We start from the raw sequence: 436,552 nt of genomic DNA, 5'->3' as shown, positions 1-436,552 counted from the left end.
ATCGTCCGAGGCACTCCCCTGCTCGATTCCTCCTCGGAACACGCTCTCGCTCCCGTGGTTTCGCGTCTGTCGCTTGTTAGAAACAATGAACCACGAGACGATGAATGGCTCTTGCACGAAATCTGATGATCCCACCTGAATAGGGGATGCACAGGATATCCACAGAGCTTTTTCATAACAAATTATGCTGTCGATCGAGTAAATGAACGTAGGACTAGTTGCTCGTGTCGAACCGCGATGAACATTTTCAAAGAATCTCGGTGGTTCACATCGAAGGCTTTTGACTGTTGCAAAGTGAATTCCGCGCTGTCAGATCTCGAGAGCCTTGTAACTAAGCATCAGGTGGGATCATCGTCACGAAGGGTCAAAAGATGTGAGGAACACGTGGTGCTTCGGTGCTGCGAGATAAGGTCAAAGTGAAGGTCGAGGAAGAACGGTGGCGTTGAGCACACGTACCGGAAATGCGAAGGTTCTTGTCGAGATCCGGCTCAGACCCGGCTCCGTCATTATGACGTGACTGGATCTAAAGAGCTTGTTGCCGTTCATGGCCCCGCGAAGACAGACCTAAGATGAGTGTTCCATGCTGCTGGTACGTTCTCGTTCTGCTTACGTGCACGCACAGGCTGGCGACGACCAGTTTCGTCGACCAGGAGGAGCAGATCGAGAGGCCGAAGGAGCTGCTGCGTCACCAGCAGACCCATCGACCTTCGTTCATCGACCGTAAGCTGGAGATGCACGAGGGTTCTCCCGAGATTCTAGGGGACCAACAGGAAGAACCGTCAAACGAGAATGATTCAGAAACCTCAAGCCAGTTGACACATAGAAGTAAGCTAGAGACCAGCATCGAGAAGCCAGCCACACAGATTAGACACGGTCGATCTAGGACTCACTTCGCTCGGCAAGCTAAGTTAGACGACCCAGACTTCTTGTACGTGTCCAGCGGAACTGGCACCCGACCTCAGATAACCGTCAACGCGTCCCGAAGCGAAGATGTTTCGAGAATCGATAAGCCCAAAGCCAAGAGTTCAGGTTCTGACGACTCCTCTGTATTGGGTCCCAAGCCCAGCGGCTCTATCGGAGAACGATCCACCGTAGACCTGGACAAGTTGCTCACCAGGCTGTCTGTAGTCCACAAAAAGGAGGACAAATCTAAAAACACTTCTTCGGCGCGACATAAAAACGATTCTTTCAATAAACTTAGGAAAGTAACCGCTAGAAATCGGTCTCGAGTATTTGGGAATAGGACTGCGGGAAATTTAACCGAGATTTATGGACACATCGTCCACGGAGCGCCAATTGGTGACAAGAACGATCTCAGCGATGTGGAGATGAGCATTTTGGAGGACTACGATGTGTACAGCGAGAACGAAGGCGGCAAGAATGGTTCGGAACCCGGAGATTACGAGGATTATGAGAAAGCGAGTACGGACAGGGCCAAGGTAGCTAAGGAACCTGTCCACGTGGACATAGTCACGCGGTTTCTTCGTATCATCGAGAACCAGCACCTCCTAGGGGAAAATTGTACCGCTGGTACCGACCTTAATCTCGGTGAGGGCATCGTCGATCAGTATGCTCAGGAGAGATTCAGGCTAGAGGCCAATCTTGCGGTGAATAGAGCCAATATGCTGACCAGACTGTGGAAGTATGCCCCAGAAGTGATGCTGTCCTCGGAATACCTGCTGCATGCAAGCATTCTGTCGATGGTCGAGTTCGACGAGGATATTTTTGCTGCTGGTAATTGTTATGATAAACTTCAGTATAAGGATCGCTGGCTTTATTGTCCGTTCGCTCACCGGCTGCAAGACCAGGATGGCATCCTCGTGAAGGATTTGGCGATCGAGTATAAGTATCTGAGCAACAGCAGCGAGTGGTTCTACATTGCCAGGAAGAATGCCGAACGAGTGATCGCCAATAACGATCAGTTTAGTCGCGGTAAGCAGTTCCTGTGATTGATCTGCTGCAGTATTGGGGTAATTAGTCTTGGGTCTTTCACTGGAACAGTTTGAGTTCCAGCTTTTTTAAAGGTCTACTTAAATGATTTTCTTGAAAATTCGGGTTCTGAAATGTATGGTGACTTTTAAAGTTTAATGAGTAATACATCAAAGCATACTTCGTTACTAACTAGTACTGATGCAGTGGTGAAAAAATTAGATGTTGTTTGTCCTGTTTGCTACTGTAGGTTCTTTATATTTAGTCCTTACTTTGAATTTTTAATCGATTATGCAATTTTGAAAAATTAGATTCCTCAATGGAGTCATACACCTGAGATTTATTATTTGGACACCAGTGTTGAATTATTAAAAGTTAACTTCAGACTCCAGAAAAATTTTTCAACTTTAATATGTTCACATAATCCCATGACCCATATGTGGATTTGGGTAATTTAGGTGAAAAGTGACGGTTCCCATGAAATTCTTGCTGAATCTGAAAAATACGCAGATCTTGTTTATTATAATATATTCCCTCCATTTTTTCTCATGAAATATTTTTAATAATTTTGCCTAGTTTCTGTCGCCTTTTTGAATGTAGATATGAACACATTACATGAGGTAGAATGGCAAATCCATTATTGTTGTAATGGTGAAAATTGTACGATTTACTCAACATTCTTAGCAGTACTTTTGCATCTGAGATTTATATTTATGATTATCATTATTTATTTATTATATATGAGGATTGTTATTAATATTATTATCTGTAAGTCTACAGGAATGTAGATACAGTAATCGATTCATTCGGGTATTTACGTATATTTATAATATTAATTAAGTCTAAGAACTACTGCGCTCTATTCTTTTTTCATCTACTTTATATCCAGCTATTTAAATTTACGAAAAGTTATAAACTCTTTTAAATTTCTTTGAATTGTTTTGAATTTTCTTAAATTTTAATTATAATACCGAAAGTAAAACATTTTTATTACGTTTCAGTAAATCTATTTTGCAAGTACTTGATTTTCGTGGTATACATATATATGTACATTTAGGTCCAACTGATTCTATCGAGGAATTCTAGCTTTGTTAATTCAGGGTGTTGATACAACGTGAAAAAATCGAGGATATTTTCTTTCCTTCAGTTTGTAAGAGACCCTTACTCTGAAGTTTCTTCTTTAATGGTCTTTCAACAAGTTGACGCAACAATGGCATTGAGAATAATTAATTTATTCTGCTGTGTTCTTAGGCCCGCCGATCTGTAGTAAAAGAGTATTTTTTTCAAGCGCTAATATAACAATAAAACACTTTAATTAACTCTTTTTCCTGAAACAATGCGTTTCTATCTATATAGGTGGATTTATACCTTGCAATTAATCAGTGGTTAGTACTCGTGAATTTTCAGTGAATCCCTCTCTCCCAATTATGTTTGCAGACAAGCTGAATTTATCTAAAAGAGGGATCGAAACGACACCCTAAAGTTAGCGTTAATTTCACGTTTTCAACATCTGTCGCGAGTCGTCCATGAAAGATATACCAGAAAGTTCTGCTGAAAGCACTAATTTATTCAACTAACTTATGAGCCGACTGGACAAAGCCATTATTCAAACGTGGATATTTTAATTGATCCTCGAGAGACGCTTTCAATTATACATTCGCTGTGCCTATATTGTATTCTGTAGACTTCAGAGAAAATAGTTGAAAGTTGAATATCAAATAGTAAACTATTTGAATTATTAATTTGAAAATGCTTGGAAAATTGTCATTTTTATTATAAAACGTGTGAATTCCGTTCATTAAGAATACTTTTGAAAACTTCGAATATCTAGAAAAATCATGGAAAGTTCTTTGTCATTTAATATCTAACTAAGAATTCTCGTTTCGTTGAACTTATTTCTCGTTTCCCGGATATTATCGCTTGTGGAGAGGCTAAAAAGTACTTCATTAAGATCAAGACGGAGCAGTACAAGCGTTCCCAGGCTCTCGAGTGCTCCGACGAATTACGGTGGACGCGTAGAAAATTCGTAGGGCCCTCTTGAATTTTAAATTTAACCTTAAATCGCGCCAATTCCACCGTGTATGTATTTAAATTACGCATTCCACAGCATACATCTCCGTCACACGGTATATGTATGCACAACGCCGGACGCTGTAATTTCTTGTCCCAACAAAAATACTCGGATATACCGCTGTTCGTTTGCTCAGTGAAATTTTACCTTTTTCTCAAAAATATATCTGACATGAAAGATGGTCGAGTGGCGGTGTTAAAAATATAACTCCGGGAAATGTAACCGCGAGCAGGCGTTGGAAACAGACGACTTATTTATTGCTGGGAAATGTGGCGAAACTGTCGATACTCGTTCCTCTTTTCTCCACTCTTGGCGCTCGAAAATGGAACGCGTCATAATTTCCAATATTCTGCTCTCGGAGAGCTCGCTTCTGTCTTTCGCAAAATTTTCCACGGCGGAAGTTGTAACTTCGCCCCCGAAAATGTTTCATTGCCTTTTGAAATTCGATTTTGGAAAATTATAGAATGGCTTTCTGTCGTTCTCGAAGCCGTAAAGAACGAGATTAAAATTTTTGAAATAAAGGGGATGTAGAATTGAAGAGTTCTCGACGAAAAATTTTTAATAATGTCGATGGAGCGTTCAGTGATATTCTTTTTTCCTTTTAATTTTCCACCTTAATTAAATGTCACGCTAGCGCCCCACCGGAAATGAACTCTAACTTGGAAAAAAGAAATAAAGCTTCGTGTTCACGTGCGAACTCAAAGTTGTAGTTTTTCCTCCCCGTCGTAGGGAACATCATTCCTAATCCTCTGTTTCGTGTTCCTCGTGAAATAACACAGTAACTATTTTTATAGATATAGATGTCCTCGCGATAGAAACAACGGGGAATTCAATACAAAGTTTCATCAAAGGCATATAACATTTAGTAGAAGTGAAAATAGAATAAGTTGATCTATTTAGTTCATTATAAAATAGTTTAAGTAAGTACTATAATTCCTATTTTCCATCGTTTCTTAACAGTTCGTTTGTTTCATGCTGTAGAGGTTAATTACTCAAAAAATCATTATTATAAGTCTGAATTCTTAAGATATTAAGATTGCAACCGATCGCTGACCACATTTTTATTATATTTATATTTCATTGATTGGGTGAGAGGAAAAGCAGGACGTAACTATAAAAGTCGGGATTTTGGCAAAAATTTACATATCAAAAACTTGGAAAATATTATTTAATTCATAAATTTATGAGCTTTTAAAATTACATTTTTATGCGTATATGAATCATTTTTGGTGATATACATTTTTTTGAGATATTTTATCAAACTCTTTTTTATTAAAATTATCTACAAAGTGTCAATATGTTCAGTTTTAAAATATTTATATTTTATCATATATTATTTTTTTAAGAATCTTATTACAATATTTTAAACAATTAAATAGTTCTAATATTCGACATTACAGCAGATTTAATTCTTTAAGCACATTAATTAAATATTCCTATTGAATCCTAATACATTCATAAATATTCTAAACTTATCTCTCGTCAGTGTGATGTAGATTTGTCACGATTCAATTAATTTCGTTTCAAGATTTACTTTAATGCTAATTCTCTGCTGGATGCTAAATAAAACTGTTACAAATATAGTACGTTTTCCTGAATATGATTGATTACAGACCCAATACCTACATTTCCAGCGAATGTCAAAATTTATTTTAGGAAGTATTACGTACATATGATATGATGTTACATATTAGGCAATATTAAATGCTTTTAACTTTATTTAATCGTCATAATGTTTTCGGTGACAGATAGAGTATTATGTCTAATTATAAATACCTAGTGTCATCTTCGATTTGACATTTAATAATTTTAGAAACGAATGTAGAGCAGTAGATAGGAATAAAATCTTATACTCTAATTAGAGTAGCTTCGTGTCATGTATTGATATAACTGAGGTCGCTGAACGATGGCTGAATGTATATGACGTATGTATACTAGGTCATATTTTCGAATTTCCTTTGAGAAATTGCACTGTAGGAGTATAAAAGGAAGTTTTATCATACAATTATATAAATAGAGTACATACTATACTGTAAACTTTTCATCAATTATTAAACTTAACTTTTAAAAGTTTTCTAAAAAGATATTCCAATCTAAAGAAATTATTTAAAATTTTACTTCTTCGATCATTACTATTCCCATCCAAGAAATCTTACACTAATTTCACAGTAAAGTCGAATTTTGAACGTAACGCGAAGTTTATTTGTTTGATTTTAATTATGTCATTGATTAAATTTTTAGTACGGTTTATTTACTGTTAGTAACGCGTTTACTGCCGCGTGCATCATCTGTGAAGCACAGTGCATTTGATGCATGCTACTCTAGAGGACTGGACAGTAAACCTGTTAACCTTTAATTAATTAGTATGGCGAGTGTGATAACATTCATATTAACTTGACCTTTCATATCAACATGACCTTTCATATTTAGTATGAAAATGTTTATGAATAACTTACAGGTATTAATAAATTGAAAAGTTGTGAATTTTGTGTACCCTCGGTATATAATATTGGTCATTTTCCAGTCGGTAGCCATTAGTCATTGATTTCTGTGTTGTAATACTTACACCATACGTCTTGAGAGAAAAGGAATAAGCAATCTGAGATTTATGGTACGCTAACTTTTGCCCGCAGTTTCGCTTGCGTGGATGTCGTGGAATAATTGAAACTCTGTTTAATGTTTTTAAAACAGCGTAGATATAGTAAAAGCCTGTTTAAGACCTTCATTAATGTGGAGTTTTATTCAAGCACTTAACTTTCGGACTTATATGAGAGCTCATTTAAATCAATTTATAGTACTTCAGAACATACTATATTTTTTGGTTTATTGTCCTGTGATACGAAAATATTATATTGATTCCTAGAATTTCCAGTATGTATTTCAAAAGTTACTCAACTCAAAGAACGTGATTTTCAAAATACCATTATGAATGAGTTTGGTAAATATGCCACTATTCATTATAAACATTTTATTAATTAAATATTGTAATTATAAAGTTCATTCAAGAAAATCTTCAAATTATTTAAATAATGACAAGAAAATTATCGATTGCAAATAACAAGTAATTATTCTTTAGACGAATTATTCAAGCAAGATAATTTTCAGTAGGTAAAACTACTATTTATGTCAATATTACTTATGTAGTAAATAATTTTCTTTTAACCTTATAAACAGTTTTTTGCTTCTTAAAAAAAATGTCTACAATTCGCACAGCGAAGTCAGTAAAATAAATACTGAGAAAGTTCAGATACATTTGAGGCATATTTTAGGCATTTTAATAAATAAATTTAAATAGTAAATTTATATAAGTAGTATTTAAATAGCATTTACTACTACTAATATCAATAACAATATTATTTAAATAGTTTTTACTGTTACTTAGAGTTACGTTTCTATTTACCCCATTTTACAATACTTGAAAATATTTTAATTGAAATATTCGATTAGTAGTATGTCCGAAAATTTGAATATTTTAGCTATATGCCCTGAAAATTGTCATATTGAACTTGACAGTCTACATATGAATAAACACTTACTATCAAGTGAGTACTTAAGGATCTCTATCCGTGAATGAAGCAATGCGCTATCGATTTATATCTGTCTTATCTTAACGAGGTACATAGCGAACAAGATAATATATACTTATAAAGCTACTACAGATAATGACCAATTTATAGTAAATATTGTAACATCGGAGTCTTGAACTCATGCTTTCAGCTTATCACCTTATTATACATACGATATAAGTGTCGTTGGCCGATAAGGACAGCACACTTCTCTAGAACAACTTCTGCCAGCGGCTTCTGCAACTTAATTTCGAACCTAGGAGATTCTCACCTATTACGGATATTGGAAACGTCGGTTTTCCCGTCGGGAGTAAAGACTCGACCCAGATTTTATAGGAAGACCGGTCTTTAGATTACTTCCGCTTCCCGTATGGAGTTCTTCATTGTCCTTTGGAATTGAATGATCGAGCGAAAGAAGGATGAGTGTGGGAGGAAAAAAAATACACTGAATCGCCTCGCTGGTCTGTGACGACTTTCAAGGATTCATTTCCGCTTTGAACGTACATTAGAAGATACTTATTCGTCGCAAACGATAGTTTTGACGTGTTTATGGAGAAAAATTTGTAATAATTGACAGGGTGATACAGTCGTAGTATTTATTCCATACGAATGACAAATGCGATGTTACGTAAGGGTCATTCCACGCGAAATCGGGCACGTTTCGGAGCAAGTTCTTGTAATTTGCTCAAATTTGAATATGTTGTAGTCTCTAACGACATTTAAATGTACCCCAAAGGATTTTTCAAAATTTTGAAAATTGTCGATTTTACAGCTGTTTGAAGTTAAGTGCTACCTTTTCTTTAAAAAATTATAGCTATTGAACTAGTAAGCGGATGGAGATGAGCTTTACGGTGCTTATAGAGAAAACATTGAAGTTTGTAAAAAAAATTATTTCATTTAAAAAAATTGTTTTTTAATCATCTTTTTTGCAATTATTTTAAACAAATGCAGGTTTTTAAGATGATGCGCGATTTTAAAAATCTGAAAGAAGGAGAATATAGTTTGATCCTTTCCCTTGATGGACAAACTTTCAAAAAGATGGACATTTTAAAATTGGCCTTATTTGTCATTTTTTGCAAGTAAAACAGGAAATTTTTCATTTTATAGTCAAAAATATTAATGAAATGAACATGTTACTGCATTTAGTAACAGAGTATAAAATTAAGAAATAAAACTAGTGAAGAGGAAGTGATGTAGAATTACCAATTAAAGTTGGTACATTAATAATTAAATTTAACAGCAGCTTTAGCGAACATTTCCTCTTATGTAATTTAGAAATAAAAATGCTATTATTATTATAGTCTTCTGGAAGATTTAATTCACTTTGGAAATTAAAAAAGTAAAGGAATTCTCGTTAAATAATTGAACTTAAGTTATTCGAAAGAAGTATGTTTATTTTTTAAATTATGTTTAAATGAAATAGCTTACAGTTGGTATCGGTATCAAATGTGCGCAGATATGTATCATTTTAATACTAAATTTAAAATAGAAAAACTGATTTATTGAACGATAATTATATGTGTGAAATCAGTATCTATAATGAAGATGCAGTGATTAACCACATATCGATTCATTTTATTTTCAATACTCAAGTTTCATTATATTAAATACAAGATTTTAGAACATTACAAAACAAACTTCCTTTTCCCGTTGTATTTCAATTTTCCTTATTGCACAGTATTCTTTTTTATTATTTTTTCTAAATTTTAAAATCGTGTTTTGGATATTAATTTTGCATTTAAATGTTAAATTTCGGTTGTTATGAAATAAGTTGTTATAAATGTGTGAAATTAGCATTAGAAGTACAATTGAAATTTTTTAAAAACGTTCGTTGATTGTAAAATTCACCTGTTGCCTTACATTATGTATTATTTTTATATTTTACTTCTTCCTTTCTTTTGTACCCTATATTATTATTTTCATGTTTAACTTCTGTATTAAGATTCTGCAATCAACTTCTCACAGATACGGCCTTAATATGACAAATATGACCTTAAACGACAACGAAGTGTGTTAGATATTTTTGAAAAATTCTGAAATAATATAAGAAAATTGAACTTCAGAATTAATATTTGATTGCTCTTTATTGTCATCTTTTCTCAAATCAGTGTCTTAAATACCCTGAAAGAATCTTGAAACAGCCTTAAAATAATTTGAAAGACAATCTTTTCCCTATCACCATGCTCACATTCTCGAATTTTGTAGGTATTCGAAAAATACTTTTCCAGCCTTGAAAATGGTGAAAGTTTTCAAAAACCATTTGTAACAAGTTCCATCTCTGGAAATAACTTTGGGAACTATCGAAAAATACCGAATTTTGATTCGAGTACGAACGACCGCCTTTTCGTTTGATCACGTTTCGATTCGTTTTATTCCCCATTCAGTGGACAGGAAGAGACGATCGAGTCGACAACGTGTAAAACATCCAACTAATAGTGACGCGTCAGCGATATACATGCAATTAGAGCCACCACTGGGAGGTGCAATTAAACGTTTAACCGTTAATTCGCGATGATGCCAGACGATGTAATGACTGGTGTCACAAGCGGGATTGTAACAAGTTTCACGCCCTGATTTAACAGCCATCAAACAAGTGCCGCGAATCCTGTCCCTCCGCCGATGCTGAAATTAACGTGTTATTTCGAATCCCGCTCTCCTAGTGCACGCGACCCTCAAGTGAAATTGCTACCGTTAGTCCTTTGTCGATCAAATTTCAACGGTTAAGGTTCTTCAGCGAGAAATGAGAAACTGTGAAATGCACCTTCACGCTCAGATACGGCTGCAGTGTCTTGATGAAGATAACAGAGACGGAGTGTAATCATTTTCATCGTCTGGAATTACAAAATTGTTTCTCCCTATATGAACTATATATTAAGAGAGGAATTATATTAAGAAAGGTATTGTCGGTTGGACAAAGAAACAAAGAACCGTGATAGTAATCATGAAAGGTGTCTAACTTAAAAATATATAAAAGTCAAATCTATTACTTATTTGACGTTGCGTCAATTTCCATTACAAAATCAATGTTAGATTCAATTTTGTTAGAGTTTTTACTAAGACCATTTTTATAATTATCCACAAAATCATTTCTGTTCTTTTTTTTTATAATAAAAAAATCGATTTCTGGTGATTCGTAACCTATTCAGCAGTCATTGTTGAACTCGTTTAATGATACATATCTTCTGGATTCTAATCATGCTGAAATATGATATTAATTTTTCTGCAGTACATATTTCTTAAATTTTTCAAATAATTCAAAATCTGAATATTCATGTTGATTCATTGTAGTTCAATAAAAATTCAGATTTCTGACTTGACTATGGAAATTATATTTTTCAATTTTAAATAGTCACTTTTTCGCGTCATTTCATTATTATCTCATCGTATCCAAAATATTAAATTTCAATTCATCACTGAATATTACTAATCCTCGAAATAGAAATAAGTGATGGGAAAATTATAATAATTTCAGTAAAATATTTTGACCAATGCATGCATTCACTCTATACCTCATTAATATTAATTTGCAATAAAATTGTTATTATTATTACTATCATAATTATTAATCAATTTATTACCAAATTTTGAAGTAAAAGGGATCAAGTAATACGCTCATCTCTTTAAATTACTCACGAAGCTGGAATATTCTGTTTTGCTTGCGTGCCCATTGCAATTTCGAGATGCACTTAACGTATTGGAGTGCGAGGAACGCGTGCAACTGAATCGCGCTGGTTTCCTGGCGAAATTTTCACGGTTCTCGTGTCGCCGAGGAGTAAAAAGCAAATCTTCGCGCGAAAGAAACGGGAACTCCAACGGTCGGGAATTATTTTCCAAAGGAAGAACATTTTCCTCTTCCATTAACGACGGACAGACGAGTGCATCCTCGTTTCTGCGGTGCGTTCCTCGGGTCGAATAGTTCTCTGTAAATTTTTACGTTCGTTCTCGGTACCGCGATGTAATCGACTTATAAAGAAAATTCCTCGGGAAGAAAGTTGTTGCGTGTTTACCCGCCGCCCCGCTGGATATTCACTGCGGTGATGCGGCTACGCTGCATGGGACGTTAATAATGCGTTTCTCTGGGGTTCTCGAGTCGCGAAATGAATACGCCGTAGACGGCGAAATTGGAAAAGAGAGATCGATAGTTGGAGAAACTTCGCGAAGAGGTACGGGGAGCCGTTGCGCATTTATTTTGTTATTAAAACGATCTATTTGTTTCGCTGAGTCTAAAGTTGGAAACTAAGGAAACTGTTCCACCACGAGGGATTGTTTCGATTATATGGGCATTATTCGTTATAGGATGTTGCTTTAATTTATTTTTGGATGAGCTCTTGAAACTTTTGCCGAAAGTATGTTTCGTAATTCTCTTTAAGGGATAGTTGAACAGTGGAATGTTGGAAAGAAATGCTAGTGCTGAAGAAACTTTCTCGTGGCAAGTTATTGAACCTTGTAATTGAAAAAAATTTAATTAACTAACTAGAGCCATTCAGAAGTTGTCATCACTGTCTTGTTTGGTGACATACTTGGACTTACAATAGTAGATTTTATTTAAGTTATAAGTAAGCTACAAATTATTATTGTTACTGATTTAATAAACTTTCTTTTACTTTCATTTTCCTAATTTCATAACATTTCTAAAGTCTGTTCCAAAACTACTTCAAACTGTCTTGACATTTCATCACATAATATGATATTTTTACAAAGATCAATTTTAGAACATGTAGATGTGTATTTAAAAAATTGCAACTTCTTTTCTACAGTATAAATTCTGTTTTAGAGAGGGATAGGAAGAACCATTTTTATAAGGAAGTATCTATTACAAAAACTAATAGATACAATATTTCAGATATATTTCAGAAAAAAAGATTTTGAAATCTTCGGATTCCTAGTCACTTCGAATGATTTCGACAGAAACTAGTTTCTCTAGATTTAATTTTAAACCTACAGGGAAAAATTTTTTTCACTTTTCGATAGCAGTTACACATTTTTGGTTTTTTCGTTTCAGCTTCCTCTCTAAACCCGGTAACAACAATCTTCTATATTCTTCTATCTCTACATCGAATTTCTCTTGCACTAGCCGTGAATATCGACAGAAAAAGATTTACACAATCAGTCTCTTCTAGAAGCCAAACTCTTTGTCACACTCGCAACGATTCCATCTCGTTTTCTACAGAAATCCTAAGTGCGCGTTCGAAAGGGGTCAGAAAGCAGGAAACAGGAAACAGAGGACTCAGCTCGTACCCCGTAACCAAAAGGATCTGTCTGTTTACTGAACGGGGGTTGAGCGTTTTCGTTTACTTTGCCTGGGAGTTTCATCGCAAACGTGACGACGGCCACGGTGGTATTCTTTCCCCGATACTCATTGGAGAGGACCGAGACGTAACAGAAATGTCTAAAGCCGAAGTGTACTAAAGAAAGCAGCGAACAGGAAGCTCGTGACCTCAAAGAAACTCTCACGGAGTTTCTGTTTCCCTCGTAGAGTTTAGAGCACCATTATTGCGATTTCTAGGAACGCCTTATATCGCAAACAACCTTGTAATGTATCAAAGATGAATGGTGGTACAAGTACGTCGGAATGGAAACCGAATTGGGAACTATTTGAGGATGAAAGAGGCATCTATGAATGTTACGGAGTCAAAGAATGGGGGAAAAAGATTTCCTAATTTGACGTTCGTCGACAAAAGTAGGCAAATAAATAAAACATTAGGAGCCAACGGATGAGCCACCAATGTTTTGATAATAGGGTGGAGGAGCATTACTTATTTTACTGTCGTTTCACGAGTAACGAATTGGTCCTCTTTGAATTCGGTTGTTTATTTATATTGTTAGCGATCTGTGTTAGTTGTCATACCTTGCGGAAGACGATTAAATATTGAAGCCTAAAGTACAGTAGCGGTGCCAGGAAAGTTTGACTACTGGTGTTATTACAAAGTTCAAATTTATGGCGAATTACCATCACCAGTGGACGACGACTTCCATAGAGCTCCTATAAAACACGCTTTATTCTAAGGAAACGAAGACTGCCAGAGAAGTTGAGCCATTAGCTATCAATATGCATTAATGTAACTTCGTACGGAGTAGCAGACATTAGGAAATAATAATTATTCGGAAGAAAGGAAGACTGCCAACAGTACAGCAACCACAGTTGATTAAAAAATCATCAATGGTTAACTACTAAGATTCTGCAGAGAAAGGTTTCTTCGTTATGGGAGCCCGACTATTCGCAATTGGACTCTTTCATTTAGTAGGAACCTTTTTTCCTATTTTATTACGATCATAAATAGATGACATGAAAGCAATTTTAGAGGTGTTCTGAAGCAACTAGGATTAACTTTTAAACAAGTCGGAAAAATACTTCTCTTGCTGTGGATGGATTCCAAGTCGGTTATCGGAACGTGCTTCTTCGTTACCTCCTCAGTCTAGTGCTAGAAAAATGTACGTTTCAGATATAACTTGGATGTGGTATAGATTTAGCTGGAACCAATCCAAATCTTATCTTATTCCACAATTTATTCCTTAACTCGTATGGTGGAGCCACAACATTTATACTACTTCACTTTTAATATTAATTTATACTTATAAATGGCTATAAATAAGTTATACATAATAATCAAGTAAGAAGTTGTGAATTTTCTGTATATTTATTATTAATTATTTTTGATAAGGAAATGGCAGTAATTCTATCATATTATAACAGTGACACCATACCAGTTAAGTGTTAAACAAACAGTTTGACACATTAACTCTTATGTCGGTAACCACGTATCTGGGTACCATTTTGTACATTTTTTTTAAAGGTCGACAATTTTGGTTACTAACATAAGGGTTAAAAACGAGGCGACAAAGTAATGCGATTATTCCTTCTTTAAAAAAATACATAAGAAAAAATTGAAAATTTATCATTTTGAGCGTTAGTGTATTTCTAACAAAATGTTTGCAAAATAGTTCAGGAAAGATAGAATTCAATATAAGTTGACTAAAAAAAATTGTAAATATCACTAATGCAACAGTAAACCCTTAACGGATTAATTTATAAACTGTTAACAGGTCATTAAAAAGTTATTAGTAGTAGCTATGTATAAGTTTCGAGACATTTTAATTTGTTAATCTATGCAAATTATCCGTGAATCCCAATGCTAAGATTTACCTCGCCCTAAGACCTAGTATAATGTCGACTCAAGATTAACCCAGAAATAGTTCATGTGTAGACAGAAACTCTTCAAATCTTATCTGTAGATATACTCTCACGTTAACGCTTCTATTATCTAACTGATGCATTCCAACTAGGTCAGCAGTATCTCCGTTTCTCTTTTTCTTGAACACTAGCCTAAAAGTACTTTGAATTTAAAATTCTTTTAAACGTCAGACCTCCACAAACCTAATCCATGTCAAATCAATGCTTGTCCCGGAGACCCAATTTAACCATGTTTCAGATCTGTCCTCATTCTAATCTTCCATAGGTCCTTTTGAAAAATTCGAAATGGGTCAACCTCGTACATTCCTCTGTCCTCCAGTTCCTCTATACTTTAAGCAGTCTCAAGCTACATTTCACATTTAAATTCAAACGTAGAGATGATTCCGTGGTTCTTCTTCTAATTGAATTCTCGAAAGCCACGGAGCCCGCTATGTACCAGGAAACAAGGTACATACATTCAGAGGACATACCATTTCCGGTTCCTTCCCAGAAACCTTCACGCTTTTCCTTCGAGGACAGTTTGCGACCCATCGACCTGGTCCATGACCACTTTGTATGGTATTGTATTTATATCTATGTAGCTTCTCTATAAACACATATACGGTGTATATGTAAACTACTTGAAATTTTATGAGCTCGTTAAATTTCAACGTTGCCGTGGTACTGATAGGTACTTGTAGCCAGTGTGATACACGATAGCAGCGTATCAATGCAGGATGACGATAACGAGGGTAATTAAGCCGGCAATCGTGAATGTAATTAGTGCACCCGCCTGCATTTTTTGCGCCTTGAAGTTTTTTTGTAGCCTGGCTGTAAAGGATTGGCAATACTGCCCTATTCACGAACGGACCTGGGGAAACCTGTCTATTCTGAGCGTCCTTTGTCGTGGTGGGTTACCTTTTTCATCCAGTCTATTGTTCTTTTAATGAGACTCGCTACTTCGTACAGATTTTTATTGGTTGAACAAAGATACTTTAACAATTTAAAATGTCGTATGCTCTGTTAACAAGCTTATGTACTTTTCTGCTACAAAAACTAGTTTCTGCAGAAATGTTATTGAATTTTTTACTCAAGGTACTTTGTAAAAATTTTTATAAACTTTAATGAAATGTAGGTTCAAAGAGAAGGATTTAGTGATTTTTTGTTTTAATATTTGTGCACTTAAAAGTTTTGAATGGCCCTCATTATTTGAGTATTACGAGTGATACAAACTTTTATTAGAAATATTTCACTGTACATATTAAAATACGCCTGGGTCTCTTATCTACAGTGTATATGCATCGTATAAAAAAGTAAAAATAAAAGTATAAATTCTAATTATTGTATTGTTGTATTACGTGTAGGTACTCCTATAGTGGTATGATTTAGAATTTCATCTGAAATACCAAGAATGTGGTTCTTATAATTAGGAAGAATAAAATAACCCCAGTCGATGTTTTGCCTATAATCGAGTTTATCCATCCAGCGAAAGTTAATTTAGCTTAAATCTTATATTGAGCTATTCGATTAAAATGCAAAAAAAATTGAAAATTAGATCGTTTTTTGACTACAGCTGGAAGAAAATTAAAGGAGTAATTTAGGACATCGAAATGAAACGAAAATTCAGAATAACAATAAAAATTCTTTAGATACTTTTTTTATTCAACAAACGAAAGGCTAACTGCATCAGTAAACAAACAGGTTATAAGTCTAAAGCCAATGTGATGTCAGAAGCAATATTTTCGTTATTTTGTCATTACCGAATCTTCCAAAAACAATATCATGAGATAAGCAGACTAAAAACATCAGGCAAACGGATTCTATAAAACTGTTTTCACAGTTTATTTATCTTTGCGGCGGTATCGGTTATTGCAGTATTCATCTTCGGCCAAACAAGAATTGATATAAATATTGGGCGCATTGCACAAATACACCGGGAAAAATAGAAAAATTTGAAGAGCGAGTTTCCTTTAAGAGGAGCGACTGCTCGCTGAGTTTCGAACATCGGTGTCCTTGAAGCTCGACATCCTCAAGCGAGCGTGTAACCCAGCGAACTTCGGCTTTCCCTCTACTTCCCATCGACATTTCACGGAGTTTTAACTTCCGAAGGGACGACGGCATGTTCGAGTTGGGATCGATATCGACGCGATCGTGCCGCGAACCGAGCGGACGATTTATCAAACGTCGCGTGAACATTACTTGTCTCCGTTCTTTGAGGCTGAACCATCCAGGGACCTATCGCGAACGTGCATTATTTATTTTAAGTGTCCGTCGTTTAAAGCCGCGTCTTATCGCGAAACTTTTCACCGGGACGCTATCAACGTTCTTTTATTAGCCGACCGTTTTCTGTGTAATACGCTCGCGAAAAGTGCACTGCCTCTCTGACTTCAGTACGCTCTCTCCCGATGTCCTAACACACCATACACTTTCTGAGAACTTTTGATCATTAGGCGTAAAAGTTACTGCGAGTGCTTTTAGAGGATGTAGTATCCGTTGCCGCAAGATAAATTTTCGGTTGGATAGTTGCTGGCGGTCTGATCGCTCGATACGATAAGGCTGTTTATGTTATTCATGGGGATAAATTCGGTAATTTGTGCGTGGACTAGATAGTGGAAGGAGAGTCGTTGTTTGGAAATTTAGAGTGAAAGTAATGATTTCGGAAAGATATGATTCTATTTGTAATAGATCTATGTGTATATCTAAATTATTACTATTGCTTATCAGCACAATTTAGCATATATGGTGAATGAAGTATACATTGTATAAGGACAAACAAGTAAACAAAGAAACGTGGACAAAAATATACAATCACTCATGTAAGTAATGGAAAGTGTATATGTATGTATAAATAAAATTATAGCGATAAATTACTTCACATTTTAAGATGTTTAAATTCATATTATCGAACTTGGACCTACACAATATGAGTTTATATACATGTCGTGATATAACAAGATTGAGGCTTTTTCCAAATTTGGACAGCGCTTTTTTAAGCATCCATTGGTTAGTTTAAATTACAGTAGCTACGGTAGAATGGGGAATGATAGTTTTTCCAAAATTTCCTTTCTGTGCAGAAGTGAGTCATATACGTTAGTTACTTCCTCACCAGTTTTTGTGTATATTAAGAGCAATTTTAACAGGCATTTTGGGTTCCTTTGAACTCAATTTTGAACTAGATTCGGTACAAAACTGTTAACAGTAAGATCAGATATAAGTTCTCTTTGAGTATAATTACCGAAGTGTTAGACATATCAACCTACAGAGTATATTGTTGAAGACATACGAATGTCAAGTAAGTACACAGTTGCACTTTTAAATTAATTGATATAATTAAATAAATTTACAACAAAATGTAAGGAAAACTAAGTGTTCTTTAACGAAAATGGTCTGAATTTGAAGTTCCAAATGAAATGAATTTCTAAAGTGAGTCCTGCACAAAGGCTAAGCTATGACTGGTGGGAAGAAGACGACCAGCGTCCTTAGATTACTACTTAAATGAGGCTTGATCCTCTTCGGACTTATACCATGGCGTGAAGACGAGAATGACTAAATATTTTGGACAAGTCTGCCAGCTGCGTTTATCGCATTTAAATTTAAAATAGGAAAAGTCTAGAAATAATTCTTCTCTTAAAGACATGAAGCGTTTAGAATCTTTCAACAATTCTATCAACACTAATAACAGAATATATTTGTATTTTCAATTATTTTGTATGGCCAAGGCCTGTATAGATTCTTTTTATCCTTGCATTAGATTAGTAACAGTTTCCGAGGAAAAAGATCCAATATATGATACTCTCTAACCGCTTAGGATGTATCGAATTTATAAATTACGTAGCTAGTAAACAATTCTTGGCGCGCCCTGTAAAATCCAACATGGGCTAATCCTCGTTTCCAAAATATTGCAGCAACTCAGTGTTACCTGGCATCAGCGCTAACAACCTCTTGTACAGAGTCTCCTAGAACTAATGGCACAAGTGAAAGGCTGGTACTTCGGTATAAAAGAATAAGTCAACAATATATCATAATATATTAAATAAAATTATGCCTTATTTTCGAGAAAATTGAGTTTCAATTTTAACTTAGCATGAGCGTACTGAAGTACAGTTTTAAGCATTTGAGAGGTAAACAAGGAGAAGGGAATGTTTCCACTCTACAGTAGAGGAAGTCATGAATGGTCAGACTATGAGTATTCTCCATTTCATTCGAGCAACTGTATTCCGTACGCTTGTATTTGATTGTAATTCAAAACTTAATTTTCTCAAAAGCAAAACACAGTATTAAAAAACTTTATTTTGCTCTGCCTTTAACTTGTAACATATGTACGTAATTCCTAAGGTGTTTCGTAAAAGTATTCATGGAGACAAACTTTAAAATTTGAGAGAATTTTATACTGTCATTAATTATTTTAAAATAAAATAAAATATTAACTACAGAGAACGTTGAAGTTTAATTTTGGATTATACGTGACAGATTAATATGATATTGTTTATAATATGAAAATACATCTATATTCTGTTTCTAGACTATCTCATGGTAAAATACTGTCAGATTTTAGTGACTATTAGTATGTGGTTAGTACAATTCAAATACATGGAATCCTGATTTCAGTTTAAAATGATTCCTCGTAAATGGATGAAAACTGGGCAATAAGCAGAATTAAATTAAATAACGTAACTTTTCTATATATGATTTTGTCTTTAGATGTATGAACTTATAGTTCGGAGGATTACACGTCCTAGAGACCTCTACAGTAGACTGTATCATGATTAATTGCTGGGTGCGTTCTGACTTGCAAGCATGTGTGAAACTACTTTCCTTGAACATAGAAACTACCATAAAATTTCAATGCTTTTACTCTCATTTATATTGTTACAAAAAATCATTCCATTGCACAAAAAGTTAGAAAAAATTCATAGAAAACCATTCACGAGAATGCAAAGAAACTCTCATTCCAGTGAAAAAATTCCACGTTTGAAATGAAAAGTCAGAATTTCGTCTTCTGTCTTATACAAGGAAGTACAGCGAGTTTTTCATGAAAGTTCTTCAGGAAGCCAATGTACTCTAGTGAAGTGAGCGAAAAGTTACTTCAGTTCAAGCTAAAGTTTTCAGACGCAGTTTTTAACAGTATCTAATTTTAGTTTTCTAAATTTCTTCTGTATCCTGATTTTATTCTTTATGTTCATCAATTCAGAATGAAAGCTTTAAAGTATTTTCCGTACAAATAAGTTGAGACTGTTGGAGCAAAGTGGCCGATTCTTCCATCCCAATTGTGGATCGTCGCGTATTAATTCGCGGAAAGAGTGTTGAATGAAAATTAGGAAAATTTCACGTTCCAGCGGCAACGAAACGCTCGAATAATTAAATCCTCTGCTTTAACGACGCTTCCAAGCTATATCTAGAACCGAATTGTCTGACGTTTGCATGTACTGCTATACTTAGGCCCCAATAATGATCGAAATTGATATCCTTGACACTTTAACAAGTCGAAGAAAATGGATATTTACTTTGAAGGTTGTTAGGTTGGTAAGAAAACGTGACCCATTAAATGTCAGCTGGCTATTTATAGTAAAACGATCGCTTTATCTAGGGAACACGATACTATCGCGATAACATTGAAAGTTGATCGCACGATCCATCGATTCCCCAAATTTCCACCTCGAAACCTCGATCTGAGCGTTTAAAGTTCAAGTCAACCGGAAAGTGATAGTTCGAGCAAATATGTCCTTGTTCACTTTTAAAAATCTTTTAATTCTAATAAGAGACAGCAGAATTTCAAAGTTATTGACCAATTAAAGTTTTCTTGCTTGTTAATGCAAGAATTCTGCACGTGAAGCTTTATACAGGCACTTTGAAAATTCTGTGCTTTCCCTTGGAGGTAAGTGGTGATAAAGGGGAGATATCAGAGTGTCGTGGAGGTCGTGAAAGGATGCTCAAGCGAATTTTTCTGTTAACTCTTTCCTTTAATGTTGCTACTGAAAGTTCACTGTCTGAAAAACGTTTTAGTCTTTGCCTCTTTTTTTATTCTTTTCCCAGCGAGAAGGGTCTTGTAATTTTTTATATTCCCGATCTTTCCCTGTTCCGTTTTCTTGGAAAGATCTGTCTTCAGGGGATGATGGAGATCTTCGTTGGGTCGTCGAAAATTCGAAGCACGAGCGAACTGGTAGAAATCCGATGAAGCGTATAAGAAAGAAGAAGGATGGTTTCCGTGCTACAGTCTGATGCTGGCATTAGATGATTCGATAAATAAAGAATCGCGGTAATTGACTTAATGCGCGTACGAAGTCTGTAAATAGCGTTGATCCAATGTAGACTGCCCTTAGGAAGAAGATTATTGCACGAGGAGAAAATTTAATAAAAAATTTGGAGGAATGAAAATGAACAAAGATAGTTCTAATATCTTCTTCTTAGCGCATGTAATGTGCATATTGTAGCAGTAGTACAGTACAGTGAGGATATAGTGTTTTATATTAACAGAGGAATGTATCTATTGGGTTACATGAAAAGTTTTGGATCGATCGTTAAATACAATAGGAAACCTTATATTTTAATACATTATCTACTAAAAAATGTCATACCTTTGGGAAGATGAAACTTTGAAATTACACCTCAGTTGGTGAGAGATTGTAGAAGAAAATGGTGCATATCTGATTGAATAAACACATAAATATATGTACACATTAAGACATAAGGTTTTTATATTACTTAAAACTCAGCATGACCTTTGTGGATAACCCAGTACCACGAATCTAACTTTCGGTTCTGTCTAAATATCTGTAGATCTACTTTTACTTTCTATTTACTCCCAAAGCTTTTAAAAGTCTCTTCTCTGGTCTGACCCAAAACGGTTTTCCCTGCTAAACTAAAAAGTTTTCTCTTTCCTCCCCATTGAAACACTCTGCTTACGACGATTTTTTTGATCCTTTGGACAGACATATTTTAGCAGCTGCAGTGAATACAGATATACAGGGTGCTTCAAAACTGTTGGTACAAGGGGAAAGGTACTGATTCTGTATGAAAACATAAGTCAAAAATATAGAATAAACTATTTTAGTATCACATTTCATTTTCGAGAGTATTGAGCTTGAATTTTTGCTGAAAATTGAATCGAAGTACAGGCTTAGCATTTGAGGGATAAACTAAAGGAGAAGAATATTTCTAGAAAAAGTCAGTGGTCAGACCGTGGGTGTTCTCCCTACCCTTACACATCTAAAACTGTCCTTCCATACGCAGGTACCCGATCGTAATTAAAACTCAATTTTTTTTAAACCGAACCACGATTTTCAAAAATGTTATTCTATATTTTCGATTTATCTTTTCATGTAGAATCATTACATCTTTAGTCTCACAATTCTGGGATATTCTGTATACATAAATAAATATACTATTATTAATATATCATACCTATTATCCTAAATTAAGTTTGTTAATTATAGCCGTACCTATTACCAGAGAATTAAAAAGAAATCTATTATTTTCATTATTAAAAGACTATATTTACATACTTCGATTCAAGGTTTCTTCGCGAATTTAATCTGTTTCGTTGTTACATATAATTATTTTCTACCTATTTATGAATTTTTTAATTACATTTCTGTATAAATTAGGTGATTTTAAATCAAAACACAAAATAATCAGTTTCTTCTTAATACTCCTAACACGAAGTATCACTAATAGATGAATATACATACAACAATTTACTAGTCTTTTGATATCACAGAATTTTTTATGTAAATACATATTAAATAAACAAATGTTTAGGTCAGATTGAAAATCAAGGGAAATATGTAGCAATATTTTTTTATTCGAGGGTACAGATTCTGTAGGTTTTATTCGTGGAAATATGTCATAAAATAGTAACGTTTTTAATGAAACTGGGTACCAGAGAAATATAATGTTTTCCTGGTCGTTTCATAGAATTCTTGATATATATAGGTAGAATCAAAATTAAGAAAAAATTTCTGTAAAATGTCGACAGAAGTATTTTTAATACTGATAGAGACGTTTAATAAATACGTCTCCCACAATATAAAATATGTATGTTTTTCTTCTAAATGCTAGTTTAAAGGATGTCTATTACAACAAGCAAAAGAAAAGATCAATTGTAAATAAGTCAATGCCAAATCTTTCTCATTTCAAAATTTAATTAAAGTCATTTACAGCTGAAAAAGAAAAAACCAAGTACGCACTCTGCTTCAACAAAATAGAATCTTTCATGCATGTATCGATACAAATAATATCTTAGTTTTGGTATTCGACTTTTCCGTTTTTGAAAAAAGCTTCACTTAGAAATTTAATTGGTAAAAATGTAAACATTTCTGCCTTTGAAACGCTTTCCACAAAACATTATTCCATTAGAAATATTAGTTTGCTTCGGTTGCAGGCTGACCATCCTTGCTTTGTGCTCTTTTAGAATTTCATCGTCAGAAGCGCGTCGATATTCAACAATAACGGTCGGTTCCAGCTTAAAAGCTTAGAAAACACAGAGAGTCATTCCGAAAAGCAGTGTTTGCCCGTGTGAGAGCATTTTAATAGGTCGACAAGGAAGCCCAGTTAATCTCTTAAGTGTTAAAAAACTACGGCTCTCGTTCTCTTGGAAGTAACGACCTGTTTTTTAAACAGGAACGCGTATATCCTGCGCCTCGGATTGCACGAATTACTTCATAGTTTCATGGCTTCCCACTAAAAAAGCTTGCTCTCTGTTCTAATTTGAGAGCTTTATCGCCCTTTGTTACGCAGACGGTAAACTTTTAATTAATCTTATATTCAAATATAAAAATGGTCATGCTTTAACTACGACGGAAATAATAATGCATCTGTGTTCGCAAAACATTGAAGGAATAGGCCTAGGTTCGGCTGCTACTCGATAAAACCTAAAAATAGCGAAAGGAAACTTGTGAATGGAAGAAGATAAAAATTAAAGACATGGGAAAGGAGTCGGGAACAGAAGTTGAATTTGAAAGTAGTTTCACGGGTGGTACAAACTTCATGATTCTTCAGGTGTTCCCGCGAGAATCCTTCGCGAAACCGTGTTCTGAATTAACAATTTTGTTGTTTTTTTTTATCTCCAGAACGCGATGAAATATACATCAGTTTTTGGTATAATGTTTCATTGAACTAAAAAATGAATTAGCTACGTGCAGAAACGATTCTCAATACGATTTTTCTGTTCACGAAGAAAAATAACTGTGGTAGTTCAAAGGTTTATTTTCCCTTCAGTTCACTTACAGCTTATAAGACTATGAATTTCTATGTGTTTATTGAAAATTTAACAGGTTCACTGTCCACTTGTTTTAGACAATCATCCCCACACGTCCCTCCTTAACATCATACATAATCTTTTACAGGAGGTAGTAGACGTATTTAATGGACAAGAAAGTGCAAACATGTACAAGATAGAAAATAAAGTGATCGTTTTTATATTGCAAAAATGAAAGAAATCTCTATTTAGATTTTATTCATTTATTGTGTTCATTGTTGAATCTACACATAAGGACAATATTCATGATGTCTACTATTATCAGAGACCAGGAATACTGTGACCGTGGGATATTGTAGGCGAGAAGTGATAGGAATTGCGCAACTATCGACACGAAATGTACAATAACAGTAAATGCAAACAGTTGTAGAAAGATAGTAAGTAAAGCGTGCGTTTTAATAAATATTTAGAAGATGAAAGCTATTTTCATTCAATATCATTCATTGATTATGTCCGTTGTTGAATTTACATATGAGAATAATATCCATGATATGTAGGTATTATTATCAGAAACCAAGAATACTGTAAGCGTGGAATAGTCGAGAACTGATAGGAATTGCGCAACTATCGACACCAGATGCACAATAATAACGGGGTCGAACGTGCATTATGGAATTGTGCAGCACTTATGATCGATAATAGTCTACTGAAGCTGCAGAATGAGGCATTTGCTGGAAAAGCATTGGAATGATTAATTAACTCTCTTTTTTAATGTGAGCTGCCCTTTTTGTTCCTGGTTCGATAGAGTAAAAAGGGTGAAAAATGTAGTAATTTCTTTTTCATTGCCTTCTGTTTTTTCCTCGAAGTATGTCAAGAGACACTTGCCCGAATTAATGATTTCTTTGAATTATCTCGATCAGCTAAGTTTGACGGTTGCAAAAATCATATGTTTAAATAGTGATGCAATTAATGTAATTATTGTACCGTATTAGTAGCCAGAAAAAAGTTTCAAAATAAATTTCAAAATACTGCACTGTTTAGTTTCCTAAAACGAGAAATTGCTTGAATTGTTGTATCATATAATTAGTCAAAAGTGTATTATAATAGCTTGCAACTGTATACGCATAGACGAATCTGAATAATGGGAAATTTTTAAATTCTACATTTTCTAATTTTCCAAAAGAACGCTTTATGACATCACTTCAATTTTAAACCATACTTTTAAAGTGTCATTTCAAATTTGAACTACAATTTGAATTCTTTAGAATTCAATATTAGTATTCCAATATTTAAATAATTTCAATCTTGATATGACAACTATAATATGATGCATCGTCAATTGCATCAAATAAACAGAGCATAGTGTTTCCTTACCATTAACCAAACCTTGAAGTCATAGCGTGGAACAGGGCGTCTGTAGCCATCTCACATGTCGGTAGCTCATGTTTATCTTTTCATAGCGAGTGTGAGTGCACGAAAACAATACCACATACTTGGGTAACCAAAATATGGTGATCGTAGCATGTAAGAACGAGCTTCTAATGACGATGCACCGTAAAATGTACACGACGCGGTATCGCTTTCGAACGGGTTAAAATATTATTCAAGGAAGCAGGATGCGCGCTTATTTCCTCTCAGCGTCCTAGAGGAAGATTTATTCAAGCATCCCCACCGTGCCAGGGAAGAATAGTTGCGGGAGCGATTTCAACCCCCTCAGGCCCCACCGTTTCCTCCTTACATCATCTCCTGTATGCTTCGGAATTACCGATTTCCCCGAGGTATCGCCGTATCTCGTGTCCATGTTAAATGCAGCTATACGCCTCCGCGATCCCCCCCTCGTTGTTCTGCTTTTTCCGCCCCGATGTTTCCACCCCTGCTCACGCTGTTTTCCCTCTGTGGCCGGTTGGCCGCGATTATTGGCCGCTATATTTACGCCGGGGAACATAAATTATTGCTGGACTCGGCCGCTCGGAGGTTCCCACCCTCGCCGTGACCGCGGACAGAAGCTGGCTGCGCCTCGAGTAGACTTCGACCGGTTCCTCGCTGGGGCTTCTCCCAGATGGGGAAAGGGTCGTCCCCTCGATACTCGTCGCTCGAGACTAATCGAGTGGACATTTCGACGGGTGGCTCCTTTCGCCCCGAAATTGCAGAAAGCGAAAAGCCCAGCGCCGATGGTTGGCCTGCTCGAATGCTGGGCTTCCGGAGTAGGGTGGAAGTGTTTGCGGTGATGACCCGCTGGTCCGTGGTTTTGCTGGCCGTTTTGCTTATTTTAGTGGCGGAGAGAGCGTAGCATGTAGGGATGAGTTTTGTTCTATTAAGGGGTCGGTTGTGTTTTACTGAAAAGCTGCAAAGTGGAAATTAAATAGACGTTTTGCTACTGAGAGATGTATCGTGTTTGTTAATTAGACTTTCATGAATACTTCACGATTGTTAGGTATGTCGTTATTGTTGGATATGTGATATTGTAGAAGTTGTGTGAGCAAACAAAGTGAAAAACGGAGGAAAGAGTGATTGGTTGCGTTTATACAATTGAAAGAACTGATATTTACAGTTTCTATGATTCAGGTTTTGCTCTAGGCTATACAATCATACTTTCAATATGAATTTACGTAGACTTACTTTAGGATTTATTTGATTCTTTTTAAATTCTTTTATTTGTTAAAATTTGATATTGTTTAAATTCTTATAGATACTGTTAATTATCCGTAGTGAAAATTGTACAAGAAGCTTATTAATCAAGTACACAAGTGATTAAAGCTTAATTTACGTGCATTGGCACAACTTAGGTGAATTACTCTTAGTTAACTTAGAATTAGTATCACTTAATTTATTCTAAAAACAAGTTATAACACATGTTTAATTCTTTGAAAAAAAATTATTAAAAAAATCAGTTTTCATTTGCTCTTGAAAATCTTTATTTGAACGTATTTCTGTGCAATACTTCTATACACAAGGACAATGGGGAAAAAAGTTGTAGTAAGTAAACTCCCGCGTTGGTCGAGTTTACTCGAGTGTGCACATTTCTATCACTATCATTCGTTCGAGTTAATTTGAAGGTACGCCTTAAGGGGCCAATTAAAAACCGCTTTAAATAAGTACAGAAATGTCCTGTTATATTTATACTACTTGAGTGCACAGGAGAAACTGTTCGTGACATAATAAATAATTTTATTTTAAAGATTTAAAACTAGGTATTAAAACAACTAAATCCACTGTAATTTTGAATGTTTAAAATTTTGAAACCATTAGCGCTGAAGAAAAGAAATGGGTGCGGAGTTTATACTAAACCATTACCACTGATAAAATGTATTAAAGTTACTAACAAGTAATAATCAGTTATCTCACAGTTAAATATATATATGAGTTCAAATTTTATTTATTATTTATCTTATTTATTATATAATCTCTGTCATTATTCACGGCCTTTTGCCACTTCTTTAATTTTTCAATTTCCTCTTCATACAAATTTGCTGTTTTAGGTTCTAAAAAAGATTAACAACTTATACATACACCTAATATAACTATAATAATACAGTTAGTACTTGTAATACCGTGCACCGCTACTTATATGTTCTTCACTTTCATTTCTTGCATTTTTTAACAATTTCTAATTTTAGATCACTTTCCTCGAATCAATTCCCAGGAACTTCCTTCCAATTGAAACTGTAAAACTGTTTCGACAAATTTAACCCTATCAAATCCAATGAAAGCGTCGTAAAATTTGCAAAACAAGATATCAACCGCGCCGACAGTTCCGTCGAGAGATTAATCGAGCTTGAACCAATTAAACCTGTCGATTCCAGCGATCGGCTCGTTCCGTTCGAAGAAACGTGAGAATACTCTATTTCAGTGAGGGAAATAACCGTGAATCGTTTGCATAAACTTTCTTCGTTTCTTATACATACTTTACTTCGATACTTCAAACTCCAAGTATTTGGGACTGTCGCGTCGGCTTGAGTATAACTTAAAGTATTATTCGGGCGATTAAATTTGGAACTCGGTGGATGTATGGAGCATTTAAATTCAAACGGAAGTGACGCGGAGACTACGGTGGGCGAAATTCGATTTCAGTCAGGCGAAATTGTTCATGGCATTGCTCCGAAGTAGTTTTAATACCCGGCCACTTAAGCACGCCTGAAACGGTGAGCTTACTTATGTAATCATTGTACTCTGTTACGCAATCGAAGGTACAATTCGCTAATAACTACACTGATTTATTTCATTTACGCGACGAGGTTTAATTAAAAACGTTCTGGCTCTCAATTCGAACACAATAGAAAGCAATTACGTCCGGTTGAAATTAATTGCATTTGTAATTACTCTGGCAACTTGTGAAACTCGTTACGTTAACCAGCGGGTAATCCGTTTAATTTACATAAATAATCGTCTTACGTACCGTCGAAACGGTGTTCAATTAAGTTTTCACCCGATAATCCTTGCGAGCTTTCATATTTCGCTGAACCGCATAGTGCGTTATGAGAATATTGCGTTTCCCTGTTCTTAACGCGCGAAGATATATCTCTACCATTTCATGGTGTAACACGTTACCAGATTAGAAACTGTTGGGAGCGAGCGTTAACATTTTCTCTCGTCTGAGCTTTGGTTTGGAGAAGGACGTATTTTTGGAAATCGTATAATTTCTCATTACATTCAGATACAATTTTCATGAAATTGAATAGTCATGTATATACTGTGTTTACATACAGTGTTCCAGGGTTAAATGACTAGACTTGAGATTTTGAGACAATAAAATAAACAAATTTTTTCTATAGAAATATGCTCACAAACGCCTCATTCAAGAGATATTGAATTCTAAAGTTATTAAACTTAGGAATTAATAACATCGAAATATCTCTGTTTTTAAGATCGAAGGTTACTAGTATGTTTCTGTTTGCACTGTAAATAAAGCTTCTTTCATTTGTATTAAATAAGTATATAATATGTATATAAAATACAGTATGTCTATCGGAGTAAACGATAGATAAAACAAATTTATAGTAAATTATTTTTTACTGAAAACTATCCCTATGAGTTACTGCAACTGTTTGAAAGGGGTACGGTAGTCACGTGACTTTTTGAGATTGACAGGTCGATATCTGCTATTACAGTTTTCGTTACAGGAATAGTATTATTTACAGACACATGGCTGTCTAATGATGGTGAGATGGAGTCACTTTGTGATTCCAAATTGTATACAAGTCACGTGTACGTGAGTTTGGAGCTTCGGACAGTTGCAAGAAGCCGTGAGAGAAGGCAGATGTGACTCTTACTCTCTCGCTCTTGAAACGCTGAGATTCGATTGTTCAAGTTATCGGCAAGCGACATGAGCCAAGCACAATCTTTTAAATTGCTCAAATATTTTCTTTTTTCGATTTGATAAAAGTGGCCAAAACGAATCTAGGCTTCGAGAGGCCCGAGACATCACTAATGTTTAGAGCCTCATTAAAATAAGTAAATTATGCAGAATATATATTGTTTTATTTTCCTGCAAAATTAAATAGACATAAAATTAAGAATATTTAGATTAAGTATTTGAAAAGATATCTGTTTTACATTTATCGTGGTAATAATGTAGCTTTATAATCCAAACTCTAGGTATTAAAAGCTAGCTATAACTCCGCAAACTTTTATCCGATTTGCTTGAAATTTCTGGTAGTGGATGCTAATACTATTCTGTTTATTTGCATATAGAGAATTTCCGATTAATTCATGTAGTATATTTTTACTGTTGTATGAGAGCCCCTGTTTTATGGAGTCCGAGGCGAGACTTCCTATGCGTAAATCCGCTACTGATGCGATCCCCAGAAATTTTTATGAACTATTGATGGATGAGTCTAGAGATCAAACGATGACATTCTGAGGAATATCTGTATGTGTATTTTTTATGCACAATTAAAAACACCTGTAGACATATACTTAGAAATTAATAATATTCTCAAGGAAGGCTACTGGGTAGCTGCGAATGATGATTTCTCAGTAAGAAACAGACTCTACGTTCGATATGTAATATAGAAAGAACTTTCCTGTTTTCTTTTAAATATTTAAATTGTATATAATATTATTTCACAAATACTGCAATTTTTGTGTACAAATTTTAAATATAATATCATGTATATGTATACATGTGCATATGTTTACAGAGAATTAAAATAGTGTGTCTGACATTGCAGCCAGCCGCCAATGCACACACATCTGAAAAAACAAATGCAGTAGATCACATACACATGAAAACCTCATGCGTGTTTCGATGCTGCGTTTAGGCCCAAGGCAGTGGAAATCTCTCGATAAAATACAAAGAAAAACGCAGAAAAAAGTTCAACAATATGCACCTATGTGTTAGATATGTATTCATAAACGAAAATTTGTAATAGAAAAGTACAATATATGTAAAATACGGTTACATGCAATTTAAATATTTAAAAGAAAGTTCTATCCATACTAGATTTCTAGAACCTGGAACGTATTGCAATGAAACTGTCATCCGTAGTTACCTAATCGTTTGTACCTAATACTATTAATTTCTGAACACATATGTTGTACTAGGGCGTGCGATACAACCAGGGAAAAGATGATTTTACATATATACAAACAATATATATGTAATAAATATATATGTATAAAAACAAGCCAAAACAAAGAACACAACTTTTTTTATAAGGTACTTAGTTTTCATGAAAATTGAATCTAAAGCTTCGTCTAGTCTATTTGTACCTGACTCTCCGAGCTTCACATATGTAATACATATAGGCGTCCCAACGTCATTATTTTCGGTTTATTTTTACGTATAAGCTCACGCTTTTCGTGATTGTATAACGAGTATTACTACAGCCTGTATACATACATATATAGCCCACGTGACGAAACGGAGCTTCATTCATCAACAGAGTGCAATTGGGTTCAGAGTAATCCTAATGCAGCTGAAGTCAGATCAAAAATGACATCCAGTAATTTACTTTTCGAAACGTACCACAGAAGCCGAGGCTAAATACTATAGCGTTGAAATAGAGACACTTGCAATTATTTACGCATTATGATGTTTTAGAACGTATCTATTAGGTATTAAGCTTAGAATAATTACAGACTGCCAGGTACTTAATTTATCGTTAAATAAAAAAGACACTAATCCGCGGATCGCTCGTTGGGTATTAGAAATGCAAAATTTCGACTATACACTTGTTCATTGGTCAGGCTCAAGAATGAGACACCTAGACGCATTGAGTCGACAGATACTAGTCGTGCAAAATAATTCATTTGATAGAAATCTGGCTTTATGTCAAGACACTGACCCAAATGTAGTGAAAATAAGGGAAAGCTTAGAGTAGTCAGAAGATAAATTCTTTGAAATGATACATGGTTTAGTGTGTCGAAAAGACAAAGATCGCGTTTTATTTTATGGACCATGTCGGAACTGAAAAAACCATGCAGAATATTCGATTCAGTTATTGGTTCCCGGGTATGAAGTGAAAGATAAAGGAGCATGTTAGAAGTTGCTTCAAATGCATCGCGGTTAACCCAAATTATGGCAAACAGGAGGGTATGTTAAACGAAATACCCAAGCAAGATAAGCCCTCTATCACACTACATATAGATCACTTGGAACCAATGACCAAGGTCCATTCGACGCGGAAAAAATATATATTACTTGTGGTAGGTAGATTCACCAAATTCGTTAAGCTGTATGCGACGAGCACTACGAGCACAGTGGAAGTTATTAAAAGCCTGAAACAGTATTTTGCAGCATTCAGTAGACCGTTGCAAATAGTATCTGATCGAGGCAGTTGTTTCACGTTTCGTGAATTTGGCGATTTTTCGACGAAGCAAGGGATAAAGCATGTTAAGATGGCCACCACGTCACCGCAGGCAAATGGACAGGCTGAGCGAGTAAATCTCACGATAATCTCTATAATCGCCAAGCTCATTGACGAGCGAAATTGTTAGTGGTACGAGACATTGGAAGATGTCGAGTATGTGTGTAACAACACAATAAATAAGGCGGCTAAGGAACGCCAAGTATGTTTTTGTATGGAGTACAGCAGCGTGGTAAAATCATTGACAGCGTACGAGATACGTTCGAAGCGGCGGAAAATAGCAGGAGCGCCTGGAATATAGTTGATAAGCATAGCAGAGTGGTCGAACGAATTAAAAAACATTCGGAAGGAAATAAACGTAGTTTCGATAAGAAAAGGATAACTTATAAATTAGGGGATAATGTTTACGAAAATGGTTAAGAATTTTGATACGAGTAGCGCGAATTCTAAACTGGTCTCGGAATTTGAGGGCCCGTACGAAATCACGAAAATGTTGCGTAATGATCGCTACGTTATCAAAGATATCGAAGGATTTCAAATGATCTAAATGCCTTATAAGGGTGGTTGCCCGGGGGAAGTTAATACTGTTTGGAATAATCAATGTTTTTATTTTTATTTTCTGTGTAAAGACTAACTAAGACTGATTTTTTTTGTTTGCATTGTCGTTTTCGTTTTCGTTTTATCGTATTAATAATTTGTTTAATCGAGGACGATTAAAAGGTCAGGATGGCCGAATCGTAAGCGTTTTGCCGCAAAACGAGAGGGTCGGTTTGCTTCGAGACGAACCACCGTCACGATAATTTCCTACAATAACATTTTTAGTTTCACAACTAATTGATAATATTAAAAAACGATTTATAGCTTGAAGCAGTACTTGCTTATGTAAAATGTATTTCAAATGTATAATTCAATTTGAATGAATATACTATACTGTTTTGAAGCATGATAGATTCTTCGTTTAGTGATTATTTCGTCATAGATAATATTTACAATTCATGACATAAATTTTCAGTATAATATTTATTTTTCATCAGAGTTCATAATGTAAGTACCAAAGATAACTATACAGGTTCTATTTTTATCTACATTAGTAAATAAGAAATACATAATCTAGATAACCTACGAATACAATAAAGAACGTAATAAAATATTTACTATTTATTTACTATTTTTTATTTGTAAACAATTTTATTTCTTTTCATCATTATGCAAATTTGACATACAATATGCGACAAAATGTTTTACTTTACAACTAATAGAGAGAGTTATGTATATTCAAAGGGCAGCGATCATATTTGGTCCCGCACTCCGAGCATTTCGTTTGAGTGGAACATCGCTTTGAGTATGTATAAAACCATGGAAAAATGACCGTGTCGCGTTATTTTGCTGGACGCGTAAATTTTTAACGACTCAGGCCACCATTCCCCTGTAGCTTTGCGGAAAAAGCTTACGTGACGTTCTACGTTACGTCGTTGACTTTACGACGAGAGTTCTTCCATACTCTCTAAACCGCTCGCCTTTTAGTGTTTGAACGGCCCCTTCAAAGCAGAAAAGGGCCTTGCTTTGATATTTCTCACGTGGAACTTAATTAGTTCTCTTTTGAAGGAACTCCTGCTTTTCTGGTAGCTTCGCGAATCATTTGGAATTTTAATGATTGCGCTTTGTGGCGTTTATTTCTTTAATCGATATCTTTAATACGCTGTTCACCTTTAAATGTGTGGCTAGGTTAATGACACTCCATCTATTTACTACCGTATCTAACATTTGCATCATATATCTTCATCACTTGATTAAACTACATAGCTTATGGTACTATAGTAATAGTGGACACTGAAAAAATTGGCAAAATGAAATAATTTATGATTTCTATACACATAGTAACCCTTAACTACTGATGTAGACTGTAACTGACTTCATGTGATAGATTTGTTATTATTGCCCTATTACAAATTGCTCCTTTTTATGTCATTGTGCAATATTTTTTAATATAAATTTTCAATAACAAAATGTTTTAATCGGAATCTAAAGTATTCCACGTTACTCAGTACTCAAAATAAATTTTTTAAAATTTCCACAAGTCGCATACAGTAAAGTTAAGTGTCTAGTATTCTCACTATTCAAGTTATTTTTTTATAATTCGCCCTTAAAGATTTATATTGTTGTCACAGAGGTTGCAATTGTGATTACTATTTTTTAATTTCAGATTTTACTATGCCGCTGCTTGCGGAATTTTGTCTCTACTTCTCCGTTTCTTTGTGCCCTTAAGTTCTTAAATCCCAATGTAAACTCATAAATTTTTAATCTTCTCTGGGAAATTCGGTGTCCTCCATAGTTTTCGATTTCACTGCTCAAAATTTGAAGTATTTCGAAATTCGGACAAATTGTTAAGCTAAACAAGAAGCTATAGAGAGTTTGCACGCTCTCATTTGCACAACTCAAATATTCACATTCCTTTTGTCAATAGGATTTACTTCGATCTGGGGTACTGTAAATTTACAAAATGTCGACCTATCGGCCATAGCCTCTGACTGTTTAAACGCCACGTCACATCGCAACGTGCAACGGACCAAGTCGATTGTAAAGTGAATTTTAGCTGCTTTGCAGTCAAAGTAGTCTATTAAATGGTGATCTCAAAGGATGTGTACTTATACACAGGTACTTATATAATAGTTTGAGCATAATTTATTGGATTTATGAAAACGTTCCACAAAGGGTAAGCAGCAAAGAAATCCGAGAAGAGACTATCTGGATTCGATACTTGATCAGAATTGTTTGAGTTATCTCTATCGGAAGCCTGGCATGAATGCGCTTTGACATAAAAAGGAGCAATATCGACGTGTCGATCACTGATTTCGATTATATTTTGTAAGTTTATAGTGTACTAAAAAATATTTGACACGTTTTCAATTTTTTTCTGTCGAATAACATCTACGAGAATTAGCTGGAAACTACCCGCAATGTTTAGACTGGAAAACCTATTTCATCCGATATTTTGAGAACTATTTGGTGAAAAATTTAAACTGCAAAACTGTATGCTTTTAAACGACCAATTCAGCTTTGTAGACTAGATAGACTAGGTTTAAAAAAATGCATTTATTTAAAGAATACAATGACGGAGCTGAAGCTAGAACTTCAAATATTGCAGTTGACTGAAATGGTATGTAAGTAAATATATGAAGGAAGTAAATACATGAATATTTAGTAAATATTATGTAGTAACAAATTTCTTGAGTTAATATTTTATGACATATCGATGTGATTGTTATTGCTTTTAATGGTTTGGTGTTTTTTTTGAGTACTGTAATTTCTGTAGATCAATGTCATAAATTTTTATTTATGGAGTTCAAGATTGTAATATAAAGTACAAATATTCTGGAATTTTGACATTTATCGTTATAAAACTCTAATTTTACTCATAGTTTATTCACGTTTTATGGAAAGTGCTGTGCGTTTATGGCTATCATTATTATAACATATTACCTTTCTCAATTTTTAAGGTGATCAAAATTTAATATTGTAATTATCAATGAAGAGAAGTTGCAAAGAAACTAAATAATAAATATGTGATCTTAATTCATGAAGTTATACTAATATCTCATAAATAGTATACTTTTATACAATACAGTAGTGTAACGCATAACTGCATCCAAATCGTAACAGCTTTCTGCACCTAGAACGTCTCTCCCACCTCAGGGGCTGAGTGATCCCTGAGGAAGTATCCTAGCAAAGGTTCGAAACTCAAGGATCAATGCAGTCACAAAAGCTAGAAATCGGACTAGGCCTTAGCATTCCCAAGTATGGAATTTTATATTTCTTATCATATTAATTAAAATGATACCAAATACGACACAGTTAGGATGATTTATAAGAAAATTATGTACAAAAACGATTTTTACAGTTTTATCCTAACTTCATTAAAAATGGTTCGATTTGCATAAAATTTTGTACTACTTTAATCGGTAGGGCATAAGGAATTCATCTGTATCACTTTAATAATGATAGCAGGCATAATAACAAAGTTTATATTCTGTGGATAAGACATAAACCTTTGACGTAAACCAACGTGTGCCTAACACCAACAGGCGAATGAACCCAAGGAGCTTTAAGACTGCTATTGTTAATGAAAATATTTATTGCCCCTTATTGAAAATCTCCAATTTTTAATAAACTTTTTTTAAAAATAGTACGAATGAATCCTTTATATTCTGTTGATAAAAATGATACCAAACATGACACAATTCGGGTCACTCTCAATCATCTGTATTATATCCGAGTGCAATTAGGTGGTAGCATACGTAAGGAATCGATTGGTAGTATTTGCGTCAAAGTATGATAGAAAATTTAGAATTTCATATTTTGGTTTGCTAAGGCCTAGTGCTATCTTTGTTTTAGAGGTCTTCCTCTTCTAGCACATAGGAACCATTAGCAGGCAAAGGGACTGAATACGAAATTAGTGTCTATGTAACACATAACTCGCACCCAACGAGTTCCATACTGGGTGCAGATATGCGTTACGCTACTGCAACAATATTTTATACATTTCACAATTAGAATTCCTTTATTTACATAATTATTTCAACCTATATATAGTTGTGAAAATTTATAATGTACGTAATGTATTTAAGGCAGCTATGTTAAAAATCTGCAATGTTTCATCAAACTGTATGACTAACATTTTGGAATGATCCTTTTGTTAAAACAGTCTCATCAATGTCTATTGAATGACTTAAGATTAGATCTTATCTTTAATAAAAAGTGAGTATCTAATTCCTTTACTTACATCCATGAAACAAAAGTAATTAGATTATAATAATATTAGTTGTAATTATATTATAATTAAATTATTTTTCGTCACGAAAATATATGATGGAAATATAGCAAAGTTATTTTATAAAAAATCAAACCAAATTATTTAAAAGTTTAATACTTTTGAACATACCATAGCAATCGTCTCGGTAGAAGAGATTTTTCCAGAACATGATTAGGAGAAAGATCGAGTCAGCAGCATGAAGCTGTCATCGAGTCGCTTATCCCTATGGGATGGCGTAACGTTAAATTGACTGGTGAACGACAGAATGTGCGAAAGCGCAAAATATGTTTAACCCCGCTCTCCGATCCCGAGATGTCTGCTACACAGTTTTCTGCTAGACAAATGTCTGCCCTTTTGCCGAACGAAATCTAATCGAGCTCGTGGGAACCAAGGCGTCGAAATTTGACAAGAAAGTTGGATGGCTAGTATTCGAAAGGTCAAAGCAGGCCAGAATAAAAATAAGCACTGCCCGGCGGGAAATCGATGTCACGGTATTGACCAATCGGTGGATCGATTGTTCGCTATCCAACTTGTACGAATATGTCTTGCAACGTGGAGTTGTTGAAACTACTGGTGGTAGCTTCTGCGGTGCGCAGAAGTTACAGTTTTGCCGAAAGTGGCATATGCCCTTTATGATCAGCCATTTCAAATTTGATGAAACCCTTTACCATTCATCACAACATAAAATTGTTTTTTAATCGTTTAGATTATTCAGTCTGGACTTTGCTAAAGCATTAATTGCCATTTTAAAAAACATTAATTGTCGTTTACCTGAGAAGGTATGGATTATAAACGGAAAATGAGAAAATTTCTCAACTAGAATGTTTTTATACGAATAGGATTTAAAATTGCGCAGAGTTGAGATTTAAAGACCTTTCCTCTTCTAGGTATTATAAGGAATGTGAAAGCAGCTGAAATTATTTGTGTAATGTAGTAATATTTGTGATATTCCATAGTCTTTAAGACGTTGGAAATTTAAAGAATGTAGACATGAGCAAAGGGGAGCTTTTGACTCAAAGAGGGAGGAGACATATACACATAAACACTTATTTAGTTTATCTATTAGTAATAGAAATATAATATGAACGAATATTTTTCGCAAAATTGTTCTTCAGGAAAAATGTTTTTCTCTGATAAAGTTGATAGATGTAAATACATATAATCGAAACAAAATATAAAATTACGACTTCGTTTCCATTTAAATACATTCATACTTGAAAAGTATAAGGAATTCAGTTTATATTTTGATCACTCAAAATATTTTGTCTTTTACGTGTATTTGGAATGTATTCCAATATTACAATTTTAATTTCGAAGTGATTTTGTATGTGATGATGAATGAGATTTACATGGGCGGATGGAGCATAAACAGTACATGAAATGTACTTATAATCTGAAGTTTAAGAACCTTGAGGAACATGTCGAGAAGGCAAATACTTTGGAAGATATGACTCTGGAAGCTTTAGTTAAATTTCGAGGACAATTCAAACATTACTGTAGGAAGATTCTAGTAGGATTATTAGAAGATATCTACTCACTGAAATTTTTAATGAAGATTTTTCCTAGTTTGAAATAGAACATTGAGATGGACTTTTAGTAAAATTCTTAAGAACTTTATAATAGGATATTCTAGGATTTTCTATTCCCATTTTTTGAGTTTCAAGTTACGAAATACTTAAAGGCTTTCATGATATTTACCAGAAGCTATTGAGAAATCTTTAGTAGAACTCCTGTATTCTTTGATAGCAGTTTTGGTAAGCCTTCTGCAAACTTACTATAAAGGTGTTTATAGTAAGATTTTTAGCAAAACTTTTAGGGTGTTTCCAGTGTAATTTGTACTTGTGGTTAGTAGAATGTATACGAAATCTTTAACAGGTGTTTTAAGAAAAGTCTACCCGAACTCTGAGCAAGTCTTTTTTATTATTCTAGATAAATCTCCTATAAAAGTTTTGGGGATTTGCCCTAGGATTCTTGAGAAATCTCACTAAAATGTTTCCCATAGGACCTTCGTCTGCTTTTCTCACTCTATTTTTAAACAATCTACAGTATGTCCAGTTTAAATGTATACAGGTGGTTTTTTTGTAAATATTAAAAATGGAAAAAAGAAATGAAAACAAAAAAAAAGAAAAGTTATGTGGTATCAAAGAGGACATAATGCGATAATAACAATTTGACCTTGCGATGGCCTGGGAGAACCTTGTGAAGGTTATATTTAAATTTTTAAATGGAACACTATATTTTAGATTATCTGAAGCATTATTTCTCATTTTCAATATTTACGAAAGTAATCGCCTGTATACATTTAAACCGGACATACTTATAGCTTCTATTGTCGTGTTAACAGTATACAGGTAGCTCTCCTAGGACATCTACAGTAAAATATCTAAGATGTTCTCTATTGGATTTTCTTATGGTTCCAACTAGAATCCCTATCAAGATATCTGTAGTCCCTTTAGAGGATCTCTTTAACCAGATGATTAGTTATGCAGACCAACGTTGTATCGTATAGGTTTCCAATTAGGTCAAATCCACTCTCCAATCCTAAAACCCTCTATGTATAATCATTTATGTGTATGTATTCAAGCCTTTTCTTATATGATGTCATCGCATACGGAAACCTTGTTAGAATTTCCTTTTATAATATAATTTATTCTGCAACCGAGCTAAATTATTATAGTTTATAAATGTAAAATCAGGCATTGAAGATAACAGTGAAAACACCTTTACATACATTTACTCCGCAATATATTCGTATCTCAACTCTTTTGTACCAAATATTTACATTGGAACCTTATTCGCGCTAAATAAGTCTGAACTTGCAGTGATACACCTCATACTTTTACAGTCATATATCAATATCCACAGAACACAGACACATACATCGAGGGCCCAGCCTTTTTAAAGATATAGACCAACAGTACTTATTAACCAGGCGACGCGCGACGGTTCACTATCCCAAAAAACAACCAAATAGCCTCATCCATGGCGCAAATTTTGCTCCATTGAATAACCGCCATGTCAGCCCTTGCCAATAGCTTAGATCATCCTTTCAAGTTCAGCAATTGGACGAGAACGGTAATCCGAGCACGTCCTCCTTTTAATTAATTCGCATTAGCATGACCCGCGGCCGCGGACATTTGCAAATGAAAGCGGCGAGTAAAAGCCCGATCGGCACGAAATGAGCGGCGCATTTCCAATTTCACGATAGGACAGCCGGGACAAATCCTGGTTAAGCTGGATACACGCGACTGCTAATATCGTTTCGTTATCGTACCGGACGACTGACGTCGTAGATACACACACGCTCAGATTTCTCTACTTGATTCAGCCAATATGCAAGCGACGCTCGCTGATTCCACGGTCGTACGTCGCAATGAACTCTCGCGAAATGCTGCCGTAGAATACCGGGACACCTTATTGGGGTTGTTCCGGATCGAAACAGTATTTAGCTATCGGGCTGAACGTGAATGGATATTTATCGCTCCCCTCTGTCAGCAATCTTGCTTTTGCAACGTCTTTCATTTGGCGTTCTGGGACTGTAATTACAAATCAAATTTCAGTGTTTAACCCTTAGACACTGTTAGTAGCTTTACTTGATTTCCAATTGCTTGTATTAAATTTAAGAACTATTTTACTTGTAAGGAATACCTCTTAGGTATTTACTTGACGAGAAATATTCTTTCAAGTTTTTAGTTTTAATTTACAGTATCATTTGAATTTCATGTTTTGACTGAAATATTATTTGGTGTTTTAAGTGTAACCGGTTTTGATTTGAATGATAATTTTATATTACTTAAATTCAGGCACTTTGAAGTAAAATTTCTTGATTAATGTGAACGAGGTTTCAGTGTCTCTTCAATCTATCTTCAGATTAATTGGTTAGAGGTTTTTGTGCATTTTGTCTAGTTTCAATTTCTAAATTGTGCGAATTTGTATTTTATCCTTATGATTTTTGCTTATGGTACTACATCTTTTAACTCATTCGCCTCGTTTGACGAGCTGAACTCGTTATGTCGTTACGAGGCTATCAACTCAAATGACGATCGTAGCTCGCACAATGCATGTACAAAATAAATAATTCCAACTTTCAGTTTTCAAATATTTAAATCTGGGGCGAATGGATTAAGAAAAGTTAATGCCTGTTATACTATATTTTCTAATTGTGCACTGCTGTTAAACAATTGATACCTGAAGTTTTTGTTTTGTTTTTGAAGTACAATACATCCTTATTATTTTAGAAGGGTTCATATCACAATCCCATGCTCAATATCGAATTCATAAATTGCTGAATTATTTTGGTATATTCAAATATTGTACATATATAAGTACATACCTATATGTATATTTAGGTAAGTATTTATACATGTATACATACATACATATACATATATATAGGGTGTTTCACGTAACTGGGCCAGGTTATAGTCTTAAACGGTAAGAGATAGAGAAAAGTTTCATTAGACAAACTTAAACAGTATTGGATGATGAATGTTTCAGCATATGTGTTTACTCCGAAAGTGGAAGCGTTCATGACGTTTATGAGTATGCCGAAGACGGCAATTGTCAAACGTGAACTGAGAAAAATAAAGTTCAAATATCATTTGAACGAATTAATTTTCGATTCAAGTGCTCTAATACTTTTTTGTAGAAGATAAGGAGAGGCATTCGATGGTGTATAAAAAATAGATAGTTGAGTAGGAAAAAAGTAGACATAACCTTGAAATCATCGAAACACTTCTATGTTTTGAGTAAACATGTACGCCAACACACACAGCATATAATACTGTTTAAGTTTGTCTAAAGAAATTGTTTTCTATCTCGTATCGTTTAAGAGCTATAGCCTGGCCCAGTTGCGTGAAATACCCCGTATATAGCTGTGTACCTATTCATGCATACAGGGTGTCCGATTTTAATCGATAGATGCGATTTACGCGTAGACTACCCACTATATAAATAAATGGTTTACAATTGTGCAAGAGTTGAACAGTTTCAAGGGCGATGTAAAATAGTGTCATTAGTTTTCTGTCGGTGGATACGTGGAAGTTATATGAAGAAGAGATACCTTTTATTAAATGGGATCACATATACTTTTATGCATTATTCGATGTAGCACGTTATTTCCTCCCCAAAATATTCAGCTATTCATGCCGAAAAATCATTAGTCTAGAAGCTATTTTAATCTCAATATTCCAAACTGGTACATAATAATATGGCTATATGAAGAAAGAGGTCGAAAATATAAGATGAACTTTTGGATATCGTGTTTCATTTTAGAGAAAATTAAGTCTGCATTTTAGCCGAGAACGAGAATACCGATATAGGTACAGTTTGTAAATATTAAAGAGGTAAACTAGGAGAGTGAAATATTTCTAACTTACAGTGGAGAAAGTCAATGGTTGGACTGTCATGTGTTAGATCCATCGGTACTCTACATATCCTTTAGGCACCCAAAACTGTACTTCCATATGTCTGTATTTGATCGCAATTGTAATTCAATTCTCGCGAAAACAAAGTATGATATCATAATTTTATTGTAACTTTGTGACTCATTTTTCATGTAGAGTCACCTCCTTTTCGCTAGTACCACTATTCTGAGACACCGTATATATAAGTTAGACTTTTTATTAGACTTCCCCTTATAACAATTTGTAAAATGAGGTAGTAACAGCTTAAAATGGTGAAGATGGAAACGAGTTTGTAACAGGGAAATATGTACCTACTTATAAAGTTCTCTCAATTTTCTTGTTATATCACGTGGACATCATTCGTTTTTCTTATCCCCTGTCAGCTAAGTTCCATTCATTGGACACTAAAAATATTCTTTTGCTTGAGATAAGGGTCAATTCTTCTTGTCGAAGCGAATGAAAAGGTCATTCTGAATATTCATGCGTCTCTCCGATTTTGCTCATGTAATAACCTTTGAACTTCAGAATTAATTCTTCTTGTTGTATCTTTGGTCTTGAGTGTACCTATTTTTATAGTTAAAGTATAAATGAGAACACTTTTCAATATGATTTTTTATGTGGACCAAAGAGTTAAAGTTTTTGCCATTAAGGGAAGTTTGTAATGACCTAAATAGGTGAAAATCTGAAGGTGCAATGTCTGGTGAATACGGTGGATGGGGTAGCACATTCTAACCAAGATCCAACAGCTTTTGTCGAGTAGTCAAAGATACATGAGGCCACGCATTGTCCTGATGAAACACGACGTCCTTCCGATTCGCTACTTCTGGACGTTTCTGTTCAATTGCTGTCTTTAATTCTCCTAATTGCGAGCAATACTTTTCTGAATTTATCGTCTGGTTGTTTGGTAGAAGCTCATAATACAGCGTTCCTTTCCAATCTCACCAGACACAGAGCATGACATTCTTCGGATGAAGACCAGCTTCTGGGATGGCTAAAGCTGATTCATTTCGCTTTCTCCAAGATCTTTCCCGCTCGACATTATTATAAATAATCCATTTTTTATTCTCTGCAACTGCTTGCTTCAAAAATGGTATCTCTTTGTTGCGTTTATCGAGCGAGTCGCAAGTAGAAATGCGATCCACCACATTTTTTCTGCTAAATCGTGGGGAAGCCATACATCAAAATGGTTTATATAGCCAAGCTTCACAAAATGCTCATGAATAATGAATTTTGATATTTTTAACTGTTCTGCTAATTTGTGTGTCGTATAGCGTGGGCTATTCTCGATCAGTGTTTTGATCTAATCTTCATGAGTGGTGGAGATCTTGCCTGGGCGTTTTTAACTTTCAAGGTTGAAATTACCAATTTTAAACCTAGCAAACCACTTTCGCAGAGTTCTTTTAGCTATAAAACCGTCACCATAAACAGCGCATATCTTGTCTGCTGCTCGTGTGGCATTTTTACCTTTCTAGTAAAAGAAAAGCATCAAATGCTTATAATACACTTTGTTTCCTTCCATATTTAAGAGCGTATAAAACTAACAAAAATGAATGTATCCTAACCAAACTTTTTTCTAAAGCTGCATGAAATATCACCTTTTAGAATATGTACACGTGTCATTTGTTTTAAATCATTCTTGTATATTCAGATCTGCCCTAATGCCACCTTCTGAAAATCGACATGAGCTTTCCAGACAATCCAATGTAATGAACATTTGAAGGCAGATTATTCTTCTGTTTTCTTGCACTGTAAAGAAAGCGTTAGATGCTATATTCTTTAAGTTTCAGTAATCCAATCTTTTCCACTACTTCGGAGAAACTCATTTCCAATGTCCCTCGAAGCGAAAAATCAGCTTTTATTAATAACATGAACGGTCCAAGATACTGACATGCTTTTTCTTTGGATTGAGTGCAATGGTCTTCGTTGCAGCTTGGTCTGTAAGTGGTTTTGCAGCTATTTCGAGTTATTTTCACAAAGACATATTAATTAAAAATGTTAATTATTGAAAATGTAGTTCAAGATCGCTTTCACAAAGTAATGAACATTGTTTACTAACGGTGAAGGTTCCTCTGAAGTTAACAGAGTTTATGGCAACACGTAAGTGAAAACTTAATTACAGAAGAAACTTGTTTGAAGTTGAGTTGAACGCTTAACTTCAATTTTAAGTTGTGCCGAAGAGACTAAGGGATACACATTTAAACTACATTAAATGAAATTAAATGCAGACTCTGAGATTTCACTTACCTATAAACTTCAGTAGAGGTATTAAGTAAAAGTTTTAACTTAAGTAAATCCCTATATTAAAAGACACTCTAAATTGAATCACTCTGATGTGATCTCAGAATTTCCGTCATTCTGACATCACCGTTCGATTAAAGGGAATATATTTCAAAGCAATATTCAATTTAGGGATGTATCTACTTATTAGAAAAATTGATAAACAACGTTTAGGTAGTCATTACTGTTAGCTAATAGTTTACTTGCTGAATGAAATATGTTATAAAAGAATTGAGCAATTTTTTGAAATATACTCCAACGAGTATTATTAAATATTAGTAAATATTATTATTTATTCGGTCATCCCATAAATAATGTTTCCAAAAATCATTTTATTCATGAAGAAATTACAGGGTTTTGTTACTTTTAACCACAGCTCTGTCGAATATTATATTCTATTATTATTTGCTTCCTATCGGACAATCTTTGAGATTCTTTTTCAAAGAACTCTTAATTTATTAAATTAAATTGTAAAAAAGGAAACAGTATTACTTATGGAATGGCATAATACTTATCACTCAGTTCGTTCAAAAGTTTTTCATTTCCAAGCTTAAAAGACAGATCCCATATCGAATCACAATTAAATGCTATGTAACAACTGCTAGAAAAGAAGTAAATCGAATCTACAGCGACACAAGTGCCTCAGTAGTGGTTCTTTCAAGATCCCCATTGCAAACCCCAAAAGGACATCAATGTGTGTAAGACAAATAAAAGCAACTTGATCGACCAATGTTTCGTGAAACTTTCATGTTCGCAAAAAACTGGCATGTGTCCTGCCAAAAAAAGATCGTGAACGAGATCCCGTCTTCCATTAGCGCTGCCTTAAATCACGTCTAAGCACAGCCGAAGGTAATTTACGTGGAATATTTTGGTTTACATTCCCGTTTCCTCAGCCAGGGTACGTGTCGACAGGGGAATTTTCTCTCTCTCGTTAAGGTTTCTTATTCTGTTTCGCTGGTGTATAGTCTCAGGTTGGCTGATGCTGAGAAAATGTGAAAGATAAGAAAATGGAATGTTACCTTGGAAAAATTTGCCTATTAGTCAAGCTGAAGAATTATTTTTTTTCGCCATTATCACCTGGCTTTTAAGGTGAAGACACAGACGTGCATGCTAGGTACGAATAAATTGTGTAATTTGGGTTCTGATGAAATACTTTTGCTTATATATGTATTATTCATGTTCTTCGAATTCAGGACGAAAAAACAAAATGTTCAGGTTTTGAGAATTAATGAGAGAAATTAGTGTAACATAATGGAGGAAAATTAATGCTTCTGTTGAGGGGAAATTAATACAAGAAGTATTCATTGATAATTAAAGTCACTAATTAGTTTAGGGAGAGGTAGACGCGTAATGATGTGCCATCATAATTAAACGGCATGTAATTGCAAATTAATTACATCCAAACTGTAGACTTTGTCCAATTAATAGTAGCTGTAAATTAATTACACAACATTAGTGCATATACAGTTGCTCAAAAAATGTAAAAAGTGAGTTTGGAAACTGAAATCAAGCAGTTTAACTGATTCCTCAGGGTTACTACAGTAACATACCTCTACCATACTATTTTGCTATCCCTCAATCTTTTTTTTTCATATTGTCTAGGAGAATTATCCACTTTCAAGAAACAGAATAACAAAAGTTAAATCCGTGCTTTGAATAATGTGTTAAAATTGCGAAAGTAAGAAGGAACAGAAGATTTGAATTTTGTTTTCAGATGTGTGACAAAAGAAAAGTTGTTTTGAAAATCCCAGGCGAGGAGGGAGTTGCATTCTTAATAGAAATCTCGTGTTGTTGTGATTTCGTAACATTTCCACGAGAATTTTTGGGTCACTGTATACTTTCGGTATTCATCGTATCGTATTCCACGGTGTTCGTACAAGGCTCCAGTGCTTTGGAAAATTTGCAATTTAACGGCGAGTCGGCGGAACATGTTGGCCGACTGTGTTTCACGTATAAGTGGTCTATATTGATGCAAATTATTGTTACAATGCGTCCCGAAAATGCGGTGAATTTATGAAAATTACAATTCTGTTGTCGCCTTGTACTATATGAAAAACTTTCATTTTTACGATAATTTCCCACAAGAGCGGAATATATTACTCGTGGGACTACTTAAGACTGGAATTAAATTAAGTTATGTTCACTAACTTCGAAAATGTGTAGGTTAGATTCTCTTCATAGTAGGTTTAAATTGAGTTTAAATAGAATTTTGTTGGATTTGATTTGAGATAGAGTAATATTTAAGTTAAGTAATTACGTTCGGATTAAAACTAAATTATGTTTAAATTGAATGAAACTATTAAACTTAAGAATGTTTTAGTATATAAACTTAGTTTTAAACCGATCTGCATTACAAATTGCATTAGAGTTACATATTAAAATTTTTTAATATCGTAAGGAGCTTATAGTGCTCCTATCATAAAATATTTACGTTGGGATTCTATATAATCGCCACGACGTCTGGTGGGAGAAAAGAAAAACTTTATTAACGCTGTATTGAGAACGAAAACAGGTTTTCCTTCAATAAGATTTCTATACGAAGGAGGTGAATTCGCCAAAGAATGGATTCCTTTGATTTTAATTAACGTTTTCGCGTTACTTGAGACAATTATGTATTTCGCGGCCAACGCAGTGTTATTTAAGTCTCGACCTCATGTAAAATCTTAATAACTTAATAAAAAGTCGAAAATTTGAACGTTAAAAAATTGAAAGCGAAGATAAAAATTGATTTATTATCCTCTTCCCCAAGCTTTCCATAAACTTTTTAATCTCCTGTGTGCTTCATCGACGAACGAGATAGTGTTTTATTACTTCGCTTGGACTATTACACTGTCAGTATCTCTCTATATGTACTTTTGACAAATGTGCGCAATTCAATAATATTTTAACATTCTTCCAAATATAGAGAAGTCCACTTACATTACCAATATGTTGCATTTTATTGTAGAATTTGCGGTGTAAATTTATGGCTTGGACAGTTTGTAGAACCAATCAATTAATTTGTTATCCAATTTATTCATCAATCTTGCTAAAACATATTAATTTAAAATGTTTAGGGCAATATTGACAACACAATTCATTGAAAATTTGACCAAATGTATGGCCTATCGCTACCAATTTATTTCTTAAAAAATTAATTATTGACATTTAGTAGTCTAGTAACGTTAATTATTAAACTTCAATTGTCCATTATAATTATCACTAGTATTTTTTACAAGTATATTTATACGTAAGTCTAGAACTCACCGACATGCTTATGACAACTCATCAGTAAGTAAACCTCGTTTCCCCTAAATAATTTCAAGACATACAGTTGGTCACAAAACTCATTCTTCGAAATCTCTTCATAATAAATGTTTAATTAATATTCGAATAAGATTATGCGTTGTTTTACATATTTTATTATAAATGAACCATACATATAACATGAAAATACAGTGTTTCCTCGATGTAGTTTTATGGTTCACTGGCGAATTTACATGAAACGACACGTTTCTTAAGATAACTTCCTTTTACTTCACTTTGGTCTTATCAAAGATGCGAACGACAATACACGTAACCAATACTCTCTTCCCCTAAATAATTTCAAGCTATAGCGAGTAAAGCAACAAGCTTATACCGAGGAAGTACTTTACTGTAGCCTGATCCCTCGCGACTTCGCAGTTCTTGTAAATAATATCTCACGTCAGAATCAGCTGAGAACTCCCCAAAGAATAAACTGATCGACAGTTGCTAACTACCAGCACTCGAGAACGCAAACACAGCGATCAGGGGACACGCGCAAGTAGAGAGGGATTGTGACGAGAGGTCGAACAGATGAAGGAAATAACCTTGGTTGGAACCGTTGTTTCACTTGTTTCCTCAGTCCTCCTCTCCCCCTCCTTTGTCCAGTCTCCGATAACCGTCTTATTTGCCACGAGCTTCCCGTCCCCGGAAGAAATTGCTCGGCTTTATCGGTCATGTTCCCTCCCCCAGGAATGCGAGAGACGTTATTTGCACTGGCTGCCCTGACAGCCGCTTCTCTGTTCGTTCGATGCTTCGCTTTGCGTTTCAGTGAAGCGATAACTTCACATTCAGGGAATCCTAACCTCCGATACAATGGTGTCCTTTGACAAAGACAACAACAATCGCCACGTCTTTATTGCGTTTCGCCTCGGTCCTCGGGCTAGTCGCCGGCCCTGACACCTTTCTTTTGAATAATTGCAAAGCTTTGAATGATATCACATGGGTGGTTGGACAAAGTTGTTGTCTTAACAACAGCGCAGGGACGATCTCTTTAAGAATGTTAAGAATTTGTTGCCTCGGGATAGTTTGTTGACGATTTATTATTCTTTCAATTGTTTTTAAATTGGTTTCTGTAACTCTTTAACGTTCAATAACAATGACATTTCTGGAACGCTATGAACCATTTATTTATTGTTCAAAGATATCTGAATTCAGAGATGGTATTTATACGGAAATTTTTTTAATTCAATCGAAGGGAATTAATATAGCAATGGGAAACGAGTTTTTGTGCTTGTCAGCCTGATATTAGGGATTTCTAAATTTCTAAATTTCTAAATTCAGGAGGTCGATATTTTAATTTCATGTAAATAAGTTTATCCTATACAAGGTAATTCACCAAGGTCTGCTACCCAAGTTACTTGAAAATTGTTTCTTATAGCGAAAAATATTTCAAATGAAAGTTGTACAGTGGAGGGAAGGAGGTAATACTAGTATTAGTTTTTGCTATATGTATAGCCTAATAGTTTTTTTTATTCAGCGTTTAATGCTCTTTTCAATTGCAGGGTCAAATTTGACACGTCACAATTGAAAAATTCAAGATGACCTTCATATGTCAATAAAAAAACAAAACTGCAAACAACCAATTTTAACCTTGCGTGCCCCTCTTTAAACCGTACAACTTTTGTTTGAAATATTCTTCCATTTAGAAAATGATTTTTAGGTCGTTTGGGTAGTAGGTCTAGCGATATCATCTTGCATGTCGCGTCTGATGGTGTAGGTATTGTAATCAACCGAAGTTCTTGATACGCATGGTATTGGATCACTCGATATTCATAGACCTGCACTAGATTCGGATTATATTACTGAACCTACGAACTAAATTTATTTGCAAGCTGTGTTAAGATTAGTTTGACATTTATTAGACCTAATTTAAACCTAAATTTAGATTGATCTAAGCTAATTTTAGTTTAGATCTCTATTTGTTGTAAATTTAATCCAAATTAACTAGAGTTTAGCCTTATAATTGCACTCAATAAATGTCTCTGTTAACTCTAGTTATATGTCAAATGTAAAATTAAACAATATAAAAATATCTTAGACAAAAATATTTAAATACCCCGAATTATACCTTAATTTGAAATTAAAATGAAAATAATATATTATGGCAAAGATTACATAAAATTAGTTAAAAAAACAAAGACGAATGCCATGGTTAATTAGTAGAAGATCCAGTCACATTGTTAGTAAATTGCAAATCCGTGAATCAATAAGTAAATCTATGAGGTATTCCACTGTGGGGTGTAGTAACAATGAGTCATATAGTATAATCTGAAGTTAAACAATCGATCATTTTATACAGAATACTGAACGCATCATGGTACGTCAACAAAATCATGACATCAACATCACTACGATATGTAAAGAAATAATGAAAACAACAACCAAATATGAAAGTAGAATTGAAACTTATAGCAATCTACTCGCCAACAACATGTATCTGATAGACCTAGCAGATCATCAAATTTTATCTTTATAGATGGTTTCTAAAAGAAGCTATTTCATTCACACCAATCTCAGTTTAAAATTATCGTTTTTATAGTCTAGATGAAATCTGGGTTTACAGCTAATTCCAAACATGTCTAACTATGTTGTCACATACATGAACATAAAGCTAAGTTACTGTGACATTCTGTCGCACCAGTCGTAGAACGACTATTCAAAAATTCACTACACCCGAGGAGCAGACAGTTCCATTTCGAGAAATCATTATTTATTCCGCTACAGTCTGCTCTCTATCATCGTGTCTTATTCCCTCCACCCGGGGCTTCTATTTCCTCTCGCGGCTTGTCCTCTTTAAATCTTCCCTCCCCCAAAGCGAGTTGAATCCTGGATCCAAGACCTGATATATTCTCTGGTACAAGCCTTTACGAGACGGTGGACCGATGAAAATACGTTTTCACGAGGATTTGCCCTCGGAGAGTACAGAAAATCGCGTGAACCGAAGAAGGAAATAAGAAGAGTCTCGATTTTCGGACCATTAGCTTTTGCCACGGACTCCAAGGAGACCAAGATCGTTGGCTCTTGACAACCAGACGCAAAGGTGAGAAACAGAGTTACTTTTCCGCATGCGGAGGATGAATAGAGTTCGCAGCCTGGAATCAAAGTTGGCTCTTAAATCATGCAGGTGGAAGGATGCTGTTATTTTCGTGTCAGTTGTGGTCGATAGATGAATAAATCTGTTTGACAGATGAAATCAATAAACGATTGACCAACGTGGCCGAGAACGGCGGGAGGGCGGGGCAGGGAGGAACGAGATAATGCATAGAGATCGATTCACGAGCGAGACGATGGTAATTGAAAGCGGGGATCTTATTCAATCTGTGAATTGAATTACATTTCTCAGGGAGAATTGTAGTTTGTTCCATTGCAGAAACATATGGAGCAAATAAAAGACGTTAAAAATAGCTACGATCAATTCTAAACGTAAGCTACGCAGTTTTTAGATTCAATGCCTGATGGCGAGGCATTTATACGAGCAGTTGAAGGGGCTATAATTCTTTTTGCAGCTACAGTTGGAACGAAATTAATCGACCACTTAGTACCATTGTGAATCAGCCAGGAGTGACCTATCATTTTTGTAGTACGTGCTGAAACGAAGGTAGTAGACGGTAGTAAAACAGTGAAAATGGAGGTGGTTTTTTTAGCAATCTTTAGCAATTGCTTGATGTTATTCCTACTGTAGTAAATAAGGTTAAGTTTTTCTGATTATGTGCCAGGTTTTTTATATTTCTTCAAATCCATCAGACTGTTTTCTAGAAGTATAATTTATTTCCGTTTATACCTCTTAGGATATGCGTCAAAAATATTATCTACTCTATTATATTCTATTATATTATAATAATTCTATTATATTAATCTATATGGAAAGTGTTCGATAACAAGTGTCAGAAATTTCCAGGAGTGATTCTACTTACCAAAATAAGACGAAAATTAAAAGTTCGCAAGAACTGTGTTTCGTTTGGCATGGACAACCCAGGTCAGCCGAGGCGATTAGCCTTAAACGCAATGTCGACATTCTTGATTTTCCTATTAGTTTGGAATACATAATCACTTCTTAATTTCTTAACGTTTCTGATACTTGTTATCGAATATACTGTGTATTTCTTCAATTGATTTATAATTTAGTATCATTATCTAAAAAATAATAAATATCTAATAATTAAGTACAGCATTGCAAAATATTATCTAATAAAGATCTTAGTATTCCTTGGATTTAGTTGTAATTTGGAATCACCTTGTACAAGGATATGACCATAATCTCTAAAACACACTTTTCTTTGGAATTTGAGTTTCTTGTGTAATATTTAGAGATTGTAAATTTCGCTGCTTCGAGAATAGAGTCCAAACCAAACTATCCTAGCACTCCCTCCACCAAAGTGGGAGTGGGAAACATATTTCGTTTAATATCTCGAAACCTATTGTGTGCAGCGAAATGGTGTAAACGAAGCGATTACGTATGTTTGAACAACGAATCCACCTATATAAACAGTTTTTGAAAATATCAATTTGTTTAAAAATATATTAAGAACAGTATATTTTCGGTGTTTTCACTGACTAAATGTTGATTCATCGTTTCACAAATTTGTATATGGATACCATAAAACAAAACACGAAATATGGATAAAACAGAATTTTGAATTTTTACTATATAAATAAAATAATAACATTCAAGATTAGGCTAGATTTTGTGCGAAATTGGGAACTGAAACGTGTGACCTTAAGAAAAACATATTTCCTGTTCCATTCGCGAACGTGTAACGTATTCACGAATGTCGCGTACCACCGGCCAACTTAATATTAGGTGGCTGATTCTAAAATAAGTAACTATATTTAAATTAACTAAAATAGTCTTTTTAATTGTCGCGTCGTTTAATTCGTTAGAGGATTTGTATGGTCTCTGACTGTTGTCACGTTTCTGACGTTCAGACTGTTTGACTGATTTCGCGTTATGCTTTTGACGTTCTGACCAAGACTCTTATGTCTCCTGGTTTTGTTTTCTCGGAGTCCGTTCCTCCACCACTTTCATCCCCCAAACTTGCGAATTTGAGGGCGTCACCGATTTGTTGTGACTAGACAAATCAGCATCGATTGGCCTTCGACCCAAAGAAGGAAGCTCCTCTTGGCCACCTTGACGGGGGCAAGGAAACCGCCCTGACTTCCTCGTGACGAAGGTGGAGGAAACCTCTCTGGTCGAAGGCCGCGAAAATTGGGGAGGAAGAAACGGTACTCCGGATCAAAAAGACAAGACCGAACGAGTGTTTCACAGATGTTTTTATGGCCATATTGTCCCGCGAGTCGACTGCAATCCTCGATGACCTTACCGAGGTTGGCCCTGAGCCGTTAACGACCGCGGAGCAATATGGCCTCTTCGATGGTTATTGCTAGGGAAAAGAACATGCCGTTCGACGAAAGTCTCGAAATTATATTGTAAAAATATGCCAGATGTGGAACCTCGAAAACGATGCGAAAAGAACTAAGATTTCCACATCTGGCAACAATAAAAAACAGCGTGTTGCTTCGTCGAACGGAACATTTCCTTATAATGTTTTATAATGTCATTATATTATGATACAAGTTGTTTATAGTTTACAAAATGTGTAAATAATAACATTGCTAATGAATACTTGCACTTGCATAGATGAAAATGTAGCAAAGAAAGATGGTTTGTAGATCATTTTCCATCAATAATTATTATGTATTATATGCAAATGAAGTTTCTCTAGAAAATATGGATTAGATTAAGAATTCTACAAGAAATTCTGATAGCCGAGTGTGAATGGGTAGTGATTCCTAATTTGCAGGTCTAAGTTCTCGAATTTTTCGATATGTTTTCATTTTTTTTCTTCCAATATTTATTTTAAGTAATTTTAATTTTTATATACCTTCTCACACATTAGAATTGTTTTGTAATAAATACTGTTAATCTTATTTCAAAAATGTTTCGAACTATATTGTATTTTGAACACAGAATCGTCGGATCATCTAATGAGGAGACAGAATCGCGAATGGAAAGATGTTTTTCAAGTTTTGATAATTGAATAATTATGTTGTAAGTTGAACCATGTGTTGTCTACGTTTAAGAAAAGTATGGTAGCTCTGAAAAGTGCTGTTTTTGTTGAGAGATGTGTCATCGGTGGTATTTCCGTTGTAGAAACTGGAACAATTGAAACACATTAATGTCATTCTAAAGAATTACTACAAAAGTGGAACCTCTGGAAAAAATGACAAATGTTTTTATTACAAAACAATTGCAATCTGTGCAAAAGGATACAAAAATTAGAATTATTAAAAATAAAAATCGAAAAAAAAACCTATCAAGGGAGTCGAAACCAGGACGATCTGCAGTTTATGAGTCGTAACCTATTCGTACTCGACTATCGGAATTTTTTATGCAATTCTTCGATTAAACCACATTTTCTAGAGAAACTTCAATTGTCTGCCTAGAATAAATAATAATTGTCAGTGTAAAATGGTTTCTAACCCTTTATTATTTGCTATGTTTTTATCTATGCAAGAATCACTGACACTGAACTCTTGTACTGTTTGCAAAGAGTGCGAAACATTGCGAGTATTCATTAGCGATGCTATTATTTATAGACTTAGTAAACTATAAATAACATGTATCATAATATAATGACATTATAAAACATTATAAGGATATATGTTTTTCTTAAGGTCATACGTTTCAGATCCCCATTTCGCACAAAATGTAGCCTAACTTTGAATGTTATTATTTTGTTTATATCGTAAAAATTCAAAATTCTATTTCATCCGTATTTTGTGTATTTGTTCATGGTATTCACATACAAATTTGTGAAACAATCGATCAACATTTGGTCAGTGAAAACAACGAAAATATACTATTTTTTAATATATTTTTTAAACAAATTGATATTTTCTAGAACTATTTACATAAATGGATTCGTTGTTCAAAAATACGCAATCACTTCGTTTACACCATTTCGCTGCACACAATAGTTTTCGAGATATTAAGCAAAATATATTTTCCACCTCTTCCATATTGGGGTTGGTTTTTATCCTCTTCATATAAATTAGGGCGGATAAAAAGATATGTATTGAATATTTTCGGCTATTCTACGATCCTGCCGAGTTTCATCAAGATCTGAGATTTACATCTCGCGATGTTCCCTTGTTACATGTATGTCTCTGTACATACTCTCTTATATTAGAGTATCTCTCTGAGCAAGCTACTGGCAACAACATGACAAGTAAAATCTATTATTGAAGTTCTCTAGATATACGTCATGACAAAGGTTCAGAATGTAAACAAGTTTTTGCCCCAGGTTGAACTCAGTATCGTCCAAGTAAAGGGTTGGGTCAAAGCAGCCTAAGAGAACGAATAAAACCAAGCAGAGCATTCTTCTGTTAAGTTATTCGTCCCTCTGTACAGGTCAAGAAAAGTACCAGTCGTTTCGAAAAGGATCTCTGGTCTATCGGCTGGCTTTTATCGTTGATATATCGTTCACCAGCGATACTCGGAAAGTCCATGGATAAGGGGAATAAAAATTTCTTTTTAAAAAGTCTGACCCAACTTCCCGAGCGTCCTTTCCGCCAATACTAGTATATCAAGGCGAAATACAGCTCAACCATTGGATTTTCTCAAGGAAATTCACTGACATCTCTGTTTCCTTTCTCTTACAGGTTTCCACACGTACACGCTGAACGAAACGACGCACACGGAGAGGGAGGAGGACGAGATTCTGACGGTAAGATACGAGGACGGCAGGTGGTCGAAGCCCTATTACGACTGCGGCGGTGGAAATATCTGGATGCTGACCTACACCGTTCCTTTCTTCGGCTATGTCAATGACACCTACTTCTTCAAGTAAGTGCCCCTTCGATTCCGCTTGTCGCGTTCCTTTTGGGCTAATCTAACTTTATGGGGGAACGTCGCGATTTATACGAACGCGATTTAACCGAAACTAAGTTTAAAATATGAGGGTCGGTAAACATGAATCAGTAACAGAATATTAGGCATCACCGTCCAATTATTGACGGTCTTGTATTACCACGATATAAATACAGTAGTAGTGGTTTACCGTATTGCTCTCTTGGTTATTATATTGTTGTACTGCTGGATTACAATATAGTGTATCATAATGTCATCATAGTACTATTTATTACTATCCGGTGTATCGGGATAATTGCTTCAGTATTAACCGTCCTAAATGTGCTACTTGTTTATAAATGTATACTTATTAATTATTTATCAAATTTAAAATATAGAATACATGTACTTTATTTTGCAATATTAAAGTGATACAGTGGCAAATAATAGTCTAATAACTGTATTGAATTATTAATATTACAATTGTATTACATAATTCATCTAGGACCATATTAGTTCATTCTTACGAAACTATATAGCGGTATGTTATACTACTATTATATGTATACCTAATACTATAATAAATTGTAATATTGCAATACTAGATACTGAATTAGTGTTACAGTATTATGATATCCAGTAGAATATATACTATGTTACGACTACTACTACCACTACTAAGGTACTACTGCTAATATGACACATTAATACTATTGTACTATTATTGTATATTGTACAATTCTATTAACCTTTTGCACTTCATTGGCCCCTCTAAACGGACATTGTGAAGGCAAAATGTAAATCTCTGTGTGCAAAGGGTTACATTTCTAATATTATCTTGTTTTTCTACATTGTAAATGTAGAAAATGTGTGCCTTTGTGTATTTGAGGTTAGAACTATCCCGAGTTGCTCTCGGGAGTACTCTCAGACAAGGAGTCCATCTTAGACAGTAACTCTGTTATTCTCAACGCAGGGTCCGCCAATAAATACACCATCTGAAAGTAATCTCGAGAACAGCTCGCGAAAGTTTTTCTCAGATGGACACATTCTCTTGAATGCTGCTATACGTATCATTATATGACTGTACATATACATATACTACACTTTATTAATAATCAAAATAGCAAACTAAAATTACATTCCTAACTTATTTCTCATCTTTACTCAACTAACGGAAACTAATTTTGCCTACTGGAATTCATGATTGTAAATTAATGATTAACGAACAGCATTATACAATGTACCTGCATGTTAAATCACGGCGAATTACTCAGTAAAATATAACTCCAATATGTCAAATTCACATAAAATCAGAAGGAATCACGGAAACTTGGTCGTAACTGCTCAACCGAGAAACGGAGCGTGCGATAAAATAACTTTATGTCATTTTATGAACAGAGGGTGAACCATTTAAATTCTAACTTAAAAATGAAAGAGGGAGGGGGAGGGGGGGAAGACACAGGTCCTTGGTCCTCGACTAGACGATCAATTTAGGGGGCGACCAACGACTATGATTATGGACCGTCTAAAGTCGCGGGAAAATACAGCTTCCGGTCGGAAGCACCAGGGGATTCAGCGTTTCTGAAAAAGGGGGACAGGGTGAAATTTCTGTCGACGTCATGGTTTTATTGATGAACGACGCGTTCATTTTTATCGCGTATCTTTTCCCCCTCCTTTTCATTGATGTACGTATATCTATACATATATGTTTTATCTATCAGCCGTGGCCTCCGCCATCAATCAATAGAAACACATCGAAGGAATATGCGCATAGAAAAAGACGGTATTCATTTCCATTCGCTGCTTGAGATTAAATTGCCTCCCTGATCGATGGAAATTCGGATCCCCGTTCGTAGTGATGGCATCAAGTCGTTTTCGTCTATTTGTTCGTATGATATCTTTGGATAGTCACTATTTTTCTAAAATTGAAACAGTTTTATTAAATAGTTAAAGTACGTTTGTATATCGCGATTTCTCGGATTTGAAGGAAGTTCATTTCAGTTTTTTCTGTTAGAGGGCGAATTATATTGACATTAATTATCTAACCAGAATTTTATTCAATTATTGGTGATATAAAAGCACATGTGGGACAATAAAGCTTGAACGATTTTATAGTAGCATGATTGGATTTATAAAAATCTTGGAAACGAAAGTGTTGAGTGCCCATCGCTAGATATCTGCTATAGTCTGAAATGGATTCCTCTGGACAGAGTTATGAAAAACGGCCGATATTTTCATACTCGCTAGGTCCAACGACGCCCCTCCGTTTATTTGAAAGCTTCACAACTTTTGATTGACTGATAGCTTGTGATTTGTTCGTTTGGATATAGCTGGGACAAAGGTTTTGCATTTATCGGAACCAATTTATGCCTCTACTTCTTTATTTTTGACACCTTGTTGACAAATTACTAGAGTTCTTTGAAGAACGGTTCCCATATATGTATGTATTCGATGAAAGTGAGAACACCTGCTACTGTTTGATATACTTTATGTATCTGTATTTAGAGTGATTTTTTACTCCGAATCGATATGACTGGAAACAAAGGTGACTTTTTTCAAAAATTTCATATTGACAATTCTATTCGTAGATTTTCTAATATAAAAATTTAGAGACAGTTAATAAGTTCAATAAAGTCAAGTATCTGCATTGTAATTCTTGCGTAGCAGATCAAGATTTTGTTCCAGGAAAAGCTTGAATTCGAGTAGGTTTTAAGAGATTTGGGTTGCACCGATCTTGAGATAGTGAGTAGTAGAACTGGGTCATTGGAATTTAAGAGAAACAATTTTATTGTCTACTGTTTTAGTTTTTAATGTGAACCTTTGTGAGCTGAGCGTGGATTCGGTTACATTGAACTGGTATAGTTATTTAGGTCTCAGTTTCTTCCTCTCATTAATATTTTGTAATAATAAGCTTTGTATAGTCGTTTTTTTTAAAACTACTATGTAATACAGGGTGTGTCAAATAAAGTGTTGCAAGTTGTTTTCTCAGAATCTAATGATGCCTATGTCATTCTTGTTTTAAAGTAAATGGGTTAGGGGGGCTAATCTTTTAGTCTGCAACAAACTTTTTTGAGGTGACACCTGGTGGGAAAAAGGGAGGCCCCAACATTTCTAAAATGGATGATGGTAGTCATTTTGTGTTATTGAGATAATAGCAATTTAATTAAACTAGTATGGATCAAAATGGGACACTTTATACATTTATATAAATATCTATGTATTTGTTTATCAGTCTTGTCGGTTTTTGAAAATAGTTTCGGACAGTTCAAATATTATAAATTAATTGCTTAAACAACAAATGCATTATTCAATATATTAAAAATGTACTATTAGTGCATTAATGTCTAATCACTTTTAATTAGATTTTAAATAAATGCAGATTACTAATGGAAAACTGTAATATGATGACACAACGTAAAGTAATTATTACAAAATTTTAAATAATAAGGTATAATATGCGTTAGCTACCTGTATCCGTTTTTACGGAATATTCTGTGCAATGGAGTATGTATGTATACAGTTAAATGGAATTAAATGAATCACATTTTCTATAAAAAGTAGTCTATATCAGCAACGGGCGTCGATTAAATAATACATCTACAACGGATACGTTGTAAAAGTCGCTATAAATCAGCATCACTCCCGGCGATGGTTATTTAAATCCAGCGACACGATTTATACATCAGAATTTATACAATAACGGAATCGCTTTTCGTCCGATGATTAATTACAATTGATCGATAACGGTGTAAAAAAGGATTCGTGATCCTAGTGGAAAATTCTATTTTAAATCGCGAAAGGGAACCACTGAATGTTATTAATGCATTTTCCACGATGCTGTTTTCGTTGGACTCCTTTCTCGCAGCAGTTTTCAACGGAAATAATGATCCGTTTTAAAATAAATTACTTCGACCCCGTGGAGTCAGTTCAACTGGTCAAAAATAAGGGTAATGTATTTGGGGGTAGAACAGATTTAACAGTCATAACCTGCCTGAAACCTGAGGTGGATTTAAGGAATTACTAACCCACTTTCTAAAAGTACTGATATTGATATCGACTTCACAGTCCTTAAATGTGACTTAAATGTGTAAAATTTATTTAGTACATGAGAAACAGTTTCTTAGCCCGTATTTACGTCTCTTTGGGTACATACAGTATTAGGCAGTAATACATTGGATGTGTGTACGTCTTCAATAATAATATTTAGTATAAAAACATCTACGAATAAATTGCAAAGATTAATAAATTGAAGAATCATCGTTTTTGCAAAACGCTTTTTAGACGTTGATCTTTATATATGTATACAGAAAAAAGGACCTAAATATTTTTTTATGAATTTTTCTGTCGCATTAATTTCACAATGTGGTTACTAACGACGACTCTTACAGATGTAATAAATGTGTTGATTAGAGTTTAATAGCGAGGAATGAATATTTTAAAAACGAAATATCATGGGATATTTGATTATTATTAATAAGGTTATTGTCTACAGTTGGTTTCACTTGAAATTTAGTGCGAGATTCTGCATAATCAGAGCAGTTCAACAGGATATACAAGGTGGAAATTACAAAGCGTTACAGACGAATATCTCCAAAGATATTGATTCTGCGCAAAAATGTTTCAGATAAAAGTTGTTCAGCACCGAGGGGAATACCATGTGGTGGGACTTTTATTTTTCCCAGTGGACGCGCAAAGGTGAGATGAAGGCCACGACCATTTTTTTTCAAATGGAACCATACTTTTATTTTTTGCTAGTATTGTAGCTTATTTTAAGACGAATTTGAAAACTATCTACAGAAGGTCATTCAAGATCAAACTTGCAGGGAAATGTCGAAAAGGTGATTGAAATAAATGTATTGATAATTTAACGTAATTGCGTTTTATTTGTACTTTAGTAAGTGTTCAAAATAATTACCTTATACTTCAATGCATTTAGCAATGCTTCGTGCAATTTATTTCTGAAAAATAATTTGATTTTCGCTTTACAAGTTTATTGTGTATTCATTTCATTCCCACGTTTTGTGCCTTCGGACTTTCACATTAAAACAATAATACGTGTTCAATATCAGCAATATTAAGGACAACATCAAAGTCATTATCAGTAAAATGAAAACAAACGTATTTATGTATTATTGTGTTCTTCTACAAAATAGTAAGTTTATTTTTATCACTATTTGTGCTAAGTTATTCTTCGCTGAACGGTAGTATTTCTTAAATTTGTTGTAAAAATGGAAACGTTGCGCAAGGTTAGACGATCATTTCAACACAGAATTGTTAAGTGCATTGAAGCAGAAGGTAATCATTTTGAACCTTTGCGCGTTCATTGAGAAAAATAAAAGTCCTACCACATGATATTCCTCTTGGTGCTGAACAACTTTCATTTGAAACATTTTTGCGTATGATCAATATTTTGGAAATATTCGTCTGTAACGCTTTATAATTTTCACTTTGTATATTTATATAATAATAATAAACACAAATAATAAATTTAAATTTGATTTATCATTAACTTTTGCCCTTAATTTTCTTAGCTGCTAAATCACAACTTTTTAAAGTAAATTTAATTCAGTACGTTCCTTGTATGCCTTGTGCCATCTCTATTGTTTCTAGAGCCTCGAATGTTTTAAAATGCTAAATTATAATAACCAATAGTTTCTTGCGTGTAAACTTGGATTTCCATTTAATTTTTGATTGTGATTAAGAGCTTTCTAACACCTAATAGGCTTAAATATTGGAATTCTATTTTGCCTATATTTTGTAAACCTTCGAAAAAGTAAAGTGTCTAAAGCTTTATTCTTTAGTGCTTTTAGAGTTTTGCAACTAGTAAAAGCTTGCTGCAATTATATTCACTGAATTACTTTCCCGTTTTAATATTCATAATTGTTAATTTACCAGTATCGTATTTTTTCGTTAACGTATAATTTTTTAATTTTTAATTCTTTAATTACATATTTCATGTTTCAATTTCATAGTTATCACTACATGTTTTGTTCCTGATGATATTATGCTGCACTGTGTTTGATTACAGTATAAGAACAAATAGTGTTGTGGATGAACAGCTTTAAATTGAAGTGTTTACATACGAAACGTATTTAGATAACAGAGGGTTTGCATAATGCAGTTTTCGGGTAGTAAAGAATTCGGATAATCGAGGTTCTACTCTGTTGTCACTGATAATTCTTCTCGCTAAAATCCCAGTGACCCTATCATATTATATTATAATATTGATACCATGTGAATTGAGAATTAGATGGCGATTGTTCTCGTGAGAGTGTAATTCAACTATTTTATTTCTCCCATATGGTGAGAAGTATTTTTGAACAGTTATTAAAGTACATATTATTATTGTAGAAATATGAATGTACTATTCTTCCATTCCCAGCAGGGAAGTCACGCTAAAAGCTGATATTATCTTTTCTTTCATCCTATGTTCAATAAAGTAACATTAAACACATTTAACATCGTTCACTACCGATAAAGTGATACTACATTATGCATGATCCAAACCACGATTGCTCTCGTGGAAATGCGGCTTAATTTATTTCTTCCATCCTATATTTGGCAACCTGATTTCACAGTTTCAAAATTACATATCACTATTTTGAAAATATGGATTTATTTTTCTACCGCTTTTTCATTTCATATGTGGAAACTCATCAAGCTACACCCTTCTGCTCACACTTCATATGCACGGAAACATGACATTAACTCTGCTCTCTCGCCCTACACTCAATAAGCTAACGTTAAATCTATTCGGCGCTGTTCACTGTCCACAAAGCAATAGCGCTTCTGCTGTCTCCATCTATAAATTTCCCACGTAGAAACGTGGTTTTACGTTCCCTGAAACGTGTAGTACAGTGCTCACTTCGCATGTTCCACGAATGGTTCGCGAAACATCGAATGCAGCCCTCCGCTGACAACAGACCATTCGCATTCCTCTAATTGGTCCGCGCAGCGTATTTCAGTTGGAAATGGACGTGGACACGCTTCAATTCGACAAACACCCCTTCCCCCTCCCTTTCGCTCAGTCGCAGGAGGTTTATCAGCCGCCATAAATATATCGTCGTAGAGTCGGCCGCGGGCCGGGTAAAATGAAGGAGGGTGTAACGCTCACCGTTTCGCCGGCAGATGGCGAGAATTCGGTCCGTTACGTTCCCAGGCCGGTGGTATTTCAACGTCGCGTGACTTCCGGGCTCGAGGAGGGTTGATTGAAACGTGAGTGTGTCGGCTGTGGTTGCGTTCCGTGTGTACCGCTTCATTCCCTCTGTGCCCGGATAACATCCGTCTACGCGAATTCCTAAATAACCTGCTGGGAATGGGCGACACGGCTTAGTTCGTTCTTATTCACCCTCCTGAAAGTGTAAATTCACTTGTCGCAAGGGGAGATTTCAGTATCGTCGCACCGTGAAATCTCTTGTCGTTCGAGATGGAGATAGGGGATACCGACTCTTTACCTTAAAACTGATTAGATTGAAGCCTCGTCGGGGTGTAATTGCCACTGACGTACATTAAGTCGGCGGAGGCTAAGTTAGTGTGCACGGAGGATTATCTTAAGTCTGATTTAACTTAGGCATGTAACTGTTACAGAGGTAGTAAGATGTAAACGTAGCATGGAATTAATGCAGCTTTTACACGAAAGTAAGTTATAGGGACAGTTCTTCCACTAACGTTTACTTTCTGATTATTTAGTGTTTGATAGCTTGTAGAATTCATCCAGCGTAACATGATGTTATGTTTATTTGGGGATATATGAGTGATAGTTTAGGAGGTGTTAACAATTAAGAGTATACTAAGCCTATCATTTTTTCTAAAAATTTCAGGATTTGAAAGTTCGAAAATTTGAAAATTGGAATTTTTTAATATTTATGCATTTGGAATACGTTTATCAGTTCCTATAAGCAATTTGTCTAAAAAATAATAACAAAATTTGCAGTTTTATCATTTTAAGCAAACTTATTCTCTACCCACATTTTCAATATTTAATTTCTCTCCTCTTTTGTGAGAGATTCTGTCACCTATATTAACGTGAAAATCTAACCGTCGTAGGAACCTCTTTTCGGTTTTGGTTCTATATTTGATACTGTAATCGTTGCGTTCCGTAAGTGGGCTCGTTTCACGGAAGTCACGTTTGAGCTGCAAGCTTGATGCAAGGGAAACAAGGACTGGAGATAGTCGAATTGCGGAGATGAGATACAAAGATTGAAAATAATTAAAAGATAGCAAAATAAGATGTTAATATTCATTACTATACAGCTTAAAGTACGAATTTTTGTTAATTTTTCTTTCATTTATAAACTGTTTTTGTATAATTGATTCTAATTATATAATTACATATTTTAAACTAAATACATATATTCGTAGGTTTTTCGTTTGCTTCATGCGGATTTTAAAATCCTAGTAATTTTGAGAAATTTTCCTAAAGTCAGAGAGACTGACATTGTGTTGACAAGTATAATTTCAAGTAATGCTTAACCTCAAATTTTCTTTCTTTCTCTGCTTTGTGCGTATATTTAGTGAATATACTAAAAGTTACGTACGTAGCTGGTACTCTCATGCATCCCAAAGTCTATGTCTTTAGCAGTCAATTAAGGATAAAGGAGAAAAACGGATATTATATTAAACATTTAGTGTATTTAACTTTTTGTGTTATGCGGAAATATTAGTGCAACGTCTGATAAGTTTACTTTGCGATTGTTAGCTGCAGACTTCCTCGTTTCGGAAAATACAAGTTACTTGTGAACTTGCGGGTGCAGACAGTCTATTTCCGATTTTTAATTGGATGTCCTTTTGGATCAAGGTGACAATTCATTTCACTGAAATAAACTACGTGGAAGGACGAGAAATTGGCCCAAGTCAAAGAAAAGCCAGACTTGTGTCTGCTTCCTTGTATGTCTCGCTTGAATTGTTGGACCCAACAAATTGGCGTCAGTTATATGGGTTGTTCGACAGCGGGTGTCAGAAATTTAGGGGATGATTCTACGTATAAAAATAGAACGAAAGAGTAAGGATGACGAAATTGCGTTTAGAGCTTTGTTTCAGAGTTTATTAATTGTGACTTACTCTATGGGCGATGTACATTGGTTAGGTCAGCCACAGCGAAGTCAGTAGAATAAGCCCCAAGTCAGACACACTTCACGCGAACGTTAGTCATTTTCTTAACAATGAATAACTCGAAAATTTCTTTATCTTCATTTTTATCTTATTTTAGCATTTAGAATTACCTCTTGAAGTTGTTGGTACTTGTTGTCGAATATCTTGTATATCTATCCTTTTTTTTATGATGGTTTACGTAGACTCAAAGACAGAATATCTTCGTTCTTTAAAATACGAAGATAGACATAATCGCATGTATTAAGGCCGATACAGACTGGAATACAATCAGTGGGGACATATAACAATAACAATCCTTCTTTTCAATTTGAAACCTTGTCACCTTATTTTTAAACAATCTTTTATTTGAAAAGTAAGACACTACAAAACAAAAGCATAGCCTTGCAAAATAAAAAATACATAAAAGACTATTGGATTTTATAAAGCTTGAGATTAATTTCAAACTGGTCTTAAATCCTTTAAAAGATTGAATTATTTAAATCCCGTCAACTTTTTTTCATTTTGAGATGAAAATTTAAGCACCAAGCCTGCGTTTTGCTTGTAACCCATCGAACACGTATTATGATCACGTTTGAAAGCAAGATCTGCATTGTAAATCGCGTGTTTAATAATTTCGACCGACCAGGTTTGATAATAAGATTTTCCTCGTGTTCCCGCCACCGTTCATTGCATTCACGACGGTGCAGCCCACAGGGAGATTTTCACGGAATGTGGCTAAACACGTCCTGGCTCGCAGCCAGTTCTGTTGCATCCTCCGCAGCTGCTGCCACCACTTATAATCTGTTAGTTTTATTCGTGGCAGTAAGTCGAGGGGACGTAATGTTACATCGAAATCCTCTGGCAGGGTACAAGCTGTCGCATAAAACGAAAATGAAACTCTGTCGGGATGCAGCAACCTGTTTCCGAGCCTGCTTGATATCAGTTTACCTTGATGTCTATTTAGTATAGAGACTCTGCAGGAAGGAATTTTGTTTTGATAAGACGAGACGTTTGGACTCCAAGTGCCAGTCTTCATGCAACATTAAAGTATCAACTGTTTCTCAATTGTTCAGCTGATCAGTTAAAGTTATTTGACTGGCAAGCCATGTGTCAGAATGTAATTAGTGTTCCGTTCGAAGAGGCAAACGCATTTATTGCTGCCAGATGTGGAAATCCGAATTCTTTAAGGACTTGCTTATTCATTCATATTTCTAAAAATCCACATCTGGCCGAATAAAGTAATTTCGTGCTTTCTTCGAGCGGAGTGTTCCTCCCTAATAACCATCGAAGGCCGTATTGCCCCGCAATCGGTGCCTTCGCCAGCTCATCCTTTTCGGACTTGTAGGATCGGAGCTGACTAGCGGGACAATACGGCCATAAAAAGATTTGGAAAATACGCGCGTGGGCCCGCTCGAGCCACGCTATTCCGGGGTTCGTTCTTCCTCCCCAATCTTCGCGGCCTTCGACATGAAGGCGAGGTCTCCTCCACCTTCATCGCGAGGAGATCGGGGGCGGTTCCTTTGCCCCGTCAGGGTGACAAGGAGGATCGTCCTTCTTTCGGTCGAAGCCCAATTAATATCGATTTTTGTTCATCGTGCAAAATCGGTGACGCCCTTAGAGTCGGGCGTTTTGGGGGTTGTAAGGGGATGAAGAGCGAACTCCGAAAAAATCAACAGAAGATCAAACGTCGTCATTCGGACTAGTTGATTTCTAAGGAGAAGATCAAACGTCGTCATTCGGACTAGTTGATTTCTAAGGAGAAGATCAAACGTCGTCATTCGGACTAGTTGATTTCAAACAGAAGATAACACGTCGGCATTCGGACGAGTTGATTTCTAACGTAACGACAGGGGATCGCAAGTCATCGTTCGGACTTGTCGATTTTTAACCTAACGAGTCATCGAATCGGACTCTTCAACTTTAGTCATATTACACTTTATCGTCGAGGAGTATCCGAAGTAATTTGAAACAGTTACTCAATATTAATTTGGCGAGTGACAACCCGAGATTCGCGAGACGAAATCGCGAACCGTACATTTTATGGTCCTTCGAGCCGGATACGACCTGCTGGATGTGCACAGTGAACGAGTTAAAGTGTAAAGGTGATTGAACATTTGTCTGGACATCACTGGGTTGAAAGTCAAGTCGACTTGGACGCTTTCGAGAAGTCAACTTCGGACAATCGAGTTCAACCCACCGGACTTATTGGACATTGGGATTGAGGAAGCTAAATTATCCATTCGCTTGGAGTCATCGTCTGCACCAACGTTCGGCATCAGTGCAACCAGGCAAGACTACGTCAAGGTAGGCTCGTAATCACGAAGTACCGATCGACACCTTTTCGTTTTTGATTCCTTCCTCTGTCCTTACCTCGATTTTTGCTTAAATCATGGCGACCGCTAACCTTGAGGCAAATGCTAACCAAGTCACCAAACGCATACGTGACTTGAAACAGAAACGAAAGTATTTCAAGGCACAAGTTACGTCCTTAAGTAATTTTGTCGAGAAATACATGGATTCGGAGAAAGAACGTGTAAAATTACAAGAGCGGATCGAACGATTACGGAATTTGTTTACGGCGTTCAATGCGAATATAGACGAGTTAGTTCTGCTTGAAGACAATTTCGAAGAAATAGAGAGCGAGCGCGAAGATGTGATGAATGCATACGATGATGCATTAGCAGCCGCGATCGTTTTACAAAGGTCATTGCAAGATGCGTCGAATATTCCGGAACGATATCCATCCGTACGTGATTCCCCAGCGCCGTCCGGCTCATCGTTTTCCTTACCGGTTCGTCTACCGAAAATCGACTTACCCAAGTTCGACGGCCGCATCGAAAAGTGGGTAACGTTTAAGGATGCGTTCAATACGATGATCCATTCGCAACCCGGATTGAGTAATATACAAAAACTAAATTATTTACGACTGTCTCTTTCCGGAAGAGCCGAAATAGCTATCGGCGCATTTACTATTAGCGAGGATAATTACGAAGCCGCGTGGAAACATCTGGTCGAGATATACGACAACAAGCGTGCTCTCGTTCTGCGTCACGCCGCGCTCTTACGCGATACCCCCATGATGACAGACGATTCATCGGAATCGGTTCGAGATCTCGCAAGTTATATGCAACTTCACGTGCGTTCGTTGCAAGCCTTGGGACGTTCGTGGGCAGATATCGGTAATGATATCCTCGTGAGTATCGTAATTTCGCGGATGTCGAAGGAAACGCGCAAGACCTGGGAGCGAACGCTATCCGATACTAAGGTACCCAAAATTGAGGACATTTTTAAGTTCTTGCACATAACGTCGCATCAGTGCAAGGATTACGAATCTGTGTCGTATGCGAAGCACACATCGAATTTTAAATCGGACGCGTTTAAGAACTACGAGCGAACACCGATAACGTCGGTAAAAACAAATCGCATGCGTAATCCTCCACCGTCATCATCGCGATTAAATCAACGCCAACAGACGTTTGTTACCACCGCGAACTCACAACCGTCAAATTTGCGACGTGTAGAAACGCGAGCTGCACAATCGCAGAAACTCGGAACACAAGCAACAGACAATTGTAAAATCTGCAACAATGGACCGCATGCGACATTTAATTGTAAAATGTTTGTAAGCCTCCCAATCGAAAAACGTATTGAGGCAGCGCGAAAGGCTCGATTATGTCTTAATTGCTTGCTGGACGATCATACGACCGAGGAATGCAAGGCAGGCAAATGTCGCGTCTGTAACCAAATGCATAACACGCGATTGCATTATGATGCAGCGTCGCGATCAGCATCCCCGTCTCAGCAACACTCGTGACTAGACCAAACAATCAACAGTCCCCGAATTTTCGCGTCCAAGAGTACGTCTACCGCCGAGGGATCGACCCACGGAGTAATGCCTACCGCCATCGTTACCGTCTTCGATCGCGACCAACGGTTAATCGAAGGTAGGACCCTGTTGGACACGTGCTCAAACGCAAATTTTATCACCGAAAAATTTGCGGCAAAATTACGGCTTCCCACAAAGAAGCTCAACGTGGCCATCGAAACATTGAACGAGTTGAATACCGTCACGAGCAAACTCGTTCAAGCAACAATCAAGTCACGGACATCGAATTATCAACACAGCCTGACTTTTTTTGTAATCCCGCGGATTTCGAGTCAGTTGCCAAACGTACAAATTAATCGAACGACGATTCAGATCCCGGCTAACATAAAGTTGGCAGATCCGAATTTTCATAAACCCGCAGCCATCGACATGCTTATCGGCACAGGTCCGACTTTGACCTGTCTAAGCATCGGGCAAATCCATCTCAACCAACATTGCGACGAGGTTCTCGTCTTACAAAAGACGCAACTGGGATGGATCATCGGGGGGAGTGTTCCAGCCATCCAACCACGGACAACTCGGAAGACATTCGTCACCGCTGTGAACTTCGACCTGAAACAGTTTTGGGAAATTGAAGAAGGTCCACGACAGCGGCATTTCTCCACGGAAGAACAGCTTTGCGAAAAACATTTTTCGACCCACGTTCGACGCGACTTAACAGGACGTTATGTTGTTGCACTGCCGTTCAACGGAAATAAAGAGAATCTGGGAGATTCACGATCGCACGCGTTGAATCGATTCTTAGCATTAGAACGCAAGTTTCTACGCAACCCTGATTTGATGCAAGAATACTCAGCCGTTATTCAAGAGTATATTGCACTTGGCCATATGAGCCAGGTAGACGCACCTGACGCACCCGAGTTCTACCTGCCTCACCACGCGGTCATGAAACCCACGAGTTCAACGACGAAGATTCGGGTAGTTTTTGACGGCTCAGCGAAAACCACCTCCGGAATATCATTAAACGATACGCAACTCGTGGGTCCTACCATCCAGGACGATATTTTTTCTTTATTATTACGGTTTCGTATACACGCATACGTGATAACCGGTGATATAGAGAAGATGTACCGACAATTCATCGTACGACCAGAAGATCGGCGTTATCAACGGATTTTGTGGAGGAACGATCGCAACGAGATATCAACCTATCAATTAAATACTGTCACTTTCGGACTTTCATCGGCTCCATTCCTCGCTATCCGATGTTTACATCAGCTCGCGGACGATGAGAGAAACAGCTGTCCGAAGGCTGCCAGTATCCTGAAGCAGGATCTATACGTGGACGATCTTCTGACCGGCGCATCATCCTACGATGAAGCATTAGGATTACGAAACGAGATAATCGATCTCCTTCAACGTGGAGGCCTTAATATTCGTCAATGGGTATCGAACGACCCACGCCTACTATCAGGATTGTCTGAAGATCAGATACATCCCAAGTTCTTCGGGGAAATCGATGGAATCAAAACGCTTGGAATCATGTGGAACGCACGCCAAGATTCGATTAATTATTCGGTTAATCTCCCATCGTCGAAGAAACACACGAAACGTACCGTACTGTCGTCAATTGCGAAGATTTTTGACCCTCTAGGTTTGCTCGCACCGATTACCATCACGGCAAAAATTTTCATGCAACGACTTTGGCAACTGAAACTCGACTGGGACGAGTCTTTACCGACCAACCTCCATACGGAATGGACAACTTACGAAGAGGAACTTCAGCGATTAAATAACGTAACATTCGAACGTCATGTTGCGCAACGCATGGGTCACCGAGTCGAGTTACACGGATTTTGCGACGCTAGCGAACGCGCATATAGCGCGTGCTTTTTCGTTCGATCCATCGATAAGCGAGGTCATATAAAATCAAGTCTGCTGTGTGCGAAATCGCGAGTCGCACCTTTGAAGACTGTCAGTCTCGCAAGATTGGAATTATGCGGCGCTACCCTCTTAACGTCACTGTATGTATCGGTCCGCGAAGCGTTAAATTGCAACATCGATCGCGTATGTCTGTGGACAGATTCAACTATTGTGTTGAATTGGTTACAAAGGCCACCGGGTACATTGAAAACGTTTGTCGCAAATCGAGTTGCAGAAATCCAAACGAAAACAGAGGTTTCAATTTGGCGACATATTCGATCTAATGACAACCCGGCCGACTTATCATCGCGAGGGATCACGGCATCAAGATTCTTGACCAACAAACTTTGGTACTGCGGACCTAATTGGCTCACTAGCGTTGAATCGGATTGGCCAGAATCTGTGTTCGAGTCATCGTCAGACGTTCCGGAATCGCGAAAAATCACGTGCTTAGCAACATCCACCGAAACTAGCGACCAGATTTTTAACCGGTTTTCTTGTATTGTCAAACTCCGTCGGATAATCGCATATTGTTTTAGATTTCGTAACCGGAAAACCGGACCTCTTACAATCGATGAAATCCGAAATGCAAACGACTGTATCATTCGCACAGTTCAAGCATCGACATTTTCATCGGACATTCAAAATTTAAAGGCCAATACAGAATTACATCCGAAGAGCAAGCTTTTATCGTTGCATCCATTTCTAGATGATAAGGGAATTTTGCGTGTCGGAGGCCGACTTCGAAATTCAAATTTACCGTTTTCTCAGAAACATCCAATTCTATTGCCGAAAAATAATCATGTCACGGAATTAATTATTCGTCGAGCACATGTACAAAATTATCACGCAGGCATAACATCAACACTGTACACCGTACGACTGCAGTATTGGCCTATCGATGGTAAAAACATTACACGTAAAATCGTCCGGCATTGCGTCAAGTGTTTTCGTGTCAACCCACCTACGGTAAATTACGTAATGGGTAATCTGCCAGCTAATCGAATCACCGAAACTCGACCGTTCCACAATTGCGGTGTCGATTATTGTGGACCTTTTTACATAAAAGAAAAGCGTTATCGAAACCGTACGCGAATTAAGATTTACGTCGCGGTATTTATTTGTTTCGCTACAAAGGCTATTCATTTAGAAGTCGTGAGCGATCTAACGACCGAAGCTTTTCTCGCCGCGTTAAAACGATTCATCGCACGACGAGGAATTTGTCGTAATGTCTATTCTGACAACGGCTCAAATTTTATTGGCGCTCAGAATGAATTGACCTCGCTTCACGAAACCCTACGCGACGACAAAGGGATGCGTCGATTTCTTGATGAAAAAGAAATCTCTTGGCATTTCATGCCAGCCTTGTCACCTCATTTCGGCGGGTTATGGGAAGCAGCCGTGAAATCGTTTAAGCATCACCTGAAGCGGGTCGTCGGTGAAGAATTATTCACGTACGAACAATTTACTACTTTTGTGACAGAAATCGAGGCTATCCTGAACTCCCGTCCTTTAACTCCTTTATCATCTGACCCAAACGATCCAGTCGCTCTGACTCCTGGACATTTTTTGATCGGCGCTTCATTAACGAGCTTGCCAGAAGCTGATTTCACATCTACACCGACGAATCGGCTGTCAAATTGGCAGCACATCCAAAAGGTGAAACAAGATTTTTGGTCAAGGTGGTACAAGGAATACATTAACCACTTAAACGTTCGACATAAGTGGACAAAGGGTTCGCACGAAATCAAAATGGGAACCATTGTCGTTCTCAAGGACGATCATCTGCCACCGCTGCAATGGAATCTCGGGCGAATCATCGAGGTCCATCCGGGCGAAGATGGCATCATTCGTACGGTCACCGTTCAGACGTCAACCGGAATTTACCGTCGAAACGTTAAACGTCTGGCACCCCTTCCAATCCACAATGTGACATCAGGATAAAGACAATTATTAGTCGATATTTTAGCGATAAGTAATATTAATAATATTTTTGTATTATACGCCGTTTAACATTGCATAACGGAACGACCGTTCGAGTTCCGAATTATTGTAGAATATCGAGTAAGGTATTGATCAACTTAATTGATCAACGGGGGGAGCATGTTCCGTTCGAAGAGGCAAACGCATTTATTGCTGCCAGATGTGGAAATCCGAATTCTTTAAGGACTTGCTTATTCATTCATATTTCTAAAAATCCACATCTGGCCGAATAAAGTAATTTCGTGCTTTCTTCGAGCGGAGTGTTCCTCCCTAATAACCATCGAAGGCCGTATTGCCCCGCAATCGGTGCCTTCGCCAGCTCATCCTTTTCGGACTTGTAGGATCGGAGCTGACTAGCGGGACAATACGGCCATAAAAAGATTTGGAAAATACGCGCGTGGGCCCGCTCGAGCCACGCTATTCCGGGGTTCGTTCTTCCTCCCCAATCTTCGCGGCCTTCGACATGAAGGCGAGGTCTCCTCCACCTTCATCGCGAGGAGATCGGGGGCGGTTCCTTTGCCCCGTCAGGGTGACAAGGAGGATCGTCCTTCTTTCGGTCGAAGCCCAATTAATATCGATTTTTGTTCATCGTGCAAAATCGGTGACGCCCTTAGAGTCGGGCGTTTTGGGGGTTGTAAGGGGATGAAGAGCGAACTCCGAAAAAATCAACAGAAGATCAAACGTCGTCATTCGGACTAGTTGATTTCTAAGGAGAAGATCAAACGTCGTCATTCGGACTAGTTGATTTCTAAGGAGAAGATCAAACGTCGTCATTCGGACTAGTTGATTTCAAACAGAAGATAACACGTCGGCATTCGGACGAGTTGATTTCTAACGTAACGACAGGGGATCGCAAGTCATCGTTCGGACTTGTCGATTTTTAACCTAACGAGTCATCGAATCGGACTCTTCAACTTTAGTCATATTACACTTTATCGTCGAGGAGTATCCGAAGTAATTTGAAACAGTTACTCAATATTAATTTGGCGAGTGACAACCCGAGATTCGCGAGACGAAATCGCGAACCGTACAATTAGTTTTTACTCACAATTGTTTGCCGTTTATTTTGTTTTATTCGTGTCTGCATATATTTTTTATTTTTCTTTATGCAAAAGCTATGCTACAATGTTGCAATTTTGAAATTTATTCGAGCAGAATACATTGTCTTCTGGAATTGAGTTGGAATATTTCTGCTCATTAGTCACAAGCTATTTGAAAATGATAAATTTAATAATAATCCATGCAGAGGCTATAAAAGCGAATGGGAGAATACTGCGTTACCACAGTTCACATATCATTTTCAGTACCATTTGACTTCTGATAAAGCTAGCTAGCGTTTATGACATATTAAGGTATTTCTTCTTGAAGGACAATGTCGTGTAATGCTGGACTATGAGAATCTCAAATATATTGTTTCAATTTGGTTGATCAATGTCTACATTATTATAGAAACTTATAGAGCGTTACCACTATTGCAAGATCTTCATAAACTCTCACTATCTGGATTTTAGTGAAATATTTCAACCATTTTCAAATGGATAGAAATTAACACGGTTTATGAAATTTAAATAGCTTCGATTATTCATTAAAATTGGATTGTACGACAGGTTACTTACTTTATTCTTAAATCGATGTTAATGGTTCCAACAATAATTTTGATATTATTTATATTAAGGTAATGGCATAAATTAATAGGAGTATTTATTATTATTTAAATTATATGTTTAATATAGTAACATTTATTATTTTTAATTTAGAAAATGATTCAAAACTTTCGTGTAGATAAACTGCAATAGAAAATACAAAATAATTGACGAAATTTATGTAGCTAGTAAAAGTAGTAAAAACATTTGAAACAATATTATTCAGTAGACAACTGTATGTTTAATAACATTTTCAATTGTGTCATCTATGACAGATTTTTTGTAGTCTTTAGTTTATTCGATTTCTCAATTAATCTAAGAATCTTCGGTTACTATTATTTGTATAATATTTTCTGAAATTGTTTCTTCGTACTCTTGAGAGTATGAATTTTACAAGTACTTATTAATTCCATGAAACGACTTCAATCAGTCTTACTCAACGCTAACAACAGTACATTACTCAATACTGTATGTATTGATAGAGAGCTTCTACACAGGTTCCCTGTCTATCCGAGTTTAATGAGAGGACATAACCATCATTCATTAATCACCAATTAGAGACGATCTTCATCCACGATTAGGTACATGAGCCATCCTGGAAACCGGTCTAACTATTTCCTTACGATCGTATTATACATGCATGGCTTGTCATTAACTTGTATATATTTATTAAAGCAAACCTTCTACAGGCTGAAATACAGTTTTTTACTAATATCTAGGAAGCAATTGTCAAAAGAAGGATATAGAGATTTTTTTTCTCATAATTGACATATTTTTGATAATATTGTTAATTATACGTAGCCAAGTATTAGTGTGTTGACTAGCAGGGACGTGATACACCATTTAAGAATAAGTTTAGGGCTAGGTTTAGACAATGTTGTTAGTATTTGTATATGTTGCATTAATATACCAACATACAATGTATTTTTTACGTGGATATTATAGTTTCGTACTGTTAATGTCGTATCAACTCAAAGAGAATGATAAAAGAATTCTACGTTGTTATCTCTAAGTTTTAAAGTTAAAGGAATTCTACGTTGTAATTTTGATTTCAAAAAAGGAGGTAGAAAATAGCCAAAGTCTGGTTAGGTAAATATCGACTCATATTCACAAAATAGCTTTCGAATTTTTGCATTTCATGCATTCGTTCCAAACCCTCCTGTTTATTTCTGATTTTTTTTAACTTTTCCATCGTGTTCATAGTAAATACTTGTACATTTACAATTTCTTGGGTCCTATAAAATGATACTTTGTTAATATTTTAGATATCAGTGTTACCCAGATTCTGCCCATTTTTTATCGATTTCCTTTTATAAAAAATATAAAGATATATCTATTTATAGTGCCTATCTATTCTTGTATAATGGAATTCTATAAATATTGTTAGTCACATTCGTGATGCATAGGGTATTCCCTCTAATAACATAATAACTATCATTTCGCAATTTTCATTCACACGTGATCGCTATCAGTGATCAGTATTAAGCCTGTCTAGCCAATCCGTGTACACTTTTAGTGAAAGGAAGTATATAAAACTACCGAAGATGTCATCACAAGGTTTCGCCTTTTAAACTGAGTTCTCTCTTAGATTCACTACAGTCGGATTTTTACTCACCCAGAGGTCTGTCTGAATCGGGAACGGCCTCCTTTTAATAAAATGAAGATTTTCAAGCCTCTATTGCTTGTAGTATGTTCACTGTCAGTGTTAGTGAGTAGTCTTCCAAAACCTAGTGAACCTTACTCAATGTCAAGGACTCCACCATTTAATATACCAGTACAACCGCCTATGAATGCGATCATCGGTCCTCCTATCAGAAATTGCCCTCCTGGCTATCGACGTGATAGGACAGGGATGTGTCGACAAACTATAAGCATCTAAGGGAATAATGGAGGACGAAGGTGGGTAGGTTGTTTGTGCAAATCCATTGCAGTGTTTCGTTTTGATATTTTTCTTTAATTCTCCACGAATACTTAAATATCTACAAAGTACCATGTAAAGTACAACACGTCCAAGTGTACACATTTCTTCTGATTTCAGACAGTAGTGAATAGACCCTAGTGGAACGGCCAATAATGGAATTAAAACACAGATAGAAGGAATTTAAATTATTTTCGGGATTGAAATTTACGTAGTATTTAGAGAACTTCAAGAAATTTATTAAATAATGCCGATAATAAAGTTCATTATGAATTAATTGATAATAATCATTGATTTTGTGGATTAATATTAACCAACTAAAGTGCTTAAAGAATTTTCTCATCACATTCGCGATAGACAGTTGTACATTTACAATTTCTTGGAGTCTATAATGAAATAAAATGATGCCTTACTAAAATTTTACTAACGAAGTTTCTTAGGTTTTGTCCATTTTTTATTGTCCTTTTTTTAATTAGAAATATGTACATAGAAATATTGTATTAGAAATGTATATATATACATTTGTAATATTTTTGTATAGGGAATTTTATAAATACCGGAAGTCACATTCCTCTTAAAATTGTGTATACCCTCCAACAACATGTCGATACAATTTCCATTTAAACATACTCGCTATCTTAGGCATCAGTACTAAACTGCATCTTTCTTTTAATGAAAGAAGCTTAGCATATCCCCTCCAACAATGTATAGATAGAACTTCCATTTAAACCTATTCGCTATCAGTGATCAATATTAAACCGGTATGGCCAGTCTGTATATGGTTATGATGAAAGGAAGTACAATAAAACTGACGAAGATGTTACCGCGAGGTTTCGCCTTTTAAAGGATGTTCTCTCTCAGATTCAGTACAGTTGGATTTTAACTCGTCTGGCGGTTTGTTTGAACAGAGAGCGACCTTCTTTTAAAAAAATGAAGATTTTCGTGTCTCTATTGCTTGTAATATGTTTGTTGTTAGTGTTAGTAAACAGTTTGCCACTATCTGACAAATCATTCTCAGCGCCAACGACTCGACGACGTACCAAGCTGCCTGAACGGATTTTTATATACCAGGTATGACTATCACTAACATTGTCACTAAATATTGATAAAATTGTTAAGATATTGATAGCGGATAGGGATGATGGGGATATCTGTTCCTTCACATTTAAAGTTATTATTAGAAATGCTAAAGAATATCGATAGATTAAAAGAATATAACGTACATATGCATATGGAAATATAGAATACAATACGTAATCTTTCGGTAGAATGTATTTATTTTTGTTGCAATTTATCACAAGTAATATTCCTGTAAAAAACATTAAGATCTCAGAGAGATTTAAGATCTCAGTGAAAGATTTGTCCAGTTTTAGAGAATATTCTTTCGCTGGGTACAAAAGTCGCTGGTTTATAAAAATATTTCATTGCTTTTGTGAAAAGTTTTGTGTTCCATCATGTTATAGGGCCACATTTTCTGATTCTCATATTTGTTTTTAAGTGACTGTAAAAGTGACATAAAAAATGTTATCTACTGCATTCATTCATTTCGTACGGGATGATTCTGTCGTTCGTTAATACAAAAGGTGTGGGTCCAACGAATATTGCGTTATAATCCCGGAAAATTGTAGTGTAGAAACTTGAGCAACTGGTCGCTGAATGCATATAAAAGATACATGTGAGAGACCATGGTTCCTGCTCATTTAGTACTATAGTGTAGCAGGAATGGTATAGGGAGGTATAGTTGACAGAAATTATGCACTGAAATGTCATCTATCTATTGATGACCGTTGACAACATCTCTAATAATAGCGCTAAATAAAGAGGAATAGATCCTAGTTACTCCTACCAGTTATCGATGTCAGTGATATTATTGATTGTACTTATCAGTGATATTATTGATAGATATATCAATAAGATCAATAAGAATCGATTGTCACATTTACAGGTTATCAATCCACCTCTCAGAAAATGTCGTTCTGGTTTTCGACGTGACTCGACAGGGAGGTGTCGAAAAATTATACCGCGGTAAGGGAAGTTTAGACGAGCAATGTCAATAGGTATACTTTCACAGTTCAGTGTCCTGTGTCATTTGGTATTTTTATTGATTTTTTCACGAACACCTGAATATTTGTTATTATTTACGGGTGAAAAGCATTTTAATAGATGTATTATACTATTAATGATTAACCTACAGAGTAGAACACATTCAAGCGTACATATTTCTTCTGATTTCAGACGATAGTGAACAGGCGCTAGTGGAACTGCTAATAATGGAATTAAAACATACATTGAACTAATTTAAATTTTATACGGGATTAAAATTCATATAGCATTTCGAGAATTTTTTAATACTGTCGATAATACATAAACTTCATTATGAACCAATTAATAATCATTGATCTTGCATACACATTAATTGTGGATTGATACTAAACAAGTGAATAGGAGCAAAAACTTGACATGTTACGTATCTAACTTGTTTAAAGAAGTAATTCTATGTAAAAGATTTTAAAAATGTGTAACATTATTTATTTTATCAACCTATACAGCACAACTGAAGGTTAAACAATAATTAAACAAGTATGTCCATTATTAAAACATTAACTGAGAAGTCCCTTTAAGAAGTAAATTGATGCTACAATTATGTAATGTAATTTGAATTTCTGTAGTACTAAGGGGTGTTTTAATTAGTTTGTTCAAAAAATAAACTTTCATATTGAGCTTTTCGATTCTTATCTCAGGAAAAGTTCATATATTTTAGTTTCTATCGCAATTGTACGATTGTTAATAATTACCTTTAATAGCTTTTAAGTAAAATATAAATATGGACTTTACGAGATAACTTTCGAATTTTTGCATTTTTTGCATTCGTTACGGAATTATGATTACTGGAGATTAACTACTTTTAATTTTGCCCTGTATACTCTCCCCTTATCTTATTCGTTGGGGCCAAAAAGTAATGCCTTATTAATATTTTAGGTACGAAATTATTGAGATTTTGCTATTTTCTATCGTCTTCCTTTTATTATAAATTTTTCTGTAAGATTCTTGTATACAGGAATTCTATAAAAGTCAAAAGTCACATTCCTCCTAAAGCTGTGCATCCCCTTCAACAACATGTCGATACAATTTCCATTTAACCATACTCGCTATCTTAAGGATCAGTACTAAACCAGTTTAGCCAATCCGTGTACGCTTTTGATAAAAGAAAATAGAATAAAACTAACGAAGCTTCGTCTGTTAAAGGGAGTTGTCTCTCCAATTCTCTTCAGTTCAGAATCTTACTTGTTAGATTAGAGGTTTGTTTGAATAGGAAACGACCTTATTCATAAAAAACGAAGATTTTCGAGCCTCTACTGCTTTTGATATGTTCGTTGTCAGTGTCAGTAAACAGTTTGTCAAAATTTGTACTAAAAGAATCCTAATGAATGTCAAGATTTCGACGATTTGCCATGACTATCGCTATCATAGTCAATAAATAGAGATAATATTGAAATGTCATAGATAATTCTATATATAGGCAACTATTAAGATATTGATAATCGATAGGAGTGAATGGAGTATCTATTCTTTAATATTTAAAGTTATTATTAGACATGTTGTTGAGGGTTGTCGATAAAGTAGAAGAATACATATGTATAAAGTATATGGAAATAAAGTACAATATATAATTTTTTCAGTAAAATGTATTAACTTTTGTTATAACTTAGCATAGGTAATATTTTTATGTGCTTTGCCTCCAAGCAGGTTCTTCTTGTAGAAAGGATTTGTTCAATTTTAGACAATATCTATTCACTGGGTATAAAAGTCACTAGTATACAAAAATATTTCATTGCTGTCGTGAGAAGTTTTGGAGATAATGTGACACCTTCTGTGTTCTACTATGTTACAGGATCACATGTTCTGTTTATTATGTTTGCTTTTCTACTGTGGCGTCAACGTCTACAGCGCTATAACCCTGAAAAGTTAGAACGTAGAAACTTGAACATGTGGTTACTAAATGTATATGTATAAAAGGTACAACTAGTACAACTTGTACAACTAGTACATATAAGAATCCATCGTTCCTGCGTTTTTTCGAAATGTCATTAATTTATTGTTAACAACATTTCTAATAATAATTTGAAATAACTAGGATTAGACTTTAGTTACTCCTATCAGTGACCTGTATTAATGGTGCTATCAATATATCAATAAGATCAATAAGGATCGATTGTCACAGCTCTAGATCATCCATTCTTCATGTTGACCTCGTGGTACTCGACTTGACAAGAATGGTGAGTGCTGAAAGATTATAGTAAAATAAAGAAATTATGAGCGCCCAAGGTGAGAAGGTGTATTTTTACAGTTCAGTTCACTGTTTTGTTAGTTATTTTTATTAACTTTTTCGCAAACACCTGAAAATTTATTATTGTTTAATAATAAATATGAAAATGCTTTCATTTCTTCTGCTTTCAGGAACTACTAACTGCGAATTATTAGCAATAAGATTGAGCATAGGCACAAGAAGTTAAAATTTTATGTGGGATTAAATTTCATACTTCAAGAATTTTAGAAAATTTATTAATCACTGTTAATAATAGATGAACTTAACTATGAATCACAATTATTAATAGAATCATATTTATAATTATCAAAATTATCATAATTTTAATAGTCATTAAGCCTGTATATACATGTACTGTGGATTAATAAACGAATAAACTGCATGTAAAACTTGACATGTTACATTCGTACATCTAATTTATCTAGAGAATTAGTTGTATATAGGTAATGAAAAAATTAAATAACAATCCTTGTTTTATAACTTCACAAAACAGTTTTTCACATCGCAATGTCTTGTTGCGATATCTCTATATCCTTTTGATATTTACCATCAGTGGTGGAATTGTCGGAGATTATACAATGTGTTTGAAACTAGGTGTCAGAAATTTTAAAGAGTGATTTTCCATGCTAAAATATGGCTGGTTTCCCATCAAACAAGCAGGATTCAAGAGAAAGTTTAATACATATCCTGATAGCATAATATAACTAACCAAATTTAAATGAAAACTAAAATATACATGTTACTAAGGTAGTGGAACATTTAATTCTAAAATATTGTAATAAAGAATTCCACATATGCCTTCCTAGTCTATTCCCCAATGTCGATACGAACTACTCATTATGGAAAGTCATCAGCAGATTGAAACAATCAATCGTTCCACTACCATCTATCGTAAAACCAGACAGCACTTGGGCTTGGAGCACACTCAAAAAAGCTAACACTTTCACCGAATACTTACATGGCATTTTTCAACTCAACGCTGTAAACAATGTAATAACAACATTAAATGCAACACCCAATAAGTCGTGCATTCAAATACCAGATATCTCGAAAACCATCATAAAAGAAATTAAAAAAGTTATCACGGACATCAACGCTAACAAAACATCTGATTACAATTTAACAGACGGTAAAATTATTAAAAAACTTCCGCTGAAAGCCATTAAAATGCTCGCTATAATTTACAGTGCAACACTGAAAATTAAATATTAGGGGACTCGGTAGAGTCTCGCGCCAAGTACTTAGGTACTTAAGTAAAAGTGCGCGTGAGACGAAGTCTTTTTTAGTACGAACAATCGACAAAGTTTGGGCACGTAAAAAACTACGTAAAAAAACATTTTCCAGCAAAAAAGTGAAACCAACCGTGATGGGGCATATAGAGATTTTCCTATTAGTTGGAAAGTAGCACAGGCTATTATGCTGCTTAAACCTGGCAAGGACTCATACTTACTATCGTCTTATAGATCCATCTCGATGCTAATCATATTATCAAAATTTCTTGAAAAGATTATATTAGACAGAATGAAAAAGTAAGTACTGAACGAAAACTAGTTCCATTGTACTAATTTGGGTTCAGAAATAAGCACGTAACCATCGAGCAAACAAGCAGGTTAATAAATAAAATTACCTCGGGTTTCAAGCAAAAATAGTGTTGCATTGCCTTTTCCTACACATAGAGAAAGCATTTGGCAAAGTTTGGCGTCAGGGACTCCTACAAAAACTAGAACAAACATTCCCCAATCCATTCCATTAGTTTATTAAATTTTATTTGGTAGATCGCACATTTCTTTGTTAAATGTCAGGATGAAACCTCAAACATCTACAGCCGGTGGTCTGCAGAGCAGCGTGCTGACCCTTTTTTTATACACGATACATGCAACCGATATTTCTACTATAGAAAATACGGACGCATACTGTTTTGCAGACGACGCGACTATTGTAGCCATTCACCAAAACCTAAAGCGAGCGTCAGACCTATCACAACAGCATCTTGCTAGGGTTGAAAAGTGGCTAAATCAATGGAGGATCAAACTAAGCATTGATAAATGTAAACAGGTTACATTTACACTAAGAAAAGGCATTGTTTCTCCAGTTTCACTAAATAATACTAACATATCGCACGTTAAAACTGTCAAATAATAAGGACTATCTCTGGAATCCAAACTAACGTGGCAGCAACATATACGTTCAAAGATCGGTCAAATTCGTATCAGAAGGCAAAGTATGTACTGACTTGCCAGCATATGTTCTAATTAAGCCTAGATACTGAGCTTCTAATTTACAGACATATGGCAGTCAAATGTAGACCATGGAAGCCAAAAGCCACAGGTTAAAAATGGAAACAATACAATCAATAATTCTTAAAACAATAACAAACGCTTCATGGTATGTTAGAAATGATGAAATTCGTAAAGTCCTTAAAACTAGAACTAAAAATACAGAAAACATTGCACGACAATGCAATAAATGCAAATTGAAATTTGTCCAGAGACGAGTTGCAATGCGTGCACATGGTGAGATGCGTCATAGGTTTTTCCGGGTTTCCCTTTCAAAATTCTGCGTTGTCGTATTCTTAAGTCTTCATTTTAAGGAATTTCCGGTGTTCAGTATTGTCATCGTCGTTCCGCCGAATTTCGGTATTGTCCAGCGGCTCGACCAGCGCGTTTATTACTTCGGGGAGAATAGGCCTGCTGTTTTACAACTTGTTGTAAACTCTTTTGAGAAAGTCTTGTCCGGAACGGGCGGAAGTATTGACCATTTGCCGATTCTCGCGCTTAAACCGTGCCGGTAAAACGGAACCGGAAGGAACACAACTGACCAATAGAAAAAAGGAAAGGCAGCTTAAGCCAATACAGAAATAGAGATTTCCCGCACCTATTTTCAACCAATGGTGGTTGTGATAACCATCCCCATCAGACTCAACGGAGCTTTCTTGGAAAGACGGAACGCGAAGACCAGCAGATATCGTTTTGAACATCAACCAAGAAAAAGACTTCCGTGAATTCGCATAGCGCTCGACGAACCCTTCGTCTCAATTCACGAAATTATTCCTTTTATTTTAAACGCAAACTGGAAACTTTGTTAACTTTAAATATAAGTGTTGAATTGTTAATGTCATTTGAATCTTAAAATATATATTTGTTAGTCATAAAAGTCATAATTATAATCTTTATTTCGGGAAATCGAAGTAGAGTCCCGCGGAGTGTTTATTAGTGCAACCGAAACGTCCGTGTCAAAACAAAATTGGATTATCACCCCAATGAATTAGCTGCCCAGAAGATTGCAAATACTTCTTGGTATCATGACATGACTTCTCTGATGATTTTTGTTTAGAAAATAACTACGTGATATATCCACCGAATACCGACTATATAATTTACTGGTCGTCCTCTTTGGACAAATTGTAAAGTTTAATGAAGTTTAAAAAAGAAAACATACTAAAATAAGACGAAGATGAAGATAAACAAAATTGTGTTTAGGGCTTCGTTTCAGAGTTATTATTTGTTGCAGAAACGTTTAAAATTCACATAAAATGTGTCTAATTTAGGACTTATTCTATTGTCGCTGTGCACTGGACAGACACAGCGAAGTCACTAGGAATAAGTCTCGACTGAGACACATTTCACGGGTATTTTAAGCATTTTCTCAATGTTTCATAACTCGAAAACGAAGCTTGAAACGCAGTTTTGGTTAGCTTTACTTTCGTTTTATTTTAGCATGTAATTCTGCTGATTTTTATTTGATTAAATGAAGATTAACATTTAAACAAGTGATTATTCTGTTATCCGAAAGTCTCCTTATCCGATCGCTTTTGTCTTCATGTTAGTTCTACTGTATCTCAATTCAGGCATTTCTAATCAATTTCTGAATCCTCAGTTCTTCATGAACGAGAACGGTTGACAGTCTACGATCATCATTTTTTAGAACGAAGTTTATAATATAAAGTTGGTATGATTTTTATGGAATTCTCAGCAAACAGTGTTTTTTGCTATCAACAATTTAAAATTAGGATTACGCGGTAAAAACTGGCGTTTGCTGCGTACTTGCACTTCTTGTGCCTCAACTGAATAGTTGTTGACAGAAATCTCGGAGTTTCGAATATTATCGCAGTAATTAAAGGATCAGCCAAGCGCGCGAACCTCTTGAGACTATTCCCTTTCCAACCCTATTCGTAATGGCTATGGCTCCCATTTTGCGGATGGTAGGCGTTGTCTACTAAATGTGGAAATATTGTTCATAAGGGATGTCTAACAATTACCTTCCAAACGTGTCACTGCCTTCTCAGTCGCTGAAGTAGTGAATCTAATTCCGCATGGTTAGCGAAAAGTTTAACATTACTAGTCATTAATGTATAGTAAATAAAAATCTCTTATCCACACACACGCATACACTCACACACACAGCCATTCCAATTGTCATCCTCACAGTATTCAAACTCCTACTCCTTGTTGTGCGCCTTCAAATATTCTAAAACAGAGGCAAAACACGCATGAGACTAAAACGTGGGGGCAAATGATAGATCGACAAACATACTTTTTTGTGGCATACGTTTTGTTTTTATATCTTTAAAAGGTAATTGTCAGCTAGGCTAAATGTAAAAAATGTTATCATTGTCCTCACTTTGTCCTACATACTATTTTATGTTCCGTAAAACGTTGGCCTATTTCTTGCCTATTTCGCTTAAATATCTTTTAAAGTCCTACTAGGTCCAGAGATACTTCAACTGCTTAAATGAGCGCGCACGATCATGAATTATAAAGCGTCACATCGTACACAATATAAAATAGTGCATAACTGAAAAAACTAAGCGTTTCCGAACATACATGTACGTGAACTTTTTTCATTGGCTCTGTGTTTAGAATCTATTCTCCAAATATGTCTCATATATTTATAAACACCTTCTCTAACTCTTTAACCTTTAACCGGTGAATTCCTAAAATTAAGGATAGTATTTTGTTCAATTCATATCAAAATATGAAAAAATGTCAATGATTGTATGTGCCCTAAAGTAAAGTTCAGCCAAAAGCGAAATATTTTCTCATTATATCATTTATTGGAGTTAATGTATAGACAACTCAAACGATTCTGGTCACATTGACACTCTCTGTCTTTCTTTCTCCTATTCAATAGCACCCGTGTTGTTGCGCCTAGAATCGTCTGAGCTGGTGTATGACCGGTAGCAACGAATGGCTAAATGTCAAATGTTAATGTACCGCACCAACCCACGTTGCGTCGTGAACTTGTTAAATACTTAACGACTAAATGTGCAGACGAAGTAAGAAATAGCAAAATTCCACATATTAATCATCAATAAGATACGATCTTCATTCACGATCAGGTTTACGAGCTATCGTGGAAACCGGTTTAACTTATCCTTGATGATCGTATTATACAAGAAGGTGTTCATCGTAACGGTCGCCACGATTTTTCAGACACTTGCGTTAATCCGACGGAAAGAAATGTTTTGAATAATAGTTACTCAGAACTTTGATGGCAACAAACTGCAATAGTAAAAATTTCAAAAAATCTTTTTATTCAATAAAAAATTGAGGTTACGTCGATTTTTCTTAAATTGAGTGTTTTTTAGCACAATTTCACGGTAAACTTCACGTTATTTTAAATTGTAACGCGAGTTACCACCACCGTGAAGTTGCGTAAATTCCTTCTTCCCGGTTAGGGTTAGAAGGATATTAAATTGTTCCAACACGATTATTAGTTGCAAATGTATATACAGTAATGTTGCGGACGAGAGCCGCTCTCGGGTCTGGTCGCGACTCTCGTCCGCGACTGGTAGTCGATTCGGCTTCCTTTGCTCTCGGTCGCCGAGATAATTGGTACACGACCGGAGAAGCAAAAAAAAGGGTCTTGCTCGAGCTCGATGCTCGAAATCAATGACGTCAGAAAAGACAAGGATAGCATTAGGGACTTAATAGGAAAAATTGAAGTTCCTTATTTGCAAACAGATTTTCACGCAAGTAACACCAATCGATTCCTTGTGCTCTCCCGATAAAAATGATATCAAATACGACATGATTCCTATTATTTATAATAAAGATATTTAAATAATAAACGTTGGAACCCTGCGACGGTTACGGAGAATCGTCAAAGTTACTTTTCTATCAGTTCTTTACGAGCTAAAAATGACATAAACAGAATTTATGTATATTATATTTAATCGATGTCGGAAAGAAGATATTAAAAATAAAAAAATAAAAATTTCTAAACATTTAAAACGGAACTTATATACATACTTTTTGTATTACGCTTTCATTTTCTTAATAATTTCAGTGATTAAATAATTAAACACAAAAATATGAGGGAATACATAATAGGGAGTTAGCCCTACGACGAGAGCCGCGTTCGTCGAATCGACTACCACTCGCGAGCGAGAGTCGCGCTCGGGTCTAGTCGTGCCTTAGAATCGACTACCATTCACGGACGAGAGCAGCGCTCGGGACTGGTCGTGCTTAAAATCGACTACCACTCGCGGACGAGAGTCGCGCCCGGGTCTGTTTACGAGCATGACCTTTCGTTCTACAAACCAAGTTTTATGTATCTTTGTTAAAAATAATCGGAATCATGTCGTGTTTGACATCATTTTAATCGGGAGAGCACAAGGAATCGATTGGTGTTACTTGCGTGAAAATCCGTTTGCGAATAAGAAACTTCAATTTTTCCTATTTAAATCCCTAATGCTATCGTTGTTTTTTATGACGTCCTTGTTCTCGGGCGTCGAGCTCGAACGCGATGGTTCCAAGAATTGGTTTCTCGGCGGCACGTATCAAACGAGGTAGTGGGGATAAACCACGGCTTTCGTCCGTGTAGACGAAACGGCTCTCGTCCGCAACATTACTGTAATTTCAATTCACTGGTTGTACAATTGGATTTGTAGTTTTGTTTGTAATGCTCCAAAGGCTTATTATACAGAATTTACTGAAAATGAAGCTGAGGACGTCTCGCGACTTCAACGATGTCGATTCAGCAAAGATAACCGAATAATAATTGAACGAATACTCTGAAGTATCCTTTTTGAATAACTTCGCCTTTCTCCTTCCATATCAAACCGTCAGCAAGAGCCGCAGAGCATATTCCAGCGAGGTAGGCCTTGACCTAAGTGACCAATTAGTAAACGTTTGGGGTTTATCTAATGGAAATATACTGAATTGTTCAGCAAATCAGCTCGCTGGACATTTCCCATGTAGGCTAGCCGAAAACCCAGCAGCTGTGGTGCACGCATGAGTCGTCAACGTTGACGACTTCAATTCTCATGTTTGAGCGTGCTTTTTGAGTATTTTATCAGAGCGAGCCGGAAATACCCCAGGCACGAGCTATGTTTGGCTCAGAAAACCCTACGATGGGTCATATCTTTGAGATATGTGGTCATGGTGACCGGTGGTACCTAGGGTATGGTTACGTTAGATGGCTTGGAACCCCTGATGGGGTTCGACTCTGATCTTTTTGATTCGTGCACCACATGAGGTTAGCTTACGACATGGAGGAGAAAGTCATGTTAATATTCAGAGCCAATGTCGCCGAGAAGGTTTGAATGTTTATTCAAATCGGCTATAGATATGATTACTGTTTCTTCGTAATTTCGTGTCAGGTTGGTCGATATCGCGAAACATTGAGGCTATTTCGATTTTTTTTATTACCATGTATTTTTAACTTCGTAGTTGATGTAAAACCACATTTAATAACCTAATTCCAAAAAAAGTGTACAAATCCCATAATATACCAACAATTGTTCAACAGTGTAAAAGATAAATATTCCAAACATACAAGAATTTTTACAGACGGATCATGTGCTAATGAAGAAAAAGAATGCGCTATAACTATATCAGATACTAAAAGACTATACAGACTACACGACTGCTTTCCTATCTTCTTTTGTGAAGCTTTTCCCATAAAACAAGCCCTGGGAGCAATCAAATCGTCTCATAATTCCAAATTTATTCTATGTACGGATTCAATGAGTGTTGTAGAAAATCTCAACAACCTTAAACCATATTCAACACAAGATCCAATAATTGAATCCATAATAAATCTAAATTATGAAATTTCCTCTATGAATAAAGAAATTATTTATGTATGGATCCCATCACATGTTGGAATAAGCGACAACGACCATGTAGATGAAGCTGTTAAAGAAGCTACGAAATGTCGCTACTATAATCTGCCATGCACCCACAACGACATAAAGAGATACCTATATAAAAGGAACAAGGAATACTGGAACAACAAATGGATCCAATCGAGACCAAAAGAAATCACCGAAATTAGGAAGCATATATTTGAAAACCCTCAACCCCACCTCAAAAATAGTAGAAGTCAAGTAATCCTCACTCGTCTACGTATAGGCCACTGCAGATTGACCCATGAATACCTGACGACAAAAAACCAACCCGAGATATGTTCGCATTGTAATATTCCCATCACGGTGAAACACCTTTTGGTCGACTGCCCTTCGTTCCAGTTAAACCGAGTCAAATTTAATATTTCTGATAACCTACAACTAGCATGGTGCGACGAACAAAAAGCAAACGACACAATTAGTTTCATAACTGATATAAATTTAAGAAACAAAATATGATCGGTATAAACTACAAAAATTCACATTCAGAATTAATTTTAAAATTAAGTTATGTTAAACAAACAATGTACACCTCCCAATTTATGTAATTAAAATAAGATACAGATAAAATTAAGTAGAAACGAGCTAATAATATAAAATTATATAAATCATAGTGGTCGCTAATAACTTATGATGTTGATACGACCTAAAATAAATTAATCACAAAAAAAATTCAATGACCTATCATACAATGATCTATACATGACGTTTAGTTTAGAAATTTACAATCATTAAGAAAATAAGTTTCCTACGTGTAGGATAAATCAGGCAAACGTGCCCCACAATTCATTGAAATAAAATAAAATTTGTACTATGATAAAATTAATATAATCGAAGTAATCGATTCTTTGTATAGTGTAATTTAAAAAGAAACAGGACAAAAATTTTATGAAACATATAGTTCAAAATAGGAAAAACAACCTTTTAAAAATACGATAGGCGAATATGTCCGTTAAATGTGCCCCAAAAATATAGTTCATTATTTTGACCTTTTGCTTCTTCCTAACCCTTTCTGTTGTTTACCACACTTCTTACTCATGATGTTATATATGGTGCAGATTTTGTTTAACCATCCGAAGCACCGAATGCTCCAAATTCAGTCGTATGCAAATACAGCTTCGCTATACGTATAGCTCTAAACATTACAGTCACATACCTTCATTATCACTTTTATTGGAAGATAAAGAATTCCCGATGTATTCACCATTCCTTTTTTTGAGAAGGAAATAAATCTGTACACCTTTTTGTCCACGACGTGCTTCCTGTTAATTTTTTGACCTTCAGAATTGGTGGAAGACTATAAAATGTGAACTGAATATAATTTGAAACAACACATTATTTCTTACAAGTGATATGTGAAAAAAATGAGTACATACAAAATGATCGCTACTTACCGTTTTATTAATTTTTTGTTACAAAATGCATTAAAAATAAAGTATATTCACAATCAGTCGCTTGATGGTTACTATGCACGACGCTACTGATTACCCGTATGACGTAGCACTGCTACGTCTTGTGTCTGATTTTATACTATTAAGTGGGATACGTTTCCGACCGAGGTATGTTTGCCTCATTTAATCTAATTATAAGTAAAACGTAAACATAACCTATTGTCACTGATACTTTCTAACTGAATGTAAGCAGTGAACACATTTATACTTGATTCAATATTTTATTTATTATTATATTATAATGTGTACTATACACGGTGTTTCTTTTATTTTGCACATTCTAATGTTTTCGTTATTTCTACTGATTTGAAAAAATGTGTCAGAAGAAACTGGTTAAGTTCAAAGCTAAGAATATTATGATCCATGTTTTTTTCTCTCAATTTTTTACCACGGGTGCGATAGGAAAGATATAAAAAATCAGACAAAGTTGAAGCTACACAGTATGAAAAATTGGAAATAGTTGACTTTTGATGATTATGAAATGCACCCTTGAAACGGATGCATGAAATGCAAAAATTTAAACAATATTTTGTAGACAGAAATCGATATTTATATGACACGTGAGAAAAGTAATGAAAATATTAATATAATAGCAATAGCGACTGATAAATTAAGATTATAGATAACGATGCAAACTTTTATTCATCGAACTAATGATTATTAAATTCTTTCAAATATTCCAACTGTACCAAGAATGTTATAATATACATAGTATACGCATGTTATGAAACATTGTATGCGTCTCAGACGCATATGTATAAGAAATTTCAGTTTAACAAAAGGTCAGAAAAAGCTAGCCCTGTAGTTTTAAGACCCCAGTTAAAGTTATTAGAAATTAGCACATGTAAACAGTAACTGTCAATGAAACTCATATTTGTCTATTTGCTATTTGTCTATAACGAGTTATTAATATTGCTAGCAGACCTTTGAATGCTTATAACATTTCAATAAAGCAATTTCGAACATAAGTTTATATGAACTTTTTTTATCTATGTTTTTGGTCTCATTAACACCTAGTATAAGTTTGGCCCCCATCTTTTTCGACGCCCTATCTGTAATATTCTTGTGTACAAGCACTCTGTAAAAATTAAAAACCACATTTCTCCTAATGCAATGTTCCTACTCCAACAACATGCAGATAAAATTTTCATTTAAACATATTCGCTAGCACTGATCAGTATTAAACTGGTCTAGCCAATCTATGTACGCTCTTAGTAAAAGGAAGTATAAAGCTAACGAGGATATCATCTCGAAGATTCATCTTTTAAATGGAGTTCTCTTTCCGCTTTACTACAGCTCCATTCTTACTTATTTGGCTTAGCAGTTTGCTTGAACAGGGAACGGTTTTATTCTAAGAAAATGAAGATTTTTGAACCTCTATTGCTTCTAATGCGTTTGCTATTAGCGTTAGTGCACGGCTTGCGAACACCTGATAAATCTTATGTATACGTATACATATATGTACACACCTACTCAATACCCGAGATTCCACTATGTACTTGACATATCATCAACGCAAAGCTATCTGGAGGACGACTGGAGGACTACAGGTCTGATGGGATGGAATCACCAAATACAAACATGTATTGTATAAATGGAATCACGTACGACGCGTGAAGTATTTTAAAGCTAAAGATACGCAAATGGGTAAAAAAGGCACGTGAAAAGATACATGGTAATGACACTGACACTGAGCAGGTTTATTGATGTCTTTTTATACTATCGGTAGGTGGTGAATGGGAGGTGTAATTTAGGTGGACATTATAGCACAGATTACACAGAAGTATGACCATTGATATTATTGTTAATAATTATCAATACTATTGACATGTTGATAATTCGATACATATTTTTACTATCGTTACAATTTTGTCACTTAATTCTTTTCTAGTAAATATTTTTAATGTTAAATTTTTAAAAATTGTGTACTTTAGAATATTACACTGTATATCTCAGTTAATTATTCAGAAATGAAACAATAAGTAAGCATATTTTACGTAAATATTACTATAGAAAGATCAAGGTCTAAAAAGACACTTTTTACCGATAGCCCAAGTGTTACGCAGCAAGTGTTAAAATAGTGATAAACCGTGGCAGTAATGGATAGACACGTGTCTCTTGCTTTGGTGTGTATTCATTCGTATTTACAATTACTAGAAACATTATTAAGGATGATACAGGTTGTTGCGTTGTATGTGGGAAATTTGGCAAGTATGGACTCGGGATACTGAAATAAGAAAAGGGTTCGTATAAGGTTATCCAAATTGAGTGTCACATCTTTAAACTGAAATAAAACACCAAACTGTTTATGATTTTTCAAGCTCCTTTATTTTGATATAAGCTCTATTTTATGACATTATTTATAAAACATAATATGATTTGAATGACTCTCCAGTTTTTTTTCTCGGACTCGATTCGTTTTAAGCAATTTGCTATTACATTTTCACATAATTGGAAGTCTATGTCACAATGGTAGTTGTAGTATTGTTTTTTAGCTTGTTAATGGGTTCTAAATTATTAATGTAAACTGCACTTTTCAAAAGGTCCCATAAAAGAAGGTTAATGGAGTTAAATCACACGATCTTGGTAACCAATTAAAAAAGAAACAACTCAACTGACTAAACACATGCGATTTATCTACATACAGTATTATGAAAGTACAGTATCACAGCTACCATTGATGGAATAATGCTCTAATTATGCGAAAACATAATAGAGAATTAAATGAAATGACTCGACTTCGTGCAAGAAAAAATAACGGGTCATTTGAATGATATGTTAATGTCACAATGCGGATTCTGCAGAGTGTCTCAGAAAATTTGGGATAAACTTTAGGAGTATGTAATACTTGTCAACATAAATAAAGAAGTCTTAATAAATATAGGTCCAAATATCATTAATTTCGACGTTTTGGGACATTTTCAACAGTGTATTACCTCTCTGTACATCAGTCTACTGCAAATGGTCGATATGACCTTCTATTGTTACTGTTGCTGAATGGCACCGATCTACATAATATCAATACATATCGTATTTATTTTGCCTCACCTAACGACCTACTCGATAAGTTATAGATAGGTACACTGTAGCTTCGTATGTCGTTAAAAGCTCGTAGTATAAAATTTCTTATAACTTTGAAACTAATGATATTTGAACTTATGTTTACCAAGATTTTTTTTCCTAGTTTTGACGAGTTCTACATGCTCTTAAAGTTTGTCCCTAAATTTGTGAGACACCCTATACAGTAAAATAGAAAAACCTGAAATATCTCAAATAGTTTGCGGTTTACTTCATTTTAAAGATGTGACACTCAGTCTAAATAACCCATAAATATATACCTGTGATATGATTGTTTTTGAAGTATAATGTACTTTATGTCACAATATTTTTAAAAAATATATTACTTTCCTGAGTAAAGAAATCACAGGTATAACATAGCACCTTCTGTGTTTCGTCATATTAATGGGACACATTTTCTATTCATTTATTTACTTTTGAGTGTCTGTAAAAGTGAAGTATAAAAAGGTTATCTATTGTATTCATTATGTTATTCATATATGTAGGTATGCTGGACAAGGTGATCCTTTCGCCATTTAATGCAAAGGATGTGCCTTCAATGAATATGGCAACCATAACGCAATGTTTACACGTATCAGGATGGACATGCATTGACACGCAGTCACAGTGTAGGGCAACGCACATTTTTGTTAGTTCTATAATAGTCCACTTTGTAATTGTGCGCGCTCTTCCTCATTACTGGATAATAGTAGCTTAACATATTCATTACTGCCGTATGCTGCATTGCTGTGTGACACAAGGAAAGTTGGTTCATAGAAGTCAAGTATATTTGATGACATGTGGTTACCAAATGTGCTGATGATTATGGTTGTGGTCTAACAATAAGTAAATAAATCCGAAGTAGTTGAATTTTCACTTATTTTGTAACGTAAATCGAGGCAAAAGAATTCAATTCTTTTAGAGTCTTGACTTACAATTAGTCCACTTTGTATCTATACATCTATAGATGTGACAAGGTATAAAGTTCATGGTTTCCGCTATTTTACTATCAGAGCATAGGAGGTATAAGGAAGCACATATTATTACAGTTATATCGTTAATTTATCGATAATCGTTAACAACATATATATCTGATACTAATCTCAATTAACAACGAACAAAACACCGTAGCATGTCATCGGAGCTCCTCTACATGCCCTTCTGGCTTTCAACTTGATCGAGAAGGGTAGTGTAGACCGATTATAGCGTTAGAACCGTATCGTAAAGTAGCAAGGTGAGCAAGATGAGCAGGATGTGTTGTTTATATGTAGTTCATTGCACTTGTTTGATATTTTTATTTACAAGGAAATCCTACATATGTGCCCTTGAGTATATTGTCAAAAACTTCAAGGGATGAATCTAGGCGTCATGTGCTAACATTCTGTAGAACACTTATTTCATTTCAATACGCATCTTTTATAAACAATTGAAGTTTGCGTAACGCAGCCGATTTTCAACCGGAGCGACACGAGTCCAAGTCACTTTAGTATCGTTTCTTTTTTATTCTTTTTATTTCCAATAATTCAACTTCATGCGATTCTATTCAATAAATATTGTAATTTTATAATATGAATTAATACTAAAAACAATTAATACTATACAGACTGAAGGAATTTAAGTTTCATACAGGGTTGAAATCAATATCAATATAGTAATTTGAGGTTTTCAAGTTTATTAACTTTATCAAACATTGTCGACAATAAATGAACTTAAGTATGATTCGCAATTATTAATAAAATCGTAATTACACATATTATAATTATTATCATAGCTTTAGCAATCATCAATTTTGTATAACTACTCAATGACTGTGGCATTATATCGAATAATTGCACGTAAGATCTAACATGTATTTAACTTATTTAAATTCTCAATTATGTACAAAAAGTAAAAATATACAAAATTTTTTATTTCATAACTTCACAAAGCAAAGGTTAAACAGTAATCAAAGATGAGTAAATCCTCCCTTAGGAAATTAATTGGAAAGGCTCTTCAACAAACGAATTAAAGCTACGCTTAGTTGAATTTTCGAAGCATATAATTAAATTTTTGACACTTGAAAGGGCGCCACATTTTAAAACAGTTTATTTAAAGAATGCATGTTCGAATTGAACGTTTCAACTTTCTTGCTTGAAAAATTTATGTTTCAGTCTTTCGTAATGCAGTAACTTTCTATATTTAGAAGTTTATTGAAATATTTTGTATATCTGATTACTTAAAGAAGTAACATCGCTCACTGTTTTACACTAGAGGTCCACTTGGATTACAGGTCTCAATTTCCCGTTGTGATCTTTTTTGTGAGGAACGCCATCAATGATGCTACATTCCGAGTCTATTCCGATTATTTGTCTTTTCGATCGTCCGGATCTGGAAGATTTAGTTTTTTCGTGGCTAGTTTTGTCACATTTCATTTCTTCATTTCCCATGTTCTGCATCCATTTGTCGTCTGCCATTATGGTCTAATGTGTAAAAATTTAAAGTTAGTCTTGCTACTATATTTGCTTTAAACTCATATTTTACTTCAATTTCCCTTTTTAATTAATTTACTTTAAATAAACGAATTTTGTCGTTCTTAATCAGAGCTGTTTTACATTTTTGAAAATAGTTAACTTAGTTTTAATATTACTTCAACGACTCTGTTAAGTTCTTTTCTTTTTTCTTCCAGCATTTATTCGTTATAATATGTGTAAGTTTATGATACTTTTATCACTCTTTTTACGACCGCATGATAAGATTCTTTTAAATCTTTAAACCATAAATGTTATAGCTTTTGAAAATTAAGAACAGACCGTAAAGGAAGTCTCTATCTGCACTAAAACAGTAAAGAAAGTGAAAAGTAAATGTTTTATTAACATCTGAGAATAGAACCTAAAACTAGTATTGACAAAAAAGAAGTATAAAATAGAAAATACGTTTCTATTGACTTTTTTTATTGGTCTTTTCAAAGACATAGAAAATTTACATTATATTTAATTACGGAAATAAATGAAGGAAAATGAGACAAAATTTCTACTTTTATCTATCTTTTAGATAAAAAATTGTACGTTGATCTCATATTATATACCTGTTATAACAACAGTTTTAGATACTTTCTATTTTAATAACTGTATAAATAATGTTTCGGTATGGCCATTCAGGTATTTCTAATCATGTTAAACTACAATGACTATATCCATTTGTTTTCTTACAACAGCTGTAATTGTACTTTTTAAAATAAATAGAGGTGATTGATATGGAAAAGAATTGACAAATCAAAGATTGAATTTATTTTCTTAACAAAGCTGCGTAAGTTATATATATATATATATATCACTGTCAAATGTTTATGAAAATCAAATGTCAACTTATTATTTTCAATCATATTTAATATTAATTTAATTACGATTTCGAGCTGAAAGACTTAAGTTTTTTAAACTGGTCTCAACTGTGTTGGATTCACTCACATGTAGTATTCATAGAGAAAGGATATGCAACTTCTTGAAATGAAAAATTAAAATTTGTCGAATGAAATTTGGGGGAATTAAATTTTAAAAATTTATTGCAAGACTAAAATTCTGGATGGTACTTACGATGCTTTTTCTCCAACGCTATACGCCGACGTTATTGGTCTTCTATAAGTTCCAGTATCTTCCTTGTCAAGTGACGTCCTCACCAAATCCTTCCGGTGCACCTACTATAATTTAATAGACAAATATATATCTGTGATCGCACTGTGATATAACTCAGAATGACAACAGAGACTTCGTTATAGCGTGGTACAAGTGGTACACTTAACACTGTATCTGTCATAGATCTGATGAGTTCAGAAGTTTGATGGGTAGTGGTTGACTCTAGCCATCAAAGACTAATTGTTGGGAATAACGAACTAATTTGAGTTCTGAAAGAGAAAGTAAGCACGACGAGAAGTGTGTAACATACTTTCAACGTGACAACTCATCGGTTCGGCCCTTTAATGACTCAGGCCACATAAGAGGCTGATTATTTAACTAGAACAGATTGACGAAAGAAGAAACGTTGAAGATTTTCCTTTCAAAATCTACTATAATATATTCGCTTTTGCAAGTACTTATATTTTTAGTATTCTCCGCTTTCTCTTACTATTTAAATTGTATCACTCTTGTTTGTAAAGACATCTTACCCTCAAAACAGTGTGTCATTCGTTCCCTGAAGTACAACATGATCACAAACTCGTTATATTATATTTTTACACTTACTTTTTCCTACCCTTAGTATTACTATTTTTCAACAAACCCTTAAGGGGAAATTCCGATCTAAAGCTTTGAAAAATTTTATTTTTTTAAATTTTTCATTTCTTTAATGTATGAAGAACATTAATTAAAAGAATATTAAAACATTTTTTAAATTACCAAAGTTATCAGCTTTTAAGTGGCAGTTTAATATGAACAGCTCAACTTCGAATACGTTTTTCTACAAACATCGTTTTTCGTACTTTAAACGCTAATTGATCAATTAAAATGAATCTTTCTTTAAACTGAAGTATGTATGGCGGGTGTTTAAAAAGTTTCTTCACAGTCCAGATATGATGATGAGTATAAGATGTAAGGAATTTATTGAACACCCCTCGCAGGCAGTGAATTTGTGATATTTTGCGACTTTTCAAATTTGTTAATTTTTAAGAGTCACAGAATTGTCAAAAAATTGATAAAAATATTATATTCGACTTTAAGGTTGTCAACAAATTATAAAACAAAATTTTTCTTTGACTTTAGTAGGTTCATTTCTAAGAAAATTTTGTCCAAGGAGAACTTTTCTTAATACCTGTATAAAATAAAAAAGTATACAATTTCTTATATGCTCAAAAAATACACAATGAAACGCCCAAAACCAATAATAATTTCTCGTACTCTCTTATGATCAAAAGTTAGTCACTGAAGAAAGTAGCATTTAAAAAGGCACATTAAAATTTTGACGAATTTCGGTTTTTATTGAGTCTTGAATCGCGACGTTTTGTTTTAAAAATCGTCTTTTGTATTATTAAAACCCTGTATTTTTGGTCAAAGTCAGTATTTCGTTTACTCTGAATTGTTAATAGTCAGAAACATAAATATCCCCATACGGTGTGCGTCTCACTTCATATCGTAACACTATTCTTCGGCAAGTGATTACACTTCTGACGCTAAATTTTCTTGTGTAATGGATACAAGGAATTTTAAGTTATCAGTTCGGTTATTATAAGTTCATTAGAAACAGGATAGTTACTAAACTTATAGCTAGTATGCCAACACTGACGTACGTAGTGGCTGAATCTAAATTCTGGAGACAGAGGTATTTGGATTTTTAAGGGTTTGTTGGAATGTAGTTACAGCAGAGATAAGAAAGAGTAAGCGTAGAAAGATATGTAATAACTTTGAGATGACGATGTGTAATAGTTCGACTAATATTCTTTTCAGTTGAATATTTTATCTTGATAATAATCTTTTCATTATTTGCAACAAATTATTCTCCTATTATTAGATTGTTACGTACGGAGAATATTTTCTGTTATTCTTTCAAATATTCAAGTCTTTACCTGTTAATACAAAATGTCCTAGTACTTTCATCTTTTCGTTTATCTTAATGTGTATACTTATATGGAAATTTCTAACGAATCCCCACTCATTTTTCGGCCTGTACAAACCCCGAGATTTTAGCTCTAACGGGTTCAGAACAGTACTGTCACGTCGACAGTTAAGTTCGTCAGAGTTGGTTGCTATTCAGTTAGATCGGGCTAGAGTTCCCTTTCTAGTCTACAGTTTAACCTCATAAAATCCGTGAGTCGGCATAAATTCTATCTAGCAATTGCTATGACCACTCTGTAAGTCCCTCCATCGCCAGTGCGTTAACACCGATCATTAAAATCATACACTTTACGCGATAACACGACACTATACACTTATACATAAAGACTGATTTTAAAATATACTAAAGTATTCATCGCAATTTGACTAGATTACTTTCAAACCTATAATTATCCTAAGCGATCCCATACGAAGTTGATAGATTCCCTATGATGCAGTTTAGTCACTCAAGTTGTCTCAATTAATAATTAACAAATTACGGTGCTTACTAATATTTCCTGCGGCTCTGTGATTCATCTGTATGCTTTGACTTCCAAAGAAACCTCTATCCAACCTAGTAGCTCCTCGATTTATTCGAGTTCGTCCACGAAAGTTAACCTATCCAGCAGCTATCTGATTTTACATCAGATTCATCTACATTCTATAGCTATCTGTAACACCAGGTTAGGCTGAACATTATCCAACCTCCTTACAGCACCCTGATTTTGCGTCAGGTTCGTCTGTTCGAACTTGCTAACCTCTTCTACAGAACCTCAATTTATTTTGAGTACGTCGGTGAAACTGATCCTAGTGACTCCTTGATTTCGCATCAAGTGCGTTTACGAAACTCACACACCTGCAGCTTACTGATCACAGATTAGGTTCGTCCGCGAATTCATCTATTCTCAGAGGCTCCATGATTTTACATCAAGTTCATCCTGGTCTACATCTATACCAACGATTCACTGTTTTCGCATCAGTTTTGTCCGTTGTACCAACTAGCACTTCAACCATTATACTCTTTAGAAATATATCTATCCTCATTGAGTTCTTGCGTTACTCGCGTCCCGTCTCGTAACAGAATAATAGTTACAAAATTATTCGAGTCATAATATGAATAATTATCGATTGCTTTAATTTCGATTTAAAACAGCTTTCATAGAGGTACATTTCATCACATAAATACATGATCAATTCAATTTCTATTAAACAGTCTATTGTATTTCTATGTTTATACGTTCAATATAAACGTATTTATATGTTTAATTAGAAAATAAGAAACTGAATCCAGGTTGGGGTGATAATTATTGTAGTACAACCTAATAGGAGGTAATTCTACATGAAAATGTAAGTAAAAATTTGGCATAGTATTTTTTCGTTTTAGGCTTCATTCTCGAGAAAATCGATTTTGATAATTAGATACGCAAGCGATGAATAACTGTAACTTGCTTGTCATATTGTGCCATCACCGATTGTCTCTCTCTGATTAAGAACTAGTGTTGGTTTAATTGTTGTGGTAATGTACATTAGCCTTCAAGGTCGTCAGACTCTCTGACTCCTTCTTATGGGAGCATATCAAAGAACAGGTGTAAAGTCAAAGGTGATGTATATATGTATAACGAGGGTATCGATCTTTCACACTTGCAACAATCAGTGTTGCAGTGACCAGTTAGGGACCCAGAAACAAACCAACGTATTTTTCCTTGATTCTTGTCAGTTTGCAGCCTCAAAGGTTTCAAAAGAGGCATTTATCATTCACTATCATCAACACAGCATTATTAATTCACAACGTAGCAATTATGTAGAAATGACTAGAAACCTACCATTTAATATTTATTTTGCTGTAGCGGCAAATATTTTCTTCTGCATTTGTTTCATCACTATTTCTTAATTATTAATTAATTGAAAATCTTGTGTTAATGAAAGAGTGATTGAATGATCAATTGTATAGAATTAAGGGCTTGTTTGCTCTTTCTGCCTTGAAAGGCAGAAATTGAGGCTTCAAATTGACTAGATTCAGGAAAACATAGGTTGATTTGTTCTAACGTCCCTAGCTATTTATCGCAAACGACCAATATACAAAGAACGTGTTGACATTACACACTTGAAGAAACAAATTGTGATAGAATTTTAAAAATTAAAACACGGCAACAGTTTAGAGTCAGATCAATTATCTTTACTCCGTTGAGCAAAGTTATGTATACACTATGTTATATGTGTATTACACTACTTGTAATACAATAGAAGATAAGAAAGGAACAATCTGCATTTGCCTGTTTGCTGAACCACATCACTCAGATAGCACACGAAGTCTTTTATCACGAAGACGTTTATTTTGTACCCCTTTTATACTTGAATGTCTTACGACATAATCTAAACATCTGTAGATACCCGAAAGCGTACGTTTTAAAGGCTTCTGAAATTTACCTCCATAAGATGTCTTAAAGAAACACTACATGGACGTCTTGAAGACTTATGCCTTTAGACATTTTAAAGACTTACCCCTTTGAACGTCTTAAAGACGCCTATGTTTTGTCTGAATGCCTTATAGACGTAATCTGGACGTCTTTAAAACCTCTTATGAATGTCATTTAAGACGTGCTGAAGACATTTTGGATTAAGACGGAAGACATTTGTAACTTTGGACGTTTCAAAAACGTCTTTTGGACACTATTAGGACTGCATGTGTTTAAGTTGTCTCTGTGCTATATGGGTACTGTCAATATTTATAAACATTAGCTGGGGCAGATAAAAAGACGGTAAAGGAACAGTGCGATAACGGAGCTGCACTTACTCATTGTTTATCATTTATGAATCTGATCAACTTTTAAAACTGTTTTTCTCAAAAGCGAAACCCAGGACCTAAAAATATAGTACTAAATTTTTTTGTAACGTTTTCATTTAAAATCATCTCTTATCCTGTTTTAGTGGTATGAAAATGTAAATAAAGAACATCAGTGAAAAACCTTTGCCAAGTAAAGTTTAGTTTTTTGAAGAGTTGTAACAAAGAATTTGACAAATTTAGGATAAATTTCTACTGAAGAATTTATTTTTAAAATCTTCCGCTGTATAAAAGTTGAGAAGAGGGTTTGAAAAAAGAAACTCCAAATACACAGTGCAACAAATAACGATAGCTAGACGTAACATTATACTACGAGTTTGGTTGAAGTATTGATTCCAAGTTGAGGAAGACAATATACACAGTTGAAAATGTAACTTCAGGTGCAACCCAGTTTCCTTATACAAGGACTTCTGAGGCTTCTCGATAACGCATCGGTTGCAGCATTGAGGCGCGGCTGACGTCTATCTAATCAATGAAATCAAGATAGCGGAATACCTTACGTTACGTGAATACCTGTGGGATTTTCGACAAAAAGCAAATAGGAGTGGTTTATTAATTAGTAAATATTGAGAAGATCCTTACATCGCTCAAGTCGTGACAATACATGACAGGTAGATAAATGATGAGCAACTTCCTATTACAAGGAGCTGCACCTCAGTTAAGGCTTACATGTAAAAATGTGGCGTTATTAGTATTTGATTTTTATTCAGTTCAGTTTATGGTTTTGATGCGAATAAACCTTTAATTTTTCTAGAAAAAGACCACTGGTTACCATTGACTACCGGCACGTTGCCGTAGGACAATGTTCGTTATAAAGGTTGATGCTCCAAAGGTAGGATAAATGAACACAAGCTACAACATCTTGAAAAATAGAAACACCGAATTCTACTGACAAGCATGTAAATTACTTTGATATAGACAGGGTAAAGCTGTATTGTTTTTGAGCTTCGAATTCGTCAATGAAGCAGAAACAGTTTTGTTCATGAAGTGTAGTAAAAAGTTGTTCAATAGTGACTCAAATGATCAAAGCTTTCAGAGAAGTTAAATTAAATACGGCTTCCCCATTTTCTATTATTAAATCTTTTTTTAATTGTACTAAAATAGTTTTTACTCTAGATTATTTTCTCTTTAGGAATTATTATTGTTCTATTAAAGTACATAGGTGCACAATATAGATTATATTCTATGTATATTACTGTAATGTATATATGTTTCACATTATTAATGTAATGTATATCTGTGTAAAACCTCATTTTCCTTACTTAACAACTCTACTAATTTGGAAGTGAGTTACTGTTACTAAATGTTTATTTAAATAGAAACATACAATATTAATGCTGTTATTGACTGCAAGTTGGAGTAATAGTGTTAAACTTAGGTGTTTGAGACAACACATTCACATTGGTGTATTGCGTTGAAACGTAAGAAACTTTTAGGCATTTTTCTAATTAATACAAGTTAGAAACGACATTTTGGATATATGCACTCTAATAAGGAGGGTATCTAAATATAATATGTACCTATTTTATATACATTTATACTTCAAGTAGAAGTATTTAACACCATCTTTATATGACTTATTTAAAAGTCGCGAAAATACAAACTGACTTTGCGAGACTGCCAAGAAAAGGTATACATAGATATACTTTGATTTTTGTCACATTTGATAATACAATGTTTCAACTTATTGCCTGCAAAGTCTCATATGCCTATCTGTGCCTATTCAGAAATTATTACTAATTTTTATCGGTTGAAGCATACTAAGGCTTAGATGTCATCTTCAGAATTATTCGAAGAGGATTCGTCTCTTTCTGTACGTGTAAATTGATTTTGTTTAAGAAGGAATACTTCTTTACGTAATTCTTTATTTTTCTTCGTATCTTTTTGTCTAATTTTACTGATAATTGGGTCTGACGAAAATAAAAGATAGTACAATATACATGTATGTACCCTCTCACATTAGTATACCTCGCAATGATAAAGAGTGATAGAGCAGCGAAAGAAGCCATCTACTGCAGTATTCTTCAAGAATTCTTAACAGTAAATGATATGATAAAACATTATTCAAATAAAATAAGAACTAACTGGGAGAGCGAATAGAAAAGTATTGCATTGTTTCATATTTTGAAGATTATTTTTTGCCGAGAAGCCATACTCAAATCTCAAAGGAAGAGACAAAATAGCTATCACCAGAATAAAAATTGGACATACAAAAATTACATATTATCATCTATTAGCCAAACGTAAATCCCACTGTCAAACATTTAACCATAGATTGCCTTAAATTTTGAGTTAGTCATGAGAAAAATCAAATAGAGTCAAATTTTAAAGTCAATTTTGCCGCCAGTAAGATTTGCAATATAATTTCTTCCTCCATAAAACAGAGTTATTTAACTTATTGACCTAGACCCAATACAGTTCCATTCTTTTGCTTTTCTTTTCCCCGTCTTCCTTTTCTTCTACTTAATCGATAATAATCAATATAAGCAGTTGATGCGGCATTAAACTTTAATTTAAAGGAAACATTACATCTCTTATACTTTTGGTACGAGTGTGACAATACATAATATTATGTTCTTAGTCTTTTTTAACATATGTTAATTAACTATCTTGGCACATCATGTAAATACTCGTAGTAACATATAATCACTTAAATTTGTTTTTACAATACTCAATTAATTTTTTTATGTATTAATTTTTTCACTTTATTTGAACGTTTAATTTATTTTTGACTTGATTAATTTTCTAATGTAATTAAAGATATAAAATGCTTTATTACTGAGAATTGATCTTTTATTCAATTATTTACATTCTAATTGGAAAAGTTTAATATGTCGAGTATATTAAATAAAACAACGTCTGTATGGTTCTAATTACTCTTTTTATAATATTGCCTTTTCGTGACTACACGACTTTATCATACAGATCACAGCATTCTGCTCTTGTCTTGTTCCCTTGCCTCCATTGAACTTCACGCTCGATAACATTAAAACAATAACATCTAGTTCTTATATATGGTGTCCTGATTGAATAACATCAAGCGTCGACAAATAATTGTCCTCTTGACAAACATGATGTTCAGATCTAATTTGTTTACTTATACGATTGTTAGTTCCGCAATCCCAGTAAGGACACATCATACACTGAAATCTTTTATATTTTAATATTTAAATCTTTAAGAATCATACATTATAGTCCTATTAAGAATGTATGAACTCGTAACTGTCAATCTTATCTTGTGCTACCAAAATGTTTTCCCAGTTTTCGGTATTCTATTTTATTTTTATCATTACAAATATTTCATATATTGTAATGCATACATACATATATACATATATTTGAAATAATTTTTGTTTTTGGAAGTGCTCAACCTCAAGAGTGTGTTACCGTAGATGCATTATTCCTACATTCAATGAGTAGAAGATTAACAAAGATACATTAAATATTAAAAATATAGAAAATACTTATTTAATTGTCTCATATCTAAAGAAATAGAATTCATACTAAATAGAAGTTTAAAAAATTCTTTTTCCATATTTACTAAAGTATTCTATGTATATTAAATCTCATTTGTTTGAATATTGATTTTGACCTATTTTAATTCTTTTAATTACATTTTAAGATTGGTTTTATCAAAGAAGGAGTTATTACTTTATGGCAATGTAAAATTCATTCACAGTATTTGAAGACAGAAAAATATCATCAGTAGCTAACATGACGATACTATCGTAAACGCCATAATAGTGTTTATAGCGCTATAATAGTGTTTCCTCTGTACAGGCACATGTTTCATTATCGCCTACATTGTAACAGATAAATTTCCGATGTTAACTCATGTATACTCATGTATGTATATATACTCCTACGCCTGTAATTCACTTTGGCCCTATCAAAGGTAGCTACAAATAATATAACACGCAAGCAAAACTTATCTTCTCTAAATAATTTCGAATATTGAAATACTCAACATAAAAGTACTAAAATATTAATCTGTTTGTTTGAAATCAAAGCAAAATGTGACAAATATAATAAATATGGTAACGAACTTATATCGTGGGAAAACTGTACTTAGTTTCAATTCCATCCGACCAATTGTTCTGTTTAGGAAAATATTATTGCTCTCTTCGACAAATAACTTACTTTTTCTACTGAATCTTCAAATATGATTCCTGAAACTCTCACACCCAAATGATCCGAACGCTCAAGAAACTATTTCACTGAATCCGTGGTAAGGTGAATAGACCTCACGTCATTCTCTGATCGATTGTGCGACCTAACTGACATTGCATCAATCGTTATCGATGTATTGTCGGTTTATCGCGTTGAATCTTTATCTGCGCGTCGTAAAATGGACGGCTGTCAAAAGATAGGCACCACGTCGAATATTCAAGGATTATCGAATTTCAACTTCGAAGGTGAGCCTATGCTTGCATTAGATTTTAGCGACTGGAAAGACAAATATAACTTTCTATATATCCGGTGCTATAGCTGTGCCCACAATCGTTATCGGAGCTCGTCGAGATGATATGCTGCGAAGATGGAAGCCAAACTTCCTCTCTATAGTCTTCGCTAAACTCATCGCAGTGTCCTTGAACTCGGACCATTAAACCAGTTCCGTTCGAGCTGTATTGCCGAGCAAAACGGTCTTCTAACCTTCATTAATGTGCACACGATCGTTAGTATGTGCAACGTACGCTAACAACGTATGGTATGTAGAGAGACGTATTTAGATTGGTATAAGAGACTCAATACGTGTATAACATTCATGCAAGTCCCTTGATGAGGTCGTAAACTACTGATGGTCACGACCAATCTCGAATAATTGCTGTTACCTATTTCTATGACGTTAACTTTTAATTCAATTGGTGAGTTAAAAAAGAGTACAAGTCCAAATGCCACGTTTTGAGACAAGTAGTTGGATCTCAACACGTAGTTCTGTGCATTTGTACATATCTGGAACCCAGAACCAGAGTGTATTAACTGTATTACATCCACTTGTTTTCCACTTAATGTACTTCGGCTCTGGAGTTCAGATTTTTTGATATGGCGTGGACCAGAACTTTTATACTGTTGGAGATTCAACATTTTAAACCATTTAAGTTTTTTGTATATATTTTTTTTAATACTACAGACTAGTCATTTTAGTAGGATTACTAGCTTTTGTTAGAGAAACGGAATATACAGGGTATCCCAGAACTGGTGGTACAAGTAGAAAGGTAGTGATTCTACATGAAAAAATAAGTCAAAAATATAGAATACCATTTTTTATGCCATACTATGTTTACGAGAAAATTGACTTTCGATTTTACCTGAAGACGAGAATACAGAAGTACTATTTTAATCATTTGAGTGGTAAACCCAGGTTAGGGAAATGTTTCTAGTTTACAGTAGAGTAAGTCAACGATCAGACCCCCAGTTTTTCCTTACTCTCTGTATCCTTCAAGCACATAAAATTCTTCTACCATATGCTTGTACTTGGTTGTAACTGAAACTCAATTTTCTCGAAACTGAAACAAGATATCAATATCTTTTATTCTGTATTTTCAACTTATTTTGTCAAGGAAACCAACTATCTTTGCCCTTGTTGTCCTACCAGTAGTTGTGGAATACCTTATACATATGTATAGAAACGAAGTTTGTGGTGACTAGTTTACCTAGCAGTGGTCGGAGTTTCCTGATGACGCAGTTCAAGTTGACCCTAGATTGTAAGAACTTTGGAAGGGTCGCGAAACTGATAGATGTTAAATACTGAGGTTTTCTATAGGTTTTTTATTCATGGTTTTCTGCATGCCTCTTTCACATGGTTTTTTATCCAGACATATTTTTCACCCTGCATTGTATGAAGAAAACAGTTTTCTCAGCATGAAACTTGGCGCATACTCGTTGGATCGAAGCAAGCAACTTGTACCGTATTTCTTATTAAGCATACAGGGATATGTTTCCCAGTTCCATCAGCGAAAAAAGGACATGGTGGTTAAAAAGAAATATTTGTAAATTGCGTAATGGAATTTTTTCTAAAAAAAAAAAAAAAAAGTAATAATAATACTTGAAAATAGAATGCAAACATGCAAAAAAATTGAAAATAATTTACAGTTTAGTTTCTTTAAAAAAATGTAATAAAAATAGATTTGTTTACTGAAGAAAAGGAAATTGCCATCTTTAAGAAAAGGACCATGTAAAAATCCCTCCTTTGGAACCCAGCCGCTGTGCTTTCAGACATTGTGCATGTATTATCAGAGTTTTCTTTATAATGTTTTGATATAGATATATTTCTTAATAAATAATGGTATTCTGTAGATATTCTATTAGTTGTATTAAAGTTTGTAATAATCATAAGAATCGAATAATATTCTCGTGTTAACACAAAAAATACCTAAAGGGTGGAAACGATACAAATGATCGTTCATTGTTTTTCTTTTAACTAATGTTAAATTAAGGAAATTAGTAAATGTACGTTAGTATTGTCAATTCTGTAATTTTTCAAAAACTTGTAATTTTGACGTGCATAAACATATCCTTTGTGGATTTAGTTTTAGTATTTGATGCCTAAATAGTTTATTCGTAACAGATAAAGATTAATGCACTGAAAAGTTGTGAATCTTTTGTGTACTAGTATTAGTTATTTTTCGTAGTGGAATCATCATTATTTTTTCCATTATAATCGCGCCCCAATTCCGTGAACGATATTTGATTGGTCGTTAGAACTTCTGCACGTCAATAGACGGATGTTTGCTGTATTATTTACTTTAAATTCTATGAAACTTCATGACTGATTGTAACGAAGAACTATACTGTGAGTTGTTCTATGCGTAGCGAAAGAATTGCACCCTACTACTTGTGGTATAGAAAAGATACTGATATACTTTCACTTTGATTCATATTCTCACAACAATAATAGCTTCGATATGTTTTGTAGTAATGTTGTTCTTTGAAACTGCTTTCTGTCTTCTATTTGGGAATCTATGTAGTTTTGAGTGCTCTACATGTACTCTGTTTTAATATTCAAAATGATTCTTCAGAAAATGAAAGCACTTAGCTATACTTTTCATAAATCATGGAAATCTTTTCGTATGTAAAAATACCATTTGGGTGTTTAACATTTCAACTGGTATTTTTAGGGTTTTCCACGCAGAATACATTTTTTAAACTGAAAATTAAAGAAAATTGAGAATAAAAGTATGTTGTCTAACTAAAAATGTAAATCTTTTTGGAATTGCAGTATGTATAATTTTGACACGTGGAAATGTGGCTTCAAGCTGTAAAGCAAAGAGTATTGCGTCCGTATCCTACGAAGTTTCCTTCAATTGTCACACACAATTTCATTGTAGATGTACCTTTATGATAGACATAATAAAATCTTGCAGCTAATTCATTAAATTGACAGTAAAAATAATCTTCGACGTAGTGCAATTTTACGAATGAGTATTCAATCAGAATCCTTCAATGATTAAAGTATGTCTATTTACGCATTTATTGTGCGCATAATATCATGATACATATTACGAACATCTTATTTTCTCTTTTATGAAGCTCATGTTGTAATCTGGAGCCATTAATAAATGTAGCAGCTTCCCTATTCATCTATCCTCGTTCGCTGAGGTGAAATTAGTTATATTGTGAGCTTAAACTATTTATGTTAATTATACATTTTACGTTAATCGCGTAAACCAGAGCTTTATTATATTAATTATTTTGTATTTATAATTCTGTAAATATTAAAATACATCTCCAACATGTAAAAATAGCAAATGAGAGATGCTTTATCCTTGTTGACGCTGACCATCCAAATTCTCACTCATCACCTAATTTTTCAACAGTGAGGATAGGAGAGATTTCATGTGTATGTATTAAATGAAAAAGCGTCGGAAAATATAGGGAAAAAATTCACAGATTACATTCTGTTTTAGATACGCTTGAAATATTTCAGAAAATTAAATACTCATGCTGAAGAATTTAATAATAATTTAAAAATGCGGTTTTGTTTCTAGTTTTATATTTTATTCAAAATACATTTATCCTAGTATATATGTTTTCTATTTATTTTGTGCTACTTTATAGAGTAGTGTCCAAAGAATAGAATAAGACCTCTTTGTGATCCGCTTCGTTTTCGGGAAAATTGAGTTTGACTTTTCGGTCGGCTACTCGATTACTCGACCACCAAAGTACAGTTTTAGGGCATTTGAGGTTTGAGGGGTACGAATAGATAGGAGAGATCTCTCCTCCCTTAGTGTAGATAACCCGATTAGCAGTATTCCCCTTACCTCAGCGAACTCTTCAAACGTCGAAAAGCTACGTTGCACTCGTACCCAGTCAAAATTCAAACTCAATTATCTCGCTAGTGAAGTTAATTATGAATAACTTTCAGCCCATATTTTCGGCTTATTTCTTCAGAGAAATTATAATGTAGAATTACCATCCTTCTATCTCTATTATCAGTCATAAAGTATTTTAAATATACAGCGTGTCCGATTTAGATTGTTGGAGCAGTTTTAATCCTTTGCAGTTTAATTTATTTATTCCAATTTTATTAGTCTGGTCCCAATTATTTGGTTAAACTTTTTGAATTCATCCTTGTTCTGGTAACTTGAATTGATTTTTCATGATTCTATATGCTGTATCAGTAGATATGTCAAATTGCACTCAACTTTGGACTTGATGCAATGGTATGCTATTATATTGACTTTCAAAGGATTAATTTATCAACAGAAAAATTTCTTCGAAGTTGTCTTATTTTTAAGGAAATATTCCTTCAAGAACAGAACATAAAGGATCATTTTTAGGAACTCTGTAGAACTAAAAACTAATGGATTAAAGAACATGAAATTTTTGTTATATATATTTATTTTCAAAAAGGCACAGTACAATTTTTATGTCATCACATTTAATATTATTTAAGTTTCTTTCATGGTTCTTGCAGCTATATCGCAAGTAGGTACATCGCTATGATTGTCACGATTCAGATGGTATTAATTTAAAACACAAAAATGGGTAATAATAATGCGACTTAAAATACAAAGAAGAAAGGGAGAATAATCTAAATCTTTCGAAGAAGAGATAGAGCCATCTAGTGAAAAAATATCTATAATAAGATGTTGATTATCAGAATTAATACTAACTTCAAAATTCATGGTCATTTTTTTTTAACTTTAAATAAACTATTATTAAGTGATAATTTAATGTTTACTTAACGTCCTTGTATAATTTCATCGTTAGTACTTCAAATACAGAAAATTCTAAATAACAAAGATTGAGGAAACTTCAGTTTGGATAATGGACGCTCTAGTATATTTAATTTCGAAAATTTTGACTTTTTTAAGCGATAAAAGGTCATCTGTTTTGCATGAATCTAAAAAGGAATTGATAGTTCGGTTTGCATTCGAACAAGAACTACAAAAGGAAAAGTATTTACATAGTACAAGATATTTCGCAGACGTAACAAGAAAACTCATAGGGTCAACAAATACAACAACAATTCTTTTTTAATTTCAAACGTGATCATGTTAATTGAGTCGCGTTAAATCTTTGTAAAGATGATTACCAGATTTACCGACTTCTTAACTTTGTTGCTTACGTACCGCCCAAGCTTCTCAATGAACCTGCAATCAAACCCTCGGACTTTACGATCACCCCCTCTCAACCAATTCTTCTTTATACCAAGTTCAACAGTATAAAAGCTGCAGTCAACCAGATAACACTATACAATAAATTTTCGATTCATCTATCTACTTAACACAATTCATAATAATAACGTTAGCCCACGTCAAGCTATTGTGCAATAATAATAATAATAGTAATAAAATAGTGTTTTGACTTGATTAAAATGACTGTTATAAAAAAAGAATCATACTAAGTTTATTTGGCGTACGATAATCGATTAATTTATTATTGAAAAATTGGACGATCAGATTTAAAAAACATGATTTCTAGGAAACACAGTGTTGCAGTTTCAGCATTCAAGTGTAGCAATATACCTATGGGCATATACTCGTTTTCCGTCTAGTAAAGGGCATCCACCTCTTCCACAAAGGGTTTACGTATATAATTTGGTTTTGACTTTGTAATTTTAGTCCAGAATTTAAACAAGTTTAACGTTTCTAGTAGTACAAATCTAAGCGTAGAATTTTAGGAATACTTATTCAAACTGTTATATTTCCAGAATTGTTATGTTCCAGATTGTTATATTTCAGTGAAAAAAAAAAAAAAAACGATTTTTGAACCCCCCTAAAGAAGGATACCCATTAAAAGCTCATTGGTTAAATTTCGTATGTTCTATAGGGAATAATATTGTCTCTTTTCCCCCTCTGCAAATGGTAATTAGTTCACGGGGTAAAGTGAAGGGGAACAGGCCTTTCCCAAAGTTTCAAGAGACACGCTTGTTAATTGAGTTACGGATACTACCGGATGCCCTGAGAAAATTCCGACAGGAACTAGGTAATTCGGCCTTTCACGAGGCCTCTTGTCGTTCGAGCGCACTTTATTAGTGAAAGAGACTCCTGAACATCGAAGGCGCAAGCAATTGTATTGCCCACCAGTTTCGAAGAGCACTGTCGTTGTCGTTCACGCGAGATTTAATACTTGAGCGATTTAAGTGGTAATAGAATCAGCTGGAATACGATTGTTTCTACTAAAATGTGTTGAAGAAGATGGTGCACGTACCTCCCTTGAACAAAGAAGTGCTCAAGAAGATAGATTGTAAGCACTTGGCGCGCAGCACGCGTAGTCGATAAAGGCACCTTCGTGACTGTCTACCGAATTGTTATTATGTTTTAATGTGGTACAGGTTACGTCACGTGTAACAAAGTTGCTTAACGCATTGTTGTACGTTCTCGTAACTCGTTTACTTTGTTAATTGACAAATTGTTGGTCGTGTCCCTGCCGCTGAACTACGCGAAATTGAGTTTGATCGATTAGAAACGGTCACATGGATTGGAAACTTTCGAAATTCTGAGCGCAACGTGAGCGTGTGTTAAACGGAGTATCGATCTGCTGGGAACTATAATAAGATAAGTATTAAGTTAATTTAAAGCCTTGGGACTAGACGTATAGGGTTTCGAATCAGTGAAAACTCAATTTTAGAATAGGATTGGAACATGAAAGTAACGAAGAACAGTTATACATATAGTTAAATACACTACTAATTATAAGTTTGGTATCATGTTCTAAATTAAACGAAATAAACATTAATTGAATAGTTTGTAATGTTAGACAGTCCTCTAACTCAGGAGCACTATATTTCATCGATACGTAATGGTTCAGAAATCGCAAGTTTATGTATGTACATACATCTAGTAGGATGCCAAGAGGAAAAAATAACACCACAATTGCAGGAAACTTCGGCCATTTTAGCTTAAGTGCTCGGGTTGATGTAGTCAAGTCATAGCAGCTTAGATACTCAAGCTGCTTTGTCTTTACAGTAATAAGTCATATCTACGGCATCTGTTCAGTAGTATATGAACAGTTGACATCACCTAAGGATAAGATTAGTATAGTCAAAAAGTACGGTCGTGATAACATAACATGACTCAAACTATTTTAGTTCGCCTGTGTAAAGCAATATTGGCATAATTTTTTCTGCGTACATATAGAAGAAGGTTGCCGAATTTGGATCGGCACCTAAGCTGAACCATTAGTGTATCTTATAATGTATAAACAATCGGCGCCCTATGCCAAACAATATATGTTGCTTATATACAGAGTTAGTTAATGCAATAATCACTATCACACAGTACCACTTGATGTCCAAGTAAACAGATGCAGTCTCTTCTAACAACTGAGAATCTAATATTTTAGCACCCCACTGTAAGCTTTCTAATTTTTTTTTAAGTAAATAGCATGACTTTGAACTATACAGGTTGTTTTTAAACATGTGGGACATTTTTTAAAACATAGATTCTAGACACGAATACAATAAAAAAAGTTCATGTGCATGTATGTTCAGAAACAATTAGTTTTTCAGTAATACGCTGTTTTATATTGCGTACGGCGTGATACTTTCTTTAAGACCTAACACAGTGTGCTACTTATTTAAACGGTCGGAGTACCACTGAGCCCATTAGACTCTTAAAGGAGATAGCACACCATGCAAGAAAGAAATGGGCTAGCGTTTTACGCAATACAAAATAGCATGTAATTAAAAAACTAAGTGTTTTGTATTTCACATACTTAGAAACATTCTGTATTATAAAGCTTGACGGGCGACATAAATGTCCTGTCCAGTTGCTAAATCGATTAACTCCACAAAACAATATTATTTATATTTATTTTAAATATTAAATGTTAGCATCAATTAAGTGCTTTGTCACTAAAGTTGTACAAGACTTAAAAAGTGGAGTTAATCACTTTGGCCTGTAAACGTTTCAAATCCCGAACGGCTTTCTTGATGGTATGCATATAGTGTATTCGACAACAGGTGTCAGAAATTTCAGAGAGTGGGTCTCCATGCTACAACAAGACGATAATGAAGAAAAACAAAATTGAGTTTTGGGCTTCGTTTCCAAGTTATTAACGCGTGAAATATGTTTGACTCGAGTCTCGAGATTTATTCTACTGGCTTCGCTATACTTAACTAATGCACATCTCTAGTAGAATAAGTTTTAAGTCAAACATTTCAGACGAATTTTAGACACTTTTTCTACAATTAATAATTTAGAAACGAAGTCTCAAACATAACTTTGTCATTCGTAGTTTTCGTCTTATTTTGGCATGTAGAATCACCTTCTAAAATTTCTGGCACCTGTTGTCAAATATCCTGTAGGCTACATCCAAGGGAAAATCCTATTGTTACAACTACGCGGCGTGTATAGACTGTTAGGCCAATTAAATAAGTCAACTTTTAACCAGATTCGAAAACAATGATCCAACGCGCCGCCAAGCCATGCATGCAAATGCTATTGTGCACGTCGAATATAGAGAAAGGTTCTGAACATTTGAGAGATGCCTAACTGCTTCCATAGTGCATTTTGTACATTTGATAAAATATTTTCGAGTATGTATCTGCTTCCGTTGTTAAAAAAGGAGCATTTGTACTTATGCTACGATAACATACAACACTGCCATTTTTGAGCGTGGGACATAAGTTTTCCTGGAAATATTTTCCAGCTTGATCACTCTTAATGGTAATTTACTTATCGGAGACTGATATGCCTTCCAAAAGCTTAGATGAGGTGCATCAAGTCTGTAGGCGTTGTGCAAATGGGAAACCTAGAGGTGCAGTTATTGATAACCTTATCGATAAGTGCCTATAATATCGAAATATTATCAATAATTCGATATATCGACAATATCATTAAGGTATCGATAAACTAAAATTAAATTAAAGATAAATACCCATAGAAAAGGTTCAATATACTACAATTAGAGCTATCCTAAGTCACAGAACGCCAACGAGTGTTATTTTTACCGAATCCAAATTACTACTTATACAAGAACGAGCGAAATACCTTTGCAATTGTTATTTAAGCAAAGTTTTGTCGAATAATAATTCGCTACCATTCAAATCAATATAAAACTATCACTAAAAATGTGAAAAAAGTAAAGGAAAACGCAAACAACTATTAAGGCACTGCGTCTAAAGCATTATGGACCTCGCCAGGTCTCTCGATACACGAAATCATTATAATATTTCCTGTCACGATTATAAAACGACAATGACCGAAATCCCCATTGACACCGTTTTAAGTGAGAGTTCGACAAAATCAAAAACTCCAAACAATTTGGTAAATGAAATATTATTCAGAAGTAAAACATGTGCAGTTTACACGAATGGTAGCAAAATCCTAGGCAACACTTATGTTGGAACAGCATATACATGTCTTAAACAGGATATTCAAGTTGGCAGAAGTCTTAACCATAGTGTATCTGTGTACACTATAGAATCCATTGCTTTAAATGACGCCATGGATATTGCTGTTCAAAATACGAATAACGACATCTTCGTTTTCGCAGATTCCTTAAGTACCCTGCAAAATCTTCAAACTGTCAAAGTAGAAATCAAAATTAAAAATTATATATTGGATACAAAAAGGAAATATCATATCCTTTTACAAGAAAGCCATACTTGCTCCATTAAATTCTAAATACCTTCACATACAGGAATACAGGGAAATGAAGATACCAACTTGATAGCCAAAGCTGCTATAATATCACAAAATGAATAAAACATTAGCAGTTCCATACACTAATCTAGATCAAAAATACAAAAAACAAGTAAAGATTCAAACACAAGATGTTATTGAACAGCAAGGATTTGTTACAGAAAAATCTTACTTTAAAAACTGCTACAATGTAAACACCGTACCATGGTGTGCTCATGAAGGTATTTCCTGCGAGCTTATCGTTAGAATCAATAGATGTAGAACAGATCATTATAATCTTGTTGCATCAGTTGCTCATGTAGGCATTATTAGCGATTCAAAATGCGCATGTGAATATGAAGTACAAGACATAAACCATATTGTTTGGCAATGCGACTGGTTTGATTTACAGCGAATAAGGTTAATTAGTAACCTCAAGAAATGTAAACTATACTACCTCTAAGCATCGAAGTAGCAATTTCTGAACCAAATATTATGTCCTGTACATGTATCTTTAGTTCTTTACAAAATTGTAATTTAAAAATCTAATGATGTGCGACATATCTTCGTACCTCTATGCGAATTTCTACATGTTACTGTAATTCTGTTATACAGCTTAAATAAACTTCTTGGAGGTTTCAAATGCTTAAATAAAAAGAAACATAAATACCTATTACTAAAGATATTAAAAGTTATTTTTACATCTAGACTTTGTTTCAATCATGTTTTATGTTTAAAAATCTATTTAATTAACAAATTAGTAAAAAGCTATTGATTTTCTGAAATATAATTGAAGAGTGTCAAAGTCAACTCTTCTTTTACAATTCTGTCTCTCCAGTACTTTTTACTTTAGGTTCCAGGTATTTTTCAATACCAGCGATTGCTATTCCTCGTGAACGAGTATCTTTAAAAACTGGATAGACTCTCTCCGATAGAAGAACAAAATTGCAGCTAAAGTACACTAATATGCTTCGTGTATTAAATTCTAGCAAGAATAAATAGATGCATGGTAAACTTAATACATGTTTTTCTCTAAAGTATGCTGGTAACTCTGGCTCGATGCACACAAGCGATATTTCGATGCGCGATCTCGTTGCGATCATATATCTGCCTTCGTTATTCGTGATTAGAAAACCAAAGAAAAATATATGACTGCAATAAAATCTCTATGATGGATATGTCTTTTCTCCAAGATATGCGAGGACTGTTTTTTGTATGTAATTTTCTGAAATTGAAAAAACGAAACAAATTGAGACTCGAACAGTGAAGTAAATAAAATTTTGAATTTTTGCTTTTTGAATTTGTATTTGTTCAATTTTGTGCTATTTGAACTTCGTGCATTATTTCAAAATTAGTGTTCTTTGTTTGCAAATGTAACTCAATTTATTTGCTACATATTACAGTTCCTGAACTTTATATGGAAGTAACAATATAGAGACCAACTTTTGTCCACAGTCAGGAATTATAATACAGAAACATTCTACCTCTATATGTTCCCCTCAAGCGAGCATCCTTTTTATTGCTAACTTCCGTCATTTAACAAATTCCAGGCTAAATAAAAAGAAAATACGCGTACAGTCACATGTAATTATAACCTCCAAAATGTGTCGTATTCTTCTTCCTTAAAAACCAGAAAAAAACAGTGTCCCAGCGATCCTTTTTCGTCATAACTTATTTAAATCTCTGCTGCTGAGAAAAACGGTATAAAACTGCATGAAGAGCCACGAATACGAGATAAAAATAGTGCTCGAAACAAATTTGCATCCGTTGGATCGTGCGATGTCTCCTCGTTGGAGAAGAAAATGAAATCGTCGCGGTAAATAAATTCGGACAGAGTAACAACGAATTCTCTTGTCTCGAAGAAAATCGTATTTGGGGCACGGTGAATTGTGGCCGGCAGTTGTTGGCGGAGTTCTCGAGCACCGATTAAAAGTTGCCTCCATGTTCGAGAAGTTTTGAGATTTTCGCGACACGAGTTCGCGAAAAGGCCCGTCATCGTGTGCGAAAATATTTCGCAAGCGGGCAGGGCTCGCGTGCATTACGAGGGGTAGCGAACTTTTCGTTTAGACGTCATTCCCTGCGGATACTTTTTCTCTTGCTCTCTTAATTAGAAAGTTCCCCCGAGAGGGAGCTGATAATTTTATTATGACCCGTGTTCAGCATCCGAGGACTCGCTACTTACGCGTTCGTTCGTGATGAATCTGTGCTTGTCAAAGGAAATAGCATACGATCATGTATGAAAATTTTATTTTCGAGAAACATATATTTCGAGCTTTGAAGTTCTGTCTTGTATTATGGACTGTGTTTTATTATATTCTCAATTTTTAATAGAAACGTTTCTTGTATCCAATGCTCTTTCTTTGAAAGTACCAATTTTAGCTCGTTGACTCTAAGTAGGCCTTTCTGAAGCCTGAAATGAATCAGTTCTGCTTTTGATTTTGGTTAGTAGTCAACTTTTCAAAAATCGAAAGACTTTCCTGCATATTAATCTTCAGGTCTTATAATTAGATAAGGATATAATATCTAAGAAATGATGCTAATCATTTCGTAAATAATTCACTATACTATGTTACTTCGTTCGTTTATGTCAAAGAGGTATTCTGTAGCCTGCCTCACTATGTATGTATTTTGAAATATTGACGAATTTTTAAATTTCTATACTAGAATTTTGGAAAACATCTATTATATTTACTGACAATAAGTCTCATTGAACTTTGTATGGAACATAGAAATTTTATAAACATTAGTGGAACTATTGATCTTTTTTCCATTACATATGCTATATATTATATTCATTAGTTTTTACATTATGCCTTTCTCTAGCTTCAAATAATTTACTCCTTTGTATATTCAAATTATGTCATTTAATAAAACGCATCATTTAACATCTCCGCAGGAAAATTGTTACACATTAGGCATTATCAATTTCCATTTAATTATTTGGAGCAGATATCTTCTAGTACATAAGTTTATTATTATTTGTAATTTTGAATCATACGTTCTTGCGTATATTTAGCTGAAGTATGTCTCGTAACACTTTAATTAAGTAATTCTTCACATAAAAATTTGCTTTTTACTCAAGAATTTTATTTCAAATTGTGACAATTCTTGTCAGCGATATCTCATTATCCTTACAATTTTAAATTGTATTCTAGCTAATAAGTTTATCATATAAGTAAGCTAAATTAAATGAAATTCAAATTTTTTTAGGAATATGATTTACATAAGTCATTTTGCTTTACAGCCACAGAAATAAGGGAACTATTAGCGAAAGCGAGTCTCGTTGATTTTCCCTGTTGCTTTGAACGAGGAATTCTATACTGAAACAGTTTGCGGTGTAGTTTCTGGTGTTACAAAGTAAATTTGTATTATTAAGTAGTTCATTTTCTGTCGGAAAATGAACCGAAAGTTTCTTTGGTCCAACAGTTGCTGTCTTTGTCACGGGCGACGCATAGTTCGCGCGAACAAACATGCGGCTGAAATTAACGAAAAACCCGCTTGGGTGCCAAGAGAAGAGGAGTCAGAGCGGAAAGCAGAAACTCGACGAATTTCGCGACAAGAGGATTCGCGCCTGGATCTCGCGACGCGCTTTACTCGTTCTTTTTCATTCGAGGCTACGATTACCTCAGTTGGCTTACACGATTCTGAGAAAAGCCGTGGGAAAATCGGCAACTGTCGCTACGTAATCGGAGCGTGAAATCGATACGAGTTGCGAGGTCCCTTCTCTTAGCCATCGCAGTCACGTTACCTTAGAACGTGACTCTGATTCTCAAAATTATAAGTTTCCTTCTGAAAAAAGGAAAAAGGAGAAAGGCAACCGATATTATGTTGAACTTTTCGGGAAAATAAAACAAGATTTTGATTGAAGATATGATCGTTTCTGTGGTGAAAATTGCTTACGGGACATTCTGGTTATTTCCGTGATTTTCGAAGTAATTTTATATTTATCTCGGTTTTATTTGTGGGTTAAAGGAGTAGGTCAGAGAAATAAAAAGGTAACATTTGTTCAACTGTTATATTCCGGTCTATGAATTTTATTTAATGCGAAATTTTTATGATGATGCATTATTGAAGTAGTAAGTTTATAATTAAAGTATATTTCTAGTTAATATTTATCTTTCAACAATTTTTGATCAATTACAAAAATAGTTGGGAAGCTTTCAAAGCTTTAAGGAAACTTGGAAAGTACACTGCCGTTCTAAAATTAGACAAATAAATCAAAGTGTTATTGTAATTATTGTTCAGCTGTATACAAAGAATATGTACTTAATTAAAATTCGAAAGTGATAATTAGAATTAGACTCAGGATACTTATTCTTAAACAGGAGGATTGCAAAATAGTAAAAATGTTTTTTTATAAAGGAATTCTCTTTCTTTTTTCTAATAGTTAATTTTATAATTATTTCTAATATTGTATAGAGATCATATGGATTGAATAGTCGTCGATCAAAATTGAATTATACAATCAAATTGCAAGACATAGTACATATCTAGTGTCCGTTCTTATAAGTAAGCAATTTTGCAAACTAGTTGCTAAAATGTATTCATAATATTCCTTAAATTCCAATCTCAAGTCATATTTATGCAATGTTGCTTTGCATGAGTATGCAAAGCTTACTTTGTCGATCAACTCTTCAGTTACAGAGTGTTCAATTTTACAAAATTTCAGATACTATTTTCATTATTTTTAAGTTTAGAAGTCAACAGAAAAGAAGTTATATTCTTGCTTACAGTCACTAGGGTCAGGAAAGTCCACAGAACAAATCAACAGCGCAAGAAGTGAGCTCTGTCATCAAAGTTGCATATGTATACAGACATCATCAAATGCAGTTCACTCTTCCCTGTATCCGAAAACTCTTTACTTCAAAATTACTAAAAGCATTTTCCTGAGCGTTACAAAGATCAGCAAATATTCCTGTTGTAAATTAAATCGAATCAAAAATGGCTGGAAATTGCAATTTTCTGACTCAAATATTCTTCTAACAAAATCTTTTAATTACATTGAAACACATAAAATTTCGTTCTCGACTACTACCCAAGCCATACCGACCAAATTCCCTGGAAATTATCAGAAATTCAGCGTGAGAGGGAGAAGGATCTTCCGTGTCCTCGGCGGGGTTAAAACGATCGGATACCTCATTAGAGGAAAACATCCCCGTTTAATTCCTCGTTCCTGGGGGCAACTTTCGTCGATTAATGCACCACTTTGAGCATTCTCTGCGAGCGTATTACTACGTTCCCCGACCAAGATCGCTGGTCGATTTATTCTTGAAGAAAACAACTTTTCAGAAATGGAGAGGGGTGAGAACAGGACGATGAAAGAGTTAGAAAAAGCGACAGAAGTGGGTTTACGTTTTAAATGGATAATCTTGTGGGAGAATTTTAACAGCCCCTGTTCGTTCATAATCTCAGCACCCTACCCATCAAAAGGGACTCGTATTTTTCTATGAATGATTGGGTTACTGAGGCCCCGAAATAAAAACCTGGGATTGGTAGGAATAAGCAAGGGGACGCAACCGAGGAAGTTGAGGATGTTAGAGTGCGAAGATGAATTATTGAGTAACCAGTCGTTAAGGCGATTGGATCTTTGGTGTATTCGTTAACTTTTGAGTTAAATATTCTATTCCTACAACCTTTAATTCAATGTGTTACGACTGTTACGACTTTGTGATCTTTTGGTTCCGTTTTGGAATTTGAAATACACAGACCTAGATGAGATAGATACTTCCTCAATAATGTGACGTAAAGGATTTTTAATATTTTCGGCCACTGAATGAGTGGCACGCAGTGATAGGTCTTAAAGAAAGTATCACAGCGTACGCAATATAAAATAGCATATAAATAAAAAATTAGGTGTATCCGGACCTGCGTTCACACGAATCCTTTTCATTGTTTTCGTGTCTAGAATATACCCCCTAAGAATGTCACACATGTTTAGAAACACTCTGTAGAGAATATACTACCACTGGCAAATAGTTTTTTGGCCAAACATAACAATATGAAGTTATTTAGAAATATTGTAGTTTTTGAAATGTAAAATGATATTGTACTAGTAGAAAACATGAGAAAATTGGATGGGTTTGATATGGTAGTATTTTACTTTTTCAAAAACTACAATATTTTTAAATAACTATAGGTTTTTGTGTTTGATTAAAAAATTGTTGCCAATATTTTTTAGGTGAACTTTGTACATTCACACAACTGTAATAAACCATATTTTTTTTGTTATAATCAGACGGACACGTAAAGGTTATATGAATCTTACCTTTTTTCCCATATATATATATCAAATTTTGTTATTCTACTGAAAAAGTGTTAGGGCAATATGACCGAAAAATTGTACCTCGCGAGAAATTTTGAATAATTGTCTTTTTTAAAAGAGATGTTCAAACGCTTTTCTATCACACTCTGTATCTCATGATATATTCACTCTTCGACCACGTTACCCTCGTACTTTTTTATGTAGAATAACAACAAGATTCGATATGTACATGAAAAAATATAGGGTTCTGTTTAGAAAAACGACCATGACTTTCATATGACTCTTACGTATACATCTAGAGAAAAACTAATTATTTATTTATATAGAATAAACTCATACATACATAATACACAGTGTTGTATTAAAAAACGCAAGAACGAAATGAAAGCGAAGTTGAAAGAAATAAACAATTAGATTGATGCATTATGAGATACGCTTTAGAGAGTGTTTTGTTAAATATGGGATTGACATCCCTGAGGGACTCCTGATGAAATTAATGAAAAATGATTGAATTTAACTCTTTGGAATCTACTTTTAATGTAACTAATTAACCATTGAAGTGTGAATTATACCATCTTGTGGCTCTCTCAGAACCATTCATTTTCAAATGCATAGCGACCATTTCTAAATTAAAATTGCACTCTATTATCACTCCAAACATAATAACAAGAACACTGGAATGTGTTCTTATTAAAAAAATTGTTAAATTTGACAGATTGCTTTTGTTACGAACTGTTCAATTACCTATAACTGTTCAGCCTGAGACTCACTAAGTGAAAGGAATCTGCATACTTTTCTGATTAATTGGGATCATAATGATTGCCACTATTTAAATCCTACGAATCTGTGCCCTATGTAAATGACACTCCTGAATTAGATGACGAGCAATGGAGGGGGATGCATTAATATATCTTTTCAGGAACTTGTTTTTTTGGCTGGACTGTGAGACTGATTTGTTTTGCGACCAGACTGAGATATAATTACCAGTTTAGTTTCATTTCTCGAATGAAAATACCTCGTGAAGGGAATAAACTTGGAGTTGACTAATTGGTGATAATAATATTATATTATTCATTCTATCTGTAGAGGATAACTTCAAGGGAAAGAGAAAGAAGAAAATACGTATTTTCGGTCAGACTTGAGAATGTAATTTTGTATTAACAAAGGAATTCGTTAACATTTAATATACAATAATATTTAAAAGTCATCATAAAGATAATATTTTATCTCTATTATAAATAAAGTTATCTCGTTTCCTCACTAAAGAATTCATTTTACATGAGAATGAAAAATATGAGTGAAAGTTAAAGTTCACAAAATTATATAAAATTAATTTGTTTCCCAAATTTAAATTTCGCTTCAAATGGATCGACTTGATTGGTTCACAAATTTGTCTACGCCTATGAAGTTCTTCTCTTTGAAGAGTGATCTTTACCTGACGCACTAGTAATTCGTTATCGGTAATCGAGGCGGTGAAGGAAGAAAAAGCTGGAAAGAAAACGAAATTGGACGCGGTAATCCGATCGCACCATGGTATGCATGGGCTTCAAATTTCGTTGTTCGCATTTCGCCAGCACGTAAGTGTTACTTCGGCCATTATCGGCAAAGTTTAATGATCCGCGCGCCAATTGGCGGTCTGCCTGAACGACGCGAATTAACATACTTGATGCCCGCTCCCTGTAACCCCTGGTTTACCGTGCTCACCACAGTCCGACACTTCTATCGATTCCGTATCTACGAGTTAGAGCTGTCGATCCCTAGTGATTTCCTGTAGATGTGAGAACCAATCCTTCGAAAACAAAAACGTGGAGCTAGGGGACGATAAGTCGTGATTTTTTGTACCGATATTACATCTTACAATTTTTATACCAATTATACCGAGTTTTGTACCAGTATTATAACTTAAAAAACTAGCAACGTGGAATGGTTCTTGTAAATAAACTGTGTCGATGATTAAGAGTGTGATTCCTTCGACGTTTCATTTTCGAGAAATTCGACTAGGAAAGTCATATATTTGAAAATAAAGGTTGGGATCAGGAAATTACTTTTTAGAAATCTGATTTGGAGTTTAGTGACTTTTCCCTGTTTCGGCTATTTCACCAACGTTCATTTTACGACCTTTTTTATATCATCGAAATCAGACATTATATTGTTACTAAAACAATCAGTCAGGGGAGTTCGAAAAATTAATATTCTTCTTGCTATTTTACGAAGAAAAACGTCAACAAAATTTTTCGGTAATTATGTAGATAAGAACACCCATCACCGATTTCGATGACTTTGAAATATCTTGTCAAGGTCGACATACTACACAATTTTTCCCTATGCGTATAAGCACTTTATATACAATATAGTATGTACTTATTTTATTTCAAATTATATAATGCAGGGTATGCCTACCAAAAGATACGAACAAATTCGAACATTTTTTGCGAGCTGTTATTTTGAGCGTTCCAATAAAATTACGTTAATTAAATCTGTGAGTTGAGGAACAGTACATGTCCAAAAGCCACACTTTGAGATATAGTAGAAATTCCCGTATCCCAACACCTATTATCCGAATATCTTAATATCCAAACGTTCTATTATTCGGATGTTCTGTTATCCAAACAGCATATCATAGCGATGTTTACGTACAATGTAATACATTGTTCCCTGTATTTGGTCGATCAAATTGTAATCATGGTAATTCAGTATTGTAATTGTATTGTAATATGGAAATTCAGAAACTAACAGAGTGTGTATCATAATTACAGGTAATTGAAATGTTTGACTATAATTATTGAAAGACCTCGAAAGTGATGAAAATGCAAGGAAATTGAGAAGAATACATGACGTCAAGGAATCTACAATCTCAAATATTATAAAACAAATACGTAGTATTGAATGTTCTACGACTATGTGATTTAGTGATTTAGCAGAGAAAAGAATATGAGATTCATAAAAATTGAAATAGATTATCAATTTTGTTCATATCTGCTTAAATAAATGAAGTTTAATAGAAAAGAAAATGATTGTTCTATTATCCGGCCACTTTTGTCTTCCTATTAGTTTGGATAGAGGTGTCTCTATTGTATTTGATCCCCACGTATAGTTCTATGCATTTTACATGTCTAGATACCAAAGTTAGAGCGTATTAAGTTCCCTTTTTTCCTGTGACCTAATACACTTTAGTTCTCAGGTCCAGATATAGTTTTGAAATTCTTTGAAAATAGCCAATTTTAGACTTGTACTGTTCTTCAACTCGCCGATTGAATTGTTAGTAGTTATAATCTTACAATTAGAACACAGGGCAGAACTCTTAACGGGTGGCGGAACTACACTAAATTCTAGTGAATGGAAAAAGAATTCTGTAGAAAGTTTCAAAGTAGGTAGCATTGTTTCTCAGTATTTATTCGGAGGGATTTCTAGAACGACACAAAGCAATTTCGTACAAGCAACTTTTCCCAATACGGTGCTCCGTGTTCTAATAATTCTTTGCTCAGTGTAACCTCTTGCCGTTAATAGAAAACCGTTGAATAATTAAAGAACGAGCCTCTGGTCTGCGTCCATTTCGTTTCAATCGGCGAATCGAGTAATTCCATTCAGTCGTCGGGGTCGATTGAACGTGGGTCTCAACACTTCAATGGTTTATCCATTATTGCGTTTCTTCATGATCACTGTTACTCAGTACGTGTATGAAACGCTGGAATTTATCGAGTTTAATCTTGTCAGAGGGAATCACTTTTTATATAGCCACGGCAGAGCGGAAAGTAAATCCATCGATAATTATGAAACTTCAATTTGCATTCTCAATCTTTTTTCTTCTGTTACATCATCTCAAAACTTGTATACCCCACTATTCGAGCGTTTTATATAGTATCTAAATACATATATAGAGAAATGATTAAATAAATGTAAAAGATGAAACAGATTTGCCAATGTTAGAATATTTCGAATAATGAAAGGAATAAATAAATATTACTGTCAATATTGAGCCGATTAAATAAATTGTCTTGAACGTTGAATAAATTTCTTAACGCTGTTCATGTAGTTGATGCAATATTCCACGTAAAAGTAAATATTCAATATTCATATAATATTTCATGTTTATTTTTGCATTTTATAATATTCAGTATATCGTCGTTCTCATGTAAAATGTTAATGTTATAATATTAATACGTACATAAAATAATATTACAATAATTAGGGGGAAATCGGCGTAAGTTGGCGGTACTAAATGAAAATAAGAGTAAATTTTTTTATTTCTTATACAGGCAAAATAATATTTTAGCATAACAATTTTACATGTAGTAGTAAGGAAACCATATATAAATAAACAAATAATTCTGCAGTTATCTCTGGTGAAAAATTAAAAACTAATTTCTGAGTAAATTCGTTTAACTAATAAACATTTTACTGTAAGATGATAATTTCGTTCTAATTTTGTATCGAATTGTTTAATACTTACTCTATTATACTAAATTATATTCCTGTCTCATATACAGCAATTTTGTATGAAGTATGAAAGTATGAGAAGTATGAAAAGTAAGTATGAAAAGAAAACCTAACATTTGTCATCTTACCCAACCTGTCTTACCTTAATTTCTCTCACTGAGGGACATTCTCTCATTATACGAAGTGACTTTTTGAGGTACAAATTTTAAGCGAAGAAGATGAAGAAAAAGGTATTTGACACAGAATAAGTGAAACGAATCAAGTGGATGGATACAGCGTAAACTTTTGTTTAGAAGCATTTCGACAGCGTCAACAAAAAATCAAAAGAAATGTCGTTTGGAGTGGTGATTTTTTATAGAGGATATAAATCAAACGGAGAGATTTACGATGTTATCGTTGCTATGCAAATAACATTATTCGTTCCTTCCTTCGGATGCTGCACTGTTCCGAGGATTTCCGGTCTGCGAGACGCGAATGCATAAACTGCCGTGCTGTGCCGTTTTGACGTGCGCTTGAAAAATGTAATCGTTAACGTCGCATTAACTTGGTCGCGTTGAACTGGAGCTTCAATAACGCATAAGAAATGACAAAAGGATCTCATTCAAATCGCGTTTTTTTGTTGAAAGTTGACGAACGAATGTAACGAAGCAGAATCACAGAAACAACATAAAAGAGTTCAGGTACAGCTTGTTAAAATAGACTTTGAAATTATAAATGACAGGTATTTCCAAAAAACAGTTAACAGTTTTGTGGAATTTCGATGTTTAATGAAATATGTTGCAATTATTTTTCGCTCTTCAATCATTTTAACTCACAATCACTGAAACAGGGTTCAAAAGGTTCTGTACTGGACTGTTTGAAATTTACTCTTAAATTGTTGCAGCATGGTTTTTCGCCTTAGTCTGTGATTACAGTGGCTGTGTTTTCTGATGAATATGTCCAAACTATTTATCGTATGAGCGAGGCAAGTTCAGACGTAGTCGTCAGAATATTGTTTATCAAAAAACGTATCCAGTGTAATAAAAAGCCTTATAAATCTAGCCTGTATTTGATTGCATAAAATTATCAAAAATAAAGTTTATTAAGCACAACAAAATGTGTAAAAAATGTATAACAAAATACACGATAATTAACAGCTAAATGACATTTGTTTATTTTTTTCCTATTCGTTATAGCTTGTCTATTCCAATCCTTTCATTTCTTACACATAGAGCGTAAAAGATTGTTGACAAACATGTTCCATTCTTTGGTATCTTTTTATTTTAGATTCACTTTAGTTGTCAAAGAAATAAACTCTTCTGCTTCATTTCTGGTATCAGTATTGAGAGTCCTGCTGATCCACAGTTTCTAATCTGTTTTGAGAACCCTATGCGTCTGTGGTTCACGGTTGGTCCGAATTCTAAGTGTCCTCAGTTTCCGGTTCTTTATATGTATACATATTTATATGTACATGTATATGTATATTTATATGTATATGTAGGTATGTGTTATTATTGCACAATACTTTTATATACAAGAGTATGTGTATTTGCATTAGTTATAACACATTGAGATTTGACGTACCACGTCATAATAAATTGATAATTCGATTGCTAATAATATCACAAAATCTATTTACATAGTAATCCTTTCAAGTTTGTCATCCAAAAATGCACAAATTTTTCTCTACATAAATTTATATTCTCTAAATATTGCTAAATCTTCTTTGCATTTTTCATGATTTATGAAAGTATCAAGTATCAAAAAATTTGAAAACAATATGTCCGCATTCTCTAGTCTTTCCTCTTTCGTTGGCAAATGTCACGGTGTACTCGGATTCAGGTAGGTGCTAACAATTAAGTTACACTGTTAAGTTCGCCGATTTGCCCTAATTACAGTTCTTCATTTTCTGCGATTGAAACATTGGAATCGAAAGAAGAAACATCAGAGAATGCCGATTTCTTTTTTTTTTTTTTTCAAATTTTTTGATACTTGAACTGGATTTAAAATTTGCAAAACAAAGATATTTTTATTTCTTTTGTATTGAAAAAATCTTCTTTAAAATAAGAAAAAAATTTATTTAGATATTACATCCTTCAATAATAAGAAAAACAAATGAATTTTGTGTCTTTAGTAGAGTCAAAGATGTTTATTCAAAGGTGAAGGTAGTTGTCGTAACAATTGGCAAAAACTGTGAACTCTAGGAGCTTGTATTTCTTAAATAATTTTGGAGTTATCAAAATGATGACTCAATTCCCCTTAATTGCACATGGACTACAATGTATTTTAAAATCATCAAAATCCCAGACATCTAGATACACAAGTGGTCGAGTTCGCGTGAAATGGCCCGCACATACTCTGAACTGCAACGCTTAATTAGTGACACTTAAGTCTCTTTTTCACCAGTAACGGAGTATCATTCTCCATTTATTATCATTTTCTGCAGTTTACCGAAGAACTCCTGCGCCATCAAAGAAGAGCAGAGAGAAAAAGAGAAAGTGATGGAGACAGAGAAAGAAAGAGCTTAGTGGCACATTCTGCAACCTCTATTTTCCATTCCTTTTTCCCGTTACTCACGGCGAATATTTTACCGTCTGTTGCGGCTACGAATAATTCCTTTTGTTATTTTCACTTCCTCCTCGACGGCATTACCTAAGTGAGTCGAAATTACCTTCCGCAAAAGCAGATACTGGCACCACGACTCGAGAATCTGATCCTTTCGTTAAATGAAATTGGCAAGCGCGGCTAGTCATTAAGCGATTGTTAATTAAATTTTGAGTATCAAGTGCGCCAAGCACCCTCACGCAAATATTAGTTTGCGGGTATTCTGGCGAGTATTTTGTGACCACCACCTAGTACCATTCCCTGATTTAGAATTCTAGAATTATATCTGTGTATATTGCATTGAAATTCATGACAAAACTCCCAACGCAGTACTTGTTATGAGCTTATACTCTTATATTCATCATCTTTTGAAATTACTTGGACACTTGTGGGAAATCTTATTTATGTCTGAAACAAGATAAACGTGAACTATTAATTTTTAAATTGATTTCATCTGCCTTCATATAAGTACATTAGAGATTTGTTAATTCGTAACGAAAACATTACAGTTTCATTGAACATGGAAAATACTCAAAAAATTATACACGATTAGTTTTACAAGTAGCTTGATTATGAGAAACATATATCGTGATAAGTCATGGTAGTGGTCATATTGTTCCACTAATTATGAATAAACAAAGATACAAAATAGAAAGTGGATTTAATGAATCATAATTTCACTTTCAGTTGGGTTCTCTGGAAAATCCCAGGTCCCTGGTCCGTACAAAGGAGCAATTTATTTTCTTGAACATCCATTAACAGTGGTACTGATGCTTTTCACAAGGGCTTCGAGCAACCTTCAGCCTCTTCTTAATGAAATTGCTTTAACGTTATCGCTAAACGATCTCTTCTTAATAGCGTGGAGGAGTGCATCCACCTTCTATGCCACACATTTTTCCTCGTTTTCCACGGTTTCTGGCCTTTTCATCTGACGCGCAAGGAGGGTTGGGGTTAATTGCTGCGATTTAAATCCCGCGTGCAAGCTCGATTATCCTGCCGTTTCAGCCAGCAGCGTTCTCAGCGTCTAATGCAGTTTCGATAATTGCCTCGAATAGAACGTTGTTGGTTTCGCTGGGTGTAACGAAGTGCGGAGGAAAAGCTGTTCTCGCTGTACAAAATTGAACTGGTTATCCCTTTATGGAGTTACCGAGAGGGAACGAAGCAGAATTGGGTACTGTTTCATGAGAATAGAAGGGTTTCAAGGAAATTGAGATATGGGAATTTCGGGTGCAGTATTTTCGGACGTGAAAATTTAAGATGTATGAAGTTAAGGAACTGGAAACTTAGAATTTAAATATTTAGGATGTGAAATACAGACCAGAGGAAGTTCACGATTTGGGAACTGCAGCATTGAAACGGGAGATGTAGAAACTTGAAGTGTTGTAATTTAGGGAATGGCAACTTGGGACACAAGAATCTGGGCTATAATATTTAGGACATAGAAAGTTGTAATGCAGAGACTTAGATAGAATGCGAAGGATACATTGAGGTATGGTACGTTAGGCGACACATTTTGAGTGCGGCAATGTAAGTGCAATACTGATGCATAGACAGGGATATATAGGAACTCGGAACAGGGGACTTTAGAACGTGGGGAGGTACACACAGTACGTATACTTGGGGTACAAGAATGTTAGATGTAGAAACTTAGACACAGAAATTCGGAGAAAGGAACTTACACCATACATACAATGTACAAACTTGGCTAATAGGAGTGTAGGATACAGTAAGTTGCGAACTAAAAACGGGATGTAGGTACAGTATACGGAAAAGTGTCGACAAGAGTGCATATTATAGCAAGTGGTTTGGAAATATGGAAATTTAGAACATATGAATTTACATTATAACATAGGAAACTGGGATTTAAAAGCTTGGAACAGCGGAAGCTTCATATATTGGAACCTTTGGCACAGGAAATATAGGCCACGAGAATCAAGGACACGTGGAATTAAGGCTATACAGGAACTTAGAGCCTAAGAGTTAGTCATTTACAAATTTAGCCACTCCTGTCTCATAGGACCACGCCCACTAAACAGGCTGTTAGACACGAACAGCCAACATTGAATGACCAATTACCCTTATTTCAAGCATATCAATGTCTATGACAATAGCCGCGAACATAGTACCTACTGATAGCGGTAGATTGAATGACAAGAATAACGTGCACCCCAGTGTTTTCGTATCTAAATTGACCAAGCAGCCCCGAAACTGACAAGAGGAAGCAACGAGATCAAAGTGGCGGCATTATTCTCGTCCAATGGAGTGAAAGGAGCTTCGTAATTGGCTGAAAATCATACTCAAGCGAGAACAGCGTTACCCACGTCGAAATTTGCCCACTCGTCCTGCATAATGGAGCCCGGTGTCAAACACTGAGGATGGCACACGTAAAGCTATCATCGATCGGCCAATCAATTTATTATGCACTAAAGCTCGGTCACGGTACCTCTTCCGATGCATACGCTTTCACTTGCTGGAATGACAATAGCACGAAGAGATCTCACCAAAACGAGTGAAGCTGATTAATGTTCGATTGCAGTAGGAAGTGAAATTTAAACTAGGATGTTTCTTTGTCTTTAATATTTGGGGCAAGCTTCCAAGGGAGGTTTATAGACAGAAACTTTACGACTATTTTAATTGTAGAATTTAATTTTGAACCTACTGGAACTTATTTTTGTTGAGTGCATCTAAAACATATAGAGGGTAATGGTTTAACAAAACACTAGTATTTCTCAATTCTCAAAGTCACTACTACTTTCTGTAATGGAGATTAATTTTTCTACAAGATGTTTCCAAACGTATGGGACATTTTTGAAGGATAGATTCTAGCCACAAAGATAATGAAAATATTAGGTAATTCGGAAATTAATTTTGTTAAAAATGCTACTAACGATACTCTTAGGAAAAACGAAATTACTTTCTGAACAACCCAATAGTTCATATACCCATATATCTGGAAATACTTAGTTTTGTAGTTATACACTATTTTGCATTGCGTACAATGTGATACGTTCTTTAAAACCTATTACTCTGTGCCACTCATTTAAACAAATCTCTGGGCCTCATAGAATCTTAAAGGAGATAGCACATCACGCAAGCAAAAAATGGGCTAGCATTGTATGCAATAAAAAATCAACTACTTGGCGTTAGACGCTGAGCCTCCTGATCCTGATAACGTGTCACTAAAGAACTATGCACTTGCGGGCATATGTCCACATGAACTCTTTTCATTGTCTATGTGCGTAGAACCTATCCTCCAAAAATGTCTCACATGTTCAGAAACACCTTTTACAATGAAATTCTCAACTAATATTGAAACAAAAATCGAGTTAAATCAAATAATCTTACTTTTCACGAATTAAATAGTTTTAAATTGTTTGATGATTATATTTACACAGTGAAACTATGAGTATAAAATTTGATTTTGAAATTTGAGAGATTGAGTAGCGAAAGTAGCCTCTACGATAAAGGTGTATATCTAATAGCCTAAAGTGGTCTTGTTAGCTAAATGATTTCTCTGTATCTATTTTTCGTTAAATTCTATTAAATAAGTACTTATGATATCTTATGATGTTTCGTAAACCCTTTTATACATAATTTAATGGAACAGTCGCATTCAGTTTTAAACATGATACCTTGCGTATCAGGAAAGTATGATTAATTATGTTACGTGTCACGATGTAGTCAGTGACCCCATTAGTATTTGTCGTTGCGTGAAACTATCCCAATGCACTATAACGACGTCTCGTTGTACCGAGAACCGGTTAATGGATACGTTACATTTGCTGATCGAATTTGTCGAATGAAACGTTATGTGTCCTGGACTGTTACTTCGATTATTTCATAAACACTAACGAGCAACTTGTTTACATGCCCCAAAACACTATTATATTATTTAAATGTCGACAGTATTGTTGTTTCAAAATTTGATACAGAGGCTTTTGCTGTTTCTATAATCGACTAGAAATTGAATTTTCCTCCTATTTTGGTTTCCAGTCGTCGCACATATCGTATTTAATAATAAATAAGTTAATGATAAAGTGACAATAAATTAATACAGTTAATGCATACATTTGTTGGACATTTAATATATATTTAAAAAACAAATGAATCATTAAACATTCTAGTATTTAAATAATTATTTAAATTATTTAAATAAAATTATACAAAATATATTTATAATGAACTGCAGAATTTCAATCCATAAATGAACTATAACTTGAAAATAAAGAGTAGTATAAATAATTTCAAATAGAATTAACGAAATTTTTGTGAAATTCGCTTCATCTTCTGTGATTTATATTTTTTACAATTGTTACAGAAGGATAATTTTTATCTACATAATAGAATTCGTTGTTTCAGGGGGACAAGTGGAATAGACATAGATTTGCGCAGACTGGACATAGATCAGTGTCCTTTACCACTTGGATCTACGCAGTTGAACATTTTTGCAGCCAGTGACAAATGCAAAAAGAGAACTACAGAGGTCAGTGAAAGAAAAAATACAATTCTTTCATCAAATTTTCTGCTACTTTGATTGTATTTATTTAACCAGTCTGTCATTATGTTATACGAGTTTTCACATTAACTATCGTCATTATCGCCATTATACTTATCGTCAATTTTAATTCCAAACATTAGATTAGATTGCAAAGTAATTTCGAATCTTCGCATATTTTCCCATTTTCTCGAGCTTAAAGGTGGTCCATTTAATTTTTACAGTCATTACCGTTTCCTAATTGCATTCGAAATTAGCTACTATTATCTTCCGACTTTTGTTATCGAAGTTCCCCACAAAGTTTCGTTTCGAGAAATTACTCCGATGGGGAATCGAGTTTTTCGTTTTAGCTACCGCATGTAACTCCAATTTTCGTAACTTCATTTACGAAGTCGTCTCCTGTATAGAGGCATAATCGTCGCTTCCGGTTTCAGTGTATCGCCATTTCAGGACTCGGATTCCGTCGTGGCAGCTATCGATGCGTCTGCAAACGAGGATTTTATTATCCCGATACGAAATCCGCCAATCGGTACTACAATGGCACCGTAATCGAGGAGGAATACGAGAAACTGATGATGGTGCGTATTGATTTTGATATTACGATAAAATTAATGTAAACTTTCTAGAGGACAGTTTACACTTACAAGGGAACTACCCGAAGTGATAATCTCCGATTTTGATGCAACTTTGTAGGTTGGTAGAGAAGCCAAAAATATTCGGCACGTATTTTTTTATTTCGGCTATATTCGATGTTAAAGGGGTGAAAACAGCGCCCAAAGTCGGGGGTGGAAAACATATTTGATCTCCTATCTCGAAAACTATTAGCTATAGAAAAAAAGCGTAAATTGGGCGATTACGTATTTTTTAGCAACGAATCCATTTGCATAAATAGTTTTTCAAAATACGTATTTGTTTAAACAATATATTGAAAAATGTCATATTTTTGTTAATTTTTCAGGTAAAATGTTAATCGATTTTCTCGCAAATTTATGTGTAGATACTATATATCAAAATGCAAGATACGGATATTTTGGAATTTTGAATTTTTGCCTTATAAACAAAATAATTACATTCACAGTTTATCCGTGTTTTCTGTGGAAACGAGCCCTGAAACGAATTATTCCGGGAAAATTATATATTTGTATGATGTTTTCACCATTATGTAGTAATATATGTTGTAAATATTTCATTAAAACGTTAGAAACCAATGCACAGCTGATGATGATCGACGCGAGCGCGGCGAAAAACTGTTGGCTGAAGCAAAAATTATAAACTTATTTGCACTGCTGTTTACGTTAGCTTGAAAGGTTCCTATTATTTCTTGAATTGTTCAGATTTCTATCGCCGCTGAACTAATCAGGGGGGCGGAGCAAGTAACTGTCATAAAAAGGATAGATGACTTGAAGCGTCAGTTATCTGTAACACGCTCAAAACCTTAAACCTACAAGTATGAGAGCAATTGGACCATAATCAAAGGCTAAATTTGTTTGGGCCTAATATCCTTTACGTTTGCAAAAATCTCTGAGGAGGACTGATTTCATTTTGGGATTTTTCAGTATGACCGATGTTATTTCCTAGCTTGTTTATTTCTCATTTATGAAGGTGGAAGGCCCAAATTACTCACTACGCCCTCCCTACTTCAACCATTTTTGACGTATAAAAGTATACACTATGAATCCCTTTTTCACATTTCCTTTCCATATTTCCCATAAGGCAAAAATTCAAAATTCCAAAATATCCGTATCTTGCATTTTGATATATAGTATCTACACATAAATTTGCGAGAAAATCGATTAACATTTTACCTGAAAAATTAACAAAAATATGACATTTTTCAATATATTGTTTAAATAAATAGGTATTTTGAAAAACTATTTATGCAAATGGATTCGTTGCTAAAAAATACGTAATCACCCAATTTACACTTTTTTTCTATAGTTAATAGTTTTCGAGATAGGAGATCAAATATGTTTTCCACCCCTGACTTTGGGGGCTGTTTTCACCCCTTTAACATCGAATATAGCCGATATAAAAAAATATGTGTCGCATATTTTTGGCTTCTCTACCAACCTACAAAGTTGTATCAAAATCGGAGATTATCACTTCGGGTAGTTCCCTTGTTAGTGAACTGAGAACTAAGAGACTTAGTGAACTAAGAAATCGTTTTTATCTCAGGAGAAGTGGGACTGAAAGAAGGAAGAATCTTTCGAGGTAGTGGTAGAAACAGCGATGAGTTTATAGCCAGTAAATGCTGTTGTCTCGATTTAATTAAGTAGAAATTATTTGTACCAGAACTAGTCGTTCCAAGGATCATTATTTTTAAGGTGTGCGTTGATGATAGGTGTACACATCTATGTGTTATGAGGTATGTTTGAGGGATCAACTGAAAGAGGTGTTAAGGAATCCGGCAATTCCAAGAAAAGTAGCAAGTATTCATCCATTTCATCTATTTCTTATTTGTGACATAATTCAATTTTAGGGGGCGAATTTACCACTCTAACAAAGTGTAGAATTATATTGTTCATAGAATATATCGAAAATAATGAGAGATATCGAAATAAAATTTAAACAAAAGTGCATAAAAATAGTTTAAAGAAACCAATGATTTTTATGTTATCCCCATTACCAACCCTTGAAATTGAGTTTTTATACTTGATGTAATACTTAATTAATTGTTCAGAGCATTTTATAAATACATATGAATTTTTCAGAGGGTGAATATATACGTACATTAAAATAAGTAAAAAATGTCACATAAATATACAAATGTCCTACGTATCTTAGTTTTCGAATTATGGGTGACTAAAAAAAATGAAAAATGAAAGAAGATAGGGTATACATATACACTTGTATAATCTAATTTAATATTCAAAACATATTATGCTTAAAATTGGCTGTTATGAGACAAGGTATTAAATAGGATTTTGACACCGAAAAAGAAGGAAGAGGAAAGTCATAAATTGTCGCGTTTACAAGATCATCGAAGCCACGCCTCCAATATTCGTGAGGTCGCAGCGTTCCATGCTGTTCTCTGCCGATTAAAAGACAACTTCCGGCAATAATTTGTCAGTGTCAAGCGACACGGCGTAAAAATCGTGTACAAATTGCCTTGGTGTTGGCCATTACTTCCGGGTCACGGAATATTCATACGTTTTTCCTTTCTCACGGCGATCCTCGAGAGCGACTGTGCCATAAATCAATTTCTTGATGACCACGAAGCGAAGCAAGGTTAAACACCTTCGAATCGGTGCCGGAAGTTCTTCTTCAGCATCCCTTCGTATTCTCTTTATAATTCCTCTAGGAAAACAAGTGGCATAAGATATCTCCCAGGTTTTTCGTGGACTGCATTTTTAGAGGCTCTTGCAGTCCCTTCATTATTTCAGTTCACTATCTTCACTTTAAAATTCCTCTAATTAAGGAAATTTCAGTATAAAAAGAATGCCTAAATACTATTGAGAATTAAATATAAATCGTTTCTTGGGTGTTTGATACAAAAAAATCGTTTAGTTTCTGCCTTTTATAATTTCCATAGTTGAAACGAAATTTGCGGTGAACATAGTGCCTATTAAATGGAAGTGGTCTCTAGTTTTAGGTATTTCATATTCAGAGAAAAAATTTCTGCAGCTTCTCTCTTTACTAATTTCTTCAGTTAAAGTGAAATTTCCGGCAAACATTGGACTAAAATTAATGAAACCTTTAAATTTCCACAATTTTTGTGAAACATTTTTTGGAGTGTATGTCAAAAAAATATTTGTTTGATTCTATTTTTACTAATCTTTATAGTACTTTGGAATTTCTATTTTTAGTATTTTTTATAATAATACGAAACAAAACGTTTGTTGGCATTAAAAGAGGCAACATTTTTTTCAACTTTGATCTTCGGTAATTTTTTAATTAAACCCAAGTGTACAATGAAAATCAATTTTGTAGCATAATTTAGAGAACAAATCGCTTTAGCTTCTATCTTTACCAATAAAAATTAAAGGTCACTCTACTGTAAACACCGAATTTGAAGTTAATCACACATCAAATCAACGCATTTCTGGTATCTAACATTCAAAGAAAATGTTCGTTCAATAAAACACATCAGAGTTACATAATCGCGCGAAACTGATTGCATCAGTATCCAATATGGCTAAATGGTCGTTCGCCTGATTAAATTGTAGGATTGTCGAAAATAGATACTCCATGCGTCAGGATCAAAGCAAACCGCCGACATACCATGATCGCCGCAATTCAACATTCGATGGGGTTAAAGTCAATGTGACTTTACCCTCCCACCTTTCATCGATCGCGCTAGTAATCGTTGATAAATGACTCGCAGAGCTGAGCATTCATATAAAAGGCGACCGCTGGGAAATGTCCTTCGCTGTAATTAATATTCTCCTGACAGCCGGGTGAAGGATTAACCTTTTCGATGGTTTCTCCTACAGGCGAAATGGTAACCGCAGTCTTCATGCAGGGGTTGGGGGTCGGTCTGGTTTTAATATGCTGCACGCAACCGTGAATGCAATCGCGGCGTGAAGTTCCACCAGGGACCGCGGGATTCTTTGTTCCTTACGGGATATGCAAATTTCGAGCAGTACTGGTGTCGGGGGCACGTGGGAGGAAAACGTGGGTGCAAAAGAGGTAATTTTGTTTTCTTTCTCGACCAAAGAAAATGATGTTACTCCTGGGAGTGTGGGAGAGCAAGGGGAGCGAATTTGTGAGAGATGAGGACTCTGGGATTGGGAAGGTTTGCATTTAGAGACATTAATTTCTTTACTCTTATTTGGGATTGGGAATCGCGTTAGTCAAGAGGATAACGTTTGTTGGCATTCCCTTTTAGTAATGGCGACAACTCGTTGAGGGCTTTTTATGCGGGAATATTGCTTTGAAATTGTTTCTGTGATGAAATGGTAAATAAAGTTGTTCGAGGTGATGGAGAACTTCTGTATTGAAATGAATGGACTTACGACATTTGAAATTAAAGGTGGTAGATTGGTTTGGCGAGGTTATGGGTGCAGTGATGGTAGCACTTCTGTGACTGTGCTGGTAACTTACAAGTGAGGACAGTTTCTATCTTAACAGGACTAGTATATTTAAATAGACAATATGTTTTTGGAAAACATTCAAAGTAACAGTTATGTTCTTATGAATTATCGCATTAAACTTTTGTGATTCAGGATACAACCACAGAGTGATAGATCATCCATCAGTTGTTCCATTATAGAAAGAAAATCTAACATTAATTAAAATAATTTGAAATAAAAAATTCGCTTGCGCGATCGAATTGACAATTTATCACGTGACAAACTAACATATCGCTCATTTATTGTAAGACCCGGCTTTCTTACATTAATAATTCAAAAATAGTTATTTTTTGAGTTATCATTAGATCAAATTTGGGGTTTTTAAATCATTTAAAAACAATCTCTTCAACAAACAGCATAGCCAATAGAAGAGCATACTGAATAAATGTAAGAACAAAAACATGCAGTAAACTCAGAGTCCAAACAATCACAGAAGTGTCTAATTCAAAAATTGATGCATTTTATACAAAATCAGTCATAAAAATCTACCTACACCTTATTAAAAAGAAATTTACCTCGCCCGAAAATTCTACTTTCAACTTTGTATACATTTAAAGCATAATGGATTAGACCTACATGGAACAATTTTTCGTTGAAGGGAAACCTCTTTGAGGACATGAAATCAACCCTCAAAGTTTCAGCATTTTCTCATGTTTTGAATATAATTGTGTTTCTGAATTTTTTACAACAGTGTGATAGAGCACCAAAAAAGTAATACTTTTTTCATGAAAAGTTTTAAGGTGATTTGCACCATTACAAAGTTATATTTAAAAAATATCAGGAAAGCACTGAAACTTTAAGCGTCAATTTAATCTCCTTAAAGTGATAGGTGTTTCATTAAAAAGAAAACGCATCATATGTACATAAATTTTTATGAAAATCAAAATTTTTGGACTAGGTGATCTTCCTTATAATATTTATAGTGTATGTAGACTTGTGAATAACTGCAAGTACTTTTATTTCAAATATCTCCATTGACATTAATAATTTATCTTGTGGCAAGCTAGGTCCGCGAATTATTTCACTTATAATACAAAACACGTTGGCTACTAACAGCGCTAGCCGCTTGAAGTTGATAATTGCTTGTTTATTGTTACTTAGCGATATCCTTTCAAGGAAATCTGAAAGTAATTATGAGAAGATTTAATATCAACCTCCTGTTGTTATTTCAAGTACATATTAGTTGAATACGTTACACAAACGATAAAAGTGTCTCTAAAAAATTTGAGAGATTTTAATTCAGCAAGCTTTAATAAATAATCAAAGCTTAATAAAGAATAGAAATAAATATAGGAAGGGTGCAGTTAAGAGGATCTGAGGATTTGTGCTGACTAAAAGCTCTCAGAGTATAAGGGTGGAACTTAAGGGTATTATGTCTTGCTTGCTTCGGAATAGTATTTGCGGACGTTGTTTCCTGTTTTCTGGCAAATTCTGTTTACTCGAAAACGTTGATTAATATTAATCTAGACTCTGGAGGGATAGCTTCGTAGAATTCAAAGGTCTTTGAAGTGGAACCGTTGTTTGTCTGGTTAGTTTAAGGCAATTAAGTGTATAATTAAAACGGAATATTGTATTTATGAAAACTTAAATACGCGCAGATGTAATCTGTAGATATTTAAAACTAATTTTCTATAATATTTTTCTGCACTTTTCATAACATATAGCACTCACTCTTTAACTTAGAATTTTTCTGCTTCAACGAAAATTATGCTTCTTTTAAGATTCAAAAATTACTCTTCACAACTATTTATTTTTATTCTTTCGCGTTTTTCATATAACGCTTCAAATTCATTTTTCAGCTGAAACGGCCTTCACCTAGATTTATTTATACAGTCCAATTATGACTACAAACCGTACCTTCGAATATATTTTTCTGTGCCTCCTCAAATCTATTCAATCTCGCAGAGAAACTTATTTATCTTTTTTATCATGGCGACCCGAGCATTATCATTCCTCACAATAGAAGAGGGCAATTTACAGGTTTTTCCCTTGAACATGAAATATTTCAATCTCGATGAGTTGAACTGCATGCACATTAACGTTTTTTAAGGACGACCCACACTGTTCATCGCGAAAGTCGGGACACGCGAAGCTTTCATTTGTCCGTGAAGTTCGGCAATTATTTCATACTTTTGTCCTTGTTCTTTTTCGGTTGACAAAGAGGTCGAACCTTTTTATCAGACCATTTCTTTTCTACTGTTGCGAGATTTCTACCTTTCGACGACGAGGACGAAAGAAGTTCGCGAATCTTCGGCCCGAGAAATCGATGCCCCGCTCTTGCCTTATACCTCCGTCGACGATAACGATAAGACACAGTATAAAAGAAACAAGATGGTTTTAATTTACCGGTTGACAGGGTATCATGCTATCACCCGTACCACTAGCATCAAGCAAATTGAATTTTATCCCGTTCCTGTTAACACCTGCATGCATTTGCTTGCAAAGCCACGTAGACAACGTAAAATTAATTTCACCTAGCGAACTCCGCTGCTTTCCCATCCTGTTTTTCTTCCTATAGGACTTTGGATCTCCATATTTCATTAGAAATGTGAAAAACAAAGCATCAGACAACACGCAATTCTCAGAAGAATCTTTTTGTATATGCACGTAACGTGTCTGAAAAATAACAGAAGTGGCAATAGACTCATTCTAACACTGATTATATTTGTAACAATTTTTCATTTTCTTGAAAATACTATACTATAATTGTTTGTACGTAGAGATGAAGAGGAAAAGTAAAGTCAACTTCCTTTTTCTAAGTGCAGTTGACTATTTCTTATTTTCTTTCTACAATTTGTATAATTAATTTAGAAGTTATTTTTATTCATTAATTCAGAAGTTATTTTAAGTTGAAGATTACTTTCTTATGGTACATGTAGTGTTTTTTTCTGCACAATAGTAACTCACGAATTTCTTCTTTGCGAAACAAAGACAACTAAGTTTTCACGAAATTTAGTATGAAACATTTGTACATTGTAAAAGATAACTGATACCATCACATAGAGGGTGAAATGACTTATGAGGTAGTATGACTTGATTCGTTTCAATTACTCTGTACCATTTTGTAGAAAGAAATGCTACTCGTATGTTAGCACAAAAAACACGAGTACAATTAAGTACACAAATATTACTTTGTCAATTTTAAAGTAAAACATCATCTAAATCAATGGTTTCTTTTTATAAATGGATTAAGGTGTTTTTGTAAAAAATTATGAGGTGCTTCGCTTGATGAAAAAATGAAGTTGGTCTGCTTTAAGTCTGGTCGCACAAGTTTCTTTCTACCCCCAAGAGTAAGGTTATTGAAGCATATATCATCTACTCTGTATAAATGTGTCGGTTAATTGGGTACTCTTACATTTTAATTTAGAAATATTTCAATATTTGAAATTCAAATAATTTCATGCCCTATGGCAATTCCAAAGAAATATCATCTGTATCTACATTATTTAATGAAACTTAGTTGTCTAGAAACAAAATTTGAATTTTCCTTAAAAAGGAAACCTATCCTAGTCTTTACAAAATTAGAATTTCAAAATACTATATTATACATTAAATGTTCTTAGAAATCACGTAAAAGAACCACTTTTATGCTACTAACTATTTCAGGATTTCATTTTCTGGACATTTACAAGTCAGAAAACATAGAGACAATTTTACAATCAAGAAAACATTTACACTCATTTTTAAAAAAAAAATATTTTCAACTAGTTTTGTCATAGATTTTCAATTTATTTTCCCACATACAAATACAATCTTTTCATTTATGCAATTTTCTGAAAGTTTGTAGATTACGTTGAAGAGTAGTTTTGTATAAAATCTATTTAAAAATCGTTTTAAAAATCATTTAAAATTAAAAAAATGAGCAGTACTTGGTATTTTTAATCATTTTTTCACTAATGAATCATAGTATCGTCGTCCTTACTATAAATTCGTAATATTTAACAAATTTCTTCACCTTTCTAAATCCCTTGCGAATTCTTCCCTCGGCTTCCCTTTCAAATATCAGAAAATCCAGCCGTGTAAAACGTGTCACGGGAACTTCGTTCCAAAGGAATTGGCTTGAAATGTCACGTGTAGGTCGTCGAATTAATAACGTTTCACTTGATCGCCGGTGGAAAATCGTCTCTCTGTCTGCCCTAGGTGAACCGATCAAATCGTATGGGGTGCATAACTTCGGATGACAATGTAGATGACAGGGTGGCTGCTGTCGATATCCATTTTTGAACGAGATCGCCAATTGATGGAAGTTCGAAACACGTTTGATCGAGTGATAGAAACATAAAAGATATGTGAGATTGTTAACTGTGTAAATTAATTCGTTACCGTTTCTACAAAACGTTCAAATTTTATTTGTAAACCGTATAATATTTATCGAAAAATTAACTCACGTGAAATTATGTAAATTCACGTAGGAAAAAGTGGGGATAAAACTAATGGCGTGACGAAAGTAACAAGCCTCTCTCTCCCTTTGACAAACATTTTCAAAATATCGCAACACGAAATGCAAGTGATCAAGTTAAATTTATGTATTTAGATCACCCAGATAAGTTCCTGTTCTTATGGTTTTCTTATATTAATATGAATACAACCATTTGCTAAAGCATTCTTAGATAATGTCTTTATAAGTTTTTGTATTTGTATTCAATAAGTCTTTTATAGTTTATAGGGTATAACATTTTTAATCTGAATACATGGGTTGGAATAAAGATAACACGTTGCTTTTTTTTGTTTTCATGAAAGTTCTATGTGTATATATTTAAAAAGCCCCGTAAGGGGTTCTATAGCTTAATAAAAAAAGAGAACAAAAAAAGAAACAAGGAAACAATGAAAAAACAAAGCAATCAAAATAGTATACATAATAGGAATTCTTCATATAATAATGACTGTATGTTTCTGATTTGTTGACAAGTGACAAGTCCTTCAGTGAAAGAGCCAGTCCATAGCTCTTTTTTGATTACTTATCACATGAGGCTAAACCGTGGGTCAAATAATAAACCAATAACCATACTTTTTTTAGGCATACGTGTTCTTTTTATATTTTTAAAAGGTATTTGATAGGCCAAATGTCAAAAATGTTACTTTTATCCCCACTCTTCCCTACTTTTTTAAATTACCTTAAGCTGGTAGAATATTCGAATTTATAATGATCAGAAAAAATCTGTGAAGTGGAATTAAATTGCTATAAGAGAAGGAAACATTTAAGTTGAAAATAATTATCTCAAACGGATAAATCTGAACGTACCGAATTAATTTACAGCCCCAATTAACAAGTGTTTCCAGCTCAACGACTCTTGGCACCGTACCGTAAAACTTATGAAGCTACTCTCCTTACATTTTTCACTGCTAAACATTTCTATGCGCCGACGATTAAAAATAAGGGAGGCAGTCATAGAAGTTAACCTACATGTAAAAAATTGGGGGACTTCCGAATTCGGCGTCTGACTGTTGGACCTTTGTATTTATCCTCGATGCTGCGTGCCAGCGGTCTGTAGGAGACACTATTTGCTGCTCTGGCGCGTCGCCAAAGAACTTCATGCATCCTTCACGCGACAATAAAGGATGTCTTTTGCGGTGCAAATGTTTTTTGCATTCGTTACGCTGCTCGTAATTAATCCAAATTGTGAGGGCCTAGGAGAGTGAGTTTGAAACCGTTAAAAGAGGAAATTACTCTTAATGTAACATCGTTTCTACAAGAACCGAATCAATTATTTTTAGGATAATCTTTTTTAATCTGTTGCTCAGTAAAAACGTGTTCATCGAAAATTTATTATAGCAAACAGTAATATGAAAAGTCATTATATAAGTAGTGTTACTGCAGATCAGTTTATTTTAAAACAATTCATCTTTTTACGGTTACGTATTATCATTAATATGCAGACTATTACTTTATGTGATTAGTCAAGAGAAGAAAAATCTGAGAATCAGGTTTTTGCTTAAAGCTTTCAAAATAGACGAAAATTTCTTTTCAAATCTTTCTTCCAGACAGTTGGCCATTTTGTTGTACGTATATATAAATACCAGAGTCTCTGCATTACTAAAATGAGACATGGAGAACAAATGAGATAAAACAATTAAAATAATACAGGTCGAGCCAATTTATTGAAATTGGAATGAACACAGCATCGCTATGATTAGCGATATGAGAATACGCTTTATGGCGCATCGGTGTATGTCGGTGTCAATGCTTAATCAGACCCGTATGCAACGAATCGCTGATCGAGGGATAAATCACATGTGGGATCGCAGGAAACGCAATGATTCTTCATTTTATGATCATTTTCAAATTAATGCTCGAAATCATATGCATGAATAATTTTAAAGCACCCTGTATCATGGACATTCGTCTAACAAAAGTAATATGTATATTCTGATATAGTTTATTCCTATGAATATTATACAAAACTTCTAGTAAATCACTTTACCACTTATTATTCAAGTAATAATTCATGGGCTCATAATATTAAATACTAGAAATACATAAAAATTAAGGAAAAAGACATATAATTTCATGAAAGAGTATAGTTATAGAAATCAATTTTGAATACTTTAGTCCATTAGTAAGCAAGCAAAGTTCAATCATTTAATTGTATTTATTCATTTTTATTTATGGATATTATTTACGTGCAAATACATATTAAATATATAAAGAATGGACACTCTGTCTTTCAAATACACTTTGAAAAGAATGCAGAGGTTGTAGATATATCTTTAACGTATTCTATTTTGCAACTCGACAACTGGATTTTAAGTTCCTTCCTAAGTTCCCAATGCTTATTGCATACAGAGGGACACATTTTAAAATAAATTCTACGCTTTACTGCACTCACATCCAAACATAATATCACAGTCTTAATTTTATTCTACGATTCGTGTTCCATATGCAAGGGCATAACTTTAAATATATTCTGTCCACCTGAGGGCGTGGCTTTACATTTAATCTACATACTTACATTGCTCGCTACATACGTAAAATCTCTTCCTTATTGCAAATAAGAATAGTAGCCCTGTACAAATTATTCTTGACAATGGAAGCGCCATAGTAGAAAAAGTGGTAAAATACACTTGTTTGCAAAAGTGATTTTATTAACATTCAAGTGGTGACCACCATTTTAATATCAATCATGGTGACTTGACGTCTTTACTCCGTATCAATAATGATGACATGACGTCAATTTCATGCATCCCTAAATGAAGGTATATTCTACTTATATTAAGACGCTTTTATTTGTTATTTTCTAGATAATTTTATTATATTTATAACATTTCATAAACAAAATGTATTTTTCGTTAATACAATTACCACAATGAATTTGATTTCAATACACTTAACGATAATGCAACAATACATTTTAATACAAGATTAATAATTAGCATAATATGAAATGTAAACATTCACAGTACTCATGCTGAATCAAATTGACTTCAAGTCACCATTAGTTGACACAGAATCAATTTGACGTCAAAACACCACTCTTAATAGAGTGGTAAGTAACGAAGTCACTTTGACGCCAAGTCACCATTGTTAATACGATGTCAATTTGACGTCAAGTTACCACTATTGTAACGATACGGAGTCAATTTGACTTATATCGTCACCAGTATTACGAGTTAATTTAATGTGTGTCACCCCTGAAAGGTTCTTGTTCTGTTTACATTAGTATTTATTACATAAAAAATAATTCAGTTTAATTCTATTACATACTAACTTGTACTTTCATGTAGATATATTAACATTGAATGCTATTAGTAAAAATCAGTAAAATTTATGTAAACTGAACTCCCATAAAAAAAGAATTGAAGATTAGAATGGAGGTTTACAACCAATTGACCAAAACACTGCAAGAGGATTAACTCTTAACTAGTATGGTGCCAATACTATAACATAATAAGATGTAATCATTGCCACTGCATAGTTAAAAATAATTAATAGTAGTAAACAGAAAATTTACAGTTTTGCAACTTACATTATCTATAATTAATTCAATGATAGTTTATGTAACATATATTTAAACTGAGGTAGTATTGATACTGTAACCTCATGATACTAGTTAAAGGTTAATGAAAAGCTTAGGTTACTGTTTCCTGAGATTACGGATTTTGCTACTTGTACATATCGTTTTCTTTAGTCCCGCCTTTATTTGGATACAGTATTTTTTAACACTAATATTCATAAATTTACGAACAATATTGGAAGCAAATTATCCGAAGCCAGACATAAATATGCAGGAATAAATCGACCGTTAAAGTAGTATCATGCTGCAGTTAATTACGGGTTCGAGTCACGGGTATAGCATGATGCCTCCCAAAGGAGTTTCTGCAGCGTAACTTGGCGACAGTTTCGGTTGTTTGTTGTCACTTGCAGTATGACAATATTCATGTTGTTAGGGCTTAACGTAGCCTGGTACTCCACAATTGTAAACATCTGGTTGCAACAATAATCATAATCCGCTTTCATCTGCACGTGACTAACCAAAAGACCTGAAACTTCAGTCCGCAACAAGCATTCGAAGATACGCTTACAAGAGTGTTCGTTTATCCCCCGATTCTTTCATAAGCTGTTGGTAAATTTATCTAAAAAATTTTCCACTTTTCATTCATGGAAACGAGTTATCTCTTCATCCTTTCTTCTTTGTTTGCCCAAACAAGTGAAAGCTTTCAGCTTCGTCAGTCTCCGAGTAAAATCCGATTTCCATATAAAACGTGCATCTGTTTAAACATGATCTTGAAAAGACACGAAAAACAGTATGTCCATATTAGTCGTCATAAAAAAAAAAGTTTTGGTTGTTTACAAATCTCTTATGTGATATGTTGTAATGGCGAGTGAGATTGCCCTTACGAAGAGGTCACGGGTCGTATTTGTGAATCACACAGGCTGCTGAATTTTCCTGTGAAATGTTCTTCCGACTGGGGTACTCTGACCATTGTAGAAATTTCCATTAGTTTCCCAACAATCCAACGGTGCTCCTGAATATCCTGTGCTAACATGAGTAGCGCTGGAAAATAGTGAACGTAGCAATAGTGGTCGAAAAAGAGAAGTGTATACATATACAAATAGCGAAACGGAAGTGAACACCGCACGCCAACTGATGGAATGTCCGGTACGACGTTGATGACGGTACAAATAGCGATGTGGCTGAACGTATTGTGAATTTTCTAGATTTTCTCATAAATGTAAGTAAATATTGACTTAAAGCTTTTCGCTTTGTGGAAGAATATTTTATATTTTTTATATTTGGAGAGATATTGTAGGTGAAGGTTTAAATGAATTAGTAAGAAACTTGAGAACTCTTTAGCAAAATGTGTAACTGAATATTAAACAATATTTTATTATAATATTATAAGGTAGGTACCTACAATTTCACCAGTGCTCTCAAATTTGCCATCCGTGAGAAATTCATTAATTCATAATTAAAGTCGAAAAATAACTCTAATGTAAGATTCGTAGAAAGAATGAACGTCGTTTCACAGTGTTTCAACCAAAAATTACAATATGCTGATGAATAATAAACATTTTTGTAAAACGCGACATGATTGCGTACGAGGCTCAAAATGACATACATAAAACTCTTTATTTAGCAAGACTTGTCTTGTATGCAAATTTGGTAGTAGGCCAGACAATTCTTTCAGTTTGACTAGTAAATTCTGAAAAAGAATTCTCTTAGACCAAATTAACAACCCTTTCCGGTGTGATATGCGTACCTCGGGTATGGCAATTTCGCTAGTTGTACCTTTTACTAGTTTATTCTAAACTATAATTATAAAACTCTTTTGTAAATAGTAATTTAGTGCAGATGTCAGATAAGACTCTAAGCGTTATGAAACATTCAATAATTTCACTACATATATATTTAAAAATATTTTATAATGGTTTAAACGTTAGTATGGCAAAATTGGAATCACCTTAGTGTTAATATTAATTATATTATGACAACATAATCTAATTTATAAATTGTATTTTTCTGTTTATGTATTCTCTCTGTGAAGGTTCTAGATTAATTTTACTATTCTTTTATCAAGAGATATTTTTTACTGGACAAAATATAGATTGTATCAACACTCGTGACATGAGCCGAAGCATGATGCTTTTACACGTAAAAATAAGTCTCAAATGTATCTAGTCATTAACAATTTTTTGATGTTGTGTTTCGTTCTCAAGGACATTGAATTCAATTTTTTACCAGGGTGTTTACAAGGGTGTTTACAGTATTCGATAATATGTGTCAAACTTTAAGGGTTGAAATTTCGTTTTCAAATTATTCATTACTGAAGATTCACTTAAAATACACCTGATATGTCCATCTTGCAAACTTATTTTACTTTTGACGAGCCTGGTCAGTGTTAGTAGAATAAAACAGTAGAGTATGTACAGTCAGACACACTTTACTATATTTCAGAATAATTAACAACTCAGAAATAAAACCTACAACGTAATTTCGTTTGACCATCTTCATTTTCGTTTTTATAGTAGCACGTACAATCACCTACTAAAATTTCTAACATCTGTCGTTGAACACTGTGTACATAAGTTTACTGCAGTATGATTATGGGTGGTTAAGTGATATACAAAGTGAACAGAGCGTTGTTACTTTATAATAGATAGAGTCAGTGTCTAGACAGCAGTGTCTCTCTCACCTTAGTCTTTGTATAAAGGTGTTTTCGAATACAGGTGATATTTTTGGAGAGTAAGGTTCTAAATGCGCGTGGCTTTTTATTTATACTTTATTTTGTGTTGCGTACCGTGTAATAACTCCTTTAGGGCCTATGACAATGTTCCACATTTAAAAAGCTGAGATCTGGGTCTACCAGGACCTTAAAGGGAATGACACACTGTTTATGCAAGCAATAGTTCAGCGTTTTACGGAATACAAAATAGCGTATAATTAAAAAACTAAACCTTTTTAAGCATATATGTGCATGAGCTTTTATCATTGCCTATGTATGCAGAGCCTACCCTTAAAACATATCCTACAATTTCTGGTATACCCTTTATAGAACTGACTGAAATATAGCTTACGTAGACGCAGTAGTAGTACAACCTACTATTAGTTCTTTATGTTTCTTCCAGGTCTGTAATTCATGCAAAGTATTTCTTGATTAATTAATTTTTCAAGCATCTAACACTGTGTCTCCTTACACTCGTATACAGTTAACTCAATTTTCTGACTCGTGTACAATGAAAAAATTTTATTCTGTATTTTCAACTTACTTTTCTTATGTTGAATGACCACCTTTCTACTTTTATCCATGATATATGGACATAGTACACCCTGTATATTTATTACTCAGATCTTTCAACGTATTTGATGAAAAGTATGAATGCTTAAAGAAGATATTGCTTTTGATAGGATTCATTTTTCTTAATTTCAGTCTCCATTTTATAGTACATAAAAAGGACGGTTTCTTTAATGGAAAAACTCGGCTTCATTCTAAGTTGGATGGCTATCACTTTGTAAAAAAGTATAACATAAAAGGAGAGGTTGTCAAGGATTTCCATCTTACGTTTATTGTAAAAAAGAACATAAATATACGAAAATCTAATTTATAAATGTTTTTCGATGAGAGAAGTCTTAATCTAATTTCTAGCTATCCTCTCTGCAAAAATATTCTTTAATTCGTGCCTTCTTCCAAGCTTTTGCACGAATGCAATATTTTTAACAATTCACTCTTCACCACACTTTCTATTCTTTATCACCGAAGCAATACGAAAAGGTACCATTTTCGCATTTTCTTAATAAATTGGGTAATATTTCGTGGATTTATTGCTTGAACATGGTCATTTCAACATTATTTATGGGAATATAACTTCGCTTTCATATTAAGGAACTATACTGTATTTTTATAAAGTGAAGAGTCAGTATTCAATATGTTCAATGTATATTTTAATGTTGCAAATTTATGTGATTGGGGACTTCTTATTTTGAAAAACTTACTTACTGAGTAATTGATTTTTTGACTCATTCGTTACGCCTTTTCGATCTAATTACACAAATGTAATATTATTTGAGAGATATAATTTTTCTTATGCAGTCTTATTAGAAACCTAGAAAGACTTCTAATCAGCTGTTGAATTGATAAGGCATTTCTCTGTTAGCGAAGAATGAAATTATCAAAAAGTCTAACAATGTGCGACTATTTTTGTGAATAAAATAGCCTTTAGTCTTCTAGATTCAACGCACTTAAATAAGTTTGTATTTGATAACATTTTAATACACTTAAGACAAGAAATAATTCCTTAAGTTCCCTTTCAAAACAGAACTCATGTAGGGTAGTATTTAAAACTGCTTAAACATCAACATTTTTTGAAAATTTTTATCTTCTTTCATACTCGTCAAAAGAATTGTATCCTGTATTGTAATGACATTGCATTTCAGAATTATCTGCAGACAGAATTTAGTAGGCTTCCACAATTAAAAAAAAGTTATAAAAATTATATTTAGTGGCTTGTGGAATAAAATTGATCCTGTAGTAGTTTAGAAAATCTCAAAAAAATTCTTGCTCAAGTTCAAATTTCGACTGCTTTATCATAAAAATATAACTTTTAACTAGTATCACAGCTTTGACGAAAAAATAGAACAGTAATTGGAAAAGGACTAATAAAAAGACTTTGATTCCATATTTCGTTCTGCTTCACTTCGTACATTTTGCAATTCACTAATTCGCTTCACGAAACATCGGCGCAAATAATTATTCACGTACGATGGTGTCTCGCGATAAACAGTGATCGATGGCTGACAATTACACCGTACAGTGCCGAAGCCTTGACAACGTCACTTTCACGTGATTCCTGAGAAGATACGACAAGATTAACGACTGAACTGCCGCGGTTACATTCTTGATGGGCCAATCACAATAGACATCTTTGAAGGACATGCTATTCTGAACAGAGGATCGACGCGACTAAAACGCATCTCTAGGTCGCTTGGAGACACGATTAGCGTTGATATTGCAAGCTCCGTTGTCTGTCCTGAATGACAGCGTGTCATTTCTGATTAGACGAGACGTTCGAGCGAAGTGTAACACGAACCGAAAGCTGGCTAAGTTCCCTTTGATTGCTTTCTCATTAGAATTCTCTTGTCAATCAAGATGAGGCCGTGGATCACGAGGATCTTCGCGAAATTTCTGGGAAAATGGGATGTCAATCACGTAGGATTCGACGTCGCCAGTCCGAAAAGGGCTAATAATTCAAAACACTTCGCCATGAAAGGATAGAGGTCAGGAGCCGGAGAACAATCCGGAAAAAGGCTGTTCAACAGCGAAGCAGGAGCAGAGGAAGCAGCGTGATTTATGGAACTGCGATCGACGTCTCAAAAAGCTGAGCTTCCGGGGAGCAGCGGACGAAAGAAACAAATAGCCGGGCGATTACGGAAACTGCTCGTTAGACGCCTTGGCGGAAAGGAAACCGACGGCCCTTTGGCCGTTTTCTGTATTCCCCTCCGCGGGGCTGGCCAACGAGGCGCTTCCGGTGATCGATGAAACACCGTGCAATTAACTGCCGAGACAGCACGTAAATCGCTGATAAGAAATAGTACGTGGAGTGAAATGAAGTGGCTGGTAATGAGATCAAGCAAATTGCTGCGTAACACAATGGAATACGGTAGTCGATGGCTGAATGGATGGGTAGAAAAACAGTGATAATATTTGTAAAGGGAATATACGGAATATCTTTATTAATGGGTGGGTATACTCTGCAATTTGTACTGCATAAAATTGATGGTTTTAAAGCTATCTTAAATTTATTAGCAGTCGTGTTTTGTATGAAATATTGTTATGGTTTTTGGAGAATAATTTGATACTTCAATGTTCTATTTTTACTGCTATATGTTTCTTTCAATATCAGAATCAGAATTATAATGTTAGCATTAAACTATGGGACAGTGTGATAGGATATTTTTGTAAATATATTTTTTTTAATTATGTAATGCGTTATTGATTTTGTTACTTATAATGTGTTCATTTTAACATCAGATATCTGAACTGGACATGCATTTTAAGTATATACATATACTTATATATACGTTCACATGTGCGTTGTATATACATGTATAAAGTAAATTCAGTTTATGAGCTAATACAATTGGGTACCTTTTTGAATTTTTTAAAGATACCTGGGCAATAATACAGTACTTATTTACTCTCTACAAGCTCGTTAGCAACTCTATCCTACTTTCTTCTTAGAAATTCCTGCTACTATCATTTTACAATTAAATAAATAACAAAATAACACTATATGTATGAGTTTGTTCCTTATTCTAACTATAACTTCACTACTTATAAGATATCTATACAGTTTAGTAAAGTAGCATAATTTTTACGTATTTGAAAAATTGTTATCTATTTAATGGATAAACATAAAATTTCAAAATACTTTTGGTTTATTTTTCAGTATCCGATACTATTTAGTAATATCTGATATTATTCAGTAATATCTCATACTCTTCTACGTGTAATTTAATAACTAATATAAAAACAAACTGAACAACTGAACCAAAAAAAGGATTCTATTTGGAAACATGCTAAAATAAAAAAATCAACTCGTCTTTTTGGGATATTTATTTATGGGACTAACAATACATGTGTATATGGTATTATTTATGCTCTTAACTATCATAACAACTAAACATGTCTTTTATAACAAACAGTGGTATTTATTTAGAGAATCTACAGATATTTGAATCACGTGACGCATGATCATAGTCATATGACTCTTATTGCGCATGCGTAATCATTTCCTTGGACAGTTTCGTCATAGTTTACACGCGATCAGAAGTCAAGATTCTTTTTGTTTAATTTTTCGTAAATTCTTCGTTGTTTAATTCAATTTTGTGTTTGTAGCCTTAATGTTTCGGTTGCTTTTTGCGTTTTTGTGTTTGTGTTTTGTGTTTCTTTGTGGGACGAAAAAAGAAGACATAAATTACGTTATTTTATAATTTAGATCGTATGGTAATGCTTGCAAATATGCAAGTACATAGTATTGTCGAATATAGTTTTACATGGTGGCATATAAATCATGTCTTCTTTTTTTGTTTAATTCTATGGCTTTTTGCGATTATCACGTCGAATCTAGTTTCTAAGGTATCTGGGAATTTTTGTTATTCATTTTTATTTTTTTGTTTACGAGTAATTAATATAAACCTTATGACGAATCAAAATGATGGAAATTGAAGAACCATTTGTAGCTGAAGGTTTAACAGATATGTTAGAAATTAAATGATATTTACATGAAAAATTTTTAGCAATAGTGAGAGTAATACTTTTATTCCATTTACACCAGGATGTAGTTACAGAATTAAAAATACAAGGGTTCAATGTAAAAATATATTTTAAAATATCTAATACCAAGTATTTAACAGAAATGAAGTCTTACAAAAGAGCAAAGTAAATGATTAACTATTAGAAAAGTAAGTTAACTACTAATTATGAGAAATTAAAAGCAGGTTAGTACGTTTGATACGTAGTTTCAGTTTTCAATTTCGGTAAAAATGATTATACGTGACAGTTAAATCCATTAGATCGAATCCCATTTTAATGTAATTATCTAAGGAGGTAAATGGTCATCGTACTGCAGACCAATACAGGAGAGGTTTAAAGTAACACAACTGACCCGTGATTTTCTAACAGCACGTGGCGACCGAATTGTTTTGTTTTCCCGGAGCAGATGTTGACCTCGATCCCGTATAAGTCGTAAATTCCAAGGATTCCTTCCGCCGACGAAATGAACGTCGACAGAGGGGTTCATTCTGCGACACATGGGAATGGTAGATACGAAGTGGGCGTGGTTTCTTGTCTCTAATATCCTAAACCATAATGCCAGTAGCCGTGATTTGCGAGGACAATAAATCCGTAGAAACTTAAGTCCGATCGTGAATACGATTTACGACAGCCTGATTTGTAGTTCCTGGGATTTGTCTCTAGGGGTATAGCCGATAAGGAGTGGGGCACAGGTATTTTGGCGCCAGGAAAATTTGTTTCAAGGTCAGTGCTCGTATCATCGACGTTGGGAGTAGACTGTTAATGATTCTGCAGACGAAATGTTTGAATTATAGCTAGGGATGGAATTAGGAGCGCCGTGAACAGGGTACGGAACTATTAGATCACGTATACTCGAATTTTATGTGAACTCTGGCGGAGAAGTGATGGCGTCGTTCGAACTTCTGCCGATGAAAGTAGCTTAAGTGAAGGAAATTGAAACCTCTCGTGACTTCTATAGCTTTGACCCTTTGTCGTAGAATTTATTTTCGATCAGTGTGATTTTCTTTCTTTTTTCTCTCTTTGTATGTAAACCTAGCTCATGTTATTATGCGGGATATTTTATAGTACATATGTATGTCGAAAATATCGTATAAGCGAATTCAGAACATAAAAATAATAAAAGAAAAACACACATACATATAAATCAATATCTGGTATGAATATGTTTAAGAATTATAACCAGTCTTGTTATCTTAATACTGAGAGCCAGTCTGACTTAAGTTTATTTTTTTCAAAATCAAGTTTTTGTATGATGTTACTGCTTTTTTTTCATTTTAGTAGAATAACAGAAATTTAGTTAAGTTACATTATAAGTAAAGGAAATTGAATAGTATAAATTAAAAAGGACTTGAATCACGTTGGCTCTCAGGTACAGAATTGTTTAATTCTTCTAAGAGGACAATTTCGACTGAATTGGAAGTTGCCAAATGCCTTTTGATAAACTTTATTATCCATTCAGAATTATCAAGTGTTGTTAGAATCACGTTAATCTTGATATGTTATAAGAATACGTCAAATCTATACAGTAGTGCGTTTTTCAAATAAATTACTAAAAAACAGAAACAATTGTGATCCTAAAATAGAGTCATATAGAATATATTATGTAAACTCGTTTCGTTATTTGTGCGTTCTAAATCTGTCCTTGTAATATTTTTCTCAATCTCAAACAATATTGTAACTTTCTTTCATAGTTGGTTTGTCTAATTTGTTACAGGGTGAGGAGAGTCAATATGACCAAGAGGGTGTCTTCGAGTGTCTTCCTTGCGCCGAGGGCTGTGAGTTCTGCGAGGACGACTCACCATGCGTCGTGTCTCTGAATTGGCTCATGAGGACCGCTATTCTGATCTTGGAGTGTTGCGTCATCGCCTGCCTGCCGGCTGTCGCTCTTTTCACTTGGAAATATGGAAACGTGAAAGTAAGTAAAAGACATCCTACTTTTCGGTAGTATCTTTCCATTTGGAGCTTATTCTGATTTACGGGACGTTTGAGAACTTCATTTTTTTTTACTACTGGGAAAAATAGTCTCGGCAAGGTGCAATACAACAAAGTTACGGTTTTATTATAGTAGACTACCGTAACTTCACGGGGACTCTAAAACCAGTTTATCGTCGCTGACTTAAACTACTGTAAATCAGACGTACCGAAGACTAGTCGAAGGTATTGTTTCTTGGCAGCGATGTATAGGAATTGTATTTTACTTCCTTGGAAGTCAAAATGTGTAATATAGATGAAGAATTTCCTTTAATTCGATACAATATGGAAATTGAAACGGATTTAAATTAAATGAAGTAAACCAACGAAAGTTAAAGTTGTTCTACGTCAAATGGGGATCGGATACAGGATAGACTTATTGTTAGATAAAGTTTAGAAAATATTTGGAGTGAACTTGGTACGACCTTAGAGGAGCCTTAAATGAAAGTTAGAACAGAACTTACAGGTAGATCAAAGGTATTAGATACTTAAGTTAAGCCTAAATCTAAATTATTAGAGACTTAAATTAAAACTAAATCAAAGCTGCCTAAAATGTAGGAATGAACTTAGGTTAAACCTACTACAAAATTCTAGATTAAATAAATTGTTGTAATAGTGAAGAGAGAAAGTTTAACATTGATACTTTATACGTGCAGCAATAATCTTACTTCTACATTTCATATGTTGTGTTAGTACTTACTACTTATCTATATTGGCTTATCTATATAATTAATTAATTTTTTCTTCTGCTCTATAACACAATAAAAACAGAGAAGATGTAACTCGCGCTTAAGTCTTATCAACGATATTAATTAATGTCTTACAAGGGAGGCTTTGCAACATTAAATTCCAAAAACTCTAGAATTTGGTACACAAGTAATGTAGGTTCTCAATAACACAAAACTATTTGTGGTTCGTGTAATCAACCTGCGAAGTTTCTGCATTTTTTAGTCTTTTGTGAGTATAACTTTGTTGTCGCAGGAGACAAGACAACATTTTTTTCAATTTTTTTCAAATATTTTTATGTTCTGTTACTCTATTGCAAAAAAGTGATTCTCATCGTTTGATTTTCATTTTGAGCGATCTAATGAAATATAAAATAAAAATATTTTTTGATAGCTTATTTATCGTAAACAATGAATTACTGTTATACATATACGGCTATGTTCTTGTTCAATTCTTCATTTTATTCGTATTTTCCATCATAAAGTGGTTATTTTCTATTATATTTCAACGTCGAATATTTATTTCATACAAAAGAATTGATTGAAAATAGATTTATTAGACATGTATATGAAATACTTCATAACAACGCCTGTTCACAAGCGATTCGGACCTATTACGATCAAATTCTCCTAAATATCAAATATTGGTTTATTTATTACATATTTTGTGACGCTACACGAAATTCTATTTTATTAGACTAGTTTGCACAATTCACGCAATTAAATCACGTTGTTTACGGGATCAAGAACTTTTTACTAGTTTCATACTTTATATGTATAGAGAACATTATCTTATAAATGATAAATACATATGGTACGTTTCATACATACGTATAATAAATCTCTTTTGTATGGAATAGATAGTCGACGTTGAAATATGGTAGAAAATATCGACGTTATGTTAACAAATACAAATGGAATGGAGAATCGAACAAAAACAATCGTATGCGTATGACGATAATTAATTGTTTATGACAAATACGCTAACGAAACATTTTTTTATTTTATATTTCGTTAGATCGTTTAAATTATAACTTTTTTGTATTACAATAATCGTTTCTGTCGTTTACCGTTATGTAGAAGAATAAAAAAGTTGCCTGACGAGGATCATTTTTTTGCAAGGGAGTGATACAGCATTAAAAACTGAACAATTTATGCATTAAAAGTTTTATACTATCTCCTACCGTAACAAAGTTATACTAAAAAAAGGACTAAAAAATGCAAAAGCTTTGGGGGGCTGATTTCATCCTCTTAAAGTAAATATTTGCACCATCCATAAACAGTTTTGTGTAATTGGGACCCTACATTATTTGTGTACCAAGTTTCAGAATTTTTGAAGTATTCGGGTTGTCAAACAACCTTTCTTATTAGCTCTTTTAGTTCATCGAAACTTAGGTAACGTTAAAACATGTTCACGAAGTTTCAAATTGTGATTAATTTTTCCATGAAATAAGTTATGTAACTCGCCAATAATTTGTTTTTCTTTTTGAAAGGTGATTGCGTTTAATGATTTTAAACACACCAATTATGTATCTTGTTTATTCTTCCTTAAATTAGCGATTAAATTTAGTATGTTTAACAGTTTGAGCTTTTAACTGTTAATTGCACATCTAATTGACGAATTATATGATCTTCTCAGTGTACTTTTTCAATTCAGTTGCCCAATTTCATCACCAGAGTTATAATAGGTGTAACATAACCTGTCTCGTATGTAATCAAAGGTCATCCGCAACGATTCTACAAGCTAGTAAATTACTAAATTAAATGTAGGGCATTTAATTTACTAGAATTTGTATATTGGTAATCGTACAATCAAGTAGCATTAAGTAATTTATAAAAATTTCTTAGCCTAATGAAAAAAGTGATATGAATGACTCTTTCTCAAACAAATTCACAGACTAGTAGATTCGTCCAAAATTAAGAACACTACCAACTTAATCATTAAGCAATCATTCTGAAATAGTTTTAAAATCTCGCCAGGAACGGTTCACGTTTCCAAGAATCCTTCGCGAAGAATCGCAAGAAGTCAGCGTTTTAATTTAACTTGTAGTTCGTGGACTCCAACGAGAAATTCAGAACCTTCGAGCGGAAATCTTAGTAGTCGTCGCACAACCGTTCGGAATTAATTAATTAAAGCTTTTGAAGCTTCTTAGTCAGCCAAATCTCGCTTTCTCGATGCAGATCGCGTTTCCATCTCGAAAAAGTTGGTTTGTAGTGTTCCATTCAAATCGAGGGTAATTCACTTTCACTTCTTTTCTATCCCGATTCATTGACCTTCGACCTCGTATGAACAACGCATGGCGATTCGAACGGAGAACCAAAAAATAGAAGACATGTGTACTCTTTGACTCTCGGGTTTCGTTAAAAGCTAACCTTTTTGTAAACGACACGCAAAATTAAAGGGTGGCATGTGTCGGTGCGTTTTTGTGTGAGGAGGGGTTAGTTCGATTCGTGGCGTGTTTGCTCGATTCCGTGATCCTAATAGAGTTACAACTTCAAACCGAATCGTCGCACAAAGGAATCGAGGGCTCGCTGCAACGAAGTAAATCCCTTCATTTTTTGTTCGGGAGAAACGGAAAGTGGACCCTCGATGTCTCGAATCGACTTCTAGTACCCTTCTGCGGTGCAAACGAGAGTCCTTTTGGTCCGCGGATCGCGCAGCTTTTGTCACCGTTACTCGACCGATTAAATTTCCAGTTTTCATCCCTCTCTACGCCCCTGTTACTCTTGCGTTTTAACTCCAGTTGCTCTCAAGTGGAGTCGCGATTGCGTTTCACGAGTGCACTGGTGCATCCTAGGTGACTGAATTGAATTATTTCGGTTGGATCGTTTATGTTGAACAGAATGCGATCTCTTTGTTGAGAGACACGATACTCTATTTCAGACACTTAAACTTTATTTCTAACAGAGGAAAGTGAAACAGACAAAACGTTATAAGTTAACTGCAAAATCAACTTGAATATCTGAGGCTCTTTTGCACGTTAGGATGTCCCAAATTTTCGTGAATTGATGAACTAGTGTTTTCTTGTTATAATATTTAAAAAATTAATGTCATTGCCATTGTTATCATGACTAATGTAGGAATAGCGTAGAATACATCAACGGATTCAGGATATTTTGACTCTTTGGCTATAGGCGATCTACATATATGTATACATGTAGTATTATTATACAAAATTGGAATCATCTGATGCATAAAGTTGAAAGAAGGTAGCCTAAATACTGTTTTCCTTCTTCTATATACCAGAAACTATATTTCTGTGCACACGTAACTTATTTACATTTTGTGGTTAAGTTACTCGAAAATAAAACGCGGTATCAATGTAGGCTATTTTATTTTATCTATATATTTGATATTTCTAAATTGTTTTTCATATAAAACCATGTTATGGCTTGTACCATTTGTCCTGAGGTATCTTATAGAGCAGCGATGCTCAAGTATGTATGTATGATGCTCAAGTACAGAATGTAAACTGTCCAACATTTATTTATACTCTACTCAAATTGAATACACTCATATGTAGAGTGTTTAATAATAGATTTTATAAATTTTAAAAAACTACGCAAAACCTGCGCAAAATGCAGGGATTGTTATATTGCTAGCACTTCGTTTAATTTAGCTAATGGGAGCTGTTATTAAAAAAAGTCCGTGAGTCAGATATAGTCTAGGCACATTTTGGACACTATTTCAGTAATTAATAACTCAGAAATGAACCTGGGCTGAAATTTTGTTGGTTCTGAACTTCATCTCATTTTGGTACAAACTATTATTTCTTAAAATTTTTGGCATCTGTTGTTGAACACTGCACAGGGTGTGCAAAATAGGACAAAAATAGAAAAGAAGGAAGTTACATTCAGGGCTTTGTTTCAGTTATTAATTGTTGCAGAAATATCTAAAATTACATGTTTTGTTACATGTGTCTGACTGGGGACGTATTCTATTGGCGGTATGCATTCTCAAGTTAGACGTAATCAAATTAGTAGAATAAATCCTAAATTAAACATATTCTATGCGTATATTAGGCATTTTCTCAGAAATGAATAACTCGGAAACGAAGCCTGAAATGCTGTCTCGTCTATTTTTGTTTTCGTCTTATTTTAGCATGTAGAATCGTCCCCTAAAATTTCTGACACCTATCATTGAACATCCTGTACAGTGTTTGACAACAGACATCAGAAATTGGCAGTTGTACTGTTAAATGTTATTTATCTTTTGCGTCAATCATTAATTCGTATCCATCGCAACAGTTATATTCAATGTAAAATTACGAAAAAGTAAAGTGAAGTTTGTATTTGAAACTCGTCCTAGCAAAAGAATTAGATAACAATTCACGCCGAGAACTCTTCTTTCTCTTGAAAATATCATAGAAAATTTAATTTTCCGTAAAACTCGGAACGTACATTGAAATTAAAAAATCTTGAAGAATTTGCATTCGAGTCTCTGCTGCAGAAGTTCTGAGTACTGTCCGCACCTGTGCATGGGCGAATCGAGATCATTAGTCTTCATTAGGATTACATTATGACTAGCCTGTTGACAGAAGAAGCTCTGCCACTGCGATTTAGATATTGTTCCAGAGTATGCTCTGTGCAATTGGAACGACACGTACAGATTCTCGCAATTAATCGTTGGATAGTACTTTGGCAACTTTTTAGGGCATGTGAATGTATTAGATGTCATATGCGAATAATATTCTTAATTAAGCACCTTTACCTCCCGTAAATTTGAGTTCCCAGTACGCAAATTAATATTTGAACATTCAGGAACTGGACTTGCAGCTCTCAGACGAAAATGGAGACGAACTTGTGATGTATGGACTCTGAATTTCTTAGGGTTCACTGCGATTGCGATAAATTTCGACTACCAAACTAGAACGCGTTAAATTACTAAATTTCTTGCCTCTTTGCTTTAACAAACTTAAATCGGGGTTTCAGGTAGCAGTGCAGTGTATTATTTACATACTTCCTATATATCTGTGATTGTAAAGTAAAAGGACATATGTCACATGTTTCTATTTTTGAAATATTAAAGTTCTAAGTCTTGGATCTTCATAGTATCTTATAGATATACATATAACACTATATTCTCGCTTTTTTAATTTAATCTGTATATGTCAAAAATTGGTATAAATTCTAGGTCATAGTCTTTAATTAAGGTATTCAGTACAATTTTTTTAATATAATAATTCTATCATAATTCTACCATACCACTGAAGGGTTAAGAAATTATGGCGACGTAACTCTAATATCTCAGAATTCTAAATCCAGGAGTCCAATTTATATTCTTTGTACTGGCTATAAATTCTTTTCTGCTTGAAGAACGCATTATTTTTTCGCTTTCTCGACAAAAATGCGTTACGCCGAATGAGCAATTAGCAGAAAACACAGCCCGTTTCGTTAGTAGTCTTTCGACTTTTTGATTACTCTCGGTAAGTGGACTATCCAACAGTCATCATAGAATTCGTTATGTTCCATTCTCCCCTCGATTGCGAATTTCGATTATCGATGTGGTAAAATCTGGCTCGTTCTTTCAGATTAACGTCGCGATGGAAGTTTCGAACGAACTAATGGAGTTATTTCGGAATGGAGTAACGAGGTCTCGTATTATTTTTCTCCTTATTGTAGATAAAACTATGTATAGCGGCTGAATTTTACATTTTTATTTTTTACAATAGATAGATAATAGGATTCTCATTGAATAGTACCTATTGTTTATTAAAATTATGAGCAGATTGATTCTCCGTCTGCTGGTTTTGGAACGATGTAATTTTTGAACAAGTAGCTGAAGGGATTTCAAAAGTTTATTAATAACTAGTGTCGTTGTTTAATAATTCTATATAAGTTTTGAAATAAGACTTTCAATTTAATATTTACTATACAAGTTCAATAGCTACATGAAGAGGGTGCAGCTTGGGGTCTCCTAAGAAAACTCTAGCAGAACTCAATACTGTCTAAGTCCACTTGTCACAAGCTCTCCATTCTCTTCTAAGCACTTCCATCTGCTTCTTAAGCACTCGGACGTTAATTTGACCAAGGAAGAACTCAGTCCCAAAGGACTCCAAAGTCCTCAATTAAGAGTACAGGTTCTCCCACGCTGCCTTACTCATCTATATTCCCAGGGAAGAGATCTAGAGTGTTATCTTACCCAACGAACTACAATAACTAAGCAATTTTCTTCTAGACAAAGTAAATCAGAGAAGTAATTATAAGAAAGGTTCGAAAATCAATAAGAATAATCTTTCGATCGTTGTGAAATCTCGAAAAATTTGTTTAATTGAGTTTAAATTTTCACGGCTAAACTATGACTATAAAAGGCAATTATTACCTACTAGTAAACATGAATAATAAAAAAGTTTCAGCTTGCACTTTGTTCCATCTTATTAACACGTTGTGTGCCAAAGTAGAATTCAAGTTTGCAATAAGACTCTTGAAACAGTTTTGAAAACGAAACATTCATGTGTAACAGTAGAAAAATAAGAATTATGTTAAATTCTTCGTAATCTTAACTTTGCTTCCATTCTATTTCAAGTTCAAAATGTAGAATATGTTGACCAGGTAGTACGGATCGTCTCAATTAGAGCTTCTAATACACATAAATTTCATGTGTCACAGTCCTCATCACAATCCTGAGGAAGATCCCTTTTACCTCTTGAAGTAGAGTAGCACATATGTATATGTTTATTTTTTCTTAAATTCATACCTAATTATAAAAGATACAATCTCTTAAGAATAGATATTCTCTAGCAAATTCCCAACTGTCTGTTGTATTTGAGTGATTTGAATATGCTTTAAACGTATAGATACATTTACAAAATACAATACAATTACTGTATTTGGCCTTTAAAAATACGTCCCTCAAGAGGTTAACTCTAGCCTAGAATAATATTCCTTGCATCTAGGAAATCAAGCAAAGTCTTCCGGATCCATTCCAGTGATTTATTTTTGGCTGAGTGTTAATTTGTCCTTGTTCGGAAGCTTGATAGTGTGACTGCTGAAGACAGATTGGCAAGGATGTAGGTTCGTGTCCTTGTCTGTTATATCATGAATGAAGATAAAAGAATTTTCTAATCGTTGTCAATGACTTGAACGAATTAGGACAAAAGATTGAGTTTTCGAGACTATGGTAGAGATAGTCGGTAACCTTAGATAAGTTTTCGTGAATTAGAAGAGGAGCTGGATTTGTGGTCGTATAGTCGATGCTCGTCCGCGACTGCCGCGGGCTAATAAATCCCCTTTAATTAACCGGAAACGGCCGGAAACCCTAAGCTCTGAGGCGCTTCCTCCAACTACCGAGTTGTTACGGAAATTTATTACGTGAATCGCCCAAAGACAAGATCGTTTCCACCGGGCTTCAGGAGTTTGACCCCTAAGTCTGCTGTGATAAGATTACGGACGCTTATCGCCCGGGAATCGTTGCGCTTTGATCGTACGAGCGTCAACTTTTAAACTACTAGGATACCAGTAGCAAATCGTAAGAAGGATTTGTCTTCTGTTACAATAGGAATACATTTTGGAAGAATTGAGGTCAGTTTTAGGGGTGAAATATGAGAGAAGGCTGAAAGCTGATACTTTTCGAGCGTTTCCTGATCTCCAGAGAGCTATTTATAGAGTTAGGTCTGTAATAGAGATACGAGTTTGGCCTCTTGATACCTTGAAACTAATAATTTAGCAAGTTCTAGTCATTTTGTAGATATACAGGGTGAGTCACGTAACTGTATCACCTAAATTTTCTTGTAAACTGTTCATTCAATCAAGAAATGTTTCAAACGAAACTTGTTTGGTATCGAAAATATGCACCTTTTTGGTATGCTCCTCTTGATACTAAACAACTCCCGTTTAAGACATTTTTTCATTCAATAAATAATTTATAAGGAAATTTAGGTGATCCAGTTATGTGACTCATTATATTATACAAATTATACATATAAATTATACAATTATATTTATTGTTTGACTATGTTATATTAAATTATGCATGCATACAGTTAATACCAATATACAATAAAAAAATTGAGGACCACTACTACTTATTATTATTAGTATCCTGACAATTGATACTTTCATATTTTAATAAAATATTCCGAGTTTTGTATGGGTACTTGTGTAATACAATGTCAAAGTTTGGAAGCTCTCTTGAGTATCACATGAGAAGTTTGAAGTATGTAAAATTCGGGATCATTGAACAATTACTTTTAACTACCTATCGAGAAATAAAGTAATCTGCAGCATTTTTGCTTTGAAATAATTTTTTATTGTATCTGAATTTCATTCTATTATTACTATTGTATCATTTGTTAAATGTTTAAAGCGCCATATATTACAGGACAGCGATTACAAAGTTGAAATTACGAATTCTTAAAATTGCTCTAGTATGAAATTTGTCTATCTAATAATCTGATAAAGTTAGAATTAAATGTTAATTTAATTCTGTTATTCAGAGAAAAGTATAAAGTGGAAATATGCTTTTGTCTTTTGGAGTGGTACATTTTAATTATTTTTTAGTGACTTTAGTAATAGAACATTTATAAAGTTCATCAATAATTTTCAGAGTCATTTAGCGAGTTTCAATTTTGATTACTACTTTCAACTCAATTAGATTATAACAATTTTCCGCCCGACTACAGATAAAATAGCTTCTGAACAGTTACTTTCATTATTCGGTTGAAATAGTTTAAACTGTAATTTAGCGCCGAGTCTATCAAACAAGATTTCAATTAATGTATTCGAGTTTAGCGAGAAATATGTTCCACGCGAATGCAAGTTAAACATGTAACGTTTAACTCTCCAGTAAACGGGTGAAAAATTCTCTGCTATTGCACGGGTAAAATACTAGGGATGTGTTACTTTGTTTATGTTTTACTAATAAATATAGTTTCATTAAGCACTGTGTGTGCATGTAAAATACATATTTATTAGTATTTGAAAAAATATTTAACGAAAAAAATAGAAAATGATATTCTTCATGGATCCCTCAGACCCAAACAATATATTTGAGGATTAAATAAATACTATTCTGTTATTGAATTACTTGTAAATTTATGTACTTATCCGTTAATTTCCAATTCAAAATCTTCTGTATTTTCATCAGGACTGTTTTGTCAACACAGATTTATTTTAAACCACCATTATAAAATGAATAATTTTAATAAGGATCCATAAAATAATACAATATGAAACTTTTAATTCAACGGCTACAAAAACTTTCAGTCTTGCTTCATTTGTAACAAACAATATTCCTTCATTTATTAAAAGCTCCCAACGACAATTTATAAATAACGCTAAATCTTCAGCCGAATAATAAATAATACTTGATATGACGGACGTATAAAATATTTAATCTTTCCTCTGAACGTATGATAGCTCGGTTTCCATTTCACTAAACCTCCCAAATGAAAGCAACATTTTTACGTTATTAACTGTCCATTATTTGTTAATTAATCTTTTCATTTATGCAGTCGTTAGCAAATCACCTTTCGCTGGTTGGGTTTCACGCGAATCCGCCGTTGTTTAAGCTTCCGTTTCGGGCGATTAATGCTTTGGAGACCCGCGTTTGTGTTATTTCAGTTTCCACCAAAAGCAAATAGATAGGCGATTCGATTATTGAAACGTGGAAATATTTTCGACGAAACGGCATTCTTCGTTCCATTATTCTCGTGGATAGCTTTTCATTTTCGCGGCTCGCGAACCCTTTTGCTGGTGTTCATAGAAATCTGGTCGAATGTGTTCGAAGGGCGTCGAACACCTATCTATCGAATGCGATTTTATTGAAAAATTCACCATCGAAATGGTTTTCCGCGTCGCAATATCCCACTGACGGATATTTTCCAGCCTTTTTTAATTTTCCGTTTCACCATTTTATTGTGTAGCGAGTTGTTTAATTAAAACGTTGAAATTGTTATCAGTGCTTCCTCAATAGTAGTTCCGATTTTTATGAAAAATTCCATGTCTTTTTGAGTTTCCGAGCATATTTGGTTTCCTCATGCGACATACAAAGCGTTTGCTGTTTGTATATTCAATAATTTGTATTTAGTGTGTAGTTAAAGTCATACCTTATCATAGACTTTCTAAATCGCTCTATGTATTCTACTAGTCGTATAAGTTTATACACTTTAGTGTATATACTTTACGAATTGATGTTATAAATCATGATGATTGTTCTGTTTAAAAAATTATAAGTAGTCATTACAACCTTGATTATTTTACAAATGTTCAAAAGAAACCTTAAGAAAATCATAGAGTAGGTAAAAAGATATACATACTGTGGCGTGTTACGAAATAAGGTCGTGAGCTGCGCAAGAGCCCGATAAATAAAATAAACTGAGGTAATCCCGGTCACTTAAGTCAAAACTGCTACAAAATTTGAACGAGCTATGTTTTTACTAAGTATCTAATTTGTATTAGTATGGTGGAGAACGCATGAAATTACGACGTTACAGAAATAAACTGAAAATGAAAGAAGTGACTTGACTGAATTATCCCAAAAATAGCGGGGTAATTCTGATCACAATTTTTCTTCAAAAAGAATTATAAGAAAACGTTAGGTTACTAGAAAATTTTATCATTTTTCTGTTCTGTTCTATTTAATATGCTTAATTACAATTAGCGCAAATATATTCCTCAGAGGTATCCCATCCTGAGTCCTGAGCACTATTCATATACTCACTAACCACAGGATGTGCACCTAAACCACCTCTCACCACCTTTTCTAAACTCGTTATAAAAGAAGCAAGTGACATCCGCTATTGTTTCTTCATCTGACTCACACGATTGAAATCTCAGCTATTTGTAATTCTTTTATATGTTCGTGGCATCTAAACCACAAACAAAAAGATTGATAAGCGGGATGGAATTACCCCTTCATTTTGACCGCTATTGCCCCATATCTTATGTTACAATATTTTAAGTAATATATTGAATTGAATTGAAATATACCAAAAATCAAACGTTAATTTGAAACTAGAAACATATCTTCATCTGATAAGATTAATATTAAGAACTCATATTAATTCTAAATATTAATTTATCTTGCTTAAAAAATCGATCAGTGTTGGAAGGTTATGTTGCGAAACGCACATTTACGGATTATACAGAAGTAGGATACTGTTACAATGTGGAAACAACACACATACAGGGTGTAACAAGTATACGTTTCAATATTTGAAGGAGTAATAGGATAGCCCATTTGGATCACAAAATGTCCTGTAACATAGTGTCCGATCTGTTTTTGTTTTGCACTAATAATGCCTTAAAGTTAGCACTATGTTCTGAAACGAAGATTAGCTCGTGCATATTGATACGAAATCACGGGCCACAGGAAATATTAGTTAAGCCTCCTAACATATTACTTAATTGTTTGATACAACTCAAGCAGCTAAGTTGGGATCGGTCAACTTCGATATGGGAACGCTAGATGAACTTATGGATTTAAAAGTAATATACTCAAATTTACAATTAATACTATGGTATATTTTAACATCAGTCTTTGCCTCACAGCTGCTGCGTGTACAACTGTACAACAGTAGTGGTGATTACAGAGTGAGTGTGAACTTGCCAAATAGATTTTAAGCCGACTCGCGGATTTTGAGGTTTAAACTGTTGATTCGAAAGGGAACTTTAGTCCGATCTCACTGATAGCAACTAACTCTTTCATGAACGTGACTGTCAGCGTGATGGTACTGGGTCGTTCGAATCCGCTTAGAGTTAAAATTCAAGGTCTTATACAGGGTCTTTCCAAACATGTTGGACATTTTTAAAGGTTATATTTTAGACACGAAGATAATGGAAAAATGTTCATGTGCACACATATCTGGAAACGCTTAGATTTTTCCTTATAAGGAAATCTTCTAACTGTTAATACTGCATCATAGTTGTTATCCAACTGTTCGGAGTCATGCTCCTATTAAGATAAACAAAAGATGTGTCAGGGTGGTTTCTTTAACTAGGCAGAAATTGGAAAATATTTCGGAAAACATTTTCTATACGTAACAGAGGATTCAATTAATTATTTAATTTTGTGTAATTATTAATGTTCGATGCATTTTACATTTAGGAATTTAATTTTTTACAGAGACGGTTTCAGCAAATGAAATAAAAGATTTCTTATGCGATGAATGTTATGACAATTATTTAAGCAGGTTTGTATATTTAATGCTCACTGAAATAACAAAAATATAAAAGTCGAAGTTAGTATAAGAATAATTAAATCTTTGACGCGTGGTGGAGTTCAAAGTATCTCACTTTTTTGATACCTAAGTATGCATAGTAAGATATCTTTTATATCACCTTGAAAAATTAAAATTACTTGAAGTACATTAATAGTTCTTTAATAATTAAAATAAAATAATTACTCTACTACTGGCATGTATTAGCCAGATCAGACACAGCAAAGTCAAATAAAGTAAGTCCCAAGTCAGCCACATTTCACGCATATTATAATTCGGAAACAAAGCCTGAAATTTTCATATCTTCATTTTCGACTTATTTTGACATGTATAATGATCCCTTCCAATTTTTTACCCTTGTTGCCAAACACTGTATAAGTATCGATTCTAATGGACCAAATTGACCTTACCCCTTAGGTATAAAACACATGAAGCTGGGAATTCACCAGCAAGCTCAGCTAAGTTATGCTATGCTTTTGTATGGATGTATGTATATTGTATATGTATATTGTGATAAAGCACAGATTTTTAAATTTAGCATAACATTACTTTGCTTACCTTGCCGGTGGATTTCCAGCTTGAAAGTTGCGCATTTGGACTTTCGGGTAACAGTCAACCGAGTGATGAGCAACATGTTTTTGATTATCGCTAAAGAAGCATATCTTTAAGATATTTCAGTGATTTAATCCTGGTAAACGATTGGTTAAGGCCTTGTCCAGTCTGCTGAACCGAGCACGCGAACAGGATTGAGAACACCCTGCAAGAACAGATAGATAAACAAGGTGTACCGTAAACAGATCCTTGTTCATTTATCTGCCTTCTCAGAGTGTTCTGGATCCTGTTCGCGTGCTCGGTTCGATAGTCTGGACGGGGACTAAAGGTGTGAATACGTCAGAATTTGCAAATTGTTCGCAAATTGTACAGAAATTAAATTTCCTAGAAATCGTCTATTCGCGTATCTGTTCGCATATTGTTCTTGATGTTCGCAGAAAATTCGAATAAGGGTGATAAAAAGTTTATGAACTGTTCGCTGGTGTAGACCCAGCTTAATGTATCTCACCGCATGATGCATTATTCAATTCTCGAAGCGAATAATTAATTATAGTATTCTCCATCTGGTTTAAGTAATTACGGTTAATGCCCGCTGTAATTTCTGATTAAATAATTGTTCAAAAGCCAACCTTGCACAGAATTCACGCGCTGTGAAGTAGTGAAAATAGATAATACATTCAAATTAGTGAGAAATTATAACAGTTCGTGTCCAATGGAGGGACAATCGTAACTATCGAATTGGTGGTTCTTTTTTTCGAATTGGACACAGGGTGAACGAAATGCAGTATAATTCACGAACGGAGACCGTGGCATGTCGCTCCTGTGCAATCGAATCGCGACGTTAACCGACGTTTCACGGTTGCGCGGAACGCAACAAGTTGCCGAGTTCCAGGGTCGAACCGGAAGCGTACCAGTGGGTCCTGTTCACTCGCTGAGGTGAACAGCTGCGTGTTTCAAAAAAAGAACTAGAGGATCAAAAAAAAGAAGGGAAATCGATTTCATTGTTCATTCTGATAATTTGTTTAGTCGCATTAACCACTCTATGATTAATTCTGGACTTGTATTGAAGATAAACGCATTGTACCTAATGATTTTTGTAACAATGATAATGTTACATTGTTGTACAATGTGTTTTTGGTAGCGAAAATGATACAATTATACTGCTATAATTGTATTACTGTAATTGCAGTTGTTATGTTAAACACTTATTCATTCTAGTCGTTTAATTTTCGTGTTACTTTTATTTTTGCTAAGCTTAATTCGTTAATGGGTGTTTAGTTAGAAATTTCTTTAACTTTTTCTAAATAGTGCGAAAAAAATGATAACACAGAAATTGTTCCAATGTTCTGTATAAAATTTATATTTGTCGTTACTTTGACTCGTTAGTAGCATTAATAGCATACATGAAAAATAAAACTTTCGAAAGTGGCCCAAAAATGTTAACTTTTTGAGTATGTTTCATGCAGAATTTTTACAAAATATTTCCAGCGAAATTTTCACATGATCAACGGTCGGAGTAGTAATTTCAATATTTACCTACTTGTCGTTTTCGTTATGTCGTTACATCAACTATAATTTCAAGCGTTCTAGGGGGGTATGTTAATAGAGTTCTCGACGATACGTTGCCTTCAACTCGTAAATGCAAATTTTTGTCGAAAGGTTAAGGGTCTGTCGTAGAGAGGAAGACGGTGCTAAAACGCGAGAATGCTATTTTCATAAATTCCGCGGGACGACGTGCTTTTGGAAATATGGACAAAGAGCGCGATAAAAGTGTCGTTTGTGCGAAAAGGGAAAGGAAGTACAAGACGAAGCAAGCGGATGGAGAAAAATGGGAAAGGAAGTGGAAGCATTTTAATTTAAGGAGCTTTCTTGCGCACCTGCATTTTTTATTATGCAAAAGGAGGAAAATACTTGTAGGTGAATTTGCAAGGAACTGTATATCTTATTGTCAGTATGAGTTTCTTTTAATGAATTTTTTAGCTTAAGTTCCAATACCTCATTTTAATGTCAAACTAGATATTTCGAACTTTCGGCAAATGACGTGTAATTAATTAGTCTCTGCCAATCAACACGTCATTTGTTGTTTGGATATTGCTGGCCGTTAGCATTTAAATGTTAAAGTTGGTTTACAGTATATAACATAACATGTTATATAACAATGTCATAAAGTTTATTAAAAAGACACGTGCTCCGTGCAACTGTTATTTCTATGAGAACAATAAATGAGAAAAGTGACAGAAGCAATATTCTTATTTATTGAAATTAATAATAGTTAAAAAGAATAATATTAATTAGCAAGATTAAATGATAATGAAAAATGCTATTAAAAAAATTAATTTAATAAATTTTCAACGCTTCTGAATGGAGTGTAATTTTTGGTAGCTTGATAAAGAAAATATTTTAGAACATTCTATTAAATTAATTACTACAAACTAAAAGAAGTTATTAATAGAATATACATACGTAAATATTCATGAAAGATATATTTAATGTGGAATATTTGAAAAGTAATCTATTGAAAGTTTCTGTGACAATAGAATTCTTCAATTAATGTTTGGTTATTGTTGCTTTTACAGTATTATATTCCAGCAGTCATACCTATATTTGTTTTTTTTATATACATTTTTCAATCCAATTTTCCATTTACATGAAATTTATCTGTTGCAATAAAAATTGTACCCTTTCAGTTGACACATTTTCTGTCCATCTAAATATTCTATATTTTTTATTCATGATCGAAATATAAACATTTGGAATATCAAACATCGTATTATTTTTTTTAAAAAACTCATTCTGTCAAAGGGACTTCGATTAGTATTCGAACAAACATTCTCAATTTCCTGCTGCGAATCGCGGAAGAATGATTTTCGCACAATGAAGAAAAATATGGTCAACCGAGCAAACTTTATTTATGTGTTAAAAATACAATTTTCTTGGGTGCTTTATGAAATCGCAAAAACTAACGAGTGTCTCGGCAACGCCGGGTAATTGTCGAAGGAAACGAAACGGGAGTCACATTCAATAAATTCTGTGTCCAATCGACAACAAAAATTGCTCGAAGACAGAAATTATGTTTACGAGCTTCCTCCCCTGCCGTCTTTCTGTCATCACGAAAAAATAAGCGAGAGAGGAAGTACTTGAAGTCTCTCTGAGGTGTGTGAGAAAACGTTTCCTGAAAAGAATTTCTCCTTCTATTGAACGAAAATAGGGAACGATATAAAAAGTTAGTAGGGTAATCATTTCCAAATTAATGAAACTTCACAAAAGTCCAATTTACATTGAATGTGAAATTTCTGTACACAATCCGACGAAAAACGGCACAATGAAACAGTAACGTTTAACGGAAGAAAGAATTCACTAAATTTTTATATTTCTCTAGTCATTTTAGAATTTGTTATGCATGAAAAATATTTCGACCATAAATTTCAGAAAAAGAAGGTAACATTGTACCGCAAGTTCCGCCTGAGGCTTCGGAATATGCGACAAAAAACGACTGCGTTAAATTTAATGTGAATTAATTTGGAAAAAAAACTGTACTCCTTAAAATGTCCCTTCACAAAAAATTTGCAGCAATGAAAAAATATCTTGCACTATTTACATTTTTAAACTTTTAAATATTTGATGTAAAAAGAGGTTCATTAGTTTAAAACTAAATCACTGAGAGAAGCAATTAAAATTTGGCAGTATAGAAAACAACTTAATTACTCAAAAAAAAGCTAAAGAGTACTTTTGCAGAACCTTTGATTTTGGCGAACCTTTGAAATCTAAAGTCATGTTACTACGCGTGAAGACATAACTCAAACAATTTACATTGTTTTTCCTCAGATCCGATATTCGACTCCTTCATGTGCATCAATCATTTCCAAATGTGAGAAAATTCGCGAAAACTCGATCTTCGTATCCCACCAATGTCACAAGAATAAATCAGGAATCAGCAAAATCTACGATTCACATGCACGTGCTTTAAGGTCTCTCGCATGTAGACGTGAACAGAATAGACGTGATATTCTCTCGGAAACGTATATCCAAGCAGTACATAACAGTTTAGTATGGAGATGTTACTGAGAGCCTTTTCTACCCTCGATTGTCGTTTACCTTCTTTTGTATTCTACTAAACTTTGAATTTAAATTCACTAATAAGCAATAATGTGCAAGAATTGTTTCATTATTTTAAGTACAAGAGTTCTTATACTCCATCCATCATAATATAAATGATGATGATAATAATAATATAACTGTGTTATGTACGTTAGCAAGTTTTATATGTATATCGCACTACATAATCGTCTAACTTTCGTTATATTGTACATATTTGCATATTAGTTGGATTCTATCTTTTTTTGCATTGTTGGATACCTGCAAGCATTGAAATACACAAGTTTAGATTTAAACTGAATAATGTATTTTAACGAGTACAAAAATCCTCCTTTTACAATTTTTCTAGTCCTTGGGGAGATGAGGACCTTGCCCTCATCATAAACCCTTAGTTTAGTCATTATGATTTGGATTCTGATTAGAAAATATATACAAATAGTGATGTTAGTTGTTTTGACCATAACTTCTTATCGTAGTTGTCTTTTATGATTAAGAACTCAGTAATCTAAATGGTTTTGCATGGAATATCTTATCGTGTTCGTCCTGTGCAATTCAGGACTAAGGTTAGTCTCCCAACAGCATACTGAAATCTTTATACACGTACAATTCTTTAATTCTAGTATTAAATGTGTTAGGAATTTTAATACTACTTATATGTTACATAGGACTCTTTGCAACCTTGCACACCGAAATAGTATTAGAACCTATATACAGCCCTTTTTGTGCTGTATATAGGGATTTCAATTTTCGTTTAGAGAGTTTTGGAATAGAGTAGAATCCCGATTGCTCAAGCTTATAGGTACATAGCTTCTTTTATTCAGAATTAGGGTTATTCGATGATATCAAATAGAGTACAGTGAAATATCAATTAAGGTTTGGACTATAATTAGTGTTTTTCTATAACAAAATAATGAAACTAGTTACTAAGAAAATACATCGGGTTTTCGTCTCACGTTACGCTTGTTAATTGAAGGCTTACTGTAATAATGTATGGTTCAAATTTTGATAAAATTCACCCAAGCAGTGTCCACATTACAATATACATAAAAAATTATGGTTTCCTACTTGGCTTCTTCATATTATGCTCTTAACCTCGCTTCACACTGCAAGTCACACATTAGCTTGAAAAATACATATTTAAAGCTTGGATCGCTATCTTGTAAGTGTCTATATTCCTTAATTCACTTTCGACTGTTCAGCCAAACGGTAATTCGTTTTCCAGAGGAATTGTTAGTGAGTTCCAGTGAGTTGTGTTCCGATGGATGCAGATGCATTGCAGAACAGAGATTTGCGAAACGCCCGTTGGTGTTCCGATGTTTGTTGATCGTATCGACCGCATCGAGTGGGTTGGCAGGATATATCGGTGCTTGTATAATGGATATCGTGAATAGTTCTGTGAGTAAAACGTGCGGTATCGTGTTGTGAATGACAATAAAGATGATCGTGAATTGACGTTGTGGTTTGAAGAGTGTGTTTGGTCTTGTTAATAGTGTTGGGAGAAGGTGCCAGTGCACCGTTTTAATAACGAATGGTTAATTGAATGGGGTGATTGTATCTAGAGCGATAGAATAGTTTATCTGCTGGTATATTACAATTAAGGATTAATTATTTTCTTTTTTTCTTTTTTTAAATTCTGTACTATTCTAGATGGTACAGAAAATATCTGTTTTAACAGAAATTACTGCGAGTGATAGACTGTGAAAGATGAAGTGTCAACAGACTCATGATAGTTACTAAACCTGAAATTCTATACGGTACATCATACTATCTATTTATTTATATTAAAAAGGATAAAAATTGTTTAAATACAGCATATTCATTGGAACATTGTATGTTTCATGGTATTTAAGAGCTAGTGAGGAAAAAAAATGTCAGGAAGTTCAGAGTGATGAAAGTGATTTTTAATCTATATTGCAGAGGTTACTAATCTACTAGATATGTAAGATTAGATGTCTATAGTTCATTAAAAGTTTCATTAGGTAATTAAAAATTCAATTATTTATGGTATAGTTAATAATGTTAGTACAACTTTAGGACATTCTATAAATAATATGAATACTATTTTCTTGACGAAGAAAAATATTTACTTACATTCATGTATCTATACATATACATATACAACTTCCTCTTAATCCCTACAATAATTTCTCATTCGCTTATTCAGTTTTCAATTTTAATGTTGAGGCTACGCGTTTAGTAGAAAGCAATTTCTGTGACGTCCAGAAACTTTCCCTTTTTCGTTTTATGCTAAAATTTCCGAAGCACAGAAATATCACCGCCTACAACTTCTTGTAACTCCACCAATAGTAGATTTTTAGCCTATCCTCCCTCACACTGAATTAGGCAATACAATTTAGCCATACTCCATTTTTGTACATTTTCTTCAACAACAGTCATATCTCGCTCAACTATTGTAGAGAACACTTGTGATATCCATAGGGATGTTTATATAGAGAGTAAAATAAATACTATTATTTAACCAGTTGTACAATATTAAAGTAGCATATAACCGCGTACTTGAACGTACGCAATCTCTTTTATGGAAATGTATAACTGTTCATAATTTATGATATTATATGTACATATGGCATAGAGGTGTGTGGGTAACCGAACTTCGAATCAGACATAAATTGAGTTGCATCGGGTCGGGTCAGAATCTTAAAAGTTTATGACTATGCATAAACTTTTAAATTCAGAAACATTGTCGTACTATATAGTATAAATAAATGCAAAAATTCATAATGAAGAAAAATTTTCATTTATACATACGTGTACAATATGCAATACAATTTGAAGAATCATAATAACGTGTTTACAACATTTTCGGAATCCCAATCCAATTGTTCAATCACTGTTCGACCTAAATCTAGGTGTCAGATGCACAAAATCACGAATTCCAGCGAGACAAATTTCTAAACCGACTTGAACTCGTATTCTTGGATACTCACACACTAGTAATTACTTGTTACTAGGATATATATGGGGAAATGTCCCATTTCGAAAAATTTCTAATTCTTCATTTAAAACTTGGTAATTTAATTCTTTATTTGAAAAATTAATAAAAACAGAATAATTGCAATTTATTCTCGTATTTTTCTTTTTATAAAATAATATTTTGTCGAGATGTCAAAGTATTCGTTGATTGTTTTCTACTTATAAAATTAAACAGAGGGGGAGAGTAATTTTATACAAATGTTTTGAGATAGCTATTTTCAGACACTTTTTTGTATTTTAAACATTAAACACATCATTTCAATCGACTAGCTTCCATTAAAACTGTTGCATTTATTCTGACTAAAAGTGAGGCATTACAAACGTTCGGGAAAAATGTTACGCTTTTCTATTCCTATGTGCTCTGTAAAAAATAACTTATTCCAACAAAAACAAAAGAAAAAAAATATTCCATAAAAAGCTTCTAACATATATTAAAAAAGCTAGAGTATGAAAAACTATGCATTCTTAATTACTGTGATAATATCTACAAACATGAGATATAATTATGAAGGCAACGTTCGATAGACTTACGTCGAAAAACAGCAAAATTTTTGAAAATTATAAAGAAAATTCGTCCTCGGTCGACTAACATATCTATATAAACAACATTAAACATATGCGCGTGACGGTGTAGTAATTGTTTATCGCCATCCTTTAAATATTGACAGTGCGGTATTTTTCCCGTATTTACCATATTCTAAAATTTTATATGTAGCATGGTTGATCATATCTACTATATAGAAGACCAGCATCGCTAAGGTAGTAAGTGCTATGTATGGATATCGTTTTATGCGAACGATAACTCAGCCGTATGTGAACGAGAGAAACTGTTTGCTATGTCATGTGCTAGGTTCCAGGTTTCACTGGTCACATTGACCAGATATAAAGGGAAGGTGTCAGGCAGAAGTATCAGTGCGTTAACCATGAGATATTATGAATAATTCTCAGTTAGAGATATCAGTTGTACGTTTCAGTATGTTTATGCCAATGGAAATGGTTTTCATGGGTCCACTGCGTTTATTGAAGTCCTACTTTGTTAGAGTGGTATATCTACATGCATTTTGCACAGATTTTATGGATAATTCTCAGGTAAATCGGTATATCTATCTCGACACGTTACTGTCAATAGGTTGCTAACTCTATGCAAGGTATAATTATGATGTTTCTCTGCTAGAAATGCACATTCCGCTAAATTACATATGTTAATAACTAAAATTTATTAACATAAACTTATCTTTATTACAAAAATAGTTTATGAATGGTAATGAATTATTTTTAAATAATTTGTTTATTATTATTTATTTTTACAAATTAATAAATGATACTATGTAACCTTATTTGTGTGAGTCAATGTGGAAAAATGTCGTATAGGTGATCGAATAGAATTGCAAGAATTATTTGAAATTTATTTTCGATAACATTAACTTAAATACAAAATGAAATAAGAAATTTTTTACTTTATGACCAAATAAAGTAACTATAATTACTTTTAAACAACTTCTAACTAAATAAAATATTCTTTACTACATGAATAATTATTTTTTTAATATTTTATTTAGATAGTATCTAAATCTCTGAGGAATTTTTGTTTCTTTGGAAACCTGAGTGATTCTATGTAAAAATACATTGTAATATAAATAAAGCCTGTATTTGCTAGTCTATGAAACGAGAAAATTTCAGTGTCATATGCATTCCACTCGTATCAGTAATAGGGACAATGATAAATGGAGACTTTTAGGATCTTTATTGAATAGGATACATATGACTCCAGAATCATACCAGTATGACCATTTTTAACTTCATGAAATGCAGAGTCCTGGATACTCCTTTTCCTGTCTTGGAAAATCAGAAAACTCATTTCTCAAATGCACAAGCACTGGCTAGTACATGCGATACGAATCGTTTTCTCGTATTTGGCGTATATAGCCGGTAAATGTAGCTCTGGAAATGGCTTTAGAGAAAGAAAGATAAGGGACTTAAGTCAGATGCACTAGGTGGCTACGACATAGATGCACCTGGTGCAATTTATCTTACTTCAAACTATTCATTAGTCTAAAAAGTAACCTACGCTTCGTGCTCTGATAAAGTGCTATTCAAAATAGTTGTACGTGAACTAGGAAACTTTAGGAAATCAAAAAATTTGCAATGTTAAACCTTTTGAATAATTTAGCTTGGTTTTCGTAAATTAATTCCTATATACCACCAAAAACTTTTGTTAGGATAGAGAGCTGATTGATATCGTATTTATTTTTTATCTGAGGATTAACTCTAAGCTTTGTACAATTTACTTTATTTATACAGGTGAACTTCGACTAAGGAAGTGTCAATTATATATATGTTTTGTTATCCAAAGTTTCAATTATTTGGCATATCAACAAAAAGAGTAAAGTAGAGCTTTGATTAAAATTCGAGATACAAGCTACTAATAATCTATTGAAAAAGTTTTTCAAGTTTGAATCTGGTGCTAAGTTAATTAATCAAGATCCTACTTTACTTCTCTTTCATTAGTAATGTTTACTAAAGATAATTGATATAAGCTATATTACAACTGTATTAGATAATTACCTAAACCAGAGTAAAAATTATCTAAAAAAGAAATTCAAAAATTATGTATAAAATGAAAGATGGTGGTAAAAAGTAAGAACCACACTTCAATAGCTAAATATAACTACAAATACCCATTTTCTTTGAAACAGGAAACGTTCAGAGACATTATTTGTAGGATAATCTAACAGCATTCACGTAACAGTAACAGAGACCCATGAAACCTCCAAAAACTGCAGCCGTAAGAGATGTCACGCAACATTTTCTTTTAAGGGCCCACTACTCTTACACAAACCTTTCATCGCGTCACCTCAATGGACATCTTCCTAAGTGGCCAAAAATCCCATCATTATCCTCTGATCCTTCGACTGTCTACATCTCAGGATCTGCAACGAATTCGCTGGAGGTAATGGTCGCCATGAGTTTTTTTTTTTATGTAACGACACTGCTTAAAGCTGGGCAACATTAAACTGTTTTACGAGAGCGCGTGTAATATGCGCGTCTACATTTACGAGCGCTGCGCCGCGTAATATTCGCGCTTTCCTTCATGGTCTAACGAGCGAGATGCGATATCCCTAGAGTGCTACGGTTTATCGCTGCTGGTCCACTGCAACGAATGAATTAACCCTTTGCCGGCCATGGTGGGAGAGGGTATATTTCTCGTGGCCGTCAGGAAAGGTCAATTTAACGGTGCAAGCGACGTTAACGGCTCGAGAAGCCATTCCGAGGCACCTTACACGTTCGAACGGCTGGGTTAACAGGGTCTATCTGCAAGCTTTCCTCCTTGGCCTGGATCGATAATGACCGTTAATTTAATCATACATTCCTCCAAGTGGGTATTTTAAATTAATATCAGTCTTGGTTTCTACTATTACAGTCTTCACGTATCTATTTGGTTATGATGGTATCTAGGGTATTTGGGGTAGCAAGTTCGGAGTACGGTACGGAGGAAACGGTGGGTAGTAGCATTTTAATTAGAAGTGGATGTGGTAGCGCTTTCCTTTTGTTTTACATATGCGTACACGTGAAAGGAGGTTCTAATGTTTAACACATGTTTCTTAATGAGTCTTTCTCACTTTTGGTTTCTGCAATTCGTTGAGATGAATACACTAATAACGTTTTTTTAGGAATCTCAAATCTTGAAAGGTTTGAAAATTTTTAAATGAAAGATTTGGAAATTTGTATATTTAACCATTTGGCAAGTTAATGATTTGAAAATGTCAAATTTTTAAAATTTTAATATTTGAGAATTTTGATAAGTTGATAATTTGAAAGGTTCAGAATTTGAATATTTGAATATCTGTTACTCTGATGAGTTGGTAATTTAAAGTAATTTGGTTTAGTGTGTTTGAGAAAGTAGTAAACAGTAATGTTTCTATTTGATAGATGTTTAGCAAACAATTTCATTCGGATTTGTATGTAGAAGTTTCAATAACATATTGTCTAATTAGAGCCTCTTGCTGAGGGTACATGAAGATGCACTCTCTAGAACTAGGACTCCTGAGTAATCTATGCTTGATAAGTGGTTTACTACACATAGTCTTGAAATTAATAGAGCTGTATTAGTCAGTAATGAGCGTGGAATAGGATAGGTTTACGTTAGGCTCATTATATTTAGACTTGTGTTGAGATAGCTTGGGCGAACTCTGTTCTGCTGACTCTGCATTAACTCTAGCATTACGTTAAATGTGGCTACAGTAAATCTAGATATGCTTCGAAGACATGATAACAATAAAGACCTATCAACGAACCAATGCCAGTTTTCATAGTTTCAATGAAGATACATTCATCTCCGTGCACTGTAGAACATCCAGAAGTTTAACAATTCAGGTCAACAAGTACCCGAGCAGTAGACAATTAAATAGCAAGCTTAATGGAAGGTCAACGCGAAAACTGACCCCTCACACCGCCTCCTGTTGACGATCGAAGTGGTAATGAGACCACATATGTGACGCATACGTGGCCCATTAGCGTAACAAGTCGCCATAGTTGTGACGGTTACTATCCCGGAAATTATTACACCAGCGGCCGAATCACATGGACAATTTCAGCAGCTATCAGGCGAATGCGAGCCCGTGCCAAATCGCCTGGAATTCGGTCTTGAAATTCGTGCTGTTTCGTGACGTTGACTTTGTTGCGTCAGCAATGCTATGATCATCAGTCTGTTGGAGGTAACGAGTAGTATAGGCATCTATTTGAGATTGTAGGATGGTGCAATTATTCTTTAGTGAACAGAACTTATCAATATTGTGGTAGACAATCGATAATTACTTCTGCATTTAGTTTCGTACTCGATTTGCGGCAGCCCATTTCAATATATTACTCAATGTAGGATAGCATTGTATATCTGGAAATAGTATTGATCATTTTATGGTTGAACACGCGTCTGATTGTGCATTGATACAAGTTGAAAAAGGTATTTTTAACTTTAATACAATAATTAATTTCATCATTAAGTTTAATTTAATTTAAGAAATTTTCGAAGAACACTGAAAAAATGGTCTATTTTTACATAATACTATGGAATTGAAAAACTAATGTACTTTATATTATTTTGTTAATGAAGTGTCAAATTTAGAGATTTTTCTTCATTTCGTAAAAATAAAGAAAAATATAATATTTTTTCAGGCTTCTGTGATTAATTTCTTTTTATTGATAGAATAAAGCTGTTAAAAAAAAACTGAAGTCGAGTAGTCAAGATTGTCTTTCATTTATACATACGTATCGTATGTAGTGCACATACGATAGTTTTACTAGAAGTTATTGGTCATTTATTGGGCACTGAGCATTATTGGTCTTACTAAAATAAATTAAGGTGATTGTGTTAAGATTAGTTATCAATGTATACGGGTATGTACAGGGTATCTCTTCTAACTATCTTTTGAGACATATCTTTAGAGAAAGTGATATTATGAAAAAAAATATTTGGTAAACCTGTAGATAAGTCACACCATCGCCGATTTGGTTAAATTTTAAATATTCGGTATTCAATAAATCTTTCCTGTATACATATATAAATAGCTAACGACCTTAGTTTTCCAGATACTTGCAAAAAACTGTTTCTGTTACGACATTCGATTCTATTTATACGTACGCGACCATGACAGTGTATGTGGAATAAGATGTCCTAGTAGACAAGTCCAAAGAAAATCCCCTAGGCAACCCAACATCCTATAAGGATTCAGTGGACAAAGGTGACGCAGACTGAGTTATGTTAGAAACATAGAATATAAGGTAGTTAGATTTAGGTTACCTTTGTTCACTGAGTCTCTATAGAGTGTTAGGTGATCTGGGGGATTTTTTTTGGACTTATCCTGGGTCTACTTATTCCACTAAGTAAAGGTTTAAAAAACAATGCTCGAGCTCGATAGTTACAGCTAAATACTCCACCTCTTATAATATTAGTTGCCGGGCCTGTGCTACGTAAAAACAGTAAAAAAGCGACTGTCGCATGTTGACGCATATGTTACTACGGACACGTACGTATAGAAAAATTCAATGTAATAGCAGCAACAACTCTATGCAAAGATTTGAGAAACTAAGGCCTATTATATGTATAGGAAAAGTTATTCAGAGTGACTATCTGAACAGTATATTTTAAGGGCATCGAAATCGGCGATGGTGTAATTAATCTACAGGTTCACCAAATGTTTTTATAAAAGTTGTTTGATATACAAGGGGACATGTGGCATAGATACTTTCTTGATATATGAAATAATAGGAGAAATTTAACAACAGTAATGTTATTTTTTATTCGTAATATCATAGTATTTGTTAAAACATATTCAAATACATGGCAAGCTAAATCATTTTGTTTCATGGGGAGTTGCAAAATCACGGAAAAGTGGGAATCGAATCATCAGATGTCCCTCGCCTTCGGGTTGCTAAGCTTACTGGACCTTATAGCTGAAACAAAATGGAGTAGACTTTTAGAGAAATTCTTCTCTTTTAAAGAAGTTGCTATCAAGTAGAAATAGCTGTAAATAGCTGATTGGTTAACTCTTAGCAATTGGAAAATGAAAAATATATGATAATCTGACTCCCGTTTTTCGCAATTTTACGACTCCCCATGAAACGAAATTATTTAATGCACCAAATTTTTGAATTTGTCTGAACAAATAGTATCATTATGAATAAAAAAATAACATTCCATTTAACAAAAGGTAACTTGATTTTCAAATCTCCTTCACTTCTCCACTCATAGAAAAAATATTCATGTCACATAGTGTCTTCATACCATACAACATTTGCAAAAACATTCTTTCATAATATCTGTTTCCCAACAAATATTACATCGCGTCTGGTTAAAGCAAACAGCCTGTTCACTCGAAAAGTTTCTAGGAACGCTAATGTGATACATAAAATATTATGGTAAGTGTAGTTAACACGATTTACAATAATATCTTGTGATTTCGATCGTTTACCACTGAACCATGCGATCAGAAATTTGACAGGACGTTTAACCGTCGGTCTTTCCGAGTTCAACAGAATTCAGAAGATTTTGCGCTTCAACCCGGAAGAAAATTACTCTGCCAGGCCGGGATTTCACGTCAGCAATGCTTCCGAACACTGACTGGTGTTCAGTTAATTAATGTCGGATGCTTTTCGATAGACAGACTAGTCACGACCCTGGCGCAGTGAAATAAAAAACGTGAACGATCCGACAGGTGTTGGAGCAACTTGGAGAATTCTCATTTATTGTAATTTTAGTTACACAATTTTGGCATCCCATCAAATCTTGTAATTTTGTTCACTTCTTACAAAATTTGTTAATTCAGTAATTTTTGCATTTCTTTTGTAATTTATAATATAATAATAATGGCCTGCAACTGTTTTATTAAAGTATGTAGGATGTTATCTTAAAATGGAAATATTTTTGTAAAATGAGTAGACATTGTTCTTTTTGGCATTGAAGGTTTAAGAAACAATAGTACTGGACAATGTACGAGTTCACATTTATATATAGTTGACTGAGAACAATCTATTTATGACGATTTGAGTTCTGTCTTTTTTTTTAAGTTTTGTTTTAGCGGTAAAAGGAGAAATTAATCGGGGAAATGTGATAGAATACAATACGTTTATCTGTTTTTACGAAATAAGGAAAAATTGTATGCCTTTAGATTTGGGTTAAATTTTAATAAATTTATTTAAACATACTTGAATAAACAAGAGTATTTTCATCGTTTCAAAAATTGTTCATCCTAATGAAAGCCGATTATCGTTTTGCGCAGAAAATGAATTACCATGTTTTTATTATTTTTCTTCGAATTTAAGGAGTTTGGTGGAATATTGAGCGGTTACATTTTGTAAATAAAGTAGAGTCTATCAATATAATTCGTTTAAATAATTTTATTGAAATTTAGCTCAAATGTAACTTAACTTGATCTAACGTTTCACTAGATTTTATACATCATGCGAGGAAAACAGGGGTTCTATAGCTTAATAAATAAAAAAAAAAAAAATGTAGGGTAAACTGTAGAAGTATTATATTTTCATTTATTTTTACTAAATAAAGAAAAATTTTGTAATTTTAAGCTGTATTAATAAAATAATAAAATGTACATTAATTTCTGCAGCTCCTCGAATGATTTCTTCTGACTGCTAAAATGAAACTTTTAAAAAGATCCTGGAACGGAATAGTCAAAATTCGATAGGATCACTAAATTTCATAATTACGAAAGAACATAATTTCATATATTATAAATGAAAATGAATAATATTCTGTAATATTGGAATGTCATTATTAGCAGGAAGTAGTATGGTCCGGTTATATTTTGACGTACACATTATCAACCTACTATATCAATATTGTGAAATTATTAAAACAGCCGAGTATTGTACGCTATAATTAATACCTGAAATTGGCATGTCGATCATGATGTCTCTTGACACCTCGAAAACGTGGAAATACTAATTATTATTGTGCCAATCACTGCAGGTATAGATATCCGAATTAATTTATAGTTATATTTTACGGTTTGTATAGTAATTAATGAGAGCATGATTCCAATTTCCTTCGAGATTACAATATAGACGACGTTTCATAAGACAGATAATAATAATAAACGCATTTATTTATCAATACTCATGAAACTTCGGCAAAACCGTTTAATACGATGAAGAGCCAAATATTATCTAGTGGCTCGAGAGTAATTGAATAACGAAATTATATGTACATACCGATATGTACCTACTGATATTAACATTGTTGGATTTTAATAATTTCACGTTCGGGCGAAGGAATTCGCTACAAAATATCCCGCTCTGCTCGTCTGTCCTGTGCAAAATTTCTAATTTAAATTCCTGTTAGCGACAGTGCAAAATGCATAATACTTGAGAATTATCACTCTCTGTTTATTCGTATTTTGGTGATGAAAAGTAGCCATCCAAATTATCGAATAATGACTTTCCCTATTTGATGACAAAGTCGACGGGAGATTGCGAAAACGGGCGGAGAATAGTGAAGGATGGAGGAAGGAGAAGGTTGTAGATCAACGAGCCCGACGCGAATAAATATTAGATATTCCATGGAGTTCCGCGAAAGGTTTAATTAGTAGGGATGAAAGTTAGCTGAGGATAATAAGGGAACTTATAAACAAACAGAAAACATGGGCGGGGATATTATAATAAAACCGCTGTATTGGTAAATTTCTAATTACTTTTGTGGTTGTCCAAGTTCGCCGAACGAAGGTACGGATTTCGAGCATTAAAGAACAAAAAGGTATAGATTCCTTTTTGATAGCTTGTAGTAGTTTCTTCAGAAATATGTAAGTTATAATTAGTTAGTCGTTGTAGTTGGGAGTAATAAAAGTTTTCATGAATTTTAAGAAGGATCGAAATATAAGTAAAACTAACTTTTAAAATGAATCAACGTCAAAAATCGGGAGGACAATATAATATCGACCTGTTTAGCTTTGATTTCCGAGTTTTAGTGAGTTGAAAGGTAGATGGGCTAAGATGTATGTATAAGTATTACTTGAAACTGTCACACATATACATACGTATGTAGTGATGTCTAGAAGTTTAAATTTTATTTAAAAATATCTATTTTGCATCAAACAGTCATTGTAATTGAAAAATTTTTGTTTAAATTAGACTGGTGTAAAGGAATTATAATTTAAATTTTACTAAAAGTTTTAATTTATATAAAGACTATCACTAATGTGGTGAGCATTAGAAGACACCACCTTATGATCGAGGAAATGTTAAAAGTACTGAAAAAATTCAAAATTTATCTTTAAACTGTTATTGAATCTGAAAAAACTGAAGGTCAAAGAAATTCGCAAATTATCTACTGCGTCTACTACAAATTATAATGCTTCGTTATTTCTTAACTCTACTTCCAGTACCTCAATTTCTTGAGATATTTCACACAATTAGCTGCAATTTTTAACCAAACCAGGAATGATTTAGGTACGAGTTATGTAGTATGTTGGTTAATCAAGGTTTTAATGCATATTCATAAACCAATGTGTATTTTTTCATAAAGCTCAAAGTAAGAGTTTAAAAAAGATTATTCTGTTCAAAGCGACTCCTTGACGTACCCCTTAATCCATTTTAAGACTCTCTAACCTTCCTTTTAATTCTTACCCACTTTGAAATGAAAGTACATGGAGCAACCGTTCACGTAATATTTTTTATTTCTTCCTCTTGCCATTGCACTATTTCTTCAAAAATTGGATTAATAAAAGACATTATAAGATGAACATGCAGAAACTGAAATAGATTTCGTCGCAGTAAGGAAACTATTGTTCCTCTGTTCCCTTCAGTCACGTGGAAAATGTTTATCGTCAAAAGAATTCCTATTTTGAGGCTGGATATTCATTGAGCGCAGGATAATGCAGTGGAACGCAGGATTTTTGTAAATAAAATAATACAATACTGTACATTGGCGCGTTAGAAATGCAATGCAATTTTCCACTTCTGACGCAGTTTTTTTCGTTACCTGCATCACCTTGCGCTCAATGTACACCTCGTATGAAATCCGAAAAAACTCAAATCGAGAAAAATCAGCGCGTACATAGTAGAAAAATCGTCACCGGAAAATTAAGAGGAACGTTCCTTGTCATGGAATATAGGAAACAGGGGAAATGATGTTGAGACTTTTCTATGTAATATTTCTTTTTCTTACTGTACGATTTTTCCATGTCGACATTTTTCTTCTATTATTTCTGCTCCCTGTACCTCTGTGTCGTGAGGGTATCGAGAAAAAAGAATCAAACTTTCTATGTCATCAAGCATAAAATCCAGTTCAGTGCACAGTGTCATGAAAATGGGTATTTTTAACCAAAACTATTAAATATTTTATATGAATTATTTTGAATAAAAGTTAATGTCAATGATATAATTATACTACCAATAGTATAATTATAATAAATCATATCAAGAAATCACAACTACCTTTCTTTATTTAATTTTAAATTACCTAAATGCATACATAGGTATATCCTACTTTTCGTATTCTTCATTTATTTCTTGATTCTACTCTTTGTAAAAATCCTTATTTTAAACAGTTTGATCCATTATCTTCGCTCATAGAATTATCTGATAATTATAAAATATTGGGATCCTTAGGCTTCCAAGGATCCTAGTTCTAAAAAAAATATCTTTCAGTAAAAATATTAGAGCTGAAGAAGTATAATTCTGATTAAGAAATGATACTTTCCAATCACTGTTCAGTGAAGAGGAAATGCTCGCTCCAGAAAATTACAATAAAAGTGAAGCCTTAATTAATTAAAATCCAGCTCTGAAAAATTCTTGTAGTCTACCTACTTGAAAAAACATTCGCGATTTTCGCTCGTTTTATTGATCAGTCCAGTATACATTCGATTGGGAAAGTTTGTAAGAACCCGAAACGTTGACTCCCGAAGGGTGAAAAGGAACGCTCATGGGGGTGGACTATTAACGGAAGTTAAATGGAATCAATACTAGAGCTCGTGGAAGGCGGTTGCAATCAGATTATAAGTTAATCTGCGGAAGTTTAATTCAACGGTTTCGTTGACTCGGGATTGCGAGGGTGTATCAATCTCGCTCGTCGAATCGAACGCTTTCGAACCGTTCGATTAAATGGATACTTTCAGATTCCATCTTTCGAAGGTTTTCAATCTTCTTGTGCCTCGATATATTCGTTTTCGACGCTGCGCTGCGCTGCAGTGTTATATTCTGAGAAAATTGTGATTATAATATTTATATTTTTAAATATTTCTTCCGTTTTGTTAATTTCGTCTCAATTCTCAAGAGGATCCTTTGCGGCGCTTAAGGATTGATAGATGAAAACTCAATTTTGGCGTTCACACATTATTCTTTTTTCAGTCTTTATGGTATTGATACATGTACTTATTTAAGAATAAACATTAATAATTACCGAATTGATTATGATTAATGATCAGAAAAGTTGCTTCAGTTATAAAAATAGAAACATGTAGTTTATCGAGTTGAAGCATTAAATGATAGAGGGAAGAAAAATAATATAAACAACAAAGAAAACGTAAAAAATATAATATATTTCCTGGCAGTTTAAGAATTAATATTTTAAACCTATTATAAAGTAGTAAAAATTACACTTCAAAATTGTATTTGTCCCTAATATTCACTTTTAGATTTTAGCTACAAGTAATTGATACTATACAGTTAAAGTAACTGTCAATTTTGTTTCTCGCATAAAACGGATCAATATAGATCTTAAAAGAAACAGAGTGAGTTATTCAATATCCAGAAACATTACAGGAAATATGATTGAAGATTCCTTGAAGAAAGAGTTCGTTTCACGCTTAACTTGTCACAACTCTGAACGACTTCATAAAACTTTTCCAGTTTCATCCCACAAACCATATCAAACAATGCTTCCTATCGAGTGAGAGCGATTAAAAATCGTAATCGTTATCAGACGAACGACACTTAAAACTTGAAAGAACTCCTGAAAGTGTTCCATTTAAAATCTTATATCCACTCGTTTCAAAAATTGATTAAAAGAATTCAAAATTTATTAAAAGTAGTTTATACATCATAAAAATCTCTATCAAGAAGTTGGAAAACATTTAAATATTTAAGTAGAAGAAACTGAGTGTTCATTTATTATTCCGTACCGTAATATTTTTTTTATCTGTATTATAATCATAATTGAACGACAGAATATACAGTAAGTTCAAATGTAAATATTAAACGCTGGAGGGTAAATATAAAGAAGAGGTATAGCGAATGTAAAATACAAGTCACGTTTCTCCTAACATTATTCTAAGGTCAACAATGCAGTATGGAAAGTTAAATTGTTCTGTACTAGGAATAATTAATTTTTTAGAGGGAATTGATCTTATCAAGGAATTCCTTGCACAACTGAGAAATGTAAGTGTATACTTACATCTTGCGTCCATATATATGGACGCAAATCAGTTGTTACAACGCACGCGACCACGCATTACGTATCGCGTATGTTTTTCATTAATCATTCTGCCAAGAGCGAAAAAATGAATTTCTATTTTCGTAGAATGGCCTGGTTTTGGTGACGATTAAATATACATTAATAAATTTTCGATGATGCAACGAAATTTCTATTTATCTCAGTAGTTAAACCTGGCTTACATAAACAGAACATTGAATACAGATAGAAATTCTAAATAAAAACTTTATGTAGAAACTCAGAATAATTAAATGTATAATTGAAAATACAAGTAGTATGTTTGAACATGAAAATAGAGTAGTTTATCGATATAACCGAAATGGAAACATAACTGAACCGAATAAAAGATGTACAGATGAATAAGCATTATTTTGTGTTTCCAGTTTTATATGTTGTCTCCATCAATTTTCATTTTATCTACAGGTTAATATTCCTACACCCATATATTTTAAGAAATATATTTAAAAAGAGTTGCTGTGGATATTAGAAGTATCTTCGAATACTAATTCTTGAATGACTTTTAACAACTTGAATAATTTTAGATAAATTTTCATTGCTATGTATCAGTACTGTACATGGTTGGCTGACCAAAGTTACATCTGTACTACTGAATTCGTACGATAGCTATTCTCATATTTTCTAACAAAAGTATACATCATGGTGTTTCTTGAAAAAATAGATGAAATCCAATTTTTCAAACAAATTGAAGTATAAATATCTGCAAATACCCTCTACCAAGTGTGTACTATTCAATAATGTTTTAAGATTTTGATGGCTGACCGAAGTTTCATCAATTCTACTCATACCTAGTCATATTTAGCTGAAAGTAAACGTCACGAAATTTTTTTAGAAAAAGTTTAATGAAAGTATATGCAAAATTTTTCCTACTATTGTACATTGAAATTTCAGTATTTATTAGTGACCACAGAAATGATAGACATTCATAATCGGGAATTCGTTATTAATAAGTACAATGAACTTGTTGGAAAAACGAAAGTTCTCTTCGACTCAGAAGGGATTAAAATGAAAAGCCTTTTTCATTAAGGGAACATAGGCTTCTCGCGTTTACCCCGATGATATATCATCGTTGTATTGAGATTCTTATCTGTAACAAACCCCAGGGGAAATAAAGACGAAGGGTTTGAACGTTAATACAGATTGAATCGTGCTCGTTGTATCAAGTTAGTAAAACTAACCGTACTGGAGTTTGGATTCTAGATTCCTGCAACTGTAATCTATATTTTCATTGAATTTTCAAGACCTGAACAATTGTCATATCAATGTTTTTCTATTTTTAACAAGTATTTTATGTTTAATTAGTTTCAGTGCTAGTAGAAAATATAACATGGAGAGTAACTTAAAATGTGATAGTATGACAGTATAATATACATATAGGATTAGAGTATAGTATTATCAAGGGATGATAATATCAGAGTGCGACAGTATAGTATGAAATATAATAGTATCACAGTATAGAAGTGATCTGACGTTATCACAGTAAAATAATAATACAATACTAGGATATTAATAATATAATAAATGACTAAAACTTTATTTGAATTACTTGCATAATATTATGACTAACTACAGAAGCTATCACATATTATGAACCCGAGACGTATTAATTTCACTGCAATAGCAGTTTCTGTTTCCTAGTTCATAAAAATTTCCGCCATTTTCTCGTTTCTCTCTGCTATTCAGCGAACACATTCCGTTTTATACAGAATAATTTCGCTTGTACATGTTTCGAAATTTCGATCTGGTGAGCGCGAAAGTCTCCAGGGAGAGGTAGTAAGCATGAAGGTGGTAGCAGAAGGTCGACGCAATTCGTAGAGTGTTATCGAGAAAGCGATTCTCTTTTTGCGAACGGTGCAACAGCCTTTCTATTTCTCAGCGATGACAGCGATCGTTCGACTGGAAAAATTTCACCATAGATTCTTGTTGTTTTTCCAAGGATCTGCCACCATTTCCACTGAAAATTGTACGCCTTTCTGTTTCATAATTCGTCTGGCTGAAGTTTGTCAAACGGAATGAAATTGATGGAAAAGTTCCATTGAAATTAGGTACTTGCTAAATGAGACCATCCATGCGGAATGGTTGAACTTTCCTTCTATAATATACTTTAGAGCTGCTTCTTCTACTATTATTGTATGGTGAGACTGTTTTATAGTATCTTTGTCTGGAGATTTTCTCGAGAAGAAAAATATTGTACAGCAAACTAATGAAATTATTAAACAGAATAGAAGTATCTAGTGAATGTTGTCTATATTTTTGTTTTATATTAATTGCACCTTGGTTATTAGCGACAACTGTTAGAACTTGTTTAAAATATATTTGTAGTTTCATACTTAAGAATATTTTTGAATAAGCTCAGAAAACCTGAAAGTTCAATTAAGAAAATTTTTACAATAAGTAAAAATGTGTTTATTAAGCTTCGTTATGGTCCCAATAAAAAAATCGCTCCCTTTTAGTTGTATCACTTTTGAAGTAGATATGTGATGTATTTCACACTTACACATCTGTTTTAACTTTAAAGGTTTCAGTCAGATGCACCACTAAGGCAAAAATATAATTCTTACAGATAAATACAAATAAATGCTAATTTATTAAACTTCTTATTTAGGTCCGTTTAATGTTTTAATGCTTTTAATAACGGTATTCACTTCTTATTTACATTTGAATTTTACACACAGGCTGACGTTTGCGATACTTTGTATTCTATATTTTCAAACGTTTCCGTGGATGAAATATGTCATACAAATTTACATGGAACGTATCACGAGAGTTTAACAGAATATCATGAGCGGTTGTTCAGTGGAAAATTAACAAATCGAATTTGTCTAAAAACCTGTAAGTAATTTTAATCGCACTTCGAGTTTAGCAGTCGTAGAGTACGGACGTGTTTACAAATAGCCTGCGAGTCCGTGAATGACTTACGTGACACGCGTAACGCGCATCTCTCTTCAGTGTTTCGTATCTATAAAGACCATTAACTAAAATTAAGTGCAAGTGTAACAGCGACTGTAATTATTTGTTAAGTTGTGACACTTCATTGCAACACGGCAGCCAAGGCAATGACCTGTGATTACAGGACCCATTCGCCACCAAGTGCAGGTAACACCAACATGTCAATCTCTCAACGACCCAGTTATAAAAGTGTTGTTCAAAATGACTGCTTTCCAGAAAAGAATCAAGCGATAGTAACTGAAGCAAAAGGTGGATTACAAATTCAAAATTACGCTTTTGCACTAGGAAAACTTACAAGTTCGAAAAATATAAGATTCATTTCAAGAATTTCAAATTGTAGGATTTGCGCCTTCTTTGCCAGCAAGGGGATCACAAACAAGTATGCCAATATTCAAATCAACGACACCGATCTAGAAATCCATTTGCTCATGAGCAAATATAAAAGAATAATTTTTTCCAATGTTCATCCAACAATTCCGCACTTAAAAATAGAAGAAATTATTGATAATCTAGACATACACAGAGGCTCATCGGTACCATTCTTAAGAGCAGAAATGTCTGAAGAAGGTTACTCACATATTCGCAGGTTTAGACGTCAAGTCTACATCCCAAATGATTTACATAGACTACTAGAATTTATAAAAGTTGAACACGATAATACCACATATTGGCTATATAAGGATATATCAGATGAATGTGTCAGATGAAGGCATCTGACACACTAAAATGTTTTCTCTGTAAACATATGAAGGCCATATAGCAAAAAACTGCAAAAACGCAGACTAAACAAATCCAAATACAATCATAAACCAAAGTAATGTAACCCTGCCAGACAAACAAACACAGCAAGAACACTAAGCCAATGTTACCGAACCCTTAATTTCGGTAATCAAAATTACAACAAATTTAATAGACTTAACCAAAAATCTGGATACTAAAAATAAACCTATCAAGCGAGTGAGATCAGACAGAACTGATGAATCAGGAAATCAAGACATTGACTCCAACGAAGATAATAACCTTTTATCAGATGAAAAGCAGAGTAAGACGAATCAACCCAAAAAGAAACTAGTTCAAATCTCTAGAGGAAAAAGCCTAGAAGAAATGTTCCAACCAATTAAGGCTATACTGCATGAATCAAACAAACTCCTAAATTACGAACAATTTCAGAATTTTCTAGAAAGTGCTTATGGATCTTCAAATACGCAAAAAACAGCCTCAAATTACAATGACAATACTATGTCTCTAATTTTCCTTTATGAAATAATTATGTTCGCATTTAAATGACCCGAGCTTGAAGAACTGTTTTACTAGAATCATCAAAAAACTGAACAAATCACCTGAACTAGCCCTCGATACAACACTCAATTCCCCATACCCCTCGTTATCTGAAGATGACCTAAATTTATAATTCCATCCATACATATATGTATAATCAAAATTCTAATCATGGACTACAAAATACTCCAATGGAATGTTAACGGACTTAAACCACGCTGCGAATTCCTACAGACACTTATTAACACACACCAGCCTCTCATTATGCGTATCCAAGAAATCAATTTTAACACTTTCACGTCCGGTGACACCAACGTGGTGCCATTGACAAGCCGGTCGTTATTTGCCAGTGACATTAACGTGGTGCCATTGGCCATGATGGCCAATGAACCATGCGGACGTGAAAGTGTTAAAGAGAATCAGTACTTAAATATTAAAAGTTACGAAGTAATATATAAAAATAGAACAAACTATAAAATCGCAACTGGAGGGCTAGCCATCTACATTAAAAACAATATATATTTCACCAATCTACAAATTCAAACCGAACTTGAAGCTGCTGCACTATGCATTATATTACCCTCAACAAAATTAACTATATGCAACGTATGCATCCCAAATAGCCACAACCTCGAAGAAACGAAATTAACGAACCTCATTCAACAATTACCTAATCCTATCCTGTTATTAGGAGACCTTAATAGTCACAGTACCTTGTGGGGCTGTACACATACTGATGCAAAAGGTAAAATGATAGAACGTGTAATACGGGAAACCGATCTGATATTACTAAATTCTACCAATCCCATTCACTTCAACGTATCAACGGGCTTCTCTAGCTCAATCGATTTGGCTCTCTGCAATTCATCACTATTTAATCTTATTAATTGGACAAAATCTTGTAACTTGTACAATAGCGACCATTTTCCTGTTTTGATTAATCTTCTAAATAATAGTTCGGAAGAAATCATAACCAAACCCAGATGGAAATTTAAGAAAGCTAACTGGGATGCATATAAGTCTATTATTGAATCAAACATTCCACACTTCACTCAATCACGCAATATGAAACCGTAGAACATAGACGAATATCTCCAAAGCATAGAGCAATTGATACTAGAAACAGCCAATGAAAGTATTCCTAAAACTTCTGGAAGAGCTGAGAAAAGAAATCTACCGTGGTGGAACAAGTGCGAAGAGGCAGTGAAAGAGAAAAAAACACGCCTTTAATATCTATAAGAAACACAAGACTTTCGAAAACAAATGCGTTTTCCAAAAAATAAGAGCATTAAGAAGGAAAATACTTAAAACAACGAAAAGGGAAAGTTGGTTAGAGTATATTTCTTCTATCCAAAATTATGTATTTAACGAAGGAAACTGGAGGAAAATCAATGCAATAAATGGTACAAGAAGATCTTCAAGTATCAATCTAATCCAAAAAACCGACAAAACTATTACCTACGACCCACTGAAAATAGCCAATGAATTTGTAACAACCTATGCTAAAAACTCAAGCGACGAAAATTTCAATCCGAAAATTCGCACGTATAAAAGCAATTGCGAAAGGAACTGGGAATCTTCAACGAACTATGAAACAACCCCGAAAATAGATAGTCTAAATGAATCAATACAGTTAGCAGAACTAGAAAAAACATTACAGACTAGTAAAGACTCAAGCCCCAGCCTCGAGGAAATTCCAAACATATTCATTAAAAAACTAGGAATATAGAGACTCTAAAATATCTCTTAGGAATATACAACGTAATCTTCATCACTAATGTATTCCCTGCGAATTGGAAAAAGTCCATTGTGGTGCTGATTTTCAAACCAGGAAAAAATAAGTCCTACACCAAAAACTATAGGCCAATTTCTCTCACTTGCTGCCTCTGCAAATTATTAGAAAAGAGTCTGAATAAAAGATTAAAATGGAATCTAGAAAAAAAACACCTTATGTCATCACACTAAAATGGCTTTAGACAGAATAGATCAATCATAGACAGTTTAGTAACAATAGAACCTAGCGTCTCCAATGCATTCTATAACGAAGAACATCTAATTGCGGTCTGTCTGGACATAGAAAAGGCTTATGATATGGTCTGGCGGGACAGAATTCTAAAAAACTTTTGCAACTTCAAGACAGCAGAAAATATTTTCAACTTTATGAAGAATTTCTTATAAAAAAGATGCATAAGGGTTCCTGAAGAAGCAATCTTGAGCGTCACTCTCTTTCTCATCGCAATAAATGAAATAACAAACTCAATATCAAATCCAATAAGAACAACTATGTTCGCTGACGACATCACGTTACTAATATCAGGAAGAAATCTTAAAACAACTCAATTTATTACTCAAAAAGCCCTCGACAACTTACAAAAATTTTTAGAAGAAGCAGGATTTAAATTCTTCAAAACCAAGTCAATCTTCATAAAATTCTATCGTTCGAAAATCTCCAACAATCGAAATATTAATTTTTTTCTGGATGGACAGGAATTGACAGTAGGCTGACAGTAGCCATTGACTGGTAGGAAAGTCCGAATTGTAAAATTAATCTTTGATGGAAGATTAACATGAGTACCACATATTAACAATCTCAAAGACACTTACACAAGACGATTAGACATACTCAAAACATTAGCTGGAAGAAATTGAAGTGCAGATCACGAGGCACTGTCTAATACATATAAAGCACTTATACGATTCAAAATAGTACGATTCAAAACTATGGATCGATAATTTATAACTCCGCCAGAAAGAGTACCTTGGACAAGCTGGAGGTAATAAACAACGCAGGAGCTCGATTAATTACTGGAGCATTTCAAACAAGCCCAAAAACTGAACTTCTTAGTGAAGCTAATTTAACATCTTTTGATAATCGCCGTATACTACTTACCCTTAAATATGCATCAGCTGTGGCCACAAAACCTCTAAGCAACACATACAAGTTGCTGTTCTACAAAAGCACGACACTCAAACTTCGACAAAGATCATACCTTGTAAAAGTGATAAATATTCGTACATGGAACTCTTTAAAAAAAATCGAATTGGAAATACCAAAACTGCTGGAAAGAAAACTATAGCTCACATCCTCTTGGACATTACCCGAACTGAATATAATAGATCTGCCAAGACCAAGCAAAATCACAAAGTTAAGAATCACAAACGCTCAAGAAATACTTGCAGAAAAAGTATAAGACCTTATAGTCTACACCAGATTATATGTCAAGGTCTCTAAATCTAAAACGGAGGCAAGTTGTACTGTTAAGACTCCTACGCAGCACTCGAAATTTGAACTTCCGAAAGAGTATTCCTTATATTCGAGCGAAAAATATGCCATTACAAAAACTTTAGACTACATCAATCATTCAAACCAAAACAAATTCTTAATAATAGTATTGTCTAATTTAGATACTTCACTCTCAATTACCACAAAGAAAAACTTTCAACATCCATCAGTACAAAAAGTCATTGAAAACTTAGACAATTTAAATTCTAAAGAAATTATCTTTACCGAGATCCCAACATATTCACAATCTAAGATCCTCAATTCTGGTGACGAAGAAGAAACTTATAACCAAATTCGGGAACAATCACGAACCTTCCACAAAGATTTCCAAACTTACCTCAGACGTATCCTTAAGACTAAAGAAGACGAAACTTGGAAGAACAGAACTTCATCAAATATACACACAGTACGTAACAGCTTGTTCGAAAAAAGTCCAGCACTCAAATTCAATAAACGAGATCTGGTTAGTTCCACAAGATTAAGAATTGAACACACAAATATTAGCCACTCACATTTAACAACCAAAAGCAAAACAACAATGTGTAACAACTGTAACTGTATCATGCCAGTCAACAATTTATTTACCTGCGCAAACTACGAACTCGCAAGATCCAAACTTCGTCTCCCAACGGAACCCAGCAAAATTCTAAATGATGACAAATTATCCACACAATTTCGATTGTTCTTGAAGGAAATAAATTTCTACTACAGCATTTTACAAGTAACGCCAGGAAAAAATCCCAAAAACCGAAAGCACCTAAAGCATAATTAAAAATCTTTAGGCTATTATTTAAGTATATATTGTATAATGATTCTGTTGCACTCGTATATATTGTATGAGTAATACAAAATTGTTATATTCGTGTTTATATTTGTGGTCACTAATAACCTCAAGCTGCATGTGACCTTTATAAATACATAAATAAAAAAAAATTTTAATCCTGAACAGTCCATTAAAGACCGAGTATTTTACTCCAAAAGAGAGACTATTTTCCATAGTCAGTAATAAATAATCGCACACAACAATTCCTTGATCAAATATTATAAATACACGAAGATATTGTGAAGCATTCGACTGCATTACCTCTCGTGCTTCTAATAAATTTCAAAGTCAACTTTTTCAAGAACGAATGGTATGCTGAGTAAATTTTTATTTTCCACTGGTAACCCATTTCGAAACGAAGAACCACGGTTACGTGGAGAAATGTACGTGGCAGTTTTTGGAATCGAGAAGATTTCTTTGCAACCGGTTCCACGGAGTGCATGATGCACTGAATGCTCAACGATTTGTACGCGTTCAGTCACGCCCCTGTCTGTGCAGAACAAACTGCAAACATTTGGTTTCTTCGTGCCAGCAATGTTCTGTTATTTTTCCAATGTTATTTCTCGCCTGTGCTTTTCTCCTTTAAAACGCTACCCGGTCAAAACGGGTCGACGATAGAGGGTTAAAGAATGATTGCAGTGCGAAATCCTTCCTGGTAACCTGTTCTCATGAATCAAAGAGAGATTCATTGTTTTCATTGCAACTACAGAATTATCGCATTAGAATTGATTAATAAGTAAAGACGTTCGATGGTTCAATTATTTCCTCCCCCGATCATTTTCACGCTGATGCTCAAGACTTCGAGGTGATCAGCGACAGAATAAAAGATTAGCTAAAAGTTGACTACTTTTGAGTAAGTTTCCTTGGAATTATAAGTTTTCTGAGTATTCTTTATTGTTAAAATAAAGTACAAAATCCGTGAAGGGTAAAATAATTCAATATTAATATAATTGTTTACTATATAGGGAGAAACATGATCAACCTAGTGATATTTTTAATCCTGTGGAAATTACAGACTTCTATGCTAAAATTGCCTTATTTAAACGATTTTAATAGGAAAATCGTATCCCAAATAAGGATCCATAAATATTTACGAATTTAATAACGCCAAAACTTAAATAATCGGGAATGATCAAAATTTTTATTTTGTAGCACTTAGCCATTTCATAATATGTAGTATGCACCTCGTAGTTTGCTTTTAGTGAAAAAGTTGTAGATGGATTGAGAAGAAGATAAAGATAGTGGAAAAATAAAAATGGAGAGGAAAGTCGAGATAGAAGATAAAAATGTAATGAAAGTGTGTGAAAATAAAATGGAACGAAACTGTCCAGGTTTTGTTCAGGCCTAGTGATCAAGTATGTCTGACCAGGCCCAAGCGAATTTTTCAAGCAAAGTAATAAAAGAATAGGCAATAAATAAAAAATCTAGCAAATTGAAAATCAGAAAGCTAAAAGAGTCAAGAAGAGACAGAACAAGCGAATGTTAGAAAGATAAGGAAATGAAATAGAAACGAAAAGAAAATAGCAAAAACATGATAAAAGCCTATTCAAACCTATCTGTCTGACACTGTCCGTGTCCGACCATTTCGGGATGGATATTATTTCTATAGTGCTTCTAACTCAGTTAGCTAAGTCATAACACAGGAATTTTCAAAACAAGAATATTCTCATTATTTTTATTTTAAAGAATCTTTATTTTCCCGAGACGAAATTCCAATTTCTCAGGATTGTTCGTTTTGCACGTGGTGTGCCGACTAGGATTTGGATAATGTGATCAATTGATTGAGCGATGCTGTAGTTGGTAGAACTCTCCTTTATTGAACCGATGTGAGAGTTCACACTGACTTTGTTCGGTTGAACACATTTGTTACACATAATTGTGCATAATAACTACGTGTGTCATCGACCATCAAAGGCTCTTGATCGATTGATTGACGAGCGTGTCGCGTTCTCGGTCCACAGCCGCCGAAAACGACCGAAGCGTTCCGAAACTGGCCGACAGGATCGAACGACGTAGGCAAGTAACGGCTGCGTCTCGATCGTGCGATGCGATACAGAAAGAAGTAAAAAAAATCACAAAACAAAGCTCGCAAAGTCCAAACAATCTTTTTTACAATATATGAAAAATTTATTGTGAGAGACTTTATCTTCATGATTAAAATAAAAAGAGACTGAAGTCCGGCTTTTTAATGGTTATGGCAGTAAAGATTCATTTGTAAACATACTTTGAGTACATGTCAGTGAAAGCTGCAAACTTTGTGGATTCGTCTTTTTTATATAATTTCGAAATTAGAAAACTCATGCTTTAACCTCTCTCCCCTAATTACACGCGCACTACAACGTATTTCAGTATTGTCAGAATATCTGATATTGCAATGCAAAGGTGATCAAGTTGGTGTGGAAAAGCCAATAATTATGTTCTGAAAAAGTGTTCGCAATTGAGAGAACGGACCCCTTGTGAATATAAAAGTAGCAGTAAAAAATCTTGCAACAGTCCCTACGTAGACATTTTCAATCAACTTCGAAGTAGGTCTATTGTTTTAACTGTCGACTAGATGTTCCAAAATATAGGTAGTTTTTTTTTAGGTAGTTTCTAATGAGAAATATACATACAGAGTGGGTGGAAAATCGTAGTATAATCGACCAGGGAGTAATTCTGCGGAAAAAAGTAAGGAAAAAATGTGATATCCAATTTTTTCATCCGGGGCTTCGTTTTCGAAAAAATCGAATTTAAAGTTTGTTCAACTACGCAATGCGATTTACTTATTGCATATTCTATTACCAATTGTCTCTGTCCGTACTAGTATTTATAAACACTAATAGTGATAGGATACTGTAGGAAATGCCCAATGATACGTTGTCTTCATTGTTAGAAGTACTTATAGATACCAGAACTAGAATTATTTTTCAACATGACGGTACTCCGCCACGAGAAATTTCATGAAACCAATTTTAAATTTCTTAAATGAAAATTATTCGTGCTGGATAGGTTGCGGGGGTAAGATACACTGACCTCGAAGGTCTCGGGACCTCCCGTCCCTGGACTTTTACTTACGGGAACATGTCAAAGAAGAAGTGTACAAAGAAAATATTCACAACATTGCACAGCTAAAGCAAAAAGTTCTTCAAGTATTTGAAAAACTAAAAAATGATAATACGTTACAATCCGTTCAGTTATCTTTAATTCGTCGCGCACAGTTATGTATGCAGCAACCAGGAGGACATTTTCAACAGTACTTGTAAAGTAATAAACTAAAATGAAAGCAATAGACTCCAAATTCGATTTTCGCGGAAACAAAGCCTTGGATGAAAACAATTGAATACTAAAGCTCTTCTTTATTTTTTTACGTAAAATTACCCCTTGGCCAGTTGTACTACGATTTTCCACCCACTCTGTATACATAAATTTGCACGTTCATTAGATGATAGTCTAGTACTTCTTTTTATGATGATCATTCGTGGTGCGCCGTTCAATTTCGCTCGATTCGAAAACCTCATAGGGGTGTAAAAGAAGAGTGCTTCGAACAATTTCAAGAAGCTTTCCGGTAGAAAGCAAGGGTGTCGTCACCAACGATATTTAGCTTTCCCAGACGTCACTGGACGAAACGCAATGGACCAAGTGTGAACTGCTGCATTCGAAAACAAGGGAATGACATTTTTACTTACCAGACGTCACGAATATGTGCGAATAAATCTTCATAGTGTCGTAGAGGCATACCTTCTTCATTAGTTCGATAAGTGAATTGACAAATAATAAACATTTTATATTTTGTTAAAAGTAGATTTCAAGAATATTTATAAATAAAATTTGTAACAAAATTTCATTGATCGTAAATGTTAATATCCTTCTACCAAACATGTTTAATTAGTGTACATGTATGCACGCCTAGTTTTGAATACATTCTTTTCTCGAATAAAAAGTAAATTTTTACTTTAAAGATATGTTAAGTAGAGTCAGTAGAAAATTTTTCGTACGTACGTTGCCACAACGGAAAGAATATTTCTGTTTTCCGCCTGACTACTATCAGAACGTAACTACTGATTATAACTTGAAACGCAGTATGCATTTAAAGTCTTTCCTTTGCTTCTGCTCGTGTTATTTTTCACAATATTATTTTTATTGCGTGAAAAGGGTATTTCTAACACTTGACGAAGATATTCACAGCGCTCCATGAAATGTTTACGGAAATTATTTTCAACAGATAAATATGCAGATGCTATTCAAATGAATCATCGCAAATTGTAGACATTATGTAAAACGTTTGAATATAAAATTTCGATTCTACAGTTTAGCGTATACGATGTTCTGGAAACGACTCTTGAGTATTTGCAATTTAATCACGTGGAAACACGTGAGAAGTAATATATTGTAAATGGTACTAAACGTTTACATATTTTTCCATAAAGTGCTTTTTATTAGTTCTTTCCTCTAAAAAAAATTTGTTTCATGCAACTGCGATTGCAGGGTAGTTTTCTCGGTCGCGTTATTAAGAGCGAAAGTAATGAATAGTAATATGAATAAAATTTTCAAAGAGCGGTAGTTAATTTTACCCTTAGTAGAACCCTCGAAAAAGCGTACAAGCTGCTGGAGCAAACGAATATTAGTACTAAAGAGAGACGAAGAAACCTATTTTACATGTATTAACCCTTACACTGTACTTAGATTTACTGACAATTCTTGAAAAATGTTAATTTTAGATGAAAAAGAAAAGTCTAATTTACAAGATTTTTTGCACTTCACATTTTAGTAGCATAGATATCGTTATAAAAATGAGGACGTGTAGGATAAAATTGAATATCGCATAGTATGGGTCAAATTTACTAACTTTATGTATCATTTCTCAAAAATCGTTCAAAATCAGAATCAAACTTTAATATACTTTTTGAATTGTTTGCTTCAAAATACTCTTCGGCGTTAAAAATATAATTTTTCGAAAAGTGCTTAATTTTTTCATTCTGTTTCCAGTAGAATATGTTACTTTGTTAGTAATGATCAAAACAAGATGCAACAAAATTCTAGTACTAAGTCCTCTATCTACTTTGAAACAACATGTATTAAAATTTGGTTTTAGTATCTGTCTTACGATGTTTAAATTAACTATGTATGTAAAAAGGAAGAAGTACTATTTCTTGATTTTATTTCTCTAAGTTCCTTGATTTAATTCGTAAAAAAATTTTGATTTTCTCAAAAGGGTAAAAAATATACTGTGATACTGTGTGCAAGAGCAGACTCCTGATTATGGCAAAACTTATTGCCGCTTCTTTTTTCAAATGAGTTTCGTAGCTAAATCTTTGACCTATAAATAGTTGAGAAAAGATCAACAGAAAAATAGATAATCAATACTTTTGCTTTATAAGCTTGGAATATCTTAGGCTACAAGACGAGCTCGGCCAAGGTTTCAAGTGATAAAAGATTGATCACATGCATGGGAGGTCTAGACCTATAGGTGGGTACTCTATTACATTGCACTATAATGAATATGCAACGAGCAAGAAGGAAGGAATACGTATTCTTAACTGCAAAACTATTATAACAAATTTTGTCCCCATCCACTTTTAACAAATTTCATCAGCTGATTGAGACTCATAATCCACCCATTACATACACTAAAAAACTGTTGTCGGTCGCTGATGACAGTCTTGACAAAACACTCTGGTCTTGAATGTGTTAAGTGCTTATTAAGTACTAAGTATAACTACACTTATTAAGTACATTAAGTACTAAATACTTATTTTTTCTCAAAAACTGAATTTGTTCATGACAATACTTTTCTGTCGTTTCACGAGAAGAAGATTAAAGAAGAAATAAGCAGACTGTTTTGGTGCGTTGTATTGACAAACATTCTACCATTAATTTGCATAAACATAGCTCTGGCTGGTGACTTCAGGAAAAGTGAGACACCAATATCTCACAAACTTCTGTAAACTCTGTTTATGTACGTCCTATTAGCTCAACCCATTTCATCGTGTATCCACGAAAATGCTCTGTGAAATTGTCATCTTTGTCTTTCATTACTACGTTACTCTGTGTTACATATTCATCAATACAACACCTAATTGACGCTTTCTCAAACGACCCTTGTTTATTTGCAATTAATTTGTTCACCGCACCAAAACAGGTCCTTCGTAGCCGTAGTCGTAGCATTACACGCTTTGATGATACTCGAGAAACCTGTCCCAATGGTCCACTTATTACGTCGAATTTCGAATGAGCCATTTTTAAATACAACATCATGCCTTTGACGATAACATACCTAATTAATTAAGATTGCCATTTAAAACGTCATTGATTGCAATTGATTGGTTAAAAGCAGCGGACCAAATAATCTAAATTTACATGTTAAAGGAACACTGAAACAGTAGCTAGTTGATTCATTTTGATACGTACCGAGTGTAACATAAATTTATCCTAAATATTATCGACAAATAGTTTTCTGCACATATTGTATAATATTTCTAAATGCAAACGATTATTCTTTGAGAATTTAGTAAATTGTTCCTCTGTATAATTAGGGAAATGGGCTATTATGCAATATTATAGGAAGCTTAATTAACTATCTAATATATGTGTAATAAACAAAAACAGATGATTTAATGTTCTGTGTTTTCTCTAACATAACGAGTGATTTCAGTGGTTCTTGCGACGTCATATTTACAGTACACGCGTCCGATTTCCTAGAAATTTCCGATTTCCAATCTTAGAAATTTCGTCGTTGAAAGAGGTAAAACAATTTTAAATTTGGTACCTATACATAATTTTATTATTTTAAAATGAGATATCAAGAAAACAGATGTCAAATGGAAAGATCGGTAAAAATAAAAGGTATTTACTTTTTGCTATAGAATCGAAATCTGTTATAAAGGAAATAGAGATTTCCAATTCCTCGAGTATCTGGAGCAACTCGGATAGTTTACACAAGCTGTGCCTTTAAAGAAATTTTTTCTTTTTTTGATATCTCACGGTTACCTGACAACCTGAGTAACTCTATTATTAACAGCTCTAATGCATACGCAACAATATTTTCTTGAACGAATTCTCGTTTACGAAGAAATCACTTCTAAATAGGCGCCTTTTGCAAACGGCATCAGCTTCCTCTATAAACCTTGCACAATTCAAGTTCAACTATCTTGAAGATAAACATTTATAAAGGAAAATTATATTTTATATTTTTTATTAATTTTCTAATGACCGATTATCACCACAGAAAAAAATGAAGAAAAAGTCACCTCTAAGTATATACACTTTCATCAAGTTGATTAGTTAACATGAAAAGAAGAGATAATTGAAAGTGCATCTGTTTCCTTATTTCGTCCTGAAGCATTTTAGGTATCCCATGTATCACATGTTGTATTACCTATATTTAAATATTGTATTTGTTACCCTTCTATACGCTATCTTAAGTCCCTTTTAAACGCATCACATTTTACTTGAGCAATTTCTTCGCGCCACGGCGTTATTCAAGTGTTTCTTCCTCTGCTCCATCTTCTCTAAACGCTTTCTTTCTCTTTCGGGTTCTTTCCGAGTGGTTTGTTCGTCTCACGTCACCCTCAAGCACTCCCTTTTCTCATTTCCATTCAAGTAGCCTACCCCTCGATGATACTTTCCGTTAAAAATGTTTCAATTTTTCCTTCCGTCGCCGTTCGTTCCTTCAGCGTCCCATTTAAGCGTCTTTTCCTCATTACGTTGCGTTTAAATACATCTCTTGACTCGCGCTTTATTCAAATACGTTGCCTCTTGTGCCCTATTTGCGTGCATTTCCTCCTTCCCGAGTTTCCTTTGAGCGCATTACTCTCTTTTCCTTTCTATTTTACGCTGTTTTGAAACTTAAGAGTCTATATTATTACTTTATATAACAAAGATGTGTATACGTTTCTTTCTCAAATTATTAAAAGTATGGATTCTCTTGTGTTTGTGTTCAAAGACGTTCCCTATAAGATTTTTTTTAATTATTAGCAAGTTCCCTATGATGGTAAAATATACTTTAGAACTTTACACCCTAAATTACATCTTCAATTTTATCCTAAACATATAACAGCTAGCCGGATTTAATTTTAGAGATATTCGCAGAAATGTTTTCAATACTATGTATTTCATTACTTCAAAGTTTGGACTACGTTTCAGTTAGATTGGATCAGGTTTTGATTATATTTAAGTATGAATTAGTTTTAAAGAAGAAAAGTACTATTACTAAAAATTAAATGAAGCATTAGTTATGAACAATAACATGAATTTTGTTGATTCAGGTAATCGTGCTCATACACAGGGTCCTTGCAACATGCTTCACGAGAAACTAGAACCAACATTCAACGTTTCAAAACTTGCAAATAACATTCTGCTGGATATACATATAGCAAACTTTTTATTTCATCTGTAATTCCTACTAATGTATAGCATGAAATGACTTTTTCTAAAGTACTTAGTTCGAGTTTGATTGAAATCTTGAAATAATATAATGCATTTAACAGACAAAAATAAAGGATGAAATTACTTTTAAGGTTTCGTTTTGGAGTTATTAATTATTGAAGATACACATAAACTGAGGATTTGAGAATGAAATGTGTCTGGTTTAAGAACTTATTTCACTACCAGCGTACACTAACAAGATCAGACTGTCAGACGCAATATCAGACGAAATCAGTAGAATAAGACTACTCAAATTTTAATGCATTTTTTAAGGGTTTTCTTAACAACTAATAACTTGAAAACAAAATGTCAAAAGCACTTTCATTCTTCTTTTCTTTTCGACTTATTTTGGCGTGTAGAATCAACACAAACTAAATAGCAATTACAGCTATTTGTGAAATAACTTAGGATGATGATCTAAAAAAGCTCTTCTTTTTTACTTAAAAACATGTTCCAAAACTTGAGCAAAGTTTTCGTTTTGTATGACTCTCATACGGTTTCTTATATTTTAGAACACCGTTCCAGGATTTTAAGATATGGTTTACGTCTTTGCAGAATATTCATGGTCTTAAGATACTTTTCTAGAATTCTCACGAGATCATCTGGATTCTTTTACATGTTGTCCTGAAACTACTACGTTGCACTCTGTTACATATTCATCAGTGTAACACCTAATGGACGCTTTCTCAAACGACCCTCGTTTATTTGCAATTAATTTGTCTGCCACACCAGAACAGGTCTTTACCGCAGCATTACACGCTTTGATGATACTCTAGGAACTGGTCCCAACAGTCCGCATACCACGTTGAATTTCGAATGCGCCATATTTGAACAGAACGTCATGCCTGCAACGATTACATATCTAATTAACTAAGATTGTCATTTGAAAGAAGTTTAGAACATTTCTTATTATTCTTAATGTCTTTTTACAATTGTGGAGTGTTTCCTAAGAGGCTAAACATATTTTCTAACATCTAAGCGGCAATATACTAATTCGATTGCTTGATAATATGATAGCGTCATAAGATGATAATGGCATAGTAACATAATATGACAACGTGACAGTATGAAATCATCATATTATGATAACGTGACAATATGAAATCAATCATATTCATGATGACTTAAGGTTTTACTTAGAATTTTCATCAATGAATTTGGTGTTTTCTATAAATTCAGTTCATTTTTCTCAAAAATTTACAATGTTTCTGAGTGTTCCATAATTCTTAGAGCAGCACAGTAAATTTTTCCTGACTTTGACATGATTTGCCAAGATTTTAGAACTTTTTCAGAATTGAAATATAAGAAAGGAGTTCTAGAAATATTTTATTGAGAAAAAAATGTCACTTCTGCAACAGAGAATCGCGAAATCCGACTATTCGCGTCTGTATGTCCGATGGGAATGACATCACCAAATGCTGAAAACTGTACAGATACATGCAAGCTGAATATAGCGATTAAGGCCCACTACAGATGAGCGTTTTTTGCCGCCGCGGCGATTTTTCCTAGCGGGTTGTAGTAACAAGAACAATTCCCAATTTTCAATTTTGGAAAACAAGGAAAGATACATGAATGCGACAACTTGGCGACACGTTTGTGTATTTTCAAAAGAACACAGATCCTGTTTCGCCGTTATGCATGAATTTGCCGCTACAATGTACCGCAAACATGCTGCCAAGTTGCCACGTTCGTATGTCTTTCCTTGTTTTCCACAATTGAAAATTGGAAATTGTCTTTGTTGCTACAACGCGCTGCAACATCGCCGTAGCAGTAAAAAAATGTTCGAGCAAAGTGGTTAGATTTGACGCGTGTCTTACTTATTTTCATAACATCGTCAAGTGCAAATCTACCTTCGCTCTCTCTACACAAGTTTATTTTCTAAAATATAAAATTTCTATATATTCTATATATTGTCAACAAGAAATAATTTCGAAAGCTCGAGCTTTTATGTTCCAAATTTCTAGAATTTCGACGTATTATTTTTTTTTTTTTTTCTATTTTCCAGTGTCCAATTTCTTCTCGATTAATCCGCGTAGTAGAAACGCTATATGTTTATCCATTTAAGAATGAAAAGGACTCTTTATCGCGGAACAAGGGCGGCTAGAAACGATCCCATTTTGTCGAAGAACTTTGAAGCGACAGCAGCCTCTTTCCCGAGAATGCAATTCCCAAAGTTCTGATTTCCTGTTTAAGGAACAGCCCTCGAGTTCCGATAATGTGTCTGTTTCTTGCACAAACTGTGTCACGGACGGGTTAAATGGAGAGGAAAGTTGGAAGTAAAACTGGAGGACAATTAAGTAACCTTAAAAATCGGTAGAAGAATAGAGGGTGGATGATTGAGGTAGCAGCGGGCGAAGCATCAGTTGTTCTCGGTATCTCTCAGTATTTTTGAAGAGTTTTAAAATAATTTCTTCTTTTCACAGTAATTCGAAAAGGAAGCTTGTTTTAACTTCAAAAGAATTGTCAATCAATAAAGCTATGAATGCTTCAGATATTTCTTGATATTAATGTGCTTATAAATAATTTGATTTTTGTATCGCAGTATTTAAATCTATATAGACCTATTTTAGAAGAGATTTTAAACACAAAAATTTTGATTTTATTAATTTATTAACGTAGAATATAGTGTATATAGTAAGAGTATTAAGAAAATTTTTGTTAGATAGAGGAACACTGTAGAGGTGAATTAAAATTTCATATTTTTACATTTTTTAAAATAAAACTTTGTTACAGTGCAAGATAAAACAAGATTCTAAATACTTACAAGAATTGTTTAATGTTTCAAGCTATATAACACTACTAAAAGGAAATTTCTCTATAAACAAATTTCAGTAGAAGTACATTTCCTTTGTCAGTCATGAGTTTTCGGCTAAAACTTATAACAGACAACTCCATCAAGCAAAATAACCATTTATCCAACGTTTTGATTCTTTCATGTTGTAGGTGGTGAGAGCAGCCAGTCCAGTTCTCCTTCGTGTTATAGTGCTTGGCGCGTTCTTCATATATTGCACAGTAAGTGTCACCTTTTTTACAAATTCCGAGAAAAGTGACTTTCCACTACCATAGAAGTTATTAAACTGTGAGAAGTTACAGCTACTCGTGCTGAAACCAATGTTCGCCTATAGAATATCTGTCCAAAATTAGTAATTCGAATACACCTATTGTTCATGATACACCTGTCGAAAAACGTCGAGTACATACATCTTGACATTTGCAATTAATTACTTGACACAGCTTCGACATCGTTCCGTGATAACTCGTCATTCTATCACGCCCAAGTTCCTATTATCGGATTACGATAATAGAATTGAAAATAGATATCGTATCGACGGATCGTTTTCATTTCTGGCGAATTCTGCGGAGAATGTATTATTTTTGGTATTTAACAACGCGTAATCTCGCGTCCCAGTCATATACACTGTCATTGTCGAACCATTTGTATGGTGATATGATGACTTTTTGATCGTTTTAGCAAATGATAACATTTACCAACGATCATGGTAAATGAATGGCGGTCGAGTGTTTCGGTACGAATAGTCGTGATTCAGGATTATCAATGAATTGTATTTGGAGAGAAAGAAAAGCTGTTGTGTTTGTCATTTGTTGTTTAAATATAGTTTGATATTATTTTTAACAATGAGAAATAGCTTACTACTTTTGACGACGAGTTACATGCATAGCATATAAAACTGTAACAATAAAAATATGAACTTGATTTTCTGTGCTCTTCTGAGTTTAACAAATTTACCATGATGTTTTTCTTATGACTTTGGTGTTTGTAAGACTTGATAATTAGACTGCAAATGTTTATGCAAATTTCTATTTTTACAAATAGGATTACAGAAGTGCAACATAATTAAAGATATGTATCATCCTCGTAAACTATAAATTGTATTTAACTTCCTATATTTTTTTGCAGAAATTTAAACGTTATATAGATTCTGTATGTTTCTGCATATCAAAATTTATTAATGATTACTCAGAACGTAATAGATTAGTTTTCGGTTATTCTATCATTTTAAAAACATTTATTTTCTTCAATTAGTGTATATGTATTCATTTTCTAAATTTTATCGAAAATCGAAAATTATTTGTGTCCATAGAAAATTCTGTCGAATAAAATTGAATGTACAAGAAGTGTATCTCAGTAGTCGACAGCGAATAGTCGAAGGCTAACGGAAATCAATTTCTTCGTTTCAGACAATAGTAATGTACCCCCGTCCAAACGTCATAACGTGCACGGTACGAGTTTGGCTACGAGAAATTGGATTTTCACTCACCTACGGCGCCCTTATGCTCAAAACTTGGAGGTAAATAAAAGCTAAGTTGACTTGTAATATTGCTTTACTTCATATCAATGCAAACTGTATCCTTGAATATTTACTTTTTAAACGAAACTCTTTTGAAAAATATTTCATTTTAAAAATGCGGGTTTAATTTGGAACAGAAAAACACGGGAAATGAAACCTCCGAATGAATGTTAAATTATAAAAATTCCGCATGCTGAAGATAAATATTTATTAATTTTACTCCGTTTACTTAAGGAATGAGTTACAGACAAAATTGTGTTATTCAAACGACATTTCACGTACTGTCAATAATTTTTCTATAACTTAAAGGAGTTACCCATGACATACCTTAAAGGATATTGTTGCGTTTTATAAAGGTTTTAAAAGTAAATTATTATTGTTCACATTTTCTAATATGGCATATAATATGTGAAATATAACTGAATCCCAAATTTTTGGGGATTTTCTACTATTTTCTTATAAATGTCCGAAGTCTCTTTCGTTAGAGGTGATTTCTCACATAAAATTTTTATTTCTGTATTGTTCTCAATTATGCTTTTCAGGAATAGCCTCGGGCAAAGGAAGAAAAATGGAGAGAGAATTTTTAATTAGCAGACTGGAAGCACTAGACAGAAAAGAATGAGTTATAGTGTTTCTTCACCCAGATAATACGAAAAACGTTAACGTCGACGTTATTGTTAATTATTTCTTCGTTTCGTACCAGATTTGCCTAATGAATTCTCGGAGAATGTCAGGACGTTGAAAATCTCAGCTTTAATCTAATATTTCCGGTAAAGTTTAACCGAAAGTTGAACAATTTTTCACGGTACATTGGAAAATGCTTCTGAAACATTCCAGACTGAATTATTATCGCATCACGTGTCCAATATTCGGGCATTTGTGAAATATTTTCGCTGAAACTTGTTTGGTAAAAATTATTGAACCAGACAGGAAATTGAAAAACTGTTTCAATTAATTGAAAAACATGAAAACTTTTCATTGTTTGTACTTGAACAATTAATGGTAAAATTCTTTAGTAAGGCTTGTTACAACGAAACCGACTCAGTTAAAAATACCTGTGGTTTATGCTTAAAAATATTTCCTTTGATCTGATTAAATTCTTCCACGAATCTATTTAAGGGCGTCTTGTAACTGAAAGGTCGAAAAATAGGGACCGTCTTGAGAACTTTTTGAGAAGAAACCATGAAACTTTTTAATACGAGGGTTTCGCTCACTTTATTCACGTTTAGAGTAATCAACAATTTTTTCAATACACAATAATAAAAATTGCAAACGTTATGTAGTGATATACATATGTAGACTGTTTCGATAAACGAGTGTGGATGGTTGACATGATTGCGACCGTTCTACTCATCTGAAACGAACGAATGATAAATTATTTTGATTATTAAGGATATAGTTATAGTCTGAACTATGAAAAAAAATATCTCAATATTTTAAAAAATGGTAACACTTTGAAGTTGAAGTACTGATTTTCGTATCTTTTTGTGTCTATCAAATTTAAAAAAAAAAAAAAAATAGAAAAAGACATCAGATTTTAATATTCGCAGTTCAAACGATAACTGTATTCTTGCTAATTAAACTAATTTATCATTTGTTCGTTTCAGATCAGTAGAACGACTGCAACCATGTCAGCTATTCAGACTTGTTTATTGAGACAGCCTATACAATATATCATTACATAACTTTTGCAATTTCTATTACAGTCTATTAAAGAAATTGTTGATTAGTGCCTAAACGTGAATAAAGAAATGAGCGAAACCCTTGTATTAGTAAGTCTCATGATTTCTTCGGAAAAACTTCTCAATGAGGTCTCTGTTTTTCGTCCTCGCAACTAGAAGACCCCTTTAATGAAATATGTATATTCGAAATAATTTTTCTATATCCTACATTAATTTTTAAATTATACATATACTTTCCACAGTATACTTCATCGTGGCACAATTTTTAAGGAATCTTTTCATAAATATACTTAACCTCATAGTTTCCAAGATCCTAAGCATTGTTATGTTATTTTCTACGACTTCAAACTCTTACTGAAAGTAATTTTTAATACTTTGCAAACCCTTTGCTATTTCCCGAAAGTATTTCCTGTTCGTCGTTCAATTTTCCACGATATAAGAAAATTTCTAATTATTTCACATAATTTTCCATTACTTAAAAACGATTTTCGAAATTTTTAGGTGAAGAGTTTCTAGAGGTACAACTGATTAGTAAAACTACAGAGTTTCTAGACTTACGAATGTTTTAATTCTAAAAATCATATACGTATTTTTCATTACATATAGAAAATTTATTGTGACACAACTTTTTTAATATATCTTCCACGAGTTTTAATTATTTTCTGCGACATCAGAAAAAAGATTTTCGTATTTCCTGCTACTGAATTTTCTTTTTCAAATAATTTCCAATATCTTATGGAATTTTCTGTTGTTCGAAAGTTTCTGAAATCGTCTTCAAAGTTCCCAGTATTCAATGATTCCAGATAATTTTCCATCACTTGAGGGATATTCTTTGAAATTACTCTATATTATTCTCACTTAATTTCTGCTGGCACAGAATTCTTCCTACGATCCTTTCCATGCATTTTTTCAGAGTTCCTGAGCAATCAATTAAATTTTCAAAGAATCTTTTCAATCAAATTCAAACTTTCCTTGCGATTATAAGACAAAAGGCAGTTACGACCTCTTGCTTTATTCTTCATAAAACGAATTTCATTTAACTAGCTTACGAACTTAAGAGATGATGCTCGAGTAAACCATTTCTCCAAAAGAAGGGTTTGGAAGAAGAAAAAGAGGGAGAGGCGAGACGAATAGAAGAGAGCGCAATCTTTGTCCTCAGATTCCTCGCGGCGCAGGAAATCCTGCAACTGGTAGAAAATAGCGATCTCGAACGCTGGAGGGAAGATCGAAAACAGAAGGGAAAAACGGAAGTTACACACTGGTTGACCAACGATCGCTGAAAAGTTCAGTTCTTCTTGCTGCGGTTCACCTCGAGTCCGTTTCAGTTCATCGCTTGCGTTCGTTAGAAATCTATCGAATGGTGGAATTTAGAGAGAATGGAAGAAGCGAAGGAAAGAAACAGAATGGTGCTACTTGGATCGTGGGAAATAAATCTTTCATTACCTCTCAGTCGATGGAAAAATATGAAGAGCAGTGTCAGTCTCGTGGAGAATGTTCTGAACGTTTCAAAGTCGTAAAAATATGTCTGGCATCGTCGGAAATTACGTAATTTACTGAAAATTTGGTAAACCTTTCAGGAAGCTTTCTAGTGTATCAAAAAAGCTTCGAAATTGTGGATGTTTAAAGCCATGCGGCTGCTGTTCGTAGAATAGAAAACTATCCGAGTCCATAGAATACTTATTTAAGTTATGAAAAAGTTAACTAGGACTTGAGAAATGTAAACAAATCTTTTGAACTTCTTGAAGAAGTGGAGAAACCACAGAAAATCTTTTAAGATACTAATTGAAGTTCTTAATAGTTGATTAATTTATGGAAACCTTGTAAGTTATCGAAAACTTAACTAAAACACGCAAATTTTTTAATTTAAAAATATATTTAATTTCAAGAATATGAAGAGGAGTAATTATGATTTATACAATATTTAGTTTTTTTCTGAGAAAGCATTTCATCGATAATTAATGTATAGCGTCTAGTATTTCCACTCCCGTGTAACTATGGTACGTGTAAGCTGACCTGACTTCCGCTAATTATAACTTTGATCTCTCTACAAAGTTAGACGACAATTAAGGAGAGAGTTCACTAAATAGCACTAAAATAGCGGAAACAGGGAAGCGAGCATAATGGTACCTCGACAGAGCTTGAAGAAGGCGAAAGCTGAATAATAGATAAACGGTAGCAGGCTACATTTGATATGATATCATCTAATTTCATCTGAAGTGGATGAATTCAAAGCTTATCGTTAATTACATTGCCCTCCAATTTCCAGATTGACTGAATGAGGATTATTAAGTGAGTAATTGAATTACTGTTATGTTACTTCTACATAAAGTGGAATCTTAGCATAAGATTTTATAGAACGTATAGGACATTATACCCTATTCTTATATCACTTTACAGTAATTAAAATTATATTTACATCAAACATACATAATTTATGTAATCAAGTTCCAAAATATTTAAATTAAAAATTGTGAAATAGTAAAACTTCAAAAGTGAACAATTTTAATTATTCAGAGTTTTCATATTAAAATTTTTTAATTTTCTAATTCTCGAATTCTCAAATGTTAACATGTTTTAATAGGGCAATACCTTCAGAGGAACTTTAATGATTAATCCTGTTGAGTAAACTATTGGTCGTATGTTCCTAAAAATAGATATTGGGTTCTTTAATTTGACAAGCTCTTGAGATTTAAGAATCGATAGATAAAATAGTCGTTATAGTTGGGGAACTCATCACAATAAATATCTTTTTAGTGCTTATCTTAGTTCTATTTAATCAATCGACATTTTCAAAGTATATCCAGAACTTAAATGAAAACCCTTATCTAAACTTCATCCACGTTTAATGTAAATTTAATGTAAAACTAATTTACACTTAATTCAGATCTAGTACATATCTAATTCAAAAATAACTGAGTTCAAACTTGAACTTAATATTGGTCTTATTACGCATAATCTTGACATAATTTAAAAATAATACTTACCTAGAATAATATTCAATTTTTTTCAACTTGAAATAGTAAGCTGAAGATCGAAACTTCAATGAAGAACTCCATAGTTGATCCTATAGGTTCTTTTATAGTTGATTTCAAAACCAGGAACTTTCTATGCAGATCTATAGGACTCGTGCGACAATAGAATTTACTAAATTCTAATCTGTAAAATTATAGGATCTTTAAAGCTAGAGGTTCTAGGGTTGTCACTTTCTGTTAAAACTATAGAATTTCTGAAATTATAGGACTGTTGGAGCTACAAAATTTTCGAAATTATAAGACTTTTTAAGCAAAACAATTTTTTAATTTGTTTCTGTAATTATAAGACTTCTATTAATCTCTGCATCTTTGATTGTACTTCTAAAAATTTCTAGAAGCATAGAAAGCCTAAGTTAAAAGATTTCGATAAATGTTGTACGTTATGAGATAATAAAATTTCGTTAGTAACTTAAAAATTTTATTCAGAAATTTAGGCAACCTCGAAGGCATTTAAAGTCGGTAGCCTCATATTTGTTTAGTTTTCATATAAAATTTTTAGATGAATTATTCCCTAAGCATCATGATGATGCCTTGCAAATGTCCTAAAACTGTAAAAGCTTGTAATAACACAATATTTTAGAAGATACAACTATTATTTTACACTGATATCGAATTATTCTCAACTTGCAATAGTATAATCAGCAGATCAAAACTTCAGTGAGGAACACCATAATCTGCATCTCAAAGTGATCAAACTCTCCGAAGTGTCGCTATCTGTTTCCCCAACAACCGGCAAATTCCTTCACGTAATTGCCCTCTCCAGACGTCCCGATCGGTCTGATTGAATTCTCCGGCAAATTTATGCCATGTATAACATAGAGTACCGCCTATTCATCGGTCGGTCGATGAAGATTAAATGTACCGTCTCCTTATCAGGGATATCGATCCCAGTTTACACGGTCAGCTAGCCAGCTGAGGTAGGCACCGCGCAAAACATTGGCCCAAGTTCATTCGTTAAACTGTCGATCGCCAGCTACTCGGGACAATAGACGTTATTCGACTATTCAGCCATTCGTTTACCCAAGGAATCTCTGCAATTACGCGTGTATACCGGTTGACCTGGATCCACTTAGATCCACTTAGACCAACGCTTTGGGCTACTAAGCAGCTGGAGAGATGCGATCGTCGTATAGGTGGAAAGTTCTATCCTCTCTTCCTCATGGGAGTCCGCTCATACTGGGCGGAGATCGATGTGTCTTTGGTGCATGTCACCGGGTACTGTGTGATGTCGCGGCGAGGATCGATGAATCTTTGGTGAACGTCATGGGAATTCGATCGTGCTCGAACGATATTGATGGAACTGCGATGAAAGTAGTGATAATACCATACTATCGAAAGATTGATGAATCTTTGACGAAAATTATGAAAATTGCGCGATACCGAGGCAAAATTGATGATTCTTGTCCATAGCGTTATCTACTTTAGTGAAGAATAAAATTGCTTGAATATTGCCTGACCAGTTTTTAAAGAGTATGTTAACGTTTGATATGAGGTGGCGAGTTGTGGTCTGGATATAGTAGCAACATCTCGCACCTGACTTGTTACTTTTGTTAAGATTCATGAAAGCTAGTGGACCTTCGTTAAAAGCACTTATAGAAGAACTCGGTTTGTATGAACTCCGTTTACGTAAACGAAATTTTAATGAGAGACTGTTTAACTGAACAGTATTATCTTTAGTATTTCAATATTTTATTTTAACTTAGCTAGTTTAACTGTGACTAAGCTCTTGTTATCTGAACCACAGTAAAGAGTCAGTCCAGTTACATGAGTGTCTAAGAATTGTAGCTATTAAATGATTAAAAGTACAATCCAAATAAAACATAAACAACGTAAAATATTTGAAAAAATTGAACCTACTCACATTTATAAAATTTTCGAGGAAATATAATTAATTATTTAAAAGTTATTTGTAGGCAGACAAATTTAGACACATACTTCCTTTCAATACTTTATTATTCACTTTTTTTTGTATTTGCATGTATATTTTACATTGACATTGGGTGAATTCTATAATATAAATTACTTATCATTCTATCTCTTATAAAATACTTAATTAATTTTACATTATACGTTAAATCCATATCAACCGAATTTATTCGGCTTGTATTGTACCCTTGTTACTTGTTACAAAATAACGAATTGATTCATTAAGCAATATATATGGAATTATTATATTATGCTTACAAATTCATTTCAAAATTCTTAAGATAATTCTGGAAACATTATTACATACGTATTTATGGGAAAATATTCGGCGGAATTCATTTATATGAACGTAAACTCCTGTACGAGAAATTTTAATAGACAGAATTAAGTGATACTATTAGACATAAACGAATCTTATAATCAGAAACTGGTATCATCAAACTGACATCTATTCTAAAAGAGTGATGGGAATACTTGACAACTGCACTACACTGTTACTTAGATATTGTCTAAAACAGTGGACCCAAAGTTAACCTGGACTTGGACTAGCAGAGGCATTTGTTTCATTCACTGATGATTGTTATTATTATTGCTAAATCTTTAGAACTTTCACTGTATACACAAGTCGAACGATTCTAACCGTACCAACACTCTCTCTTTCTCTTATTCAGTGGTTTATAAGACAGAGGGAAAGTGGGTGGGTCGGGAGGAGGCAGAATCGTTTGAACTGTCTATACATATAATTATGTTCATTAACAAAAGTAGTCTCACAAAGGAAGCAGACAAAAATGAGATACATTTCTTATGAATCACATGAACTACTGCATCACGGACAATTACGCAGATTAAAAGTAAAGGATATAAGCCGACTCTTCTTGTACTGAGCGAAAGATGAGCTCCAAGCTAACTCTTTCTTTGACCGCGATAATAAAGAGAATAGCTGAGAGTTTGTTAAAAGTCGACAAAGCTTCTTAAGTGACAGTAATACTTGCCAAGTTTCATTACGTAAATTCAACTGTACACCTTGTTTTCTAATAGGCGTACTTTTGAATGGAAGTTAAAACGATTACTGAACCGAAAGTAAAGCAGTTCTCTGTGGCTTACTAAGAGAAAGAAAGCTTATTTAAGTCATTGTCGTTACCTTTGTCCGATCAAAGTTTGCTTTTCAACTAGATTTATCTTTTAGGAGGGAAAAAGCTATACCTCATTACTTCTTAGGTACTTTTGTTAATTAAAAATCCCATAAATAACTTGTTAAAGACAAATTAAACTAACAAGTCTACAAAATGTTAAGTAGTCTGTAGAAAGTATTACAGTAGCGGATTTAGAACAAAAGATAACAAAAGAAATCCTGTAAGCATATATCCGATATAACCGTGTTTTCGAGCGACAAGGTCTTGCGTGTTGGAAGAATCTTCTCTGTGTTCTCTGTACGGATTACCTGGGAGATTTGAGAGAACTAATTTGTAAACACTGTTATGTTTTACTTCCTTTGTCAATAGAGCAGTCAGTACACAAACTATGTTCAGCAGAGGAAGATACGCAATTTCTGCAACGATAACTAAACAACTTTCAAAACATGAAAACAGCTGCAACTCCAAAGCAAGATCATATTAGACGTACAATTGTGCAAACTGTCCTTATTTTTCAGTCCAAAATCCACTTGGGCAATGCGTTTCACATACCACAAATTATCCTTTCTTTAACATGATAAAGAGGATAACTTATAGTTCGTTCAGTTCAATTATTAACACTTGGTAAATGCAAATAAGGACACTACAATTAGTAAACTCGCGTTTTCTAAATTAAATAATACATAATTTTACAATTACTAAAAAGATGAATCGACAAATCGAAGAACAATACGACGTACGTTACAAAAACCAGCACGCTCCGATTTTTGCAACGAAGATTAGTATATTTTCGTATGTCGTGACGAAGAAAAGCACGTTGCGCTTTTTCACGTCGAAAACTAGCATGTTTCAGCTGCAAAAACTAACACGAATCACACATAGCCGTGAAAAATAGCATGTTTCGCTTGTTCTACAAAAAACAGTACATTAAGATTAATATTTTTATAAAACTCAGTCTGCTCTCTTAGGATAAGACCCTTGAAAATCATTGACAATAAATCTTTTTTTAATGGCAATGAAATTTTAGTATTGTAGGCATTTTGTAATTTATATGCTATAATAATCTTCTTCTGAAACGTATTGTTTCGGAAATTTTATTTTTTTTATTATTTTCAGTAGAGTTATATTTAATTTTTAGATAGGTAGTATAGATAGATTTGTTTTTACAATGTTGTTCAATACGAGCATGCATGAAATTACCATCATTCTGTGTATGACTAGCTTCTAAAAAACTAAAAAGGCTAAATTGTGGCAAATTTAACGGAAATTGAAACAATCTATTTAATGTAAAAAAATTAAAATTTACGTATGGACTATAGGTAAAAATATAAAACCATTTTATTACGTTTTATGCCCCCAACAATTATTGTTATATAGCATGAATTCTTTAACTCCGATTTCTCTTTAATAGCCATGTTACTGTTACATCTTTAACTACAAATGTTACATGTTACATCTCTAACTACAGATTTCTTTTTAATGAACATGTTACTGTACACCGCAGAGTTCGAAATATGTTACTGTGTGTGGCGAAATATAAAACATGTTAATATGAAACATGCTACTTTTCATAATGTACGTCAAATACGAGTTCGAAAACTATGTCTTGAAATATTTGATCCCAACATGTAGTTGTGTGCATTTTACACATCACATATGCATTTCAAAAGTGATACAACTGAAAAAGGATGTTTTTCAGGAGAAACAAAAAACTATGAGTTTAGGATAATAATTAGCAAAATAGTTATGTATTATTTACATTCAATGATTTTTTTATCATTATTGAAATAATTTGTAATTTGTATTAGGAGAGTTCATTGAATAAATTCTATACTTTTAATGTTTAACTGGCAAAATTTGTATAATAAAGTATAGAGGAATAGAGATATATTTATCAAATTGATTTGTAGCTGTAACTCCAAAATTATGTTTTCTGAATTGTGTCACTTTTAAAGTACATATGCGATGTCTGGATCCCAGAATCACAATGTATTAAATCCATTTATTTTCTATGTAACGTAATACACTTTGGATTTGGGATCCAAATATAATTTTGAGATTATTTGAAAAGAGCTAATTTTGTACTGTTCTTCAATTTACTGATTGAATTATTTAGAAAAATTCATCTAAATAGAATCGTAGCACAATACATGCTAAATACATTTCATAGTAATAACCAAAAAATTAGAAGTCCGTATCACATGTGGTAGATTTAGCCATAATTAAAAGGTTAAGTGGTTGAGGCTACGCGTTTGGATTTCTGTTAAGTCAATACAGAATAGTGCCTTTCTTGAGGGAATCAAGTTGTCATGAATTGTATGTTTCTTTAGTCTTTCATTCGGTATATTCCTCAGTCAGATTAACTTCTACAGCAATTGACGTATCGCAAAACCACATGTCACACGCACGATTCTTAGAATTTATGGGTCGATTTCCCGAACAAGCACACTTTATGCAATAATCTGCAGATCTTGCTTGCGTAATGATGTGCATTAGATTTCTTCCTCTACGAAATATGTGGATATAGAATTAGGCTTCTTGGAGATGTCGTAAGAACTGTATGAATGTTAACAGAATTACATGAGACAACTTTCTGTGAACTCCATGATCTTGCTTTTGTTTAGGAATACAAATTTTGTTAAATTAGTTTCAAAAATAAATTATCTTTCGTGATGACAAAATAGTAATTTATTGAATATCCAACTCCATGAACTGTTTTCGAAGATAAAATTAATCTCGAATAACCGTAGAAGGATATAAGAAACCAATCTCTAAATATTGTTTCTAATGAGTCCCATAATGCTTCTGCTTCCAGGATATCGGTGATATTCAGGGTAAAGTCAGCGAAAGCGGTGAAAATAACGGACGGCAGTCTGCTGAAGCGATTGGGTGTTATCGTGATGATATTCAGCGTGTTCTTGAGCATCCGCACCCTGGTTGCGCCACCAGTGGTGATAGTCGCCCGTACGGCTGACGACCTGAAGGCTTATCTGTGCCGGACCGACTGGTGGGATCACAGCTTCACTACACGTAAGTGCTTCAATCTATTGACTCTCTTCCTATACCTATTTTCTTCGGTCCTATTCTTAACGGCTAGAGGTACCGAAGACACACATACTGTCTGATAGGGTGGTATCAGTAAGGCTAAAAGTCCTCTGCCGAGGAAACAGATTGACTATACCCATGCTTTATTTAATGAAAGGACCTGAGTCTACTTTGGTGTATGATGTATTGGCTATTTATGAAATTATCGGCTTTAGGAATCTTTGGCAATTCAACTGGAATTCATGAAAAGATTGAAGATATCGTACACAAGTAGCCGAGTTTAGAGTACATGGCGACTAGCCAATGAGTTGGCTGTTTTGAATATATATAGCGTTCCATGAATTGAGACTCACACTACCCTACATATTCCTGTATTCTATGTGTATACTTATGTATGGAAGTAGGAAGCTGTTAAAAGCAGGATACGTTTAAACGATGCGACTCGTTAGAATGCAAGACTTCTAGGTCGACTTTTGTATAGCATAGAAAATGTAGGACTATACGACTCACCAGCCTGGAAGACTTTAAGAATTACAAGTGACATCTAAAACTATGGAATATTTAGAAGTATAAGATTTTTAGGGCTACAAGATGTCGAAAACTGTTAGATTTCTAATATTGAGAGAATTTCCAAGAGAAGGCTTCTAGAATTATAACTGGCTTTTAAGAATATAGACTTTTTAGGCCTACAAAATTTTTGAAATTTCAGTATTTCTAGGTGTATACAATTTTTAAAACTATAGAACTTTTATGACTGGGGAACTTCTACAGCTGTAACTGTGTACTGGAGCTATGGCAGTCTTAAAATTATTTATAAATAATTATATATCATTTTAGAACTATGAATGCTTTCGGGCGATGAAACTTGTACTAATATATTCCTTGACCGTTGAATTAAGAAACAAATCTTAATTCACTGACTAAATTACTGTGTCATCAATGACAAATTTTCCGTGATTATCCAAATTATTACTAAATATGTAAATAAATATGCGTATATAACAAATTAGATATAACCTATCATTGAAGAATTTAACCTTCACTGGTCATTAATTACGTAAAGCATACTTATATAATTCTTAGATAATATACATGTATGTATGAATATCTTGACCTTTTAATTGTTTCGGCCTCACTGTAGTGTTCAAATAAATTACATTAAAAATATTTCAAGTTACGTAGAATTAAACTAAAATAAGTTCTTCTTATATTGATGTTTAAATATTCGGACTTCTGCAGTAAAAGACTTAATAAACCCGAAATTAATATACGGAAGCGACAGAGCATACCCAATGTGAAAAGGACTTATACTGCTCACACTGTTAAAGGTAGTAACTTTATTTCTGCGTTAGATCTCGAAAAATGAATAATGAAAGTCACAAATTATATGTATAATGGAGAATGTTTCACTAACTAGAAAATTTTGGGTGAGCCTAAGCAGATATTCAGAGACAGTATAATAGTTTGCTATATTCAAAGACTATTTTACAAAGATTAATTGTAAGAAAACTAAATGTTGCATTTATTTCTTGAATTTTCATGAATTATTGAAGAGCGTAGCATAAATTGATCAGTAAATCTCTCTTTTAAGCTTTAATAAGTCAGCGAACGGTAACTTGTCACAAAGACATCCATGAACGGTGAGTTTCCTCGATCCTGCTTTCGACTTGCTCCTTTCGTTCCTGCAACCAGACGAAGTTCGAGGTTCCGGGATCATTATCAAAGGAAAGTTGAAATTCCTCGGTGAAACGCAGTGAGAGAGATACAGAGGCGCCGCGTTCTGGAAAGCTGGCGTAACTTCCACAGGATTTTCTTTTATCCTAGCCGCAACCTGTAACATTCCTTCGGCCATTGGTCCGTGATGAAAAGCGAAGGAAATAAATGTGAACGCGAAAATATGAACCTGATTCAACGCTGGAAACATATTGCAAGAAATGGATTTGAAGGGTTTCGAAGAGGTGAACTGGCGGACCGTGAAAAGTGTCTGACAGTCTGCGAGAATTGGTGTAAACTGTCAAAGAATTTAAGAAGAGAAAATTGAGTGAGTAGAAGCAACGTAAGGAAACGGATCGAGAAAAATATTTTTAGAGGGATGGATTAAGGGCGACTTGAGAATCACTCGAAGTCTTAGAAAAGAATCCACATGATCTGACAAGGAGAAGAAGAAATGGGGAAGATTAAGTGCGTCATTGAAGGAAAGTGGGAGTGGAAAGTTGGTACCGGAACTTCGGAGGTATGTGTAAAAGCTGAGACCATTTGTGAGATGCTCTGGGAAGATAAAGACAATTGAACAAAGTTCTAGAGAAGAATTTGGGGGAACACGCAAAAGGGGATCTCGAAAAGTAGGGAAATAAACCAATAAGAAGTTAGAAGTAAGAAGAAAAGTAATACTTAAAGTAAAATTGAATCTAATAGAAATACGTTATACATAGAGAGGTATTCAGCTACAGTTATATATGGCATTATCGTTACTTTTATCTTTTCCTTTGTGAACTCATCATAAGTGATTTCAACTTTTCTAATATTTTAGTATGTAAATTTTCAAATACTCAAAAATTCAAATCATTTTAATATTTCTTTACCTGTTTCATAACACCTTTGGAATTTTAATGCTTTCTAAATCAACAACAATCAAGAAACTTGAAAACCAAACAACTAATTGTAAGGAAAACTAGAATAAAAACAATAATACACGTGATTAAAACAAAACTTATAATCTATATTCAGCTAAAACAATAATTATTAAGAAATGCCCAAATTTACTAACACTTTGAGGATAAATTAATACGTTTGCTACCGCAGTTCAAAATAAAAAACGCTATCCACAGTCCACATTTCAAATTTTACCTTGACCCCTGTCACAAATATGTGACATTGGGCCTTCGATAACACTTATTGCGTCACACATGTGTGACGCGTGATAGCAAATATGTTGAAAGGCACTTTCGATTCTCAAGCCGAGGGTTACGAACGTTGAAAAAGCAAATGATTGTACAGTCTGTCTACGTTATTTTCAAGTGGGAAAACAAGAAAAGACATATAATCGTCCTACAAAAAGACATTCATGTGACACTAGGCCAAAATAACACCTGCAAGATCGGGTACCTATACAAAAGAGAAACAAATAACTCAAGCATTACAAAATCCTACTGTATTCAAATAAAAAGAAAACGCCGCAGTAGTGTCCTACAAGCAAAACAAACCACCAAGAGCGCACATTTCCGAGAAGATTATAAGCACTCTACTACCAGCATAAAAGCTGACACCTTTCCAGGACACGCCGTCTGCATAAAGCTCACGCCATACGCGGCGAGACCTACTACACTTCGAAACGATTCAACATGGACTCTTCTAAACTTCCCACAGAAAGGTGATAACGTGCCAGTTTCCACACATTCACGCTGTAAATTTAATTACATCGAAGTCCTCCTTTAGAAACACCGCTGAAAGAGATCGCCCCCATGCGACTGAACAATAAGTGTCACAGGGACAGGATCTCCCATCCGGGCCGTGATAAATTTATTTGCTCGCGATAACCGTTTGTCTTTCCAGCATCGTCGAAACCCCATAAAATGCAAATCTTTTTTCCGCCGTCGATCTCCCCAACCCCCCTCTCCTCAAGAAATGCGAGGGCGGTTAAGGTGATAGACTGCCGCGCAGCTTTACTTCTGGGAATAACGCCAGTTCTCTAACAAATAGAAGCTTTCATGGTCGGAAGGATTGCTCCCTGTTGGCCTGCGTCCAATGCAAAACGCGTCGATACGCATGCGCGGGACCCTCAGCGCCTTTGAAATACTGCTCGAACTGGGAGCAGAAATTTTTCTACGACCACGAAACAAGGAGTAGTCAGTGATAATGAAAGTACTGTAGGAAAACAGGAGCGAAATCTTGAGTCCCGTGATTAAAATGGAATTAACATTCATGTCGTGCAAATTTGCCTCTTTGGAGGTAGATAGATATATGTTTAAAGATGGAGGGAGTGGAATGGTTGTGGTGAAGGTATTTAATAATGCAGTGGAGGTGACTCCTTGCTGAAGCCTTTGAGCAATCATTTATCTTTGCTCGGGTTTTAGCGCGCGTTGCAATAGCACTTGCAGGTGAGAAGTCTTCCGTATTCATAAGTTAAATAAAAATGTGGGTTTGTGAATGTTTTGGTAAGGTAGTTTATGACATTTCTTACTGTCAGGCATTCTTTGTGACGGGAGCTTGTTTTTCATCATTAACATTTGCTTTTAATTTACAATTTATTTTTATTCGTCTTTGCTTTTGTTGAATAAATTAATTATATTGTGATTTATTTCATTTTAGATTTTATTATAGGTGTGGTCAAGTATATACACAATGGATTACATAAGTAAATATTGATTTGACAATATTGATTTGACAATATAATATTAATTTGAAGTGCACCATAGGGTGGAATAAGACCTTATGAGACAATTAAAATTGTGTCACTATTTTTTAATAGCAAAAAGATTTATCTTCTGTTCTTCGGATAACATCTTTCAAAGCTACTTTTTGTTAAAACAATTTTTTGCTGCAAGAACCTCGAAGATTTATTTCTTCATGTGCCTAAGTATATTTAACAAATTTTGTATTAACTAATGTCTATCTTCATATTCTTAAGATTAAAAATGGTTTATCATATTCCTTCTTGAAATGAAATTCATACTCCCTAAAAAGACTACGTCATGTAATAACTAACTAAAAAACTGTCATGTAATGAAATATCATTATTTGAAGTGACTGTAAAAGAGAGTTATTTTTAAATATATATAAAAAATTTTGTATTAGCTAATGTCTGTTTTCATATTCTTAAGACTGAAAATGGTTTATCATATTCCTTCTTGAAATGAAATTCATACTCTCTGAAAAGACTACGTCATGTAATACCTAATTAAAAAACTGTCATGTAATGAAATGTCATTATCATTTGAAGTGACTGTAAAAGAGAATTCAGTGAGTTTTTACAATTTGCCAAAAAAAACTTATGAAATCAATCATTTTTTAATGGCTTAAGGTACTTCGAAAAACCTATTGACGAACTTTATACTTTGAAAATTTAAACATCATTATGAAAATAAATTTTTGTGTACTAAATAAAAATCTTAAATATTGGAAAAATATTCTGCTCCTTTATCTCATTACATTTTAGTGTGAAATCAGTAAAAATCCTCTAATAAGTTCGACAGATATTGATTCCCGCATTTTGTTTCATAAAATAATCAGTGAAGTATTATACGAATTAAAACTGAAAACTATCGTAGTAACGTAGAGTTATCTATTAAAGGTTTATCATATACGTATATTTATGGAATTCGAATTAAGCGTCAAAATGCTGACAGAGTTATTGGGACCATAAATGTCACACTGACAAGTGAAACGAGATTCAGATTTCACATCCAATCTTCCTGGTATGGTAAAGAATCTCCTCCTAGAGATTGCGGGATTATCTTCGAAAAAGGGGTCGCGCAATTAAATTATGCAGGTGGTGTGCCAGGGACTGATTTAGGTGACACCGCCGCGATTAGGTGGCCCGCTATTCGTCTTCAGATTGAATGATTAAGAATAACATTAAATGCGTTTTAATCATTACCGTAATATGAAAAAACTATAAGAGCCAAAGTGCAAACTTTAATCAACTTAGTTCAGAAGTAAAACAAAAATTTTCGTGTGAAAAGGTCGAATTTTAATCAAGATAGAGAAAATAGCTCTTGATTTAATTCCCACTCCTCCATTCTTAAGCTATATGAAATCCATCTTCTAAGATGAATTTTTCATGAAAATCAACTATCAAGAGATGCTGTTAATTGAAAATCGCCCGACCAAAAACCGTCTTCCATTCGATATGCGAACGCGTCTGGAATTCTAGCTTCGAAGAATTTTTCGAGGGGATCGTTAAAGGCGCGGAAGGACAAGGGAATTTTCTGCAATACCAGAGAGACGACGCATTGAAATTCCACTAGTTGACCCACTTGGGGGAGGGAATCGAGAGATGTCCATACAGCGAAGAAAAAGGTGTTTTATGTACTTGGCTGGAAATCTTTAATACGATAACGGAATTAACTTCACTTTTTGTTCAATGTGTTTCTAAGAGCATTTTTCTTAAGAGGTAGCTGGGAATAATGCTGTCTCTAATTCCCCTTTAAAATGTGCCGTTGGGTTTGCTTCTTACCTACAATGATAACAGAAATCGAACAAAATAGAAAACGTTTGTTTAAGCAGAACGAGACACAATTCGGGATAGTTCAGAGATTGTGATTCTTCGATAAAAACAAATCGGGATTGTGATATTAATTTTTTTTTCTTGGCATGCTGCTTTTTCAAGGAAGGTGACTCTGAGGAGGGGGGATTCGGATTTAATGGTGTCGCTGCCAAGAGCAGGAACTTCCAATAATTTTCAAACCTGTTTTTCTCGAAAACAAAGACTATGGCAAGGAATTTCACGTTCGACTTTAGTTTTTTCCGAGTGAAGTTTTTGCTTTATTCGTAGGTGCAATATACCTAGCGTTAATAGTGCTGAAATTTGCCAGTTATTCTTGAACTAATTCTAGATTGATTTTCTATTCTCATTAGTTTGTTCTATCAGATCTATTTATTTTCATTAATATTCTATCAAAGACGTTGCGTCTATTATGATACCCTACACACTGATTCTAATTTAAAATAAACCTAGTCTGTAATCAATTTCCGTAATGTATTGATATCAAGGTGTTTTCTTCATTTTAATAGATTCCATTAGAGATTTTCGTGTATTCAACTTCTTGATGAATGATTCAATTAAAATAAGTTTTCTATTTAAGTACACTTGAAGCACATGTAATATTAATATATACGGTTGTCAAAAAGGAAACAACTTTTATTGTTCCAAACTTAAAATATTTTTGTAAAAGAATGTTCTTTCACGATCGTGAAAATGAATAGGTATTATTTACAGTTTTCTCACTCAGTGTAAACGTTTATGTACTAATGGAACACCTAATATTTTCCAGAAAAATAGAAAAAGTATACCATATACAAGAATGTACAAAATATCTAACAAGGTTTCATGTTAAGCCGGTCCTACACACATAGCGAATATTCCCGAATACGATTATACCCGAGTATAATCAATGACGAGTTGAATCTCCCACACTGCGTGCTCATGTGTCAGATAGCCTCATAATGAGTGTTTCAGGTTCTACAAAACCACCCCTTTTTTCTAGTAGATCAAGGAGGTCAAAGATTTGCACGTCAAAGTTAACAGCATCTCTATTCCACTACGCGTAAACAATGAACTGCTTGCGAACACATGCGAATTGTAACGACAAAAATGTGCAACTTACCTCTGTAATAACTAGCTCGATCTTTCCCAGTCTAAGTGTGTTCATGAGTTTGATGATGAGTAAAGGATCTAACAAACTAATGCGACTTTTTCCAGCGGCACTGAATCCACAGCGGATTGAAAAAACAAATATAAAGTACGAAGAAGACGCCGCGAAAAAGTTGCTGCCCTTGCGGAAAATTCACATTGGTCTGTGGAATCTCTATAATTTTTCGTTTATATAAATTTTGTTTTATAAATTCTACAATTTACTCACAACGAATGAAAGATGGGCTCAAAATAATTTGAGTAGCACAAGTTATTTTTTCATTCTCTATCACTATAAAAAATGAAATTCATTATTTTATTACTAACCGATTAATATTATTTTCAAGTATTTACTTACATATCATGTATTCCATTTAAAAAATATCTATTGAAGAAGAATCAAATTAAATCGTAGCAAAGAATTCAATCTGAGGTATTTTTGGAGCTGCTTCGGTAATTTTAGTCATTTAATTTAAGCAACACGTCCTGCATATGAAAGAGAATATTAAAAATAATTTTATAGATTTAAAAGAGTATTGATCTAGAAAGGTTTGAGAAACACTGATTTAACCCTCGGACGCCGAACCTTGGGTCAAAAGTGCCCTTGAGCTGCTGGCTCTGCACATGAATGTAAAATAGTCCACTGTCCTAGGGTTAACAATTAAAACAAATCAACATTTAGACTTTATTTCTTCAATTCTATTTATAAAATTATAGCTTAACGTAAATATACCCAATTTAAATATAGATAATTTGTTACTCAACCAAAAACTTCTGTTTCAAACTCTTCAAGTTTGGATCCTACAAAGTTTCATTTTTTCCAAAAAGTTCCAAATTACTTTCCATTTGAGGCTAACCGAATTTAGTTCAATCTTTTACCCGACATCAAGCTATACGAGTCTGGAGTCGTGGCTGATTCACATCTGCATGTTTGCATAGCTGCATTCACAAGATTGAAAACGCGCGAGTTGCATGAAGAGAAGCGGAGAGACCTTTTGGGGCGACTCGACAAATGTTACGCGCGGAGTGCTCGTTATAATAAATAATTCACAAGTATTTGTCGTAAATGGCTACGGCGGGAGGGGAAAATGAAAAGCACGAAATTTCATGGCTCCGCGAGCGATAAATCTAACAAATGCTCGGCTCGACCGCAACATCGTATATTTTGTAACCATTGTAAATCTGGTAAATATGGCGCGCTTACGAAGCGTAGCCACTTCGAATTACGATAAATTGTGTATACGTGTATTGATCCTACTGGCTCGAATGGTGAAAAGACCTCTGACGAAGAACACTGGTCAAGTTTATCACTGATAGCACGTAACCTGGTTTCTCCAGCTTGAAAAAATATTGACATCACTTTTCGATAAAATGCTTGAAACCAATTTTTCAATAGTAGCCTTGTCGTCGCTTATTTGTGGGTAGTAGTAATTTTTTTGTCAATCCATCCTTTGAACTCTAAGAGTTCTTCGTTGCTTTAAGGTTCTTTAGTCAATATACGTGCTTTAAGGTCAAAGGGATTAACTTAAATTAAAGATTGTCATGCTCCGAAGATTTTAACTTCGTTAACCCTAGGGAGCTTGAGGTGGATCAAAGATTTCTACAAATTTTTAGATAACTTCATTTTCTAGATAAAATAATTCATGCACGATCCATTTTATGACATGTCCATTACTTTTATATGGGCTTCCTGTTAAGGACTTTGATGATATAGAAATATGTATATTGCATAATGCAGCTCACATAAAATTAAAGATTTTACTGTATCATTTTCCTGGCTTCAAAGTCGTTTAAAAAACATAAATTATTAAATTTTTCAATTTTTGCTCCATTTAACGAAAACACGCTTCATAGAGAAAATTTGATCTTTAAACTTATTCAGCATATGCAGTCTAATATCTATACTTTGCTATAATTACGAAGGATGTATCTCTCTAATTATTAGAAAGGGTGTTTATAATATGAAGATAATAAAAATATTTTTCTTTCAGGAATTTATTTTATTTTTACAGTTTTAAAGTTTTGTTTAAGTAACGTAGACATACCTATTCTCATTCTACAGTTTTTCCCTTTTCCATTATACCTACTTTATTCATTTACAAAAATTTGAATACTATAATTACGACATAGCAGTTACGAGACTTACTAAATTTATTTATGAAAATAGTTTTATTAACATTGTTTATTCTGGATACTCGAATTTCCATTGAAAACGATTTTAATTTCAGTAGGTGACTTTGGGTGCCTTTACCCTCAATCTCGTAAAAAGGAAAAATTCCTTCCAGGTATCGCGGTCCAGTAATCGATATTCACATCTGCCAACTCTTATCGGAAAGATTCTTCTCTGTTCTCTAAGGGTTTTCGAAATATTTATTTAGTAACCAAGCTGTAACAAAAGTTTTGGAATTGGTGGAACGTAGCAACGTACATTAATAATTATAACGTGAATAAACTTACCGTTTAGCTATTCCCTGAGACGAAGTCTCGTAATCCGACCTATCCCTCCTCGTCTATCACAGCACGCTCAAAAACGGCGCGTGAAGTAATTCGATATTTTGCCTTGCAGCACAACCGTTTTCCCTCGTAAACGGTGAAACGCGCAGTTTCTTGCTTGTTTTTCCATGATTAAAGGGTGAAAACTTGGTTTTGCTGTTTTCTTTCCCTGAAATGTTCTATCCCCCTACGCTTCACTGAATCAATTCGGCCGACGAGCAAGAAGATCCTTATTTCTGGGAGCAAATATTGATACTTCTAGAAGTTGAAGTTCGTGCATGCTTCGTCTCATAATGCAGATTTCTCGATGGAAGAATGCTTCAGATAGGTCTTTCCTCGATTATTTGTTTTCTCGTCTTTGTGGATCGACGAGGCGGTAGCAGTCGTTACTTTTTCATCCCGCAATAAGGTTGGGACAACATTTCCCTCGCTTTCTTCCTCGTTTTACCTTTTATTTTCAGAGGAGTGTATTTGAACACGGGTTCGAATTTATTCAGTAAGATTTGTTCGGCGTGAAATTTCACCTATAGGATGTGATAATAAATCTTTTTATTCTATTACGTTTCTTCGTTTGCCTTACCGCACACCGTGAAATGAAATTTTTGATTTAAAGTTTCTAATCTTGAGATAGGTTAAATGACATGTACATATTGTTAAAATACTAATTACTCCAAATTATGGATATATGTTGTATATGCTTAGCTTTTGGATTGATTACTTCTAGGTACAGTGGCTTCCACTAATATTTGCACAGTAAAAGTAAGTTTGCTTTTGAAGCTTTATATTATAAATAACTGTACGATGAACTGTAAAAATACGTTGCCCCACTTTGCAGTAGAGCATATAGGTGTCTAAAACAAAAAATACTGTCGGCTTGTTACGTGTTGTTTAAAAATTACAAGAAAAGTCGAGGGAATGCAGATTCTGATATCAGACAAATATACGCATACTTCTTAAATTTTAGTTGAAAGACTAAAAAAACGATTTGTTTATTTTTATAACCACTCGTATAATATAAAAAGTAAAGAAAAGGTATGTAATTATCTAAAAATCAGTATTGATTGCTTACAAAAGAATTTATAATAGATGGTTGTACATGGCTTTCTACCTATCTATCAACCTTTTAATTTTATTTTTTTTTAAATTAAACAAAATAAAAAATTGTTCGGTTCAAGTAGATAAGAACTGTCAATTTACTTTTATATTTTCATACCTTGTGACAATCTTTATTATTAGTAAGAGGAAAGTTTAATTTTGTAGCATCTCGTGTCTTGTTTTTAAAATAAAAAATGACACTTTTATTTACTAATTTTGAGAAAAATAGTTTTAAGTGCATAATATTAGATTTAAGAAATTTCAAATCGAATTTCTTTCATAATAAGGTAAAATTTTTATTACTGAAATTAAAGCTCAATATAAAGTAGAACATGTACAATTTGTAAAAATGTATACTCTAATAGGTTTTTAATCGAAGATTTTGTTTTCAAGATATCAGTAATTAAAGTTTTGAGAGAGACAACTTCCACCACGAGCAATTCAAAGTTTGCTATAACCGTTTCATGTTTTCCGATAAATGCAAAAACTAATCTGCAGGATGCAGTTCTATTCATAACCTGCAAAAAAGTTTTCCCTTTTGAAGGAAATTGCATCTACACTGACTTTGAACCATATTAATGTTTTTAAATATTTTAAGATGCTATTTAAGTTTGTCTAAAATTAGAAAAGTTTTCAACTAGAATCATTCGAATACGATTATCTTCAAACTTAAAATTTAGTGAAGCACTTAGTGACTATCATAATAATTTCATATAGAAATTTAAACTTTGATAATGTTGGAGGCCATCGAATAAAACTTATCAAGATAGTCATAATTAAAAATCACATCGTTTAGATAAAGTTTAAATAACGTTTTTGATGGGATCATCAGAGGCACTAGAAATCCATAAAAATAAAGTACCTACTACTCTGAACACGAAAACGTTTCAGTTTATCGCTTTAACGTTAGTAAAAAGTTTAATATTCTGGAAATGATATAGTAAAAATATTAAAATCTCTGAAGTGCCTAATTAACGAGTAATGATATTCGTGTCAAATGTTAAAAATTTCTTGAATAGAAAATAGTGAAGAAAATACTGCCTTTTTGTAACTTCCAAAATTGCACAGAAAAGGTTTCTCTCTTTTAACATCCCGCAACACGACATCCTTTATCCAGCTAACCGACTCGTTACACCGAAATTCACTTACGCAGAACATAATAATTCACCGCGGCGAAGTGATATTAAACTCCCCCATAAACGCGAAAATTCTCTGTTGACACGAATCAGTCACATTCTGTACAAAATCGTTCCGCAAATTCTATTAACGCCCAATCTATTATCGTGGTTGATCAAGTATCGCTTTGCGACGACGCTAACAACGAAATACGCCACTCAACTACGCGGGGCTTCGCAATTTCTTACTGCCCCTTTGTAAGAAAATTAAAATTTGTTTTTAGGCTTCTTGGGATTCGATTACAATGTTCCAATACGTCAGAATTAAGACGATTTTTCGGCCTAAACTTTTAAAAATTCTATCTTTTCTTAGATATTTCACTGTTTTAATGGTTGAATAAGATGCAGTTAAAAGGAACTTTCAAACTTCTAAAAATTAGCAAAGTTTTAAGTGTTAAGTGGTAGCTATCGCATAAGTTTAATATCAGGGACTTAAATTTAAACACGATTTTCGTTACACGTTATTTTTTAAACTAATATCTGAAAAAGCAATTGCATATTTTTGAGGAATGTACAGTTGTAAAAAAAATTGGTAAAAAATGCTATATGATTTTTAAGTGTCAGTAAATGGTAAAAGAATTGTTTGTCGTTTTCATAGGATCACTGTCTCAGAAGTTTCGTGCAATTTAAGAATAAATTTAATTGTTCTGGTTCAGATTTGCAATAGAGCGTTAAACGTTTTACCGTCCAAACCAATAGATCCAATATACTGTTACCGGTGTAACAGGATGAAAAAGCCAATTACAAGCTGCATGTCAATTTTTCGAGAGGCTCTCTGGCGACAGAAGCAATCAGTCGTTTGAGCTATCGGCTTCACAGACTTCGACGACCGTCCCCTTCCCTTTTATTTCATCCCCTGTCATGTGTCTGATGGGCAAAATCAGGGAACGATGGAGGCCTCGTCAACGATGAGCCTCGCTGGCAACTTGGGTATAGGTTAGTTGACGCCTCTGCGAAGGGATCTGCGACATCGGACGTTTTCACAAGAAAAATTGTTTTTCCCTTTTGCTTTTGCGCTCACCACTCCTACTCACATTCTCTTTCCCCAGATAGAACGATGCCGCTGTACTTGCCACAGATGCATTAGCGCAAGAGTTTTCTTGATGATGAAAAACAACTTTTTACGTAGTTGCCACATTTGGGGAATTCGGTGTAGGCTGCCACTAGTGTGTTCCTGGCACATTGTCATCTCTGATTATTTTCATTTTTCCTTGCAGAGAGATGACGCGCAATAACTTCGTGCACAGTTCACACTGTGTTCGGAATGGTTTTCAGAGAGTGGTTTAAAACGTCGCGTCGCTCGGGAAATTTGCAGGTGACATTTATCATAGTGATGACTTATGTAACATTGTATAGCGAATAACTGCTTTTTTATGCAATCTGCGTGATTCCAATTAAACGTGTAGTAAAATTGTGAAAACAGGTGAAACTGTTAAAGGTACGACTGTTTGAAGCACTACGAAAGTTCTTGAATATAGTTATATGGCTATGAAAATTAAGAGAAGATAGTTAATCGTTATCCAGAAATTCATCTAAGTAACAAGCCAGGATAGTATGAAACTTAAACATTTAGAACTTTAAGAAGCTTGATAATTGACTAAAAAAGTGGTAGGGATATCAGATGTAGGTGTGTCTAAACCTGAGGCAAAAGTCGTAACTGTAGCTGTGCATTTCTTTATTTAAAACATATTTTTGTGTTTTCTGCAGAAATCACAAAGTAGAGACATGTGAAAATACTTTTTATTATGTGAAAATACTTTTACTATTTAATGTGTAAATTGGGTCAGAGTTTTCTCAGCGAAAATTCATATTTTTGTTATGAATCACATAATATTTAAATTTTTAAGAGTTAAAATAATCAACTCCGTGAAACAAGAACTGGCGGTTTTTAATAATTTCAACGATTTTTCTTATGGGTATTTAAATATGAAATGGAAATCTTCGAAAATTCTTTGAGAAAACTATTAATAGAGGAAAACTACTCCTTACAAGTTAGTTTAAGGGTTGATCGGAAAAGTTTGGGATTTGGTCTCAGGTTTATTGGTAAGATTAGACCCTTACGTAGGCAATAAAATCAAGAGATCGGTAGATCCAGAAATAGCCTTTGTAAAGGCTCGACTCAAACTCCTTATCATTGTCACACTTGAAAATAAGAAAAGAGAATTGCTATTCCATCTATTGGCTCTGTGAATTTATTGTTGCTACATCTACAAAGTGTTACGTATTGCGTAAAGACATTTTTTCCTTTTCTTCTTCTTGTTTGAGTTGAAATCAAATAATAATTGTATAATATACATCCATTTTTCATTGTTAGGAATAGCTAAATCGTACCGTTTTTTAATTTATCACAGTTAGAGGAAACTGAAATTTCATATGTGCCATATACTAATATATCGTTTTTTTTTTTTTTCATTTCATGATGAAAGTCTTGTATTACATATTGTTTACATTTTTATTCTGCAATCTATATCCAATATTGGTTCATAACTCTACCCAAATTAAATATAACATTTGATCTCCCTTTGTGATCTCGATTCGCTGCGATTAGAATATCAGATATTGCTATATGTGAACCAAGTGAGCAATAAAATATGTTACTTGGCAAGATAACCCTGATATGATCGAAATGGTCTGGGGACTGTTCATTCTCAGATTAGGCATCGTTCAGCCACAAAATCTCGCGTTGGCAGATCGTTCATGGGAAGCTGGCAGTTATCCTCGAATACCTTTACCTGACAGACGACATAATATCGTGGCACTGTCACCCGGAACCCTTGGGGAGCAATCTGACGAAGCCACTGTAATAGGGCAATTTCTTCGAGAAGAGAAAATGGTGCCAAGAGATTCCTCCTTTTGCACCTTTTGGACGACGTGCCCTCAAAGTTTCTTGTTTCGAATCTCCCCTTTGCCTTACCCTGTTGAATACTGGTACTGAATATTAAAGGATTTAGTTAAGTTCGAGCTACCTGATCTGAACGATAGAAGACTCCATCCTTTTGGAAGACGAAGATCCTTGAAATAAAGGAACAGGAAAGAGGAAAGTGTTTCAATGATGTCTGTAATATTACAACTCTGACACACTCGAGTTTCTTACAACTTTCAAATTACAATGCACAGCAGGATGGAACAAAATATAAAGTCAGACTTTCTTTTATTATCTATGACTTTTAGTAATGGATGAAAGTTACTTTCCCGTAATAGTAGTTAACATTTTAAACTACAAGCTTTACCAATTAATTCTCTGAAATGCTGTAAACTACGCAAAGATTATAATTTTTGTTAATTCTATAAACTTTATTTAACTATTTTTTCTATATATTTTTTAGATTTTAAAATATTTTATAAACTAGCTCTTACTTTAACTTACAATGATATTTGATTACACGTTATGGTCTTTCTATAAAGTACTATACTCAAAAAGCTAAATTAACTGCCTTGCTACATAAGTTCTCTTTTAAAACGAAACATAAAGGATCATTTTTTATCTTTAAACTATATTTCCCTGGAAGATACAAACTTTTTAACCCTCGGACAGCGGACTGTTTTACATTTATGTACAGAGTCAGTGGACTCAGGGTCACTTTTGACCCAGCGTTGACCGTCCGAGAATTAAAGTATATTTTACAGAAGAAAAAATAAAAGTTTTCAGACTTATAAGACACATTAAAAATTGTTTTAACAGAAGCTTTGACATAAATAAAGGCAAATTGTGGCCACTGTTAAACAATGGTCACACCCTTTTAACTTTTTGTTTATTCTACCCCGGAGTACAGAGTTATTAATGCTAACAGAAAGAAAAATTGCTTTTTGTTACAGTTGAAGTGATGTTCCTAATATGGGGCATCAGACTGTGTATCGTGGTGAGAAAAACCCCGTCAGAGTTCAACGAGAGTCGATTCATCTCGATGGCGATTTACAACGAATTTCTACTGTCAGTCTTCCTCAACGTCTCGATGTAAGTATCTCGTGAAAGCTTATATTCTTCATACTATATCTGGAAATATTGCACCAAATCTCTCGTCTTTGATAGACATCTTAAACCTACAAATATGTCAGGAGGTGTATCACATGAAATATTATGCGTTGCCTAAAAACTTACCAAAGATAGGTAATAAATTCTCTACTACCTTTATAGTTTTCTAGAACCTTATAAGAAATAAAAGTATTACAATGAACTAAGGATATACTTCTATTCATGCGACGTTAGGTCCAATTAAATAGTATTCATTTTTTAAACAGAATAATATATCAATTTGTCAACTTTTTAATAAAGATCGGTTATTGTCATAATATTTTGTGCAAAAAGTTTTTTACATTTTACATAATTACGAGGAATTAAAAAAGTTGCAAGTAAAATTTATTGAATGATTTTAGAATCCAGCGATATTAATGCATAATTATGTATACAGTATGTTCGGTTTAAATGCATACAGGTGGTTATTTTCGTAAATATTAAAAATGAAAAGAAATGTTTCAGACAAAAATTGTATGGTATCAAAAAGGATATACTGTGATAATAACAATTTGACCTTGCAATGACTTTGGAGAGCCCTGTGAAGGTTACATTTAAATTTTTTAATGGTACCCTATATTTTTGGTTACATATTCTTGTAGCTGATATCGAAACGTTTTCAAAACACTACTTACATATGTATTTTGCATAAACAATCGTTGAGTTATTGTCTTTCAAGTTTAACTACTTAAACTACTTTTTAAAGTAGTCTTCAACTACTTTTCTACAAAGCTTCCACCATTATTCAGACACTTATTATAAACGGGTACCAGTTTCTATTTCTGCGAGTCATAAAATGATTCCTTCTAAGATGAAAGACAGGCATTCATAACGTCTTTGATATCGTCATCTTGCAATTAATGGAAACATCGTCCACTGAGGAACATTTTCAGATGCAAGAACAGATAAATCTCACTTGGTGTTATAGCACAGTTTAATAGAAACAAAATGTTTTAAAAATAATGTTTGAACTTTTTTTTAAATAATCAATCGAAACTTACTATTTGAACACGCCTCGTACATTTACAGAACAAAAAATTAACCTTTTAAATTTAGGCTTCAGAACAATAGCATTAGAATCTCGTACATTTACGGAACAAAAAATTAACCTTTTAAATGTAAGCCATAGAACGATAGCAGTAGAATCTCTTACATTACCTTATTATTCCCAGCTTCTTCACAGAAAGCGCTTTGTAATACGTTCATATGATATTCCTCATAAAATTTCAATATATAACTATACATATATATGCATACATGCAGTAGATCCGAAATAATGAAGCTAGCTGGAGGAAAGGGAGACCACGAAATGTTAGATGTGTCTTTAGGTGGATACCATACGATTTTGTAATTCCTTTCTCTAACAGTAACAAGGACGTGGGAACGTTGAATTTCGAAAAGGATTCGCCAGAAAATCTAGCCAGCAGCGTGATATACCAGTCAAATTTATACAGAAACCCGGCAGAATTCATTCCAAAGCAGAGCGTCGAAATAAATGTGGAAAGTACGGGGTTACTGTTTCGGGTCCGATTAATGGTTCGGTGTAACGAATGGCGGTAGGATTCGTTAATTAATGTGGACATCTGGGATTGTTAAAGATAAGGCGGTGGAATTGCTGCGCGTTCTAATCCCCCGACATATTTGCTTTTGCAGAATAAATGTAGCAGAAGATTTGCAAATGAGGATTTGAAACAGCGTTACTTTCTTATTTTAGAATTATCGTTGAAAAAGAATTTGGTTCGCGTACGAGAAAAAATTCAATATGAACGCAAGTTTTTTGTTCTTTATCTAGTTCACGTTTGCACGTTTTTGACAAATTTAATCAGTATAAGTCATTGCTGATTAATACTTTGAACTTATCCTCTTATAATAAATATCGAAATATCTATTAACAACACAGAATGAGAGAGTATAAAAAACTAATGCTATTTAGACTAAAATAACGTGCCGAAATAGTGGAACAAGAATTAGACCAAGAATAATTGATTATTCAAAACTGTCAATGGACTTTTTCTGCACTATACTCTTTGCTTTCTCGCAATTCTACTGTACTGTTCATTCCTTGTATCCTCTGCTTCTCAAAAAGTATACAATTTAGGAAATATTGGATAAGAAAATTATTCCTTCCACCAACGATGGATTCAGTATCAATAATATGAAATACGCACGTAATACGAGATGTGGCTCTATTTTGGAATCTTAATAATTAAAGAATATTACCAATTGACAAAGAATATAATTAATTATCTTCTTCATTTATTTTGAAACAAGTACATATTTTACAGTAGTCCAATTAGCTACAACATACAATGTGTTTGACAACAGGTGTTAGAAATTTTAAGGGTTACTATTATTATACACTATGTTGAAATAATACAAAAATCAAGAACAACGAAAATGCACTTGTTATTTCGTTTCAGAGTTATTAATTATTGAGAAAGCATCTAAAATGCGCGTAAAATTTGTTTAATTTAGGATTTATTCTACTGTCGATGTGCACTAGCCGCGTCAGATATCGAGAAGTTAGTAGAATAAGTCCTAAGTCAAACAAATTTCAAGCGAAATTTAAGCGTTTCCTCAAGAATGAATAACTCTGAAAGGTAGCATTGAAAATAATTGTGTTATTTTTTATTTTCATCCTATTTAATATGCAGAATCACCTCTTAAAATTACTGAAACTTCTTATCGGATACTCTGTATAAAATACACTAAACAATTTATCCTAAAATTTATGTTAAAATTGTTTACGGTAGAAACCCAAGCGTGTAACGCTGTGATGTAACAAGCGCATAGAAAATTGACGTTACGTCAGTTAGTTAATCAATTTTCGTTCACCTGTTGTGTTCGTTCCCTAGCTTGAAATGACCGTCAGTATTTAAATGCAAACGTTGAGCAGCGAAAACCTTTAACTTCCTACTCTTACTTCGGGTTTCCTTTGTGGCACATTGAATCCAATGTGTCGAACGCATTCGCAGAACGTGTAAAGCTAACGGCTTGCAAAATGTTAATTTTAATAATATATTTCGTTGATACTTGACCGTGTTCGCTGCAAACTTGAGCAGAACACCTGAAGCTATTATGTCACGATGCAAGTACTCATGCTCTGCAAAAATAATTCTAAGAGCCAGCGCATTGCCTGGCCTTGTAGCCAGCGTTTGAAGTCATATCATACTAAACCAAAATCATCTAATATTATGCATTGCATTTTCTCTACAACCAGTCTCAGAACTAAAAGAAGAAGAAATTCAGACAAAAATCTGGACCACATATAGTCTTGGTTCTTTGGATATCTGCCAATATTGACTCTAAAATATTATATTATGACGCAGATCACAATATGTATACTAATTCACGTTTTAATATTTAATATGAAAAATAACCATGAATGACTTAGATTAAGTAGAGTTATCGACCAATTATTCTAAGTAATAATATGTGCAAAGTATTTGAAAAAGTTATCAATGGCAGATTCCGTTAGTTCCTCGAAATTAATAATCTTTTGTCACCAACCCAATGTAAATTTCGACAATATCGCCCTACAATGGACTTACTTACCAATGTGCATACAAATATATGCGACGCTTTCCAAAGAAACGAGTCTCTTATTACAGTTTGCTTGAACATTGAGAAGGCGTACGAGATAGTCTGGAGACCGAAAATCATCAACTCCCTCATAGAATTAAATATTAATGGACCTATGCTATTCTTTATCATAAACTTTCTTTCGAACAGGTCTATTGACATGACGTGACGATTAATAATATACTATCTGATCCAATGGAAATCCAAAACGATGTACCTCAAGGCTCGATGCTCAGCGTTATGCTATTTTTACTTGGAATCAACGACATAAAACCTCTCGTAAATGTTCATGTATTTACTGACGACCTCACTCTAACGTATAGTAGAAAAAATATACCTACACTACAAGAAGCTTTACAAGCACCGATCGATAATCTGCAAGAATGGTTCTATAGGTCTGGTCTCAAATTTTCATCTCAGAAAACCTAATGCATTTTATTCTCCAAGAAACTTCATCAAGATACCCCAACATTATATGTATGTGGGCAATAACAAAATCAAATTCGTTGATAACATCAGACTCCTTGGACTAATTTTTGAGTGGCAGCTACCCTGAACTTCCTACATAAAACACTTAAAATATCACTGCCAACAAAGGTTAAACATTATCAAAATGCTAGATAGCCACAACTGAGGCTCCGATCAAGAAGTCCTATTGAAAACTTACCAAGGTTTAATCAGGTCTAAGACTGACTATAGCTGTATCACATATAACTCAGCGAAACTGCATATTCTAAAAATGATTGATCCTATTTGTCCAGTCCTAAGGACTGTATTGAAACTTTTACTAATCTTTAGACCTATAAGACCATCGTGAAAGAGCTAAATATTAATTTGCGAACCCGTAAACCATCAGACCCGATACCTCTATTTATTTTTTTCTTTTTTTATTTGTTTATTTATCAAGGTCACATCCACCTTCCGGATAGTGACCACAGTTACAGTTTCGTTATCTTAATGTGGAGAACATAGTTTGCGTAAAATTATTTTTATATTAATCCAAAAATTCCAATGTGTTCGAGAAACTTTAATACGTTAATGCTGGAATTTTTATCTTTGAAAAGTTCTCTTAATTCGCCGTTGATTTGATGTATTCTTCTTTCTTGCTGGTATTTCGCACATGTCGTGAGAATATGCTCCATAGTGTCCGGTGTGTTGCATACAGTACAAGTTGATCGAGTTTCTCTTTTTAATAGATACGTGTGTGTGTAGCGAGTATGGCCAATTCTTATTCTAGTTAAGGTAACTTGATGTTTTCTGTCGAGTGAAAGAGCAGGGCTTATTTCAAATATGATACCTCCATTTAGTTTCGATTGCTTTATGACTATTACCTCGACCTCGCGTACCGCACCATTCGGATGCCAGATGCGACGGACTGCTTTAAAGGGACAATGCCTATCCTAAAGCATTGTTTCTTAAACTGCAAAAAGAAATTGTTAATACCGAAATCCCACCACTTTACCGTAGTCACTAAGCCAACCCACTCAGAAACACGACAACCAATAGAAGTACATCTCATCCACCACCAACTTTTCCAACCCCCAACAAAGTTTGATAAAAACCTGGACACAGTCGAAGCGAAAAAAAGCAACTCTCGAACGAACCAATATCACAATTCAGAACTTGTCTCGATCTGTGTAATTGTGATCATTAAATAGTTGTGATTTTTGTTGAATAATCGATATCCGTTCAATTTACGACCTGTCACTTTCAATGAGGATTACATTAAATGATTAATGCAATCCAGCGACCCATGCATCGTCACGGACAAGTGTATTGGGCCTTACAAACCCAATAGATTCTAAAAAAGGGAATTGCGGTGCATAAGGGACGCAACACTATTCATAACGCAGCACTGGGATTAGCTATGGACTTATTCCACACATGCCTTATAAGTGGAATACTATTTGAAGCTGGTGATATGTCACTGGAGCAGAAAGGAAAATTTTTGAGTATAAAGTACGCACTCAAAATGGCTTCTACACCCAGAAATCCGACTTTCAACTATATATTCGATAACAAATATTACGAGTTATACGTGAGAAAATTAAAGCTACCATCACCACTGTACGATAGAATAAAAAAATACGTCCCCATAATTGCGACGCAAAAAACAAGTATTATCGAAAGAAAACAAGAAAAAATTCCCCCCTAGCGTATCAAAATTCCGAAAATAGACACAATTCTCGCCAACTATAGAAAAAATCTTAGATCAAGCCTTGAACATAAGAGCAAATTTCTAGAACTTAACAGCAAATACACATCTTATAAAAAATTGTTCACTGATGCATCTAAATCTAACCAAGCAGTAGGATACGCCACTATTATAGATGATAATATTATCAAAAAACGTCTACCTATACAAGCATCCAGCTTAACCGCTGAAGCTTATGCAGTACACGACGCCCTTAAATACGTACACACTTCTGATTCACAAACCACGTAAAAGAAACAAAAACGAAATCATTAGAAATACTTTAACACTGTACACAGAACTTGTTTCTATCAATAAGAAAATATCTATTATATGGATTCCCTCGCATCAAGGAATAACTGGGAACACACACCTGTATTTGAGAGCCAAAGAAGCAGCCACCCACCAGACCGAACAACACCTAACTCCTATTCCATTTCAAGAAATTATCCATTACGAAAAAGAAAAAATTAAAGAAGAATGAAACAATATCTGGAAATAAAAATCAACAAAAATCCATAGCGTAACCACCAACTTTTTTTAAGATATCCCATGCGGTAACATGAGTACGAAAAAAAGAATTGTTCTTTCTTGACTGAGAACTGGTAATTGCAGGATAACCATGAATTTATCATAAAGAAGACAGACTCTTCCCTCTGTTGCGAAGCCCCACTCACAGTACACCACTTTTTGTATGACTGTCAAAAAATTTCTGCCGGACGTCTCAAATTCAAAATTAACATACTGCCCTCACTTCTGTAAAGTATGTTAGAAATACCATTGAATTCCTCAACGAAACCAACCTCTTCCAGAAAATTTCAAGTCATTGAGGAACCTCGTCGCTAATGACCTTGTTGTTGATGCAACATAAAACTTTCAGTACAAAAATAAAAGTTGAAAGATTTTCCATTTTCCAGTACTATTATTAAACATTTTTTATAATGAAATTGCAATGATGCTGCCATATTGACACTGTATCAGTTAAGAGTTAATTACAATGATGGCGTGCAAAGAACATGTGCTCTAGACTTGAATTACTACTTAAATCTTTCTCTAAATTACAATTGGTAAAACGTTCAGACAGGTTTACTTTCTTATATTGCAATAATCTCTGGATTCCAGCCAGGTAAAGAGGTAATTTTGTTTATGTGCCAATAGTTTAAAGTCGTCTGAGCTACTTTAGGTTGATAGTATTATTAGAAAGTGCGTTTAGTTTTAAGTCTTTTTTAAGTATCCTACGTTTTATGTATCTACTATATATAGTGACCTATAATTTTTAGGAGGATGTTCTAAAACGTAAAAATAAGGCTGCAATCTGATATAACAAACAGTCCATAAGACCTTTATGAAGAAACTATAACAACAATATGAAATGTGAAGAATAAAATACAATACAATTACAGAACCTCGATTAAGTGAGTCTCAATTGTTTTTAATTTGTTTTATTGAGAGCTATGTCTGTTCGATATAATAGCAATAAGTATAGTAGAACACGGATTGCGACTTAAACTAAAATTTAATAGTAGTCTAATGAAAACAGTAAAATTAGCCATCAACGCTGGTTTATTGAAGTTCTACCGTTATTTTATTTATGTTAAATTAACACAAGACAAGACGAAATACTTAACGCTTTGTGTTATTTATTAATATTATGTTGTTGATTTGACTGGGTGTAATTATACAAGAAACTAACTCATAGTGCACGTCAAATACAAGATTTTCGTGCTAAATAATATATCAAAAATAGATTGGTCAAGGGGATCTGGGCACTTCCACTTCCTGCCACATAACATTACAGGTTTAGAATTTTACTCATGATACAATTTAAAAGAAACGATTTAAAATACAAAAATATCTACTCAAAACGTATGATTACGAGAATCAACATCGCATGTGAAGAAATTAGAAAAAATCGCGACAAAATTAAATTTACAATAATAGTATGTCGACATCAGACTCTTTCAAATGATAAAAGTGCTTCATATTTTTATTACAACTTCTTAATAAAGAATTTCTGGGCTTTTTATTACATAACAGTTTAGTCTTATTTTTACAGATAGATCACATCGTCAAAATCTGTATGAATATCTGTAGGACGCTCTGTAGGTACCTATAAGAATTTTCTAAACTCTGTTAGATAGCTATATAATTACAAATCTACGTTAATATTTTGTAAAATAGGTCCTTACAAAATAAACACTAGATTACGTACATTAACCCAGTATGTATCGATTTTTTCGTAATATTGTGAGAAGTGCTTCAAGTATCTATACTCGAGCTTGCGCATTAAGGGATTAAGGACAAAAGCTGGATGTTCCTAGCAAAATTCAATGAGAGAACAATTTTAGTAAAACTTTATCTCTGAAGCAAATTCTGAAAGCTTGCTAAACCTATTCACACTATTGTACTACTTCAACTTCTGTAGTCTACGAAGACAACTGAAAGTTCTACATATCTCCAGCTCTGTTTCGTACACCTGATCATAGGTGCTAACTGCTCCGTCGTTAAAGTAAATAGAAGAAGGTAACGAAATATTTACATATTTCGCAGAATTCTCGCTCAGTATTTAATCACGCGCATAATTACACGCAAAGACGAGGAGCTAACGCGCAGTTTCAGCGGGTAACGGTAGAACACTTAAAAGGGAAGTCTAACGAACAGCAAGTTGTTGAGGGAATTTGAATCTCTCGTGAAAGAGAGAGCGTAAAGGCAAAGTTCGGTCCTTCGTCTCTTCAGGAAACCCATGTGGCGGCAGGAAAACTTTGGAGCTACTGCGCGAACTATCGCTACTGTAGAAGCTGGTGAATACTGATGGACACAAACGTTGCTTGAATAGTTCCTTTGCAAAAAGATAATAGTTAGGAACAGAGATAGGAGATAGTAGAAGGTGGCTTATCGTATGAAAGTGTCTTTAATCCACTAAGTTTGATGGATTATAATTTGATTACTTTTACATGCAATAACTAAAGCTTCAAAGACCAGCTTTATGGGGAACTTGTTAAAGGAACATTTGAAGGATTATATCATGTGTTACAGAAAATTGATCTCTATGTACCTTAAGCCTTTCACCATAGGGAATACATACAGTGCCCTATATGTTCTTTCATAGATGTATGAAAACAACTGAAAACAAGACTACTATTCATTTTTAATGAATATTTTATTTTTATGCATTCTACTTAATAAAAAGGAGTATTTTTGTATCGCATAGTTCAAATGGAGGAAGATCTGTTAAGTTTAAAGATATAAGATTTCGAAGAGTAGGTGAAGCTATAGAAAAATAGCATGACAGGTCCAAGTGGAATTAGAGAATAGGTTGAGAAATTCTGAGGAAACTCAAAATTATTAAATATTGAGAATTTCCAGAGAATTTGGAAAATTTTTGGTTGAATAAAAATAAAATTAAGTTCAAGGGAAGATTATTACATAGAAAGGTTTCAGCCAATAATAATTGAAAAAATTAAATGACGACTTAAGGAAAATTTAACAAGTGATTATTTTTTCAAACAGTAGGAGCAGAAGGAAGTACCTACTGATGTATTTATACAACTTTATAAAAAAAGTAAGGAAATAACAAATGTATCTAATCAAATTTTTTAAATTGCCAAAAGGATGAGAAAAATCTATTTATCTATAATCCCTAAATTTTGTAAAAATTGTTATTGCATAGGATACAATGTAGAATCTCAGTCCTCTAGGTTTCAGTCCTGTAGAATTGTACTTTTATAATATGTAGGCACATATGGGCTGGTGAACATGTTAAAGGAGGAAGAGAAGCAAGAACCAGAACCAATTTGTTAGACTAGATCCTTTAAATTTCCAAAATAATTTCGTTTGTAAATGTATCAGTAATATAAGCAGGTACCTTATTCCTAAAGGGTCATTTCATAAACCACTGAATGCAACAAATCATAACAAATTTCAGAATATTTCAGCAAAGTCAAACAAGCATTACACATTCAACAATTTAAAAAGTAAGTTTAAAAGATTCATCAAAGAGACCACTTAAAACGTGTTCTTTCATGACCAACTGCGAGTCAGACATGAATTCTACAGGGAAAAGAGATATTCATAAAACTTTGGTCGTATAACATTTTCTGGCTCCTCTAATTAGTAAAACGTGCTTACCACATCCAGTCACGTGTAATTTAATCCAACTAACGAATGTACACCGTTGATTCTCTGAATTAACTAGACACATTGAGCTTTAGTAAGATTCCAAGGTATATAAAACAGTAAATTGAGCGAAAGAAGTATCTCAATTCAAAAAAGAGACAATCTCGGAGAACGCAATCTTTCTGGTTGCAGGTTGTTCTTGCAGTCACCGGCCAATCCAGATTTATTGTACGTGATATTTTTCTGTCACACCCAACTTACCGTCACACTGCTACTGTGCCTCATATTCGGCAGTAAGGTAAGGCTGATCGATCTCGTATTTATGTTTTATGCCATCCACGACGTGAAATAAATGACCACGTATGATGGGACAGGGCAAAATCGTGAATTCTAGAGCCCTGGGAGGTTGCGGCAGCCGTTACCCGCGCAGCCCGGAAATTTATTTATTTCACGGCGTGCATATTGATCATTGGAAACATCAGGTCGGGGTCCGTGAAAGTTGTAAAGTAGTTATGCGCAAACAGCCGTTGGATAATTTATTCTTCCCGAAAAATCTGGCGGTATGGACATAATTATTGATACTTACGGATAGCAACAAAGCTTTGCAGATTACTAGGTACAATACAACATTTAAGTGCTTTTCTCGTTAGATATCGGAGAAGGTCTAAATTTACCTGAAACTTAAACCTATAAGATTGGAATTTATCTAGAATCTGAACCTAGACCTATACAATTTGAGGCTATTAAGACGTAGATTTATAGGACCTAAATTTACCTGGCATCTAAACCCACATGTTCTGAATCTATTTGAAACCTAGACCCATACAATTTGAGGCCATTAAGACCTAGATATATGAAATTTATAAATACTTCAAAGTTACATCCATAGGACTTAAATTAATTTCATATCTAGAACTACATATTTTAAATATATCTGAGACCCTGACCTATATAATTTGAATCTTTTTAAAATTTAGATTCGTATGTGATATAAAGTCTATAAAACCTATTTTGATCATGATCACGCTTTTTTCTGAGCTGTAAAGTGACATAATGTGTCCTATATATGTATAGGCTACATACTTCATGCGCTGATTTTTTTCCCGCAAAGCATCAGACTACCCAAATCTAATATAAAATCTAATCTACTTACTATTCAGACTTGTATGGTCTAGAACTATTTGGGATACAAGCCTACACGATTCGAGTCTATTGGAGATCCAGATCCATAGAATTTGAATTCGTCTGATACCGAAACTTAACCCTTTGCACTCCGTTGTCGCTTCTACGAGGACATTCTAAGATAAGTTGATAACTCCGTTGTCGCTGCTGTGGCAACATTGTAATATAAGCTGGAAAACTTCACGAAATGCGCAAAGATAAAAAAAGAGATCGTGTTGTTTGCTCCAGCAGACAGAAGAAAGGTGAAAGACACAAAACCACTGCATACTACGATACTTGTCCTGATAAGCCAAGAATGCACCCTGGGGATTGTTTTTCAAGATACCATAAAATGAAGAAATTCAAAAAATAATATTTATTTTTTGTATTGTTATATTTTTTATATTGTAATTGAATTAATAAAACATAAATTTAAAATGTACACGCTTTTTTTTTTAATGACAAAGTCAATCTCTCACAGAGGCACGCTCGCACCATTGTCAATACTCCTGGTGCAGTCGACAGCTTATACTAAAAGTTACTAAAAGATCATATTAAAAATTGCTCGGAGTGCAAAAGATTAAAATGTGTGTATCCTTATGATCTAGACCTATTCAACAATAGTAAGAGCTTGCAACCTCCTAGGTCAAACTTGGGCACATTTTAGAGAATATTGTTTGAAATATTATTTAATACTCATTAACTTATTTTATATCTACTTAGTTTCTGAAATGCATTCATATTTTAAGGAATAATTTTGAAGATAATGATTTTCTTATCTTCAGGAGCCAGACAATACGAAATAGAAACATTTTGACGATTATCTCCTTTCCTGGTTTCAAAGTGAGATAATCGAATATGAAAAAATCGAAATCTTATCCATATTTAAAACTATAGAATCTAAATAGAATTTCAAACAGTTATCTCTTATAATTATTTTGAATACAATTTGCCCAGGTGTGTTTTCAGATTCGTAGAAAATATTTCAATTTTTACCTCGAACCGGAATACGATGTCAACCTCCGAAATTTTTCGCGTTAAAACCGCTTGCGGTACTTGAAAAACCATATGGCCGTTACTGAAAGTTGCCTGTTTAATATAGGCATACGTGGTGTTCCGTAGCGGGGGCAAGGACGATTCGAAACACTCGGGTGCCACCGGAAAATTTTTAGGAAAAAGCAGCCGCCCAACAGGCACCAGCAACCAGACGAATTCGATATCCCTTCAGCAAGGAAACTTCACTGACGAGAGCGACGGAGCCACGGTAAGAGCACTTCGAGGTACCACCCACCCCCACCTCCCCTTCTGACCTTTTTTAGATTCTCACCGCGGCACCCCTTCACGAGAAATGTGTCTTTAATGGTACTATCGCGTGTTGCTCCATATACCATCGAAACGAGCTGCTCCCCTTTAAGGGGAGTGCAATCTCTGTCGTATCACATTGTGCAAATTTTGCCGATTATTTAGCAATTAAGCAACGACCGCGCCCTTGAAAAACGTAACTTTAATGTAACTTTTGTTAGATCTATCTCTCAGAATATTTCTCCTTCAAAAGGAAAATATTTTAGAGCATTAATAGTGATATAAAGTGAAATAGGCTTTCTCCATTTTGTAATTAGTGAAATTAAGATACCAATTAAGTAATAAAATTGGAGTAGATTAATTTTTGAGAAACATTTTTGTACAAGCTTTGAAGCCGATCTTTTCAAGGAATCGCTATGACTACTGAAAATAATGTACCTCGCTCGTTACTGGAAAATTCGTTAAAAATGTTCAAAGTGATGGGAAACGATCATTCTATAAATTCACGTTAACGATTACGCTGGAATATAGGTATTATGAGTTACTGGTGGAAGTCTCCGAAAATGGACAAAGAGATGAAAGCAAGATTTAAATACGACCAAGCAATTAACGTGGCGGTCGCCCGTGCGCGCTCACACACTTCAAAGAACCCAGCAATTGTGCGGACGATATAATTTTACGACGGGTGTGCATCAGTTTTCCATTTAACAAACCTGGTTTGCTTTTTAAATTTCATATGTAACCAAGGAAATTCCGAAATATTTGGTTATTATCTGTTGTACCGTATATGAGAATATTACTGCATCATTAGCACAAAAGGTATGTTGATGTTTCCGTTTAAAAAGCTGTAACTTGTACACGACGACATAATTTTAAGCGAGGACGCAGGTTTCTATTAATTATTTTAAATTTTATGAAAAATAGTAGGGTTACAGGAAACATTCTCGTGATTCATAGAGGACTCGTGTAGCCTGAGTCAGACTTAATATAGGCCTAGACGTAATCTAGACCATTTTATATATTTTTTTAATCTTCTGTTAACATGGTTGCACGAAGGAAAAAGTAATTTTAACAGAGACCTAATCTAGACCACCTTATATGTTTTCTAATCTTCTATTAACATTTATGCATAAAAGAGATAAACAATCTTAATTTAAAACTGATCCAGATTACTTTATACATTTTCTCATCTTTTGTCAACATTTTTCAGTTTAGATCCAACTTAAATAGCCCTATGTACTTTCTAATCAGTGAATTTGTCGAAAAACCGCTCCTTCGCGGATCTGTACGGGCTTGAAATATGTTGTTGAAGATGAAATTTTGGGAAACTTTTTCCCTTACATGTATGCCGTGGCGGTTGGCTTTAGTTTTCGAAGTATAAACAAAAATGTTTGTTTCATTAGGTGAATTTTTGAGACTATTCTGTGACGGATTTAAACGAGACCTTTCTTAATGTTTCAGTTGTGATATAATAAACAGCGAGATCAATAATAAAAAAGTACGGTTTTGCCTCGATGACCTCAAAAAAAATAGCGTTAATATTAGCGTTAACCAATATGCGCCAAGAGGAAGTTGTCGGTCGGATATTGCACATCGTGTGCAATGTTAGTGAAAAAGAGTAATTGGAACTAGTCTGGGCTGGATTTTTTAGCGGGAAGGGGTTTGGAGAGAGGCGTCAGCCTCTATCATAGTGGCAGATTAATATTGAATTAATAAATTTAATAGACCACTATCGTAACATAATACATTGAATTTCGTGGTATCGCTATTATAGGAATATACCCCTAATGAACTGTAAGTAATGGAATCTGATCTCTCAAATATAATGGTACTTTTAAACCAAGCAAACGAATGCTCGTTCTTTCCCCCACTTCAGCAAAATTCAAGCGACAGGAGGATTTTTTTATTCACTTATTAATTAGTAATAGTTGAATTTTGCTGCAGTCTGAACGTATTATAAGACGACACGGGGAGTAGAAATTCATCGAACATTAAAAACGTTTTTGTCTACAACTCGAAAACTAAGGTCGACCGCCGCATACATGTAAAGGAAAAAGTTGCTGAAAATGTCATCCTCAATAACATATTTGTACCTCGTTTGAATTCGTGAGGGAACGGTATTAAGTTTACCTTCTAATCTTCTACCAATTAATTTATTTCAATCTTGTATAATTTTTCTAATGTTATATCATTCATGTAACCTTATATATGTCTGCAGCCCATTATTTTGCAAAATAAACTTTCTATTTCACAAAATCGATTGCATGAACCGTAGAGGAAACACCCTGCAATATCCCACCACATCATATAGGCAAATAGCGATTAACAGACATCAAACCATCAAGCGCTGTTGTGTGAAAAGCCGATTAACAGGCCTACATGATGCGTTAATTACGATATCGACATTAGAGAAACCGATTTATTGACAGTCAGGCGGCTTATCAGTCTCTATTGAAAGTTTGAAGATCATTTAATATTACAAAGCTTCTTTGTTAGAATTCTCTTCTTTGACTACGTCATCTTTCTTTCTTTATTAATTGAATTAAACAATATAGGGAAGGCTGTGGAATTTTATATTTATATTCTTGGTGCAAAGCAAATCATGAGTATCCCCAGTTCTATCAAGTCTAGAAACAGAACCTCAAGAACTATTTAAAGCTCTTAACTCATATTTTTCTTCTTGCATCGGTAATGGTCGGGGCTAGAACCAAGGACCAATTACGTAGATAAAAGGAAAGTGGAAGGAAATGAATATTTCAACTGACCGAAAGCCAGGATTTAGAATTGAACAGGCTAATGTCTGAGATGAGGAACGCCATGAACGAGCTATTGAGTTCGATGGCCTTTGAAAGCAGAGCTGCAATTAATTGGGGATCAGGTGCCGAACTGAATGGACTTTCGCCTCTGAGACTCTTTATCCAAAGAGAATCACATAAATGACTAACTAGGATAAATAAATGTACGTGGAATATGCGATGTCCATATTAGGTGTGTGAAATACCGGATGTCATTCAAATATGGAACATTTAGTTATTACAAATAAATCCTTGTTTGGCATGGTTCTATTTTTTAGTGTAGCATAACAGACTTCATGTCCTCATTAAACTTGGTTAGCTTCTTTTAGCGCTTTGCCTTATTAGCGAGTTACACTCGTGATATAAATTGTGTTCCAAATATTAAAGTAAACACTATTACATCGTCGTATTTGATGAAAGAGAAAAAATTGAAGAATCCCTGAGCAGGTAATAGTTTGTTCATTTATCTTGTAGTAACCCTACATTATAATTGCCTACTATATGGAAAATTGATGAACTTCATGATACATTTCCTTCCTAAAGAACTGAAACGACATTAATCAAATTTCTCTTGTGATTACTTCACTGATAATACTACATGAATTCAGTAAATGGTTATTTATAAGCTTGTAGAAGAAAAATTAAGGACAATAGTTATTAAATCGTTTAAAAACTAGTTTTAATCATCATTTTCATTCTCCTAATATAAACATTATTTTCTACGTCCTTTCATTCAGTCTGTTCAATAGCTTTTCAAGCTTCATTACAAAAGCTTAATTAAATTTGCTTTTTTGTATTCTGAAAAGATAAGTCAAAATGAGTGGAAAATACTGTTTTACAATACAATCAAATTGTTTTGGCTTTTTACAAAATTTTACCATACACTGTGGAAAGATCTATGTATATTAATAGAATTGATAGTAAAAACATTAATTTCCTTTACATTTTCTGGATTGTGAGTTTCTTTTATTGCAGAGAACATGCAAAACCATTAAAAATTTTATTTTTATTTCCAATCTGTGTTACAGACGACTATATCGAAATGCAATTTTGTCTTTTTTTATAATAGAATTATTTTTTTTAAATTTCTTCCAGATAATCAAGGGTGACAAAGTTAAGTCTGAGCCTTCGTTTCCGAGACAATAATTGTTAACGGTATATCTGAAATGCATATAAAACGTATCTGCCTACGAGGATTTATTTGTAGCTATACGTGTTCGTATACGTAGATATACGTTAGCCATATCCGTTTTAGCAATGTTAGTAGAATAAATTAGTCAAATCAGATACATTTTACGTGTAGTACAAGCAGTTCTTCAACATGCAATAACATTAGCTATTCAATTATGTGATTTTTCACTTTTCTCTTATTTCGATAGTAGAATTATTGATTAAAATTTGTAACACTGTTATCGAACACTTCGTATATTTGTCTTTTATGTAACACTACGGCAACCGCTAGCACAATAACGATGCTATCACCTCATTGTTAGTATTACTGTTCTCATTTTTTTATTGATTCTTGATACATCCTCTCGATTCGTGGAAAAAGTTATTCTGAAAACTAGCAATTGTAACAAATTAACTCACTGTCAGACGTGTGCAGTCGAAACAAAATCTCGTTAGTTCAAACGAATTGAAATAGATTAGATTTAAATTAAATTCGGGCTAAATCTAACCTAAATTAAAATATCCGAAATCTCTATAAATATGTGATCTAATTTAATCTAGATCTAGATTCAATTTAGCCCAAGTTTGAATCACTTTCATTAGTCATGCATCCAGCATCAATCACCGCCAACAGTTAAATGTCAAAGTAGAAACTTCAATCTTGGCCTCCTTTTTTCTCTCACGTTTCGTCGGCGGTATCTTCGAGGTCGACGCAATTTTCCGGGCTTTTTGCGGTGGCCTTGCAATCTTCGCCAGCGTAAAAGCTCGCGGTCGACATTTTTCGCTCTGCCTTTTGTCAGGCTAATGCAACCATGCCGGGAGCCCGCGGAACGAGAGCCGCCTAATCGCTTGCATAATTCTCCCCGCGTTTCCGGCTATTAGTTTGGGGATTTTAAATAATTGTTCGTGCGTTTCCTCGTGGCGACGTGTCACCTCGTTGTTTTTAAATAGCCATCCCAGGCGAGAAGGAGAACGCGGAGATAATGACGTTACTTTCGCGAACTGATTAAAAATTCCATTGCCCAGGAGATGGGTCCCATTGAAATTCGACGCGATATTGCTTTTGTTGGAACTCATCGGCAACGTCATTCGGACTCCAATTAATAGCAAATTGCGGAGTCGAAATTGAACGCATCTCTCGCGATAGTTCAGCTGTATATTCCGAAGTTGCTCCACCATTTTGGTTGAGGGAAGGGGGAACTTTGATGCGTCATTAGAAATTCCGTATGTAGTGCAAACCGTGTTCCCAACTAAATATTCTAGCCTGTCAACTGGACAATAATAAGCAGAGGGAAATAATAGATAGTGCAAACGCGCTTGCATTACTCATAACTCTTAACTTCCAATTGCGCCCGGGGAATGCGTTTAATAAATCAAACTCATAAAAGATCCAAGCATGGACGAATACCGTAAGAAAGGAGAGGAAAACATGGAGTTCAACTTATACCATTTTTTAGAACGGATTTAATTTGCATCCACGTTCTTTTAAAAATGGTCTTGTCGTAGTTTGGCTCCCTTTAAGCTGCACCACTGATTCTAAAATTGGTTTTGAAAGGATCATTTAAAAATTTTTTTCGAACTCTTTGCAAACTGAAAAATATTGTAAATAAATTTAGTCTACATCTCAGTTTTCAATTTAGTCTACTACTGACGGTAACACGTGCATGGAAGGTGTACTCAAAATTTGAAGTCAGTCTGTTAATTTTTCAATTTATCGATTTTAAACTTGGATCTTGATTTTGTTTTTTCTTAATAAATTTGTGAATGTTATTAAAATGCACAAATACAAATAACACGAAGTTTTATAAATAATTTTATAAAAAGAAACACATGAAGAGTCTAAATACAAATGGCACAAAGTTTTATAGATAGCTTTGTAAAAAGATATCCATAACAAACTGAAAACAGCACGTATTCCATATCAGTATGTTCTATTATTTTTTAGTAAAGGTATTAACATCTGTCATTGACAGAACACTAACGATGATACGAGATAAGGCAAAACGCCGCGCCCTACATCTAGTTCTTTAATAAGCTTATAAGGTATCGTCCTGGCCTTACTAGTATAGCTTTCATAGCCTTTGTAACCGTCTGCTGCAAACTTCATTAGGAAGATCTGCTTGTTAAGCGGATTTCCCGCAGAGTTGCCTTTTACGAGATCCACGAAATCGAGCGATTATTTTTAATAGTAATTTTCATGATCTTAAAACAGAGCATAAAATATCTCTCATAATGTTTGGTTTAAAACAATTCACAACTGTAATTAGTCCCTTGCCTTTGTATTACAAAAGCAAATGTTTACTGAGGTAATATAATATTAAATATGTATTACAAAGGGCTTAGTCCCTATTTTTAATTCGACCAACGAAATAATTAACAACTGCGGTGCGCCGAAGGGTACAGGTCATCGAATATTCAAAATTTTGAACGTTAATTATAATTTTGATACAAGTGAGTGACATTAATAACGGAAACCTAAATTTAGATCACGCTGATTACATTCAATTCTCAACGGAATTAATGCTTTATAAATTCTGGATCGCGGTAGGATTCTACAGGCTGTTTACATCAATTAAGGTCGATCTGCTGAATTCCCAATTACGAGCATATTTGGTGATTACAGCCATGAATGTGTGAGTATGACGTATTTAGCAATGCACTTTCACCAGTAATAGAATCGTCAGTTAGTGAGCATTTCTTTCTCTTCTGCGTGTTATCCTATTATTACCTATGATCTATGATCCGATGTATAATTCATCAACAATTACCTGTATAATCCATTATTCATTACTTATTACCTATTATCTAATGATTGCTATGACTAATTTACTATTGCCTATTATTTATTATTCATTACCAATTATGTATTATTTACTGCTTATTAGTTACTACTATTACTGATTTCCTTTCATCTAATGCCTAATTCTCATTCGGTGATAACTGTATCCAATCTATCATTGTTCAGTTTCTGTATTTATACATCTATGTCTACTGTCTAATCATTGCTAAATAGTTTGTATTTCCTATTGTCTTTAGTGTATTTTGTTTTCCTCTATTACATGCAGTTGGGAGTAGATAAGTTACCTTAGAAAGCGAACATGAGGGAAGAGGAAAACTTTCTCGGTCTTGACTATAGGATTCTCAGTAACGATCAAAATTAGTCATTGAAACTAATACTTTGCAGTACATAACGTAAAATTGAATGAGTAATTCTGCTTGTCAAAAATTATGTTCCAAATCATAGTATCATATCAAGGCTCAATTAATTCCTATTATATACTTCGTTCACTGGGAGAACGCAGTTGCCGGTTGACGAGTTTTCGTACCCTCTGCGCAGTTCACGCCTACGCTCATTAGTTATTGGCTCTGTCACTCCCGAGCGCATCCCTACCCATGAACCCCTTGTTGGGCCCTTGGAGGTCCTACCATTTCTAAAGAAAGTCACTTCTTCAAGTGTTAGCGCATAAACGGTGTGAAAGAAATTTTGAGCAAGCAAACGATATTCTTTTAGATTTTAGTTTTCTCCGAAAGTATTAATGCGGCTCTATTAGTAAATAAAAATCTTCTTGAATATCGTCTCTGTCGACCGAAAACGTACTGGTACTAGTCAGAATTCTTACTGCGTTGCAATACCATAAACGACCCTAGATTTCCCGTGTCATAAACTACCTGGTCGCATCGAACATTTTGTAGGAAATCCAGGAAACAGTTCTACCGTTGCTGTTTCTTTATAATCAAATAAGCTGTGGATTCTTATACATTGATATCTCAATAAATATTGTTTCTTAATAGATAGAAACATTTGTTTCATTTGGACACTAGGTATACAGAGTAGAAAGAAGCAAGGCGTGTTCTTTTAGGCTCTTGAATCCTTCACCAATCTCAGTGGAAAAGTCAGTCGGAGCAATGGAAGCCATCTGCGTAAAACGACTGCGTTCTCTCAGTGAACGCAGTATAGATTTCATTGCCTATATTATATGTATAATGCTGATAACAATAATAATGAAATTAATGATAACTCTAATATGTTACATAGAAGTACAGTATACTGCACTGCAAGTCGAAAATATCAACATGCTATTCCGCATATGACCAATCATTTTAATAGATATTAACAATTAAATTTACTTTTCTGGAGATTTGAATACTTGAAACGTTTTTAATTTGCAAGTTGAATATTTAATAATTTGCACATGTACAAGTCGAATATATAAATATTTGAAGATTTCCACAACGGGGAATCTTTTGAACTCAAAGAGCTCTTTATTGGTATTCCGTATCGTCTATCCACTGCTCTCTGCAGTTTACTGTGCACTTTCTACTGCTTACTCTGTACATACTCTAAGTGCTTTGCCTGATTTGTTACAGGAGGAGTTCCGTCGATTCATCAATCAATTAGAAGTTCTCAAGGAGAAAAACGTCCTACTTGGAAATCATCACTTGGTGAACAAGCTTGCAGCGATGCAAGAAGCCGCAAATCGCGCAGAAACACAGGTGTCTACGATCCAGGCGATCTCCTCAAGCATGAGACTGAACGATCTAAGTGGATCCACTGCGATCGCTGAAACGGATATCGGAGGATCGTATCAGAGCGACAAGGAACAGAAGGGTGAGTCAGTAACACTAATTTAAATTTTCTGATGCGGAGAACTATTTGGTAGGAGACAGATTCAAATGAAAAATTCGCCTCAAAATTAACGATGTTAATTATGTACTTTAATTATATAATAATTAATTAATTATATAAATATAAACTTCATATTCTTCTCAAGTATTCTCAGAAATGCTTGAGCCGAATTATTCTTAAGTTTACTGGGAAAATGTTATATAGATTATACAGTATATAGAAGTGAAAGTTGTAAGCAAAAAAAACATAATAAATTGATTTATGAAGTGTTTATTACGTGGCAATATGCGCGAAACATTGATTTTCTGAATACTGTACCATAATACTTTTTCAAATTTTTCGTCTAAAAAGCTTAAGCAACATTTTCTTTTGGAACTTTTATTTGCCTCTAATGACACTTGAATTATCTGTAACTACAAGAAACGGCATAAGTCACATATATATTTCTTTCTTTCTTTTTTTTTTTTTTTCAAAATATTCACATTCAAAGTTTTAAATCTATTATGAACTTAGTCTAAGCGCATATTTACCATTAATTGGTGACCGACAATTTTATCATTCATAGACTGAATAATTTTTCTTTTTTCATCCTATGGTTAAGAAGACAACTGATATGTATAAAATTTGTAATCTGTTTTTAAATCGAAAAAATTGTCGGTCACTGATTGTTGGTAAGTTTGCGCTTAGACTTACATCTTACATATATCCTTTTTTCTTAAGGAACGAACGTTTAAGTCGATCTGCACAAGATACAATTGAAGTATACAGTATTGTTTCTATGCAATCTCGGTGATATAATCATGTTTCCTTGCAACTATTCCTCCATTCCACTTGACCGTCGCCTTTGAAGATGCAAATATTACTGCGTAAACGGATTTTGAAATACGAATTATATGACAAAAGTACTGTAAAATACAAGAATACTGCCAAAAAACCATGAGTATACTATCGAGTTTGTATTAAGTTAACTTCAATTTTTAAAAAATATAACTCATATCATTTTGTTTTACAATCCCAGGTACAACCCAGCTCAATAGTTTGGATCACTGAATTTATTCAAAATTTAGACCTTTACATTCAATCTTCTCCGCTCCATCTTAAATACAATACACAATCCATGTAACGATTTACCTAACACTGCCACCTATGTAGATTATTTATGAACTATTTGCTGTATGAAAAGATACTTGCATCAAAATTTTAAAATATTTTATCATCAGTCGAAGGCACAGGCGATACTCTTGTGCTTCTCGCTTATATTATCCGCAAGGACTTTGTCAATTCTCAAAATTCCACAACAGCAGAGAACTTCGATTCGTTAGAAGTTTCATGCCTGTCATCCCTAACATTTTCCCGAAGTTTCGCTCGTCGTCCCGAATGTCAGTCTTCCATCACTTCTTCGCTTCGATCACGTTGTCCAACAACCACTCGATAGATCGCTTGAAACATTATCGTGTTGATGTTTCCTCAGGAGGGGAATCCAAGGAGGAGAAAAGATGTCAGGCCTGCGTGGAGAAAAACGGAATCAGGAGCAAAGAACAAGGCACCTCCAAAGAAGGAGAGGTTCTGGTATCAGTGGAGAAAAAGGTCACTAGGACCAGTGACGTAGCAGTCTCCACTTCCACTAAGCCGCCCACGGAGGACATTGGAACGGAAACGAAGCGTGAGGAGAAGGAGACCGAGCCTAGGGAGAAGAGCAAGAGCAAGTCTGGTCACGCTAGGACACACGCCATCGTAATTAACTTGGATGACAAGACTAGATTCTCCGAAGAGGTCACTGTGTAAGAGCACATGGCTGGGCAATGTCCTGTGAACTGTTTAAAATAGAACCATCTAGTTTCTTGGATTGGGAGCGGGAAGTTGAATGGATGTTGGAGATTTTTGGATGATGAGGATTTCGTTTCTGGATGTAAGTGAGCACAATTGTTATGAAATTACACTCTTTTGACGAGAGGTGCGTTGGTAGAATTGGAAACAGGGTCAACTGGCCACCTGTTGGAGTAGCACAGAATGTTAACCTGTAGATTTGTGTGGATAGGTTGGGGTAACTAAAATATGGCCAGAGTAGAGCATTAGTGACCTTGAGCGGCCAGTTGATCTTGCCTGGATTGTAATGATATCGTAACAAGTATTTTATTTTTTATTTAATTTTTACGTAGCAATTTGAGATATCTTCTCTTGATTTTATTATTTTTTGGTTACTTCCAGTTTAAATTAAAGGTTTCCAGTGGTTCTTTTTCTGTAAAATTCGAGGTAATGAAACTCTAATTGAACCTAGACTTCTCTGCGTCTCTATCGGATTTACCGATAGAAACTTAGTCGTTCAGTTGACTTTCCCCCTTCTTTTGGTCTTCTAATTACGTTAGTTCCGGAAGTGTAAGATAAGACATGTCCCACTGGAACAGGATTTTCTGGTGTATCTCTTTTTGCGATAATTAAGAGCAATAGAACTATAATTGGAGTAGGATTTCTTTCCTAGGTAATCTTTTAAATCAATTTTTTCTCAATAACAAATAATGGAAAGCTGTTTCTTTCAGTTTTTAAATTCATCAGAAATGATCTTTCTTTCTTTTAAGATTCATTTTCCTTTTATTGCTCGATAAGCTTGGTGAATGTGCAATCTGTATATATATGGGTTAAAGAGTTGTAAAGTATAAACTTTCGTCAAAGTTCCAATCATATATATTTGTGTATAGGGAATTTGATTTGAAAACAAATGAATATTGTGATGAAGATTGGAAAATTCTCCCCAAAAAGTTACCTCATCAATCTATTAAATCTGGAATTACAGAGTTGACCAATTCATTATGAGTGAGCTAGGAAAAATTCAAATGCAGTGATATTTGATTTCTTACCAGAATTTTTCAAAGTTTTAATAAAATTCACTCATGAAACGGAAGATAAAAATCAGAATAGAGATACCTACTTTGAGAAGAAGCATATATGAAATCCATCGAACACGACTTCGCTTTTTCAATGTTTAAGAAACTTTAAAATGAAGGCTTTCTCTTTTGGGGGGAGGTTGCAACTCGTTCTAAACATTTGCTGTATGAACATTGTGTGCTTTTCAAACACTGGGAAACAAAGTTTCTTCAAAAGTTTGTGTTTGAAATGAAAAGAAGAGTGGGATGGAACGAAAGCAAAAATTCATCCACGATGATGTTAAATATATCATTCACGATCGAACGAATTCGCAAAGTGTGGGAAAGACGCTCTCTTTCCGGAAATATGTATCACTGATTCCGTCCCAGATAGAAAAGTTCCATTACTTTTCACTATCTTTACTTATTTCGGTGAAAACTTTCAAACTTCACATTATTCGAACTAAATTCACGAAATATTTGGCATATTCATGTTTACATATATTAATTATTTACTATTGATCACTACTTAAACATAATTAGGCATAAAATATGTTTCAAATATGTAGTTCTTCGACACGAGATATGAAAATATCTTGAAATCAAAATAAGCAATATTTTCTTTTCGTACGAAAATTTATTTTTTCAGAAAATTGATCTTGGAAGCAGTTATTGCGTGGACTATGCAGATTCAGTCGTACTCCATTTAAAGCATGATTACCATAAGCACATTTTAAGATAAAACTGCTATAACAGATTTAGCTATATTAAATATAATTTTTTATAAAAACGTAATAAAGCTCCTATGACGTTAATGTTTTCAATAAAATATAATTTAAAATAGAAGCTCATACTCCAATTCTTCATCCTCAATTTTCTCAAAAAGGAAATCTCGTATGAAAAATTAATTGCCCGGTGGATTATGTACGCGCTAAATATGCACATGCTGGTAACACAAATTGGTACATCAAAATGACGTCGAAAATGTGAGTTTAATATCCCGACGAGTGGCAGCATGCGTCTAACAATAAGCATGTCTATCGACATTTTCTACATATAAATTTTGCATAGTCCCCACGGAGGCACTGAAATATCCATGGGCCAAGTAACCCATTATCGAGAGCCCTCAATCAAGTCATATTATCTGCAATTTCGCGAACCGTTTTCATCCCCAAGTTCGTCGATTTGTAACTCGTCTGTTCGAAATTCGAATTTCCGGCCGGCGAGTTTCCCGCGTAAAATCGCCTTTTCCGATTATTTATTCACAAAGACGGTTCTATCTGGGACGTGTCCATCAGCCACGAGAGTCTCAACGCTGATCAATTCAGCCTCGCTTTTGTAAATATCGCTCTCTAGCCGCTTGTTTCGAAGTCTTCTGCCGTACAACACGTAAGTCGTTTTGTAAATAATTTAAACCGTCGAACGATCGTGCACGTTATTCAATGAACAATCGGGACGACGTTCCCACGCGAAATCGAACAACCAGGGAGAGAGTGAGAGTGTGATAGGCGATGTGACAGAGAGAGAGGGGGGGAGGAGGAATTCATGACACTATCGCTCTCTCGCGTTCGTCATATCAAACATTCACCGTGTAAATATGTTGTAAATAAATTGAATTCACGTGAAGCGCGAGTTTGCCGCTAAATCAACGACCGACAGTTTCGTTGTTGAAGCCCTCTTAGATTACCGTTGTGTCGGGCTGACCGCGATAATGTTGAACACTTTTCACCGCGTGGCGTTTGAGAACGGCCGACGATCTTGGTTTGGGGGTAGGGGAGCTGCTGAGGGTTGTTTATTGATTTGAGTTTAATAATGAACGAAAATTGCTCAGTTAATTCGTTGGCAAGCGGGATTGAAGCTTGGATGGTGATGTAATAAGTAAGCAAATTAGAGGGTGGGGTTGAAAGGTATTTGCTGTTTGAGGATCGATACTCTGTGAAAATTCTGTTTCGAGGAAATGATGAGCGAAATGGACCCATTATCGACGATACTTACTTCTAATGTTCTCGTGGGAATTATTAAAGTTCCGAACGGTAAAGAAAATTGTCGATGGATATAATAATCTCTATAGCAAATTGAGTTACTTTTGTAGAGCAAGTAGTTTTACTGAGAGCAAGTTTAACCTGAAATTCGTATCTCGGTAGATTCATATATATTTATTATTTATTTATGGTGTACGTTTGTGAGTTATTATGAGCATAATAGTATCAATTTTATAAGGATGAAAAAAGAATTGTGAATTTCACTGAAATTGACAATCCTTTCGTGCAAATCGAAACGAACGTGAAAATTCGACAGATACCGCGAGCATCAATAAAATTGGGAATATCGACATTTCAACCACTAACAGGGGATATTCAATTACGATGCGGTCCATTTCGCAATCGCAATTTTATTATAATTATGACAGACTAAACTAACTTACAATTAGTTTCTTTTATCCTTCTGCTCGCGGATTCGAATTTTCAGCTAGTAGAGAAACAAGTTTCCGCGTATCCATGTCGATTAATTGCGCAGAACGATGGATCTTTTCATAGATACGTTTCCAGGGCTCTCAGTAGAACAGTAATTAATTGCCAGCATTAATTATCTATGCCACCGAAACTTGAATTTCCAAACTGTTACTCAAATTCTCTCAGCAGCGTTTAATAATTAATTATTGCGCTAATTAGGCGGTCGGGCGTGCAACTATTGTTACAAGCGATCAATTTTTCGGGCCCCTTTTGCGCACATGAGGAGGGGGTTAGAACTGTGAATTCGAGGAACTCGGTGATGGATCGACTAATTTTCAAGTTCCAATGAAGGCCATTCCTTAACGCCACGCTAGACGGCATTCTACTTATCGAGTAAACGTTTTAATCATGCATATCGATCTTCGAGAGCTTCGATCCTCCAGGAGAAGGGGAGGGAACCACCCCCCTTCCTAATCCTCGTGTTACGATGCAGCTGTAACGATTCACTGGCGCCGACCCTTACCCTTTCGTCGAGGATACTCTCGACTAATCTCAAAGGAATAATTCATAGCGCGTAGAAAGGTCGATTTCTGGGCACCGAGAGAACCAACGAGTAGACATGGACCAGACAGGTCTAGCTGTAACCGATCCCTATCCCTACCAAGAATTTTAATCATTCACCAAATTTTTACCATGAGTAAAATTCAAATTCGCTTATACAAACATATCATTTAGAAAAATTTGTCTTACTGAGTATAGGGTAGGGTAAGAGTGCCAAGGATAAGAGTACTGTGTACTGACCAATTATTATACCCCTTCTTTTATTTTCAAACACATATAATAAGAAATAACAGTATCAAACTGAAAATATTTATAATTTTTTAATCAAATCAAATATTTTCAGTTTGAAATTCCTGCAACTTGTTACATGTATGTACCTATATAAAGTAAATGGCGGGAGCACAGTGGATGGTCAACACACAGTAATTGGTACCCATATCTTACCTGAAGTGTAACTGAACTCAGTCGATTACTTGTCTGTTGGAGAGTGCTATTTGCACTTAATTAATTGCAAGGAACACTAGTATCCACTTCAAATTTAACTTTCTACTTTAAATTCATATTGTAAAATGTTTCATGGTGTCTATCATTCATTGATACGTAAATTGAAGTTTTTTGTATAGTGGAGTTGTGGTTAAGATAGATCAGTATTAAATCTTGAGACCTGAAATGGAAACGCTTTGCGTTATATCTGATCCATTTCCCACGCGGCGTTAGACGATATTTAAATGAGGCATTCGACGAGATAGAACGAGAAAATCCAATTGAAGGGCTGCCAGGATCGCTGAATTTAAATCCTATGGACCTTCTGTTTATGGAGATATACGGCAGTATCTGGAGATGCATTAAGTAGGATATAGAAGAAGTTCGGTTTGGTTTTATGATTTATACTGAAGTATATGGGAACCTTTCGCTTTAATCTAAGTCATTTTTAAAGCTGACAGTCATTCTGAAAAAAAGAAAAGAACTTTTCTGTTTTTGTGTTTAATATATGTGAGATGTAACTGGATTTAAGAATAGAAACAAATTGCTTCCATAAATATTATTTGTCTGTATTTATAATTGATTTGCAAATATATTTGGCTTAAAAGATAAATGCTTAAATTAAAATATGAATTTACATTTTAAGTGCAAGCTAATTTCCAAGATTTTGTAAATTAGAAAAATCTAATCTGTATTTTATAACACCACATATAAAATATATAAAAAATCGCTTTTTAATAGGTACTCTTAACTCAAACCACAAAATAGCGAAGTTGTATGCACTGAGACAGTGACCACATTTGCAGTCCACCATTATATTTACTATCATTCACAATCCTTAATAGCTTAAAACATAAATTTCATGAAATCCACAAATATTCCACTTATTCTTCATTTCCTAGTTCAAGTAACACAGAAAGTTAGATGAAAGATACAAGTTTCAATCCATAATAGTGTTACTAACACAATTCGTTACAGGTTACTAGAAGATCAAAACTGCGAAAGATATGAAACACTTCATATAGGATGTTTCCAAGCATATAAGACATTTTTTAAGAGTAGATTCTAGACACAAAGACAATGAAAAAAGTTCATGTGCATATTTGATCGAAAAGGCTTACTTTCTTATTTATATTCTATTGCATATTGCGCATGGTGTGATATTCCCTTTAAGAACTATAACCCACTCATTTAAAGGGTCGGAACATGTCTAGGTCTAGTAGAATTTACAAGGAAGTAGTACACCCTGAATGCAAATATTGAACTAGTGTTGCACGCAACATAAAATAGTGTACAGCTAAAACTATGTAGTTCCGGACATAGTGCATTTGAAAATTTCCATTGTCCTTATATCTAGAATCTATCCCTCAAAAATGTCCCACATTTTTGTCATTCGCGTTCTAAGTCAACAGTTTACCGAATACAAAATAACGTATAACTAAAAACCTAAGCGTTTCAAGGTATATTTACACATGAACATTTTTCATTGTTTTTACGTCTAAAACCTACTCTCAACAATATCCTACATGTTTGTAAACACCCTGTAAAAAATATCCCTTAAGAAAAGGATATGAAAACGTAACACCTCTGTTGTCCCTTCCTAAGTATCCTAAGTACCTCACGGTGACCTCCTTCGTGATAGTTCCTGCTCGTAATATAGCATCAAATCTCGACAATCGAGACCAAGACGATAGTTTGGACGACCGATTGGGAAGGGGAAAGGCGCCAGTTTCCGACGGAATTGCTTCATGGCCCCCAGGCAGATAAACTTGTCGATATCATCCCGATATATCCGTGGCTATTCTTCTCCCGGAGGACGAGAGGAAAGAATCACGTTACTCCTATAATAATGAGAGAAACACCGTAGATATATAACGAGTATCAGCAATATCGCTTTCCCGATTAAAACGGCGCGAGTATCGTCGCGTCGAACGGAATTTTCTCACGACGAATTCGATACGTGACACCATTATACATAATTAGAATTGCAATTTGGTGCAAGTAATCCGTACTGCAATAATACAGTGCCCATTCTTCACTTCGAAATGTATTAAAACTCGGTATAGTTTTCTTGAAAATCATGGATTTTCTTCTATTTTTCTATTAAATTTCATATCCGTTAAAAAATTTTCATTTTCCTATTTACGAAATAAAGTCAATACGTCTCTGATTTTTGGCGTACAATTTTAATTAAGGATTACGTAAATTTTGGTCAGAAATATTTGGAATGTTGCGTTAATGTGTATTAATTATATCTACAATGGAATTTATATTTGATATATTATATATGATTATTGTAATGAAGAATTATTTTCTGGTTTATTGCAAACATTTTAATTTTTACATTTAGTTTTACTAATCAAACGTTGATTGTTACCACTTTTCTAAGTTCATAAATTCGTTTCTAAAGTCATTACAACTTCTCTTTTATCTTTAAAATTTTTTATTCTTTCGAAATAGCTATAGGCAAGTTCGAATAACGTCGATTGTTATCGTTTCGATATTGGTTACAATACTACATAAACATTTTCTGGAAATATTCGCTTGCTCAATTTTTTATGTGAAAGAAAACAGTTTCTTTGTTTATATTTTCAAAAAAATGTATAAAACGATCGTTTATAGTGTCTTTCCTCCAATTTTGTAGAATTCCAATAGCAGTTAACCTAGATTCAATTTTCTGTTCGAATGAAAAATGAGTCACCGCTGTGTTTGCTTTTTTATCGGCACAAAACAACTCGGATTACTTGTGCCAGAAAATTGACAAATAAAAGAACAATTCACTGTGTTAATTCACTCTGCCAAATTCGAACTTCGTCGTGCAGCAGAATAGTCGGGACGCAGGCTGGGTTTACATAAATTGCAATGTAACGCGATTCTGACAAAAATTGAAGCACAGTTTAAAGTTTCGGTTTCAAAAGGAGCAACAGTCCTGAAAAACATCTCCATTTAAATATTTGTTTTATTACTTTTTCCATTAAATAGATCGAATATCTGTTCTATTCAACAGGTTGAAGCCTGTATCGGAGCTGATTAATTATTAGCTAAAATTAGTAAACAATTTAATTGATTTTGAAAAATCGATAATTTTGTAATTTCTCTAATTTTTGTCAGAGTCATGAAATACAAGAAGATTTTCAGCGAAATGTAATAACATGTTAGCGATGGGAATTTGACGTGTTCTTTGTTTGATATTTTTGGAACAACCAATTTTGCGACCCAAGCTGTTTTGGTATACCTAATTTTCTATTACGACATATTGTTATATTCAGTTGAAAATTGAAATTTCTTTAGTATTCTAAATTTTTGAATGCTAAAGGAGTAATATACCGTCACTTTCAAATTTTAGAAAATTTTATTTGTAGGAACCTAAGTTAAAATATATCAGTCATCTTTTATTTCTATTCCAGCTGACTTGCTCCCTGTTTTCTCCGTATATCCATAATGTTTTCGCGAAATTCCATCAACCCTGTCTTCACTTATGTGGTATCAGGTTGTTCCTCGATCTCCAACAGTTCAGAAGTTTTTCACTTCGACAAGTGTGGAAACTTTTCGAAACACTCGAGAGTCGAGGGACAAACGTCCTAAACGCTTGAGATCCGATTTAACCTAAACCTCTACTACTTGTCGACAGCAACGTTTCATTCTCATCGCTATGCATTTAATTAAATAAACGATTCTATAAATATACGAGTATATGTTGTTATTACTCTCGATCGATCATCGAGTAATTTCGATTATATCGTTTCGAATTTTAGGGTAACGTTGATTTTAAGGAAACCAATTTTATGTGACACCCGTCTTGTCTGTAAGTGGACGAGCCTGGTCGGCAAGTGTGTCAGTAAATAAAGGAATGAATAAACAAATAAAACGTCCAATCCTTGTTACGTTACGTTGTTATAGTATTTCTTGAAAAAATAAAATAAAAATGTTTGTGCTTGTTTTTAATATAAAATTAGTATTTGGTCGATTGAATGTCTTCTGCTTGTTATAATTCATAACTTTAGGAATGTCTGAATTTATTATTTTGTTTATCTGTTTGCTAGGTCGTTCGCCCACGAAACGTCAAGTCAACATGGTGCTCGTTGCATAGATAGAAAAAGAAAGTATCCGATTTCTTTGTTTATCTTTCTGTCTGCAGTTTAAGCGACGCTCCTGGGACAAACAGCCTGAGTTTATTCAATCGAAGCATCGATTAAATCAGATTTAAGCTTAAATCAGATTTGGGTATTATTTATTTAAAATAACAATAAAAACTAAAGCTGATAAATAATTACCTGAATGCTAATAAAAAATGAATTCTTGAAGATATGTGGCTGTGAAAATTGTAATTCAGGAATTTAGTCCTAGCGCATACAATTGCGACTCTACATCAACTTATCACTGAAAATTGTTAACTAAACCTGTGAAGAAGTCACGATTATTCAAATGGGTGAATTCCCATAAATTTCTTTAGTTCAGTTTGAACTCTTCAAAATTTAAATTATATCTATGTAGACCTAATGTAGACTTCTGCAACTTTATTTAAACTTACATAATTTTATCACAGTTAAATTACTGAATTCTACTATTCAACTTACGATATGTAGATCTAGTCTAGTTAACTGAACCGTCTCATTAAAATCATCCCGTATTGGTACCACTGAACTTATAACGAGGAACAGTTTTTTAACCCTTTCAATGACGCAGTACCAATCTGTCAATACTAAGACGCAGTGCTAAAATTACCGCGGATTGATCCATCGGTACCTACTTTAAAGCTCTTCTAACTTAGTTTACTGTTAAGGACCGACGCACACGAGCGACACAACGTCGTTGCAATCTCGTTATAATGACGTTGTGCGACTCGGCAGGTACTGAATTTTAATTGTGCAATGCACACGAGCGGTGCGATCCATGTGCAAACCCGCTGATGCGATGTATGTACTTACGATCTCGTTGCAATAACATTTTGCAACGCAGCAGGCTCATGTTTTTCATTATGCAATACACACGATTATACAATTCCGCTATGATTTCTCAATGATACAAAGCATGACAATTATCGTCCGTCATTTGCCTATCACATAACGACAAGAAATCGCAGTCACAATCATGGCAGAAAATTTCATCTAAGAAATTCAAAAATTCCTCGAAACATAGGATGTATTATCTGATGTTTACTACGTCAAAAATAAAAAGAAACAGGCATGAATTCAAATTTGCAGAATATTTTGCATTGATTTTTAAAAGAAATCAGATAGACAAAAGAATGACATGGATAAAAAGGTAGCTTATCACGGCGCATGATATGGCGAACCTGACTCGTCGAACCTGGCTCAACGAGTGATTCGGCGAGCCTGTCGGGCTCGACGAATGATGTGGCGAGCCTTATTGGCTCAACGTGTAATAGCTTGTGCGAATTCGAATCTGCAAACCATACGAAAATCGAAACTTCGCAAGCCAAGGAACAGTACAAGCTAGCAGATTTGAACTCCTACAAGCTTCTACAAGTCGAATCAGGCATGCTCTGAGGTAGGTCCGCCGAATCACACGCTATGGAAAACCGCCTTCAATAAGTCTTCATTTTTAACAATTGTATATAATAGAAAAATGCAAAAATTCACAATTCTTTTTATCGTTATCGAAATTATTGATTATTATTTTCAAACTTCTTTTTTAAATCTAATTTTCGCATTTTACTGTAATATACAAATACAATTATGTGTTATAATTTTTTTAATTATTTTTATTGATTGTGTAAAATATTATATTTATTAATATTATATACATTATATACAGTGGTCTTGCTAGGGTACTTTTCCACAGTTACTAAGAAAATAATCGACGAAAGTGTTTGTTATTTGGTTTACACTTAGGTCTGCTTTTGTCCAGATGTTAACAAATTTCTGTTTTCATGCAATCCAGTAATAACTAATACATCTTCAAGATGATAACCACCTCTGTTTACAACAAAATTATGAAAAACACAGCAGCATTTTATAATATCTACAGTAGAATGTAATTTAACATTTAGTGCTTTATGAAAAATTATCTATTTATTAGACATTATTCCAAATGTACATTTAACGTAACGTCGAGCTCTGCTCAAACGATAATTAAAAATATGTTAATATATTTCCACTGTATGGTCTAATTACATTATAGGGGAGAGCAAAGACCTCATCACCAATAAACATAAATGGTCAAGGGTTTAGAGATTCTGTTCCTGGGAGTGGAGAATTCATCGGACTGTCAAGGCTATTATTTATCATTTTGTTGTAAAATTGGCTTCTTTAAAATATACAAGGTCGATGGAAAATCATAGTACAACCGGCCAAGAGATAATTCTATTCAAAAACAAATAAGGAAAAAATAATATACAATTTTTTCATCCAAGGCTTCGTTTTCGAAAAAATCGAATTTGAAATTTGTTCAACACGTAATGCGATTTACTTACCACGTATTGTATTACCGGTTGTCTTTGTTCGTGCTAGTGTTTATAAACATTAATAATGACAGGATACTACAGGAAATACCCAGATAGTTCGATTTAGAGTTTTCAAGTGATACGTCGTCTTCATTGTTACAAGAAGTACCTCAGAAATAAGTAAAAAACTTTTTCTCGTATTCTCTTAGTTCTATGAACATGGTCGTGAACGCACCATTCAAATTACGAACATTAACAAATGGATGAATCCAATATTTTCTATTATTTTCTTTATAAAGTATTTGTACAATAAATACGCAAAGATTTTTCGTTTTCTGATACCTCCATACATTTTGTTTCGTTTTCGCAATTTTACTAATTATACTCATTTATTTTGTGCTGCAACGTCTTAAATACCCACATTTTGACACAAGGTCACCGCAGCGAAATTGCAATACGCCGACGTCGCGTCGTATTGCTCGTATGTATCGACCTTGAAACAAAATACAGTTTTACAGAGTGTGGAATACTTTAGAAACGAAATAACATTAGATAATCGCTTACTATTGTTCAAGTTGCTGTTTAGAGTTTGGTGCATTTGAAACTTAGTATTTGTTACGTACGGAGAATACTTCCGATTACTCTCCCAAAAATTCGATTCCCTTATATGGAAATTTCTAACGAAATCCCATTCATTTTTTAGTATATATAAACTCCGAGATTTTAGCCCTAACGGGTTCAAAACAGTACCGCCACGTCGACCATCAAATTCGTCAGAGTTGATTGCTCTTCAGTTAAATCGGGCTAAACTTCCCTTTTGGGTCTACAGTTTAACCTTGTAAAATCCGCGAGTCAGCATAAATTCTATCTGGCAATTTTTACGACCACTCTGTAAGTCCCCACATCGCCAGTATGTCAACACCGAGCATTAAAATCATACACTCTACTTTACTGATTGTAGTATATGCTAAAGTATTCATTGCAATTTGACTAGATTGTTTTCAAACCTACAGTTGCATTAAGAGATCCCATTCGAAGTTGACAGATTCCCACAATACAGTTTAGCCACTCGAGTTGCATGAATTAATAATTAACAAGTTACAAGACTTACTAACATTTCCCGCGGCTTTCTAATTCCTCATCAGATTCGTCCCTATGCCCTTACTTCCAAAGAAACCTGTATCTAGCAGCTACCTGATTTTACATCATATTCGTGTGCATCCCACAGTTACCTGTAACACCAGGTTCGTTATCCAACTTCTTCACAGCATCCTGATTTTACAGTATCAGGTTCGTCTGTTTTTACTTGCCAACCTCCTCAACAGCACCTCAATTTATTTTGAGTTCATCTGTGAAACTGATCCTAGTGACTCCCTAATTTCGCATCGGGTGCGTTCACGAAACTCACACTCCTGCGGCTCATTAATCACGGATCTGTTTCGTCCGCAAGCACATCTATCCTCGGAAGCTCCCTGACTTTATATCAGGTTCGTCCTCGTCTACAATAATCCCAACGGCATTAACATACTCCGTAACAAGTTCTAGCAGTCACATTATTTTCATGCACAACAGTCGTCGCTAGTGACCAAGATGCAGTCCATGCGACGTTAAAAATGTTCATTTACAAAAAATGTACAACTTTCTTTAATTGGTGTACTTAAGAATTTGTCGGTGTGTGGACAAAGTAATCGTTTACCAGTAACAATATTTGGGGTGAGTAGGGAATGTTTTCTTAAAACATGAAATGTAGGTAAATATTAACTTGACAATGTTCACTGTACCTGTGCTTAAGGGATTGGTACTGAAAAGGTTATAAACACCCTTTTCATGTATTCAATATAAATACAGAATTCGTTAAATATGTTTAAAATACAATAGAAATTAGTTTGTAACGGGAAAGCACCAAGTCTCTCATTATCGTAAATCTCCATCACTAGCAGCACAAAGTCTCTTTTGCCGAAATCAAAGCACTTGTAAAATCAGTCTTTTGGACTCAATCAATTTCATCGGCGAACAAAACGTTCGCACAAAATAATTCCTAGCTGTTTCACCTACCAGCAACCGCCGTTTAATCTTTCGTCGTGCGAGAGTAATTAACTTGTTGTAGCTAAACGCTACAGATAAGCTTTGAATCGAATGGCAATAGTAATTAGCTGGTCGTACCAGCAGTTTGCTCTGATTAATTTCGCGTATAGAAGCGCGGGCCGTATTATACACCAGTTATACAGACTACATTAAAATTGATTATACAAATGAGATATATTTGTCGGACGTATTTCTCGGTAGTGATTCAATACACGAAAACGAGTGATGTGTTTCAGTCTGCGACAGCGATACAACATATTTTAAGAATGTATCTTTGGTCAATTGGCTTTCGCGATGCATCGATTGTTTAAGCAGCATTTACATTGCTGTGTATTCAAGTCGTTGAAAGTCACCCGTGTATAAACAGCATTTCAATTATCCCTTAGACTACCGGCGCGGCGGTTCTACGAAAGCTCGCAAGTAGCGAGTCAATATTGGCCTGGCAAAGGAATCTGAGAATCAAGTCTAAATCTTTTATTTGATTAACTTTGTTGTTCAACCGAAAATTATTGCTTAACACACTAAGACCCAAAGTTACATGAATGCAACATTCTGCTCGTTAAACATTTTTGAATGAATTTCCATTATTAAGTTTTGTTTCTTCGTGTTATTATTCGTCCGCAAGAAATGGGCTAGTGGGATGGCACAGGAGTCAGGAGCATCACCATCTGTCTTGCTTACTCAACAGGATCCGTTGGCGATCTTTGTTACATCTTTCAGCCAATATTGTCACAATGCATGTGTCGACAGGTCGATGTGTTAAGATTCCTGAAATGGAGTGGGGATCTATGCGCCAATCAGATGCGCATTCCTTTGCCTAGCTAACTTCCCGCAGACGAACAGAACTTTATTTTCTAGATATTACTTACTCCTTTCTAATCTAATTTTATAACATTTTGAAAATTGAAGTATTTATAACATTAGAGTTCAGCAATTTTTTGTAAATCATAGACCTTTTTTGCTGAATTCTTTTCATTTAGTGAGTATCTATTATTATAAAAAGTTTTTTGTCTGGGAGTATGATATACCTAAAGATCATGTACATTTACGTTTACTATAACGTTGCATTTACGCAACTTTGGGCGTTAATGGGTTAATGTAAACGCAATCTATATTTAGTGAAGTTGTAACAGGCCTGTTCAGAGATGTGACTAAGTAGCGGAGTGTCTAAGTATTTTTGTTGTCTTTGTTTTGTCAAAAGAAAAAACCTGGTAATCGGCAAAGGTAAATTGTAGCAGCCCAATTGCCATTTCTTTGTGGTTGTTCCGACTGCGGTCTACTGTCATCAAAGGCTGCTCTTGATGGCGAGAACAACCTTTAGATAGAACTGGTTTATATGATCGATTACACTTGAAACCACCAGATCGTTCAACCAAAAACAGACTAACACGCGGTTTCTGGTTGATCGATTTAAATCATTTAAATTAGGTTACCATTCTCTAATCTATACATGATGTTCGAATTGTTTTTTATTTGTTTACTATTATATATGTATATGAAGATTCGTACGAAATTACATGAAATCATATGGAAAATTTCTTTTAATTTAATCGCTCGTCACGAAGCTAATACGAATGTTATATCGTTCAAGAAAAATATTGCATTTCTTTATGTTTTAAGTCTAAAAATAAGTCTTTCTTTATTATATGACTAAATTAATTTGATGCGTCTTTTAAAATTTTTATTTTCTACTAGCAAACAAGTCATAAAACATCTTCTTCAAACTACCTTAATGCGGAAAAATACTTCTTAAAATGATTATTAGAAACGAATAAATCTAAAGTCGCCGATTTAATTTAGCCTAAAAAAGGCTATTTATAAATCAGTGGTGATATGAGAGATATTTGATTAAACTGACATTAATGTCAGATATAAATAACATCCAATGTATGCAAAACTAAAAATAAATTTCAGTTTTTCTTGAAATGACCATTTTTTTAAATAGGAGTACAGGTGCGTATACACAAGTCCAATGGATTTTATCGCTCATTTCATGTTTCTTTAAAATGGTTGTACAAGTGATAGAGCAGATATCTTTTCATAGATAACTCTCCAACGCTTCTCCAGCATGTTTCAATGGCGCGTAGGATCGATGGAAACATTTCGATGTGTCCCGCGCAGAATTCGTCGGGTGAACATTTGTGACGCGTTGCCGAAAATTAGTGGATGTGCTGCGCCTGACGGAATTGCGCTGACAATTAATATCAGTGAAATCCCTGGAATTCGGGCCAGATAGATTATTAACACGCGATACACGCATATTGTCCCACGTATTATTTGTGGTGCCGTTGCGCGTCGAGGTGATCCAAATTTCAGTGAGCTGAGACCTTCAGCGCAATCGTTTCTAGAGCTGAAAGCGATTTCGTAACAAAGTCTACATTCGCTACATAGAATATCTACGTTACAGGAACGATCATTAGCGTTTCAATTTGGCTCTACATGTCGTACGGACTTCTATTATTTCTATATATGTATCATTATCAAATGCATAAAACACACTGTACAATCATTTTGTTTAGAAGAAATTTTCTAAATGACTTGTCAATAATTCTAAAATGCGTATATTCATACGCAAGCTTAATAATGATGTAATTTTTATTTTCTTTAGTACAATGTTTCTGTAGTTAAAAATACTCCGTCTTTAAGGGCTTAACGTCAAGTCTGCCATCTTTGAAGTAAATATAGCGTACAGATAACTTCACTCCCACTTCCAAATTCCAAGCTAATATTCGTTCTTTTACTCTTTATTTATTGAACATTTATAAGCAGAACATAATAGAACATTTATTTATGTGATCGTTTTTTATTATTTCCACGTACTGAATTCATCTCTCAAACGGTTCCTACGTGTTACTAGACTCTTTGGATAGAGGGTGTTTGTCGACAGGTGCCCTCAATTTTAAAGGGTGACTCTACATCCATGCTAAAATAAGACTATTTATGTCTTATAAGTCTCATAATATGTCTTATAAGACTATTTATGTCCTATTTTAGATAAGACTATTTATGTCTCATTTTAGATAGACGAAGATAAACGAAATGACGTTTCAGGCTTCGCTTTAGACTAATAATAAGATATGCGTGGTCTATGTCTGACTTACTCTACTGTGTTATTCTACTGACATCACTGTGCCTCATCCAACTAAAGTTCGCCAAAAGTAGAGTATATCCGTATATCAGACACATTTCAAATGCATTTTAAGTACGTTTGCAACACATTATAACTTGGAAATAAAACCTTAAACGTTTAAAGTCATTCTTGACTTTCGTTCTATTTTAATACATAGAATTACTCCTTAAAGTTTCTGATACCTGTTGTCGAACACCCTATATACATATGTATGTAGAAATAACACCCGTACGTCGCTTATCACGTTGATATTATTAGATCATTTTAAAAAATTTCTAATCTATTATTCTGTTATGGTTATAAGTTTTCATTGTTTCTAAGTTTAGCATCCTCAGTTTCATTTCAATATAAACCTCATTTTCGAGCATAGTCTTTTAGGAACCTAACCTTACACGCTATAAACTCATAAGTTCATAACCAGAAAACCTATTTGCCTAAGTTAATAAATTAATAAATTTCCCTAACTGATTTCTTATCTTCAAAATGCATTCCAACTGAATCTCTTTGTAATTGTATGGTAATATTATTTACAAATTTAGAAATTTATTCGATAAATAAAAGTATAAAATTTAGTAAAAGGATGTCACAATTTTTCAAACCTTGGAATATCAAACGTTGTGTTGGCGTCACGTATACGAAGGAGTGGTTTACGACGTGGAAGAGAATAAAGACGCCTTTAAACCCGTTCTTACCTTAAAATCAATACAGGGAGGGAAATCAGTCAGGCCTCGTACCGGTCCAGGGCACGTATCGACGCCTTTTACTGGATAATCGAATACAGAGCACCATTGTTCATCCACACACCTTGCGGGATCACTCTGTGGCAGCGTTCCACGAACGCTGTCGACCATTGCTAACGATCTTTTGTTAGTGGATTTGAATAACGGTACTAAACAGTTAAAAGTGTTCGTGTTAGGGTTATTACCTTACGATTAAAAACAAGTTTCAATATATCAATGTATCAGAATATATCAGAAGGGAGTATGTTCCAGTGTTGTTGTATTGAGGGAGTGTCTCAACTTTTAAATTACAGTATAATAGAACTCCCTTTAGAGGAACCTTCTGGGAAACAAGTAGGTTCATATGTATAACAGGTTGTCCGTATAATGAGAGACCACTTAATTTTCCCTACTGGATATGATTTTTTGTTCATTTAATACTTCACCTTCATGCAAGCGAATCCCGCCCAATATTTTCTGAGAAATACATAATAAAATTTCAGACCTTAAAAAGTTGGAAATAGATTTGTGACCATAATGATTGTAACCCTAATTCGTAATAAATTAATTTGTTATTTGTTCTGAAACAAAAATACGGTTGACCAAATAAATTTAAGGAAATTATTCAATATATTGATATGGCATTTAATACTTTATAGGAAATAAAATGATAAATAATTTATGTATTTTACAAAATTTGAGAAACGTTATTATAAAATATAAATTTCAACTTAATAAGAAAAAGTGTGTGTAATTAATGTATTTAATATAATTATTTGTCTAAATTTATCTGCCTAAAAATAGTCTTCAAGTTAATAACTTTGAGTATTGAATATTCCTAAAGCAAATTATTTATGTTTACTTAAATATTTTGTAGGTGCCAGCTGTTTTAATCTCTTTAAATATTGTGCATAATTTAATTTTGATTCGGATTGTAACAGATGTAATATTTTTAAACATTTATATAACTAGAGTAAATCTCGGCAATGGTTCAGACAACAGTAGTTCTGCTATAGTTGAGTTAAAAAGAAAGGAGACTCATGTGCATTTACGACAAAGGTCGGGTCAAAATGATCAAAATGAGGATTAATACTTCCTTCATATAAATGGAATTCTATGTATGTAAAATAGAGTAGCACAAATATACCTAATTTGGTGAAAATGTCAAATAATAGGTATTCTATTAAGAAACAAACCAAATTGATTGACTATTTCTCATTTTCTTGTTTAAAAAAAAATGTCTCATAAACAAGTTGAGTATTGCATACATTTACTGCTCCACACACTTACCAAACACAAGATCTGAAAAACCCAATTTCAATTAATTCTTCAAATAAATATACTTGCAATAATTATTGTAATAGCTATAATAATAGTTTATTATGTAATAATAATAATAGCTATAGTAGGTAATAACCATAATAAGACTATAAAAAGCTATAACTTTTCTCCCACTGGATGATTTTTTATTAAAAATAACAATTTCAAACCTCATATCTATCTTACCCCTTCAAAGCAGATTTTTTCAAATATCATCCCTTACTTTGATTCTGCTTTAAAACCAATAATACATTTGTCATGATATTTTTCGTCATATAAATAGACGTCGCTGGTCGTCGACCGCCCCAGTTAAGTAATAGTTTCTTCCCAAAGACAGAAGCTTAAAGAAACTTAAATTGTTGTGCATCCCCTGTAGAGAGATCTAGCTCTTTGAAGCAGAAGCTACTTTTAGGGATGCTCCTTTTCCAACTTATGGGTACGAGGAGTTCAGGGTTGAGAGGGTGCATTCGTCGAGACTTTTTCATGTTTATAAAGTGATTACCCACTTTCTGGCTCCGCAGACGGTAGGACCGAGAAAAGAGGCTTATAGTTTCGGCACAGCAGTAGAAAAGAAAAAACGTGAAGGGAAGCTGCCGCGGCCACGGTGTTTTTTACATCGGCCACCGCCACGGGGGAAGCGATTAAAAGTTTGAGATTAAAAAAGCCAGCAACTGCTGTCGCTCCAGCGTGGAAATTGTCCTCGACTAGTTTTGCACTGGTGTCTCCGTTATGCGAAAAAATCACAGCATTTACACGTCCAGAAAATCCAATTAATTTCTCCTCGTTAAGGACTCGATGGTGGCTCGTTGTGCCGAAATGCCACCAACTCTGCCTCTCGACCATGAGTGGCCGTATTTCGGTGAGCTCGCAGGCATCGTTTACCTTGGTTGCACACTTTCTCGAAATGTGCTCGGCTTAATTTGTCCATGAGATGTGCTAGGACAAATCGACCGTGGCAAAAAGAGGGATTGAAGTATCGATCCCTTGCTAGAGACGCGTCTAACAGAATGAAGCGATCAATTTTTCTCACTGCTCTAATTGAAAGCCATCTTCTGGCGGGCGCCTTCTCCAATGGGACACATAAGTCTCGGGAAACGGGACATTTGCTCGTGGACAATCGATTTATGGTCTGAAGACTCGGATCGGGAGATTCTTTCATTCTTTAATAGTTATTAAAAAACTAACATTTGACGATCAAATGTTGCGTGGAAAATTAAACGTTAATTTCTAACATTGAAGTTATTTTAGAACGTGGATTCTTAAATTTGTCAAGTTCATTATTTTGAATTCTAGGGGTTTAACTAATAATGAAATTTTAATAATCATCAAATTATTAACTACAGTTTTTCATATTATTTCTTCACTGTTAAAATCTTCTTTCTCTAATCGCTATCACCCCTCAGGGAAAGTATCGGGGAAATTATCAGTTGTGATTAATGTACATTATAAATACCTATACAGTGACTAAATTATTTCATAACGATTCCGATATATTTTGATAATCCCAAGTGTTAATATAAATAAATTAACAGTGAAATTGTAGTATCTTCAAGTACCAATTTCACGGGTTATCGCGACGAGTAATAATTTTAATCGTACTTAATTATATAGTAAGGAACTCAAAGGAGAAAATAAGTAATTAACGCAAGGTTCGGCGTGTTAATTGCTGTCCGATTTGTCCCTGAAGTACGCTTAATTAGAAATGTAACGGAAAGCGTGACATGCAACGATGCCGTTCCGATTTTCGTGGGATCATATATCTATTCATTAATCGTTATTTATCGCTGTCCTGTGCTTTGTAGTTGTTGTTTATGCGGCCGCAAACTGCATTGGCCATTGATTTACGGGTCAATAATTTTAATTCTCCTAAATAAATTCGGCTTCCCCATTCTCCTGCAATACTAGAAAAGCTTATTAGCGTGGTATTAATTACCACTTATCGTCCGTTGATTATTTACAATCTGTTAATGGAACTGAATCAAATAGAATAAATTTCGAATAAACACTGGTTCCGCTAACCTATTCAGTGGTCTTCTATTGTAATACTCGCGATGCATACTAATTTCTGCATATTTGTACTATACGTATTTTACAATTCGTCATTAAACACTTTTTATTAAGTACTGCATTTTTGAAAATTAATTTGTCGATACTTATTGCTTAAATTATTAATACTCAAAAAATCATTTTTGACATTCGAGTAACCCAATCGTTTCTTAAACCTTTTCACGCAAAATTAAAATAATATAATTATTCCTAACCTCATTTTATGATATTTTATGAAATTATTCAAACACAAGTTTGCATAAAATATTCTCTTTTCAAACAAAACTGTTATTCTGTTGTTTATTTCTGTTTTAATCTGTACAAATGTTCTATACTTAACCCGAACGCTTCAAATTCTCTACTTGATGAGCCGTCATTCGAGTACATGCAGTGTACCATCTTTGTTTCCAGTTACTCTTGACTAACCCTAAGAACTACAGAGTTCCTCAACACATGGCAACTTCTAATTTCATTAACGTAGAAGATAATTTTGAAATACTGATTCATAGTTAAAGGGGTACTCGGTATGGGCTTGTATCACGTTTGTTGGTAAACGTTATTAAATGTCCTTAGTTACTTACTTTGACCAAGCTATGAATTCTTGTATAACTCGGTAATTGTTAGTGTCGAGAGTCGAGAGAGATTCTTGGCAAATTGATCTACAAAGGTTATACGATTAATTGCTATATTTGAAAACAAAAATTGCTGAATCACATTCTATATAGATTTCAGTGTAGAAGTTTCTGAATGTTCTTGACACTAAAGCGTCAAATTTCAGTGTATGATCTTAATGACAAATTAATTAGAAATCGTTTTAAGGTTAGAGAAAGCGCCTTCAACTCTAATTTGATTTTACAAAGGTGGTATAAATCATCGTCCACAAGTCGAGCTATGAAAAGCGTTCGACGGCCGTTCGATCAACGATAGACAAACTTCTGAACCGGTCGATTGCTCGTTAATCAATCTGTCAATCGGTTTTAGGTATTCAGTTGTCTTCATTCTAGGGAAAAATGCGCAAGTTCCTGTCTTAACGGTTTTGGATGGAAAGAAAAGATTCAGCGAAGAGGATTTACAATTTTATTTGTAATTTTTAGATTCCATTGTATTTTAAGTTGATACCGATTGTGAAAAATAGACAATTCCTAGTGGTTAATACATGACTGAACTTCCATCTAAGCTTTTAGTAGATTTGTCTGAATAGTATGTAGGACCAGCTTGAGTCTATCTAGATCTAACGATAAGTCAGATGTAAAATATACCAATGAAAAGGTTGTTCAAGTCTGAGCTTAAAACAGCCTGATATTACTACCGTAAAGATCAAATTTAGTCCGACTCATAACTAGATTAAGCTTAGACTAAATACATGTTAGCAATTCTTTTATAATACGTCTCAATCGACGGTTTTGAGAACAGTGACAAAAGATTCATCACAGTCCTAAAGTAGAAGTCTAAGAAGTCTAAAGTACGTCTACCCAAAATGTAGCCTAGATCCAAAACTGGTGACTTTAGATCCATCTTAAACTTATCTTAAGCGTAGTCAAAGTTTGTCATAAACTCATAAATCTATCCACACAAGTTCTTAACTTGTTCAGCCATTAAAAAAATAGAATAGATCCGTGTCAGAATTGGTCCAGGCTCAAGTCCAGGTTAGATCCGTGTCACGCCCAGCCCAAATTTGGACTATTCAATTAAGATTTAGGATCTGCGCCGTTCTAGGAATGCTTAAGTAATTCTGTTGTCTACGAGCAAACTTCCATTGCTGACATTACGTACAGACCGTTCCAAAGACTCAGTAAACTTATCCTCTTTACTAAAATTTGTTATTTCAGAATTCCACAATTTGGCGATTTATAAAAACTGCACCCATTTATTGAATCCACGAACTAACCATTTCAGAATACAGAGCAGTCGGTGATTAATTAATTATCAGGTTTTCAGTTGAACGTTACACCAGATGCATATTTTCCAGAGGATGAACTCAAACATTGGGTTAATTAAATGCTACTGCCTGAGTGCTAGGATAGTGTTATTATAATTTTAGCCGCAATGTTGAAGCTTGGGACAGCGGTCAGGTCATAGAATGGCAGACTGAATTTGCATGCGACACTGGATGGAAAATGCTGGAAAAGTGGGGAAAGAATCCCCCTCTACCGCGTATCGAAGCCTATGAATTTTTCATCGCGTTTCTTTCATTCGTCTTTGAGCTGCGTCCGTGGTTGAATGGCTTCCTATCGAAACGAAGGGGTGGGAAAATATCGGTGGATCGGTTTATTAACTTCACGTGAGTGGCTTTAGAGGAGTGGGGGACGCAATGGGGGAATTCAAGAGTTGAACGTGCTTTTGATGGGTGTTGTGGCGACGGCGAAAGAACATAATAAGGTGGTTGCTCATGTAAATGTCGAAGGAGCGATTTCTTGGAAGTAGGGTGAGTTTATAGCTGGTAGGAAATATTATCATTTCATAAAACTTTACTGTTTTGTAAAATAGTGGAAAACGGAGAACGCTTTTAAGTTAGGATTAGTCTACACTCATTCAAGGTCTAATTTAGGTGATGTTACTGTCTCACTGGATTTAAACTGAGTCAAGACTGAATTATTTCTGTACATCCTATATTAAGTCTACATGACGGTATGTAGACCTGTTTCTGGTTAACTTATATCTAAGTAATGACTATTATGATTTCGCTGTTTCTAGCATAGGTCTAGATTGCGTTTAATTTACAGCTGAATTAGCCGATAATGTTGTTAAGTCAAACCTAGTTAATGTTAATTATATCATAATTACAAATGTTTGGACTACTACATATGTTTCCTATGTACAGAATTATTCAAACATTTTAAGATTACTAATTTACGTCGAGAGCATGTTAGACCAAAGCTATATTGTCAATTTGCATATTAAACTGCAAATACATCAGGGTTTTTGCGAACTGTTCGTAAACAATATGGGAATAAATTTCCTACAATTCGTCTGTTTGCGTATCTGTTCGTATACTATTCTTGGTATTTGCGGAAAAATCAAATAAAAGTCCTTTCACGTCATCAATTTTGCCGTCCGGTTTTCGTCATAAAGTTGAAAAATGAATACTGGCCGATTATCAATCGATATAATGCTCATTTTCTACCTGGCCATACCGATTTTGTTTGAATAGTCTTAATACGTCTATTCGGCACATCTGATATTAATATATCTAATCTAATCGGCGTAAGAAATAAGCATTATACCGATAATAAGACAGCGTTTACACAAATAGAAAAGTAGTGAAATAGAAAAATTATAAATAATAAATTTACCCAATTACAATGAGCTACAGAATTTGTGAGTTTCTCATAACGTCGTTAGAAGACGCTTTAAACAAATTAAGAAAAATGTCTTTCAAATATTTTTTCAATCTAATTTGTGACAAAAATCATACGCATTTAGACATAGACGATTGAAACTATTATAATGACCGTATAGAGTACGGTAAACTAATATTGTAAACAGAGTTTGGCTCCGAAGACATGACGAACTATGAGAATTAAGTTTATGTAGAATATCTAGAGAGAAAATCAGCTGACTGATTGTCTTATATACAAATGCTAGATTGGTATAAATATGATGATGTTCGAGGGTCATTGTATTGAATCGTAAGTGTGACAATAAAACTGACATCGGCATATCGGTGCACTAAGAAACCTATGCTGTATTCTCTCGGTTATTGTGATATGATTTTCAAAATATGGAGACCAAATAATACAACCATGTTCTAACAATGGTGGAACTAAGGACTTATAAAGTGTTAACAGTGTGAAAAACGAAGATGAAGATCTTATATCCTAAATGAATTATAATTCGATAGTGTGCATAAAAAGATAAATCATTAGAGCAAAGGGTTTCCAGGTAACGCCCAATCTCAACGGCAAATAAAATTGTATGTATTATTAAGAGAATACGATTAGATCATCCCCAAAAATATTACAAATGCAAAGTTTGCGCCAAGTACCTAAGGTGTCTTTAAACCTTTCAAAAATTGTCATAGACAGAAATAAACTTTCCAAAAATTTTGCGCCATTGAAATTTATAAAATCATAAATAAGAATAAATAAGAGAGTAACAGTAGTGGAGTGACGGCAAGAAATTGGTTAAATATAGTCAATAAGAAGAAGAACAACAAATTAACAGGAAAAAGTAATCGATTGTGGATATTGTTAGTCCTTCTGATCTTTCTCGCGTACACAATTAGCATCCCAGTATGCTCTGATTCAGGCACTCAGTCCGCCATTCAATCGAGTCTTGCAATTCTACACGAGAGACAAGTGAGGGGTAAGCAATCTTAAAATTCACTCATCTTTGATACACGATAGCTCAGCTTCCCATGATCCAATTTTTTTCCAATTGCACTCATCTACTCCTTCACAAGCTCTATCACTGTCGTTTTCATCTTTTTGCAGAAAAATGTTGACTACATAGTCTTTTTACATGCTGAAAGTTGTCCGATTGTTTATAATGAAAAAGAAACTTCGTCTCGCGCACACTCTTAATAAAGTATTTGGCGCGAGACTCTGCCGAGTCTACTGATAATGCAGATACTTTTAGGACAAAAGCGTGTAACACAACATTGAGCAATACCTTGAGATCTACTTAACACATATTATATACAACTTTATTGTCGTCCATAGCAGAATTCACTGAAAATCATGTCTCGATTGAAACGTGGAAAAGTTCAATAATCGAACTTCAAAATAGCATCATTTTTTTAATTCTCAATTACTTTCCATTGGACAACCTGCAATAGCTAAATTCATTCGAATCAGAAATTTTTCTAATTTTTACATGGAAAGTAGAAGTTACTATTTTGCAGAAATGCGTAAAAATTCTCAAAGCACTTGCATATTATCTTTCCTTTTCTTGTTTCGAATCTTTACTTTCGGTTTCCTAACTCACCCCAAACCCCGCATAATATTTCACGTTAAATACTCATTTCTTCGGAAAACCTCACAATAACAACCGTTCAATCTGATTTGACTTTTCTAATCTATTTATTCTCAATATTCGATATCCGAACAGCAAACGAGGATCCCAAGAACCAGAAGCCGTTCGAGAACCACACGGTAAAATAAACACGTAGCGGAAATGGAAATTTCATTGAGGCAACCGCGAGAAAAACTGTTTCATGCTCCATTGCTTCATTGCTCCATCCATAATTCGAGGATCGCAGTTGTAAAATGATTCGAATCGTCCGCGCCATTTCCCTCCTTCCGGTGAACCGTTGTATCCGCGGGCAGACAGCCTCTGCTCGCGGTAAATCGTCCGCCGCTAAACGCTTGAATAAAATTGTGGCGGAAAAGTTGCGCGAAAATAAGTGTCCCGAACGGGCAGAGTTGACAATTTCGCCCGATGCCGCTTTAAAGCCCAGGATTTTACGCTTCCGCGTTTCCTGAACCGTGAACTGATTTTAGATACATAGTCCCCTCGATTCTTCTTTTATCTTCTCCCTTTACTACCAACCTTTGTGGCGCTCTTTATTGAGGTTACCATTTGGAAGCCTTATTCTAAAAGACTATTTTTCCATCTTTTTATAACCTCTAACATTGGTATTTAATTGATCTGTGGTGATAATAATTTAGATTTAATTGGTATTTAATTATATAACCTGTTCGACAACAGGTGTCAGAAGTTTAGAGATATATCTGACTTGGGACTCAATCCAAACTTATTCTACTGACTTCGTTGTGTCTGACTAATATACACCAGCAATAGAATAAGTCCCATGTCGGATATTTTTCCCGCGAATTTTAGACGTGTTTGCAACCATTTTCGTTCTATTGTCACGTGTACTTGTAAAAATGACTGTTGTCGAGTACCTTGTATCTATCTTGTAGAGGTTACAGTTGATCTGACAGGCACATGTAAAGTCATGTTATTTATACCTTCAAACAGACATAGATCGTATCAAGAACGAGTAACTGGAACATGGTATGGTAAATTAGGACTGTTCAATTTGTAACCCGCGGGTCAAATGCGGCTCTTGCCCCTACTTACCTGGACCGCAGTGTCAGAGGAGAAATACCCCGCCATACACTACTACTACTATTATGCTACTGAATCCATCGTGTGTGTGACCAACAGTACGCCGATGGGACAAAAGTAGACGAGTGGAGATATCGCCCACCATTTGATTGCATTACCTGCGGTAAAACCCCCTCTCTTGTACTTTTGTCCCGACATATTGCAATACTGGTGACCAGTAACGAATGTGCTGCTCTAATACTGTGCGAATAGGTTGACTCAACTGATGATAGGAGAATAAATAGCTCATAGTGAGGTGACGAACTGACTGATAATGGGAGGACGGACTGACTGATGGTGGGTTCTCCGTGGCTTGTTGCAAAGAAGAAGGTAAATAGCTCCATGATAAATGTTTATATCTACATCCATCGCTGAAGACTAGACTGAGGTATACAGAGTAGGTATCCTACAAGGAGTGATTTTAGGTGAAGAAATAAGAAAGAGGTCTAATATAGCTTTATTGGTCCAAGTCTTCGATTTCCAGAAAATTGATTCTAATAATAGGTTAGATTCACAAGTGACTAAATAAATATGATTTGGTTACCGACTGCCTTTATCTGAGCTAGTGTTTATAAATATTAACAGTGATATGATTTAGAATAGAGAGATAAGTGTTTGCTGAAATGGCAATTAATGAAACATGTTTTGCAATATTTAAGGATTCCATATCTTTCTGGCTGCTAAATTATATAGACTTTTTAACATAAATCAATTCATAGATGTTACATTTCTGTTGTGCCTTGGATCACTGAATGAGGTATTAGACTTTCGCGTAACAGCTTAGGGTTCAGTACTCCTAGGGTAAAATCTGTCACGTCACATTGTCTTACTTATTATTTGCATTTAAGAAGCAAGGAACAAACTCAATCTAATCGAAATTCATTTTCAGTGTTGAACATTAGATCTGACGTAAAGTTTAATGTTCATTAGTGATCAAACACCTCATGGGTCACTAATTGAGTAAATTAAACGTGAATGTCCATGGCGCTGAAACTGCTCCCACGAGGAGATTCTGGTCCCTAGTAATCTGTGAATACATACTTCAACCGAAATTCGTAATACGGTCACGTGGAGCGCTTGCTACCCGAAAATTCGGTGGACACGATCTGGGGCGGGGACCAAAATTGGCGCGATTTTACGGGCAGTTTCGTTTGGTTACGTAAGAATCACCTCCTGTGAATTTTTACGCGATCCACAGTCGACGATTTCGGTGCTGAACTGTAGCATAAAGTGGCCCACAGAATCGTAAATCGGTTATTATGAAAAAATTGCAAAGATTTTCAGTTACCTTTTAAGAGAAGAAAAATTTTTATTTTACTCTATAACGTTATTTGTATTGCAGAACTTTTGCAGCTTGGTAGCATTATTTTGTGCTAAAAATTCTTCTGAGTTTAGGGTAGTTGTCACCACTATAGATTAGTACCTTCGATAAGTTTTAGATGTATGAATTGTGTAAGTATATAATTATGAATAAGGCAACTGTGAAAATATCCCTGCTTGAATGTCCATTTTTGTTTATTATATTGTCCATTATTATAAGAATAATGTGCACAAAAATATGAACTTACATTAATATTCACAATCTTATTTATTATTACAATTCCTTTGTTGTTGAATTTAGACAGCATCACTTTTTTTACGCACTTCATCGCATTGTACAGAATAAGTTGAACATAAAATGCAATTCAATAGGGTCTGCACCTGCAAGCATACTTTCATGACTTTCTTCGTGGTCTATGAAGCAAGTACGATATCTATTGCATTCGCACTCTTCGAGGAACGAATAACATAAGAACCGCTTCCTTGATTCGATCCACTCGGCGCTAGAGCTTGATGAGCAAGCTGCAATCAACGAAATCGTTGCACTTGCATTTGATACGAGTGAAGTGCAAACTGAGTATAAAATTAACTTTACGGTGACAACGCGTGCTAACGACGCTCAACTCCATTGTTTTTCCGATAATTTTCAAAAACCTTGAAGAAACTAACTTCTCTGTTTTCAATATTTTAGGTTCTGCTTTTTTAAACTTATGTTGTATGTCGCATCAATTTTCAAAAGTATGTTCTGAAGTCGCTTTTAGTAATTTAATAATCTCGATATTAGTGGGTAAATATCGTAATTCTGTTTTTCTCTCGTTAAATACAGGCAGGAAATAAGAACATGTTTTAATATTTTAGTTTTCTTGCATTTTGCTAGCCTCTAAAACTGTAATCGTTATCAAAATGGATGAATTTGTTATCAGCGAGGTGGTAAAATTCTTCAGATTGTTTTCCCTCTCGAAAATTTCGTGCACGTCTAACTAACTAAGCACGAGGTTGACCAGATGTTCGAAATTGTCTCTGAACCTTTGTCCTCGGTCTTAAATTATACGGATATCCTGGCTTAAACGATCGTACGTGCGATACTTTGCGACGCTGCCCTGTATACACGTGAAATTGAATTCGTTTTCTATTATGTTTTCTCCTTGAAGTTAAGGGGAATCTAGGAAAAAATATTTGTTCAGAAAAATCGATTTCCCCTTGAAAGAATAAAGAACTGCAGTGTTTCAAATTAAGGAATTTTTGAATTCCTAAAAAAATGATCGTTGATGATATATTTTAATATATTTTGTTATAAAATGAAATTGAGATTCATAGATATAGTAATAACGTTCTTTTATGAATGTAAACCAAGCAGTTCCATGTAGTACTAAACTTTTTTAAAGTCATAATGAAAACATACATACTTTCTCTACATACAAAATGAAAAAGATGTTGAAATTTTTGCTATATTTTTCACTAATTTAAACTTGAAAATTTCGTTTTAACACATTACCTATCACGAAACCAAAGCTGTTCCATGTAATGTTATGTATCATATTTGAAATGTACAAAAAGTTACAGAATGCATCTAATATTCAAAAATACAGAAAATATGAAAAATATTTTGCTGCAAGTTATAGTATTTAAAAGGTGAAGCAAATTTTTATACAGGTGCCATTTCTTTAGATGTATTTGTGAAAATATGAAATTGCATAAAAACTCGCAGTTTAATTATGTTTATTTAGAAAATCAAGAATACTTAATGTATTTTTCTCATAAAATCAAATTTAATTCCTTAATACTACCTACTGACAGTTTATTAATAGAATTACGATAATCGGCTGCCATAATATAAAACTGCGTTCTCTCAAATTCAAGAAAATCTCTTCTAACGCACTACTACGTTCTCTCTTATACATAATTAAAGTATAAAATTTTCATACCCTAACTATAGGTATTTCTTCATAAACTAAAATTAAAATCTTTTAACGTAATACTACATTCATTTTTAAACTTAAAAAATACGCCTCCAGGACATTACTGTGTTCTTCCTTAATATCTAATGATTTCATCTTATTACTTTTCGTTTCTATAGATCATAATTAATACTTTAATATAACATTACGTTCTCTACAAACTTAAGAATACAAATCTTCAAATACTTACTATCGTTAGGTATTTTGTTTCTTTTTCAATTCATTCTTGAATAGGGAAGTCTAATAGAAAGTAAAAGCTATCTAGCAGACGAATGTCCAGATGTGCCTTCCACTTGTGTCTGACCGTCTCTGAGAGGTGCAAATAAAGGTGCGTCTACACTATATAACAAAACATTGTTATATAACCAATTTGTTTCTAACTTTGTTATATGACATATTACTGTAACTTGTTACTACAAAAGGAAAATGTCATATAACATAATGTTATATAACAGTTTTTCCGTTATATAGCAAGTTATACGTTACCCACCAAGTGTCGATAAATTTTGAAAGATCAAAGAAGATAGCGCTATATAGTCCGTTCAACGAATCGACGAAAGCCATAAGCTGGCATAATACGACGCGAACAGCGAGAACGCAGACTTTTCCGGAAAAGCTCATGGCATCATCGAACGCACGAGTTTAGGTTTTAGTATGTGATCCTTTTATGATTGCCCAAGCTCGATCGTACTGTAATCGAAAATGTTCATCACTGATCAAGCACCGATACTAGCCTTGTATGGTGTACCTGTTTCGTGTGATCGGTATGTGCCAATCTGATACGTAGGTTGAGTGTGTGTGGACCACTACTCTAAGGACATGAATTTGGCGTTCCGATCAATAAAATCGAAATGAAGATCGTCGCTAGATAACGAGCGAACACAACAGTTCTTGATTCCTGCTAATATGGGAGCGTAGAGTGCTCATTATGTATTGGACTTTGGACCATCATGGGAGTTTCAATAAATCAATTTTATCTTTTTCACACTCTCTTTGCATATTTTGTTTATTTATTCCTAAGCATTGGTATCATAGATCTTTAAGTTTTTGTTTAAGTTATTAGTGCCGCGTAACGAACTCTCTTAAGTCGTAATTTGTTGTAGCAGCAGTAAATGTCCAAGGAATCGTTACTTCCCACAATTTTTAGTTTTATTATCTATTCAACACGTTGTACAGGTTTTGAAACCTAATCATAATTTTTATGTTTTCCACATGATCATTCAAAGTCGAGGTGTTCCTTGAGTTTATTACTCGTTATAGTCATTAGTAGTACTACCTGCATGAGTCATTCGGGGAGGTGATCGATACCTCCGGATGATCATTGGGAAAGGTTGGATTTTGCCATTTTTAACTAACAATTTCCCACTCCATTAATGTCAAACACCGTCTTCTTGTTACCCCCTCTTTTTTACCAACAAGGAATCTGTTCGAATTACCAACTAGCATCTCGAAATGAAGTACTTTTTTTACTTATTTTATGACCAATGCTGTTTATTAAATATTTAAAGTCGGAACTTTTCATTCTTGCGAAATTTTTAAAACTTCCATCGCATCGATATTCTCCCGTTAATGGATCTCTGTCGTCTTTTTCAAGATCCGCTAAAAAATGTGTTATAAATGTGTTATAAAAGTGTTATATAACATATGTTATATAATATTTCCTTTTTTCTGTCTTCTAACAAGTTATATAACTTTGTTATATAGTATGTTTTGTTACATAGTGTAGACGCACCTTAAGACTACTCAAATTCATACTTATCTTGACATCGCTCAATGTGAGCACGAAAGAATTTCTAAATTTTTTGAAACTGACATGGTCATCTGATGTTTTAGAAAATCGGAATACCACAATTGGTTCGTGCTTTCGATGTTTTTCTAAACACCGAGTAAGTAATTTATCATACGAACTCAACATTTTTTATTCTTGGTGCTGGGAGAAATGTATGAGAAAGTTTTTTTTGCCGGGAGTATTTTTTCTAAAGTATTAAAAATATAATAGAATAAAATTATCCACAACTTTAACCTCCTTTAAGGTTCTTTGAAAATTTAATATCATTAATACCGTATACACATACAGAAACCATCATACGAAATTTCGTGAAATTCTGATAACCCAATTTAGAGATATCAAGCAAAATAGGCATATGTACAGAATTTGGTCATCTCTTTTTGGATTCAGGGGACCTTAAAACGTCAAAAAATTCGAAAAACTGAGGCATAGGATGAGGGGTTAGAGAAAGGAGATCAATATTAGTACTTTCCCTCTGTTATATTGTAACAGTTGAAAAAGTAATAATGAGAAATTCCTGAGCTATAGAGGGTGCTGTGCACTTGGGGGAAACCACCTGGATGATTGTCCGGTTCTCTCTTCTCTTTAAATTGCATAAAGGAATTTAGGTTTTTTGAAACAACCGTCACTTAATTCTGGGTAATAGAGTTCGAGCAGTCTTCCCAGGGGTCTATTAAAAGTCTCCATTTCTTCTGAAGTTCTTAAATGAATTGACAAAACTGAGACAAAAATAAAATTTCTAAAATAAAAATAGACTTTGTCGTGATTCGCAACACTACATCCTCTACTGCAGCTCTTCCGATTCACCTCTCCTAACTCATACAGCAGCAAGTAAACTTTCGAATCGTTCTCCTCTCCACCCTGGTGCACTGTCAGCGAACTGTTGAGATTCAAAAGAGAAGCCATTAGAATCACGTCCAACAAATATTCAGTTGTTCGTCGTCCCTGGACGCCCAGTCACTTTCAAACTTTTCGACGACGATGCACGCCCGTCGCGGAGTCCAGACACGTCCCCAACGGTGCAATAAATATTGATGACGTCGTTTTAAGAGCCGACGCCTGAAAACAAAATGAAGTATGAAAATGGGAGAGGGAGGTGGAGGCCAGGTTGAACTGGATTTACCGTAAATCGTACGTGTCCGAGGACGTGAAATCCTCGATACGATAGCAGAGAAGGGAGTAAGTAACTCCTAGAAGCAGAGTTAAAGGAGACAAACGACGGCTTATTTTCCTTCGTTCCTTTCGCTCTTTCCTCCTCCTTTCACCATCTGCTTTCTTCCAATCATCTCGACGTCCGTGCAAATCTTCTTTCTTCTTCGTGACTTTCTTCATCTTCTGAAATAGAACATTGCATAGTCATTAGTAGTCTTATTCTCCAAACTCCGTCACCAGAGTCTTATGTTCTTTTGAATGTAAATACTCAGAGAAGGCAAAGTGGTTAAATCTCGTTCGACCGACCGTAAATTGTCGCTGAATACACAGTTTGCGTGGTGAACGTCGTCAAAGTTTGCAAACGACACGTGGAACATTAAGATTACTTGTTGACGCACTTTAATTCGCGCTGCTGCAGGCTTGCTAGGAGCATAAACCCCTAGCGATGCTTCGTCAGGCTTCCACTACAAATTGTATACCCAGGGGTCTTCGCACGTCAAACAACCGGCAAAGCGAGGCAACTTGTTGTGTAATTTTATCCTAGAACGCCGCCGTGAGCATCGCTTGATGAGTCCTCGCCATTCCTTTCGTCTAATCTTGTTTTTGCGGGTACAGTCGAAGTGAACAGCCTTCATCGAATGAAATCCTTCGAACTTCCTGTCACAGTAAGTTTCTCTCGCCTCTTAGAAAATGTTTTCCCACAGTTACGAGGATGTATCGACGCAACATGTGTACGTTTATATGTATGTAATTTAGTTCGAAATTCGAAACGGTACCGACATTTATCTTCAGCGTTTTTAGGGGTCCACACGCAATCAATAATATTGCCAGTACTTTTCGAGAATAACAATATTATTGAACATGAACAGTCGACATTGAAGGCATAAGGTTTGAATATTGAAGAAACTTCGATTTTTGTGACCAACCAAAAAGAGTCAATGCTGGTAATCGGGATGATATCGACAATACAGCTTGCTGCAGACGAGCGGATTTTTGCCGCTGCGTCTATTCGCTGCTGTGTTTGAGCATCAGAGACAATTCCACTTTTGAATTGGGAAAAGGAGGAAAGACATACAAACGCTTTTTTCTTGTTTTCCCAGCTCAAAAAGAGAATTGTCCTTAATGCTCAAACACGGTAGTGGATTACCGCAGCGGCAGAAAACCGTTCGTCTGCATCGAACCTGATATTGATCATTTGCTATTAAAGTTCAATATCCAAAATCAATATTTACACTATTTAAAATATACGTTCAATTATTTACTTTTTTCGATTCCTTTAATCGATATATTGTCACTATTATTCATCATATGCGATCTCAAAACATTGAAGCGAACTGAGAAAATCACTGTTAAACTGAATTAACGCTAACGACTGCTTGATGCCACATTGACGTCATTTTAAGCGATTTTCGCGAAAATAGCTATCGTCATAGCGTTAACAATAAAATTTGGGAAAAGTTGGGAACGAATGGACAAAACTGTACTTGTACTTATACTTGTACTTGTACTCTCTTTCGATGCGAATATAACCGGACATTGCATCAATAATTTAATTGCGAATGTTAGTTATTACTCTAGTTCCCTAGATTTTTTTCTTCTATACTTTAAATTTAGATCTTATCTTATCAGATTCCTTTCAACAGCTCTCTAACAATTTTATCCTATTTTGCCCTCTTTTCTTCTATATTTTTTAACATGGTAGTTCTGCTGTTTATATCTATTTCTAATTATAAGCCTTATACTTTATTTACGTTATTTACTTTATTTACGTTTATTATTATTATTGCGTTTTTGAGAATCCCTACTCTTTCGAGAATCCGACTTTTTCGAGAATCCCAACTTTTTCACGAATCCCGACATGTCGAAAATCTCGAAACATTCGGGAACCCGTCCTGATCCCGAAAAAATGTTCTATTTCCGACTCAACCCGATACCTCGGGTTCTTGCACACCTCTAACTGTTATTATTGATCGTGCGTGGACTCTTTTTAACACTAAAACTACCAGAGGAGTAAAAATAAACCATACGTTCTTATGTTTTATGTACACTGAGTGCCTTGAAGATATCATTTTTTTAGATACACCGATGCATAAAAGTATGTTCAGATTGTATACAATTCCATATTATTAAATTTTCCTTCTGATAGTTTTATCTATCTCTATCTCGAATCATTCCGAAGATATAATTTAGAATTAAGAGCGTATTCGAATTAGAAACAATTCTCCCATTCTCCTTCATGGAGGTAATTAGCAACTCTTGTATTCATTTTTCGCGATATGTGATGTTGATCTAGGTTATGACCTTATACCAGACTAGCAATATAACCCTTTTTCACATTTGGGTCATTCTGTCGTGTCGCAGTATTAATCTTTGATTAATTAAGTCTTATACTAGAAAAATTTGAATACGTACAACACGTATACAATATATCATTTTAGTTGCTTTCTACATAACGTACTACAGTAGGACTGATTGGTGCGATTAACAAATTAATGTATTTATATCTAAGAATTATCTTTGTGATAATGTCCAGTAAGGGTTAAATACTTTAAAAGCAGATACTAATCCATGAATTACTATGTAGGTACACAAAATCTAATAATAATAATTTGACAGCCATGCACAATTTGCGATTGGTGACACAGTGTTATAGTTAGGAAAATAGGATTTCTGTACGTGGGTCCTAATTTAATGGTGAAAGGCTATATAGTATTTACGGAATATCTAAATTTAATTGATACTATACTATACACACACTTATATCGTTTAATACTTTTCAGAAAATAGTTCATCTTTTTTCCTCATTCTTTAAAACAGTAATTCTACCACATAAAAGAAAAAAAATGTTACAAAACTTGTAACATGTCATTTGACAAGATCTCGCCATCCCTTTCGCTTAACTTCATTTTTGTGAAAGCAATTGGGAAGAGTCTTCGTCAGACAGAACCCTCGAACTTTGAGTCGCAATAAATTTCTCTCGTCCCCTGAAAAGCGATTTCCAATAGTCGCGACGATGCGACGCGTTCACGCTTAGAAGCATTTCCAAGCGACAGGTTTTACGACGTTGCATTGTGAAGTAGATCGTAGCACTCTTGGGGCATGTAGCCGAGAGATTCGATCTCTTGCTAGTCGTATTTGACAATCGTTAGATTTTATGTACGTAGGAATGTTAGTTTCAAAAGACCTTATCGAGTTCAGAAACTTTTATTCGAAACACTTTTTTTAAATGACTCACTGGTCGAAAGTACGAAAAGGTTATTTTCACTGTTCAAGTGGTCGCTAATGCGTCTGATGGTAGCTGATCCTCTTTCCTTTGCATTTCGTTATTGCTACTTTCGAGTCACGTTTCCCGCATATAAATTTTGCAACTCATTGAACACTTGACGTCCGCTTGAGTAAGCGATTTCAGATCGTGGAATCGTATTTCAGCTTGTTTTAATAATAATATGTTGTATGATTAAACCCGTGTTCCTACGTTTGCAATTAAGCGTACAATAACGTATGTATACCTTTTGTAAGCATAGTGCATTTAAAAAACAATTATTTTCAACCCTTTCACGTTAGATTAAAATCAGGAGGATGCTTTGACCATTTATTTCAATGCATTAATATACAATAATCAATATAGAGCTTCCACGTTTCGCATTATGTTGAGGATTTTTCTCATACTACATTATGATTTTAATATTATATCCTAACGAGAAATCAATACATATAAAAAAGTATGCGATTCCATCAATGCATTTGCATTTGCAGTTCTTCCATGCACCATTGCTCCTGTAAATCAGTGAAGTCGTAGTAAAATAAACTTTCAGCTTTTCCCTTTATAATTAGTTTCTATCCCTAATGAAATTCAAGATATATCTCGTTCAAATTGCGTGGCCCACCGCGTATTTTCCAAAAGCAATAAGAATCTCTTAAAAGGGTTAGGTTTACTCCCTAGAATTTAGTATCTGGCCTACTCGGTGAATGAACAAACTGGAACAGAATAAATTTGGCCGAAACCTTAATCCATCGAATTAGGGGTTCCTTGGACACGCTGCTTAGCGGTTAGAAACCGCACTTAATGTTCGGATTATGCTGTTCGAACGGAACACGCGATTGGGTGGCGTGCGCAGCAGATATTGTAAGCCGTACGGTGCCGTCTTAAACAGTGAGTAACCCCCAACGCATCACATTACACCCTCGCGTAACTTCGCAGTTTCCGAGACTATCCCTAGATTTGCATCAAGCGTATGGCTTCTTGTAGCTTTCCAGGAAACTTGGATTCGCTATGTTTGCCGAAAAATTATGGCAACAGTTGAGAATCGTGCACGGTAAATCGAGTTAAATTGCCTGAGCTAGGTGTTTGTTAAACCGCAGGTAGTGCTTCCGTCAAGTGGAAACATGGTTTAATAGAGCAATCTCTCCATTCATTTCGCGTATCAAGAGAAACTTGCAAGGAGGAGGAGGAGATATATTGTCGGCTAGGTATTGAGAAACACAAGTGAAAAATAGTACATGCATAGAACCATGTTCAACTTTTTGTGTACCTGTACTACTTAGATTAACGAGTACTATTTAAATGTTGATGTCGCAGAAAGTGATATTTATTAGTTTTTAAATTAAAATTAGTCACAATCACTAATGTAGTTCAGTAAATACAACGACTCCTGTTAGCCTGTCATATAATATTTGCACTACTTATAATAATGTAGCTTTCATCGACTAATACTTTAGCTAACGCTTATTAGTAAAATAATGCTTATGAATCCATGAGTTAAAATTAGTTACAATATATACTTTATAGGGTGTCCTAGTAAAAATAATACCTTCATTATCTTAAAAACTATAAGAGTGACAGATAAATTTTTTGCACTACAACTATTTGATACTAAAGGGGTTATCCTATGGTCATATCGATTTTTTTGTAGGTGAAGTGACTTGAGAGAAGATCATTTGTTTTTTTTAAATGACATCCTATGTTTCTCTATTTATCATCTGACAACAGTTCGCAAAATGAATACATGTACTTATATCACAATTCTGCGTGACCTTGACTTATAAGCATTTATAGTCGTCTTGAGATGTGTTATCAGATAATAAACAGAATAACATGGAATGCCATTTAAGAAAAGAAAACAGAAATTACCTTCATATCTCTTAATCGACTGCATTTACGAAGAAATCTATATGACCATATATTAACACTTTTAGTACCAAATAATTTTTGTTCGAAAAATTTTTTTGCTACTCTTACAACTTTTAAAATGAGCAAACTGCCAGTTTTCAGGAATGATTATGCAGAATCCTTTCTAGATCACGTTAGTATTGTTGCAGATTGTAACAATTCTTAAATTAAAAAAATAAGAATAAATAAGAGTACTTTATCATCAGTCAGATTCAAATACAACCCAATCGAAGAATAATAGATTAAGACACTACAGGGAATCGACCATGGGTCTTTTTACGTACTGATCTAATGTACTAATTGTGGACAGACTCCAACTAAAAAAGTAACAAGTACAATTTTCTACACAATATGAGGCACCCATTTATAAACAATCTGCGCCATACGACACGCAATATGTGTTGCTTATGTAATAAGTTAGTTGATGCAATAATCACTATCATACAGCACCACTTGATGTTTAAGTAAACCACAGTCTATTTTAACAACTGAGAATCTAATATTTCAGCATTCAACTGTAAGTTTTCTAGTTTTTGTAAAGTAAGTAGCATGATATCCAACTATATATATGTATAAAAGGTACATCTATTAAGTTACAATTTAGTGTATTCATCTTTAAATTTTTACCTGAAATTAAGATTAGGTAAACTATTTTCCATTATTTAGTCAAGTTACTTAGATTAAACCAAAAGTAGCTGTTTACCATTGATTAAACCAATGGTAGAATGTTACAAAAGCAATATCATTTTGAAAGGAAAAGAAAAGGATTCTGAGTAGTTTTGTATCTAATGTAAAGAACTCAAGCAAGAAAATATGATGAAATACACAAAATGCTGTATTTGGGTTCATACACCATGTATAGGAATACATACGAAATTTCAAAAATATTATTGATTAGATTGTTGAGTTTTATTATGAGTTAGTGAATTAGGTATGCTGACATTTAGTAATATATTTTATAGACTTATTGTTAAGAAAACTTCATCATTTTTACAATGTAATCCAGTGGTTCAATCTAGGAAATCAAAGGTCCATCCTAGGAAACCGACTGTTTTAAGTGGACTGATACCACAATTACAAAAATCGAATTATCTAACTTTTTATATCATATTTTGAACAAATCAATTATATTATCTTGAAGGCATAAGTAATAACATTTTTTCTGCTACCTCCTAAATGCTAAAAGCATTTTGTTAACAGCCTATAGTAGAAAATATTTCTTTGATGGCCTAAATTCGGCAATCTTCCCCTACTTCACTAGTAATACGTTTATATTCGTGAGTAAGAGTCAGAGAACCATAGCTCTTGTGAGTTAACATAAAGCTACATTTACGTCAATTATATTGTATGCTTCAGTGATGTCGAACAAATAAACACTACAAAGGAGAGTGGAGGGCGACGTTCATTACTCGGTTCCGGTAAATTTGCGCAAGCAGGGCGTGCAGACGAGGCCGAAACAATGCACGCAATATTCCTTTGTATCCCATAGAACGGGACCAATAAAGCGCATCTGCAGTTCCACGAGCTGCAGAGCTCGCTGGAGACACGGCAACGAGCAAAAACCAGGAGGATTCGTCTCATTCCGAATCCCTACCCTTTCCTCCGCCGGAGCGTATTCACGCGTGACTCTAGGCAACGTGAGCGTACTTTTTACGCACGCCGACACGTATGACAGCCTGAGTGCCCCCGACGCGACGAGGAAATGGGTTCATGCACGCAAAATGGACTGCATTATTGTTCACCGCATGGAAATGAGGGGAATCTGAATAGACGCCTGGGTCTCTCGGTGTTCCTTGCGAACACCGATCCGCGGATTATTCGAAGCGTATTGGGTTCCAGGAGCGGAATACGACACAGGGGATTCACAGGGTCAGGAGAGGGGGCGACTTTCGACATGCAAAGTGGCTTGTCATTTGTAGAGCGTACGTCGCCTGTTCGAGCTTGTTTCGCGTCGAGACGAACGCAAGAGGACTCTGAGGGAATTAAATGCAGGGGTGTCGAACAAGACATGTATGAAAGTGATGCGGAAGGAAACGTGAAGATTATTAGACTTGACCTAGATATAATTGTGGTGGCAGTTTGACACGCGTCGAATACACATTATGGATAATGTCAATACTGCAGGATTATTTTGGGCTTTAACCCTAGATAAATAAACTATTCTGCGAGAAACGTTATTACTAAACATTCGTAAAAATGACGGCGAAGTGTTTTTATTTAACAAAAAGAGTATTTTATAAAGAAGTAGGTCAAATGTAGTAAAAAAAAGTTACATGTGATACTGAATCTGTTAATTAAGCCATTTATTTCAAACTTTTGCATTAGATTCTGTACATATGGGAGCGTTAACTGAACTCAAAAGTGGTTGTACAATTTACAAGGGTGCTTTAAATCTCGGTAATTACGAAACCTCTAGAAAACATTAATCTATTTGACTTGAATAAGGTACTGAAATCAAAACTAGTTGCCCCATTTGTACAGTGTGTTCCAAAATACGTTAATTAGAAAATTGTGATAAAACATTAATATTTTAGATCGATTCACAAGTAACGTATACATGTAAAAACTAGAAAAATTAAACCGAAGGTGTACTTAGCGGGTCCATTTTATCAAAATCGTACAACCGACTTGTGGCGTCATGTGTAGTATCCTCGGTAGTATACAAATAACGACATTATTTGAATATACACTTCATGATCTTAAACCTTATTTAATATCTTTTGGATAATTGTTTGATGGCTTTTAATATCGTTTAGAGATTTAATGCTTGCTGAAGTTTATTTTTATGGGTTAATATTTTTGGCGGCTTCATATTTTTGGGGGTTTATACATTTCTTCAGTTTTATTTGTTACATCAATTTCGCATGTATATGATTTTGATAAGAAGGGCCTGCCAAGTACACCTTAGGTTTAATTTTTCTGGTTTTCACATGTATACAATGCTTATGAATCCATTTTAAGTATTAATGTTTTATCAGGATTTTCTAATTAACGTGTCTTGAAGCACACTATACAAGCGGGGCAACTACTTTGATTTCAGTACCTTCTTCAAGTCAAATAGATTAATGTATTCTAGTGGTTTCGTAATTACCGAGAGTAATTACTGTTGGGAGGTTTATTGATATCTTTTAGGTACTTTTCTCAGGAAATTAATTTTTTTGGAGATTTTCTGTGGAATTAACATCTGTTGGGTGTTTCTTTAGGCGGACTAACTTTTTTGGAGATTTTTTGTAGGTTAAATTTTTTGGTAATTCTTTGTGGAAATTAGAGTCCAAACCGAGTTCAACTACTTGGTGTTTTTACATTTCTAATGCTTTTTAGGGGGATTCCACTTATTTTTGCTATTGATATGTAGAAAATTATTATTTCTATACAATATAGTATTATGATTTCTGATAGTCTATTGTGATATGTTTTCTAAAATACATATATATATACAAGCATCTTTGGCACCTCGTGTCCAACGCATCTGATAAATGTTACAGTCATCAGCATGCATCCATGTAGAATTCTTTTGCTTTAGGAGACAAGTATAATTGTCTTTATGAATAGATTCGCCATGATGAAGTATAGCACTAATAACTTGGTACGCCTTCGAAGCTATTTACAATGTCGTAATAGGCACAGCTTTGATTTTATTAATAATTATTAATTTTTGAAACGATTATTAATAATACCTGGTTACTCATTAGCAACGTCTCATCCAAAATTTAACATTGAATTAACTCACTGTTTATTATGTAACAACTTCCCTCATGTTCCTACAAGAATCCTCGATTTTTATATTTATTGCTTTTGTTATTTGTTTACTATTATTCTTACATATATTAGCTTTTATTACTATTATTACTAACCTTGTCGTTCGAAACTTGACAGATTTTGACAGCTTCCTAGCTACGTAGCTGAAGTCATCTAGCGGTAAGAATATGAAAGCCAGAAAACCACCTAGCGGCAAAAATGTGAAAGCGACAAAAAAGTATCCCCGTCGGACGAAACTGAACATCTTAAATTATTCTTGCACGTAAAATTAATATCTCGATATCTCCGCTTTTCCTATCTCAATTTACATGTGTGAGGCCTCATTTTTCGTGGACAATGATACTTAACAATGTGGCAATCGTTAAAATCCATTACACAGAATGTCAAAAGAATAAATCACTATGAAGGTTTTTGGACGTTTTGGTTGCAGAAAAGATACACTGCTAGCGTCACGCGCCACTCCATTACTTGACGCGAGACGCTGCCGCATTTCCTGATAACGTGTGCTGAATTGTGCTGTATTTCATTTCTCATACGTATATGTATGTATATAACTGTGGTATCGCAAAATTATAAATAATATACTGGGTATTCGACGACATGTATCAGAAATTTTAAGAAGTGACTCTACATGCCAAAATAGGATAAAATTAATAATGGTGAAATTATGTTCATGTTTCATTTCAGAATTATTCATTATTAAAGATACACCTAAGAAGCGTGTGAAACGAGTCTGATGTAGGGTTTATTCTACTGTTTGCGTGTACTGCTTATTAGATTCGTCGCAGTGAGGTCAGTAGAATGAGTCAGTAGAATAAGCCAAATTGGAAGCATTTGACAGATCGTAAGGTATTGTCCAATTTTCTAAAGTTGAGCCCTGGTGGCCGAGACCTCTGACTTGCAATGTTGCCGCTCTTCTAGCTCCTGAATGGCACTTCTCTCAGGGAGCACACACCCTGCTCAACGGGTCTTAACCAACTATCTACGTTTGCTCAGTCCTGGGATCTTACCTATTCGCTGTCTTTGTCTGTCGTCTATCGTTTTTTCTTTTTTACAGGCCCACTCAGCGTTTGTTTCATGGCGTCTAGGGAAAGTGCTGAATTTTATTAATAATTTATGGGGGCCTGTGGCACACGGAAGAAATGACGAACAACTCCGAAAATGTTGCCTCATAAGACAGCACGACTTATGCGAGTTTATGCATTAGAAATATACTTATTGTAAATATAAGTATGTAACAGTTATTCCAATAATGCTTAAGGACTAAATAATATAAATAACACCCTGTTATTGATTTGTAATACACTTTAAAAATAAAAAAAAAACACACTGTAGTAAACAGTAAATAACAAAAAAGATGGAAGTCGCAATATCTCTGAAACAGTGAGAAACAAAGTTTTGTACATTTAAATCACTGTTACATAAAAGAAGTATATTTTTATTACATAAAATAGCAGAATACTATCTGATCATTTTTATATATTTACTTCCGCGAAAATATTTCTTTCCATTGTTTTTTACCGCGAAAAAGTTGTTCTTTCTTTTTTTTGTTTAACGTGGAAGTCTATCCTAATGTCTAGTATGTAATTCTTGTTTAGCCAATTTTACATTGTAGACAGGTATTGTACTCGACTGAATGGTGTCATTTGTAACTACAGACAAGTTCTACTATTTAAACCCACTCTTGGCCAATGGCACCTCTTATTGTAATTAAATCTGTACACACATACAAATTGTTTCTTGAGTATATGTGAAAAAAGTAAGTACATATGAAAATTTCAATCTAAAATATTCATTCTTCTCAATTAAAGTGAAAGAAACGGTTTCGATCAACACGTTTTCATGAAAAACGGCAAAAATATGTTTCAGTGTCCTATGTGCAGTAAATTAATTCAAAATAAGCTAAACGTTTAATAAGTTAAACGTCTTTAACTACTTGCAATTTTATTTAGATCCATTTAAGATTGTGTCGTGATCTAAATCTATTTCATTTGTAGAAAAAGAAAATATTCGATTTGATACGGGCGTCATTGCTTGAAGTTATCTACAGACGAAGAAATCTGTTTTAGCGAGTTTATGAGAGAGACGAATTTTCTCTTAAAACTAGAAAGAGAGATCCGATCTACTGCACAATCTAGCAACATTACAGGAAATACGTTTCTGACATTGGATCTCCCTCAGAGTCAAGCGTCGATCGCCTGCCATGCCCAGGGCTCAACTTTAAAAAGTCGGATAGTAATTTTATTTAATGCACCTTTTGTTAAGCTATTAAGAAAGAAGTTGAGTTAGCTCACCATGCAAAAATTCCTCCACATTAAGGAAAATAAACTCACTCGCTATGGAAAATTATATTAACTTTAAAGTAAAACAAACTATGTAATTCGTAGCTGCATTTGTTATATCAATTTATTATGAAAATTAATTCGCCTGTAACAAAAATAAATTATGCCGTTCAGAAATTTCGATCAGTATATGCCTGATTCGTACCTGACTGTTTCTATAGTTACTCTAATGAAATCAGGCTGCGTTCGCATTTGATCAGTTGCAAAATATAATTACTTAGTTACATTTTATAGAAAACGTATTTATTTGCTTTTAAATTGAACTTACAAGTATAATACATAATTCAAATTATAATAATATAAAAAAGTACGATATAAAAGAACTAGTTTTATTTTTATACGTTAATCATAAGATCACAAATTATCCAATTTTAGAACGTCAGGATAATGAATATTTTAAAAATAATATAAGTTATTTTTACTTTTTTCTTATATATAGCACCACTGATCAATTTTTACAAGTGCATGAAGATTTTTGAGTTACTCTTTCTTTAACGAAACAGTATTTCAAGATTAGAAGTATTTGCTTTATTTTTACTCTACGATACATTATTCAACGCATTTTAATTAAAATATGAGGATATTTCTTCCAAGTTAGAGAAGTAAATTTATTTTTCTTTTCAGTTATTCAGTAAACAATATCTTAAATAACATTTTGCTGTGTTTCGCGCAATTTGTCAGTTCATCGTTCAACGTCCATCAACATATTCTCTCTAGAAGTGATTCCCTCCCTCTCTTTGTTGCGGAATGATGTTCTTCTTGCCAAGTAACACATAATGCGGGTCCCTGATCGCTTTTTCGGATCCATTAATTATTTTCACACTCGTTCTATTAGCTCGATTCGCGAGCAAAAGCCGCTTGACACTCTGTTTACGAGTTCGCTGTGTTTCATTAAGCGGATTTGAGGTTGTTACGCCAGTCTCGTAATTAATGGTCGTCGTAAGGCACGGGTATGACACGCTATTTGTGTATTTGCTTAAATATTTACTCTATAATTCGAAGAGTTGGAGGATTTTCTGCAGCACTGTTAAACAGACATATTTTTTTAATGACTACGCACAACTGGACACTAATAAAGCTCATTTTGCGAATATAATGTACAGTTTTAATTGAATTGCAATTTCATATAGTTACTTTCTTGCCATCGATTGAAAAATTTGCGATAAATTATTCTTTATAATAGATACATTCTATAATATAAAATAATAATTTTCAATTCATTTGAATAGTAGTTGAAACAAATGGTCGCCAGTAATTATTTTAAAAATGTTGGACTTTAAACAAAATTTTTGCCAATTTTATATAAAATAAGAAGCTATATATTTTAATTCATGTTTTTCTTTAGTCAAGTATACACCATTTGTTTCTACAATCTTTTCCTATCTACAGAGTAATTTGAAAATTTCATGTTCCGAATGAGCGTCAGATTTTTTAGTAATAAATCAAAGTTAATCTTATGTTTTCTGTAATTAACTTATACATGTAGTGTATAATACAACTTCACCAAAATTTGTCATTATACTACTTATTAGGTATCAGATCATATTCTGTTTATATTACTTGCTACGTGACTAACCAATATCCAGGTTTGCACTACTCACTAGGCGGTTGATCATATTCGAGGTTATACCACTTACTGAGCTTCTCATTAAATTCAAAGATGTATTACTAGTTATTTATATTACATAATATTTTTGTAATGCACCATGTACTACTCCATTTTGTAAAAAAAAATGCTATATGAACATGGATTATTTGGTTCTCAATTTTCAAGTTGCTAGATATTGAAAGAGACCGGCTGTCATAATATAACATTCATTTTGCGTGTTCAAAGTAATCAAGTAGCGGAACTTTCAATTTAAAGACTCTTGACGCTATACTTTATTTTTTTTCATTTTTTTCTTCATACTTCATATTCCATCTGTTTTATATTCAAAGGTTATTCTTCATCTTTTACGCTATATTTTAATTAACCTTTTCAGTATTATCGACACACGTCGGTAGTAGTTATTAATATACAAGACGTAACAAATATAACCTTTAACATTTTAGTGGACGGTAAGAGATCCAAATTGGAGCAAGAAATGTCCTATGATATAGTGTCAAATCTGTCTCTATTTTGTAATAATAATACTTGAAAGTTAACCTATATGCTAAACTAACAATCAGAGGATTCTATAATCTTGCAAATGCAATTAAGGGCAAAAAAAACTTGATACATTTTGTTGTGTCTCCTACGGTTCAACATTTATAAAGCGTTAAAAATCCAAGATATTTGCATGAAACTGATATCGGGTTTTTAAAGCTTTGTAAAAGTCAAACCATAAGCAATACAACAAAATGTATTAAGAATTTTTTTCTTTACTTCCTCCTTTCAATCCACCTATAAAATTACGGAAGCTTCTGATTGTTAGTTTAATATATAGGTGCATCATCTTCAAGGTATTATTATTGCAAAATGAAGGCAAATCACACTATGTCCTATGCATCTTCAGCTACTCATTAAAATACCCATAGCTGCATTTGCTACACCATATATGTTACAATTCAGAGTCAGTACCGGAAAGATTATACTTTTCAATTCAGAATATTTTTTAATTAGCCAAAGATTTGTTTAAATGTCTCTCATCGTTGATAAATCGTGCCGAATTTCGTTCTTCTAGCTATTGAACCGATTCTTTCATAGAGATTAATTTTGCAAAGTTGCTCCCGCGTTCGTGCCAAAAATTGACGATATCGGAGATTGCTGATCCCAGGACAGACCGTTCAAATTGGGTGAATGTAAATTAAGTTACGATCCGTAAAAGTTTCGCAATGCATTCGAATGACCGTAATCCACTTTTCATGTCGATACTTGGGACAGAAAGAAACAAAGACCCGATTGTCGTCAATCTTTTTTCCCTTCCCATTGTGATGTGAATACATGTATGTGCAAACTGTTGAAAGAATTGAATAGAGATTCGGAAATGAAACAAAATTACATGTTTTTTCCTGGTTTTACTCTACGCAGTAAACAAAGAAATCACTGGCGGAAACAACTATTTTCGCATACATACCGCCTCGGAAATAAATATCCTGATTTTATGGCGAATTAATATTATTTTGCAAGACATGTGTGATTCACGTTAATTTTAAACAAATTACACAATTTATGTGGTTTTGTACGTTCACGTTTTCACAGGATAACTTTAGAACCCTTTTGTGGAAGAAATTAAATCAATTTGAAGAATATGAAATTTAGAAACCATAAATTGTTCTAATTAAATTTTTCGTTTCTCATAATCATTCTTTTGTTTATTTTGAGATTTTAAGGCATTCAATTTTCATGGTCAATTTTAATTACTTCATCTTATAGAATCTTCCTTATTAAATTTTCATATTTACTTCTTAAACTATTTCCACATTTTAAGTTTGCAAATTAGTGAATTAACAACCGAGTTCGAAGTCTCAAATCCATATGTGAAAACGTAGCTTTAAGTATCTCATGCTTCGCGTACTAATGGAAATCTGACCTAAAATAAGTGAATCTCTATGGTCTCCTCCATGTATTTTTTCCTTGAATAAAAAAAGTTAACTTTCCATAAGTGCTTGAAGTACATGTTCTTTGCAACGTGATGTGGAAACGTGGCTTAAGATTGTCGGGTATAAAATTCAGAACCAATGTAACGCTTAACAATTACATGAGGAGGCTCGTATCTCTAAATGCCACTTAAACTCGCCAAATACATGGTGTTCCTATTTCATCGTACAATGTAGTAAATAGCTACGAGTAATTCAGTTGAACGTTCCCATGACAAAGTGCTACAACTCTGGAAACGATCGTTACAAATACACTTACAAAGTGGGGAGAAAAGTCGGAGAAAGATCTCTCGACACGTTCGTTGCAAAGGCACGAAGTTGCATTTGCAGAAAATGTTTTCACGTTGGTTTAATCCTCCTGTAACGCTACCACTTTGGTTGTTTGAAGAATTCTCACGAACCGCTGTAAACGAAAAGTACCCAGAGAAATCTTCAGGACGGGTTGTTAACTGTAAAACTACGTCCCCGAAACTTTTGTACGTAATTTTTCACTTAATCTCGCGTTAATCCGACGACAAACGGTGAAGAAACTTTTTAGAGACTTAACTGCGCCATTTTCTGTTACCAGAGTTTCTCGGCTGATCTTATTTTCACAGTTTACGATTATCGCTTACAGTGCTCATCAAAGAATAATTTAAAAGTTTATACGGAAAAAGAAATATCAGGATATTACTAGAAATGTTACTAGATTCACCATTCACTGTCACATGAAATAAAAAAAATGTCTAAAAATAAATTAGTAAATCAGCATAAAATAAAATCTAGAATTAACATTGATTCTCATATCAACTCTTGTATAATGTCGTGTTGCTTTGAAGTCACAGAGTAATATAATCGATCTTATTTTATTCTTGGGTCACTAAGAGTAGTTTTTATCTTGATTTTTCTAAAATTATATTATACACGTTGGGGCAATAACGTTGACCAACATGAATGTCTCTATTATTTTTAAAGATATAGAAAAATTTGTAAAACAAATGTTATATTGTTTGAAAAGGAATTATAAAATCACAGTAATAAATACCGTACAAGTCTTTTTGGCTGCGTCCATATCATACAACTTTTGTTTGACATCTTTCTTCATAGGTATTTCTAAAACTAATAGAGACATTCATGGTGGCCAAAGTTATTGCCTCACCCTCTATATATGTAGAGGTATACAAATAATCAACCATATTGTAACTTCAGAGTTACCAACCATTTTCTAAACCAAAAAGTATGAAATTTATAAATTGATTGTTAATTCATAACTGGAAGTCAATATTTCCTAGTTCCATATTAAATAATTGTTTTTTATCCCTGAAAAAATTGGATTATAGAGGGTTAGACATTTTAACACCATTATCATGTTTTCTTAAAAGAATTCTTTTTTAACTAGAAGTCGAATTTGAGAAACACTTATCACTTGTAATAATATACATTCTGAAAATATATAACAATACTATTCTAACTGCAAATATATTTTAAATGTATGTCAATAATTATTTTACGAAACTTTGTTACTGTAATTCTCCGAAAAATTTGCCTGAATCTTCTCCAAAAACTCACTGAGAGGTTCTTCTAAACTGGGAACAGTTTGTTTCAGGCACCATCTCGCTGTCATCGGGCACAGAATGATTACGGCGATGATGGTTATCGTCAAAGGGGCAAGCAGCGCCCAGACAACCTGAAGAATGTCCTTGCCATTAATTTCAGTGCATAATTCTATGACTTGAAGGATCTGAGTAAGGGAAACCGTGGAAGTTTCAGCACTTTCAGGAAATGGCAATTTATTTCACAAGTCCTCCGTCGAGACACATTTTCAGTTTACAATTGCCAGGAATTGTATTCTTCATCACAAAACAGTCAAATTTACCAGCTTTTAAATATTGAAAAGTTTTGATTTATAAAATTGATAACTTTGATTTAGTAATAGAAATAGATTTTAATATTTCAATAAAGAGATAGTTTTGAACTCTGAACGTTAACCATTAAGAGAATGCTTAAGTCACACATGCAAAGTGAAGCAAAGTATATTCTTCACAACTTTTACATGAACTCTTTTCTAAGGATTACGTGTGTCGTAAAAATGTCTTAAGGGGGTACAATAGTCACGTGACTTTTCGAGATTGATAGATCTACTGTTACAGTTTTCATTATAGGAATAATATTACCTACAGACACGCGGCTGTCTAATAAAGGTGAGATGGAGTCACCCTATGGTTCCAAACTGGAAACGCGACTTAGAAAATTTCCCCCTCCATTACATATACATATATTACTATACCAGCCACGTATACGAGAGCTTGGCATTTCGGACAATTGCGAGAAGTCGAGAGAAAAGGCAGATGTGACCCTTACTATGTCACTCTTGAAACGTTGAGATTCAACTGTTCAAGTTGTCGTCAAGCGACACGAACCAGGCTCAATCTTTTCATTTGCCCAAATATTTCCTTTTTTCGATTTGTAAAAGGGGGCAGCGACGGATCCAGTCTTCAAGAGGCCTGAGACGTTTCAAATTTCTGGAGCCCCATTAAAATAAATAAATTATACAGAATATGTATTGCTTTACTTTTATGCAAAATTAAATATACATAAAATTAAGAATATTTAGGTCAAGCATTTGAAAAAACATCTGTTTCACATTTATCGCGATAATAATGTAGCCATATAATCCTAACTAAAGGTATTAAAAGGTAACAATAACTCCGTAAACTGTAGTAAACTATCGTCCGATTTGTTTGAAATTTTTTACAGTGGTTGCTAATACTATTTTGTTCATTTATACGTGCGGAATTTGTGGTTAAATGATGTATATTTGCTAGCACCTGTGCGTAAATCCGTTACTGATGCGGTCCCCAGAGATTTTTATGAAATTTTAGAAGACGAATCTTTAGATCAAGTGATGACATTCTGCAGTATACCTCTATGAGCATTTTTTGTGAGCAATTAAAACATTGTCCGTATATATGTACTTAAAATAATGTATGTATTAAAATAATAACAATAGTCTCAAGGATGGGGAAATTTTCAGTAACTCGCATCGCCAATTTGGATATCACAGATTCCGTCTCCACATTGACAGCCTTCCAAATTAGAGGCCTCCTGGTTCGCAAAAGCCCAACTAAATTTGTCACATTTTTTATTCTGTTTTATCAATAACCCGGCAAAAAGCAATACTGTGATATGGGTTTACGCCCTGCGATTTGTCGCCCTTGTATGAGAAGATTTTGATCTGGGAAAGGGTTCATTTGAAAGAAAAAAGTTTGACGGAGCGCAATCAACTCGTGATTTCATTCAAAACACTTTCTAAATCACAGAAAAATGTTTGTATTCCATGGCTGTGAATGATAGATTTTTGCTCCACTTTGTAACGCTCGTATTACTAAATCTGAGCAGAATTTCGTTAAATCACGAATTGACTGTGCAGCGTTGAACTTTTTTCTTTCGAATGAGTCCATTTCTAACCTAAAATTTGTTCATGTAAGGACGAAAAGTCGCAAGGTATAAACCCATGTTTTTGCCTAATTTTGTCGGTAATGTCGCCGCTCTGACGCATTTGATTGTACCCCCTTAAGTCAAATCTTTATGAGAAAAGTGTCAAACGCAAAACACATATAATGTTAGATTTTAACAAGTTTAAAATGGACAGCAAAAGACTTTTTGCAGACACTACTAAAGCATACAAAACAGTTCCTACGTATAGATTAGAGGTGCAACGCGTGTATAAAGCTACATTTTCACATGTACAATGTGTAATATGGAGCATAATTAAAACAGAAGAGTCGGGTTTTTCTTTGAAATTAAAATGGAAAAAAGAAGTCTTCAGCCATGTTCTCACAAAAATAACACAAAAATTTAAAAATTCACATTTGAAGGATAATCTTTGAATCAATTCTACTTTTGAATGCAAAAAACATTGTTACGTACTTGAATTAACTAATAACGAGGCTAACGTGTTTATTTTACATTTTAATTAACCAGAAACATACAGGAAGAAAACGAAAAGAGAAAATTGGGAATAAATTATCATATAAAAGAACGGAATGTCAATATTAGTTAAAAATAGATGAGGATACGAGTAAAATATGCGTTTAATATACATACGTAAGATATCCAGGACACAATTAGCCAGCCTAATAATATCGTGCCAGCTGTATTCAAGTATGGCGCGTACTGGGGTCGTAGTATACATTGCAAACACGGAAATTTCGCGCTCAAATCTGTCAGAATGACCTCCAGCTATATCACCAGGTGCATGAAAAATTGATAGATCATAAAACTCAATTGCTGAATGTTTACGAGTGTACGCCTGTCGCTTTAGTGCAGTCATATTTGAACCATTGCAGTATTATAATTGTTTAATATTTTATCATACAGTTGGGCCTACACTATCTAACAAAACATTGTTATATAACAAATTTGTTTCTATTTTGTTATATAACTTGTTTCTATGACTTGTTACTTCAACTTACTAAAATGCGTCTACATTATAAAACGTAACACGCCATGTAACATATTATAAAAGCATGTTTTATGCCAAAATTACTTAAGGTAGGTCTACAGTACATGTTATATAACTTTTTAGAAAACAAAGCAGAGTTATTATATATACGCTTTTTTCTCTTTTCTAAACAGTTATACATATAATTTTATTACATAACATGTAATGTAGACCCACCTTTATATCTTTTATTTTACTATATAGCATGAGAAATGGTATATAATATGCTTCATTTTGTTTTTTCGAACAAGTTTTATAACATAGTTATATAACGTATTATATGAATAGTGTAGACCCAGCTTATTGCAACGTATGTACTTCGTGCATACGTCACAATTTTAATTGATTGTAAAACGTGTAACGCCAGTAATATAATAATTTCTTAAACAGTTATGTTTTCTGATTGAAAGTATTTAATATAAAGAACAGAAAGAATAATTTTTTTAAAGAATAAACTTACGTCCATTTTCTAATATTACTACTTTTATGCAGAAGTACTTTCTTGAGAATTTGACATCACCAATAAAAAATTATTCATTTTCCCTCACATCATCTTTTGTTAGGGGATTCACTGTAAACGTTAATAATTAACCTCAATCCATTTTACATCTAAACTTAGTATGTAAAAGCTTAAATTGCGTAATAATTTCATCTACTATTAAAGAATTTTATATCTGTTTCTTTGGTTAAAAGCCTTGCTTCAGGAACTTTTAATTTACAGAGACATTTCCTTGCTCCGTTCTTGGTTAAAAGTAATTTATGTCTTAAATATATTGCAGACAATTTTTGAAACTCAATTAATGTATATAAATACGCAGAGTACTTTACCTCGAACACTGCATTGTTCCTATTTACACGTCCGACGTATATAGTTCCTCTTCTTCCTTTTTGAAAAATTTGTTACTTAGCGTGACGCCGAGTTTCGAGATAACTTAATGAAAAAATAAGCGAACAGCGTGGTGCCAACTTCGTGACCGCTCGTGGTAGTAATAAAAAGAAAAAACTTCTCACGCTATTGTAAAAACATTTCCCAAGCGAAAATGCCAACGATTTCCTCTCATTTCTACTTAAATTTCGTGGAAACCTTTAAATTGAGTAGCATACTTTAGACTGAAAACAAAATTAATTTTTCGGAAAAGCATTAGAAAACCTTTTTATATTTTAGTAGCATATATTCTGATGGAAACAGTTCCCTCTGCATTCGAATACTTGATAATATTCTCTTATTTTTATTGATTAAATTGCTAGTGCAATACAATTTCAAAAAGATGCATTATTTTAATGATTATGTAGTTTTCATTCTTCTACTAGAACAGCAACTGCTTCTTTATATACATTTCGGGATGTTTAGATGTTTAGATCAAAAAATGTAATTTTAATCTTTAACAACTTTTTACTAAAAATTCAATTTAAATAAACTTGGTTCATTGTTAATAATAACATTTAAGGCATACACTGCTAAATATATGAAAGTACAATTTATATTATTTAAACTTGGATATAATAGTTATATGAACTGTGCACTGTGCACAAGGGGTAAAGGAACATTTGTAATTGAGAAAAATTTAAATTAATGATAACTGTTATCAGAAGTAATTTCTATCGAATTCTTCAGGAATACAAACAACAAAGCTAAAACAAATAGGCTGTTGAATAATTAATAAAAAGAAACCTTTTTTAACAGTCATTGGTTTACTACTAAATAAATGTCAAATTAGATCATCAGCGACGTCAGCTTTGCGAATTTCTAATTAAAATTTCTCACGGAAAATTAATTGTAATTCTTAGCGACATCCGTGAACGCTCGAGCGCAGACAAAAAAATCCGGACAGCAATTTTTGTTAGCGGAAAAACCTTTTAGAAGTACCACTTCAACCCTTCAGGAAAGGGCTTTAACAATGTGACATTCGATTTCCTTTGAGCGACAGGAAGGAAGTTCTTACGAGACCTCGGAATGTGCATTCGGTTTTTATTGCTATCGGGTGTCGACGATAGCACTCAGTATACTGAATATCTTCGACATTTTCAAATCAAAAATGCACTTATCTCCCTTCAAATGTGCCCACGTTTTTACAATTTCTTTTATTGGAAATAGAAAAGCGAATGTTGAATAGATAGTATGGAAATTTAGAAGAAGGAAGCGAAAAAAAATTCACTGAGCTACTGTATAGTTAGAATGTAAAAATGATAAAATAAATCTATCGACAATTTTTTATAAATAAATCTATTGACAAATGTTTGTATAAAAAAAATTAGACTACACATAATTTGTATTGTATCAAATTGGAAAAGTAATCAAGGAAATATTTCTCATGTTAAGGAAACATTTTCCTTAACGCTAAAGTAGTAGTGCAATTTCTACATAGCAATCACCTCGAGAACGAAAACTGGTGATTTAAAAAATTCAACGAAGATCTTTCAGTAGAAACGTATATTTGAAAATAGACCGGCAATTTACGAAGAGTCAAGCAGCAGCCACTTCTTCCGGTTCGACGTTCCCATTATCATTCACCCCTTCAGCGGTACCTTCTTCTTTAGCGCTCGCGGCGCCATCTTCTTCTTTAACACCTTGGTCAGCATCTTCCCCTTCAACCTGAGAGGGGAACGGTTGTACTGCATCTCCTGCGACCTCAGTAGTTTCCTGCAGCGCTGTTAAGCCTGCCCACGCAGTTGTAGAATAGTCGATTTCCGGTTGCGTCATAGTGAACCTTGCCGTTCCATCCGTAAAACAATCCATTGTACACATTTTACTAAATGCACGCGACGTTAGTCTTGCACTCTGCTTCACCGACCACTGCGGACAGCCAGGCATTAAACATTAACTGGCCATGGGCTTCCTGGCCCTGTCTCTTACTCTTCTGGTTTTCTATCAACTTCTTAATCAACATATGGAAATATTTGTGAATTATCTCGCGAAATGAATTTTACTTTGTGTCTTTCTTTTAATCCAAAATATTTCGTGGAAAGATTATTTAAGCAGATACATTAGACTAATATTCTTCACAAATATTCTAGAAGGACATGTCACGTTATAAAAATATTTAATAGTATAATAGTTTGCAATAGTGGCCATTAAAATTGCATCACCATTCAAATATCAATGCTTTTAGTTTAACTGTCACATGAAAAGTAGCCGTCTGTATTATTTATCATTAAAAATTTAATCCTCCTTTTCTCTTGAAATTTGGTTTGTGTAATTTAGATTAGATTTGTATAATTTAGATGCATTTAAGAATGACCTTTATAGTTTCTTTCATATTCAACGAATAATATTTTCATCAATCGTTGCAAGTTTATTGGCCATTACGGTACATGAAGCTTTTAGTAATTGTTTACAAACAAGTACACATGATCAATTACAATGATCTTAAAATGTGTTCTCAAAGTCAAAGTCTAGTAATTTTGTCTTACGTATAATTGTCGCTTGGTTTTAGTTTCAGAAATATACACAAAGGTATTTCTAATAGCTACTATGTATTGCACTATTTCAAGGTTTGGACTGAGCTTGGATTAGATTTAGCTTACAAGTAACTTAGGTTTGGGTTACTTTAAAAAAAAAGTATTATAGAAAACTAAAAATTATATTAGCTTGTTCTGGTATTAATGGTATCACCCTCATATTCGATTGCTGGAAATTTATAGGTAACTGTTTGAATGACAATGGATATCGAATCCTAGTTATAAGCAATCAAATAAATTGCATTAATCCGAATAATCGTGCACATACCTACCCAAAATACAAAGTGCACTTAGCTAGAAATTAGAGGCAATATTCAATAGATACAATAAATTAACAGTGTCTACGCAAATCATCGAAATCGGTCCCTTGTGTCTGTTTGTAAATAATGACCAAGCTTTTGTTGCTAAAAGTGTAAGCTGTATGAACAATACAAATGGAAAGAAATAGAGGAAACTTAAATTGCGTTTAATTTAGAATTGTGATTAAAAACTTGATATGAAAATGGAATTTTATATTATTATAACAGCAAGGAAAACGCAATTTATTGGAAAAATTTCGGTAAAAAAGAGACGACAATTGCGAAGAATAAGATGTCTCTAAGTGAAAAGTGTAAAAAATTCAATTAAGTTATCTGTCGATTACAGTTTCTTCTCACTTTCCTCCGCTGATAGGAGAAAGGTAATCTCCAAAGTTCGTCGACGGTGAAAACGAACGGACATAATCAGCGTAAATATGATCCATGAGCGTCAGATATAATTCGTATAAGGGAATTTCAGAAGGAGCATAAAGTAGGTGATCTAATTTTACCAAATAACTCGGGCGACGGACCCCGGGACGACGGTGGATTACCAAATCGCGTAATAACCTAATATTTTAACGTACTTCCCTCAGTCATCCTGACAGTTTCCCATTTTCACTACCGTTCACGTCTCGCAGACCACATAAAACAAACTTGTCGGCGAATATTTAACGCATTCCTATTAACTTAATAGGATCTCCATTCCATTTTCGTAACGACATAATTTTCCGTAATTATTTCTAGCAACATCCTTTTACGTTCGAAATGACTCTAATTAAAAGATACTACTGTTTATGTAACATAAGATGACTTTACATTTATGTTATTTTAGTAACTTTTTGCTTTTGAGTTTACTTGCAGAGGGTAATAACTCTGTTGCCCGAAATACAATAATTACTCTTTCAAAATTAAACCATTGCTGAAAGACAATCTACAAAAGAAGAGCATAAAAGGTCTTACCAAGTATTTAAAACAAACCAAATTAATTCTCAAAATAGTCTAAATTAGTTCAATCCCGAATAACCGAGAAGTTAATGCGACTTAAAAGCACAAGAGAAAAAATATATACACAAAGTTTTCTGATGCTCTGTAAATAATCACACTTCACGCAATGTACCTACCATTTAACTTCAAAATGGAATATGCTGTGTTAAGCAAATCCTCTGAGCGTAGAAAAATCGAGAAGTCTTTTACCATTGTTTGACCTGAAGTTCTATTTCCAAAATACAGCCAATCAAAGTTTCAGGTAATTTAACTTCCGACTGCGCGCTATTTAAATCAGACAAGCAACTGTGCTTAAACTTTTATTACTCGTATTTCAAAAACGGAGTTCTAGATCGTAAAATAGTAAAAAGCTCTTCGACTGTTTTTAGCACAAGCAATTAATTTGTGCTAAAGCATTCCCATAATTTTAGGAAACTTCACTTTTAGACCACAACTGGTAGGTAACAGTGAATTTCTGAATACGATTTGAATAGTTTATCTGTACCCCCACACAACTTCACTTCTTATGCAAATATCAAAAAAAAAAAGAAATCGAGAAGGAATTTACCCACTTTATAGAAAATATGTAAAAATACAAATTAAGAATTTAAAGCCACAACAAGAAAAAAAGTATGGAAGAAATGATAAGAGGAATTTTCGTAGACAGGATTAAACTCTTTATTATGATAAATCCTCTAGATTGGCTAAAGTCACGATTCTTTTACGTGATGTGCATTTTGGAAAGATCATAATTTAAAGTCTTATACGTATACTCACAATGACTAATTTGCCAGACTGACGCAATAAGAAGAGTGTAAGGGGATGAATCAGGCTGATGCTAACTTCCATCAAACGCGAGACAGCCGCAATGGATACTAAAACTCCAGTCAATGCCAAGAGTATCACCAACTGTAATAGACTCGTTATTGCCTGAAATATTGAATGTAAAATTTCTGAATTGACAATACCAATTTTGTAAAATGAAAATCTTAAATCTTTAAATTCAACGATAGAATTTCGAAACTTTTAAAGTATTTGTTCTAGAATGGTAATATGGTAGAGACAGCTTTTATTCTAAGAAATAGAAATGGCCAGATTTCAAATTACTAAAGCAGAAATTTGAAATTTGTAAAATATCATTTTGTTCAATTCTTGCAAAAAACATTCGAATTTTCGTAACGTATAAATCAACATTCACGAACCTAAAGTATCAATCACATCATCGTTGCCTTCAGAATTATTCTCAACTGTGCAATTATGATCAGAATTAAAATTCAATTTAACTTTTAATTGTCAACTTCAAATTAATTGATTAAAAATTTTGCAAAGAATATCTTACTCTCATAATACTTTTTTATTTGTTACTTGCTCTACTTTAAGAGTTTGATACTTGTTTCTTTTACAAACATACAAACTTGTTTGAAAACTTGAAACAAATGTCAAAAAACTGAAGCAATTTTTCTGTAAAATCAACACTATTTAGTCAATATCTTGATCAATCGACAAGAATAATCAAAACGAATCAACAATTTTCGCTAACTCAAAATTCAGCTCAAATAAATAAAAACAATAGCGAATACTTTTACAACATTAGCATAATCTGTCCATTTTTTTTCACTGTTCTAAGGTTTCAAAAACTCTGCAGAAATTCTGGGATACTTATTGAGGTTTCTGTTTTAATATACTCTTTGAGTCAAATGTTTATAGCATTAATTAGAAAAAATTAATGTCCGGGAAAAGTTTACAAAAGAATTCGAATTTACTGCGGATGAAGTGAACCCAGTGTACCTACGGAGACTTAATTATTAATTCTACATAATAAATTTCAATCCTTCGCTGTTTACATCTGAACTTCAGTTTAACTTCCAAATTCTGTCTTACGACCTCGCCGTGCGTCATCTCCTTTAATCAATCTCCAAAATATGCGACCCTAACCTCTCACGCACCCATAACCCATTCCTCGTAAGCTGCTTTAGCGATAACCTTAAAAAGGAATTACTCATCCCCTTTGTCTCCAACTGTGCACTGGAAAGTTGCATAACTACCCTATGACGGAGGTATCAAAGTTATTCTCCAAATTTGAAAATAAAGGGGTAAAAGCGAGCAAAAGGCAGGGACGGGGGTCACAGGAAGCGCGCTTACGCAGAGGATCGACATGGCAAGTCCAGCGTGTTGAGGAGTAGCGAATGAATTGCTGGTTCCCGTCGATTTTTACGGACGAAAAGTCAATATCCAATTCATTTCACAGGGTCGAGCGAAGCGTTGAAGCTTCCTGCATCCTTTCTGCTCCCCTTTGTCCCCCTCGAGGCGCGCGAGAAGAAAGCGTGGAGTCCTGGAGCCAAGGAGTGGGAGACAGGTCACGGGGGGTTGGAAAGAGAAATTTGTATTCCAACGTTCGCGCGTTCCTTCGGCAGATGACACTCGACGTCTCGAGGGATCGGTCGGACGAAACAGAAGAAAACCGGAAATCCTGCGCGGTGTTCAGTTTCTGTCTTCAGCTTGGTGAGGCAGCCTCCGTTTATTTTCAAGCCAATCGGGGTTGCCATCGACTTCTCGACACCCTTCCGCCTTCGCTTCTTGGACGGGATGATGCACCCCCGACTGGTTGTACACCCGTAGTTGCAGGTGCTATGGTACGTTAGAAGGGACGATTTGTTACGGAGGTGACGGGAACTCGATGGCTCGTTGATCGAAAAAATTGGATCTCTGAGGGCGAGGAATTTATTGTTTGCTTGGAAACATTGGATATTGGAATGTGGAAAGGACGAGTTCCTTTTATCATTCATCTCGGTGAAGGAATTCGTTTGCTGACAGTGAGAGAAATTAACTGATTTGTTTTCGAAAGAATATGTGCATTTTCCTCATTTCATTACAGCTCAACGGTCCGATATTTTTTTCCGTTTTACTTCATTTTGACTATTTGGAGAACTTACTTCGAAAAAAGTTTGGACGTTAAAAATATATTTTCGAACGTTATACAGGTTTTTCTGGTGCTCCTTTAACACAATGATAGCTCTGAAAATGCTTGTACAATATATCAATAACTTAATGCACAGACGTTGTATGCCCACTTTTTGTCAAGTTTGAGATTTTATAATATGAAATCTAATTATTATATAATATAATATTTATTTATGATAAATCCTAAAATAAAATAGAAGTGGACGTACAAGATTTGTGTATTAAGTCATCCATAGCTAAAGTGAAAAACTGATAGCATTGCATTACACATATTAATAGCTATCTAGTACTCAAGAGGATTTTCAAAATTTTGAGAAATAAAAAGGAATAGCGATATGTTAAAGAAAATGTTTGTATATTTCCGCAGAAAAGTCAACTATCTTTCTTCGTAATTAAAAAACGAGGCATCATATGGAAAAAAGGGTTCGTTGCCAAATGCGGAAACTTATGATGGAGCTACATACTGTATTTGAAGTCGATTAGTCGAACACAACTCGAGCTATCAGGACCATCGTATTGAAAAATGTAATGTCGAAAAAATCGCATTTTTAAACTTCTCCGACAAGCTGCGGATTTATTTGTACTTGTTCTGTTCAAAACTACAATTACGCTAAAACGTCCCACAGACCAATACGAATTTTCTGCAGCGACAACGATTTTTTCATGACATTCTCTTTGCATCAATATCGATTCGTACACCATATCTGTTTTCTAAATTAGCCGCAAATTCGCTGCCGCTGCGGAAAATTCACGCTGGTTTGTGGCAGCTTTCATACTTCGAATTTTTTCAGGGGCTTGTTTTTAAATATTTATATGTATTATAAGAAGCTTCTCTGTTTATGTAAAAAAAATTGATTTTTTTAACTTTCAAGCGGTTATTCCTAATAACTTAATGCAACAGAACAGAACTCAAAATATTTTTTGATAGGAGTTGAAAATTTACTTCCGTTACTTAGAAATTCAGGTCCAAGGAATCATGATGTCAAACGTTCTCTGAATCGATAGAACGTTATTCAAAATAATTTAAAAATTTGCTAAATCTAAATAGTTGCTTGAGTTGATTCAAAATGAGCTATCTATTGTTCTGTGAAGGCAATAGTTTACTAGAATACCGGAATTTCATTAAAATTTTAACTATAAAAACTATAAAAAACAGATTTGACCCCGCCCTAGTAGCACAAAAATATTGAATAAATATTTTTTTCAAATATTGGAAAAATATTTTTTAAGTCACACTTTTTCATATGAGAAAAATATTGGATCTGAATATTGTATACATGTACAAGAAATATAAATTGTATGTTTAAAAAATATAAGCTATATATTCAGAGAATGCAAACGTGATATTTAAAAAATGTAAAGTAAATATTCAGGGGATATAAACTAGATATTTAAAAAATATAAAGTAAATATTTTAAAAATGTGAATTCAATATTTGAGAAATATAAATCCAATATTTAAATCTTCAAATTTATGAAAAAGTTATAATAAAAATTAATCGCTACATATATATATTCATTTAAAAAAATGAAGATAACCTGGATATCTCTAAAAAAAATGACAAAAAAACAAAAATTTTTTTGGCATTGTGTAAACTCCATTGAACCATTCAATTTCGTCTTTAAGACATTTGACGTATCTTTAAAAATAACAAAGATATTTGATACGCAAACGTTAGGTGACTCACTCTGTATGTAGAAGTAAGGTTTTAAAATGTGACCCCCTAGAGAATGAAGCCTCAGCATGTTGAATATCCTTTATGGTAAATGCGCCCTGTACAAACTGATAAAATGCACACTTATCCATCATAAATATTCTAGATGAAATTGTATTTCTGGAAAAGCAAACATACTAACATTATTACAAACAAACTATTTGCATTTCAAAATGAAAAATAACTTTTATCCTAATATGTAAGAATGTACAAACGCTTGGATAAAACAATCACATCGAGAGTACTCAATGATAAATAACCACCGTTCTATATTCCTCTCCTAAATTCCACATCCAAACACATTAGTGTCCATTACCACAAATTGGATCGATTTAATACCCAAACAGGTTATTCTGAAAATCAACGTTAAAGATTAAATTGTTCATTGAACTTAATACGGCAAAGTTGGATCACCATGAATAAATGAATTCGGGATCGATAACAAGGAAGGTGTTGGATTCCGAGTTTATGGAATTGAGTACAACACTTTTTAAAATCTAACAAGAGTTTATTCAACTAAGGTTGCGATGTCTTACAAATGTGAGCGTAGAAGTTTTGTACAAGAAAATCTCTCTCTGTCTGACGTTGCGTTTTCGGAGTCGATATATATAGGCTGTGGTAATGACGTGAAAGAGAGTGGGGAAAGGACAACGTAGAAGGAACTAGGAAAAGGGACAAAGGTACATGGTGACTAAGGTTGCTGTGCAAAATATTTGGAGAGGAATGACTAATGATGCGCTGGCGTTTACGTGCGATTATGTTTGACTGACGAGTACACAACAAAGGCATTTTCAAAAGGTGGTCAGACTTTCAGAAAATATTCATTTGAATAGAAGCAAAGAGCTCGGATTTGGACGATACAATGTCGAAATGCCTGATTTGAAAATATTCGACACTGCTCAAGTGAGAAATGTGATTACCGTGTTCGCAACGACCTGTTCGGGGATCGTTTGTCGGGATGAGCGATCAACGACCGTTCTGTACTCGGTCTCGTTGCTTCATCGACGATTTATTTGGTTCAATGTGGACTTCAATTGCACAGGAACAGTTTCATGCCAGTTGATCCACCGAATCAAAACCCCGACAAAATGTAGGTGTTTCGTTCGCGTCGGGCGATTAGAGGATGAGTCCCATCCCCTGCAGATTTCGAAGTGAGCTTAAAAAAATAGGGTCATGTTTCGATTAGGTTTAGACCGATTTTTGAAATTGTTAAACGTACATAGCTAGTTTACCATACAATTTTTTCGTAATTTCTGTCACGAACTTACCCTCTGAGATAACGATTAGTATAGTAGAACCTCGATTATCTGAAACACCAGAAGACTCAAATCTGAAGCACTCATTTGGAAGCTAGTTTGCTGATTTTTGGCAGACTATATACTGTTAAATAATTGTTTAACTGTCAATGAATGTCCTACTGAACTCTTATTGTTATTACATCAAACATTCATAATTTGAATAACACAAATTGTGAATAATAGAGATTCGGTTAATAGAGGTTTAATGTATATGTACATACCGCACATGTATTAAAAAAATTACACAACTCAAAAAAGTATGTTTTTGAGGGGAAGCAAAAAACTATTTATCTGTTTAGGAGAAAATTATTTATTTAATGCATAATATTGATATAAAGAGTAGGTTTACTTAATGAAATTTATCTTACTTGAATAATTAGTCTGAAACATAGTTATGGGTTACTTGCGTTAAATGATTTCCTTGTGATTATTTAGATAATTTGTAATTTACATTTGAAGAGTTCATTGAATAAATTTTATAATTTTAATCTTTAACAAGTAAATTTTTTATAATGAATAGAGGTGCATTTACCAAACTGATTTATATCTGTAATTTAAAAATGATGTTTTTTAAATTTTGTTACTTTTGAAATCCCTATGTGATATGTATAATAAACCAGTTTCCTTAGATTAGTTTGTATATTATGGAGTAATTAAAATCTTTTAAATTAAATTCAGGTTTATGTAAAGTTTCAAGTATGTAAATATCAAATATTCAAGTATTAAACTTTTAAAAATTTGTTTTTCTTCGTACTTTAAAATGTTCCAATATTTAAATAGTCAATTGTTAAAATATTCAAAATTTCTTAATATCTAAATCTTTAGCTATTCAAAGATTTTAATCTTCATGCGTAAACTTCTACTTCCAAATTCTTAAAGCAAAGTTGTCTACATTTAGCAACTACCGGTTAACACTACTGTAATATACTTACATAAATACACATAATTCTACCACGAATTATTAAATGTTGACTTAAAAACAGGGACAGATTTTGTTAAAATTAGTAATCAATTTAATTCTGCATGGCTATCTAGGTTGAAATATTTTATATAGAAACGAGAAATCAAGAGTTAAAACTTTATATTTATCATTGGAAATAAAAAATTGCAATTTTAGAATTTAGTTTATCATATTGCAGATCACGTCACTGCTTTATTTCACAAATCAGCAAGCGAGACATGAATATTCCATTTTCCTTCCATAAACTCATCTTTCACGGCGCTCCCATTGAATAACAAAAATAGCATTAATAGCTTTACTATGAGGTAAACAAATTAAATCAAGGAATCAATTCGAGGTTACGTTGATGACTAAAGGAGGTCACTGGGTCTTTCGATGGTAAGTGATTTAATCGATTAATTTATATCAAAATTACCAATACCTGAGGGATTATGTAACCACAAATTCCTATTGATCACTCACATCGAGGAAGTCGTCGGAAATTGAGGACACGATGGCGACGGCTGCCCGGAAGTGGTCAACATTTCGTCTTAACCACTGTAGAACTGTGTCTGTAGAGCTGACCAATTGATTATACATATAATACTCGGTAACATATAGAATGCTCTCAGAAAACTTATGCTCAATTAATAGTATGATAGTTACATTCAGTTGATTGTTCATTGTCAGAGAAACTCTGCATATTATCTTCACAGACGAGCTGTGACCACAGTCCTCTCCAGTTTCGTAACGTGCTACCATTTCTGATGATTTGCTTCTGTTATCGTCTTAAGTGTCACGCTTGCTTTTATTATGTCATCGTAGCCAGTTCCGTACAGTGGAATTTAGAGTTTTGCTTTTACAGAAAGCAAAACCAAGCAAAAATTTACATACAACCAAGCATAGTAGTGAGAAAGATACTGAAAAGAATTCCGAAAGCAAATTGCAGCGACACTGTCGCATATTTAATGGACTCTGCTTAGAATTTGCAAGAGCTAGGTTTTCAATACGGTCGCCTGAATTGCAGCTAGTTTTGGAAAAGAATTAGCATGATAAAAATATTAGTCGAATTAAATCGAATAAAAGTATGCCAAACTCTGTAATAACATAATAATAATTTATTTTAGCAATAATATATAATAATACTTTATTTTAGCAATAATATATAATAATACTTTATTTTAGCAATAATATATAATAATACTTTATTTTAGCAATAATATATAATAATACTTTATTTTAAAATAAAGTAATAATAGTGTCTCAGATTTTAACAGCCAAACTTTGTCAGTGTATTTTATAGATATAAATAAGAAGAAAATGTTAGATAAACATAGGTCGTTTCGAGCTTTATTCGAAACTCATAATAGGAAAAGGAAATGTGAAAAAAATAATTACTTGTGGTTACTGTGATACAATGTAGGAATATACCAACAATATTTACACTTATTCTATCGTTATCTAAGTTAGAAAATATTTCTATCTAAGGTCATCAAAAGTGTTATGATATTTTTAGCCATTTCTCAGGATTGATTAACGAAGCACCTCAAAATGTCTCCCGCTATTGACATGAGTGAAAAATCGAATTTATTACATCACGAATTGTATCTCTATCTTCTTTTCCTTCATTGAAGACATTATTTATTCTTTGTACTAATTCACCACGTGAATTCCTAAACCGTATCGCAATAACCACAAGTTACTATTTCTTTCATATTTTCTATTCCTGTTATGACTTTTAAATAAAACTAAATGACCTATGTTTATATAACATTGTTTTCTTATTTAGATCCATAGAATACATTGATAAAGTTTGACCGATAAAACCTGGGACACCCTCTATAATAATACTTTGTCTTAAACGTCGTGTAAAGTCGATGCCGCCCTCTTAAAACTTACACAATACAGTAAGCATATCTTTGTCTAAATTATATTTTTTCGTATCTTATTATTTTCTTGTCATATAGTTCGCTCTTTAAACCGATTTATCCAAATATCGTTAATTGGAATCCATTTTTTCCATATTAATTCGAATAATCGCTCTTTGACTTTATTATCAATCCCTTTATTATCAAGACATACTGTGCACGCGCTTATTGCTACAAAAATTGATTGAAAACATTACGCAAATACGCATTCAGTCGCCTTATTTATTAACGAATGCCGTTTTCTGAACAATGACGAGTAAAATCTCGACGAATTCCTCCGGAAGAATGTTCTGTGGCGATTCTATTCTCGCGGCCGAATAGCATTTCCAATTTGTTGCACAGTTGTTCAATCCTGTGGACGAAGAAGCTTCATTCTTCACTCGAAAAAGATGGCTCATTTTCCACGAGACACAACGCTCCCTCCCGCTCGAGTGGTAGCTGCGGGCGTAGCTTATTCATCAGGGGCCATGAATAATAATCAGGGGAAGAATAACTACGATTCCGCGGGAAACCTTATGAATTCCTCTGGATCTCCTCGTCTGCTTTTACCTCGCCTTGTAATTACACGCCGAAGGAACAATGTAAATGTAAATGAACATGTAAATCGCGTCGATATTTCTTTTCTCGATTTAGGGAAAAGAAGGAAAACAGAAGGAGGGAAAGAAATGAAACGATAATGAATTGCATCGAGTTGCACGGCGGAGGAAATTGAAGCCGACTACGCGGTTTTCACCGTGAGACGACGCGACGCGCGACGTGTTGGTTTCTCATTTAGAATCGGTGTAGGCACTTTACGCAACTCCGTTTAATGTATGACAGTGCATTCAAATCTGCCTGCATAGGAAATTTCGGAGCATTTGCCTGGAATTCGTTCTTCAATCAACTACCTGACGTAATTGAAAATTTCTCAGATGTATTAACTGTTTTGTTTAATTGTATCTGATTATATATTTTAACGAAGCTAGATAAAATTTGAAGCAGAACTATTTTAAACAGAAGATACCTGATTTTAATTTATTATTCCTTAGGAAGCTATATTTGAAACTACTCGCGATAACGTAGATAATTGAGTTCCAAGAATAGAAACCGAAAATGAAAATAAGTAAAACGGATGTGGAAATTTCTTAATTTTGCAAATTCGAGTATTTAAGTATTGAAAGTATTTGAAATTTAAAAACTTGGATATTTGAAAACTTAGATATTTTAATACTTAGAAATTCGAATATCTGAATATAAATATTAATATTTGTTAGATAAGGTATGGTATCTCATTATGCTGTCAAATTTAGGTCAGTATTTGTATTTTCAATGTAAGTATAACAATTCGCATTTAATGAGGGATTACATTACACAAAAATCTCATTCGCTTAATGTACAGTATTTCATTTTGCATTTCATATTACTAAAATAATGGCATTCTATCTCCAAACTGATTGAAAATAAAATGTATATACAGGGTATTCGACGATAAGTGTCAGAAATTAAAAAATTTTAAAATAAGACGAAAATAAGGATGTATGAAATTGCGTTTTAAGCTTCGTTTCCAAGTTACGAATTATTAAGTAAATACCTAAAATACGCATGAAAAGTGACTAACTCGAATCTTATTTTACTGACCTCACTGTGTCTGACCCGACCCCAAAAGTAAAATAAATCCTAAGTTAAAATTCATTCCACATGAATTTTGTACTTTCTTTGTGTTTTTCAATTTTCGTCCTATTTTGGCATGTGGAATCGCCTGTAAAAGCCATACTACATTCAGTGTACTATAAATGAAGAACTAATTACAGTTCAGTACTGCGTACTTGTTATCAAACACCAAAGGTGAAGCGCTCGAAGCTATTATCGTGTAGACCTCCTGGTTTGGAATGCGTACTAGAAAACTAGCGTGTAAACGTGTAATTAATACGTCTTTTAATTGATAATATTGTTAATACTGTCTTTTAATTCGTGTAATTTTTAACGCACGAGTACGTCTGTATAAAAAACAGTTAATCATAATAGTTAAAAGTTCATGTTTTATTTTCCATGTACTGTGCGTGTATATATGTACGCAGTTATCGATCTTTGAATTACTATTAAATTAATATCATTTGTAGTTTCACGCCAAAAAGAAGCCATTTCTTGCCACAAAATGTAAATGCTTAAGTTCTTTTAACAACAAAACATATAATTTGCTTCATATTATAGAAAAATAGGTCTAAAACAAGGGAAAACCTTCTATAGAGGGTAGGTGGAAAATCGTAGTACAACCGGTCAGGGGGTAATTCTATGTAAAAAAAAATAAGGAAAAAATGTGGTATACAATTTTTTCATTCTACGCTTCGTTTTCGAAAAACTCAAATTTGAAGTTTATTCAACTACGCAATACGATTTATTTATCGTGCATTCTATTACCGGTTGTCTCTGTCTGTACTAGTATTTATAAACATTGATAATGATAGGTTACTGTAGGTTTTTTATAGGATTTCATTTCTTTTGTTGCAAATTAAGATATGGTAAGGTATTGTAATCGAGAGTATGTTGACATATTGGGAGCTTGTGGAGGTAACGCTTCTGCTGCAAGTAGATATTAGGTAGAAAAATTTTCTAATCGCTAACATCCGGATAGGAGAATCATACAGAAAGTGGAGCAAACGACAAGTGAGACTGGCTCACTTGTATCGTGTCATGAAAATTGTCGTCGTAGTCGACGATTATACAATAGTATTGAAGAAAATGTCCTATAATTATTAATATTTATAAACACTATCACGGTTAGAGACAATCAGTAATAGAATACACGCTAAATAAATCGCATTGTGTAGTTGAGCAAACTTCAAACTCCATTTTCTTGAAAACAAAGCCTCAGATGAAAAAACTGAATACCAAATTCTTTCCCTATTTTTTTTACGTAGAATTACCCCCTGGCCAGTGGTACTACGATTTTCGACCCACGTTGTATAATACAATAGACTGCTAGCTTTTGTCTGTTCACTATTACTCCTGAAGTATTATAAAAATTGGTAGATTTCAAATATTTTGAATAAATGATACTCCATGCATTTAGTAGCCAGTCTTTTCTATTCAGTCGTTCATTTAACATAAATCTAAAAGTTTTCCAATGTAAAAAGTTAGGTTTCAAGTAAAGTTTAACATAAAACATGTTTTATACAATTTCAAAATAATATAATACTCACTAGGAAAAACCAAGTTCGGAATATTTATTTTTATGCTTCCGCAGTGATCAACTACATGTTTGGTACGCATAATTACACAAATAACTTTTACTACACGCTGACGAAAACCGATGTTGATTGACGCTTCAATCAGCTTCAGTGCAACCAAGATCAAACGAATGCCAGGTAGAAAAGTATGCAGCACGTATTACGTACGTACATATACATTTTATTGAGCTACATGTTATTTGAAGTAAAGGTTCTTTTTCTGATTAAGTATTATTTTCTTCTAGTTATTTGTGATTTATAAAGAAGCAAGATTTATTTTATGGTACTTCCTTCGTCTTGGACTTTTTCATACACTTGGCGTAATTTTTTACTTTTCTGAAGTTTTTGGAAGAAGACTAATAACCTTGACTATTTCATGTGACCCATGAGATAATAATACGATTTCTTTGTTATACGTGGATCAATTTGATTGAAATTGGTCTCATCCGAAAGTACATATTTAGTTTACATAATGAAAGTGCCTTTAAATTTAGACAATGTCACTAGCTTGTTGAAATATTAATAAAATAAGTTTCAGGTAAAGTTAAAATATTCGGTTTTCGATAAAAAGATACGGGGTAACGATTGACTCGTGAATGTGTACTTGACGTCGAGACACTGCCACGTCTCTTGATAACTTTCACACATTTATTAATCTGTAAAATGTTCTCATTTTTAAATACGATAACAGGAACCTTATACTCTTTAAATATTTACAAAATCATGATTACTTTAAGTATAATATTTTTATAACACAAAAATCAAAACATATATTTTCATTAGAGACTTTCTTCATTGGATAACGATTTCACATACTCTCTTCTTTTCTGTTCTATGCAACTCATCATTTTTTTTGTGGAAACCAATCAGAGAATCTCACGAACATCTAGTAAATTTTAGTCGCAACCACTTCGTGTTTAATCGCAGAACAGAAGAACGTTTTTGCGAACATCCCGATAGATATCGACGAGATCCGCCCGTTAATCGGACACGTTCGCATCGCTGACAGAAATACGCTCGCGTTCACGTCGTAACCTTCTCTAGACCCCGATGAACGTTTAAATTATTCGGTTGACCGGTGAACACCGTTCACACCGTGAACATCGTAGATTCAGCGTCGAGCCGAGATTATACGATGGGCGTGCAAAATTCAAAGAGGTAAGCCAACGCGTCTGCCTAGATCAAAGGTTCCCATTGCGTTTTCATTTGTACGTGTGCAAACTCCCGCTGCTCTGCTCGACGGTTTCAATTACCTTGCTGCGAGCATCTGCGATAAAGTTGCTGAAACACGTGATATTGAAATTTACATTCTTTAAACCACCTTTGCGAATTCCTACAAACATAAGTCTAACCTTGCATATTCCAATTTAATCGAATTTTTTGCCTGTTAGTAGCACATGGGCGGTGCTTGTTCAATATTTTATTGAGAATGGTAAATAGTGTCTGAGAAATATCAGAATTGGATTACTTTTTACGGTGGAGTTTTAAGTCTGTCGTCTACCCAAGAGTACAGCACATGAATGTGCTCCTCATTTATCTTACAAAAAGGAACACATTTGTCCTCTTGTGATTCAAAATACCTCGTTCCGTTTTCCTCCGCAAAGAAAATCACATTTGTACGATTTATTACAAAAAAACATACTATGTGCTATCAAATGTTCGAATGTGACCTTTTTCTTGACGAATCTGTGTAATAAATTTCCTACTTCCCGTGGGACAGTGGAAACATGGTACTGTTTGTAAGAGCAGGTGAAATGTATTCTTTTTTTGAACAGTCGAAATATACTACTTTTTGTAAAACAAATGGGACGTACTAATTATAGGTGTGTCAACATATCTGTAACAGTATCCCTATAGTGCTACTGTAACTTTATTGTTGTGCTATTATGGATAGATGGAAATATCTACATGTGAACTACAGTATAATCTTGATTGACCGAAGTATATACCACGAGATTTAAATCTGAAGCATATTTTGGAAAACTACATAGCTTTATTTTCTTCAGCAAACTACTATTATTTCACTGTTCAACTCTTAATCGATGTTCTGTATACTGTATTCTTGTTATTATTACACCCAACATATGCAATTATAAATAACAGAAATTTTGAATATTAGAAATTCGGTTAATCAAGTTCTACTGAACATATAATAATGTGAATAACTGACACTGATCTAGTACAATTTGTCTAATATTCATGCGTTGTACTGTTAAAGTGCGAACACACTATTCTCACGTCACATGAAACCATGTCACATATTATAACAAATCTATAGTATAAGCCAAGGTTTTTCTTTTGTTTTAGAACAGTTTTGCTTTGCATAACGTGATTTCATGTGACGTGACAGTAGTGTGTTTGTATCTTTAGTCGACGACACCTATAGCGTTGTTTATGGTGTGCTATGCTTGTTTGTGACTTGTTTCATTAAGAGCTGCGTACAATACTCAGAAACGCTCTATATCATATTTTTGTTCGATAACAGATGTCAGAAATTATACGGGGCGATTTTATATGTCAAAATAAGATACAAATTAAAGTACAAAATAAGATACAAATTATGAAATTTTGTTTGTGGCTCCTTTTCAAAGTTATTAATTTTTGCAAAACAATTGACTGACTTGGGCCTTATACTACTGCCAACATACATGAGCGAGCTTAGGTGCAGCAATGTCAGTAGAATCGATCAGTAGAACAAGTCAGATCAGATATATTTTAAACTGATTTTCAGTATAACTGTAACAATTAATAACTTAGAAATGAGATCTCAAACTAAGAACTAGCGAAAGGGTTTAGATACACATTTGTCCTAGCAGAAATAGCAAACATCAAAGTATGATATTTTTACTTTTACGTTATAAAAATAGACAATGCCGAAATTTAGTTGTAGCTACCTTGAATCTTTTTTATTTGTATTTATTGTAATCCTTTTATACTGATCGATTCAATCTGACCTGCAACGTAAGTTTCATCTGTAATACTTCTTTGAGCAGAATTCAAATTACACCAAATTTATCACACTCTATTTACAACACTCGAAGTCTACATTTTTCTATGAAAATGCACCTTATACTATTTCATACAATAGAAGTGAATGAATCATATTAGAATGTAAGAGTTCCTTGAACAGTGCACAAATTGTAAGCATACAATATTAAATATTTATCGCAGAGATTCCATAAGTACAGTTTTGTTTTTATTAATGTACATATTGATTAAATATCATTAGCAGTCAGGTTATGTCCCTATCTTCTGATGCACCTTTTATCTTGTCACAATTCTTTCTCTCTTTATATTGCTATCTCTCCTGCCACTTGTATTGCTGTTGATAAGTTGGAAAAACGAACGAAAATAATCCCAAAGGAAAAACTGTCCCACTATATCAGCGACTGTACTTGCTTCGTGCCATCGATCGTAATAACAGCGAGCATTCCAAGCTCTTTAACAACCATCTACGAAGGAATCGTACCGCTCATTTCATGATAAATCGTGTGTAGCTCGGTGTACAACTTGATAACGGTGCTACTTTGCTGAATAGACTAGTTTCGACTTTATTGAGATTGTAAGATGTTTTTCATAGTTGGCAACGTGAGAGATCGTGATATTTATTGTTGATAAGCGATGGAAAACGCGGGAAAGCGCAAGAACGTTTCATTCAGAAGTAGGTTATTAATTCATCCCAGAAATGAGAATTTGAGTTAATATTGTTGTTACACTCTAAATATGACTTACAAGCTAACTCTTCGTTATACTATACAGCAAATATACTACACATTTTCTATTTTAAACTGCTTATGATGTACCGAATAAATCCTAAAGAATATATCTCTTAACTTAATCAAATTTTCATAAATAACATGAAATATTCTAGGTTTTAATTTGGTCAAACAGAATAGTAATGACGGTAAAATTATTTATAAATATTTATTTTTAGACCGTTCTTTGATACCTTGGTCTGTAAGGTTGATTACAAATTTTAATTGAAAAAAGAAATAAAGATCTGTATTACTGTTCTATGTATGTATTTAAAACGGATTGAGTTTTAAAATATAAAAATTACAAGCGCTATTACTTTTACGTTCCTCTCCTCAAATACTATGCAATAAAAATTTCTGCTTTCTTGCAAACCGAATTCAAATCGTAATTAAATTTCGATTCGGATTAAATTGTACTATATAATTGTACCTAATGTACCTATTATACGTATATATTGTGTTTATACATTTACGTATAGTGACGGACAGAAGAATGGTTAAAACTGTTCTTTATATACATGATTATTAATAACTTCTATAATAGTACCCTACATTCTGTAGAACGTAAATACTCAATTAATCTTGTTTTATGAAATTAGCATGTTTCTTCATTTAAAACTCTAAAACTTTTTATTTTATTTTTTTATTAGTGTCACCTGTGAGTATTTGAAACTATATTTCTTTAAGATTTAAAGAGACATGAAATGGAATTAGTACTTAAGTGTACAAAAATTTTACGTAAATTTTATTCGCAATTTTAAACGTTTCAAAGAATTTTCCGAAAAGATCGTTATTGAACATGAGAAACTAAAGAGTTCGAATTATGAAAATTTGTTGAACTGGATTTAAGGATGTTTTAGGAAATTTGACATAGATTTTACTTAAGACTCTAAAAATCATCCAACAACTATTTAGGATATTAATTTTTATTTGCACTCGATAGAAAAATGACATAAACAAAAAGTCCATTTGTTTTCCAATGTGCGATGTCATCCTTCAGATCAGCTCCATCGAGGGCTTCATAATAATTGGGGAAATGAGTATCAGTATCTCCTGTAAATCATAGAAGTCAAGATTACTTATCAATTCTTAATAACCCCTCTATAGTAACACATAAGAGTGTTACAATTAAATTGGCTATTACTCTATTATTCTTTTAAAACACGTTCTCATTTAAATTCACTTATCTTACCTTTTACTGGACGTAGGTATGTTTTCCCAATACTGGATGCATATGGATGCCCTCTGCAACACGCATTTTCATCCCCGAAAAGTGCATGGGATCGGTTTTCATTCCAGCAGACCTCATAGCAGCGAGAGCCTGTTGACCGCAGTTGCATTGACTGAGGACACCTTGGTGATAGTGATGAGGGCACTGAGGAATTTGCACCACCATGGGCAATCTTTGAGGCTCAGGCATCACTACCACTGGTGCTGGCTGGTTGTGTGGAACTATGACAATCTGGTCCTTGCAAGGGGGTGCAACTGGAATGAAGTTCGCTGTTGACGGGGGTGGTGGAATATTTACCACCAAAGTCTTTTCCTGTTCTTTGACCACCGGTTTGACTTTGACTTCCACGGGCCTCTGAGTGGTGGTTGTAGTTGTGGTGGTAGTTGGTGCAGAAGTGGTCTGTGGCAGAGTCTCTACCATCGTTTCGAGTTTTGCTTTAGTTTCGGGGCACGGCTGCTGTGCGGGCTGGATGATCTGCAGAGTTTGAATGGATGGTACCATCTGCTGCTGAGGCATCATGATGGACTGGGAGGATTGCTGAGGAGCTTGGATCACGCTCAAAGTCTGGACTGGTTGCAGAGCCTGGACAGGCTGGAGAGCTTGAACAGGTTGCACAGCCTGCATGGTCTGCAGAGCCGGTTGGACGTAGGTTTGCATCTGGGAAGACATTGGAGCCTGAGGAACCAGATTCACAGTCTGCATCTGACCATTGTTGGCGTCCTGGTTACCCTCGGGACGGATCTCCACGCAGAAGGTGGACTTCTTGGCTCTATCCTTGTCGTCACCGGTTTCCTCAACCTTCAAGTCCTTCCTGTTCAGGTCAGACGTATCTGTCACCGACTTCTTCTCGATTTTTGCCGTTGGAATGGCCTGGACCACCACCAGACCAACCAGCACAAGAGCGAAACAGGTATTGAAATACATATTGTTCGACGGTTAACTTCAAAACTGAACTGACAATTCGGCTGATGAAGCCGATATTTAAAGGTCCTCTCGCCCTCCTGGTGCACTTCGTGGCGAAATGACACACGCATGTCAAAACACGCTGCGTGCTGCTGAGCATGCTGAATTTTGAAATCGAGGGGTCGTCTGTTGACACGCTGGGCAATGCTTGTGCTGATTCATGAACGTCATCGCCCTCGAAATGCTTTCTTTAACAATAATTAGTAGTTTAGGTATTTTTATAGGTTAGTAGGTTAGCATGGGAGCCTTTCGAGAATTTATATACTGCAGTGTGTAAATTTAGAAAGGATGTAGGTTATTATTTGTCACCATTCATGTGGCAGTAGATTTGTTCAAATATTAATTAATTCTCTCATCTGAATTTGGTTCATTCATAATTCTATATACTGTATAGAACGGCATTTTTTCAAGACAAAAACGTTCATTTTGCGTAATTTCTTGTTAACACAAAAATACATATTTGTCCCAGTTAATATACCCTTAGTGCTTAAAATTTAATAGCAAAGTGAGTACTTAATTTTCAGAAAATCATTAATAGGAAGTATTATTTTTAGTGGACAGCAAAATTTAGCAATATTAGCAGATTCGATTTAAAAAGTGTGAAAAGGTTTCAAAAGTACTTATTTTGTAATTTTCTCTTAAAATTAGATGCACTTTTCTTTAGTATCTATTTCTTAATGTGTTTGACAATTTATTTGGGCTAATTCCTCGATACCATAATGTGTATTTAAAAAATATAATATATCAAAAATAAAAAATATATCATAAAATACAATGTATCCATTTATAGTGGTTACATTAATAATTTAGCTAATTTAAGAAAAATTTTTGTAAATTTGTTACACGTTATTTCAGTTAAAAAAATTTTTGAAAGTAGATATTAAATATTAACAGAAAATCAAAGTTTTATGTTAATCGAAATAGATAAGTTAAAATTTTGAAATGTTAGTGGAAATTCAAAGTAGTATTAGATTAGGTTATTCAATTATTGTTATATATCGACATACAAAGTAAAATAATCGACAACATTCTTCTCAACCGAGGTGTCAAAATTGATTCCCACCTCATCAGCATTTTTATGTCCTCATTCCTCAAATACCGAAGTTTTTCTTTCAAAAACGTCGAAATAACATGACACACAAAATAACTTCATGTAACAATGTCATCATCCAGGTATTCCACAATGAAATACTATCAAAATTAAAACTATTTGTCCCGTTCTTGTGCCATAGTATCCATTTTCATTTTCCACTCTACATGTCCAACAGAGTCAAGAAGTATTAGAACTTATACAAGTTTTTTGCAATACAATTTCATGCAATAATTTCCAGTTTTTAACCAGGATATAAACGCAGATGTCGCCGTAAACTTTGAACGTCATAAAATATCCGTTTAATTTTATGTAAAAATAAAAGTTTAGTTGATATAAAATATGAAATCTTTGGTCTGCTTAAGTATTTCTTGACTATTAAATTAATTAAGGAACTAAAATTATTACTTTTTTATATGACGAAACATCCTAATGAAATTTATAGAGAATATAAATAAATTTAAACAATTCAAGAATTTATTAGTGTGCCTAACACCAACTTGCCGAAACCACGTGACACACCACTTTGAAGGATGGGTTTTTCGGTATTTAACTTACATCATCAAACATCACAATAAATACTTAATTTTTTTACACTCCTGTTTGAGTTGTGGTAGCGTAGTCAGTAAAGCGCCACCATTCGTAACCACGTGGATAACAAGTTCGAATTCTTAACAGTAACAAAATATTTTGTTTTTACTTCTATATTTTTCTCCATCTTTTTAATTAATTTTTTTTCTATAACATTTAAACATCCCAAAGTTAACAAAATCGAATGTAGTAAGAACATATAGTTTCTAAAATCAATATATCACAGTTATCTTCCTCATCTCTAAGGTCATTACTAAAATAATTATTATCAGGTGTGTTTTGATCAGGCACACCAAGATTTTCTTTCGAAGAAATCATGGGCTTTAAAATTAAGAAAAAAACGAAAATGTGATGTTCGATGATATAAGTTAAATACCGAAAAACTTACCCTTCAAAGTGATCTGCCTGGTGGTTCTGGCAAGTTGGTGTTAGGTACACCAACAAACCCTTGAATTGTTTAAATTTGTGTACATCCTCTCTAAATTTCATTAAGATATTCCGTCACATAAAGTAATAGTACTTATAGTCGCCTAATCAGTTTGATTAAAAATAGTCGCGGCAAGAAATACTTAGGCAATTCTGCGCTTTCGTATTTAGTATCAGCTAAGCTTTTTTTTACATAAAATTAAACAGATGTTTTATGACGTCTAAATTTTGCAGCAGCCACTCGAATTAATAACTCTATTTTTAGAGATTTGTTCACCATTTTCGTGCACACCGTGGACCTAAAAGTTTAACTAATCATTTTTGCTGTGAAGCACCTATGTAATTCTGTATCACGAAATTCCTTCTCCTCAAATCCTTCTTATTTTCGCAATGTCGACTTTATACTTTAATCTTTGACTGTTCCTTAATTCTGGAAACGACTGAGATTTCTTATCTCCGTCGCTATGATTGGAACTCCTGTACAGTAGAATCCAGGCAGAATCACGTGCAGTGGCTTCTGCACGAGGAACACTCTCTTATCTTCGAAAGCATTTAGAGTGTACGATTTCGAGTGTCTGAACTGATAATGATACTCGTTTTGAAATACCATCACCGAAAGTACTCATCTGACACTTGTGCAGCTGGAGAGTGTCTTGTGACAATCTTAGAGAGTGAGTAATGTGTAGTATCGTTTTATTAATGGTATACTTTGTTATAATTAGAAAACCAATCACTATGATTCAATTATCGGCGTGTAAAATTTGTGGTGCTGATATTTAATATAATGAAAACTGAATGTTTTTCTAAAGGTTTAGTTTCTTGGATACACATTATTTTTATTCATTTTTATAATTTTATTCAGTTTAAAAAGTGTTTTAAATTATTGAAAATCTTTAAAAACTGGCATTTATATAATGGACACACGTGCTCATATTTTGTGGAGAAAAAGGGAACATTGATTACATGAAAAATTTCAGTGGACATTTTTGTATTTTGTATTAAAATCTTCTATTTTTTATAGCAAACAAAGATTTATAACATTTCAATATTTTCAGCGTGAAGTATTTCAAGCTATATCATTTTAATTTGCTTGTGAACAAATAACTTGTATCGCTATTTTATTTCTAAAGTGAAAACTCTATTTAGGAATGAAAGGATAACAGAAGTATCTACATTCATTTTGTTGTTAACAATTTTGTCAGGGAATATAATTTCTTTTTTTTATAAAGTAAAAACAGTGGATGGATTTTACATACTGTTCTACTTAATACGTAAAGGTGGACATCAGGATAAACATAAAAATTCAAGTAAATTGTTTTGATAATGAATCTTTTTAATCAACAAAGATCCTATTAAATTACTACATTTTATTTTACTTCTAAAAAATATTCTCATTCGGAAGTCTCTCTATTTAGAGAATTACTCAAGATACAATAAGTTTCTAATTTTACTCAAGGTAGAAGACATTAGAATTATCAATCTCTTAATAAATGCCTAGTATTCTCCCTAAGTAATAAAAAAAAGTAACAACTTCAAAATAATTAAAAATAGCTGCAAAGCCTTCATCAATATTCCGTCGCAAACAGTAGTCAAACTTTCTTAAAACTTCGATTCAGTAACTTTATCTGCAGAAGTCGTTTCTGTGGTAGGATTCGTTGATTTCTCCAATTTCTTCGAATTGCTCTGTTCTCCAACAGCATCCCTCTTTCCCTTCAACTCCTCTTGCGATTCTCGACGAGAATCAGTTCCGTCATCAATACGAGCGCCGTTGTCCATTACTTTGATGGCTCGTGGTTGATAGCGAGGATGATAATTAACACTTTGCGACGAAGCTCCTTCAAACTGTTGTTCCCTTTGACCACTTTCGCTGTTAACATTGGCAGACGTTATTTGATCTGCCCCTACTGGCTGTATCTGATATCCAGTGTTATAATTGCCGCTCTTCCTCGAATCTCTGTTGAACTGCTGCTCCCTCTGACCCGGATACGCCTCAGAATTGACACTTGTGATTTGACCTTTGCCTACTACCTGTGCTGGATCGCCAGCATTTGGATCAACGTTCTTTAACAAATCTTCTCCAATCTGTTGCCCTCTAAAACCTGGATAAACATTAGAATTGGCGCTCGTGACTTGAGCTGAACCAATTGACTGCGCTTGGTAGCCGCTATTGTAATTAGGACTCCTCCGGAAACCTTCTTCAACTGTTTGTTCTCTTGGACCCAGATAGTTAGCATTAACACCTATAAGTTGAGGACCTGTGAGGGAATCTTGATATTGATTTGTTCGAGACTGTTGGTACGCATTTCCAATTGCCATGGTTTGAGGAGAAACCATGGGTAAATCCCGATACGGGTTCATTCGGGATCGCTGACATCCACACCCACCTTCTTGCATTTGTAAACCTGCTACATCTCTGCTATCATACTCTTTAGGGTATTCAAAAGCATCTTCAGAAGATTCGTCAGGGTACCTATCAGCCCTGTAGACTACTTGAAACTTTCCAGAATCTCCATAGGCAATAGGCCTATTGATACTCTCAGAGGTAGGTACGTTGTCGAAAGATTGATAGTTGGAGTACGCATTGGCAGGTGTCACATCAGGCTGAGGCCTGATTACGTCAAAGAAGCTAGGTTTTTGATATGATGACCTGCTTAGGGACCTACCCACTGAGGGTAGCTCGTACGATGTCATAGGACTTTCTACTCCATAAAAAGGGGCGGACGATGCAGGAGCCAAGTCAGAATCGAAACGTCTCTGATAAGTGAAGGGATTTTCGCGTTTGTAGGTGTCTCTGGCCTCTTCAATGAATGGGGTTCCTCTGCTTCTGAGGGCTCCGTCATATGGACTAGGGGATGAGAAAAAAGAGAGACTGGGTTGGTATGCTTGACTGTTGACCGATGGAGAGATTTGCTGTCCCAGTCCGTGGAACTCTTTTCTAGGTGGCATTGCATACCTGAAAAACATTGCCATGTTACTGTCAAACGAAATCTTTTACATCTTAATCCTTATATTATGTTCGAATCTGTGTGACCTGAAATGTAATTTTAAATTTTACTAGCAATCTTTAATAGAAAATTGAATGTACATAAGATGATATCCACATGAAACTGAATATAGTAGTGTGAAAGCAAAATTTGTTATATTAATATGAGATAATTATTTGAACAGAGTATAAGGATTAAAACTTGTTACTTTGTAAAGTTTTCAGTATTGTATTCTATATACGTACATGATAATTCCGTAAACATCAACATACTAATATCTTTCAAACTATGTAGACAGAGTTATAGAAAATCATTTTCCACGAACAATAGAAAAATGAAAATAAAATATTGAATAAAACACGGCTTATAAAGATAAAAATCATTTCATGAACAAATATACCTATATTAATTTCATTAAAAAGAAGTATTGATATGTTATTCTTTCAAGCAAATTATATTTCAATCTCCACAGTCCACCAAATGGGTACCAATTTAATTTTTGAAAAAGGGATAATGGGCCCCAAAATTACCCCAATTAGTGGCCCCAAAAATCGTAGACTTCTAGTTACTTACCAATTTGCCAGGGCATCTGGGCAGTCCCGACTACACGAGGGACAGGAAGCATGTCTACGGTCTCTTCCTAGTTGACTGCGCGAATAGTGCCGTGGTAATCCTGAGACCAGGATCACAAGTAGATAAAGGAACGCGAGTTCCCGAAACATTCGTCCGAACATACTACCAATTTATGAAGTGTAACAACGATGACCGACTCTTTATAAGCGTTAACGATCCTACAAGGACATATTTCGGTCTTTAAAAAAATTTGTTTCTTTTTTTTCGTTGCATCAGAATCGTATCATTTTTCTGCGAAAGATGGATTTATTTTGATTGATTGTTACTGTTACTGCATTCACTTCCGGAAATAGGGACTTATCGCTTCCGTCCTTGATCCACTTTTCGATGATCTGAAAAGCAAACAGGACGCATATTATTATGTAATGTAAATGACAAGTTCGTACGTGAGTTTTTGTTTCTTCTTTTATGCAATGTGTGACGCTTGGAGTAAACTATGATGGATTTGGTGAAAATATGAAAAATATTGTAAAATATAAAAAAGTAAACGTGGATAATAGGAGACTCGATTTTTAGTAATGTGATCCTAGGTTAAAATTTAAATATTTCAACTTCTAATAATAGGATCTCTGAACAAAAAGGAAATTGAGGAATTTATAGAACATCTGATCTTTAAATTTGATTCTAAGTGGTAGAAATTTTTACTTCTTGTGATAGAAATTTCTATTTCAAGTAATAAGTAGTAATTTCAAGTGATTAATACGTAACAAATATAATAGTTTACAATTTTATTAAAATTCTATTCCACAATCGTAAAACATTTCACTCCAAAAATAGTGATAAAAATGAGAGGAAATGGCTTTTCTATACAATTTCCACCAATACCAGTATATATTTCATTTACTTTTATCTTAATAATCCAGCCGAAGTGTGGTAATGGAAAACACGAAGCGCAGAAGAAGCTTTTAGATTTATCTACAATGTCCAGCGCCTCGTAAAGCGTGAAATAACAGTAAATAACGTCAACATTGTCTGGAAATACTGTGCGCTTGCAGGGTGATATTTTCAGTCACTGACAAAACTTGTTATATGATATACCAGAGACCTTCACTTTAGGTTTCACAGACGTTAATTTAAAAATTGGCGCACTTCACTGTAATTACGGTAATCATTACCTCTACGCAATTACCCACGTTATATAACTTTTACCATGTTTTTCAGTTTTTGTGCTAACTCGGTTAATGACTCTTCTTTGTGTGAATTTTTTTTAATTTTTTGTAATTCCCCTTTCCAAAGCACCCTTGTTATTAGAAACAACTTTAAATAGTAATTAACAGTTACTATTACGACAATCTTTGGTACTACATGTTTATTGGATAAAAAAGGAAACCATCGTATTTTCCCATTTTAAGAGATAAAATAATTTAAAACAAAATTTATTTTAGTGTAAAGCGATTACTCTTAGAAGGAGCTCTTAAAGTACTCGCTGAAAGTGGAGAAAATTTCTAAGACTCTTCATAAATTTCGAGTTGAATTAAAGAGAATTAAAAAGTTCTATCAAAAAGGAAATACTTCAAGTACCGTTTTTACGAAGAAGAAAATTGTAAAATATACTATCGAATAATAAATTGGATTTAAATATTTAGACAATGCGTGGAGACAAGCAAATTTAAAAATTTTTAATGCCTGCTAAGTAAATGAGCCTCCAATTATTTCAAGCAGTACCTTTAGACAAATAATTACATATACATGCAATGTCGCGTGCAACTCCCACCATATCTATTTAAATATCCTCTACCTATATAAATACCATACTGTCCCTTTTGGGAAAATCAAAATACAGTCTCCAGCAAAGTAAGAGAAAATGTGCAAAGTGCTATTCTTAGTAGCAACACTTCTCGTGGTATCTTCAACTGGAAGGACCGAATATCAGACCTGCCAGATGACTCTGCCGTCGTCGCTCGATCCCTGCCAAAGGGCATGTGAATTGGAAAAATTGGGTGTCATAAATGGCGGGAAATTCAACATGAATCGTCTGTCAGAGACTCTCGAAATGGCCAACATCACAACTGCATCCTCTAAACGTAGGAAGAACCTGTTGAAAATAGCATTCAAGATCTGCCACAGAGGATCACTACGGTGGAAAAATCTCGAAGCGTGCACACTTACTTCGTTCATATACAATTGCGTCGATATTATGTTACAATCGAATGATGTCTATCAAAATCAAATTGCGGTCTCTAAAAGGAAATATTAGAATCGTCCACTTTTCCTCTGTCGAAATTGTAACGTGTAAATGTAATATTAGATTTGGTCCAGTTTCCTGTTTCAACTGTATTGTTCATTATTCTGTTGCCACAGAGTCTGATTATGCACTTTCGAAACAAGTTATCAAGTATGTGCCTTTGAATCGATTTTCAAAGCAGAAACTTTCTGAAGCGCAATGAAGAGTGAACTTGTTATTCAACGAAATTCAAGTTGCTGTAATGGCGATATTCCTATGAAGCAAATAGCGTGGAGTCCTTTAAAGTTTGCCTAGTGATGGAAATTGTGAAAAAGGAAGCTATGCATGTAAAATGTTCAGTGGATCGTTGTCTTAACACAATTCCTGATGTCACAATAAAAACGAAAATATTCAGGAAAAATATTACATTTGGAATTTTATTTACTATGTTTATTGTACACTTATTATTTGTATGAATTATGCACAAATGGGAAGTTTAATTATAAATATTGTGAAAAGCTTTAGTAATGTAGTTTAATAAAGTCTTTCCAGAAGTAATTAAACACTATCTTTTCATTAGATACTCAAACATTAAATACTGAATTTTTTAAATTCTTGGTCTTACAAATATTATTATACCAATTCAAACACTTTTCCTCAGGCAGGACGCAGATGACGATATAATATCGAAGAAGTCGTTGCAGGCAGTGAAGCAAATCATAATCTTCCTCAAGGAACGTACGTAACAATAACAAAAAGTTCAAAGAAACAAAGTTTCTACGTAGTATCATGAACGATAGAAAAATAAAGTTATCTTACTTAAAACATGCCCGAAACGTCTACGCCAACACCTTTAACATGTGCAAATAGTACAAGTTTAATTCTCAAAGTTATTCTATTTCACTTTTACAACTCTTCTTGATTGCTGACTTCCGTTTGCATAGAAAGAAAATACCTGAATGAATTTCATTTCAATAATATTACCATTCTCCTTTTTGTTTCCCAATACTTTCTTGATAGACAAGGAAGCATATTGATTTGCGAAAGTTCTGAGTTTTTATTTAAAGATGCCAGAGAGGAAGGTCTGTTCCGTCGTGGTGGCCGTCGCGATCTCAGGAGACGAATTCTAAATTCATTGAAAAAAGGAGAAAAGCCGCATCTGGGGAACAATAACAATGCAGCCCTCGAATGCGCCGCCGCTCTACAACTATTTTTGAGCAACTTGAAGAAACCAGTGATGCCACAACACGTTCAGGAACTTCTCTTGGGTAAATAATATACGTGTCCCTTATAATAATTAAATAGGTATTAATAACAGTCATATAGAACTCGATTTGGCAAACTTTACCTTTATAACTAATTTATCACAAAAAAGGCGATGGTTGCGAGCCCAGTTTACTTAGTTTCTCATTTATTTATATTCAGAACACAAAGTATTCGACAACAGGTGTCAACAATTTTAAGAGGTGATTCTACACGCTAAAATAAAATAAAAATCAAGAATGACGAAAATGCATTTAAGGTTTCGCTTCAAAGTTATTTTACTGCTGACACATACTTGGCATTAGCTAGGTCAGACACACTAAGGTCAGTAGAATATGTCCTGAGTCAGATACATATCGAGCCTAGTTTAGGCGTTTTTTCAACAATTGAACCGCTCATTTGCCAAATCGATTAACTCCACAAAACAAACATTACATATTTATTTTAAATATAAAAAGTTAAGCATCAACCAAGTGCTTTGGGACTAAAATTTTAAAAAATTCCAAAAGTGGAACTAATCGTTTTGATCTGTGAAGGACACAATAATTCTCAAACGAAGCATTAAACGCAATTTTGTTATTCTTAATTTTCGCCCTATTTTGACAGGTAGAATAATTTCTTATAATTTCTGACACTAATCGAACACCCTGTAAAAGCGCAATAAAACATCGCATATTTGAACTAATAAATTAACAGAAGTGTTCGAATAAAGAAATTTTCAGATAATAGAACAATAATTTTTCTAACTTCAATTCAACTCAATTTAAATATGCAGAAATCAACATAATTGGACACTTTTGCAATATTTAAGAATCCCATAACTTGTGACTGTTACATCGCATAGATTTTTCAACATAAGTAATTTTGTAGAATTACATTCTTTTTATGCTTTAATAATTAGTCGAAGTCCTCTTACAAATATCTTGAATTCTTAAATATAAAAACACACATCATCGTCGCTTTCGTTTGTTGTTTTAGCTTGTATAAAATTTATATGCACGATATCTTTGTTACTATAGATACACATAGCGAATACGTAATACTATAAACACAAATAAGTGTATATGTATACACAGTGCGTTTACGAAGCTTTAGGACTGATTATTGCCAGGAGTACTGTTTGAAACATTTAGTGGTTGTTATAGCAACTAATTAATGAAATGCCTGGACTGAAATTTGTAACAAGTTTCATATGTGTAATTCCGTGCGTTTCAAAGTAGCCCTTTATTGAACATAATTTTATTATACTGTATTTTTATGGATTCAAACATCAAATAACGCAACGAATAGCTATTAAATTTTGTTTTCAAGCCAGTAAAGCATATCTTGACATCCCTGAAGAAATATACAGCAGTATAGGTAACGCCATGAGCTTAATAATACTTCAAAAACTGATTTCTATAGAGGAATTCAACAGTTATACAACCGTGCCAATAGATGCATTGATTTAGGAGAAAAGTATGTTGAAAACTAAAAAGAAATAAAATTATTTTCTTAAGAGTTTAATTTTTTGGGAACCCAGACTTAAAACTTTGTAAACGCACCGTGAAGAATATGAATACTACATATCTGTAATAGAAAAAAACGAAGTTGTCAAAAGACATTTTATTCGAATAATAGGGAGTTCGAATAATGACGATTCAGATACAAGAGGCTCCACTATACGCTAAAATATTATTGAATTCTATTAGAGGTAGTAGTTTTGGATTAATTGTACATAACAGTAGCTTAATATCAATTTTATCAATTTTTTGGTAAGGCCACTCATTTAAACGCAATCATAAAATTGGCCTAGTTAAGCTATTCATATTATAGAAAAAGTTAAGAAGGGATAGGCCAAAATAAGGCCACAATAAGAAGAAACTCAAGAATGTTGAAATTGCATTCTAGGCTTCGTTTCCAAGTTATTAGTCGTTAAGAAAATGCCTAAAATATACGTAAAACGTTCCTGACTTAATCCATTCCACTAATATCGCTGCGTTTAACCCTACTATATAGTGTACACTGACAGTAAAATAAGTTCCAAATTAAACACAATTCTAGCGCATTTTAGGTGCATCTTTCATAACTAATAACTCAGAATTAAAGTCTTAAACGCAATTTCATCAGTTTAAATTTTCATCTTATTTTAGTACGTAGAATCATTCCTTAAAATTTCTGACACCTGTTGTCGCACACTCAGTATAAATAAGTATTGAAATTGCGAAATACAATATTTCTTCCTCTTTTGTCTCCTTTTTAACAGGTTGAATGCCACGCCAATTTTACCGGGATTGTTCGTGGCGCCACGATGAACTTTCTATTTAGCGATACATATAATGTTGAAATATTATCTACAATAGATAATTTACAACGTATAAACATGATTGGCATGTTAATTTCGGCGGGGGTCACCGGTGACCCCCGTGGCGTCACAGCCAAGTTAAGTGCCGGTCACCGGTGACCCCCGTGGCATTCAACCTGTTAATTGAATTTAGTTTAAAAGCGCCATTAGTTAATTTTTATTATGAATATATGTACTACTAAATATACAATACTTTATTTATGTTGGCAGCACTAATCCCGTCTAGGGAATCTCCTTCCAGTCTTATACGATATATCTATTCATTAACATAATGCTTTTTTGTAATTTTACGATATTTTATGAATCTTCATTTTTCAAATTTTACTTTGATTTATGACGCAAGCTAGTATATCATACACTCAAGCAGTCAAAATTAATGAGTTACACTTGGTATACTCCATATATTGCTCAACCATGTATGTTTGCAAAACACTATGCAGTCGCACAGTGCCGAAGCGTTCTCATATAACCATTTCGACACAACATTTGGGCTGAGTGTAGGTCAGACAAAAAAAATATCGCAACCAGCTGATTTGTAATTAAAACCAACATCGTATAACAGCCTTGAACTCCTTTCTAAACACACGTGCATTTCAGGGACTTCCGTCTTGTTACGAGTTTATCACCAGTAGTATAGAACTTGAGACTTTAAAGAAATAGATATTTTACACATTGCTTTCAAATTTATAGATTTGTCTACCCAATCACGATTGAAAAAAACTGAAAAAAAGTTATGTAGAAAAAACCCTTTACTATACGGAGTGTCCACAAAGTACGATACAACTGAATAGATAATAATTTTCCATAAAAAAAAAAGTAGATGGAAAGTAAAGAATAAAATTATTCTATATCTTCGTTTTCAAGAAAAGAGATTTTGAAAATGAATCCTTATTTGAAACAATTTTATTCTTTATTTTCAGTTTGTTTTCATAAAATATCACTCCATGTTCAATTGTACTTCACTTCATTGGACACCCTATACATTTGTTTATGAAGACAAAAAATTGGCAACAGAGTTGCAATGTGATCTTTTTTACTAATACTACTTTTTATAATGTACTAAAAACTTGATACAGAATGTTCTGTAACTTGAATCCCCTTTGAAATATAGTATCCCATACCTCCACATTTTCTCTTCCCTTTGATCAAATTTTTTGAAATTTAATAGCATCAATACCTTGCATGTATACTCCGTATATGTATATGTATAGGATTCATGATATTAAATTTCATGAAATTTCGCTAACCTAATCAAGAAACATAAAGCAAAATAGATACCAACATACATACGTACATACAGAATTTAATTATCGTGTTTTTGTTATTTTTGAACTCAGGATGCCTCAAAACGTCAAGAAATTTAAAAAACCGAAAGTTTGGTGGGTTAAAAATTTGACTGATAGCAATATCTTCCTTCTGCTATACCTACTACATATAAGAGTCGAGAAAATAAACCGAACTGATGATTGATTTGTATTATATAGTAATAGCAAACAATAAGTTTATGTGTTAAGCGTCCCCTACACGATGAGATTTGTCTTATAACATGTCTGCAGACAAATGATAGACTTGAAGTCATTTACAATTACTTCGAATCTCTCTACTTCCCCCTGATCGAATAAGAGTCAACACGATCCGAAGTGATTTGGCCCCATCACTAGCAGCAACACATGTCTCGAGGCAAGTCTCATGTGTAGGGGATACTTTACATTTCTTTCCTTGGTAAGAAAGATCTCTAGTGGTTAAATAGTAATTTTACACCGCTTAGCTGACAATCCTGGTGTAACCGCCCACGTGATCGCGAGGGATGCCTTGGGATTAATACGACAGGATGTTGGAGGTCGTCACGGGGAGCTGCTGGCGGGATTACTTGATTTACTGAGACACTTGACTCTTTCTGGCCCCCCTTCTGAGAGATCGGAGCTACGCGGTTCGCCACTTCCGATAGCGCTGCTTCCAGTCTTTTTCACTTTAACGGTAAACCCCCGTACGTTGCGGTAAACGCGAGACGGGATGATCCTCTGCTGCCAGAGATTAGACCTTCTTCTACCCCATTTCTTAGAGACAGAGTGAATTGCTGCGTTTAGGCTGCCCACCATGAGCTTGATACCTACAGATTAAATTTCGCCTTATAGGGAACTCTTTATGGGGAACTTGCTAGCCCTGGAACGAGCTTCTGTGACCGTTCTTTCTGGGATTTTTGAGAATTAGTTTCAGTATCATGAGAACGACCTTTGCGGTATTTTATAATCGGAGTCTTTAATGCATTAGTAAGAGGTTACTAATTGTACGACTTAGAGATTAGATTAAAGTTACAAAAGGGGTACAAAAACATTAAAGCTGGAAATATCGGGAAGACGACCTACTCGCGACTTTCCACAAGTAAACTTTTGTTACTGATACTATATTGTGCAAATTAATGTGAACACAACGATTACTTGAGATTTTTATAGATAGCAAGAATTACTTGCTTCTATCCCAAACCGAGTCTAAAGACACAAAAAAGGACACATATTCTATTAAAAGCTCATGATAGTGTATTGCATTTTTGTTTAAAATTGACTTTATCAATAAAGTAGTGTTTTAATCGAAGAACTTGTGTCCACATTAATTCACACAATATTGTAAATATCATCATCTATAGCACTTTTTCTTTATTTCACCGCATGTTTACTTACATTCGTGTCAATATGAAACAATATTCTAATTATATTTGAAGTTATATGAAAATATAGCTAGAGTATTTTGACCCAATCATATGTTTCTGTCACTTACTACTTTAAAAAAAAATGACTATAGCTGCTATTATGCTTATTATATTACTATAATCTTCTTCACCATATACATTTCAGATGTCTAAAAGCTCAAAAACTTAAATAATAATTAGTGCTTAATACAAAAATATGGCGTTCACATAGAAATATATGATATGATGGAAGATTTTTTTAGTGCTAAGTGGGTTAATAGGTTTTGATAGAAGTTTTAGTAAGTTTATGATTCTGTTAAGTTAAATAAAACTAATGATTTAGTTTTTGACTAGGTGTGATAGATAAGGGAAGATTTCTTTACTGCTTTGGATAGTAGAACGGGTTTATGAGTCAATGTGCGAACAATTTCACATTAACACTTTAATAGCTATTTTACTTCTTTATTCGGTTCTTCGACTGTGTATTTCATCTGGATCGAAGAATAAGACCTAGGAATAAAATTTAATGACGATGTTTATCAACTGTAAAGTTTGTAAAGAATGGTGGATATGAATTGCAAAGATCTGAAAGAATAAGGTAATAATACACCAGAAAATAGAACAAAAAGTTGAATAGACAAAATGTTCAAAGTAGTACAGATTATTGCAAAAAATAAGTATGGTTGCTTTGAAAATTAAACAAAGTACAAATATAATTATATCGTAAGTATGAATGAAGAGAAACAATTTTTCTCGTGTATAAAATAAAAATATTGTTATCCTCCATTGGTAATCTGTAGTAGAGAATCTTTGACGATACAACTAAAATTGAACGTTTTTTAGACTTTCCTTCGAATTTTTATTCGAATTGAAAAGAAATTTTAAACATTTGATTTGATAATAAAAATTGTATAAACGTTGCAGAGACTGATAAGTAACCCAGAATTTTAGATTTCTCTAAAACTTAGAATAAACACGTGAAAAAATATGTTTGTCAACGGAGGGTTAATTCAGTAAATGTACAGCGTTTTCGGTAAGTGGCAAAAAATTTAAGGGGACAATGTGCTTATTAAAATAGGATAAAGATTAAAAATGATGAAATTGCGTTTGAAACTCCGTTTCAAAGTTATAAATTATTACAGAAACGTCTAAAATTCACGTGAAATGTGTCTAACTCGACACTTATTCTGTTGCCGACGTGGACTATGCCAGATACAGCGAATTCAATAGAATAAGTCCTGAGTCAGACACATTTCAGCAGACATTTCACATTTCATCAAACATGCAAAATTTAAACGTACACTCAACAATTAGTAACTTAAAAACGAAGCCTGAAATGGGATTTTGTGTTTTCATTTTCGTCTTATTTTAGTATGCAGAATTTCCCTTAAATGTTTCTGACACATGCCGTCAGACATTTGTACATGTAATCCTTTACCTTTTCCTATCCTACATTTCAAAGCAAAAAAGAGTATCGTATTATACTTTTTATTGTTAAAACTCTCTATCGGATTCTTCTATATTTACGCAGCCACCCTTTATACAGGACGATTCAAAAATAGCGTGGAAATAGTTTATACGAGTATTTAACTGAACCTAGAAACTTTTTGCTTTTCATATGCAAATACTTGAAATTTAAAAAATGATTACGTATACAGAAAAAATAATATTACAATAAAATATAGTCTTACCTCAAAAACAGTTACAAACTTCCAACTTCCGAAATACAATCTCACAGAACTTAAGTCACCTGTTTACATCCAGCTAAAAAATAAACTAGAATAGTAACTACGGAAATTATTTTCTTAATTCTAATAATACATAAATATTTTTATGTAAATCTTAACCCTTGTACCTCATGTGAGTCAGCTTCACCTAAAATTTATACAATTTAATTTCTAATTACTTCGTCTAAAAGATTTAATTCACATAAAATTCGCTTACATTTAGCAATAAATATTTGAAGAATACATTTGAAATTACTTGAAATTACATATTGTACTATTTCATAACTAAAACTTGTATTTCTAATTCTTCATTACAGTAATTTTAAAATTAGTTAAATCCAAATGTCATGACCTGACACGTTGTTTTTTTCTGAAACTACTTTTTTGATATACAGGTATCATCTTTTGCAAACTGATAAGTCTCATATCGATACACATAGAAGAGTTTATATCTCAATTTTGAAAAAAAAACAATATCAAGATTTGCTATCGGACTACAGATTTATTACATTTGTATTCGGTAGTCATAAACAGCACCCAAGACTTAAATGACACCATGTTTTAATCACCCTGTATCGTCAACGCAGAAGCAATCAAGTGCTCGTTCGGTTTTTGTTCGACCAGCCAGATGTTATTTAGTTAAAACAATGGGGGAGGGCATTGTTAAAGTATGCAGATTCTAATACAATTGATCGATCCGCATCCCGTTGCAGCCAGCTGACCTGGTGAAATGGAAGCAAGTAGCCGCCAGGTTCAGCGAATTAATTACCGAAGCACCCGAACAACTGCAGCTGAATGAAAATCAATTGTACGGCATAGAATCGACGAGGATCGCCTCCGAAAGTACTGCCAACGTAAGAAACAGAGACGTCCTTATGGTCTGAGCGAACGTTCGAAAATTCGGGGTAAAATTCGAAGCGATGATACGACGAGGATATTTGTGCGAACAAAAAAAAGAAAACATACAGTCAAATCGACCACATTTTCTCTGTAAATATGTTCATATCCATGTTTCTGAACTTTCGATGACAAAAGAGGAAAGACAATTTAAAAAAGGCAACGAAAGGGCACAAAAAGTGATATCATGTAAATGTTTTTTCGTGTTAATGAGTCGCTGTGTATCTTTTCTTTTTCAAACAAATGAAAATTGTCCAGGGAATTTGTCCTACCGCAACCGGTTGACATTTTCCTTGCTTTCCTTTACATGATTTTCGACGAACTGCATTCGTTAACGAAACAGGAAACTGCGGATGAACACGGACGACTAACGAGATTACGCGATATCTCTTTGTTTTATCCCATCTTCAGGCTCTCGAACGAGCATAACGCTTGTAAGTATCTGATATACAGATTTACGACATGTTTAACAATCGATTTTATCTCATTTTCTCTTGTTGTCAATGCATCATAAAAAATGGACGCTGCATATCCTGCTGGAGATAGGAAAATTATCAATAAAATATGTATTGGACGTTTTGTCCAAAATGTATTAATATGCAACAGAAAATTAAATTACTTTCCCTGCAATTTATTATCTTTAATCGTAGCATGAAATGGAAATGTGGAAAATTAAAGCTTTATTTTTTGTTATTTTCAATTCGGTAGCTTTTTTTGTATACCTGAACGGTATATAAGAATGATATACGATACTGCCTACTTTTCCTTAGATTGTTATTGTAAATCTAATTTAGTAATTAAAATAAACATTTTCTTTATATCATTATTTTTGTAAAACTTATCCCTATTTTTAAAGAAATTACAGCTCCATTTTGTAAGTTGCAGTGAAAGTAAAATAGAAAATTAAATATCAATACTGGTTTATACACATCAAAGAATTTCAATTATAGATTTTACTTATTTTATTAGTATTATCAACTGTTTTTGAGACATTTTCTACTTCCATATGAAAGTAAATGCAAAATGTATCTCATATTGCTTGTGCTATCGTTTTATTTTTAAACTTTTTCTTTTATTAACATTGTAAACTTTACGAAACGTGAAAAATAACAACTTCTAACTTTAATGAACTTTTTTACGTGCGCCTCAATAAGTCGCAATACTTCTAACAAATATTCTAAACATTCTGTAAATATTTATTTTCTACTATTAATTGTTCAGAATTGCTACTAGGATTATCTCTTTTTATTGGCAGTTTTTTAAATCGTCAACCATGAAACTGTACTTCGAATAAATTCAAAGAGTTCTATGCGCAATGCGAAATACAGTGAAGATTAAGTATTTAATTGCTTTCCCATGGAATGGGAACGTACAAACTTGGTAATATTGTAATTTAAATAACAAATTTACACGAACATCTGTTATGATTTCAGGTCAGGTGGGTGAGATAGCACGAATACTTGCTATGCCATTGCACAGAGCACCAGCAAGTAGACTTCATCCAGCAATTTCCAATTCTAACCGATAGTGCCAGTACTAAATGGTATTAGTATAAATGTAATATTACCCTATTGTAAATTCCTTGTACACAACTTCTTTAATTTTAGTTGTACGATTAACTATGATCTTTTTAATTTTTATGAACCAATTTAAAATGTTTTTAATCTTCAAATTTTTTAAATATATTTATTATTAAGATTTAATTGTATTTTTTAATGGAATTATATGTGTGACGAAACTTTCAATAATGGTAATTTATTGTCTGAAATAATATAATATTCGTAAATTTCTAATAGTGAGTGATATTAAGAAATAAAATAATGCGAATCGATTCTGCTAATTGTTACATATTTATTTTCACTGGACTAATGCATGTACTAAATACAGTTATTGAAGTTAGCAAACAGTATTATACTTTAACATGTACATGATTCTTGCACAAATAGTTATATGATAATAATTTCAAATGTAAATTATTTGATGGTTTTATAACTGGCCTGGTAAACTTCTTTCCTTGCAATCTTCCCGCATCGACAAGGTACCAACCCCCATCCGTAGTAGTTACTGAGAACCTAGTGACAAAAATTCAGTCTCCAAATGATTTATTATTGTTTATTTCATAAATGCAATATGCTTTTAGTTTTATAAAATGCGATATTAATTATTTAATCACTTTTTAAAAAGGTGTATTAATAGAAAAGCAAAGGTGTTAAATAAATGAAATTTAAAGCTGACAAACGATCACAGTACCATACGAATTTTAATACGAAACAAACGACATAACGATTACAATAATTCTTATGCAGGTTTATTTAATGTATCTGTATGAACACTATCTGTACAATAATTCAGAAAATATGACTATAATATGTGACAGTGTGACTGAAGTTATTACTTAAAAATCCTCGATATTCCACCAAAAAAGGTTACTAAAAATCCTCAAATTATCAGCAAGAAAAACCTCCTAAAACGAATCCTACCTTCGAGTTGGTTATCGCCCTCTCTTCATCCTTGTACAATCTTTCTGGCTGAAGAATGGTAGTCACACAGTAATACATGGCTGAAGCAGCAGAACACTTGTCCAAACTGTTAGCCGGTGCTATTTCCTGGTGACACAGGTGAAAGGCTGCCCGTAGCAAATTCTTCCTGTAGTCTGGATACAATTTCAGCTCACCTTGATCTATCATTGCCTTTGCTTTCTTTATATCGAATTTTCCATCACTCATCAACCCTATTTTCTCGAATTCGCACGCTCTTTGGCAAGGACCTGTGCCCAGGTCTGCTCTGCATTCCGACTCGTACTTTTCCAGAATGTTCTCTGCTGGAGACACGACGAACAACGTCGTTAAGAGGAGCGTGCTTGCACGGAGCATCCTGTGCTTTCGTCTGTACGAAGTGTCCTTTCACGGAAGTTTATATAGCCTACTCCAAATTGCTCGTTTCCTTTCCTGTTTCATTTGTCGCGTGACTTGTCGCATGACACTACGGAAAATGGGAATACAGATTTCCGGAGAAATACAAAACATAGTTTTTACACTAAATTTCTATTGTATGGCGATATTAATTTTCGTTTGTTTAAAGCATTTATTGCCATGTGAGTCTGTCGACGTTCTTCGTATCCTTTCATTGACAAAAATGGTCATAGAAAGCCGTCGAAGTGCACCACTTTAAAAAGATCAATGTTTTTAGCTTAACTCCCACATGGGTAGTAGTCGTCTGTATCAAAGATTTGATTTACCTTTTTTGTGTAAACGTTTGGTTTATAAAACAATTTAGTGTAATCATGTTACAACATGCTACAAACTACACTTTTAAGGTACAGGGGGTTCGATAATAGACAGAAATCTTAACACTTTCGCTGTTACTGACGCACACGGTGCGTTACATCGATTTTTTCATTATTGCAGCCTACGTAACTGTTGTGTTTCTTTTATTATTGAAGGTTCGTTAGTCACGTGCCAAAGAAAGACATTATGCATGAAATACGATATTTTTTATTCAAAAGAATATACCGCTTCTGGGAATGAAAAGCTAAATTTTAATAGCAGGGAAAGTGTTAAGGAGAGATCTTATAAGCTAAAATAAGACGAAAATGAAGACAGTCAAAATTGACCAGGATCAGTACAGTGACCCAGTGACACAGGTTTGCAAACTATAGGTGAATTGCATTTAATTCATTAATGATTAGTATTTTTTAAATCTAACGCAGACTACTTTCAACGTTTCTATCTTCAACGTTAATTCTCCAATTCTCCGTTCATTTTTTTGTTGCATTGCTTTTTCGTTCATACTAATGCTATTTCCTTCGATGCATGCCGACTTTCTTGTTCGGAGTACAATCGTAGCGCCTAGCGCGTACCCAACGCTACCGCAATCACTCGGGCAGCAAACTCACGCTCTCATTGACCGGTGTTTTTCGTTGACTCGTTAAAAACTCGTTAACGAAGACTCATCTAACATTTTCGTTTAAGAAGAAAGTTATTTCAAATCACCCCCTGAATCGCCCCTTTCAAGGAACTACAACATTTTTGTTACAACCTGTATACCTATTGTACATGCATACTTTTCTACGTAACGTCCATTTTGATTTTGGTTGCATTGGAGCTGATTGAAGTCGTCGGTGTATAATAAGAATTATGTGTATAATTATGCATATCAAATATACAGATGATCATTGCAGAAACATCAAACCTAAATATTCCGAAATTAGTTTTTTTCGGTGAGTATTATGTTATTTCAAAATTGTGCAAAACATGTTTTATGTTAAACTTTATTTGAAATTTAACTTCTTACAATGGAAAACTTTTAGATTTCCGTTAAATAAACCACAACTGTTGTCGGCATAGCTCGCAACAAAAGACTAGCTACTACATACAATATTTATTTGCTAAATGCTTCCAGTTTGGGATTAGCTGAGAGCAGATAACTACCAGAGACACGAAACTTGAGCCTCATTCAACCTTTGTGAAAGACAAAGAGGGGAGCAACGAAGTGTGTCCTCCCTGAGTGGTGGAGATAACGCCGTGCATATATCCGCAAGAAGTATTCGAGGCTTTAATGAATATATACTGTACATAAATGCAATATAATTTGTGTAAAACATCCGAAACCTATCAATTTTTATAGTACTCCAGAAGTAAAAGTGAACAAACTACAGCCAGATACTATTTTTTCAGAAAATTTATCTAAGGATACACCATAGAATTTTAATTCTGCCGCATATATATATAATTTCGATAACGATTTTTATTACCAAACAATTTTTATTACATGCATAGTTACAACAGGTCTGCAAGCTTCAACATCACAAGGAATAGTCAGTGATCTGAATAATGAACTTCAGAACGATGAAAATATTCTGGGTTAGTATTATAATTTGTATAAATTGATAATGTTTTGTATTATTTTTATTATACTGTTATTTGCATTTCAATAAAAACCAATTTAGTTCCTTACTATAAAAAATGATACTATTAATAATAAGTATTATTCAATGACATTTGAAATTATTTTTTGGCAATTTTCATCCAATATTTTACCAAGCTATAAAAATTAATTTATAGTATAAGTGAATAGACGTTCAAACTTTAGCGCTACTGTTGCACTTTTCAAAGCGCATGCGCTTTAATCTGTATACCAAATTCGTACATAAAAGTTGGGATGCCTTACAGACAAAAGCTAGCAATCTAGTGTATTATAGGGAAGTCTGTGATAAAAATAAATTAAATTAAAAATATAGTTGCAAGATAATCAGGATCAGTATATGATTGAACAGTATTTATACGTAGTAATTTATACACTATATTTAAAGAAGGAAAATTTTTACACGCATGCAAATATACAGAAAATACTAAATTTAATATGAATCAGAATATATTAATTTAGAGAGTGAAAGAAATACCTGTTTATGTTATATTCTTTTAATTGTGTTTACAGAAATACGAATTTGCAGAAATATTCGCAGTCTAGTAATATTATTACATAAAAATATTTAAGATAATTATAATTATTATTTGTAACCTATTATAAATGTCTTTGCATTTTATTTTATTTTATTAAATGATACCTTGTTTAACGTAAACCGTAACTGAATGTTTATTTCCACCCGTTAAGTATATGATATATGCCACTTTCATTTTATATTTTGTTCAAACTAACGTATATAACTATATTTATTTATAATTATAGTTGTTTACAGTGTTCACTTTGGTCAGAATGAACAAACGGAAGCACGTATGCATGTTCCTTTGAGAAAACATAAAGTAATATTAATTTAAAAGTGCCCGCGTAAAGAGGCAGGCGACAGTAACGGATGCATGACGAAGAGTGCGGTAAAGAGAGGAACTATTAGTGTGTCAACCAGCTCATCAGAGGTCGCGATAAAAATGAAGGGACTTCTCATGAGATTATGAGACCTTCCACTTTAGAGTGGTTAGGGTTAGCCCTAACCTATATTTTTTGCTGAAAAACAATTTTTATTAGCTATTTGGATAATGGCAATACCCAACACCTAATTTATGTAGGTAAGTATTTCATGATTCCAAATATTTTATTTTTAATTAAAAATGTAGAAGCAAGTGTTAAATGTGTACAATATTTTTTCAACAGTTACTTTTTGTTTAAAATTATATATTAACATGCATCTAATATAAATACTTTTGTAACAAATGAATAAGTGATAGATTCGGTATAGGAAAGGAGGCAATAGCATGAAGAAGCGTTAGGGAAGTTGTTTGTGTACTATGTTATTATTTACATATACCCATAAAATGGCCATCATCAAAGAAAGCAAAGGTCATATGGCTCTGCATGCAAAGTAAGTATATGTTCCCAAAGGTAATAGGTGTAATCGATAGCAGCACCAAGAATCAATCTGGAGAATTATGTAAACTGGGAAGGTTATCATTCCATCCAGGTACAGAAGAATAGACATATATGTCATAGAAATGCCTGATAAAAATTGCACACTTCATTCCGAGTCATCATTGTGTTATCACGTATGATAATACTAATTGCTTTTCAGGTTATTTGGTGATGACCTTTACATCTCTAAGGATTTTGTTAAATGAACAGTTAATAACTCCAACACGAATATAAAGGTATTTTGAGTCGTTCTACATAGAATAACAATATTTTCAACATAATTCTTGCACCTTATTCTCTGTATTGATGTTCTATGAACTTCTAATTTTCTTAATATTTCAATAATTGGTTTTATATACTAATTATATACTATTATATACTACCTATTATATACTAATATAATAATATTTATATACTCTTAAACACTTAATAGTAGCCAATATATTCTCGTTATTATCTTTACTCATTTTTTGTAAAAAGAATGTATAGATGTGTAATGGAAAGGAAGCTTCATAATATGTTCTGTACGAGTTCAATACCTGTAAATACGTGACAAATCGCAATCTTGGAAAATGCACCCTAGTGCTGTGGCATTTCAAAACATAGAAATTAAGATTTACATAAAAAAATTCCCATTTTTTAGTTTCATTTCCTGAAGTTTTATTATGGTTTTTAATATTTTTAGAAGTTGTCTTCATGATCTGGAACTTTATGAAACATTTTTCTGGATTTATGTTGTGTCCTATTTCCTTTATGCTTCAGCAACCATTTTCTAACACATTTTCATATTGTGTTTCCTATTATAAAAATCTCTTTCTTGTATGTGTTTATTAATAATATAGTATCCGCATCTGGGCCAGATATGCTGATCTTAAAACAAAAAACAACCATCATTAATATTAATTTTTCATTATATGCATTTTATTAAACAAATATATAAAATAATACTTTCTGTGATTTATCTTTACATTTAAGCTTGACGTTTTCTTTGCTATTATTATTATCTTTCATTACTTTATGTTCTGTAATATGGCCTTTGCGAATTCTCTATCTGTAACAGAAAGATCAAAATAATACCTGAATTATGTTAAGTTTTAAATACATGAATAAGGAACACTAGACCATTTTCAGCTCATTTGGTGTTCTCCACACTCATTCTCTTTCTAGAAGCTTGGTTTGTTTCAGAATCCACTAATGATATTTCTATTTCTTCTCTGTTAGACATTGTGAAATTAGTATTTAATTAACAAGAACTTGAATAAGCTCATAAAAGAGGATTATACAAGTGACCACATCAATAGCTGAGAATGGAGTGTGCAATTTTTATTATGCATTTCTATGGTGTTAAGAATATTTATTTTACACCAAGTGGATTACATATATCCCTGACCAGCATTAATTAGTGTAAACGCGTTCTTAACGTCATCGTCTCATTCATCGTAAAAATTAGTGACGTCGTACATGTGTAGCAGTATTTACGCAATGCACTGCTCATACCACTACGTCATTGGCAGTGATTGACAGTACTGCCAGTACTCGCAGTGCAAAAAGGAATGCACCAGTAACACATTCCGTTTCCAAGTTTTTCAAATGGTTGACAGCTCTTAAAAATACTAATCATTTGTGAAATATATTTTTTTGAATATAGGATCTAGAAGCATTGCTAGTGTAAGTAAATAAGCTTGTTATCAATTGCCAAATCTATTTTTTATTTTCCTCAGTAAAGATTCTAAAAAATTAAAACCAATTGCAAATTTTGGTTTTAAATTATTTGACTTCTGCTCCAAGCAATTAATTAATGGTATCACTTTACTAATGGTAATGTATTCATCATCAGAGAGTTCTTTTGTTTCTAGTAGACTTCACACCAATATCTTAGCACATCAATATCTTCCCTCTAATTTTTTAATTCAACTAAAATAAGAATTGACGGAGCTTCTGATTGTGATAACAATATATTATTTATCTTTTTTGGCAGTTCTACAAGTCTTTCAGCCATGCAAAAAGTTAAGTTCCACCTTGTGAAAACATCAAAAGATTATTTTAATTAGTTTATGAATTAGTCTATTATTAATCATTTTACCTATCATGCAATAATTTATTAGTATAAAATCCAAGGTTTCTTAAAGATTTTAATATAGTATTTAAACGATTAGGGGTAATTTACCCCGTGATAAGGGTGACTGACAACAGGGACAATGAATCGGAGGCTAAAAACCCTTCCTTGTTAATCTTAAAAGATAGGGCAGGTATCCCTGAATATATTAGCATTAATAGTTATAATATTTTCTGGTTTTGCATAGTTGTAAATAAAATGGTCATTAAAGTTTGAAAATATGCAAAATTAAAAATATAATGACAGAAACGTGTTAATTTAATATAGATAAGAAAAAATTAACTACTTTGTGTTTTCTTGCATTTTTTGTTTTGGCGTACCCACATATGATAAGTAATCAAATATTTTACATTTCGAACTTTGTGGCATAGTTTTAGATCAAACATGAAGTCAACCTATCATGAATATATGTCGTTTCGTGATTCTTATTAGAGGGTTTCTAATCTGAACAAGGTTTTACAATAAACAACAATGTCATTTCATTCGACTAGGTCTTTGCGAAAATGTTTGCTAAAATTCACAAGCAAATTTCAATCTTAAATTCTCTTCACGATAATTAAATATCAAAAACCAATTCATCAATCATCTCTGATGACCCAACCACTGATTTATAGACCCCTCTCGCAGATATTCCCATCAAACAATTACACAATAAGAAAGTTCCTGGATCTGATAAAATCATTTCCCTCATGGTAAAATTTGCTCATCACAAACTTGCTCTACCTCTTCAACCACGCACATATTAATTCATACTTTCTAGACCTTAAAATCTAGAGGAGTGGAAAATTGCAAGAATCGCCCCAATCCGCAAACCTGGCAAACCAAAAAACAGTGCTAATAGTTACAGGCCTATCAGCCTGCTTTCAATTTTAGGCAAGGTATTCGAAAAATGTATACTGTACTGCCTCTCTTCCTTCTTGAAAGAAAGAAATATTCTCATTCACCAACAAATGAATTGCGTTCTAACTTCTTCACCACCTATAAGTTGGTGAGAGTTTCTCAACTAATAACGTACGACGTCAATGTTAAAAGGTTGGTCATCATGATTCTTATACACCTCGCCAAGGCATTTTATTCGGTCTGGTACGATGCTCTAATCCACAAACACAGCAACATAGATCTTCCAACATCATTCATCAAACTAATCAAGTCTTACCTTTCCAATAGATTCATTTATGTCCCTATTAACCGAAACACCTCTGCAAAGTACCTTGTTACTACCGGCATTCACCAAGGATTTGTCTTAGAGCCCTCCCTCTTTAATATCTACGTTAACGATATACCGGTACTTGACAACTGTATACTCATGATGTTCGGGGACGACACATCAATTATTTCATCTTGCTGGTGCTCGAGACCACTTGTGACCACTTGTTAACGAAATCACAGAATACTTCACAAATTGGAAGTTTAAAATTAACCCGCTGAAAATTCAAACCATTCACTTCCCGTTGAATAGAAAAATTCCGCTCAATCTCAACTTAAAAATCGTAAACATAGTTCCATGATTCCAGAATATCAAGTACCTTACTATTGTATTCGACAGGGAATTGCGCTGGAGGTCAGCAAACCTAGATAGAATCTACAAAATTAGGGCTAGTGCTCTTTATCCACACCTCTGCACAGTATCCAAGCTACGCCTTAAACTCAGGTTTGTATTAGATTCGTACTTACTTATGGAGTTCACGTTTGACCGCACTTAACTATTACAAATCACAAAGAAATATACTACACGCAGAATAGGATCCTAAAGATTATCACAGAGAAACCCACCCGTTATCCTACAGATAAGCTCCTGATGGGGTGTCACGCCCAAAAGGTAAAATAAAACGTCACTCCGTACAATTTAAATGTTTCCTCTCTTGTAAAGAGAGGTTTGGGGCCTTATATTAGTTTCGCTGCTTTGGAGAAAGTTTCCCCTCCTTTTGCGCTGGGTCCAAGGGCTACTTTTGCTCAGAGGGATAATTTAGGGCCTATCGGATCTTCGGACTGTGTTGTCGGTGAGGTAAATCATAGAAAGAGTCATCGAGTCGTCACATTTCCCTCTTCTTAGACTTTCGTTGCTCCGAAACGAATTCGCTCAAGTCTACGTGGTATAGGTAGAGGTTGATGTTCATCTTCGTCTTCCTCTATGCATTCCTGTTGAAGACTCGCATAGGTTGTCGGCTGTATTGCCACTGGGGTTGGTGATGTTCGTTGCATTTCTAATATGGCGTTGAAATTGTTATTAAAGCAATTTTTACAAAACAGCATGATGTTTCCAGGATTAGTGCATTTACAAAGTTTGAGTAGCATATACAATGTTATTACTCCTAGGGAAACGTATCCTAATATCTGGAATGTTGACATCGCAGTGTCTTTCCAATGAAGTATCCGTCTTTGGGCTACAATTTGGTTTAGCTGGTTGTACATTTGGTCTATGTCCGCTTTGTAATTGTTAAAACTATTTACTGCTAATGGAACTTGGTGCATCTTTTCTTCTAGGATGGTCAATTCTTCAAGAGAAAGGTTTATCTCTACCGGTTTAAGTTTTGTTTCAAAAGTAAGGTTTTTAATGGATCCACCAATTTTCATTATCGTATTGTACGTAGTGACAATGCAATCTTTATCTGAAGTTAATAATGCAGGTTGTTCAAGATGTATAGTTTGTTTAACATCGCAAAGTATCTCTAAATCTATAGGTTTCTCTGGAATTAATAGGTGTCGTCTTGAGCTTTCTAAAGGTATGTAAACTAGGTCGTTAATCTGGAATATTGCTGTAGAACATTGATTTTATTCATGGAATGTTTTGAGTACTTCGCTCTCACAGGTGTTGCTATGTAAGAGTACTATGTTTGGTCGTGTCCGCTAACAAATAGGTATAAATGTGTTTAATTTACATTTAGTGTGTATATATTCTAGATCTACGGGTATGTATTCGTGCACTGTTTGTAAAATAATGCTGTTATCTAATATTATCGTTGTAAATACATTGCCTATTTTCCTCGGTATTGGGTAGTATTTCTTTATTTTCCATTCTGTTTCTTCTATCAACGGTATTTTGATGTGATAAAATATTTTTGTTTTGTAAGTGAATATTGTAATTTCACTAACGCTAATTAAAGTTTGAATATTTTCTTCTTTTGGTTCTATTGCCGAATGTAAGTGATTTTTCTTTACCAAATTAGCGTAGCCTTGCAAAAATATTTCATTTGTCAGTATATCTGGATGAACTATTCCCTGTTTTCCTAATAATAACGCGGTAATGAGTGTATCTATTTGTTCTGTGCAACTGAGGAGAAATATGTCCAGTGTTATAATTTGTGTGAGGATTTGATTCGAATGAGTTAATTTAGTGAATATCTCCTGTTTAGTATTTTCTAGATTGTAACTTAATATAGTTTTTATGATTTGGGTCTGTTAGAAAATTGTTATAACCGTGTTCTAACTCGTGGGCGTTTGTTACAATTATTACTAGCTAACACCGAACAGTATAAGTGTGCGCGTAATCAGACGTAAAAACTCTACTGATGTAACTGTTATCGATGCTCGAACCAGAAGGAAGGGCCCTACGCGTGGGGTCCTTTTCCGTACGCATTTTCGGCTACGTTGCCTCCCTGGGTTTTTTCCCAGGGTTGCCGCTTGTCCTCGCGGAGGTGTATTTCTGCCTCGGTGGTTGCTTCCAGAGAGTGCCACTCAGGCCGTTTAGGCGGCAATTTTTTAAATTTTCTTACATTCGGCCATCCTAACGATACGTATGTCCTCAGACGCTCTCTCTCTGTAAGATAATCGAAATTTGCATCAGTTTCTTGATGAGCAAAATTGTGGTGTTGACTACATATACAGAGAGGAAGATACTTATCGGTTATGGGTTGGTGAATGAGTAGGTTTCGATCGCGATCAATTGAAACCAGAGTCGTTGACTCTCATATTGCACGCAACAGTTATGTGGCGTGTGATAAGGTGTGCTCACTGAAGAGGGCACGTCCTGCATTGCGATGTCCATCGTCGTATCTAATTGAACGCTACAACGCTCGTTGTCTGGTGAAGTCCGTCGTCGCCCTGATGAGGTGAGCGCTACAACGCTCGTTGTACTGTTGAAGTCCATCGTCGCCCTGATGAAATGAGCACTACGACGCTAGTTGTATTGGTGAAGTCCATCGTCACCTTGATGAGATGAGCGCTACAACGCTCGCTGCAATGGTGCAATTCATCGTAGCCCTGATAAGATGAGCGCTACAACGCTCGTTGTGAGAGAAGGCACTCCCATGCCTTGTTGATGCTCCTTTTATTCGGTTACTTTGACCTGACGCCCAGCGTCATTCAAATGAACCCCTGACTGCCTCAACACAACACCCAGTGCTTGTTTCGGTCAATCGTTATTCGCTGATTCTGTGATACCCAGTATCACATCGGAATCAACTTGACCTGGGACACCCAGTGTCCACACTCGGTCCACGATCTAGGGCACCCGGTACCCATCCTCGGCCAACTCGTTCATGATCTAGAGCACCCAGTACCCATCCTCGATCATGTACTACAACCCAGGGTACCCAGTACCCGATTGTACTTTAACAGTTCGAAGCACCCAGTACTCTACTGTTAGAGTTTCTTCCAGTTATGTGTGTCTGGCACAACGTCCAACGTTGCCTCGTACGACGTCCCTCGCAGTGAAGTACTTCAGGTACTGCTGCTCATTGCGGGTGGCTGCTCGCAACCACTCCTCCTTCGTCCTTACTTTGTCGTCGGTCGCTGTGTTGGATTCCGAGTTTATGGAATTGAGTACAACACTTTTTAAAATCTAACAAGAGTTTATTCAACTAAGGTTGCGATGTCTTACAAATGTGAGCGTAGAAGTTTTGTACAAGAAAATCTCTCTCTGTCTGACGTTGCGTTTTCGGAGTCGATATATATAGGCTGTGATAATGACGTGAAAGAGAGTGGGGAAAGGACAACGTGGAAGGAACTAGGAAAAGGGACAAAGGTACATGGTGACTAAGGTTGCTGTGCAAAATATTTGGAGAGGAATGACTAATGATGCGCTGGCGTTTACGTGCGATTATGTTTGACTGACGAGTACACAACAGCTGTTTCTCTTTACAATTCCTTGCATAACGGCCCGTCGCTCCGCACGAGAAACATTTTATCGGCGACCGATCCATCCGTGGAGTTTGTTTTTCCTCCTTTCCACTGTGCAATGTCGATGACGGTGATAGCCATAGCCGCGATGGTTCCGCTGTTGGTGCCCCTGGTTTCTTCGACATCTGCGGCATCTCTCCTAACTTTCTCATAAACAAGTATAACTCGTCTACGGACTTTAAGTTTGCCGAGCGCACTGTTCGAGCAATACTTATGTTAGGGATTCCTCCTATGACGGAATCAATCAAGCTGTCCTCTGGGATGGACAGTCCGAGTTTCCGCAACTTTGCTAGCTTGTGCAAACAATAATCTCCCAATTTTTGGCCCGGTTGGTCTTGGTATTCCCAGTTTGGCCTTGGTATCTTCCCAAGTAACGGCAAAGCCGCTACATCACGCCCCTACCAGTAAAATAGTCTATACTCGTAATGTACAAATGTCAACAAACCGTTAGAATAATAAAAAATGTTTTACACATAACAAACAAAAAACTTATAGATAACGCTATTCTAATACAAAATATAACTTAATATAACTACCCGAAACCTGCTTAAAATCGATCTGGGAACCTAATACGTCTACCAGATCGCGTCGTACATGGATCCGCTGTATGTGACTGTCGCGCCGGTACGAGTGGTACATTATTATTTGGTGGTACACTTCTTACATTATTTGACAAATCAGCATTCCGTTCTGTCGTGGTGTGCTGTGGTATTGTTTGCGTACAGTCAGGTTGTATTGAAATATTGTCCGAAATTAAATATGCCGGATTAATTCTATTGATTAAAACTACTACGTGTTTCCCATTTATATTTACTGTAAATGTCTTCTGATTTCGACTTACAACCTGATACGGTCCATCATATGGCTGTTGTAATATCGCTCGCGATGCATCATGCCGCACAAAAACATGATCGCACGTTTCTAAGTCCTTAAACACAAATATACGCGGACTACCATGACGCGACGCTTCCGACGGACCAATATTGCGGAAATAGTTACGCAATTCTTTTATAAATTCGCTTGTAGCTAATGTTGTAGCTGGTGTCAAAAATTCACCCGGCAAACGTAAAGGTTCACCTAACACCAGTTCCGCAGAGGTAGTCTTTAAATCTTCCTTCCAGGCTGAGCGAATCCCCAGCAAAATGGTTGGAAGAACCTCTGTCCAACGAACATTTTGAAAACAACGAATGACCGCTTTAAACTGTCGGTGGAAACGCTCGACCATACCATTTGCTGCGGGATGATAGGCCGTAGTGTGCAAATGAGTCGAACCTAACAAAGAATTTAGTTCTTTGAAAAGATAAGACTCGAATTGCCTACCCTGATCTGTTGTTACCCGAAGTGGCGTTCCGAAACGGCAAATCCAGCCCTCATAAAACGCTCGCGCTACAGTGACCGCTTCTTGGTCGCGCAAGGGTATTGCCTCTGGCCAACGCGTAAACCTATCAAACAATAGCGATCCTTCGGAGACAGGCAGAACCACGATATCTATGTGCACGTGCTCAAATCTTGCCGATTGCACGAAAGACCCTACCTGTGCAGCAACATGCTTATTAACTTTAGAGCGTTGACAAGGCAAACAATTCCTGGCCCATTCTCGACAATCCGCTTTTATCGACGGCCAGACATAGCGCTGTGCTATGAGCGTAACTGTCGAATTGATTCCCGGATGAGACAACCCGTGAAGCGTATTAAAAACTGTTCGACGAAAAGGCATTGTCAGAAAAGGTCTCACGCTGTTCGTAGATACGTCACAATAAATTTTCTTGCTAGATCCCGGAATTGTGAGTAATTTAAGTGTCAAACCGGAAGACTCATGTAAAAATTTTCGAATTTCTGGATCAGTAGCCTGAGATGACGCTAGTGCTTCAAAATCTATAGCTTCTATTGCTTCTACTCGTGATAAAGTGTCCGCGCTAATATTCTCACGACCAGCAATATGTCGGATGTCGGTTGAAAATTGGCTTATAAAATTTAAATACCGTATCTGCATGGGAGTATGTTTATCTAATTTTCCGTTAAATACAAATGTCAAGGGTTTGTGATCCGTAAATATGCTAAAATTTCTAGCTTCCAGTAAATGCAGAAAATGCTTAATGGCAGAGTATATGGCTAAGAGTTCCCTATCAAAAGCAGAATATTTCTGTTGTGGTAAAGACAGTTTTGCCGAATAAAAAGCTAACGGTTCCCAATTACCGTTGACCTGCTGGTGTAGCGCGGCACCGACCATAGAATTTGACGCATCACAGGTAAGGGCCACAGGTGCGTTAGCCTTTGGTTGTGCTAACAACATCGCCTGCGCCAGGTCCTATTTGCATTTAGAAAATGCGTCACGAGCTTCATCCGTCCAAGTAACGGCTTTATTACCCTTGATATTGTTAATAAGCATGTCGTTTAAAGGTGCTTGATGATGAGCCGCCTTGGATATGAAACGACGGTAGAAGTTTAACATACCTAAGAATCGTCGTAACTGTTTTGCAGATATCGGTTCCGGAAAATTTAATATCGCTTCTACCTTATGTAACGTCCCTAAAGCGATGCTACGTTGTCCATGGAAGAGCGGCTTTCCGATGGACGAAAAGTGGGGTTCGTGTGGCGTGCGGTTAAGGAATTAAAATCCAAAGCTTAGATCTTTCTTGACAATAATTTATTCAGTAAAACCCTATTCTAATTCTAACGTAAATACAATACTAATGCCTATTCTAATTCGTTAAATATTTATAAGAACAAATAAGGTTAATTATTATGTACAGACGAGGTTATGTTGATCGTAATCGTTATGCGATATACTTCTATCATTTATCTCTATAACGCGAGAGTTAGGTTATGTGTCTATGCTTAAAATTCGTGAATAGAAGTTAGGTTATGTGTCTAAGCTTTTACATTCGTGAACAAGAGTAATTATGCTGTTATTAATTATTAATCCGTATTAATTGCGGTAGAGGATCCTCTATTTTAGACGATACGCAGTGTAAGTGTGTGTGTGTGTGCAATAGATCTTGTCTCGTATGCCCTGGTCGCTGCCGAAGTTATAGGTGGCTATAACCTAAGAGCGGTCTCAAGGTTTCATGAAACATATAATCTTTGCTTGATTGCCTAAGCATCCGTAAGTCCTTCGTTATCTTTTCTACATCGGTCGCTACCTTGGAGAAAAGACTCTTCAGGAGCGGTCTTAGAAATGCGTCCGACTAGGAATGGCTTCTAGCGCTTGTTGGCAAGCGATTCGTCTGCTTACGGCAAGCACGAACTCTATATTAAAGGAGCATCAATTACTATTTGGTAGAACGGTCGCTACCCCTAAAGGAGCGGTCTCGATCTTTAGTATATCAGCTACCTCCAAGATGTCGCCCGTACTGACAAACAAATATAAATTTTAGGGCTTTGTTTTGAAGGACTTGTAAGGATTGAATGTAAGAGGGTGCGGCTGCACACCAAACCTGAGATCCGTATAGAAGGGCTGGCCTTATACATTGAGTATATATTTTAATTCTTAATTCAAGTTTTAATTTTGAGGAATTTCTAAGTAATTTAGAAGCAGCACCAATGATTTTTAAGGCTTTAGTATTCCTGTCTATTATTGCAGGTTTCCAAGTAAATTTAGAATCAAATACTGTTCCTAGATAGTTGACTGTTTGAGACCAGGGGATTGTGATTCCTTGAAGAGATAATGAAGGAGGAACTTGTATTTTTATACGTCTGGAGAAATAAATGGCTTTAGTTTTGCTGGCATTAATAGAGAGTTTCCAGTCAGAAAAGTATTTGTATAATGATAAAAGAGCTTTTTGCAATCTTGTACGTATGAGGGGGAGGCTCCAAGAGGAGGTAATAATGGCAGTGTCATCAGCATATAAAGCTAGTAGGGAATTTGTTGGGTTTGGAATATCTGAGATATATATTGAAAACAGTAAAGGGCCAAGTATGGATCCTTGGGGAACTCCAGCAAGAATGGTGTGTGGTGAAGATTTACCATTACCAATTTGTGTATAAAATTCTCTATTTTTAAGATAGTTTTGTATTAAATGAATGATCCAGTTGGGGAATCGTAGTTGAATAAGCTTGGCAGTGAGTCCATCATGCCAGACAGAATCAAAGGCTTTTTCCAAGTCAAGTAAAATCATAGCTGCAAATCTATTAATATTGAGTTCATGGGTTACAAACTGTGATACTCTCACAAGTTGGTGAATGGTGGAGTGGTTGGATCTAAATCCGAACTGGAAATGTGGTATGATATTGTTTTTGTTGGTGTGTTTTATGATCGCCTTTGCTATTATTTTTTCAAATATCTTTGATAAGGTTGATAGTAAACTGATTGGACGATAATTTTGTACTTGAGTTTTATTTTTGCCTGGCTTGGGTATAGGAACTATTTTTGCGGTTTTCCAACACGAGGGAAAATAATTTAGTTTTATTGAAGCTCTAAAAATACAGTAGATCTGGGTATATACTTTTCCAGAGGTTTTTTTAAGGACCTCTGGGGAAAGTCCATCCGGACCCACTGCCTTTCTAGAGTTTAAGTTTGATATTAATTTCTTAATAATTGCAGGAGTTAGGTATTCGTTGAGATCTTCAGGTAAAGAGTGTAATGGGGGATTGTTATTAAGAAAGGAAGTTAACTGTTCTTGAATAGATTTTTCAATTCTGGAGGGTAGGGAGGCTGCATTTATGTGGATTTTATGGAATTGATTTGCCAAGGCGTTAGATTTGCTAGTTTCTGTATCATATACTTGATCTAATGAGTCAACTAACTGTGGAATGATTGTTTTTGTTTTTGTGATTTTTTTATAAATAGGCCAGAATGTGTGATCACGTAATGAAGCATTTCTAATTTGATTTTGTATTTCTAAGGCTTTTAGAGAAATGATTTTTCTGTTTAATTTAGCAGCTAGATTTTTGTAAAATTGTTTATAGACCGGGTTACCAGCACGATACCATGAACGCCTGGCTGAATTTCGGAGGGATTTAATTGATTTGAATTCAGCATCTGGTATGAATTCAGTTGTTGATGTTTGAACGGGGCTAGAAGCCTTCCTTTTACATTTTAACAGAAATGATCCAAGTTGTTTGATTGAATTATCTATTTCAGAAGTTGAATTGAAAGAAGTAATAAGTGAAAGATTATTAGTTGATGATTTGAATTTATCCCAGTCTGTTAAGCTTGCAGAAGTTGCGGGAAGTGAGTTATGGTTATGTATTTGGGTTAGCATAACTGGTTTGTGGTTAGAGCTTAGGTCATCTATCGTATTGCATGCAAATCGAAGTGGATAATTAGAAAGGAAGAGATCTATGGTTGACGGGGTACAGTTAGGTGTGAAATATGTTTGGGTGGAAGGAAATCTAAGATTATATGGAGCATTGTCGGAGTGTGTTTTTAGGATACCACCATTGTAATTTCGAGAGGGGTTATTCCATGTTTGGTGCTTCGCATTAAGGTCTGCTCCTAAAACAAACAGGATGCGGAACGAGGTAATTGCATCCAGAAAAGCAGGGGTTAATTTAATATTGGGGGGACAGTAGGCAGAAATAAAGATTAGATTTGGATTTCTGAGTTTAATTGCAACTGTTTCTATTTTTCCTGTATTTGGTAAGGAAAAAGGGGCGTAAGCAAGATTTTTGTGTATAATTATACATACTCCTCCATGGCCTGAGTTATCTGGACGATCGGTTCGGATAATGGAATAGTCTTTAATATACAAAGGGGAACTAGGAGTTAGCCAAGTTTCTTGAATGGCAGCAACGGAAATGTTATGATGGTGAAGAAAGTATTCTAGTTCCTGTATTTTGGGAGTAATGGAGCAAGCATTCCATTTCATGAAATTATAATTGTATTTTGAGGAATTATCCATCAATGATATGTGCGAATTCCTGTAGAACTAGAATTTTTTCCATGTTGTTATTACATTTGGAGAGTTTTTGAGAGTTTTTAAGATCCTCCATTATTGAAATTGGGGATTCAGGGGGTGTTTGTTTTGGAGATTTTTTACCAGTGAGGGCGTTTGCATATGATGTAGTTCGAATGTTAGTTTTGGTTGACTCACGTGTATCAAGTGTATTAATTAAGTTAAATTTTGTAAGGGGAGGTGTAGTGGTAGATATAGTATGAATGTTAATGGGTTGGATTTGGTAATTTTTTGGTGAGTTATCAGATTTATGTGGGTTATTATCTATTGCCTTATTGTATGATGTTTGTGAATTCTTTTTTTCTAGAAATTTTATAAGTGCAGGACACCCAGAGTAATTTGCTGTATGACTCCCTCCACAATTAGCACATTTAGGTGGTATTTCTAGTGTCTTACTACAAGAGCGAGTTGAGTGAGACTCTCCACATTTAACGCATTTTTCAATTCTATTACAGTTTACAGAGGCATGTCCAAAAGATTGACAACGGAAGCATTGAGTGTATCTTTTTGTATTATTATATTTTTCCCAGTAAATTCGAAGATAAAATAAATGATTAACTTTAGTTATTTGGGAGAATGTAGTGGTCGGTGGAAAAGTTAATTTGTATATGGAGAAATTTGAAGATGATTTCCCCTTAACCTGTATGCAATTAAGGGGGTTTAGTCCCGCAGAATTTAACTCTTCAATAATTTCATTTTGATCCAAAGATGGGAGTCCTTTTAAAATAACAGATAAAGGTTTTTCCGATTTAAGTGAATATGTATGGAATTGAAGTCCTTTATCAATAAGAACTTTTTTAAAATCTACATAGTCTTTAATTTCATTAAAGTTTAACCTTACTTGATCTCCAAGGAATTTCAAATTGAATTTATCTCCTATTTTACTCTTTAGTTGCTTCGCGAGCGAAATAACACTATGTGCACTAGCGTCAATGAAAAGAGGAGGGGGTCTTTCCATAGGTAGAGGACCTTGGGGTGTAGTTATCGGTGAAATTGTTGAGATGGGGTTAGATTTTTTAACAGTAATCGAATTTGTTTCACTTACTTGTTTTCTGAAGAATTCTGTATTTATAAATTCAAACCTGTTTTTTATAGGAATGTTAGGTTGAACTTCGATGTCCATTGGATTTCCCTTGACTACAGGAGTTTTTTCTTCAGTTTTCCCCTTTTTTGTAGTGCCGCCCGTCGAATGCGAAACAAGTCCAACATCCGAGCCATTTAAAGTTGAATTTGTCCCTTGTCTCTTAGGCATAATGGAGATGGGAGACGATGAGTTGCTTAGGTAAATGCCACGATGGCATTTGATCCTTTTGTAAATTATGGAGTCGGATTTTGGCACGCATAAGACGCGCGGCCTGAAATTTCCTTTAGATGCGAGCCCGATTGTTATCTCATGCACAAACTATAATTATACCCGATAGCAGCACAACCACAACCGTGACAAGAATAATAATAGCACACAAAGCGTAAGCTATAAAATTGCACACAACACCGTATGTCGGTGTACGCGCGAGTGAATACTCACTATTTACGATACGAGCGATCCTAACAGTTGAACTGTCGAATGGGTAGAATTGAATTGAGCTAACAGAAAATGACTTGCCACATGCCCGAGAGAAGTGTCCTCCTGCTTTTTTTTTTTTTTTTTTTTTTTTTTAATGTCCTTATGTGTTGACCGTTCCTGAAAGCGTGCGCCTCCTCACCAGACGACTTGAGTGTTGAGTGGTATTACCTTTCTGAAAATTATGTGTGATTAGCTTATCATTTAGTGGTACTGGGCGAAAATTTGCAAAAAACCTAGATCATGATAATGAAAGATTGAGTGTTTGGTTAAGCGTTTCTGAAGTCGAGTGGGAAGGGGACTTTTTGTTTATAGGGAATTGAGTTTGGGGAATAGGTGCCTGTACGCCTCACCAGGGGGTTAGGATGTGTTTCTACATGGTATCTGGAGATAATTTCTCTTATGAAATTGATGACTTTTTTGATTTTAGCTTTATTGTGGAGTTCAGTGGAGGAGTACCAGTTAGGGACCCCAAATATGATTCTGAGAGCACGACCCTGTGCAATATGGAGTTTGTTTAACTGAGTGACAGATGTACAGCACCAAAGGTGCATACCATAGGTTAGGACCGGTCTGAGGCAGGAGCGGTAAATGTGAATTTTTAGGTTTCTACTTAGCCTGGAGTTTGGTGCAAGATGACGTCTGATAGCTGCCGTGGCTGTTTTTAATTTGGAAATTCTGTCATCTATTGCTGGAATCCATGTCATTCTGTTATCGATGATTAGGCCTAGATATTTGACTGTAGGTGACCATGGTATGTGTGTGTTGCTGATGTTTAATGTTTGTGGTGAACATCGTTTTTTCCTGGTGAAAAGGATGGCCTGTGTTTTGGTGGGATTCACCGAGAGCTTCCAATCTGTGAAAAACTGTATTATTTTGTCAAGGTAGCGTTGTATTTTTTTAGTTAGTAGATTTATGTCCCAGGATGCGGCGTAGATGGCTGTGTCGTCTGCATATAGGGCTAGAAAGAAGTGCATGAGATCTGGTAAGTCTTTGATATATAGTAGGAAGAGAACCGGTCCAAGTATTGAGCCTTGTGGGACACCGGCTTCTACAAGATGGTTGCTTGAGTGAATTCCGTTGATTGAAACCTGTATGTATCTGTTGTTAAGATAAGATTGAATAATCTTAATGAGTGTAATCGGAAGTTTTAGGTTGTTCAGCTTGTACAGGAGACCGTGGTGCCAAACAGAGTCGAAGGCAACATTTAGTTCATGTGTAATGTTTTGTGTGACTCTAAGTAGTTGATGGATTGTGGAGTGGCCGGTTCTAAAACCAAATTGATGGTTTGCAAGTATGTCGTGTGACATTAGGTATTTGTTGAGGAATATAAGTAGACATTTTTCAAAGATTTTGCTAATTACTGGTAGGAGGCTGATGGGTCTGAAGCTATCGGTGGAGTTTTTGGGTTTCCCTGGTTTGTGAATGGGAATGACTTTTGCTATTTTCCAGTTTGCAGGGAAGTAGCAGTGTTGGATTGAGGAGCGAAATATGTAGTAAATTTGTAAAATGATCCTTTTTGAGGCTTTTTTTAACATTAGAGGAACTATTTTGTCAGGGCCTGGGGACTTATTGTTATTGAGGTTTTTTATAGATTGGAATATGTCTTGAAGTGGAATGTGGAGTTCGTCAAGGGGATGTGGGGGGTGAACATCTTCAAAACTTGTGAGGAAGTTTAGTACTGAGTTATCGTGAGTTGATCCCAGGTTGGCAGCTATGCTGTGGATGCGTGCGAATACCTTTGCAAGTTCCTCTGCTCTGTGTTTGTCATTGCTTGTTAGTGTACCGTTAACGTAGAGAGGTGGAATTGGATTGTAGGTTTTGGTGAGAATTTTGTAGGTTTTCCAAAAGGTAGGATCAGGTTTATTTAGGGATTTTATATTTTCAGCCCAGGCTTTCCTATTGAGGTTTACCAATCTGCTATTAATTTCTTTGGAAAGGAGGGTGATTTGTTCACGAAAGAAAGGGTGTCCGGTTCGTTGTTGGAGTTTGCGGTATCTGCGTCTGATGCTGATAAATGATTTGAGTAGAGAGTCGTTATAGATGTCTCCTTTGGTTTGGGAGAAGGTTGAGGCTTTGTTATAGCAGGACTTCAGGTGTTTGATTAGGTGTTCGATGCTGGAATCAATGTCTGTTATTTGGGGATGCTGTGGCGTCAGTTGTAGGTTGTGGGTTAGTTGCTCGTATTTGATCCAATCAACTTCCCTTAGAGCGTCAGAGGGTCTGAGTTGGTTCCCATCGGACCAAAGGAGGACTGGCCGATGCGGCGTGGAGAAGTCATCTGTTGTGCGGCATTTAAAGGGATATGGGTGATCTACTAGGTATATGTCCAGTGTGGAGGGGTGGCGCTTGTGGTTATTGTGGAAGGTGAAGTTTGGTGGTTTAACTATTTCGTAGGAGCTTCTTTGGGAGTGGGTGAAGAGTGTAATTCCCGAACTGTTGTTTGTGAGGTTGTTCCATGAGGAATGTCTGGCATTGAAGTCACCCCCTACGATAAGGGGATACCCAATACCTGAAATAGTGTCGAGGTCTTTTTTAGATAGGTTGTTGTTGGGAGGGTTGTATATTGAGCCTATGAAGAGGGATGGTGACAGGATTTTTACGAAGGCAGCTTCGAAGTTGTTTGAGTGTTTGACTGTCAGAGGAAGGAACTTTAGTGATTTGTGTATCAGGATGATTACACCACCTCCTCGTGGTCCGAGGGTTCTGTCTTCTCTGTGTGAGTTGAAGTTAGGAATTGAGAAGTCAGTGTTGGGAGAGAGCCAGGTTTCAGTAATTAGGGCAATGTGGATATTGTGGAGTCTAAGGACATGTTGAAGTTCGTTTTTTCTACTGGTTAGAGAGCCAGCATTCCATAGTAGAAAGTTGGGGCTACGGGCCATTAATCTAACGTTTGGGATACTGCCATGAAAGCTTGAAGTTTCTCAACATTTGTTTTGCAATTTCTGAGGCGACTGAGTAGTTCCTGAGCTGCTGTTAGCATTTTATCAATGTTGCAGATCTTATTGATCTCTTGAAATGTGCCCATGAGATCTTCGAAGGCTGTGGGGGACGAGGATGGATTGTTTTGTGGGACAGATTTGGTGTGTGGGGGAGTTGGGTCCGTTGTTGTTGTTGGTTGACAGGCCTGTTTGTATGAAATGCCTGGGCGAATATACGAATTTGGTAAATTGCGGTGAGATGGTGGTTCAATTTCTGTCTTGATGGAGGGTCTGGATGCCAGGAATTTCTGGAGTGAAGGACATCCACTGTAGTTTGCAGTATGAGTGCCCGCGCAATTTGCGCAGGTGGGAGGGATTTCAAAGACCTTGGTGCAATCAGAAGAGCGATGGTTTCCGGCGCACTTGACGCATTTGGGGCTGTAGTTGCAGTTGGATGAAGAGTGGCCGAATACTTGGCAGTTGAAACACTGTGTGTGTGTTTTGTTTGGCATGAATTTTTGCCAGTAGACTCGTGTTTGAAAAAGGTGTCCTATTTTAGTGACCGATGTGAGGCTGGTCCCCATAGGGAATGAGACTTTGTAAGTGGCGTAGTAAGAGTTGATGTTTTTATTTCCCAGGAGGGAAACAGAGGTAGGGTTGGGTCCGTATTGCTGTATTTCTGAGAGGAGGTCTGAGGGGTCCATTTTTGGGAGACCCTTGAGTACCGTTGATAGATACTTTTCTGAGTTTAGTGTAAGAGTAGAAATAAATACAACAAGATGGGGGGGGGGGGGGGGGGGGGGGGGGATAGATTGATAGAGATAAAGTGAGACAGAGATGGAGCAAGTCGTGGGACATTACATTAGCGTTTTGTCGAAAGTTTCTTTGTCTGGTACATATACATTCGGACTTTTAATTTATCGAGGGGGAGTATGATACAGCACAGAGAAAAACTGGGAGTCAGCAACTCTTTATTGCATGGCCTGCTCAAAAACCTGAGGGCCAACTCGACGTTGCAACTAGCCCAAAATTTTCTCTACGCACAACGAAAGCGTTGCCACAGATACTTCCAATACAAAAGTCTATACATACTATTAAGATTAAGCTCTCTGTGTCGCACTTCACACTCACGACACGATTGTTGATGAGACAGCTACAAATTTTTTGTTTACATTTTCATTCATCGTGTAGAAAATACAAATTATAATTAAATATAATAACTATAAGTGTGTGTGTATGTCTGTGTTCTGAAGCTTCGAGAAGGTGAACGCGAACACCTTTGTCGTACCAACTATTATCACATTTCGATGTTTGAAATCGCGGGTTATATGCTCGAATGAGCGTGGTTTGAACGCGTGATTAACACCTTGTATCTCTAATCGAACATCTTGTTGTCTGCGATACCTATTAGAATCATTTACGAATTGTTCATAAGACTCCAGTGCATTTGTACTTTTCACTAATTAAGACGGTCATAATCAATTTCTGAAAACGATCTGTAATGTAACAGCGTGCTCCAAAAGACGAATTAAGAACCTTTTGACGCTCAATCTCGGAGCTCACATAAAAACTGTATACAATGCGCACAACACGACGACCGCGTGAGCAACAGTTTCGCGCAAGGAGCATATTGTATGTTTTCTAAGAAAGTATGAAAGTTACAATATTTGTTATAATAATTACAACGATTATTGGCCGTTGATAATTCAAATGAGCAAGGAACAATGCTGTACATGTATGGAAATTATAAAATGATGAAGCGCAGGGACGAGAACACATGCAATATATCGATATATAAATTAATGAATCGCGTGATGGCTCCCGTGGCGCTGCCTCACCTGATTCGCTAGGACCTTGCATCGATACGCAGAGGATCTATGTATTGGTGATTCGTGAAGGATCCTGCCTATCCTGATTTCCGTTATCGAATAGTCTTCGTTGACAAATCGTGAGGTACGTGACGGGAGCTCGTGGATTAAATTAGTCTTACTTTTCTTTCTTTTTTTCTTTATTTCTGTTCTTAACATTTTCGTTGCAGTAGTTATTGTTCTTTTCGAGCATAAATTCATGGGAGTGATTGGACTCAATAATCTATTAGTCATAACTACTAAATTATAAAGGCAACATACGACTAGTCATAACAACGGACACCATTGTTGAAACGCTATTTGGCTCTTGTTGTATTGATTTTTTTCAATTGCGTGAGTTACACAGATTACTAAATTTGATTTTGATTTTATTTTATATGATTTTGATTTTGATATTAATTGTAATCAATAAATTGTTGAGCATGTGATGTCACCATTTGTATGCTCGAGTGATCTGAAGGACATCGATACCACACGTTGATATACTTTGGCGTCCTTGCGGCCACCTCGACACATAGGAATACAAGGAACGTGCGTTATATGTACAAATTTCTTCTTTTATTTTCTTTTGTCTATATTATATTGACTTTGTATACAATGTAATATTTATTTTATTTTGTATATGCGTGTGACTATATATATTAATTTTGCAATTCTGTGCTCACCTTTTATATAGTGTAAATTCCTTTATTTCGTACAAGGTCATATCCAAACGTTTCCGGATTAGCTCTCCGGCGCACCAACAGATAGTGGCACAAAGTTGCCTGCACAGCAATACTAACATGTGACCTTCATCAATCATCTGCTACTCTGCGATTTCACTATAGAACAACAATTATAGCAAAGAGCCAACGTAAAATTTTGTGTTAAGCTGGGAAAATCGTCCACAGAGACTTTCCAGATGCTACAGCAAGCCTATGGCGATCAAGCAATGAGCCGTATACAATGTTTTAAACGACACGGGCGCTTTAAAAGTGGCAGAACATCCTTGCAAGACGACGAGCTGTCTGGGAGACCGTCCACAAGCATCACCGCCAGAAATGTGGAGAAAATTCGGCAACTTGTGCATAGAGACCGTCGGAGATCAATCAACAACATGACTGGCATTGTTAATGTCTCGTTTGGTTCAGTACAGGCAATCTTAACCTCTCAATTGAACATACGGCGCGTCGATGGGAAGTTTGTCCCTCGCTTGCTGACTCCGAAGCAGAAACATCGCGTTCAAGTTTACCAAGAACTTCGTCAGCTTCCGATGACTCAACCTTTCTGTCGCGAATCATCATGGGCGACGAGGATTTAGGTCTACGGATATGACCCCGAGACTAAGCAGCAATCGTCGCAATGGAAAAGCCCTTCATCTCCAGAACTGAAGAAAGTGAGGCAAAGTAGAAGTTCAATCAAGAGCTTGCCCATTATGTTTTTCGACATTCGCGGCATCGTCCATCGTGAATTCGTCTCCCAAGGCCAGACCATCAATAAGAAATTTTACTCCGACGTTTTAAGACATTTGAGGAGACATTCGTCGAAAACGACCGGATCTGTGGCGCGCAAAAAATTGGATGTTCCATGACGACAAATGTACCCTGTTACCGAACATTTTCCGTTCGTGACTTTTACGCCCGGAACAAGACTGTTGCGCTGCCGCAACCGACCTACTCACTAGATTTGTTTCCTACCAACTTCTTCTTGTACCTGCAGATGAAGATTCTGCTCAAAAATTACCGTTTCAACACTATTGAGGAGATGCAATACGAATCGCAGAAGATCCTCGACGGGTTTACCAAAAGTAACCTCGAGGGCGCATTCCAGAGGTTGTAGAAGCGCTGGAATACTTGTATTGCTGTGCAAGGGGACTATTTTGAAGGAGATCATGTCAAAACTTAGATAAATGAAACATGTACTGTTTGACTGTTGAGACTTTCGGGTGTAAGTATCTGTAAAACATCAGTAAATAAAACTGATCAGTATCAGTGTGTCTCTTGACCCCCTGATGAAGCTAGTTGCAATGCTGGCGAAACGTTGGGAATGTAATTCCAGAAGGACACGGCTTACACCCGAAAGTCTCAACAGTCAGAACTGTATGATGCCGAGCCATGAAAGCCTCAAATCTCTGATATACTGTTTGAAAAACTGAGCTAGACCAGGAACTTTTTGATATCACCTCGTATCTTCATATCATTTCCATTTAATAATAATTTGGAACACTTTAATGTAAAATAACTTATTCTTTTGAGATTTGTGAATTTCTAATAATAATATATTTTTTTATTTTCATTGCCACTATATTAAGTGAATTGATTTATTTTTCCGATTATAATACGATCCTAAGCCTCCACCTCTCGAGAAGTAATCAAGTTTCCTAATCCATTTATCATTATCCTTTCAGAATAAATAGTCAATGAACCTAATAGATATACTCGCGTATCGTGTCCGAGCTTTTCCTCTACCTAGAGACTACTCTGTTGTTATAACCACACTACCATCCCGCGTAATATTGTTATCAGTGATTGATAAAACAGAGTAACTGTTCGATAATCTTATATAAAGGAGCCCGAGTATATTAATTTATAAAATACATCTGGGGTGTAGTTGAGTCAGTCCAAAAAACTATAAGTAACGAGCGGGGATCGAACTCCACTCGTAACACTACACAGAAGTTGATCCATGATGTACCGACTAGATGCAACTGTATTTACTACATGATAGATAGATTTATATTATTAAAAGAACCAATTAAAACCATAGCAGCTATTATTAATAAAGACTTACCCTTATTTCAAATATACAATGAGAAACATTACATAAATTAGCAATCATATTGAAACCATTAGAATCAGCAACCAAAATCGTCAGTGGAGAAAAATATCCAACAACTTCGATTACGATACCAGATTTAAAAAATATGTATGAGACTGTAAAATGGAAACATTTTTCAATATCTACACAACAAATAGTACACAATATAGAAACAGGAATATTAGACTGCTTTAAGGAAATAGAAAAAGATATAATAGTACAGATTTGCACCTTTCTGAACCCTAGGTTTAGAAATGCTATTTTTACACCACAAAAATTAAATATAATAAAAAAAGAAATTACAAACATATCAATTGGAAATATAAACATTTATACAACAGAAAATGAAAGAGAGATACAAATGCCAAATGTATATGATATAGATGAATTATCAACATAGGCTGCTTTAGAAGATGATGTTAAGAAAAATAATCCAGAAGTTATGACATCAGACAGTAAAATATTAATGGAAATAGAACAATATTTGAGGAAGGAGTTTCATAATAGAGCTGGAGACCCATTAATTTAGTGGGAAAAGCACTAATTTCAGTTTCCACTGTTAAAAAAATTAGTGGAACTATTATTTTGCATGTCAGCCACATCGGTACTATATGAAACAAAAATCTATACTATTAGAGTCATACACCGATTTACGCCTTCTCAACTTAAGTCGTTTCGCAGTTACGTCGTTTCCGGGTAGCAACGTGATAGGCATTTGTTCAAACTGTCAAATTCGAATCCACGTACTTAGTTTTCATTGAATTTTCAAAGATTCTACACGAATATAGTGCTGTCTATTGTAATTAAAGTGGCAATCAATAGTGTTATTCATATAAATACTTATTCATAATGGTACCAAGACCTCAGTTTCCTTCATCCTCGAATTCCAATGAAAAAAGAAACGTTAGTAATTTTGAAGCAAAATTAAATATCAGAAAACTTTATCAAAATAAGACGAGAGCTTATGAAATCAGTAAGAAACTAAATCTCCCAGTACCGACTGTTAGAACCATTATTAAAAATAAGGATATGATTTTAGCCGAGATGAAGGATGGTTGATCGTTACATTCAAAGGTCATTCGGAAACATCATGGACTTGTTGCTGAAATGGAAATTTTGTTAAAGTTATGGTGAGACAATCAATTAAAAGTTAAAATCCATTTAATCAAAATACAATATGTAATGAAACTAAACTAATTTTTAATAAATTGAAAAGTGAAACTGGAGGCGAAACAAACAGTGAAACCTTTGTTGTAAGTATAGTTTAGGCGATTTAAGCAGCGATGTGATTGGCATAATATCGCAGCTATCGGAGAAATTACAAGTGCAGATTATGAAGCAACAAGTTCTTTTCCTGAAAAAATGAAGAAATAATTGATGACGGCTGTTACTGTGATAAAACTATTTTTAATGTTGATAAAACTGGGCTATTTTGGGAAAAATGCCTATAAGAATCTTTATTGCAAGAGAGGAAAAGCAATTTCCTGAATTTAAAATATCCAAAGATCGAATTACCGTAATGTTCGATGGCAATGAAACTAGGGAATTAAATTAGAACCTCTTTTAATTCATAGTGCTGAAAATCCCAGAACATTCAAATTTATTAATAAATCTAATCTTCCCGTAATATGGAAATCAAACTCTAAGGCATGGGTTGCTACATCTGTTTTTAAAGATTGACTCTGTCATCACTTCATTGCTGAAGCTGAGCGTTATTGTTTGTCCCAAAATCTACCATTTAAAATACTGTTACTATTGGATAATGCTCCACCCCATTCTCCAAATAATTGAAATAATATTGATTCACGTATGGAAATAATTTTCTTGCCTCCAAAAACATCATGTTTAATTCAGCCTATGGATCAGGGGATTATAAAAACATTTAAAGCTTATTATACTAGCCAATCATTTGCACTTGAATGCATGCATGAGAGAAAATAGCTCTTTATCCATAAAAGATTTCTGGAAATTTTTCAACATCTTGAATGCAGTAAAACTCGTACGCAACTCATGGACTGAAATAACCAGTAAAACAATGAAAAGAGTATGAAAAAAGCTTTCTCCTTTTTTTTAAACGAAGACTTTTATGATCATTCAACAGAATCGGTAAATCAAGTGACTGAAGAAATTGTTACTCTTGCGTCATAACTCAACTTAGAAGTTAACGTTGAAGATGTCACTGATTTATTAAATTCTTATAATTAAGAACTTACATTTAAAGATCTAGTTGAAATTAGAAGTCAGACTTAATCTGAGTTACTTGAAGAACTTCAAGAGATCGAAATAGTTACAGAAGAAACAATGAGTGCGTCAAAATTGCAAGAAGGATTCAAATTAATAGAAGCTGGCTTAAATATTTTAGAAAATATTGACTCAAATGAAGGGAGATCGTCAACAGTTAAAAATGGAATTAAAAAATTGCTTATGTTATCATGAAATTTTACGCGAAAAGAAGAAATTTCGGCAAACATCGATAACAGAATTCATTACACAATAATAGCAATATATATAATAATATATAATAATATATATATTTTCTAAACACTTTCGTAGTAATTAAAGAAAAACCTATGTCTTAGTTAGTAAAATATTAGTATTTATACGTTGATGGCGACGTAAATGTTAATATGTATGTAAATATAAATAATACTATAAATAACATATATATAAGATACTACTATGATAATACTACATAAACAATACCAAAATTTAAATAAATATGTATATACATATGCGTAATAAACATACTTATAATATTTATCCCAACTTACGTGTTTATCGATTTATGTTAGCTATTTTGGAACCAATTAAAACGTAAGTTCGAGGTATGACTGTATGCAATTTTTTTCTCATGTAGAGATGCCATTAATTTCAATTTATTCAGTTTCAATTACGATATTCTATTTGAATAGCCTTCATAATCTGCCTAAATCTACCTTTTGTATATATAAATTAGTTAGTTACGTATTAAATTTATTATACACAAAATAAGTATCGCTTATTTGCTGCAAACGTAACATAAATTAGAAATCATAATTTTCTGTGAAACGAGAAAATATTCTTCATAGTGCAAAACTCTTTTCTTTTGTGCTAATAAAAAAACAAATTACTTTTTAGTTATGTCATTATTGCAACAAGTAATAAAATGTGTGCATGAAAGTTCCCATGAAAAAGTGATATTTTTTATCAATTAAAACTATTATGATCTTATAAAAAATATTGTTTGCGTTATTAATATTTATAATCCGCGCGTAGTCGAGCACATCTTTATTTCTTTAAACGCTTACATATGTATGTAGGTTATGCCTATTAATGTAACCTTTCATTGCTTTTAATATTATTTTCGCAAAGGACAAAGTTAAAAAAATTAATGATTTTCTCAGGTGTGGGGAAATGACAAAAACAATATTACTGATTTTGGTCATACAACAAATATTTCACATCACTCATATACGATAAAAGTGACACAATTTGAGAAAACTCAGAAGAATACGTTTACCAAAACATACCTTATATTAAACTGTTTCATGGTTGTAATTTATAAACCACGTTTCTCATGTTCTACACTTTTATCGCATATGAGAGATATTGAATTTTTTACTCTATGAATAAATGATTCTGAAATTTCTTATTTTTTATATTGGCACATAAATTAGCAAATTTAATTTAGCACGTAAATTAGAAATGTATCAAAGGGAAACTATTCATAAGTAATGAACATAACATATTCATATTAATGCAACAAAAATATCCGTCTGTCAATGCAGTCGGGTTTTAGCGAAATTATGTCATCCCATATTACCTATAAATAGTACCTATTGCTAGGAAACGACATAGGAGACTGAGATTATACTTTAATTTTCGAAGGAAGAGGCTTCAGGCGTGGCGGTCAGTCGGTCCATAGTTCGGTGGGGACCCAGTCTTCGTGGGTCGTGCGACGTTGTCACGTGTAGCGGATCGAACATCTCATTCTATCTTTGCGAACAAGTGTATCTTTCTCTCACTGTCTCAATAAAATAGATTCCTCTACATACTTCGCATATGTATCAATAACTCGAAATTATTTCCCTTTTATATTGAAAAGAAGCGGCTCCTACATTCTTTATTGCTGTTAAACGAAAATTAGTTTCTCTCTAGAGTAATACTGCTAAAATTGGTATCATAATGAATTGTTCAAAGTAGCGGGGCATTCCAATCCAGGTAAGTGAACCGAGTGGACTTATTATGACCAGGTGAGTATATTATTACAGCTATATTATTTTTCTTGGAAGGGGAACAATAATACTTTTTGACTATGACTTTGCGTAAAAGATAGCATTATTCTCAGAAGAAGTTATGAAAATAATAATAAAGCTATAAAAGCTTTCAAATAGTGCAGCCTATAAGCCCACCAGCTGATTATAATAACTCATAGTGTTGTTATTTGAAATGGGTCAAATCTTTGCTCTTTAACATTTTAGTACGACTTGAATTTTAGTTATGTTAACTTATACAGAAAAGTTACTTCCTAGAAGAAACTTGTGCATATGTATAGGATAAGGCACTTAAGGGGGTAGGTTAACTTGATCGCATTTATTTTAGACGATTTTTAAATAAAGTATTATCTATGATACGATTACAGATCAAGAGTTTTGAAATTTTCCTTACATGATTAATCATTTTTCAAAATAACATAATATAATTTTTATACATATATTTTTATTTTTATTCAAATTATATCATAGCAGCCATTCAAAGCGATACTCACTCTGGGTGAGATATACAATGACTTAAGTAATAATAAAAATAATTACATGACAATTACACAGTGTTATTTCAAATAAGTAAACATGTAACGAAAATTTCAAAACTCTTTGAAATTACTAATTGTAAGTGATATCTGTGTATCAATCACTTATACGTATTATAATATCCCATTTAATAGGTACATGAGGTTAATCGTAAAATCTCTAAAGCTTTTTCACTTAGGAAGACAATAAAAAAGATGATGCAATTTCGATAAAACGATTTCTAATTAAAAAATTACAGAAAATTAAATAAAATAATTTTAATTAAAGAGGACAAGGTAGGGAACTCCTATGATGAAATGACAATTTTAAGGAACAAAATCTTTGTATCTGCAATGACTGAAATGTGTCATTAACTGAGGTATTCTTTTATTTCTATTAATTTTTTTTATTCAATTACATTAGATATTTATGTACTTTCTACTTGCATTAATATGCAAAGTTTATGTAAACTAGTCACTTTTTATAATTATTATTTACATTTAACTTTTATGTACTATTCAAGTAAGTTTCACATTGGAATCTTAATAATAAAATTATATTTGTCGGATAAAAGGACATAATATGCATTGTTGTACCGAGGTATACTGACTCAACTGTTCGCCATTCATTCTGTGTAATGCGTATTTTCTGCTTTACCCAATAGAATTCGGTACCCTGTTCAATTACTATGACAATAACATTGATCAAGCCCTTTTAGACAGAGTAGGACTAAAAATCGACAAAGCAAGGAACGAGCGAGACAACTATTGAAGGATATTGGTTAAGACACAAAGAGTAGGAAAATGTACCGCGTGGGAGAAGTACCAGAAATGAGCCGGGAAAGCGGCAACATCGCAAATAGGCCACTCCCAGCTCAGGTCTCTTCTTTCGAAAATCAAACTATAGTATTAGTTATTTCAAACGTCGCCAGATGGTACTGGTTGCCGAATTCCACGATGGGGATAAACTCTCCTACGTGCAAATGCGTCGGTGCGGTCAAAATGCAGTGAGCTGGATGTACATTTGCACCACAAGTAGTAGGAATGAACTGACGAGAGCTCAGAGTAAAGAAAGATAGTAGTTGCTCGATCGAGAGCCGTGGCTATCTCCACTACTTCCTTTGATACATGCCGCGTTAAACCAATTCTTGGAACTCGCACTTCGCGCTCGAGCTTAACGCCCGAGAACAATGGGGACGTGAAGGACAAGGATAACATTAGGGATTAAGAATAAGGAAAATTGAAGTTTCTTATTTGCAAATGGATTTTCACACAAGTAACACCAATGGATTCCTTGTGCTCTTCCGATGAAAATGATATCAAATACGACACGATTTCAATTATTTATAATAAACATACATCAAACTTGGTTTGTCGAAAGAAAGGTCATACTCGTCTGCGCATAGAATGCTACGAAAAGTGTTCCAATTTACTAATTCCCTATTATTCACTCTTTTATATTTTTTTGTTTAATTATTTAATTACTGAAACTCTTAAGAAAAAGAAAATATAATGCAAAAAATAAATAAGTTCCATTTTAAACGTCTGTAGAAATTTTTATTTTTTTTTTATTTTCAATATCTTCTTTTCGACATCGATGAAGTATAATATTAATTCTGTTAGACAAACTCTCATGTACTATCATGTACTATCATTTTTAGCTTCGACGTAAACGAAAAGAAATCATAAGTTGTTCATTAGTAATAGTTTATGCTGTAACAAAATAGCATTAATTAGTTCTTATTGTTATAAGTAATAAAGAATATATATTAGACAGCACTAAAAAGTGCAACTTATCCTTGTTAAGAAATCGTGAGGTGTAAAGGATGCTGCTGACAGGGCTGTTTTTTAAACGGAAGATTGATCTCAGTGTTGAACAAGATTGCCTATTGAGGAGCAATTTTAAATATACAATGCTGATACCCCAAAGGCAATTTTGCCCACCCCTGGCTTAAGTGTTTGTACGCAGTGGTGAGGACGTGAACTATTCTATAAAAAATGATACATACTAATTAATTAACAGTGTAAAAATTATAAGAGATTGCTGGACATTTTCAACAAGTGTTTTTTACCTTCGTCTAATCGCTGCGAGATTCCATCGGAAAGTGAAATCTGAACGGATTATATACGCGGCAATGGTGGATGGACTGGCATTTTGTAATAAAATTTGTATAAATTAAATGTAAAAATTATAAGAAGTTGGTGGACATTTTTAAAACGTGCATCTTACCTTGAGGTTTTATTGAAATCATTATTTATTGGTTTTGATAGTGTGTGCAAGCACAGAACTTCGAGCATTCTATAAGGAAGTTCACGTTAAGTAACATTATTAAAATTACAAGAGCTTATTGCACATTTTTGAAATGTTTACTATACCTTCTTCTATTTTTTTATAGTATATGTTGTCTTCCGTGACATCTTGTCCTTTGGCAAGCATTTCTATCACGCCTTCTCCTATTTTTTGTAGCGGCTTATTGCCTTCTGCAAATAAATTTATTATATTTTGCATCAGGTTTAATAAATGCTGCCTTTTCTCTTCCGTTATGACCCTTCCTGCCTGATCCTCTGTTTTGGCTTGTGTCTGTTCCTCTGTTTCTACTTCTGCCTGTTCCTCTGTTTCTGCTTCTGTCTGTTCCTCTGTCTGAATTTCCGTCGGGGTTTCTATTTGTCCTAGTTGTTCCTGTACTATTATCGGATTTGTTTGTACTGGTTCTGGTTCCGGTTCTTCTTCATCCGGGCCTTCGGTCTCTTGCATGCCGATATTGTATAGTTCTTGTTCAACGTTATTTAAATTGTGTAATAGTTCACACACCTCGTTGACGTTAAACGTTTCCTCAGTAATAGTATTTATAATCTCTGTTATTTCCGATTCTATGGTGAAATTTAAATCTTCGCTATCTTGTTGTACATTCTTGGGAAAAATTTTATTCCAGGAATTTCTTATGTCCAATGGAGTGATAGAGGTCCATGACTTGTACACTAAATCGATACATAATTTGATGTTAAATTTGGAGTAAAATTCAGAAACATCTCCAGAATATTGCAAGATATGGCGCAGCATTTTATAGCGATAAATCTTCTTGAATTTTGCTATAATGCTTTGGTCCAGTGGTTGTAAAATGGAAGCTGTGTTTGGCGGCAAATAAACAATTTGAAAGAAATCATCATCACACTCTTGCTCAATCTTGTGCCCCTGGCAATAGTCAACAAGTAATAGTACCTTTTCTTGAAAACCATTTTCAAACTGGAATTTTTTTACAGATGGTTTAAAATAGTTTTCAAACCAATCTCTAAAAATGTCCCTCGTTACCCATGTCTGTTTCTGATTTTTATGAACTACTGGTAAGTCTATACTGTTCTTCAATGCTCGCGGTTTTTTATAGTCATGAATAAACAGAATGTCCAACTTATGATTTCCACTCGCATTATAACAAAAACCCACTGTAACACGGTCCGTTTTAATTTCTGTCTCACCGAGCTTCATTTCTCCTTCATGGACCAATGTTTTCGAAGGAATAGCTTTCCACATCAAGCCACTTTCATTCATATTATATATGCAGTCCATTCGAAATTCTTCGTCCTCCACCCGCTTCACAAAATCAGTTAAGAATTTCGCGGCACCCTCTTTATCAGCGCTGGCTTTCTCACCATGCGCACGAAGTGCACGAATGTTATGGCGCTGTTTAAATTTTCGCACCCACCCCAAACTGGCCACAAATGATGGGGAAGCACCAAATTCATTCGCTATTTTCCTAGCCTTTTCTTGGAGTAAAAGATCCGTTAATGGGTCACCTATTGTCCTCCGATGTACGAACCATTGGAATAGGCGTAATTCAATGTCGTCGTACATTGGTCTTTTGAACAATTTCCTTTTTAACGTTTGGGTGCCCTTTTTCCGCAGGCATAATAAATGTTTGGCATCCCTACGAATGCGGCGAATAGTAGTAACAGCAACATTGTGGTGTTCAGCCAGTGTACTACATGATACACCACGCTCCAATTGCTTCAAGATTTTTAATTTGTCTTCGAAAGATAAGAAAACCTTATTTTTGGTTTTTTGAATCTGTGACATGGTGATAGGTGTAGACACAAATGCACACAAACACACGATAACACGATACCACTTAAACACTGATACACTGCACCGTTGTAGACGCTCTAAAAACTACAGTAGTTGCTCGATCGAGAGCCGCAGCCCAGGTCTGAACGCGAGCCTCTATCGTAACCTGTGTTGCCAGGCTGAAGACGCAAATATGGAGAATTACCCCCTCCATTACGCATACTAACGAACGGGCCGCGTATCAGTGAGCTCGGTGCTTCAGGCAACCTCGAACAGCTTCGGGCAGCTTCGGACAGCTTCGGACAGCTTCGGACAGTTCGTGCAGCTTCGGCAGCTTCGTGAGTTTGAGAGAGAAGGTGGATCGTGATACACACTCTTCCGCTCTTTGAAATGTTGAAATCCCAATCGCTAGCAAGCGGCAAACGGCTCGTACTTCACGAAAGCTTTTTGATTATTCGGATATTTTCAGTTTCCAACTTGGAAAAGTATTCTAATGAAACAAATTTTGAAACATTTTTTGCAGAAAAACTCATTTTAAGACCCCTTGATTACGTTTTGCCTGTTAAAAAAAGAGCTTTTTTTTTAAAAAAAACTCGTATATTTATTATCCCAATTGCATTGAAACGGCTGAATGAATTTCAATGAAACTTTATATTTAAATTTTATATTCTCATCTCAAGACCTTATTAGATTTAGAGCAGAATCGGTGCATGGATAATGTTAGTTGTATAGTTAGCTCAATTTTTCATATATATTCGTTGCTTGGAACAATGTAAAAAAATTGTTTCAACTTAGTTTTACAGAAAATTAGATTTTATAGAAAGAAGTTAAATAAACTTTCTTTCCATCTACTTTAATAAAGAAGTCTTTTGCGTCTGGTAGTCTATTCGGCTTCCTTTGTTCTCGGCCGCGGAGATAATCGGTACACGACAGCAAAAGCAAAAAAAAGGGTCTCGCACGACGCCCGAAATCAATGATGTCATAAAAAACAAGGATAGCATTAGGAATTAAGAATAGGAGAAATTAAAGGTTTTTTTTAATTGCAAACAAATTTTCACGCATTTTGGGTTTCTCTCTGTGAGTAAAGATCGTTGAATTCTAAATAAATTTTAATAATTAAGGATAGTCCACCAACTTCAAACGGGATATTTATTACTATACATTCATACTTGCTACATATTTCGAATAGTTCTTGAAAGTGTAATAGCTCTTAACTTATTTCACTTTCGAAAACTGTTTAAGCAAAAGAGTGAATAATAGGGAATTAGTAAATTGGAACACTTTTCGTAGCATTCTATGCGCAGACGAGCATGACCTCTTCCTACAAACCAAGTTTTGGGTATCTTTGTTATAAATAATCGGAATCATGTCGTGTTTGATATCATTTTCATCAGTAGAGTACAAGGAATCGATTAGTGTTATTTGTGTGAAAATCCGTTTGCAAATAAGAATCTTCAATTTTTCCTACTTTTAATCCCTAATGCTATCCTTGTTTTTATGGCCCCCTTGTTCTCGAGCGCCGAGCTCAAGCGTGATAGTTCTAAGAATTGGTTTCTCCACGGCACATATCAAACGAGGTAATGGCGATAACCGCGGCGCTCAATAGTGATGCCCGAAACGGCTTCGATCGCGATGTCCGAAGCGGCTCTCAATCAAGCAACTACTATATTGACGAACTAATGAAAAAGTAATTTCGACTGTTCTTCGTAACCGTCACAGAGTTCCAAAATGAAAATTAGGGAAGGGAGGCTTGCAGAATCCGATTGTTGGTTTCATTTTTAACCAAGGTCGAAGAAATAGTCAAGTATAGTAAAGAAAGGTTGATTGTCCCATCCTATAAAACGGTCACGGAAACTCTGCGCTATCAAAATTATCAACCCCAATTTTCGAGTGCCATTTATGACCATAACAATCCATGAGTTAACGGTGGACGTTGGTATATATATATGTACATACGCAGGACTAAATTCATACAAGAGTCACTAGTGATTAATTTGATGAGTACTCTTTTTTTTAACATGAAACATTTTTATCAAAGTGCAATATGTAGATGTATATGATGGGTGGTCCCATAATACGTCACATTCATTACGATTTCAAATGCACCTGAAAAATATCTTCTTACCTGAATAATTATTAGTTACGCTTAGTTATCTGAGAGAAAGAGAATTTTAAAAATCTCATGTAGCAATGAATATCGTTTAGACTGTAACAAAACAGCCTTCTAATGCGTAAATATATACATATTGCACTATGTTGCCATTTGTTTCGCAAAGAACCATCCAAAAGAGGTTGCTTTAGGTCTGAATTGTTTTTGAGTCCCTATTATGCGTATACAGTAATGTTGTGGGCGAGCGCAGCGCTCGGGTCTGGTCTCGGTTTTCATCCATGAGTCGTAGTCGATTCGGCTTCCTTTGCTCTCGGTCGCCGAGGTAATTGGTACAAGACCGGAGAAGTAAAAAACAAGGATCTCACTCGACCGTCGATGGTCGAGCTCGACACCCGAAATCAATGACGTCATAAAAGACAAGGATAGCATTAGGGATTAAGAATAAGAAAAATTGAAGTTTCTTATTTGCAAACGGATTTTTACGTAAGTAACACCAATCGATTCCTTGTGTTCTCCCAACGGAAATGATATCAAATACGACATGATTTCGATTATTTATAACAAAGATACTTAATAAATTAATAACTTAATTTGTAGAAAGAGCTTACTCGTTCGTGCTCTAAGTTATTAATTCGCTACATATCATTCATCTTTTTTAAATATATAATACAGAATTACATACTATTTTACATATATAAGTATTTACTAATTTTAAATATACATACATATATATATTTATATTAATATTTCTATTTAAAATTGGTTTGAGTTAGGTCTGAATTAGGATCGTTGGATGCTGAACTTATCATAAACGCTAAAATGGTTTTTGCGAATTCATTAGAATTTAAAGCGCAACCTGCAAGTTTATTTGATTTATACTGTAATTTTGAACTAATATAAATTTCATCAATTAATAAAATCACTACTTTTTCTCTAGTTGTTAAATTTGATGTTATGTTAATAAGGTAATGTTCGTTTTTTATATCATTATCAGGTGTAATAGACATATTGGATGAAAGATATTGTAAACACCGTTTATGGGGTAAAATAAAAAAACTTCTTAATAAATTGTATGCAGTGGATTGATTATATAACGAGAAGGCCATACAAATGGTGCACGAGCTATATTTATTTTTTTTATTTTTTATTTGCCTTATTTCATCTGTTACTATTTCAAGATTTTTGGTGCAAGCGAATTCAATTGATTCTGCAATAATATATGCCTTATTGAGTTCTTCTAGAGACTTCTCAAGATGTTTTTCAATAAGACATACATCAGTGTTAAAATCTGCATCATGTAATACTTTCTATCTATTTAATAAATTGTCAAGCTGAGATCACCTAGACAATTTTTTGTCAATAAGTAGTACCGACTTTAAATCATTAAATGACATTTCATTATCTTTTTGAAAAACTTGTAATTTGAAAAACAGATTTTACAATCTGTGTAATTAGTACCAAAAAATCAGAATCGTCATTACATACAAGCATGTAAAAATAAATTTTTTGTAAAAATTAAATCCAAGAAATTACTAATCAAATCTGAATTAGTAAATTCTTGGACTAAATATTCATTCCTTTGAATGATTTCTTGTTCACGCTCTACAGGATCTTTTCTTGGTGGTAGCACACGTTTTGTTAAGCAAGAAGGTAAATTGGGGAAAATGGATGGTACTGCACCCGCTATAAGCCTTGGACATCTCAACAAAACATTCTCCAGTACACCATTGAGCGATAGAATATCCTGATACCTTTGGATATCAGTTTCTGCAAAATGCAGACTACAGACGGCAAAATATTTTGTTGGTGTCCAATTTTTACGAGGAACATCAACCATCTATTTTTTCCGCAATTCATTATTTATATCGTTAAGATGCAAATACTTCTGGATATTCGAGAATTTTTTTCTGGTCATAATTTGTCTGACTAATGAAAAGTTATAAAGTGAATCAATATTCCAATGTATCGATATTTTAGGAAGCCGAATAATGCCCACATGTACAGTAATGTTGCGGACGAGCACCGTTTCGTCCCCATGGACGAGAGTCGCGGTCTATCTCCACTACCTCGTTTGATATGTGCCGCCGAGGAACCAATTCTTGGAATCATCGCGTTCGAGCTCGACGCCGAGAACAAGGAGGCCATAAAAGACAAGGACAGCATTAGGGATTAAGAATAGGAAAAATTGAAGTTTCTTATTTGCAAACCGATTTTCACGCAAATAATACCAGTCGATTCCTTGTGTTCTCCCGATGAAAATGATATTAAACACGACATGATTCCGAAATGCTTCTGAATTTTTTATAGCTTTATGTACTAAATTGTAATACCTTAAAAGTAAGGTAGGGCATGAGATGTTCGTCACTGTCCTCTATAAAAATTGTGACTGTACTGATGTCACTTTGTAATGTAATTCCATAATTCTAAAAAAATTTAATATTACTAAAATTGCTTGAAGGGGAATTTTCGGATTGACGTAAATTTTATGACGAATATTAAAGTTGCAAAGAATCTAAAAGAATTGTAAAAACAGAAATAATTTCATCTAGAGATGTATTGGTTGTTCAGATGTTGCTATTCGACAGTACAGATTCTGATTTTATCAAACTTAAGAGTTGTACTATAAATGCTGTGCCTACTACGAAAATATATATAAATGAAGAACCTTATAATGTTGTAAGTATCGTGTTTTGTCATGGAAACGATGTACGCGAGGGTCATTATACGTGTACGTTAAAAGACGGCATTTCTACTTCGGTACACGTTGATGATGTCTTTGTAACTGAAAAAAATGGTCTAGAGGTGCCAAGAACGCTTATATATTTTTCTTGCTCGAAGTAGAAGAGTTGCATATTTTAACAGCGTTATAATAAATAAGGCACTATGAAATTTATCATGAGGTAACATATCAGAAATTATTAAGTCCAAATATGATTGCATTAAATACCTATATAAATAAGTAGTGGCGACAAGTTTATATTATATGTATATATTATATAATACACACGCACACACGCATGCCTTTACGACGAAAATGTTTTTACCAGGCTCTAGAAGGACTAGGAGAGACTAGGACTATAACTTCTAGCTAGTATATCAAGAGTTTCGGTTGAAACTCGCGCCAAGTACACTCGCACCAGGAGTGGTGGGAATGAATCAATTTATACGTCAAATAAGCGATCCTACCAACCATAATAAATTTAAACACTAGCGGCGACTGAGCCAGCATTCCAAAGCTGCATTTTTAGCAGAGTTAGTACGAATTTATACGAAACTCCTTGCATTCTCTAGATCTAGTTCTGACGGAATTAATAGGAGTGTGTATACGTGTGTAATGGATGCACACATACGTATTTCATTTTGCAACAATATAACTGATGTACAGATACTACTTAAACTTGTTCAAAAACTTGCTTTTTTTTAATTAAGCTATTGTGGACTATGATTTCGATGTAAAAGGGCCCACCAAGTAAAGTTTAAGTTTAATTTTTGAATTTGTGTATGACTCCTAAAGTGATGCTTATGTGGCAAATTTTTTTAAAGTGCACATTAAACTATTCACATAAATTATAAAAAGCTAATGTACTTGGCTTTATTATTTGATTTCGATACTTTATACGATCGGAATAATCACGATTTCTGCAAATTTACTGGGTGTACATTTTTACACTGACACTGTTTTTGCTGGGATATACCGATAGTGTTTTTGTTGGGATTCAAACCCTCACGCGAATTTCCCTAGTAAGAATATACGCGAATTAGAAACGCTACGTTATGCTGACGTAATAATCACGTGGCGCGTGGACATATTCCACAAAGTATTTACTGCCGTAGTCCGTAGCCCTCTGATAGCGTATTTAAGAAATATCGTCACATGCTTGAAAGCAACGTCATGCTTGATTTGCTTTATTCTTCGAATGACGTGACTATGCTGTTTATTTCATAACGTAAATAGCCACGTCAGATTGAAAAGATCAGTCATTCGTATTAGTTCGACAAAGTGTGTGCAAATTTTTACACGTGCAATAAATATAACTTTAAAGTAGAGAGTATTTTCGATTAAAAATCAAATTACTCAAGGCGATTTGTGCTCAATTCTAATGTATATATTGCAATTAAAATATAAGTTTTGATATAAAGAAAAAAAATTATTAAATTTGTCCATCGTGAATTAAGGTACGTATTTTTTTATTAAACACATTTTACTAGATTTTAAGTCTTTATTTCGTTACTATTTACTTTAATAATACGTTTCTCATTTCATTTTTATTGTATTGTTTTCTTGCCAAATTTTATGATATGACAATATTTTCACAGTATAAACACTTGTGTTTTAATTATTGTCTAGCCAATGCAGATATCAGTTGTTCTGTCTTAGGATTGTAGATTACTGTTATTTGCAAATTTGCTTTTAATGTTAAAAGATGCAAATTGTATTGTGAGCCAGTGAAAACCTTTTATAAAATATATGATATCAATTTAGATTAGAAATAAAACTTACTTTTGCCAATAAATCAATATTCTATAATAGTTAATATAATTATATTTATAATTGAATTTCATTTAATTAGTTTTCTTTAGTAGATAATAAATATTACAATTTTGACTCTAGGTACTTATTAAAGATGGAATTTCCAAACTTAGGCGAACATTGTTCTGAAAACAGTTGTAATCGATTGGACTTTTTACCACTTAAATGCGATGCTTGCTCCGCAATTTTTTGTACAGAACACATATCGTATAATAATCATAGCTGTCCAAGTGCTTACAAGAAAGATGTTCAAGTGCCAGTGTGTCCCCTTTGTAATGCACCAGTACCTACAAAACGTGGTGATCCTCCAGACATTGCAGTTGGACAACATATAGACAATGAGTGTCAATCAGATCTTAGAAAGCATAAAATTTTTTCCAATAGGTACAATACTCACAAAATTTATAATATTTTAAAAATTGAAACTGTCCTTTTACATTAGTAATAAATGTCTAGAATTAGTTATGTTTGTTTTTATTATGTATATTTGTAATAATAAAATATATTGAATAGGTTGATATATTTTTTTTAGATGTTCATCAAAGGGATGTAAAATTAAAGAAATTGTTCAAGTACGTTGTTCTGATTGTGGTCAGAATTTTTGTTTGAAACATAGGCACCCAACAGATCATGCATGTATAGGCCAAGAAGAAGCTATCCGAAGAAGAAGAATTGATGCTTTAAAAAATAATCTTAAAACAAATAGGAGGAATGGTGAAATTATGAAAAACTATCAAGGCAATATGAGTGAAGATGAAGCTCTTGCCAGGGCTCTTCAGGCTTCTATGCAGGATGAAGATACAGCTAGGCGACAAGCACTTGAAACTGTCTCTTCCACAAATAGAGATAGGTGCAGACTCTCTTAAAATGTGTTTACTCTACACAATTTATCGCACAAACATAGAAACATATTGTTATATATATTTCAGAAACTGATCTTTTGCTTGTGAGTTTATGGAATAATTCAACAATATTTAACCATTTTATTAATAATTCATAAAATTTCACATACTTTCAGCTTTCTAATTCACCATTCAAATTTATTCAAACGAACTCTTAGAGATCTCATACTATATACTTATAAAAATCTTTTTAGATCAAATAGTTAAGGATAAAATTAGGTCAATAAATATTGTGTTGATCACATAAGACATAGAAGGTAAAATATTTTATGATATTCAGGTAGATAGACTTCATTGTTAAAATTATACCATTTTCAAACAGTATTTATAATATTGTATCACTGAAAACAAGTATAAATTTTGTAGAAGAAAGTTTAACAAATGAGGTGATATTTTTTTACATGTGTATTAATTATGTGACCAATGCAATATATATAAAAAGAAGTAAAAACGCTTAATTTTATTAAGTATCGTATAAGAGGCAAATGTCTCTTAATTATCACAAAAATAATTTAAAAATAAAGGAAATGCATTTGTTATTAAAATAAAAATATTGAATCTTAAATATAATTATAAACAATTTTAAATATGTAAAGACAGGTGTAGATAATCATAATACAAATTTTTAATTATTTAAATGTTTATAACTATATAATAGATTTTGTTTAGTTTTACTTCCTTTTTGTGGTTACATGACAGTGTCATATTAAACCATTTTTATTCCATCTAACCCTTATGTCAATAACCAAAATTGTCGCCATTTAGAAAGTATAGAAAAAAGGCTACTCGAGTACCAGATTATTGACATAAGGTTTAATTAAATTTATAAGAATGTAAACATGGCAAATTAGTTTTGAAAAGCTAAAAATATTTTAAATATCATTTCAAAGTGGGATTTTGTACATGCGATTGCTGCATTTGAATTGTTATGCATAAAAACGCGTTTGTCTATTGATTAATAAATGTTTTGTGTTTATAAAGCATGTACTTAGTTGTATGCAGCAGCCGCCTATGAGACGATCGCACACAGTAAATCCCACTTGTCTAGTGTTAAAGTTTAATTGTTAAATAAAGTTGGTACTTGTGTCCATTTTATTTTTATCTTCAAACAATCATATATCTTTCTCAACATTTTGTAGAAAAGATGCATTAAAACAATATATTTCGTATAACTTTGCTTTTATATAAAGCAGTGTAACTTTCCAAATATTTTCATTTATTTCACTGTTTCAACGGTCCTAAATTCTAAATAATAATTTCTTGTAGTTCTGTATTAAAATAACTAGCAAAAAGAGATTAAGTTAACATTATAAATTATTTCATATGTAAATAAATTATAATCACTATATTTTTAGTACGAATATACGTTAGTAAATTTTTATGAACTTTTTATAGTGATTAGTTGATAATTAGCAACATTACCTGCCGAAATTGTGACAATTGTGAAAGATATCAAAGGGGCAGCCTCCAAGGAAGAGTGCCTTACTAAATAGTAGCTTACTTTTATTGGAAGTATGTAATAAATTCATTAGATAATAGTCGAGTTTCAATAATAGTCAATGTTATATTTATCATTATTGATAAAAGATTTATACTTTTATCCGTTCTGATAACTTAAATAGCATTCTTTAATTTTTATTATTTTCCGTTAACAATATATTTCTACATTTTAATCTTGATAATAATGTAATCCTACTTTAACTAAAATACATTTATATATCTATCTATCTCACAAATACAGTAGTGCTCGCTTAAATTCCAGTAGAGTCAGAAGTCTTCATTGGAATTTTCGTGTAACAGGTTGACATTGTATTCCAGAAAAAAGTTCGAGTTTGAATAGATTTTAATGGGTTTGGATTATACTGATCTTCGAGATGATTCCCCAATTATAACTGGAATTTAGGTGTAACAATTGTATTGGAATTTAACCGTTTTAAGGCTGACTGAAAAAATTACAAGTGCAGACAACGAGAATATATCGTTATTCGGCACTAAACAGGTTAAGCGTACACTACTGTATACTATTCCTATTTCTTTAAAGTACTTTTACCTTTGATATTTTTAATAAAGTATATGACTAGTTTATTTATAAATAATATACATGTATCATGTAATTTTTATTAATAAATGTTTATTTATTCATTATGTTTTGCTTTTTCGAAATCTCGATTTTTTCAGAAAATTCAATTGTTATAGCATTTTAGCACTTTACACATCTTCAAAATTAGAATGCTCTGAAGTTTTTATGTAGTATTGTGATACAATATGTTGACAGCTTGACTTTAGAAATAATTATTTATTTTCCAACTTTTCCTAATTTAGTGTCTGTCTTAGGATTAGCTGTGATATTTTGCACACGGACAATTACTTCATTAATTTTCGTCTGCAAGTTTCTAATGTCTTGAATATACAAAAGAGCTAGAACTTTGGCCGCATTATCTAATGCAGGATTGCTCAAATGAAAACCAGGAGCAACATTCATTATAGGGAATGGTTTTCCTCTGACAATTTTGGAGTTTGGATCCTTCAAGCATTCACTAACTAACCTTCTTTGCACCAATTTGCTGCAAGCTTTCAATGTTACTAGATGATTTGGATGCTGTGGTATTTGGAACAACTTTGCAATGGAATATGTTCCACTTTTGAAGTCTGGACTGTCAACTAATAATAATTAAAAAATGATCAGAATCATATCACTCATGTAGAAATTACTAGTAGACTTAACATTAGTAATCCTAAATGCTAATAATTAATTGAATAACATACATTAAAATATACATTCTTATATTTGTATGTACTTACAATCTAAATTATCCAATGGATTCTTAGATTTAAGTCGAGGTACTTGTGCTTCTTTCTTCATTTTCAGTTTTAGCTCTTTTACTTCTTTGGAATATTCATCACCTAAAATATAATTTATAACAAATTTTGCATAGTATGGTATTATCTATATAGGTCTTTAATTGAATCTATGAAGTTTTACTTTTAGTCATACATCAATTTTGGGGATAAGTACTTACTATTATTCTGTGCTTCTAACCAGATTGCATGTCCTATTAGCCATTCAAGTTGATTCAACATATCACCCGAAACAGGACATTGAATGTCTGCACAATATTTTGCAAAAACATTAGGCCAATTTTCATTCTTCAAGTCACGCAATTGTTTTCGATCTTGGATAGCATACTGACGTATCTTCTGATCCTCCAACCAAACTGTTACTTTACGAAAATGCTGTGGATCTATAATATTTCAATAATATAATTATAAAACTTGACATAATAATAAAATAAATATATATAAATTTAACATATCCAACTAACTTAAATGTACTAAAATAAACACCTATCATATATAGAATCTTAATATTTTGTATCGTATAAAAGTTTATTATAATTATTACTTTTAAGTTTTAAAAATTGCCAAGTAGAATTTCATAAAGCAAATTGAAGTTTGTATAAATATACAAAGTTGATGTATGTGTGTACTGAATTACAATTTGTTTTGTATCTTATATTTTCATATTATAATTTTATTGGTTATCTTTTACCTATACAGGTTATCCTGCAATCATTAAACTTTTCGTTAAAATGAGATAACTATTTTTCATAATAAATAATTATTTAAATTACTCCAAAATAAAACGAACATTTGCTAATTTTAAATCAACATTTTAAATTCGTATAGCAATTTCTTGAAGAATTACAGTATGCCGGTAATGTTACGTCAAATTTCAAAACATTTTAAACATAAAAATTTTTGAGTTAAACATTGACTACTAAATACATTGTAAAGAATATATATCCTTTTTATTTATTATTAAAATTAATGTTTACAAACGAACCGTTTATATTAACTTTGTCCCATTCCACATAACCAAGAGCATTAAGTCTTCTCTTAAACATGTTAAAACTTTCAGTATAAATGAATATGTTTTATATCGAGAGCAAAAGTTTCACATAAATATCGCTATAAGGCAACGATATCCAATAACTGCTATAAATCGCTGATTCTATAGAATTCTGCTCTGTACGCACATTTCTTACGAGTAGGGTGAACTGTCAGTAACAAATACATGTATCCAATTCATTAGATATATTTATTTTTCTCTAACATATACCTAATTGAATATTTTCAGAATATGAGAATAAAATTAATACTTTTCAGAATAATTTACTACTAATCAAATTACTATCCTAAGTAACAACTATACATAGTCCTTAAATAGCTTTTAAAATTCTATGTACAGATCATACAGGCATAGCTATATAGGGTGTCCTACGTAACTAGCCACGATTTTTCGAATACTTCCGATAGTCTCGCCAGGTATGGTATTATGGTATGAAACTGCTGTTTAATGACATCACGAGGTAAAGAGGATTGGGATAAGGATTGCTCCACCAATCAGTGAGTGCGAAGAATCTCCACCTCATTTGAAAAGTTCCCCTTCTACCTCGTGACGTCACCGAAAAATAGGTTTCATACCATCTCTGAGTCTGACAACAAAATATTTCGAACGAAAGTTAATAAGTTTTCAATTTTTAGTTGGTTACAAGTTGCAATATAAAACATACCGAACACAATTTTTTTTTATAAAAGGTTAGTCATTTTCATTTTTTTAAAATGGCGTTACATATTTTTGATTTCATAGTATTATAACTCATGTTAGGAGTAGTTAACCAACCACGAAGTTAAAAAGTGAAAATTGTTTTATTGTGTAGATTTAACTTTAAGTGCTCAAAATTGTTAAGTTTCTCAGCAACAACTAACGCCAGACAACAAGGAAGGTATGTAAAGAGTTGCAGATATTTCTTTTAAGTTATCAATGTGAAATCTATAGATGGAAACATTTACATTCACTAAATTTATGAATGTTGTAACTGATATGTACTGGTTTATGTCCATTTACAAGATAGTAAATACAAATCATTATCACTCATTCAAGATGATTGTCATTGTGAGACATGTATTGTTATAGAATATCAGGAAGATAGTTTTCAGTAGAACATTAGATACAAATGTTTTTTGTCGAAGAATGTAATAACTTTACACATGTAAAGTTTAATCCCCACAGTAAAACTATTTTCACTTTTCTGACTTCAAGGTTACGGCAAGGTCATAGTCTATGAGGTCGTTGAATTCGTCTTCACACGACCTATAATTTTGAAATAAAAAATATCTAATACCATTAAGAAAAATGAAGGTGACTTTGACGTTTTATAATAAAAAATTGTTTTTAATATTTCACATTGCAATTTGTAGCCAACTAAAAAGTAAAAACTTATTAACTTTTGTTCGAAACATATTTTCGTCAGACTATCGGAAGTGTCCGAAAAATCGTGGCAACAGTTACATGGGACACCCTATATATTGTAACAAACACGTACAGGGACCTGCATTGCATTAGTTAGAACTAAATATAGGGAATTTCGAATAAGCTTATACTCATCCTGCCAGAAATGTAGTTAAGTGCGACTTCGAGCAGGTGTCACTAGTATCGAGTAGAAAGCTACGATTAGGTAGCAGCGATTATTTGTACTATGACATTTAATTGGCATACTGACATTCTAAGTCAAATTACGTTACACTTTAATTGCTACTTAATGGTGACCTTCTACTGTCTGTTCAACTCAGCTACTACTTCGATACTTAATTACATTTCTGGCAGTGTGAGTACAAGCTTGTTCGAAATTCCCTATATTCCCTATATTTAGTTCTGTAACTACAGAATGTAATTTCGGAACGGGTAAATATTCAAATATTCAGTTTCAGCAGCGTTAGCAGTTTCAGCTAATTTCAGAATGCACTCAGTGCAAGTCTGTGTATACACGTGTTGCTTTTAAATACCCTATATTGCCCCCGACAGTAGCTCTGACAGAATCAATGTCACTTCCTGTACTTACATATGAATACACACACACATACATACTAATAGTACCAAATATACTAAATAGTTCTACTACTGAATCTTGGGTATCTGGCTGGGCTGAAATCTTGATAGGCAATCTAGAGTTAATGTTAACAGTCCATACTTATACAGGGTGTTTCTTTTATCCTGTCCAACCTTATATTTTTATTTCTTTCCTAATATGAAAAAATGTATCAGGATAAATTTGTTTAATTTAAAGCTACAAATATTATGATCTATGTTTATTTTCTTTCAAGGTCATTTTTTCAAGTTTTGAAGTTATCACCATTTTTATGCACATTGACATGTATTTTTTATGATACAGTAATATAGTGCATATCAAGAGGGATTCAAGAAACTATGATACTATGACCTTTGAATGACCTTGGATGAAAAAATCACGCTAATTTAAAAGCGATTAAAAAACATTACATCTTTGTTTTCTCTAAGTATTAAATTGTATTATTTCATTATTATTTGAATTATTTTAAATTTACTTTACAATAAATATTCGAAATTGTGTTCATTGGGTTCGAAACATTTTCAGACACGGGAAAACTTTTGCTTGTAATTTTGGTTTTTTCATTCAAGATCATTTAAAGGTCATAGTGTCATAATTCGTGGGATTCGTCTTGAAACTCAGAAAAAAATGATCTTGAAAGAAAAAATACGTATCATAATATTTTTAGCTTTAAATCAAACCAGTTTGTCCTAACACATTTTTTCATATTAGCAAAAATAACGGAGATACTCGGATGTGCAAAATAAAGGAAACACCCTGTATTGGTTGTTTACGAAATCGTGGTATAACCGGTAAGGAGGTGATACCTCTCGTAAAATTGAGTTGAAAATATAGAGTAAAGTCATTTTATATGAGGTTTCATTTTCGAGAAAATTAAATTTGAAAATTCGTTAAGTACGCGTACACTTAATTGCACGCTTCGTTCTCTCGGTCTGACTCGCAGTCCCCACTACTATTTGCACTTATAAACAATATCATAATTTTAATGAATAATAAATCGTTAGTTACAGTAATTGATTTATTTTATAATAGTAATTTATAATTGTTGAAAATGTCATCTTTGATGCTATAGCATCAAAGGTTTTCATTTTTTTCTAAACTGGAATATTTCCAAATTTTTACTTAAAAAACGTGATCACTGTTTACTTACATTTGAACAATGTAACTTAATTCGTTTTTTCAGGTCTTCCACAGAAATAAATTGTCATGAATGCATTTTATCTTTGAGTTACCTCAAGATAAAAAATTTGAAATATCGCATGAAATATTCATTGTTTGAACATGGTACCCTAATACTTTTGTACGTAGAATAACCCGAGGAATCAAATTAGTATAAAAGGTATATGATTCCAGTTTTTAAAAAGAGTGCATTTACATATTTCAGATGCATCGTTGTACTTATGAAAAAAGGGTAACTTATAGAAACAGGGACACTATCATACTATTTAACATTTCCCTCTACAGTTTTTTTTATATTTGTTACCCAATTCCCAAATACGTGACTCATCCTGTATATACAGGGTGTTACCAAACATGTGGCACATTTTTGGAGAATAGGTTTTATAGACGTAGACAATGAAAATAGTTCATGTGCATGTATGTCCAGGAACGTTTAGGTTTTTAGTTATAAGCTTTATTTTCTATTGGTTACGGTGTGATACTTTCTTTAAAATCTATGCTGTGTGTCACTTATGGGACTGGAATATCTCCGAGCCTAGTAGGACTTTAAAGCTCTATTCACACATAGTCGTAGCGTGACTATATCAGGACCGTACCATACCGTGATCGTGCCATAACCATGTTACAACCGTGATTTCAGTGGTAACCAGATCTATCCGGACCGTATTCTTCAATGATTTCGAGTTAATAGAATCCAAAAAAATTATCAGAATTATATTATGTTTGGTACCATTTTCACTAGAAAAACGGCAGGAATCAATCAGTAACATTTCTGTGAAGATCTACAGTTTGATTTTCGAGAGGTGAGCCCTGGGCGTGCCAAGCGACCGGCACATGGCCTGGCAGGGACCCAACGCTAGATGCGTATTTCAAGCAACGTTGTCAGATTGTGTAGCCAATCGCATCTCTCTTTCTATCCTCAGGAGCAAGTGCGTCTTTCTCAGTGATTCGATAAAGCAGACTCCTTCATTTGCAGGATACAAGTAAGAACTTTGAATTTTCATTACTAAAAAACCTATTGTTGTCTTTGTTCTTAGGAGTGAAGTATTTCGGGTGTGAGGTCCCAAGCTGTGCGACGTTCGATCCGTGTACTCGAAGGTTCATAAGAAGTAGGGTTTCCTTCGGTCGATTTCAAGAGGTCTCCAGTGAAAAAGTAAATATGCTTTGCCAAGAACACCTAACTTTCACTGTAAAGATATTGTTCGGGCACAGCCGGGAAATTGTGGGCTACTATGAACCATTCCATTTGAAAACAAGGAAATAATATTTTTACTAAGCACGATTTTACGGTACTAGGACAGTTTGAGCATGAGTGGAAAAAAATGCTACCAAGTGTAAATCATTCCATTCAAAAGCTATAAAATGATACCTTTTAGCACTCTCACCGACAGTATTGTGCCATCACGGTACAGCTCTGCGTGAATCCTTCTTAAAGAGGATAGCATATCATGAAAGTAATAGCCAAGTATTGACGGTAAGAAATGCTAACCCACAGCGTTTTTAGCAATCTTAAATACGATATAACTAAAAAACTATGTGTTTTCGAGTGTATGTGTATTTGACCTTTTTTCATTGTCTTTATGTCTACAACTTATTCTCCGAAAGAATCATGTGTTTTTATTATTTTTTACGGATTCTAGGCCAGCGTTCAACGTAGCACAGAATACCATATAACTATACAAAAGTAGGTTTTTCCTAACATATGTGCACATGAACTTTTTTCATTGCTTTGTGTTTAAAACCTATCCTCCAAAAATGTGTTATATGTTTGGAAACATCATGTATGTTGCACTTTAAATACATAATGGTATAAAAATACACACATTAATTAACATAAATTTCACTTAGAAAATCATTATAAATTATAAAAATACTTAATTAAAAAAATTTCATTTTTTTAAAAATATGTAATAATCAAGTTTATACTTTAGATTAATCAGAATATTTATCAGATTTATTAATCTGTACAAGAAGTTTTTTCTGATATTAGGGCATAAAAATCAGCTCAAGAGAAATCCTTAAAATAAAGTTTTACAATGGTTAAAACAGGCTTGCCATAAATATTGCCAACATCTTAATAGAAATTGATCAACAATGTTTTATAGATTAGCCACCAACAGTATTACTAAATGATTATACTAAGCCCGATACAAAATCCTTTACCTATCAATTTTTATAAAAAAGCGGGACATTTGAAATAAATTTGAGACATCGGGACATTTTATTAAAAAAAGGGGGACTGTCTCGAGAAAAGCAGGACGAATACAATGAAAACACGTTGCTGCAAGCAAATTAATGTAGCGTGAACTGAATGCAATGTGTTTTAAATGGTATTCTCTTTTAATTAATCGTGATTGATTATTTTTGGCATAAACTATTTCTTTCACGTGACTCCACGTGAGTAAGATTTGCCAGGCAACGGCTATTGAATAGGCCGAAGTAGAACTGTTTTTGGTTCTAAATGCACGCATATTTAACGAATTTTCAAATTCAATTTTCCCAAAAATAAAATTCTGTATGAATAAACTTTATTTTATATTTCCGACTCTGTTTTATGAAAGAAATTACCCCCTTGTTGATTGTACTACGATTTCCCAAACACCCTGTATAGTTAAATCCCGCTGCAGACGAGTGTCTTTTTGCTGTAGCGCGTTGTAGCAACAAGGACAATCCTTCGACAAATTCTCAATTGTGGAAAACAAGAAAAGAAACAAGGAACGCGGTAATTTGGCGATACGTTTGCAGCAAGTTGTAGCTGCAAATTCACGCAAAGCGATGAAACAGGATCTGCGTTCTTTTACGCAACGAAAATACGCAAACGTGTCGCCAAGTTGTCGCGTTCGTATGTCTTTCCTTGTTTTCCACAATTGAGAATTTGGAATTGTCTTTGTCGCTACAACGCGCTGCGGCAAATTGCTGCGTCTGCAAAAAAAACGCTCGTCTGCAGCGCACCTAATAAGATCACACATTTTTTGGGTTTTGTACAGATCTATGTACATTGTACTATAATGAAATTTTGAATGTTTTAACAATAAAGGGTATAGTCAAATAATAAATATGATAAAACTGCCCTTGAAGCAAATTGAACTTGCGATACGTCATTTGAAAGAGCATTTTAGGAAAACTATTTCGTAAAGGTTCAGCTCTTTACCCCTGTTATCAGGGTAGTTATTATCCTAAACATGATTTTTCGTTTATGTTTGATTTCTTTTGTTCTATCTTATAACAAATAATGAAAAAATTTTGAGATACTATAGCCAATGTGTTACATAGTTGAGAATATTTTTAGATATTTTTTTGCTGAAAAATCTATTTTTTAAAAATTGTTAAAATTTTTAAATGTCAGTTTTTTATTGAAGTTAGTTTTCTTAGATTTAGTAGAGATTGCCAATGATCAGATCATGAGTGTTCTCCTTGTCTTGTGTACCCTCCAGTCAAATAAAACTGTGTTTCGATATGCTTGTATCTGATCGAAATTGAAAGTATTATTAATATTCATTCATTTATTCAGTTATTATTGCGAAATAATTTTACAGTTTCAAATAATGTGTAAAATATATTCAAATTTCGCGCCATTTTGGTCATTGGGAATTGAACAGATGTTGGTAGACAGATCACGACGATTCTAGGGAGAAAAGTGGGGACAGAGGTGCTAGCAATCCATATTTTTATCACAGACTTCTATAGAATACACTAGACTACTAGCTTCTGCTGTGAGGCGTCCCAACTTTTATGTACGAATTTGGTATATAGACTAAAGCGCATGCGCGGCGAGAAGGTGCAAAAGAAGCGCTAAAATTTCAACGTCTATTCGAATATGTACTTATGCTAAAAGTCAATTTTTTATGACGTGGTAAAATATTGGGCGAAAATAATACTTATCATTAATAGTATTTTTTATCGTAAAATAAATAAATTGGGTTTTATTGGAGTGTAAATAACAATACATATATATACAATATACAAATTATAAAATTAACCTCAAATATTTTCATGGTTTTGAAGTTTATTATTCAGTTCACAGACATCCTTGTGATGCTGAAGCATGCAGACCTGCTGTAACCACATACTTAATAAATACTGTTTGATACATTTGTATATATAACATATTTATAATATATATCAATAAAGAATGTCATTGAAGTTACATGTGTTTGTGGCAGAATTTGACCTTTTGCATTCTGAGATACTGAGTTTCCATTCATTTTGTCCTCTTAGAGGAAACAACCGAGGGCAAGGGGTTAAATTTTGTGGTGTATTCTTAGATAAATTTTCTGAAGGGATTGTATCTGACTTTAGTCTGTTCATTCTCCCTCCTGGAGTATGCATGGAGTAATCCATGCTGACAATAATTGTGACTTATTTAACGAAAATCTACAGGTGTTCCAATGTAACAAGTTAGGTTTCAGATGAAGTTTAATATAAAACGTGTTTTTTACAATATTAAAATAATATGATATTTATTGGAAGAAACCAATTCTGGAACTTTTAGTTTTTATTCCTCCGCAGTGATTAGCTACACATTTAGTACGCATAATTACACAAATAACTTTTACTATACGCTACCGAAAACTGATGTTGGTGAAGCTTCGATTAGCTTCAATGTGATCAAGATCAAAATGAATCCCATGTAAAAAAGTGTGCAATGTGTATTATGTACGTATGTATAGACACCTATATATTTACTGTATGAATGTATAGGTACTTATATACTTGCACCTTTTCATCGTGCATGCGCAAATTTAGTACATACCTTTTGGGTACATTCGTCTGCAGCTATACATGGGGAGTTCACAGTTTGGTGTATTATATAGAAGTCTGTGATTTCTATAGTCAAAGGCCGAAACTGAACGAGTTATCTTTCACAATCATTTATGTAATGAAGTTCGCCGCGTCATGCAGCTCTTACAGGCAGATGCATTATCTGGATAATGCGTATTTCATGAACAGGAGGCAAGCTCAGTTGCGCAGGAGCGTTGCGCAGTCAGTCAAGCACAGTTCACGGGCAAAAGTAGTGGGGCTGCTCAGGAGAAAGATGGCCGCCACCAGCGAGGAACGGAGTGTTATGGAGGTTTCTCAGACGAATCCTGGACAAAATCAGCCCGTTGATCCGCTTAAGATGCTCTATCCGATGGTCAACGAAGAAGAAACGCCGCTGCCAAGGTCGTGGAGCCCTAAAGACAAATACAATTACATCGGCCTCTCCCAAAACAATCTTCGTGTTCATTACAAAGGTACGTTTGATCGTGCTCTCGATCTTTCCTGCGCGATCATCTTTTCCAGCTACAACGTTTCCTTATTGAGATTTTTGACGTTGCTCTGATCGAAGGATCGAGGAACGACCCTGGCCAATAGAATTCGATTGTTGCTTGATATGGACGAATCGTTGACAGAGCTTTAATATCGATTGAAAATGGCAGGGCTCCGTTTCGCGTGTGTCAGCGACCTAAACAAAGGAATCAGCTGATCGGTCCTGGTCTCTTTTCGACTTTTTCTCCAGGTGCTAGATTCTCAAGTCTGTTTCTGAATTTTTCAGTAACAGTTCCTGTTGATTGTATTTTCCGTTGAGCATCTAATTCGCCTGGTCTGTTTTTTTAATAAAATCATGGAAAAAATGAATCTGCGTAGGGAAGGTGCAACGACAATGACAGCTGCGATGTTTGAATAGTTATATTTCTCTCTCTTTCTCTCTCTCTCTCTCTCTCTCTCTCTCTCTCGCTCGCTCTCTCGCTCTTCCCCCACCCCCTCACCCTCTGTTTTCGACTACCCTCTTCTTTCTCCGAAATCGTTTGAGTTTCAATCTAATCAAATTTTTAATTGAAATACTGTGTCAGTGTATACTTTTTTAAATTAGACAATAAAACGTATTATAGAATTAGTAAACGTAATAAATTCATTTCAAAACATGATAGTTTTTGTAGTAAAATGCAGTTCATATAAGTATTAGAAGATCTGAGATTTAGATTGAAATATTGAAATATTAACAATCTTGACTAAAGAATTCATAATAAATAAATAAATAAATAGACAAGTATAGTGTATTGTATTTCATCCAATAGGTTTCACAAAATTGTTTGTATTGATTGTTATGGTGGCCCATGATATCAAAAATAATTCATATAATTTAAGAAATTTGCTTATTATAACTACTATTATTAGTTTTTTCAGTAGTGGTATTCTAAAGTATTGAAACCTGAAGCACAAGTTCTTCGCATTTCATTCTTATTTATTGCCATGCACATTTGATCAATCATTTGGTTAATGAAGATGAAAATGTTAAATTTCATGTATAACTTATTATTTATGTATATTAACTTACCACTTTGACACAAAATACTTATTTTGAAATTAATTCTTTCCAATGAATAATGAACATAATGAACAAAATAATTACTTGTGTAGTTACTTATTAAGTTTATTTAATTTACTTATCTTTGTCACTGTCTGTTCCATTTTCCATTTTTTGTTAAATTTAATTTTGATATAAATAGTAAACAGTCTTTAGAGTCAATATGAGTATGTATGGTTATGTTCATGAGGAAATAAAATTCAATTATTTACATTTTTCTTCTTTCATTACTATTAATATTGTATTGAAAAGCTGTCAAGAAAACTTAAAGTAATGTACTTAATAAACTAATATTCTCTACAATTAATATGAGTGTAATTAATACAAGTATCCTTAATTACATTATCCTATGTTATGTTCTTCGTACAATTAATGATTACTTTTATTCCGTTAATTCTTATCAATCAAAATTTAATGTGTTCAACTTTTCTCATTCTTTTATGTTTTTTTAGTTTGTTTTAAACACAAAATGTTAATAATACTAAATAATAAGGTAGAAAAATACATGAAAAGTTATTATTGTATACAGGAACATGATTAAAGATGATCAAAACATGAAATACTATTATAAAATGAACAACTATAACTATTTTAAAAACAAAATTTTACGAAATTGAATTTTTATGTAATTATGACATTTGTGGACTTTTTATTTGTAATTATTAATTTTTATGTGCCAGTGCTATAGTAGTGGTATGATTTTACAAATCAGATTTAAAACCTCATATCATCTTACCTTTCATGATCATGTGCTATCTAATTAGATTAACTAGATCAGTAATCTGATCACTAAGAACAATAATCAATTAAATGATGATAACAAAAGCAAGCATGTTTCATGTATTTGTTTTTAAATAATATGTATTGTGCTAAATAAAATACATATGGTTTTTCAATCATAATGAATTTGCTACAGTATAAATTAAATGCATTAATAATTTTTTTGTGTTTAACTAAATACGAAATGGGCAAACCTAGGTTAGTAGGTCGACAAACTGCATCGTTGCATTGCAAGTGCATCCGTGATTAGCGATTGGATTACCACGAACAATCGCTTCAGCCCACAAATTGTTACTCCTTAAACTTCTCAATATAATTTTTTGCACTATGAAATACCAAAAATAATTTTTTAATATCATGTATCGAGTAAATATTAATGAGTTATCGTTTTTATATCTAAGGCAAATATTCTCGAAATATAAAAAGTTCACAATATGGTTCAAGTTATTTTAAAGTAATTAGAATTTTAAGATCATTTTTAGTTGGTGAAATATTAACAAATACTTCTCACTTTTTGTCGAATATCTTTGAAAAAGATCCAGAAAACTTGTGTACGTATCTTCTATATTTCTGTCCGTGAAAGCCGATGTGACCCAAGTCCTTTTTTGCCATTTTTCAGGAGAGTCGAAAAACAAATGCGATTACCCATTTCATTAACATAGTATTTGATGTAGTTTATACGTTTATGCTATTAAATTTCTTTTACGTATAATGTAAATTACCTGAATTCCTATTATTCTAATAAAATGAAGAGAAAGCAATAAGATCCTGTAAAAAACGTAGTTTTGACGAAAATAGACTTGGGTTATTCTGACTTTGAGGTAGAGAAGTAATAATAATATGAAAATAACAATACATATTATTGTCTTTATGCTTGACAATAATTTAATAAAAACTGAAATATAAATTGGAAACACAAAAACATAAATAGAAAAGAAATTAAACCCATTATAAGTCTTAATAAATATTAAACACTAACAATGCTAACTTAGATACTACAAAAATATTACAATGTCATTTTGCAATAAATAAAGTACCTATTAATAATCCTAACCATAGACAAAATTGATTTTGTAATAAATAATTAAAATGTCATTTTTTTAATACATTTTTCACAATACACTTCTATTCTTAACGATTTCATAAAGATTTAACGACCTTCTTGAGAAATATGGAATTAGAAGAATCTATTAATGTGCAGAAGTCTAGTATTGGTTCGAATCTTTGAAAAAAATAATCATTTATTGCCAAGAAATCGGATAAATAAAGAAGATATGGTAGAATTCATTTTATATTACGTAAAAATGTGTATGTAAAATAACTTTAGAATGTAGACTGTCATGTTGATGATGTTTCTGTCTGTATGTACATATTTAAGCTGCGATCAGTGTTCCTTGCCGAGAGACGTATCTATTGACTCATACTTCATCTACTATCGAAAATCCCAATTTTGCAGACATCATATACATACTGTATCGGCCAAAAATTTGGAATCATGTGTTAATTCTCGTTAAAATTATATTGGTTAGCAAAATATTTTTGGTTGAAAATGAATCTTTTTAACGCTTATTACAATCTTATTTTTTAACATAATATACTAAACTAATACAGTTGCTTACTGTTACTTCAATTGTCTGTTTAAAGAAATTACTTTTACTTCCCGTAACGTAGGAAATGATTCCAAACTTTTGGTCGATAGATCTAACTTTGAAGAACCCTGCACTAATTATGTGGAAAATTGGGTTCAGGTTAAAGATGATTTTTACGTATTTTTCTATTATGTTAGTTTCGTACAGAATCAGTTAGCAAGTTCAGTAATATCGAAGGAGAATAACGCACGTTGTCCTGATACCATGTCATTATTCTAATTCTTTATAATAACACTTGCGTTAGTCACGACTAAATGACTACCGTCTGTCACTCGCGCTCTGCATTAGATTTTGTCACAGTAAAGGGATCAAGAGCAGGTACCTTCAATTATCAGAAATATGCAAAAGCAATATAAATGCGATTAAGTAAAGCAACTTTACTTTAGAGAAAAAACCCCGCACTAATGACAAGGGAAATTGGACCCCGGTTAGATTTAATGACTTTTACGTATGTAGTAGATTATGATATGATAAACAAAAAAAGTAGTAGTTCATGAAGGTCGTTGATTAACAGTTAGATAGTGACATAAACCTACTTAAACATGCGAATGTTTTTTTTATTGTTTTCAGTCATTGTTTCAGTTTTTAAAAAGTCGTTAAGCGTTTTATTAAAAATTGCTTTTACATTATTTTTTTTAATATTTCAGATAATCGAAGGTACTTATTTTAAACCCTTCGCTGCGGCGAAATTTAATGCAAAGCGCGCATCGCAAACGGCAGTCGTCCAGCCATGACTAATAACGCAAATGCTATTATAAAGAATTCGAATAACATAACATTCAAGGCAATATGCATTATCCTTTTCCGACATTGCTGAACTCGCTAATTGATTCTCTACGAAGATCAATACAATAAAAAAAGAATTAACATTTTTTCTCATTATTATTTAACCTGCTCTATGCAAGGAACCATTCATTAGAAAGTTTTGAGTGGAATATAGTTTTGTTTAGCGCATTATTATGTACAATATACATGAAAATCATTAAATTTAGCCATGCTCCAATTTTCTTCGCAATTAGTACAAAATCCTTTGTGACGTGTTACATGTAAGCTAAATACTTCAGTAGCCGACCATGTCTCAGTACCTGAACACTAACGCTAATGTTATTTAATTTTAAACTTAAATTTTAATGTACCTAATGAAAAAAACAAAAAATAGTGTATCCAACTACTAGGGCGCAATTTAAGTGTCTTAACATACGTAAAAATAGCTAAAAAGATTGTCTACTTACTGAGATATTTGACATCTTAAGTGTCCAGGTATTGAGACATTCGCCTTAGTACAAGTGATTGTTTCCCGTTGATCCTTACGGGAATAATATAATGGAATAATATACTTATTTGAAATATTGCTTAACTCGTCCCACGTGTTTCAGGCTATGGAAAGACTCATAAGGATGCCGCTAGCGTACGTACAACGCACTCTATACCTGCAGCCTGTGGTCTTTATTATTTCGAAGTAAAAATCGTCAGTAAAGGCAGGGATGGTTACATGGGAATTGGTTTGTCTGCTCATGGGGTGAACGTGAACAGGCTGCCAGGCTGGGACAAGCATTCTTATGGATATCACGGCGACGATGGGCATAGCTTTTGCTCCTCAGGAACAGGTCAACCATATGGGCCAACGTTCACTACAGGAGATGTAATCGGCTGTGGTGTGAATCTCGTCGATAACACTGCCTTCTACACGAAGAACGGTCACCATCTTGGTATCGCTTTCACTGATCTTCCGGTGCGTGTACTATGTTATGACAAAATTTGAGGCCACTTTATATTCTACATATACGCCTATACTTTGCAGGACTGAATGCAACATATTTCTAAAATTAACTCAAACTCTTCATTTAGAAGTGTGTTTTGCATGCGTGCAAAGTATTGCAATAATTGAGGCGTTGCGTGTAGTAAGGGCAAACTCAACAATTTCAAAAATACTTTTTCTTTTATATCTTTAATATTTAATATTTTATTTTTATTTTATAAAAAGTAAATAAAAAGTGTTTTTCTCAAAATTTAGATTTGTTGAGTTTGCTCTTACTATTCGTAACGCATTAATTCTACTTTTACAGAAACATTAAGTACTTATTTATTTTGTAGCCAAATTTGTATCCAACGGTGGGTCTCCAAACGCCAGGCGAAGTAGTAGATGCAAATTTCGGACAGGAACCTTTCGTCTTTGACATTGATGACATGCTTAATGAACTCCGTGTAAGAACAAGATTACAGATCATAAATTATCCCACACCAGATCACGGACAAGGCCAGTGGCAAGCAGTTCTTCACAAGTAAGTTCACTCAGAAAATGATACATAGTTGTCGTTGAAATATAACATTCAATGTTTCAAAATTTTGAAACCTTCGAAACTTCGAAATTGAAAAGGTTTTTAATTTTGAAGCTATGAAAGTGCAAATGTTTCTCAAATCTAGAAGTCTGAAGTTACTATTACGAGTTTTGGAATATTCCTAGCACAGTAACGAGACGTGAATTTCAACTTATTGTACACGAATCGATTCGTTTTGACGAACATATTACGGAAACATAACTCTTTTATAGCGGAAATGTATTTTAACTGAGAAATTTCATTGCAAAGTCTTCATCCTGTTGTCAGTACTCTTAGCACGGTAGCCTACGGTGGTTATCTTTCTTGCATATTGAAGTGTAGTGTTTTATGTATTTATCGTATATTTAATGACACCTCTTTTATTAATTAATAACACGAAAAAAGAATATTAGTTTATGCATTTTTAAAGCAACAATCATTGAAGTTGATGGTTAAACTTTATTTTATTAGACCAAAATTATTAAGATATTTTTACATAATCCAATAGAATTGGATGAGTAGATTCTGAAAATCACAACAATAACTTTATGAATGCATGGCATCAAACGTTATGCGTATTTACAAATGCTTTATTTTAAAAGTTAAGTGGACCTCCATGTTCATGTGCACCACGCTTGGACATTCCGCGAAGCTAAAAGTTCCGAAAGATCCGCGAAATGCATAACAAAATATAAAACATCCCCCAGGCGACCCAGCACCCTGTAATGATGCAGTTGGTCTAAGATGACCCAGTGGACAAAGGTAACTTTCCGCTAAAAAAGAGTTACGTTTCCGTGATATACTCATTTAGAGGAATCGATTGGTATACAATAAGTTGAATTTCGTGTCCCGTCCCGAAGTTACGAGTATTGACATTTAATGTTAAAAAGACTGAATGTTCCTTAAAAGTTTATAAAAAACATTTCAAGTTCTAGAATTAAAAAAAGATATTTAATTTACGGGTCATTCCACACCAACTCAATCACTTTTGTACCTCGATGTCAGGGATTTTGATGATATTGAAATATACTGTAGTCCATGTCCAATTAAGGGAGGGTTAAGTCATAGTTTCATAATTTCGAAATTATTTAAGAAATATAAGACCGCAAAGGTTACTGTTTTTGCCAATTTTTACAATAATCGCTTTCACGTTCGAATTTATATCTTTGAAATTATTAAAGAGAAAAAATTCAGCTTTTTTTCTATTAATCTTGAAGCATGTACAGATCTAAATAATAGTGTAAAGGCGAACTTAATAATGCAACTTAATTATTTGCATCTACCTTAATCCGGGCACACCGTGAAATTTGCCGGCGGCCCTAATTAGTTTTTGAGCGTTTGCGAATTAAAAAATTGAAATCGAAAGGAGAAAAACCAGAGAATGCGGACACATTTTTTTCAAATATTTTGACACTTGACCCGAATTTCAAATTTGTAAGACAAAAATTTTTTGTTGTATTGAACAAATTTTTCGAGATACGAAAAAAATTTATTTAGATATGTACATGTATATGCTTCCACATTAGTAGATCAGTAGTTTCGGAGATATAAATTCAAACTTGAAGGCAGTTATCATAAAAATCGACAAAAACTGTAAACTTTAGAGACTTGTTAACAATATATTTCAATATCATTAAAGTCCCTAACATCGAGATACAAAAGTAATCGAATTGGTACGGAATGGCCAGTATAGAATATTCAAAAGTAATAAGTCCTTATTAAACACTTGAATTCATTATATATAAAAGAAGTTAAAATGTTGTTTTAATTAAAAGTAATTAAAAGTTCCGTAGTCCCACTTCCGGCGTGCGTTATTTAAGCGTTCAGTTTAGTCGAGGACGAATTCTGATATATTTTCAAGGTTTTTAATGCATATTGTTATCGAGCCTAACTATGTTGTTTCTTTTATATTATTTTGATTACATTGTTTTATGTGATATTACATCAACTTGAAATAAAACGTCATTTGCGCAACTATCGTTAATCAACTGCAATATTTGAATGTTCAATTACGTAGGCACACAGTGTTGTGAAGTAGAAGCACCTTCAAAGAAAATTATATTTTTATGTAATCTGCAATTTGTTAAAATTTGATTTTTAAAAGTAGTTTCAAAATTGCCATAAACGCTAATCAATTAAATTTTCCATAATTTGATTTGATATAATAATTTAATTATAATCAGAGATTTGAGGCTTTCACGGCTTGGTGACATACATTTCTCATTATTGAAGTTTTGGAGAGTACGTCGGGTCCTTTTGGGAGAATTTTCCCAACGTTTCGCCAACATTTAGCTAGGACAGCTAAATTCTTTCAAAAGGACGAGGCTTACTCTTGAATGTATACTATATTGAGATTTCATCATAGAATGATAATGAATGCTTTTGTCCATTATGTCCAAGTGTTTAAAGTTGATTTATTTTTAAAGGGTTTAATGTTATCTGAATGGTTATTTGATTCTTTTTTAATTAAACTGAAAGTAATTTCGATCCAATCGAAATTTCAATAAACTTTCAAGGCCATAAAATGTTCCACAATACAATAAAAAAATGATACAATTTTACATTTTGACTCACTTCTATTGTATATAAAGTGACCTTGTAGATAAGTTGTTTCTGTTGCATAATATATGCGCATTAAAAATACCTCGGTTCAATACGTACGCCTAAGACTAACAATTACATTTTTCTTTATTAGAGAATGTTTTTTCTTTCCTCTTTTTTCTTTATTATTACGTATAAACATATCTGTATAAAGTAAGCTTATCTAAATAAGATACATTTAATATTTCGAGAGATGTATTTTTGGGTGTATTGAAATTCTGTAGAGTACACTTAATGACGACAACATATTATTCTTTTGAAAGAGTTTTCTTCTGTCCCTGATTTTCGATTTTATTTGTATGTGTGTATTTCATATTGTATTTCAATTGTATACTAACTTAAATTTGATTTTCTTTCAGTTTTATTGCAATGTAATATTCAATTAATTTTTACTTCAGTAAATTAAACAGTTTTTTAATCAGTATTCTTTCAATATTTAATAATTATTTTTACAGAATGGTGTCAACGTATTTGGTCCATCACGGCTACTGTGCTACTGCCGAAGCGTTTGCCAACAGTACCGGTCAGGTATTTGAGGAGGATTTTAATTCCATAAAAAATAGACAAAGTAAGTTCTGGAAATTCCTTTCGTTATATTATTATACATATAGTTTATGTAATCGATTTTTTAAGTTTTATATTTAAATATATTCATAACTAATAAATAATAAAATTAAGTGAATTATATTGATATATTTTATATTATATTATAATAACGTATTACATTTATTCGTTATTCATAATAATCATTATCAAATTATCATTATCATTAGCATATTTTTTCAATGACACACATTTGTGTATTTCTTTAATATTTCAATATGATATATATTTTGAAGTAGAAAATGAAGTTCAAAATGTATTCTGAAGTAGTAAATAATATATGTGAATTACGTATCTGGAAAATATTATACCGCTAAAGTTCATATAATATTTCGTCTTGCATCTTGTAATATTTGTTAAACAAATTTTATGCTGATTACGTTATATTAATCTTATAACCATTAGGGGGTCGTATTGTATTGGCAAATAAAAATAATTTAAAAATAAGAATGAGTTACTTCTGGTTTTTATTCTAGGAATCCTCAAATTGGTACTATCAGGTAGAATGGGCGAGGCTATAGAGTTAACCAGTAGACTGTATCCGGGACTTCTTGAACGAGATCCAAATCTCTTATTTGCATTGAAGTGCCGACAGTTTGTTGAGATGGTGAATGGCAGCGATTCCGAAGTTTGTCAGAATTCCAATATCAATCAAACTAGTGTTATTCAGTCTACAAAAGCTTATACAAAGTCCTCGACGAATGGCAACATTGAGGAGATGAACATCAGCAACGCACTCAATGGCTCCACCGAACAGCAATTTGTCAATGGACAAATCGAGGAAGATGTAGATATGGAGGAAAATATAGTGAACGGTGTAAGAAGTAATAATGGATATCAAAACGGTGATCTGAATACCAACGGCTACAAGTGTCAGAATGGAGAGGATGTTGATATGGGTGAGATCTCGTTGTGTTACTTTTAGATTTCCTTACATTAGTTTGCTACTTCTTGAAGATTAATCTTTGTTAAGAGTTATACATGTATGATTTCTAAACAGATTTTTTTATTTTTTAAAAGTAAAAGAATAAGTTGTGTTTGTATTTAATAGTTCTACCCTATAAGTATACTACACGTTTTACAATTGTTGCATGTGCATTGTCTTGTAAGAAGAGCAAAGTATGAGTTTCCATTAAAAAAAAATTTTAATCCATTACATTTTTTCAATTTTCAACACTTTGTTCTATAAATACAAGTTATTACAAGTTTTGTAGATTGTTATTTACATAGAAAATTGAATTGTTCACAGAAATTGACAACTCGAATCAAACTCAACAATCACAACAGCAGCAAAATGGTAGTTGCACCACAGAAAATACGTCAAATAAAGGTAACAAGAAACAGCTTTGCGGTGGTGATAAACAAGCAATCGAAAAGATGTTAGAATTCGGTAGACAGCTTTATTCTCAGTCGATACACCTTCGACAACAGCATGGAAAGAATGAAAGCAATAAAAAGATGCTTCAAGACGCGTTTAGTCTTCTCGCGTATGCGAACCCCTGGAACTCGCCGGTTGGTTGGCAGCTTGACCCTCAACAAAGGGAAACTGTTTGTGCAAGACTCAATTCTGCGATACTTGGTAAGACAATTTCTTTTATACAGGGTGCAATAAGTATACGTTTCAATATTTTAAGGGATTGCTAGCAACCCCATTCTGATCACAAAATGTCTCATGACATATTGTCCGATCTGTATTCGTTTTACAGTAATAATGTTTTAAAGTTAACGTATGTATACGGGTCATTCCACGCGAAATCGGGCACGTTTCGGAGCAAGTCCTTGTAATTTGCTCAAATTTGAATATGTTGTAGTCTTTAACGATATTTAAACGTACCCCAAAGGATTTTTCAAAATTTTGAAAATTGTCGATTTTACAGCTGTTTGAAGTTAAGTGCTACCTTTTCTTTAAAAAATTATAGCTATTGAACTAGTAAGCGGATGGAGATGAGCTTTACGGTGCTTATAGAGAAAACATTGAAGTTTGTAAAAAAAATTATTTCATTAAAAAAAATTGTTTTTTAATCATCTTTTTGCAATTATTTTAAACAAATGCAGGTTTCTAAGATGATGCGCGATTTTAAAAATCTGAAAAAAAAGGAGAATATAGTTTGATCCTTCCCCTTGATGGACAAACTTTCAAAAAGATGGATATTTTAAAATTGGTCCTGTGAAAATTGCCGAAAGTTGACACTGCGTCGAGTCACACTGCCATGACGGGCGCGTCTTCGCTGGCAGCCTGGACGACTCCAGCGGGCGAACGTGCGTTATTTGCGATCAAAGCGGCTTCACCCAATATTATTCCACACTATCTCCGAGCATTTGCAAGGTTTAATGCAATCAATAAATATTGGTAACTCACTCTTCGTCTTATTGTTGAAAACATAAATATAACCTCTTAAATCCGAGCTTTTATTTCGAAGATTTTGGTATTAATGCAGAATGGCACCTTTTTGCAACTTCAAATGGCAAAAATGAATGTGAACTTTTCAATAAGTATCATTGACAAAGAGTGAGTTACCAATATTTGTCGCCTTGTTCGCAAATACGCACGTTCGCCCGCTGGAGTCCACTAGGCTGCCAGCGACGACGCGCCCGCCGTGGCAGTGCGACTCGACGAAGCGTCAACTTCCGGCAATTTTCACAAGGCCAATTTTAAAATGTCCATCTTTTTGAAAGTTTGTCCATCAAGGGGAAGGATCAAACTATATTCTCCTTTTTTTTAGATTTTTAAAATCGCGCATCATCTTAGAAACCTGCATTTGTTTAAAATAATTGCAAAAAAGATGATTAAAAAACAATTTTTTTTTAATGAAATAATTTTTTTTACAAACTTCAATGTTTTCTCTATAAGCACCGTAAAGCTCATCTCCATCCGTTTACTAGTTCAATAGCTATAATTTTAAAAAAAAAAAAAGGTAGCACTTAACTTCAAACAGCTGTAAAATCGACAATTTTCAAAATTTTGAAAAATCTTTTGGGGCACGTTTAAATATCGTTAAAGACTACAACATATTCAAATTTGAGCAAATTACAAGAACTTGCTCCGAAACGTGCCTGATTTCGCGTGGAATGACCCATACAGTAAATTAAGTTTTTCGTTCATTCCAAAATAGTATAAGTGATGAATACCCGGAACCAATGAATTTATCCAATCAGAACATAAAACACGATGTGCAAAGTTTTATTTAGTTCTAACGCGAAAAACTAACAACAATCTCACTGATTCTCAAATAGTCGAAATATTTGCCAATAAACATTAGTTATAATTTGTACTCATGTCTGTATAATACCAAAAACACAAAGGTCACTCAAACCTCACCATCTCCTTAATAGTTTAACGTGGGGTCGTATTATTTAATCGTCTTATATTTTTGACACTGTCGAAACTTTCGAACAGTCAGATATTACTGCGAGATCAAAAGTTCGAACTTTATACTACAAGCTTCATGGGTCTTCCGAAATAAGAACAAGCAACCGAATGGTTTATATCAGAGCGAGTTAGCTGTTACAGCGGTTTCTTCTACGCGACCGGGGACTTCGTTTCAAAAAATAGTGTTAACTTCAAAGTATTGTTACTAATGAAGTAAACGTAATAAAGTGAAATATTTAGAATTAGAGGCATATACCACCTTGCAAACATATAACAGTGAAAATGACCTGTATTCAGTTGATATAGAAAGTGATGTTCACCTAACTTAGACAAATTTGGCCGCATCTATAGTTTCTATCTCTTTCTTACATTCTTCTCCGTTTCTTTTTGGTCGATGCGAGCAGAATCGTTTGAGTTGCCCGTTTATCAGAGCATAGTGGGTTTAAAAGCATTGAACGACATTTTTCTCTGCTGTACTGTATAAACAGTTCAATTAAAAAAACAGAAACAAAAATAGACATTTTTATACGGAGTAACATTTCAAAGTAACTTCTTATTGTTAATGTAACAATTCAAGCTACATAAATTGTAAATTGAGCACCCATTTATTACAATTTGTAAGCCCTCACTTTATGAATATAATGATTTCAGAATCGAGTAACTTGCCACGACGACCACCCTTGGAAGTTGCGGCGTCGCACGCAAGAGAGTTGGTACGGTTGATGTCTCGTGCTGGTCTTGGGGCATGCGGCTTCGCAGTCGTAGACAATATCATCCAATATTGACGGTGCCTACCCCTGCTGCCACGTCTACTTCGAGTTTGGTTAGTAATTATCTTATGCGTACATATACGCAACGATTATAAGCTGGGGATACTTGATACGCCCTACTATGATCGCGTGTGAGAAATCGAATGCGTGGCAGTTGATTGTTGATAGTTATGATAAGAAGATAGTTATAAGAAGCTTGAATACCTTTGAATCGAGCTATATTTTTGTGATAAAGAAATATATATCGTGCATATTTAAATAATTAAATCTATTAAGTTTGTTTATTGGCGATAATATCAATCTTTTCTTGTATAAGGAATAAAGTATGTTAATTTTTGTTTATCTCATCTTGTAATTCATCTTGGAACTGAATATAATGCTCTATTTGCCTGTGCAATTCATTTTTATGTAACTTTTGTAAATGAATTTCCAATTTTATCTCTATTTTAATTGTTTCTGTAGTTACTTTATTGTTTACAGTACAAACCTTAGTGCAATGCTTTTAGTTTTGATTCTTTTAGCTTGGAATGTTGCTACAAAATTCATAAGCTTTGTTATAGCAATGGATGTGTGAGAGTAATAATCAAAAATTTTATTTCCAAATTTTTGAGTATCAGTAATAAATTATGTTTTATTAACTTATTATTGCATTTTATATATAAAATGTTAAAAGGATATCTATTGAGAAGGCTGATATCTAATAAATACCTTAATGTAAAAATGATTACAAGTACATGTATATTCTATGTATCAATTATCCCTAGACTCTACAGAAACATTTTACATTTTCCCATGTTTTTACTTATAAAGTATATAGTATTCAATCAACTTTAGGAGATATATCCATTTCCATTTTATAAAATACTATCTTGAAAACTGTATTACGCACACTTAAATACATAGTCCTTTAACTGTACAGTAGTTTTTAATCATTTTGTGTAATTGTCATATTGTTGATATCATCTTTTATGTTTTCATTGAATTATTAGTAATTAAGTTGCCCAATTTTTAACTATTCTGGAACATATACGCATGTAATAGATGTACTAAGTATGGTGCTGTAATTAAACGTTTAAATAAAAGTGTTATCAATTTTTTAATATAAAACATGTTTTCATGAAGCATATTCCTATGTTTCTAGCAAATGTAAAATAAAGTATTTCATGAGTTTGTAATCATTTCTCATATTTTTTTATGGGTAGAATCCTGCACATAAGCTTTTGTTTCCCAAAAAATCCTTTATATTTAACTAACAATAGTACCTGTCATAATATTTAATTTTAATAAGTAAATGTTAACAAGGTTGAAATTATGTTTACAGAACATTTCAAAAGCATCATTTTTTCAACTTATTGTACAATTATATTGTTACTGAATTATTTGCAGTTTTATAATTCTTTTATGTTTCTGTAATTCAGTAAAAGTATGTATGTAAGCATTAGAAGCAATTGTTTATATCTATGTTGCATTAAAAATTGTTTGATGTAAAGTGAAAGATATAACTGAAATAAGTAAGTATCACGTTTATCATACACAAAAGTATCTGTAGAATACTATTTAGTATGTCAAATATAGTACTGATTAAAAACAATATGCCTAACACATTTCCAAACTCTTATATTTTGAGTTAGTGTATGTTGTAATATTATTTTATTGAATTTAAATATTACAAAAAGCAATTACTATACCATAATAGGGTGGTCTTCTATCTTACAAGATACTAGCTGAATATTGATATTTTCTCCCGAAACTCTCTTTGTAACTTTATTGAATCATGTAGAGGGGACTTGATCTATTATTGTCATTGTACGAACATGTACTAACGATAAATATAATCTTTGTTTCAGGATGTGGAGACGGAACGTGGAGCAGATAATACTCTTGCAACAACACCATCGCGACATCGCGTGCCTCTTTAGCTAGAGTCCGCTCTATCGGCAGTTGGCTCTCTGGCTCGATCTCACACGTACACCTGAACACAAACGAATACATATACATATGCGCGAAACCCACCAAAAGTACACGGCGTTAATGGGGACGAGATTGTTAAACAATTCAACAATCATGCTGAGAACCATTGCGTAGATGTGGTTAAAATTGATAACAAAGTTTTGGTAACTAAAACAACTGGAACTACTGAAGTAAGAGGAAGTAGAAAATCAGGAGAGAGCATAATCGCAAACCAGAGATACTTTTTGATGAAGATCAAAGATGGAAATCTTAGATAACGTTGGGGCATAATGAACGGTGATTTACCTGCAGTAGGAACATGAAAATGGTAATTGTGAAAATAAAATTGGGAAACGAGGGAGAAGATGTTTAATGACGACGAAGTTCGATAGAAGATGAGTTTGATAATGGAAATAAGATTGTTGGTTGAAGACGAAGAACGTAATTGTGCAGGAAAATGTATATGAGGAGAAAAAAATGGAAACAAAGATTGAAGAAAGACAAGGTTGAAGACAATGATGCGAATAAAATTAGGAATGACGTTTAAACACCTGCCAACTGAGACGACCTTTTTCTCGTTTCCTCTTTTTAACCCTGTAATCTTACCGTCATCTTCAGGTTGTTCCCTCGTTCCCATTATCACGGCGTACCGTCATTACCATAATGTACGTGCTTTTATATTCGTCTTCTTTTAAAAATTTCGTGAATGGAACGATAAACATTTCAGGTAGGTTTTCATCTCATTTATCTTCGTCTTTAATTTGACCTATCCTTTCCACGTACTTCCTATTAACTGGTTCTATGATTGTTGGCTTTACTATCCTAGTAATTACAATGAGTAATCTCAATTTAATTTTCTCATTATGTTTTCTGTATTTAAACTGATTCTTTTCTTTTATCATGTAATTTCGGTTTTAAAATCCTCCTATAGCCGCTAAACTGACTCCTTTGTTAATTCTTTGGGTGTGTAATGAATGTATATGGGTGTATAGTGGATGTGTGTAGTGGTATACAATTAACCACTCCCGTATGGTGCATTTTAAAGCATCGAAACTTTAACGCCCAAAGTATTAATGTTTAACGTTACAACGAAATTTCTGATAATGTTTAGTACACCTGTTTAATGTCTAGACTTTGTTGGATTTCATTTCCGTAATGACTACCTACTTTTTTATTCTTACTTTTTTTTTTCAAATCTTATGTCCTCTTTTCATTTTCCGTCCTTCATCCTTGACGATGTCAGTATGAAAAAAATTGAGTAATGAGAAAAGTTTCGTCGATATTATTGCAAATATTAATAGTCAAGTAATCCTGATAACCTTTCTAAACGTATTATCAACGAGTCGATTTTTGTATTAATTGTTAAATCTTAAATGAAAAAGAAACGCAAGATATAAGAATAAATGAATATTCTTTGATTACTTTTTGACTTACTGTAATTAAGGTAGGGATATACATAATAATATTTTGCGTTAATCGTTAAATTTCGAGCTGATTTCGATCGATAAACGCCGTTTAGCAATAATTCTGATTTTAACAGTTTTTCTAATTGGTATTCTGTTTTTTTTTTAAATTTCCATACAAATTTTTACCATTTTCTGCCGTGACAAAGCATACACTTTTCGTGTCCATTTATTGACATTTTCATTTACTAATCAATCATTAATCACCATCAATCAATTAATAACTGTTCAATTCTTTTGTTTCATTTTATTCAAGTTAATTTCGGTGAAACAAAAAAATTGTATATCAGTGATAATATCGTGCGACTATGAGAGACTTTGTAAACAAATGAAACAATTGATCGATGAAAACAGTGGAAAGATTATACGATCCTGGATGATTGTAAAAATCGGAAAATTATGACAGTTATACAATGAAAATTAATAAAAGTTGTATAATTAAACTGAAGATTGTCAAATGAACGGTGTTTTGTATTCCTGTCTTTATTATTCTATTGCGTTCATTTGATTATTTTGGTAAAAAGTTAAACCTTAAATTTGAATTTCATAAATGCTTGTTAAAATTATATATATTTTAGTTTGAAGATAACTGGTTCAATCTTTTTTCTTCCTTTATATGAAAAGTCATTAACCGAAGACATCATTTAGATTAAAGTAATTTTTAACGAAGAGGAAATTTTGTGCTAAAAGCAATCAATATTTTACTCTTTAATAAATTAATTTCAATAGTTTTTTCAACTAGTGGCTATCAAATTATAATTGCGTATAAAAATAACTATATGAAGTCATTGCAAATCGTCCGAATTTCAATACGTAAATCTTTGCAATATTGAAACGAAAAAATATTAATAAACATAATAATCATAGTGTTAAACAAAATATTAACGACCATGGAACGAGGGAACGATTGAAAAATTTGAGAATAGTAATAGTGATACTAATATTAACAATAGTGACAACGGCGACGATGATTATGATCATGAAGCAGATTAACATTCAAGTAATTAAAGCGGAAGGAATCAGTAAATAACAAATACGCGTATACATATACATATACACATGTATAATGGTATTTTGTTTGTATATGTATACGTATACGTATATTTATGACACAATCTTGTATTCTATGATAAGTAATTGTTTTTTATATGCGATGTAGTGTATTATTATGATATGTTATATGTTGTACATGTCTACACTATCGGCCACCGTATATAGAGACGACTTTATATTTTGAATCTGTTATAAGTATGCACAAAAAAAAACGCATTTGGTAATTATTTACAAAACAGTCCCTCTCACAGGTCTCAATAACCTTAAAGTATGTTGTCAAGGTCAACATCCTGAGCAATTTTTATTTATCCATATACCGCCACTCGGCTTTAATTTCCGAGATATACGCAGAAGAAGTTTCAATACTATGTATTGTATTATTGTAAGGTTTGGGTTAGTTTAAAAAAAACCATTACAGACTATATTAAATGTTATGATACAATATTATTAGTGTTAATTGGAGATATTTCGGTCATAATATTACCAAATGCAATTTGTGACTGCCATAGTCATGTTGCTGACAGAACAAGGATTCTGGTAATGTCCGGCATAAACTGACCCTAGTTTCTAGCCGAGCTTGCTCTACATTTTGAATGTGTGCACCACATTCTAGGTTGATTAACGAAATTCATCTTGTGGTTTACAAACACGTGTCGATATCCATAGTCATTCAACCAATTGTAAGATTCCCAACAATTGGGCGTAATGGTACCATCAACAACATAACAAATTAACATACAACAGGGTGTATTCCCGGGAAGGGAGTTCAAATTTCGCACAGCAAACATGTGGCGGTATCCCCACCGCTGAGGGGAGAGTATTCCTTGGAATACAGTCAAGCATGAAACATGCCACGAAGTAACAGGCATAGACTGTGACATAAAAGTAAAAAGTTAAACTTTTTAATTTTTAGTTCTATTATTATGATAACGTTTTTATTATATAACTGTGATCTGTCTCATAAAATGATTTTCAGGTGCCTATTTTAAGAATTATCATTTTTTTCATTAGTACTTCTCATGAAGCGCAAAAGTAATTTGCTTTTCATGCAGGTAATTCTCGTACAGCAAAATTAATACGTATGGTCAAACTAAGCATACATGTGTGAAATTAAAAATGCAATATGTGTGTAATTGTATAAATAATGCAAGATCACGTACTTTTATGGTAGAATTAATTTCAACAGGCGGCTCAGGGTCACTTAGCCCCTCACGCGTCTTTCTGGTGGGATAGAGGAGTGAGCTCACGGATATTCGACACGCGCGGCAAGTGCGTCCGCGCGCACGGTGAACTGCCGCGGTGGGGGAATCCACCAGAAAGGCGCGTGAGGGGCTGAGTGACCCTGAGCCACCTGTTGGAATTAATTCTACCATAGTATATGTTCCGTTCGACGAAGCAGTCGTTGTTTATTGTTGCCAGATGTGAGAATCCGAGATTCATTTAGACAATTTGTCTATTGAGTCGTCCTTTCGAAAGTTCCACATCTGGCAATTCATAAAATAATTTCGTGCTTTCGTCGAGCGGCGTGTTCCTCCCGAGCAATAAACATCGAAGGCTGTATTGCCCCGCAATCGGTACCGTTACGCCAATTCGTCCTCCGTTCGGACTTTCGGAGGGTTGATGCCGACTCGCGAGATAATGCAGCCATAAAACATCTGGAAAACACTCGCGTGGGCCCATTCGTACCGCACTATTCCGGGGTTCGATCTTCCTCCCCAATTTTTGACCTTCGACCTGAGGGATGATCGGGGACTTTCCACCACCACCGCCGCGGAGTGACCAAGGGAGGCCCGTTCCACCCCTATCGAAGTGACTGGGAGTCCTCCTTCCTCGGGCCGATACACAAACGATTGCGAGCTTCCGTCAACGCCCAAAAAACGTTGACCCCCTCGAACGCGCGAATCGGGGGGAGATGAAACTGAAGAGGAAGCGGACTCCGGAAACGAGAATCAGAAGCAATGAGAGAGTCATCGTACGGACATCTCAGGAAAAAAGTAACCTCCCAACCGATTCGTGGGAACTTAGCCTTAAATTTCAAATCACTTCACTTTCGAGAAACATCCTAAGATTGAACTAGCCATTTAATATTAAATTGGCGAGTGGCGAAACGAAGTTCGCGATTAGAACCGTTAAGCGCGAACCGAACTGTATAAGATAAATAAGGTACCAATAACTGTATAGTGATCGATTACTACCCCCTACCCATCATCACAGATAACGAAATGTAGTAGTAATACACTACAAATATTTATGCTTTTTAAATAAAATAATATATTCTTAATTTAACAGTGCTATATATATATATGTGAATATAAAGGAGGGGAATCATACTAATCGTTCAGCATACAGTAACTGGGACGCTTTATCATTGTTTAATAGTGTAGGACTTCTTACTTTTTTGTCGCGAGCCATGCAGTCCTCACCATCAGCTACCCGTTCTCCTACCATCAGCTGAGTCACTCTATTTTCACAGTATCAGAGCCGCCAGTTCGTCACTGGTACACGACATACATGATGGACTCAAGTCCTATGTCTATCTAACACCATCTCTAAACAGCATCTGTTTTGCTCTCGACGCATTTCGTTGTCGATCTTCGTCATCTCTTTCAGACTATATGGATATTTGGCGGTAGATTAATAGATGCGTAGGACTCGAACCGGTATGGGAATCTATACGCCAATTAGACCCGCATTCCTTTGTCTAACGTTCTTTTCGCACGAGCACAGTAGGAATGGCGGGGTTATTTCTTTTTTGACACTGCTGATCAGAAAAGTAGGGAAATGGCCCAGATTTGATCTGTGGGCCGCCAGTTAAGTAACTCTATTTACATGATCGACTCAATGGGATTCTCGCGGTCAGGACACGCAACTTTAACCTCTTAACCTCTTGAAAGAGTCTAGCACACATGTGTATTTCAGTTTTTCTTAAATTCATACTGGGAAGGACTTTATTGTCTATTGCCTTTGATTTATTTGAATATGTCTTCAGTGAATACGTTTACAAAATAAAATTTTTTATTCCATTTAGCCTTAAAAAAAATTTTTCTCTTAAAGGGTTAAATTCGACATCGTAAACACAGCAACAACGACTAAACAAAAGTGTTACTTTTCATTTTTGTTACAAAAACAATACAATTATTTCTGTAATTCATAGTTAGAGAATCAGAAATGTTACATTATATGGTGTTCCATTTAACTTGACACCATCAATATTTTTCTTATTTTTTGTGATGAGAAAATTACTACAGTACTGTTCTGCAATAAGGCCTAGTTTCAGGTCTGGAACAAGCTTCGATTATTCCCACCACCCAGCGGAGGTCTTCTTGTCGAATGACTGAGAGGATCCTTACAGTGACAAGTCATACATTTTTCTGGGCGTTACCAAAGTATCATATGCCAGGAAAAAGATAGAATTGGGATAGTTTTTCTCACTTTGATCTTTAAGTTATCTATGCATGTACATAGTCAGCGTAGAGAAACACATTTACAAATCATGTTCCGATTCAAATTGCTGTCACGCGCCTTTTATTCATTCTAAAACACTAAGTGTAGCCACAAATAATAATTACTTTACCATTGAGGACAATATACATGTACATATGTACGATATTTATTTAGTTATCTATATGTAAGCTATACAATGTGTAACAGACATAGCCTTCGATATTTTAAAGCCTGATAGATAATCCAAATTGAAGCGTAAAATGTCCTATAACATGGTGTCCGGTTTGCCTTGGTTTCACAATAGTAATGTTCTAAAATTAACATACTGATGTGTTAAACTAACAATCAGAGAATTCTGCATACTCTGTACTCCTATCAGGACAAGCAGAAGCCCAAGCATCTACTTTTGTTGCTGTTCACCAATTGGTCCTGGTCCTCTCCTCATCCCATGAACAGGAAGTTGCCTCCTACATCCAAGAACTCCAGATAGGGGAACACTTTAGACGAGGTGATGAATTAGATATCACTTTATCAGACGTTCAACAGCACATCAAGAAGCTACGTATAAGAAGGCGAGCGATCGGGATGGTGTCACTCCACCAATGTTAAAATAAGCGGACAAAAAGATATCAATCCAGTTCTACTACATATACAGGCAAGCCTTAATAAATAGTTACTTCTTGAAAGAGTGAAAGGTTGCAACGGTGATTTCGATATCCAAACGCGGTAAGTAAGCTTGTAGACTGGATAGCTGCGTGCCCATTAGTCTCCTAGCACTAATGGGTAAAGTATTCGAAAAGTGTCTTTTGAACTTGTTTGACAAGCTCCTCAGTAAAAATAAAACAATTATAGACCAATAATTTAGATTCTGGAAGGGGCACTCTACGGTGCATCAGCTCGTTAGGGTTACCCAGCCAGTAGCTCATTAACTAAACATTAAAAAATGACCTGCCATGTTGTTTCTGGACCTGCTGAAGGCGTTCGATACAGTGTGGCATGATGCCCTTTCATATAAGTTAGGAAAATTAAGTCTCCCAATAGGATTAATAAAACTCACGAAATCCTATTTCTCAGACCGCTTTTTGTTTATATCACTAGGTGGTTCTAACTCGGTTCGGCATTGTGTAGTAGCTGGGGTTCCCCAGGTATTCATCCTAGGCCCCACCTTATTTAACCTATATATTAACGACATCTTCAAGAGTAGGGTGTGCATCCTAGCCCTATACGCCAACGACACGGCAATACGGCCCTCGTCCTACAACCCCAGATGTCTGGTACTAAACATCCAAAATTACTACACCCCCATTAAGGAATTTTTCCAATAATGGAAATTAAACATAAACTCCTCTAAGACTCAGGCAATCTGCTTTGCCAGATACCGCTATAAACAACGCAATCGCCACGAGTCAAAAATCACCATCAGAGGGGAGATGTTTGATTAGGCCGACCAGGTCAGGTACCTGGGCTTCAATGCGAAAATGAGATGGAGGCCAGCGACTGAGGATCGGGTGGGCAAGGTTTGGACCGCGGTAGGTGCTTTAAATAAACATCTCAAGCAGTGGTCGCATCTAAACAGGCGTCTCAAATTAGCCATACTTGGCCTGCATAAGGTCAATGTCAACATACGGTTGCCAGGTATGGTTCAATGCCGCATGGGAACATCTAAAATGGTGGAACTGGCCCAAAATAGGATTTTGAAGATCATGTTGCGAACACATAACATAACACATAACAAGTTATGAGGTTGACCAGCACGAAAACCGTCTAGTAAGGAAGATGGGTTTGTATGGTAGGGACAGGATTCCGTATAAAATTAAACGTCCCTCGCCCCCCTTTCATTTAGGAGCAAGGAGAGAGAAGGTACAAGGATTAAATCTTAAGTACCCCGTTCACGCCGTTGGTACTGCTTGATGTTATTGGGTTTTTTGAAATATTTCCCAATAAAAATCTATTGTATTAAATACATGTCTATTTTCTGAAGGAACACCAACAGAAATAGCGTTCACCGGTAAGGGAACTACCTGCTACGAGCAATGGCGCAGAGAAGTCAAGAAAGAAGAAGGTAAAAAAGGATCTCAAGGAAAGCAGATCTGGACATCAAGAATAATGCTGTGACTATCTCGGAGGCAGCTGATACAGTCCCAGTGGTTATTAGAGACCGCTCTGCTCGTGACATCGTCCCAACGGCTATAGTGATTGGAGGCTCCAGCAAGTTAAAATGCGTCTTGAAGATGTTTAATCGAGTATACGTACCGTAACAAACGCAGACAAGCAACTTGACATTGGCAAAAGTGACATACCACTCCGTGCGAGACAAGGTCTCGGCGGTTACACCTCCTGAATTCCATACAAACTAAAAGTCGTTTAGAGATGCTTAATGCATGTAGTCGATAATCTTTTTTATTCTGGAAGGATCAGGAGACCACTTCTGCCTTATTTTCATGACTGAGACAGCAACTTAGAATTTGTCAGATCAAGATTGATGTTCGATATAACCTCTTCAAATATCGCGCTTCCTACATTACCGACACACGGTAGAACATGTCGCGTTATTCACCCATTGTACATACTGGCGCATAGAATCAGAACCGTAATACTTATTATTTAGGAAATTATTATTATAATTTTACAGCGTTAATTAGTTGTTTTTACGACAAGCGTTTATACATCATACATTACTGTGCTCAAGTTTAGCTTAGTAATCATCAATTATACCATTTCCTTTTCTCTTAATGTTGAATTAGTTAATTAACGAGTTTCGGATAAATTGTTAATATTAAACAGATCCAAGTTTTAGATATCACTTTTTCACCGCAGGCCACACGAACTCTCACTATTCTAAATTCGTTAGGAAGCCGCTCTCCTCTCGAAACCTGTTCCTTCCTTTACGTTAAGCGCATTAGGACGTTACACTACGATTATTATTTTATCGGAAATATCAAGTATTCTAGAATTAATTGCTTCATCAGACTGTACATGAAAAAACATAAATACCTTGCGCAACCGACACGTTCCTCAGTCGCTCCCGACATTTCGAAGGGTGTGGATCGTGGTGATCATCAGTCGATTCCTAGATTAGTTTTCCCTGATTGGAGGGTGCATCATTCTTGACCGGTGGTCAGACCACAGACGAGTATACAGGATAGACTGAACATTCAATGGACTTCTGTGTCTCACGTTCTGAAATACCGACGGCTCGAGAATCCACTGGTTTTCGAGCGTCCTCTGCGATTTTTGAGCGGTGGATGTAGGAAACGTATTCTTTTCACGCTAATAGTGCAGGCAAACGAGAAAATATTCCTACCATACCACCCAATATATAAGGTGTCCCATTAAACTATGCTGCTTATTTATCCTTATAATTTCAATAATAAGCGAAAATGCTATTTACAAAAAATATGTTGTTGCAGAAAATATATACCAGAGTGATGATATTTATTCTAAATAAGATGCTTATTTTTTTATGGCTAAATTTAGTGGAATAAGGAATTTTATGTAAAAGTACTAAGAAGCATTCACTGATTCCGAAATAGTTGTATCTATGTTATATTAATCAAGATATGCTTCGGATTACTTGGTACACCCAAGAAATACGAATGGCTTAGTAAAAGTGGTAAAGAAAAATGATTGAAAACTTTAAAGGTAGATAGTACACGAACCACGGAGGCTCGTGGGGAGATAGACGAAATTAAGGGCCCATTGATCTTCATTCGCAAAAATCTTAAAGTCTGAAATCTAAACTGGTAAGCCAAAGACATCTGATCAACGGTCAAGCTGTTAGTGGACAGAATGGTTGAGAGTCACCTAAGGTAGTCCATGATAATCCAGGAAGTTCTTCCAGAGGATCACCAGGACGATTCACACCCGCTGAAAACTTCGAAGCGACTGACAAGAAGATTGTTATCCCTCGGACAGTAGATTGTTTTACATTCATATACAGAGCCAGCGGTCTCAGGGTCACTTTTGACCCAGTGTTTGTCGTTCGAGGGTTAATAACAATCGCAAGCAGTGACTCATGTAAGTTATTAACATTTATAATTGTTAGTTAAAGAAATATTAAGAAATTTTCAAGTATTTCGAGATTAATCGAACGAAGAATAATGTACGAAAAATTAATAATTTCAGTATTCGTTAACTAACAATTATAAGTATCAATTATTTACACAAGTGCACACTGTGTGTGATTGTTATTAACAATATGTGCACCTGAAATTGTTGTTAAGATGATTATTTTATGGAAAATATCAATTAGATCGGTCTCAAAATTCTAATCAACCGAAGAACTTCTCTGATTGGTTTCTCATCTCCCTCGAGACAGTATAAATACCGCTGCAGGAGCACGAGTGTCTCACTCGTCGCGGGTCCTCCGGCGGGTGCGGACCTCCTTGGGGATCCTGGAGGGACTCCTGGGCCTTGGACCTGCCTGGACCTTGGAGTACCCTGGACCCCTGGACACCCCTGACCAGTGGTCAGCTGACCGTTGACCAGTGGTCATCTTGGACAACCGGTGAGTTTTTGTACAAATTTTGAATTTATTTTTTTTGTTAGCCCTATTTTGTATATATGTGACCCCCTTTCTTCTGCTTCTCTTATTTTGCGTGTACTATGCCCTTCTATTTTACTTCCCCCTATTTTCATCAATATTAATCAAATATTTTCGTCAATATTTAACTATTATTTTAAAACCACACATGGTTTAAAAAACCATCGAATCAATATGTTAAAAAACGAATTCGATTAACATTTCGAATTCTTACACTTGTTTTCTATTCATGACTTTAGTTTACTAGTTTTAAGTTTAGACTTTAAGATTTTTGTAAAAGAAGATGGAAGAGACTCCTTCAATCATTTATATATTACATTTGATTTCTTGCTCTGGTTTTTGGGATCATTAATATACTTCTGTTATTCGTTCCTTCTTTCATTGCTGCAAGACTCTCTATTCTCTTCAGAATTTCATCGCTGGTTACAATTATCATTCCTGTTTCATTCACATGAAGAACATTCATCGAACGAAGACATCGTATCCCCCGAGGGATTTCAGACATCATATCCCCCGAGGGATTTCAGACATCGTATCCCCCGAGGAATTTCAGACATCGTATCCCCCCGAGGGATTTCAGATATCATATCCCCCGAGGGATTTCAATTGGATTTCTAATTTGTAATACTTCAAGATACAGGTGAACATCGGATATAAGTACTAAAAGAAGAATTCAATCAAATGCCAACGTTGTTCAATTCTGTTTCGTGTTTAAATATGTTCTCTCTTAGTTCGGAGTACGGATTGTTCTGTTAATCCTTTCTCCTTTCTGTGATCTTCATTTGGGTCTCCTGCACAGCAACCTCCTCGTGGTGAGACCCGGGCCGGTTCTGTCCGGGCCAATGGCTGTGCCATCGTTGGGGTACTCTTGGGGAAGCTCCCCCAATTATTGACATAATCCTCTTCATGCTCTTCCTTCGCTGGTTTTCTCTTTACTCTTTGTACGAAGATCACTCATTTAACGAAAACGTCAATCCCTCGAGGGATCTTGAACTTTATTCTCTCGAACGTCTATGGTTTTCCTCTTACTATTCAGGAGGCTTCTCCATCTATTCATATATTTTTCCCTATCTCCCGTTTTGCTCCTGTTGTTGGGGCGGCTGCCCCAGTCTTTTATACATTTCACTTCATACTCTCTCCTTTCATCGCGGGTTCCCTTCTTACTTTTTACTTGAAGACTGAAAAACGAAGACGTCGCATCCGCCGAGGGATTCACCTCTTCTAGTACACAAGTCGCTTCGAATATTTTTAAGATCCCATTTCTAAGTTTCTATTGTAAAGTCACTGTAACATTGCCAAGTTGTCATTTCTTAGCTCTCTTTGCTCGGTTACTTCCTCCTCACCTTCTGTGAGGATGTCATCTGCTTCTCTTAGTAGAAGCAACTCGCAGCCGTGGAATCGGCGGTCGATGGAGCTTGTTCTTCTTCCCTTGGGGGTTTGTGCTAGCGAGAGACGATGTGGACACTGAATGGTGTGTGGAAAGACACACTTGCAGGTGGAAACCCCACAGTTCAATCAGGCAACTGATTGGGCTGCGAGGTGCCAGTCGCCTTCTTCTAGTACCCGTCTTCAAGGTGGAAGGACTCGCACCACCAATTGTCTATTTCATGGTTGCCTTACGCGGTAGATTCTAAATATTCTCAATCTCCACTCTATGATTACTTGGCACTTCTCTACTTTAAGATCCAAGGCAAAGGCGTGAATGGAACTTGGCTTCCATCCATGTCTTTGCCTGTCTAGCTTAAAGTCACTGTACAATTGTCGAGTTGTCATTTCTTAACTTCTTTTCTTGAAATTTGTTCCTCATCTTTGGTGAGGAAGTCACCTCTGCTTCTCTTGGTAGAAGCATGTGACCAACCGTGGAATCGTCGGTCGGTGGAGCGTGTTCTCCCCTTGGGGGTCTGTACTAGGAGCGACGCCACGGACACAGTAGGGTGTGTGGAAAGACACACTCGACTGTGGAAACTACACGTTTCCGCCTTTTGCACATTCTCTTTACCAGCCTGTCGGAATCAGGTCTACTTCGGTAGCTCCTGTGTGGCAGCAGGGAGCAATGGACAACTGACTGAATCATGTAGTGCCGTGCGCCTCTCCGACCTACCGGCCTTCAAGGTGGTAGAGCTCGCACCATCGCTCGTCTATTTCACGGTTGCATTAGCGGTAGAGTCTAATTTAATCAAATCCTTCCTAATGATAACTCGACAATTCCTTACTTTAAGGTCCAAGCTAAAGGCATGCATGGAACCTAGCTTCCATTCATGTCTTTGGCTTGTTAGTTTAAGATTTTTGTAAAGGGAGATCGATGGAACTTTGATTCCATCTATCTCCCTGTGGGTCTCCAGCACAGCAACCTCCTCGTGGTGAGACCTGGGCGGCTTTGTCCGTGCTAATGGCTGTGCATCTTGTATTAGATATAAGGGTAGTTAGGTAGAGGTGGTTCCCTTTGTGTTTCTGCAATCATTGATATACTTCTATTATTCGTCCCTTCTCTCTTTACTGCACGTCTTTCTGTTCTCTTGTAAGTTTCATCGCTGGTTACAATTATCATTCGTATTTCATTCATATGAAGATCACTCATCGAACGAAGACATCGTATCCCCCGAGAGACTTCATTGGCATTTCTAATTTTTAACATTTCAGGGTTTAGATGAAC

At 34.1% G+C, this 436,552-nt stretch overlaps 5 protein-coding genes, 1 long non-coding RNA gene and 1 pseudogene across 7 annotated transcripts; 6 read left to right on the top strand and 1 right to left on the bottom strand.

The window, feature by feature from the left end:
- Positions 1–569: 569 nt before the first annotated feature.
- Positions 570–259,724, top strand: LOC143180498 (metabotropic glycine receptor). Its single transcript, XM_076380259.1, has 13 exons — positions 570–1,932; positions 55,181–55,364; positions 132,830–132,953; positions 133,400–133,543; positions 155,001–155,201; positions 208,419–208,487; positions 209,676–209,785; positions 220,374–220,588; positions 236,534–236,672; positions 246,814–246,919; positions 248,885–249,046; positions 257,418–257,658; positions 259,148–259,724. The coding sequence occupies exons 1-13, from the start codon at positions 570–572 to the stop codon at positions 259,459–259,461; spliced, it is 3,372 nt and encodes a 1,123-aa protein (XP_076236374.1). The 3' UTR covers positions 259,462–259,724.
- On the top strand, positions 76,525–78,410 carry LOC143180884 (uncharacterized). Its single transcript, XR_013002198.1, has 3 exons — positions 76,525–76,821; positions 77,696–77,775; positions 77,986–78,410. It is a non-coding gene; the product is annotated as an uncharacterized LOC143180884 (long non-coding RNA).
- Positions 259,725–342,604: 82,880 nt separating the features above from the next.
- LOC143181167 (uncharacterized) lies at positions 342,605–352,414 on the top strand (the record flags this gene model as incomplete). Its single annotated transcript, XM_076381440.1, has 6 exons — positions 342,605–342,707; positions 343,037–343,237; positions 347,345–347,553; positions 350,703–350,843; positions 351,230–351,320; positions 352,320–352,414. Coding segments are annotated over 6 exons (840 nt in total), but the record flags the coding sequence as incomplete, so codon positions are not given.
- A 4,429-nt stretch (positions 352,415–356,843) lies between these two features.
- Positions 356,844–357,517, top strand: LOC143181166 (uncharacterized; annotated as a pseudogene).
- Positions 357,518–394,313: 36,796 nt separating this feature from the next.
- On the top strand, positions 394,314–398,039 carry LOC143180751 (AN1-type zinc finger protein 2A). Its single transcript, XM_076380702.1, has 3 exons — positions 394,314–394,640; positions 395,077–395,379; positions 395,528–398,039. The coding sequence occupies exons 2-3, from the start codon at positions 395,090–395,092 to the stop codon at positions 395,859–395,861; spliced, it is 624 nt and encodes a 207-aa protein (XP_076236817.1). The 5' UTR covers positions 394,314–394,640; positions 395,077–395,089; the 3' UTR covers positions 395,862–398,039.
- On the bottom strand, positions 398,009–400,047 carry LOC143180750 (RNA transcription, translation and transport factor protein-like). Its single transcript, XM_076380701.1, has 4 exons — positions 399,742–400,047; positions 398,918–399,139; positions 398,700–398,801; positions 398,009–398,558 (listed from the first exon to the last, which is right to left on the bottom strand). Exons 1-4 carry the CDS (start codon positions 399,800–399,802, stop codon positions 398,194–398,196), a joined length of 750 nt encoding a protein of 249 aa, XP_076236816.1. The 5' UTR covers positions 399,803–400,047; the 3' UTR covers positions 398,009–398,193.
- A 7,950-nt stretch (positions 400,048–407,997) lies between these two features.
- On the top strand, positions 407,998–425,307 carry Ranbpm (Ran-binding protein M). 2 transcript variants are annotated; one of them, XR_013002122.1, is made up of 8 exons: positions 407,998–408,240; positions 413,161–413,516; positions 413,879–414,066; positions 417,159–417,271; positions 417,783–418,205; positions 418,556–418,885; positions 421,328–421,733; positions 421,771–421,922. XR_013002122.1 is itself a non-coding variant. In XM_076380126.1 (8 exons), exons 1-7 carry the CDS (start codon positions 408,042–408,044, stop codon positions 421,459–421,461), a joined length of 1,743 nt encoding a protein of 580 aa, XP_076236241.1. In that variant the 5' UTR covers positions 407,999–408,041; the 3' UTR covers positions 421,462–421,499; positions 423,294–425,307. The 2 variants fall into 2 exon arrangements, 1 of the variants encoding a protein (XP_076236241.1); XM_076380126.1 differs by lacking the exon at positions 421,771–421,922 and adding an exon at positions 423,294–425,307 and having other exon boundaries at positions 407,999–408,240; positions 421,328–421,499.
- Positions 425,308–436,552: the final 11,245 nt, after the last annotated feature.

This window comes from Calliopsis andreniformis, chromosome 6, assembly GCF_051401765.1.
Source record: "Calliopsis andreniformis isolate RMS-2024a chromosome 6, iyCalAndr_principal, whole genome shotgun sequence".
Classification (NCBI taxonomy): Eukaryota; Metazoa; Arthropoda; class Insecta; order Hymenoptera; family Andrenidae; genus Calliopsis; species Calliopsis andreniformis.
Note: the sequence above shows the minus strand (reverse complement) of the source record. Positions and strands in the feature narration are given on the sequence as shown.

Coding starts and splice junctions, on each gene's coding strand:
- LOC143180498 (XM_076380259.1), top strand. CDS start 570: ATGAGTGTTCCATGCTGCTGGTACGTTCTCGTTCTGCTTACGTGCACG. Junction 246,920..248,884: donor GCCTCATATTCGGCAGTAAG/GTAAGGCTGATC, acceptor TGTTTAATATAG/GCATACGTGGTGTTCCGTAG. Junction 257,659..259,147: donor GAGCGACAAGGAACAGAAGG/GTGAGTCAGTAA, acceptor ATGTTTCCTCAG/GAGGGGAATCCAAGGAGGAG.
- LOC143180751 (XM_076380702.1), top strand. CDS start 395,090: ATGGAATTTCCAAACTTAGGCGAACATTGTTCTGAAAACAGTTGTAAT. Junction 395,380..395,527: donor CATAAAATTTTTTCCAATAG/GTACAATACTCA, acceptor TATTTTTTTTAG/ATGTTCATCAAAGGGATGTA.
- LOC143180750 (XM_076380701.1), bottom strand. CDS start 399,802: ATGTTTAAGAGAAGACTTAATGCTCTTGGTTATGTGGAATGGGACAAA. Junction 399,140..399,741: donor GGACAAAGTTAATATAAACG/GTTCGTTTGTAA, acceptor GAAATATTATAG/ATCCACAGCATTTTCGTAAA. Junction 398,559..398,699: donor TCCATTGGATAATTTAGATT/GTAAGTACATAC, acceptor AATTATTATTAG/TTGACAGTCCAGACTTCAAA.
- Ranbpm (XM_076380126.1), top strand. CDS start 408,042: ATGGCCGCCACCAGCGAGGAACGGAGTGTTATGGAGGTTTCTCAGACG. Junction 413,517..413,878: donor TCGCTTTCACTGATCTTCCG/GTGCGTGTACTA, acceptor TTTATTTTGTAG/CCAAATTTGTATCCAACGGT. Junction 417,272..417,782: donor TTCCATAAAAAATAGACAAA/GTAAGTTCTGGA, acceptor TTTTTATTCTAG/GAATCCTCAAATTGGTACTA.